This window comes from Bos taurus, chromosome 8 (genome assembly GCF_002263795.3).
Source record: "Bos taurus isolate L1 Dominette 01449 registration number 42190680 breed Hereford chromosome 8, ARS-UCD2.0, whole genome shotgun sequence".
Lineage (NCBI taxonomy): Eukaryota > Metazoa > Chordata > Mammalia > Artiodactyla > Bovidae > Bos > Bos taurus.
The window spans coordinates 10,140,423-10,590,058 of NC_037335.1; the positions used below are offsets into that span (position 1 = coordinate 10,140,423).

Sequence of the window (449,636 nt, forward strand, 5' to 3'; positions counted from 1 at the left end):
GGTATGCATGGGGATATAATAATGAATAGAGATAGGATAGCATTCAGAACGATGTATCTATATTCCAGAGATATGATACAGAATGATGTATCTATACTCCAGATTACTGTGGAGTCTATGCTATTGTGAATGAAAAAATTAGTAATTAGAAAAACATAAAGTATGAAACCTAATTTAAAAATAGCAGTATAGATGATGTAGAAAATTACACTCAATCAGGTACTGATGACAAAATAGAGAACAAATCATTTAATTTTTATTACAAATTTCCAATTTATAACCAAAATATACAACCACTACATTTAAAATCAGTTTGTACACTCACAGTTAAAGTGCTAAGTAAAAAACATTTACAAAAACTTGACATCAGTCTACTGTAAACAAAATAAATCTACAAGAGCAGAGTGCAAAGCACATCAGCTAATGTGAAAGTACAGTTCATGCTCTAATCAAGCACACTTGCCCTCTACATAGCTCAACAACAGTAAATTCTCCACTTGTTTGGAAATTAATGATCTATTTTAAATACATAAAAAAGAAACATGAAGAACCAATGCCACAAAATACAAATCTTCATCAGCACAGTTTCCAACCAGATGCTTATATGATAAAGCAAGATTAAAACTTTAGATCAATTTTAGGGTCACCTCCATCAACTTAATTCAGATTAGGGTCTGAAAACTAAACTGCCAAGTGCCAGCAGTCCAAAAACAATAGCTTTTAAAAATAATGGAAAAGGAATATCTCTTCTACCTTTATATTTCTTGAGAAAAGGAGAAGGTGGTGGTCATTTCTCATAACAGTAAAATGAGTAAAGACTTTAAAAAAAAACAAACTAAGAATGGAGAACGCTCACCTGTAAATTTAGTATGAGGGAACAGAGCTGGAAGACAGGCTCAGCTGAAGGTAGGGTAGACTGAGCCTGAAATACAGACAGCCTTTGAACACTGTGGGTGAAGGAGATCTAAGATGTTCTGGACACAGTTTTTGAACTGAAAAGCATGAGATCAGCAAGGCCCCTACTTCTTACAACCCTTAAGAAGAAATGACTGGCTCCCTTCCTCAAGGTCACTGAAAACACACAGCACTTTCAGTCATCACACAGGCTCTTCGAAAGAGGAACAGATTCCCAACTTAAGTTATCTAAATGAAATCTCTTGTCTCAAAATAGTTTCACCAACACTGATTGAACTATTTCCACTTTTGTTTAAAAGCTAAATATTTATTCTAATTGATAGTCATCTGTGCTAATAACAATGATTTGTTTTTTTAAAACAGGAGAAAGGGCTATAGTCACGAACACTTTATTCCAAACCAAGACCCCTAGGTTAATTTTGGAGAGCATTAGGTCACCTCTTTTTGGCTATCTGCTACCCTTATTATTTATAATATTATATACACGAGGAGATGTAGTCTGACTTTGGAACAACCCAATCCACAACCTTTCAAAACACAGTTCTATTTAAAATTGGGGATTTCCTAAGTAGGAGCTTATCATTTTTATATCCTTTTTTATACTCATACATTTTAATTCTTATAACTTGAAACACAGGTATAAAGAAAATCTTTAAAACGGCATGTTTAGGCAAATCTATTGGCTACATAACATAATATTATTATTTTAGAATGCATACTAAGAAGACAAAATTCTATAGCTGGCAAAATTGAGTCCATATTAGATATTGGCAGGGGGTAGTTATTTTGCCTTCAAATGATATTTACAGACTAATCCTTTGATAAATGACAATATCTCAGTGAATGAAAGCTGAAAAACTATACACAGATTTAATGAAAAAACTTACGTAACTTAAGCATTCCCCAAAGATATTTGCTTCAATTACTGAAGTCATTTTGCTTAAATACCTTTGAAAACTGGGCAATTTAACAGCAAAACAAAGCAGAATTTTCTTGATAGGCCTCTGGTTATCTGCAGTTTGAATCTTTATAAAGCCTCTGGTAGGTTGGTTAAAAGAGTTGAATTGGGAAGTTGAAATAGCTCTTCGAAAAGATCTTTTGTTTGGTTGTTTCTTGAATATGTATTATGAAACTGCTAACATTTGAGCAACAAAACCAGCAACTTCACATAGCTCAGAATAATATTACCCAGCTATGGCCACATAATATGAATCTCCTTGGGCTGATTCTCAAAAACAAAAAAACCATCTACTCAAGAGCTTTCTACTGAGATGACCATGATAACCTAACATATATAATAATGTACAACACTAAGAAAATAAAAAACAAAACAAAAAAAGGGGCTCAAAAAAAACCCAAAACCCACTCACATTAAATAAATGTGAGCTTCAGGTATCGTATATTACAGACAGTGAAGTAACTATTAACTATGATACTGTGGGATTCCCTGGTGGCTCAGACAGTAAAGCGTCTGCACGCAATTCAGGAGACCCGGGTTCGATCCCTGGGTTGGGAAGATCCCCTGGAGAAGGAAATGGCAACCCACTCCAGTACTCTTGCCTAGAAAATTCCATGGATGGAGGAGCCTGGTCGGCTACCATCCATGGGGTCGCAAAGAGTTGGACACGACTGAGCGACTTCACTTTTCACTTCACTATTATAAACTGTAGACATATATACTTATATAAATAATCCCAATTCACTATCAGATTAAAACACAGCAAAGTTGGCATTTTCTTAAAAAGTTTAAATGAGAAGAAACAGCTTCCATAGCTCTTTCAAATAAAAATAAGACAATTTAACAGCTTTTAAGTGTCAAATGAATTTTTCTTTCTGGTAATGGGAGAAAGCGATTATGGATGGCGTAGCTCTCTTTATCATGCCAAAGTAAATGTTTAAACTGCAGTCACTCCTTCACATATGTAATATGTTTAAACTTCAATGAAAAAATAAAACTTAAAAACAGAGTCTGGCATTTGAAAATAAAAACAGAGAAGTTGTTTGAAGTTGGTATTAAAGATTTGTGGAAAAAAAAGATTTGTGAAATGGGATCATTCGAGAGGCATTAACTTTTTTAAAAAGATGAATGATAAAGAATTCAGATTTATTATGATAATTCACAGCTAAGGTAGAAATAGCACCTGATAACAAGAGAACTTCCAAACTAATGTTTTCAAATCAGAGAGTCCTTTTCATGATTAAAAAAATTAATTTTAAGTTCACATGTAAAGAAACTGCAACAATTTCAAATACATGTTCACCTCAGCTCAATGTAAAGAACTACTGTGTTGATCTTGTCTCAGAAACACAGAATTATTCCATATTAAACCTTTCTGCCAACAAGAGTAGTTCAAAGAAAAATTATCTGAGGCAGGGCTAAAGGAGAGACGGAAGATATTTATAAACTTAATTTTCAAAACTGAGGAGGGGTCAGTTAGAAAAACAGAAAAATGGTGGATGGATAAATATAAATTAAACCACCCTAGGATTATCTGTTTTACCTTATAGAATATCCTATTATCAAAACCCAGAAAGTACTCAATGAAATGTTTAGACCTCAGACTCAAGGTTTAACAAACATAATAGCAAAACACACAGAGTCAGAGAACTGAAAAGAAAGTCGTGGTGGTAGTTCTTAACAGGTGGTTAATGTAACACTGTAATATAGCAATATGTGAGTGAGAGACGCTGGGCATCTAACTGAACTTTTGGATGTCAGGAGAGCTGCCTGAACCAGTGAACTGACCAAAGACAGGAATCAAGTACAGCCAAACAAATTACATCAGAAACCAGTGCACCTTCCTGTATCAATTTCCATTTTTCTTTTCTACCCACCAGACACCAAACCCAGTACCTAGATTGTAAATTTACAGACCAAGGATTCAAGAGATTGATAGGAGTTAAGGAAGACAATTAGAACAAAGACAATGATCTTTAAGTGTAACAGGAACCTCTATGGCCTGGTTCTCAGACAATGTAATTATCAATAAATCTACAAGAGAACTCTGTCGAGAGACGGAAGTAATAGAATCTCTACATTTTATTACAGAAGGAGGCTTTACAGAAACATCTTCTGCAGAGCTGAAAAAAATAAAACAAAGAAACCACATTTATCTCTAAGGATATTTTAAAGCAGGATATTCACTTGCTCGTGGCAATCTGGCAACTGTAGTTATGCAAAGAATCTAAGGTTTCAGCTTACGGGTAATTACTGAACAGACAAATTTCAATCCAATCCTCAATTATTTTTATATTTTATAAATATTTTCATGTCAGCAAACCTAATAGCTTTTTAATTAGTTATATGGGCCATATAACTGTTATATGCTTTGTTTACTAATTTTATCTTAATACATTTTGTTTAAAAGTTTAGCCTAAGTAGCTATGCTCATATTTAAGAGAACAAAGACCACAAAAATTTTAGATGTTATTTTTTTCTGTACATCAGTTTTAAGGTGCTTATATTGGTTCCTTAGGAGATATTTCCTTTGGGAGGAAAAAAGGTCATGTCGATTATTTGTAACCTTTTTTTTACTTTTACAATCTGTAATATAATTTTTTCCTCCTTTAAAATTACCTAAAATCAAGACTGAAAAACAAAATCAGCAACATAGCTGAATCCTATCAATTTAAGTGCAACTTGCATTAACATTGCAGGCTGATCTAGTATATAGCGTTCATGGGAGGAATAACGAGAATAAGATAATGATTATAAAATAGTCAAGGGATAACCAAACCAGAGACAGGTGGAATCTGAGACACGACCTGGTCTAATCCCCTTTTTCTTTCATTTACAGATGGTTAAACTGAGGTCCCAAGAGATAAAATTGCAAAGTTCCACAGCTCATTGAAAACAGATGCAACACTACAAATCAGACCTCTGACACAAAGTTCTGTCAGATTTAAAAACTAACATAATGTATTTTTACTAAGCATTCAAAAAATCTGCCAATTTAGAAAAAAAAAACTATTAAGCTCCAAAGTTCTTTCTTTTATGTCAATAGCATGTCAACACAATTAAAGTAATATTTGCAAGTCAGCAATACAAACAAGCTGACTTACGTAACAAAAATCCCAGGGCTATAATAAAAATATAGCTCACCGTACTGCAGGAAATATGATAAAAAGCTTGGAAAAAAATCACTCTAATAAAAATTAATGTTATTAATGAACAATAATTATGAAAATAACAAAACACTGAATTTTCAAGATCTGAATTACTCTAAGGTAAATACTTGCTTCTCTTGATCAGGAAAAACTGCTGACAGTGACCAATGAAATGATAAAAAAGAATTATAAACAATGCTATCACACCAGTGAAAATGTCCAAGAAAGGACATAACAGATTTCCTGAGAAAAGTGATTATTAAAAACAAAAAAAATTCCAAAGGAAACCATTCTTAATACATTTAAATAGACTGAACTACTCTCTTTTATAGGAGGTAATGTACTGGCATGGGATTTGACTAAAATGTAAGTGAAAATTTACTTTTTTTTAACTTTATGGCAACAAAAATGTTACTTTCTAATTAGAGATCACAGAATAAGAAATATGCTTATTAACTTACTGTATTAAATCTTTATAAATCAACCAAATAGGAATGTCTACAAAAATGGCTGGTTCTGGATAAACCTTAATATTCTCTTTCCCAGAAGACTTCAGATCTTGAGAGAAATTATTATAATCCTATCAATTTGGCTATTAAGGAAGTACAGAATTTAAATTAGGAAAAAATCCAGGAGAGTAATTACAATAAGATGGAGGTAAAGGTTGCTTAGTTTTCCCATTCCTTTCTCAAAAATCATATCATTGGAGCAAAACAGAATTGAAGTGAATTAAAATATGAAGAGATGTCAACATAATTTTTTCATAAAAAACATAAAAATGACACAAGAATAATGTATAAAATCATACAGCTACTAAGAAACATAGCTGAATTAAACACCTTTCTTTACTCAGTTGTAAAAAGGCATAAAAGTAGTTTAAAAGAATCGTGAGTTCCTTTGTACCTCTAGGTTCTATAAAAATGCCCTTTTGTGTGTTTATGTGTGGAAAAGAATGGAGAAACCCTTACTTTATGCAGGTTAAAAAATTACATATACAAATATAATAGTATCACTTAAAATTTAAAGTTTTGCCATGATGAAAACCAATAAGTTACAGTAATCACTAATAAAAAAGAAGTGTTCCTAATTGGAAGTAATTAGGCATATGAAAGGCCTCAAAGGAGAAAAAGTAACAGGGCCTACTTCTCTTTATATTTTTCTTGCAAAACTAATGTAGTTATATCATTCCATATCAAAGCAGACATATAATGGATATCCCCAAATTTCTGTTGAAAGTGACCTATAAATTCAACCATATAAATTTTCGGAGCATATTCTGGTATAACATTTAATAAAGGGCCAAATACAATCTAAGGGCACAGTCGTTCTCGAAAAAGAATCTCATTTTAAAGGGTCAATTGGATTGCTGATTTGAAGACTGTGTCAAATGAATACTGGCCTAACTGCCTGTTCTGTTTTTACTGCTCAATACCATTATGCTTGCTTTCTGTAACCCCCAAATTCTAACAAAAACAAATACTATCAGTGTTTTTTTGTTTTTTTTTTCTATCAGTGTTTTTTAAAGAGCACTATAATTCTTGTTAGCTCATTTGATCCTCACAATGTCCTGTAGAGCAGGTCTCAAAGCCCCAAATTACCTTATCCTCATTTTACATCAAAGAAATTGAGACAAAGAGAAATTAAACGACCTGTTCAGTTTACATCATTATTATGGGTCTTTTGAATTCCAAGCCCAGGGCAATTTTCATTACACTAGACTATGTTAGTCATCCAAGTATGATAATATATAAACATACCTTTGGCATGTCAAAAGGAATATAAATATCATCATAGTGAAAATTTGGTATGTTAACATTTTCTAAGCTCCAGCCAATGATCCACTATTTTATCAAAAATTTTTAAGTAGTTCCTTTTATTTCATGGGGATATAGTCCACACCAATAAAGTTACAACTTCAGTTATTTCCAGCTATTATCACAAAGAAACTAATGAGGTAGGTTAAAATGTAGTTAATTTTCCTCATTTGAAGAGATTCTTAGAATTTTCTTAAATCTGCTCCAAGAAACAGTTTTAGAAAAAGAAAATCATTATTAATAAAGGTTTACTTGAATATTCATTCACCCAACTAGTATACAAAGATCTAATTTCACATTAAACCAACAAGAACCTACTTACTTCTAAAAACTGCTGTTCATCTTCTAAAATTAATATAAAGTGTTAGCGTAAGTTTGTATATATATTTAATTAAAATAGTAATATGCACTGTTACTCTAGGAGAAATAAACTTTATTTGGTGCAATTCATTGATTATTATATAGCCATGTCGCTCAGTCGTGTCCGACTCTTTGCGACCCCATGGACTGTAGCCTACCAGGCTTCTCTGTCCATGGGATTTTCCAGGCAATAGTACTGGAGTGGATTGCCATTTCCTTCTCCAGGGATCTTCCCAACCCAGGGATCGAACCCGGGTCTCCTGCATTGTAGACAGACGCTTTACCATCTGAGCCACCAGGGAAATCCCTCATTGATTATTACTTGCCACATATTATTCCGGTAAAGCAGAGACTCATTTCACTTAGCTCAAATTTAGACTCTTCAAATTTCTTTGAACTGAGACTATCATGACTAAAGTGAGTTGCATAACATTCATTTATTTAAATATTTTAATTGAAAACCTACCATGCCCTCTTCTAGTTGCTGAGTTATTAACTGTTCTTTGAAACTAATTATTGTTTTGAGCTTAATATTGTTTTGAATTGTTTGCTTTAATCACTGAAAAAATTCAATACAATATTGCTGAAATCAGAGTACTTTTCAAAAACTTTTTGGTTATATGTTAACATTTTAGAGAGAACTATTATTTTATCAGTTGTCAACTGAAAAAATAAAATACTAAACATTATCATCTGCCAATCACAACACAAATTAAACATATGGTAAGAAAGCTGTCCGGACTTGTTCAAGTTGGTTTAAGCTAGTTGAGACTTGAAACTGTTATTTTGCTGTAGTTCTTCGATTGTCTCTTTAATGAAAAAAGTCTTAATTCAGAGCACTAGTTTGATAAATAACACAACCCAAACTAAATACTGTTATTTAAAATGACAGATTAACAATATTAAGTAAATTCTGTGAAGCAGTGAAAGTAACTGAAAGGCCAATAAAGCATTTACACATATATCAACAGTTTAATAGAGAAGATACAAATGAATATTTAAAAATCAGGAAGCACAGGGTTAAGCTTTTCATATTGATGTTCACTTAACTGTCTATACTTGGCCCACAAAGAAACCAATTAACATTTTGGCAATTGATGATATAATGCAGATGGCAATGAACGACAGCATCTTTGAGCTCAAACTGGTACCTTCTATGTTAACTTATTTTTGTGTCTGAATGTTTGTTTTGGTCTTTCATGCTGTTCTCAGGAGAAATTCTCAGACAAAAGCCTCATGAACTACTGATTTATTTATAAATGAGTTGTTACCAATTTGATCTTCAGAGTAAAGGTCTACTGTCAGATGTGAGGGAATTCAGATTCTACTTGTCCTGAGTATTAACTCCAGTTTCAAGGAAAAAGACAATGAGGATGGAGGAAAAAGTAAAGCATTTGAGCCAAATGTTCACATATCTCATGAAGAATTAGTAATAAATATTAAGAAATATGTACTTTGAAAGAAAAAAACATGACAGGCAAACAAATTATTATCAGAAAACTGACTTCTGTGCCTGATGAAAGCTTTTCCAACACCAAATTTCTTGGTACATTTTGTTTTAAAAAAGGAGAGGAAAAAGTCCACATGAATTCAAACACATATCAAAGACTGTACTATGGTAGCCCTCAGACAAATATCTTAAGTCCTCAGTAATCTTAATCCCTTCTAGTTCATAACACTAAAGTTTTCAGAGCTTTCAGCTTTCATATGATTTTTCATCTGATACCTATTGACAACTTTGTGAGGTAGGTATTTATTTTCTATCTTCATTCAAAAACAAGGGAACTGAGGCTCAGAGAAATTAACTTGTAAAAGGTCAAAAACTAGCACATGGCAAAGCCAGATCTCTCTGGAGTCTAGAATATTTTTAAAGTCTGATTCTTGGATATCTGTATAAGAATCACCTATGATATTAATATTTTTATGATGACAGATTTTTAAAGTCCTACCATCACCTTTGACTTACTGAGTACTAATTTTTAGGAGTGGGGTCCAGAATTCCAGTTGTAATCAATCAGGTAATAGATATAAAAGCCTAACATTGAGTGCAGCTAGGTTTTCACATGATATAATATGATGCCATCACATTATCAGCAGGAGCAAGTTAGTTTCAAACAGCCTGCAGTCAGGCCTGCGGCAGATTAGAATCACTGGGGAAGCTTTTTATAAAACTACCAGTCCTCATCTCAATGAGAAGAAGGTGTTGGGCATTGCCCGAGTGATTCTTATCTGTAGTCAGGGTTGAGGATGGCTTGTTTAAATATGCTTGTCTATATAACACATCCAGCACTTTCCAGAATTTTTCTTTCCCTTCCGATCATTATCATGCCTAATAAAGTTTAAAATTTTTACTATAAGTTATTTAAATATTACAAGACAAAATGTCAAAGATTTTTGAATTGATATTTTTAAAGTTAAAAGATAACTTCACAGCAGGACTAATCATGCTTCATTAAGCTACAATGAATTTCAAATATCCCAAATTAATCACCACTGTGGACTCGGGTTATACATATATTTCAGCTGTAAACAAGAATGACCCAGAACCTGAAGATAAAGGTGTGGGGCAAAAGCTGCGGCTTATTGGCTACTGGGCAATGCGAGGGGCCTGGATACCAACATCTGGCGGCTTTGGCAAGATTACATTTCACTGCAAAAAACACAATAACAGATACAGAGGAAACACTTTGCTGTTTTGTAACTATGGTTACTACAAAAAGGCTTACAGTATGTGATGCTTATCTTATTACATGCTCCCATAGAACATATCTGAACATGAAGTTCTCTACAAATCAATACTACTACATGGGAAAAAATGGCTAAAAGTAAAAATTTTCCGTCATGCATATGGATAAGTTACCAATATAAAAACACAGCCAGTAAAAGTAATATTTACAAAAGTAATAAAAACAGCACAATTACTGAGAAAAAAATGCCCATCTCCGCTTTTACTTTGTTGCTAATCCTACTCCTGTATTTCTCTGCATAAAGACTATTTTGACAGAATTTCAAAAGAGTCTTCAGTAGACTAATCAGATTCTTCAGTTGACTTTATATTCTATTAGCTAAAATTCCCTTGCTGATTTATCAAATTCTCCTATAGTTTAAAAACACAGTTCTTTTTCACTTAGTGGAAAGAAAACTACAAAGTCCTACTATTCATCTGAGAAATAAACCTTGCATAGAAAATTTCTTTAATTCTGAAATTTTGTTTTATTAATAGAACTACCAGAATGTTACCTCACAACCAGTTGATATTATATGAAAGTTCACTATAAAGCAGTCATCATACATTTTAGGATTTTTCCAAATATAAAACAAGTGGGTTTATAAAAATGCTTACCAGACAAATAATTATTTCTTCATAACCTAGAAATAAGAATTATTTATGTGATGATATCATTCTTAGCATTTTGGATGCCTTGAGGTTCCAAGTTTGATGCAATATAAAAAGCAAAAATTTACTTTTCAATGGACACCATCTGCACCTGACTGAAAGCATCATAACTGAGTTATAGCAATCAGTCATGCAAAGGCAAAGAATAAAATCTGCTTTTTAAACAGCACAAAATTTCCACCTTAGGACGATTTAAGCACTGGTTCCATCTTCTTCAATAACCCGATTCATGCTGGTACCATGTGTGATGTGAGTCATAGGATTATTACTGAGATCTCTGATGCTGCTATGTCGTGACTGTTCATTGAGCCGATGGGAACTACTGTGCCTGGAGTGATCTGTAAGTCGTGACATGCTGCCATGAGGTAGTCTCTCCTCCATTCCTCTGTAACTGCAGGGAGTGTACCTAATGTGGGAGGTAACAGAACACACTAGAAAATATCACTAAAGTTTTTCATGAAAATAACACTGATTTACAAAATAATTTCATGATTTACATTGTTGAATTATTTAAGTGGCCAAACAAAAGGGAGAAAAAATCTACTAATTAGGCTCAGAATTAAGAGCTGCCTTGCAAAAAGAGACAGAAGCTGAAGTTAAGCAGAGCCAACTGATCTAGAACTACGCTAAGTAAGGATACTTTTCTCATTCAAATAAGTTTTGGGTTGTGAGGTGGGTCCCAGGAGAGGAAGAACAAGAACAGAAGAAATATGGCGTTGTCCAAGGCAATCTAGAAGAATGGTGATAGTCATGGTACAGCAAACTCCAATTTCACTACAACCCTGGGAGTGGAAAAGGGAGCATATGAAACTAGAGGAAATTAGTGGAACCTTAAAAAAGTGAGGGAGTTGGCAAGCAATGATGATGCCAAGTGTGGACAGCTTCCTTCCAGAGAGCCCAGTTAATAGCTCAATTAAATGTAAATGGTCTTACTTTTCATTAGGGCTTGAGGCTGTCAGGACGCTAGTTCATAAAAGCTACATCGACTTAAACACAATAACCTCCTAACACTTTGTAACCCATGTTCCCTCAGAAGCAAATTCTCTCCTTTTCCCTTCCCCAAGATGCAGTTTTTGAGTGTGTCAACTGGGCTCCATTGCTCATCACAGGCTGTCCTCTCCATCATTCTATTTATCTTGAAAGGCAGCACGGGGACCTGTTAAAATTTTCTTTTGTTGCAATTCTGATTCACTGAGTCCCCATTAAAGCTAAGAAAACTCCCAGTCATACATACTATATGTGTGTGTGTGCTAAGTCGCTCAGTCATGTCCAGCTCTTTGTGTGACCCTATGGACTGTAGCCCTCCAGGCTGCTCTGTCCATGGGATTCTCTAAGCAAGAATACTGGAGTGTTGCCATGCCCTCCTCCAGTGGATCTTCTTGACCCAGGGACTGAACCTGTGTTTCCTGTGGCACCTGCATTGCAGGTGGATTATTAACCACTGAGCCACTGGGAAAGCCCCCGTATAACTATACACAGTTTTGTAAAAAGTATTTAATTTAGAATAACAACAATCAAAGAAAACAACCAAATATAATTAATATTAAATTTTAGTAGTATTTCTAAAAATAAAAAGGAGGTAGAAGGTTTTTCCTTTCTTAAAGTCATCAAAAGAACTAGTCATGAACAGGTGAAGACCTACTGGCTGTCAGAAAATACCAATTTATCATTCCCCTCAGTTAATGATTATAACAAATTTCATGACTCATTATGAATCATTTGTAAAATTTAAAGATTTTAAAGACTTATTCATATACTACTGAAGTGATCTAGTCTTATATAGCAGTGCTTATCAAACAATGTTTTCATTAGATCACAAAGTTTAAAAATTAAGTCCTTTTAAAATGAAAGCATGTCTTTCTTCTCCTGATTGAGTAAAGCAAAAAAGAAAATTTAAGAATGAAAAACTACCTTTAGAATATTTTTTAAATTCCTCAAGTTAATGGATAAAAGAGCATTTAATTTTTATTTATTAAAAGACTTCACATTCAGAACATAAAGGTTTTAAATTTGATTTTTAAGTTTTGATTAAATAATTACAATGTTGCAAATTAAAATAATGAAAATAGAATAAGCATGTTATTCTAGTTAATAATTATTTTACATAATAATTATTTCCCTAAACTGAAAATTGTTCTATGACTTGCTAGCTAATTTGGAGAACTTTCACCTCTCGATGACTTCATAAGTACCTAATTCATGTAAATATGGCAAATAAAAAAAGCAAAATATGATGATATCAAAGTAATTAAAAATATGAATTACATTTTCTAAAACTGAAACCTAAATCTTTAAGTTTAATTTAGTGAATAACACTCAAAGAATACCTTTTTCGTAGAAAAAATTCAGTTATGTCTATTTAAGTGAAATATATGGTTATTCACAAAATTCTAGTATATGAACCACCTGCCCATGGATAATCAAGACTCAACTACACAGTAAAATGTCACCCACTTACCAAACTAACCACTTATTCTCAAACTCCACCCAGCTACTCATCCATTTCCTTTTCTATATCCTCTCATCTAACTACCAATTATTCTTTGAAGTTGATATATATGTATGGTATATTTACCTAAGTCTATTTTATTTTACATAGCACTGAGATCAGTAATTATCCATCAAGGAATCTGGACTAGATTGAGTACTGAGAAGCAGATACGTGTGCATATGTGTAATCTCACAGCCAAGATAACATGAGATGATGAGAAAACCATGGCCAAAATATAGTGCTAACGTGTAAACTTAAAAACTGATGCAGAAAGAAATATCCATGAGACGGAATGCCCAAATTATTTCTAAAGTTGTTTGACAGATTTATTTGTTTCCTCCCTCATAGCTCAGTGATAAAAATCTGCCTGCCAATGCAGGAGACATGGGTTCGATCCCCGGGTTGGGAAGATTCTCTGGAGAAGGAAATGGCAACCCACTCCAGTATTCTTGCCTGGGAAATCCCATAGACAGAGGAGCCTCTCAGGCTACAGTCCATGGGGTCGCAAAGAGTTGGACATGACTTAGCAACTAAAGAACAACACAGGGCTAGATACTGTCAAGGGATATACATATATCTGTCAGCAAGTTCACATTCTCCAGAAACTGCAAACTTAGCTGAGGAAAAAAAAACTGTACTGAAAATAGGTCACACTCAAAGAATGTTTAAAAAGCAATTAATGAGCTGCCATGGTATGGGAATTAAGCAGAACTTAAAGGATGAGAGTGATTTTAATTAAGCAGAGAGATAAGAAAGGCCATCACAGGAGGGTATACGCTGTCCCCTAGTTTCCATGACACTAAACTTTCACAGAGACCTTCATGTGTTTAGAAGCGTTTTCTCTGAATCACATGCTAGGCTATTCTTTTTTTTTTTTTTTTACAACGAAGAGTATTTTAATTCTTGTCCTCTCTGAATCGCGTGCAGTTGCTTGGTCGAGTAGGTCAGGACCCTGTCATGAAATAGGCTATTCTTATTGTGTTGTTTTCATTACTGTGTCATGTTCTTCTCCTAGAAGGGGATGACAGAGGATGAGATGGTTGCATGGCATCACCTACTCAATGGACATGAGTTTGAGCAAGCTCTGGGAGTTGGTGATGGACAGGGAAGCCTGGCATGCTACAGTCCATGGGGTCGCAAAAAGTCAGACACGACTGAGACTAAAGTGACGATGACTGGTGATCTTGTTCTTGGTATGTCATTATTAAGCTTCAAGGAATTCCATCTCACAGCTTTTTAATTACCACTACCTTATATTAAAGATTATAAGCTTTCTTACCTAAACTTTAATTTCATTTAGATTACAGAAACTAAAAGTCTCCTATATTTAACTCCCTTCAGAAATTCTCTGCTCAATATGAACTCATTACTTGTATTACCATTTGCTCACCCTATTTATCTCCTCTGAGATACTTTCAGAGAGGCCAATCTGATCATTTGAAGTTCTATAACACTGACAGTAACACTCTAATACTCACTGTTTTAATTATATGCTAGCTTGAACTATTTTTAATTGGTTATTATGTATATGTCCTACCTTTCCTGTAAGGTTCTATTCTCCTGGAAAGCAGAAATTATACTTAAGCTTTCTTCTATATATCTCTTAATACACAGAATGCCACATGCATAAGAGCTGTAGTATAACTGTTCATTCCCTATTGAAAAGTATGAGGCTAATAATGTCCAATATCAAATACTGCTGAAAGTCAGTTCATGGAGCCATGCTATGCTATCACGTCAGTCATGTCCAACTCTCTGTGACCCCATGACAGGCTCCTCTGTCCATGGGATTCTCCAGGCAAGAATGCGTTGCCATTTCCTCTTCCAGGGAATCTTCTCAACCCAGGGATCAAACTCATGTCTCTTACCTCTCCTGCATTGGCAGGTGGGTTCTTTACCACTAGCGCCAACTGGAGCTAGCAGTTCATGGAGGCAGGTATTCTTAAAGATTCTCTGGTTTCCTCTCTTTCTATGAGTGTTTTAAGTTAAGAGCTCTAATTTTACTCTAGAAACTTTCCAACTGGGCTTACGTACAACCTCCTCTCCTATGCTGTTGTCAAAGTGATCTTCCTAAAACACAAATCTGATTTTATCACCCCAATGCTCAAAGTCTTTTAATAGTTTCTCACTGCTCTGGGGGAAAAACCCCCGAACTCCTCAGCATGTTTCATCTCCTACGGTGGCCCTGCTACCTAAATGCCTCTTCGTCCTCCTTGCCTCTGCACGTGCTGTTTCCTTGTCTGAGATTTCCCACTGCCTCCTCTGTACCCTAGTCAAACTACAGAACCACCTTGTTTGTGAACGAGACTTTCCACAGTGACTTAAAAGGCTTTCTTCTCTGGAATCCCAAAGCATGCTGTGTATGATTTTATCATACCTACTACTCCTTTGTCTTCCATCTCTGTGTTCCTAGCACCTAGAAGAATGCTTTCCACTTAGGAGTGCTGAATGAAAGGAAAAGGCAGGAAAGAGAAAGGATCTTAGATGGTGGTTTAAAAACAGGTCATTGGTTATGTTAGAAGTTGGGTAAGAAGGTGAAAAAGACCGGAAATACAAGGAATGAAGGATGGGATTGGTAGAAAGGAAATATTCAAAATATTTCAAAAATCTGGCAAGGAAAATAAAAAGAAGTGGATACAAGATAGAAAACATGTCAAAGTTAAAGAAAGGCTGCTCCTTTTCAAAACCCAAGTAGCTGACCAAGTTAGACGGCAAAAGAAAGCAAGTTGAGAAGACAAACAAGAAGGTCTAAAAAGAGAGTACGTCTAGCAATCACATCCTACGTGACAAGGACAGGGAAGACTGAAAGAAAGGCTTGAATGAGCCTGGAAGGATACAGGACAGCCACGGAGACACAGAACAGAGAATTTCAGGCATCATAATTTTCATTCTTTCAGTTTCCCAGGCTTAGAAATCTTAAAAAAAGTTTCTTTTGGCACATTCCTTCTCTCCAACTGCTTTCAAGCCATCACCAACTCCTATCATTTCTTCTTTTTAAATATCTTTCAGATCAGCTATTACTCTCTTGGCACTGTCACTGTTCTTTCATAAACCTCCATCATCTCTTAACTGAATTACTGCAGAGCTCCTAAGAGGTTTCTAATTCTAGTGTCTCTACCATCCAGTATAACAAGAAAGCACATCCTGCCCACTCTCAGACATTCTCTGTGAAGCTCTCTCCCACCTCCTCCCCACCAGATTTAGTCACCCCCTTGTCCATGCTACCAAACAGGGGCTGCCAACTGTGGCCTGCTGGTCAAATCAGGCCCCTTCCTATTTTTGTAAACAGTTTTTCTGGAACACAGCCACTCCTATTTTGACTGCATACTGTCTATGGCTGCTTTCATGGTATTAACAGCAGAAATGAATGGTGGCAACAAAGACCACGTGACCCACAAAGCCTAAAGTCATTTATATGTTATTTCATTTATAATACAATATTTATTATATTATTTTTCTCTTCATAGAAAAATTTGACAACCTCTGGACTATACCATTATATTTGCATTTTACTTTAATTATTACCTTATCATATTGATAATAAAAGTTGATAACAGGCACTTACTGAGATGGGCACTGTTCTGAGCAATTAGGTATATTACCTCATTTATTTTTTACAACATTGCTAAAGGGACAGATATTATTACTATTTCCATTTTACAGATGAGGAAACTGAGGCTTATTATTCTAGACCCCATGCTTTCAACTACAAGACAAATATTGACTACCCTATTTTTCTTGATCTTATTAAGAACAAAGATCATACCTAAATCAGTTTTGTATTCCCAGAGACTCACACAATGTCTGACATAGTAGGTATTCCATAATTGTTTGCTAAATTAATCTTACTAAAATAACCACTTTTACTCTGCCTTCTCTCTGATGAGCAATGACTCCACATTGCTCACTGCATCACGTCTAAACTCCTCTGGCATTAAGTCTGACCATAATCTGGGACAATTAAACCTAGCAAAGTTCAGAAGGTTAATCATGATCAACTTCTGTTTCAGAATTGGCTACTCTTCCTTCAGATGCCACGTGACTCTAACTCAGCACACGAAATAAACTAAGCTGCCGATAAAACTCACCTGCCGTCCCGGGACCTGTGGAGGCTGCCGTGGTAGCTGCTCACTTTGCTGTGGACACTACCTGCTTTGCTCCTCTGGTCATCCACCATGGCCAGCTGCGTTGAAGAAGCATGTGTGGATGTCCCTTGAGTGGAAGTTCCTCTTGATTTCCTTATTATAGGAGTATTTGGATCCCTCAGGAGGGACTGAGCAAAATCAGGTTCCTGGAGTACCTGTCGGCTCTCGTTCACTATCCTAGATAACAAAACACCAAGTGTAAGATAACCCTACAGACCAAAAACAATACTTTGACAGACTGATGTTATTCTTCAGAAAAAAAGCTCTCCAAACAATGTCTTTAGGACATATGTAAGGTAACACTGTCGAGAGAAGAGAGACTAAAACAAAAATCTGTGTCAATCTGTCTCCTAAACTGGTATGATGGAAAGAGGTTCGTCTTAGAATAACGAAATCAGGATTTTAGTTCCAACTCTATCAATAAATATGTGATCTTGGGCAAGTCACTATCCCCTTTTCTTAATTTTCCTCATTCATAAAATGAAGGCATACAATTTCATCATTTTTAAAAAGTCCCTTTCGGCTAAAGAAATTTATCATTCTCGAGGTCACTGAAACATTGCAAAGGTACTACTATAAAGTAAAAATATTATTTTCTTGCATGGTTTATAGAAGTAGTGGAGGCCCCATCATGGCATAGACTCATTTTTTTAATTTGTAAGAGCAGTTGTTTTTAGGTTACAAGTTGATTTTACGACAGAAGCTGTTGTCTAGTGCTTGAATAAACATGAATGACTGTAACTACAACAAAATGTATGAAAAATTAATTTAAACAAACATACCATGAAGTCCCAGACATACTAAAGGCTTAGGAAAAAAATAATTAAGGGGATGAATTATGTCCAGAGCTAAAGTTTTTAACTGCTATGAAAAGGCTAAAAGCAGATAGGTGTTTACGTTGATGAACAAAATGGTAATTAAAGAGCCAATTAAACAGGTGCAAAGGTCAGTGTATCAGTTTGGGTAAATAAGTGACTATAAGAATCATAAAGTTAAAATTAGACAATATTATTTTTAAAAAAGTTCCAACGTGAAGATTAGATCATAAATTGACAAAGTGCATATATTCTAAGTTTTCAAATTAGAAAAGAATCGCTGCTGTTATTGCCATTGTTATTTTTAGTGCTGGGGTAGAAGGACTCAAAGACGACTAGTATTTGTTGAATACCTGCATAGTGCCAGGCGTTTTACATATATTCTCTGCTAATCTTTTTTAATAATGTTTTTATTATGGAGATTAACTCCTAAACAGACACTTCTATGGGGGAGATATCCATCAAGAGTGAATATTGTGATCCCCATTTTATAGATGAAGAAACTGAGGTCACAAGGGATTAAAGAACTTTTCAAAAGTCGTACAGCAAAACAACAGTTGGGGATCAAACTTAAATGTTTCAAAGTGAATCATAAAGTAATGATAAAACATAATGTTTACATATATCCTGAGAGTTTCAAAAACTAGATAGAAGAAAGAACAACTCAAACATAGTTATTACAACATTTATTCTTCTGTCATCAATGGCCCTGTGCACATGTACATACATCCAAAGTTGCTCTGGACTGCTGAATTTATTTTCTAAACTTATTTTTAAAAATTGGTTCAAACTGACTTCTGGTCATTTCAAAAATTTAATCTACCTTCAAATGGTGAAGGTCTGTCTCCTCGTTTTACAAATAAGAAACCAGGGGTCCAGAAAAATTAAGTGATGTGACCCAGATAACTCCAAAACAAGATTTCTAAAAATATTTCAACCAGTGTCAGAATTATTAGCATAAGCAATCTTAAATGTGGCTTCACTGAGAGAAAGAACACTAATTTGACTGGCATAATTTTAGAAGCCAGTCTTTCGACAGCACAGTATAACAGAGGGGTTAACAGCAAAGACTAGAGGCTAGAATCAGACTGCTTGGGTTTGAATCTCAGTTCTGCCACTCACTAGCTATTGAACCTTGGTTCTGTGTTCTGATCTGTAAAACGACAATCTTCCTCACAAGGTTGTCTAGAGGATTAAATGATTTAATGCTTAGAACACTGCTTGGAGTATTTAAGTGGGCTCAACTGATTGGAAACCATTATTATGGTTACTCTCTAGTCATATCTCAAAGGCTCAACCAGACAAATGCTAGAAATGACTGTAGGCTGCTCACACTCTGGAGGAGTGACTCTAGCCTAGAGCACAGTCCCAGCTGGGAGGGTCACAGTGACTTAGCTGAGTCAGGGAAGTGGGTAGTCCATGGTTCCAGAAAACCAAATGGAAGGGTTTTGGGGAGGACTAACCAGTTTCAAAAGCATTCTGGCCCAGTCAGGATCCCCCAAATAACTGGGATGAGTCCCCAAAAGGGCAGCATTGGTTTAGTTTAGCCCCATCTGGAGTTTCTAACACAACAGAATTGCTATGTGACAGAATGGCTTGTGTGTGGCCCAGAGGTGACCAAGAATGCTAACCCTCTCCTTAGAATTATGTTTTACTGTGATTCAAATACATTTAAAAATTTCAAAGAATACACAGATAAATATCCCAAGTAAGGCTGTTCCACAGAAATCAAGGACTTGGTCTGTTTTGTTTGCTATTGAACCTGTGGCATCACCGAATAGTTCATGACACATAGTAACTACTCATTAACGTCTTTTTCAAAGGATGAATTCCCAGGAAATACATTTTTGTCATTGTTGAATTAACCTTTCCCCTTCTTTCCTTCTCTACCCAATGAAATTGCATTTAAAGGAGAAATGCATTGTTTGATATCACTAGCAGTAGTCTCAGATATGGTAATAAGGAATGTATATTTTAAAATTGTGATTTTTATAAATTTCAAGTCACTTCAGTCGTGTCAGACTCTGTGTGACCCCATAGATTGCAGCCCACTAGGCTCCTCTGTCCCTGGGATTCTCCAGGCAAGAATATTGGAGTGGGTTGCCATTTCCTTCTTCAATGCATGAAAGTGAAAAGTGAAAGTGAAGTTGCTCAGTCGCGCCGGACTCATAGCGACCCCATGGACTGCAGCCTACCAGGCTCCTCCATCCGTGGGATTTTCCAGGCAAGAGTACCGGAGTGGGGTGCCATTGCCTTCTCTGAATCTGTATAACAGAAGCTGCTAATTACTGGTAATTGAGAAAACACAAGATTCTGATAATGTGGTAATTTAAGATGTATTTTAAAAGTACATTAACCCATACAAAACACAATAACATTTTACATATAATCTTGAGACTTTTATAGAAATTCATTTTCCCAAAATTTATTTTCCATGTAACTTAGGTTAAATAAAATCATAAGAATATGGATTCCACTAACTTAGAGTTTGTGACAATCCAAATACAGTATAAATATTAACTTTATACTTAGTAAAAAGTTTGAAGTCATCTATTCCTTTGTGAATACTGCAGGGTCTTATTTTGTTCTATTAATTAAGGGGTCAAAAAATGAAAGAGTCCTCAAATATGCCCAAATCTTATATTTTACCATGACTCTCTAATATGCAATTTGGCCAACTATGAATTAAAATAACATATTTCATTTTATCTGCTAATATCATTTTATTATTTTGGCTTTAATATGTATGACTCAGAATAAAATAACATGCTATCCTTTTAAATAATTTATGGTGTAACCTGGAAGAACAATGGACAATTGGAAATAAAGTCTAATTCTGTGTGACTTTAGCCAAGGCACTGAGCCTCTCTGTGCATCAGTTTTCATATCTTTTACACAGAGATGATAACACTAGTCATCACAGAAATGTCAAAAAGATCAAATAAGAATATACATATATAAGCATTCATTTGTTTTTAATTTTAAGAAGATTATAATTTGGAGCTTTTTTAAAAAAAAGATTGGCTTTCCCTCAAATATTCCGAATTAGTAAGGAACAGGCCTTAAGCCTGGTTCTACTTGGCTATCTTTTCTAAGTTTTTAGGTTTAAGATTTAATCATACCTGGTGGCAGCTGAGGTTATCATCTTGTTGGAATATTTCCTCCAAATCCAAATTGTTTCAACACAGTAAACACACACACACAAAATTATGTAAATGTGAAGCCTGTGAACACCATGATAATTTACTTCAACTTACTCTTTTTTCCTATGACCGTGGAAAAAACTGGCCCATTCAAAGCAAGTCTTTTTACTTCCAACCCAAAAAATGGAAGGAATACCAACTATGAGAGCCATCAGGTATTTCATCAGAAAGAGAATCAGGTCTGGACGACTCATTTGAGTAACCTACAAGAAGGGAAAGAAGAATATCATAAATATATAAATAGAAATTTCTCTTAAAGACCACTGTAAAATCTTTTAAATAAATAGTAAAATTATACAAGTCTGATGTTTGCACTTACTCAGTCCTGTAATTTTCTCATTATATGGAAAAGATACACTGCTGAAAATTTGACAATGACTATATATTTTATAGCCTGAGTTCTATAATTTTCTTGCTAGCCCATATTAGTCTAAAGAAAAAGATTACTAATATAGAAAATAAACCATGAATAGGAATAGAGGCTCAAATAATACCTATATTCTTCTCAGCCAATTTTGCTCATCCTATCATTGGTTATCACAATATACAATTAGGGAAGTGTTAATCATTTTCCCCCATTTTATTAGTTTCTGTTCTTTTATTTAATATGCTCCTCCTTTCATGTCTGCTTTGTTGGCTGTTTTCAAGCTTCCTCTTTAACCTATGAGTTATTTATAAGTACATTTTTTAGTTTCTATTCAGGTGAGTTTTTTTTTTAAGATTTCTTTTTATTGTTGATTTCAAATGAATTTATTATAGTCACAGAATGTAGTCTATTTGATTCTGGTTACCTTATATTTTGGAAACTTCTTCTGTGATTTAGGACATAGTCCATTTTTTAAAGTACTCCTTGTGTGCTCAGAAATAACGCTTACTCTCTGTTAGGTACAAAATTTTCTTTATGTATTAGACCAACTTTATTAGTTGTGTTGTTCAAATCTTCTATATAGGAATTCTCAAAGATATTGTAAGTCTGGTTCCATACCACCACAATAAACAAGTACCACAATAATGTGAGTCATGGGGATTATTTTGTTTCCCAGTACATATAAAACTTATGCTTATATTATAATGTAGAATGTAGTATCTACTCATAAGAGTCTAAGTAACAATGCTCATATCTAAATTAAAAAACATTTTATTGCTAAAAAATGCTAACCATCATGTGAGCCTTCAAGTGAGTCATACTCTTTGTTGTGGAGGGTCTTGCCTCAATGTTGAAGGCTGCTGACTGACCGGGGTGGTTTCTGTAGGATAGGATGACTGTGGAAATTTCTTTAAATAAGATAATAATGAAGTTTGCCGCATCCATTGACTCTTCCTTTCATGAAAAATGTCTCTGTAGCATGAATTACTGTTTGGTAACACTTTACCCAAAGTAGAACGTCTTTCAAAACTGAAGTCAATCCTCTCAAACCCTGCTTCTGCTTTATCAACTAAGTTTATGTAATATTCTAAATCCTCTGTTGTCATTTCATCAATCCTCGCAGCATCTTCACCAGGAGTAGATTTCATGTCAAAAAATCATTTTCTTAATGCTCACCCATGAGAAGCAACTCCTCATCCATTAAAGTTCTATCATGGGATTGAAGCAATTTAGTCACATCTTCAGGCTCCACTTCTAACTCTAGTTCTCTTGCTATTTTTCTACCACACTGGGTGTTATTTCCTCCACCAAAGTCTTAAAGCCCCGCAAGGCACCATGAGGGTTGGAATTAACTTATTTCAAACTCCTGCTAATATTTATATTTTGACCTCTTCTTTTGAATCATGAATATTCTCAATGGTATCTAGAATGGTAAACCCTTTCCAGGTTTTCATTTAACCACCCAAATCCATCAGAGGAATCACTATGGTAGTTATAGCCTAAAAATTTATTTCTTATGGGACTGCTCTGGCAGTCCAGTGGACAGAATTTGGCACTTTCACTGTGGTGGCCTAGGTTCAATCCCTGATCAGGAAACTAAGATCCTGAAAGCTGTGAGGTATGCCACTCTCAAAATATATTTCTTAAATAATGAAGCCTTGAAAGTTGAAATTACTCCTTGATCTGTGGACTGCAGAATGGATGTTGAGAAGGCAGGCATTAAACAACATTAACCATGTACATCTCCATCAGAGCGCTTGGGTGACCAAACGCATTGTCAATGAGCAGTAATATTTTCAAAGGACTCTCTTTTTTCTTAGCAGTAGTGGGCTTCAAATATTTAGTAAACCATGTTGTAAGCAGATGTGCTGTCCCCCATGCTTTGCTGTTCCATTTACAGAGCACAGGAAGAGAAGATTTAGCATAATTCAGAATGGCAAATGAGCATTCATTTTGTTGCTGTTCAGTCGCCAAGTCGTATCCTACTCTTGAAACCCCATGGACTATAGCCCACCAGGCTCGTCTGTCCATGAAATTTCCCAGGCAAGAATACTGGAGTGGGTTGCCATTTCCTTCTCCAGGGGATTTTCCTGACTCAGGGATCAAACCCATATCTCCTGGATTGGCAGGTAGATTCTTTACCACTGAGCCACCAGACCAGCTGCATTAGCCCCTAACAAGAGAGTCATCCTGCCCTGTGAAGCTCTCAAGCCAGGCAGTGACCTCTCCTCTCTAGCTATGAAAGTCCTAATGACATCTTCTTCCAATAGAAGACTGTTCTGTCTCCAATGAAAATCTGTTGTTTAGAACAACCACCTTCACAAATGATCTTAGCTAGATCTTCTGGATAACGTGCTGCAGCTTCTACATCAGCATTTGCTGCTCTGCCATGAACTCTGATGCTACAGAGATGACTTCTTTCCTAAAACTTCACGAAATCGACCCCTGCTAGCTTCAAACCTTTCTTCTGCAGCTTCCTCATCTCTCTCAGCCCTCACAGAATTAGAGTTAGGGCCTTGTCTTAGATTAGGCTTGGACTTAAGGGAATGCCATGACTGGCTGATCTATGCAGACCCCAAAACCTTCTCCATATCAGTAATAAGGCTGTTTTGTTTTCTTATCATTCATGAATTCACTGGAGTATCATTTTCAATTTACTTTAAAAACCTTCCCTTTGGATTCGCAACTTGGCTGCTGGGCTCAAAAAGCCTAACTTTTGGCCTGTTTCAACTTTCAACATGCCTTTTTCACTAAGTTTAATCATTTCTAGCCTTTGATTTAAAGTGAGAGGTATGCAACTCCTTTCACTTGAACCCTTAGCAGCCACTGTGAGGTTAGTTGGCCTGATTTCAATACCGTTGTGTCTAAGTCAACAGGGAGGCCCATGGAGAGCCTTTTATATGTAAACCCACCCCCAAAAATTGTGTGACTTGCTTTATTGTGATGTTTGCTTTACTGTAGTGGTCTGGAACCAAACCTGCAATAACTCAGAGAAATGCCTGTTATCCAAGTGTTACCAAAATGTGACACAGGGATATGAAGTGAGCAAATGCTTTTGGAAAAAAAGGCACCAACAGATTTGCTCAACACAGTGTTGCCATGAACCTTCAATTTGTAAAAACTGTGGTGTCTGCAAAACAAGAGTCCGAAATGAAGTACTTGGATGCAATCTCAAAAATGACAGAATGATCTGTTTGTTTCCAAGGCAAACCATTCAATATCACATTAATCCAAGTCTATGCCCCAACCAGTAATGCTGAAGAAGCTGAACAGTTCTAGGAAGACCTACAAGACCTTCTAGAACTAACACCCATAAAAGATGTCCTTTTCATTATAGGGGACTGGAATGCAAAAGTAGGAAGTCAAGAAACACCTGGAATAACAGGCAAATTTGACCTTGGAGTACAGAATGAAGCAGGGCAAAAGCTAATAGAGTTTTGCAAGAGAATGCACTGGTCATAGCAAACACCCTCCTCCAACGACACAAGAGAAGACTCTACACATGGACATCACCATATGGTCCATACCGAAATCAGATTGATTATATTCCTTGCAGCCTAAGATGGAGAACCTCTATACAGTCAGCAAAAACAAGACTGGGAGCTGACTGTGGCTCAGATCATGAATTCCTTATTGCCAAATTCAGACTTAAATTGACGAAAGTAGGGAAAACCACTAGACCATTCAGGTATGACCTAAATCAAATCCCTTACGATTATACAGTGGAAGTGACAAATAGATTCAAGGGATTAGATCTCATAGAGTGCCTGATGCAATCAACTATCAATGGAGGTTCGTGACACTATACAGGAGACAGGGATCAAGACCATCCAAAAGAAAAAGAAATGCAAAAAAGCAAAATGGCTGTCTGAGGAGGCTTTACAAATAGCTGTGAAAAGAAGAGAAGCGAAAAGCAAAGGAGAAAAGGAAAGATATAAACATCTGAATGCAGAGTTCCAAAGAATAGCAAGGGGGAGATAAGAAAGCCTTCCTCAGTGATCAGTGCAAAGAAATACAGGAAAACAATAGGATAGAAAAGACTAGCGATCTCTTCAAGAAAATTAGAGATACCAAGGGAACATTTCATGCAAAGATGGGCTCAATAAAGGACAGAAATGGTATGGACCTAACAGAAGCAGAAGATATTAAGAAGAGGTGGCAAGAATACACAGAAGAACTGTACAAAAAAGATCTTCACGACCCAGATAATCATGATGGTGTGATCACTCACCTAGAGCCAGACATCCTGAAATCTGAAGACAAGTGGGCCTTAGGAAGCATCACTATGAACAAAGCTAGTGGAGGTGATGGAATTCCAGTGGAGCAATTTCAAATTCTAAAAGATGATATTGTCAAAGTGCTGCATTCAATATGCCAGCAAATTTGGAAAACTCAGCAGTGGCCCCAGGACTGGAAAAGTCAGTTTTCATTCCAATCCCAAAGAAAGGCAATGCCAAAGAATGCTCAAACTACTGCACAATTGCACTCATCTCACACACTAGTAAAGTAATGCTCAAAATTCTCCAAACCAGGCTTCAACAGTACTTGAACTGAGAACTCCCATATTCTCAAGCTGGATTTAGAAAAGGTAGAGGAACCAGAGATCAAATTGCCAACACCTGTTGGATCACTGAAAAAGCAAGAGAGTTCCAGAAAAACATCTATTCCTACTTTACTGATTATGCCAAAGCCTTTGTGTGCATCACCACAAACTGTGGAAAATTCTTAAAGAGATAGGAATACCAGACCATCTGACCTGCCTGTTGAGAAACCTGTATGCAGTCAGGAAGCAACCGTTAAAACTGGACATGGAACAACAGACTGGTTCCAAATAGGAAAAGGAGTTCATCAAGGCTGTATATTGTCACCCTGCTTACTTAACTTATATACATCATGAGAAACGCTGGGCTGGAAGAAACACAAGCTGGAATCAAGATTGCCGGGAGAAATATCAATAACTTCAGATATGCAGATCATACCAACTTTATGGCAGAAAGCAAAGAACTTAAAAGAGCCTCTTGATGAAAGTGAAACAGGAGAATGAAAAAGTTGGCTTAAAGTTCAACATTCAGAAAATTAAGATCACGGCATCTGGTCCCATCACTTCACTGCAAATATAGATGGGGAAACAGTGGAAACAGTGACAGACTTTATTTTTCGGGGCTCCAAAATCACTGCAGATGGTGACTGCAGCCATGAAATTAAAAATACTTACTCCTTGGAAGAAAAGTTATGACCAACCTAGACAGCATATTAAAAAGCAGAGACATTACTTTGCCAACAAAGGTCCGTTTAGACAAGGGTATGGTTTTTCCAGTGGTCGTGCGTGGATGTTAGAATTGTACTACAAAGAAAGCTAAGCATTGAAGAATTGATGCTTTTGAAGTGTGGTGTTGGAGAAGACTCTTGAGAGTCCCTTGGACTGCAAGGAGATCAAATCAATCCATCCTAAAGGAAATCAGTTCTGAATATTCATTGGAAGGACTGATGCTGAAGCTGAAACTCCAATACTTTGGCCACCTGATGCAAAGAACTGACTCATTGGAAAAGACCCTGATGCTGGGAAATATTGAAGGCGGGAGGAGAAGGGGACGACAAAGGATGAATTGGTTGGATGGCATCACCAAGTCAATGGACATGAGTTTGAGTAAACTCTGGGAGTTGGTGATGGACAGGGAGGCGTGGTATGCTGCAGTCCATGGGGTCACAGAGAGTCAGACACGACTGAGTGACTGAACTGTCGTGTCTGCAAAGCACAATAAAGGGAAGTGCAATAAAACCAGGTATATGTGTTTTCCTGACTACTTTTCTATTTGCCTATTTTTTTTTTTTTTAAGGATATGTATTTATTTGGCTCCATCAAGTCTTAGCTGTGGTGTGTGGACTTGGTTGCTCTGCGGCACATGGAATCTTAGTGCCCTGACCAAGGATCAAACTCATGTCCCCTGCACTGCAAGGGGATTCCTAACCACTGGACCGCCAGGTAAGTCCCTACCTATCTGTTTTAATAGAGATATGCTAAACTGTGGGCTCATCAGTTTTCCTTCTAATCCTGTCATCTTTCACTTTTAAGTCTATGTTAGGTGTTATATAAATGCTCTAGCTGCCCAACATACTTTAGTGCTCACTTTAAACAGTATTTTATCTGACTTTAATACTGCCACACCCGTTTTTTTTCTTCATCATACCATCACCTTTTTCAAGTGTATCTTTTCCTATTTACCAATGTATTTCTTTCAAGCCTGTTTGCGCTATACTACTGTTTTTAAACAATATATAGTTTCCTCCTACCAAAGTATAAACTCAATGAGGAGTTTTGTCCCCCAGTGGTCTTATTCCCAGAGCCTAGATCAGTGTCTGGCACGTAGCAGGTGCTCAAAAAATACATACATACATTTACAATATATACTTTTACGTGGCTTTATGAGAAAAAGTTATAGTTAAAAGTATTCAGCACTTCCATCTTCTTGAACAAGACTATGCTCCTAGCACACTTTAGCTACCTAATACTCCTTGTTATCATTTTCCAGAGACTCAGAATAACCTTTACAAAAGTAATTGGTCTTGTTATTATCATTGTTAAGTGACTTTGCCAAAAAGTACACCCTCATCCTATCTTGGGGTTCTCTTTTCTTTCTGCTAAAGGATGCTCTTTAGAAATTCTTATAGATAGGGTATGCTAAATTATTTTAGTCTGCCCCAAAATGTCTTTATCTTGTCCTCAATCTTCAGTGGTATTTTAGATGGATAAAGTTATCATTACTCAGCATTTTAAAGACATTAGTTCATTATCTTCTAACTGTCCCTGTTGCTGTTGAGAAGCCTGCACAGTTGATAATCTGTTGGAGATTTCTTCTCTATGGTAGCTTTTAAATGTCTCTAGCCTTCTGTCTTATAGTTGCAAAGAATGTTTCTCATTGTGATTGGTTTTTACTTGTCCCGCTTAGTATGCAGAGAGTAATTTTAATGTGCGGTTTCAAGTTTTCAGTTCTGAAAACTTCAGGATGTAGTTCTTTAGTTATCATTTCTTAGTCATTTTTACAGCCCCTTGTTCTAGAACTTCCATTAGATGTAAACTGAAGTTTTTCAACCTATTTTTAATATCTCTTAATGGCATAATTATATAATTTTGAGTATTTTAAGTCTCTATTATGCATTCTGGGTGATCTAAAGAGTTAGAACAATTTTCCACTTTGCTAGTTCTCTCTTTAATCATGTCTACTTTAGAATTCATTCCATCTATTGACTTAATTCCTATAACTACATTTCTAGGCAAATTGGCTTTTATGTTTGTCTATTCTTATTTCACATCTGCTAATTTATCATAAGTTCTTATTCTTTTAAAGTGCTTTTTATTATTTATCTATTGAAGAATCCTAAACATACATATTTTTAAAACAAGTCTTTAGAAAATTATTACTTTCTATTTATTGCTTTTATTACATTTGGGAGTGAATCGGTCTCCTGACTGTTGATTTTATTGAATGACTTTTTAGGTTTAGCTTTTTTCTTTAATTATGCTTTGGAATTTCTGTTTACAGATCTTGAGTAAGAGAGTTTTCTCTCTCTCTTGTTCTCTCTCCCTCACTCCCCCTATTTATCCACCATGTTTCATTCATTTTTGTCTTTACCAATACCCATGGGGCCCTGGACTTTCCTGGTGGCTCAGATGGTAAAGTGACTGCCTACAATGTGGGAGACCCGGGTTTGATCCCTGGGTCGGGAAGATCCTCTGGAGAAGGAAATGGCAATCCACTCCAGTACCTTTGCCTGGAAAATCCCATGAAGGGAGGATCCTGGTGGGCTACAGTCCATGGGGTCGCACAGTCAGACATGACTGAGCAAATTCACTTTACTTTATGGGGCCCTAGTTAAAAACCAGGTCTAATATTATGACTGCACACTCCAGCCATTATCAGCTACCATAGACTCAGCTACTGAGTCATTACAGTTTGGCCCTCTCACATCTTTAGACAAATATTTTTAAGTATTTTTAATGCTAAACGCAGCTTCAGGAAAGAGTTGGTTGCACATTTTATATAAACTTTCTTTTAGGAGCAGTAGAGTCCCATTTCCAACCCCTACTTTTAACTGGTAAGTCTAGTTCTAGTCCTCTGACTCCCATGCAACACTTTTACTTCTGTATACCCACAGAAACTGAATGCCCTAGCCACCCCAGCCACTTCAGACCTGGATTCTAGTAGCCCACGTTTTTATCTCCAATCATTTTGCATTTCTATTCTACAAATTCGCTTATTTTGTGTTTTAGGCTGACTCTGTTTAAAAATTCCCTTATTACACTTTACCTCTAACTGGCACATGATTATAGCTGTATTGGTCCATACAGTCAAAGATATGGTCTTTCTAGTACTCATGTACAGCTGTGAGAGTTGGACCATACAGAAGCCTGAGTGCTGAAGAAGTGATGCTTTAGTTCATTGTGGTGTTGAAGAAGACTCTTGAGAGTCCCTTGGACTACAAGGACATCAAACCAGTAAATCCTAAAGGAAATCAATCCTGAGTGAAGGACTAATGCTGAAGCTGAAGCTCCAATACTTTGGACACTTAATGTGAAGAACTGATTCACTGGAAAAGACCCTGATGCTGAAAAAGAGTAAAGAGAAAAGGAGAAGCGGGTGGCAGAGGATGAGATGGTTAGATAGCATCACTGACTTAATGGACATGAAGTTGAGCAAACTCTATGACACAGTGGAGGATGGAAAACCTGGTGAGCTGCAGTCCATAGGGTTGCAAAGGGCCAGACATGACTTAGCAAATGAACAACAACTACTCACAGATGACAATACCATTTACTGAATGGAAAGAATTGGGGATGGAAAGCAGGAACAGGTTTTAAGAAGAAAAATTAAGAATTGTATTTTAGACATGTTAAGTTGGAAATGTCATATAAACAGATACATGTCTGGAGTTCAGAAGAAAAGTTGACCTATATAATCCAAAATATGGGACTGGATAAGTTTACCCAGAAAAGGAGGAGAGGAGAAAAAGGGAACCTGGGAGAGAAACCGCATCTGATGACTCCTACAGTACTTTTAAACCGCATTGTATTATCTTTCATAAATTAGAAATACTGTCCATATATCACAAATGCTTGAATTAAAGAAGTGCTAAAAACAAAATCAGTAATAACAGCAACAACCAAAACCTTCAATTAGGCAAGACAATAAGAGGAGAATTGGAGGACAGAGGGTTGTAACATGGGACATTTTGTATTATAAGGTTCTGGTTAAAGACAAATCCCTAGGGAAGACAAGTCAGTACCTGCCATGATAACGATACAGTGAGAAAGCAACTCAAGCTAAACAGAAACAGACTCATAGACTTTGAAAACACAGTTACAAAAAGGGAAAGGTGGAAAGGAGGGATAAATTGGGTTTGGGATTAACATATACACATTACTATATATAAAACAGGTAATCAACAAGGACCTACTGTACAGGGAACTGTACTCAATATTCTGTAATAACCTATATGGGAAAAGAATATGAAAAAAATGGATATATGTATATGGATAACTGAATAGCCTTGCTATACACCTGAAACTAACACAATATTATAAATCAACATTACTCCAATAAAAAATAAAGTTAAATTAAAAAAACACCACCTTATCAGTTGAAAAGCCTCATCTGATATATTTCTTTGGTCTTTTTACTGGGAACTGAAGGAGAATGCCCAGCAGAAAAGGCAGACAATCAGCCTCCACTGCTATCCTTATATCTTGGTCATTGTCCTTTTTCTACAACTGCCTGCCTCGCTGTGAATAGCCTACTTTTACTATCTTTTCAACAACCAATCTCCATTAACACCACTCTAATTTCAATCAACAGAATTTTGCAATGTGACTTTATTTGATCAAAATATGGAAAATATTTTCCCAATTTAGATCCATCATCTACCAAAGACCCTGGAGCTTAAATTCTTTTTAATCAAATAGAAAAAATTATTCATGCTAAAGGGGGGAAAAAAGCCTCACAGAAGAAGAAAAACACCAAGGACATATGTATGGTTATTGTGGTGGCCTAAATTCGATTATTGTTTCTGAGACTTTGGCTTTGAATCAGGTAGGCAGAGTCTTTGGCGTCTTTCCCAATCAAGTGGAATCCATTCTGTACTAATGAGACCTACGCTGTATTAGATTTGCTATCATTAAAAAAAATTCATTACAAAATGTTGGTTTATGGTCATCGAAAGCCCACATAAAAATAAACTTCTGATCAGGCTCATCCATGTTGATAACTGACTACAGTTCTGGAATTAAGTCTTCTGATTTCAAATTTTGTGCCCTACTACACTGCATAGCTTTGTCTGCCTTGAAAACTCACTTACTCACCCTATCAGATATAAAGACCTATCAGAATTAGGACAATGGCAGAAGATCAAGACAAGGATAGAAAATGGACTGCAGAATAGAATAGCAAAATAAGTTGCACAAGTGAAAAGTAGATACTGTATGACACAGGTAGCATCACAAATCAGTGGAGAAAGGATGGACTAGTCATAAACAGTGCTAGCTAGACATCTACATAGTTTTAAAATGATATCACCTCCGCATTCCAGATATAAAAATAAACTGTAGATAAAAAAATCCAAATCTGAGAAGCAAAACTTTAAAACTGTCTAAAGAAAACAAAGGAGAATATTATTTGCAATCTTTGAGTAGAGATTTCTTAAACAACTTAAAAAAAAAGAAAAATAATAATACATATTAAAATTTTAACCAAAGTTAGACTTTATCTGTAATGCATAAAACTGATTAAGAAATTATACCAGAATATATTTACCAGAATATACTGTTATATACACAAGTACTTCACAGAAGAGGATATCTAAATAATAAGTTATTTAGCTATTATAAATTATATATGTAAGAAAAAGGAAGTTCAATTTCACTAGTAATCAGGGAAATACAAATTAAAATAGCAATGAGGATTGTCAATAAGATTGGGAAAATTTTAAATGTGATGGTGAGCATGTAGAACAATGAGAACTCTCTGCACTTCCATATGAGGTTCTAAATTGTACAGCAACTTTGGAAAACAATTTGGCAACATCTGGTAATGCTGAAGATTCACAAGATCTAACTGTTACATTTTCAGTTATATATTCTAGAGAAGCTCACATAGATGCACAATATTCATAGCAGCATTATTTATAACAGAGTAAAAACAATGTGTAACCTAAATATCCATTAACATAAACAAATTTGATATATTCATACAACAGAACGCTGAACAGCAAAGACAGCAAATAAACACACACTGTACATATTACCATAGATAAATATCATAAAAATGATGAATGACAAAAACAAGCTGCAAAAATACATGCAGTTTTGACACTGCAAAGTTTTAAAAGACTTCAACCAATACAATATATTGTTTAGGTAAAAACATATAAGTGTAAATACACAACACACCAAGTTCTGGATAATGATAGTTTACAAAGGAGATTCAATCAGGGAGGGGGATCTGGTGTTTTGTGTTTCATTTATTAAATGAGTGATAAATCTATTGCTATTCAATGTATTATTCTTTATAATATACATGTATATGTATATGACATATTGGGTTGGCCAAAAATTTGTTTAGATTTTTCAGTTCAGTTCAGTTGCTCAGTCGGGCCTGACTCTTTGTGACCTCATGGACTGCAGCACGCCAGGCCTCCTTGTCCATCACCAACTCCCAGAGTTTACTCAAACGCATGTCCATTGAGTTGGTGATGCCATCCAACCATCTTATCCTCTGTCATCCCCTTCTCCTGCCTTCAATCTTTCCCAGCATCAGGGTCTTTTCCAGTGAGTCAGTTCTTCGCATCAGGTAGCTGAAGTATTGGAGCTTCAGTTTCAGCATCAGTCCTTCCAATGAATATTCAGGACTGATTTCCTTTAGGATGGACTGGTTTGATCTCTTTGCTGTCCAAGGGACTCTCAAAGTGTTTTCTCCAACACCACAGTTCAAAAAAGCATCAATTCTTCAATGCTTAGCATTCTTTATAGTCCAACTCTCACATCCATACATGACTACTGGAAAAAATCATAGCTTTGACTAGATGGACCTTTGTTGGCAAAGTAGCCATCTAGGAAGGTCATAACTTCTCTTCCAAGGAGTAAGCGTCTTTTAATTTCATGGTTGCAGTCACCATCTGCAGTGATTCTGGAGCCCCCAAAAATAAAGTCTCCCACTGTTTTCATTGTTTCTCCATCTATTTGCCATGAAGTGATGGGGCCAGATGCCATGATCTTAGTTTTTTGAATGTTGAGCCTCAAGCCAACTTTTTCACTCTCCTGTTTCACTTTCATCAAGAGGCTCTTCAGTTTTTCGCTTTCTGCCATAAGGATGGTGTCATCTGCATATCTATCTGAGGTTATTGATATTTCTCCTGGCAATCTTGATTCCAGCTTGTGCTTCATCCAGCCCAGCGTTTCTCATGATGTACTCTGCATATAAGTTAAACAAGCAGGGTGACAATATACAGCCTTGATGTACTCCTTTCCTGATTTGGAACCAGTGTGTTGTTCCATGTCCAGTTCTAACTGTTGCTTCTTGACCTGCATACAGATTTCTCAAGAGGCAGGTCAGGTGATCTGGTATTCCCATCTCTTTCAGAATTTTCCAGTTTGTTGTGATCTACATAGTCAAAGGCTTTGGCATAGTTAATAAAGCAAAAATGGATGTTTCTCTAGAACTCTCTTGCTTTCTTGGTGATCCAGCTAATATTGTCAATTTGATCTATGGTTCCTCTACATTTTCTAAATTCAGCTTGAACATCTGGAAGTTCATGGTTCATGTACTGTTGAAGCCTGGCTTGGAGAATTTTGAGCATTACTTTACCAGTGTGTGAGATGAGTGCAGCTGTGTGGTAGTTTGAGCATTCTTTGGCATTGCCTTTCTTTGGGATTGGAATGAAAACTGATCTTTTCCAGTCCTGGGGCCACTGTTGAGTTTTCCAAATTTGCTGGCATACTGAGTGGAGCACTTTCACAGCATCATCTTTTAGGATTTGAAATAGTTCAAATGGAATTCCATCACCTCCACTAGCTTTGTTCATAGTGATGCTTCCTAAGGCCCACTTGACTTCGCATTCCAGGATGTCTGGCTCTAGGCTGGTGATCACACCATCGTGATTATCTGGGTCAGATTTTTCAGTAACTTTTCAGGGAAAATTCAAATGAACTTTATGATCAACCCAATATATACATGCATATAAATGTGTATGTGTGTGTGTGTGTTTGTATAAATACCTGTATGTCAGAAATAGTTATAATTAAAAAAAGAATATAGGACAAAAAGGCGGTCAAGGCTCCCATAATTTCAATATACCTTGCTACTTTCAGCAAGGCAGTAGTTTTGAAATTAAGCATCACTAGGTAAGGTAAATAGAGAACTAATTAGTAATTCACCTCTTTAACAAGATCTGTACCTATCAATCTATCTTCCTTTTATTCTAAGTTTACCTTCTCCCATTATTGGACCACCAATTTGTTTGTAACCCAGTGAAAAACAGTAAGCTGGGATTTCAACTTCCAAGCTTTCTTTCGATCAATAGGGGAAATGACAAAATATAAACTCCACACTACAGATATTTTGCAAATAATCTCATTTTCTTTTCCAAGCACTGAGACTACCTTAAAAGAATGTTGTCTTCTAAATTCAAGAATGGCTAATGGCAATGAGGAAAGTTAATTTAGATCCTAATTGACTTTACCAGTGACTGCTGTAAACTGTGGGTGATGTCAACTTTTAGATAAATAAAAGATAAAATTTAATGATTAAATAATAAATTTTTATTCCCATTATCTAAGGAATAGACAATTTTCCAAGTAAAAGACTAACCAGGGAAAAAGATGAGAAAATGGTTTCAGTAAACCGAGAGGAAATAAAGGAGAGCATGCCTGATTAGGAAGAAACTGACTGGTACACAGCATACATTCTCAGAGTCACCACAGAATAGTAACATTGCAAAGATTTATTATGACATCTGGATATACTGTGCCTATTATTTAATGAACCTCATGGAAAACTCATAAATTAGGTAAGAAAAGGCTTAAAGCCAAAATTCACTCAAGAAGTTAAAATGAAAAGAAAAGTAATAATTACCTCAATTCTATTCCCTTGCTTTGATGACATTATGAAATAGAAAATATTACTTCTTCAGAAGTTACATTTGATTAAGCAAAGGACAACATCTTGAACTTTCATCCTAATTATAGTGAGGAGATCACTCTTATGTCACTTTAATCTTATGAACTAGAAATAGCTAGAAAACAGAACAGTATTCTGTACATATATACTTTACAACAATGGATGCAATAACTGGGAAACAAATAATTAAAAACTGAAGAATTTACACTTAATCTTGATGTACATAAAGAACTATTAATCGGAATTCACAGTAAAATAATGCTCATTCATCAAGTGAAAAGCATAACCTTTCTTTTTCGGATTAAAGTAATAAACTGCTATTTTCTCAAAACAAATCAAAGTGAAGGTGAATAATTTTGAAAATTTCCATTCTCTAAATACGAACTGAAAATTAACCAGGAAAAAATTTAAATTAGCTTAATGAAACAGAAAACATAGCTTAGACTTTCCTAAACATTACAATAATAGATCAACTTCCTCAGCCCTGAAAAAACTATGGAAAGATTATGTTAGAGGGAAGACTATGTTCAGAAATGAGTTCTTTGAAACTCCACAAAACTGTCCTATAATCTCATGATTTACAATAAGAAAATAAGGCATTAGTGGAAAAAAACTGAAGACAAATAAATGGAAAGATTTCCATTCTTAAAGATGGAAAAAATCAATATTGTTAAAATATCTGTACTACCCAAACCAATCTACAAATTCTTTGCACTGCTATCAAAATTCCAACAGCATTTTTCACAGAAATAGGACAAATCCTAAAATTTATATGGAACAACAAAAGATCCAAACAGCCAAAGCAATCTTGAGAAAAAAGAACAAAGCTGGCAGTATCATTCATGCTCCTTGATTTCAAACTGTATTACAAAGCTATAGTAATCAAACAACATGAGAGTCCAAAAATAAACACATGCATATATGGTCAATTAATTTTTGATAGAAGAGCCAAGAAGACACAATAAGGAAAAAACAGTCTTTTCAATAAATGATGTTGGAAAAGTTGGACACCACATGTCAAAGAATGAAACTGGACTACCATACACAAAAATTAATTCAAAATGGATTAAAGACCTGAACACCCAGAAGAAAACAAATAGCAAGCTCCTTGACATCAGTCTTAGTAATGATTTAAAAAAAATTTTTTGGATACAAAAAGTAAAGGTGACAAAAGTAAAAATAAACAAGTGGGACTATATCAAACCAAAAAGCTTCTGCACAGTAAAGGAAATCATCAACCCAATGAAAAGGCAACTAACTGATTGGGAGAAAATATCTGCGAATCATATATATGTTAAGGAGTTATTTTCAAAAGATATAAAGAACTCATACAATTTCAATGTAAAAAACCCAAACAATCCAATTTAAAAATGGGCAAAAGTTCTGAATAGACATTTTTCCAAAGACAACACACAGATGGTCAACACATACCTGAAAAGGTGCTCAGGATCTCTAACCTTCAGGGAAACACAAATCAAAACCACAATATCACCTCACAACTGACAGAATGGCTATTACCAAAAAGATAAGCCATAACAAGCATTGATGAGGATGTGGAAAAAAGTGAACCACTGTACACTGCTGGTGGGAATGAAGAGTGGTATAGCCACTATGGAAAAAGAGAATGGCGATTCCTCAAATAATAAAAAATAGAACCACCATATGACCCAACAATTCCACTTTGGGGTATTCAAGAAAACAAAAACACAAACTTGAGAAGATATTCGCACCTCATGTTCACTGCAGCATTAGTCACAACAGCCAAGACATGGAATCAACCTAAGTGTCCACTGATGGCTGAACAGATAAAGAAAAGGTGGTATACATATACAATGGAATACTATTCAGCTGTAAAAGATGCCATTTTGCCATTTTGTGACAATATGGATTGACCCTGAAGGTGTGTGCTAAGGGAAATTAAGTCAGAGAAAAGCAAATACCTTATAATCTCATTTAGATAATCTTAAATCCCCCCCCACCTCAAAAAACCCACCAAACTTACAAAGAGAACAGACTGGTGGTTGCCAGAGGCAAAGGGTAGGCAATGGATGAAATGGGTGAAGGTGGTCAAAAGGTACATATTTCAAAAGCCATAAGAGAAATGAGGTATAAGAATTTAATGTACAGCTTGGTGTCTGTAGTTAATAATACTGTACTATAGTTTTGAAAGTTGCTAAGAGTAGATTTTAGAAGTTCTTATCACAAGAAAAAAAACGTTTTAACTATGTATGGTGATGGATGTTAAGATTTATTACAGTGATCACTTGCAATATATACAAATATCAAATCATTATGCTGCACACCTGAAACTAGTAATATGTAAATTACACCTCAATCAAAAAAACAAAACTAATCTCCAGAGAGTGGGGCATAGTTCTTGGGGGATTAGCCTACTGTGTTCTCTCTTTGCCTGGCAAAGTAATAAAGCCACTCTTGCCTTCTCCTCCATAAAAAGAAAAAAATCTAATCTCACATTTTATAATACTTGAAATAATAAACAATTTGCATCTTGGAAAAAATAGGCACAACTAAACTGTCTAGTTTTATGATATCATATTGTGAAACACCAGAATCACTTTCCAGAAAACATGCAAGGTTCTATTAATCATATTCACATCTTTAAAACATACTTTGCCTTTTCAATTAGTTCTAGGCCAAGGCTAGGAAAGCTCCATGAACTTTTTATTAAGAATATGACATGCATGAAACATGGTTTTATGGTTCCAACTTACGTTATAAAGCAAAAAATATGATATTCAGTAGCAAAATTATGGAAAATTATTCTTTCTGGGTCTTAAGGTCCTAAGAAGGTTATGGAGAGAAGGGAACTAAATTTAGTGACCTCTTAGTGTGTGACAGGCTCTTATAATTATGACTTACTTTTCAAAACCATGTGGAAAAAGAAACTCTGGAAATACATTCAAGAAATTATTGATATATTTGGTGGTTACTGGTAGAGATGGAGAGGGGGCAAAAATTGAGAACATGAGAAACAAGAGTAGGAACAATGCTTCTCAATATATGTTTACTATTTTTAACGTTATAAACATTACAAATCACCTATCCAAAAAAGTAAATTTAAAAAAAAACATCAGAAAATTTTAAAACCCTTAAGAACAAGAGGCCTATGAGAAGAGCAAAAAAAAAAAAACCAAAAGAGGATGGGGAGCAGGCATTTGTCAGGGGTCCCAGATCATCTGATACAGCTGATTACAGCATTAACCCAATTCTGGTCTATATATGTATTTTTTTTTGGTGTATTTTTTTTCTCTATAGGTCTTTAGATGTTTTTTAAAACCCCAAAGTACACACTGTTGTTGGTATTTTATAGAAACATTTATTTAGCTTTACATATATGTTTACAACTTTACTTCATTTCTTCTTGCATCTCCTACTATCTATGAGATTCTTTTCATTCTTCTTGAAATATAACCTTTAGTAGTTCGTACAAATCTTTTGGTGGTAAACTCAGAGTTTTTGTTTATATGTAAATGGCTTTATTTCATCTCTATTCTTGAGAACAAATCGGCGTTTTCCAGAACATGCAGAGATGAAGTTTGGGGTGTGAGATATTTATTCGGGAACAGTATCTACAATTGGACAGAAGAAAGTGACCTGCCATGCATTCTCAGAAAAGCCTCAGCCAAACTGGTAGGGAGTTCCAGAGCAAATAAGGACCATCAGAGGGTCCTATGCTGGGCCAACGGCCAAGCCTTCTTAGCCCACCTAAGAATTGCTGGTTGCAGGCCCACCTCAGATAAGGCAGCTTTCCACCTGAAGGATGTCTACCGACCCCACTCCCTGCAGCTGAGAGGCTTGTCCTTCTGTGAAGGCAATCTGGCCACGCATCCCCACAAGAGTTTTACATGGTACAAAATTCTGGTTGAAAAGTTTTTTTTCTCTCAACATTTAGAAGATACCGTTTCCTGGCTTTTGTTATTGTTAAGAACTCTGCTGTCATTCTAACTGTTGGTCTTCTTTAGAAGATCCCTTTTCTGAGACTGTTTTTTATGACTCCTCTCTTTGGAGTTCTGCAGTTTCACTGAAGTGTGGATTTCTTTTTACTTATCCTGCTAGTGGTATACAGTTCCTCCTTGGTCTGTGAATTCACGTGTTTAGCAGTTGTGGAAAATCTGTAGTCATTATCTCTTTAAATATTGTCTCTCCTAGACTCTCTCAATTCCCTCCCTCCTGGAAATCTAATTATTGGGTTGTCCAAAAAGTTCATTCACATACAGAAAGCCCATATCATCTTGTGGCCAACCTCATACACTCCTATTCGACCTTCTCATTCTGCCATTTCTCTTAACATTACTTTCACATTTTCCTTGTCTCTCTTATGGCATTCCGGATAGTTTTATTTTCACCTACTACCAGTTCATTACATTTCTCTTCAAACAGCAGCCTAAATTGCTGTTTCATATTAAATATTTCAGGAATTCTATCAAATGAGTTTCCATTTCAAAATTTATGTTTCTAGATTTTTTAAAAAAATCTATTATTTCAAGTAATTTTTGTAGATTGGTAACCTGTGACTGTATTTCCTATTTCTATAAACATTACATACTTACATATTCTATCATTCAGTAATTGACAATTTCAGTATCTGCAGTTCTATTGATTCTGTGACTCACAGTCATAGTGGCTTGTTTTCTCATGTGTTTGGTAGCTTTATATTTTGAGCTCTTTGGTGAATCAATCAGTAGGAATCCTGGAGAAAGTATTGTTCTAGCTGACTGATAGGAGGCACAACTAACCTGCCAACACTTCAGTCTATGGCCCTGGTGATTTAGGCTAGCAAGGGAGTTCTTGGCTCCCTTTCTCAACTTACCAACTGGCCCAAGGTTCACCTTTCACCAATAAATAGCAACCACACTTGTGTGACCTTTCCCATCTCATCCACCTAAGAGCCCCTGCTTGATGAGCCAGCCCTATAGCTCTTTATTGGGCTGGTCCCAATTCATAATCATTTTTGAAGTGGGGGACTCTTTGGAGATCTCTCCTCAATCAGGCTAGATCTATGATATCTCATTTAGTGAGTTCTTTCCAGATTTAACTAGTTCAGACTTTGCTGATGTTCCTACTCAGACATATTATCAGAAGTCATACTGAGGAAACCTGAGTATATTTAATTATTTTCCTAATGTTCTACTTTAAGACAAACTTCTTAGCTCTTTAACAAACAGTATTAATGAACTCAATGACCTTAACCAGTTACAGTGTGCATCGTCATGTCAAACTCCTTGCCACCCCACGGACTGTAGCCTGTCAGGCTTCTCTGTCCATGGAATTTTTCAGCAAAGAATACTGGAGTGAGTTGCCATTTCCTCCTCCAGGGAATCTTCCCGACCCAGGAAGATTAAACCCATATCTCTTGCATCCCCTGCACTGCAGGTGGATTCTTTACTACTAGTGCCACTTGGGAAGCCAAATTACCTTAACACATTTTATAAAATCACTGATAAAATATATATGATTCACTAGAGGGGTTACCCCGGTGGCTCAGCAGTAAAGAATCTGCCTGCAGTGAAGAAGATGCAGGAGACCCAGGTTCAATTCCTGGTTTGGGAAGATCCCCAACCCACTCCAGCTTTCTTGCCTGAAGACTCCCATGACAGAGGAGCCTGGCGGGCTACAGTCCATGGGGTTGCAAAGAGTCAGACATAACTGAAGCGACTGAGCAGGCAGGCAGGCAGAGGAAATAAAATAGAAGACTTCATATTCAACATGATCAGGTAGGTGGTTAGTAGTCTGTGGAATCAGAAATACAATTCACACCTTAGCTTTATCACTTACTTTAAGAATCTAGATAAGTTGTATTTAATTATAAGACTCAGTTCCTCATTTGTAAAGCAGAATACAATCTTAGTGTGCTACTGTGAGAATTAAAGGAGATGATGTGTATAAATTCACTGACTACAGAATCTGATGCACAGTACATACTTAGAAACTAGAAGCTTCTATGACCATTACATTATGTTGTTTCTATTTTACTATTCCCATAAACTACTCAAATTTTTCCTTGACTCAAATTTTTCTGGTGTGGTATGATTTCAAAGACAACTGGAAATAAGATTTATTGGCATATCTTTATTATAGTGATGTACTAGAATTTTATTGAGTATTTTTAATACCATTATGTAATAGAGTAAAATGATGATCCTCAAAAGCAGTAATGAGAATGAAACAGTGACAAATTCCATGGGACAGAAAAGTGCCATAGGTCACCAACCACTGTAATAAGAGAATTATCAAAGGTGACAGAGAATAATGCTTGCTGTAGTTCAGAAGCTGGCAAACTACAACCTACGGAGCAAATCTGCCCCAATTATGTCACTGTAAACAAAGTCTTACTGAAACACTTGCAGTTGTTCATGTATTGTCAGTGGCTGCTTTTCTGTGATTGCGGTTTCCATTATGTCCAGCCTCTGACAGATAAGGATAAGAAGCTTATGGAAGCTTCTCTTCCTCAGGAGAGACTGACTGTGGGGGAAACTGTGTCTTGTTCTTGATTGGTAGGGCCATACTCAGTTAATCTTGAATCCAATTTTCTGTCGATGGGTGGGGCTGTGTTCCTGCCCTGTTGTTTCACCTGAGACCAAACCATGGTGGAGGTAATGAAGATAATGGCGACCTCCTTCAAAAGGTCTCGTACATGCATTGGCACACTCAGTGCCCCCCCAATCCTGCAGCAGGCCACTGCCAACCCACACCTCCGCCAGAGACTCCTGGACAATCACAGGCAAGTCTGGGTCAACTCTCTTGTGGGGTCACTGCTCAAAGCTATGGTTTTCCCTGTAGTCATGTATGGGTGTGCAAGTTGGACTATAAAGAAAGCTGAGCGCCAAAGAATTGATGCTTTTGAACTGTGGTGTTGGAGAAGATTCTTGAGAGTCCCTTGGACTGCAAGGAGATCAAACCAGTCAATTCCTAAAGGAAATCAATTCTGAATATTCATTGGAAGGACTGATGCTGAAGCTCCAATACTTTGGGCACCTGATGAGAAGAACTGACTCATTGGGAAAGACCCTGATGCTGGGCAAGATTGAAGGCAGGAGGAGAAGGGGACGACAGAGGATGAGATGGCTGGATGGCACTACTGACGCGACAGACATAAGTTTGAGCAAGCTCTGGGGGTTGGTGATGGACAGGGAAGCCTGGTGTGCTGCAGTCCATGGGGTTGCAAAGAGTCGGACCCAACTGAGCGACTGAACTGACTGATAGCTGCCTTTGCACTACACCAGCAGAGCTGAGTTGTTGCAACAAAAAGCAAATGGCTGGCAAAGCCTAAAATATCTACTATATGACCTTACAGAGAAAGTTTGCTGTGCCCCTGCTGTAGACTATGGCAAGGACACTGAATTTTTCCTAAACACGTATAAATCATTTGTACACTAGATAGTATACATTGGAAGATAGTGAAGGACAGGGAAGCCTGGCATGCTGCAGTTTATTTGGGGTCACAAAGAGTTGGACACAACTTAACGAATGAACACCACCACCACCACCAGATATATCTGCAGTTAAGACTAAAACGGAACTCACGGCTTAGGCTATCTAGTCTGTTTAGCAGAGGCCAAAATAACTTGTATATTTTAAAGTGTTTATCCAAAACTGCCCCTTAATAGCATTTTACAGTCTGTACATAACAGTATGAATACTTTAAAAATAAATTTAATATTCTATACTTCTAAAATATAATATTTCAAAATATTTTCCTATAAGAAACTTAGAATATTTGTTCAGTAACTCTCCATCTTTCCCTCTATTACAGGCACTGAACAACTTTGAAGAAAAAGCAGTTTGGTGCTAGGAAGTCACAGGCAGTATACTTACCACTTTAAAGATGAGTAGCAGGAAAAAAGAAAAGATTAGTAGTACGTATTATATATTTATTGAGAATTATTTGCTGTCACTAACGTTGGAAGGGTGAAACATACCCATTTCCTTATGGTCCTTTCATAAACAATGTTGATTCTTTTTGGTATTGTCTGGTAAAGAGGAAACATTCTTATCAGAAAATGAAGCTAAAATCTTAAGTTAGATATCATGTTATCTTCTATTTTTGTATGTTTCTGAATCAAGATTAGATAAACAACAGACGGGCTGCCTTCTGTGGCTGAAAATAGAAATAATGGGTTTTTTGTTTGTTTTCTACACAAATAATTTTTTTTTTAATTCTACAAACGGCTCTAATGTGAACTTGACAGTTTAACTAAGCTGCTTCTATTACGGTAACACATTTCTATTATTGAAACACAGGTTCTAGTATCAAAATTCCTTGGGACTTACTTCATTGGATTAGATGGATGAAAGAGAAAAAAATGAAGGGAGAAACCTTAGGAAAGGAAACAGTTTCTTTTGAAAATCAATGTTTAAAAGACAAAATGATGATTCTAATACAGAATATAAGAACAATTCTTTTTTAAACCTCAGGAATTATGTACTTGCAACCACAGAATAATGAAATTTTTCTTTGTGCAAGGCATTCTAGTAAGAGGCTTAACTTCATTTTCTCATTTAATCTTCACAGCCACCTATGAGGTAGATATTACTATATTTAACATATTATTCCTTATATTTTACATGAGGAAACTGAGACTCAGTGTTACAGACAGGACTTTAAACCTCAAGTTTTTAATAAATATGTTACATGTGAATGGCTTTCTAGAAATATCAACAAACTTTGAAATGTGTAACTCTTTCATAAAATGCTTTGAGCCTCTTAGAAGCCCCTAAATAAACAGAAGGAAATACTTTAAAAGAAAAAAAAAACAAAACAAAACACTAAGTACCTGGAAAATTACTGTGCTGTTTAAATAATACATAAGATGAAACATATTCTAGGAATAAACTTTACTGATTTTAAACTGTAAAATATACATAATTCTGAAAACTCAAGCTATATTTCATGACCAACTCTTTTCAGGTATTACTTTTCCAAATTAGTTAATACACATTTTTTAAAAAGTGTTCTTGCAAAAAACAGTTGGTGTAAAGTATTTTAAAAGCCAAGCAGTGAATTCCTGTTTTCAGCAAGGACGTTCATTTTAAATATTTTAAAATACTTTACACAAGCCCACTTTTCTTCAAATCATGGACTTAAATACATGCAATTTAGTTTAAACCCAACTGGGTACTTTGAAACAATGTGATCAACTACCTCATATTCTGATTTTTCAAATGTTTGAGAGTTTCATTAATTTGAGAAATGACTACAAAGCAACCGCACTGATATTCATGTGAACATATATTCAAATATCACGTTCTCCAAGACAAGTGCAGAGGCTACCTCAAGGATAACATCATTGCTTAATACATTTAAAAAACCTCTCATGAGGAATTATCATCAAAACTTAACAAGCATTCTTTTAGGCATGCTCAGTAATAGTAAATCTTATTCAATTATGTATGGATATTACTTCAAATAGGAATTCAATAGCTCTGGTGCTCAATTTACAAGTCTGTATAAAATTCCTCTGAAGTAAAATCCTGAATGAAAACTAATATTAAAATTCTAGTGTTTGAGTTTCATTAATACGAGGTACCCAGAGCAGTCAAATTCATGGACAAATAAAGCAGAACAATGGTTGCCAAAGGCCAGGAGACAGGGAGAAATGGGGAATTGCAGAATTTCAGTTTGGAAAGATGAAATTTCTCTCTCTTTACTTCAAAGATACCATGACAGGATTTTACAGGATGATATACCGACTCTTCCAAAGAGCAGGCAGTCCCTATTCATTGTAAAAAACTGTTTCAAAGAACAGGAGGAAAAGACCTCACTTTATGAAGCTATTACATCCTTGACACCAAAAGGAAAAATACATGGCAAGAAAAGAAAAACTATTAATATCACAGTCTATATCTCTCATGAGTATAGACACAAAAATCTTAAATAAAACATAAGAAATGGAATGTGAGATATGAACTTGGCCTTACTTGCAGCAACAGGATTTCTACAAAGAATATATAAGAGAATTTATACACAATTAGAGCTAACAGAAGAGTTCAGCAGGGATGCTCAATATAAGGTCAATATATAAAAATCAGTGGCATTCTTGTAGACCAGCAATAACCAACTGAAAAATGTAACAGAGAAAAGATCTCATTCACAAATGAAACAAAAACTGTAGGGTACCTAGGAACAAATTAATGAATACATACATAAAGAAACAAAACGATACTAAAACTCAGTGTCACAAAGACAGCAATTTTCCCTGGATTCATCTAAAACCTGAAACAATTTCAACAAAATACAAACTGTTTCTCCTGAAGAAATTATTCTAAAATTCAAACAGAAGAGTGCCAGGAACAGTTAAAATAATTTTGAAGAAGCATAAGGTAGAGGAAATGTGGGATTGAAACAAGGTTATTCAAACAGAGCAGTAAATAAGAGAACCTAAAAACGGAACTTGTATATTACAGCAATGCATTACCATTCAGATGGGCTATCTGATAAATGGTGCAAGAAGCACCATTCATATGAAAAACTAAAATTGTTACTCATAACATAGATAAAAATGAATTTCAAAAGATTAGAGCTGTGAATTAAAAAATCAAATTTAAAAAATTGCTGGAAAAAAACAGCAGACCATTTTTATGATTTTTAGAGGTAGGGAGGGATTTCTTAAAACACAAGAGGCAAAGAAAACACAAAGGGAAAAGACCAGCTACAGAGCAGGATAAGGTATCTGCAATGCAAGTAACTGACAAAGAATTATAACAAGAATAACAACAAAGGGCAAATAACCTGACAGAGCGGTTGGACAGAGGCAACAAACAGGCAAATCACAGAAGAGAAACCCCAAACAGCCAATAAACATGAAAACACCGAGGCATAAGGGACATAAAAACAAAAATCAAGACAGGCTTGAGATATTGTTTCAAAGGTTGACAAAAACCTAAAAGCCTGAGAACACCAAGATGGTGCGAAATGGGGAATTCCAACTCCATACTGCTAGTGTAAATTAAAATAACCACTTGAAATGCCACGACTACACTTTTGGGTACACACCCCATGAACATTCTTGGTCACGTACAAGGAAGATAGGTATTACAATAGTAAAACGCTTGGGAACTCTATGTCCATCAGCAAAATAATGAGTAAATGAATTAAAGTATATTTGTCCATTCAATCTCTCTACTGCAGTTAAAATGAACAAGTTAGTGGTACACATACTGTCATGTATATTCTCAATAACTTAAACATGGCATTTGCTAAAGTTTGGTACTGAACGGTTTAAAAAAAAAGTTTATGTACGTATGTGTGTGTGTAAATAACAGTAACAGCACCAATAATAAATGAAAAAATGAATAACAGAACTAACATTCGAGCACTTATTATACAGAAGATACACTTCTAACTGCATGTAGATGCCTAAAGACAGTCCTAGGAGACAGATTCTACTGTTTCTATCTAACACGATTACTCTTCTATTTCTATGAGATTCCATTACTCATTCTACATATGAGGAATTGAAGTGGAAAGAGATGAAGTTGATCAAAAGCTATAAAACTAGTAAATAATAAGAGTTAGATATGAAGCCAGGATTCCTGACCCAGACTTTATAGCTTAATAACTATGTTAGTTATTATACCATTTTCTATTCTTTTTAGGATGTTGGAAATCCAACATTATTTCTGTAAGCTGGAAATAAAAAACACTTATAGAACCTATGACTGTAAAGAAATGAACACACACACACATTTTTGTATAGCTCAAACTGGTTCTAAAGATGCTAAAAGATTCTTAGGAATGTCTTGAAAATAGTGGCGTCCCAACTACTCTAATTTATTAATTTACATGTTTGAGGGCTGGTATTTTTCAGATCGCTATTCCAGAGCCAAACATTATTTCTTTTATAGTCCTAAGATAATATATATTTGGAATCCTAGAAACCTTACATAAAGAAGCATATGATGTAATTCAACCATCTCTTTCTCTCTCATTAGAGGCAAAATTTGATTACTTAGCTTCAGGCCTGAAAACTCATATTAAGAGTTTTTAATAAGCAATTCTATCAAGAAATGTAATAAAATTTCAATTATTCATTTTTTCTGGTCTCTCAATTATAGGTTGTTTTAAAAGCCAGTAGCTAATATTTATACAATAAGAACGTAATTTTGTGTAGAATTATTTATACTACAAAATAAAAAAGGAAATGGCATTTTCAGTCATCAAGTATTTACGAGAATTGACTATGTGCTAATCACACACTCCTTGTTTCCAGTAAAACTGGAACATTTCTTAAAAATGTCTTTTCTTCTCAATCTACACATTCCCATTCTCAATGCCATCATCTACTAACCTATAGAACGTGCTTTCAAAAAACATGAAAAAGATGTTCTTGCACTTAGAGTTCACTGTCTATGAGGGGAAAGAGACAAGTAAACGGAAGTAATCTATAATGCATAAGTACTTTAAAAAAGTGAGCAAGTCATTTAACATTTCTAAGCCTCAAATGAGATAGATGTTTAAGAACTCTAAATTATAGAGGGAACTTGAAAAAATCATCTCTAAGGTCCTTTCTAGATCTAAAATTCTATGATTATCCGATCTCTTTAAATTAAAAGGTAAATCACAAAATATTCAGTATGCAAAAAAGAAAAACTAGGACCAACTAAAAGAAACTGTTTGTACAAATGCATTCTAATTTTTTTTCAAAACTGTTAAACTCCCATTCTAAGTATCAGAAAAATTTCCACAGACACTTTTAATCAACATCTTCCCCTCAAACCTGCAGACTTCTAAACAATCAACAAGCAACTATTTTGTGATAACACAAGTAAAGTGCTTATAAGCCCATGGCCTGGACTCACGAAAGTGATCTTTTAAAAGGAAGATGTTAACAGAAATGTGTGTATGACATTCTTACTACAATAAATCTGTTCATTAACTTCACTTCAAAATTTTAATGTTCAGGTTTTTCATGAAGAGTTAAAAAAAAAAACAGCTAAGATTAGCTCTTTACACTGTTAAATATTCTGAAATTTAGAACAAGGTTTCCCTTACCTGATATGGACATGGAATGTGATATTCTCTGCAGCGTTCTTGTATCCACGTTGTTTCCCAGATGCTTCGGTAAGCTTGCTCATAAAAGTAGCATCCAATTACAACCAAGAGTGGTACGAGATACAGAATGCTGAAAACACCAATCCGGATCATAAACTTCACCAGTTTATCCTGGTTCTCCTTTTCTAATGGAATCTCAATTCGCACTCTGTTTAGGGATATAATGCCGGCTAAAAGTAGTGAAACCCCAACTACCACATACAGGCAGAGGGGTGCAAGAACAAAATACCTCAAGGCATCAACATCGTAGAGGCCAACAAAACACACGCCACTTATATTGTCACCTTCAATTTTATTCATCGCTAAAAGGATGATGGTCAGAGTTCCAGGGATGCCCCACGCACTGGCGTGGAACAGCAAGGCTTTCTTCTCAATAGCTTCACTACCCCACTTTGGCACAGCTGCCAAGAACCATGTGATGGTAAGAATCACCCACCAAACGCTGCCAGCCATAGTAAAAAAGTAGAGTACCATAAAAAGCATGGTACAGGCTTTGTTATGAGATCCTTGGGTCACTGTGGAAGCCTTATACTGTGCAGGGCTGGATGCGTTACAGGCAACTCGGTCCTCAAGCAAAAACCCAATAAAGAAAATTAATGACACCATCATGTAGCAGACGGCATAAAATATAATGGGTCTTTCAGGATAACGGAACCTTGTCACATCAATCAAAAAAGTTAAAAAAGTAAACAACGTGGCAGAGAGGCAAATGATTGAAATCAATCCTATGAAATACCGAGCAAATGAAAGCTCTTCTCTCCTAAAGTACATATTTGGGCAAGGAGGTGAACAATCACGCACGTGCAAAAAGGAATAGCCAAGATCAGGATCAATTTTCAACTCTCGGGGACACCAAAAGCCGTAGTCCCTCTGCACTGCCACTGAGGCTCCTTCAGTAGGATCGCCAGCTAAATTCAGGTCCACCAGCCGAGGATATGGCTCGTCACAATCTGGGAACCTAAAACACAAGACAAGAATCATTTACTTATTGGGAACCTAATGATTTGGATTTCCACATTTAGCAGTTGTGGCTTATTTATGCTTATGTCCTTGGAGAACATTACAATATGTCGAAGAAATAATGCAAATATCTTGCTTGTGGGTCACATACTGAGATATTCCACAGTTGGCAGAAAACCGAAAAATGTATACTTAATTTTGTTTTGGCTTCAAAAATATTACTCTTTATTAAAACAGGCATAGCCAATAATAAATAGTGTAATTAATACTATTTATTTAGGACACACAGTTTACAGTAAGATTTCAAACTATAAATAAGTATATATATAAAATAAACACACATAAATAAAAAGCACCAGAGGAATAGTAGCTAAGTTATTTTTTTTAATGTTTAATTACAAGATAGTCCTCAATTTACCCTAGACTCAAATAGAACTTTCTTAAAAATAAGAGGTAAAAATCTTCCCTAGGAGAACAAGATGGCGGAGGAGTCGGTGGACATGGAGCACATCTCTCTCCAAGGATACATCAGGAATATATCTTTAGACACAGAAGTTCATGCAGAACACCAGCTAACAGTGGGCAAGAGTACCTGACCAGTGGAAAAGAATATATAGAACCACGCAAAACTCGGTAGGATGAAGGAACTACAGGGAAAAACAGGAGTGTTAGTAGGACTGGACCTGCCCTCGGCTGGTGGGGGGACTTAAGCAGGGGTCTGATCCCCACATGGGGACAACTGTCTGAGTCAGAGGAGAAACATCTAAGGCCGAGAGTGAAACAGCTGATCTGTGGCAGCCTAAATGGAATGAGAATCAGACAGTCCTTGCAGCAGCCACACATACCCCGGACAGGAACACTGGTCCCCTGGAAGGTGCAGCAGCCGGGAGCTGGAGTTTAGGGACTGTGGAGCAACCCCAGGGCGAAAGCTGCTGTTGACTGAGGAGAGATGGATTGAGGGGATGTGAGGGAGAAGAGACAGACTGAGGGGATATGAGGGAGGAGATCGTGGTGGGAAATGCCTGTGGGGGAAAGGTAGGCAGCCATGGAAGCAAGGCGATACTGCCGAGTCACGGGGATGGAGCCATCACCATAGCCTCTCTCTCCCCACACGCCAGCATCAGCAGCTGAACAATAGAGAGGCTGGCCCATCAAACGCCTGACACACTGAACTACAGAGTAGGACCCCACCCCGGGTGCCACTTTAAGTGCCAGAGGCGCCAACCTACAGACTAGGATCCCAGCCAGGAGGGCCCCTCTGTGTGCCTGACACACCGAACAACAGAAGAAGGACCCCAGGCAAGGTAGCCCTCTAAGTGCCTGAACAGGCGGAGCTACAGAGAGAGAATGGCCAAAGAGGCCTTTTGATCGCCAGCTACAAGAGGCTCAAAAAAAAGACTCTGATAGGGACATAACTCCTGCAGCGGAGGCAGTCCATGTCCTTGCGCACTTGGCGCCATCAGGGTCCCTGCAAGCTAAGCAGCTGCGCCACCTTCACGCTCAACTCTCACTGGGGCAGAGCTGCCACAGGCAAAAAAAGTCTTGCGTCTATGCCCACAGGGTCACTTCAGTCATGTCCAACTCTTTGCTGCCCTGTAGACTGTGGCCTACCAGGCTTCTCTGTCAGGGAGTGGGGCTCCCCAGGCAAGAACACTGGAGCGTACTGGCCAATACTGGTTGCCATGCCCTTCTAGAGCACTGTATTTCCTGCTGCCCTAGCCACCAACTCCCCTGAGTACCTGGTGCTGCCAGAACCCCTGTGACCCAAGCAGCTGAACCACCTCCACACCTGGCCCTCACAGGGGCAAACTCAAGCCCTCCAGGGCAGCCACAGGAGCAAACCCCAGTGAAGGACCCACACATATAGGTGGACATAAAACCACAGTTGAAACCCAGGGGCAGTGTAGCTAAGGAAGAAGACCTAAAACCTTACCACCAGCTGTACAAGCTGCAGATTAAATCCACACGATCAACTAGGCAGACTCTGTGTCTATGGAATATATAAAAGGTCACTGAGAGCTCCCACAAAAGAACACTCACTAGTTCTGATAGCTGTGGACACTGGAAGCAAGAACACACAGGAGTAGGACCAGATTAGAATCTGAGCTGCCCCACAGCAGGTTCAGAGATCAGCACAGTGTTGGAGGGCATCCGAGGGAGGTAAAGTGGACTATGACTCCCAGCGAGGGAAAGGACGCGGACAGCAATGACTCCAGAAAAACATTTATTATTATTATTTTTTGACTTGTTCTGTACATTCTTTTGGATTTTTTTTTCCTTCCCCCACCCTTTTTTCCCCTCTGCTGTAGCTGTCGATTTTACTGGCACTATGAAATCCAAATAAGCTTCTGAGCTTTATTTTTTCCTTAGTTACATTTTTTATTGTTGTTATAAACCTCTGCCTCTGCATTGGGCTTTTGCAGTTCTATAGAGTTTTCCTCTTTTTTTAATTTTAATTTCTTAAACCTATTTTTATTTTGCTACATTTATTCCTTTGTTTGCTTTTCCTACGGTTCTTTTCCCCTTGCAGTTAATCTTTAACATATATAAATCTTCTTTACCTACCTTTATCTAACTTTGCATATCTATTCTTTCTTTTGTTTCTTTCTCTCCTTTCCTCTCAACATATTTGTTAGTTTTATTTTCAATGCTTTATTCCCAAGTTGGCACCTTGCTTTAGTTTTGTTTTCCAGTTTGTGCTTTGGCTAGTTTTGTTCTGGTAGATATAATTTTTGGTTTCTTTTGTTCACTGGATCAATCTATTGTACTTTATTTTTGTTGGACTTTTTTGATTTTGCCTATGGGTGTATATGTATATGTGTATACTCAGTCACACTTTTTAATGTTATAAACCTCTGCCTCTACATTGGGCTTTTGCAGTTCTGTGTAGTTTTCCTTTTTTCTTTCTTCTTCCATTTTTTTTTCTTTTTCTTTTCTCCTTTTTATAATTTTAATTTTTTTAAACCTACTGTATTTTTGTACATTTATCCCTTTCTTTGCCTTCCCTGTTTTTTTTCCCCTTGCAGTTAATCTTTAAAGTATATAAATCTTCATTTATCTCTATTTAAATTTGCATATTCATTATTTCCTTTCTTTCCTTCCTTTCCTCTCAACATATTTATTAGTTTTGTTTTCATTGCTTTATTCCCCACTTGGCACCTTGCTTTAGTTTTGTTTTCCAGTTTGTGCTTTAGTTAGTTTTCTTCTTAACTGGTAAATGTAATTTTTGATTTCCTTTGTTTGCCAGATCAATCTACTGTATTTTTGTTGGACTGTTTTGACTTTGCTCATGGGTATATATGTATATATGTATATTCCATTATTTTAATTATTATTTGCATGATTTTGTAACTGCCATTTGTCTGGGGTTCATTTTTTGTTTCTCATTTTTGGATATTTGTTTTAATCTCTCTTAATGCCATAACAAACCACTTGTGGAATCTTCGTTTCTGACCAGAGACCAAACCCTGAACCTCTGGAGTGGGAGCACTGACTCCAAGACCCTAGACTACCAGAGAACTAACCGTAGGGAGTATCAAATAGTGAGAACTCATACAAATGAAACCACTGGAACGCAAGACCCAGCGTCACCCAACCACCAGTAGCACCCTGTGCAGGACGCCTCATCTAAACAACAAACAAAACAAAAATAAAAACTCAATCATCAGCAGATAGGATTACCACCTCACTCAGCTTTATCCATCACAGGAGAAACAAACAAAAACTCAGCACAAATCACACTCTAAAGGAAGCTTACACAAACCACTGGACCAGCCTTCAGTTCAGTTCAGTCGCTCAGTAGTGTCCGACTCTGTGAGACCCCATGAATCGCAGCACGCCAAGCCTCCCTGTCCATCACCACCCCTCAGAGTTCACTCAAACTCAAGTCCATCAAGTCAGTGATGCCATCCAGTCATCTCATCCTCTGTCGTCCCCTTCTCCTCCTGCCCCCAATCCCTCCCAGTATCAGGGTCTTTTCCAATGAGTCAACTCTTCACATGAGGTGGCCAAAGTATTGGAGTTTCAGCTTTAGCATCAGTCCTTTGGAGGGCAGAAACCAAAAGAAACAATTCAACCTTCTTCAAGGAAAGAATTCCAACTTTGCTTGAAGCCTGGGAAGGAGATTTCAAACACAACAAGTTAAAAAAAATTATAAAAAAGCAGAGAAATACTACATAAATGAAGAAGCAAACCAGAAACACAGAATTCCAAATAAATGAAGAGGAAATAGACAAACTACCTGAAAAACAATTCAGAATAATGATAGTACAGATGATCAAAAACCTTGAAAACAAAATGGAGAAAATGCAAGAATCAATTAACAGAGATCTAGAAGAATTAAAAGAATGAAAAAAAACTGAGGATAGTCTCAGAGACCTCTGGGACAATAGCAAATGCACCAACATTCAAATTATAGGGGCCCCAAAAGAATAAGAGAAAAAGAAAGGGTATGAGAAAATTTTTGAAGAGATTATAGTTGAAAACTTCCCCAACATGGAAAAGGAAATAGTCAATCAAGTCCAAGAGGCTCAAAGAGTCCCATACAGGATAAACCCAAGGAAACATGCCAAGACACACACTAATCAAAGTAACAAAGACTAAACACAAAGAAAGAATATTAAAAGCAGCAAGGGAGAAGCAACGAGTAACACACAAGGGAAACCCCATACACTTAACAGCTGATCTTTCAGCAAAAACTCTGCAGGCCAGAAGGGAATGGCAGGATATATGTAAAGTACTGAAAGGGAAAAATCTACAACCAAGATTACTGTACCTGGCAAGGATCTCATTCAAAATTGATGGAGAAATAAAAAGCTTTTCAGACAAGCAAAAGTTAAGAGAATTCAGTACCACCAAACCAGCTTTACAACAAATGTTGAAGGGACTTATACAGTCAAGAAATACAACAGAAGAAAAAAGATCTAAAAAATCAACCCCAAACAATTAAGAAAATGGCAATAGAAAAATATATATCAATAATTACTTTAAATGTAAATGGATTAAATTCTCCAACCAAAAGACACAGACTAGCTGAATGGATACAAAAGCAAGACCCATATATATGCTGTCTACAAGACACCCACTTCAGACCTAAAGACACATATAGACTGAAAGTGAGAGGATGGAAAAATATATTGCATGAAAATGGGAAGCAAAAGAAAGCTGGAGTAGCAATCCTCATATCAAAGTAGATCTTAAAATAAAATTACAAGAAATAAGGAAGGACACTACATAATGATCAAGGGATCAGTCCAAGAGGAAGATATAACAATTATAAATATCTATGCACCCAAAATAGGAGCACCTCAATACATAAGACAAACACTAACAGACATAAAAGGAGAAACTGACAGTAACACAAGAATAGTAGGAGACTTTAACTCCGCACTCACACCAATGGACAGATCATCAAAGCAGAAAATTAATAAGGAAACACAAGTCTTAAATGAAACATTAGATGAGATGGACCTCATTGATATCTTCAGGACATTCCATCCAAATGCAGAAGAATACACCTTCTTCTCAAGTGCACATGGAACATTCTCCAGGCTAGACCACATCTTAGGTCACAAATCAAACCTCAGTAAATTTAAGAAAATTGAAATCGTATCAAGTATCTTCTCCGACCACAATGCTATGAGACTAGGTATCAATTACAAGAAAAAAACTGTAAGAAACACAAACACATGGAGATTAAACAACATGTTTCTATATAACCAACAGGTTACTGAAGAAGTTAAAAGGGAAATTAAAAAATTCCTAGAAACAAATGACAATGAAAACACAACAACTCAAAACCTATGGGATGCAGCAAAAGCAGCTCTAAGAGGGAAGTTTATGACAATACAACCTTACCTCAAGAAACAAGAAAAACATCGAATAGACAACCTAACTTTACACCTTAAACATAACTGAAGAAAAAAAGAACAAAAACCCCCAAAATTAGTAGAAGGAAAGAAATAATAAAGATCTGAGCAGAAATAAATGAAAAAGAAATGAAAGAAACAATAGTAAAGATTAATAAAACTAAAAGCTGGTTCTTTGAGAAGATAAAATTGACAAACCTTTAGCCAGTCATCAAGAAAGAAAGAGAGAAGAATCAAATCAACAAAATTAGAAATGAAAAGGAGACGTTAAAACAGACAATGCAGAAATACAAATAGTTATGAGACTATTATGAACAATTATATGGTAATAAAATGGATAACCTGGAAGAAATTGACAGATTCTTAGAAAAGTTCAATCTTCCAAGACTGAACCAGGAAGAAATAGAAGTTAAGAACAACCCAATTGCAAGCACTTAAATTGAAGTTGTGATCAAAAATCTCCCAAAAAACAAAAGCCCAGGACCATATGTTTTCAAAGGAGAATTCTATCAATCATTTCAGTTCAGTTCAGCTCAGTCACTCAGTCGTGTCCAACTCTTTGTGACCCCATGAATAGCAGCATGCCAGGTTTCCCTGTCCATCACCAACTCCTGGAGTTTACCCAAACTCATGTCCATCGAGTCAGTGATGCCATCCAGCCTCAGTCATCCCGTTCTCCTCCTGCCCCTAATCCCTCGCACCATCAGTGTCTCCAATGAGTCAACTCTTTGCATGAGGTGGCCAAAGTATTGGAGTTTCTCCTTCAGCATCAGTCCTTCCAATGAACACCCAGGACTGATCTCCTTTAGGATGGACTGGTTGGATCTCCTTGCAGTCCAAGGGACTCTCAAGAGTCTTCTCCAACACCACAGTTCAAAAGCATCAATTCTTCGGTGCTCAACTTTCTTCACAGGCCAACTCTCACATCCATACATGACCACTGGAAAAACCATAGCCTTGACTAGACAGACCTTTGTTGGCAAAGTAATGTCTCTGCTTTTCAATATGCTATCTAGGTTGGTTATAACTTTCCTTCCAAGGAGTGTCTTTTACTTTCCTGGCTGCAATCATCATCTGCAGTGATTCTGGAGCCCCAAAAAATAAAGTCTGTCACTGTTTCCCCATCTATTTTCCATGAAGTGATGGGACCAGATGCCATGATCTTAGTTTTCTGAATGTTGAGCTTTAAGCCAACTTTTTCACTCTCCTCTTTCACTTTCATCAAGAGGCTTTTTAGTTCCTCTTCACTTTCTGCCATAAGGGTGGTGTCATCTGCATATCTGAAGTTATTGATATTTCTCCCGGCAATCTTGATTCCAGCTTGTGCTTCTTCCAGCCCAGCATTTCTCATGATGAACATCTAATGCCTATGCTTCTAAAATTCTTTCAATAAATTGCAGAGGAAGGAACACTTCCAAACTCATTCTACAAGGCCACCATCAACCTGATACCAAAATCAGACAAAGACAACACAAAAAAAGAAAACTACAGTCCAATCTCACTGATGAACATAGATGCAAAAATCCTCAACAAAATTTTAACTAACAGAATTCAGCAACACATCAAAAAGCTCATACACTATGATCAAGCTAGGTTTATACCAGGAATGCAAGGATTCTTCAATATATGCAAATCAATCAATGTGATACACCATATTAACAAATTGAAAAAAAGATCATATCATCTCAATGGATGCAGAAAAAGCCTTTGACAAAATTTAGCACCCATTTATGATTAAAACTCTTCAAAAAATGGGCACAGAAGGAACCTTCCTCAACATAGCAAAGGGCATATATGATAAGCCTACAGCTAACATTATTCTCAATGGTGAAAATCTGAAAGCATTCCCCCTAAGATCAGGAACAAGATAAGGGTGTCCACTTTCACCACTATTATTCAACATAGTTCTAGAAGTCCTAGCTAGCTGCAGCAATCAGAGAAGAAAACGAAATAAAAGGAATTCAGATCAGAAAAGAAGAAGTAAAGCTCACACTGTTTGCCGATGACATGATACTGTACATAGAAAACCCTAAAGACAGTATCAGAAAATGACTAGAGCTAATCAGTGAATTTAGCAAAGTTGCAGGATATAAAATCAAAACACAGAAATCACTTGCATTTCTATATACTAACAATGAAAAATCATAAAGAGAAATTAAGGAATCAATCCCATTCACCAATGCAACAAAAAAATTAAATATCTAGGAATAAATTTACCTAAGGAGACAAAAGAACTGTACACAGAAAACTATAAGACACTGATGAAAAAAATCAAAGATGACACACAGAGAGAGATATTCCATGTTTCTGGGTAGGAAGAATCAAAATTGTGAAAATGACTGTACTACCAAATGCAATCTACAGATTCAACACAATCCCTATCAAATTACCAATGGCATTTTTCACAGAACTAGAACAAAAAATTTCACAATTCATATGAAAACACAAAAGATCCCCAATAGCCAAAGCAGTCTTGAGAAAGAATGGAGTTGGAGGAATCAACCTTCCTGACTTCAGATTATAATACAAAGCTACAGTCATCAAGATAGTATGGTACTGGCACAAAAACAGAAATATAGACCGATGGAACAAGATAGAAAGCCCAGAAATAAATCCATGCACCTATGGGTACCTTATTTTTGACAAAAGAGGCAAGAATTTACAGTGGGGAAAAGACAGGCTCTTCAATAAATGGTGCTGGGAAAACTGGATAGCTACATGTAAAAGAATGAAATTAGAACACTTTCTAACACCATACACACAGATAAACTCCAAAAGGATTAAAGACCTAAATGTAAGACCAGAAACTATAAAATTCTTAGAGGAAAACATAGGCAGAACACTCGATGACATAAATCAAAGCAAGATCCTCTATGACCCACCTCCTCGAGTAATGGAAATAAAAACAAAAGTAAACAAGTCGGACCTGATGAAACGTGAAAGCTTTTGCACAGCAAAGGAAACAATAAGCAAGGTGAAAAGACAGGCTTTAGAATGGCAGAAAATAATAGCAAATGAAACAGCTGACAAAGGATTCATTTCCAAAATATACAAGCAGGTCATACAACTCAATGCCAGAAAAACAAACAACCCAACCAAAAAGTGGGAAAAAGACCTAAACAGACATTTCTCCAAAGACATACAGATGGCAAACACCTGAAAAGATGCTCAACATTGCTCATTATTAGAGAAATGCAAATCCAAACTACAATGAGATATCACCTCACACCGGTAAGAATGGCCATCATCAAAAAATCTACAAACAACAAATGCTGGAGAGGGTGTGGAGGAAAGGGAACGCTCTTTCACTGTTAGTGGGAATGTAAATTGATACAGCCACTACAGAAGATGGTATGGAGATTCCTTAAAAAACTAGGAATAAAACCACCATATGACCCAGGAGTCCCACTCCTAGGCATATACCCTGAGGAAGCCAAAGTTGAAAAAGACCCATGTATCCCATTGTTCTTTGAGGCACTATTTACAATAGCTAGAACATGGAAGCAACCTAGATGTCCATCAACAGATGACTAGATAAAGAAGATGTGGTACGTATACACAATGGAATATTACTCAGCCATCAAAAGAAAGGCATCTGAGTCAGCTCTGATGAGGTGGATGAACCTTGAACCTATTATACAGAGTGAAGTGAGTCAGAAAGAGAAAGATAAATACTGTATTCTAATGCATATATGTGGAATCTAGAAAAATAGTACTGAAGAATTTATTTATAGGGCAACAATGGAGAAACAGATAAACTTATGGACATGGGGCAAGGGTAGGAGAGGATGAGACATTCTTCACCACCTCAAATTCTATTATGCCTGTGTTAGGGCCCAAGAAATCTGCATTTTGACAATTTTCCAGACTTGAGAAAGTATCACAGGCACAGTACAGAAAAAACAGGGATGTGCTGCAGACATTCTCACATGATCAGAAGTACTGTTCTTATGAACTTCCTGCATTTTCAGTTTTCTTGGCAGCATCAGTTTCTAAGTCTTCAGACTCCCATCAACGAAATATTCAGTAGTTACATAGATCAAATAGTTTCCAAGAAACTGTCACTGATACTAAGTTTGCCAAATACCTGTATAAGCTTATACTGAAGCTGATTAATCTCAATAAACTATCACTGATATTAAGTTTGCCAAATACATGTATAACCTTATATTGAAGCTGATTAATACAAACCATTTTCTTTACAAGGCTTGGATTATAAAACCAAATGACAGAAACTTATTGCACAGAGGCATTTATTAGAACTCTGCAGTAAGCCAGGGCTTTAAAAGAAAAACACCTAAAAAACACTCTATCCTTGAGTCCAAAAGAAGGCACAAACTTGTAAACACAATACAAGATACAGCAGCATGACTTTATGAACCAATCAAAATTATGAAAGACTTCATGTCAATCCCTCAACACAGGATTTTTGAATCAGTATTTGCCAGTACTGGCAGTATGGCAATCAGTATTCTAACAAAAAATGCAAGTAAAGGCACAGAGGTTTCGCACAGGGTGTGTTTAGTATTGCTGGGGCATGAGGAGTGCATGAACTGTAAGCACAAGAGGTAAGCATTTTCAGAAATATGTGTGTGCATAAACACTGATATAAACATATGAATGGATATATTTGTACATCCAACTTCCAATTCACCATATACATACTCCTTACTTTTTAATCCTTCCAAAACCAAACTCTTGATTTCCACTCCTTAGTTTCTCCATTTTCATAAATGGTAATCCCATTCTAGTTGCTCAGGACGAAACCCTTGGGGTCCTCCTTGAAACTGCTTCTGTCATATCCACTTCACAACCTACCAGCACTTCCTGTCATTCGACTTCACAACGTATCTAGAATCTGACAACTTTCCATGTCCTCCACAGCATCCACCCAGTTTGAGCTATTAGTACCTCATCCTTGGATTTCTGGAGTGGCTTCTAGTTCATCTCCATTTGTACATAAGAACCAGAGTAATCCTTTAAAGACATGCCACCCCTGTGCTCTTGATCATGTCTCTTCTGCTCAAAATTTTCTAACTCACTCAGAATCAAATCCAAATTCCATAAAGGAGCTCTAAAGACATCCCCCCAACCCCAGTGCTTTCTGATCGTATTTCCTTCCCTTCTCCCTTACTCACATGGCTGTGGTAAGGGTGGTGTCCCTGCTGTTCTGTGAATATAACCAGCACGCTTCCACTTCAGAGCCTCTGCACTTGTTGCTCTGCTTCTTCTGCCTGGACTGATCTTCCCTAGATATCTGTATCATTTGTTCTCTCATTTCATTCACATCCCTTTTCCACTGTCTCCTTATTAAAAAGGACTTCCCTAATGTCTCCATACTGTATCACTATCACCTAGCTCTATTCTTTCTTATTGGCATTCACTGCTATCTGACATTATCTATTTATTTATATCCTACCAGGAAAACCATCACTAGAACTGCAGCTCCATAAGAACAGACCACATTTTGTTCACTACTCATCTTTACTATCTGGAATAGTGTCTAGCACATGGAAGACATTCAATTAATATTTGGTGAATGGATGACTGTTCACTAAATTATTTGCTGAATTGATGACTGTTGACTAAATATATTCATATAGCCCTTACCCAAGTTAACAGCTTCCCTGGTGGCTCAACTGGTTAAGAACCTGCCTGCTAATGCAGGAGACGCAAGAGACGTGGGTTTGATCCTGGGGTCGGAAAGATCCACTGGAGAAGGAAATGGTAACCCACTCCAATATTCTTGCCTGGAAAATTCCATGGACAGAGGAGCCTGGTGGGCTATATATATAGTTCATGGGGTCTCAATGAGTTGTACATGACTAAGTGCTCACCACACATACAAGTTAATTAGAAGGATGACTAGAAGGAGTATGGAAGACATTTGAGCTGTACAATATTGAGAGCAGAGACAGCTGATGAACCATAACTAAAACCAGATAAGGCAGTGAGAATGAGACAGCTATGAAATTAGTTAAATAAAAGCAACAGAATCTACAACTGACTGCATGTGGGAGCTTAGGTCGATGAAGGAGGAATATGCCTTCCAGGAATTTAAAAAAAAATGAGCAAGGAGTAAAACCAATTTTAGATATGTTGAAGTTGAGGTACTTGAGACAAATTCAGGTTAGGATATCCAATGGCTGCTTGTTACGCAGATTTGGAACTTACCAGAAAGATGCCAAGGCTATAGATTTGGATTTAGGAGTCATCAGCATGTGAGGAACAGTTAAAATCAGTGAGATGAAACTATCCACGGGAAGCATGTAGAATCAAAAAGAACAGAAACAGATTGCTAAGAAGCACCATGAAGAGGAAGATACAAGAAAGGAAACTGAGAACAACTGGTCTGAGATGTAGCAGACCACAACAGTTTGCACAAAATGCCAAAGTGATTTTCAGGAAAGGAGGACAGACTGAGGTTGAGGGGAGTAAGGGTCAAATATGGAATAAAGGTGAAATGAAACATAGGTTTGAAGTGAGTGACATGGATTTGGCATAAGTGCTGAGGAGAATGAACAGAATCTTTCCTGTTGACCACACTGGAAATTGACTAAAGACAAAGAGCAAATAGAGCGGCTATGGTTTAAAATGTCTATCAATAGGAGAATGGATATGCAAAATATGGTAATCTATACAACAGAAGACAAGAAAAAGGAAAGAACTATTAATGAACACAAAAACATTGAGTCTTGAAAACAGAGCAAGAAACAGCAATCTTAACTCAAGCAAAATAAGAGTTATACAATGTATGACTTTATTTGTATGAAGTTCTAGAATATACAAAGTAATTATCTAGGAAAGATGCTAAACAGTAGTTGCTTCCAGAGGATGGTACAGACATGGACTGACTAGCAAGGAACATGAGAGCACGAGGTAATGGTAATGATCCTGTTCTATATCCTTCTAAGGATTTGGCTTTCTAAGCTGCAGGTTTTTGTTAAAACTCAGGTGCTATCTTTAGATATGTGCATTTCCTTGTAAAGTTTTAAATAGAAAAAACACACAAAACTGTAGACAAATGTTTGGTGAAGGACCTGATAAAATATTTGTGAGGACAATAACTGCTGTCTCTAATTTATTTTGAAATACACTCAAAGAATAATGTAGATTAGTGGATCAGCAGAGGGATGGACAGATATGATAAAGCAAATATAATAAAACAATGATAGAATCTGGACTGCAGTGAAAAAAAAAAGGAGTTGCTATGGTTTAAATAATTAAATATGCAGCATAATTAATTTGTAAGAAATCAGTTGAATTGCTCCAGCTAGAAATCTAAACAAGTACAGTAGAAGGAATAAGTTGAAATTGTTAGCAAAAGTACTATTTTATATAATGGACAACAAAGCTTAACCTAAGTAAGAAAAGAAATGAGATCCGGAAGGGACTTATTAGGAAAGGTGGGGGAAAACCCCAAAACTTTGGGGTATCCAAGAAACTGAAGAACAAATACAATATGAACAAGGAAGGATATGAGAGATGTAGAAGAATGAAAGGTTATAATGAAAGATCAGTTTGTCAGAATTTAAGTAAGAATTCAGAGTTAGGCAATTTCAAGCAAAATAGTAAGGACATAAAACAGATTTAATACTATCAAAACAGAGATCATAATGACATTTCTATAAATGTACATAATCTGTTAAAAAAAAAAGACCACTAAACAATAGGAGCTAGACACAAAACATAAAATAGGATTCCTACTGAGGTAATTCCTAACTGTTGTTATAAATACCAAGAAATTTAGATTTCTAAAAGAAGAACTATAAATATTGTAGGGTTTTGGGGAGACAGTGGATGAATGGTTTGATGGGGCTAGATAAGAGAGTGTATCAAATAGGTGGAAAACAGCGTGGACAAATAAGAGAAAGCAAATTGTCAGTGAACTGACTATAAGTAACTAATACATGTTTTAAGTTTTTCCATCTATCAAATGACAGTAACAACATGGGCTTTTTACCTATCTCCAAGGGGTATTGATAAATAAAATTAATTTTAAACATGAAGGAGAAAAAAAGGGTTCTGTGCAGCACTGCCCATAATAGCAAACCCTTGGAAATAAGTTAAATGACTATCAGTAGAAGATGGCTCGGAGAAGGTGATGGCACCCCACTCCAGTACTTTTGCCTGGAAAATCCCATGGATGGAGGAGCCTGGTGGGCTGCAGTCCGTGGGGTCGCAGAGAGTCAGACACAACTGAGCGACTTCACTTTCACTTTTCACTTTCCTGCACTGGAGAAGGAAATGGCAACCCACTCCAGTGTTCTTGCCTGGAGAATCCCAGGGACGGGGAGCCTGGTGGGCTGCCGTCTACAGGTTCGCACAGAGTCAGACATGACTGACGCGCCTTAGCAGAAGATGGCTAAATAACTATAGATCATATTAACACAATTGGCCATTACACAGCAATTAAGAGGAATGAACCAGACTAACAAAGATAAACACAGATACAAACAGAGATACATAAACAACATTATATATTTATATACATATATGAAATGTAAAAAAGTATATAATGTTGCTTATGGATGTAATGTATGGTATATGTAATGTAATATGTAATGTACAGTAAGAATATAAAAACAAACATAAGAAGAATTAACAACAAATTCAACATAATGATTATCTCATCTCTGGGGAGAAAAAAAGGAAATGAAATCAAGATGGATACTAACGAAGGAATTTTCAACTCTACCTGTACTGTTTTATTTCTTTAAAAAAGAAATCTGGGGCACTCCCTGGTGGTCCAACGGTTAGGACTCAGTATTTTCACTGTCAGGGCCCCAGGTTCCATCCTTAGTTGGGGGAACTAGGATCCTGCAAGCCATATGGAACTTGGGTGTGGCCAAGAAAAAAAACCTGAAGCAAACACTGCAAAATACTATTGGACAAAGCTAGATAGTAAAAGTTCTATAGGTATTCATCTATGCTTTATCCTTGAAATATGTAAGAACACAAAAAGATACAACATTATAGTATAAAAAGTTCAGTATTACTACCATACATGTTATCACTAACAATTACGTTCTCTTACACAAATATATAAGACTGTCAGGTAAATATCCTCAAACCTTTAGGAAATGCTTACAATCTATATATTGGAAGTGATTTGAAAAGTATCTGACATTTTCTGGGTCTGAGTATGTTAATACATGACAGTAAAACAGAACCGAGGGACTTTCCTGGCAGTCCAGTGGTTAGGACTCCGTGCTTCCAGTGCAGACGGCATGGGTTCTATCTCTGATCAGGGAACTAAGATCCCACATGTTGCATGGTCAAAACAACAAAATTGAAAAAAAAACAAAGAAAGAAAAACAGAAATGACAGAACTACTATAGTCATTAACACCGAAATTATAAAGATATTCAAGTCCCATTAAATCACATTAAAGATATTTAATAATGAGGCAACAAATGATTATGTTCTCTATATCTTCTAATCTTTTATAAATAGCATTACTTTTATAATCAGAAAAAAAAAAACTGTAAGGGAAAGATACCAACAATCTATATCTTGATTATGTTTTTCTTAATTATTTAAAAATTTTCTTCATAGAAATGTTTTTCTTTTTCCACCTTTTTCATTCCATTCCAAATTCCTAAGGAAATGAACAGCTCTGAGGCATGAAACTTCTGTTCAAAATTATAAGTAATATACACACTTCAAGAAGTTCTTAAAAACTGACGAACTAGAAAACAATTTTAAATATGATGCAAAAGAAGCAAAGGGCCATGAAAAATCTATGATTTTCGCACCTACTGCATTCCATATCTTCAGGCCAAGGAACACCAAACATCTCCATGAGCTTCGAACACTCACTGTAAGCCCGCTGACAGAGCCTACGGCAGGGAAGTGTGACACGTCCGTATTCCATACAGATAGGAGCATAGAGTGCACAGAGAAATGGCCGGAAGTCCCGAGAGCAATCCAAATTCACCATAGGGTGGAATGGCTAGGAAAAAGTTCAAATCAAATCATTAGATGAAGAGTTGTATACAAGTTAAAGTTTCCTTCATATATAATATGGCAATATTCTTGCTTTTTCTGTTTTAGAAGACTTCTGAAGGCAATTAAAATTTTCTGAAGGGAAGCTTTTCTTTTTTTCAACAAAACCCTCTTCACCCAGAATCACCTAGAGATTCTGATATGGTTAAGTATGAGATGTATTGCAGAATCCATATGGATATTTTAATTATTACAGGTGATATTAATGAAAAGGCCTGGCTAAGAACGATAAATAACAATACAGTCCATTTTACAAAGAAAAATCCACAAAAGATACGTGTCAAATGCTCAGAAACCTAATTACTGCTTGGTAATGGGATTACAAGAGATTTCAATTTTCTTTTTCTTATGTACTTCAATTTCTGTATTTTTGTCAACTAACATATATCAATAGGAGAGGAGGGACAAAAAATGAAAGGAAAGGGTAGGAGAGGAAGTTCAGTTCAGTTGCTCAGCCGTGTCCGATTCTTTGCGACCCCATGAACCACAGCACGCCAGGCCTTCCTGTCCATCACCAACTCCCACATTTTACCCAAACTCACGTCCATTGAGTCGGTGATGCCATCTAACCATCTGTCCCCTTCTCCTCCTGCCTTCAATCCTTTCCAAGAGGAGAGGAAGAGTAGTCGTTATTATACACAGTAGTACATGTTTTGAGGTGGGAGGTAAAGGAGGAGATATCACTTTGGTCTCATATTTTCCTGATCTTTTCACATTAAAAGAAAATTTTAAAAACATACACGAGTTCTTTGAACTCTGAAATCATACGATATAAACACAGCTAACACTGTAAGCTGGTATTAAAGAAACAAAAAGAAAAAATAGTGGCCCCAAACATAAAACCATACTAAAATTATCATCATAACCACAGGAATAGATCAATTATCCCAAGAAATGTACATCTGGACTTCTGACTACCAAATATTTTTTTCACATGTTTATATAACCAGTTTCAGAGTCATTGCTGATTTTTAACTAATAACATATTCTCACCACAAGGCCTTTCCACTAAGACTCAATCAATTTATTTCTACATTGATATAAAACATTATCCAGAAGCCTTCTATACACAACGCAGTCACAAAACCAAGAGTCACTTAGAGAAACTGGTGTTAAAAGAAGTTAACTGTATAAGAGATGTGATAACTGATACATAACTGTATGTGATGATCACTTTATCACTTAATATCACGATCACTATATATAATATATATTAATATATAAATATAACACTATATATAATATTATATATACTATATATAATAAATATAACACATTTATATATAATAACATAAAACAAACTATATGCAATTAGCATTTCCAAGCAAGAAGAAATAATTTTAAATTAATAACTTTAAATTAAATCAATATTTCCATCAAGAACAACTTCAAAATATAGGAAAAGCTTTAAAGTATCTATTGAAGGCTACTAGAGAACTATTCGGAGAAGGCAGTGGCAACCCACTCCAGTACTCTTGCCTGGAAAATCCCATGGACGGAGGAGCCTGGTAGGCTGCAGTCCATGGGGTCACTAAGAGTCGGACACGACTGAGTGACTTCACTTTCACTTTTCACTTTCATGCATTGGAGAAGGAAATGGCAACCCACTTCAGTGTTCTTGCCTGGAGAATCCCAGGGACGGAGAGCCTGGTGGGCTGCCGTCTATGGGGTCGCACAGAGTCAGATACGACTGAAGCGACTTAGCAGCAGCAGCAGCAGAGAACTACTAAAGGAAAAGAACTAGACAGACCAGGAATCTGAGAGCAGGGAAGCATACAGAGGTGGCTTGATAAGTGCAGCCACTTCTCCAAGGAGGTATCTGTTGAACCTGGGTGTAAGGCAAGAGACTGAGAAGCAAGTTTTGCCCAGGCTGATGCTAGAGAACCAAGAAACCAGCAGGGCTCTGGTAGTCGTGCAAGACCATAGACAGTACATGTATATATATAACTGAATCACCTTGCTGTACCCCCTAAAACTAATACAACACTGTTAATCGATGATGCTCCAATATAAAATAAAAATTAGAAAAAAAAAAAAAAGACTACAGACAAAATTCAAAACAAAAGTGACAGATGGGTGAACAGGGAAGTTTCTAGGTTTGGGCCTGACACAGAGCTAATTTTCCCTTCAAGATATTTGAAAATTCTGGAGATGCACAGGGCAGGAGGTTAAAAAGCTAAGCATGAAGCCTCTGAAAAGCAGAGTGGAGATTTTGGCAGTGTCATCAGTATGAGGAAACATAAATTAGAGGCTCAAGTCCAACTAGGGGACATGAGCATAACTCACTCACAGCTGGAAGCTCCTCCCCTGAGTGACCACACTTCAGCAGTGGGGGCAAACGACAGGGAGGCAGATACCGATCAAAACTGAAACCCAGCCTCAACTCAGCTCAGTCCCAAGACTGTACACGAGAAATATGTTTGAGAAAACAAAAGATCAAGGATTCCAGAAAATTGGAATCGATCATAAGAAGGACCAAATGGAAATTCTCTAAGTGAAATACATAAATGATCAAATTAAAAGCTCATTAGATATATCAGAAGAAAGAAATGGGAAAATGGAAAACAAGGCAATAGAAAATATCCAAACCAGAAGCACACAGACCAAAAACTACTGAAAAATACAGAAAAAAGCATATTAGATGTGTAAAACACATGAAAACGTTTAGGATATACATAACTGGAACCTCAAAAGAGGGAAGAAAGAATAAACAGGCAATATATAACAAGATGAGGGTCAAGAATTTGTCAAAACTGATTAAAGACAATCCATAGATTCAAAGGAGAAGGCAATGGCACCCCACTCCAATACTCTTGCCTGGAAAATCCCATGGATGGAGGAGCCTGGTGGGCTGCAGTCCATGGGGTCGCTAAGAGTTGGACACAACTGAGCGACTCCACTTTCACTTTTCACTTTCATGCACTGGAGAAGGAAATGGCAACCCACTCTGGTGTTCTTGCCTGGAGAATTCCGGGGACAGGGGAGCCGGGTGGGCTGCCCTCTATGGGGTCACACAGAGTTGGACACGACTGAAGTGACTTAGCAGTAGCATAGATTCAAAAAGTTATGCAAATCCCCAGAAGAATACATACAAAAAATACACCTAAGCATATAGCATTTAAACTGTGGAAAACCAAAGAAAAATATCATAAAAATAACCAATGGGGAAAAAAAGACACCTTACCTTCAACAGAACAACTACTGCTGGACTTTGGAATACTAGAAAACAACAGAATGATTTATTTAAAGAGCTAAGAGAAAACAACTGCTCACCATAATACTATGGTCAACAGAAATACCCTTTAATAAGTGAAAGCAAAGTAAAGACATTTTCAGATAGACAAAAACAGAAAAATGACTGGCCCAAACCTACACTACAAGATAAAAGTAATCTAAGATGAAAATTCAAAATGAATCAAAATCCACAAAAGAGGTGAATATGTGGGAAAATAGAAATGAATATTCTCTGTAAAAATAAAAAATAATGCCTTAAAAGACATATAAAATACAAAATAATTATGTGTAATAATAAAATGATAAAGATAGGAGTCAGAGGAACACTAATGGGAGAGTGATCCAAGTTATTATTTGTATTAGAATACTGTAAGTCAAGAGTATATATCATAATTTCTGGGGTAAGCAATAAAAGAATGCACAAACTAACTAGGTAATAGAGAGAGAAATCGAATAATACAAAAGAAACAAGATAGGAGAGAGAAAAAGGCAAACAGTTTGGAAAAATTGAAATCAAATAATAAGGTGGTAGATATTAAGCCAAGTACATCACCAATTGCATTATATATAAATGAACTACCAACTACATAAGAGAGTAAGATTGCTGGACTAGGTATAAAAAAAATTTGCTGATAGGAATGTAAAACAAGGCAACCACTATGGAAAACAGTTTGGCAACTACTCAAGCAGTTAAACATAAAACTGCCACGTGATCCAGAATTCCACTCCTAGGAATATACCCCAAATAATTTTAAATCATGTCTAAGCAAAAATAATCCTGCTTATTTAACTTCTATGCAGAGTACATCATGTGAAATGCCAGACTGGACAAAACACAAGCCGGAATCAAGATTGCTGGGAGAAATATCAATAACCTCAGATGTGCAGGTGACACGACCCTTACGGCAGAAAGCAAAGAAGGACCAAAGAGCCTCTGCATGAAAAGTGAAAGAGGAGAGTGAAAAAGTGGGCTTACAACTCAACATTCAGAAAACTAAGATCACAGCATCCAGTCCCATCACTTCATGGCAAATAGACAGGAAAACAATGGAAACAGTGACAGACTATTTTGGGGGCCTCCAAAATCACTGCAGATGCTGACTGCATCCATGATATTAAAAGACACTTGCTCCTTGGAAGAAAAGTTATGGTCATCTTAGACGGCATATTAAAAAGCAGAGACATTACTTACCAACAAAGGTCCGTCTCATCAAAGCTGTAGTTTTTCCAGTAGTCATGTATGGATGTGAGAATTGAACTATAAAGAAAGCTGAGTGCCAAAGAATTGAGGCTTTTGAACTGTGGTGTTGAAGAAGACTCTTGAGAGTCCCTTCGACGGCAAGGAGATCAAACCACTCTATCATAAAGGAAATCAGTCCTGAATATTCATTGGAAGGACTGATGCTGAAGCTGAAACTCCAATACTGTGGCCAACTGATGGGAAAAACTGATTCACTGGGAAAGACCTTGATGCTGGGAAAGATTGAAGACGGGACGAGAAGGGGATGACAGAGGATGAGATGGTTGGATGGCATCACCGACTAAATGGACAGAAGTTTGAGCAACCTCTGGCAGTTGGTGATGGACAGGGAGGCCTGGCATGCTACAGTCCATGGGGTCGTAGAGAGTTGGACACGGCTGAGCAACTGACCTGAACTGAAGCAAAAATGTGCATATGAATGTTCATAACAGAGCAGTGTTATTCATAATAACCATAAAGAGCAAAATAAAGCAAAAGCAAGCAAAGGAAAGGAAATAACAAAGAAGAGAAGTCAATGACACTGAAATCAGAAAACCAGTTTTTTTTAAAAAATCACACAACCCAAGAGCTGGTTCTTTGAAAACTTTAGTACAATTGATAAGGTTCTAGTACAAATGATTTAAGACAGAGAAACACAACTTTACCAATATCAAGAATGAAAAAGAGGGTATCACTAGAGACCGTACTGACATTAAAAATATAATAAGGAAGGACTTCCCTAGTGGCCCAGTGGTTAAGAATCTGTCTGCCAATGCAGGGGACATGGGTTCAATCCCTGGTCCAGGAAATTCCCTCATACTTCAGAGTGACATGCCCATGTGTCACAACTACTGAAGCCCACACACTCTGCAGCCCAGGCTCTGCAACAAGAGAAGCCACCACAATGAAAAGCCTAAAACAAAGAGTAGCCCCCACACTCTGCAACTAGGGAAAGACTGCACACAGCAATGAAAACCCAGCACAACCAAAACTAACTTTCACTTTCCAATAAAAATGTTAAAAATACCTAAGTAATATTACAAACAACTCTATGCATATAAACCAGACAATTTAGATGAAGTAGACCAATTCCTCAGACTGCCAAAACTCACCCAAGATGAAACTGATAATATGAACAGTCCTGTAACGATTCAACAAATTGAATTTGTAGTTTAAAATCTCCTGAACAAAGATGTTCAGGCCTGATGCTTTCATTGGTAAAATCTAACAATTTTAAAGGGATACCAATTCTACACAATCTCTTCCAGAAAACAGCAGAGAACTAATCCAAACAAATTCTATGAAGTCCGGATTACTTAATATTCAGTTCAGTTTAGTTGCTCAGTCGTGTCCAACTCTTTGAGACCCCGTGGATTGCAGCAAGCCAGGTATCCCTGTCCATCAGCAACTCCCAGAGTTTACTCAAACTCATGTCTATTGAGTTGCTGATGCCATCCAACTGTCTCATCCTCTGTGGTCCCCATCTCCTCCTGCCCTCAACTTTTCCCAGCATCAGCGTCTTTTCCAATGAGTCAGTTTGCATCAGGTGGCTGAAGTACTGGAGTTTCAGCTTCAACATCAGTCCTTCCAATGAATATTCAGGACTGATTTCCTTTAGGATGGACTGGTTGGATCTCCTTGCAGTCCAAGGGATTCTCAAGAGTCTCCTCCAACACCACAGTTCAAAAGCATCAATTCTTTGGCGCTCAGCTTTCTTCATAGTCCAACTCTCACATCTATACATGACTACTGTAAAAACCATAGCTTTGACTAGACGGACTTTTGTTGGCAAAGTAATGTCTCTGCTTTTTAATATGCTGTCTAGATTGGTCATACTTTTCTTCCAAGGAGTAAGAGTCTTTTAATTTCATGGCCACAGTCACCATCTGCAGTGATTTTGGAGCCCCCCAAAATAAAGTCTGTCACTGTTTCCCCATCTTTTTGCCATGAAGTGATCACAGAGAGCAACTGAGCGGCTAACACTTTCCCTTTTCAGGGGGACTCAAGTCAATCCATAACAACACTGTTTACGGATTGGAGATTCAACATCTGATCTCTAGATTTAATAACATTTCTGTCAAAATCCAGTAACAATTTTAGTAGTTAAAGATAAGCTTATTCTAGATTTTATATGAAAAAAAAAAAGAAGTAGAATAAATGAAATAATTTTGGGAAAAAAAAGGGGGAAAATCATACTATCCAATTTTAACATTTACTGTATAGCTAGCAAAAATCAAGACACTGTGGTATTGGTGGTGAAATAGACACAAAGATCAACAGGACAGAATAGAGAACCCAAATATAAATCTACACAAGGACAGATAACTGATTTTTGAGGAAGAAGCAAAAGCAGTTCAAATGGTGCAAGGATAGACAGCCTTTCCAACAAATGGTGCTGAAGCTAGTGGATATTCACAGGCAAAAAAATGAAACTTACTTTATACAAATTAGACATAAAGCTATAGAACTTCAGAGACTTTGCAGACCCAATGAAGAGTTCTTATAAATGACACCAAAAACACAGTCCCTAAAAGGAAGAAAACTTGGTAAACTGGATTTTGTTAAAATTTAAGACTGCTATTCTCCTAGACTTTAAAAGCAAGTCTATAGACTTGCTGAAAAAGTAAGCTATAGACTAAACTATTTACAAACTACATTTCAAACAAAAGATTTGTATCTGGACTATATAAAGAACTCTCAAAGCTCAAAAGTAAAAAACAATTCAATTGAAAATAAACAATAGACATGAACAGACATTTTATCAAAGAATATATATGAATGGCACATGAAAAGATGTTCAATATTATTAGCCATAAGGGAAAGGCAAATTAAAATCATGTAAGATATCACATCATATGAGAAAAGCTGAATGAAAAACAGTGAAAATACCAAATGGTGGTAAGAATGCTGAGAACATATGTCTCTCATACACTGCTGGTAGAATGTAAAATGATAGAACTTCTATGGAAAATAGTTGAGTAGTTTCTTAAAAATTCAAATACATGCTTATCCTGCAACCCAGCAATCACACTCCTGGGCATTTATTTACATGAAAGGAAAATTTACGTCTGCACAGAAACCTGTACATGAATGTTCAGAGCAGCTTTACTTGCAATAGCAAAAAGCTGGAAACAACTCAGTATCCTTCAGTGGACGATTAAACAAACTGCAGAACATCTCTGTAACGGAATACTTCTCAGCAATTAAAAACAGTCACTACTGGTACATGAAGCAACTTGGATGGGTCTCAAGGTATTATGCTAAACGAAAAAAGTCAATCTCAAAAGATTATACACTGTATGAATCTATTTATATAACATTCTTGACAAAATTATAGGGACAGAGAACAAATTAGTGGTTGCCTGGGAACAGGAAAGAGTGGTAGGGAGAAAGGAAGCACAAGAAAGATGTGGTGATAAAAACAGTTCTGTATCATTTTGGGGTTTTGTTTTCTTTTTGCCACGCTGGGGGTCTTGTGGGATCTCAGTTCCCCAACCAGGGATCTGAACTCGTGCCCCCTGCAGTGGAAGCACAGAATCCTAACCACTGGACTGCCAGGGAATTTCCACAGTATCTTAACCAAAGTGATGGCTCCATGAACTTATACATGTGATACAAATGCAAAGACAATAAAAATACATGGACATGTGCATATACAGACACAAAAATGAGTACATGTAAAAACGGGTGAAATATGATAACGGGCTAAAGAGTATACCTATGATAACTTTCCTTTTTTTTTTTTTAGATCACCTGTGCCTTTAAAACTTTTTATTTATTTATTTGGCTGTGCTGGGTCTTCACTGCTGAGTGCAGGCTTTCTCTAGCTGCAGTGAGTGGGGGCTACTCTCTAGTTGCAGTGTGCGGGCTTCTCATTGCAGCGGCTTCTCTTGTTGCAGAACACAGACTCTAGGGAATAGAGGCTTCAGTAGTTGTGGTACCTGGGCTCAGCTGTCCCGAAGCATGTGGGATCTTCCTGGATCAGGGATCAAACTGGTGTCCCCTGCACTGGCAGGAGGATTCTTAACCACTTGACCACTAGGGAAGTCCAATGTCCCAGTTTTGACACTAATAGCTACATAAGATAGCAAGACCCCAGGTAAAACTAGCTACAGTATACAGAATCTCTACACTACTTTAACTTCCTGTGAGTCTATAATTACTTTAAAGTTTAGGGCTTCCCTGGTGGTCCAGTGGTTAAGAATCCACCTTGCAATGCAAGGGACACCAGTGCAATCCCTGGTCTGGGAAGATCCCACATGCCACAGGGCAACAGAGCCAGTGGGCCACAACTAATGAGCCTGGGCTCTGGAGCCTGCAAGTTGCAACTATTAAGCCCACGTTCCATGACTACTGAAGCCCATGCACTTCAGAGCCTTTGCCCTGAAACAAGAGAAGCCACTGCAATGGAGAAGCTCTTAAACCGCAACTAGACAAAGCCTGTGCACCACAACGAAAACCCAGTGCAACCAAAAAAAAAAAAAAAACAAACTCAAAGCTTAAAAATGCATTATATTCACATGCCAATGTATGTATAGACATACATACAAGCATATGTATGCCTGAAGTTAAGTCTCACACTTGCTTAGTCCTCAACTATACAATATCAATCTGATACCATGCTAGTAAAACCTCCATTTGTGAGCCCCATCATGAATTATAAAATTGACCTGAGTCACTATTTTGTGCTATTGCACTGAGTATAAAGCTTTAAGTGTATGCTTCTGTCACTTACTAGCTATAAGTATCTTGTGCTGTGTCTCAGCTAGCATTGATGGACACTCACTACAGGCTGGGCAGTGCTGTAAGTGCTTCACACACCTAACTTAATCTTCTCAACAATCCCATAAGGTAGGTACTATAGTTGGTCACACCATTTTATAATAAATGTGAAGAAAATAAGACACAGAAAGTTAAGTAGCTCGCCAAAGATCACATAGCTACAAAGATAGTCCCAAGAGTTAAACCCTGGCATTTTTATCCAGAGTCCTTGAGCTTATTAACCAGTTTGTTCTCTGTAACCTCTCTAAATTTCAGTTTTTCCTCTATAAAATGGTGTTAATACATATAGGTGTATTAAGGAGATCAAAGCAGTCCAATCAATCCTAAAGGGAATCAACCCTGAATATTCACTGCAAATACTGATGCTGAAGCTGAAGCTCCAATACTCTGGCCACCTGATGTGAACAGCCGACTCACTGGAAAAGACCCTGATGCTGGGAAAGACTGAGGGTAGGAGGAGAAGGAGGTAACAGAGGATGAGATGGGTGGATGGCATCACAGACTCAATGGAGATGAGTCTGAGCAAATTCTGGGAGATGGTGAAGGACAGGGAAGCCTGGCGTGCTGCAGTACATGGGGTTGCAAAGAGTCGGACACAACTTACCAACCGAACAACAACAACATATACAAATAAGAATATATAAAATAGGATACAGCACCTAGTAAATGACAGCTTAAAAAGAGATTAGGATGGGCACGAGGAACCCTGCTCAATTCCCTGTGCTCAACTACCAAGTGAAAAAGTCAACTGTCAACTGGAATGGTGTTTTTAAAACACAAAATAAAACATGCATCAATCTCTTAATCATGATTCTGGGTAAAAGAAACCAGACATAAAAAAGTAGATACTATACGTACATTCATATAAAACTCTAGAAAATGAACACTAATCCACAGGGACAGAAAGCAGATCAATGGTTGCTTCAGCAGGGAGTCAACTCAGAGGGGTGGACTACAAAGGGCACAAGGAAGCTTTTGTAGTAGAGCAGTGTCAGTCACTCAGCCGTGTCGGACTCTTTGCGACCCACGGACTGTGGCCTGCCAGGCTCCTCTGTCCACGGGATTCTCTAGGCAAGAATACTGGTGGATTGCCATTCCCTTCTCCAGAGGATCTTCCCAATCCAGGGATCGAACCTGGTCTCCTGCATTGCAGGCAGATTCTTTACTGTCTGAGCCACAGGGAAGATCCCTAGGAAGCTTTTGAGGTGATGGAAATGTACGACATCTTGATAGTGATGATAGTTTCACAGGTATATACTTCTGTCAAAACTCAAGCTGAACACTGTTAAATGGGTACAGTTAACTGTATACAAATCACACCTCAATAGAGCTATGTAAAAACAAAAAACATTAATATTTTTCAAATAATCAAGCTGCCCTGATTATAACTCTAACAATTTTTAACTTCAGCAAAGTAAAAATTAAAATAGTTAGCCAGCATACTGCCAAGTTGAGAATATATATAAGGAACACAGACTATCAAAGCTCTATAAAAGGAGGAAAAAAGAATCTTCAGCTGATAAAGTTTTTAGAAGATTCTTACTGAGTACTCCCCTAAGCAGCAGCACTTTTATTCACTAAATTAAGACCAGGGTATATGAAGTTTACAAACTCAAAAATAACTTTCTAATATTAAATTTCTGGTTTCTTCAACAAAGGTGCAAGACAGGGAACCTTCTATTTTTGTTCAAATTCAAATCAACCAAGCCTTTGTGCTCCTATTCTCTTTCTTCTTTGAAATTTCCATTCCTGTTACCATAGGAACCTGCTAGCTGACAAGCCTTCAAGCATAGCAACAGCCCAAGCTTAGCAAGGAGTGTGAAAGGGGAACAGAGTCAAAGGCCAAAATTTGACTCGTGAGATTCAGAATTCCAATCTCTGTCACTCTACAAAGGGTCTGAGAACCACAGAAACTGTATCCTACTGGGTTTGGGAATATTATGACTAAATTTACTAAATGTGAAACCAAATGTGGAACGGCCTTGAAAATTCAAAAATGGTATTCATTCTATTTTAGATCCAAATTAGAGTAAGAAATTATTTTAAACAATTTTTTAGAATAATTTTAAGTGACGTAAAATAAGACCTTTGAAAACGTTTTTGTAAGAATAAAATTCTAAAGAGAAAAGGTCTAAAACTTTAAGAATTACTTTATATAGAATATATAAAAAATTCTATGTTTGTAAAATACCTTTAGTCCCATAGATTTGCTTTTCTTTTACAAATTTATTTTGTTAATGTCTTATGACAGCATATTAAATACTTTCCAATATTAGTTCAGTGAGCTAGTTTGCAGAAATATGACTTTATCACAGGAGTATATTTATCTTAAGTCAAAGGGGAGCTCCTGGAGCAGCCCATAAAATCTGACTTTTCTTCAGGAAGTACTTTTAACATTTCAAGTATCATGAATGGTTGTGAATTATAGTCTGACTCAAAAGATAAAACTTTACAAACCAAATTCATCACAATTAATACTTTACAATAAGCATTTTAAGGCATTCTTTTAAAGTGATCTAAAATGCAAGATAATCAATTAAAATTTTAAAAGCTTATTTTTTCTTCAAGTCAGAAATCACTAAATGCAATTAATTCTCCACTACTTGTGTATTTTCCACACTTTTCGATTCAGAAGTTTCCTAATTCCTGGCTGCTTTCCCTATCACACAATAGGCTCTTCAATCCACTTCACCAGGCTGTTGTTTGCTTAGGGAAAACCACCGTAATAATACTAACCCAAATAGAAGATAATAAGTCAGTCTGCTGGATAATGCACGTATCCTAAAAATATAAGCCATGAGTTTAAAGAATAAATACAATCAAAGAAATTTCATTTCCTCAAATGCCTATCCACAAAATGTTAATCACGGGTACAAAGAGGTATTAAATTATAGTATCCTCTTAAAAACAAAACAACAGAAAACTCTGTCTTTCAAGGTCAATTCAAACATCATCTGCAACTGATCCTTTCCACACATGATCCTTTTCTTTTTTGAATCCTCTCAGCACTATATGCCTATTTATGGCATTTACCAAGTTCTTCCTTAAGTTTCAATCATTCAAATAAAAACATATTTAATAAATACTAAGTCTTAGACACTGCAACTGGGAGCTAGACAAAAAAGGACAGCTGGGATTTTAAAAAATGAAGTTTCTGTACTAATTTTACTTTTTAAAAACACAATGTTTCTCACAGAAAAACCAGAAAACACAAACATTAAATGAAAAACATATAAAACACAAATAAATTGTGCAATCACTGTTGGTCTTGACAAAAATCCTTCCAGATCACTTACTCTACAGGAACATGAATACACTTCTTTTCTTCAACAAAAACAGGATGATACCACATATATTATTTTATTACCTATTCCTATTTTTGTCCTATTAATTAATGTATCAAGTTTGGCTTCCCTGGTGGCTCAGTAGTAAAGAATCTGCCTGCCAAGCAGGAGGCACTGATTCAATCCCTGGGTTAGGGAGGTTCCCTGGAGGAAGAAATGGCAAATCCACTCCAGAATTCTTGCCTGGGAAATCCCATGGACAGAGAAGCCTGGAGGGATACATCAAGTACAACCATTAGAATTTGACAGGCAAAGATGGAAATGAGATTATTTAGGCAGAAAGAGAATGAGAGGTCTAGAGACAAGAAAGCTGGTTTCTTTTATTCCTTTACTTTATTATACCACTTACAAGTGTAAACACATAATGCTGAAAGCTTCAAGTCACTTTGACCTTCCCCCCTCCCAAAAAAAAAGAGCAAAGTAAAACACTAGTGTTCAGGTATCTTTGGTACTCCTGTCAGGACTACCATTACTAACCCCAACAAACCCACAACTATTTATAATTCCAGGAGATCATGTGCTTAGGTACAGCTCTATAACTACAACCATGACGACTATCACCTCTTCTGGAATTCACAGTTTATAAAGTTCATTAACTCACTCAAACATTAGCCATGAAATTAAAAGACGCTTACTCCTTGGAAGGAAAGTTATGACCAACCTAGATAGCATATTCAAAAGCAGAGACATTACTTTGCCAACAAAGGTCCGTCTAGTCAAGGCTATGGTTTTTCCTGTGGTCATGTATGGATGTGAGAGTTGGGCTGTGAAGAAGGCTGAGCGCCGAAGAATTGATGCTTTTGAACTGTGGTGTTGGAGAAGACTCTTGAGAGTCCCTTGGACTGCAAGGAGATCCAACCAGTCCATCCTAAAGGAGATCAGCCCTGGGATTTCTTTGGAAGGAATGATGCTAAAGCTGAAACTCCAGTACTTTGGCCACCTCATGCAAAGAGCTGACTCATTGGAAAAGACTCTGATGCTGGGAGGGATTGGGGGCAAGAGGAGAAGGGGACGGCAGAGGATGAGATGGCTGGATGGCATCACTGACTCGATGGACATGAGTCTGAATGAACTCTGGGAGTTGGTGATGGACAGGGAGGCCTGGCGTGCTGCAATTCATGGGGTCACAAAGAGTCGGACACGACTGAGTGACTGATCTGATCTGATCTGATGTGTTAGGTACTATGTTAGCTGCTGGCCCTACAAAGATGAATAAGGACCTCAATAGCAAGTTCTGCTTTCGAAAGCAAATGTCCTTCAGTAGGACCTGAACTAAAAAATGAGGACAAGTTCGTACCCAATATAATGGCTATTATTCCAAAACAAAAACCCAGAAAATAACTAGTGTTGGTGAGGATACAGAGATACTGGAACCCTTGTGCATCGCTAGCAAAAATGTAAAATGGAGCAGCTGCTATACGAAACAGTTCGGCAGATCCTCAAAAAATTAAACAGAATTATCACATTATCCTAAAATTTCACTTCTGGGAATACCCCCAAAAAATTTAAAGCAAAGACTGGAACAAATATTTATACATCTGTATTCACAGCAGCTATATTCATAATAGCCAAAAAGTGGAAGGAACTCAAGTGTCTGATGAATGAATAATTAAACTAAATACTGGGCATAAACATACACTGAAATACTATTCAGTCTTAAAAAGGAAGGAAATTCTGACATTTGTTACAACATGGATGAATCTTGAAGACATTGTGCTAAGTGAAATAAGCCAATCACAAAAGGACAAATTTTTTTTTTTTTAAGGACAAATATTTTATGATTTCACTTAAAAGAGGTACTGGAGTAGTCAAATTCAGAGAGAAAGAAAAAAAGTAGAATGGTGGTTGCCAAAGGTTGAAGGGAGGGGAGAACAGGGAATTATTGTTTAATAGGTATAGTATTTCAGTTTCAGAAGCTGAAAAAGTAAAGGATAGTGGTAATGACATACCAAGGTGACTGTACTTAATGCCACTAAACTGCACACTTAAAAATGACTGGAATGGGGGAATTCCTTGGTGGGCTCGTGGTTAGGACTCCAAACTTTCACTGCCGGGGACTGGGTTCAATCCCAGGTTGAGGAACTAAGATCCCACAAGCTGCATGGTATGCAAAAAAAACAAACAAGAAAAGGTTCAAATGGTAAATTTTATGTTATATATATTTTGCATACATGCATGCTAAGTCACTTCAGTCATGTCCAACTCTTTGCAACACTATTGATTATAGCCTGTCACACTCCTCTGTCCATTGGATTCTTCAGGCAAGAATACTTGATTGGGAAGCCATGTGCTCCTCCAGGGGATCTCCCTGACCTAGGATCGAACCCACATCTCTTGCATTGGCAGGTGGTTTCTTTACCACTAGTGCAACATGTATGCTATGCTAAGTCACTTTAGTCGTGTCTGACTCTGTGCGACCCCATAGATGGAAGCCCACCAGGCTCCCCCGTCCCTGGGATTCTCCAGGCAAGAACACTGGAGTGGGTTGCCATTTCCTTCTCCAATGCATGAAAGTGAAAAGTGAAAGTGAAGTCGTGTATATTTTGCCACAATTAAAAAAAAATTCTGAGGAATATTTATCTATAAGTGATACTATGAAATAGCCAGGATATATTAAGTAAAAAGACAAGGTAGAGAAAACAAACAGTATGACACTATATCAAAAGAGCGTGAAAGAATATATAGCTATAGACAGATATTATATAGACAGTTTCTATAATTACTATAATTTTTAATGGAAAGATAAACAAAAAGCTTTAAAAGAACAACTACCCTAAAGGGAAGAAAAGAATAAGGTTAGGATGCAGCTGGTAAAGAATCCACCTGCAATGCAGAAGACTCCAGTTCAATTCCTGGGTCGGGACGATCCCCTGGAGAAGGGATAGGCTACCCACTCCAGTATTCATGGGCTTCCCTGGTGGCTCAGATGGTTAAATAATTTGCCTGAAATTCGGGAGATCTGAGTTCGATCCCTGGGTTGCAAAGATCCCCTGAAAGAGGGCATGACTACCCACTCCAGTACTCTTGCCTGGAGAATCCCTGTGGAAAGAGGAGTCTAACAGGCTACAGTCCACTGGGTCTCAAAGAGTCAGACATGAATGAGTGACTAAGCACAAATACAGTCCAGAAACTAGACTCCTCTGAATGTACCTTGTCATATATATATCAAGTTTCTAAACATGATTATTAAATAAATTTAAACAAAAAAAAAATTTAAGTCGGTCCTCAAAATCAAAATGAAAGACAAACCTAAACTGTGTATTGAGTTAAACCAAATAGAGGAGTACTTAACTCTAAAACACAGTAATCTGACTGGACATCCTTGGTGAAATACATCCTACTGCTAAGTCGCTTCAGTCGTGTACGACTCTGTGTGACCCCCTAGACGGAAGCCCACCAGGCTCCCCCGCCCCTGGGATTCTCCAGGCAAGAACACTGGAGTGGGTTGCCATTTCCTTCTCCAACGCATGAAAGTGAAAAGTGAAAGGGAAGTCGCTCAGTCATGCCTGACTCTTCGAGACCCCGTGGACTGCAGCCTACCAGGCTCCTCCGTCCATGGGATTTTCCAGGCAAGAGTACTGGAGTGGGGTGCCATTGCCTTCTCCGGAAATACATCCTAAGGACATAAGAAATACAAAGAAAAAAAAAAAAAGAAATACAAAAAAATCTTACAGTGCTTTCAGTAATGATACTGCTAGTAGTAATACTGATATTATTCAGGAATTATGTAATGTCTGTATATCATAAGGTTTCAGTATGAGAAGAAACAAAAATTTGAAAATATTAAATAAAAACTCTCTAATATTGTTTAACTACAAGTTATCAGTATAAACTCATGCTGAACTTTCTTTTTTTAAAAAAGTATTTCCTAGCTCCATCTTTGAAGAGACCTAAAACAGTCGGACACGATTGAGCGACTGATCTGATCTGATAAATTACTAACCTAGTATCTATAAGCATAGCACCCAGATAGCAGTCTGTGAAAACCAGTGAAAATTCTTTCCAACTAAAAGGAACCAGTGCTCCCTAAAGAAAGTGATAATTCAAGTTCTGAGGCAGAATTTTATGAAATGAGGTAGGATCATACTAGAAAGCAAGGAAGCTATCAGAAACCACTAGGGTAGTATCAAAAACACTTAGGAGCTATCTTGAAGAGGCACTCACTACCAAAGACAGAACAGACTGAGCCACAGCAAAATAGTAACTGCAATGGACTGGAACACATAAAGTATGGAAAAAATCCATGAGCTTATAATGATACTTGAAAGGAGAACAGTGATATTTAAAAGAAGAAAGATCTCATTAGTTACTTTTGAAGGATTCTTGTGAATCAATTTATTATCCTAAAAACTAACAAAGGAGAACAGCTGCATATTTACTGTCCTTTTTATATAAACTGAACATAAGATAACTCAACAGTCCAGTAATCAAAATGAGGAAGTTTCTGTTTATAAAGTATTCTAGCTGAGAAATGAAGAATGACAGAATATCACCATTTTACAAACCCCTCATAAAATTCTTGACCTAGGGAATGATCGATGGCTGCTAAAATTATACACAGTAACAATCAGATGTTACAGTGCCTTGGAAGTATTCTTTCAAAACAAAAACAGAGGACCATGGTCAGTAACACCACAGGGATGCAAACGGCAAAATAAAATTTGAGAAAATCTGTAGGGCAAGTATATTACAAGAAAAAAGGAAGAGGGGAAACAGAAGGAGAAACTATAAATTAAGAGACATATCAATTGAGTAATGCATGAACCCTGATTTGAAAAGCCAACTATTAAAAAACTGAAAGTCTAAGCATAATTTGGGCTTCCCTGGTGGCTCAGATGGTAAAGAATCTGCCTGCAATTTGGGAGACCTGGGTTCAATCCCTGGGTTGGGAAGATCCCCTGGAGGAGGGCATAGCAATCCACTCCAGTGTTCCTGCCTAGAGAATCCCATGGACAGAAGAGCCTGGTGGGCTACAGTCCATGGAGTCGCAAAGAGTTGGACATGACTGAGAGACTAAGAACAGCACAAGGGTAATTTGAACATTAATATGAAACATATATTTGAAAATATATTTGAACATATATTTGAAAATATATTCGAGCATATATTTGAAAATACTGAGCAAGTGATATGTTTACATATTTTGAAAGAGTCCTTACTTTATAGAGATATATATGGAAATATTTATGGATGAAATTATGGTGTGTGGCATTTGCTTCAAAGTAACCCAGCTGGGTGTGCAGTCATAAATGAAACAAGACTAGTATAAGCTGATAATTTTTGCAGCTGGATGATGGGTATATGGCGTTCCATGTATGTCCACATAATTGAAATCTTCCATAATAAAAAGTTGCAGGGAGAAAAGGCTAAAATTTGAGCTTGGATAACTGGGAAACTAGTTCAAACATGCTTTGTTCTTAATGAGCCATAAAGGATACCAAAAACGTTCAGGCTTTGAAGATCTCTGTTTCCACTAGGATCTATGCACCTGCCAGTTTCTCATGCTGTAAGAAAATCTTTAATGAGAATTACAAAAGAAAACAGGAAATGGAGGCAAGTAGAAACCTTTCCAGATGCTTTTTCCTCTGATTATCCTATACAGGTTTAGTTAAAAAAAAAAAAGCAATCAACCTCCCAAAGAAATTAAAGACTGCTTATTCCACAATCTAACTAAAATTAAACAGACTGACAGGCAGCAAAGAATGATGCTCTGTATTTGAAGAGCATTTTACCTTTTTAAAGTTCTTTAAAATACACATAAATTGTACCATTTGATCTTAACAAAAACTTTGTAAAAGGGACAGGGAAAATACTTTCTAGAAGAAACGGACACAAGGGAGTCACAAGACAAGGCAGTGACAGAATACAAGCCTTCTATTCCTGTTTTAGTGCTTCTTCCAATAAACTGTACCTGTCCTATTCAACGGGGCTTAATTATTCAATATAGAAAAAAAAAACTGCTCAGATCTCTTTCATTACCAATAAAGTCATAAATACCTGGTAACATGTAGGTTTCTAAAAATAGTTACTGACAATTTGTTGTCCATGTTGGACAGCTCCTAAAAATTTACTTGGCAATTTAGACAGTTCAAAATGGTGTGGGAAACTCAGGAATGAGCAATTTTTTTTCTATCAAAAACCACAATATTTGAGGAAAAGACAGACATCAAGTTAAGAACTTAAGAAAAATTTAATGTGTGTGTTTGTGTATAAACGCACCTTTTGTAAAGTAAGAGAAATAAACATACTAACGAGGATCTAATAAATGGACATTCACCCCATTTATTTGAACATGTTCCAATTTCAATGGAAGTATTGAGGAAGAATTCTCTATACACAATGAAAGAACACCCAACTTGTTGACTGTGAACAATAATAAGCAAATCAGAAATACCCCAAATTCTGCAATTTCTCTCCTGGCATCCTTAGCTCAATATCATATATTATTTCATTCAAAGCACTCATTTTGATTTCACCAAACATCAGTACAGGAATGAACCCGAGGCAGGCTTGAAGCCTGGGTATGCTGAAACATACTATACCTAGGAAATGTCTTACAACTCATCCAGTCCCACAAAGAACACTCAAGAATGTGCTAAAGTTCAGTTCAGTTCAGTTGCTCAGTCGTGTCCGACTCTTTGCGACCCCATGAACTGCAGCACGCCAGACCTCCCTGTCCATCACCAACTCCTGGGGTTCGCCCAAACTCATGTCCATCAGGTCGGTGATGCCATCCAGCCATCTCATCTTCTGTCGTCCCCTTCTCCTCCTGCCCCCAATCCCTCCCAGCATCAGGGTCTTTTCCAATGAGTCAACTCTTCGCATGAGGTGGCCAAAGTATTGGAGTTTCAGCCTCAGCATCAGTCCTTCCAATGAACACCCAGGACTGATCTCCTTTAGAATGGACTGGTTGGATCTCCTTGCAGTCCAAGGGACTCTCAAGAGTCTTCTCCAACACCACAGTTCAAAAGCATCAATTCTTCGGCGCTCAGCTTTCTTCACAGTCCAACTCTCACATCCATACATGACCACTGTAAAACCATAGCCTTGACTAGACGAACCTTTGTTGGCAAAGTAATGTCTCTGCTTTTGAATATGCTATCTAGGTTGGACATAACTTTCCTTCAAAGGAGTAAGTGTCTTTTAATTTCGTGGCTGCAGTCACCATCTGCAGTGATTTTGGACCCCAAAAAAATAAAGTCTGACACTGTTTCCACTGTTTCCCCATCTATTTCCCATGAAGTGACGGGACCGGATGCCATGATCTTCATGATCTTTGTTTTCTGAATGTTGAGCTTTAAGCCAACTCTCTCACTCTCCTCTTTCACTTTCATCAAGAGGGTCTTCAGTTCCTCTTCACTTTCTGCCAAAAGGGCGGTGTCATCTGCATATCTGAGGTTATTGATATTTCTCCTGGCAATCTTGATTCCAGCTTGTGCTTCTTCCAGCCCAGCGTTTCTCATCATGTATTCTGCATATAAGTTAAATAAGCAGGGTGACAATATACAGCCTTGACGTACTCCTTTTCCTATTTGGAACCAGTCTGTCGTTTCATGTCCAGTTCTAACTGTTGCTTCCTGATCTGCATATAGGTTTCTCAAGAGGCAGGTCAGGTGGTCTGGTATTTCCATCTCTTTCAGAATTTTCCACAGTTTATTGTGATCCACACAGTCAAAGGCTTTGGCATAGTCAATAAAGTAGAAATAGATGTTCTTCTGGAACTCTCTTGCTTTTTCCATGATCCAGCAGATGTTGGCAATTTGATCCCTGGTTCTTCTGCCTTTCCTAAAACCAGCTTGAACATCTGGAAGTTCATGGTTCATGTATTGCTGAAGCCTGGCTTGGAGAATTTTGAGCATTACTTTACTAGCATGTGAGATGAGTGCAATTGTGTGGTAGTTTGAGCATTCTTTGGCATTGTCTTTCTTTGGGATTGGAATGAAAACTGACCTTTTCCAGGCCTGTGGCCACTGCTGAGTTTTCCAAATTTGCTGGTATATTGAGTGCAGCACTTTCACAGCATCATCTTTCAGGATTTGAAATAGCTCCAATGGAATTCCATCACCTCCACTAGCTTTGTTCATAGTGATGCTTTCTAAGGCCCACTTGACTTCACATTCCAGGATGTCTGGCCCTAGGTGAGTGATCACACCATCGTGATTATCTGGGTCATGAAGATCTTTTTTGTACGGTTCTTCTGTGTATTCTTGCCATCAATATTTTCTGCTTCTGTTAGGTCCATACCATTTCTGTCCTTTATCGAGCCCATCTTTGGATGAAATGTGCTAGGGTTACCTGTTCCAATTATTTTCTCCTGCTAAAAGCTGGCAAGCTGATCCAAAGTTCCTGGATCAGAGACAGGAGGGTGTCATCAGCAGACAAGTCCTTGTAAGGATCTAAGAATCCTTACTTCTATTTGCAAGTGTGCAGTGTGTTGTGTTGATTGCTGAATTTCCATATCCTATACTATTACAGAAACTTTACACTCTCAGACTATCAGGAGACTTTGTCAGTGACATCACTGTCCTGATATAACAACCAAGCCAACTATCCCCAACATTACTTCATATCACTAGAGCTTTCTCTTACTCATCTAGGTGCTCTCCCTAGAATGAGTGAAATTCAGAAAGATGCAGTCTCACTGCCAACAAAATGTCTAGCCTATATGGGCATGTTTGAAGAGAGGACAGAGGCAGCTCACCATGCCACCATTATGAAAGCCCCAGGAGCCCACAATGAGAGATGCAAGTTCATGTGAAACAAATACATTGTCTTTCTAGTACTTTCTCTACGGTCACTTAGAAATGAAATCTGGAATAGCATTAACACTTGTGGATCATCTATTCTGCATCATGCATTGTACTAGCTATTTAAATCTCTCATTTAATCCTAATAGCCATTCAAAGTGTTTTTGTTATTAGTGCCATTTCATAAATGATTTTCACAGAGATGTTGAAGTGAAGTCACTCAGTCATGTCCGATTTTTTGCGACCCCATAGACTGTACCCTACCGGGCTCCTCCGTCCATGGGATTTTCCAGGCAAGAATACTGGAGTGGGTTGTCATTTCCTTCTCCAGATCACAGAGATGTTAGGTGACTTAATTTCAAAGTCTGAAAGCTGCTACATGAAAGAGGCAAAAGTTAAACCCAAATCAGTACATAAATCTTTATGACTTATTTCTTACAACTCTATTTGCTTTCCAAAGGAGTTATACTGACTTAAAATGACAGCAGAACCAAAGATAGTCCTACTTCTTCATTTTTTTGGTGAGAGAACTGGGTAGTTTTAATACCCAACAGGGACTACCATGCCTGGAACCAAATTCCTATATTAAACCAATACCCATTTTCATATACCCAATTTAACAGTCTATACCAAATCTCTCCTTACCAGTTAGACTTTGTATAGTCAGTGGAAGAGCAGAAATATTTTATTCAACCTCTACAATATTTCCAAATATTTGGACTATACAAGTTGCCCTCTACGTTTCAAAATCTATGAATAATAATCTTTCTACAAAATTTCCCAGATAGATTTATGTTAGTTTACTTGGAAGTACTAAACCTTTGAATTTTACTATAAAATGAAGATTCCAAAACACATAGTATTCAATTTGCTGAAAGCACTGTAACAAAGGATTAAAGACTAAAATTAAAAAAAAAAAAACAACTGTAAAGTCTATGTACTATGTAGCTACATTAATATTAGAATATGGGAAAATGGTAAAAACTATCACTTTAAGAGAACTAACTCCAAAAGTACTGTGCCAAGTACTTTATAAACGCTTCATTTTGTACCTTCCAACATGTTAACTCTATTTTACAAGCAAAGTGACAATGGTAAGAAAGTTCAAATAACTTGCCCAAAGTAATACAGATAGAAAGTGGTAGCTGCTGCTGCAGTTTATACAACTCCAAAGCTTTTACATCTTACTGTCAGTTTAGAAAGTAAAGTGAAGTCACTCAGTCGTGTCCGACTCTGCAACCCCGTGGACTGCAGCCCACCAGGCTCCTCCGTCCATGGGATTCTCCAGGCAAGAATACTGGAGTGCGTTGCCATTTCCTTCTCCAACTGCCTCCTAATTCCTATCTGGTAAACATATCTTTGTCCACAATTCTAAAACCATTATTAAAACACATACAAAATTATTTAAACCTATTACCAACTATATCCATTAATTTGTCATAGCTTCTAAAGTAAAATAATTAAAAAGTGCCTAAAGAATTATCATTAGAAAAATTCAAGTAAGGCAACAGATTTTCATGAAGTCCTAAAAGGTCAGGAACAGATAATGCACACAACAAAACCTTTATCACTGTTTGGGAGTTACTGTTCTTAAATTGATGTGAAGATAGTAAGACCAGGATACCATCTTAAGTATTTAAGACAATGTAAATACTGTAAACCCATCAGCCTAAAGGCTGAACCAAAGAACCCATTTTCAAAATCATGTTACCTTCAATATTTACTAATGAATTATGAATATTATTATTATAGTCTGCTCTTTAAAGTCTTATTTTCAATTAACAGAAAAAATGTAACCATAAGTTGAACAATTTAAACTTCTGAAAGGCTATTACTTCCCCAGTTTCAATGTTTCAAATTTCTTCATAAAAGAATAATATCTGAAAACTAAGATAAGTAACATTCCCCAAACATGAAATCTTTAATCTATCAGAGTCTGAACCTAAATACGTAACTTTTTAATGTACATGTTTTTCGTATTGTTTATCAGAGACATTCATTAGACTGATTAAAAGGGCAATACAAGAGTAATTTTCTATGACATGCCAAATAATAGATGAAGTCTTACCTCCATTGCTAAAGCTGCCGTCTGTTGGTCATAATGATTCAGAAGATTGGGCATGAAGGTAGTGTTATAAGGCAAATCTTGGCACATCCTCAAGGTAATAGGCTCACAAGAAAACAAACTGTGCCCACCTATATGGCCCACAAACATAGTCAAGGGCCACAGATAGAAGACGATCCTACTCATAGCCATGCTTTCTTGATTGAATGAGATTCAGATGATCAGGCCTACTCAATATGTATTTTAGATCTTTGTACACCTGCAGGTCTCAGCTTGAAAGTACTTCTTCTATCTTACTGTTAAGTTCTTCAAACAGAAATACTCTTTGCACCGTCAGAGGTTTGTTAGCTTGGTCTCACAAAAGGCATTTGTTTTTGGTTTCACAATATGGGAAAATGACATCATCTTGCCTCTTCTTTTCATTTTATTACATCGGGTACCATTTGGCCAACGTGTCAAGTTGATCAACCACATTCCCAAACAACAGATTCCATCTTAGGAGAAGAGCTATTTCTTCCTTTGATTGAAATATCTGAAAAATAATTTTTTTAAAAAATGGGAGAAATTAGCGATTTCCTCTTAAAATATTATAGGCTTGATATTAAAACTTTGATTAGCTCAGTAAAGCTGCAGGATACAAAATCAGTATACAAAAATCAGTTGCGTTTCTACACACTAACAATCAACTACTAGAAAGAGAAATTGTAAAACACTGCCTTTGGGACTTTCTGGTGGTCCAGTGATTAAAGCTGCACACATCCACTGCTGGGGCACAGGGGCACTCCCTGGTGGAGAACTAAAATTCCAAACGCCGGGCGTGTGGCTAACAACAACAATTACAAACTTTGATGAGAGATACAATACTGCCTTACAGATAAAATACATGGGTATTTCATAAAAAAATACTATAGCTTTTCTACCTTATCATTCTTGCTATAGATATACCAGAGAATCCATAAATAGCACTTAAAGGCACTATTTCCCCCCTCAGTTGTTTATATAACATATAGTTTAATTTCCCATCTATAATGGTAGTTTTTCATTTGTCATAGGACCTAATTAATTCACTTTGAAAAACTTGCAAGCTGTTGTCCTAAATTTTATTTAAATATCTGCCACACTTAATACCAAGTTATTTAAATTTTATTATGTTTTAATCATTACATGATTCAGCAGATGGTATCTGTGAAAGGTGTAAAATATAAAGAAATCAAAAGATATGGATTGAAGCCTCTTCCCAACTATGTGAATCACTTAACTTCTCTGACCTCAGAATTTTCCTTTCTAAAAATTGCACCTCCCTATCAAAAATGTATGAGTGAATTATAAAATAATGTACTCTATAAAAGGTAAAGCAACATCAAACTTTAGGTAGTATTATTACTGAATGACAGTGGATACAAAGACTTACTTCTATCAACCAATACTGAACTGGCCAACAGAAGATTCTAAAACTAGTATCAGGACATTTTCCCAACAATGCTTCATCCTTTTAGATAGTACAAAAATTTAGCACATAGATAGAGAAAACGTTTGACCAACAAATGCTTCATTACACACAGTCAGGCTGCAGAGAAAAGACAACCCTAGAAAGTTACAGCGTGGGATATGAATGATTTCCAGTTAAGAGTTTCTACAAAGTTTCAAAGTCTGATTTGACACTGCCTTTCCTGGGGGCTTCCCTGGTGTCTCAGACGGTAAAGAATCTGCCTGCAATGCTGGAAACATGGGTTCGATCCCTGGGTTGGGAAGATTCCCTGGAGGAGGAAATGGCAACCCACTCCAGTATTCTTTGCCTGGAGAATTCCAGGGACAGAGGAGCCTGGCAGGCTCCAGTCCATGAGGTTGCAGAGAGTTGGATGCACTTCCACTTTCACTTTTTTTCTAGGGACAAAACTATGCATCTCTTTTGGGGCTGGGAGAGTAGGTAGAGTGGAAGGCAGGTTTGGTAGGAAAAAGTATATTCTAAAACTATCATACTTCCATTTGGTTTTGTAATCAAGTTAAGTCTGCTTTTACTTTGTTTTCGTTTCACACATGTCAAATATTTCTGTTTGAAGTACACAACCTCAGCTGGGAAAACATGAGAAAGTCAGGTTCAGAAATTCTCAGAGACCCAGGTTAACAGGACAACTCAAATAGATATTAGAGCCCATGACAGCTTAGACCTTGAGAACTTGAACCGGCTTGGCTAAAGTAGAGAAAGAAACTGTCCTTTGTTCACTACCAATGACAGGGACCTCTGCATCCCAAGCTTTAATTACTGGGCAGAAAAAAACTATTTGGAGAAAGTAAAGCCATGGCTGAATCTTCCCAATTTCTTCCCCAATCATATGGTCTTGAGTAGGAGAAGGGAAAAGGAAAGTCTACAACCTTAGGAATTAGGAACACCAAAGTTACAAGCAATCTGTAACACTGAAATCTTTAAATCAGAAATATTTGTTAAAGCTTCTTGGCCTGCCATATTTTTTCCTCCTTCAAGCTGGGCCCAGAAATGTGATGTCTGGCTATGGAAAAGTGATATTAAACACAGTCAGCACGGTAACAATTATGCATATCATTAAATGTGTCAAATAAGCCCTGAAAGCTTTATTTGGCTACAGTATCAAAACATCCATATAAGTTCAATTTTTGTAGTTTGCTGCTTATGCAGCATGTTCATCTGCTTGCAACTTAAAAAAAAATTAAAGGGAACATTGCTCCCTACTGAATATGTATCTAACAATAAAAATTTCATTTAGACTATTTTTCAGGCAGTACGGGTTCCAAATTTATGGTTCAAAGAAGATTACCATACAAAACTTGAGGAAGAAACAAAGTAACATTGAGTTTTTTAAACCAGATGAGAAACCCCCTTATACTTTTGTCTACCCTATTTTACTTCTTTTTCTCTCAGTTATTCCTTTTGCCTCATTTACAAACAACGCTTCTCACAAACTTACAAAAGTGCTTTTCTTTATGTACTTTGACATTCAAATTTCCATATATCAAAACATTTTTGTAAAATTATTATATTAGGCTGAGGTAGGATAAAACCTTAATACAGTAAGACTGTAGTTTATGATTATTAAGATAAATAAGAAAAAACAGTAGAATGCCATGAGACAAGAAGAAAAATAGAAACAGTAAAAATATTAAGGAATTTATATTTCTTCCAAATCAGACGTTCTCTAATTTTAATATGCAGCACATTCATAGAATCTTAGAACCATAGGTCTAAGAAATCTGAACCTCTGGAAAATGAATGATATACATGTATTCTGATGATTACCTCAGTACTGTTACAAGTGATCTATAAGTCATATTTTGAGAAATGCTATCCTAAAATAGAATGATTTAAAACAGTATAGGATATTTGCACATAATTATGTGCTTAGCAAAAGTAATATATAAAATGAATTTTTTAAAAAGCAGATAAAGAATACTACTTTAATAGAAAAATGGTAAAAGGACATAAATTTACAAAAGAAATACAAATGGCCAACAAACATGAAAAGATATTCAACTTTACTAATAAAAACATACAAACATGATATATAACATTTTTGCCAATCAGATGAGCAAAGTTAACAATAACAGAACACAGTATAGGAGAGGGTGCAGAAAAAAGAATATATTCAACATTTCAACACTTGGAAATACTTTTTTTTTTTTGGCTGTTCCACACCACTTGCAGAATCTTAGTTCCCCAAACAAGAACTGAACCCGGGCCAGGGCAGTGAAGTGTCTAACCACTAGACTGCCAGGAAATTCTCTATTTTCAAATACTACTGGAGGAAAAGCAAACTAGTTGGTACCTCAAAAAAATAGCTATGGACATCAAAAGCCCTTAAAATGTATATAATTTGATTCAGCAAACCTATTCTACAATTAAGAAAGTAAACACAAGTACACATTATATATAACTGAAATGTTAGTACAATATTGTTTATAAAATAAAAACCCAGAGACAATCTGCAAGTCTACCGATAAGGAATTGGTTAAACTAGGGTACAACCAACACATAACACACTCACTAAAAATGATGAGCAGGATCTATATATACTGACTTGAAAAGACAGTAACAATACAATAAGTGAAAAATAAAATTTTAAATGGTTTACAAAACAGCATATAGTCTCCCACTTTTGTCAAAAATACACATACATGGAACAGAATAAAACTACCTGAATTGTTTAAAAATACAATAGGGACTTCCCTGGCAATCCAGTGACTAGGACTCCACTTCTACTTCAGGGAGCTAGAGTTTGATCCCTGGTCAAAGAATTAAGGTCCCACAAGCTGCACAGCGTCGTCAAAAAACAAAAACAAAAACAAAATAAAAATAGTAAAGTATTATAAATGCTGAAATGTTATTTTAAAATCTGTTGTATGTTATTTGTGTATGGGAAAATTAAGTCTGCTAAATCTATAAATGTGTGCTGACAATAATACTAGTTGAATGAATGATTTACCGGCTGTTGAAAGTAACAAGCCAAGGGACACAAAAATGCCCTACTACAGGTAGCAAGAAAAGCAAAAAAATGATGATAAACTTAGAATGGGTCAAAAATTGATTTTCAATAACTGAAAAAAAAATCAGATCACCTCTCAGCTGAATCAAATATTATGCACAGTTAAAAAAAAAACTTTTGGTATATATTCTAAATTGCTCTTCAATAACATGATGAAATAAATGCTTCTAATCAGGATCACATGAGTATGGATAGCAACAGTCCTTTCTCCCAAGAGAACCATCCTTGAAGAAGCTGTAAGTTTCAGACAACAGGACACAGAAGATTGAGGAAACCAGGAAATACTGAAAAAATACAGCAACTGACTACATAAAGGTTAAAAGATTTTTTTTGCATTCTTTTTGATATTACATATTTTACTATAGGAATCTGCAGAATCTCAGCTGAATAAAGGGAACTGCTGGATTAACTGGAGGCAACAGTCTTGGGCGCCAATGACAGTAAAAAATGAGGGGTCTGACAACAGTTTTTCATGCCCTAACCCTGAGAAAAGAGACATTCACTTCTTTACAGAGCAATATAAGATATGTGGGAAACTAATTTCAGATTAAGTGACCTGATGATTATTTCAGCAGAAAACAAAAAGGACTAGAGACATTTAACCCTATACTTTAATTTTTATCAATGTGTAACATCAGGAATCTAATATTCCCCAATTTACCAGTTCTCTTTTGATGATAAAAAGTAAAAGCCCCTAAAACAAGTTGAGTATTTGTCTTGAAGAACAGCAATAAAGGGGATGCAATCTTGGAAAGACTGTCTTCAGAGGCTGGCTACAAAGCCAGACCCAAAGAACTCAGGTGGGAAAAGCAGGAGATGGCAACTGTGAGGAGGAAAGAAAGCAGGCAGAATCCCAGAATAGACAATGACAAAAGTGGGTCCTGGGGGCTTGTCAGCAGGGCCCTGCAACAAAAGATGTTAGCAGTTCTATTCCAATTCACACCTTCTGTACAGAAAGCTTCCTTTCATCTTTCTCAGCTTAGATTTACTTATCTTGACACACTGTAAATGTACCTAACATTTTGCGTTTCCAATTCAGAAATTAAAGGTTGCCTCAAACACACTGGCTACGGTGGGAACAGGAGGATATTCTTTTGTCTTCTTTCAGAGTTTTCCAAGACTGTTTTCCAAGACTGCATTATAAGGATTAGCAATCACTACCTCTGAAGCTTCTCTCAAGGAAATTATTATCTTGTTAGAGAGCAAAGTACACACTGAAAGCATATCACTGCTCAAAGTGCTAGATTCCTTTTCCTAAAACTCATGTGGGTTTTGCCTTTTGTTTTCCATATCTTATTTAAAAAATAAATTCATTCTCAGGATACTGTTTTCTGGTTGCTAAAGTTTATATAGCTCCATATTTAATTCATAGGGCCTAGATTCTTACTACTCTCAAGGTATCACTTTGCTACTTTATCTAATTTTTAAAGTCCGTCTAGTCATCTACTGATTACAAAAGATAATCTAATCTTCCAGTGTGCTGAGTGAATGGGCTTAAAAAAAAATACAGGAAAAACAAATACATTAAAGTTCAAAATTAAAATGAATAGTAGGCATTAAAATCCAGTCCATCTTACAAATTATACATTACTTTTAAGACTAGAGAAAGCAGAAGCAGAAGATCTTTTAAAACTAAAAACAAAACTGGAAATTTAAAAGATGGCCAGAGTCTGGACTTTAAAAAAAAAAAAAAATCAGGTTGAAATTCCAGCCTGGTTTCCCTTTTCCATTAAAATGTGTTCAGAAAATGCTCTAATACCAAGCTCCTGATTTTATTTTCCCCCTTTAGGATGGCTGCATGTTTTGACTACAAAATTAGTTTAATGAGATAAACTTCGGGGACCAGGATTTTTTTTAGGCCTACCAGCCTAGTTGTTTTTTCTTAAATTTCATTCACAGCCATTCCTTGGATCCACCAACACTGTTGCTAGTTCTCAGCATAACAAATTGTAACTCAAAGATAGATTCACCATTTCTGATGCAACAGTCAGTTAAAATTGCTTTCTTGTCAAAGAGGAGTTGTTACTTTTCAAACATTCATTCCTAACCTTCTGGAAAAGCCACTATTAAAAACCTTCACTTCTTTCCTCAAGACTCTGTGACCCTTCTTCTCCCAAATCAATACTGAACAATTCCTCTCATGCATATTTCAAAGTCTTGCTTTTCATTTGCACTACTGCTCTTTTTGTGGGCAGCTGCAGCTTTAAATGTCTCTAACTCTAGAAATTTAGGGGTTAAAAAATACTTGAGGCCAACACTGCTCTTCCCTGTGAAAGAAGGTAAAGATGCAGTAAGAACTGTTTCCTATCACGTCTCCTAAGAAAATAAAGTCAACAGCAGTCTGACATCAACAAACTAACATTCTCTGAATAAGTTTTCAGTATGACATCTCATAGTTTTACTAACACATACGAAATTTAAGTTGGGGAGAGAGATTTTTTTCCTGTCAAGTGGGCAACATAGGACTTACCATGACTTTAAAACCCCCTCTCTTTGCCCAATGATGACACTCTCACAACACTGTGCTATACAAAGAAAGAATGTGCACTTTACTATTATCTTCACCTCAAGCCTCCCTATTTCAAATATCTCAATCATGGCTGGGGATCTCTCTAGAAAAATCCACCTAAATGTTCAAAGCACAAAATAATGCTCAGAGGAATACAGTACCTAAGATGAAAAAAGGGATGAAAGAACCTATAGTCCTTTCTTCTTCTATTAATAGGGCACTGGTAGATCTAGGAGAGATGTAGAGGCAGGTAATACTAGTGGATGAGGGGGGGGAAAAAAGGAGGAGGAGGAAAGAGAGGGTAGGACGGTAGGCTTTACTAATTACCTTATTTTCCTGACAGTTTCAGAGCACTTGGGGGGAGGAGGGTAGAGGAGGAACCTGTTATTTCACTAAATAAAAGGCAACACTGTAAGAAGAATTGCATCTCAATTATCTTTTATTTTCAGCTCTATCCTTGCAAGCCTGCCCACTTAAGCTTTTACATCACTTTCCTATCTTATTACCTCTATGTTGTGGTTTGGTACTTCAAACACTTTTTTTCTTCTTCTTCTTCTGGAGGAAAAAGAAGGTATTGATTTGCTTAAAAGTACGGATGGAAAGCATTATCTTGAGGAGAAAATGGTTCTTAATAACAGAACTACGGGTTTATCTAGCCCTTTGCCTGTCAGCACACCACTAAAGGCTAAAAGAAGGCTCAAGAGGGAGGGAGGTAGCATCCTCCTTGTCAAGTCTTTGTTTCCTTGCTCCTGCGGTTTTGGCTTTACCAAGTAACCCAATTGCCGTAAATAAACATTACAGGTCTCTCCAAACTACTTCCATAAAATAAGATTTTGTTTGACCAACCTAGAGCAGTCATTTATTTCTATAGCTGCTGGTCTGCTCTGCTGCTCTGTCTGCCTACATCCAGAAGGGAACCAAAATTCAAATTTTCATTTATTCTGGGCCAAAAACCAGACCTTTTTTCCTCCTTCCTAGATATTTTGCAACTTCAAGTTGACTTCTCTGCCTAAATTAGTGGCATATGCTTTTGTTCTTTTAAAAAAGAAAGAAAGAACATCCTTTTTTCTCTTATTGAGGAAGGCACCTAACTCTGAAAACGGCCTCTAGGAAGATGCTAAAATGTCTTGAAATGTTTAACAGCACCTAATTTCAGAGGCTATGGATGAACCTCTCCGCGGTACCCCAGGGCAAACACACGGAGCGTCCAAGAGGGCAGAGGGGGAAGCCTCGAGGAGGAATATGCAGACTTTGCAAAACTGACGGGAGGGAGGAGAGGGGACAACTTTCAGGAGTAGAAACAGGAGGCAGTCCAGATGCTGCGACGCCGCCCGGGACCCGGGAAGCCCCGAGGCGGGTCCCGGCGGCCCCCCGCGCCCCCGCGCCCAGCGCTCGGTGCATTGTCCTCCCAGCCAGCGGCCGCGTCCTCCACCCACAGCCCCCAGCGGCCCGGGAGCGCCACACGCCCCCGCGGCGCCGACCGAGCCCCAGCGCCGGGCCGGGGGCGGCGCGGAGGGAGCGCGGGCCACACTCGAACAGGTTGCTCGGCGCGGGCTCGGGACCGAGAGGGTTAATCCAGTCGGCGGGCATCGGTCCGCCTCAGCCCCCAGCCCGAAACTCGGGCTCCCCCGCGCCCCGCCGCCCACCCCGAGAAAGCCCCGAGACACCCCTCCACAGCGCGGCGCCCAAAGCTTTTGTTTTGGCGGCGACGAGAATAACGATCCCTGAGGAGGAGGTGCCGCGGCTGCTGGTGGCTCTTCGGCACAGGGTTAGACCGAGGAGCGGGCAGCCGCGGCGGCACCTCCTCAGTCCCCACTCCTGAGTCCTTTTCCCGCTGAGCCGGACGGGAAGGGGCCTGCACGACCCGCGCTCACCTCACACCTCGGGGACCGGCTCCCGGGGGGCTGCGGCGCCGGCCGGGGACGGCCGCGGGCCCCTCAGGTAAACGGAGCCAGCGAGGACCGCCGGCGCGCGCCTCGGAGCGACCGCGAGCTTTCGCGATCGCCGCGGCGCGCGGCCCGGCGGGGGCGGGAGGGGGGATGCGCGCGCACGTACGGCGCAGGCGCGCTGCGCACGCTCGGCCGAGCGCTCCCATTTTGAGCGCACCTTCTGGATACCCGTCCGCGGGTTTCGTTGTTCTTTACGTCGCGCCGAGGCTGATGCCTGGCCCTGTCCGGCCCCCGCGGAGCCGTTCCGCGCTCTGGAAGCTTTTCTTAAATGCCCTCAGTCCCCTTTGCAAAGCTCTCCTTCCCTTCCCTTCCCTGCTGAGACAGTGCTGCGACTCTCATCCCTCAAGCCTGGAACGCTATTATTGCGAGACCACCAAAACCTGTTTCGAGAACCAGCGTGCCCCCTGGGGACCCGGGGATTGGAGATGGTTAAGAGGCGGGTGCTGAGGGTGGTACTGGGTGCAGATGGAGGTAGTCAGCTTTCATACTGCAGAGCTCCAGGCTGAAGCAGCAGAGCAGATACCCTCTTTATCAACACCCACTTTAGTGAGCAGGTGGGGCTTGAGGTTATTGGTGGCATTCCCCATCTTCTGTTCTTTGGGAAATGTTTCTTCTTTTTCTTCATATGTGATTTTATTTTATTTTTTTCTACATAAGCTATTTCAGAACTTAAAGATTCATTAGAAGTCATCTAAACCTAACCTCTCATTATTCAGACGCGGAAAAGAGCGGCCCCGAAAGGTTAAAAAGACTTAGCCAAAGCCAGGCAGCGTTTTAAGGGCTGAATCTGGATTCATTCATTCCAAGCCAAAGCTGTTATCTTTGCCTCCATCATTTTATCTACCTTCCTCCTTTTCCTCCCTTTTCAACCTAGACTTCACAGGCATCATTTTGTTCTCTGGTAGCACAAGGACTTAAATACTTTGATCTTGTAGAATAGTATGACTGTACTTAACGTTATTCAACTATACACTTGGTTAAGATAGTATATTTGAATACAATTTTCTGTCTGCATCTTTGCCACCCCCATGTTAGGAGACTGACCAAAAACAGCTTTATAATCTGTGGTTTGTCCAAACCCTTGGGACACATCTCTGTGGCCTCTTTAATTATAGGCAACTATTTTATACAAAGAAAAGTGGAAGTGTTAGTTCCTCAGTCCTGTCTTTTTGCGATCGAATGGACTGTAGCCCACTAGGCTCCTCTGTCCATGGACTTCTCCAGGCAAGAATACTGGAGTGTATTGCCATTCCCTTCTCCAGAGGATCTTCCCGACCCAGGGATGGAACCCAGGTCTCCTGCATTGCAGGCAGATTCTTTACTGTTTGACCACCAGTGAAACAATCTTTTTTAAAGGTGCTCCCTCAGTTCAGTTCAGTTCAGTCGCTCAGTCCTGTCCGACTCTTTGCGACCCCGTGAACCGCAGCACTCCAGGCCTCCCTGTCCATCACCAACTCCCGGAGTTTACCCAAACCCATGTCCATCGAGTCTGTGATGCCATCCAACCATCTCATCCTCTGTCATCCCCTTCTCCTCTTGCCCTCAATCTTTCCCAGCATCAGGGTCTTTTCAAATGAGTCAGCTCTTCACATCAGGTGGCCAAAGTATTGGAGTTTCCGCTTCATCATCAGTCCTTCCAATGAACACCTAGGACTGATCTCCTTTAGGATGAACTGGTTGGATCTCCTTGCAGTCCAAGGGACTCTCAAGAGTCTTCTCTAACACCACAGTTCAAAAGCATCAATTCTTCGGTGCTCAGCTTTCTTTATAGTCCAACTCTCACGTTCATACATGACCACTGGAAAAATCATAGCCTTGACTAGATGAACCTTTGTTGGCAAAGTAATGTCTCTGATTTGTAATATGCTGTCTAGGTTGATCATAACTTTGCTTCCAAGGAGTAAGCGTCTTTTAATTTCATGGCTGCAATCACCATCTGCAGTGATTTTGGAGCCCAGAAAGTAAAGTAAGCCATTGTTTCCCCATCTATTTGCCATGGAGTCATGGGACCGGATGCCATGATCTTCATTTTCTGAATGTTGAGCTTTAAGCCAACTTTTTCACTCTCCTCTTTCACTTTCATCAAGAGGCTCTTTAGTTAAATGATAATAAATACTGAGCTTAGACAGTCATAAATATAGTTTAACATCAGAAGATGAGCTATGGGAAATGCATCGTAAAAGAGATATGAAATGATATTTTCAATTCATTAATAAATACTAATGAAGTAATACTTTTTTTAAAAAAAGTAATGTTGATCCTTAAGCTGATTCTTATCAAGTCATTGTGTCCTGTGGAGCCAACACTGACTCTACTAAGGGTGAGTGAAGCATCTAAGAGCATTTATGAAAATCATTGTGGACCTGCTTCAGGTACTTCTAGATCCCTTGTACCTTCAGATCCTCTAGAGATGTGCTGCTGTCACATTTTTATGCAATTTACACATGGTCTTGTGAAAACTGTCAGGCATAGAACATATCTTGGCTCCTAGTGGGAGGTGGGAATGATGTAGAAATTATCACTGAATGTATCAACATGATCACATCTCAGAAATAGACCACTGACTGAAAGAAGCAAACTACAAAGTACGTAAATTATGATAGCTCTTTAAAACAGTCACACTGTTTATGAGGCCAAACGTATATATAATAAGGATAAAAAGTGGACAAGTGGGCAGCACACTAATTTCATGACAGTGGATGCCTCTAGGCAGGCAGGGTGGAAAATGAGATCTGGGCAGCATGTAAAAGAGGCTTCAACTGTTAATCACACACAGGAAGCAAAATGTTAACATTTTTAAAAATCTCTGCAGGGAGAAAAGGGTGTTTCTTAGGCAAGTCTGTAAATGTTTCTTTATGGTTGAAATGTTTCCTTTAAAAATAATGTTGAGGGACTTCCCTGGTGGTCCAGTAACTAAGATTCCACCCTCCCAATGCAGAGGACCTAGGTTTAATCCCTGGTCTGGGAACTAGTGAAAGACAGGGAAGCCTGGCATGCTGCAGTTCATGGGGTTGCAGAGTCAAACACGACTTAGCAACTGAAGAATAACTGGGAATTAGATCCCATATACTACAACTAAAGATCAAAGATCCTCTGTGCTGCAACTAAGATCCAGTGCAGCCAAATAGGTAAATATTTTTTAAAGGAATTTTTTAAAATTTTAAATAAAAGCAATGTTAAATTTTCAAGTACACTGAGCCAATGTGCTCACTGTGAACACAATGTGAATGGTGTTGTTCAGATTTGGGGCATCAGCAGTCAGACTGATGAAGGGCTGAACAAGGAGAGGTCCAGAGGATGCAAGTTGAGAGGATCAATGAAAGGGACCTTATTTTCAGGGATAAAAATATTCAGATCTAACAGGGATAAAGTGTCAGGCTCTCTTTAACCCCATCTTTCTTTCATTCAATGTTATAACCACCAATAGAAAGTCTTTAATGAGCAGGAACTTCACTGAGACCCAACACTCTCCCACTGAGTTGTTAAAACTGGTCTCTTTCTGGATGAACCCGTTTTGAAACCATCAATGTTAACTGGTAATACATGGTAATTTAATATTACATCTACTTACCTCCCCCAGGCCTCCACCCCTGCAAAAGTCTTTGTTTATTCATCTTACATACAACCTGATCATAAAACATACAACCATACATAAAACCACTAGGCTGGAATTCAGACAACATTAGTTCTGATTTCAATTTGGCCACTTACTGATCCTTTGTCAACTCGAAAGAAAGCAGCGACCTCTGTGAGCTTTACTTTTCATTTTCTTTTTAAATGGGAGATATACGAATGCTGCCTATTTCAAAACAATGAAACAATTTAAACATGGGGTTTACATTTATTTACCTTGGAAGAGAGTACATTTTTATTTTAGGAAACATGAGATAATGAGAAATGTCTTCTTTTTTTATATTTGGTTAGCTGCTGCCCATAAGAACTGTTTTACACTTCGCAGAGGTCCCTTTCGAAATGTTGTTTTTCTCCAGCATTAGTTTATAGTTCTATCACAGTAGTTACTTCTACATTGCATTTTCAAATCCTCCTCATTAGATTTCTTTTTTTATTCTTGTATTCTCACTCTGCCTCTCATTACATGGTAGATGCTCCATAAATTTAATTAATTAAATTAAACCAGATCGTAAAATTTCCCAAATTTGGAGTTATCCTTATTCAGGCATGCCATCTGCTGGTTCCCTGGTGTATCTGTTGGTCGGCCTGAATTCCTTAATCCAATAAATTAAAATTCATCTTGAAGCATTGCTGAGTTTGTGTGTTGGGCAGTTTTCCCACGTTCTTCCACTTCCTGTGTGCAGGTGCTATTCTTTCATTGAACCTCTCCAGAATTGTTTTTCCTGCAACCTTCTTTTACCTGTTGGCCACTCTAAAAACCCGGAGAAATGGAGTTGACGTTTCAGAACCCTGGAGTGACCAGAACGATGTAACTGGGCATACTCAGTAGGTTGGCCTGATTTGGAACACACTTACGGCTTGAATGCGGGCATTTAATGCTGTTTGTTTCAGGACTGGCTGCATCTTCGTCCTAGCATTATATTGAGAGATGACAGCCTTTCCCACCCTCTCGGCGCTCACACTTTTCCATTTCGTCCGTGTGCCCAATTTTGGAACCAGCCCTCTAGGATCTCCCGGCCAATCAAGAGACCACACATTGTTGCCTAAGAGACCCCGGATGCCAGCGGAAAGGGAAGGGGGCGGTGCTAGACGGAGTCACAGAAACAGGAGCTATGGCAACACCAGCGCTAGAGGCTTGAGGAGAAAGACTTGAAGAGAAAGACTTAAAGAGGTGAGAGCAGTGATCACTGCATGAAAAAGATGGAGACTCTTTTGAGAGCTCTTCTCTCAGGTCCTCCTGGGCTTCTCACGAGCCTTGGCAGTGACCCCGGGAATTACATTTTGCTCTGTGTTGTCAGTTAAATTACCAGATGCATCATATATATGAAATTAACAACCAACAAATAATTATTTCTATGCCTATCAGAGCACTAGCTCTTTGCATTGTCTTATAGTTTCTCTTTGTTTCCACCTAGTTGAATATAAGATGAATTCATATTTAAATCTAACCGTACCCTATTTCCTGATCATTTCCTGGTAATCTCTTATTTCCTCCTCTGATAATACTGCAGTGTACAATGGGTGAGCTGTGTGTTAGTGGAGAAATTAAACCGTGTTCTGCTCTGTAAATGCCAAATAAAAACCCGATTATCCTGAGTCTAACCCCAATGCTCGGTTCCTAATGTTGAGTTGTACCTTCTTTGCCACTAGCTTTAATCCTTAAACCACCTCACCTCCACTATTGTGTTCATTCGTTCGGCTGATTTAGACAAGTATTTATTGAGCACCTACTGTGTACTACTGAGATTAGGATTCAGGTGAGCACATTCAGAAAACCACATTAGCAAAGACGCACCAATTTTTGTACCACATTCTCTGATCTGAAGTTCAGTGTGTCTGTACAGATAGAGCATGAAGGGAGAGAGAGGAAGATGAGCCGAAAAGGTAGGTGTGGGTAAATTCATGGTGTACCTAGATTAGCGTGCTAAGGATTCTGTAGCCATTATCGAGTCTCTGAAGGTTTTCGAGCTGAAAAATGACTAACAGACCTTTTAAAAAATACTTCCCTGAGTAGAGTAGTGGTTAGCCAAAGCTGGAGAGTAGGGAAATGTGGAGATATGGATCAAAGGGTACAAACCTTCAGTTATAAAATGAATAAGTTCTAGAGACCTTATGTACAGCAGAGTGACTATGTGGTGATGGTGGTGGTAGTTTAGTCGCTAAGTTGTGTCCCACTCTTGCAACCCCATGGACTATAGCCCACCAGGTTCCTCTGTCCATGGGATTCTCCAGGCAAGAATACTGGAATGGGTTGCCATTTCCTTCTCCAGGGGATCTTCCTGCCCAGGGATCATGGCGACTATAGTTAATAGTAATATATTAAATACTTGAAATTTTCTAGAAGAGTAGATCTCAAGGGTAATCACACACACAGAAGCACACACATGCACACACACGCACACGTGCACACACACCCATACATGCACACACACACACAGTAACTATGGGAGGTGATGGATATGTTACATAGTTTGATTGTGGTAAGCATTCCACAATGTGTACATATATTAAAACATCACCTTAAATATATACATTTTTATTTGTTAAAAAAACCCTCTTGTGGTAGACTGTAATCTCCATTATAGTCAAGACTTGTCTTTATAGCTCTAATACAGACCTAATAGATCTTTAGTGAAGTTGTGCAATGGTAACAGTGTGAAAAATGGCTTTGAAGATGGGATTGGAGGTGTGTAACCACTGGAACTTTACCAGAGGACCTATCCTTGCCTTTAAGCATGACACTAGAAGCACACACTGGGGGTAAGGGCCATAAGCCCTTTTTCTTCCCCTTTATCCAAAGAAAAATTAAAGGGGAACATATAAGGACAGCCATTAAGGGGGAAAGAGGTCATGAAAAAACAACAGCAAGGTTTGTATGTAGAAGGAGGGAAGGCAACTTGCTTTGTCTTGTTATTTTTTTGTATGTTGTATGAAAGCGTCTGAGTGGTCTATTCTGTGAACCAGTGTGGGCATGCAGATAGGCACACTGCCCGTCTTCTAGAAAGGACAGAGGAAAAAACTGTAAAAGGATAATGACCAAAACTAGGGCAGGATACCTCCATTTGCCTGCTTCAATAAGACTATTATCCGGAGGGCTCTTTTTCTCAGCCAGGCCCATCTCCTGAAAACCAAACTTTATTCAAGTTGATTTGAAAAAAACCTATTTCAAATAATTTCTAGCTCTGAAGAACCAGGAAGAAAAAAAAAAAAAAACAATGCAAAACCTCAGGGAGGCCCTGGAAAAGCTACTTTGTCCTAATCAGAAATCGTGCTTAGAATCAGATTGTTTTCTACTCAAACTGGGAAAAGAGAGTTTCTAAGCTTACAGCTGGAGAAGGCAATGGCAACCCACTCCAGTACTCTTGCCTGGAAACTCCCATGGATGTAGGAGCCTGATAGGCTGCAGTCCATGGGTTCTCAAAGAGTTACACACGACTGAGTGACTTCACTTTCACTTTTCATTTTCACACATTGGAGAAGGAAATGACAACCCACTCCAGCGTTCTTGCCTGGAGAATCCCAGGGATGCAGGAGCCTGGTGGGTTGCTGTCTATGCGGTTGCTCAGAGTCGGACATGACTGAAGCAACTTAGCAGCAGCAGCTTACAACAGAAGTTTTTAACCTGGTGTAAGCAAAATGTAATGTTAATATGCATTTTTTAAGGAGAAGACTCACAGTTTTCATCATATCCTGAAAGAGTTTTATGGCCCTGAAAAAAAAATAAAAGATTAAAAACAATTGGTTTAAGGAATTCCCTGGCCGTCCAGTGGTTAGGACTCTGTAGTTTCATTGCTGAAGGCCAGGGTCAATCCCTGGTTGGGGAACTAAGATTCTGCAAGCCGAGTGGCTCAGCCTAAACAAATAAATAAAATTAAAAAAAATAAAAACACAAAATTTCAATCCGTTTAATAGAAGAAAGATCAAACATGCATAAATAGCAATAAAAAAGGAAATATATGATTTTTAACTGTGCAGATCTAGACTCAGTGATCGTGCTTTATGTATTTGCCTGCTCATGTGTATTTTTATAGCAGCCAATTAATAATACTGTAATGAAATCATTTCTTACACCTTTGAAACTTAGCTGTTAGGAGCTAAGAATGTGAGGGCTCATCTGAACCTCCTTAATTCCCCCTTATTCCAGTGGAATGGTATCAGCAGGCAACTGCAGGAAGATATTATCTATGGTTTAAAACCCTGAGGTTTTAAAACATTGGCTTTATCTTCAGCTCTGATTTAAGCCTGAGAGGGAATATTACATGTTAAGTGAGAGTCACAAAATTTCAGATCTAGCATTTGGGGGAATTGTCTGTAAGTCAAAAACTAATGGTTTTTTTAATTTAAAAAATATTTATTTTTATTTATTTGTTTGGCTGTGCCAGGTTAGTTGTGGCATGTGGGATCAAAAAATTGTCCAAGTGAATTCTCTGGTGGTCCAGAGGTCCTGGGTTCTATCCCTGGTCAGGGAACTAGATCCCACATGCCCTAATGAAGACCTGGCTCAGCCAGATAAATAAATAAAAATAAATATTTTTTAAAAGTTGTCTTATATTTGCTGCTATAATTTTTGGAGCCCTGGGTCGGCAGACAAATCCTGTGCAGTCCCCAACTCAGCACCACTGCTTTGGATGTGAAACATACCTTCAGAGAGGAAGAAGGCACAAAAAACAGAAACACTGAAGATATATAGTGAAAATGCCATCCATCTGCTTTCAGTATTTTTCACCTTAAAATATTTTGTTGGGCCCCCTTCAAGGACAGGCTTTGAAGAACTCTGTAAATAACAAGAAGTTCTAAGAAAGTCTATGGTAATGGTATTTTTTTTTAACTTTTAATTTTGTATTGGAGTATAACCAATTAACAGTGTTGTGGTCGTTTCACATAAACAATGAAGGGTCTCACCCATACATATACATGTGTCCATTCTCCCCCAGACTCCCCTCCAGGCAGACTGCCATTGAGCACGGTTCCCTGTGCTGTATCGTGGGTTCCTGTAGGTTATCCACTTTAAATATAGCAGTGTGTGCCTGTCCAAGTCAATCCTAAAGGAAATCAGTCCTGAATATTCATTGGAGGGACTGATACTGAAGCTGAAGCTCCAATACTTTGGCCACTTGTAGGAAGCCCCTACAAGAGGAGTCTAAGAACAGCTTAACAGTCTACTACTCAGAGCATCTACGGTACTTTGAATGATCACCGTGGCTGTAAAGCAAGGCTAAGCCAGCATCAGTTACCTGGCCTAGCTTAGTCTCATGACTGGGCAAGGGGAGGCCACCTTGATTAACCAACCCAGCAGACCCTAAACACTGAGGGAAAAGTAATCCCTCATGGAAATTAGAGTGCTTTAATCTAATGAAGGCAGACATAGGGACTTCCCTGGCTGTCCAGTGGTTAGAATTGGATCATAAGGTTGAGCATTGAAAAATTGATGCTTTTTAATTGTGGTACTGGAGACCTTTGAGACTCCCTTGGACAGCATGGAGATCAAATGAGTCAATCCTAAAGGAAATCAACCCTGAATATTTATTGGAAGGACTGATGCTGCAGCTGAAGCTCCAATACTTTGGCCACCTGATGTGAAGAGCTGACTCCTTGGAAAAGACCTTGATGCTGGGAAAGACTGAGGGCGAGAGGAGAAGGGAGGCAAGAGAGGATGAGATGGTTGGATGGTATCACCAACTCAATGGACATGAGTTTGAGCAAACTCTGGGAGATAGTGAAAGACAGGGAAGCCTGGTGTACTTCAGTCCATGGAGTTGCAAAGAGCTGGACACAACTTAGTGACTGAACAGCAACAGTCATGGTTAAGACTCAATGTTTTCAATACAAGGGATGTGAGTTCCATCTCTGATTGAGGAACTAAGATCCCACATGCCGTGAGACCACAAAAATGAAGGCAGATATATACAATACTGGGCATTGAAAACCAGTGTATTTTCCCCAATAAACCCAAATCTGTCCATATGTAAATTCTTGGCCTTGTCCATTGTACCATTCTACTTCTTAAATATGGTAGCAAGCTAGAGCCCTTGTTAGCTAGATGTCAGAAAGGTAAGAGAGGAAGAAGGAGGTCACAAGGGACAAAGATGGAGTAGTTCAGATTGCACTGTGATTTTATTAATACTCCTCTCTGACCAATATGGTATGTTCTTAGCTAAGAGTGATTCTGATTTTTCCCCCTTGATCCAATGAAAATCAAACAGAGTTCAACAGACCTGGGTCTGATTCCCTGTTTCACCACCTACTGTCTGTATAACTCTGGGCAAAGCGTGTAACTTCAGTGAGCCTCATTTTCTTCATCTGTAAAATAATCTAAAACCCACCACTTTACCGTATTGTTATGGGTTTTAATTGAGCAAACCTGTTAAGTGCCTGACATAGAAAATGCTCCCAGTAAATGTTACTCTCCCCCTCGTCCCTGTCCCAGTGTACTAAAAAAGATTATATGGTATTAGTATTTTTAGTATTCTGAAGATCATATGATTCATTTCTTCTGCAGGTGTAGTTTTTCTTACAGAAGAATATCCAGTTGTTTCATGATGGCATTTGCACCTCCAAAAAACACAGATGGTCCCAAAATGCAGACAAAGATGAGTACCTGGACACCCCTAAACCATCAGCTTTTGAATGACCGGGTGAGTAATAAGAACTATTTTATTAGTTGAAATCATGCTTTAAAGGGAAAAAAAGCATTAAAAATTTGGTAGTCAAAACATGAACAGAAATTGCTTAGGATTGTGTAGTGGATTAAAAAAATGAAGGATTTCTTCAAAATTTTAATTGAAATAAATTTAGAACAAAAAGAAAACTTTAATTGAGCCCCAGTTACATGGCCAGAGTTGGCAAGAGATACAGAGTTCCTGCTTAGAAAGAAAAATCTTACGGACTTCCCTGGTTGTCTAGGGGCTAAGACTCTGCTCCCAGGCCTGGGGCCCAGGTTCAATCACTGGCCAGAGAATTCAGTCCCACATACTGCAACTACAGACCTTGTGTGCTGCAACTAAGACCCAGGGCAGCCAAATAAATAAATATTTTTTAAAAGAATTAGGAGATGAGAAGGCCAGGAAGGAGTGTCTACCAGCTCCCCTTCACCTCCATATCCATTGGTTTTCAGGTTCTGAGTCTTCCTCCTAGGTCTCTTCATCCAGACCCCTCTTCTCCTTTGACTTGTGCACATCCAGCTCCATGTTCTCAGTTCACACACTCACCCTCCTTCACCTGGCACATTGCAGTAACCCCTCAGCTGGTTTCACTGTCTCTAATTCATCCTCTATTCTGGTCCCAGAACGATCTTTCTAAAATACCAAACTAATCCTATGAAGCAAAACCGATAACAGACTGCTCCCAAGGATAAATTCCACCCTACCCCCCATGCACAGCACTGAGGACCCGTCATGTGTGTTAGTCACTGAGTCGTGTCCGACTCTTGGAGACCCCACGGACTATAGCCAGCCAGGCTCCTCTGTCTGTGGGATTCTCTGGGCAAGAATACTGGAGTAGGTTGCCATGACCTCCTCCAAGGGATCTTCATGAACCCACGGTTTGATCCTTGGGTTGATTTATATCGACCTTTATATGCAGGTCTTTATATCGCCTGCATTAGCAGGTGAGTTTTCTTTTTTAAATTTATTTGGCTGCAATTTTTGTTGAAGCATGTGAATCCTTAGTTGCAGCATGTAGGATCTAGTTCCCTGACCAGAAATCAAACCCAGGCCCCCTGCATTGGGAGCATGGAGTCTTAGCCCGTGGACCACCAGGAAGTCCCAGCAGGTGAGTTCCTTAACACTGGCGCCACCTGGGAAGCCTGAATAGCTTTTGTCAGATTTTATGAGAATTTCTAGGGAATTCCCTGGTGGCCCAGTGGCTCAGAGTCTGTGCTCCCAATGCAGGGGGCCTGGGTTCCATCTGTGTTCAGGAAACTAGATCCTACATGCTGCAAGAGTTTGCATGCTGCAGCTAAAGAACCCACATGGCACAACTAAGAAGACCCAGTGCAGTCAAATAAATAAAAATGTTTAAAAATTTCATGATAATTTCTAGATGAGCAATGATGAGAGAAATAACCATTTCTATTAGAAATGATATTTATTTTGTGGTTCAGAACTCACATTTTATTCCCTCCCTCATTTTTATTTTGGTTTAGTTAGGTTCTAGTTTGTAGTAAAAGTATTTTCAAAAATCTTAGCCTGCCATATATAAAATAGATAGGCAATGGGAATTTGCTGTAAGGCTCAGGAAACTCAAACAGGGGCTCTGTATCAACCTAGAGGGGTGGGATGGGGAGGGAAATGGGAGGGAGGTTCAAAAGGGAGGGAGGTTCAAAAGGGAGTGGGTATATGTATACCTGTGGCTGATTCATGTTGAGATTTGACAGAAAACAACAAAATTCTGAAAAGCAAAATCCTTCAATAAAAAAATAATTAAAATTTAAAAAACTGTCAGATTACTATGTTGTACACCTGAAACTACCATTATATTATATGTCAATTATAATTCAATAAAAATTAAATATAATATCCAAAAAAATCTTGGCCCATGTATATACCCATAAGTATGTGAATGAATGTATCAATACTTAGACACACACATGGAATTTGCATATATATACAGCAAACTGTTAATAGTGTGTGCACATGTGCTCAGTCTTGTCCGACTGTTTGCAACTCCATAGACTGTAGCCCTCCAGGCTCCTCTGTCCATGGAATTTTCCAGGCAAGAATATTTAGAGTAGGTTGCCATGCCCTCTTCCAGGGAATCTTCCCATCCCAGGGATTAAACCCATGTCTCTTTATGTCTCCTGAATTGGCAGGTGGGTTCTTTATCAGTTGAGCCACCAGAGAAGCCCAACTATCAATAGTGGTTTCCCCTAAAAACTTGGACAACATGGAAGAGTAGGAGGGAAGTCTGCTAGAAGAGAGACTGTTTGTTTTTTACTGTATACAGTGCAATGATATTTAACAATTAAAAATATATATATAAGTAAAAGCGAGCAAAGAACAATAATGCTGAGAATTGAAAAACACAGGTTCCAGATCAGCTGCACTAAATAATCTCCTGCTTGACTTCAGCAAGTCTCTTATGCCTCTGTCTCTACTACCTGCCTTTGGAAATTGAGTGGCTTGGATCAGTTCAGTTCAGTTCAGTCACTCAGTCGTGTCCGACTCTTTGTGACCCCATGAATCACAGCACGCCAGGCCTCCCTGTCCATCACCAACTCCCGGAGTTCACTCAAACTCATGTCCATCAAGTCGGTGATGCCATCCAGCCATCTTATCCTCTGTCGTCCCCTTCTCCTCCTGCCCCCAATCCCTCCCACCATCAGAGTCTTTTCCAATGAGTCAACTCTTCGCATGAGGTGGCCAAAGTACTGGAGTTTCAGCTTTAGCATCATTCCTTCCAAATACCCAGGACTGACCTCCTTTAGGATGGACTGGTTGGCTCTCCTTGCAGTCCAAGGGACTCTCAAGAGTCTTCTCCAACACCACAGTTCAAAAGCATCAATTCTTCGGTGCTCAGCTTTCTTCACAGTCCAACTCTCACATCCATACATGACCACTGGAAAAACCATAGCCTTGACTAGATGGACCTTTTTTAGCAAAGTAATGTCTCTGCTTTTGAATATGCTATCTAGGTTGGTCATAACTTTCCTTCCAAGGAGTAAGCGTCTTTTGATTTCATGGCTGCAATCACCATCTGCCGTGATTTTGGAGCCCCAAAAAATAAAGTCTGACACTGTTTCCACTGTTTCCCCATCTATTTCCCATGAAGTGATGGGACCAGATGCCATAATCTTCGTTTTCTGAATGTTGAGCTTCAAGCCAACTTCTTTCACTTTCATCAAGAGGCTTTTTTCCTCTTCAATTTCTGCCATAAGGGCGGTGTCATCTGCATATTTGGTTTGATATTTCTCCCGGCAATCTTGATTCCAGCTTGTGCTTCTTCTAGCCCAGTGTTTCTCATGATGTACTCTGCATATAAGTTAAATAAGCAGGGTGACAATATACAGCCTTGATGTACTCCTTTTCCTATTTGGAACCAGTCTGTTGTTCCATGTCCAGTTCTAACTGTTGCTTCCTGACCTGCATATAGGTTTCTCAAGAGGCAGGTCAGGTGGTCTGGTGTTCCCAGCTCTTTCAGAATTTTCCACAGTTTATTGTGATCCACACAGTCAAAGGCTTTGGCATAGTCAATAAAGTAGAAATAGATGTTTTTCTGGAGCTCTCTTGCTTTTTCCATGATCCAGCGGATGTTGGCAATTTGGTTCTTCTGCCTTTCCTAAAACCAGCTTGAACATCTGGAAGTTCATGGTTCACGTATTGCTGAAGCCTGGCTTGGAGAATTTTGAGCATTACTTTACTAGCGTGTGAGATGAGTGCAATTGTGCATTAGTTTGAGCATTCTTTGGCATTGCCTTTCTTTGGGATTGGAATGAAAACTGACCTTTTCCAGTCCTGTGGCCACTGCTGAGTTTTCCAAATTTGCTGGTATATTGAGTGTAGCACTTTCACAGCATCATCTTTCAGGATTTGAAATAGCTCCACTGGGATTCCATCACCTCCACTAGCTTTGTTCATAGTGATGCTTTCTAAGGCCCACTTGACTTCACATTCCAGGATGTCTGGCCCTAGGTGAGTGATCACACCATCGTGATTATCTGGGTCATGAAGATCTTTTTTGTACAGTTCTTCTGTGTATTCTTGCCACCTCTTCTTAATATCTTCTGCTTCTGTTAGGTCCATACCATTTCTGTCCTTTATTGAGCCCATCTTTGCATGAAATGTTCCCTTGGTATCTCTAATTTTCTTGAAGAGATCTCTAGTCTTTCCCATTCTGTTGTTTTCCACTATTTCTTTTCATTGATTGCTGAGGAAGGCTTTCTTATCTCTTCTTGCTATTCTTTGGAACTCTGCATTCAGATGCTTATATCTTTCCTTTTCTCCTTTGCTTTTCACTTCTCTTCTTTGCGCAGCTATTTGTAAGCCCTCCCCAGACAGCCATTTTGCTTTTTTGCATTTCTTTTCCATGGGAATGGTCTTGATCCCTGTCTCCTGTACAATGTCACGAACCTCTGTCCATAGTTCATCAGGCACTCTATCTATCAGATCTAGTCCCTTAAATCTATTTCTCACTTCCATTGTATAATCATAAGGGATTTGATTTAGGTCATACCTGAGATGACCTCAGAGGTCCCTTCCAGGTCTCACATTCTGACTGTGTGAAAGGGGTTAAAAATAGATGCCCAAGTTTACAGTTGAGCAGACCGTGCCCATACGATAACTTCAAGGGCTTTTCTACACTTCTGCAGCAGGGCATTGGCCAATGATCAGCGTAATTTTGAGGTCTTCTTTTTTTGTTTTGGCCACACTGCACGGCATATGGGATTTTAGTTTGCTGGCCAGGGATGGAACCCAGGCACCCTGCATTGCAAGCGCGGAGTCTTAAACACTGTACCACTAGGGAAGTCCCTGGTTTTTGTTTTAATTTTGCCTTTTTTCTATTCTGTAGTAAAATGAGAAATATGAAACTGTTTCAGTCTAAAATAAACCTCATAGGAGTTTAACTTCACAAGAGGCTTTAAGCAGAGAGATTGAATTCAAATGTAGATGCCAAAATTATAGCATCATCAGATTACAAGATAATTCAGGCCTTGTGAAAACGTTGAGAGGAGGAATGTTTTATAAGTATGTATTTCTTTGCTGTCTAGTGTAGGTTTTTTTTTCCATCTAGTGTTTTAATTGAAAGTGATCAACTTTTTTTTTTTTAATATGGTTCACACATGTAGTACAGTACACATGTAGTTAAAAGGGTGTTCTGAGAAAAAGCACCTAACCACCATCCATCAGTCATCATTTAGGAGCCCCAAAATGTCTTATGCCTCCATGGTAATGATGTCACATGGTGAAATATGCAACCACAGCGTCAACAGACTAAAATAACAACCATGGGATTTTGACTTAACAGCAGGCTCTGAGTAAACTGTGATGTAAACAAACTGCAGTATTCTGCAAGGAAAGACGATTCTCTCTAATGTTTTCCACTTGAAGTGATACTGTTTCCGGGCTCTTTTTTTAGTTTAATCGAAGTATGGCTGATTTACAATGTTGTGTTAGTTAGTGTATAGCAAAGTGATTCAGTTATACATATATATATCTATTCTTTTTCAGATTCTTTCCCTTAAGGGTGATTACACAATATTGAGTAGTGTATGTACTATAAGTAGGTCCTTGTTGGTTATTTATTTTATATATAGCAGTTTGAATATGTTAATCCCAAACTCCCAATTTATCCCTTCAACCCTCTTCCAGATTTTTAAGATCAAAAATCTGATTGCAAATCCTTGGAATGAAGGCTTGCTCCCAACCAGAGACTAAAATTCTGAGTCTGCCTAAGGACCTGACAGTTAAATAATTTGTTCCAAATTATACTTCTTGTCAAGGGTAGAGTCAGAACCAGATCTGAGTTTGTCTAGTGTTTGTCTTTCTGCCCCTCATGCCTATCAGTTCCTGCTGCTGCTGCTGCTGCTGCGTCGCTTCAGTCATGTCCGACTCTGTGCGACCCCATAGACGGCAGCCCACCAGGCTCCCCCGACCCTGGGATTCTCCAGGCAAGAACACTGGAGTGGATTGCCATTTCCTTCTCCAATGTATGAAAGTGAAAAGTGAAAGTGAAGTTGCCCAGTCCTGTCCGACTCTTAGCTACCCCATGGACTGCAGCCTACCAGGCTCCTCCATCCATGGGATTTTCCAGGCAAGAGTACTGGAGTCGGGTGCCATTGCCTTTTCCTACCTGACTCTAATTGCCTTTTGGTGAAGAACTGGATTTGCTTGGACTCTGCTTAGACTTGGTCATTGGCCCTCTAAAGACCCTACCTCCCACCCTCTTTATTTTATTTTATTATCAATGACTGACTTTATTTATTATTTATTTATTTAAATATTTATTTTATTTATTTGTTTGACTGCACTGGGTCTTCATTACGGCATGCAGGATCTCTAGATGCGGAATCTTTTTAGTTGCAGCATGTGGAATCTAGTTCCCTGACCAGAGATGGAACTCGGGCCCCCTACATAAGGAGTTTGGAGTCTTAGCCACTAGACCACCAGGGAAGTCCACCTGCCACATTCTTGCTCTCCCACCCCTTCAAGTCGGTGCCCCTTTCTTTCTGATGCCTTCTGTTGTCATTGGACACCACGATGGTCCTCCCATCCTCCTTTTGAAAGGGGGTTGTCATCCTGGGACCTAATTGTTTTTTTTTTTCCCACTCTCAGGTCAAACCACGGGCAGCAATTCATTGAGAATGTAGGGCTTGAGGTCAGAATAGGGAAGATCAAGGTTAGGGGTCAGAATAGAAAGACCATGGTTCTAGCAGGGTTTCCTAGGTGTTAGTGATAAAGAATCTGCCTGTCAGTGCAGGATGTGCAAGAGACGTGGGTTTGATCCCTGGGTCAGGGAGATTCCCCTAGAGTGGGAAATGGCAACCCAGTCCAGTATTCTTGCCTGGGAAATCCCATGGACAGAGGAGCCTGGCAGGCTACAGTCCATGGGGTCTCCAAGCGTCGGACATGACTAAGCACTCTTGCACCACATGGCTTTCTAGTGAGGAACCAAGTATACTATTCAGCTGAACATACAGTCTGGAACCAATGATTTTTTTTTTAATCTATAAAGGTAACCCTTTGGGCCTCTGCTTATCCTCTCTAAAACAGAAAAATTGAACAAAAAGATCTTAAGATTCCTTTTAGCCCTAAAATTCTATGACATCTGAATCTCTTGTTGTTCAGTCAGCAGGTGTTTCGTTGAGAGCCTCCCCTGGAACCTGTGGATCATATAAGGGAAAGTAGCTGTAATTTACCCGGGAAGCGAAAGTGAACAGAATCACCTGGTGGGCAATAGCAAATCCTAGAAAGGCCAGGTGGAGCATGGGCTACAAGTGGAGGAGGAGTTGAGAAGAGTGAGACCAGTGGGCACCAGAAAAATGCTGGTGCCCGAGACTTGGGAGGGGAATTAGATGCTTGATAGGATTTTGTTAGACACAAGAGAAGGGTTCAAGAAATGTGTGAATCCTGATTGTTCTCTTTTTTTGGTAATTTTTTATTTTTTCTTGGCTGCACTGAGTCTTCGTTGGTGCACGAGGGCTTTCTCTAGTTGCAGCGAGTGGGGGCTACTCTCTAGTTGCCGCACGTGGACTCCAGGCCATGCGGGATCAATAGTTGTGGATCACTGGCTTAGTTGTCCCAAGGCATGTGGAATCTTCCTGACCAGGAATGGAACCCGTATGTCCTGCACTTGCGGGCAGATTCTTAACCCCTGGACCGCCATGAAAGCCCTGAATCCTGATTTTTCAGTCTTCTGAAAATGTCTATAGGTTGTTTTTTTTTTAATTTTATAGGTTCTCTTCTATTTTCTTTTTCTTTGTTTGCTTGTTGTGACCACAACATTGGCCTGTGGAACCTTAATTGCCCAACCAGGGATCAAACCCTCACTTTCTGCAGTGGAAACACAGAGTCTTAACCACTGGACCACCAGGGAAATCCCCTCTTCTATTTTCATCTAGAAATTCTAAGATTATCTGTCACTGTTATTTGAGGGTCCTAGTAGCCCAGGGGGCAGTTAATTAGGAGGGAGGAGAAAATGGTATTCTTTTTCTTCTTCTATAAAGTATAAAAAGTGTCTACCTGTGATATATGATATTCCCTGGTTAGTAGCAAAGATGGCATTTTACAGGCCTTGAGGTTGTTGTTGAATCAATTATTTCAGTCTCCATTTTGCCTGCCCTTTGAAAGCAGAATTTGAGAGTCTAAAAAAAGGAAGGAAAACAGATCTGTTGGAAGCATGAAACCAGCTCCTCATCCTCCTCCACAAAAGGGAAGAAATAGGCCTGAGCTAGTTTCTAAATAGGAATGTTCTGACAGTGTGAGAGAATTTAGAAAGTGCCAAGAGGAAGGGAAAAACATGGAGCCCAACTTTGAAAGCCGACAGAGGGCAGGGTGGGCGTGAGAGAGACAGTCACACCTGTTCCTGCTGTGTCTTGCTTCCTGGCTCCAGATCGCCCTCCTCTGCCAAACCTTCTCACTCTAGTTGTCCCTTCCTCACCCATTCATACAGATACACAAATGACTGAAGCTCAGGAAAACGCCTCTCCACTAATATGTAAATACACTCACATGGTAGCGATACATCCAAAGGATATTCATTTGTCACAAGCATATTCATTCCTTCCAGCAAGCTTGAGCACCTGTAATATGCCATGTACAGCACTCTGCAGTGGAGAAGTCAAGGTGAATAAGACATAGTTTCTGTCCTCAATGGTATATAACAACAAACCTATACAGATAAACACTGAGCTATAAGCCCAGAGGCGCACATATGCAAACATATAAGTAATGTACACCCACTGATATGTGAACTCATGAAATAAAAAAACAGAGTTGCTCACTCATGAATTTCACAAGTTCTAATACTAGTAATGCTGAAATATTTGGAGGGAGGTTCTCCGTTTTCCTATTTTTTTCCTTTGTCAGTTTTGTCATCACCTTTCAAATTCCAAAAATGATTCCACTTTATAGTTCCATTCTTTTCTAATTTCTTGCCTTTATTTATTTATTTGTGTGTGTGTGTATAATCAAGTTTTATTAAAGTATAAAGGAGATAAAGAAAGATTCTGACATAGACATCAGAAGGGGGCAGAAAGAGTGCCTCCGCCACCCACTGCTAGTCTTTAGCAGGAAGTTATATACCGACTGTAGTGAATAGTGAAGTCGCTCAGTCGTGTCCAACTCTTTGTGACCCCGTGGACTATAGCCTACTAGGCTTCTCCGTCCATGGGATTCTCCAGGCAAGAATACTGGAGTGGGTTACCATTTCCTTCTCCATATTTCTTGCCTTTAAAAAATAATTTATTCTCTACGATGAATTGATTCACATGGAGAAACTGAGAAAAAAGAAAGTTTGCCCAAGTTGTAATTATAGTTACCCTTTCAGGTACAAAATCTATCTCTTTATACTCAGTTGATAAAATGGAAAAGACTGGCAATATTTAGTGATTGATCCTTTAATGATGTCTTTTTAAAATTTATTTATTTTATTTTTGACTGTGCTGGGTTTTCATTGCTGTGCACAGGCTTTCTTTAGTTTGGGCAAGCAGGGGCCACTCTCTGGCTGCAGTGAGCAGGCTTCTCATTATGGTGGCTTCTCTTGTTGGGGAGCAGGGGCTCTAGGGCATGCAGGCTTCAGTTCTTGTAGCATGTGTGCTCAGTTGCACCGAGGCATGTGGAATCTTTTGGAACCAGGGATTGAACCCGTGTCCCCTGCATAGGCAGACAGATTCTTAACCACTGGACCACCAGGGAAGTCCTAATGATGTCTTTTTAATGGGTATTTTGAACCGTGAAATATGAAATCATTCCATCTTTTTTTTTTTTTTAATTGTAGGTATTTGAAGAAAGAAGAGCTCTGCTTGGAAAATGGGTAACTATTTAAAGTATACTTGATTCTAAGTCAAAAAGAGAAAGACAAACACCATATGAATATCACTTATATGTGGAATCTAAACTGAACCTACCCTCAAAACAGAAACAGACTCACAGACGTAGAGATCAGACTTGTGGTTGCCAAGTGGGAGGAGAGGAGGGAGCAGGACGGACCGGGAGTTTGGCGTTGGTAGATGCAAGCTATTACATTTAGAATGGCTAAGCAACAAGATCCTCCCGTATAGCACAGGGAACTATATCTAGTATCTTGGAATAAGCCATAATGAAAAAGAACATTAACAAAGGAGTGTGTATAAATCTATATATCTATATATCCATATCTAAGTTACTTTCACACTTCCTCAAAGGAAACACAGTCTCAAGGACCATTGTCCATGATCAAAGTACAGTAAGTCCACTATGTATGAATGAGTTCTGTCCCAAAAGTGAATTCATAGGTCCAGTTTGATCATAAATCCAACAAAGTTAGCCTTGCTGCTACTGCTAAGTCGCTTCAGTCGTGTCCAACTCTGTGCAACCCCATAGATGGCAGCCCACCAGGCTCCCCCGTCCCTGGGGTTCTCCAGGCAAGAACACTGGAGTGGGTTGCCTTTTCCTTCTCCAATGCATGAAAGTGAAAAGTGAAAGTGAAGTTGCTCAGTCATGTCTGACTCTTCTCGACCCCATGGACTGCAGCCTACCAGGCTCCTCCATCCATGGGATTTTCCAGGCAAGACTACTGGAGTGGGGTGCCATCACCTTCTCTAATCAAAGTTAGCCTTGGTACCCAACTAACACAATTGACTACATCCCGCTGTTTGTAAGCTTGCTTCTAGACATCCTGGGCTTGAAATTAAAAAACTGCTCTACTGTACTCTACACAGTACTGTAAAGTACACAAAAGCACAGCCACCTGTAGAGGATGGACACACATGACCGAGAACACCAGACACATGAACTAATGTGATTGGACATGCGAACACACATTTGCATCTTTGAAAGTTCGAAACTCAAATGTTTGTATGAGGGGACTTACTCTATCCATCTCTAGCCAATGTGTATTACTCATCAAATTCCTCTACAGTCTCATTGAGAGTCTCTTCCACCCAAGAGAACTGGAAACATGGTCATACAAAAACATGTACACTAATGTTCACAGTGGCATTATTCATAATTGTCAAAAATGTAAACACCCAAACGTCCATTTGGTGAGAAATAGATAAACAAAACAGGGTCTAGCCAAACAATGGAATAGTATTCAGCCTTAAAATGAAAGGCAGTTCTGTTTCAAGCTACTCACAGGAATGAACTTTGAAGACACTGTGCTACGTGAAATAAACCAGATACAAAAGGACCAATATTGTTTGATTCCACTTTTATGAAGTTCTTAGAATAGGCAAATTCACAGAGAAAGAAAGTAAAATAAAGGTTACGAAGGAATCGGGACGTTATTTAATGGGTACAGAGTTTCCGCTTGAGTTTTAAAAACAGTTCTTCAGACGGATGGTGGGGATGTTGCACAACAGTGCGAGTGTGCTTCATGTCACTGAACTGTACACTTAAAAATGGTTAAGATGGTCAATTTTGTAATATATAAATTTTGCCATAAATTTTAAAAGGCAAGGGCAAGAAAAAAGAATGAAGTACTATGCTACAACATAGATAAACTTTGAACGTAGTGTGTGAGTGAAAGAAACCAGACACCGAAGCCACCTAATATATGATTTCATTTATATGAAATATTCAAAATAGACAAATCCATAGAGACAGAAAATAGATGAGTGGTTTCTAGGGGCCAGGGAGCAGGGGAGGAGTGACTGACTGTAATGGGTATGGAATTTATTTGGGGGGTAATGAAAATGTTCTGAAATTAGACAGTAGTGATGGCTTTACAGCCTTGTGAATATACTAAAATGCTGGGTGGTGTGGCGTATGAATTGTACCTTAATTAAAAAAAAACAAATCAGGATCCCTTTAAAAAAATTATACTTGGATTTCTTTAACTGTGCTGTTGCTGCTAACTTGAAATAGTCCATCTTTAAAGCATACAGCCAAAGCCTTCTTTCCTTTGAAGGGAGCATCTTTGCCCCAGAATATAGTAGTACACAGAATATCCTACCCTGTGAGTTACTGAGATTCATTTTCCCGTATGTCTTAGTCCATTCCGGGTGCTATAACAAAACACTGGTGGGGGTGGGGGCTTATAAACAGCAGAAAACGTATTTCTCATAGTTCTAGAGGCCGGAAAGTCCAAGATCAAGATGCTGGCAGACTCGGTGTCTGGTGGGAACCTACTTTCTGGCTGAGAGACTCTCCATGTGTCTTCACATGACAAAAGGTCTAAAGGTCACTCTGTAGTCTCTTTAATAAAGGACACTAAACCCATTCATGAGGGCTTCCCTGGTGGTTCAGTGGTAAAGAATCCGCCTGCCAATCAGGAAACTCTGGTTCGCTCTCTGGGTCAGGAAGAGCCCCTGGAGTAGGAAGTGGCAACCCACTCCAGTATTCTTGCCTGGGAAATCCCATCGACAGAGGAGCCTGGCGGGCTACAGTCCACAGGGTCGCAAAGAGCCGGACACAACTGAGCAACTGAGCATGCATGCTCCCAATCCCATATATGAATGTGCTCCCTCATGACCTAATCCTCTCAAAGGCCCCACCCACCTCCCTGGGTCATTACCATAGGGTTAGGGTTTCAATTTAGGAATTAGGGGTGACATAAACATTTAATCCATCCCACCAAGACGAAGATAAAAAGCATTGTATCTTTCTGTTCTTATTTGTCTGATTTAGTCACCACTTCTTCTCTGTGCTGGTCTACAAGCTCCAGTTTAAGGAGATTTACTAACCTAAAGAAAAAAAAAAGTCATGTACTCAGTGTTTCTGGAAGACTTTACATATCCCCTGGAGAAGGAAATGGTAACCCATTCCAGTATTCTTGCCTGGAAAACCCCATGGACAGAGGAGCCTGTCAGGTTACAGTCCGTGGGGTCAAAAAGAGTTGGACAAGACTGGTCGACTTCACTTTACTTTTACAAGAAAAGGGGCCATATTGATTTCCTCCAGACAGGAAAACTGTCTAAAGGGTGGAAGAGATTCTTACCTGGAGAGCCTTTTGTGTCTTTTGAATTTTTAATCTTGTGAAGGTAATACCTATTCAAAATAATAATAAAATTTTATAAAATAAATTCACTAAAAATGGCAAAATGAAAAATACCCCAAATTTAAAATCTAAGTTTTTCTCATATTGTGTTTGTGTTTTTAAACTAACTTTGTTACCAACAACTTAAAAAAAAGACTTATTAAAAAAAGCAAATAGATAAAATAAAAAGAGATATCTTTAAAATGACTATATTTGCATTTTCATTCTACTTACTTTGAGTGGAAATTCCTAAATTAATGTAACTAGGGCCAATGTTCAGGCAGAATTCATTGGTATGGCTGACCTGCCTCTGTCTATTTTGATTGGTTGGTAGCATTGCCTGGAGAAGGCAATGACACCCCACTCCAGTACTCTTGCCTGCAAAATCCCGTAGATGGAGGAGCCTGGTAGGCTGCAGTTCATGGGGTTGCGAAGAGTCAGACACGACTGAGCAACTTCACTTTCACTTTTCACTTTCATGCATTGGAGAAGGAAATGGCAACCCACTCCAGTGTTCTTGCCTGGAGAACCCCAGGGACGGGGGAGCCTGGTGGGCTGCCTGCCGTCTATGGGGTTGCACAGAGTCAGACACGACTGAAGCGACTTAGCAGCAGCAGCAGCAGCATTGCCAGTTGTTAAACATTTTTAATATCACCCTGGATAAAATTCAAGGTCTTCAAACTTTTTAAAAGATCTTGTTGAGTCTTTTCTTTTACCATAACTAATAGAAGCATATATTTGCAAAGGTCACTGATATTTGCAAAGATCATTAATTATCTCTCTACTCCAATCAGTCAAACTGCAGGGTCAGGCATGGTTTTACCGTGCTCCTTGTTGTATATTGCTTGATGCTATCAGGCATTTAATAAATACTTTCTAAATGAATAAATGATACTCACTGGTTTTTCTCTTTTGCCCAACAACAAACTTATTCCATAAATTCACTACATCGTATGGTAATCTTTATACCTCCATGAAAGCCACATGAATTAAGTTTGAAGGGGATATTTCCAGTTTATTTTTATTCAGTTTTCTCTCTCCATTTTAGGTTTTAGGCTTTTTTTGTCTGTGTGTTTTATGAACAACATAACAGATGGATAGCATAAGGAATGCATTTTCAATAAAGAAGAAAGGAGAGAAGTAAAGATTCAGGTTTTTAAATTTTTTCCTTTATTTATGGCTATGCTGGGTCTTCCTCGCTGCACAGACTTTTCTCTAGTTGTGGTGTGCAAGCTTCTCATTGCCATGGCTTCTCTTGTTGCAGAGCATGGGCTCTAGAGCCTTCTCGTTTAAGTTGTGGCGTGTGGGATCAACACAGGCTCAGTAGTTGTGGCATACGGGCTTAGTTGCTCCGCTGCATGTAGGATCTTCCCGGATCAGGGATCAAACCCATGTCACCTGCGTTGGCAGGCAGATTCTTTACCACTGAGCCACCAGGGAAGCCCGAGGATACTGATTTTTAAATTTAGCATTACTTGGGATTTTCACTGTAGGACTCAAGTATTGGCTTTAAAGCTCAATCTCATATTAGAAATAAAGTCACTTTTAAAAACAATCTGGATAGTAAGGGGCAAGATGTAATGTGAAACCTATTCAATGATAGACAGTCCAAAAAGTATTTTATTTTTAGCCATGTGTGCATCCTCAGTCGTGTCTGACTCTTTTGTGACTCCATGAACTGTAGCCCGCCAAGTTCTTCTGTCCATGGGATTTTCCAAGCAAGAATATTGGAGTGGGTTGCCATTTCCTTCTCCAGGGGATCTTCTCAACCCAGGGATCAAACCCAGGTCTCCCGCATTGCAGACAGATTCTTTACCAGCTGAGCCACCAGGGAAGCCCAAAATATTATAACCAAAAGGCAAAAAATAACAACCTCTTCCTTCATCTTGACCTCACTGCCTGAGAACTTTCCTTCCCTTGGTGTGAGATGAGTGGTACTAATGCCCTAGCAATGGTCCTCACATCTTGAAAGTGTAGCAAGAATCCTTGTAACAACTACTCTGAAAATGGGATTTTCACAATCCTATTGTCAAGAAATCCCTATACAACGGCATTAAAAGTAACTATAAAATATAATTATGATATGATATAAGATAGTATTGTTGCTGTCTAGTCACTAAGACCCTGTGGACTGTAAGGCCACCAGGCTCCTCTGTCCATGTCATTTCCCAGGCAAGGATACTGGAGCCCGTGCCATTTCCTTCTTCAAGGGATCTTCCTGACCCAGGGATTGACCCCCTTTCTCCTGCTTGGCAGGCGTATTCTTTTCCACTGAGTCACCAGTGATGGCCATATAAGATAGTATAGCATAAAATAATACAGCATAATGTCATATATTAATTATATATGATATTAATATTAAAAAGGAACTAACTATAAAATGAGGTATCATACATGGTACCAGGATAAGAAAATGGTCCTAGCTGCTCCCTTGTCTCACACGTTAGATCCCTGGCTATGATGTTTTGGCTCTTTTTTCTTGAAGAGCTGAAGCAAGAGATGTGGGATAGATATATATGCTATGCTAAGTCACTTTAGTCGTGTCCGACTCTGTGCAACCCCACAGACGGCAGCCTACCAGGCTCCCCCGTCCCTGGGATTCTCCAGGCAAGAACACTGGAGTGGGTTGCCATTTCCTTCTCCAATGCATGAAAGTGAAAAGTGAAAGTGAAGTTGCTCAGTCATGTCCGACTCTGAGTGAACCCGTGGACTGCAGCCTTCCAGGCCGCTCCGTCCATGGGATTTTCCAGGTAAGAGTCCTGGAGTGGGGTGCCATTGCCTTCTCCAACTCAGTACCTGCTGCTGCTGCTAAATCGATTCAGTCACGTCCGACTCTGTGCGACCCCTGAGACGGCAGCCCACCAGGCTCCCCCGTCCCTGGGATTCTCCAGGCAAGAATACTGGAGTGCATTGCCATTTCCTTCTCCAATGCATGAAAGTGAAAAGTGAAAGTGAAGTTGCTCAGTCGTGTCCGACTCTGAGCGACCCCATAGACTGCAGCTACCAGGCTCTTCCGTCCATGGGATTTTTTTTTAATCTATTTTATATATAATAGATATATATACTACTATAGATAAAACAGATTAAAAAAAAACAAAACCAGCAACCTACTGTATAGCACAAGGAACTATATCCAATATCTTATAATATCCTACAGTGGAAAAGAATCTAAAACAATATATGTGTGTGTGTGTGTGTGTGCATATATATATCTGAATCACTATGCTATATACCTGAAACATTGTAAATTAACAATGCTTCAATTTAGAAATTTTTTTAAAAAAGAGAAAGATACTGGGCGATTACCAAATTCATGTACAGTTAATTCTTCCATGGATTATCTACTTTTTGGATTATTCCCAGCACCTTTTAAATTCCAAGGGGATTTTCCCCAGCCATTAAGCATTCTTCTCAGTCATCTACCCACCTTCAACTGGTAGAAGTTCAAGGCATGCAAATTCATTTTCTATTAGCCTAAATAAACACAATTAGAAAGGAGAAACCCCCGAGGCAAAGAACACCTATCAAAGCCAAATATAAATTATCTTTGACTGTTATAATCAGGGAAATAAATGAGAAACCAATGTAATTATCTTTTTAATCTCTAGAGGGAAAGGTTTGAATGTTTTCTTTTATAGATTTCTTCAGCACTTTATAATCCTAATGTTCTTTTATATTCATTCTAAATCACTGTTCTTCAATCTGAGCCTGTTCTCTTCTTGTGGGCACCCATGAAAATAATTGAGCTGAACTCAGTCCTCCCAAATGTGCTTCCTGTCCTTGTTAATGTACAAACATGGTAACTTTATGCTTTGCAATTTAATTATTTGCATATTAATGATTTACCCCTCATGCTTAGTATTTTTAACAGCACTATGATATTTTATAACAGGGGTCCCCAACCTCTGGGCCACAGACCCGTTGGTACCTCCCATCAGATCAGCAGTGGCATTGCATTAGAAATAAAGTGCACAATAAATGTAATGCTATGGTTTTTCCAGTAGTCATGTATGGATGTGACAGTTGAACCATAAAGAAGGCTGAGTAATGAAGTATTGATGCTTTTGAACTGTGGTGTTGGAGAAGACTCTTGAGAGTCCCTTGGACTGCAAGGAAATCAAACCAGTCAATCCTAAAGGAAGTCAGTCCTGAATATTCATTGAAAGAACTGATGCTGAAGCTGAAACTCCAATATTTTGGCCACCTGATGCGAAGAACTGACTTAGTTGCTGGGAAAGATTGAAGGCAGGAGGAGAAGGGGACAACAGAGGACCAGATGATAGGAAAACATCACTGACTCAGGACATGAGTTTGAGCCAGCTCCAGGAGATGGCGAAGGACTGGGAAGTCTGGCATGCTGCAGCCCATGGAGTTGCAAAGAGTTGGACGTGACTGAGCGACTGAACTACAACAAAATGTAATGCTCTTGAATCACCCCGAAGCCATCCCTCTCTGCCTGTTCCCCCAGTCTGTGGAAAAATTCTCTTCTATGAAACTGGTCCCTGGTGCCAAAAAGGTTGGGTACCACTGTTTATAATATTAGGACTTTTATACATATTTTCATTTATTTAATCTTCCCAGTAACTCTAAATTTAGATATAATTTATTCTCAATGTATAAATGAAGAAATTAAGAGGTTCTTAGTGAGACTCTGAATGGCCTCATTCCCAAAGCCCCCATGCATGCTTAATGCCATATTTTCTCTTATCATGTTGCTGAGCTGATCCACTATTGTGAGGCATTTGGGGTTATTTCTGATTTACTGTAGTGCTAATTATATCCCATAAAATTTTTTTCGTAACCTTAATCATCCTAGGTCCCCATGTAGCTCAGTTTCTACAGAGTAGCACGTAGCACCGCCCAAAGTAATTTTAAAGATGAATACCAATTTTCATGTTGTCTCTCAAAGAAAAGTCACAGGGGATCCAATTCAGAGCTCATAACAATACTTACCAGATCCCCTTTCTTCATTCCCCAGTTCTCTCACGCTGTATAACTGCCGGAAAGGCAGTGACAGTCTAAACCACCACAAACTGCCTTCAAGCCAAAACCCTGCAGCCCTCCTGTCTCCATATGCCCCCACTGGCTCCTTGTTTTAGAGATCACCGCAGCATCGTGGGCTGGTCCTTCCCCTGACCTTTACCACTCTGGTCTGGCTTCTCTATCACTCTAATAACCCATCCCCAAAGGAAAGACGTCTCATTTTATGTTAGTTGGAAATATGTTAGTTGGACTGTGCAGAAACAGGCCGAGAGGAAATCTGGGAACATTCATACATGAGTACATTTTATTCATTTATTTGTTAAGTTAAGGTTTCTGATTTTTTTTTATTCATTTTAGAGTCCCCCCTCCCTCTTGAATGATAGTGTCCAAAGTGAGATTCATGAGCACTGAATAGATCTGGTAACAGTGAATAGTTTTTGTTTTATTTAAAAATCTTTGGTTTGGCTGCTCTGGGTCTTTGTTGCAGCACACAGGCTTTCTCTAGTTGTGGCATGTGGGCTCTTAGTTCCCTGAGCAGGTATCAACCCTAGTCCCTTGCGTTGGAAGGCAGGTTGTTTTTATGTATTTGTTTATGGCTGAGCTGGGTCTTCGTTGCTGTGTGCAGGCTTTGTCTAGTTGTTGTGAGCATGGGACCACTCCTCCCTACTTGCAGGATGCAGTCTTCCTACTGCAGTGGCTTCTCTTGTTGCAGAGCACAGGCTCTAGGGTGCTTGGGCTTCAGTCGCCGTGGCATGTAGGCTCAGCAGTTGTGACTCTCAGGCTTAGTTGCCCTGCAGCACATGGAATCATCCCAGACCAGGGATGGAACCCATGTCCCCTGCACTGGAGGATTCTTAACCACTGGACTACCAAGGAAGTCCCACAGTGAATGGTTTTAATCAAGAGGTACTCCAACTAATTAAAAAAAATAGATCCTATGATTATAAAGAAGCTGACTTGTCATAAGGTGTGTCAAAAATACATTTTTACTTTATATGCCTTTTTAGGTGGTCAATGTATTTTATGATTACAACTAAAGTATTATAAAATTCTGATTACTTTATAATAACTAGCAAATATCTATCAGTGAAATGCAACAACGTATAAAATACAAGTAGCCCCAAACTTCCATGTTTTCTCTTCTCTAGTGGACTAAAGAAGAAAAACAGAGATTTAGACTCTGATAACAGCTCCTTCAGCTGCTAGCTGTTCACATAAGAACCTTTCTTTTGATTTTGGCCAGCTCTCACGTTCTCATCTTTGATCAGTCACTGATCTTGGGACTGGCTTGGGGTCATCATTGGGGAAAATTGTGAAGTAACCCAAGCATTTGTTTGGGATGCCCCAGATTGCTTTGGCATGTACTTCCTGTCTCTGGCACTCTTTTTTTTCCAGGTCCTGCTATCGACTTTTCCTCTCCAATCATATCAATCATTTTCATATTAGTAGGACTTTAACTGGGGCTTCCCAGGTGGTGCTAGTGGTAAAGAGTCCGCCTGCAAATGCAGGAGACCCAGAAGACGCAGGTTCGATCCCTGGGTTGGGAAGATCCCTTGGAATAGGAAATGGCACCCCATCCCAGTATTCTTGCCTGGAAAATTCCATGGACAGAGGACCGTAGCGGGCTCAGCAAAGACTCAGACAAGAGTGAGTGACTGAGAACACACACACACACACACACACACACACACAGGACTTTAACCCTATATACTCCCCCTTCTCAGAGATATTTGCTCGTATTGCCTTATCTCTAATTGTGAACGCAAAGGTTTGTTTCTGGTCCTGGAGTTTTAATCACTAATGAGCTGATATAGAAACTGCAGGGGGAGACTGACTGCCCAGGTGTCTTCTCTTAAGGTTGTACTGGCTTAAGATGCTTTGGCTTAGCAACTTTTTGGCTTTACAGTGATGCAAAAGTGATAGACGTTCAGTAGACACCATATTTAAAATTTTGTATTTGGGTTTTTTTAGGAGGGGTGGCTAGCCATGTGCAGTAGGAAACTCATTTATGGTGCTGGGCAGCCAGTGAGCCACAGCTCCCAGTCAGCCACTCGGTCACAAGAGTACAGGCCAAATACACTTAAAACCATCAGTACCTAGACAGCCATTCTGGCTTCACATTCGGTGTGCTTGTGTACATGCTAAGTTGTGTCAGTCGTGTCCAACTCTGTGCAACCCCATGGACTGTAGCCCACCAGGCTCCTCTGTCCATGGAACTCTCCAGGCAAGAATACTGGAGTGGGTTGCCATTCCCTACTAAGTCAATAAATTACATGAACTAGTCAACACTTTATTATAAAATAGGCTTTGTCGTAGATGATTTTGCCCAACTGTAGGCTCATGTGAGGGCTTTCCTGGTGTCTCAGTGATAAAGAATACCCCTGTCAATGCAGGAGACTTAGGTTTGATCCCTGGGTCAGGAAGATCGCATGGAGGAGGGCATGGCAACCCACTCCAGTATTCTTGCCTCGAGAATCCCATGGACAGAGGAGCCTGGTGGTCAACAGTTCATAGGGTCGCAAAAGAATTGGACATGACTGGGTGACTAAACAACAGCAACAAGCATCAGGGTTCATGTAAGTGTTCTGAGCACATTAAGGTAGACTGGGCTAAGCTAGGATGTGTGGTAGATTAAGTGTATTACATGCGTTTTTAATTTATGATATATTCAATTTGTGATGGATTAATTGGGATATAGCCCCATCAGAAGTTAAAGAAGATCTATATTTTACAAGTCTATATATATTCTCAGTTTATGACTATGACCAGCTCCCAAATTTTTCTGTAACTCCAAGTTTTGAGGTCAGGTGCACATCTGTGTCCACACCGGCCTTGCTTGGGCTCACACACACAAATGTGAGAAAGAACAGGTAGGTGGCAAAACGTGGGGTGTACTCGTTGGGGAAAGAAATGCATGCAGTTCGTTAGGAATAAGTTACTAAACTTTCTATGCAGTTCTTTCTCTCTCTCTGGTGTCAGACTAAACCTGGAGCTTTTTTTTGTTGTTGTTCTGCTTTGCTTTTTTCTTTTTTCCAGTTTGACAAATGGACAGACACTCAGAGGAGAAGAATCCTGACAAGCCTGTTAGAACGCTGCTCCCTGTCACAGCAAAAGTTCTGCTGTCGAAAGCTTCAGGAGAAAATTCCAGCAGAAGCTCTGGATTTTACTACCAAGCTGCCAAGGGTGTTATCTTTACATATCTTTTCTTTCCTGGACCCTCGAAGCCTTTGTCGTTGTGCACAGGTACAGATGAAGAAGCAGTGTTGGGTGTTCTGTAAAGACAGCCTAGAAAACACTGAACCTTGAGGGAAAAAAAGAAAGCATGTGTACAAAACCGAGCACTGACAAGACGCTCACTACGTTTAGTTTGTGCAGTTTGAATTAGCCCCATCGCTTTGTGTCTGGTTGTGCATTTAGTGCTCAAAGGGGAGAAAAAGTAAGCCATCACTAAATGTCCATAAAATAGTATTAGCCAGTTGGGGAAGTGTATACACATGTATATAATGGTTCATCAGCAGAATAGTCTTATACTGCACAGCAGAGGACCATAGTGTAGAGTGCAGGCCATTCATAAATAGAAAAGCTCGAAATAAGATGCTAATGTGATAAATACACGGAGAAGGCAATGGCACCGCACTCCAGTATTCTTGCCTGGAAAATCCCATAGACGGAGGAGCCTGGTAGGTTGCAATTCATGGGGTCGTGAAGAGTTGGACACAACTGAGGGACTTCACTTTCACTTTTCACTTTCATGCATTGGAGAAGGAAATGGCAACCCACTCCAGTGTTCTTGCCTGGAGAATCCCAGGGACAGGGGAGCCTGGTGGGCTGCCGTCTATGGGGTCGCACAGAGTCGGACACGACTGAAGCAACTTAGCAGCAGCAGCAGCAGGGAAGGAAGGCTTTGTGAGTGATCTATAATATTCAGAGCCTCAAAAGAAAATGTATAACTTAAAATCTTGCTTTATTTATTGTATATATTTTGTATATATATTATATATGCTTTATAAATAAAGCAAGATTTTAAGTTGTGATTATAAAAATTAAAATTTTCCCCATAGAGAAGAAAACTGTCAATAAATAGAAACAGTAAACAGGAGGGAATTCCCTGGTAGTGGTTAGGACTCAGTGCTTTCACTGATGAGGGCTCAGGTTCAACCCCTGTTTGGGAAACTAAGAACCCACAAGCTGCTGCAGTGTGCCCCCCCTCCAAAAAAAATTAAGATAAACAGGGGAAAAAACATATTGCCAGCAAAGGGGTAATTTTCTTATTTTCTAAAGAACAACTATAAATCTACATTAAGAAGAAAAAGAAATCAAAGCCTGGCAGAAAAATGAGCAAAGGAAGTAAACAAATAGTTCACAGAGAGAGAAGCAGATCTTTCTAAAATCGGTAAAACGCTTAGCTTCGTTTTCATGCCATCTTTTGTGACTCAGATGGATTGAGTTTCTTTGTTTCTTCTTTTAGTTTCTTTTTTAATGATCATATTTTATATTGTTGGGGGTGTGGGGAAACAAGCACCTTCATATGTTGTTGGCAGATAAATTGATGCAAATACCAAGGAGAGCAATTTGGTAGTGTTCAATTTTTAAACAAAGATTCCTGGACATTCCCTGGCGACCCACTGGTTAGAACTCTGTGCTTTCACTACCAAGGATGTGAGTTTGATCCCTAGTCGGGGAACTGAGATCCTGCATGCCATGCTGCTGCTGCTAAGTCACTTCAGTCGTGTCCGACTCTGTGCGACCCCATAGACGGATTCTCTAAGCAAGAATACTGGAGTGGGTTGCCATTTCTTTCTCCAATGCATGAAAGTGAAAAGTGAAAGTGAAACTGAAGTCGTGTCCGACTCCCAGCGACCCCGTGGACTACAGCCTTCCAGGCTCCTCTGTCCATGGGATTTTCCAGGCAAGAGTACTGGAGTGGGGTGCCATTGCCTTCTCCAGCATGCCATGAGACATGGCTAAAAACTTTAAAAAAAATTTTAATTAAAAAAAATTAGATTACCTTTGGCCAGTAGTTCCACTTCTTGGAATTTGTCAGATGCCTATACTTCAACACATGCAAAATTTATGTCTGTATAAGAATACTGCATCATTGTTTGTAGTAGCAAAAGGTTGGAAACAATGGAAATGTCTGCTAATAGCAGACTGGTTGCAACCATCTCCGCAATCAATAAAAAAACAAAGGTGCAGAATTGTCCTACCATTTTGGAAAGAAGAAAAGAATGTACCCATATTTGTTAACCTTCTGGAATGGCACACAAGAAGCCAGTCACAATGGTTGCATTCAGGAGGGAAATGAGTGGCTAGATGACAAGGATGAGAGAGGTTTTTTTTTTTTTACTTTTTTTTTTTACCATGTGCCCCTTGGTATCTTTGTATTCAGTATTGATGTACACATATTACTTATTCTAAAAATGAAACAATTTGTTTAAAAAATAAAAGCATAGTGTTTTAAATGCCCAGTAATAGAGTATCATTCAGCCATATAATGAATTATTAGGCAGTCATTAGAAAACATGTTTTGGAAGAACAGAGATGCTTATTATGTGTAAAATGAAGAAAGCATGATTTTAAATTGCATGCAGTTTCCCAATTTTGCTTTCATATATACCTGAAAAACAGAAAGGAAAATAACTCTACCAGCTTGTTAATAATGTTTGGTCATCTCTGATTGACAGGGTTCTTGGTATTGTTTTTTCTTCCGGTTTCTCAGAATTTTCCATGTTTTTCACAATGAGAATGTTACCATTCCAGGGAAATGTGATACGAAATAGCTAATCTTATCATTTATGTGTACCATATGTCATTCTTGGTAGATTTCAGCGTCGTGTTTTATTCCCAGAACTGACTGTGAGGCAATTGGTCTTTAGCTAGATTCAAAGTAAACAATAAAGTCATTGCACCAAGATGAGCTTTGAGCTGTTTAAAAATGTGGTGGGGATTGTCTTACAATTTTGAAAGCTCTTACCTACCCTCAATTTTCCTCATTCCTGTTTAGTTTTAAACAAAAAAAAGCAGCAAAAATCAAAAACAAAGCAAAAATTTATCTACCTCCAGTGCAGAGGGGGAACCCCAACTTAACTACCCGGGTCTAAACCAGATCTAAGTCAAAAGAGAAAAAGGGTGAGAATTAAGAAAAACTTTCTCCCCATCCCCTCCCTCCCAAACTCCACATCTTGATTGAATTAACTACCCATATGAGGATTAAGGGCAGTGCAGTTTCATTCTGGGTTGCATAAAGTGGTTGTGATCTCCGTTTCTGCCTGCAGTGTTGTATCAGATCCTCTAAGCCTTTTCCTCCATCTAGATCCTGAACCTACTATTTCTCCTGATTGTGCCCACTTCTGCTTCCCTCTCCCCTACATGTCTTATCTTCAGCCCATAAAATAATCCTGGATGTAATCAGAACTCCATACACAATGGATGGAAGGAGGGAGGAAGAGAGACAGATAAACAGATGGATGGGTAGCAAGTTCCATTACAGAGTGTTCTTCTCCTTTTGGGGGCCCTGAAACATTATTTATTATTGAGTTAACCTTGAAAAAGAGGCCAATTTCCAAGGATGAAATGAATGTGAAGATTAGCTATCATCTCTGCAATTCCTGATAAGAGACATGGAATGCCTAGTCTCAACTTTATATATGGACTTGACTCTAGTTTCTACTAAGACTTATTTAAAACCTGGAATAAATTATTTTAAACACGACTACACATAATAGGGTCACCTCCACTGTTTGCTGGATGTATAGGATTGACCATAATGCTATGAAAATGGAATGTACTGAATACTTAAAAAAAAATTATTTATTTGGCTGCACCAGGTGTCAGTTGCAGCACGTGGGATCCAGTTCCCTAACCAGGGATCAAACCCTGGCCCCCTGCACTGAAAGCATAGAATCTTAGCCACTAGACCACCAGGGAAGTCCCCAGGATAAATACTTAATGCTCTATTGAATCTTAAAGGCTATTTAGGACACACCAATATAGTATTAGTCATTGTGTTCCCTTTATAAAATTTATATTTAGTTAAATCATAAGAATGGAGGGAAAACAGAAGAATATCATGAAAAAAATAAGCAATGTACCAACCGGAGTTTCTGTAGCCTTCATATAACTTTCATATGCAGACTTCCAGAGATCTTTAGAAAGTTCCAAAGTCTTATCTGAAGCTTAGTTTCCCCATTTGCAAGGGGACAATATTAATTATACTGCCCTTCAGGTTGTGACGAGGATGGTTAATAGGTGCTCGATAAATATTAGTTGACTTGGATTCTGTCTGAATTAACATTTAAAAAAAAGAAAAAGCGGTACAGTGCTCTGTGAGAAGCTGGAGGGATGGGATGGGGGGGAGGTGGAAGTGGTGTTCAGGTAGAGGGGACACATGTATACTATGCCACTGTATGGCAAAACCATCATAATGTTGCAAAGTAATTATCCTCCTATTAAAATAAATAAATAAAAATTAAAAAAAAAATCCTCCTGCCTGGTTAGGAAGCACTTCAGGTAGGAGGTAACTTAGCTGTGATTTGGAGGAAAAGGACCAAAAAGAAACTAGTTGTGAATTCCAGGCCTGGTTTATCTAGTTAAAATTATGTTTGCTCTGATTCATTCATGGGCTTCCCCAGTGGCTCAGCGGTAAAGAACCCGCCTGCAATGCAGGAAACACAGAGAAGTGGGTTCGATCCCTGGGTCAGGAAGATCGCCCTGGAGGAGGTCACGGCAACCCACTCCAGAAAAAAAAAAAAGAAGTTCTCTCAGTACCAGGGTGACAGCTCAAAACCTAGAGAAAGTGGACATATAAACTGAATAGTTTTTTCACATTGTTTTTCCAGGTGAGCTGGCATTGGAAGAACTTGACTGAACTGGATCAGCTCTGGATGCTAAAATGTTTACGGTTTAACTGGTACATCAATTTCTCCCCAACCCCCTATGAGCAGGGTGTATGGAAGAAGCATTATATTCAAATGGTCAAAGAACTCCATGTTACCAAGCCCAAGGTAAATTTGGGAAAAGAAGCAACAGAATTACTAACATCAGCTACTTAGGAATTCTGGAACTAAGTTGGGGAAGGCCTTTGGTTCAAAAGAAATATACCATGACTACAAAATTCCCTTGTTCTAAGAACTCAACAGCTCTTTTCAAGATATCCATGTTAGTTGAAAGTCATCTGACACAAACCACAGTTCCACCTAGGTTAGGACTTGGAGCTCCTCATTCTCTCTGGATTCCTGGATTTCTGTGTCTCTAATGCCTACAGAACACAATTCTGACACAATTCTGCACATTCTGTGGGTAATGTGCAGTATTTATTACCTATGGGTCATCAAATTTTACTTAACCAATTCAAGTTTTCTGTGATTCTACCAGGCAAACTGAAGTTTATGTTTCTATCACTTATAAAGAAAAGTTTTGCAATAAATTAGTAATTAGGAAAGGGCATAATGGGCATATTAAAATTCTTTTTACTTTAGAAACTAGCAATGTAAAGTCCTTACATAGAATCATAAACAGTAAATAATATGAGCATACATTTTTCTAATGGGTTTCTATGCATTATAACCAATGTTTATGTTCATTCTTATAGTCACAGTTAATTAGATAACTTATGGGAAATTTTTATGAGCTTTTTCTTTATGGCATGATCTATATACATGCAGAGTTGTGCATCGTTTTGTATAATAGAAGAGTTCCTGAAAATTATGTGTAAATTAAAATTTTTTAATTATTTTTAAAACCACAGGGATTTTTTTTTATAGAAAAGCTGCAGTGAGTCCTTTTTGAATTGAAGAATCCTTTTGAAATACGAATAGTTGGTTCTTAATATGCTCATTTACGTTTCCTGTTATTGTGTTTACTTGAAGTAGAAACCCTCTACATTTAATATAGTAATGAACTGCATAATTAATACTGTTATAATTACAATGATAAAAGCAGCCTTTCTGATTTCAATGATGGCTGTTCTTCATGAGAATTTCTTTTAAAAAGAAAAATTTTCAGTGCAGTGGTAGAGGAGTTATTTTAAAAATTATAATAGTTATGACTCCTTTTATCACAAGGCTTTCCTTAACTCTCATTCAAAGTCACTCATAGGCAGGGAAAGGCTTCATAGCTGAAGCTTGGGCTGTTCTGGGGCAGAGGAGAGAAAAGTGATTAACCAGGTTGTAGAATGAAAAAAGGTTTTGAATGGGGAGGGAGGAGGGAGGAGGGTTCAGGATGGGGAACACATGTATACCTGTGGTGGATTCATTTCGATATTTGGCAAAACCAGTACAATATTGTAAAGTTTAAAAATAAAATTTAAAAAAATAAAAATAAAAAAAGAAAGAAAAAAGGTTTTGAGTATTGTATGTAATACTGATTTTAATACTTGGTCTTCAACAATAACTCTTTTTCCAGAAACTATTTATGCACTTCCCTGGTGGCTCAGATAGTAAGGAATCCACCTGCAATGCAGGAGGTGCAGGTTTGAGCCCTGGGTCGGGAAGATCCCCTGGAGAAGAGAATGGCAACCCATTCCAGTATTCTTGCCTGGAGAATCTCCATGGTTGGAGGAGCCTGGTGGGCTACAGTCCATAGGATTATAAAGAGTCCGACATGACTGAGCAACTAACACACACATATTTTAAAATAATGAATAGTTCTGATATAAGAAAATTGACAAATTGTTGCTTAGTATTTAATTTCTTTAGGGAGTACTTTGTTATAGTAAATTTCAGTTTTTCTATCAAAGAAAAAATTGGCAAATTAAACCCAGTAATATATAAAAAAAAGAATAATGTATGATGACCAAGTGGAATGTATCCAAAGAGAGTAAGGTTGGCATAATATTCAAAAATCAGTCCATGTAATTCACAGAATAAAAGAGAAAAGATATATGGTCATTTCAATATATGCAAACAAAAGCATTTAAAATTTTTTCAACATTTGCGATTTTAAAAAGTCTCAAAAGGCTTTGAGTAAAGGGAACAAATTTTTTGTTTACTTAACAGAAAAGTCATCAGTGTTCATTATTATCTATTTTGTTAATTGGTCAATATATTGTACTTTTCAAAATTAATGATGTTTATTTATATATATAGTTACTAGCATTCATGCCTAAATTTTATCCCCTGAAACTGCTTTTTTATTATCATGTATTCTTTATTACCAGTGGTAATAAAAAAAATAAGATGGACATTCATTTCATTTTTCTGAGTTTATATTGAATGAAATCAATTTTTGCTGGAAGAGGTCTTGTTTAACACCTAGTCTATGGAGAAGGAAATGGCAGCGCACTCCAGTGTTCTTGCCTGGAGAATCCCAGGGACAGGGGAGCTGGTGGGCTGCCCTCTATGGGGCCGAACAGAGTCGGACACAACTGAAGCGACTTTGCAGCAGTCTATGGCCAAGGACACAGACTTGTTACCACATAGTTACCACATTGAATACGAAGTACTATTCTGTAATAGAAATATGTACAAAGAGCAGTTGAAACAAGGGTAAGAAACTAACTGATTCTGCTTGCAGGAACTTGGGGAATTTTTAAATTTTCACAAACAATTTAAGCAAACCAATTTACTGAGCAAAGCTTCCCTAATCTCTTAAAGAACAAAAATTAAGGCTTTAATGGCTTCTTAATATAGCAATACCTCTTCCCTTAGGCTGCAACTGCATAAAAACCCTTATGAATTTTATACACACAAAAAACAGACTTTCATTTTGGGCAATTAAAAAATAGACTTTCAAAAAAAAATAGACCTTCATTTCCCAATTCTTTGGAAATGGCTAAAGTTTTGATAATTGATAAAATCTATAGTTTACCCCTGCATAATGGAAATTGTCTCTGTGTTTTAGATAGGTAGGACAGGGTACTGTTTTTAAGAATGTATATGTTTATAAACAAATTAACTGCAGTTGTGGAATAACTGTATAATGATATGGTAGGAGAGGTGTCAATACAGGATAGAGAAGTTCATTGTGTGGGCTTGAAGCTGGAGAGTCCTGGATTCAAATTCTGAACCTGTATCTTACTACTTTTGTCTTAATAGTAGTAGTGGAAAAATTAATCAGTTTATCCTACCTTCAGTTTTCTCTTCTGTAAAATGAAAGTAGTTATGATTACCTTTTAAAGTTATTATGAAGGTTAAATAAAGTAATGTAGGAACAGGAATTTCCTGGTGGTCCAGTGGTTAAGACTCTGTGCTTCCAACGTAAGGGGTGCAGGTTCGATCCCTGGTAGTGGGAACTAAGCTCCCGCATGCCTCACTGTATAACCCGCCCCCCTCAAAAAATAATAATATGCAGGAATACTTCCTGAGACAGTGCCTGGCACATACAAGTACCTCTGGGTTGGTGCTTCTGTAATCATTGCTACCATTATCAATGCCATCATGGTGATTATGATAATGCTGATTTTCTTAAAGCATTTATTTATTTATTCATTTTTGGTTGCAAAGGGTCTTCATTACTGCCTTTGGGCATTCACTAGTTGCAGAGAGCAGGGGCTATTCTCTACCTTCCATGCTCAGGATTCTTATTGCGATGGCTTCTCTTGTTGCAGAGCACAGACTCTAGAGCTCTGGCTCAGTGGTTGTGGCACACGGGCAGGTGGAATCTTCTTGGACCAGGGATTGAACCAGTGTCCCCTGCGTTGGCAGGCAGATTCTTAATCACTAGACCTCCAGGGAAGTCCATGTTCTTTGTTTTATTTTTGTTTTTATTACAGTGTTTTGAGAACAGAAATTATTTTCTCCTTCTAGACACCTCCAAAAGATGGGTTTGTGATCGCGGATGTTCAACCCATTAGAAGCAGTTCTCCAGAGGGAAAGCTGTCTCCTTCATCCGCTTTCCGATCCTCTTCCTCTTTAAGAAAGAAGACCCACCCAGGGGAGAAAGAACTCCCACCTTGGAGGTCTTCTGACAAGCATCCAACTGATATCATTCGCTTCAATTACCTGGACAACTGTGACCCCATTGAACACAGCTGGCAAGGGTAAGAACTGTGCCCTTCTCCATCTCTTTCCTTTTAGAAACAATTTACTGGCTCTTTGGTCTATGAAAAGATGAAAACAGAAGCTACTGTGAAATACAAATACTTTTCACTGGTGGTGGTGGTTTAGTCACTGAGTCATGTCAGACTCTGTGCAACCCCATGGACTGTAGTCCACCAGGCTCCTCTGTCTATGGGGACTCTCCAGGCAAGAATACTGGAGTAGGTTGCCATTCTCTTCTCCAGGGGATCTTCCCAACCCAGGGATCAAAACTGCATCTGCTGCATTGCAGGTGAATTCTTTACTGCTGAGCCACCAGGGAAGCCCCAAGAAGCAAAAAGTGATTGAAAGTAAATGAACCTTTATTGGTAAATTTGACCTTTTCTTTAGGATTTGTTTGCATTTTGTAGCTGTAATGCTTTCGTTACAGCTTCTTTTAATATTTTAATACCTCAAATTCCAATCCAGCACCATAGGGTTCATTATAGTCTTTTCCTTTTCTGTATTTGCGCCTCCCTTCTGTGACATTGATATACATACATATATTTGATTATATATATTATATGATTATATATGATATATATGATTATATTATGTATATTATATATGATTATATTATATATATGGTTATGATTATATATGTACATACATAATTTTGTATGGGCTTCCCTGGTGGCTCAGAACCCACCTACAGTGTGGGAGACCTGAGTTCCATCCCTGGGTTGAGAAGATTCCCTGGAGGAGGGCATGATAACCCACTCCAGTATTCTTGCCTGGAGAATCCCCATGGACAGAGGAGCCTGGCGGGCTACAGTGCATGGAGTCACAAAGAGTTGGATACAACTGAGCGACTAATCACAGTACAGCATAATTTTGTATAAAAAATATATTATATGAAGTATACACATAGAGAATATATTTACTTAACAAATTCTGGAAGTAATTTCTGAATTGCTAACTCATATCATTGTCAAAACAAATTTGCTAACTAGAATTCAATGTTTGTTTCTGGTTCATTTTGCCTTTAGCCTGAGGGTATATACTCATAATAATAATAATGTGGATCTATACTTTATCCTATTATATGCAAGCATTTTAAAAAACAAATATTAATGTTAATACAAACAATAAGATTACTGAAAACAGTTTAAGATGTCTTTGCCTGTGTTTTTGTCCTTAGGATATGTTCTACTAAGGCTATTCAGACAAATGACTGTGTTTAAAGTCCCATGAAGTTATTCCTTTGTGTGGGGTAACACCATCAGCTGTTTTTAGATTTTTGGAATTTTTTTCTTTTATTTCATAATTTTGAGATGGTTCCAAAGTCAAATATACAAAACAAAGTGTATCTGGAGAAGTCTCCAATACTGTTTCGTGTTCCTAATTGGATCACAGGGGAATCCTACGGATAGGTAACTATTTTTTAAAATGTCCTTACATTTAAAAAATCATAAAGGAGGGGAGTGGGGCGGATGAAAAAAAGATAAACAAATACAGACACATGCTCCCCTTTCTGAAAGAAATGGTGTCACACAATACATACCACTTTATCCCACTTCTTTCTTCCTGTAACAATATATCCAGGAGCTCACTCCACAGGTAAATAAAGAAATACTCTGGCCTCCTTTTTACAGCCCACAGTCCTCCATTGTGTGGATGTGTCAGAGTTTATTCAACCCCTTCTCTATTGATAGACACTTGGCTTGTTTCCAGCTGAGTGAAGATAATCTTTTAAACCACAGGAACAACAAAATCAAATAGACAAACAGCTGTGCCAACCACCAAAGCTTTAAAATGGTATTTATAATTTTCCCAATGCTCTCCAATTAACAGAAGAAGGAAAAGACATGAAATGACCCCAGCTTTCAACCGACAGTCACGTGATAAGAAAAATAAATCACAGGACAGATCTAAACTAAGAAAAGCACAGTCGCTGGTAAGTATTGCTTACAAAACATCCCCACCCCCGCAATGTTAATGAAAAACGCTGAATCTCTATAGTCCTATTCTTGAGATTGATTTCTTTTTTTAATGGGAATCATCAAGTAATGGTTTAAATTCTGGTCTCTGACACTGACTGGCTAGCTGTGTGACCTTGAAGATGCCCTTTATTTAATCTCTCTGAGCCTCGGTTTTTTTAAAAGCTTGGATGGATTGATGTGTGTGAATCTGCTTTGAAAACTATACAATTTAAAGGAAGTATTATTATCATTGTTTCTTTTTCTGTGAGTCCTTTGGGGTCAGAGAGGGGAGCCTATAGAAATTTCTCTGTAGAAATTACTTATCTGTAGAATGTAAGTTCCACTGACCTAAGAAAAAGGTATTGTGCTGTGCTCAGTCGCTCAGTTGTGTCCACCTCTCTGCGGTCCCATGGACTGTAGCCCACCAGGCTCCTCTGTCCACAGAATTTTCCAGGCTAGAATACTGGAAGGGATTGCCTTTTTCTATTCCAGGGGATCTTCCTGACCCAGGGATCAAGCCCACCTTCTCTTGCATCTCCTGCATTGGCAGGAGAATTCTTTACCACTCGCACCACCTGGCAAGCCCAAGAAAAAGATATTGAGTTGGCCAAAAACTTCATTCTGGTTTTTCCCTAACATCTTATGGAGAAACCCAAATGTTTTGGCCAGCCCGATACGTGTTCCGCAGCTGTTCTGTCAGCAGTGGAACATGATGAGAAAAGTGCATTCTAAATAGCTTCAGGGAAAAAAATGAATTAAGAACCTTTCTTCCCCTAATTAAAAAATAGCTAATTGACAACCTAATAAAAGTCAGTGGTTGTGACTAGGGAGCATTATTATTTCAGAGCAGAATTTCCCAAATTGTGGTTCTGTACCCCCAGTGGATCCCTTTCAGCACATATGAGAGTCTTTGGAGCCAAGTAGAAGGGAATAAGGGTGGAATAAAAAGTTTCCATTAGTAGTACAGATTTAGAAAAAGGCTGCAGATACACACTAAAGGAAAATTAATATCAAATGGGTGTCAGTTGGGAGAAGGATAAGTGTGTACTCATGAATAAATCACTTTTATAGCTCTCCTTTAAAGCTTAATTACTTTCTGTTTCAATGCATTTTCAAGTGTTATGTTCCAAAAAGAGAGAGAGAGAGATGAGCTTTTTGGAATAGGTTAGTCTATATTCTGAGGAGACAATCTGGTTGGACGGGATGAGACTTATCACAGACATATGTACGGAGGCCCAAGGGAATGAGGAAGCTTAAAATAGAGCAGTAAAATTGTCAGTGAAAACCATTAATTGGGAAAAATAACTATGAAGTTTATCACCCGAGCCACTCAGGCATGCGGCCGCCTAGTTGCCGGCCCCTCCTCAGCCAGAAGTGAAGAGAAATCTGGAGGAGAACAGGGAATTTGCAGGAAGATAAAAGTTGGTGACGTATGCTTACAAACTATGAGCACAGTCGGACGTTTCTCTGGCTTAAAAAAACAAAACAAAAATCAAAGGCTAAACAGAAACCCTCCCTCTGGGTTTTTGACATGGTGACATCTGTCACCCTCTAGCACGGCTTGCTTAAGTTAAAATAGTCATAAATTAAAGACTTCAAAAGTTGTGCTCATTCAAGCTGAAAGAGAAACCAGGGCAAAGTAAACAAGGATGGAACACCATTAAGCTATGAGTAGGTGAAGTGTGCGATTATATGGACCTACTTGTGTGTGTTATTTTCTCAGTCATGTCTGACTCTTTGCGACCCCATGGACTGTAGCCTGCCAGGCTTCTCTGTCCATGGAATTCTCCAGGCAAGAATACTGGAGTGGGTTGCCATTTCCTCCTCCAGGGGATCTTCCCCATCCAGGGATCGAACCTGGGTCTCCTGCATTGCAGGTGCGTTCTTTAAAATCTGAGCCACCAGGGAAGCATACTTGTGTGGTTTTTGTAAATGTGCTAATTAAAATCACTATTTCTGCTTAATTATGATAGGGAACATTACGACATAATTAAACCCTCTAAAAGTGTTTGACTCCACATTGGTGTCTGTGATGTGCATGCATGCTCAGTCTTGTCTGACTCTTTGCGACCCCATGAACTGTAACCTGCCAGGCTCCTCATTTCCATAGAATTTTCCAGACAAGAATACTGCAGTGGGTTGCCATTTCCTACTCCAGGAGATCTTTCAGACCCAGGGATCCAACCTGAGTCTGCTGCATCTCCTGCCTTGGCAGGCAGAGTCTGTACCACTCTGCCACTGGGGGAGCCTTGTGGCTGTTCAGGCCACAGACTGTGGGTAGCTAAGGCCCCCTCCCTCCACTGCGCCAGTTTCCACCACCGCCCACCACATCCCTCCCTCGGAGGAAAGGGGCAACCTCCTACATGAGGCAAGGTGATTGTGAAAATGAAATACTAGCTATGGGGCCTGAGACAAGAGGAACTGGGTTTTGAGGAAATTCATTTAGGGGACATAAAGAAAGTAAGGAGTAAATAAAATCTGACAATAAAATGGATAATGAAGGACCTACTGTACAGCACAGGGAACTCTGCTTAATGTTATGTGGCAGCCTGGATGGGAGAGGGGTTTGGGGGAGAATGGACACATGAATACGTATGTCTGAGTCCCTTTGCTGTCCACCTGAAGCCATCACAACATTGTGAATCGGCTGTACTCTAGTGTAAAATAGAAAGCTGAAAACGAAACAGAAACGACAAGTGCAGCTGTGGAGAGAGTGTGGTAGACACAGCCCAGGTGTGATTAAAGTGGAGAAAATCACAGATTCATTAGATAGAAAGTTCTTGCATCATTTAGACAGGTTTATCTAGGAAGATTCAGGAGGAACTAGAGAAACAGGGGAGCTGGAAAAACTTAGGGGAAAGCCTTACAAAGCCAGGATGAGGAGGACAGATCACCAGCGCCCAGGGAGGACCTGAGGCCTGAGCACTGGCGTGCACCCTGCCCCTCAAAGTGGGAAGAGGCATGTGACTCTAGGAGAGGTTAAAGCTTTGTGAGATGGGGCGGTTAGAAGACAAACAGCGCGGGTGTGAAGGACAAAGAACATTCCTTTGAATATCCCCAAACTTTTTGGCACCAGGGACCATGTTTCATGAAAGAGAATTTTTCCCATGAATTGGGGAAGGGGGCATGGTTTCAGGATGATTCAAGTGCATTACATTTATTGTTCACTTTATTTTTATTATTATTACATCAGCTGCACCTCAGATCATCAGGTATTAGATCCCGGAGGTTGGGGACCCCTCTCTCGGCTCTCTCTCCAGGGCACGGCTATCAGGTCACTGAGGCATCGTCACTGTTTGCCTGTCATTACTTAGAATGAGTTATTAGAGTCCTCCCTCTAAACAGAAACATTCTCAAGGAAACAGTTTCAAATCTGTGTGTATTGCTGTGAGTTGGTGATGTTTTCTACTATTATTAGGTTTGAGTTTCAAGGGTACCTGATTCCCCTTTTAATTCTAGCACTGCCTCATCATAGCTGCTTCACTGAACCACCTTTTGGTGTGAATCCTTGATAGAAGCTAGGCTTCCCATGTGGCTCAGTGGTAAAGAATCCGCCTGCCAATACTGGAGACATGGGTTTGATCCCTGGGTTGGGAAGATTCCCCTGGGAGACGAAATGACAACCCACTCCAATGTTCTTGCCTGGGAAAATCCTATGGACAGAGGAGCCTGGCGGGCTACAGTCCGTGGGGTCCCAAAGAGTTGGACACGACTGAGCGACTCTCTGTCTATTCGATCACTGATGCTTTATCATTTTGAAGGTGATTTATTAAAATTATATAAACATCAAGGTATGTTCATTACCATTAGTTTTTTGTTGTGGTGGTTGTTTGTTTGTTTTGCTTTTTGGCCACACCATGTGGCACATGGGATCTTAATTCCCTGACCAGGGATTGAACCTCTGACCCCTTGTATTGGACGCCCAGAATCTTAACCATTGGACCATTAAGAAAGTCCCATCATTAGTTATAATAAAATTCCAGACAGAACAAAGCCATGAAAAAATATAAGCACCACGGGACAGCCAGGTGCCACCTTAAACTTCAGAGATTTTCCCATCTTGAGTAAACACATGAAAAAAATACTTTAAAAAAATCTTAACAGCTGGCCCCATGATTCCTTTTTGGGAAGAACAAGGAGGGAGCTGTCTCCTTAGGGGAAAGCCACTAAGGAGCAAATGCTACAAGCACCTGGACTCCAGGAGAGGGAAAACCTGCCAGGCTGGAGATTAGAGGGGAGTGGGGGCAGAGGGCGGAGAGGAAAGAAATAAGACCAGGAAAGAAAAGCCAGCCGGATGGAGGGAAGCTAAGCCCGGGCAGGGGAAAATGAAAGTGTTAGATGGTAACCCAGCCATTCCCAATCAAATTTGTTCCCTATTACTGGGATGTAAAAAGCCTGCTTTCCATCTCTTTAGAAAATTATACTCAATTTACACATGGAAGCAAGATCTCAGTAGACTAGAAACCAAGAAAGCCCTTCAGGACTATTTACAAAAACCAAGGTGGGGAGGGCGGGACTTCCCTGGCAGTCCAGTGGTTAAGACTTCACGCTTCCAAGGGGTGAAGGTTTAATCCTTGGTAAGGGAACTAAGATCCCACACACTGAGCTTGGCCAAGGAGGGGGGAAAAATGCTATCCTTAAAAATAAAACCAAGAGGGGTGGGCTTTGGGCTTCCCAGGGCTGGAATTGGGACCCAGCTGAGCTGACATCTTGTTTTTTGTCTGTTTTTTGTTTTTCTTTTTTTCCTACCAAGTTAAGTATAAAAACAAATACCTTTTTGTCTCATGCTCAACTTTTTTTCTTGAAGGTTAGAAGTCCTCACTTTCCAGGTTTTGATTTAGCCAAGGATTTCAAAAAGCTTTCTGTTCACAGTGTTCAGCTAAATACAAGTAACAAAAGCTTCTAATTGCCTGCTTACTCTAATTGCTTTAGATAAGACCTTATCTTGCCTGGTGCTCCTCCCCTTAACTCCAGCCTCTGTGGTTACCATCTTGACCTCCTTCCAGGATAACTTGATTCTTAATGTCCTGATTGTTTTTTAATAGTCTTTAAGCTTTCTCACTTTTTTTCCCCTATCTGGATTAACAGAGGAGGAGAAAGGAGTATTCTCTAAAGCAATTCATGGTTCACATCTAAGAAAGAACAATGGTTTAAGCATTGGGAAACCCCAGGTTCTGGCCTTAGCTCTGCTGTTGACTGGCAGACACTCAAGCTATTTCTAAAATAAGTTAAAATTGCATCTTTTTTTTAATAACAGGTTTATTTTAAATATTTATCTTATTTATTAAGTATTTATTTCACTGCACCGGGTCTTAGTTGCAGCACATAGGATCTTCAATCTTCCTTGTGGCGTGTGGGATCTAGTTCCCTGACCAGGGATTGAACCCACACCCACTGCATTGGGGCACAGAGTCTTAGCCACTGGACCACCAGGGAAGTCCCTAAAATACCTCTTTAATGTCTCTTCCAGGCTAAAGTCTGAATCTCTGGACCCTCATAGTTTCCCACCACATTTACTCTCTGCTTTCCCCTAATACCAAAAAAGAATCCAGTGTATTCATGAAATCTTAATTCTTAATCATTAAAAACTGGTCTCTGTCTCCTTTTTTTTTTTCCTTCAAACTTTAGAAAACCTGATTAATTAAAACAGAAGAATTTATAAAACATAGTTTATACAGTGGTTTTCTTGCAAGCAGTCTTCAATAGACTTCTTTCAAATTCTGACATATCTGTCAGATAGGTGTTTGGTTTGGATGTGCAGAGCTAAAAATATCTAAAGGAGAGATTTTTAATTACGTAGTTCAATCCGTGAAATTCCTGAGAATTCCATTTGGAAGAAAGAATAAGAAAGAATATGGGGGACTTCCCTGGTGGTCCGGTGGCTAAGACACTAGTCCCGATGTAGGGGGCCTGGGTTTGATCCCTGGTCAGGGAACTAGATTCCACATGCCACAGTGAAGACGTGAAGCAGCCAAATAAATAAATAAAATTTAGGAGCAAAACAACAATGTATTTTTTTTTAAATGGAATATGGGCTTTGCAGTCTGAGAGACCTGGCTTTTTTTTTTATTTTTTATGGTAGCAAGCAAACAGGATTTATTTCAGAGAGAAAGTACAAAACTCTCAGCATAGACACTGAGAAGGGGTGACATGCCCCAGACCGGGGCTTTTTTACTAAGCACTGCAACTTTAGATAAGTTACTTAACCTCTCTGAGCCACAATTTTTAAAAAATTTTCCCTGTTTTATTCATACTTTTTAAACTTTATTTTTTAATTGGAGGAAAATCGCCCTACAGTGTTGTGATGGTTTCTGCCGTAAAAACATGAAATGCTCCACCAGTTTGCATGTCATCCTTGAGCAGGGGCCATGCTAATCTTCTTTGTATTATTCCAGTTGAGGTATATGTGCTGCTGAAGTGAGCACTGAGCCTCAATTTCTTCATCTATAAAATAGGAATAATGATACCTCCCTTGCAGGACTGTTGTGAGGATCACACGCCAGGTATATATTAAGTACTCAATACATGTTCACGTTCTCCTCCATTAAACACCTTCTTATTTTTCACTTTGCTGACCAAGAGCACACGCTTTGGCCTGAAACAGACTAGGTTCAATGCCTGATACCATAGTTTCAGCAACTCAGTGATTTGGGACAAGTTGTTGACAATCTCGGAAGCACTGTTTTCTCATCTGGAAAATGGAGTTAGCAACAACAAGGCCCAGCTCCAGGAAGCGTTCATGAACTAGTCACATCCATCAGAATCACATCAGATCACCATGGAGACAGCAGGGATGCTGAGAGAGTGCTGATGCTGAGTGGCTGCTGAGTTGCTGACAAGGGGTCAGCCAGGTGGCCAGGATGAGGCTCCAACCTTCTCTTTCTCAATTTTACCTTTACTTTCCCCCACTTTTCTTTTTGTAAATATTTTTAATTGATTATTTTTGGCTGTGGTGGGTCTTAATTGCAGCATGTGGGATCTTTCATTGTGGGGCACGGGCTTCTCTAGATGTGACTCCTGGGCTCAGTAGTTGTGACTTGCAAACTTAATTGCCCTGTGGCTTGTGGGCTCTTAGTGCCCCCACCAGGGATCAAACCCTCGTCCCCTGCATTGGAAGGCAGATTCTTAACCACTGGACTACGAGGGACAGGCCCTCCCCACTTTTCTTTGTCTTTCTCCTTTGTCTTCTCTCTCACAGTTTCTGCTGTGTGAAAAATGGTTGCATCCAGAGCAGATATATTTTCTTTCCCTGCACGGCCTCCATAAATCTTGTGTCTGTGCATGACTCCTTCTCAGTGCTGGGTTTTTGATTCCACGCCCCCAGGTAGAATACTGTGTGTTGAACTCTGTGCCATGGATTTGGTGCTGTGCGCCCTCCTCTGCCTCTGATACCTCCAAGATGAAAAGACCTAATTGCTAAGAATCCTGGGGGCAAAATTAATTCTCAGGGAGGACCACGACTTAGCATCTTTGCATTTCTCCTTTGCCTCTGAAAGAGCATAGTCTGCTTGTTCTGTCTTGTGGCCTCTTGTTTGATCATGCTATGCATAATAAATTAACGTGGCATTTCCAACAGGAGTAATTCTCCTTGCTTCTCTTTCCCTGAATATTTAGAGTGGGGCCAAATGGCTTCTTGTTTTTACTTAAGAGTTAAACAAAAGGGACTTCCCTGGTGGTGCCGTGGTTAAGACTGTGCCTTCCAATGCAGGGGCTGCAGGCTCAATCCCTGATGGGGGTACCAAGATCCCACATGCCTCACTGCTCAAAAACAAAAACAAAAAACAGAAGCGATATTGTTACAAATTCAATAAACAACTTTAAAAATGGTCCACATCAAAAAAATCTTTGATATATATGTGTGCGTATGTAGTCTGTATGTATGTGCATGTGTATAACCCTTTGTGCTAAATAGTTTGGCTTTTTACAGCAAACTACATTAGAAGCCAATTTTCTCAGACATGGATGCTTTGAAATGTAAATTCATAGTCTCTACTAACAAACAACCATAGGAATTCTATGTCCTGTGCACATTTGGCGGTACATCCCGACTTTATGTCACCTACTTGGGAGGCTGAATGGTGCCATCACATAATCTTGGACTTAAATTTCAAAACCCTGGCTAGAATCTTCTGCTTAGCCTTTCCCCGACAACTGATGGTTTCACCCCAGAGCTAAAGACAAATGAAGAACAAAAACAGGCCTGTTGCTGTGTTAATTATTTCTTGCTCACCTCTATTTCTCTATTTAAAAAAAATTTTAAGGTATATATTTTTAAATGTGGACCAATCTTTTTTAATGGCCACATCATACAGCATGCAGGATCTTTAGTTGGAGCGTGCAAACTCTTAGTTGTGGCATGCGGGATCTAGTTCCCTGACCAGGGATGGAACCCCGGCCCCTTTGCATTGGGAGCTCGGAGTCTTAGCCACTGGACCACCAGGGGAGTCCTAGACCCATTGTTTCTTGACTGCTTTCCTTTCGTTCCTGCAGTCCTTTCCTCCCTTAAGATCATTAATTACTGAGACCTGTTTAAGGGCAAGCACTGTGGCCAGGCTTAGATCACAAAATGTCTGGGACCAAAATGGGACGAATGTCTTGGACCAAATGTCTTGGACAAAGACATCATGCCTGGTTCTCTTTCTTCAGGGACCCCCTCCCCTATCTGCTTACAACACCCAACGTTGACATAAAAGAAATTTGCAGTTATTTCAACCAGATCATCAGATGCTCTGGACCAAACTCAAGATTGTCAGATTTATACCCTTTGTATATTTCCTCAGGCTTCCCAGGTGGCTCAAGTGGCAAAGAATCCACCTACCAATGCAGGAGTTGCAGGCAGGAGATACAGATTTGATCCCTGGGTCGGGAAGATCCCCTGGAGGAGGAAATGACAGCCCACTCCAGTATTCTTGTCTGGAAAATTCCGTGGACAGAGGAGCCTGGCGGGCTACAATCCATGAGGTTGCAGAGAGTCAGACACAACTTAGCCACTGGACACACACACACACACGCATAGAATTCCCCACATTTTGTCTTTCCTCCTTAGATTTTGTCTTTCCTCTTGTCATGATGGGCATTAAAGTCTTAAAATGAAGAGGGTCTATAAGCTTGTTTTCAGGGACAACCAGGAAGAGTGGTGGCTGACCAGCCCACTCAAGATGGCCGTTCCCTTGCTCTCTGTCCGTCCCCTGCCTGACCAGTGCCTGCTTCACTTACACTGACTCTGGCCTTCCTACATACTTGTCTTGGGCGCTAGCTAGTGATCGTTCTTATCAAAGGGGCGGTGAGGGGTGTGCCCTTCTGTTGTTTTCCCTGGTAATTGATGAGCCCATCTGACATCAACTCCCCTGTAACTGGCAATCTCTCCCTCCACCAGGAGCAAAGACTGCTGCCACGTCCTGAAGGTGTATGCTGCACAGGGTGGGAGGTCGCTCCAGGACTTTGCTTCAGACACAGAAGCTCCCCATCTGTCAAACCACTGAAGTCTCTGTTGCCTGATCCATGTGTGCATGCTAAGGCACTTCAGTCAGGCCTGACTCTTTGCAACTTTATGGGCTGTAGCCCGGCAGGCTCCTCTGTTCATGGGATTCTCTGGTCAAGAACACTGGAGTGGGTTTGCCATTCCCTTCTCCAGGGGATCTTCCTGGTGCAGGGATCGAACCCCCATCTCCTGTGTCTCCTGCATTGCTAGTGGATTCTTCACCGCTGAGCCACCGGGGAAGCCCTCTGTTGCTCAATCCAGGCTTTCGTCAGTCTTGAAGCTGGGCAAATGCAGGCTTTGTAGGCCTGTGAGGTGCAGTCCAACAGGTGGGCATAAAGAGACCAGTTTCCAGAGCCCCTCAGGAAGGGGTGAGAAACTTGATAGCTTGGGGTGGTGGTGACAATTACCAAGAGGAGAGGTGGTGGGGTGGGGGAGTCCCTGGGACCTGCCAGGGTGGAATAGGAGAGTTTGAGAGGAGCCTGCCTGAGCCTGTGGATCTCCCCCTGGGGGGACTTAGAAGAAAGGGTTCCTCAAATACACTGATAAATATCCTCTACACTGTAATAGGATTCCATTTGAAACAGTTACAGCCGAGGTGTTATGAGCCCATTCTTGTGTCACAGAAAGCTAGGCTGTTCCTCCATTTGGAAGGTATTATTTTATTTTCCTTGTTCCTAAAATAGCACAAAGGAAGGCTTCTGTTTGTTCTTGTACCTTGTGCTAATCCTAGAGCAACATGAATATGCTACTGTACACGGATCTTGAAACAACAGTGAAAACTTCCAACACGGGAAGACAATTAATTCCCACTCCTTCCCCCTTTCCTCTTGGATTCCAATGACTGGCTGTGTTTAACCCTAGTTTTGCCTACTCTTTCCCAGAAAAGTCACAGCTAGCATGCATGGATCTACTAGCAGGAGCATAGATTCAGTAGGATGTGGGATTCCAGCTTGATTCTCCAGGGGCTGACATCTCATCAGAGAACTAGTCCTGAAGAGCATATGTTCAGTGCTGAGTTTGGGGGTCTGTATGATAATGGCTTCAGGAATGCAGCTGAGACAAAAATCCCTGAGGGTTGAAACACTCAAGCTTCTTGGAGAAGGTGGGCCTCCAAGGATAGATGTAGAGAAGGAGTAAAGAGAGCAGGTGAGAAAGTCAGAAAGAGCAAAACAAATATTGTATATTAATGCATGTATGATATGCATTATGGCAGGCTACAGTCTATGGGGTCTATATGACCAAAGTCACAACCAAAGTGACTCAGCATGCATGCACCACACATATATACAGAATCTAGGAAAACAGTACTGATGAACCTATTTACAGAGAAGAAATGGAGATGCAGATGTAGGGAATGGACTTGTGGACACGGCGGGGGAAGGAGAGGCTAGGACAAATTGAGGAAGTAGCATTGATATATATACACTCACTCACTCTCAAAGTCACTCAGTCGTGTCTGACTCTTTGAGACCCCATGGACTGCAGCCTGCCAGGCTCCTCTGTCCATGGGATTTCCCAGGCAAAAATACTGGAGTGGGTTGCCATTCCCATCTCCAGGAGATCTTCCTAATCCAGGGATCAAACCTGAGTCTCCTTCATTGCAGGCAGATTCTTTACCATTTGAACCACCAAGGAAGCCCCATGTATGCTCATAACTTGTGGGAGGCTGTTATATAGCACAGGGAGCCCAACCTGGAGCTCTGTGATGACCTAGAAGGGTGGGATGAGGGGGGAGGGAGGCTCCAGAGGGTAGGGATATATATATATATAATTATGACTGATTAACATGGATGTATGGCAGAGAGCACCACACCATTGTAAGGCAATTATCCTCCAATTTAAAGATATATAAGAGAGAGAGGCAGGTGGAGGGTGCAGGTGAGAGCAGCCTGTGTGGGGCATCTCTGTGGAAGGAGAGGGACCCAGTTCACTGGAGACAGCAGTCATGGCTGAAGCAATTTCAGATTCAGTGAAAGCCTAAAGTAGGACTTTCCCTAGATTAATGGAAACCCTGTGTGTTGCAAACATATCCATCAGAGCATTAGAGGGAGGTAACGGATGACCTGACTCCTGGGGCCTGCCAGCTGAATATGGAGTCGGGAGGGGGACAGTGTTTGGAGAGGCTCAGCCTCTGTACATCTGCTTGCTCTCCTGTGTTGCTCTGCCCAGTCGGGGCTGAGATAAGAGTGCATGTGCCCCTTCCTGCTCCCTGTAAACTCAGCTCGTATTAGGTCTTTCTCTCACTCTCTCCCTTCCTCTGCCTTTTCTGCTCACGGCCAGATGTTGAGAAGTCCTTCCTCGCTGTGAGTTTTGGATGGAATGTCCACGTGTGACATCAGTCTTTAGTGCGCATGCCCAGATTAGCAGGGAGGGTAAACGATGGGAACTCTATCAATACCCACCTGGTCTGAGGATCACGAGTCTCCAGGCCCAGCTCTAACACCTTTTAGCTCCTTGAACGCTGGCATTTCAACTACCTGCTCTTCGATTTCATTTATTTGTAAAATGGAGACGTTAATACCTCCCTATCTACCTCACACAATTTCCTTGAGGCTCAAATGAAATGTGGTTGTGAAAGTGCTTTGGATACAAAGAAATGTATTTATTAGGAGTAACTCAATGCTTGAGGGGTTGCATGAGGGGGAAGGTGGTGAGACTGGGACGTCTCAATAAATCCCATCCCGTCCTACGATTTTATAAAATTGTTTTATACGACTTGGTCATTGGTTAAGTAACTAGGTGTGTCCGACTCTTGCAACCCTGTGGACTGTAGCCCACCAGGCTCTTCTGTCCGTGGAATTCTCCGGGCAAGAACACTGGAGTGGGTTGCCATTCCTTTCTCCTGGGGATCTTCCCGACCCAGGAATTAAACCCACATCTCCTGCTTGGCAGGTGGATGCTTTACCACTGAGCCTCTAGGGAAGCCCTTTATATTCCTTAAATAAGTTGAATTAGATAGCTTTTTCTGCTGTTCTAACAACTCTCACTCCAGCGGTATCTTTTTTCTCCCTAGAGCTCCTTAAATGCAGAACCCAGGGCCTCCCTACACGTCCCAGCTCACCTTGCTTGGCTTCCTCACCAGCCACTGGGCCTCCCAGCCACTGAAGCAGCAACAAAAACACTCACACGGCATCTCCAGAGGCTCTCTGGACTTCAGTCATCACCCCAGGCCTTCCCGCAGCAGCTGATGTGAAAAAATGTGAAAAGATTTTTCCAAAAACGACAAGATGCTCTACACAGAGACTTGGATGTCACGTGGATCCTTGCTTAGAAACGGCTTAGGAACCTTATTGTGAAAGTGAGTCCTGCAGTATTTCAGGAACAGGTATTCACCGCACAGACATTGACATATTTATAAACTTAGGAATGTGATGATAGATACTGTGGAGTGGATAAAGGGACATGTGACAGGATCCTTGGTGAGGTTGGCTGTGTGAGACCAGGTCCGAGAAGGATATAACCAGCACATCCCCAGGGCTCCACAAGTGGTTTAGTGATGGGACGATTGACCATGGTGTCATAGTTTGCTGGGGCTGCTGTAGCAAAACCTTAGTCCGTTTAGGCTGCTGTAACAAAAGTACCATTGATAAGTGGGCTTCCCTGATGTCTCAGAGGTAAAGAAACAGCATGCAATGCAGGAGACTTGGGTTTGATCCCTGGGTTAGGAAGATGCCCTGGAGAAGGAAATGGAAACCCACTCCAGTATTCTTGCCTGGGAAATCCCATGGACAGAGGAGCCTGGTGGGCTACAGCCCACAGGTTCACAAAGAGTTGGACACGACTGAGTGACTAAGCTACCACCACAATTGATGAGTGGCTTAAAAACAACAGACATTTATTTTCTGGAGGCTGGGAAGTCCAAGATTAAGATGTGGGCAGGGTTGGTTTCTTTTGAGGCCTCTCTCTCTGGCTTGCAGACGGCTGCCTCGCCCACAGACTGTCTTCCTTCTCTGCTTGTCGATGTCCTAATCTTCTCTTACTGTGTATATGCTAAGTTGCTCAGTCATGTCCGACTCTTTGGCACCCCATGGACTGTAGCCCGCCAGGCTCCTCTGTCCATGGGATTCTCCAGGCAAGAATACTTGAGTGGGTTGCCATGCCCTCCTCCAAGGTGATCTTCCAGACCCAGGGATCGAACCCACATCTCTTATGTCTCCTGCATTGGCAAGCGGGTTCTTTACCACTAGTGCCACCTGGGCCTCTTTATATGGACACAAGTCAGATTGGATTAGGGTCCACCTGTATGACTTTGTTTAACTTTAATTACCTTTTTGAAGACACTCTCCTAAGACAGTCACATTCTGAGGTCTTGGGGGTTAGAACTTCAACATAGGAATTGGGGGCAGGGGTTACAACTCAACCCTTAACTCACACTGTGGGCAAGGTAAAGAGAATCAAGACGAATGGAGAAGCCACTGGGAACTATTAACAGCAGAAGCTTCCATCATCCTTGGGCCTGGAGAAACAAAAGAGAAAGGGTGTGCTATTCCTAGAACCCATCCAGAGCTGTGGTCATAGGAGAGGGGCCACCCGGCATGGGTGCTATATGACAGAGGAAGGCACCCATGGTGGAGACCAGGCTCTGGCAGGGAGGGAGGGAGGGAGAAGACCCACCCCTCTCTCTCCCCGCCCTTCACACTCCTCTCTTCACACTCTAATAGTGCTTCCCTTTGGTCAAGAGCCTAGAAAGAGGCACTGAGAACAGCGAGGCCTGGGGGCTGCAGCTTGTAGATGTCAGGCTTTGAGGCAGGGAACAGGATGACAAGTGTGGCCAGGGGTGGGAGGGGAGTGGTAGGATTTGAGTGGGACGATGAAGAATCACCAGCTCAGTGGAGAAAACAAAGACATTTCCAAAGGAGGAATTAATTATGCATACTCAGTAACATAAATGGGCTTTAAAGTATCATTGGAAAACAGAAAATGCTACTTAGCTGCAAAAAATATTAGTCATACATTTGAAACTGAACCACGTATTCATGTAACCATTTCCAGTCCCAGAAGTTACTATTCTAAGATACTTGTTTGCAGAAGTAAAGCAGAATGATAGAAAAATAGGTTTGTCAATCTTGTCATGTTGAACACTTATGTTCTTAAAATGGGATGGGAAGTATTATTGGAAGGGTTTTGGAATAGAAAGCAGCTCTCTGACTCAGGAGGGTGCCTGTGTGACCACACCCATCAATCGTCACAGCATGGTTATATGAACTGGGTACGACCCTGTGTTATCGCGCTGGGTGTGCCATAACAAAATACCATAGGCTGGTGGCTTTGACTACAGAAATTTGTTTTCTCACCACTCTGGAGGCTGGAAGCCTGAGACCCAATGTTGACAGGGTGGATGTCTGCTGAGAGCTCCCTTTGGGAGCTCCTTTTCAGTGTGTGCTCACACGGTCTTTCCTAGGTGACTCTGCAGGGGGAAAAAGCGAGGGGGATGGAGGGAGGGGGAGAAAGAGCGATCTCTTGGTGTCTCTTCTTTTTTTACCTAAGTTCAAATCATCCTGACTTTATGATCACAGAAATACTATAAATATCCACAGTTGGTGAACACTGTTATAACAAATACAGATAGAAGGATGGATAGAGAGCTACATAGATAGAGTGACTGTAACAGGAATAGGCTCAATCTGCACATGCTGTTTTTAAAGTATAGTGTTGAATTTAGGGTTACTTGAATTTTTAAAAAAATTTATTTAATCACACCAGGGCTTAGTTGTGGGATGTGGGATCTTTAGTTGCAGCATATAGGATCTAGTTTGCTGACCAGGGATCAAACCCAGGCCCCCTGCATTGGGACACAGGCTTGATCCCTGAGTCAGGAAGATCCCCTGGAGGAGGAAATGGCAACCCACTCCAGTATCCTTGTCTGGAAAATCCCATGGACAGAGGAGCCTGGCAGGCTACAGTCCATGTGGTCGCAGAGAGTTGGAGACGACTGAGCGACTTAGCACACACTCATGCATTTCCCTAAAGGCTCCACGTCCAAATACAGCCGCTCTGGGGGTTAAGACTTCAACATATGAGTTTTGGAGGGGACCCAAACATTCAGTCCATAACATCCCACGTAGTGATATGAAATAGATGACACTTGATATGTTGATACTGATAGTCATTAAATCAATAAAACTTCATTGCACACCTACTGTGCACCAGAATCTCTGCTAGGCTCTGAGATTATAGGTAGAAGGGAAAAAAAAAAAAAAGCCTCAGTCTTTAATGAGTTTATAACTTGAAGAGAGACAGAGAAGCTGTTAGAACACAGTGGTCACTGCCAGGAGAGCCTGAGCATTTGTGCTAAGTCACTTGGTCATGTTCGGCTCTTTGAGACCCCTTGGACTGTAGCCCGCCAGGCTCCTCTATCAATGGGATTCTCCAGGCAAGAATACTGGAGTGGGTTGCCATTTCCTTCTCCAGACCCAGGGATCGAACCCATGTCTCTTGGGTCTCCTGAACTGGCAGCGGGTTCTTTTCCACTAGCACCCCTGGTGACTCAGATGGTAAAGATTTCACCTGCAATGCGGGAGACCTGGGTTCTATCCCCAGGTCAGGAACATCTCCTGGAGGAGGGCATAGGTACCAGTATTCTCGCCTGGGATTTCCATGGACAGAGGAGCCTGGCGGGCTGCAGTCCATGGGGTTGCAAAAGAGTCAGGACATGACTGAGCGACTAACACTTTCACTTTCTGTTCAGTGCCTCCTGGGAAGCCCCAGAGCGCCTAGATAGGATGAATAAACCACTCCCTGGGGGCAGCAGAAGTGATGTGCAAGCAGAAACGGAGGATGAGGAGTATTGGATAGTAAACACGGGGTGGGACAGACAAGGGGGAGCATTCAGGATTGAGGAAGATGATACACAGAACTAGGGTGACCAGGATCCTGGTTTGCCCGGGGCTGTCCTGGTTTTAGCACTAAAAATCCCACATCTGGGAAAGCTCGGGGTCGCTGAGCCTTATATGTAGAGGTGTCAATAGTACAGTAGAGCTGGTGCATGGAGGAGGAGGGTTGCAGCAGGGCTGATGGGAAAAAAGCTGGAAAAAAGGCAGGAGCCCAAACAGGAACCGAGCCATGCTCAGGAGGTAAGGCTTTCTTTTGGAGCTAGCTGAGTACTCAGTGCTGCTGTGCTGTGCTTCCTTGATCAGTCGTGTCTGACTCTTTGGACCCCGTGGACTACACAGTCCATGGGGATTCTCCAGGCAAGAATACTTGAGTGGGTTGCCATGCCCTCCTCCAGGGGAATCTTCCCAACCCAGGGACTGAACCCAGATCTCCTGCGTTGCAGACAGATTCTTTACCACCTGAGCCACCAGGAAAGCCCAAGAATACTGGAGTGGGTAGCCTATCCCTTCCCCAGGGGATCTTCCCCACCCAGGAATCCAACCAGCATCTCCTGCATTGCAGGCGGATTCGTTACCAACTGAGCTGCCAGGAAAGCAAGTGATCAGTAAGTGATCTTAAGTAGGGGAGCAATTTGCTGAGACCAGATTTTTTTTTTCCTATAGCAAATTATTGTAATATTTATTTATTTATTTTCTGTAATCTGCAGTGTGACTTTATTTTTAAATTTTTATCAGAGTGTAGCTGCTTTACAATGTTGTGTAAGTTTCTGCTATATACTTTGCTGTACATATTATTGTTCAGCCATGTCTGACTCTTTGCGACCCCATGGACTGAAGCACACCAGGCTTCCTAGTCTTTCATCATCTCCTGGAGTTTGCTGAAACTCATGTCCATTGAGTCAGTGATGCCATCCAACCATCTCATCCTCTGTCGTCCCCTTCTCCTTCTGCCTTCAGTCTTTCCCAGCATCAGGGTCTTTTCCAGTGAGTTTGGCTTTTCAGGTAGCCAAAGTATTGGAGCTTCAGCATCAGTCCTTCCAATGAATATTCAGGGTTGATGTCCTTTAGGATTAACTGGTTTGGATCTCCTTGCTGTCATTTTTTGGATGTCCTTCCCATCTAGGTCACCACGGGGCACTGAGTAGAGTCCCCTGTGCTCTATAGAAGATTCTCATTAGTTATCTATTTTATATATAGTATCATAGTGTGGGGCTTCCCAGGTGGTGCTGGTGGTAAAGAACCTGCCTGCCAATGCAGGAGACTAAGAGACACAGGTTCAATCACTGATTCAGGAAGATCCCCTGAAGGAGGGCATGACAATCCACTCTCGTATTCTTGCCTGGAGAATCCCACGGACGGACGAGCCTGGTGGGCTACAGTTCACGGGGTCGCAAAGAGTCGGACACGACTGAAGGGGCTTAGCAGGTGTGCGTGCAAATCAGTAGTTTATAAGTGTCAGTCCCAATGTCCCACCTTCTCCCATCATCCCCAGAGACTTGCATTTAGAAAGAGCTCTATCTGCTGGGTGATGAGGAAGAGGGACGATATTGAGGGCCATTCAGGAAGCTGTGGTGGTTTTTCAGGGAACAGTGATGGAGAGCGAAAGTAAAACGATGTGGGGAGATGGAGAGACCTGGAGGATTTGCAATGTCTTAAGGAGGAGTAACAGGCCTTAGAAATACATGTTTGGGAGGTGAGAGAGAAGGAGCAGTCAAGGATGACTCCCAGGTTGCTGGCTTGGGCAACTGGAAAAAGTCTTGGGAAGTAATTTAGACGGTTTGGAAATACCTTCCCCACTGCACCCTGCGTGAGAATACAAAACAAAGCAGCCTTTCTTCTGCTTCCCAGACAGCTCTTGGTGACCTAAAATCTCAGTTATTGTGCAGCTGCCCCAGAGGTCTCCGGCCCATGCAGCCAGGAGACTTTCGGCATGCTCAGGTTGGAGAGGAGGTTTGTGGGAGAGGGGGAAGCAGAGGGACATTTATGACGCTAGATATTTCCTCAAGGTCTGTGTACTCTGTCTTGTTTAAGCTTCACGAAAATCTTACCAGAGAGGAAGGTGGGGACTGTTATTCCCATCTCAGAGTTGCTGAACGGGGATAAACTAACATGCCCTGGGGGCCACAGACACAGAGCAGCAGAGCTGAGCTTTAAACCCAGCTGTGGGGACTTCCCTGGTGGTCCAGTGGTTAAGAGTCCATCTGCCAATGCAGGGGACACGGGTTCGATCCTTGGTCGGCAAAGATTCCACAAGCCGCAGAACACAACTACCGAAGCCTGTGCGTCCTAGAGCCTACGCTTCCCAACTGGAAAACCCACCGCAGTAAGAAGCATGTGCGCCGCAACTAGCGAGTAGCCCCCACTCACCACAACTAGAGAAAAGCCTATGCAGTAGTGAAAACCCAGTGCAGCCAAAATAAATACATAAAAAAGACTCCACCTCCCAGTGCAGGAGGTGTGGGCTCGATCCCTGGTCAGGAAACTAAGATCACACATGCTACAGGGTATGGCCCAAAATTATTAAATAAGTAAATTTTTTAAAAATATATATTAAAAAAAAATTAAAACCCACCTGTGTCTGACTCTGAAGAACAGCTCTTTCCACCAGTGAGTTCCCTAGTTTCTACCCAGTTGGATATGTGTTCCATGTACTGCCATGCCTTGATTCTGTCTTTATTTAGCAGTCCAGCAGGATGCAGACAAGGTAAGGACTGTCTCCTTCAGGGCCCTAAGAGGCCAGTTGAAGGCTGCTTGCCTGATGGAGCAAGGTTTGCAAGAGAGCATCTTCATCCTCTGTAACTGGTCCCCACAGTGATGAAACCTGCAAAACTCTGAAAGCCGTACTTTCTGTATAATTATCTTTGTGAGCATCAAGGCTATGGAGACAGTGTGCCCATCGACAGCCTGTTTAGGGAGGTTGGGATTGTGTGTTAGTTGCTAAGTCGTGTCTGACTCTTTGCAAGCCCACCAGGCTCCTCTGTCCATGGAATTCTCCAGGCAAGAATACTGGAGTGGGTTGCCATTTCCTTCTCCAGAGGATCTTCCCCACCCAGGGATCGAACCTGGGTCTCTTTCATTGCAGGCAGATTCTTTACCATCTGAGCCACCAGGGAAGCCCAGAGGGTTGGGGGAAGGAGATGAAACTCAAGAGACAGGTAGGCATGAGCAGGATACTACACGAAAGAAAGGACCACAGAAGGAGTCTCCAGGGCCTCCCTCCCAAAGATGGGAGTGTACAGCGAGCTTGTCTAAACCTCCGAAGCGACTCTGGAAAACTGACAGCCATGAAAGGGGTCCCGACAGGGAGGCTGCCCTCCTAGGTCAGGGACCTTCTAGAATTGGAGCCTTAAAAGAAACCCGAGAGCCAACCCGAGCTCCTGTGTAACCAGCCACACTTGTATTTTGATGTGACTCTTGACCGAATTCCTGCAGAGTCTTAATAGATAATCCATCCATTTTGCATAGCCTTCTATTGTTATTTCTGCATGTATTTTGTTCCTCTACCCCTTCTAGATTGGGATTTCTTTAAAAGACCCTAGTTTCACTCTGTCCGTGTTTTCACAAGTTCTTTTACCCAGTAGACACGTGACTGGCGTTTGTTGGCCTTGGAGTAAAACGGTCCTTTCTCCACTACCTTCTTTAGTCACTGACACTGGCAGAGAAAGGACACAAGAGGGCGCTCCTTCCCCACTGATCTGAGTTCAGGTCTTGGAGCCTGAGACAGGACAGACATTGATAGAAACGTTTTTAAACTAATTTGGGGGAGTTTTGAATATTTACACCGCCACACTTAGGAAAATCTTCTTTCAGCTCAAGCCTTCGATTCCATTTGAATCAAACTAATATTCACATAATTTTTGAAGAATTTATAATCTAAGGAAGAAGCATTTATTTAAAAAAACCAACCAACCACTTTATATCCATTAGTATGGTTCTTATTAAAAACACAAAATAGCGAGTGTTGGCAAGGATGTGGAGAAATTGGAAGTTTCCTGTGTTGCTGGGGGGGAGGTAAAACGACCACTGCTATGGAAAACAGTATGGTGGTTCCTCAAAAAAATCAAACATAGAATTACCATACGATCCAAGCAATTTCGCTTCTGGGTATATTCCCAAAAGAATGGAAAGCGGCCACTCAGAGAGCTGTTTGTACACCCATGTTAATAGCAGTGTTATTTGCAATAACCAAAGGGCGGAAGCAACCCAAGTATCCACTGACAGATGAATGGGTAAACAAAATGCAGTGCAACATGTGCGCAGCCATGTCCAACTCTGCGACCCCATGGACTGTAGCCCGCCAGGCTCTTCTGTCCATGGGATTCTCCAGGCAAGAATACTGGAGTGGGTTGCCATTGCCTTCCCTGGGGGATCTTCCCGACCCAGCAATTGAACCTGGGTCTCCTGCATTGGCAAGCAGATTCTTGAGCCACCAGGGAAGCCCGTAACATACGAGGGAACAGTATCAAGCCTTAAAAAGGAAAGCACTTCTAACACATGCTGTAATGTGGATGGCAAAAGACAGCATGTGGTTCCACTTATTGGAGGTCCCTAGAGTGGTCAGATTCATAGAGACAGAAAGTAGAATGGGGGTTACCAGGGGTACCAAGCATTTATTTTTATTTTTAAAACCAAGACTGTATCGTTTAAGTTATTTGTTTATTTGGCTGTGTGGGGTCTTAGTTGCGACATGTGCGATCTGCATGGTGCCACGCAGGATCTTTCGATTTGGTGCACAGACTCTAATTGCGGTGCATGGGCTTAGTTGATCCGCAGCATGTGGGACCTTAGTTTCCCAACCAGGGATTGAACCTGCGTCCCTTGCATTGCAAGGCAGATTCTTTATGGCTTGGCCACCAGGGAAGTCCCACCAAGTACTTAATAGATACTGAATTTCGCTTTGGGAAGATGAAAAAGTTCTGGAGATGGATGATGTTGGAGGTTGCACAACAATACGAATCTACTTAATTCTACTAAAACATAACATTTAAAAATGGAAGAATTAATTTTAAAAAGGGACAGAGAGAGATGTGTCTTTAAGCCCAGTTTCATGTACAGCCTTATCTCTTGCCAAGGTGCCTTGGAGAAGTGAAGACCCTTGTGACCGTGTATCATGCATGTTGGTGAGGGAGAGAGCCACAGTTTCTGAGCATGGCCCCTGCTATGACCAGTGTCCCACCCATCTGGGCTCCTGGTTCCGTCCCACTTTGGTGCTGGGACCACACTATCTCAGTTTAGCGTCTTTCGGGTGCCTTACATGCTTCACCCCACACGTAACCACTCGTCTTTACACCGTTATCACTGGACTCAGCCCTATTCCTCTCCTTCATTTCACTAAACACTTTCTTGCAAGTTCCATGTGTATCTCTCTTTTGTTCTTTAATACCTCCCTCCTCTCCTTAAACCAGGAAACCCGGTCTCAGCCCTCACCTCGTGGCAATTTTACTCTCATGGTGTCTCAGTCCAGTCTGGGCTGCCGAAGCAAAATACTGTGGATCAAGGGGCTTAAAAACCACAGACATTTATTCCTCCCAGTTCTGGTGGCTGGAGTTCGAGATCAAGGTGCCGCAGATTCCGTGTCTGGTCAGACCCCATAGCTCCTTCCTGAGTCCTCACCTCTGGGGTCTCCTTTATAAGGGTGCTCATTCCACTCATGGGACTTCCTGGGTGGCTCAGCGGTAAAGTATTCACCTGCCAGTGCAGGAGAAGCAGGAGGCTCAGGTTTGATCCCTGAGTTGGGAAGATCCCTTGTAGGAGGGCATGGCAACCCAGGAGTATTTTTGCCTGGAAAATCCCATGGACAGAGGAGCCTGGCAGGCTATAGTCCATGGGGTCCGTGCCTTAATCGTGGTCTGTTCCTTGAATCTGCAGTGACCTTCTGTTGACTCCGTGGACATTCTTGAGGTCTTGCCTGAGAGGTGCTCAGCTCTGTCAGCTTCACCCAATTATGATGACGACTCCCAAATCTCTCCTAGAGGACAGCCACCGTCCCTCACGTCATCCTCTTTTTCCCCGGATTTATAGGGTGTTTGTGTTTTGGATGTTCTGCCAGCACCTCACACTCAGCCGATGAGGCTGTCTCGTTTATTTCCTAAACACGAGATGGGGCGGGAGGGGTCTTAGGCACTTCTGATAGGGTTGCTCCACTCGGCTTCATGGTTGTGGGCAGGTGGGGGGATCATTTAATTTCTCAGTTTCCTTACAGAGGAAGAGATTTACTTCCCCAAAAATCCTACCTGTGAGAAATAAGAAAAAAATAATCTGGGGCCTGCCCTGGGAGCCCATGGTTAAGACTCTGCGCTTCTCATGAAGGGGGCATGGGTTCAGTGATCAGGGAACTAGGATCCTGAGTGCTGTAACTGAGACTCAGTGCAGCCAAATAAATGAATAAATAAAATCCCACATGCTGAGCGGTATGGCCAAAAAAAAAAAAAACAGTGTGTGTACTGTAAGGAAAAACACACAGGTGCCATTGAGTGGCAGAAGCTGGGAATGAGAGGCTCTGCCTTCTCCTGAGTGCACCATCGCACATAAGTGGAAGCTCAGGTGGTCTAGAAATGCTTGTGCAAGAGCGGGTGAGCTGTCGGGGTGGTCTGCCCTGCCTGCTGACGTGGAGACGCAGGTTAACTCCTAGACCCGGCATATTCTACCCCACTTTGTCTAGCAGACTCCCTTACTCATCAGTTGTCAAAGAACTAAAAAGTTATATACTCTCAGAAAGGCGAAGTTCTAACCCAGTGGGACTGAAATAACCTTATCTTAACAAATACCACCAACTCCTTCAATTCCTGTTATGATGGTTCTCAACCCCAATAGGGGGATATGACACTCCTATGACTCTGTGCTGATGATTCTGGGAGAGTGCATAAAAATCGGGGTGCGTAAGGTGATCTAGAATTTTGGGAGGAAAATGCACCCCGAGTTGAGAATGATGACTCTATTACAAGATTGTCTTGTGGAAAAGCCCAACTTATTTATTTATTTACTCCCTTGATAAATCATTGAAACACTAATAACTGAGTTTTTCATGAGCCCCCATCCACTTGTCATCAGTGTATTTAACAAAGATACCATCCTTTTGTACTTAGAAAAGTTGTTTCTCTTTGAGACTCCATAAAGGATTCTAAAGGTGAACAGGATCCTTGCAATTAAGGGAACTATAATGTAACAGGAAGGTTTCTTACAGAAAAGAAACAATTGGAGGGACTTCCCTGGTGGTCCAGTGGCTAAGACTCCCTGCTACCAATGCCGGGGGCCCGAGTTAGATCCCTGGTCAGGGAAGTAGATCTCACATGCCACAACTATAGATCCCTTTTTACGGGGATCCCTTTTTAAGATGCTGCATCTTAAAAAAAAAAAAAAAATCCCACATGTGGCAACTAAGACTCAGTGTAGCCAAATAAATAATTTTAATTAAAAAGATTCCCGGATATTTCTTATGTTCTTTTATGTTTGAAGAACACTGTTGTATACCATTCTGGTTTTTTCCCATGCACTTTTCATAGCAACATACAATTGTGAGTTAGAACAAGAGATTATTATGATTTTAGAGGTTTTCACCAAGTAGAGAGTTGATTTGTTCCTTTAAGGCTGGATGGGATTTATATGCAAGGCGTGGGCCAGGACAGAGTTCCAGGGAGATAAAATTGTTTATGCAAAGAAGGAAAGAAAAAAGCAAATGTGAACAGAGATTAGAAAACTTTTTCTGAAGTCAAGGATTCATGAAGGGGAGTAGCAGTGATAAGGTTGAATAAACTCTGAAGAAGAGGCCAAAGTATTTACTTGGGAGGGCGGTGTTTTCTCTAATGTGCTATGATGAAATTTTGATATATTTCATTCCATCATCCCAAAGAGAAACAATTTTTAAGAAAGAAAAAGACCATATCTTTAACATTGTAATGATCGCAACTACCAGCCTGAGTGCCTGGGAGAAAACCAAGCTGTTAAAATAAATATGACCTGCAATTGCCAAATCTTTTATTATTTACTTGCTGTTTGTCATCAGTTAATGCGAGCAGATGGGCTTCCCTGGTGGCTCAGACAGTAAAGAATCTGCCTGCCAATGCAGGAGACACCAGTTCGATCCCTGGGTCTTCTTCAGGGGTTAGACCCCCCTGGAGAAGGGAATGGCTACTCACTCCAGTACTCTTGCCTGGAGAATTGCAGAGGAGCCTAGCGGGCTACAGTCCATGGGGCCGCAAAGAGTCAGACATGACTGAGCGACTAACACTTCAATGCTAGCAGATAAGAGTTTGGATCCTTACTATAGAAAAACAAATGGGGCGGGGGGGACTTACAAGTTGAGGAAATTCTACCCATTAAGTGTTCTTTTCTCTATGAACTGGGGAAGGGTCACAAGGGCAGACCACCTTGGTTCAGCTCATGGCACATCAGACTTCCCAGAGAAAATGGATTAAGCCCCACTGTCAGCTGTGGGAAGTAAGGCCCGGCAAGGATAAAGGTGTGCTTTTAGGCAGATTACTTTGGTAACCATATACACACTGGGTTGTTGAAGGGAGCAACCAAAGACAAGAAGACCAGTTAGGAGATTACAGCAGTAAACAGCAGTAATCCAGACTGGAGATGAAGTAATAGGACCTTCTATCTAATCTATCCTGCTTTACATTATACACATTCTTTTCACAGGCACTCCCTAAAACAATTATGTGAGGAAAGAAATGTCATTCAAACAAACAAACAAAAATGGAAGTTTAATTTAAAAGGTGGCTATGTGAGCAATATTTTTTTGTTTTCATTTTTATTTATTTATTTGCTGCACCAAATCGTAGTTGCAGCACTCAGGATTTTCAGTCTTTTAGTTGCTACAAACGGGTTTGTTTTTTTTTTAAGTTGTGTCATGGGAACTCTTAGTTGCAACATGTGGGATCCAGTTCCCTGACCAAGGATGGAACCCTGGCACCCTACATTGGGAGCACGGAGTATTAGCCACTGGACCACCAGGGAAGTCCTTGTGAACAATATTTTTTTAAAAAATTAACAGCACTTAGTGCCTGGAAAATCCCATGGACGGAGGAGCCTGGTAGGCTGCAGTCCATGGGGTCGCTGAGAGTCGGACACAACTGAGCGACTTCACTTTCACTTTTCACTTTCATGCATTGGAGAAGGAAATGGCAACCCACTCCAGTATTCTTGCCTGGAGAATCCCAGGGACGGGGGAGCCTAGTGGGCTGCCGTCTACGGGGTCACACAGAGTCGGACACGACTGAAGTGACTTAGTAGCAGCAGTGAGTGGTTGGTTGGTGGGGTAAAGAGCAGCAGGGGAGAGGAATCCACGGTGATCTCAAAATTTTTGAACTCGGGCACTTGGGAGACGGTTGCTGCTATTAACAGATGCCTAGAGGAGAAGCTAATCTGGAGGTGGGTGTGTAATGGCAAGTTTTTTTTTATCTTTTGCAATAATTTCAAAGTTAGAGAAAAGTTATACCAAAAGAGGGACTTCTCTGCTGGTCCAGTAGCTAAGAATCTACCTTCCCATGCAGGGGACACAGGTTCGATCCTGACCCCTGGTCTGGGAATTAAGATCCCATGTGCTGCAGAGCAACTAAGCCCGTGCACTGCAGCTACTGAGTGTGAGCACTGCAACTAGACAAGCCAAATCACAGCAATGAAGATCCAGTGCAGCCCTCCCCCGCCAAAAAAGAAAAAAAGTTTATACGGAAAGAATAGTACAAGATATTCGAGATAAGACTTTCACCCTTGTCTCAATATAATGCCCTTCTTAAGCAAAGGGCACAGTATAGGGCCACGCAGTGCACTCAGCTATTACATCTCTCAAATCTCCTTCCATCTAGAAAAGCTCTGTGATTTTCCTTTACTTTCACAGCTGTGACATTTTTTAATATTACAGGCCATTCTGTAGGCTTGTCCTCCCGTTTGGGTTTGTGCACGGTTTCCTCCGTATTAGACCCCGGCGATACGTCTCTGATCGGACTGTTACAGAAGTGACTGTGTTCTCACTGCATCAACAAAGTGATGTATGTCATTGCTTGTCATGTTGACTTCATGGTTTGATCTTAATCTGTATCTGCCAGTTTCCTATCTAATGACTAAAATACATTGTGAAGAGATTCTTTGAAAGGGCGCTGCTTTTGTGGCAGTGCCGCTGTGTAATTGTATCGGGCCCTGCACTTAGACGGGTCCCAGGTTTGGCTTATTTTTGTTCATTTCTTACAAAGAAAGAAAGAGGGAGAGAAAGAAGGGGCAAAGAAGAATATATTCAACTTAAAAAATTTTTTTAATTATTATTTTAAAAAATACGTATGTATTTGGCTGCACTGGGTCTTAATTGAGGTATGTATGAGCTTCAGTCTTCACTTGCACCACTAGAACTCTTAGCTGTGGCATGTGGGATCTAGTTCCCTGACCAGGCGACCCAGGACCCCTGCATGGGGAGCATGGCATCTTAGCCACTGGACCACTAGGGAAATCCCTCCCAATTTTTTATTGTTTATTTATTGATCCTGCTGCGCTGCTTGGAGATCTTATTTCTCCAACCAGAAATTAAACCCACTGCCCTTGGCAGTGAGAGCTCAGAGTCCTAACCACTGGTTGCAGGCATGCGTGCATGCTAAGTCCCTTCAGTCCTGTCCAGCTCTTTTTGAGCCTATGGACTGAGCCTGCCAGGCTCCTCTGTCCATGAAACTCTCCAGGCAAGAATACTGAAGTGGGTTGCCATGCCTTTCTCCAGGGAATCTTCTCGACCCAGGGATTGAACCCGAATCTCTTAGATCTCCTATACTGGCAGGCAGATTCTTTACCACTAGTGACACCGGGGAAGCCCTCTAACCACCTGACAGATAGGGAATTCCCAACATTCAAGTTTTGACTTGTGACATTTGAGTTGCCAGGATACCTAAGAGTTAGAAGAGCAAGACTAGGGCTTGGGAGGGAAATCTGGGCTGGAGATTAAGGCTGGGGAGTTACATGCACAAAGGTGATGATTGAAATGGTAAGTTCTCCAAGGGAATCAGAAAAGAGGAACTGGGGAACTAACCTTTAGGAACGTGCACAGATGCAGTAGGGAAGGAGAAGGGGAGCCTGCAAAGCACCTAAAGGAATGCATTAGAGAGGGAGGGGAACCCAATGATGCGGCATCACAGAAACCAAAGGAAAGGGGGTTTCATAAGGAAAAGAGACATCAGCCACATGAGTACTGCAAAGAAGTTAAAGGAGATGGCTGACCAAGGAAAGGAACCCTAGTTCTGACAACTAGCCACAATGAACACATTCTCTGTTCTTTCTTGTATGCATTGGACAAACATGGTGGGGAGGGGTAGTTAGGATGGTGAGGATGGGGGCGGGGAGTGGTTAGGGCATAGTCTTGAGGATGTAAAGGGTACTGCCAAGGCCAACATCCTGGGTATATAACCTGTGTGCATGTTGTGCGTGCATGTTGTCATGCCCGACTGTTTGTGACCCCATGGACTGTAGCAGACAGGCTCCTCTGTCCATGGGATTTCCCAGGCAAGAATTCTGGAGTGGGGTGCCATTTCCTACTCCAGGGGATCTTCCCGACCCAAGGATCAAACCCACATTTTCTGCATCTCCTGTATTAAAAGGCAGATTCTTTACCACTGAGCCACCTGGGAAGCCCTTTAGAAGAGTCAAAGGCTTGGTTTAATGCTGTTGAAATTCTTTTTTTTTTTTTAATTTCATTTATTTTTAATTGAAGGATAATTGCTTTACCGTATTGGTTTGGTTTCTGCCAAACCTGGAGGAGGGCATGGCAACCCCCTCCAGTATTCTTGCCTGGAAAATCCAATGGACAGAGGGGCCTGGTGGGCTACAGTTCATGGGGTCGAAAGGGGTTGGACACGAGTGAGCAACTAAGGCTGCCAAACATCAACATGAATCAGCCATAGGTTTACCTATGTCTTCTCCCTCGTGAACTTCCCTCCCATCTGAAATTCTTTCTAAGCATGAGGTCCCTCATAAATGAAAGTGAAAGTGAAAATGAAGTCGCTTAGTCTTGTCCGACTCTTTGCGACCCCATGGACACCAGGCTCCTCTGTCCCTGGGATTTTCCAGGCAAGAGTACTGGAGTGGGTTGCCATTTCCTTCTCCAGGGAACTTCCCAACCCAGGGATGGAACCCGGGTTTCCCACGTTGTAGACAGATGCTTTACCGTCTGAGCCACCAGGAACCCTGCAAATTTATGTAGCTGCTTCTGAGTGACCTCCAAGTGCAAACTGTTCTTTCCTTTGGGAATATTTGTAAGTAGCAGGCATAGTGAACTGTGGTGTTGGAGAAGACTCTTGAGAGTCCCTTGGACTGCAAGGAGATCCAGCCAGTCCATTCTGAAGGAGATCAGCCCTGGGATTTCTTTGGAAGGAATGATGCTAAAGCTGAAACTCCAGTACTTTGGCCACCTCATGCGAAGAGTTGACTCATTGGAAAAGACTCTGATGCTGGGAGGGATTGGGGGCAGGAGGAGAAGGGGACGACAGAGGATGAGATGGCGGGATGGCATCACTGACTCCATGGACGTGAGTCTGGGTGAACTCCGGGAGTTGGTGATGGACAGGGAGGCCTGGCGTGCTGTGATTCATGGGGTCGCAAAGAGTCGGACACGACTGAGCGACTGATCTGATCTAATCTGATCTGAGCAGGCATAAAGCGGTACCTTGTCCCAGGAGCAAGGCACAGGTGAAATTTCACTTAGCCTTGGACACCTGTGTTGTCAGAGGGTAGTGTATGGTGGAAGGAGATTACCGAAGCTGGGGAGGGAGGATGGATTTACAGACCGGGCCAAAGTGAATTCAAGGCCCTTGGGGAGGTAGAATTAGCCTTGGACAGACAGCGGGACAGGAGCAAAGTCGATGAAAAGACAGCTAAGGCCGCGAAGGTGAGGGGACTGGCTGAGGACAAGCCAAGTGCCCACTGAAATTCTTGTCTGGAGTCTAGGACTTAGTGGACCTTAACGATCGATCTGGTTGGTAGAGTCCGCAGGACTAGACCCGAGTCCCATCCGCCGGCCGAGCACGACTCGGGAACCAAGAGGCCTCGCAGGCCGCGGGGAAGGCAGCGCGTCCGGGCTGCGGGGCTGCCTGGCCTCGCGTTCCCTCCCCGCGTCTCCTCTGCTCTCCCCGCCCGCGGGCCGCGCGCCTGGGGCGGCGCAGGGAGGCCTCCGTGGGGCCGGGCACGTCCGCGCCGCCGCCCCCGCCGCCCCGCGCGCCTGGAGGCTGAGCTGGCGGGGAGGGGCCTCGCGCTGCCTCTGGGCCCGGGCGCTTCCGCCGGCCGTGGCCGGGGCTTGGGCGCCGGGCCTGGGGCGAGGCGGAGCGGGAACGTCGGGCCGCCCAGGGTCTTGGCAGCTGTGGCCCCGCGCGGTCTGGGGGCGTCCTGGGTGCAAACGAGTCGGGACGCGCCGGGCAGGACCGCCGGGCGGCGCTGATGGCGGGGCAGGAACGCGCGGAAGCCCGCCTTCCTCGCTGCGCCTCACCCTTTCGAATCTTCTTTCCAGCCTCCCTGAGCTCCTCTGAAGGGCCCTGCGGAGGCTTCCACACTTTTAAAAGGGGGAAATTAACCAGGAGGAAATTAACCTGATTCAAAGAATTGGGAAGGAACCCAAGGTGATTTGAGGTCGGCTTCAACCTCCGCCTGCCACCACATAATCAAAGTAAAATGTACTTACTGTATAAACTGGGCCCAGTACAGAAGTGTAACTAATCAGACCAAAAAGAAAGAGGGAAAAAGAAAAAGTACCCATCATTCCACTAACCGCAAGCAAACAGTTGACATTTGGGGATATTTCTTCACATGAGATTATGTATTTTTTTCTTTTTACATAATAGATAATTCTCTGTAAATTATTTGGGGTATCTTGATTTTTGTGTTTAATAGCTTGAAAATATTTCCCATATCCATGAACACGTCGTTTCTATGGTTCTGTGCTAACATTGTCCAGCTGTAGCAAAATGTAACCGTATTTTTTAAAGATTCAAAGCATAAAAATATTTTTAAAGTTCCTGATTCTTAATATTAAATTGTTCTCCACAAGGACTGTGCTAATTTATATTTCCAGTCGCACTGAATGAATGGCCAGATTTACTACACCCATGCATACTGATCAGAGAAAGACTGCGAGGTCTTGAATAGGTAACCCGGTCTCTCCTAGGCACCAAACCTCTGCTCCACGTGCCTCCTTTCATTAAAAACGTGAAGAAAATTTCAGAGCCTTTTGGACTCAGACATTCAGACTACTTGGGGACTTTGGCCAGTTCTTGATTCTCAGTTTCCCGACCATTTTCTGTTCCCCTGAAGTTTTGAAAGGATACCACCCAATGGGTTATCTTAAAGATGAAAGAGGAATCAGCCGGAATTCTCTCTTTCAGACCACTGCTCATCTCCTCCCTCCAGGTAAGCTTCCTTCACAGTATATCAAAATACTCAGGATGCAGCCTGCTAATAGATGCAGAGGCTCTCCTGGGATCAGGCCTCAAAATACAGGTGTTAAGTAATTATTCCTATTAAGAATTCGGGGTGGTGGGTGGGAGGGGGGAATTCCCTGGCCATCCAGTGGTTAGGACTTGGAACTTTCACTGCCAAGGGCCTGGGTTCCAGCCAGACTACTGGGGACTTTGTTCATTTCCTGGTGGGGGAACTAAGATCTCACAAGCCCTGTGGCAAAGGTAGGGAGGTGGGGGGAAGAAAAGAAATCTCTGCTTCCTAAGTACAGGTAGAAGGATGAATGGCTAAAGAAGATACCAGATATACATAATTCAGTCTTTAGGGCATTATGCTAGGTGGGATAAACCAGACAGAGAAAGACAAATACCGTAAGATATCGTGGAATCTAAAAAAACTGGTAAAAATGGAATGGTGTTTACCAGGGTCTGGGGGGTGGCAGATTAGGGGAGGTATTGTTTAAGGGTGTGTGTGTGTGTGTGTGTGTGTGTGTGTGTGTGTGTGCACTCAGTCATGTCTTGATTCTTTGGAACCTCACAGACTGTAGCCCACCAGGCTCGTCTGTCCATGGGATCTCCCAGGAAAGAATACTGGAGCGTGGTGCCATTTTCTACTCCAGGGGATCTTCCCCACCCAGGGATTGAACCCACATCTCTTGAGTCTCTTGCATCTCCTGCATTGTGAGGCGGATTCTTTACCATTGGGCCACCGTAATGATACATACATGCTTGCAACTATAGATGAATAAGTCCTGGAGATCTAGGGCTCAGTACAGGGATTATGGACAACTATATTGTTTTATAAACAAACTTGTCAAGAAACTAGATCTTAATTCTTCCCATCACAAAAATTCAGTAGTTTATGATGTGATCAAAGTGCTAGCTAATGCTCCAATGGTAATCACATTGTAAATGTATCAGTTCAACTTACACAATGTTATATGTCAAATACATTTCAGTTTTTTTAAAAGTCCCATATAGGGACTTCCTTGGTGGTTGAGTGGTTAAGAGTCTGCCTTCCAATGTGGGAGATGTAGGTTCAATCCCTGGTCTGGGAACTAAGATCCCACATGCCCCGGGGTGACTAAGCCTGTGCACAGTGACAGCTCCAGCGCCCCACGGAAGAGACTGCATCGTGCCACAAGGAAAGATCCCGCATGCCACAACTAGGACCAGACATAGCCAAAAATAAAATAAATACATACATAATTTTTTAATAAGTCCCATATTGCTGGAACCTTAGAGAATAAACCTTATAGAATAAAATAGAAAACAAACAACATTGTGCATACAAGTGATTTCACTCTAACCTCATCCCACAAATATTAACATTTAAATGGATAAGAGCTATAATAAAGGTGAATTCAAAATGCCAAGAGGAAAAAAAAAAAATCCCTTCTTCTCCAAAACTGGAGTGCCTCTCCATGCAGGACTTGCTTGGCAAGTCACAATACTAGATTCCCCAAATCTGAGTGGCTGAAGGGACTCTGAGTGACTTTCTGGAGCTTCATAATACGGCTCAGTGGTAAAGAATCTGCCTGCCAATGCAAGAGATGAGGGTTTGATCCCTGGGTTGGGAAGATCCCCTGGAGAAGGAAATGGCAACCCACTCCAGTATTCTTGCCTGGGAAATCCTACGGACAGAGTAACCTGGTCGGCTGCAGTCCTTGAGGGTCACAAAGAGTCAACAGGACTTAAGGATTTAGCAACAATGAATAATAGAATAAGTAATACTAGTCACTCTATTGAGCAGGAGCTTGCATGCTCTGAGAGGTAGATCATAATCACCTTTTGAGGAAGTTTTATTATGCATGGCCCTCATTTTACAGTTGAGAACACTGAAGTCAGAGTGGTTTGTCTGATTCCTTGACACTCTGTAACAGATAGAATCTGTCGCTCTCTCCTTTACCCCTTTGCACCACCAGAGAGTGTGAGTATGAACAAGATCTGCACTTTCCCTGAAATTCTAAACCCTTGTGTAAAAGGTCTTCCCAATCATAGCACAGCGCTGATGGAATCGAAAAGCAGCAGCAACCCACTTTGCATGTTTACTTCTATCTGGGTGCGCATGTGTCATCGTGTGTTTTTCCCGTGTCCTATTCATTAAGCTGGCCTGTATTTCCAGCCCCATAATTTCAGCTCACTCCTGCTGCTGCTGGTGGAGCCTCCTGTTCTGGCCTTATCTCTGATGTTCAGTTCAATTCAGTCGCTCAGTGGTGTCTGATTCTTTGCAACCCCATGGACTGCTGCATGCCAGGCTTCCCTGTCCATCACCAACTCCCAGAGCCTGCTCAAACTAACATCTTTGACGTTAGTTATATACATATATTTGCCTTGCATCGCCCATCTGGGCCCCTGGCCTTGTGATGTTTTTAAAAACTGCTTTCACTATTCTTTCTGGAGTGATGTGTTGTTTACTTCTTTGCAGTTTCGTTAAGACAACGAACGCTTCTCTTAGCATCACTAAATCACAAAATGACTGAATTATCAAGCCAGAAGAGACCTTTGCCAATGTCTGCTGCTGCTACTGCTAAGTCGCTTCAGTCATGTCCGACTCTGTGTGACCCCAGAGATGACAGCCCACCAGGCTCCCCCGTCCCTGGGATTCTCCAGGCAAGGACACTGGAGTGGGTTGCCATTTCCTTCTCCAATGCATGAAAGTGAAAAGTGAAAGTGAAGTCGTTCAGTCATGTCCGACTCTCAGTGACCCCATGGACTGCAGCCTACCAGGCTCCTCCATCCATGGGATTTTCCAGGCAAGAGTACAGGAGTGGGATGCCATTGCCTTCTCCTTGCCAGTGTCTACTCATCATTTTTTAAAATCATTTATTTTTTTATGGTTGTGCTGGCTCTTGTTGCTTCTCAAGCTTTTCTCTAGTTGTGAGGCACAGGCAGTGGCTTCTCTTGTTGCAGAGCATGGGCTCTGCTCTACGGTGGGTGGGCTTCAGTAATTGCGGCTCCCAGGCCCTAGAGCGCAGGCTCAACAGTTGTGGCTCATTGGTTTAGTTGCTGTGCGATACATGTGGGATCTTCCCTGATCAGGAATTGAACCCGTGCCTCCTGCATTGGCAGGCAGATTCTTTACCACTGAGCCACCAGGGAAGCCCCTCTACTCATCATTTTAAAGAAGCGGTGTTCTGGTCACTCTGCTACTTGAGTCACTGAGGCTAGGCAAAGGCCAGGACACGGGTGGCCAGTGCTCTTTCCTGCAGCCTCTGGAGACTGGTTGCTTCCTTGACTCCAAGCTCTGGAGATGAGCACGGGTAATCCACCAGTGCCCTGAGATGAGCAGAAACTTCTGTCTCCTGGCTTTTCAGGATGATTGCATAGCTAATCCTGAATTCTTGAGCAATGTGAATTTTGCTTGTACTAATTCTGCAGAATATCCTAATAAACTGTCTCTCTCTCTCTTTTTTTTTTTGGCCAGGCTGCCCAGCTTATAGGATCTTAGTTCCCCAGCCAGGAATTGAAACCCAGGCCTTCAGCAGTGAAAGCACAGAGTCCTAACCAGTGGACTGCCAGGGAGTTCCCATAAAGGGCCTGCACTGGCTCAGCATCTGACCCTCAGTAGTATGACAGGGAGAAGAGCAGGGACAAAGGAGGACCTTTCAAAAATTCTACTATTTCATGCAGAAGGAACAGAGCCTCCCTCTTCCTGGCCCAAGTCTTAAAGCTTCCTGAGAGCTGGCAAGAGGTTTATTTTATTTCTTCTTTCAAATGATTTAAAATTTATTTTACAACCTTATCACAGGACTTCCCTAGTGATCCAGTGGTAAAGAATCTGCCTGCCAATGCAGGGGACATGGGTTTGATCCCTGGCCCAGGAAGATTGCACATGCTGCAGAGCAGCTAAGCCTGTGCACCACAGCGACTGTGTCCGTGTGCCACAGCTGCTGAAGCCCGTGCTCCCAACAGGAGAGTAGCCCTTGCTCACCGCAGCTAGATAGAGACCGCTCAAAGCAATGAAAACCCAGTGTAGCCCAAAAAATTAAATAAAAACAGAACAAAACAAAAACTATTTTGCATTTGTACTATATGGAATACTATGTACCGGAGAAGGCAATGGCACCCCACTCCAGTACTCTTGCCTGGAGAATCCCATGGACAGAGGAGCCTGGTAGGCTGCAGTCCATGGTGTGTCTAGGAGTCAGACACGACTGAGTGACTTCACTTTCACCTTTCACTTTCATGCATTGGAGAAGGAAATGGCAACCCACTCCAGTGTCCTTGCCTGGAGAATCCCAGGGACGGGGGAGCCTGGTGGGCTGCTGTCTATGGGGTGGCACAGAGTTGGACACGACTGAAGGGACTTAGCAGCAGCAGCATACTATGTACCATTAAGAAAAAAACCGAACAAACCCTATCACAAACAACACAGGAACATCTTTACAGTTTATTGTCAGGATTTTTTTGGTTTTTATTTTTAATTTTAAAAACACTGTGTTATATTTTTATGTAACATATATTGCTTCAGTTCTGCAATTTGCTTTCCTCCCTTTTTGTAAAGTGTTACACACACACACACACACACACACACAGATGCAAATACCAAAAGTGTACAGTGTAATGAATTTTCCTGAACTGAACACACCCAGTTACTTGTTTGCAGATCAAGAAACAACATTTCCATCACCCCAAAAGCCCCCCTGCATAGACTTTTTGTTATTTTTTTCTTCCCTCTTTTCATAAATTTGCCTGATGTAAAATGGGATTTTTTTTAACTGTTTATTTTTAATTGGAGGATAACTGCTTTACAATATTGTGTTGGTTTCTGCCATACATCAACATGAATCAGCCATAGGTACGTATATGTCTCCTTCTTCTTGAACCTCCCTGCCCCCCCGCCCTGCCGCCCAGTCCCACCCATCCCACCCTTCTTGGCTGTCACAGAGCACTGGGTTGGAGCTCCTGGCATCATACAGAAGATTCCCACTGGGTATCTATTTTACACATGGTAATGCATAGGTTTCAGTGCTACTGTCTCAATTTGTCTCACCCTCTCCTTCCCTCAAAATGGGATTTTTATTTGACTTGAAGATGGCACACTCTGCAGCTTCCTAGCATCCAACATATGTACAACAGAAGAAATATTTCCCTTTTCATCGGAAAAAACCCTGATGCTGGGAAAGACTGAGGGCAGGAGGAGAAGGGGACGACTGAGGACGAGATGGTTGGATGGTATCAACGACTCAGCAGACATGAGTTTGAGCAAGCTCTGGGAGATGGTGAAGGACAGGTGAGCCTGGTATGCTGCAGTTCATGGGGTCACAAAGAGTTGGACACAACTAAGCAACTGAACAACAGCAGTCTTCTAAGGCCAACTGAAAGTCAAGTTCATTAAAAAACTCTGGTTGCTCAGGAGAAAGATTGAGTGTAGATCCGTACATATTTAAAGCTAGAAGGAATTTTGGAAAGAGAAACTTATGGTCAAGGCATTGGAGCTCTCAGACAGATCTAGAACTGGAGCCCTGGCCTTCCAACAAACCACCATTATTCCTCGTATTGTTAATGTCATGTAAATAGCCATGACCTAGGGAGAGACAGCAGGAAGGGCAACTTCAGGAAGATTTCCTGTAAATGGTTGAGTGACAAGGGCTTCCCAGATGGCACAGTGGTAAAGAATCTGCATGCCAGTGCAGGAGATGCAAGAGATGTTGGTTCAATCCTTGGGTTGGGAAAATCCCCTGGAGAAGGAAATGTCAACCCACTCTAGTATTCTTGCCTTGGACATCCCATGGACAGAGGAGCCTGGTGAGCTACAGTCCATGGGGTTGCAAAGAGTTGCACACAACTGAGGGACTGAGCACAGGCACATAGCTGAATAATAATGCTGTGGCAAACCTTGAACAAGGATTTAGGTGGGGACTTCTTTGGTGGTCCAGTGGTTAAGGATTCATTTGCCAATGCAGGGAACACAGATTCAATCCCTGGTCCAGGAGGATCCCACATGCCATGGAGCAACCAAGCTGGTATGCCACAACTGCTGAGTCTGCATGCCCTAGAGTCTGTGCTTCAAAGCAAGAGAAGCCATCACAATGAAAAGCCTCGACACCCCAACTAGAGGGTAGCCCACACTAGAGAAAGCCACCCCCCGCGACCCTGCAGCAACACAGACCCGGTATGGCTAAAATTTAAAAAAAAAATTGTTTGAACCTAACTGCTTGATAAATAGATCCATTAGGTTTTTTTGTTTTTATAATTGCTTTACATAATTTTGTTGTTTTCTGTCAAACCTCAACATGAATCAGCCATAGATATACATATATCTCCTCCCTTTTGAACTCCCCTCCTGTCTCCTTCCTCATCCCACCCCTCTTGGTTGATACAGAGCCCCTGTTTGAGTTTCCCAAGCCATACAGCAAATTCCCGTTGGCTATCTATTTTACATATGGTAATGTAAGTTTCCATGTTACTCTTTCCATACATCTCACCCTCTCCTCCCCCTCCCCATGTCCATAAGTCTATTTGCTATGTCTGTTTTTTAATTGCTGCCCTGTAAATAAATTCTTCAGAATTCCATATATGTGCATTGGAATACGATATTTATCGTTCTCTTTCTGACTCACTTCAGTCTGTATAATAGGTTCTAGGTTCATCCACTCATTAGAACTAACTCAAATGCATTCCTTTATATGGCTGGGTAATATCCCATTGTGTATATGTACCACAACTTCTTTATCCATTCATCTGTCGATGGGCATCTAGGTTGCTTCCATGTTCTAGCTATTGTAAATACTGCTGCAATGAACAATGGGATACATGTGTCTTTTGGGATCCACTAGGGTTTTGTTTTTTTTTTTTTTAATGCCTAAGGTGAGGAAAGATCGGGCTCTTTAAGTTACTTCAGTATCTTTAGTCCTATGTGTCAACAGATGTTCAGCTGGTACACCAGAGTCTAGGATGTTTTCTACACAGACAAGGAAATTAAGTCTCAGACAGTAACTTGAGTTACTTTAAATAACCGAGTTAAGTCATCCAGATGAGGCTGACCCAGGTTTTATCTGGCCTGAAGCTTATATGACTGTTGGAGCCCTCTGTACATACAATAATGCACAATTAGGTCAAGGGCTAAATTGGGTGGAAGGCTTGCCAAGCCTATTCAAAGAGGAGTTCTGATCTTAAAAATAAGACTAGAAAAGGTAAGAATAGATAAGCATTTTGTTGTTGCTTAGTCACTCAGTCATGTCTGACTCTTTTGCAACCCCATGGACTGTAGCCTGCCAGGCTCCTCTGTGCTTGGGATTCTCCAGGCAAGAATCCTGGAGTGGGTAGCATTCCTTGCTCCAGGGGATCTTCCTGAACCAGGGACTGAATCCGAGTCTCCTGCACTGCAGGCGGATTCTTTACCTCTGAACCACTGGGGAAGCCTGGAAAGATAAAAATAGAAAACGGGATGAGAAAGCACTCCTAGAAATGTGAGTCTAGCTGGGTCATCTGCACACTTGACCTCTCTAAGCAGGAAACTGAGAGTGGGAACACAGCTCCTGCGCCTTCTCAGGGGACTGGAAAGGGCTTCGGCATCAAAGTTGAGTTTGACTTCTAGCTCCACCACTTCCTAGTTCTGTGATCTGGGTAACTCACTTACCACTCACCATCTCTGGTGTTACGGCAGCAGTAAAACTCACAGCCCACAAGACTGTGAGGGTTACACACAGGGATGTCTTAGATATCAACAGATCAAAGTGTCTGCTCGACAGCAGGCATGCAACTCTCTGAATCTCCCTCTCTTTCCTCTGTTCCCACACAGATATCATGTACATTTGGAGACGAAACAAATATAGACGAACTGGTGAGTGGAGTTTCCTTCTTGTGTGGGTATAAATAAATGTGCATATATGGCAAGCAACTGTCTACGAAAGATGCAAATCAGACCAAGTTGGCAGATATCTGGTTGGTGTCTCGTCTTGGTGCAGCACCTAGCTCGGTGTCTATTTTCAGGGGTTCCCAATTATCCGCAGACCAAGGTCGAAACTCCTTATCCTTGTATTTGAAATTTCCTGAAATCTCAGCTTATCCTTTTGGGACTTCCCTGCAGGTCCAGTGGTTGCTGCTACTGCTAAGTCACTTCAGTCGTGTCCGACTCTGTGCGACCCCATAGATGGCAGCCCACTAGGCTCCCCCGTCCCTGGGATTCTCCAGGCAAGAACACTGGAGCGGGTTGCCATTTCCTTCTCCAATGCATGAAAGTGAAAAGTGAAAGTGAAGTCGCTCAGTGGTATCCGACCCTCAGCGACCCCGTGGACTGCAGCCTTCCAGGCTCCTCCGTCCATGGGATTTTCCAGGCAAGAGTACTGGAGTGGGGTGCCATTGCCTTCTCCGGGTCCAGTGGTTAGAACTCTGCTTTCACTGCTGAGGGCCGATGTTCAATACCTGGTTGGGAAACTAAGATCCTGCAAGCAGTGTGTCCAAAAGAAAAAAAAAAGATTCAACTTAACCTTCTGACACCCCCCTTGCTCCCCGGGACCCAACCCAAACCAGTCTTCTAACCAGACTGGTTTCTTCACTGTCTTTAAATACCACCAGGGCCTCAGGGAAAGCCAGGAATTGTCTCTTTTCTTCACAGTCCTGGATCCTATCCATCTTTTAAGACTGGTGCCCTCTCCTGCAGGGAGCATTTTCCGACTGATCCCAGGCCCTGGGAATTGCAGCCCTCCCATTTGAACCATGCAGTCAGGAATTAACCATGCACTACCTTATTTTGTTTTATAGCTTTTAGGGAGTTTGTTTTTCCTTCCAATTGCGTTGTAAGTTCAGTGCAGTGTCATGGAAATAACATCAGACTGAAAGCAGAGACTTGGCTTCTGTTTCTAACTTTCTGTGTAATCCCAGGGCAAATTAACTCAGAAGTCAGGGTACTGGATAGGGACACTCTTAACCCCTTTTCTTAAAAATTAGGACCCTCTCCTCAAGCCCCCAACTCAGTGATACGCAAGTTATAATTTCATTAAAAAAAAAAAAATCCAAGCATTTGTTGATGACTTGGGATGAGAAAATGAGACCAAAACACAGAGCTTGCTCTCAAGAAATTTGCAAGGGAGGATTAGATGCACATACTCACTTGTGGAATTAACTGAATGAAGGGTCAGGAGCTAAAAGGTCAGAAACTAGTGGAATATTTGACATTCTATCTAGCAGTGGCCTTTGTCTCCCCACTGCACTGAATCCCAGCTTTCCCCCTACTCAAGGACCCCACCTTGGGCACTCCTCCAAAGCTGAGCCTGGCCCAATAAATTAATCCGGCTGCAATACCCAGAGGGGAAGCACCAGGAGAGGATAAGGCATTAAGAAACCCGGCACAATGACTAGCCCAGAGTAATTTCTTTGATGGCTTTATTATATGCAAAGCGCCAGTTCTACCTCTTTCTATATTAACTTGGCTCATCCTCACTTTATCTTCCATCTACAGATGAGGGGCTAGAGGCAGACAGAAGTCACATGGCTTGCCCAAGACACCTAGAAGAAGGAAGGGCTCGGCCTGGAATTGAGGCTGTCTGCCTCCAAGTCTTCTCTTCGAACCTCTGGCCCAAACTGTCTCTCGATAAAGGTTTTCTATTCTGCCAGCTCTGATCTATTTCCTCAGCTACCCTGAGACAGACAGGAGGTAGAGGACAGATACATTTTCCCCGGGGAGAGGAAGATCTAAAGGGTATTAACTGATAACCGAGGCTGGAACTACCAGTTCAGGGTAGTCAATCTGACCCTGAATAGCAGGCAAGGATCAGGGCAGACAGAAAGGCCCTGGCCACCCGGAGGTCTGGTCTTGGCTCCGGCTCTAGGAAATCTTTTCACCTTTTGAACCTCAGGTTTTCCCCCACCTTCAGAGTAAGAGAAAGGGAAAGGAGGTGGGCTGGGTGAGCTAGCTAGCGGATCCCTCTCATGTTCGGGTTACGGAGCGGTGATGAATGGAGAAGTGTGCGAAGACTGTACAATCAGGTCTGTGTGTGCAGGAGGGCGTCTCCGCTGGTGGAGGCAGGAAGGCGGTGTGTCGGTGCAGGCTTGTGAGTACGCAGGGCTGCAGACGGGGCAGGAAACTTGAGAGGCTCTGCCGAGTGGGGACTTGGGGGCGAGGAGTCGGGGGCGAGCCCAGCGGCCGGGCTGCGCCGGGAGGCTGAGCGAGGAGGAGCAGCCACAGTGGCAAAGTCACTGGGAGGCCTAGCGCAGCGATCTCCGGGCTCGGGGCCAAAGCGGGGCCCCAGCCGGGCCCGAGGAGGCGCGGGCGCGGGCCGCGGCCCAGGCGGGTTGGAGGGAGTGAGAGAGGCGAGGCCGGGTCCGCCCTCCCCCCCGCCCCCGCCCTCGGCGCCCAGGCCCGCGCAGGCTCCGCCCACAACACTAGTCACGTGTGCGCCACGCACCCTCCCTTAGCCTGGGCTGGGGGCGCGCGGGCGGGCTGGCAGGCCGCGGGGTCCCCAGGGAGGAGGCTCCGGGGGCGGACTGGGGACTGGGCCCGCCGCCCGGGCCCGGCTAGGGCCGGCGGACGCCTCGAGGGGAAGGGCCGATGGCCTGGGGCGGGGCCTGTCGCTAAGGGCGGGGCCTGTTGCTGAGGCTGGCGCAGGAAACGGGGCGAGGGGGCCGGTCCTACCGGCTGCCAGTCGGAGACTTGTTTACTCCTGGCGGGGGAGCTTTAACCCGAAGGGCGGGAGGGCAGCCGGGAAAACGCGGAGCTGGATCTACGAGCCGCCGGAGCGGGCGTGGGGCGGAGGAGGGGCGGACGGCGGGATTGTCTGCGGCGAAGGTGCCAAGGCTGCAGCGTTCCTGGAAGGGTCTAGCCAAAGATGCCCAGCACAGCTTTGTTTTTGTTGTTGGTTTGGGGAGGGTGTGTTTTTCTAATTTCCTAACCTATACAGTTCTCCTCCTCTCCCCACCGCCCCCTCTACACACACACACACACACACACACACACACACACTCACATACACACTCACTCACTCGCCGGCAGTCCTTTCGGCCCTGAAATTCCTTAAACCTAGACTGGGCTCCCCTCCCCGGAGGAGAGGCTGTGCGGACGTGCTCCTAGGGATCGCTGCCTTAAGAGGTGGATGCCTGCGTGCGTTTTGTCCCGGAGCGGGTCTCTTGCCACTTCTCAGTCCAGGAAATGATTCAGTTGCAGGATCGTCATGTATTTTGTGGGTCTGCTTGGGGCCTCAGTTACACAAATAAGTTAATTTCGGCTTATAGTCCAGGCATTGCAGCCTCTTGAACTTCATTTTTGCAATTTGTACGGTAGGTGAAAAAAGCCTTTGGTAAAATGTGCTCTATAAATGTATCCATATAAAATTAAGAGGACCGAGGACACCGTTTCAATGCCTTCCTCAACTAAGTCAGTTTTCCATTATCTGAAAGATCACCTGGTACCATACAGAGACACTGTAACATATCATTTAATATTGTAACTAGTAACTACCATGTAACCATTTTATACTTGAGGAACTGAGGCTCAGAAAGAAGTGGCAAGTCAAAAATCACCCAACTGATAAACGGGCAGAGGAACATGAGTCCTTTGACTCCCAAATGCTATCTTCCCCTCCCTCCCTCCCTCCCTCCCGTTTCTGTAGTGGAGACGTGTAACGTCTCTCTCCAGCATTTATTCCTCTGGGGACGTCAGTCCTCTATTGCTTGTGGTTTGATTTAGCCTCGAAAGCCTAGTAAACCATCCCTCTGGCAGCAGTAGTCCAAAGTGGGGCATTTTAACTAAGCAGAATCAATTAGAAGCTCTCCCTGGAACGAATATGTGAATACTGAGTTTTGTTTTCTGCTGGTGTTGCTGAATGGGGATGTCATAGTTGGTAGCTGCCAGCAACAGGATTCCCAAGTGTATGAAGGAAGCTGTTTTTATTGGGGGTGGGGGGCTATTTTGAGATAGGAAAGAAGGGGACTCCTAAGAAGAGGCAAGCAGAAAGGAGAGACTTAGAGTACACACCCTGACAATTTTGTTTAAACTTAAGGTCTGGCTGTGCCTGTGGCCAGTCCAAACTCCTGGATTTCCCAGTTCAGTGAGCCAACAAATTCTCTCTCTCTCTTTTTTTCTTTTTTTGCTTAAGTTAGCATGAATTGAGTTCCTGTCACTTGCCTCCAAAGAGAAGCTTGACTAATAAGTTTGGCACATTATTATTTCTTTATCCTTCAGAAAATAATGGAAGTTGGGTGCTGGCCACAACTATCACTTCTTCAGCGTTCTAGTTCCCATGAGTCATACCAAATGTGAGTCCCATGGATATGGGTAAACAAAAGAAAATAGAATTCTTCCTCAATATTATTGTATGGTGAACAGGACACCAGCCAACAAACCTGAATTCAGAGTTGGGTAGATAACATTTAACCCTGGGCTAGTGTGACAGTCTGACAGTCTGAATCATGGAGAGGATAAGATTGAGGGTTTTTTTTTTTTTTTTAAATATCTATATATTTATTTGGCTGCACCAGGCCTTAGTTGTGGCACTTGGGGTCATCAGTCTTCCTTGCAGCATGCCATTCTTTTTTCAATCGTGGGTTCCATGTGGGGTATCTTTTAGTTGTGGCATTCGAACTCTTAGCTGCGACATGTGGGATCTAGTTCCTTGATCAGGTATCAAACCTGGGCTCCCTGCATTGGGAGCACATAGTCTTAGCCACTGGACCACCAGGGAAGTCCCAAGATTGAGATTTTTGAGATGAGATTATTAGAAGGATTTTAGTGAAATGGTAAAGAAAATTAGTGGGTCCAATAACAAGTACTGTATTAGTGGGTTCAAGCTGAAGTGTTGGAAGGGTAGTGGTCAGTTTTTGAGGAGCAACATAAAAGCTGGTCAGTGGTCCAAGGACAGCAGGGAAGAATCCTCCTTCCCATCCTTTGTCAGCTGCTCTAAGGATCTGGGGATAAAACTGTGGAGGCCCTAGAGAGCCTGGAACTGATCTGATACTAATACTGCTGTCATGAGCTGAAGAAAAGAGAAACATTAAAATTTAAATGTATACAGTACCAATCCCTTGCCACTCCCTAATTTCAAGGGAGAGGATTCTTGGCTGGCTCAGTCAGCTGCCAGATCTCTGACCAAGTTAAGAGACCAAACTCAGGAAGCCTCTTTCTTCACTTGAGGAAGGAGAAGAAAGAGGAGAAGGGGGTAATAAGGAGACAAGAGAACAAGGGGAGGACAGTGGAAGACAGAAGGAGGAGAAATTGGAGGACAGAAGCTTGAAAAGAGGATTTTGGAAAGTTTCATTGTGTATGATGAGATGAAATTCCTCCTTGGCTTCCTCCTAAAGAAAATATCAGCAAAGACTTGCATTATTTTTAAGGCTTTTTTGAACTGAATTGGTTTTTCTCCTGGCTGTGTCACCCAGGTTTCATAAGACTGTCCTCTGCATTTCATCACCTCTCTGGCTCACTGAGAGTAATATCACATCTCACCTCCTGCACCTTTCCCAGTAGCAAATCAGAGTGACAGTGAGAACTATTATTTATCAAGTGGTGGGTTAGCATGTTGGCCATGAGGTCAGCAGATGCTAAAGTACATTATAGTAATGATTTCCCAGTCATTTTTGGCTCTTAGTACTCATGTCAAAGAAGCTTAGCAGATTATCAGCTAGTGAATTTCCAAACTTCTTTTTGGGTGATTGGTTTGGATCAGGAGATCAGCCATGAAGGAAGAAGAGAAATATCAGAGGGATGGACTAGCTGGTTCAGAATCCAGTGGTTAAGAATCCAGGGGACATCGTTTCGATCCCTGCTCTGGAAAGGTTCCACGTGTGGTGAAGCAACTAAGCTCGAGCATCACAACTGTTGAGCCTGTGCTCTAGGGCCCATGCACCACGATTACTGAGACCGCATGCTACAGCTACTGAAACCTGCGCATCCCGGAGTCCGTGCTGCACAAGAGAGGCTACTGCAATGAGAAGTCAGCACAGCACGACTAGAGAGTAGCCCCAGTTCGCCACAGCTACAGAAAAGTCCACACACAGCAACAAAGACCCAGGGCAGCCCAAAATTTAATTAATTAATTAGTTAAAAAAATAAAACAAAAACCCTAGGATGGTCTGGGAGTGGATAGAAGTCTGGTTCCTATATATGGCAGATCTTCACTCCCACATTTGGATGCTAAATGGCTGAAAACCTAGGTACTAGCCATTTCTCTTGTATTCGGGAATAATTTCAGGCTTGTCAGGGGTGATCTGAGAGGCAATCAATTACACTGTCAGATGGAGAAGGTTGAGATTTGGTGGTTCAACAATTCATAAATGAGAAGATTGTGAATGGCCATGTTGAAAACAAGTATTGGCAAACTGGAGTGCTCCCAGGTGGATAATGCAAAAGGGTAATTGAACAGGATTTTGTTAACTCACAGGATTTCTACTCTAATATATTAGGATTATTAAGGCAGGATGTGGCCTAAACCTAGATGAATTGTAGGTTAAGAGAATCCCTATGGTGATTATATGCATATATTATCAAGGTAAGATTATGGGTTTCACAGGCAAGTATTGGCTTGACTTCAGAAAACCAAAGATCGGGAAGGTTCACTCCTTTCATCTAAATTAGTTTAGGCAGGTCTATGGAAAGAGGTCTATGATGAGAATTGGACCATAAAGAAGGCTGATGCTTTCAATTTATGGTGTTGGAGAAGACTCTTGAGAGGCCCTTGGACAGCAAGGAGCTCAAACCAGTCAATCCTAAAGGAAATCAATCCTGAAAGGACTGATGCTGAAGCTGAAGGTCCAATACTTGGGCCACCCGATGCAAACAACTGACTCATTGGAAGAGCCCTTGATGCTGGGAAAGATTGATGGCAGGAGGAGAAAGAGACCTCAGAAGATGAGATGGTTGGATGGCATCACCAACTCAATGGACATGAATTTGAGCAAACTCCTGGAGATAGTAGAGGACAGGGGAGCCTGGCATGCTGCAGTCCAGGGGGTTGGAAAGAGTCAGACACAACTGAGTGACGACAACAACAACATGGAAAGAGTAGAAACTTTCTGTCCATAAATGATTTCAACTTGAAAAAATTAAATTTGGAGGAGAATCTAAGTTTCAGATCTTGCAATCTATGCTGAAAACAAGCGGGAATTCAATAGTGTCTGTCAATCTCCTTTAGCCTCTAAAGATTTAGAAATTGGTCTTATGAAGTTGAACATCCCATCAGGTCATGATAGAGGCCAACCTGTGAAGGATGTACAAAACTGTGCTGACTGCAAATACAGTAAGATGTTTGGTACAAATAGGGAACAGGGTCTGCTGTTTAATTCGGAAGAGCCAGAAATTGCCATCCAATGACTGGGAGCCTTTAAATTGCTTTTTAAAACTGGCTTTTATAGTTGGGGTTTTTGTCTAACTGGTATACGGATATATGGACTAAAACAAACAAAAATCTTCTTTTTTTCATTTTTGTTTGTTAAGAAGTCATTCAGTTCATCACCCCCAGTCCTGGGCAATGGTTAGTTAGCACATCAGTGGTGTGACCTTGTGCAGGTTGTTAGCCTGACCCACTGCTCTGTGGTGCTGGCATCCCACGGCATGTATGTTGGGTTCAGATCTTCCTGTGCCCTTTGCGTGTCACTTGTCCAAAACTGTGGTATTCCCAGATGATCATTCCGCTTTGGAGGAGGTAGCCAGGCTCTGAGTCATTCTCTCTCTCTCTCTTTTTTTAATATTTATTTTAATTAATTTATTTAGCTGAGCTCAGTCTTAGTGGCAGCATTCAAACTCTCAGTCTCGGCATGTGGGATCTGGGTTCCTGACCGGGGATCAAACCTGGGTCCATTGGGAGTTCAGATTTCCCTGAACCACCAGGGAAATCCCTGAGCCATTCTTAACCATCTGGGTAATCTGGGTTGCGGCAGACACACCTGTCTTGGGCAGGAGTTTGGTCTCACAGAAGAATAAGGAAGAGGGGCAGAATACTTATGTGGGGCTAGTGAAGAGAATGGTTGGTATTTGAGGAGATGAAAGTTAACAGCTTAACAAAATGAAACTCTGGTGAACTCTCCAGAGAAAAGGCCACTAACCCCTTCTCTGGAGAAGGCAATGGCACCCCACTCCAGTACTCTTGCTTGGAAAATCCCATGGACGGAGGAGCCTGGTAGGCTGCAGTCCATGGGGTCACGAAGAGTCGGACACGACTGAATGACTTCACTTTCACTTTTCACTTTCATGCTTTGGAGAAGGAAATGGCAACCCACTCCAATGTTCCTGCCTGGAGAATCCCAGGGACGGGGGAGCCTGGTGGGCTGCCGTCTATGGGATCGCACAGAGTTGGACACGACTGAAGTGACTTAGCAGCAGCAGCAGCAGCAACCCCTTCTCTGGGAGGCTGGGGAGGGGATGGAGTACTACTGCCATGGGAAGGAAAATAAAAGTAGAAGGCTTGGGACTTCCCTGGTGGTCCAGTGGTTAAGACTCCAGGCATCCGCTGCAGGGGACACAGGTTGGGTCTCTGGTCAGGGACCTTGCCGCCTGGCACAGAAAAAACTAACAAACAAAAGGCTTCAGAGCAACATGGGGCAAAAAAGTAACAACTGTTTTTTTTTGTTTGTTTTTTGTTTTAATTTTAACCGCATCTGGCAGCTTGTGGACTCTTAGTTCTGCAACCAGGGATCGAACCCATGCCCCCTGCTGTGGAAGCTCAGAGTCCTGGACTGGGGAATTTCCGAAAAGTAATTATCATTGATTGGAACCTAAGAAACTAAAATAAGGAGTGGCCTGGGTGTGCATTCACAGTACACAATTTTTTGGCACTTCTTGGCTTCTTACTGCTTGTTGGGCCTTTGCTTGATCTCTCTTTTCTCCCAATCTGTTTTTCTAGTCATGTTTGTTATCAAGGGCGTGAGATAACTTCACCCCTAACCCCCACTGGGGTGGGACCCAGTCCTCTTTCTCCCTTTCAGAGTCTAAGTTTTCCTGTCCTTTCCCACTTGATTTAATGTTGCTCCTCTCTTAAACAGCTCTGTGTTGTCTCATGGAGTGAGAAAGCTGGCTGCTTCTGCCCACTTTAAGGACTTTTATGAGAAGACTCTCTTTTTTTTACAAAGGTTACACTGTGAAAGCCAAATGGAGAAGGGCTCCCAGTGAGACTGAGAGTAGTTCCAACAGTATTAATGTTGGTTGAGTTGACTGAACTGCTTTTTTCACCACGTGGTATTTTCCTGTACTTGGTCTGTTTCAGAGTGAGAGCCATGCCTAGATAATCTTAAGCCTATGCAGAATTTTTTTGCTTGGCCTCTCATTCCTCTGGTCTCAGTTACTTAGCATCTCCCCTGGGGCACAGTGGAGAATGAAGCCAGACTTGGTCCACCCCCAAATCGGTACTGTTCTGGATTTTATCTTCCTGCCCTCAACAGTGAGATAAACAGACTTTTAATCCTCATTTTTTATGTACTCACTAGAAAGCAGACAGGGTTGTTCCAGAGTGGATTTCCTGTGTCATAGAAATCACAGAAGCATAAAAGGGAAAACCAGATGTGCACAGAGAGCCTGCCTGGGCTTACACATTCTTTCATACCCAGAGTCACAGGGCTTTCTGGTCTGTGTTCCCAAAGCCAGCTCATTTCTTCCCTGCTTTGAATATGTACTCCTGCTCATATTCTTAGTTTCAGAGCTGGGAAGAGATAAGCAGGGATCTGGGTGTTTATGGACTGGGGTGTGTCTGTGGGTAGCTTCACACATGCGGGGGCTTGTTTGCTCAAAAATATGGCTGTGCAGGGGTTTCCCAGGTGGCTCAGTGGTAAAGAACACATCTGTCAATGTGGGAGACGCAAGAGACATGATTTGATCCCTGGGTTGGGAAGACCCCTGGAGAAGGAAATGACAACCCACTCCAGTATTCTGGTCTGGAGAATCCCATGGACAGAGGAGCCTGGTGGGCTACAGTCCATGGGGTCACAAAGAGTTGGACACGGCTCAGCTACTTAACAACAACGTGGCTATGTAGCTCTAAGCAACTACTCAGGTGTATCCTTAAACTTTGAACAGCCTACTTGCAACCTATCAATCCTTTCTGTTCAATGAAATACAAAGCCCAGCTTCTCCAGGAAAGTCTTACAAATTGGGTAGATTAGAAAGAAGATGTCAATTGCCACAGGCCTCCCTACAAGTGACTTTCTCTTTAGAGTTCCTAAGTCTTATACATTTTAACCTTAAAAGCTTAAAATAGGAGTTTTTGTCACTAGGAAACATTGTGACATTTTCTCAACCAAAAGAAAAGGATCAAGTCTGCTACAGTCACAAAATCGGCAGTATTACTCTTTTCATTTGAAACTCATAGCTAGTTTGAGGTTGAGGTATGGAAGCCCAGTTTCAAACTGTGTAGCATAGAGGTAACAGAGGTCCCTGGTCTAAGTGGGTGAGAAGCAGGGTGGCAGAGCAGTTGAGCAGCTGGTATCCTGATGGTATATAGCTGGTATTCCCAAGAGACTCAGTTCAGGTCAGTCACTCAGTCGTGTCCGACTCTTTGCAACCCCATGGACTGCAGCACACCAGGCCTCCCTGTCCATCACCAACTCCTGGAGTTGACTCAAACTTAAGTCCATTGAGTCAGTGATGCCATCCAGCCATCTCATCTCTGTTGTCCCCTTCTCCTCTTGTCCTCAATCTTTCCCAGCATCAGGGTCTTTTCAAATGAGTCAGATTAAAGTAGTGAATACCTGTCCTTGATTCATGATTCTTTGTTTCTTTTTTTAAACAAATCATTTATTTATTTGTCTTATTTTTGGTTGTGCTGGCTCTTCGTTGCTGCACTTGGACTTTCTCTAGTTGTGGTGAGCAGGGGCTACTCTCTAGTTGCTGAGCATGGGCTTCTCATTGTGGTGAGTGCTCTTGTTGCAAAGCACAGGCTCTAGGGTGCACAGCTTCAGTAGTTCTGGCACAGGGTCTCATTAGCTGTGGCTCTCAGGCCCTGGAGCATGCAGACTTCAGTGATTGCAGCATGCAGGCTCAGCAGCTGCAGCTTGAGAGCTTTAGAGCACAGGCTCAGTAGTTGTGACTCATGGGCTTAACTGCTCCTCAGTATGTGGAATCTTCTCGGATGTGGCTTAACTGCTCCTCAGTATGTGGAATCTTCTCGGATGTGGATTAACTGCTCCTCAGTATGTGGAATCTGCTCGGATCACGGATCAAACCTATGTCCCCTGCACTGGCAGACGGATTCTTTACCACTGTGCCACCAGGGAGGTCCTGTGATTATCTCCTGAATGCCTACAATATGATGGACACTGTTCTAGAAGCTGGGGACACATAAACAAAACGACAGTCTCTACTATCCTTGAACTTACAGTCGATGAATGGAGACAGCCTGTCAGGTGGTGATAAGTGCTAAGGAGGAAAATAAAGCTAGGCCAAGGGATGGTTGGGTGGTGCTACTTTAGATAGGTGAGGGAGGGAATGTCTTTCCCATTAGAATGCTTTTGAGTAGGGACCTGAGTCAAGTGACAGAGCTGCTCATGTGGATACCTGGAGGAAGATCTGTCCAGCCCAAAGGAATAGCTTTGAAAAGGCTGATTTGGAAGTGGGTCTCATGAAGGGCAAGGGGGCTAGTGTGGCTGGCATTGGGAGAGCCAGGGAAGAGTGGTAGGTTTTGGGGCCAAAGTGTTGACTGGAGACCTTGTAGTGAGGGAAGTGGGAAGCAGTTGAAGGTTCTGAGCAGAATAGTAATATGATTGGACTTAGGTTTTCAAAGGATCACTTTGGCTGCTGTGGTGTTGAGTAGAGTGTAGAGAGGCAACCAAAAAAGCAAGGAGAGGACTTCCCTGGTGGTCCAGTGGTTGGGGATCTGCCTGCCAGTGTGGATAGGAGTCTATTTTGGAAATCCAACTCAGGGAGATGGTGGTCCAGCTAGGGAAAGAGGGCTGGAAATGGGGAAATGTAATTGATTCTGGATATATTTCAGCGATTTTCTGGTGCGTTTGATGTGGAGTATAAGAAAATAAAAGGAGTTAAGGATTAAAGAAAGGACTCCAAGGTTTTGCTTTTCTCTTTGTTTCCTGAGCAACTACAAGGATGGAATTGCCACTTACTGGAATGAGGAGAAGCCAATTGGGAGGGAAATTAGAAGTCTGACTTTGGACATGGACCTTTGAGATACTATTTGACATCCAAGTGGAGGTGTCAAGTAGATCACTGGTGTTCACGAAGCCAGGTTAAGTATCAAATGGGCTCTGGTGGAACCCCAAAACTGAGTTCATTCTATAGGCTGCATCCTGTTCCAAATATTAATAAATGGTTAGAAAGTCTTCACCAGTCCTGACATCTTCTGGGCATCTGAGGCATGCTTCCAACTAGGAATTGCCTGGACTATGGATGGAAAAGCTCTAGTCACTCCCCAAAGTTCAACAAGCAACTCATTATTCACCAGTGTTTATCAGGTGCCCACCTCATGCCAGGTACTCTGCCAAATGCTGGGTGTTGCATGGAGACAAGACACACTCCTTGTCTGCATAGAATGTTCGGTACTTTAAAAAAATATATTTTAATTTATTTGGCTGTGCTGGGTCTTAGTTACGGTACATGGAACCTTCAATCTTTGTTGCAGCATGCGAACCCTTAGTCATGGCATGTGGGATCTAGTTCCCTGACCAGGGATCAACCTTAGGCTCCCTGCATTGGGAACATGGAGTCTTAGCCACTGCCAGAGAAGTCCCTAGAATGTTCAGACTTATGGGAGATTAGGACAAGGGAATGGAGATTTCGGAATGATGCAGTGTTGAGGGTAAGGTGGGGTGAGTAGAGGTGCCACTGAACTTAAAGGAAAGGCAGGTAATCCAGCCTTGGGGAGGCCAGAGAAAGTGCTATCTAAGCTGACTCCTGAAGAATGGGCAGGAATAGTAAGATAAAGAGATGAGAGAGATGGACGGAGAGTATTCGAGGTGGAGAAAACAGCTTGGGTCAAGCAAGGAGAAAGTCTCTTCTGGCAAAGGACAGAAGTTCAGTTTAGTGTGTATAGAGTGCAGAGTGAAGGGGGTGGAGGCAGAGAGAGGCAAGTAGTGGCTGGAGAACTAATTAAGAGCCCTACCAGGAAGGATCTTAATGAGCAACGCTGGGACTTTATTATAAAAGCTACAGGAAGCCTTTGAGGAGTCTGGAGCAGAGGAAAGAGGCTGGTGTAAAAGCATGGACTGGAGGGAGGCAAGCCTGGAAACAGTCATCAGGTGATGGGAGACAGTGGCAATTTCAGATTCACCCTGAAAATCTCCTATGAATGTGTACATATAATATGAGAAATAAGAGACAAGTCCTAAGTCTGCTTTGCTGAACCTCAGTTTAATGAGTGGTAAAGAATCCATTTGTCAATGCAGGAGACTTGGGTTTGATCCCTGGGTCAGAAAGATCCCCTGGAGGAGGAAATGGCAACCCACTCCAGTATTCTTGACTGGGAAATCCCATGGACAGAGGAGCCTGGTGGGCTTACAGTTCATGGGGTCACAAAGAGTAGGACATGATTGAGCACAAGCACAGCTCTAACAGCTCTGAGAAGCTAATGACTTTGAAGGGGAGGAGGTACCAGATGACTACTTTTTTTTTTTTTTTAATGTTTGCTTGTTGTATTTGTTTAGTTTTGACTGCACTGGGTCTTTGTTGCTGTGAGTGGCTTTTCTCTAGTTGTGGTGAGTGAGACTACTCTCCAGTTGCGGTGCTTGGGCTTCTCATTGTGGTGGCTTCTGATGTAGAGTACAGGCCGTAGACCAGAGTTCAGTAGTTGTGGTGCTTGGGCTTAGTTGCCCCAAGGCATGTGGAAATGTCCCAGACCAGGTTCAAGGAATTAAACCATGTCCCCTGTATTGGCAGGTGGGTTCTGAACCACTGGAGCAGCAGGGAAGTCCCCAGGTGCCTACATTTTCATAGCGGGCCAAGCTGTGGGAGAAAGCAGGGTGAAGGGCAGTTCTCGGATGGGACAGCCTCCAGGGAGGGTAAGCTCTACTTTGGGGGTACTGCTGGTGGTTGGGGTTAGGGGAGGAAGCCAAGATTGGAAACCAACCAGTATAATCTTTCTGAGCACATCCTGCTTTGTGTCTGGTGTGCTATGGGGTGTGTTCAGGACAGGGCCAGGAGACCGAGTGCTGGCTATGTGTTTGGGAACGGATGTTTGTGAGGGAAAGTTCAGAGTCTGTATTAATGTGCAAAACTCTGGAATGCATACTGACAAGTACATACCTGCAGTCAAAGGGGATATTCATTCAATATATGCAGTAAGAGAGCGCATGCCTTTGGACGGCCTGTCTCAAACAGAACAAGCTCTGGGTTCGGTGCAAATTTAGAGACCGGTGGCTCACACTGCACACAGCAGGCACTGACATAGCTGTCAAATGAATGATTGTTTCCGTTTTATTAAAATTCAATCATTTTCAGAAATATATAGGTTGGGTTACAAGTTTGAACTGGATGTTTTAAGAAAAATAAACTCATAGCCAGGCACCGAAATCCCTTTACAAAGGGTAGCAGTTTAAAAAGACTGGAATAGAATTTACCTGGAGTGCTATCTGGTGTCAAAAGTGTTTACTATTTTCATTTCATTCAACAAACATTGGCAGAACACCTCAGCCAGGGAGCACCTGGTGTTGCTGGACTCAGTTTCCTCACTACCTTGGTCTGGGTGCTGCAATTAAAGCTTAATTATATGCTATCTTGTATTGTTCCTTAATTATTGCCAGTGCATTCATTTACTTCCAACTAGGCTGGCTGTCCCTTGGGGGCAGGGACTATTTTATAAATGTCAGGATCGGTGAGGGACTTGGCAGAGAGGTGAATCTGCAAAAGTCAGTAAGCACCTATGGTTTGAAGAGGAATGGAAACAGAACCGAAAGCTATTCATGAACTGTGTGTGTGTGCTAAGTTGCTTCATGTCCAACTCTGTGTGACCCTATGAACTGTAGCCCGCCAGGCTCCTCTATCCAAGGGATTCTCCAGGCAAGAATACTGGAGTGGGTTGCCCTGCCCTCCTTTAGGGGATCTTCCTGACCCAGGAATCGAACCTGAGTCTCCTACATTAGTAGGCGGGTTCTTTACCACAGGGCCACCTGGGAAGTGCATTCGTGAACTGTAGTAATACATAATACATCATAAGATACCTTACTAATAAGGGTGCACACATTGGTTGTTCATGAAGTAGACTATTCCTTTAATAATAAAAAGTAAAATTCAAATCTGCATTTTCCCATTAAGGGGACGTTTTGCATACTCATATCATTGCTTCGATCCCCCAAATGCTTTGCTTTCTGTTCCTCTTTTGAACGCAAAAGAAGAATGTTTCCTTGAGGATAAGAAGGAAAAGGGGGAACCAGTCTTTGGTGAATTGTTTGATGGCCGAATTAGCCTATAGCAGGATTTTTCAACAGTGTCACTATTGACAATTCAGACCAGGTAATTTGTGGTGTGGGGCCATCCTGTGCCTTCCAGGACGTTTAGCAGTAGCATTGCCCTATACCTGTTTAGATGCTGGGAGCACCACTACCCCCAGTTGTGACGATCAAAAATACTTCCAGACAGTGCCAAAATGTCTCTTGGGGGCAAAAGTCACCCCTAGTTGAGCACTGATATCCTTTAGGGACTTTGGAGTTTTTTAAAGGAGATTTTTCTTATGTTAACAAATGGTGGACCATGAGGGAAGGGAAAGAATATTTAAATGTGTTTCTTTGGTGTGACCTAGGCACTGTACCCATGTTTTTTATTTCATCTTACAGATAAAGAAACTGAGGTTCAGATAGAGAAAAGACCCTGCTGAAAAGCATAAAACTAGTTCGACAGTAAAATCAGGATTGCAAACCAGGCTTGTCTGACTGCAAAGCCTGCAGTCCTTTCCTGCACACTCCCCACCGTCTCACTGCAAGAAAAACAGTACACTTCAAATTGAAGGTGAACTGACTGCAAACTCAACAAGTCAGTCCAAAAATATTTAAAAACTTTTGGGGGGAGGGGATTGGTTTCTTCTATCCTTTAAATTTATTTGAATATGAATCTATATGCCCACGCATACAGGCACTAGGGCCCTTCACTACCGTTGTGGCTCTTGGTCTTATCTCTGAAAAACACAGAGCAACACAATGGAACAGCTTCAATTCTCCTCGTTACAAATTACACAAAAGCCAGAGCCTAACGGTGCCAAAAGCAACTGGTATTGTTTACATAAGGGCTGAAAGCTAATAGTTAACTTTCTCTCCTGCTAATTCCAGAAACAGTAAATAACGCCTCACTTTACAACTACAAACGAGTGAGCTCGAGTAAAATGTCATAAAATGGAGAAGAAAACATTAAAGCAAAGGAAGATGGAAAGGTTGGTTGCAACCCTCACTCCCTCCGGCCTTTCGTTCTCGCTCGGCGGGCCGGGGCTTCGCGGCCTGGGTCTCCATTGCCCCCGCCCAGCGTCCGTCGGCGGCGCTCGGAGGCTGCTGGCGGCCTTTCCCGCCTTGGGGCGAGTTCGGCCTGTCTCGGTGAAGCCGGTCCCAGAGCTCGGCTTGGAAAAACAACAGCGAGAAACTTTGGCTCGGTTGGCGGTTCAAGTGAAAACAGGCAAACGCTCAAGTTTGGTTCGGAGCTGCAGCCGCCGGGTCGGATTTGGGGGTGGTGGTGGGGGGAAGCGGGGGCGTCACCACTCGGTCAGGTTCAAGTGCGCATGTGCGCGAGGAGTCGCTCGGGCACTTATTGAGCGCCCACTGTCTACTGGCGGCCGGGGTGTGCACGCCGGGCGCGCGGCGGGAGTGTGGGGGCGGGGGCGGCGCGGGCGCGTGTGGCCGCCGAGAGGCGCGCGGGCGGCGGGCGCGCGCGGCGCCGGGGGACGGGGGGCGCGCGCGGGGAGGGCGGCTAGGGGGTGTGTCTCCAGCCTGGCCCGGCGCTCGCTGGCTGGTGCGCGCCTCCGCTCCCTTCCCGGGCTGGGAATCCGGGCCGGGTTGTGGCCGCGGCCGCGTACGTGAGCGCAGTGTCCCGGAGAGGGAGGGCAGGCCGGCCAGGTGGGCGCGAACGGAGCCTCGGCGGGCGGGCGGCCGCAGCGGAGCGGAGCGGGGCGGTGGGCCTCGCCGGGCGGGCGGGGGCCGCGGCAGCCGCAGCCCCGAACCGAGCTGAGCTGTCCGAGGGGGAGCTGCCCGGCCCGTGCCGCCACTCGTGGCGGGGCGAGGTGAGCTGCGCGAGGACCTCGCGGCGTTGCAGCCTGGGGACGGGGGGCGGCCCGGGAACTTCCCACGCTCTGCACGCCCGCGGGGGCCGGGCCGGAGGGCAGGGAGGCGGGCGCCGCTGGTCGGGGCGCGGGGGCGCTGCGGCAGTGCCGCGCCGGCCGGGAGGGGGGTGGCTGCGCGCCCTCCCTCCCTCGCGTGCGCCGCCTTGTTTATCACGCTCGCCGAGGAATCCCCTCCCCAACTTTGAGCGCCGGTCCGGAGTCGCCTCTCCGCCGGAGGGTGACCTGCCCCCTCCCTGACCCTTTCCGGCTGGGCGGCCGGCCCAGTCGTTCCGGCGCCCCGCGCGTTCCTGCCCGCTCCACAGAGCGGCCGGGCGGGCGAGTGCCGGGCTCTGGGACGCGCGGCGCGACACACCCTCCACCTCGGGGGCTGGCCCCCACCCTTCTGTCCACCCCCCTGCTTCCTTTTGCGCGCCTTCACCCTGCCTGTCCTCGCCGGCAGCCCCGGGCGCAGGCACTGTGGACTTGTGGGGTGCCCGGGTGGGGGCCTGGACGGGGAGTTTGTCATGTGCAAACAATTTCCAAGGCAGCGTTTTCTTCCCTGCCTGGGAGTTCGGAGCTCAGCGCCTTCACTTTAGGACGGACTCAGAAATCTAAAGACGCCCACCTGCCAGGGGACGAGGGGGTTCCGTTGCCTCTTGGTTTCAGACGGCCTTGGCCAATGCCCGGTGACTTTGGAGAGCTTCCCGCAGGCGAGTGTTCTCCATATGTCAGGCAGCCAGGTGCAGGGGTTACCTGCAGGCCACCGATCCGTTCTTTACACCCCATATGGTGCACTTTGCCTGCAAGTGAGTGATCAACAGGTATCCAAGGCCTTTTTGACATCCTCCTAAGGTTTTGTGTAAACAGAGATTCCGGGTCTCAGGACACTGGAAACACCAGAAAACAGCAATTAAGTTCAATTCCACAGGTACCTTTGGGGGACTGCAGGCCTTCTCAGCACCATGCCAGGCTGTCTGGCAGACAGCACCCAAGGAAAGGTGGAAGTGATTTGAGAGCTCAAGTTCAAATTAATGTACTCTGACTGCCTGAGTGACTAAATGCTGGGGGACAGGGGGACTGTCAAAGGCAAGGTCAGAGCTGGGACTAGACTTAGAGTCCTAAGTTATGAAATCCGTTATGCACATGGAAAATAACTCTGGCAAAGGCCAGAGGTAAGGGAGGAAGACGTAACAGGTGTGAGAGGTCAGAAAGGGATTGCATATGGGAGGAGAAGAGATTCAGACAGCTATTCAGTAAGGAGGATGTAAAAGATACAGGAGATGATTTCCTCCAGGGTTTATCATTCGGGGTGGAGACAGAAAGACTTAAGCATGGGAAGTAAGGCATCCAGATAGGGCACGATTACCTGTCAAGCTGCAAAGTGTAGAATAGGTGCTGTTGGAGTTCAGAGAAGGAATAGGGTAGGAATCACAGAACTGTTTTCCCAGAGACCCTTGAGGTGGGCCACAAGGTGCAAACGGACATGACTTTCCTGAGAGACAGGAGATGTCCTTGGTCAGACCAGGGGATGTTTCTTGAGCAATAGGAGTAAAGATGGGGAAGGACGATGATTGAGGTTGTGAACATCCTAGAAGGCCAGGTTGAGGGATTGCACTTTACTCTGTGTGTACTGGGGAGACAGTCAAGGTTTCGGAGCCAGAGAGTGATGTCACGAGAGGGTCTTTGGAAAGATTTTGAAAAATAATGTTGTTTAGCCTGACTCTTTGGGATCCTGTGGACTGTAGCCCTCCAGGCTCCTCAGTCTAGGAGATTTTCCAGGCTGGGATACTGGAGTAGGTTGCCGTTTCCTCCTCCAGGGGACCTTCCTGACCCAGGGATCAAACCCGTGTTAACCCGAGTCTCCAGCATTGGCAGGCGGATTCTCTGCTGCTGAGCCACCAGGGAAGCCCTTTGAAAAGTTATGTTAGGAGACAAATCAGTAGGATGTTACAGTTGTGGAATGCCCAGGATTTGGACTGGGATAACTGGAAATGCAAAAGTGGATGAGTTTTAGAAGCATTATGGTTTAAATAATCTGTTGACAGGGGCAGGGTGAAGGAGGAGATGAATGCAAATTAATTCTTTGTGGAAATTGATTACACGCCAGGGCCTTGGAACTGCTGTGCTTGGTAACTGGAGAAATCGGAAATGTATGTTTTGGAGAGAAGTAATTGATACTCAGGCTGCGGAGAAGTTTCTTTTGTTTGCTAAGAAGTTGAAACATAGGTGTCCTGCTAGCAACTGCAGCCCTGAGATTGGTGGGAAACCAGGGTGTATAGGGTGGGAAGGGCTGCTGGAGCTGGGGGACGGAAGGCACTCTGATGAGTGTCTTCGTGGTCATGGGGGGTGCAGTAGAGGATGTTGGTGAGGGGATCTAGGGTCTGAGTTGGAAGGCTTTGTTCTGTCTTGCTATTCAGATGACATCACCTGGTCCTGAACCTGAAGTTAGCAAAGCAGTTGAGGCTCCAAGGAATATGGGACACCTTTTCTTCTAACTGGGAGAGAGGGAGTGGAGAATGGCGGGAACTAGAATGGAATTCACTAAGCACATAAATTGCTGGACTTTGAAACATGTTGAGTTTTGCTCTCCACAGAGACCTTCAGTCTAGTCCTGGTGTCCCACTGCAGGTGTGCATGGGGGGAGCAACAAGACGAGGGGACAGCCAGATGATCTAAAAGAGGAAGGAGGAAATTTTGGACCCTAATTTCGGATAGTGCCTTTTCCAGGGACAGGTTCCTCCTGCTAACCGGAGCCCTAGCCAGGTCCCAGGAAGCCAGCCACCCGCCTGTCTGTCTGCAGAGGGTGCTTCTCCTGAGCTCTGAACTCTGCTTTCCTGTTGCAAGGCTGAGCAAGGGTGATTTACTGAACAAATTCCCCAAGCTTCAACTTGCAACATCCCAGGGCTGGTGAATTTGAAGGATATGATTGCACAGAGTTGCAGAATGAGTGACAATGTAATTGCAGCTACTTAGTCTCCCTCTTCTTCTGAGATGCAGGATCAATGAATTAGCAGGGCAAACTGGCTCATATGGGGAGAGGTGGCCATCGGATATTTTTTTTCTTTTTAGGGAATATATGACTATCAAAAAAAAAAAGGTTGCATGGAGCACTGGTGGAACTAATCTACTGATTACAGAACAGTGTTTTCTACACTGTTTCAACCATGACCTACATTAAGAAAAAAGATTTACATCATGAACCAGTACACCCAATCATGTATGTAAAAACCTAATTTAAGTTCATGAGTACTACCTCTCTTGCTTGGTGCAGTCACCTCTGATATTTTTATTTAATGAATTTTTATTGGAATATAGTTGATTTACAATGTTGTATTAGTTTCAGGTGTACAGCAGAGTGAATCAGATATTCATATACATACATCCACTCTTTTTTAGATCCTTTTCCCATATAGATCATTACAGTGTTGCATAGAGGTCCCTGTGCTATATGGTAGCTCCTTGTTAGTTCCTAATGGCTCAGTGGCTAAAGAATATGCATGCAACGTAGGAGACACAGGAAACACGAGTTTGATCCCTGGCTTGGGAAGATTCCCTGGAGGAGGAAATGGCAACCCACTCCAGTATTCTTGCCTGGGAAATCCCATGGACAGTGGAGCCTGGTGGGCTACAGTCCACGGGGTCGCAGAGAGTTGGACACGACTCAGCACAGCACAGCACAGTGTGTACATGTCAATCTCAATCCTGATATTTTTATTTTCTTTTCTATTGTTTTTCATTTACAAATGTTTATTGTCTTCCACCAAGTCAACTTAACGAGTCTGTAATGGATCATAACCCATAGTTAGGAAAACAGTTAAAGAGCATTTTCACATCGAAGAAGTATTGAGTAAACTGCTTCTGTGCAGAGCACCCCTGATTAGTGCTGAAGGTGGAAGGAAGCATGAGGAAGGGACTGAACGTTTACAAGCTCCATGAGAGATAAGGTCCGCCTGTGATTAAGGAGCAAGGCAAGGTGATGAAATGCCAAGATGAAAAATAAGTAGCCACAGGGTACAAGGGAAGGAGCTATGCTTGTGTGACTTGGAAAAAACTTCTGAAATAGGGAAGGAAGTCTGGGGTGATTCCTTTGTGGTGTCTCATGGTGCCTCACAGGTGGGGGGTTTATCACTATGATGCTGCGCAGGTGGGGGCCCATGGCCAGGGGTTAGGGGTGTATACAGTGTGCAGAAGAGGTCCTTGTGAGAGAGGAGGGAGCAGTCAGACTGGAAAGGTTGGTTAGGATCAAAGGGTAGTGGAGGGGTTGTAAACAGGAGGCCTGAAGAATGTGTTCAGTTTGCAGACTGGGATTGTCCCTGGGAGGTTTTCTGCCACACAAAGGTTTTCAAAAATCAGGAGCAGTCCAGAAAAACCTCTGAAGTTGGAACTCTCGTAAAAAGTCAGATCAGGCCAGCCTGTGCAACTGAGTGGTGGCTGGCCCCTGGAGATGGGAGACAGCACCACCCTGGCGGGGTGGGCCGACAGACATTTGGGTTTCCCTGCTCTCCGCTGCTTTAATCCAGTTGATGTCAGTTCCCTGCTCAGCTCTGCAGGCCTTTGGGTTTGTGATCTGAGTTTCCAAGAGACGCAGAGGCCAAGGAGGGAATTTAGGATCGCTGTCGGAGGGTTCAGGTAGGAGTGTGACACTGAATTTGAGAGCTTTGTGTGCAGATGACTTGTTTGAGGCTTGTCAGTAGTCTTTTCTGAGTTGCTGCCGGCTGGCACTTTGAAATATTTTCCTGATGATTGGAATGGTACTAATCAGAGATGGCCTTGGACTATATTCTCTGGTGAGGCCGGTTTCTAGTGACCCCCAGGATCTCTCAGTCCTCCGCCTTTCCACTTCTGGCTGGCCTGGTTAGATGGTGACTCCTGGCACGTCCTTTCTGGGAACCATGTTGAGGTAATAATTTGGTGAGATGTGAGTCACAATTGCCAAGTGCCATTTGACATTAGGTTCTCAGGAGCTTTGGTTCTGTGAGTGAATAATAAAGGAGTGGTGAGGAGACGGTGTCATTTCTTCTCTTAAATCCTTCCTAGGATGGTCTCGGAGGTGGGCTTCCGGGATCCAGAGACTGATAACCCAGGATGCATAATGACCCTGTAATAATTGGTTCAAGACCAGGTATGAATGCAAATGATTCCTAGAAAACTAGTGGGTCCATAACCACCCGTGATTGATAGTCCTTCCCTGGGGGAAGCTGCAGGTGACAGGGACTGAACAAGAACCACTCTGCTTTTTACAGATGTGCGGCTTGACTATTTTAAAATACAGTTTTTTTTTTAAAATTTATTTATTTATTGAGGACTGCATTGAGTCTTTGTTGCTGTGTGGGCTTTTCTCTAGTTTCAGTGAGCGGGGGCCATCTCTAGTTGTGGTGCTCAGGCTTCTCACTGTGGTGGCTTCTCTTGTTGGGGAGCGAGAGCTGTAGGAAGAGTGGGCTTCGGTAGTTGCCGCGTGTGGTCTCAGCAGTCGAGGCTCCCAGGCTCTAGAGCACAGGTTCAGTAGCTGTGGTGCATGGGCTTAGCTGCTCCGCCCCATGTGGGATCTTCCAGACCCAGGGATTGAACCCGTGTCTCCTGCATTAGCAGGTGGATTCTTTACCACTGAGCCACCAGGGAAGCCCCTAAAATGCAGTCTTTGTTAAAAAAAAAAAGTCAAAACTGACATACTTTTTACCAAATTGCTTAAAAATATGTCACCATAGGATGCAAGGATAACCAGAAGTCAGCCGAACCATATCAAATTAAAACCCATTTCCTGCTTTTTTAAAAATAAGTGTCCAGTGCCCCTCTTTCACTTTATATCTTCATTTTATTTATTTACTGGCCACGTTAGATCTCAGTTGCAACACGGAGTCTTTTATTGCATTGTGTGGGCTCCAGAATGGCCGTGGGCTCAGCAGTTGCAGTGCGAGGGCTTCTGTAGTTACGGCACGTGGGATCTTAGCTCCCCGAGCAAGGTTGGAACCCAAATTCCCTGCGTCGGAAGGTGGATTCTTAACCACTGGGCCACCAGGGAAGTCCCCCATTTCCTGTTTTATATAACGGTTTGGTTACTACATCAGAGAAGCCATGCAAGTATTTATCAGTTTCTTTAGGTAGGATGGTCCATATTAAATAAGTGGTGGAATGTGGGCTGGGTGGTGGTATTAATTTAATTTGACAGTTGTATGCAAAAACTGTTAATTAGTGGCTCTGAGTCAGCCTGGAAAGGGGTCCAGAAATGAGTGCCATAGGGTTCTATTCTTGGCGTTGAGCTGTTCAACATTTTTTTTCCATCCTTGTGGGTGAAGATACAGAAGGTGTGTTTGTCAACATTGTTGACAGTGTAGAGGTGGGAGGAATTGCTTATTTAGTAGATAGACCAAGATTCAGAGATATACAGAATGAGGGCTCAAATTTAGAAAAGAAATTCCGTGAGGGATAAATGTAAAGCCTGATTTAGTTTTTAAAATTTGAATTGTAATACTTATACATTCTGGTAAGATAATCCCCCTCCTGGAGACCACATTGCAGGTGTACAGGATGCTTTGTACACAGAGATTATTTAGAGTTGTTTTTTTTTTTCTTAAACTGTAATGAAAAATTGGAAACAACGTAAATGTCCAGTAGTGTAACTGGGCAGGAAGTAATCCATAAGTGATTCTGATGGGTGTGTCTTCATAGTGGAATATTATGCCATTGATATCATGGTTAGGAATATTTTAAAATAACATGGGCAGAGGTTTCTGCGAAAAGTTAAGGAGCATCTACAGTATGATTTCAAATCTTTTTAAGTTTTTGAAAATAGTTGTATTTATTCTGGGTGTGCTGGGTCTTTGTTGCTGCCTGTGGGCTTTTCTCTCATTGCGACGAGCGGGGGCTCCTCTCGCTGTGGCGTGCGGGCTTCTCATTGTGGTGGCTTCTTGTGTAGCATGGGCTCTAGGGCACGCAGGCTTCAGCAGGTGCAGCACGTGGGCTTAATAGTTGTGGCACACGGGTTTAGTTGCTGCAAGGCATGTGGGATCCTCCCGGATCAGGGATCGAACCTGTGTTTCCTGCATTGGCAGGTGGATTCTTTGCCACTGAGCCACCCAGGAAGCCCCTATGATTTCAAATCTTAAAATTAAAAAAGTGCGTAGAAAATGACTGGAAGGAAATATTCCAATAATTCTAATATCAAAATACTAATATTGGTTACTTCTAGATAGACAAGTTGAGTGACTTTTTTTTAACGTTTTAAGTTTGCTATTTATATTTTTTATAGTATGTATGTATGTCACAGTGGGAAAAACACTACCATATATTTTTTAAAAATATACTTCATTTTCTTGAGCAGTTTTATATTCACAGCGAAATGGAGAGGAAGATACAGAAATTTCCCACATTCTCCCTGCCCCTCGCATGCACAGCCTCTCCAGCCATCGGCATCCCCTATCAGATGGTACACTTGTTGTAACTGATGAACCTATGCTGACAATTACTAATCACCCAAAATCCATAGTTTATATTAGGATATTCCGATTTCGGACAAATGTATCCACTGTTACAGTATCACATAGAGTATTTTCACTGCCCTAAAATCCTCTGTGCTCTGCCTATTCATCCATCCCTCTCCCTAACTCCAGGTAGCCCCTTTTATTTTTACTGGCTCCACAGTTTTGCTTTTTCTAGAATGTTATATGATCGGAATTGTACAGCGTGCTGTCTTTTCAGATTGGCTTATGTCACTCGATAATATGCATCTAATCTTCCTCCATGTCCTTTCCTGGCTTGGTAGTATAATTCTTTTCAGCATTTCTTTGTAGCACTGAATGCTACTGCTAAATCGCTTCAGTCGTGTCCGACTCTGTGCGACCCCATAGACGGCAGCCCACCAGGCTTCCCCGTCCCTGGGATTCTCCAGGCAAGAACACTGGAGTGGGTTGCCATTTCCTTCTCCAATGCATAAATAGCACTGAATAGGATCCCATTATCTGGATGTAGCACAGTGTATTTATCCGTTCACCTTGGTTGCTTCCAAGTATGGGCAGTCATTATGAATGAAGCCGCTGTAAACATCTGTGTGCAGGTTTTTATGTGGATGTAATTTTTCAGCTCCTTTGGATAAATACCAAGGAATGCAACTGCTGTATCGTATGGTAAGAGAGTGTTCAGTTTTGGAAGAAACCACCAAAATGTTTTCCAAAGTGGCTGCACCACTTTGCATTCCCACCAGCAATAAATGAGAGTTCCTGTTGCTCTGTATCCTCACCAGCATTTGGCGTGGTCAGTTATTGGATTTTGGCCATTCTCATCGGTGGGTAGTGGTATCATTTTAATTTGCATTTCCCTAATGACTTGTGATCACATCTTTTCATGTGCTTTTTTGGTTATCTGTATGTCTTCTTTGGTGAGGTATCTGTTAAAGTTTTTGGCTCACTTTTTAAAATGTTTACTTTCTTACTGTTGAGTTTTAAGAGTTCTTTGTATGCTATGGATAATAGTCCTTTATCAGTGTGTCTTTTGCAAATATTTTCTCCCAGCCTGTGGTTTGTCTCTTCACTCTCCTGAACACTATTTTTAAAAAACATTTTATCATTCAGGGACAGGATGGGGTAAAGGTAGATGATTCATTCAGTGACTAATCTTGAGTTATTTACCTGCTATGTGTCAAGCACTGACTGGAGACACAAAAGAAGACTCAGTCTCTGACCTGAATTTGATGATCTGATTGAAAGCGGGAGACCAGTAGTCAAACAGACAAGCACAGTGTAGCCCCAGTGGTCCTCCAGGTGCCAAGGAGGGGACAGATCATGTGGGAAAAAGTTTGAGATTGTTCTGTTGTTCACAAGTTGAATGGGAGCCCTGAGTGACATGAGGTTTTTTTAGAAGTTAATGTTAATTGCTCAGTCACATCTGACTCTTTGAGACCCCATGGACTGTAGCCTGCAAGGCTCCTCTATCCATGGAATTCTCCAGGCAAGAATACTGGAGTGGGTAGCCATTCCCTTCTCCAGGGGATCTTCCCAACCCAGGAATCGAACCCTGGTCTGCTGCCTTGGCAGGCAAGATTCTTTACCATCTGAGCCACTGGGCAAGCCCTATTTTAGAATTCAAATCCCATTAATAACTAGATCAGAAATTTATCAGTCCAATCCCAGGATCTGGTGTTGATGGCCTCTGCTGGTCTTGTGCCATTTGGACCACTGTGGGGCTATGATTTAAAAAAAACATGAACAGAGAAGACGTCACCCACAGGAAGGGGCCTGGGATGCTGTGGGATTAGGAATGACAGGAGTATGCTCAGGGGCGTGGGCACCCAGTAGTGCTTTCAGATGTTTTCACAGTTATTGACTTTTTCATCTCTGCTCCTGGTGTTAGAATATGACCAGTGGATGGAACAATTACTTTATCCTCTCTAGCTTCAGATTCTTCCTCTGTAGAATGATTGCTTAACATGATTCCTTACCTGTTGAATGATTACATGGAAGAGGATGAGCTTTAAGGTTCCTTTAAACCATAAAGACTAGGAGACCAGATTTCAGTTCTGTCAGAAAAGGAATTTTTTTTAATTTTGATTTTTTTATTTAGCTGTGCCAGATCTCAGTTGTGGCACACAGAATCTTTGATCTTTGTTGCCATGAGGGGTCTTTAGTTCCGACATTTGAACTCTTAGGTGCAGCATGTGGGATCTAGTTCCCTGACCAGGGGATGAAACCCTTGCACTGGGAGTGTGGAGTCTTAGCCACTGGACCACCAGAGGAATCCTGGAAAAGGAATTTTCTAGCTGGCAGGTCTGACCAACAGTGGAAATGTCTTCCCATGGAATAGTGAGCTCCCCATCATTGAAGGTATTCAGCGTGGGCTGAATGCTGTGGATTAAGGGTGCCGTCGAAGAGAACAAGAATTAGGCTGGCTTCCAAAGTCCTTTCCAATTCTTGGGTTATTGTGCGACCTGTCACAGCTGAAAGATAATGTGAAATATGGGATATACCTCTAATTGTACAGTACTAGGGTCAACATCATCATTGTAAGCTTTTTAGAAAATGTTAATAAGTGGGTTCCAACATTTTCAAGAAATCTGCTGGGGTCATTTTAGAAAGGAGGAAGAGAACTATTCAGTGGTGGCTCAGGAGTCAGTTTGTGGCCAGGACTGCCGAAAATTGAATTTTGTCTTTAGGAAAAGCAAGAAGTCAGAGGTGGAGTGGAGATGGCAAATAACGATAAACAAAGCAGGCTGACATTTGGAAGACTATCGTGTTTATTGGGCATTTGTATTCAGTATAATGAATGAATCAAGCTGGGGACCTTTAATTGACTCCTGGGGTCCTCTGCTTGGCTGTGGAGGACCTGAAAGTGTCCTTGACTACCTCCTTCCTCATGTTTTCCAGGCAGGTTTCTATTACCAGGTTATTGTTGTTACTGAGCTCAGTCACTCAGTCGTATCCGACTCTTTGTGACCCCGTGGACTATAGTCTGCCAGGCTCTTCTGTCCATGGGAATTCTCCAAGGAAGAATACTGGAGTGGGTTGCCATTTCCTTCTCCTGGGGATCTTCTGGACCCAGAGGTCAAACCTCGAACCCAGGTCACCTGCATTGCAGGCTGATTCTTTACCATCTGGGTCACCTGGGAGACCCTCAGCACATTAAATGCCATCCTGACACCAGGGAGGAATCTAAACTGTGGCTGCTCTGTGGATCTAGTGACAGTGACGACAAGGAACAGATAAAGACACTTTTGGGTGGGATTTTCCAGAAATGCATATGTTAATGTTATTTTATGTTAGTAAATGTGTGATTTGAATAAAAATGTTTTTGTTTTCACATTTTTATTATTTGTTGCTTCCGTGTGGAAGTTTGATTTTGCCTAAATTTTACTCAAATATGTGGTTTATTTAGAATCCACTCTGGTTCAACATTTTAGATTTTCTTGCTGATATTTTTGGATTCCTTCTTTTGTTGGGAGCACTGTCAGGGCTAACTCACATAGCAAATGTTTCTCAGAAATTCCGCAAGGAGAATAGAGGTTTATCTCATCTTTTGGAGAAGAATGCAAGATTTATGTCACCAGGCCATTCATGCCGGCCTTTTGGCATTTGAAAGAATCAGTATTAGGCAAGAAAGTGTTTTTTTTTTTTTTTTTTTTTAATTTTTTGGCTGGACTGGGTCCTTGTGGCTGTGCAGGCTTTTCCCTTGTTGAGACGAGAAGGGGTGCTCTCCAGTCGAGGTCCACGGGCTTCTCATCGCAGCGGCTTCTTTTGTTGCAGAGCATGGGCTCTGTGGTTCAGGGGCTTCAGCAGTTGCGGCTCCCAGGCCCTAGAGCACAGGCTCTGTAGTTGTGGTGCATGGGCTTAGTTGCTCCCAGGCATGTGGAATCCTCCGGGACCGGGGATTGAACCTGTGTCTCCTGCATTGGCAGGCAAATGCTTTACCTTTGAGCTGCCAGGGAAGCCCGAAAGTGCTTTCTTCATGTGGAGCAATTTCGGGGTGCTTACCTAGGGGGCGTCAGTTTTAGGTGTATGTAAAAAGTACAGACAGAACTCTGTAATTGAGAACTAAAGTGGGAAATCTTTGTGCCTTTGATGATGAAGGGCTCAGGCCGCCTTTATCTCAGCATCATTTGGATCTCACACAGTATATGGCACATCGACTGTGCTTGTTGAGTTGCTCGGAATCAGTTCCCTGGGCCACATAACAGTGAGTATGGGAAAAACTTAGGCTATCAGATTTTTTTTTTTTTTTTTTAAGGCAAAAACACGATAAGAAAAAACAGCTCTCAGCCGTTTTTGTCCTTTGAGTATTAGGAAGCCATAAAACTCTCTTAGTAAAAACAACCACACGGGGTGGCTGTTTTTCAAAGTGCAAGGGGGCGGGGGACTTGGTGGTGGTGGGGGAGGAATGAAAACCTCCCTGTCCTCTTTCTATTTTTCTTCTTCAGCCGAACACGAATTGCTCCTGGTGTGCCGCTCTTAAATTCCTGTGTCCTCTATCCATTTTAATCTTGTTCTCTATTTTTATGGCGACTGTCACCATGGCACTTGTGCACTTTACATAGCACAACAGAGATTTCAGATATCTCATAGGACAGCTCGAAGTACTGCTGCAGCCAGGGAGAACCGGTGCTGGGGTAGTTTTCTTTTTAAATTGAGGTGTAATTTGCATACAGTGGAATGCTCAGATCTGAACGGTGCCGTTTGATCAGTTTTGACAAATGCATCCCGAGACAGAACCTTTCTGTCACCTCCGAAGTGTTCCTGTGACCTTTTTGAGTGAATCCTCACCGCAACCAGAAGGACCACAACTCTGATTTCTAAGAGCCTAGGCTAGTTTTGGTGACCCTGGGTCCTTAATAATAGACTTTTGTGTTTCTATGGGCTTTTCACACGGCGTTTTGAAGAGGTGGAGAGTGTGTGTGTGTGTTTAAAAGATCGGTGTTTTGTGTGATTAGGTGGCCCCCAGGAGTAAATGAGATTTTGGAACTTGTCTGATGTGGTGGTCAGCTTCTTCCTTCTCATGAACCCATGGGATCGGAATTGATGTTAAAAATCCTGATTCCCAGATGGAAGGGTCTGAAGCACAGCTGGTTGGCTAGGGGCCCTGGTGTGGATTACGTGTGGTTGGGTGAGAGCTGCCATTATGGGCGAGTCTGTGTGTGTGTGTGTGAGTGTGTGTGATGTTGAACAGCTGGAATGCTCAACTCGAACAACTGAAATCTTTCCTAGGACATCCCTTTATATTACCCAGAAGCCCTCTGACATGCCTTTCTCGTTTTTTTCTTGTCTCTTCCCTGAACTGGCGTATAAATTGAACCATCCACAGAGTCACAGAGCTGGGATCCTAATACTTAAAGATCTGTGTTGCAAAGCCCACTGCTTTGCACCACTCTGCTTTCAGCCTCCTAGGGAGTTGTATGGCAGATTCAGTTAGAAATTGCCCCCAAACATAGGACTGAGATGTACGGAACAAGGTCGGTTTCTTTTTAAAAAATCACATGGTGAAATGCAATTTTCATTACACAAGTAGTACATGAACACATTCTCTGTAGGAAAAAAAAAATGCAAACCTTCCAGAGCAAAACCAAATCTTCCTTAACAACCACTTGTAATCCCAGTCCTTCCCTAGAGGTTAACCACTGTTACGAGTTTGTTGGTGTTCTCAGATGCTTAACATACTTGCAATTATACCTGTAGAACTAAAAAAAAAGTGCGCTGCAAGTAGTATTGTGCTCCCCCCACCCCCCTTACATCTTGGTGATAACTCTCTGTCACTGTGGATAGGTCTTACTGATTTTACCTCCTGCATAACCTTCCTTAGAAGGCTAAACCGTTGTTTGTGGGTTTCCCAGGTGGCGCTAGTGGTAAAGAACCTCCCTGCCAATGGGGAAGACATAAGAGATGTGGGTTTGATCCCTGGGTGGAGAAGATCCTCTGGAGAAGGGAATGGCAACCCACTCCAGTATTCTTGCCTGGAGAATCCCATGGACAGAGGAGCCTGGTGGGCTACAGTCTATGGGGTTGCAAAGAGTTGGACATGACTGAAGAGACTTAGCACACACACAAACAGTTGTTTAATTTAGCCTAATTGATGGCCATTGAAGTTATTTCCAAATCCCCTACTGATACAAATGCTGTCACAGTAGACATGGCCAGACATGCCTGCTTGTCACGCATGTGACCAAGGATAGATACTGAGAAAGGGGATTGCTGGGTAACAGGGTACTTTAATTTTTGTTGTTGTTGTTGTATTTATTTATTTGGCTGCACTGGGTCTCAGTTGTGGCATGTGGAATCTTTAGTTGAGGCATGGGATCTAGGTCCCTGACCAGTGATGGAACCAGGCCCCCTGCATTGGGGAATGCGGAGTCTCAGCCACTGGACCACCAGGGAAGTCCTGATACTTTAATTAAAAAAAAAAAATAAAGACCCATTACAGGGTCAGTTCTGAGCTTGGGCTTGATGTAGGCCAGAAGTTCTTCAGGTGGGCTCAGACACAAAGCAGTTGTTTTCTGAGAATGGGGCAGGCCCCAGGGTGTGCGAGTATGCAGTTTGGCTGGGAGGCTGGGTGTTGGGGAGAGTCCGTTGAACCCCATAGTCAGTTGGGTCTAGTTCCCCGAGGACTTTGACCTGTGTGTTGGAGAAGAATCACTGGATGGATGAGCAGCCGTGGTGGCCCCTAGATGCTGAATTCTAAATCTAGTTCACTCCCTAGCTGGAGACCTTCAACCCATCTGTGATGGTTCTCTGTCCATCTTTAGAATACAAAGTGTGGCTTCAACACGCAAGCCAAGGGTCAGGCCTCTGGAAGCATTTTTGTGTTCTTTAAAAAAAAAAACAAAAACAAAAAACCTAGAACACCGTCTGTGTTACTCCTGTTGGCAGTTCCATTGTGCTTGGAGAAGGACGGAAGGACGGAGTGTATCTCTCTGTGTTTACCCTTCTTCCCATCATCTCTAGATCTCTGAGAACTCCTGGAAGACAGGAAAAGTCATCGTCAGGCCAAACCCATGCCTTTAGGAGGGTGTGTGGCAAGGAAGGGCTTGGCTCTGTCCTTTTTGAACGGAGCATGCTGATGCTACTGGTCACCCAGCTGGTGAGGGCAAGGTCCCGTTGCAACCTTAATCATCCTACGTGCGTTCGCCCTCAGATTTCTTACGCAGAGGTTAGAAAACAGTTCTGGTTCTGAATCCAGGGCCCCCCCACTGATTGCACTCACACAGTTATCCAAACCCAGTAAGGCAATTTATATTGCCTTCTTTGGGGGTGTTGACCCGCTTCGGTCAAGGTTGGCACCCTATTTTATCTCTCTCACTTGCTAGACTCTCCCAGGGCTCACTGGCCTTAATCTTTCTGGTCCTTTGAGTGTGCCGTCCCCGTGACAGCCCATTGAGCTGACTGTCCTGGGGTTTCACAAGTTCTTTCTCCATGGGCATCCACCTGTGTCCCCAGTGTGTGGATGATTCTCTTAAGTTTATAGGTGGCGGTGGGTATCGTGTTTCCTTTTGGTTTAGTACTTTTGCATCGATGCTGGACAAAATGATTTGTTTGTTTGTTTGTTTGTTTTGCTTTGTGATAACGGTAGGATGACAATCCAGTCTACACAGACAGAGGTCCCTATGTCAGAGCTCTTCCATGATTTCTGTTTCCCCTCCCCACTTAAATGTATTACACTGCCCTTGTCAGTGTTCAGCCTTACTGTCAGCTTTTCCCTCCTTGAGTGAAGTTTTCCCTGTAGTCTTGTCTCATCACCACCCAGAGCTTGATGCCTTTTTTAAGGCTAACGTTTATTGAACTTAGCCCTGGAGGTTTCTTTTCCCATTCCTTCCTGGGCTTTTCTCTCAGACCTGGGTGATCAGAATCTCTAGGAAGGGGATCTTGGTGACTCTCTCTCTTTTTTAAAAAATTTATTTGGTTGTCCTGGGTCTTAATTGTGTCATGTGGGATCTTTGTTCCCTGACCAGGGATCAAACCTGCCCCCCTGCATTGGCAGGTGGATTCTTATCCACTGTGCCACCAGGGAACACTTTCTTTTTAAAAAAGTTGTATTGGAGTATAGTTAATTTCCAGCGTTATATCTGTTGTCCAGCAGAGTGACTCAGTTATACACGGTTCTGTCACTTCCTAGCTCTGTGGCCTTGGGAATGTTGCTCAACCTTCCCACGTCTCAGTTTCCTCATCTGTCAAGTGGAGGAGGTGATACTGCTTCTCTCGTGGGGCTATTGTGAGGGATGAAGTGAGACACAGTCTGTGAAATACATAGCCAGTGGCCAGCCCTTCTGTCTTTGAGTAATGATAGCTCTCGGAACATTCCTGAACAACTATAGTCTTCGAAAGGCTGCAGGATGGACAGAATGCTGGGTTTCTCTTGCCCTTGACTCTGACAGTTCTAATGAAGCAGATAGATGCGATCTGGGGGCTTGTGAACACCCAGGGGCCTTTCCTCTCAAAAGAGACTAGCTGTCTGCGTGGCCCAAGTTCAGCCTCCCTGCCTGACCAGGGGTGGGATTCCATGTGGTCCCAGGGGCCAGTAGTGGCTTACTAGTGCTGGGCAGCCACTGTGGTGACCCACCGCATGCCAGGGTCGTTCTTCTCTTTTCTCAGAGTGCATGTGTGTGGGCCCGTTGGTCCTTCCGTTTGGTCCACATTAACTTTGTTACTTTGGCTCAGTCACTAGCGAATGTGCTTTCATCCTCTGTCCATTTCAGGAAAAACATCCAAGAGTGGATGCCTGGATATCCTGAGCTCAGACAGGCATGCCCGCTCATTTAGCCTGTTTCTCCATCTCTCTGCAGCCTTTGAACTCATCCTCAGGCCCACAGTTATTGGGACATGTGTGTGCGTGTGCTCAGTCATGTCCGACTCTTTGTGGCCCCATGGACGGTAGCCCAACAGACAGGCGGCTCTGTCCATGTGATTTCCCAGGCAAGAATACTGGAATGGGTTACCATTTCCTTCTCTAGGGTATCTTCCCGACCCTGGGATCAAATTGGCGGGTGGATTCTTTACCACTGAGCATCTCCCACATTGGCGGGTGGATTCATTACCACTGAGCTACCTGGGAAGCTGAGAATTCCATAAATGGCCACCCCAGAGAAAGCCACTTCCTTGGTGGGTTGGGCCTGGGGCAAGCCCCCTCCCTCACTGTGCCCGTTTTCACAATGTATTTATTTAAACCATCTTCTATACTGTATTCACTTAGGTTGACTTTCTGTTTTGTGGAGGAAACGTGTTTGTCTCCCTCACCCTCCAGTCACTCAGCAGATTTTTTTTTTGTTCGACCCATAACATTTTATTTCGACTTAACTGTGTCAAGCACTGAAAATATTAACATGCATAGTCATCTATGTTTATGAGCTTCATCCTAAAAACCATCTTTTTTAAAACTGGGCTTTGGTTTCAGATTGCTGAATTTTTTTTTTTTTTTTGCCTTTTCCTGAAAGAAGCAGATTCTGATCCATTCATCTAATTGCACAGATCGCTGACTGTCACTCATGAGCATATGAAGTGCTTTAATAAACAAGAGCTGGGTGTGAGATGCAAGTGGAGCTCAGTGAGGCCTAAAGTTCTCTGAAAGAAGAGTCTGAAGCTGAGGCTCCTTTGTTATTCCGTTGAGTTTATGGGCAGGAACCTGGCACATATGTTTAGCACCAGCAGATTATTTTAGCTCGCAGGTGCTGGGGTCCTGTGGTGCCCCTTTCCCTGGGTTTCCGGTGAGCTGGCGCTGCCCTGTGTGCTGGGTGGGTCTGCATGGGTGAACGCATGTCCAGATCCAGGCAGCTGGGATCTGGGACCAAGGTGTCGGATTTGGGAGGGTTGCTCACAGAGGCTGGTCACGCTGGTCACGCTCCGCCTCGGGGAGGCTTGGCAGTGGGCCTTGAACCACCCCGGGCAGGCCACCAAGATGGAGATTTTGGCCAGGGGCGGGGGAGGAGAGCAGACTTGGAACTGTGTGCTGAGAGCCAGGAGAGGGGCCAGTCACATGGGCCTTGCCTTGGGCTCAGGGCAGAGCCGGCCAGCTGGGTGTTGAGCTCAAAGCTGGGAGCCCTGGCGTTGGTTCCCCATGGCCAGCTGGCCTCTAGGTGGAATATGTTGAATTTCTCAGTTCCCCTGCTTGCCGAAATCAGTTCCGTTGTGATTTCAGTTAATTAGTAACTCACTCATGGTCAACTTTTTTTTTTAAGTATTTTATTATTTAAGTGTTTTATTATTTTATAAGAAATAATATTATATAATATTATAATATATAATTATATATTATATGTTATTTATAAATAATGTATATAATACAAATATATAAAATATATAATATTATTATATATTAATATTGGCTGTGTCTTGCAGCATGTGAGATCTTAGTTCCGTGACCAGGGATTGAACCCATGCCCTCTGCTGTGGAAGCGAGGAGTCTTAACCACTGGACCACAAGGGAAGTCCCCATGGCCAGCTTCTTGATTCCCTTTAGAGTTAGTAGCTGCATCACTGATTCTGGTTGAACACCCTTTCACAACCTCAGTTCCCAGGTGCCGGCTGGACTGTGGCTACTAAGCTGTCCGAGTGGCGGCCATGTCTGTTAGCTGCCCAGTGCCAGTCTGGGATCAGGCAGCAGAGGAGGGGACACATCTGTGGAGACCCTTCCGGATACTGGGAAGTGGCCTCAGTTTTCACGGTGAGGCAGGAAACTGAGGCTCTGAGGTGGTGGCTTGTTGCCAGACGTCACACCGGCCGGGGTCACGGGCATGCCTGGAGCGCTTTTCCTGAAGCGGTGCCCTTGGCAGTGTGCCCAGACTCAGCTTCTCTGGTTCCATTTTGAGCAGCCGGTTTCAGTTACTCAGGTGTATCCAGCCTTTTTTTTTCCCTCGGCCACAGAGCTCCTGGGGGATGGGAAGCATTCATGCGGCTCTTGGGGAAAATGCTCCAGTCCCAGGAGCAAAGGGTTGTCTCCCAGGAGAAGGTGCCAGAGTGACAGTGTGGGGGAACTGCCCCCATCCTGAAACAGGAAACTTGTACTGGGAAGCGGGGAGTCAGAGTGGAGGCAAAATTTAGATGAAAAATTGATCCGTGGAAGGACCTCCTTGATGATCCAGTGGTTAAGACTCCGAGCTCCCGATACAGGGGGCCAGGGTGCGATCCCTCCCCCCAAAAACAGTTGATCCGTGGAAGCGGGATATGGTCCTTCTGACCAGACACGTCTGTTCCCTTGGCCAGTCAGCCATTCTGGTCTTAAAACTAGTTCTGTTCGTTATCCAGCTCTTATTGCAAGCTCCTAAGTGTCATCGGCCACTAGAATGTTCTGTCATTCCAACAGCGCGTGTTCCTTGTCTCATTACCTGTAATTTCCAAGACTGCACTTTAGTTTGTCCTGGCTTACGTTTGGCTCTGGTGGCTGCCGGGTGGGACTTGGATTCCGGAGGGGTATTGGGGCCCTTCCCTTCCCTGTTGCTCTTTTCTGCTTGCTGCTGCTAAGTCACTTCAGTCGTGTCCGACTCTGTGCGACCCCATAGACGGCAGGCCACCAGGCTCCCCCGTCCCTGGGATTCTCCAGGCAAGAACACGGGAGTGGGTTGCCATTTCCTCCAATGCATGAAAGTGAAAAGTGAAAGTGAAGTCGCTCAGTCATGTCTGACCCTCATCGATCCCATGGACCACAGCCTTCCAGGCTCCTCCGTCCATGGGATTTTCCAGGCAAGAGTACTGGAGTGGGGTGCTATTTCTGCTTGGCTCATTCTTATTTGCGTGTGGTGCTTTCTCATCCATAAATTTGGCTCCCCTCTCCTGGCCCGGCCCCCAGACCAGGTGGCTCCTTTCTTGGGTACCTGCAACCCTGTGTGCTCTGATTGTCCACCCTGGGAGAGGGCTCCTGCCTTCTTATTACCTATTGATTTTGGCCAGGAAAGTCACTAGATGACTCTCACCTTCCCTACAACCCCCCTAGCACCACCTCCCCGCCCACCCCCAGTCTGTTTATTTAGGATTGCCAGGGTAGGTGATTATTCATTCAAATGACTGCTGAGTTCCACATGGTTTTTCTGCTTTAACCACTTCAGAGAAGAAATAGAGCCTGCACATCTCTGCCTTCAGAGAGGCAGGAACACAAGGGGCCCCTGTGTCTCGGGATCGGCATTTCAGGCATCACAGTCACATAGCTTCCCTTTCTGGGGTGTGCACCACTCAGGAACTTACCTAAGGGGCCCCATGTTGTTAGGCATTTTGTTTTTGAATTGTTATTTATTTAAAAAAAATATTTATTTATTCGGCCGTGCTGGGTCTTAGTTGCGGCAGGTGGGATCTAGTTCTCTGATGACCAGTGATCCAACCAGGGCCCCTTGCATTTGGGAGCTTGGAGTCTGAGCCGCTGGACCACCAGGAAAGTCCCTGTGAGGCATTTTAAATTCTTTCCTCTGTGCTTTAGATTTGGGAAGGTGGTTCTTATGTTGCCAGTTTTCCCTTTTCATAACTGTAAGTGCCTCTGATAGACTTCCCTGGTGACTCAGGGTAAAGAACTTGCCTACCAGTGCAGGAAATGCAGGAGACACTGGTTCAACCCCTGGGTCAGGAAGATCCCCTGGAGAAGGGTATGGCAACCCACTCCAGTATTCTTGCCTAGAGAAGCCCATGGACAGAGGAGCCTGGCGGGCTACGGTCCATGGCGTCACAAAGACTCATACACAGCTGAGCGACTGAGCATGCATACGCACAAGCACCTCTGATAGATCCCTTCTTCCCGGTGAAGCTCACACTTCCTTCCTCACAGCACTGTGAGGATCAGACGAGGCAACACGAAGGCCCCAGGGAACTCCAAAGCCCTTCCATCTGAGCCCCTGTCCTGCTGCAGGGTCTCCACTTGCAGGGAAGAGAGAACGAGTCCAGGGATGAGAGAACGAGTCCAGGGATGAACTAGGAAAAGCTGCAGACAGCCCAGCTGACTAGGCCAGCAAAGCAGTGGCCTTCTGAAGGAGCCTCAGTTTTCTCAGCTATAAAATTGGGATTAAATTGTCCCTCCGTGTTTCCTTGAGTTGCTGGGAGGTCCGGGAAAACAGGAAGCCCCCAGATGTGTGTATCAAAGTACATGGAATCCCGAGTGCTATTCAGGCATTCATGGGTGGTTTGGGTTAATGTGCAGGAGGGAAGCTTTCTCTGCAAACTGCTGGAGGGAACTGTCAGTGCTCTGAGGCCGGTTCTCCCCGCCTCCTGCGTGCTGGCTCTGGGTAGAATGCCGAGTCAGCAGTCAGGCATCTCCCTGCCTCCTGCGGGAACTCTCACATAGTTTTGGTACGGCCGAATCAGGTTTAACCGCAGTACAGGCACCCACATGTACACACGTGCATGCGTGCCCCGTGCAGGTAGGAAAACAGCGCTGGCCCAGCCCTCCACCTCGCCTGGCATGTTTGTAGGTGTGCTTTTACTTATCCCTGCTTCCTTAAACAGCATGCTCTACCTGTTTTCAAGAACACCCTGCCTAAGTCCCCTACACACGAGCCTTCGAGATGCGAACTTTCAAAGATGCAAGTGTGTATTCTCATGTTTCGCCTCATAAATCGGTTCACGTGTCTGGCATGCCCTGTCACGTGCATGTGTCCTCTACAAGTGGTGGTAGTTTTGTGTACTTTACAGAGTGCAGTGTCTTTATTTGAACCCCAGGATGTCCAAAAGCAGGGCTTCGCAGGCGATGCTACTGGTAAAGAACCAGCCTGCCAATGCAAGAGACGTTAAGAGACTTGGGTTTGATCCCTGGGTCAGGAAGATGCCCTGGAGGAGGGCATGGCAGCCCACTGCAGTATTCTTGCCTGGAGAGTCCCGTGGACAGAGGAGCCTAGCAGGCTACAGTCTATGGGGTTGCACAGAGTCTGACACGACTGCAGCGGTTTAGCACGCACACATCCGAAAGCAGGTGCAAGAGCAGCAGTGATGTACCTGGTACTGTTAAGTGCCAGCCGTTGTACTATACTAGTGACTTTTCGAGGTACTGTCAGATTACAAACAATTTTCTTTTTTTATGTGTGTTTGTTTTTTATGTACTATTTGTGTGAAAAATATCATAAACCTATCACAGTACAGTACTATATAACTGATTGTGTTAGCTGGATACCTAGGCTAACTTTGTTAGACTTATGAACATGTTGGACTTACTAACACTCTTTCAGAACTTGTTTGTATATAGGGGACTTACTGTACTTTCTTAGAACCAAGTCTAAACGCTAAAATGCTACCCTTACTTTTGACATCTGCCTATCATTTTAGGGTGAGTAGTAGGTCTTATTTCTTACATTATTTTTTTTAACTGTATTTTATTTTGAAAATGTTTATTTATTTTTGGCTGCACTGTGTCTTTGTTGCTACATAAGGGCTTCTCATTGAGGTGGCTTCTCATCGTGGCGCACAGGCTGTCGACCACGTGGGCTTTAGCAGTTGTGACTCATGGGCTTAGTTGCTCCATGGTGTGTGGAATCTTCCCAGACCAGGGATCGAACCCACATCTCCTGCATTGGCAGGTGGATTCTTAACCCCTGGAGCACCAGGGAAGTGCACAACATACTATTTTTTAATCTGGGGCTTTCCTTACCTATGGGAATAGCAACATCTGTTCAAAATCATGCATTTAATGGGATAAGCAGGGGCTTGCTGTCTTGGGGAGATGGAGTCCCTTGGAGCTTCAGGTCCCTGAGCCCTGTGTTTCATACAGAGTAGTGCATGCATGACAGCCGTGAATAAAGGACACTGCTGGTTTTGTAAGCAGATGAGGAGGTAGGTGTGAAGGAAGAGGAAGTACAGTTGTTCCTGGGCTGAACTGTGAAAACCCTTTCCTTCCCTGTGGGCAGCGCAAACAGAATGGTCTCTTTTACTTGACTAGAATGGCTCTTTTGCATTCACACCAACAAAAGTATTTGTGGATCGGAGTCATTTATTGTTTGCTGGAGAAAATTCAGTGTAACCAGATAAGGTGACCTGTTTCTGCAGCCTGTATGCTGGGATATGAAAATAGCACCGCTATTTGGGGCCCTAATTTTCCCCTTCCATTTTGCTGTTACTTCTATTACTCAATGATGGGAAGGCTGGGCCCTCAGTTACAGGAGATCCTGTGGAGAAGATCCAGCCCTGAAGGGGAGATGGGCAGCCTTTAAGATCTCTGCCAGTCCTGATCACCTAATTTTAATTTTACTAGCAGTCTAAACTGTTATACATTGAGACAGTATAATCCGGTTTTTAAAAACCTTCAGATGAAGACACGACTAAGATGACTTGAGAATCCAAATGGTCATCCTCTGAACAGCTGATTTAGAAATCTTGGCATTGAATCAATTACTAATATGCTCAATGCTATGATCTTAAGCTCATACCATGAAAAAACTAAAATGCACACTACACATTTAAAAAATGGTGTCATAGGGCCTGATGTGTAACTTGAGAGACCTAGATGTTTTAGCACAGGCCCTTGGCTACTCTTGGAGATTTTTCTGTCCAAAACCAGGCTGAGAAAAAGGTCCTCTGGGAAGAAATAATCAATATATGCTCAATGAAGTGAGGTGTTTTTGTTGTTGTTGTTGTTGTTGTTTTTTACTTTTCCTGGAGAAGGCACCCAGAAGAAAATAAAGCTTGAGAACCAGGTAGGATTTGGGCAGTGAGGACAAAGTATGACAACTTGCTTCTTTCTGCCAAGCAAGGTTCAGATGGTGAGGACCACAGACATATTTGCATATAATCATCAGTATGCTGTGGACGCATGCGGCATCTCTCAACAGAGATCATCCCTGGTCAAGGATTGCTGAAAAATGAATTGTTTGGGACCAATGAATTGTCCTATTCTCCACTGAATTCCATTAGGCAATAAAAGATGTGGTGTGCTGCAGCATTTTTGACCTTTACGTGAGCTTAGAATGTCACGTGGAAGGAAGACATTAAGTGAAAATGTTACAGATTTAAAAGAACATAATAGCAACACTGATAAAAGATTAAGAACAATATGCAAAATATTAGCCAAAGATCTAAAAACTCAAATCGTTGCTCTGTGCAGTGGTTACTCAGGGGAGATCATAAAACAGAAAGCTGAGGTTTAGTGGGGAATCTCAGCAGAGGAGTGATGCCCCTCACCTTGGTCCCCAAATTATTCATTAGAGAAGCAGCAGTCTTCCACGCTTTGGCATGTGAAAGTCTTACTCCAAGCCTCACCCTCTTTAATGACAAAAACAAACAGGAAAACAAAACAACCCCTCCCCCCGCCAAAAAAAAAACCCCTTTGGTTGTGTAATGAATCAGTTTGACTCTATGACCTGTGTCCTGCAAGTGCTACTCAGTGATGTCATAGCTTGTTGCCATGGGAGGCTAAAGAGAGCAATCATTGTGCATGAGGGCATGCACACACACACGTGGATGTGCTGAGACGAGGGGTTGTCTGGCAACAGTCACATGTCAAATGGCAATTTGCAGCTTAGAACCACAGAGAGGGTTTGTTTTCTTCTTCTGTCTGTTCCAGTTATTAAACTGATGGCAGACGTCCTCATTAAGAGCTGTTAGCACGTCAGAAGATGTTTGCTGAGCTTGGAAAAGGGCTCACCGCTTTGGACATGGACCAAAATACATCTCCGGTAGCCAACCGCACCCTGGGGGCGGGGGACAGCAGAGGGCATGAGAAGCAAAGACAAGCAGGTTCTCTTAAAACTCTACATCAGCCAGGAAGTCTTTTTTAGCATGAGTTTATGTTTTAGTCAAGGACTTCCCTAACTCGAGAATGTAGCATTGTAAAGTTGGATTTGCCTACTTGTTGAAACACTGTCATTGTTACCCTGAAATAGATGTTTCTTGATTTCTCTTGATGGTACCAGAACTCTGTGGCAAGTTAGGGACTGACTGGCTTATATGGAACATCTGTAGCTCTGAAGAAAGAAACTAATAGGGAAGTGAATAGAAAGTAGAGATCAGGGAAGGAAGATTTGAAGGGGGCAGTGGTTATACTGATAGAAACATACTGGGAGAGAGTTGGGACCCTCGATCTAAGGTATAAAGTGACAAGCAGTCCTGGAAAGCCCCTGGCAAATTCCATATTAACCTGGCACCTCTGCCTGTCTGCATGGCAGACCTTTGTACGTGTGTGCATGCTAAGTCAGTTCAGCCATATCTGACCCTTGGACTGTAGCCCGCCAGGCTCCTCTGTCCATGGGATTCTGCAGGCAATATTTCTCCGGAATGGGTTGCCACGCCCTCCTTCAGGGGATCTTCCCGACCTTAGGGATCAGACATGCTTCTCTTACTCTCCTGTATTGGCAGACGGATTCTTTACCACTAGTGCCTCCTGGGAAGCCTGGCACACCTCTGTAGGTGCTTGAGTTCATTTCTGAATTCCTGAAGGAATTCAGGAATTGAGGGATGGTGTTATCTCCCAAGCCGTGTTCCTGATTCAGTGCTGGTCAACACACTTGGCCATCCCACCCAGCCTACATTTAATCTAGAGTCATATTTTTTCACTTCCATGCTGTCAGTCCCCAGTGTAAATTTGGCTAAAATTTTCCTTAACTTTTGGGATTGATTCCGTATCTCTCTGCACCCTCACGAGGGCAATATGTGTATAAAGTTCTTCCCAAACCACTAAATGATTAACAATGACCTGGACTGTTAAACAAGATCAGAGGAAAGCATTGACCTTTATTTTGTAGGTAGGAAGCTAAGGTGCAAGTGGAAAAGGGATTTTCAAGGAAAGAAAAAAGCACAGGAGATGGATGCAGAAACTTGCAGGATTGGGAGCTGGGTTTTATTTGGTTTTGCTTTATTTTTTTCCTATCGAGGTTCACTGACTTAGGGGAAAAAATACCATGTAGGTCAGAAGCAACTTGAGTGTTTTCTTTTGAGACATCTCATACCTACTGGACTGATGGCAGTATCATGCCCTTTGACACCAACGAGGCAAGAGTTCAGTCCCTTGGGACTGCCTTTCATGGTTGTGTTGCCTTGGCAACCTAAGCTGGCAGTGGCTCAGTTTCCTCATCAGAAATAAAAGACCATATGTTTGTCTTAAGTTCTGAGGATTAAATTAGATACAGTTTGTGAAAGCTCGTGCTATTGGGCATTTAATAAAGGCAGTTTCCCTTCCTTCTTTCTCTTCTGCTTTTAAAAATTAAGATTTGAGTGCACTATAAATAAAGCAAATCATAAAATGTATTTCAGGGTGGAATTCAGGCCAGTCAAAGGAGAAAGGCCAAAGAATGCATGTGGAAAGAAGCCGGAAGTGGGCATGTTCACCAGCTGTGCAAATCCAGCAGGCTTTGGAAGGTGCAGCTTCACAAACCAAATAAAAAGTGTTCTTTATGTTAAAAAAAAATAAAGACTTAGGAAAAAAAAAAAACATCATCAGAGACTGTGAGCCAAATATTTCAGGCTCCTTCTGAAGACTGGAAGCCCAGGAATTTTGGAAATACTACCCTTTCTTCATGTTCAGTGGTAGAAACCTCACATTTCCTGCTGTGGAAAGTGGGGGCGGCCACTGTGTTTTGTGTGTGTGGTTTTTTTTTTTTTGGTCAAGAGCAGGGTTATTTCTTTCTCTGGATGGTTGCTGCCATCTGACGTCTCTAAGTGGCACTCTGGCTTTGCTTATAGCTCAGCGACATTAAACAGCGGGTTATGGGTATCCCTGGTGGCTCAGTGACAAAAAACCTGCCTACCAATGCAGGAGACTTGGGTTCCATCCCTGGGCCAGGAAGATCCCCTGGAAAAGGGAATGCAGTATTCTTGCCTAGGAAATCCCATGGACAGAGGAGCCTGATAGACTATTGTCCGTGGGATTACACAGATTTGGATGCAAGTGAGTGACTAACTCTGTGTGTGTGTGTGTGTGTGTGTGTGTGCGTCTGTGTGTCTGTGTGTGGGCGCGTGCACGCGTGCGTGCACATGTGCGCCTGTGCACACGTGTGTGTGTGTGTGCATGCGTGCACATGTGTGCTCAGTCACTCCGTCATGTCTGACTCTGCAACCTATGGACTGTAACCTGCTAGGCTCCTTTGTCCATAGGATTCTTCAGGCGAGTATACTGGAGTGGGTTGCCATTCGCTTCTCCAGGGGATCTTCCCAATCCAGGGATCCAACCTGTGACTCTTGCATTGGTACCACTAGTGCCACCTGGCAGTGCTTAAAGTGAGAGTTAGAGGTTCTTGTTTCTGGCTTGATGCATGAAGATGACTGAGTGGACGCTTTTTTTTGATAGTGGTGAAGAATTTACTCCTTATGTTTTTCTTCCTTTTGATGACATGCATAGTAAAGCTTTCCAATAGAGTGTTACTAAATATAAAGTCACTAGATACCTAGAGAGGAATTCTGGTAGGGTGGTCTGATTTTGACCTTTTTCTTACCTCTTCTTTGCTTTCTAGGGAATTCATGATAGAGATACCATACTCCCTGATTCTAGCCTGTGAAGCTCTGAGTAAAACATTTATAAAAATGTGCCAAACCCTTCTCCTCCATATTTGCAACTGTATTATTAGCAGACAGGCTGTGGAGCATGGGTGGGATTTCCCAAGAGCAACTGTGTTGACTGTTTTGATTCTCGGAGGCCCTAGAAGATTGACTTCCTCTTTTCTGGAATGGTATGGGCTCCTGAAGGTCAAGGGCTTCCCCCTCAACCACCCCTGTCCTGGGGCTTATATACTGCCAGGTGGTTAGAACCCACCTCTCAGGCAGTAGGATTTTGACCAAAGGAGCATCAGCAAGCATCTCGTCTCGTCACCTTTCTAGCCCTTCCGCCATAAAATGCAGAGGACAGGGCTCTGGTTTCTGGAGTATGATCCGTGGAGGGTGCGCTGACACCTCTGAGCAGGCAGAAATAATATATCGGTTTTTGGAGCAGCTCCTGCCCATCATGGGGTGACTGCAGAGGCCTGGAGTGGTCTTCCGAGGGTCCATGCAGGCCTATTGTCCTGCATTTCTATCAGCCCTGAACTCACAAGGGGGCAGTGTACAGGCAATTGGGAGGCAGTGAGAAAATCTGGGTTTGGAGTCAGGACACCAGGTCCCATTTATCTGACACCAACAAGCTTTATCGCCACGAATAAGTCTCTTAAGCTCCCAGGGTTAGTTTCCTTAAGTGTAAAACAAGGAAAGTTACCATGGCTCATTTCTGTGGCTGTCTGCAGCTTTGAAGCCAGCTCAGTGTGGGATTCTGTGAGTATCTCACAGACACCCTCTTGTTCTAACTTAGTTGTTGTTCAGTTGCTAAGTCATGTCTGACTCTGTGACTCATGGGCTGTAGCCTGCCAGGCTCCTCTGTCCATGGGGATTCTCCAGGCAAGAATACTGGAGTGGGTTGCCATTTCCTTCTCCAGGAAATCTTTCCAGATCAGGGATCAAACCCGTGTCTCCTGCATTGGCAGATGGATTTTTTTACCACTAGCCACCTGGGGAGACCCCTGCTCTGACTTCACACTATCTTAATAGGATCCTGACCTGGAAAGTGACCCTTGATGTGTATGCTGAGGTGCTGCTAAGATGCTCACTGTGGGCAGAGAAGTTTCGGTAACACAACCCAAGGGTACAGCCATTAGGCATAATGGCTTTGTTAAAGGGATTTGTTAAATTAGCAGTGATGCAGCAGCCTAAGAAAACATAGCTGTGTCTCCCAAAAGAGTTTTTGTAGAATAACATTTAATGATACAGTAAAGCCGACACAGGATAAGTGAAAATTCCCTGTTTACCAAGCCATGATCCTGTTTTTTGTAGAAATACAAGTATGTAAATGCTTGTGTAGAAGAAAGCCTGAAACTCTGTCCAGGAAACATGGGCGTTTCTCTGGGAAGTCTCTTCTTGAGTGATTTGTTTTTCTGCTTATCAGGATGTTCTCAATGTCCTACTCGAAACAGGTGTTCAGCTTTTGTAGAAAGAAAACCATTGTAAAAATTACTTTAAAATGTCTCATCTTTTTTCATGGACACTCATGGGCTCCAGCTGTGTGGGGGGCATCTTCCTGCTTCCCCAGATACCGGATAAAGGACCTGTGTCTCCGTTGTCTCCCCAGGAAAGGCAACAGCATGGCCAGCGTCCTGTCCCGGCGCCTCGGCAAGCGGTCCCTTCTGGGAGCCCGGGTGTTGGGACCACCTGGGGCTGCCCCACCCTCGGAGCCTCAGGCAGAGCTGCTGGAGGGGGCAGCTCCCCAGCCTTTTGTTGCCTCCAAGGATGCGTCCTGCCAGGAGCAGCCTAAGGAAGTCCTCAAGGCTCCGGGCACCTCAGGCCTCCAGCTGGTGGCCTTTCACCCCGGGCAGAAGGTAGGTTGATCCCCAAATAGACAAGTGTCCGCTGTCCCCATGCTGGGGTTCAGCAGTCCAGTGGTGTCCCAAATGACAGGCCAGAAACTCTCTGGGCACTGACTTGAGTGCAGACCTTTTCCCTGCAGCCGTATGAGCCCCTTGGACAGCAGGCTTCCCAAGAGAATGAGCCATTGTTAGCAGATCTAGGGCTCCTTCATGACAGTTCTGGGCTCAAGCCTGCTCAGAACCTCAGTGCAGAGCATAGCCAGAGCTCAGTTTCTCTTAATCTGCCCCAGTTTACAACTTTACAAAAACAAGGGAAAGGAGCTCAGATTTATGAGAGAGAGAAAATTGCATCCCTCAGTCATGTATGGATTTGCAAGTTGGACCATAAAGAAGGCTGAGCGCCGAAGAATTGATGCCTTTGAATTGTGGTGCTGGAGAAGACTCTTGAGAGTCCCTTGGACAGTAAGGAGATTGAACCAGTCAATTCTAAAGGAATTCAACCCTTCATACTCATTGGAAGGACTGATGCTGAAGCTGAATTTCTAATACTTTGGCCATCTGATGTGAAGAGCCAACTCACTGGAAAAGACCCTGATGCTGGGAAAGACTGAGGGCAGGAGGAGAAGGGGACAACACAGGATAAGATGGCTGGATGGCATCACCGACTCAATGGACATGAGTTTGAGCAAACTCCAGGAGATGGTGAAAGACAGGGAAGTCCATGGGGTTGCGAAGAGTTGGACACAACTTAGCGACTGAACAACAACAACGAAGATTGCACCACTGAATTACCTTGAGACGTTTCAAGACGAAGGTGTCTGTTTCGTTGGAATGCCATTTGGATTCTCTTTTCCAGTCTGCTCCTCTGTGTTATCACCAGACCCCTTTGGCCTCGTGTTATCACTAGATCCAGATGAGTGGGCTTCTCTTTCATTGCCTTCCCAAGAGCTAAATAATAATAGAGGCTCTGCCTTCTGCCTCTCTTTCAAGACCTGTGTGGTCCAGACCTCTTTTCTCACAAGGTGGGGAACCTGCCAACTGCTAGGCACCTCTGAAAGCAGTAAGTCTGCATTTTCATCACTACCATCTTGCTCCCAGGTAGACTCAGGATTTTCTGAAGGGAAAAATGCAGGGTGTGAGCAATTCAAGGCAATAGTTGGGAACCAGCAGATATGTAGAACTTTAGAGGCAAGTTAGGTTAAGAACTCAAGAGGATGGATACAGATTCCAAATTCATTTGATTTGAAAATTTAATCCATTTACATTTATTTTTTTAATTTTTTTAATGATTATTAATACTTCATTTTATTAATTTTTTATTTTTTGGAGTTTTTATTCTTTCTATTCTTTTTTTTTTAACCTTACAATGTTATATTGGTTTTGCCATATATCAACATGAATCCGCCAAATCCATTTACATTTAAAGTAATTAGTGATAGGTAAGGACTTGGTGTTGCTATCTTGTTAATTTTTTCCTGTTTTATAATTCCTTTTTTCCTTTCTTCTTCTCTTGTTGTCTTCCTTTGTGAGTTTTTTTTTTTTTTTTTTCTGGTAGTCCTGTGCTTTGATTTCTTTATCTTTTGTGTGTCTACTAATTTCTTTGTGGTTACCATGAAGCTTACAGAAAACGTAAGTCTGTTTTAAGATGATAGCAACTTTAGTTGTATATAGACTCCAAGTTTAAAAAAAGAAGTCTCAGAAATTGATACTTTTGCTGTCTCCATCTAAAGAATTTATAAAGATTTGTTTCAGTGAGAACTGATCCACTTTGGCCGATCTGGATGTTCAGGTTGGAAGCAGGTACCCGGGAGCATCTGCATGAACTAATGATGAGTCAGAGAATGCAGTTTGTGGCAGATAGCTCCTGGGTCCCAGAACCTAGAGCACACGGAGTGAGAACTCCCAAGCGCTGACCACTGGTTGCTGTCTTTCTCTCTCCAGGTTTGTGTGTGGTACGGGGGTCAAGAGTCCACAGGACTGGTGGAGCAGCATAGTTGGGCAGAGGATAAGGTGACTGTCTGGCTGTTGGACCAGAAGTCACAGATCTGCTGCAAAGCGGAGGAGGTGTGGCTGGCCGAGCCACCGGGCCGCATCCCCCAGGTGCCACCTCCAGAGCAGGGAACCCAGGCGCCAGCCTACAGGCCTGTGTCCAGGAACATTGATGTCCCAAAGAGGTTTGTGTGGGAGAACCTTGGCTCTGAAAGATATGTGGGTGTTGACGGAGGGGCTTTGGGATGCCTTGGGTTGGGGAAGGAATGTAGAACTCCAGATGTTTGTCTACTGGTGAAGATACCAGTCGGATGAGATACAGTGAGAGGGTATCCTCTTGAAAAAAAACCTAGATGGGCATCTTTTCTTCCCCATAACTCTGTTATTGTTGTTTTAGTCGCACAGTCCTTGTCTGACTATTTTGTGATTCCATGGACTGTAGCCCACCAGGCTCCTCTGTCTGTGGGATTCTCTGGGCAAGAATACTGGAGTGGGTTGCCATTTCCCTTCAGATCTTCCCAACCCAGGGACTGAACCTGAGTCTCCTGCATTAGCAGGTAGATTCTTTACCGCTGAGCCACCAGAGAAGCCCTGGTAACTCTGTTAAGAGTGATATATATAACTTCATCTGGCTGAGGGCTATTTTTTTCCCTTTCCTGCTTAAACTAAAATTAGTTCTTAGTTTTTCATGATGAGAGAGGAAAAAAGTGGCTCAGATCAGGAGGCAGCAAACATGTCCAGAATGGGCCAGATAGTAAACATTATGTAGGCTTTGTGGGACACAAGGTCTGTGTCACAGCTACTCTGCTTGGCTGTGATCTTGAGAAATCAGCTGCAGACAGAACTTAAACAGGCAGGCATGTTGGGCTCCAATTAAAACTTAACTTATGGACACTCAAATTTCAATTTCGTGTAATATCCATGTGTCATATGTCAAGAAATAATATCCTTCTTTTGATTTGTAAAACCACTTAAAAACTGTTGAGCCAGGGACTTCCCTGGTGGTTCAGAATCCACCTGACAATGCAAGGGATACAGGTTCGATGCCTGGTCTGGGAGGATGCCACCGCTAAGCCTGGGAGCTACAGCTACTGAGCCCGAGTGCCCTGGAGCCCTCGCTCTGTAACCAGAGAAGTCACCACAGTGAGAAGCCTGCACCCGACAAACAAGAGAGTAGCCCCTAGCTTGCTGTAACTAGAGAAAGCCCACACTCAGCGAGGAAGATCCAGCAAGGCCAAAAACAAACAAATAAGTAAACTTTTAAAAAGTTATGCCATTCTTAACTTTCAAACCAGGCAAAAACAGACAGTAGACTCAGTCAGGAGATTACAGAGCCCCAGCTAGATATTTAAAACCATTGATTTTGAATGAAAAATGTATACTCTGCTTTAGAAGTTTTAAAAAATTATTATTATTTTTTTTTTTGGTCCCACTGCACAGTATGTGGGATCTTAGTTCCCCAGTCAGGGATTGAACCTCTGCCCCCTGCCCTGGAAGCGTGGAGTCTTAACCACTGGACTATTAGGAAAGTCCCTGTTTTAGAACTTTATGACATGAATTTTTCCTCTGAGAATACAAACTGTTCTGTGTTAGTTGCTGTCATGTCCGACTCTGTGACCCCTTGGACTGTAGCCCACCAGGCTCCTCTGTCCATGGGGATTCTCCAGGCCAGAACACTGGAGTGGGTAGCCATTCCCTTCTCCAGCAAATCTTTCCAATCCAGGGATTGAACCTGGGTCTCCTACACTGCAGACAGATTCTTTACCGTCTGAGCCACCAGGGAAGCTCTATGTTATATACTCTGTGCACATTGATCTTTTCAGATTAAAAAAGAAAATCTGCTAGTGAGATTCTTCTATGCTGTGCTATGCTTAGTCACTCAGTTGTGTCTGACTCTGCAACTCCGTGGACTGTAGCCCACCAAGCTCCTCTGTCCATGGGATTCTCCAGGCAGGATGACTGGAGTGGGTTGCCATGCCCTCCTCCAGGGGATCTTCCCGACCCAGGGATCGAACCCAGGTCTCCTGTATTACAGGTGGGTTCTTTACCATCTGAGCCGCCAGGGAAGCCCTTGAGTTCTGAAGTGGGTAGAGAATCCCTTCTCCAGGGGATCTTCCTGACCCAGGAATCAGACTGGGGTTTCCTGCATTGCAGGCGGATTCTTTACCAGCTGAGCTACTAGGGAAGCCCCGAGATTCTTCTGTACAGGATGTGTGAGCAGCTGAACCCCCCACCTCGCAATCTGTGTGTGTCTGTACATGTTACTATTATTGACGGTACGTTCTGTGTCTTGAGACCAGACCAGAGCAATAAATAACATTTGTGATTGTGAATTCAGTGGAACCCTGGCAAAGAATTTGTCTATAGAATAGATCTATAGAAATAAAAATACAGATAATTATTCAAAAAGGGGGCTGCTGACGTGTCTAATACATTACTAGTCTCGGTTTAGCTGCTTCATGTTGTATAATTTGGTGGATCTGAATTGTAACGAATAAATTGTATAATACAGTCCTTTGAAATAGAGGTGCCATCTGGAAATTTATTTCATACTGACTTTTCATACTTTAACATTACCTTGTTGATGGCTTTCATTTTATTTTCAAATAGTGTAACTTTATATGGATTAAGAAAATTATGTGTAAAATTTCATAGATCTCTGCTGGATAAAGCATTGAGGTTTGTGGGGAGATTTATTTTAGTATTTCTGAAGTTTTTTTGCTCATTGGCTTATGTGCCAGATTCTGTTGACATTCAGAAGCTATCATATTATCTCATCACTAATATTGAGGGGAGGGAGAGGGGGTTGGTGAGTGGAATTGTTCTCCCTTAAATGTAAATATAGAGATTTCCTGGTGGTCCAGTGGCTAAGACTTTGTTCCTAACTCAGGGGGCCTGAGTTTGATCCCTGGTCAGGGAACTAGATCCCAAATGCTACAGCTAAGATTGAAGATACTGTGTGCTGCCACTAAGACCCAGCACAGTCAAATACATTAAATAAGCAAATAAATATTAAAAAATTTAAATATAAAGCCAGAAAAGGAAGGTAATTATAGTGCTTTCAGATTCTAGCCAGGTGTCTTTTATACCCTTGCTTTATTTCATTGCTTGGGCATGTCTTCCTTTCCCTCAAATAAAATTCCTAGTTTTAAGCTGCAGAATGAGAGTTAGGAAATGAATTCCATGGAGAATGGAGCTGCCTCTGGGTGTCAGCAGTGGGATGGGGCCCAGCCTGCTTTCCCTGGGGTTGACTGGTATTATCAGTGGCACTCAGAACTGAGGACTTTTCATGAGGAATGAGGAGAAGTCCGAATGCTTTATTTAACTCTATTACTTGATCACACACGGACTGATCGGAGTAGGGGGCTAGAAGGGACATTCCAGGAACGTAAGATGCTCACATGACCTGCTGTGTCAGGAAGTAACCTCTGACTCTCACCTGTCTGAACCCAGGAAGTCGGATGCAGTGGAAATGGACGAGATGATGGCGGCCATGGTGCTCACGTCCCTGTCCTGCAGCCCCGTCGTGCAGAGTCCTCCCGGGGCCGAGGCCAACTTTTCTGGTGAGGAGCAGGGCCGAATGGGTTCTGGGTGCGGCTGAGGCTTCCATTCTTTCGGAGTTCGATGCTTCCATTCTTTCTCCTCAGTTTCCTCCTCTGGGGAAAAGTTTCCTGGTGTGTTGTGAAGATGGTTGAGCGCGAGACTGAACCTCATGGCCACCCGAGTAAGTTCTTCCATGAGAGTAAGCGAGCAGGGCACTCAGGCGGCACGAGGCCAGTAGAGGAACGTTTAGTGGTAAAGGTAGGAACGTACTAAATGATCCCCTTGTGGCCTCAGCTGATTCACGGCCCCCTTCCAGGTGCCTCATTCAGCCTCGTAAATTAGTGTGGAATAAACGATCTGAAGTCTGAAATAAATCTAATTGCTTAATGCAAACCAATAGAAAGACTTCGTAACAAATTTATAAATTAAAAGAGAATGCTAGCACAACCCCCCAAATACATTATGAGTAATATGGGAGAAAGGTGGGTTGCTGAATATTAGTAGTTTGGCAAGATTTGTGGTTAATCTGAACCTTTTTTTTTTTTTTTTTTAATTTGTTATCTGGCTGGCCTAACTTACTCCCAGGGAACAACTTTTTCGTTGGTGAGATCTAACTGAATCGTGAGCTTCTTAAAAGCTTATAGGAAAATAATGGAGTCAGTTTTGAACATATCAGGTGGAAAGTGGCCTTTACAAAGCATCCCTCATAAGTAATCTCCCTACTTAGAAAATAAATTTAAGGAAGCGATAAAATTTACTTATTTCACCCAAGGCCTGTCATCAATGGCTAGACTGCTAGAAGAAGCTATTGCAGTCTGACAGCACCATTTGAGGGGCAGAGCATCACACACCCGTTCTGTGAACACCTGGGGCCCACACCAGCAACACAGGAGGAGAGGAGTCAGTTAAAAATTATTCATTTATTTGGTCATGCTGAATTTTAGCTGTGGCATGGGAATTCTTAGTTCTGGCTTGAGGAATCTAGTTCCCTGACCAGAAATTGAACCTCGGCCCCTTGCATTGGGAGCTCAGAGTCTTAGCCACTAGACCTCCAGGGAAGTCCCATAGAGTCAGTTTTAAGTTCTCAGGAAACTCCACGAGTTTAGGAGATTGAGGAGGTTGGTCAACAGGAAGAAGATCCAGGAAAACACCATAAAGGGAAAGAAAATCATTGACTGAAATTCCCCTCAGCTTGTGTGTGTGTGTGTGTGTGTGTGTGTGTGTGTGTGTGTATAATCCATTCATATATGTTCACACACACTGTGTGTGTGTGTATAATCCATTCATATATGTTCACACACACACCCCAGTGCTAGCATATACTCATCTAACTGATAATATGCTGTGATATCTTAAGTTCCCTTTGATAAACATTTTTTTATTGTCTGTTAAAGGTGTTTTCCCATAACAACATATTTCTGGTCTTCTGTTGAAGTAAGTGGAAAGATAAGGCCCCCTTGGCAGCTAATTATGTTGACGTAGTCTGGAAGGTGAGGTCTCTACAACAACCAAACCTTGCTCGCACCACCCGTTCCTCCTGGTGTCTGTGTTGTTAGGATGGCTCTGCTTGGGCCTGTGGAGAGCAGAAGGTGTGAACAAGGATTTCTTAGACGTTCAGGGTACAGTGGCCAGGGAATGCTTTGTTTTCCTGGTACAGAATCTCTTTGGACCCTGTCCTAGAAAATTGTATGATCTAAGGTGGAGTGATTTATGTTCCTCTTATAAGGTACATGGGGCTTCAATAGTGGCTCAGATGGTAAAGAATCTGCCTGCAGTGCAGGAGACCCGAGTTCGATCCCTGGGTCAAGAAATGGCAACCCACTCCAGTATTCTTGCCTGGAGAATCGCATGGACAGAGGAGCCTGGTGGGCTACAGTCCATGGGGTTGCAAAGAGTCAGATATGACTGAACGACTAAAACTTTGTTTTCACTTATAAGATACAGGTTAATTCATGAGTTTCACTTTTTAGCTTTGTTTTGTATTTTTCCTTAGGTGCCAATTTGCCAGGGTTGGCACAGAGCCACTTGAGTGGTTCCTCCGTGGAAGACTGCTGTGTTGTGGGGCAGGCCTGTTCTTTCTCCTGTTCTGATGCTAGATGTAGCATTCTTCCCCTTTGCCCAGCTCTCCCTGATGGGTTTCCTTTGTGGACCTATGAGAATCATTGGTGGCCCCTGATTTCTTTCCTGAAGGGCTACGCTATTTTTAGCCTCATGTGTAGATGTCATAAACTCTCAATTTCCAGGAAGTCATACCTTTGAGACTTGACAGTGATGCTTAGGGACGGCAGAGTTCATTTGGCCCACACTGTTTGGGCAGGCTTCTCCTAACATCTGAGACTTCAATAAGGAGAGCCTGCATTGGAAACATGGAATGCTGGGTGTCTAGGTTAGCCTGAAAGTGGTTTGGAATATGGAGTAGGAGGAGAGGAAAGCAGTGGGATGCTTATCCTGGCCTCAGGGGATGTGGTAGATGGTCTCAGAATCCAGGGTAAGGAGGCCTTGTGGACCACTGCCCATGTGGAAGTTGGGGCTTGGGGACAAGGCCACCATACCTGAATGTGTCACAGGTTTTTCCCCTTTTCTTGCTATTTCTGTGTATCAAAATTTCAGGTTGTCCTCTAGTATAAATTGGGCTTCTCTAGTGGCTCATTGATAAAGAATTCACCTGCCAGTGCCCGCTAGCCAATGCAGGGGATGCAGGTTCAATACCTGGGTCAGGAAGATCTCCTAGAGTAGGAAATGGCAACACTCCAGTATTCGTGCCTGGAAAATCCCACAGACATAGAAGCCTGGTGGGCTGTAGTCCATGGGATCGAAAAAAGTCAGAAACAACTTAGAGACTGAACAACAACAACAAAATGGTGTAAATTAGCACATTATTGACCCAAGAATTTTTGCAGAACCTAATGCCAGTGACCACCGATTTGTTACGTCAGTGAATACTGAAACATCTCTGATCAATAATGTTTGGGTAACAAAAGACGTATTAATGGGTCTCTGGTCAATAAGCTGTCAGTACAGGTTTATGGCCTAGGCACGGAAGAGTCTGGGTTGGGCTTAAAGCACCCCAAAGGGAGGCAGTTTAAAAACTGAAAATTTCACAGGTCTGACTGTGGTCTTCCTGTTCAGACGCGTTGCTGGGAGCAGGGCAGCGAGTTCAGGCCCTGTCGGGCAAGCAGGCCTCCTGTCATCTCGTGATGAGTCTGAACTGTTCTCGGAGCTTGTCTTTCCTGCTCTAAACGTGTTCCCTGTGGATAAAAACAGGAGCCAGCTCTGGTAAAGTCTTCACCTCCCGACAGCTATGAGAGCTGGCTGAATGGTTTCTTTTCTCACGCAGGTTTTGATGTACTTACCTGGGTTTAAATTATCAAAAGGCATCTTTTAAGAAAGCCTGGTTAACAAGCCCTTCTCCTGGCCTCTGCATCCTACTCAACTCCCGGGTAAACTTCCCAAGTGGTACCCAGCCAGTTTGTCTGTGTGCAGGGGCGGGGTGGGGGCAGGAGAGGCTTTTCCTCTCCCCTCTCCCTGTTCTCCCCCTGCCTTTAAAGTGAGAGGTACATTTTGATTAGGTTATCTTTCCATTAATACAGGTGTCCCCTGCTATCTGAAAGTAGGGCATTTCTGTGAAAACTTTCGAAAACTGAAATGGTATAAGGCAAAGAAACCATTACCTTAGGACGCCTCTTGCTAATGGATGCACAAAGTACATTGTGATAAAGCACAGATACTCGCAGGTTCAGTTCAAAGCTCTGGGGGCTGGTGCTGAGATGCTGAGTGGTGTTCCTAGGAAGGGGCTTGGTGGGGCCACTCTCACTGTTTGGGGCACCCTGCCTCTTTAACAGCTCGCTGCAGAACCAGCATTGAAAACTATTGTCACCTTTTTTCATAAAGTGAAAGTCCTCCTTAGATTTCTTTCAGTGAAAACAGGTCCTGATGTCAGGTTGTCACTCTGTATTCATGGGGGATTGGTTCTAGGACCTGTGCAGATACCCAGATCCATGGATACTCAAGTCCCTTGTGTAAAACAGCATTGTACTGGCATCTAAGCTATGCACATTCTCCTGCATATTGTCAATCATCTCTAGGTTACTTATAATACCTAACACAAGGCAGATGCTGTGTACAACGTTGTAAGTAGTTGGAAAGACAATGTAAATGCCTTTTAAATGTTGCTGTTTAAATGTTTCATTGCTGTGTGGCAAATTCAAGTGTTGCTGTGGGGATCTTTCTGGAATTCTTTTTCCTAAATATTTTCAGTGTGGAAACTGGGGATTTGGAGGGCAGACCGCAGGTCTTGCATATGAAGGAAAAGGTATAAATTGAACTTTTGAAAACTGGGGGACACCTGCACACAAAATACAGCTACAGAGTGTGTCTGGCGGTCAGTGATGATCAGCACAGCTGTGGCAGGAAGGGTCCCTGATAACAGAGCAGTCTGCCACCCACAGACAGTGCTGCAATGAAGGGACCCATTCCTCATTTTTACTGAAGCCCAGAAAGGGGAGGGGTTTGTTAGGGAAGGGGTACTTGGTCAGTTTTTTATTTTCCCCCTTGGAATACAGAGCCAGGCAAGCAGAACCCAGCATTAGATTCAGAAACCCAGCTTTTTTAAGAAAATAATTTTTATTTATGTACCTATTTTTGGCCATGCTGGGTCTTTGTTGCTGCTCAGGCTTTTCTCTAGTTGTGGCAGCTGGGGGCTACGCTCTAGCTGCAGTGAGCCAGCTTCTCCTGTTGCAGAGCCCAGGCTCCAGGGTGCTCGGGCTTCAGTCATTACAGCTCCTAGGCTCTAGAGCACAGGCTCAGCAGTTGAGGCACACAGGCTTAGTTCTTCCTTGGCCTGTGGGATCTGCCCAGACCAGGCATCAAATCTGTGTCTCCTGCATTGGCAGGTGGATTCTTTACCACTGTGCCACCAGGGAAGCCCAGGAACCCAGAGTCTAAACTAGAGTGTCCTGCCCCCGACCTGGGCTGTCTGTGCAGAATCTGGCATGAGCAAAGGGACAGGCACCAAGCATCCTCTGTCTTCTCCCCTCCAGCCTCCCGCACGGCCTGCGATCCGTGGAAGGAGAGCGGCGACGTGTCGGACAGCGGCAGCAGCACCACCAGCGGGCACTGGAGTGGGAGCAGCGGCGTCTCCACCCCCTCGCCCCCCCACCCCCAGGCCAGCCCCAAGTACCTGGGGGATGCCTTCGGCTCTCCCCAGACTGATAATGGATTTGAGACCGACCCAGACGCTTTCCTGTTGGATGAACCAGCTCCCCGAAAAAGAAAGGTGAGTAGCTTGAGCTTTCAAGCTCAGCCACAGAGGGGCCAGGCCTGGTTTCCCGGGCCTTCTCGGGCCCCATCCTGTTTCAGTGATCCATTTTTTTAAAAATTAATTAATTAATTAGGCTGCACCAGATCGTGGTTGTGGCATGTGGGATCTAGTTCCCCCCAACCAGGGATCGAACCCTGGCCCCCCTGCATTGGGAGCCGAGTCCCAGGCCCTGGACCATCATTTCAGCTCTCTTTTGCTGCTTCTCTTTCCTCTTGATATTCCCAGAAGCCTGCCCCTCCTCTCCAATGCCGCATCGTTGGCCTCTGCACCTCTGCCCAACCCAGCTCCCCTGCAGAGACCTCCGTCAGGTCTTCCCCTGTCCCCTAGCCTATCTCCCCTCCCCCAGCCCATCTCCTCTCCTCCATCCCCCTCCCGCCAGCCCACCCCCATCTCTGCTGCAGACCGATGCCGGCCCCCAGGACCAGCTCTCTGCCCCTGTTTGTCAGTCTTTCTGGTCTCTGGGAACCCGTTTAGCCTTCTCGAAGTCTCGATTGAGCCTTCTGCTGGGTCCTGTTGGATGTGACTGGAGCCCCACTGGGTGAGGCTGAGCGGGGGGACATGACCTCCTCATCCCTGTTCCTTTCCCTCCAGAACTCGGTGAAGGTGATGTACAAGTGCCTGTGGCCCAGCTGTGGCAAAGTCCTGCGCTCTATCGTGGGCATCAAACGACACGTGAAAGCCCTCCACCTGGGGTGGGTATGCACGCAGAGCTCCTCTGTCTAGGGCGTTCTTCAGCCCTCCTCCACCCGCTGATTCCCCGAGACCCACGCCCCCAAATGCTTCTGAGAAACTGGCTGGCTGAGGACCCCACCCATCCCTGATCCTGGGCCCCGTGGAACAGCCCCTTTGCTGGGATCTTTGCTGGGAAGGAGGCCCTCCTCCGGTGGTGGGTGATGCTGTTGATGGGTATGTCTTCTCACCCCGGAAGGAAGATGGTTCAGTTCTGGGCACATAGAGGGTGGTTAGTTACTTAGAGCCTGTTGCTTCCCCTTGGGGAGCTGGGGCTCCCCTCGCACTGACAGCCGGAGCCGGGGCTGCAGAAGGCCAAGGGGACCGACTCATAGTCCTTCCCCTGCTGGAGAGAGTGACCGCGAGTGAGTGGGGTCCAGAGAGGACCCAGGGCAAAGTGTGAAGCAGATCTGGCCAGAGAAGCCTTCGGTGCTAGGAAAAATAATTCCCCTTGACGTGCCAGGGTGCAACAATCCCTGGGAGCCCATGTCGGGACCTGGGCTCCCACCTGTCCTCTGGGCTTCTCCTGTGACCTGCTGGTGGCCCTGAGCAGGCGCTCCCCCTCGTGCCTCGCTGTCCCCTGTGTTTGGACCAGGGCAGCTTGTCGCTGGTTGTCACCGCATCTCCCTCCCCTGCAGGGACACCGTGGACTCCGACCAGTTCAAGCGGGAGGAGGATTTCTACTACACAGAGGTGCAGATGAAGGGGGAAGCTGCTGCGGCTGGCGTCCCCACCGCCGACTCGGCTCCGACCCCCAGCATGACCAGCCCGCCCCTCACCATCCTGCCCCCACCGCCTCCTCCCAAAGCCCAGTCCTCAGGCCCGGATCACCCTGGCCTGGAGTCTTACCTGCCCTCTGGTGCTCTCAGCAAGTCAGCTCCTGGCTCCTTCTGGCACATTCAGGCCGACCATGCATACCAGGTATGGGGACCCCCTGGGACCTCAGCCTAGGGGCCATGAGGGATTCCGTGCCTGTCACTGGTCAGCCTGATCACAGGCCACTGACCACACTGATTGGAGGCTGAGTCCTCAGCTGAATTACCTATCTCTTGCTTCTATAAGGAAAATGACTTCACACTCAATAAACACAGGAATTCCAGAGTTGTACCTTGATGACTGTAATGAGTGGTTACTGAATCTGGCTGAATCCAGTGGTTAAGAAATCTGGCTGAATCCCTAAGTAACCAGGTTGATAGATTTGGATAGGGGAATTGGTCCATTGTTGGTTATAAGAGGGGATAGACTAGTGTAGTAGGGTTTCCGAGAGCAAATCCCCAATTCTCAGAACTGTACTACATTAAATAATCTGGCCCTCAGTTTTTTGAATACATACTGTGTGTCAAGCTGCAGGATAAGCTTTGCAGATAGAACAAGATATATAATTCTTGAGCTTGTGAAGTGTACAGTTTAGCTGGAGAGAGAAATGAATATGTAACTACGATTAATTATAATAAGTAGTTAAAATATCTTACTGGAGGCACAAGCAATTGTTGTGGGTACAGGAAGGACCAGGCTTCCCTGGTGGCTCAGTGGTAAAGAATCCACCTGCCAATGCAGGCGATTCGGGTTCGATCCCTGGGTTGGGAAGATCCTCTGGAGAAGGAGGTGGCAACTGGCTCCAGTATTCTTACCTGGGAAATCCCATGGACAGAGGAGGCAGGGTACAGTTCACAAGTCGGACATAAGTTAGTGACTAAGCAACAATAGCTGTAAAGACCAAGGTATTATGCCCGTTGGGTTGGGAAAGCAGTCATGGAGCGGGTGGCATTTAGGGTGGTTTTTACTGCATGTAGTAGGTGCCGAAGACTCTGTTTGCCATGTGCAAGTTTTTCTTAAAATCCTTTGATGCCTACTGCTTGTTTTTTTCCGACTGTAGGCTTATTTGCAAGTTAGTAATTAAGAAGCAGTGCTTTCCGTTGGAAAGCCTTTAGAGAGCAAGCCAGCTCTCCTTCTCATTAGAATGAGTGGTCATGAGTGGTCACTCAGCTATTTCAACTCAGGTGGCCCTTCAGGCCGCCAGCTGTCCCTGTGACATGAGACCTGGAAAGGGCGGTTGGTGATTTTAGAAACAAACCTTGACCTGGAGGGTCGCTGCTTCCATGCGGTTGCCCCAGGGGTGGCAGGCACTTAGCACAGTGCCTGTGCCCCAACTCACAAGGCTGAATTTCTGGGGGAGCTGCCCCGAGCATGTTCTTCGTAGGTGATGCCGCCAAGAAGTTAATCTGTGGAGATGATTAAGTCATGAGGCTGGCACGTTAAACCAGCTCCAAGAGGGGAGCTCCAAAAAAAGCCTGGAGCCCGAGACAAAGACGACTCCAGAGAGCCAGTGCTCTGCTATTTCTCTCAGGAGGAGCATTTTGGGGTGTCCCAGGACTTTTTAGCGTGAGGTTGCTGTTGCTGCAGACCATGAGGTCACTGGAGTGGGAAGAGGGCCCTGAGGCTTCCTGAGCTGGGCCCTGGCCAACGCACTCTGTCTCCACAGGCTCTGCCGCCTTTCCAGATCCCGGTCTCCCCGCACATCTACACCAGCATCAGCTGGGCTGCTGCCCCCTCCAGCACCTCCTCCCTGTCCCCGGTGAGTGCGCCAGCGCTCCAGGCCCCTCAGCCCTTCCAGGGGCCCTGGAACCAGCTGAGGGCTCAGCCACACACACCCCGTGCTGGAGGCCTTTCCCCCGAGCTCAGTGCCTCCTGCACCCCAGCTTCTTGAAGGTCTTCATACCCTTGCCCACCGCCCCCCTCCCCCCCCGCCCCGCCACCACCGAGAGTCATAGGTGCCAATAGAATGTGGGAGGGGCGTGCTGGCGAGGAGCACCAAGATGAAGTTTATTGCCAAGATCGTGAGGCCAGGTGGGATCAGCGCTCTGTTTAGTTCTGAGCCCCTGGGGGTGCTTGGTAAGGTTTTGATGCCAAGAGGAGGAGGGAGAGGACATGGGGAAGCTGGAGGGGCAGAGGGAGGGTGAGAAAGGAGAGAGGGGCGCGTGGGGGGCTGTGCAGGTGGATCAGAGCTCCCCGGGCCACCGCAGACCAGCGCCTTAGGTTGCTTGCCCCCAAACTGAAATAAATTGTAAGTTATTTTGAATCCCCGTGGACAGAAGAGCCTGGCGGGCTACAGTCCATGGTGTTGCGAAGAGTTGGATACGACTGAGAGACCCTTAGGGTGTTGCAGTCTGAAACGCCTCCTGCAGGAAGGCATCACCGCACACTGTAAAACCCACGTACCCAAAGGTGCCGCTGAGGCTGTGCTGTCCCTCTTTCTGCCCCAGTATGGTAGCATCTTCTAAATCTGCAGGTGGCAGCCCACGATGGGGCCAGGCCAAGTGGCTCTCCTGCTTGGAGCCCCTTCCCCTAGCTGCAGTGTGCCTTTCAAGGCTGGCTCCTGCCTCTCCACCTCCACTCCCTCCTTGATCCCTGCTCACCTCTCCCTGAAATCTCCTTCTAGAGAAGGCCTCCTGGCACAAGGTGGGGTGGGGGTAGCTGGCTGTCCCCCGGGATGGTCCTTTTGCCTTGCACTTCTGCCCTCGTGCTCACAGCCCCTCTCCTTGTGCCCAGGTCCGGAGCCGGTCGCTAAGCTTCAGCGAGCCCCAGCAGCCGCCCCCTGCCATGAAGTCTCACCTGATCGTCACGTCTCCACCTCGGGCCCAGAGCACCACCAGGTGAGCCTGTCCTCTCCTGAGATCTCCTTGGGGGCTCCTGTCCCCACCCACCCCTCGTCCCTAGGATTGGTCCCAGGGAGCCAGTGGGGGACGTCTCAGATGCGAGGGAGGCAGTCGGTCTTCCGGCCCTGGTGGTCCGCTTGCTGGCTGGCCAGCGGGTGACCATCCCCTCATTGACCCTTCTTGTAGGAAAGCCCGCGGGGAAGCTAAGAAGTGCCGCAAGGTGTACGGCATTGAGCACCGGGACCAGTGGTGCACCGCCTGCCGCTGGAAGAAGGCCTGCCAGCGCTTCCTGGACTGAACCATGGCCCCTCCCGGTGGCCTGGGGACACAGGCAGATGGGTCCCAAGCCCACAGCAGAAGCCTAAAAGCTACAGAGTGGACACGGGGAGTTTGGGCTCTATTGGCTAAGGTTGAATACTCAAAACAAATGTTTTAGTTTTTTTTTTTTAAATAGAAACAAAAAAATTATTTTTTTTTCCCCTAAAATGAGAGAGAGCCAAAACTGACCAAGGGTATTCTGCAGCAAACCAGAGACCAAAGAAATGACTCCCCCTCCTCTCCTCCCCACAGCCTATCTCCCTAGGGGATTAATGTGTACCGTATGGAAGGAAGGGACAGCTCATTGTGTTTCCTGCTGAGCTGGTGGATTCTTTGCTTTCTCCACTCTTTCAGAAGGGACTTTGAGCAACATGGATTTACTTTTTTTTTTTTTTTTTTTTAGAAAAAAGATTTCTGGCTGATGACCCAGAGAACAGGACCTGCTGAGGCTGGGGTGGGAAGACGGGGCTGATGTGTGAGCTTTTTGAGGTGCAGCCGGCCCCCTTTCTCCACCCAGATCTAGGAGAAGGGAGAGATTGTCCTCCCCCAGCAGCTTCCATCAGAATGCAAGGAAAGCTCTTTTTCTGGTGCCAGCTGCTCCGATGTGGGGTCCCTCAGGTCAGGTTGCAGCCCAACAGATACGGTGTGGCCTCTTCTCCAAGCCCAGATGCGTAGGTTTGTAAAAAGACTGTCCCCAGGAAGCTGAGCCAAAAGGCTAAAAAGAATTCACGTCGTACAGTGTGGCAGATCAAGACTCCCTTGCCCACTCTTTCCATGAGAAGAGACCAGACGGTATAAAACTCGGCAAGAGTTCTTCGCTGTTCCCTGAGTGAACCCACACCCACCCCTCCCCACCAGCTCTGGAAGACACCCCCTCAGAAACACTTTGTTTTCACTTACGGTGTATTCAGGAGCCTCTTTCTGATTAAAGATTCCCCCTTTGGCCGAGAGATCCTGCCCTGAGGTAGATCCCTCTTCGTCTCATGGGAACCAGGGATTTTCCCGTGTTCCTCCAAGGCCATAGGGCCGGGCTGGTGAAGAGAACAGAGAGAAAGGTAGGTGGCAGCTCCTGCCACGGTGAGAGGGCACAGAGCTGTCCCGTGGCTCCACAGGCTCACCTGGCCCTTTGGGGACCGTCTGGTTTTCTTCCTAAGGTGACAGGCAGGACAGGACTCTTCAGGGGGCTTCTGCAGGGTCCAATCAGTGTGATGGGGAGGGTCAGTTGGATGTGGTGTCGTGGTTCCAGACACCTGTTGGGCGTCTTTTCTGGGGAGGTTAGGGGGCCTGAGGAGGTCATGTGACGGGAACTGGGGTTGATTTAGCATCCACTGGAGACCTCAGGAATGGAGGGGACCCCGAACTGCGTGACCTGAGAGCTGAATACGTAAATCCATTTTTGTTGAGGAGGGATGAGTAGAGGCAGGGGGTTCTGTCCCTGGGCGAGCAGGGCTGGGGGAGGGTATGTTTTTGGCTCAAAGCCTCACCTTTCTGCCAAGCGGGACTGGTCTGGGGGACTCCTCAGGGCCCACGTCCCAAATGTCAGGGGCTCAGGGAACTCTACCATGAGGCCAACTCTCTGGGGCTTGCACAGCGGCATCCAGCCTTTGGCTGTGAGCAAGGCTGTCCTTCCCGTCCAGGCAGGCTCACCTGGCTGCAGGAACCCGATAGATGCCTTTCCATCTGTGACACGCATGTTGGAAACTGGCAGACGGGAATAGGGGGTATGATGGTGTGAAGGGTGATGGTGACCTGGGTTTGGTGACAGAAGGGAAAGGCACTCTTACACATGAGTGTCTTTGGTGGTGATGGGGTATATTTTTATAACTTAGTAAAAAAAAAAAAATGTATGTGGAATTCTGTCCCTCGGTAAAGCTGGAAATCAAGCCAGCAAGAGGTGCTGGGTTCTTCCTCCCGCTCCTTCAAGCTCCCAGCTTGCCAAAGCTGACTCCCGGCTTCGCGCCCTGTGCACCTGTAGGTCCTACCCGTGTGAGGAGGGGGCCTTTGAGACGGGGGTGGGGGGAGCTCTGCCCAGCAGCGTCTCCCCTTTCCTCCTTACTCAAAGCCTTTGCTGGGTCTCCCCTTTGGAGACACTATTTTCATTTCCTCCTCAGTTTGGACCATGTAGGTACAACTGGATATCAAGATTTTCTCTAAGTAAGGCAGGCTTGTCGCCTCACTGCTGCACAGGGCAGAAAAGGAAGAGAGAAGAAATTGATGCAACAATTTCAAAACTGAGGTTCTTGTTTTTTTTTAACATTCTGATGCAGCTTTCCCTGTCGGCCTTTGCTCCGGCCTCCTTCCTGGTGGTGGTGGCCTCCTCCAGCCTCTCTCCTCCCACTGCTCCGTCTGTGGCTGTCGTGCGGGTTCTTGACGTGTGGTCTGTCCTGGGGTTGTCCCATTCGTCTCTTCTCAGAGGGCAGGGGGTGGTTTGTAAACTGACCCCACCATCACGCCTGTTTTCTTCATCTCTGTATTTCTCCCTACTTCCTGGCCCATCCTGGGAGGCAGAACCTGATGGAAGGTAAGAGGCGACAGGTGCGCTTTGGAAACTAACAGGACGGATTGGCAAAGCAAGTGTCTTGGGAAACTCTTTACTCTGGGGATGTTATGCTTATTCCCAATATTTTGGAAGTACCTTTGGAGTCTGTGGTGCCTGCTTTGAGCAGCCTTAATGATACTGAATCTGCACCCATGCTTGCGCTTCAGTGCGAAGAGAGTCCAGTGAATAGTGGTGGTGTAGTGGTGGAGTCACTGAGTCCTGTCTGACTCTTTGCAACCTCATGGTAGCCCTACAGGCTCTTCTTGTTCGTGGGATTTCCCGGGCAAGAAGACTGGAGTGACTTGCCATTTCCTGGTGGTCAAGTGAGGTCACAGGTGCAGAACACAAGGACCAACGGGTGAGTAAAATGGCTTAGATTTAATAATCTGACTTCGAAGCTGGCTGTGAAAGCAATCCTGTAATTTCAGAACACATTCTGAGCAACATCCACAAGGTTGCAGTTGGCCCGAGGCTAGATTCTTTGAAGGACATAATGGATTTGGATGTGGAAACTCTGACTTTTCGGAAGAAATCTGTCCTGTTACTTTCTGGTCCTCACAGGTTCTGACTTTACCAGGGGCAAAAAGAAAAAAAGGAGAGGGAGATAAATCCCATCTGTGAACTTGTCTTTATTGGCGCCTTTTCCCCCAGCTGTCTTCCAAGTATTATTTTTACTGTTAAAAATTTTTTTAAAAATGTGAAATATAATGTTTTTACAGCAATATGAAATATATTTTATAAGGAATAAAATGGTACATTGTCTGATTTGATGTGTGCCTGTCCCTCCGCCCTCTCACCCTGCAAAGGATAAGATTATCTTTGTCCTTGGTGTTAAGCAAGCAGTAGCCCCGGGGGAGAAGTGTGCACACTCCTTTGCTTATAGTAACAGCAGGCAACATTATCAGGGACCTGGCCAAGCGCTTACATGGATAAACCCACAAAGGAATTACTGTTGTCAGTCCCATTTTTATTTTATTTTTAAAATAAAATATTTTTAAAATTTATTAATTTATTTTCATTTCATCACTCCCATTTTACAGGTGAGGAAAGTGAGGCCCAGAGGTTAGAAAACTTGCCCAAAGTCATCATCTGGAAAATAATAGCATTAGGATTGTAATCTAGGAGATAACCAGTTTCTTTTTTTTTTTTCTTCCTAATCTCTAATTTTAATTTTTACAGTTTAATGGTTTATTACAGTGCAAACACCTAAGTATCCACCATTCCTTCAAAAAACAGATCGTGGCCAGCATTCCAGAAACTGCCATTGTACCTCTGTGTTGTGCTTAGTCGTGTCTGACTGTTTGACCCTATGGACTGTTGCCCGCCAGGCTCCTCTGTCCATGGGGATTCCCTAGGCAAGAATACTAGAGTGAGTTCCGATGCCCTCCTTCAGGGGATCTTCCCAACCCAGGAATCAAACCCAGGTCTCCCGCATTGCAGGCAGATTCTTTACCATCTGAGCCACCGGGGAAGCCCTCTAGCTAGGTGCTATTCCTCCTTTCCTCATAAAAGCAACCACTGTTTTTTTACTTTTTACATCAGTGACTTCCTTGATTTAGGAAAATAACCATTTTCTCTCTTGCTTGCATTGTTGACGATGGGGAGAAGGTCCCGGCTGTGGACCTAAATTTGCTGGGGAGCCGGCAAGTGCCTACGGAGAGAAGGAGCCACCTTCTGCTTGTGCAACGCGTGCTAACCCTGCTCCCCACCCCCATCAACCCGTGGGTTTTGTGTCCTCTGATGGCCCACGATGCTGGTTCAGAGCTGGCCTGGGTGGAAGGGGAGCTGGCACAGAAAGCTCTGTCTTGCCCTGGGAGGGGGTTCTAGGACACACACCACCCAGCAGGGAGGTATGAAGCTGCTCAGAGAAGAAGACCTAAGAACTAGATTTCTGCCAAAGTCAGTCTAGATCAGCAGCCTGGGGGAGAGGTTGTCCTTAGCCTTTCCCTCCCCTTGGTGTAGATTAGAGGGCCCCTTTCTCCCCCTTCCCCTGTCCTTGCCCCACTTGGTCTAAGACAGACTAAGAATTGCTGCGATTTCCCGCCGGTGCCCGCCACCCCCACCCTGCCTTCCTGCACCCCTCCTTTAAAGGGGTTTACTGCCTTTGGGCTGGACATTGTCCATTTGCAGCTCTGGACCCTCCCAGGTCCACCTTTGTGACTGCATCCAAAAGTTAGGCTGCACCCCTAACTTTCTGGCTCCCAGTTGGGTCTGACCAACAGGAGACGCCAGGCTAGAGTTGGAAAGGAGAGAGTTCAATCTCGCCGATGGTACCAGCCTGCACAGTGAGTGGCTGTTTCCCTCCTGACCACTAGAGGGAGCTACAGTCCTCACTGGGTTCCAGTAACCCCTCACCTCACCAGGCGCCCCCGCCCCGCCCTGAGTTCCCCAACAGAGCACCTTACCCTCCCTATTGATTTCCCACGGCCCCCTATATATCTGTATAGAAGTTTGACCCACCTCAGTCACTCCATTTGGGTGGACCAGCCAATTTTGGCTGAATTGATATTACCCATCTTAACATGTTTTGAGTTAGTTTCGACCCCATCCAGAGGGTCCCAAACCATCAAATGCTACATCACCTGGAAATTGTTAAAGATGCAACTTTCTAGTGAGTCAGAAACTGAGGGTGGGGTACAGTAGCCTGGCCCCTCCACCATCCCGCCTGCTGGGTCCAATCACACAGCAGCGGGCTTTGGACCTGGGGACCCAGCACGGTCGGGGTGTTCCTGCTCGACACACTTGACATAAAACAGAGTCACCTGCGTTTGGCCTCTGGCTCTCAGGAGAGGCAGCTCTGACTGTATATCTGGAGTCTGTGCTCTCAGTTAAAGAAGCAGCCAACCCATTTACTAACCATTTGCTCAGTAGAAGTTTAATGGAGAAATATCTGTTTAAAACAACCGGTCAAAAAGAACAGCTCTTTTACAAACAAGTTACGGCAGTGACGAGTCAAAACCCCAGGCTTGATTTCCTGTTCCTTGAACCCACCACCTCAAAGGGGGAAGAGGTGAGTGAGAAGGAGAGATGGGGCCGTTTAAATGTTAGCTGGAGGAATTACAAAAATACACTCTGATGTAGCAACAGGGCTGTCATGAAACATGCCATGAATGGGGAGGGGCCAGGAGGAGTCAGGGAGGGAAAGACAACCAGATGGGGCAGGACCCTGGGGTGGCAGCCTGGAGGCAAAGCTCGCCTCAGTGCCTTGGGGAGGGAGGCGTCCTGATGCCCAGCCGGCAGGTTTGGGGCTGGAGACATGCTGCTTTGGGGATCGCCCGGACACCTGGAGAGACATAAATTAAAATGACAAATTAATGGCAGATTAAAACGGCAAATCTGACAGTTTTTCTGTCCCTTCAATTCGATTTTCCCTAGTGCCTGAGAAATAGAAAGGAGGCAAAGAAAAACTATCATCTGGGACTTCCCTGGTGTTCCAGAGGTTATGATTTCGTGCTCTAAATGCAGGGCTGCTGTGCTGTGCTTGGTTGCTGTCGTGTCCAACTCTTTGCAACCCCACGCACTGTAGCCCACCAGGCACCTCTGTCCTTGGGGATTCTCCAGGCAAGTAAGAATACTGGAGTGGGTTGCCATGCGATTCTCCAGGGGATCTTCCCAGCTCAGGAATCGAACCCGGGTCTCCTGCATTGCAGGTGGATTCTTTACCGTCTGAGCCACCAGGGAAGCCCAAGAATACTGGAGTGGGTAGTTTATCCCATCTCCAGTGGATCTTCCTAACCCAGGAATCGAACGGGGGTCTCTTGCCTTGCAGGTGAATTCTTTACCAGCTGAGCTACCAGGGAAGCCCTAAATGTAGAGGGCCTGGTCAGGAAACTAGGATCCCACATGTTGTACAGTGCGGCCAAGTAAATTATGTTTTTTTAAAAAAGCTTTATAATCCACATAATTATCCCCAAAAGCAGCAAGAAGGGGTCCCTGACTCCCTCTACACACCTGTTTCCCTGGCCCTAATCTAGCGTCAGAACCAAGAGAACAGAGGGGAAGCCTCCTGCCCAGAAACAGTTCTCTTATCCCTGGTATCAGTATTTGGAATCTCTGTATAGTAATTCATTTCTTCAGGCTAAAAAGAGCCCTCATTTGTGGCTCTATTACAAGTGCTAACTTCACTGATTCCTCACCAGGAATGAATCTGCTCACTCTCCACCATCTAGAAAGTCAAAGTCTGGGGCAGCGGAAGACAGGAGGGGAGCATAGGGCCAGGAAAACGGACGGCAGGTATCGGGATCAGTCGCGTACTCTTCACAGGTCTCTCTAGGACTGGTCCTGCACCCCAGTGTCCCTTTTTTTGTTCCATTTGTTATTTTTTTATTGGAGTGTCATTGCTTTATTATGTTGTTAGTGTTTGCCGTAGAACAAAGTGAGTCAGCTATAAGCATACAGATATCTGCTCCCTCCTGAACCTCTCTCCTTCCCATCTCGCCCCATCCCGCCCTTCTCGGTCGTCACAGAGCGCTGAGCTGAGCTCCCTGTGCCATACAGCAGCTTCCCACTGGCTGTTTTACATGGCAGTGGGTATAGTCAATGCTGCTGTCTCAATCCATGCCACCTCTCGCCTCTCCCTGCTGTGTCCACAAGTCCATTCCCTACAGTCTGTGTCTATTCCCACCCTGCAAATAGGTTCCTCTGTACCATTTTTCTCGATTCCATATATACCAGTGTCCCTCCCTTCTAGGACATCATTACACTTTCTGAATAAGGGTTCTTTATCCCAAGTGTTTGCTTCCCCAGTGGCTCAGTGGTAAGGAACCTGCCTGCCAATACAGGAGACATGGGTCCTATCCCCTGGAGGAGGAAGTGGCAACCCACTCCAGTATTCTTCCCTGGGGAATCCCATGGATAGAGGAGCCTGGGGGGCTGCAGTCCATGAGGTCACAGAGTGGGACATGATTGAGCATGCACACACACGTTGCATGTGTTGGGTGGCGCCGTTCTGCCCAGCATTCTAAATATAGGCTGGTGTTGGGTGTCTCAGGTGTCCAGAACAGCTCTGGCAATAGGAGTCCCCGAGCCATGGAGAAATCTCAAGCATGTGTGGGGCTGGCTGGGGTGTGTACAGGCAAATAAAGACAGGCTTAAGGGACTCATAAATACACATCCACACGGGAACTCAGCAGCCATGAATGTGTAGAAAAAAGAATCAGCAAGATGGTCGCAGGAGGAGAGCGATCGATAATACCCAGATGAGCTGCTTAATATCACCAGCGTTTCCATCAAGAACTTGATATCTTGAGCAAAGCCACAGGCAGAAGCTGGTTACCTGTTATGTTCCAGTACCTCTCAGTTGGAGACTTAATAGAAAACTAGAAAAACCAATTGCCTGAATAGGGGCTCAAATAGTTTTTCTAAAAACTAAATTGATTCCTGCTAACGTGACTGATTTGAAACTCTTTATAAGGTAAACGGTCATAGATCAGACTTAGATGTGTCTTCAGGGTACCTTGATGGTCCCTTTAAAGAAGAATGTCTCTAAAGTTTAGGGGGAAGGTTTGGTGGGGGAGGGAGTAAGGGGGAAACATATGTATACCTATGGCTGACTCATGTTGATATGTGGCAGAAACCAACACAATATTGTAAAGCAATTATCCTCCAATTAAAAATTTAAAAAGAAGAAGAATTTCTTTAAGATTTGGAAGAATTCAGCCCATGCCATTTCTGAAAGATTTTTTATTACGTCCTGTGTAGATATGGCTTTGGAGAAATGAATGCTTATTAGGGATCCAAGAATATGACTTCAAAACCAGTGCAGGTTAATTCAGGGCCTTCAGAGATTAGTCATTCTGCTAAAATAAACACGGCAGCCTTTGGCTCGCCACTGAATACATATATCCGTATTTGGCAATGGGCGTTTTGCAAACAAGCTAGCCTACCTGCAAAGTGTTGTGTGGGCTGCCTTCCTGCTGCAGTGTGGGTGCTCAAGATTCACATGTGGATTAATAAACATTGAAGGAGGATTATTAACATCTGGCTACCTTTGACATATAGGAAGCAAAGTAAAAGAGCCCATGCACAAACTTTTTGCTTTTATGCCTCTGTGTCAGGCAAAAGCCCCCACTTGGGTGATAATGTTTGTGCAAAGTTTCTGACCAACTGAATAGTTCATTCTGTTAGGGGAAGCTTCTCTGTTTAAGGAGAGATATGAGATACCGCATGCGCGCCTGAGCCTGTCTGACTCTTTTCGACCTCATGAACTGCATGCAACCTGCCAGGCTCCTCTGTCCATGGGATTCTCCGGGCAAGAATACTGGAGTGGGTTGCCATTTCCTCCTCCTGGGGATCTTCCCAACACAGGGATTGAACCCATGTCTCCTGCGTTGCCAGGCAGATTCTTTACCACTGAGCCACCAGGGAAGCTCAGATGAAATCCTGCAGATAATCATATTCCTACATATGAATTAAGGCACATATGCTTAATGCTTGGAATTCTCTTAGATTTTCAGAAAAGTTCATTGTGCTAGTTCCCTCTGCCACTCAAAGTTATGTGTAGGTTAATGGGCTGAGGAAAGCCGAGTTTGTAATGACTGGGAAGTAAGTTAGGATCTCTGATATTTATGATCTGATCTGCATTGTAGGTACATGTATAAACAAGTGCCCGGGGGAGTAAGAACAGACAGGCAGGGAGGTAGGAGGAAGGGCAAGCAAGCAAACACAAGACAGAAATGGCACCTGGACACTTTCCTGGTGGTCCAGTGGTTAAGAATCTGCCTGCCAAGGAAGGGCACGTGGGTTAATCCCTAGTACAGGAAGAGCCCACATGCTGTGTGGCGACTAAGCCTGTACTCCACAACTACTGAAGCTCTCACACCCTAGAACCCGTGCTCTGCAACAAAAGACGCCGCCACAGTGAGAAGCCTGTGCACCGCAACTAGAGAGTAGCCCTCATCGCCACAACCAGAGAAAACCCATAGGCAGCAACAAAGACCCTGCGCAGCCAAAAATAATAAGTAAAAATTAAAACCAACCAACCAACAAACAAAAAACCAGAAATGGCACCCGGAAAGAGGCAAAAAGTGAGGAAAAATTATGATCCTTTTAGTCCCTCTCCTAAAAGTGACTGAGGTCATTAGGGCCAGATTCTCAAAACCTTGCTCAGGTGCCATCAGCTGCAAAGCACCAGCCCACCAGCCCAAAGTGATCAGGTGAACAAGTGACGTGTGGCAGAAAGAAACACAGAAAGTGTCCTAACAAGAACTGGTCCTAACCAGAGCTCCTTGACTTGGGGAGAGCGGGAAAGTTGAAAGGTTGCCATGGAAGCCAGTTACCTTGAGATAGAGGGAGGAGGGGAGGGGACAGCTAAGCCATCTTTGAAGGTGAAACAGCAACATCACAGACATAGATCAGACTCTGCAAATGGCTAAGTGCAGGTCCTCTGGGTCCTTAAAGTCTCCGGGGAAAGGTGAGTGAATGGTTTCTATGGCAACCTGATAGGAGGCTTGGTCCACTTCATTGTCCCCATAGTAACTAAGCTCCTGAAGAGCCATAGAGGAATTCGTTATCTTAACACACTACTATTATCCCCATGGTAACCAGTCTCTTCACCACAGTGGTGAGCTGTTCGGAGAAATCCCAGGAAAATTTTTGCTCCCAGAAAGAAAAAAAAAAGGTGGGCTGGAGCAGTCCTAGGAGCTGAACCCCTGAAGGAAGTGGTGTGGAGCATGTATCTGTGTTTGGGTGCCAACATGTTTGCCCCCGCCGGGGAGGAAGGTTAAGACAGGGTAGAGGACATTTCTTCTTGCCCCCAGCTCATTGGGGCCCCACTCACTCATGGGTTGAAGTGGACGGTGCAGCCGGGAGGGGCTCCCCTTCCAGCTACGCATTACCATTCTGGTGCAGGGTGCGCCGACGCTGGCTGGACTGCATGCTCAGGACCAGGTACTGCCGCATAAACTCACTGAACCGCTTCTGGTTGGCCAACTTCCGGGCCGACTTCCGGGCCCCGGTGAAGCCCCCGAACCGCTTCTGCAGCTGTTTCTGCTCAATCTCCCCCACCTCCTCCAGGCCGGGCTCTGTCCTCTTCTGCCTTTGAAAGAGGCTCCTGACCCGGGGCATTCGCTTCAGATGCTGCATCTCAGAGGCTCTGGGCTGGTCCAGAGCAGCTGCCACGTGGTCTGGGTCAGCAGGGCTGAGCTGCCAGGAGCCCCTGGCCATGACCTTGGTGCATGGAGTCCAGAGAGGGCTGGTGAAGGCCTTCTCTTCACACTCAAGGATGCACATCTGCCAAGAAAGAGGTTGGAGGAAAGAGAAAGACCAGGGACATCTGTTAGTCCAAGGCAATGAGGAGATCAAGTACTTTTGCTGTCTATTTTAGGGCTTCCCAGATTGCTCAGTGGTGAAGAATCCGCCTGACAGTACAGGAGAAGCAGGAGGTGCAGGTTGGATCCCTGGATCGGGAAGATTCCCTGGAGGAGGAAATGGCAACAGCTGAAGTATTCTTGCTGGGATAATCCCATGGACAGAGGAGCCTGGCAGGCTACAATCCATGGGGTCAGAAAGAGTCAAGACATGACTGAGCATGCATGCATGATCTATTTTGGTACCAATCGATGCAAGAGCTTCTGAAGCACCTCTTCAGTACCATGGAGCAGTTTTACATATAGTTACTTAAGTTCATAGAATTTCAGAGTTGGAAAGAAATAGAAAACAAACTGGCCCATCTCTGTCATTTCACAAAGAAATTTGGGGCTCAGAGAGGTGAGGTTAAGTTACCCAGGTAACCCAGCAAGTTAACAAAATGCACAAACAGAGTTATAGTCTTTGTTGGGTTTTTGGAGCCAAATATAGCTCATCGTAGCTCATCCATAAAGAAGCATTTTATTCTGTTCTCTTATCAGGCCTGGGAGAGGTCAGAGTGATTTAAGAAACTGGGGATGTTAAAGCATGTAGTCACGCAGTTAAATCTGCATGGTTATTCTAAGGTCACCTGGTAAAGATCAACCTTGGTGTGATTCGTTTTTCACCTTGCATACATTCATCATCACTATCAGTGCATGAGTTATAGAAAATAGGGATCAAATAGAGAACAGACTTATGGTTGCCAAGGGTTAGGAGGGGGTGGAGGAAGGATGGACTGGGAGTTTAGGGTGAGTAGATGCAAGCTATTACATACAGAATGAATGGACAATATGGTCCTACTGTATAGCATAGGGATCTAAATTCAATGTCCTAGGATAAACCATAATGGGAAAGAATATTTAAAAATTTGTATATATAATAACTGAGTCACCTTGCTGTAGAGCAGAAATTAATACAACATTGTAAATCAACTATACACCAATAAAAAAGTAGAAAGGGGGGGTTAAGACCCTTTGGGATATAGACAGGTTGGATAATCTGGGACTGTCCAACACAATTCAGTGGACCTGCCAGCTCTCTAGGAACCCCGGCAGCTTCTGTCTCTCCTGGCATCTCCCACCTCTCGTCCAGACCACCAGCCTCACCATGATGTTCCTGTACCTTCCTGACTGGCCCTGGCCTTAACCCTTCCCTCCCACATTCCTATCTCTGATTGGAATCTCCTGGAAGCCTCTGCCTCCACGTTTTTTTTTTTTCCTATTGTTTTGGCTTCAGGCTTCCCGGATGCTCAAGTGGTAAAGAATCCACCTGTAAAGCAGGAACCACAGGAGACACAGCTTCAATCCCTGGTTCAGGAAGATTCCCTGGAGAAGGAAATGGGAACCTGCTCCAGTATTCTTGCCTGGAAAATCCCATGGACAGAGGAGTCTGGCGGGCTACAGCCTGTGGGGCCGCAAAGAGTCGGAAACAACTGAGCACCCAAGCACACTTCACCCGAACACTCCTCTCTGTGTTTTTGGGGTCAGATGAAAACCCCACTTCAGCCTGACTTTGACATCATGGTGAGCAGGAAGCTGCAGAGCCCTTCATCAAACCTTGGAGTCTTTTTTAAAATTTTTACTTTTTTTGGCTGTACCATGCATCATGTGGGATCTTAGTTCCTGGACCAGGGATCAAACCTGCACCCACTGCATTGGAAGCTTGGAGTCTTAACACTGGACTATCAAGACAGCCCCAAACCAAGGAGCCCGTGCCTGGCTTACAGAGCATCAGGAGTTACTGCTCTGGTTGGACAGGTGCAGGATGTGAGAAGATGCGTGTGTGCCCCATTGGGGCTCTCTGGGGAGCAAACACTTCCACCTGGGTGTTCAGAGTGGTACACGTGCCTCTATGAGCAAGGTTTCCAACTTGATCTCTAACCGAGTAGTGAGATACGCATGCAGCTTAAATCACAGGCTTCAACATCTGTTCCACCAAATCCTCAAAACGTGTCCTTCAGTCTGACTTCTCCTGATTGCCTTTACCACTCTGGCCCTGCCCTCCTTTTGTTGCTGCCAAGCTTCTCCAAGATGTGGTCATGCTCATACCTCCACTTGAGCATCTCCCACTTTCTCCTCCTGACTTCTGTGTGAGGAATCAAATCTCCATCTTTTGGTGGGCGGGGGACACACAGCGCAGCTTGTGGGATCTCAGTTCCCCAACCAGGGACTGAACCCATGTCACAGCAGTGAAAGCCCGAATCCTACCGGTGGACTACCAGGTACTGTTGTTTAGTTGCTAAGTTTCGTCCAACTCTTTTGCGACCCCACAGACTGTAGCCCAGCAGGCTCCTCTCTGTCCGCGGGATTTCCCAGGCAAGAACACAGCAGTGAGTTGCCTTTTCCTCCTCCAGGGGATCTTCCCGACTCAGGGATAGGACCCGAGTCTCCTACATTGGCAGGTGGATTCTTTACCACTGAGCCACCTGAGAACTCCTAAATCTCCATCTTATTAAAGGTGTCACTTCAGGTGTTTATTACTAGCAGGTGACTTTAATTCTTTTCTGATATACTTTTTCAGTATGTGTGGAACAGGTTTGAATGAAATACTGATTGTAGCATATATATCAGTACTTCACTCCTACTTTTTTCCACCCCAAGTCTATCTTTTTGCTCTGTCTCTCTCTCTGAACGTCACCTTCCTCCCCAGCTGGTTCAGGTGTAGAGCCCTGGGCACCTCTCCAGGATCCCCCTTCTCAGGACCCCGTTTCTCCATCCGGTCAGCATGTGAGTCTGCCGTCTGCTTTCCACCCTCTCTGCCTGATTTACTCTTGGGGTGCTGTGAAGCAAGGCGAATAGGTGACTCCTATTCAAAAGCCCGGAACTCCCTGATAGATTTCGGGGAGAAGTTTTTATAGGCAAGATTTGGGGTGGAGGCTGCAGGGTGTGTGACTTTGTTCTGAATGGCTGGTGGTAACAGATGTTCCAGGAATCTTGTGCTCAGCTTGAAGACATCATCCACCTGGGTGGGGGCCGTAGGTCCCACAGAGGAATTCAAAGGTCGTTGTCGTCATTCAGTCGCTAAGTCGTGTCTGACTCTGCAACCCACAGACCGCAGCACGCCAGGCTTCCCTGTCCTTCACCACCTCCCGGAGTTTTCTCAAATTCATGTCCATTGAGTTGGTGCTGCCACACAATCATCTCATTCTCCATCATCCCCTACTTTTCTTGCCTCCAACTTTTCCAGCATCCGGGTCTTTTCTAATGAGTCAGCTCTTTGAACTCAAAGGTATTGTTATGTATGTTCCTTGAGGGGAACCAAGAATGGCTGCACTATTGTTTGACTGCTCCTCCCTGCTCCTGGCATCCCCTACCTTCCCTGATTAGCAACTTCCCTTTGGAACTCAGGGCAGGTTCAGGAGACTGAAGGAGACCTATTTCCTATAAACAAGAATTGGGGGACACAGAAAGGACTTGTACCCAGGAGGACCCCCAGGGTCCTGCTCCATTTCACAAGAACACTGGCAAACAACCTGTAATGTAAAGGACAGCCCACCCCGCACCCCAACAAATAATTATCCAGCTTAATACATCCACAGAGTCTGAGAAACCCTACTCTACAGAGTCAAGGAGGAAGCAGAAAGCATGGGTAACACCGGGAAAGCCAGAAGAAGTGAAATAGGAGGGAAGCGGGAAGGATAAAACCTCTAATCAAATGACATAGCCCTAGAGGATATGACATAAACTGGTGGTTAGTTTTTATGGGCTGGGTGATTTCATGGGCTAACGAGTAGATAAAAGATGGCAGAAGATTCGACTTCCAGTGAACCTTGAGCCTCTTCATATGCTCGCTGTGATATTAGCACTGTGATAAATGACACACCTACAGGCGCCATGAAAGTTCAGAGGCTGATCATAAAAGGTCAAAAAGTGGGCGGCGGCCCAATTCCAGAAAATCTCTACCCCTTTTCCAAAATAACTGGAATAATTCTCCTACTCATTAGCCCATGAAATCATCCAGCCCATAAAAACTAACCACCCCATGTTCTGGGGCCTCTTGCCTTCTGAGATGGCCCACACTCTGTCTGTGAAATGTATTTCTTCTAGGGCCATTCTCTCCTTTTGAGACAGATTGCATTCTGTCTATGGAATGTGTATCTCTAAATAAATCCACTTACTACCTATCACTTTGTCTCTTACGGAATTCTTTGTGCAAGGAGACATAAAGAATCTAAGCTTCATTAAGTCCTGAGACCAGGTGTGCAATTTCAATTAAAAGACAGTGGCTTTCCTGGTCATTCAGTGGTTAAGACTCTGCACTCCCAATATAGGACACTTGGGTTCCATCCCTGGTCAGGAAATTAGATCCCTCATCCTGCTACTAAGGGCTTCCCAGGTGGCTCCTTGGTAAAGAATCTGCCTGCCAATGAGGGAGGCACAGGAAACGTGGCTATTGATCCCTCTGTCAGGAAGATCCCTTGGAAGAGGAAATGGCAACCCACTCCAGTATTCTTGCCTAGAGAATCCCATGACTGAAGAGCCTAGAGGGCTACAGTCCATGGGGCCAAAAAGAGTCAGACTCGATTGAGTGACTGAGCACACACTCACTCCCACATGCCACAGTGAAAATCTAGCATGTGAGAATGAAAACTCCAGTGTGCTGCAACTAAGACCTGGAGCAGTCACATTAAAAAAAAAAAAAAAAGGAGTGGGTTCAAGTTCCATCCTGGGGTTTTGCTGGGTTCAAGTCCCAGCGTGACTTGTGCGGTCATAAGCGTAGACTTGTTGGACTCAAAAGGACTTTTGAACACACTTGGTTCAGTCCTCACATGGATAGGATCCTCAAAGTGCTCGTTGCCTTGTTCTGCTCTGTCCATTTACAGGAACAAGTGGAAACTGTTAAGCCTAGAGTCTCTAAGATCTTCTGCAAGCCCCTGGGTTTCTAAGCCCAGATGGTAATTATATTGCATGTCAATCAGAGGAAATGAAATTCTATGATCAAACCAGATGTATAGCTGTTACCGAGACTCAACATACTGTTAGATGATTAGGTACTAAAAAACGGATCTTAATTCCTGATTTAGGAGAAGGTTTTGGGGCAAAAAAAAATGAGGAATCCAAATTGACGGCAACATTTGTAGCACCAGATGGGCATATGAGCTTACTGACTACACTCTCTGGTCTGAGGGACTCACCAGCCTGTTTGCAGAGATGGGTTAATGGCCCATTAAGTGAGCTGGACACGTTTTCACAGCCCACTCTGATGACATTGCTATATTCAGACACAGCATGGAGGAGCATCTGGAAAGTCCCAGATTGATGCCAAATTGATCTGTAAAGCTGGGCTTTGCATGGGGGAGGGAAGTCAATGAGCAAAGGGTCATCTGAATGTCTAGGATCAAAGATTAGTGAGCCCTACAGAAGGAAAATAAACAATTCATTCAGATTGTCATGTTTCTGCCTCTAAGGAATCCAGCCACTTCTGACCAAGAGACACTTGGGACCTATTTGCTTTGGGAGGTTCTGCCAGTATATCAGAGAGCCAATGCTAGTGGGCCAGCAGATGCGCAGCACAAAAGAAAAATGTGTTAGGAACTCCTAGGGCAAGTCAGGGGAGAAGGCGATGGCACCCACTCCAGTACTCTTGCCTGGAAAATCCCATGGACGGAGGAGCCTGGAAGGCTGCAGTCCATGGGGTCGCTAAGAGTCAGACACGACTGAGCGACTTCATTTTCACTTTTCACTTTCATGCATTGGAGAAGAAAATGGCAACCCACTCCAGTGTTCTTGCCTGGAGAATTCCAGGGACGGGGGAGCCTGGTGGGCTGCCGTCTATGGTGTCACACAGAGTCAGACACGACTGAAGCAACTTAGCAGCAGCAGCAGCAGCAGCAGCAGGGCAAGTCAACTACTAAGATTTTCTGTGTAATGAAGACAGAAACTACCAGAAGTAGTAACTCTTCTGCTGTTAATAGAGTTTTAGGGAATTTAAATAAGTTTCCCTAGATCTTTCTTGGCTTCCCTGGTGGCTCAGGGGTAAAGAATCTGCCTGCCAATGCAGGAGATACGGGTTTGATCCCTGGGTCTGGAAGATTGCCTGGAGAAGGAAATGGCAACCCCCTCCAGTTTTCTTGCCTGGGAAATCCCATGGACAGAGGAGCCTGTTGGGCTACAGTCTGTGAGGTCGCAAAGAGTTGGACATGACTGAGTAACTAAACTACTACAACAACAAAGCAGAACTTTCTTGGGAGTTACCTTCTTCTTGGTCACTAAAATGACTCGGTGAATCTAGCTTTTTTCTTCGTAAGCTGGTAGGGTAAGTATCATTCTCAATTAGCTGAAAGCCCAGGACTTTCCAATCATTTGGCTTGTGTGCTAGTCATTTACTTACCAAAATGATAGTCTAACAAAAAGGCAGGCATGCTTGGACCATTGCCCTGGAGGGAGAACAAATGAAATTCCTGATGAAGCCAAGGGTCCGGAAGGTCCTGGGAATATATTGGGATCCCATCATTTGGTGGAAGGATTGGGGTGGGGGCGGACAGTGACCCTTGCCTAAATATCTGAGTCCTCCCATCTTTCACAGAGAGGACATAGTCAAGGGTTGCAAGATTTGGAAGTGAGATGTGGTTGTCTCGATTCTAGGCATTTCATAAAACTTTAAAAAAAAAAATAGGTTAAAAGTGAATATAAGCTAGAAACACCCAGGCAACCAGGTCCTCTGGGGGTCAACAGGCACTTGCAAGAGGTCATCCATCACTCTGAAGCGGGAACTGGCCATTTTCTTAGTGTTTTCCAGATCCCAGAGATTTAAGATGCTACGGAGAAATAGAAACTAGCTCCAAATTCCTTCCTGGCTTTGAAAGACACCTGTGCAAAACCTCTAAAGCATCTGCACCCGTTAGGAGACTAAAAGGCCTTGGAATGTTACAGTTTCCCTGTGCTTGCATGCGAAGTCATTTCCATCGTGTCCAACTCTTTGTGACTCCACGGACTGTAGCCCATCAGGCTCCTCTGTCCATGGGATTCTCTCGGCAAGAATATTGGAGGGGGTTGCCATTTCCTCCTCCAGGGAATATTCCAGACCCAGGGTTCGAACCTGTATCTCTTTCATCTCCTGCATTGGCAGGCGGGTTCCCACTAGCACCATCTGGGAAGCCCTCCGGTTTCCACGGGACCTGTTTATTGAGTACTGCCCTGTGCCACACTGTACTGTGTGCTGGAGAAGCCCAGATTAATTGGCAAAGAAGCACCTAAGAGATAGCCCAGCAGATGCAAGTAATTGTCAGAGAACAAAGGTGCTAGGGGCTGGCTCAATTGGGGGCTGGTGGGGAATCAGCAAGGCATCCTCTCCTGAGTAGCAGTGAAGGGCTTATTGGCTGGGGGAGGAGTCGGAGGCATGAGCAAGATGGCAGGACAGGTTCTTGGAGCTGTGGGGAGGGAAGGGAAGCATGGATTTCCCAGGAACTATGGAAAGTGATGGGATCCCAGCAGAGAGGAGGCAAAAAGTGTACCTGCTGCCTGGGGAAAGCAGACGCTGGGAAGAAGAAAGGACATGGAGGTAAGAACAGGGAATCTTGGTTACCACTTGTGTTTGGAGGGGGCAGGAAGAGAAATGGGGCTCTAACAGGAGGCAGAAAAGGAAGAGTCAGAGTGGAGAAGAGAGCGGGGTTCACCAGAGAGGACGAGGAGGGGAAGCCTGCACATTGGCGAAGGTTTCTGTGGTTAGAAACTGCTGGTGACCTTGGAGATTGGCTAAGGAGTTAAGGCGGGCTTCCCAGGGGGGGCAGCGTTAAAGAATCTGCCTGCAGTGCAGGAGACACGGGTTCGAGTCACGGGGTAGGGGAGGTCCCCTGGAGAAGGAAATGGCAACCCACACCAGTATTCTTGCCTGGAGAATCCCATGGACAGAGGAGCCTGGCGGGCTACAGCCCATGCGGGCAGATACCACTGAGCAACTGAGCTCGAGCACAGCAAAGGGGCGAGGCAACTGTGAGGGGGTCCAAGTTGCAAATGGGGATACTCTTCCAAAACAGGACAACAAAGGGAAAGAAAGAGCAAGTGGGAGATGGGAAAAAAGAATTTCCAGCAGGAAAATCAGTGGTACACAGGAAGGGGGAAGAAGAAGGAGCAGAAGCACAGATCCTGAGGTGACAATAAGGAGGCTGGAGGGAACCTGCCCTGGTGGCCTCTGTCATCTTACAATTGGCACCCAAGGTCAAGGTGTCCCGGGAGCCGGAACATCACAGTGCTTCACAGTCAGGCATGATGTTTGCTCTCAACAAGTTACCTAAATTTGTGGAAAAAAAGAAAAAACAAACTAGTGCAGACTCAGTGTTATCCTTACAGTTGAGCTCCAAATACTTTTTTTTCTATTGTAAAATCCAATTACCATCAAATTTACACTGGAACAATTTTAAGAGTACATCTCAGTGGCATTAAGTACATTCACTTTGTTGGGTTACCATCAACCCTTGCTCCCATCTCTAGAAATTTTTCGTTCTCCCAAACTGAAACTTGGTATTTATTAAACACTAACTCCCCTCTCCCTGTTTCCCCAGCTCTTGGCAGCCCCATTCTACTTTCTGTCTCTGAGTCTTGACTGGTCTTGAACTGCAGGTAAGTGCAATCCTACAGTATTTGTCGTTTTGTGACAGCATACATCTTCAGGGCTCATCCATGATGTAGCCTGTATCACAATTCCCTTCCTTTTTAAAAGCTGCATAATATTCCATTGTCCGCATTGACCATGTTTTGTTTATCCATCCGTCTCTCGTCGGTCATTTGAGTCTTTTCTACCTTTTGACTATCGTGAGTAATGCTGCCATAAACATGGGTGTACACATATCTTCATGCTTCTTGGAGTGGGAGATATAGGGTTGCAGTTAAAACTTGTGATTTAGGAATTGTGTACAACTTTCAGTCTTTGTCAAGAGTGTGACAATGATGAGATTATTCCTTTATCAGCTCCTTCACTGGTTTACCTGTGAACTACCGGTCTGCTCTGTTGACTGAGACCACGGGAAAGTGTTTTGTTTTGGGTCAAATTTTAAGCCTCTCTGGCCTGCACAGAAAAGGCATGTGGGTCTTCTGTGTTCTAGCCAAATCCAGCTTGCCTCAATTCTTTACATGCCACTCCCCTCCCCCCAAAAGGCATTTGCGCATGTGCGCTCCTCCCCCACTCTGTGCCTCCCTCATTACCTGGGCACCTGGGCTCACTCCCTGCCTCTTTGACCATCTTGAGGTCTCCTTAGAGGCTTCAGTTCCTCCCAAAGCCCCCTCCACCCCTCTAGACTAGGTTGGGGTCCACTGCTCTTGCTTCCCCATTGCTCAGTAATTACTCTCAGGAAAGGATTGTGGGTTCTTCTCTCCCACTATCTGTCTGCTCGCCTTGGGGCCCTTGGTCTAGCCCAGTGCTTGGCGCATAGTAGGTGCTTCGTGCATAGCAGGTGCTCAGAAAACCCACAATGACTGGAGGAGGAGAATGGATGAATTTGAATGGGTTCTCGGGATGCTTCTTCATGATTTCATGGTTATTACTGTTCAGAAAACAGGCTCGAAAGCCACTGAGGTGGCATGGGAGGAGCGTGGTGTTTTGGTGGGTCAGGGGGCTGTGTCTGTTCATGTCTGTGTGTCAGCCCAATGTGAGTACTTGGTTTCTATATTTGTACACTTGCCTCAAGGGACAGGAGGGAAAAGGTGACTCTTAAGATTGAGGAGTTCCAAACATGACATCTTTTGAAAGGAGTTCTCTTGACTACAAAGAAAAAGTAATCGAGTTATATTGGATTTAGTAGGAAAGGAATAACTATTTAAACAGTAATAAAAGCAGTGGAGAAAGCAGCTGACTTAGTGAAATTTAGTGCTCAAATAAATACAAGACAGCACGTAGGTGTTCACTGTAGAATTGTCTATAACATCAAAACTGGAGGACAACTTACATGCTCAGCAGGAGGGATTGGTTAAGTCAAGTATACTTAAAATAATGCTAATAATGGGAAACTTATCTTGGTATAAAACAGCAAGTGAAAAAACTAAGATTTTTTTCTCTGACTGGTGAGATTAAAGGTGACTTTAATTTTTTCTTTTCATAGTTCTTGGAATTTGCCAAATTCTCTAGAATGAGTGTGAATGCTTTTAATAATAGGAACAAAACAGCGGCCTGGGTGGGTCTTTACTCAAATGTGGAAACGTGGGACAATGACAGGGTTTGATTTCAGAAGCTGCTCAAGTCCACGTGTGTTTCTTAGGGACCATCCCACACTGGGAGAGTCATGTGACCTGGGCGGGGAGGGGAAGACAGGGTCCAAACTCCTGGACCTACCTCGAGGCTGAAGCTGTCAAGAGTGGGGCGGAGCTTCTCTCTGCAGACCAGACAGTCCTTCTGACAGCTGCTGGACACGCTGGAGAAGAGGCTGAGCAGCAGGAGGTCACAAAACAGGATTTTCATGGTGCAGGAGCTGGAAGCCAGACGCTAAAACACAAGTGAGGGTGGGCACCGTTAGCACAGCCCTTCTCTGGGGGCCGGTAGGAGCTGGAGACCCTCATCCAGGGCACAGTGCCCTGGATTCCACTTCCCAATAGGGGTTGGATGGTCAAGGGCACAGGTGGCCCAGCCTGTTTGCCAGGGGTGATGTTCACGCACAGGCACATCTGGGTTCTAGGATGGGGATGGGGAAGCAGGCACACCTGTTACTCCTGCTATCCAACTGGCCTCCACGTGCATGAGAGCTTCCAGGGAGCTGCAGGCCCCACTTGCAAGGCCCACTTGTGGCCTTGAGACAGCCCCTCCCAGTCTCACTTTTCACAGCTCTTAATGGGAAACACTGGTACCTGCCTTGGCCCGGGGCTGTTGCAAAAATGAGATCCATAAGAAATGTTTTGCAGAGTATGAGATGTGTAACATAGGAGATTTATGAATGACTCATCCTCCCCTGCCTTGGCCAGGAATGCCCTGCAGCCCCAAATTCACTCTTCTGGGAAGCATCTGCTAGGTTTCTTGTCTGTTTCTCCTCCTTGATGGGAGCCAGCTCTCTGCACACAGAGCTGATATGTTCAGCTTGTTATTCTGTGCAAAGCACAGGGCCAGGCAGATGGAGTCATTTATTGAAAAACGACCAAAGAGACTATTCTAAGGTAATAGCACCAATGATTATGAGTTAGATCAGTCATTTATATTCTTTATGTAGGATTGCCTCAAAGAAATGCAGTTCTTCCTGTTTCCCTTTAGACTTATCCTGTGATCGAGTCTCCTGCATCGGAAAGCTATTTTCTTGGACTGCATCACTTTGGGTCCCTGTAGAATCAACTTTATTTGGAGGGTTAAATGGAAAGGGGAATGAGGGGACTTTCTGGAAATGTGAAATGTTCTTGATTGAGGTGTAGGTCACAGGGGTGTATACGTTTGCTAGAAATTCACTGAATTGTACATTTAGATTCTGTGTGTTTCCTTGTATGTAAATTTTACCTTGAGTATTCAGCATAGAAAAACAAATAATGGCCTTTATTACTTTTTAATTAGACTACACTGAGACAATGTATAAGCCTTACTATTCAAATGCAGTCTGCAGACCAGCAGCATCTCCTGGGATCTTGTAAGCAAAACAGAATTTCGGTCCCTACCCCAGATCTACTGAATCTGGATCTGTCTTTTTAGTAAGATTCTCAGGTGATTTGTATACATGCTTAGAGTTTGAGAAGCAGAGGTAGAAAATAGGTGTGCGATGGCGCTAGTCAGTGGGAGGAGGAGGGGGGTTGATCCGTGGCCACTGGCCATGCACGGAAACCATGCCAGCTCTTCCTGGGCATCATCCAAGCTTTTCATACCAAGAGTATGGCGACTGAATCAATGGTCAATGCTTGTTAAGTTATTGAGGTGACATCTGAGATGGGTTTTGAATAATGAGTGAGGTTGCCACTAGCTGTCTATTTTTCACGTGGCAGTGTATATATTCAATCCTAGTCTCCCAATTCATCCCTCTTTCCCCTTCTCCCCTGTGTCTGCCTGTCCACTCTCTACATCCACATCTCTGTTTCTGCCCTGCAGACAGGTTCATCTGTACCATTTTTTTAGATTCCACATATATGCGTTAATATAGGATATTTGTTTTTCTCTTTCTGACTTACTTCACTCTGTATGACAGACTCAAGGTCCATCCACATCTCCACAAATGACCCAATTTTTGTAATGGCTGAGTAATCTTCCATCATATACATGTACCACATCTCCTTTATCCATTCATCTGTTGATGGACATTCAGGTTGCTTCCATGTCCTGGCTATTTGAAACAGTGCTGCAATGAACATTGGGGTACATGTGTCTTTTCTCAGGGCATATGCCCAGTACTGGGATTGCTAGATAATGTGGTACCTGTGTATCGCACAGGGAGCTCAGGTCAGCGCTCTGAAGACCTAGAGGGGTGGGATGGGGGTGGGGTGGGAGGGAAGTTCAAGAGGGATGGAATATATGTATACCTATAGCTGATTCACTTCATTGTACAGCAGTGACTGACACAACATTGTAGAGCAATTGTACTCCAGTTATCACAAAAAGAGTCTGCCAAGAGGACAGAGAAGACGCAGGGAATGACTTTCCAAAGGCATAGGGACTTCCACGGTGGTCCAGTGGTTAAGAGTCCACGCTGCCAATGGAGGGGGTACGGATTTGATACCTGGTCAGGGAACTAAGATCCCACCTGCCACACGGCACAGCTGAAAGATAAACAAACAAAAAGCAAAGACATAGAGGAAGGGAGAACACAGCATGGGTGGGAGGGGACGGTGAGCAGGCAGCCTTGCTGGGGCTGTCTTCCTAAGGGAAGCCCCTTCTGAAAGAGAGGCCCATTCCAGGTGAACCAGGGTCATGTTTGCCATCTACAGGGTTCACCCTCTACCCTACCGGTTGGGAGGTCTGTGCTAATGAACTTGAACATGTATTCAAATGTTGTTGTTGCTTAGTTGCTAAGTTGTGTAACAGACTGTCTTTTCAAATGAATATGCCTCATATGCATCTTTCTCCTATATCTCAGGGGATAGTACCTTAGTTGAGATTTATTACTTTGGTTATTGTGATCACCCTCTAATTAGTCTACCCAATGATCCAGCCTCCCACCAAGCCATCTCCACGTCTGATGATTCCCTCATTCTTTAATTCTCTGATCCCCCATGGGACTCAGCCCAACTCCCACCCAGCTCTCTGGCTTCAGCTCCTGTCATTCAACCTTGAATCTCCTCTAGTCCTCGTGAGTCACACATAATTTCCAAATCTATCAGGTCCCTTCATGCCTCTGTGTCTTGGTCCCTGCTCTTCCTTCTGCCCAGAATACCCGTCTCTAGCTCACACTTCACACGGAGTTGTCCCCTGGGGGAAGCCCTCTCTGGTCTGAGTTAGGTGAGTCTCCTCTGTCTGTGTGGCATTGTGAGGTACATCAAGGAGAGAAGAAGTGAGCCCTGGAGACCTGTCCGTCAAACAGGCACAACAGACCTATGAGATGGGGTTGCTAGGATTCCCGTTTTCTTTTAAAAAAAACTTTACTTTTATAATTGATCAACAATGTTGTGATAGTTTCAGGTGTACAGCACAGTGATTCACTTATATGTATTTTGGATTCTTTTCCCCATGTAGGTTATTACAGAATATTGAGTAGAGTCCCTTGTGCTATATAGTATGGTGTGTATATGTTAATCCCAGCCCCCTGATTTATCCTCCCGCCCCCACCACAGCCTTTCCCCTTTGGTAACCATAAGTTTGTTTTCTGTGTCTGTGAGTCTGTTTTGTAAATAAATTCATTTTGTATCCTTTTTTATTAGATTCCACATATTAGTGATATCATATAATTTGTCTTTCTCACTTAGTATGATAATCTATGTTGCTGCAAATGGCACTATTTCATTCTTTATGATTGAGTAATATTCCATTATATATATATGTATCGCTGCTTGTTTATCCATTCATTTTTCCGCGGACATTCAGGTTGCTTCCATGTCTTGGTCATTGTAAATAGTGCTGTATGAACATTGGGGTGCATGTATATTTTTGAATTATGCTTTTTTTCTGGATACAAGCCCAGGAGTGGGATTGCAGGAGCATATGGTAGCTCTACTTTGTTTGGGTTTTTTTTAAATGGAGGGATTTGTCTTTTCTCATCTTCTCATCACTGCAGACTGCCTGGGTCTGCAAAATCCCACATCTGCAACTCAGCCCCTCAGGTTCTCATCTGTAAAACCGGGATAGTAAGAGTAACCATCTTATAGGATGATTAATGGGTTGATATCTTTAAATATCAACCTGGCACAGTTAAAACAGCACCCAGCACAGAACAAGTATAATAAAAGTTTGTCAAAGAAGGAGCCCAGGACATAGCCTTCACTCTGTAATACTATTATTGTCTGCCGTTTGGCACTTAGCACTCTACACTGTAAGCTTGGACTTACGTGTCTATTTCTCCCACTGGGCTGTGACTTCCTGAAGGGCAGAAATCATGTTCTATGGTTATCTGAATTTCAAGCACCCAGCACAGGGCCAGGTGCTTAGGAGGTGCTCAAGAAAGTCTGATAGATGACAGTGGAGTGTCTCAGGAGTGCCTATTCTTCACAAATAAGAGTTGGGGAGTGTTTAGGAGGCTCCCCCACTTCCCTGGGAGCCTGGGATGCTCAGGCATAGAAGCCACTTCAGGACCTGCCTGACAAATCACTGTGCTGAGTCACTCAGTCATGTCCTACTCTTTGCGACCCCATGGACTATAGCCTGCCAGGCTCCTCTGTCCATGGGGATTCTCCAGGCAAGAATACTGGAGTGGGTTGCCATGCCTTCCTCCAGGGAATCTTCCCAACCCAGGGATCAAACCCAGGTCTCCTGCAGTGCAGGAGGATTCTTTACCGTCTGAGCCACCAGGGAAGCCCATGGCCTGACAAGTTTCTGGTAGTTAATTGTTCCACTCCAGGTGGGAGGGCTAGGAACAAGTTTTGCTCCAGAGCAAAGCCAGATGCCATCCAAAGCTGGAACCCCATGCATGTTCTGGAAAAAGACTAGTTGCCAGTGTCTGGGAGGCATGGTTGGGATGGTGCTATGTGCTAAGTCTGCAGTGGTGCAACCTGTTGGTAGACAAGCAATGAAGACTCATCACCACTTATAGGCTCTTTTGAAGAGAATATATCTTTTGAGTTCCAAACAGTCACCATATCAGCAAAGGTCTCAAACTGCTTGGTTACATCCTTTGTTTAATTTGGTAGTTGCCTTTAAGCTTCTCATTCTACTCAGTTTCATTCTGGGCGGAGAGACAGTTGAGTCTACTTTGTTCAGCATGCTATGTTCTCTATGGCCACATGGTGGCAGTGTCCGTACATCACAGAAGGAAGGGAAAAGCCGGAAGAAAAAGGACCTTTGCCTTTCCTTCCTAATACAAAATTGCAATCCGTAATGTTTGCATAGGCTGAGCTGATAAGTTGTGACAGATGTTAATGAAATGCTCTCCTGCTGAGGTTTTTCATGAACTTCATTAAATGTGGCAACTTGCGCATTCAGCAAATGTCTGGCGGATTGACTGTTACTCCTTATCTCAAATTCTGGGTAAATGGGTTTTTAGGATGAGGTAAGGAAAGATGAGCCCCTGGGACATTGAGCATGTGTTCCATTCCATACCTTTCTTGCATGGGAAACTGTTTGGCCCTTGGGGAAACTTTATCAAATCTACTTGTGGTTAGCCCAGTCCTCACTCTGATCCTTGGTACACCAACCTTTCATGTGTCATCTCTGAGCTCCCTACTCAACCCTCCAAGTCCTATCCCTTGCTATTATTTATTTTAAATTTTAATTTATTTTTCAGAAATAAGAAAATCGTTTTTAAAAATTCAGCCAGTTCTCTTATTCTACTCCCCCAGGCTAATTAAGGTATGTGATTAATAATATTATCTTAAAATTGCATCCTGGGTGTTTCACTTAAGTGTTTCACTTAAGTTTAATGAAAAACACTTGGTAGCAATTGAGTGCTGGGGAGGCGTGATTGGTTATTATCTTTGTTTATGAGTTAGCATTAGTTTAAAGAGTAGCTGATGCTGGAGGCTAAAGTTTTTATTTCTTTTTTGTAACAATGTTCCATCCAGGACTTCCCTGGTGGGCCAGTGGTTAAAGGCTCCATGCTCCCAAGGCAGGGGATGTAGGTTTGAGCCCTGGTCAGGGAAGTAAGGTCCCATAGGCTGTATGGTGTGGCAAAACAAAGTTCCATCCATACTGAAACAGAAAGATTGATGAATGTCAGTGGGCATTTAGCAGTAAAAGAAGCCGAAAGCCAGAGATTGCTACCCATTACTTTTAACAAGTGACGCCACTGTTTAATGAAAAATCTTTACTCAGTGCTATTCATTCTGCTCTGCAATTCAAAGAATCCTAAAAATTGGAGTTACCACACAGTCCAAACTTACACGTGGTTTCTGGTATTTAAATGAGATTAAAATAAATAAAAGCTCAAAATATATGTAATTATTCTCATAAAGGGTCTTGTTTCCCTGGTGGCTCAGATGGTAAAAAATCTGCCTGCAATGCGGGAGACCCAGGTTTGAGCCTTGGGTTGATCCCCTTGGGAAGATGCCCTGGAGAAGAGAATGGCTACCCACTCCAGTATCCTTGCCTGGAGAATTCTATGAACAGAGGAGCCTGGTGGGCTACAGCCCATGGAATTGCAAAAAGTCAGACACAACTGAGCGACTAGTATATATTCTCATAAAGGGGACAGCACTTTGTTGCTTTGGGTAATCCTCACAACCCTTGTACAACTGTGTTCTAGGTTAACACTTTTTTGAGAAATTGTAACAACATCTGTGTGCTTTCTTTGTAGCTGTGTGTCAGTTAATGCCAAGAGCAATGTAGACGAGTAATTGATTAATTTCTGAGTTACGTTTATATTTGATCTTTGCATTTTGTAATTGTGTGACTTTGGGCATGTTTCACCTTTGAGAGCCTCAGTCTTCTCACCTGCCAAATGGGGGGAACAACCGATTTGTTGTGATTGTTGTTTTTAATTGTGCAATAGAGACTGTCAGTAAATAAGATTTCCCTGAATGTGTCTAAATTTTACATGGTTTGTCTTCACTTTGTGAACCAAACTCAGCTAACACTTCCTTATGGGGATGGTATGCATCTGAACATCTTGTATTGAGTAAAGAAATGTTTAATTACCTTTTATTTCAGCCACAGCACTCTTTATAAAGATAAAATACCACTGTGTTTAGCTTTAATCTATTTAATCTATTTGTTTGTAATCATGCTTCCAAGGGCAATATAATTAGTTGCTTATCTGTTTGGAGGATTACGTATGAAGCTTTAGCGGAAGCTAAAAGCTAATTGAGTTTTGTCTTATGACCTATGAGAAAGCCTGTAATTTTAGTGCTTTTAGTGGAGAAGGCAAGAGGGACTAGGTTTTCTGCTAGAGGCATATCTCCCCCCATCCTTCTCATCAGCCACATGTATGAATGTTCTTGCTGGTAACAAAAGTTTTATATTCTTACACAGTCCTGTAAAGCATTAGTTGCTCAGTCGTGTCTGTCTCTTTGCCACCCTGTGGACTTTATAGCCCACCAGGCTTCTCTGTCCATGGGATTTCCCAGGCAAGAATACTGGAGTGGGTTGCCATTCCCTTTTCCAGGGGATCTTCCTGACCTAGGGATGACCTAGGGATCAAACCTGGGTCTCCTGCATTGCAGGCATATTCTTTACCATCTGAGCCACCAGGGAAGCCCAATACAATCCTATAATCTAGGGTTAATATTATCCCCTCTTTGAGAGGAACATATGTTTATAGAGGTTAACAACTTACTTAAGATAATCCAGCTTATAAAAAAGCCAGGACTTAAACTCAGGTATTTTGACTCTACAACATGTTCTGGGAAACCATAAACTCCACATGCTGGTCCTGCTTTGGGAAGGTTGACAAATTCTGGTGGCATTTATTGGGATGGTCTCCATTTGTATTTAACAGTAATCATATTATTATTATTATATTTAGCACGCTCCTCTGTGCCAGGCACTGTCTTGATGGCTTTGTAAGCATCCATCCTATGGGGTAAATGTTATTGCCCCCATTTTACAATTGAGAAGACTGAGGCTTGAAGAGGCGAAATAACTTGAAGTGGCAGAACTGAGACCCCAACACATCTGATTTCCAAGCTCATCCTCTCATCAGACGTTTCACTGATCTTGGCAAGGGGGCTTCCCTGGTGGTCCAGTGGTTAGGACACTGATTCCATTACAAGGGCATGGCTTTGATCTCTGGTTGGGCGATTAAGATCTCACATGCTACACAAGTTGCGTGACCAAAATAAGAAAAGAAACAGGATTTTGGTGGTTTTCTGTCTTTTCCTGCAGGTAAATTTGTTGCAAGGAGCTCCATTTGTCCTGAACTCTGGGTGTCCCTCTCTCATGATACACCTTTTTTTGTTTTTGTTTTTCTAACTGGAGGATAATTGCTTTAAATGTTACATTGGTTTCTGCGGCACACTCTAATCAGTCGTAATTATTTATATCTCCTCTCTCTCTTGAGTGTGTCTTCTGTTCTCCCCCACCCCATCCCACCCCTCTATGTCGTCACCGAGCACCAGGCTGGGCTCCCTGTGCTATTCAGCAGCTTCCTACTAATTATCTATTTTACACATGGTAGTGTAAATATGTCATTGCCACTGACACCCTCTTTATTGCTGCCTGTCCCCAGTTCCTGAAGGGGTTTTTCATTGCCCACCAGCACGAGGGTTTGTCGTCTCATTTCTTTAACCCATAGCAACCCCGACTCCTACATTGAGCTTTTGCTTATTCACCAGTTATGACTGAATCCCTTTTATTTCTTTTCTTCCTCTAATAGACTTACATCCAAAAAGGTTCCTCCTCTGCTTCTAAATTCCCACCTGGAAAGAGAGTGGGAGGTGGGTGTAGAGAAGGTGGAGGGCTAAGCATGTCCCCACCCCACACAGACCGGGTGTGCTGGAGCTCGTGGGCAATGAATGAACAAGAGCCCTGTGCCTTGGGAGGAAGAGGCCTGGGTTCCAGCTCCAGCTCTGCACTCACCTTTGGGATCTTGAGCTTTGAGTGCTTAGTCATGTCTGACTCTTTGTGACCCCGTGGACTGTAGCCCACCAAACTCCTCTTATGGGATCTTGAGCAAGGCCCTTTCTTTCTCTGGGGCTCTGTTTACCCTTCTCCAAAAAGAGGCAGTTGGATTAGATGGTCAATATTAATATTTTTGATTTTATAAGTGGCCAGATATTTGTTACAACAGCCCACCTGGGGCTCAGAGCAGAGATGGACCCATTTTCTTTTTTCTTTTTAAATGTTGCTTGTTTATTTTTGGCTGTGCTGGGTCTTCATTGCTTTGAGGGCTTTTTTCTAGTTGCGGCCAGCAGGGGCCACCGCCTAGTTGCGATTGCGAGTTTCATGTTGCAGTGGCTTCTGTTGAGAAGCTCGGGCTCTAGGGCTTGCAGGCTTCAGTAGCTGCGGCTCCCAGGCTCCAGAGCACAGGCTCAGCAGTTGTGGCACACTGGCTTAGCTGCTCTTCAACATGTGGGAACTTCCCTGATAAGGGATCAAACCTGTGTCTCCTGCATTGGCAAGTAGATTTGTTACCACTGAGCCACCAGGGAAGCCCCTCTTTTCTTTTTTTAAAGTTTTTTATTTTTTAAATTTAATTTTATTTATATTATTTTAAAATATTTTGGCTGCCCCCTGACCAGGGATTGAACCCAGGTCCCAGAAGTGAAAATGCCGAGTCCTAATCACTGGACCACCAGGGAATTCCTAAGAGGCGCATTTACTGTCAGTGGTGTCGCAAAGGTGGAAAGGTGTCATCACTCTTGTCTTGGATCTTCCTGATTCTGGCCTGTGGTTCCCTATATAAAAAATAAATGTTTTTTTCCCCCATCGCTTTTACAATAAAATCACTTAATCTTCCTTTCAAAAACATTAGAAAATACAGATCAGCAAAAAAACAATGGATACAGATCAGTGTGCATGTGTGCCCACTTGTGTCTCTTTGCGACCCCATGGTCTGCAGCCCACCAGGCTCCTCTGTCTATGGGATTTTCCAGGCAAGAATACTGGAGTGGGTTGCCATTTCCTCCTCCAAGTTTTCTTCCCCACCCAGGAATCTAACCCCTGTCTCCTGCATCTCCTGAATTGCAGGTAGAGGTGGACTCTTTACCACTGAGCTACAGGGGAAGCCTAGTACCCTTTTTTTCCTCCCAGTATTTATTTGGCTGTACCAGGTCTTATTTGCAGCATGCAGACTTTTAGTTGTGGCATACATTCAGGATATATTTCCCTGACCAGGGGTGGAACCCAGGCCCCCTGCATTGGGAGGGGGAGCCTGGAGTCTCAGCTACTACACCACCAGGGAAGTCCCAAGACCAATAATCTTCAAATGTCTTTAACTTTATACCTCAAGCAATCAAACCGTTTTGAGCAAATCTTCCCAATTTATTTGTTACCTACATTATAATACCCACTAAAGTGCAAATTAAGAAAGATAAGATAGCCACATAAAAAAATTCAATGTGTTTTCCAAAGCCCGCTGGACTGTTGGGCACACACACCCCTTTCAGAGACCACCAGCCTGGACCCATTAATAGTGAGTGACATTGGCCAGGAGCTGAGGACAAGCCGCCTGGTCTGTTTTCCCAGGCACTCAGCACTGCGGGCTTGCATCAGGAATCCAGGCACGTTTCTCGGCTGAATGAATGAAACGATGAATGGGGACTGGGTGGAGGGGTGGAGAGTGAGCTACGGGGAGGCTGGCTCCAAGCCTGGGTGGCTAGGCAGAGCCCTGGGTGTGTGCGGGTGATCCGCTGACATTTTCACCAAGACCCAGACTCCTTGGGGGCCAGCTCCACACATCACTCACCCAGTCAGTCCCATCAGAGCTGGTGATGCTGTGTATCTGCAACACTGAGGCATCATCCAGTATTTGAAAAATCTCGGGATCATAGAAAATCAACACCGAACGTGATCATAGACTATCTAGGAAGATGTCCAGAAAACCGGCTTGCCCCCCGAATAGGCATGCCATAAATCTCACAGCTAGTTTGTGTTTAGAAGGAAAGTGGCATGTTGGTGACTAGGAGGACCTAAAGGCATTCAAATAGAAGTGTGATGAGCTCCCAGCCATTCAAGCCATGAAAGCTGTTGTTACTCCTGTTCTCTAGCCAGATTCTTATCAGGTAGATTTCCTTCATGGGAGCTGGAGCTTGTGGGGTGTGTGTGGGTCTCGCTGAGTATGGATAAAAGTATAGAAAACTCATCCCAGATCTCCCATCCCTACTGTGTGTGTGTGTGCACATTAGCATGAAATAGACATATAGATAAGTTTAGCTCACTGTCTGGCATACAGTAGGTTTCAATACATGTATATTCCTTTGCCCTCTTTTTGTGCCTTTGTCCTGGCGGCCACCTCCACATCCCTCTCCCCTTGGGTCATCCAGATTCTATCTCCTTCCCTGACCGGCTTGAAATCCTGGACTCTGAGAAAGCGCTCCTTCCTCCAAATTCCTACAGCGCTTGCTGTCTGGACTACGAAATTTAGGACTTAATTACACCCAGCCTTGCATCGTCCTCAAATTCTTTCACTGTGTGTTGCTTCATCCCCACCCCCTTAGTTTGTGAGCACCCCAGGTTCGTAGAGAGCCGTGCACTGGAGCCAGCAAGGCTGGCTCGGTCCTCTCTCGGCCACATCCTGAAACAGATTATTTAACCTCTCAGCTTCAGTTTCTTCGTCTGAGCCATGGAGATAATGACACCATCTCTCATTGCTGTTGCCGAGGATAATGGGTGTGAAAGCGTTAAGATGTAAATCGCTGTGTGAATGTAAAGGCTGTTATTATCACCTCTGATGGATCGACCCCTGCTTGGTGGAGCATAATAAATACTTGATTGATTGAATACAGAATAGCTTCACAACAGCTCCTGTCTTGGGCTCCAGAAACACTGCTTTGCACCTGATCCTGCAATTACTCCCTTTTTTTGATAATGCTAAATCTGCATCCTCTAAATCCCCTGTACCCTCAGCCTTCAGCTGATAAAGCCAGGGAGGACGGAACTGCACCCAAGGACCCTTCAGCTGCATCAGAGCGCCCTCAACAGGCAGCACATGGAACCGTGGAAGCTGTTCCTTCTACCAAGGTGATGGCTGGGGGGACAGTCTTTCCAGGGACCCTCCCCCACAGAAGACTCAGCTAGTCCAAAGGAACGCGAATGCTTTTTGTGAAAGGTATTGCAGCATCATCGGTGGAAGGGTGCAGACCTTTTTCCCTGCCACACTTGAGAAAGAGGAGCGTGCCTGCAGCAGCCACCCACAGGCAGGCAGAGAGCAGCAATTTCCTTGGGAGGTTTTGAGGAGAAGCCAGGCAGTCACCCGTTTCCCACCCCCCGCCCCCCAGCCCCAAACCTTCTATGTTGAAAACTCCAGTTTCGGCTTGCTGGCAAATGCCATGCAAAGCTCATCTTTTGTTAGTCTGCCGAACAATGTTATTGGTTATAATTGGGGCAATTATGGGCTGCTCGAGGAAGCGAAACACAGATGTTGAAACCCAGGATCAGGGTATTCAAGTCCAAAGCTGCTTGCTTTAAATAGTCCATTTCCCGAATCATCCTGACTTACTTGAAATTCCCCCAGAACTTGGCCATGTTCAGAATGAGATGTGGGAGGATAAAGATGGGTAGCGGTGGGAGGGGAAAGCCAGACCCACAGGGAGAGAGACGCACAAAGACAGAGGAAAAGGAGGCTGAGCGAGAGCCAGAGTTTGGATGAGTTCTGAACGTCATTTTCGCAGGACCCCAGCAGAAACCTTTAGGTGGCAGAGATGGGCAGGAGGAGGAAAGATGCAAAAAAGAGAACAGACTTCCGAAAGAATGAGGGACTGGAGACCAAGGTCAACCCTTCGGAAATACACAGCGGAATTCACACACAGCGACCGTGATCGGCTGGGTACCGGTCAAGCCCAGGGCAGGCTCCAACTCTTCCCCACATCACCACTAGCGATTTGTATTCGGTGCCGAGGGGAGCAGGGTTCCCTCGGGATGAAAAAGCCAAATCGCAATCGAGTTCAGTGATATGTTGAAAAGCAGCCTGCACTCACTGTGAAAGGAAGTCATCACAGAGAGAAACCCCTCCTAAAGTGTGCCTGGAGGGGTAGGTCGGGAGTGGGGGGCGCTTTCGAAGGGTTGCCTTGCAAGGCAAGCCCCCGCCCCACCCCGCCAGTGCCTGCCGCTCCCCTAACCTCACTTCTACAACCACCTCTTCGCCGCAGACAAGTGACAAAGTGAGGACCACACCTGGAGAATGGAAACTTTTCCAATCCTTTCCAAGTTCAGCTCTTCTTCTGCATCTCTCTTCAGAATAAAAGCCTTAGCCCTCCCCTCCACCTCTACCCTCCGCCCTCACCCCCATGAGAGAACGGAAAAGATGAATGAATAATCTAAAGGGAGGCCAGCAGCATCTACACTGGACAAAGGAGAGGGGCTGGGGAGACAGCCTTGCCGCCCGCCCGCCAGTCCGCCACTTCCCCAGGCTCCCAGCAGCGTGTCTTGGGGCGGAGGGCTTCGCGCGCAGTCGCCTACCTGCGAGCTGTCAGTAACCGGGCTCCTCCGGGTGTGAGGCTCCGCTGTGTCAGCCACACCGGCATATATATCCTCCCCCAACACGCACAGCCCTCCCCTTCCCTGCCCACCTCGATGACACATACACACGGCTGACCCCCTTAATCAAGCGAGCAGCAGAACCTACAGTCCCTCCTGGCTGTTCCCCGCCCGCCTTGGCTCTGTGCTCAGACCTGTGACATCTCAGGCTCCCCATCAGGCCACCCCCCAACTGCTTTACCTGGACGCTGCTCAGCCAGGATCCCACAGCTGCTTCTGCTCTGCTTCCAGAGGCGCTGGGAGGACTGACGGGGAGCTCTGGCAAGTCAGGAAGAAAAAAAAAAAAAAGCCTCCTGGTGACAGTGACGAGGCAGACCCCAGTCCTGGAGTCTCCTTGAGCAACCTTTTCTCCTGAAGAATGAAGAAGCTGGAGTGGGCAGAAGTCGGGGGAGCTCCCACTGACAAAGACAAGCCCAGAGCTGAGTTCAGATGAGTCCCCTCCTGCTGTCACTGCCCCGCAGGCAGCCACAACTAGGCCGCTGGAGGGAATGGCCACACCTGCTTTGAGGGGGGGCCCAGGGGTGCCTTCCAGGTGCTCACAGTGGAAGGTGCTGAGATACAAGACTCAGCACTTCATGCCTGAGATTCTGATTAGAGCGAGTTCTCTCTGTGAACCTCAGGTTTCCTCCTATGAAGGGGGAAAGTCAAATACCTCCCAGGATGGCTGTGCGGGTAGAAAAACACGATTCTCTTTGTATTCGGAATCTAAGACACCTTTAATAAAGGCGAGTTCTGCATACTCTTCATCTCTTCCCATGGAATCAGACCAACTGAATCTGAAACTCCCTCTGCCAACAGCTTACTCTCACAACAGAGTGCTTTTAAACCTGCTGCTACACATAAGGGTGTTGCCACCCGAGCACCTGCCCTGCAGCATGCAGCTTCTTTCCCTTCTCTGTGTGAAAAGAGCTCATGGTCAGCCCATGAGGGCTCCTCGGGCAAGAAGGAGGTCATGGTGTAATTCACCTGCTGCCAGGAAAGAAGATTGTGAAGGACAGGGGAGCCTGGTCTGCTGTAGTCCATGGGGTTGCAAGGAATTACAGACTGAATGACAATAGCAGCCTAGGCAGGGAATGTTTCAATTCTGCAGGCCGGTGTGCAGCCCTCCTTTCCCAGCTGCAGGTGAATTACACCATGACTTCCTCCTCGGCTGTCCCAAGAAGATCCACAAATAATCCAGAATCCCAGGGTTCGAGCCTAGTACTGCAAGGATCTTCAGCACTCTCTCATGTAGTGAGTCTGGGTCTTGCATCGACCTGAGACTGGATGCAGAAGCATTAAAGAAAGCATCTGCTCTGACTGCTAATGGGTACAGGGTTTCTTCTGGGGGCGATGGAACCGTTCTGGAATTAGATAGGGCTGATGTTGCACAACCTGGTGTATATACTAAAACCTCCACTGAATTGTGTGCCTTAAAACAGTGAACTTTATGTTATATGAATCATATTTCAATTTTTTTAAAAAACAGCCAGTAAGAGAGCAAGCAAGCAACATCTGCCCCAGGTTACGAGCAACAAGTTCTAAGAATAAAGCATCCATTCATCTGTATAGAAAGGCCCAGGAGACTGGCATATGCAGTTTTCCACTCAGGTTTCTATTGCCCAAATCTTACACTTTGTTATGATAGGGCAAAGCCACCACTATGAGCTCTGAGAGATCAGCATGGTATGTGATCAGTTTTGCATCCTGATGTATGTTGGGGCCTGGAGCTTGATTTTACACACGCTGTGGCAGATGTTGCTGGTGGCCTACCCAATACCCATTTCCCTGTTCTTCCTTACTACACAGTACCCCTGGTTTTATTCTAGGTCCAAAGTGCTCAGCTAAAAGCCTAGCTTTCCCAGCCTTCCTTGTGGCCAAGGGTAGCCAATGAGAATCAATCTGCCAGTCATTGGGTGGAGCTTCCAGGGAAAACTCTTTTAAGGGGAACAATTCACCTAGAAGAGGCCCCTTCTTTACCCTACTGCCTGCCTTCCTGAAACACAAATGTGATGAGTGGAGCTTCAGCAGGTATCTTGGATCATGAGATGGCTTTGAGGATGAAAGCCATGAACTAAAGATGCTGCTGCTGCTGCTAAGTCGCTTCAGTCGTGTCTGACTCTGTGCGACCCCATGGACGGCAGCCCACCAGGCTCCGCTGTCCCCGGGATTCTCCAGGCAAGAACACTGGAGTGGGTTGCCATTTCCTTCTCCAGTGCATGAAAATGAAAAGTGAAAGTGAAGTCGCTCAGTTGTGTCAGACTCTTAGCGACCCCATGGACTGCAGCCTACCAGGCTCCTCCATCCATGGGATTTGCCAGGCAAGAGTACTGGAGTGGGGTGCCATTGCCTTCTCTGGAACTAAAGATGATGGAGCATCAAAATGGAAGGATTCTGGGTCAGATATGACTCTGGGCTGCCATACCAATCTTGGATTTCCAATTTCTAACTTTTTCTAAGGGAAAAAACTCAAGATATTTTCTTCAAATGTTAGGATTCGGTTTGCTCTTTGTTCCTAACAAGCCGCACCAAAGTCAGAGAATTTGTTAAACAACAAATCACTTATTTGGTTCTTGATCCTGCAGAATGGTTACTTAGGCTGGGAGGAGCAGGGCAGTCTTGGTCTCAGGCGCCCTCATGACTGCAGTTGGCTATAGAATGGCTGGTTGCTGGCTAGGGGCACCTTTGTTCTCTACCAAGTGTCTTATCCTTCCTGTGTCTCTCTCATCCCCTGAGCAGGCTGGTCTGGCATGGTCTGGGGTGCAAGTTCAAGTAAGTATATCCCAGCCAGGCAAGCACCAAGCAGAAGCATGTAGAATTCCTGGGGGATTACCTAAGCCTGATGCTGGCACTCCATTTGCTTTGGCTGCATTTATTGGCTGTGTGTGCGTGCTCAGTCACATCTAACTCTTTGTGACCCCATGGACAGTAGCCTGCCAGGCTCTTCTGTCCATGAACTTTTGCAGAATACTAGAGTGGGTTGCCATCTCCTCCTACAGGGAATCTTCTCGACCCGGGGATTGAATTCGTGTCTCTTTTGTCTCCTGCATTAGCAGATGGATTCTTTACTGCTGGGCCACCTAGGACTGCCATAAGGCCAGTCCAGAGCCAGGTTGGGTGGAGACCCCCAAGGTCAGAGGACAAAGGGGTGGCTATACAGAGGCCGTTCACTGGAACCATTGCTAATGGTTTCAGCCACTTTCTTGGGTTTTCTGTTACCTGAAGTTGAAAAACATCTTCCATGGTCCATCTTACTTTTGAGCATCTTCCTATTCCCTGGGTGTTGGGTGGCCAAACACTCTTCTTCCCTTGAAGTGGAGAGAAAGAAAAAGCAAGAGTGAAAAGTCACTTAACTTTTCTGCATTTTTCTTTGCTTCTTTACCAAATGGAAGAATTAAACTGAATGAACTGGAAGTTCCCCTTGGGTTGAATGAAGCTGTGTTTTGTGGGGGGCTGTTTCCTGTACCACCTGGAGGGGAGGGCAGGAATGAGCCCAGAGGAATTTGTGGTCACAGTTGTGTCTGTGGATGTGAGGGGAGTGTGGGAGTGTGTGTGTGTGTGTGAACCTTGCCTCTGGGAAGAGCAGGAGCCAAGTAGCAGGGATGCAAACTTTGTGGGTGCAACTTGGGTGCTCAGGGTCACTTACAGGGTTTCTCCTCTGTACTTGGTGGCTGAATCATGCGACCTTGAGGCCCATGGGCTTCCCTTGGAGGTGGGACTTGGTCTTGGAGCATCAAGCTGCCCTCTGCTCTTCTGAATGACAGCACCCACTTACTCAAATCATTGGAGCAGAAAGGTCATCTCTGCCTGTACCAGCTCCCCATCCTCTTGCAATCAAGGGGCCCAAGCCAGGTGGCTACAAGCTTTAGAGCCATTCAGTTCATTTTTTTTTTTTAATTTTAATTTCATATTGGAGTATGTGCTAAATTGCTTCAGTTGTGTTCAACTCTTCATGACCCCATGGACTGTAGCCCACCAGGCTCCTCTGTCTATAGGAATTTTTTTCCAGGCAAGAATACTGCAATCGGTTGCCATTTCCTCCTCCAGGGGATCTTCCTGCCCGGGGGATTGAACCCTACTCTCCTGCCTTGGCGGGTGGATCCTTTACTACAGCACCCCCTGGGAAGCCCACGTTGGAGTATAGTTGATTAAGAATGTTGTGTTAGTTTCTGGTGTACAGCAGTGATTCACGTATGCTGCTGCTGCTAAGTCGCTTCAGTTGTGTCCGACTCTGTGCAACCCCATAGACGGCAGCCCACCAGGCTCCTCTGTCCATGGAATTCTCCAGGCAAGAATACTGAAGTGGGTTGCCGTTTCCTTCTCCATACATATACATATATCTAATCTTTTTTTCTTTTTGATGGTTGAGTATGGTTTATTAAGTTGTGTGTTAGTACAGACACTGGGGCTTGCCCATGGTGCTTTTAATGTACAAGGCCCTGACGTTCTGCCAATTTTTCTTGAGCAATGACACGAGGGAGTTGACAGCTAAGTGGATGTTGTACACAAACTCATCATCTGTTATCTTCATGTGGCCAACAGCCCACTGCCAGACATAGCACCTTCTTCATCTGGAACTTGATCGTGGACTTCATCAACTTTGGCCACCAAGTTCTCATTGTGGGTCAGCAAGGAAGGGAACCTGCCGGCCTTGTTCAGGCCTGGGCCCAGGATTCGTCAGACCTGCTTGATCAGAGACTCTGAAGCTAAAAAGGCATCATATTTCTTGGCCAGCTTCTTGATCAGCTTCTTCTTGTTGAGTTTCTTCAGCACCTCGATGTCCATGTGGGGGATATCCACAGCCTTGGCCTCATCACGATGCTGCTGGTTCCCCCAGACACACACAGAGAACTTGGGGCAGGGAGTGGACTTAAGCCTGACGGGGCCCAGGAAGTGTTTGTCCTTTGAGGGTCTGAGTTCTTCAGGCTGGTCTGAAGCTCCACTGTCTCCAAGAACTTCCAGCGCTTGTGCTGGTTCCCGTGCAGGACTTCCTGCACCACCTCGTAGAGGGTGTCGGGGGAGACTTTGCTGCTCATGGTTCCCCACGCCGCAATAACTGGAAAAGAGCTCTATTCTTCATTCGGTTCTAACAGATAAGCCTGGAGGCAGATTTAGAAGCTCTTAAAACAATCACTGGCAAATCTCAGTCGTGGGAGCTGCAGGAGGAAGCAGGCAGGCAGGACTGGGCTCCCACCATGACCTCCTCGACCTTCCACCCACCCAGGACTTGTCTCTCTCAAAGGAAAAAGCCTCTCATCTCCAGGGATTTGGCTGCTGGAAATTTAGTGATTAATTACGGCACCTACTGCCGATTGGTCTCCTTAGTAACCACGCTAGCAGGGTCCCAGACGGAGAAGCTGTTTCCTATTTTCAAAGAGGGAAAACCCTCTCCACACTGTCAAACACCTTCAATCAAAACACAAATGGATTTTGAAAATCAAGAGACTCTCCTGTCTCTCTCCAGACTCTTTTCCCCAGCAGTGGGATTTGAGGGTTTTCCAGGGAAGGCTGAGTGGTAGTGACTGTTTTAAATGAAGAGTTAGGGGACTTCCCTGGTGGTTCAGTGGCTATGGGGCTATGCTTCCAAAATGCAGGGGAGCCAGGGTTCCATCCCTGGTTGGGGAACTAGATCCCACCTGCCATAAAGAAGATCAGAGATCCTGCAACTAAGACCTGGCACAATAAATAAAAATAAGAGTTAGGCAAATCCAGTTTCAAGGCAAAGTAGCCTGTTGTGGTGGTCTTACAATCCAGAACATCTGGCCAAGTGCTGGGACTGGAGAGCCAAAAGGAGGTGAACTCAGGTGTCCCGCCCTCGAGAAGCTAGCCTTGGGGACAGGACACACTCTGGTGGCTTAGAAATGAGAGAATGAAGAAGTACATAATCTGGTGCTAACTGCAGATCTGCCCGGAAGTGAGAGAGCCGTTCGGGTGAGCAGGGAGAGATGGGATATATTTTCTTACTTTTTGAACGAAATGTTAAGATACTGAAGGTCAATAGCAGGTTCTGAATGGGTAGAAAGGAGCAGCTGGCCTTCATTCTGGGCCGGTGTCAGGATTATGGGATATATAGGTCGACCTGAGCAGCTAAGACAAAGCACCACAGCCCGAGAGGCTGAACAACAGACATTCGTTTTCTTACTGCTCCGGAGGCTGGCTGGCTGGGCTTTAGGGGATCCTCCAGAGGCCTCTCTCCTTCTGTCTTCTCCTCCCTGTGTCTTCATGTGGTCTGGTCTCTCTGTGTTCTGTATCTTCATCCCTTCTTAGAAGGACACCTGTCATACGGGATCGCGACCCACCCTGATCGTTTTATTTAACCTTAGTCACCTCCTCCTGTAGACTCCATCTTCAGTCACATTCTGAGGTCCTGCGGATGAGCACTTCAACAGACAAATTTGGTGTGTGGGGGAGGGCATGTGTATTAATAACGAGGGGAAGTGATACTGTGCCCATCAGATAAGGGGGATGAAACCCCAGAAAGGGAACTAAGGGTCACTGTGGGCCACTGGGTGACTGCTGTGCACAGTGGGTTCCATCCTCCCCTGGGGTTACCCAGGCCCTGGTGAGCCCAGACACCAAGCTGCCAGCGCATCGGACAGTCTGCTCTGCTGTATCTTGATGTGCCTGGTGCCTGCGCAGTTCTCAGGGCCATGTCTTAGAGTCCCATCCCCACGAGGAGGTGTATCCTGGAACTTGGGATGTGGCGATCTTGCCATGCTCAGGAGGAAGAAGGCCTCCAGGCACTTCACAGGCTCCAGATCATGGGTTAGCATATGAATACTGGGGGCGGGGGGCTCTCATATGCTTATGTTCCATCACTTTCTATAAATAAATGCTACAAACCCCCTCTGGAGCTGCTGCTCAGACTCAGTCTCATCCGACTCTCTGCAACCTCATGGACTGTAGCCCATCAGGCTCCTCTGCCTGTAGGATTTCCCAGGCAAGAGTACTGGAGTGGGTTGCCATTTCCTTCTCCAGGTCTGGAGCTGGTCCCTCTGTTAAATTCGGCACAAGTTGTTTACTTATTTATTAATAAATAATAAAGATGGATTTATTATAATTTAATATAATAATGTATTATTTATTATAATAATAAGAAGATGGCTGTGCTGCATTTTGTTGCAGGCATGTGAACTCTTAGTTGTGACATGTGGGATCTAATTTCCCAGCCAGGGTTTGAACCCTGGCCCCCTGCTTTGGGAGTTCAGAGTCTCAGCCACTGGACTACCAAGGAAGTCCCAAACTAGGCACAAGGTGCGAAGGTGGGGAGGCCCTTAGGCCTCAGCCCGCCTGCCACGTTTTCACTGCCTTCAGGAATTCTCACTCATGTCACCTCGATACCCACAGGGACATTAACGCACCCCGCCCACACTGCCAGCGTCACAACCTCATCATCACAGCTGCTCAGCTCTATAACTGAGTGTTTCCCTCCTCTCTCTCTCCCTATCCTCTGTATTCGGAGAGTTATCAAGTGTCATCATTTCATCTTTATTGCCATTTGTCAGGGCTCCCAGCACCCCCACCCCTTCAATCTATCCTGTATGCAGCCCCTTGCCCAATATTTTAAATTAATTTTAAAAATTAATTTCTTTAATTGAAGTGCAGTTGATTTACCATGTTGTGTTAATTTCTGCTGTACAGCAACATGATTCAGTTATACATATTTATACGTATACATTATTTTTTTAACCATTCTTTTCCATTATGATTTATCACAGGATATCAAATATAGTTCCCTAGGCTATACACTAGGACCTTGTCTGTTATCCATTCGACGTATAAAAGCTTATGTCTGCTCACTTCAACCCCCAACTCCATCCCTCCCCGAGCTCCCTCCTCCGTGGCAACCACCAGTCTGTCCGTGATTCTGGTTCTGTGCCCAACGTTTCATTCACTGTTATACAGTAGGTCCTTAATTATCCATTTAAAATAACAAGTGTGTTACTTAGTGTGTGCATGTCCATCCCAAACTCCCTAATTATCCCTTTACCCCGTCCTACCCCCTACCCCGGTGTGCCCAATAATGCCATTTTCATTTTGCTTCATTATCTTACTCCCAAATCCTTTAAATCCAAAATTTAAAGGCAGTGGATAACGGTTGGAAGCAGTGGGGGCCCTGCAAGGCCCATTGAATTTGAACTCCAAAGATCGGAGTTTGAGTCCCAGCTTTGCCCCTACCCTGCCATGTGACTCTGGCTGAATCTCTCCTGTTTCCAGGACCTTGTCCTCTTATTCTTTAAAATAGGTCTAGTAATACCTAACATGGTATAACATTTATTCAGTCAATGTAATGGAAGGGGCTTTGAAAATGCTAAGGTATCACACAAATACTTGTTGTTTTAGTCGTGTCCAACTCTTTTGCAACCCTATGGACTGTAGCCCACCAGGCTCCTCTCTCCATGGATTTCCCAGGCAAGAGTACTGGAATGGGTTGCCATTACCTGCTCCAGGGGATCTTCCTGACCCTGGGATCGAACCTGTGTCTCCTGCATTGTCAGGCAGATTCTTAACCACTGAGCCACAAGTGAAAGTGAAAGAGGCTCAGTCGTGTCTGACTCTTTGCGACCCCATGGACTATAACCTGCCAGGCTGTTCTGTCCATGGAATCCTCCAGACCAGAAAACTGGAGTGGGTAACCTTTCCCTTCTCCACGGGATCTTCCTGACTGAGGGATTGAACCCAGGTCTCCCACATTACAGGCAGGTTCTTTACTGTCTGAGTTACCTGGGGAGCCACCACATAAATACTATGACATATAATTGCTTCTCAAGCTCATCTTAAGTACAACCACGTCTTACAACTAATTAAAGTGTTAGTCACTCAGTCATGTCCGACTCTTTGCAACGCCATTGACTGTAGCCTGCCAGGCTCCTCCATCCATGGGATTTTCCAGGCAGGAATACTGGAGTGCGTTGCCAGTTCCTTCTCTAGGGGATCTTCCAGACCCAGGGATCGAACCCAGGTCTCCTGCATTGCAGGCAGATGCTTTACCATTTGAACTACCAGGGAAGCCTTACAACTAATTAAAAGTTGCCCTTTTCCTTTCCTGAGCTTCCAGAACCTTTGCCAGGACAATTGCTTGTATTCAGATTTGCAGTTTGCGTTGCCTGGTGCGCCCCCTGCTGTTCCCTGCCAGTTTCACATCTTGCCTGTCTAGGAGGATTGCAAACCACTTGCCTGCTCAGCTGCTGAATATCAGACTCTCTTTGGCCCCATAGACTGTAGTCCACCAGGTTCCTCTATCCATGGGATTTTCTAGACAAAAATATTGGCTCAGGTTGTGATTTCCTGTTCCAGGGGATCTTCCCCTGGCCCAGGGATTGAACCCGAGTCTCTTGCATCTCTTGCATTGTCAGGCATTCTTTACCTCTAGCACCATCTGGGAGGGCTTCCCAGATAGCTCAGTTGGTAAAGAATCAGCCCGCAATGCAGGAGACCCTGGTTTGATTCCTGGTATAGTCCATGGGGTTGCAAAGAGTCAGACACGACTGAGCGACTTTCACTCACTTCACCACCTGGGAAGCACATAAACCACCTGAGGGATGCATTTATACTCTCTCCTGTTCCTCTTCAACTGAGCACAGTGCCAAGCATCCTGAAGTCAACGAATCTCATGTATATTGATTGAACATCAGATATTTCATCACACAAGGCACATATTAATAGGCAAGAGATTCAATGAGCTATAATAAAAATCCCTGCACTCAAAGAGCTCACAGTCTGGCTTGGAAGACGAGTTGTAAGAGTGGAAAAGGGTGTGTAAAACTGTTCCAGAAGATACGTTGCTGTGTGAGGGTGATGAATCCCCTCCCACTTGGGTGGTGGGAAAGGCTTGGCTGAAAGGGAAGCTTTTGATCTGAGTCTTGGAGGATGGGTGAGATCCAGATAGATGTATATGCCAAAAGGTGGATTGTAGTGCACAGGCCAGGTGACCTGGAGTGGAGGAGGCTTGGCAGAAGAGGGCGATCGGACGGAAAGCTGGACCAGCCAGCTGGGTGAGACAGTGGAAGGCCTGGAATGGTAGCCTCGATGATTTGTGCTCTGTCTTGGTGATTGAAAGACTTGGAGACTTTTTGCTCAGGAGTGATAGACTCAGGGCAGTCTTTGGAGTGTTAAGGGAGGGTTAACACTAATTACTTACTTTTTAAATAACTTTGTTTATGCTTGGTTGTGCTGAGTCTTCATCACCGCATGGGATTTTCTCTAGATTCCAAATGGGGGCTACTGTGGTTGTGGTGTGTGGGCTTCTCATTGCAGTGGCTTCTCTCGTTGTGGAGTCTGGGCTCTAGGGTGTGCGGGCTCAGCGGCCCTGTGGCATGTCGGATATTCCTGGATCAGGGATTGAATCTCTGTCTCCTGCATTGGCAGGTGGATTCTTTACCACTGAGCCACCAGGAAAGCCCCTAAATACTTACTGATCAGAGAGAGCAGGAGAGTGTGTGGGTTCTCCTCTTGAGGCTCTTCCTCCAAGGATGACTCCAACCTCAAAATCCTGTCAGAAATAGCCATACAAACAGTCAAGCAACTGCACGGAAAGTTTACTGTTTTTTCAGCAAATCGTGTCGCATGAAAATCTCCTAATCTCATGACACCTCCTGTTTCTAGATTAACTCACATCTCTCTTTCACCAGTGCAGTCAGGGGCCTGAAACAGCCACAGCCAGTCTGAGCCTGCCCCTCCGCATGGGAGGAGGGCCCATTCATCCTCCCTCTCCCCAAACAAAGTTCACAGAATGCCATTTCACGAAATGATGCTGTTTGTCACACAAGATGACTATCTTCCCAAAGCTATTTCATGGTTTTGGGAGAGGAGAATACAAAACAGATTTTATATGTGTGTGTGTATATATACACACACATATAAATATGTGTGTGTATATATATATGTGTGTGTGTGTGTGTATATATATATAAAATGTGTATATATATGTGTGTGTGTGTATATATATATGGCTTCCCAGGTGGAGCAGTGGTAAAGAATATAAAATATTTTTCTATTATGAATGAAAACAATTTTCTTTCTCAAAAAAATATATATATTTGTATATGTGTATGGTGCATGCTCAGTCGCTCAGTTATGTCTGACTTTTTTGTGATCCCATGGACAGAGGAGCCTGGTGGACTACAGTCCAGTGGGGTCACAAAAAAAGTCAGACACGACTGAGCAAATGAGCTCTCACCATGAACATACATAAGTACATATATTTTTTTTAAAAAAGAAACTCATTTTCATTCTTTGCAAAAATGAAATAATGGATCTCTGAGTCCATGTTTTCACCATCAATTAAAAGACATTACCTAAGAACTTTGTCCTGCTGGTCTCCCTCCCTCCTATGGATCTCCCCACCCTGGGGTCTGTGGACCACACTCGTCATGCACACAGCTGGTACCTCCAGCTCTGTCTGCCATCATTACAATCAAAGAGCTTTCCCCAAGCAACAGGAGCTGGTGCCGTCAGAATCACTTGCAAAATGTATCTTGTTGAATAACAGGAGCACAGCGCCTAAAAAAAAAAAAACCAAAGTCGCATCATCGGTTGAAGATAATGGCATTGTTCCTCCGAGGGAAAGGTAGGCGATGAGCCTCTTGTGTCATATATTACAAAACCGAGTGCAGACCTCCAGGAGGGGAAATTTCCAGACACTGAGCTGGCTTGCCAAAACTTGGTTCTGCCGCTTTGCCTTCCGATGGGGAAAGAGTTCCCCAGGCCTGGCCCGGGGGGGCCCCGGCTTTGGTCCTAATGACAGATAAGACTAAATGAGTTTGGGGCTTCCTCCTGAGCTGGCACATGTGTATTACGGGCTGCCACTCGGCCTCCATGGGGCTGCATCCAGGACCTGAATGTTTTATTGAACCATTAATAGTGAATTTTCTGCTTGGATTCCCTGCTGCTTGGAGACAAAAGGCACCAGAGGGCTCTGAGTCAGGGTTCAGGATTGGGGAGGGGAAGATGTTCTCATTTTCACTGTCTAGCTTTGCACGTGTGCTTCGTCTAAACACAGACCATCCCCTCCCCGCCAACACAGCTATCCATACTCTGGTTCATTCATTCAATAAGCACGGGGGCTACCGACCTCCTCTGTGCCCATCACCATGCTCAGAGCTGGGTACCATGCAAGAATGAGACAAGATCCTGTCTGTCGCACAGGGTAACCGTTGAAGCTTGAAAAACGCGTTTAGAATTAGCACAAAGCAGAAAATGCTCCAAATATGAAAGATTCCAGAGGGTTTTAAGTGAACAAGTTAGTAGATGGTGAAGAGAGAAGTCAAAGGAAGGCCAGATGATTAAGTATGACTGGATGAAATGGCATGAATACAGGCACTTCCTTGGGTGTCCAGGGGTAAGACTTCACCTCCCAATGCAGGGGGTGCAGGTTCCATCTGTGATTGTGGAGCTGAGATCCCACGTGCCTCCAGGCCAAAAAACCATAGCATCAAACAGAAACAATATTGTAACAAGTCTTTCTTTTGAAAAAATTATCTGGACACAGGTTAGGGGGAAACAAGAAAGATATCGACATGAAGATTTTCCGCCCTGCTTTCAGAAGTTTATTTCATGTTGTTACAGTAATATTTATAGAATAAAATAGGGAGAAAAAGCTTAAATTTGGATGAGAAAAACCTTCAAGATATAGCCAGTCTTTGCAGGCAATACAGAATTTTCTCATACTGAAATGTTTGCTAAATGAATGAATGTTTTACCACACAGTTATTCCAATAATTTCCAGGGGTGGAAAGACCACTTATGAAACAGAAAACAGTGTCTTCCCCCCCAAAATGAAAAGAGTTTTTTTCTTCTTACTATGTAAGCAATATGTGTTCATTGTAGCAAATAATTTTTAAACTATACAAAAAAAAGCATAAAAATAAAAATGTATCTGGAGACCCATGTAGAAATAGTCAACTTCTCTTTAACAAAGGAGCAAAGACAATCTTTCTTTTTTTAATTTATTTTTTATAAAGTATTTTGCTCCCATTAAACAGGTTTTTTTTTTTTTTTTTTGTAAAGTATGAATATTTATTTCAGGCTTTAGATTCCAATCAATTTCAAAAAACAAAATCTGATTCCTCTCTTCCGTATGAGGATGATTTCCCGGAGGCTGAACGGTTCTGTGCCCTTAGGAACATGTCTCATCAGGTTCAGAACAAAGTCCCTGACGCCCACTGTACCCCAGCCTTAAGAAACGAATGCACCACCGTGGGGCTGAACAAATGCGCACACGCGTAAGTGAGCTTGCCATGCCGGGGGTTTGTTGCTGCGCGGGCTTCTTCTAGTTCTGTGCACAAGCTGCTTGCTGTGGGGGCTTCCCTTGTCGTGAGCACAGCACTAGACCTCATGGGCTCCTGGCTGCAGAGCCCAGGTTCAATAGTTGTGGCACATGGGCTTAGATGCCCCATGGCATGTGGGATCTTCCCAGATCAGGGATTGAACTCGTGTCTCCTGCATTGGCAGGTGGATTCTTTGCCACTGAGCCACCAGCGAAGCCCCAGTTTTTTCAACAAGTGGTGCTGAGACAACTTGACATCCAATGAAAAAAAGGAAAACAGAATCTAGTCACAGATGTTATACTCTTCTCAAAAATTAACTCAAAATCCATCATAGACCTAAATGTAAAGCACAAAACTGTAAAACTCCAAGAAGATTACAGGGGAGAGAACTTCGATGACCTTGAGTATGAAGGTGACACTTTAGATAAGACACCTGAGGAATGATCCATAAAAGGGAGCACTGATACTCTGGACTTCATTCAAACTAAAAACGTTTTTGCAAAAGACAATGCCAAGAGAATGAGAAGACAAGACACAGACTGAAAGAAAATATTTACAAAAGACACATCTGTTAAAAGAGTGTTATCCATAATATACAAAAACTCTTAAAATTCAACAATAAGGAAACAATTGGAATAAAAAATGAGTTGAAAACTTTAACAGACACTCCACCAAAGAAGGTGAAAGTGACGTCATTGAGTCGTGTCCAATTCTTTGCGACCCCATGAACTGTAGCCTACCAGGCTCCTCAGTCCATGGAATTTTCCAGGCAAGAGTACTGGAGTGGGTTGCCATTTCCTTCTCCAGGGGATCTTCCCAACCCAGGGATCAAACCTGGGTCTCCCACATTGCAGGCAGATGCTTTGCAGTCTGAGCCATCAGGCAAGCAGGTATAAGATGGCAAAAAAGCACATGAAAAGATGCTCTGCATCATATGTCATGATGAGACACCACTACACACCTATATGTGCTTAGTCGCTCAGTCTTGTCCGACTATTTTGACCCCATGGACTGCAGCACTCCAGGCTTCTCTGTCCTTCACTATCTCCTGGAGTTTGCTGAAACTCACGCCCATTGAGTCGGTGATGCCATCCAACTATATAACACTCTGGAAAAAGCAAAACTGTGTAGGCAGTAAAAAGTGGTTACCAAGGGCTAGAGGGTAAGGGGAATGAACAGGTGGAGCACAGACGATTTTAGGGCAGTGAAAATATAAGACACTAGAACAGTGCATGCATTTATCCACAATCAGAGTATACAACACCAAGAGTGAACCCTAATGTCAACTATGGACTTTGGGTAATTAGTAATTGTCAGCATAGGTTCATCAGTTACAACAAATGTGCCATCTGATGGGGGGATGTTGATGGCTGGGGAGGCTGTGCATGTGAGGGGGAGGGGGTATGTGGGAAATTTCTGTATCTTCCTCTCAGTTTTGCTGTGAATATAAAACGTTTCTAAAAAAATCTTTTAAAAAATTGTCCTTAATTCTTTCAGAGATAACTTCTATTAGTATTTGACTGCCTAGAACTAAACTTTTTTTATGTGCATATCTTTAAAACTCTGTGTGCTTGTGCTTAGTCGCTCAGTCATGTCTGACTCTTTGCAACCCCCTGGACTGCAGCCCACGAGGCTCCTCTGTCCATGGGGATTCTCCCTGCAAGAATACTGGAATGGGTTGCCATGCTCTCCTCCAGGGGATTTTCCCAACCCAGGGACTGAACCCAGGTCTCCTGCATTGCAGGTGAAAGCTTTACTGTCTGAACTACCAGGGAAGCCCACACAGCATATCTTTAAAACTCTAACACCACATTCATAGCAGCCTTATTCATAGTAGCCAAAAGGTAGATATAACCCTAGTTGTAACCCATCAACAATGAATGGATGAACAGAATGTGTATGTACATACAAAGGAACATTATTTAGCCATGAAGGAAGGAAATGCTGGCAGAGACTATCACATAAATGAATCTTGAAGACAGGATGCTGAATGAAATGAAATAAATCAGTCACAAGAGAACAAATATTGTAGGATTCCACTTACAGGAGATGACTAGAGGGTTCAAAGTCATAGCAATGTAAAGCACAATGGTGGTTGCCTACGAGCTGTAGGAAGGGCTTCCCAGGTAGCACTAGTGGTAAAGAACCTGCCTGCCAATGCAGGAGACATAAGAGATGCAGGTTTGATCCCTGGGTCGGGAAGGTCCCCTGGAGGAGGAAAAGGCAACCCACTCCAGAGTTGCCTGGAGAATCCCATGGACAGAGAAGCCTGGTGGGCAACAGTCCATAGGGTCACACAGAGTCGGACACAACTGAAGCAACATTTAACAACAGGGGCTGCAGGAGGGGAGATTGAGGAGTTGTTGTTTAATGGGTACAGAGTTTCAGTTGGGAAAGGTGGAAAGTTCTGGAGATAGGTAGGGGTGAAGGTTGCATGGGGAGGTGAATGTATGTAATCCCACTGATAGTGTATGTGTGCCTTCGTGCTCAGTCGTGTCTGATCCTTTGTGACCCATGGACTGCAGCCCACCAGGATCCTCTGTCTGTGGGATTTCCCAGGTAAGAATACTGGAGTGGGTTGCCATTTCTTTCTCCAGGGGATCTTCCCCACTCAGGAATCAAACTCGCGTCTCTTGTGTCTCCTGCACTGGCAAGCCAATTCTTTACCTCTAAGCCACCCGGGAATGCCACTGAACTGTACACTTAAAAATGGTAGAAATAGTCAAATTTATGCTATGGATTTATATATGTATTTTTAAAAATTGAAGTATAGTTGATTTATAATGTTGTGTTTCAAGTGTGCAGCAAAGTGATTTGGTGTATATATATATATTTCCAGATTCTTCTCCATTTTAAGTTATTCCAAGATATTGAATGCAGTTCCCTGTGATACACAGTAGGACCTTGTTGCTCATCTATTTTGGTACTCTGTACCTGTTAATCCCATGGGCTATGTATATTTTACTACAATGTGCAATGTTAGATTAAAACTCTACCACTATACAGACACATAATATACATACACTTTGATTGAAGTAACTGAAAATCTCACTCAAATTAGTTTCAGCAAAAGGAGGACTTTGGTTTTCGAAACTGTAAAACAGATTTTTGGCTGCATTGGGTCTTCATTGCTATGTGCCAGCTTTCTCTAGTTGCGGCCTTTGGCATTAGGGATCTTAGTTCCCTGACCAGGGATGGAAACTCTGTCCTCAGCATTGGAAGGCAGACTCTTAAATTCTTAACCCACTTCACCACAGGGAAGTCCCCAGAGGAGGACTTTAGATATAGCAATGTCACCTAAAACCCATTGGCAGGCATGCGGCTGCCTTTTTAGGGGCCTGAGACCAAGAAACAAAGATCCAGAAACAAGGAGATGCTGTCTGTCTGTCTGTCTGTCTTTGGGGTTTGCCTGCTTTCTCTGTTCTGCAAAATTCTGGACATCTGATTCTTCTGTTTCTTCATCTGGGTTGTTTTTCCAAGCCTGTGGTAGAAGGTGGCTGCCCTTAGCTTCTGGATTTACTTGTTAAGATAAACAACCCAAACTCAATTTCTAGGCTTGAGTGATCAACCTAGAATGACATTTCTAAATCCTAATTGCAAATTCCAGGAAAAGAGATTATTTGCTCCCAAGGGTATCTTGAAAAATTTCAAGCCCATAGAAAAGTTGAATGAATAGAAGAATAAACCTTACTGTTTATTAATGCTCATCAATTAGCATTTTGCCATGTTTGTGTGCTTTCTCTTTCTCTGCCTACACACACACACACCACACACACACCAGACACACACACACACACACACCACACATACACACACACACACACCACACACACACACAAAGCTGATTTTTGACTGAACTATTTGAAAGTAAGTAGTAGATATGAGGTTAACCCCTAAAGTTCTTCAGCATTGCCTCCTAAGGTAAAGACTCTTCTTCTGAACCACCCTTATCACACCCAAGAAAATTAGCCACAATTTAACAGTATCAGGTAATATCCAATATATATTCAAAGTTTCTCAAGCGTCCCAAATTCCCCTTTATGATTTTTAAAATTGAGGATCCAATCAAGGTTTTAAAATTTTTTTAAATTTTATATTAGAGTATAGTTAATTAACAATGTTGTGTTCATTTCAGGTGTACAGCAAAGTGATTCAGTTATAAGTGTATCTATTCTTTTTCAAATTCTTTTCCCACTTAGGTTATTATAGAATATTGAGCAGAGTTCCCTGTGCTACACAGAAGACCCTTGTTGGTCATTCATTTTAAATATAGCAGTGTGTACATGTCCATCCCCAACTCCCAATCCATCCTCCCTGGCGCCCCGCCCTGCCCACCGACCAACCATAGGTTCATTTGCATCATTTTTCTTAGATTCTACATAAAGGGATATCATATAATATGTATCTTTGTCTGTCTGCCTTACTTCACTTAGTATGATAATCTTCAGTCAAGGTTTTTATGCTGCATATTTCTGGTCATTTAAAAATCTAGAACAATCGCCCTGCCTTCTTTTGTGTTTCTTGACACTGACCATTTTGAAGTTTTCTGGCCAGTTGTCTTATAGAATGTCCTTCATTCTGAATTTGTCTGGTGTTTCTTCATGGTTAGATTCAGGTTAAACATTTTTTGGTAAAACAATTACCTTGGTGATATTGTATACTTACTTCATCACATCAGGAGGCAATTTCTGGTGAGATTAATCTTGATTATTTAGTTAATATAGAAATCACCAAGTCTTTCCATTGTAACTATATGTTTGACTTTTCTAATTCATAAGAAATCTGTGGGGTGATAGCCTGGAGACGGCGTGAATATTCTGTTGCCCTGCAACTTTCATTCAATATTCTTTGATGAGCTTTGCCTAAATTACTTCTATGTTAGAGGTTGAAAAGTGATGATTTTCTATCAGTCTTTCTTCATTTTTAAATGGGATTCTTACACAGAAAAGTTTTCGCTATTTTCCTTCTCTCCCCCTCCCCCCAACTTCTTTAGGAGCAGTATAGAATTTATAATCTTAAAAAAAACCCCTCAATGTATTGCAAACACTTACTGTAATTACTCTACTTTGACACTCAAACTGCCCCACATTTGGCCCATGGGAGTTCTTCAAATTGGCTCGTGTCCTAAACTGATCACACGAATACTTTGTGTTTTCTGGCACAATATGTTCCAGAATTATCCTGTACTGCCTCACCCTAGATCTGGGACCACCAAAAGAGAGCATCTGAATGGCTTAACACAAACCTGTTACCCCTCATTCTCAACCCCAGTGGCTGTGGAGGGGTCTGGGGTGTGGGGTGAGGACCTTCCTGGTTGGTGTGCAAATGAAGACACGCTTCCCATTGTTTGAGGCTTTATACTCAGACTCGGGAGTGACAGAAGACACCTAGAAAGACCCACATCTCAAAGCAATAGGAAGTATGTGAAAAAGGTGTCATATAATATCTAACGTTATAGATACTGTAACAACTGTGAGACATCATTTCAACTTGTTTGAAGTACTTGGTGCAAAAAGTGCTGACCTAGGAGCCAGAAAGACTTGAATGATAATTAATATTTTTACATGGAGCATCTGTTGTGTGCCAGGTATGCTGTAGACGGTATATGCTTTAATCCTTATAACACTTTGTTGCAGACTGTGTCCTCCCTAAATTTATATGTTGAAACCCTCATCCCTAATGTGACTATATTTAGAGATACGTTTTTTTTTTAATTCACGTGTTTTTTAAAATTAATTTATTTTTGGTTTTATTTTTTTTGTTGGTTTCTGCCATACATCACCATGAATCAGCCACAGGCATACATATATCCCCTCCCTCACGAACCTTCCTCCCTCCTCCCACCCCGCTAGGTTGTCACAGAGCAGCAGTCTGAGCTCCCTGCGTTACACAGCAAGTTCCCTGTTTTACACATGGTTGTATATATGTTTCAGTGCTACTCTCTCATGTCCCACCACCTCCTTCCCCTACTGTGTCCATAGGAGAGACGGCTTTTAAGGACATAATTAAGGTTAATTGAGGTCATAAGGGTGGAGCCCTAGTCCAACATGGCTGGTGTCCGCATAAGAAGACCAGGCGACCCCAGGGGTGTGTGCGCAGTGGACAGGCGGTGTGAGCACACTGTGAGAAGGTGGCCGTCTTCAGGGCAAAGAGCAAGGCTGCAGGAGAAACCTTGCCCCGACTTTGATTTGGATTTCCACCTCCAGAACTGTGGAAAAATGAATTTCTATTTTTTTTAAAGCCCCTCCTCAGTCTATGTGGTATTTTATTATGGAAGCTCTAGTAAACTAATAAACACTTATTCAAGGAAAGAACTGGAACCGCCACTGCTCAGATGAAGAGAACAAGGTTCAGACAGGCAAAGACACTTTCCCAAGTTCCTGCAGGTAGGAAGTAGTCATGCATGCATGGGTGCGTGCTCAGTTCTGACTCTTTTTTTTAAAAATTTCTTTATTTTTGGCTGCCCTGGGTCCTCACTGTTGCATGAGAGCTTTCTGTAGTTGTGGTGAGTGGGGGCTACTCTTCATTGCAGTGCACAAGCTTAGTTACTCTAAAGTATTTGGGATCTTCCTGGCCCAGGGATTGAACCCATGTCCCCTGCACTGGCAGGCAGATTTTTAACTATTGGACCACCAGGGAAGTTTCAGCATGTCTGACTCTTTTGCGATTCCATGGACTGTAGTCCGCCAGGCTCCTCTGATCATGGGATCTCTCGGGTAAGAATACTAGAGTGAGTTGCCATTTCCTCCTCCAGAGGAGCTTCTCGACCCAGGAATTGAACCCATGTCTCCTATGTTGGCAGGTGGATTCTTTACCACTGAGCTACCTGGGCAGCCCAGGAAATGGTAATACCAAAATTCAAATCCAGGTCTGTCTCACACTGAAGCTACGACATTTTTCACTGCTCTCCCCCTTGATTAAGTTCTGGTGTTGCCACAGCTGAAGTAAATGCCACCCTAAAGTCAGGGATGATGTCTAATGTGCTTACTGACGTGTCCCTGTGGCTCCCACAGCGCTCGTCACAGCTCTCACATGTCTGTTGGCTGAATAACTGTGTATTCATAAGAGCACTATGATTCGTTCTAGGTAAGAAACCAAATGTAAAAACAACATGAAGCTATTGTTATGGTGGAGATTTAGGGGACAATAATTCTGGGAAGGGAAAGTCAGGGTGGGTTAGAACACATGGAAGGTTCCAGAAGGCAGAGGGAAAAATGGTCAGCATTGGGGGCCAGTGGTTTATTTGTCTTTTCTATTTTGAGTCACTCTATGAATACTTTCCAGGCTTCCCTTGGGGCTCAGCTGGTAAAGAATCTGCCTGCAATGTGGGATACCTGGGTTTGATCCCTGGGTTGGGAAGACCCCCTGGAGAAGGGAAAGGCTTCCTACTTCAGTATTCTGGCCTGGAGAATCCCATGGATGTCCATTGGGTTGCAAAGAGTCAGACATGACTGAGCGACTTTCACTCATTTTTATGAATACTTTATAGAAGTGAACATAAAGGAGTAGTGGAAAACAACCTCATTAGAAATTTTGGTAAAAATTCAAATAGTAAACCCCTTTGAATCAAGCAAATTTTGTGGCACAAATATAATAAAAAAATAAGACAATGCTGTTAATATTGCATGTCCTTTTAGCAAAATGGGATAGGCCAGGTGCTTGTAACAATTATCCATCCTTTGACTAATGATTAGAAAATACTGCATTCCCTTTTCAACCTTAAATATACATCGTTCACACCTTGGTTCTTAAAATTTGGGAAGAATCATCAGGATACCATCATCTGAGGACTCGCAGTCTGAGGTTTCACTTACAGGTTTCATTTTCCCATCATGATTCAAGTCTAGAGTGCTGCTCTCTGTCGCTTTTCATTTTCTGGTTTATCAAATAATTTGAAATGTCTTTCTCTGTTCGTCTTCTTTTCTTTGCCTTTAAAGGTAGGAAATTAAAAATTCCTGAGTTGTCATTTGAGTTTAATGAAGGCTGAGAGCAGACTACAAAGATAGGGCCCACTGGCTTCTTTTATACCTTCTTGAAAAGATGACGTATTCCTTTTGGCAACAAGAAAACCAAAGAATGATAATTTCTTCATTTTGCTTCATCTTCCTAGGCAGTGCCATCATCCTTCCATTTAAAAATTATTTTCATCTTCTTTTAGCAAAGTTGGGAACAGTTGATGAGTAATGATGAGGAAAGATGAGCAACAATACCTTCCAGGTAATGGAAAAGTAGCATGCTTTAAGAGACAGGAAAAATAAGACCATTAAGATCCCACATCGTGTCTTAGGCACATTGCCCTTTGATAAAAGGGTTTACATAGTTTAGAAGTTTTATTTAATTAAAAAGATAGAGCTTTTATTTAATTAAAAATATGCAAATTCTCTTTTTGTTTCTTTGGAAGATTTATAAGAAAGAATCATAAAATACCAGTCCTCAAAGTTGGAAATTAAGAAAGAAATGCAAAAGGAGATCTGGAAAAGTGGGTGAAGATGGACAGGCACTCCAGTTGTGGGGGTAAGAGTTGGCAAGCAGATGCAACAGGGAGAGGCAACGGAGCCCTGTGTGTATGGGAATCAGAATAGATCTGATTTATCACAGCTGACTTTTTGTTGAGTAGAGTACACTCGGTTGGGGATCCAACTGTGGCCACCATTAATTTGAGCAATATAGCCTGGATTCTGCAAGGCAAGGCATGGTTACTCTGAAACCACCTGAGACCTGATGCAGGCACACTTTTTCTGGCAGTTTTGTACTATGATTGTGATGCTTTCTTCCCAAGGAAAAGTTGTAGTTTTTAACATGTAATAAAAATCACCCATAAGAATCTTAATATTCAGTTCAGACCATTATGCATTTATTTTCAAGTACTTCAGTATGGATTACATTCTTTCATACAAATTAAAAACCCACATGCTGTTCTTCAAACTCAATTAAAACCATACACAAATTAATAAATAACCTACTTAGTTAAATTTCATTTCACTGGGGATTTGTACTGCCTCCACAGCCTTTGACTATTTTAGGTACCACACTGGTTTGCCAGTAGGGGATATGGTAAAAAAAAAAAAAACAAAAAAAAAACCACCAGACTTCTCAGTCTGGGAAGGTTAAGTTTGAGAGTGAATAGGATTGTGTTCTGAAATGGTTAAGTGTGGTAGAGAAATGGAGCACATGTTTGCTTTTCAAATTCTGGAAGTGTTTCATATGCAAGAAGCTTATGGACCCATTATCCCAAGAGATGGTAGTGCCTGAAAATGTAATTTCAAAGATTACGATAAATGTGAAGATGACAGTCATAATTGGTTATTAAAGAAAACTAAATGTTTTGAGTCACCCTTCTCTAAGGCTATTGTCAGGGCCATGGATTTCTAGCTGCTTAGACAGAGTCACATTTGTTTATTTTTGGCTGTGCTGGGTCTTCACTGCTGCAGGCAGCCTTTTTCTAGTCGTGGCTGGTGGTGATACGCTCTAGCTGAGGTGCACAGGCATCTCACTGCGGTGGCTTCTTGTGTTGAGGAGCATGGGTTCAGGTGTGTGGGCTTCAGTAGTTGCGGAGCACAGGCTTAGTTGCCCCAAGGCATGTGGGATCTTGCTGGACCAGGAATTGAACCCGAGTCCCCTACATTGGCAGGCAGATTCCTAACCACTGGCCCGCCAGGGAAGTCCCAGAGTCACATTTAATGCACTCTTTCTTACATCCTTTAGAGGCAGTGTGTACTAAGAGGAGCATCTTGCTTTCAGAGCACATGCTCATTGATTTATTTTTCTTCTTTTTTTAAAACAAAATGATCATTTATTGTTGACTGGGCTTAGGAGGTGGTTCTCACTTGGAGTCTCTCCTGAGGTTGTAATCAGGTAGTGGCTGGAGCTGGAGTCGTCTCAAAGGCTGTCTGTTTGTTAGCCTCAAAGGCTGAACCTCAACTGGGGTGAGGGTTGAAACCCTACTCTTGGGCTCTCCATTGTTACTTGGGCTTCCTTACATCATGGTAGCTGAGATGGAAAAGCAGTCATGTCAAGAGAGGAAGAGCCAGGCTAAAGTACCTTGGAAGTCACACAAAGTCACCTCTGCAGCATTTCTTCATTAGAAGTGAGTCTCTAAGTCCAACTCAACTCAAACGTAGGGGAATTAGACTCTGCCTCTCAATGGGAGGCCTACTGACTTTTAGGAAAATATGCTAGTTTCTTTCCCACATCTTGATGATAATTACACCTAACATCTCTCCCGTGCTATTCAATCAATCAATTATTCATTCATTCAGTTTGTCCATATTTGATGTCTGAATAGGGCTTTATAGTTTCAAAGCAACTTTATATCCATTATTCTACGTGATATTCTCAACAACCCAGGTATAAAAGATTGAGTGTACTTTATTACTTCCATTTTTTTCAGATAAAGCAAGAAGAGACTAAGGAATTCATCCAAGTCTCTGGGCTGGTGCCTGGTCCATAATCACTCATTCCTACGTCAGTCCTGTTCTTTCCACTCATCACCCAGAGTGCCACCATCTCTTTTTCTCAGCATGGCCAACATTGGGGAGGGGTATAGACAGAGACTTGCTCTGAAGTCAGATGGCCTGTACACTGGGTGACCTCATTATCACCAAACCAGGACACTCAAGAGTGAAAAGTAACACTATTTGCCAACTGTACTGTGATGGCAGGCTTAAATCAAAACCATTTCGGGAAAACTAGACATGGGCACTCTTCCCACAATAGTCAAATTTCACTGCAACCCAAGCGCCCTGTGTTTTTTTTTTTCCCAAAATCCTACCTTAATTTTAAAATGTCTCTTTAAAAAAGGTGTAAATTTTATTTAAGTATAGTTCATTTACAATGTCGTGTTAGTTTCTAACGTATAGCACAGTGTTTCAGTTTTATATATGCACAGAGACATGTAAATTCAGATTCTTTTCCCTTGTAGGTTATTATAAAATAATGAACATAGTTTCCTGTGCTATACAGTATGTCCTTGCTGTTTACCTATTTAATATATAATAGTGTGTATATGTTTGGAGAAGGCGATGGCACCCCACTCCAGTACTTTTGCCTGGAAAATCCCATGGATGGAGGAGCCTGGTAGGCTGCAGTCCATGGGGTCGCTAAGAGTTGGACACAACTGAGCGACTTCACTTTCACTTTTCACTTTCATGCATTGGAGAAGGCAATGGCAACCCACTCCAGTGTTCTTGCCTGGAGAATCCCAGGGACGGGGGAGCCTGGTGGGCTGCCGTCTATGGGGTCGCACAGAGTCGGACAGGGCTGAAGCAACTTTGCAACTGCAGCAGCAGCAGCGGTGTGTATATGTTAAACCAAACGCCCTAATTTATCCCTTCCCCAGGCTCCTTTCTCCTTTGGTAACCGTAAGTTTGTTTTCTATGTCTGTAGGTCTATTTCTGTTTTGTAAATAAGTTCATTTGTGTCTTATTCTTTTTAGATTCCGCATATAAGTGATATCATATGATATTTATCTTTCTCTGTCTGACTTACTTCACTTAGTATGATCATCTCTAGGTCTATCCATGTTGCTGCAAATGACATTGTTTCATTCTTTTTATGACTCAGTAATTTTCCATTATATATATTGCAGATAATCTTTATCTGTTCATTTGTTGATGGACATTTCAATTCTTCCATGTCCTGGCTATTGTAAATAGTGCTACTATGAACATGAGGGTGCAAGTCTCCTTTTGAATGATAGTTTTCTCCTGATATATGCTCAGGAGTAAGATTGCAAGATCATATGGTAACTCTGTTTTTAAAAAACTTCAATTCTCTTAAAGCAAAACAAGAGAGCCAAGACAGCCATCAGTACATGAGCGATCCGCATTTCCCAAGATAAGGCATGAGGGCCTCTTCTTACATACTTCACGTGACAGCTCCACCAGCTTTGGGAACCTGGCTTATCCCACGTCAGCCAAAGCCCCTGTATGGGTCTGGGTTGATGGACAGAGGCCTGTGGGGAGACTGTCCAGCTCTTCGGAGCTTCTATTCTGCTGCATCATTGGTTGGGGAGGCAGAAAGACCATGCTCGAGAGAGTTGAAGTTCAGGATAAAGGGGAAGACCGGGGTACAGGGTGAGGAGAGAAAGTCTGTCTCAATTGGTGGCCGAGTTCAAGCCTGGAATTAGGATGGGTAAGTCAGGGATGACCAAACTGAGGACAGTGGAGAGTGGTGTGGCATGGCCTGCGGTGGGCTGTGGGGCAGGTCAGGGTCTCTAGGAGCTGGCAGTGAGGAGGAGTCTGGGGTGTGAGATGTGTGTCGGGAATCAGCATCTGTAAAAGAAGCCAGAGGAAAATGAGATCAGGCAGAGGAAGAAGTCAGTGTCATGCGGGTCTGATAAAATCCTCGTTATTAGCTCAGCTGAGAGCTTGGGAGTAAAAATTGCCCGTTTGCATTACCCGTATTGGGCAGAAATGCCTGGGTCTTTACCCCCTGCCTAAGTCAGTGGGTGAAGGCTACCCAGGAAGCGTGTGACCCTGGGTGACACAGGCGTGTACAGGGAGGCAGATCCCGAAGGAGCTGAGAGTTGATGGCCATGTGCTGACCATGCATCCCACAACTGGGCCACAGATCTTCCTGAAAGGGAGTTGGGGGGTGCATATCCCATGTCCATCCCAGGCTGTTATAGTAGGGACAGACAAATAGGAAGGAAATTTCTATTTTACTTCTTTATTTTTTAATGTTGGTTGTGCTGGGTCTTTGCTGTGGCTCGCAGGCTTCTCTAGTTGCAGTGAGCAGGCTTAGTTGCCCTGTGGCATGTGGGATCTTATTTCCCCAACCAGGGATCGAACCCATGTCCCCTGCACTGGAAGGCAGGGTCTTAACCACTGGACCACCAGGGAAGTCCTGAAGTTTTCTATTTTAAATTAAGTGTGGTCTCAGATTTAGAGGACCCAGACCTGGAGCAGATTCTGCCACTAATGTTTGGGTGACGACAGGCATGTCTTTTTCCCTTTCCTGGACGGACCTTTCTTGTGTGTAACAGTGAGTTTCCTGAAATAGAGTTGGAACCAGCTGCCATTCTGGCTCACAAAGTTACCTGGGCTGGGCAGGCTTTTCTGCCTCTTAGAGTGGGTTGAATTTTAAGCTTTTTTGCTGTTGGGTTGGGATATATGCCACAGGCTCTTCAAGGTAAACTAGAATACCCCCTGGAGAATAATGTTTTAAATGGCTCTACAGGAAAATTTATTGTGAGTGTTAAGTGGCTAAAGAACAGAGAATCCCTAGGGAGTGATCCGATGCCACTTGTCAGCGCTGGAAAAACTTTAGCCTTTTGGTTAATGGGAAAGAGCATGCAGAGTTTGGGGTAATAACTATGGTGTGCCTAGCATTTGTGGAGAACGTTTTTGTGTCTTTCCTGTTTTTTTGGATTTTACTTCCTTCCCGAAAACACTTCCCTGGCCTCTTCTGTGTCTTGTAAGCTTCAACTTAAATTGCACATTTGATGTGGAAGGCTTTTTGCAACTAATGGATTATCTGTAGATTTCCATTATTCTTATCTCCTCTTCCCAAGGTAATTAAAAGATGGCTGGGCCATTGAGTGATTACAAGTGCTTTATCCAGTTATCTACAGTATTTATCTTTCTCCGCGTGGCTGAATAGCTTCCTTTCTCTAGTTGACGAAATCTTGGCAGATTGCTGGCAGGAAGGATGGCAGGTCACCCCACGACCTGAGTCTTCCTGGTGGTCAAAATTCCAGGAGACTGAGGTGTCTGTGTCTTAAAAATATTCTGCCCCCCCGACTCCCCTGAGAAGAGATGGAAGGTAAAGGGGAAGCTGGGGACTTTGGAAGGGGAATCTCTCTGCACAAGCGCAGTTCTGTCAGGAAGCAATTCAAGGAACCGCGTTTCCCACCAAGTTTGGGAGAATAGGTGGCATCCCTCTGGGTCCCTTTAGGGGTGCCAGTCTTCAGCAGAGAAGCGGGGGCAGGGAGCCCAAACAGGCAGGTATGTCCAGTTGATAGTGGTCATCCGTGTGCTACTTACGGGTTTCCTAGAGGTGAGCTCCAGGCTGGATTTTGAAGAAGGCAAGGGGTATAGAGAAGTGGGGAGGGGGGGTGGGAGCCTGGCAAATGACATAAGGAAACACCAGCGACAATACCGAGTCAGTCACTTACACACAACAGGCCTTGGCTGGCACCAGGGCCCGAGTTGGGGGCGTAAATGTGAATGAAATAGATTGACTGTTAGTAATCCAAAGTCCTTCCTCTCCATTTTCTGCCAGGAATCCGGGGGCGGGGAAGTGGGGCTGGGCATGGGTCGAACTGGGAACCACTTCTGGTTCTGGAGCCAGTGGGAAAATGCATTTGGAATGTGATTCTAAGAGCCTGTTGGAAATGGACCCCAGTGTAGGAAAGACTGGATAGTAGCGGAGTGACACCCTGAGCAAGATATGTGTGGCCCAGGGGTGGAAGGAAGAGGAAGTGATGTGGAAACTCTGAAGTGCCAACCAAATGTGGTTGGCTCTTCAGTTCAGATCAGTCGCTCAGTTGTGTCCAACTCTTTGCAACCCCATGAATCCGCAGCACGTCAGGCCTCCCTGTCCATCACCATCTCCCGGAGTTCACTCAAACTCATGTCTATCGAGTCGGTGATGCAATCCAGCCATCTCATCCTCTGTCGTCCCCTTTTCCTCCTACCCCCAATCCCTCACAGCATCAAACTCTTTTCCAATGAGTCAACTCTTTGCATGAGGTGGCCAAAGTACTGGAGTTTCAGCTTTAGCATCATTCCTTCCAAAGAACACCCAGGGCTGATCTTCTTTAGAATGGACTGGTTGGATCTCCTTGCAGTCCAAGGGACTCTCAAGAGTCTTCTTCAACACCACAGTTCAAAAGCATCAATTCTTCAGCACTCAGCTTTCTTCACAGTCCAACTCTCACATCCATACATGACCACTGGAAAAACCATAGCCTTGACTAGATGGACACCAATAATACCTTCCAGAAACCTGGACCTCCAACCCTGGGAATATCCTGCAGAGCTCCATGACATGCAATTTCCACTTCACTGTTGTGCCCCTAACTGAGCCCTTTAATAGTGTGAATTTGGACCATTGTAAGAGTTTCCTTCCTGAGCTTCCTGCCTCAGTCTCTGCTTCAGATCACAACCTCTTCGGTGCCTCTGGAGCAGTCTTACTAAAACACAATTATTAATGCAATCCTCTCCTCTGGCTGAGAAACTCAAATCCCCCCACCCCCTCTGAAGGCAGCTGACTTCCTTAGCAAGCATTAGACCTTCACTTCGTTTTTGTTTTTAATTTTTATTTTCTTTGGCAGCGTGAGAAATATATGGGATCTTAGTTCCCCTACCAGGGCTTGAACCCATGTCTCCTCTATTGGGAGCTAGGAATCTTAACCACTGAAGTCTCTCAGCTTGCTCTTTTATTTTTATGTCCTGTATCCCCTCTCTTCCTCATTTTATAGAAATTCACAGTTTTATTTTATTTTTTAAAGCTTTTTAAAATGTAGACCATTTTTTAAAATATTGAATTTATTTCAATATTGCTTTTGTCTTTTTTTTTTTTTTGCACTGAGGCATGTGGGACCTGAACTCCCACCAGGAATTGAACCTGTACTCCCTGTGTTGGAAAGTGAAGTCTTAACCACTGGACCACAAGGGAAATCCCCCAGAAAGTCATAATTTTAATTTGGCTGCTTCTGTGAATTTATGTATAACCTGCCCTCCTGGTCAGAACCTTCTTCTTTTTCCTCCCTCCTCCTTTAACCTCATCTATAGGATTCTTAACCAACCCTAAGACCAAGTTCTGAGGCCACCTTGTTCAGAATGCTTATCAAGACTGCTCTGAATCCATCATTTCCTCTTCTGTGCTGGCACAGTACTATCATTGCATGTGACCCAGTTTGCTTCGTTTATTGCTTCTCGTTCTGCCTTTCCTGTGAGCTGCTGGTAATTGAGGGCAGGGAAGGTGTCTGATTGATCTGTATATGCCACATGGCATCTGGACACTCAGTGACAAATTTTTATAACTGTTACAAACTGTTATAACGTTACCTTATTAACAAGGTTCTGTCTCCTTTGAACCTTGGGCAACATTGATTCTCTTCCTACAAGCTATTCCTCTTGGGGAACAAGACCCCTATCACAAACTCCTGTTTTTTATTCTCTATAAGGCCAATGCTATTCTGCTTCCAAATGTTCCTCTGGATGGCTTAATAACAGTTAATATCATTAGCTCCTTCCTGTGGCAGAAGCTGCGATTTCAAAAGAGTACCATTTTCGTTGTCCTGGAGCCCAGCATGATAATCCACCACAGTCTGGAGGGTTGAGTCATTGGGCTTATGTCCCCATTTTGCAGATGTTAAAAATGGAGCTCAATAGTTACTTCCCAAGAGGTACTGAGGCTAAAAATAAAATCACTGGCAAATGAGTACTTTATGAAAAAGTTTAAACCACAAGATGAAGAACTGAGATGGCCCTTCATTCATTACTTGATTTTTGGATGTTGTTTAAAATACCGGTTATCTGTAGTGTTAGCAAAGTGCATTCTAAGCCACTTCAGTAGTGTCTGACTCTTTGTGACCCCATGAACTGTAGCCCACCAGGCTCCTCTGTCCTTGGGATTCTCCAGGCAAAAATACTGGAGTGGGTTGACATGCCCTCCTCTAGGGGATATTCCCGACCCATGGATCCAACCCACGTCTCCTGCACTAACAGGCAGGTTCTTACCACTAAATGTTAGCAATAAGTGTTCTCAGAAGCATTTGCCTGACCCACTAGAGTGAGTGAGAGGTGGACAGAAGTTAAGTGACTGGCCCAAGGTCACACACCTAGTAGGTACCATATTATACATATGACACAGCATTCATTTAAGGACATTCTACTTGAAGCTAGGGGTGCTGAGGAAAAGGAGATTTTCTTCCTGAACAGATAGACTTGCCATATTCTCAATACATTATTGGGGCTTCCCAGGTGGCACTAATGGTAAAGAAGCCGCCTGCCAATGCAGGAGACATAAAGAGATGTGGGTTTGATCCCTGGGTTGGGAATATTCCCTGGAAGAGGGCATGGCATTCTTGCCTGGAGAATCCACTGGACAGAGCAGCCTGGTGGGCTACAGTCCATAGGGTCACAAAGAACTGGACATGACTGAAGAGACTTGAAAGTGAAAGTTGCTCAGTCATATCTGACTCTTTGCGACCCCATGAACTCTACAGTCCATGGAATTCTCTAGGCCAGAATACTGGAGTGGGTAGCCTTTCCCTTCTCCAGGGGATCTTCCCCAACCCAGGGATTGAACCCAGGTCTCCTGCATTCCAGGCAGATTCTTTACCAGTTGAACTACCAGGGAAGCCCAAGAATATTGGAGTAGGTAGCCTATCCCTTCTCCAGCAGATCTTCCCTACCCAGGAATCAAACTAGGGTCTTCTGCATTGCAGGTGGATTCTTTACCAACTGAGCTATCAGGGAAGCCCTGAAGTGACTTAGCACAATACATTATTAAGTTGATTGTCAAGGCCATAGCTGTTGACTAAATGGGTCCCCTGACTCAGTCACCCATACCTCTTGCTAAAAAGACACAAGTAGCTCTCCTAGACTCTGCCTTTGGGGTGTCACATTGCAGCCAGCTCACCAACACTGCCACTGGGAACAAGAGCAGTGTGAAAAGCAGTGTCACTGCGGGGAGCATAAACTCCTGATGGGTCAGCTGGGAGAGTTGCTGGAAGATTCCAAGAGATGATGGCTTTGAAGTGCACCCCACAGCTCCCAAAGCAGAGTAAGCATTTAATGAATATCACACACTGCTGTTATGTTTATTCATTCCACATCCAGAACTGTAGTATGAACTACACAGAATATGCAGCTGAAAGAAATGTTCAGATCTCCTAGCTGAACCTCTTCAATGATGGAATCCCTGACAGATGCTCTAGACTAGAGTCTTGCTACCCGTTGAATCAGTCTTACTGCATTTAAAAAAAAATCCATTTTATTCATTTATTTTTAACTTTTTATTTTGTATTGGGGTATAGCTGATTAGGGTTTCCCTGGCAGCTCAGCTGGTAAAGAATCTGCCTGCAATGCAAGAGACCCCAGTTCGATTCCTGGGTTTGGAAGATCCCCTGGAGAAGGGACAGGCTACCCACTCCAGTATTCTTGGGCTTCCCTGGTGGCTCATATGGTAAAGAATCCACCTGTAATGCAGGAGGCCTGGGTTCAATCCCTGGGTTGGGAAGATCCCCTGGAGGAGAGCATGGCTAACCCATTCCAATATTCTTGCCTGGAGAATCCCTATGGACAGAGGAGTCTGGTGGGCAATAGTCCATGTGGTTGCAAAGAATCAGACATGACTGCATGAGTAAGCACAGCACATAGCCAATTAACAGACAATGTTGTGATAGTTTCAGGGGAATAGCAAGTGGACTCAGCCATACATGTGCATGTATCTATTCAGACTTATTGCATTTTCATAGCATTTGAGTTTTTAATTTAAGTGAATTATTTATTTGGCTCACTGGGTCTTAGTTGTGGCATGCAGAATATTTAGTTGTGGCATATAGGACCTAGTTCCCTGACCAGGAATGGAGCTCAGGCCCCCTGCATTGGGAGCATGGAGTCTTAGGTCGGTAGGCCACCAGGGAAGTCCCTTAATAGCATTTTTAAAAGAGAGGATTGTGTTGAAATAATCTAGCTATGCCTTAAGTGTCTCTAAGTTGGGAGAACTAATTGCTCCCTCATTGGTCAGCTTTGTTAGTTCTTCCTGACTTTGAATTGAGGGTCTGCCTCTAGTGATGAGCTACCCTTGGTTGGGGTTTGGCCTTTTGGTGTGACACAGAGGAAAGTCTCTCCTGCTTTCTCAAGGGCAATCTATCAGTTATTTGAAGACAATCATTGTTTCTCCCCTGAGTCATCTTTCTGCCTAAAGGAGCCCTTCACCATAACCCCTGACTTTCTGAGCCGTGACTATCTTGCTTCTGTCCTTTTGGACAATTTTCACATATATAATTAATACGGAACCTCCTTCCTGAAAGGATTAGACAATAATAGGAGAAATGCAGCAAGGTTAGGCTCTGTTTCTACCTGCAATGGGAAATTAGGATCAGGAAAAATGAGGAAACACAGATGAGAACTCCAAGGGTTAAAGAAGCTGATGTGATCCAGCGTTGAATTTGGATCTGAGCTTCTGAACAGCAAGCATAAAAATAAGGACAGTAAGTTAAGGGAACTTATTGTTAAAAAAAAAAAAAAGAGGAATGCGTGGAAGACTCTCTTAGGAGTTGTATTTTTTCTTGATTCTAAGCTTCTCAGGCATGCTTTTGTTCACCTAAATAAATTTTTTATTTTGGAATAACTTTAGATTTACAGGAAAGTTTCAACAACAGTACAATATTCCTACAGACTCTCCTCTTAATTTCCTCTACTACATTTGCCAAAACTGAATTAACATTGGTTCTTAAGTATCCATTAGACTCCAGCTTTATGCACATTTCACCAGTTTTCCTATTATCCTTTTTCTCATCCAAGAATCAGTATTGGTACCCAGGTATTGATATAACCAGGACTGAATCCTGAATTTAGTCTTCTGGTCTCCCTAGTTTCTTCTGGATTGTGTTTCTCAGGCTTTCTTTCACCAAGGTTTTTTGTTTTGTTTTGTTTTGTTTTTAATTGCTGTTGTCCTTATTATCAGGAAGGTTGAATCATTTACTTAATAATGAGATTAAAAAAAAAAAAAAACAGGATCACATTTCATATACTGTTCCTATGCTGTGCTTAGTCGCTCAGTCTTGTGCAACTCTTTGTCACCCCATGGACTGTAGCCCCCCAGGCTCCTCTGTCCATGGGGATTTTCCATGCAAGAGTGGATTGCCCTTCCCTTCTCTGGGAGATCTTCTCAACCCAGGGATCCAATCCAGATCTCTCACATTGCAGGCAGATTCTTTATTGCCTGAGATACCAGGGAAGCCCAAGAATACTGGAGTGGGTAACCTATCCTTGTCCAGGGCATCTTCCCAACCCAGGAATCAAACCAGGGTCTCCTGCATTGCAGGCAGATTCTTTACCAGTTGAGTTACTAGGGAAGCCCCTGTTTCTGAAGTGATATTCAATGAAAATTGATGTTAAAACATTTAAAAGGATCTTCAGTGAAGATGATTCTGTACCTCAGACTATTGGGGGCCAAGTAGGAAGACTTTTGGTGGTTTTACCTGAACAATAGGGAGGATTGGGGTTGGAAGTGGGTGGCTCTAAGCCCTCCTTGAATGTCACGTCTCTTAGCAAGGCTTTCTAAAAAAGCAGAGTGGTTGGTTCAAGCTTGTGTTCCCAGACAGTGGCCTGCACTGCTGGCCTCTCTGCATCCCTGTTGCGAATTCTGGGCAAATTCTTCTTTCAGGAAACTAGGTGATCATGTGGTGGCTTGTTGTCATGTGGGTGCAAAAATCCACCCTCTTAAGTTTTTTTTTAAGATTTATTTATTTATCTCTGACTGTACTGGGTCTTTGCTGCGATGCACGTGCTTTCTCTAGCTGCAGCCAGCGGGGGCTACTCTTTGTTATGGAGCACAGGCTCTGGGTGTGCAGGCCTCAGTAGTTGCTGCTTATGGGCTCAGGAGCTTAGCCACTCTGTGGCATGCGGGATCTTCTTGGACTAAGAATAGAACCAGTGTCCCTTGCATTGCAAGGTGGGTTTCTAACCACTGGACCATCAGGGAAGCCCTTTGTTAAGTTTTAAAAGGTAGTCCATGCTGCTTTTCTCTATCATTTCTTTCCTCCTTCACTCCCTCTCTTGTTCCCTTCCTCTTTTCCTTCCTCCCTCCTTCCTCTGTCTCTCCTCCCCTCTCTCCCTTTTACTTTCTCTCCTTTCCTTCAAACTTAAGAATGAGTGTTGGTTTTCAAAAGTTTTTCCCCCAAGTTATTTTCACCTGAGCGTGACTAAACAATCTGATTTGGTGCCGAGTCTAATACCCTATAGAAAGTGGGTCATGGGAATCATGTGGTGGTGATGTGTCAGTTGGTAATCAGGCTGGATAAAAAGGGTTTGCAGAAAGAATAAATCACAGTGCACTGGAAATATGGGTGATTCAGGGGGAAACTGACACTGTGGTCTGGTTGAAGGAGTCCTTCCAGCAAAGCAGTCAGGTCCTCTGCCAGGGTAAGAATCTCTCAGTGCTGACCACACGTGTTGGCTGCTTCACACGGTTTGTTGTAGAATCCTGTGACCTTGGCAATGTGAATGAGTTCTTCTGATCTAGGTGAGCAGGAGTTTCAAGTATCAGAGAAACAGCATGGTGTTGTTTCGACAGAGATGTTCATCTGCAGAAACCTGGTTAATAGTCTAATCTTAGATGGCTCTTGAAATCCAATGTTGCATGTTAAAAAAAAAAAAGGAAAATTCTTTATCATCATGTGAATTGCACATTACTGTGATTTAATTGGTTGTCTTAGTCCTTTGGGGTTGCTGTAACAGAAGACCATAGGTTGAGTGGCTTATCCACAATAGAAATTTATTTCTCTCAGTTTTGGAGGTTGGAAGTCCAAGATCAAGATCAAGGTGCCAGCAGATTTCGTGTCTGGTGAGAGGTGGTTTATGAGTTCATCAGAAACCATTTTTTCTTGTGTCCTCACATGGCAGAAGAGTGAGGGAGCTCTCTGGGGTCTTTTTGTAAGGGCACTAACCCTATTTATGGAGGCTCCACCCTCATGACCTAAGCACCTATCAGAGACCATCCTGAACCTAAGACCATCACACTGAGGGTTAGGGTTTGTTGGTTTTTTGGGGTTTTTTTTACATTTTATTTATTTATTTAAAATTTTTTATCCATTTATTTTTTATAAATTTGTTTATTGAGGGTTAGGTTTTGAATATACACTTTTGGGGGGCATGCAGACAATCAATCCATAGCAGTAATCATGGAACATTTGTGGGTGGATTGAAAAACACACATTTCAGTCTAGCTGGACACTGTGATATATGTTCAATATAAATCAACAAATAATATTTTGTGGATGTACCATGTGGCCAACACTATGCTAGACATCAATGATACACAAATGAATAAGACAAAGTCCTCTAACTTGAGGGGCTAACAGCTCAGAAGGAGCCAACACAACAGAAGTTCAACATAATGTGTGATAAACATTAAGAGTGAGGCAGTTATAAAGTATTGTGGGAGTGTGGATTTCAACCCAACCTGAGCGTTTAGCTTCTTGAAGGGGTGACACCTAAGCTAATCTTGATGTAGAAGAAACTTGAGGATTTCCCTGGTGGTCCATTGGCTAAGACTTTGTGCTCCCAATGCAGGGACCTGGGTTCGATCCCAGGTCAGGGACCTAGATCCCACGTGTTACAACTAAGACCCAGCATAGCCAAATAAATACAAAAATATTGGGGGGAAAAAGAAAGCTTGGAAGAGGAATGTAGCAGCCCCAGCAGGAGCACACAGGAAGGCAGTGTACAGTGATGTAGGAACTACAAGCAGTTCCATCCTCTTCAGGTGTGGAATGTCCTTCTGTCAGTGGTAGAATAAAACTGGAGACACCACCACTTCACACTTCGGCTGGTGAAGAATCATGAAATGTTCTAATAGATATGATTTGTGTGTGTGTGTAAGGATGGAATGCATGCTGAGGATTCTGATAAGATGTTGGCTGGAGCCCACTTTAATGATGCCTTCTCCCCTTCTTTCTGCTGGGATCATCAGCTCATAAGAAAAGCATAGTTCACTGCTGGAGCCTAGGAAGAGACTCTCAAACACTCTGGAATTTGAGTGGGTGTTGGTTGGTTGAGGGTTGAATTTGGGTACCATTATTGGAATTACGAAGGAAAGTCAAAGGACCTAAGAGGAAGCCAGTCTGTCTGGCAAAGGCTAAGCCAGCGCCCACTGATCAGAAGGACTGTTGGTTTCAAGGACCCTGGTCTCCCTCAAGGAGAATGTCCCTGCTGGGTTTAACTGCTCTCTGTCTGTGATCTTGGGACAGGACTGTTCATCTTGTAGTTCCTGAGAGTTTGGGTGCCTCTTTAGGTGCTTCAGTTGAGAAGTCCCAGGTTACCAGGCCATGTGGCTCTGACCTACAGAGGAAGCAGTTCCTTCTGAAGCAGCCAGCTCCCCACTGCCTGCAGAAGCCCTGTGTTATGACGTGCATTAAGTGATGCAAGTAGGTGGAACTGAGAGTTAGTTGCTCAGTCGTGTCCAGCTCTTTGTGACCCCATAGACTGTAGCCCACCATGGGATTCTCCAGGCAAGAATACTGGAGTGTGTAGCCATTCCCTTCTCCAGGCGAATCCTCCTGACCCAGGGATCAAACCCGAGTCTCCTGCACTGCAGGTGAATTCCTTACTGTCTGAGCTACCAGGAAAGCCCTAAGTAGGTGAAGAAAGCCTCTAAATCATATAATGGGCTCAGTAGCTGCAAGGCAAATCTAACCAAAGTCAGAATAAATTCTGATACAGACTTAGGAAGAAAAAGAGATTAAAAAGATTATATAGACCTTAAGATATTGCAAAGTAATGGGTGAATAGGAAAAAAGGTTTCTGGGAATGCAAAATTATTTCTAAGTTTAAAAAGTGAGAATATATGAAAAAAATGGAACGAACATGATTGATTTAACAATCTTGACGATCTAAAGGGGAACCAAGCCTGCTGTGATTATTGTAGTCCCTGCCCATCTTTCGAGTGATTCACAAGGATTTTCAGTTTTTTACTTTTCAATTTTGGCCATGCCACTTGGCATGTGGGATCCTTGTTCCTGGACTAGGGGTTGAACTGCTTTGGAAGCATGGCATCTTAACTACTGGACCGCTGGAAAAAACAATAAGACCATATTATTCATATCAGTTTTACAAATTTATAATCTCAGTTTTTATTTTAACTGAAATCTCGCTACATTATGTTTCATATTCTCAAAGGTCTTGTATATATTACAAGAAAGTTTGTGTATATACTCCAGTTTTGCTCTATCATCTCATGTAATGTTTTAGTGAGTAGAATTCAGTTCGTCTAGCTCATTGTACTTCTATGTCAGTTGTGGATTATTGTATGGGTGTGTGTGCGCTTAGTCTCCAAGTTGTATCTGACTCTTTGTGACCCCAAGAACTGTAGCCTGCCAGGCTCCTCTCCATGGGATTTCCAAGGCAGAAGCACTAGGGTGGGTTGCCATTTCCTTCTCCAGGGGACCTTCCTAACTCAGAGATTGAAACTGCATCTCCTGCATTGGCAGGCAGATTTTTTACCACTGAACCACCTGGAAAGCCCTTGGATTATTGTATGCATTTATTGGATTTTGCATTCATCATAGTTAATTTTTATATTGTAATGTCAAGAAAACTAGTGAAATGGAGAACAGAATATTTTATATCAAAGCTGGTTGGAAACAGTGAAAGCAATATTTAAGGGAGTATTTCTAGCTTAAAATGTGTCATAGTATTTCTCTAGTTTACAAAGAAAGATCGATGGCTTTGGAGTGGTTCATTGAAGCATAAAAATAGAGGTGAAAACAGTATAAACCCTGAAGTCCAATGTAGTATGTGACTCTATGTGCTAGAAAAAGCAAAACCATGCTGTTTGTCAAAAGAGGAGTGCAAAGAAGCAGTGTGATGATAAATTAGAAATTGGATTGTGTTCAATTGATCACCTATTTCCCCCTAATATGTTGTCTGAAACTTTGTCGAGTAGTGATACAGAGCCATCAAAGTTCCTGCAAATGAAGCATAGAAACCTCTTTAGTAAACCTCCACCTGATTAATTTTATTGTTAAAGGTAGAAGGGAGACCAAAACTAGAGGCATCATATAGAATTGCAATCCTCAGAGCAAAATGAGGTGTTATTTATGCTATTGAAGGGAAGCGTATAAAACTAGCCAAATGTGATGACAAATGTGCTTGGAGAGAAAGCATAACGAGTTATTGAAAAATTCATTTAAAAAATGATGCGGTTAAAAAATGATGCTGTTGGATATCACAGGCAGTATGAAAGCACAATTACCATCGCGTGTAGTTGGACAGGACTACTGATGTAGAGCGAGTGAAATAGCTCTTGGAATACGTGTGTCACATACATGAGAGAGAAGTACTTGGAGACTTACTGTCTTGTTCCTCACTTAAAAAAGCACGTGTTGCAGAAGAGATTTTTTCACATAGCTGCTGATTAGTTAGTTCATGAGTGATGGTGTAGACTAGAAAATTAGTGTTGGTACCTCCTCTAAATATATGTAGCTATTTGTAAAGCAAGAAGGGGCATTCCAGATGTAGAAAACAAACTTATGGTTACCTGGGGATGAAGGTTCAGTTCAGTTCAGTCGCTCAGTCGTGTCCGACTCTTTGCGACTCCCTGAATCGCAGCACGCCAGGCCTCCCTGTCGATCACCAACTCCCGGAGTTCACTCAAACTCACATCCATCGAGTCAGTGATGCCATCCAACCATCTCATCCCCTGTCATCCCCTTCTTCTCCTGCCCTCAATCTTTCCCAGCATCAGGGTTTTTGCAAATGAGTCACCTCTTTGCATCAGGTGACCAAAGTATTGGAGTTTCAGCTTCAACATCAGTCCTACCAATGGGGATGAAGCGGGGGGAAATAAACTGGGAAACTGGGATTGACATATGCACACAACTATATATAAAATAGATAACTAATAAGGTCCTTCTGTATAGCACAGGGACTCTGCTCAGTGCTCTGTGGCAGCCTGAATGGGAGAGGCATTTGGGAGAGAATGGATACATGTATATATATATATGGCTGAGTCTCTTTGCTGTTCACCTGAAACTATCATAACATTGCTAATCAACTATAGCCCAGTATAAAATAAAAATGTTTAAAAGTTAAATAAATAACTCATGAGGACCTACTGTATAGTACAGGAAACCCTATTCAATGCTCTGTAATGACCTATGTGGGAAAAGAATCTTAAAAAGAAAAGATGCATGTATGCATATTACCGATGCACTTTGCCGTGCCGCACAAATTAACGCAACGTTGTAGATCAACTGTACACCAAGAAGAAAAATTTTTAAAAAGAAAAGGAAAGCATAGAGAGTATATCTGGAATAAAAAAAAGAAAAGTCCTCTGTAATGTCATGCACATGTTCACACTGCTCTACTTACCGAGAACAGTTGTTGGTCAACAGTATATAACAGTCCCTACACCTTCAGCATGTCTTTTATTGTCTGTGTGCTGACACTTCGACATCTGGGGCCTTGCTGACACTGGAGGGACTGCTCCTCCCAGAATAGCTAATTCCTAGAGAAAGTAAGTGAAAATCACCAGAATTGCCTCTCATATGCACACCAACCAATTCAGAGCCCTTGGTAGCTCAGACAGCAAAGAATCCGCCTGTAATGCAGGAGACCCAGGTTCGATCTCTGGGTCAGGAAAATCCCCTGGAGAAGAGAATGGCAACCCACTCCAGTGTTCTTGCCTGGAGAATCCCATGGACAGAGGAGCCTGGTGGGCTACAGTCCATGGGGTCACAAAGAGTCGGACACGACTGAGTGACTAACACACCCCCAAACACCTTCTTTATCAGGCTCTCACACTCCAGGCCACCATCCATCGGCACCAAAACCTCCAACACAACATAGCAGAAAGTAGGGACCTATGCTCTGCCCCAGGGCCTGCTGAAATATTTATTTAGCCACTCCTAAACCTTGTTAGATAGCATCACTGACACAATGGACGTGAATCTGAGCAAACTCTGAGAGATAGTGAAGGACAGGGGAGCCTGGCGTGCTGCAGTCCATGAGATTGCCAAGAGTCAGACAGGACGTAACAACTGAACAACAGCCAAAAGACCTGGTTGCTTTGCCCTGCCTTACCTATTCCTTTCCAAGGGAGCCACAATAAAGGCTCTTGCTCAGAGCCTCCTCCCTCTGCCTTGTAACCAACCCTGGGGCTTCCTCACGTGCTGCCCGCCCCCCGCCCCCCCATTGGTGTAGTGTGCCCTTACTTCTTGGGATCTGTATAAAAAATCTTGGGATCTGCATAAAAAATCTTCTGTATAAAAATACTTCTTGGGATCTGTATAAAAAAATCTATTTTTTATTTTTTAAAAACATTATTTTACAGTGAGTCCTTGCTGGTTGTCTGTTTTTTAACATTTATTTGGCTGCATTGAGTCTTCGCTGTGGCATACAGGCTTCTTTCTAGTTGGCGCTTGGACTCCAGAGTGCTTGGGCTTCAGTAGTCGCTGCATGCAAGCTAGCTGCACCTCAGCATCTCAGTTCCCTGACCAGGGCTCGAACCCATATCCCCTGCCCTTGAAGATGGGTTCTTATCTGCTGGGCCACCAGGGAAGTCCCTGGTTATCTATTTTAAATATAGCAGTGTGTACTGGTTGATCCCAAATTCCCAATCTATCCCTCCCCCTCCAGCCTTTCCCCTCTGGTAACCATAAATTTGTTCTCTAAGTCTGTTTCTGTTTAACAAATCTATTTTTTTCAATGGCAATCTTCTCCTGATCTGTTGGCCTCATCATACCTAAATAATAATAAAGCCTACATTTTCAAACACATCTTGATCTTGATTTAAGGTTAATAGAAATTGTGAAAATTGTGAATCCATCCAAATTGTACCCAGTGGCAGAGTATTTTTTTTTAATGCAGGATGTCAAGAAATGGGCACCAAGTACCAGACTTCTTCCACCCTGAAGTACCCTAGCTGTCACAGAGAACACAGCTCTCAAGTTTTGAAGTTAGGAAGGAAATAAAAACATTTCTCTATGACACTGATAAATGTCATAAACCCCATTTCTAGGACTTCAAGTGTTTTTGCTCAAGAGTGTATTTCAGCATTGTGTTTATTGTCTTGAGAGCCTGAGCCTACTGCCTCAGGGCTGAACAATCATGAATTTTAATACAGAAAATAAAATACCATAACTTCTCCGTGATGCAAATAGCTCAGTTGCAGAAAGTCTGTCTTTTTCTCCAGCACTTGCTGATTTTTTTTTCTCAGGGAGAAAGAAATCAATGATTATTGGCCATATTTTAAAATTACCTCCAAGGGCTGCAATGGAGCATGACAAGCTACTTTCTAAAGGGTAGATTAGGAATCCATTCAGCACCAATTCCTGAGTGAGAGTCATTTCTGCAGCTTTGAATGTGATATGCGTATTGACAGAGCATCTGATGCAAAGCTGAAAGAAGTCTTCAGTGAGTCATCTCTTCATGATTTCCGTGTCCCTGTTCAACCCAAATACCTAGCATTATCTCACAGAGCCAAACTCTTCCTGCCATTCTCAATAACTTATAATTGGTACTTAGAGTTTTATAATTAGGTAGAAAAAAGTGGAGAGGAGAAACCAAGTCAGTGTGGAATCTGGTGACACAAACTTTGTCATCAAGTCAAAGAATTAAATATTTCAAACTCTCCACTCTTCCAATTGATATGAAATAAGCAGTATGGATTTTAAAGATCTAGTTCTTATTATTAAAATTATGATGGCTGTCTTTAGAAATGACCTAAAATTTGGCTCATTAAGTGATCTGTAGTTGTCTAAAGTCAAGGAGATCCTGGTTAAGTGTAACAACTCTTCTTAAAGAACTGTCCTTCTGGGACTTCCCTGGTGGTCCAGTGGCTAAGACTCTGTGCTTCCAATGCAGGGGACCTGGGTTTGATCCTTGGTCAGGGAAATATATCCCACAGGCCACAGCTAAGACCCAGCACAGCCAGATAAATAAATAAATGTTAAGTTAAAAAAAAGAATTGCCCTTCCTTTCCTTACTAGATCAAATACATTTCCTTATTCACCTAGGATCATTTCTCTCTCAAGAGGGTCTGTAATTGTCAAGGTTCTCCAGGGAAGCAGAACAAACAGAACATTCATTCATTCATTATTGAGAAACTGGCTCACATGATTATGGGGGCTGAGAAGCCCCAAGAGATGTAGTCTGAAGGCCTAAAAACCAGGAGAATCAGTGGTGTAAGTTCCATCTGAGTCCAAAGGCAGAAGACAGTGTTTACCATCAGAGAGAGAACAAATTCTATCTTGCTGAGCCTTTTGTTCTTTTCAGGCCCCCAGTGAATTGGGTGTGGTCTACCCACACTGGGGTGTGCCATCTGCTATATTCAGTCTCCTGATAATGGTAATCATATCTCCAACGACCCTCATAGACACACTCAGAATACAACTTAACCAAATGTCTGGGTGCCTAGTGGCCCAGTCAGGTTGGCACATAAAATGAACCATCACAGGGTCCTTAGCCCTCCTGAACAGAGGTTTACACGTGGCCATTCCATCAGTCTGTTACACAAGATGCAGATGAAGGCCAGCAGAGAACAGAGCTTAAGTTCTCTTTCCAAGAGGCACCACAACCCACATGAGTCCTGTACTGAGAGGCTTCTGTCATGACTGTGCCATCAGCTTCCCAGGTGTGACTAGAGCCTAGATGTTTCTGGGTCTCTTATCCTCAGGAAAGGACTCACATATCAATGTCCTTAATGGCCAGCAACAAGAATTGATTCTGCTTGATATTAGTAGCAAAGTCATTTCTTATACGCTTACTGGGAAAGAAACCCTTGTGCGCCATTGGTGGGAATGCAAATTGGTGCCACCACAATGGAAAGCAGTATGGAGGTTCCTCAACAAATTAAAAATGGAGCCACCATATCATCCAACAATTCTGCTTCTAGGTATTTATCTGAAGGAAACAAAGTTACTATCTTGAAAAGATATCTGAACTCCTTTGTTCACTGTAGCATTATTTACAATGACCAGGACATGGAAACAAGCTAAGTGTCCATTGATGGAAGAATGGATGAAGAAGATGTGGTCCATGTACACAATAAACTATTAATCAGCCGTTAAAAAAAAAAAAAGAAAATCTTGCCATTTGTGACAAGATGGATGTTCGAAGGCACTGTGCTAAGTGGAGTCAGTCAGGCTGAGCAAGGTGAATACTGTATGATCTACTTTGCATGTATTGAGTTGGCCAAAAAGTTTTTCGAGTTTTTCTGTAACACCTTATGGAAAAACTTAGATGAAGTTTTCGGCCAACTCATTAGAACCTGAAAGAAAAGAAACTCAGAACAGATTGGTGGTTGCCAGAGGTGAGTGGTAGAGAGTAAGGGAAATGGGTGTAGGTAAGGGACAGACTTCCAGATGTAAGATAAATAAGTCCTGGGGTTGTAATGTACTGCGTGGTGACTGCAGTTAATATTGCAGTATTATATGTTTAAGAGTTGCTGAGACAGTAGACCTTAAAAGTTCTCATCTCAAAAAAAAACCAATTAGGACTGTGAGGTGACGGATGTTAACTAGATTTACTGTGGTGATCATTTTGCAGTATATACATATATAAATCTTTATTTTGTACACCTGAGATGCATTCAATGTCAATTGTAGCTCAATTTAAAAAGGAAAAACATAAACCCAGTAATAAGATAATAATCATTTTTTATTGGAGTATAATTGCGTCACAAGGTTGTGTTAGCTTCTACTGCACGATGAAGTGAGTCAGCCATTTGTGTACAGATATCCCATCCCTCTGGGACCTCCCTCCTACCCCCGTCTCCAGCCCCTCTCTGGGTCGTCACAGAGCACCAAGCTGAGCTCCCTGGGTGTAGAGCGGCTTCCCACTAGCTGTCGGTCTCACACGTGGTTGTGTATGTATGTCAGTCAGACTCTCCCAATTCGTCCCACCCTCACTTTCCCCTCAAGTGTCCACATGCCTGTTTTCTAAGTCAGAAAGAGAAAAACAAATATCGTAGATGAATGAATTTATGCAGAATCTAATCATTCTTAAAAAAAGGATATTGGGTAGCTCAGAGAAGCACATGGAGGAAGTTGCTCGGGAAACTAGTCTTGGAGGCTGTATAACCAGAAATCAGGATCAAAATTACCGCTGTAGACTCGTTCTGTCTCTCTGACCAGATGACTCCACCACCAAATACTGCATGTGTGGGCAGCACATAGACGCTGGACAGGGTGATAGTTTTGTTGCCATGTGGCTCGGGAGTTCTGTCTTGGTACAATGCCATTGCCTCCAGAAAACATTCTCTGTGATTTTTATTTCTTTACAAAATGCCCACTGGCTTAGAGTCCGGGGGGCAGTGACCTCAGATGATGGAGTCTAGAGTCTATGCTCATGATTGGCCTGCAAGGGGACCAGGGGAAGTGAATTTCTTGAATTTTTGGTTATATGGTTCTAAAAATAAAATGGTTCTAAGATGGTGGTTGGGTTCTAACTTCTACCAGAACCACAAGATAGGAAATTTTCTGCATATAGTCAGTACAGTGAGGACAATATTTAGCAGTAGTTAAAAGTGTGGACTCTGGGGGTCAAATTAGGTACAAATTCAAGGTCTACCACTCACTAACTGTATGACTTTTATTAAATTATGTAACATCCCTGTGACTCAGTTTCCTCATCTGTAAAAGGAGGAGACTAATAGTACCTATCTTGTAGGGTTGCTGTAAAGATTTTATTACTTTTTAAAATTTTTAATTGGAGGATAATTGCTTTACAAGTTCGTGTTGGTTTCTGCCATACAACAATGCAAATCAGTCATAACTATATATGTGTGTGTGTGTATATAGCTTGTAAAGCAATATATATCTTGCTTTTGGATATATATATATATATCCCCTCCCTCTTGAGGCTCCCTCCCACCACCTCCAATCCCACCCTTCAGGTGATCACAGAGGGCTAGGCTGGGCTCCTTCTGTTATATAGCAGCTTCTCACTAGCTAGCTATTTTACACATGGTAGTGTATATAGGTCAGTCATCCCACCTTCTCCTTACCCCGCTGTGTCCACTAGTCTGCGGATTTCATTAGGTAATATAGATAAGCATTTGACACAGTGTCTGATGCATGATGGTGGTGGTTGTTTAGTTGCCAAGTCATGTCTGACTCTGCGACTCCATGGACTATAGTCTACCAGGCTCCTCTGTCCATGGGATTTCTCAGGCAAGAACACTGGAATGGGTTGCCATTTCCTTCTCCAGGGGATCTACCCAACCAGGGATCAAACCTGTGTCTCCTGCATTGGCAGGTGTATTCTTTCCCACTGAGCCATCAAGGAAGCCCTTGCCTTTCCATCAGCCTCAGTTCAGTTGCTCAGTCATGTCTGACTCTTTGCGACCCCATGGACTGTGGCACACCAGGCTTCCCTGTCCATCACCAACTCCTGGAGCTTGCTCAAACTCACATCCATTGAGTCAGTGATGCCATCTAACCATTTCATCCTCTGTCATGTCCCCTTCTCCTGCCTTCAATCTTTTCCTGCATCAGGGTCTTTTCTAATGAGTCAGTTCTTCACATCAGGTGGCCAAAGTATTGGAGCTTCAGCCATCAGTCCTTCCAATGAATATTCAAGACTGATTTCCTTTAGGATTGACTGGTTTGATCTCCTTACAGTCCAAGGGACTCTCAAGAGTCTTTTCCAACACCACAGTTCAAAAGCATCAATTATTTGATGTTCAGCATTCTTTATGGTCCAGCTTTCACATCCATAAATGGCTATTGGAAAAACCATAGCTTTGACTAGACGGACCTTCGTCGGTCAAGTGATGTATTTCCATAGGGTGACCCAAATCATCATTCTTGAGAATCTGAAGTCATGGTGACCCTGCCTGTGTCAGGTGGCTCTGGCTCTCCATTGACTTAAAACACTGTTTATGCATATTATTTAGAATGCTTTTGTCTGCATGTCATAGAAAACCCAATTAAATAGCTTAAAAGAAGGTTCATTCAATCATTCACTCATCCAAAAAATGTTTATTGAGTGCTAACTGTATATTAGGTACTCATTCAGGTGCTTAGGATTCAGCAGTGAACAAAATTTCCTGCCCTCGTGAAAAGTTCTGGTTGGAGGAGGTGGGAAGGAAGAAAATAAACCAATAAACTGCATGTAGAGTCTTAGGTGGTGATAAGTGCCAGGGAGAAAAAGCAGGTTAGAGTAACCAGGTAGGGTTACCCTACCCTAGAGGTAGGGTTTGCTATTTTTAATAGAGTGGCCAAAGAAAGATTCCTTGATAAGGTGGTGTTTGGGCCGAGATCTGAAAGACATACTTATGGGAATACCTGGGAGAAGGAGTTCCCTTGGCAGATTTAGGTGAGTCAGGTTGTTTTGACAAACTGTTTCCGAAATTAACTAACAATGTTGGATGAACAGAAACACCACCAGGCTGGTACAGAGAGTGCTGGTTGCCCCCTCACTCCATTTCCTTTATTGTTAACATCTTTGTATCAGTGGCACATTTGTCAAATGTACAAAAGCAGCATTGCCACATTAATTATTAATAAACTGGTAATTAGTTTATTTATACTAGACATTATTCAGATCTCATTAGTTTTTAAACTAATGCACCTTTTCTCTTCCAGGATCCAATCCTGGCTACCGCCTTGCATTTATTTGTTACGTCTCCATGGTTTCTTTCGATCTTAACTTCTGATCAGGCTGCTGTAACAAAACACCATAGACTGGACAGCTTGTAAACACAGAATTTTTTTCTCGTAGTCTGGAGGTTGGGTAGTCCAAGAATCAAGGCATTAGTGGATTTGGTGTGTTTCCTGGTCATAGATGGCTATGTTTTTGCTGTGTCCTCAGGTGGCGGAAGGGGCAGAGGAGCCCTGTGGAATCTCTTTTATGAAGGACTAATCTTATTCATGGGCTTCCCTTGTGGTTCAGAGGTTAAAGCGTCTGCCTCTAATGCGGGAGACCCAGGTTCGATCCCTGGGTCGGGAAGATCCCCTGGAGAAGGAAATGGTAACCCACTCCAGTATTCTTGCCTGGAGAATCCCACGGACAGAGAAGTCTGGTAGGCTACAGCCCACGGGGTCACAAAGAGTCGGACACGACTGAGCGACTTCACTCACTCACTCACTCAATCTCATTCATGGGGGGCTCCGCCTTCATGACCTAATCTCCACCCAAAGGCCCTACTTTATAGTATTATCACCTTGGTATTAGGATTTCAGCATGGGAATTTTAGGAGGAGGCATAAACATTTATTCTATAGCAGGTATCTAACAGTCTCTTTTCCCCCATCATTTTGACAGTTCTGAGTATTGATCAGGTAGTTTGCAGAATGCTTCTTAATTAGGTTTTTGTCTGATGTTTTTCTTATGGTTAGGCTGGGTTAGAGAAGAGTACCTAAGAGGAGAAGCATGCTTCCTGTCACATCATATAACAGGATACATGATATCAACATGACCTATCACTGGTGGTTAACCTTGATCAAGGTCGAGCTTGCTGGGTTTCTTCAGTCTCAAGTTACTTTTCCTTCTTTCAACATGGTGATGTTTGGAAACAGTTATAAATCTGGTCCACACTTGGGGTGGAGGATATGGGGGTGAACGCTGAGAGTCGTGGATTCAGCTCCATCTCCTGCAGGGGTCATCATCTGCATAAATTATTTGTAATGCTTTTGTAAGGACAATTTGCTTCTTCTTCTTCCCCACTTATTTATTTATGAAATGATTCACTTTGGATTATAATCCAGTGCTATATTTATCTCAATACCCAAATTCTTCCAGTTTTGACCACTGACGTGACTTCTCATTTCTTTTTTAAAACAATTTCTTACTTTCTGGCATGACAAGACACTCCAGACTCATCTTATGTTTTCCACTCCTCAGCCCTAGGCAGGGAAGTGGTATTCATTCATTCATTTATATATTTTTTGGCCACATGTAGGATCTTAGTTCCCCAACCAGGGATTAAACCCACGGCCCCTGCATTTGAAGCATGGAGTATTAACCACTGGACTGCCAGGGAAGTCCTGGGAAATGGTATTTAGATAACAAGATCTGGGGGCTAGGAGTTCTTGGTGCTGCTTGGGTGTCGACTTTTTTGTGAACAGAGCTAGGGAATACATGTGTATATATTAATATTAATCCATGTGAGTACACATATCTACAATTGTTCCATATCTTCCCAACTATTCTATATATCTGAATCTATTAATAATAAGGCTAACATGAGTTCATACTGATGTCTTCAACTCTTATCCAGTATCACGTGGCTCATCCCAGTCTTCCTTTCTTACCTGTAATTTCCCTCTTAGACATCAAGAACCCTAGCTCCCAGTTGCTCAGTTCAGTCCTGCATATACTATGCAGGACTTTCTTTTGTTGGTTCTGGGTTCTCTGGACACGATGGCTGCTCAGTGGTCAGAGAATCTAGTTCATAAATACTTCATTGACATGGCCTTCTGGGGCCCACCATTAGGTCTTCTCTTCCTCAAAAGGAAAATGGTTATGTGCTAAAGAGGGGATATGGCTTTGCTCCACAACTTTGGGGCTTCTGCTCAGATTCTCTGTCTTGGCTTGCCATGGCCCCCATAGAGCATCCCAACCTGGCCCAGGCGCTTGAAACAACATGGGACACACAGGGTCATGAGGCAGGCCAGGTGGTACTGCTGCTTCCGTGAAGTGTGGGTGGCTCCTTCTCTGAGACCTGGGGCTCTAGGACTGGGGCAAATAGCAGGGGAAATTCAGGATACTATATATATATATATATATATATATATATATATATATATATATATATATAAATTTTTATTTATTTATTTTTGGATGTGCTGAGTCTTTGTTGCTGCATGTGGGTTTTCTCTAGTGGCAGTGAGTGAGGGCTGCTCTCTAGCTGCAGTGCACAGGCTTTTTGTTCCAGTGGCTTCTCTTGTTGCAGAGCATGGGCCGTAGGCACGTGGGCTTCAGTAGTTGTGGTACATGGGCTTAGTTCAGCTCAGTCACTCAGTCATGTCTGACTCTTTACAACCCCATGGACTGCAGCACACCAGGCTTCCCTGTCCATCATCAACTCCTGGAGCTTGCTCAAACTCACTGAGTCAGTGATGCCCTCCAGCCATCTCATCCTCTGTCATCCCCTTCTCCTCCTGCCATCAATCTTTCCCAGCATCAGGGGCTTTTCCAATGAGTCAGTTCTTCACATCAGGTGGCCAAAGTATTGGAGTTTCAGCATCAGTCCTTCCAATGAATATTCAGGACTGATTTCCTTTAGGATGGACTAGTTGGATCTCCTTACCGTCCAAGGGACTCTCAAAAGTCTTCTCCAACACCACAGTTCAAAAACATCAATCCTTTGATGCTCAGTCTTCTTTATAGTCCAACTCTCACATCCATACATGACTACTGGAAAAACCATAGCTTTGACTAGATGGACCTTTGTTGGCAAAGTAATGTCTCTGCTTTTTAATATGCTATCTAGGTTGGTCATAGCTTTTTTTTCCAAGGAGCAAGCGTCTTTTAATTTCATGTCTGCAGTCACCATCTGCAGTGATTTTGGAGCCCCCAAAATACAGTCTGTCACTGTTTCCATTGTTTCTCCATCTATTTGCCATAAAGTGATGGGACCAGATGCCATGATCTTCATTTTTTGAATGTTGAGTTTTAAGCCAGCTTTTTCACTCTCCTCTTTCACTTTCATCAAGAGGCTCTTTAGTTCTTCACTTTCTGCCATAAGAGTAGTGTTATCTGTGTATCTGAGGTTATTGATATTTCTCCTGGCAATCTTGATTCCAGCTTGTGCTTCATCCAGCCTGGCATTTCACATGATGTACTCTGCATATAGGTTAAACAATCAGGGTGACAATATACAGCCTTGATGTACTCCTTTCCAGAATTGGAACCAGTCTGTTGTTCCATGTCCAGTTCTAATTGTTGCTTCTTTTCCTGCATACAGATTTCTCAAGAGACAGGTAAGCTGGTCAGGTATTTCCATCTCTTTAAGAATTTTTCACAGTCTGTTGTGATCCACACAGTCAAAGGCTTTGACGTAGTCAATAAAGCAGAAGTAGATGTTTTTCTGGAACTCTCTTGCTTTTTCAGTGATCCAATGGATGTTGGCAATTTGATCTCTGGTTCCTCTGCCTTTTCTAAATCCAGCTTGAACATCTGGAAGTTCTCAGTTCACGTACTGTTGAAGCCTGGCTTGCAGAATTTGAGCATTACTTGAGTCGCCCTGAGGCATATGGAATCTCGGTTTCCCCGGTGGGTTAGCTGGTAACAAATCTGCCTACAATGTGGGAGACCTGGGTTTGATTCCTGGGTTGGGAAGATCCCCTGGAGAAGGGAAAAGCTACCCACTCCAGTATTCTGGCCTGGAGAATTCCATGGACTATATAGTCCATGGGGTTGCAAAGAGTTGGATATGACTGAGCGACTTTCACTGTTCATGTGGAACCTTCCCAGACCAGGGATCGAACCTGTGTCCCCTGTATTGGCAAGCAGATTCCCAAGCACTGGACCACCAGGGAAGTCCATGGATAATATATTGTGTTATTCATCTGCATCTAGATTTCAGCATAGTCCTACAAAAGAAGGAATAATTCAGAGGAGAGATAGAGAAAAGAAAATAGAACTTTTTAAAGAGAGATTTTCTTTTCCTGTGGCCTGATGCCTACATTAACCGAAATTTCTATGATTTGGAGTCTGGAGGAGTTGGGAAAGCCAATTGGTAGGCTAAGCAGAAGCCAGTGTCAGCAGCAGCCTTACCCACTATTGGTGAGATTAAAGGTTATTTATCCCTAAATCCTTTTTACCTTCCTCCTTAGTATCACATTGCAGAGTACAATGCTTTCTAGAACAGAGGACTACATTTCTCAGCCCCTTTGGTAGCTACGAACCTGGGATTTTGGTTTTGTCAGTGAGACATGAGAATTTCTGGAGAGGCTATTTTATTTATTTATTTTTTAAAATTAATTTATTTTAATTGGATGCTAATTACTTTACAATAGTGTAGTGGTTTTTGCCATACATTGACATGAGTCAGCGATGGGTGTACATATGTTCCCCATCCTGAACCCCTCTCTCATCCCTCAGGATCATCCCAGTGCACCAGCCCTGAGCACCCTGTCTCATGTATTGAACCTGGACTGGTGATCGGTTTCACATATGATAATATACATGTTTCAATGCTATTCTCACAAATCATCCCACCCTCGCCTTCTCCCACAGAGTCCAAAAGACTGTTCTTTACATCTGTGTCTCTTGCTGTCTCGCATATAGGGTCATCATTACCATCTTTATAAATTCCATATATATGCGTTAGTATACTGTATTGGTGTTTTTCCTTCTGACTTACTTCACTCTGTATAATAGGCTCCAGTTTCATTCACCTCATTAGAACTGATTCAAATGCATTCTTTTTAATGGCTGAGTAATATTGCATTGTGTATATGTACCACCGCTTTCTTATCCATTTGTCTGCTGATGGACATCTAGGTTGCTTCCATGTCCTGGCTATTGGAAACAGTGCTTCAATGAACATTGGGGTACACGTGTCTCTTTCAATTCTGGTTTCCTCAGTGTGTATGCCCAGCAGTGGGATTTCTGGGTCGTATGGCAGTTCTGAATGTTGAGCTTTAAGCCAACTTTTTCACTCTCCTCTTTCACTTTCATCAAGAGGCTTTTTAGTTCCTCTTCACTTTCTGCCATAAGGGTGGTGTCATCTGCGTATCTGAGGTTATTGATATTTCTCCTGGCAATCTTGATTCCAGCTTGTGCTTCTTCTATCCCAGCGTTTCTCATGATGTACTCTGCATATAAGTTAAATAAGCAGAGTGACAATATACAGCCTTGATGTACTCCTTTTCCTACTTAGAACCAGTCTGTTGTTCCATGTCCAGTTCTAACTGTTGCTTCCTGACCTGCATATAGGTTTCTCAAGAGGCAGGTCAGGTGGTCTGGTATTCCCATCTCTTTCAGAATTTTCCACAGAAAACTAACATCCATTCAGGAAACGAAGATCATGGCATCTGGTCCCATCACTTCATGGGAAATAGATGGGGAAACAGTGGAAACAGTGTCAGACTATTTTTGGGGGCTCCAAAATCACTGCAGATGGTGATTGCAGCCATGAAATTAAAAGATGTTTGCTCTTTGGAAGCGTCTTTAAGTAGCACAGAGAACATAGCCAATATTTTATTACTATAAAAGGAGTATAACCTTTAAAAATTGTGAATTGCTATGTTGTTCACCTGTAAATTACAGTGTACATCAATATATCTCAATTAAAAAATAGAAAAATAAAAGCCAAGTGTGTTATAGCAGAATGGCAGGGCTCAGATCTCCAGTGAGCACAGCAGAACCACCACACCACACCTCTGAACTTGTCTTAACCTGTTGCTGTTGTTTAGTGGCTAAGTCGAATCTGACTCTGCAACCCTATGGACTGCAGCACGCCAGGCTTCCCTGTCCTTCACTGTCTCCCAGAGTCTGCTCAAACTCATGTCCATGGAGTCGGTGATGCCCTCCAGCCATCTCATCCTCTGTCGCCCCCTTCTCCTCCTGCCCTCAGTCTTTCTCAGCATCAGGGTTTTTTCCAGTGAGTGGGCTGTTTGCATTAGGTGGCCAAAGTATCGGACCTTTAGCTTCAGTCCTTTCAGTGAATAGTCAGGGTTGATTTCCTTTAGGATTGAATGGTTTGATCTCCTTGCTGTCTTATGTGGGAGAGATATAAACTATCTGCTTAAGCCCTTGTTAGTTCTTGGCTTCAATTAAGAGCAGTCCAGTGCATGTCTTCATCAATACAAGGCTCTGTATCCCAGGCATCGTCAGTCATAGGTCATGCTAGGGACATGCTTCTCAAGCGTCAGCATCACCTGCAGGGTTGGTTAAAACCTAAACTGCTGGGCCCTGCACCCAGAGTTTTAGATTCGGTTGGTCTGGAGTGGGGCCTGATAATGGACGTTTCTAACAAGTTCCCAGTTGCTGCTGCTGCTGGTGGACCAGGGACCACAGTTTGAGAAGCCCTGGATCAGGGCGATGGGAAGAACATAGGAGGCTTTATGTAAAAGGTATGATTTTTCAGGCTGTAGTTTCTATTTAAGCAAGATCTTTGATTGTGAACTTACACTTACATAATCAGAAGCAAAGAAATTGGAAGCCTCCAGGCTTTAAACACATTTTTTTATTGAGATATAATTTATCCTTTTAAAGTATATAATTCTTCAATGGCTTTTCATATGGGCTACCAAGTTTAAAGATTTTTTGTTATGGTAAAATATTTATAACATAAATACAGCTACTTTGACCTTTTAGAAATTTATTTATTTTAAAACATTTTATTGGATTATAGTTGATTTACAATACTATTTAAGTTTCAGGTGTAAAGAAAAGTGATTCAGTTATATATGTGGTTTCAACTATTTTAAAGTGTGCCATTCAATGGTATTAAGTGCATTCGCACTGTTGTGTAACCATCACCACCATCCATCTCTGGAAATGTTCATCTTCCCCAGCTGAAATTATGTGCTTGTAAAAACAACCCCTTTTTCCCCTTCCTTCCAGTCTCTGGTAACCCCAACTCTACTTTCTGCCTATGAATATGACTACTCTAGGTCCCTCATGTAAGTGGAATCATGCAGGACTTATCCTTTTCTGACCAGCTTATTATACTCATCATAATGTCTCAAGGTTCATCCATGTTGTAGCATGTGGAGAATTTCTTTCCTTTTTAAGGCTATATAATACCCCATTGTGTGGACAGACCACATTTTGTTAGATCATTCATTCAGACATTTGGGTAATTTCCATCTTTTAGCAGTTGTAAATAATGCTGCTATAAACTTTGGCCTATCAAATTTTTAATTTAAGATTTTCAATATTAGCTTTTTCAATTTTATCTTTGACTGTGTGGATCACAACAAACTGTGGAAAGTTCTTCAAGAGATGGGAATACCAGACCACCTTACCTGCCTCCTGAGAAATCTGCATTCAGGTCAAGAAGCAACAGTTAGAACCAGACATGGAACAACAGATTGGTTCCAAATTGGGAAAGGAGCATGTCAAGGCTGTATGTTGTCACCCGGCTCCAACATACTCTGATGTATATATGCAGGTTACATCATGTGAAATGCTGGGCTGGATGAAGCACAAGCTGGAATCAAGATTGCCAGGTGAAATATCAATAACCTCAGATATGCAGATGACACCACCCTTATGGCAGAAAGTGAAGAGAAACTGAAGAGCCTCTTGATGAAAGTAAAAGAGGAGAGTGAAAAAGCTGGCTTAAAACTCAACATTCAAAAAATGAAGATCATGGCATCTGGTCCCATCACTTCATGGCAAATAGATGCGGAAACAATGGAAACAGTGACAGACTTTATTTGGGGGACTCCAGAATCACTGCAGATGGTGACTGCAGCCTTGAAATTAAAAGACGCTTGCTCCTTGGAAGAAAAGCTATGACCAACTTAGATAGCATATTAAAAAGCAGAGACATTACTTTGCCAACAAAGGTCCATCTAGTCAAAGCTATGGTTTTTCCAGTAGTCATGTATGGATGTGAGAGTTGGACTATAAAGAAGACTGAGCACCAAATAATTGATGTTTTTGAACTGTGGTGTTGGAGAAGACTCTTGAGAGTCCCTTGGACGGTAAGGAGATCCAACTAGTCCATCCTAAAGGAAATCAGTCCTGAATATTCATTGGAAGGATTGATGCTGAAGCTGAAACTCCAATACTTTGGCCACCTGATATGAGGAACTGACTCATTGGAAAAGACCCCCATACTGGGAAAGATTGATGGCAGGAAGAGAAGGGGACGACAGAGGATGAAATGGTTGGATGGCATCACCGACTCGATGGACGTGAGTTTGAGCAAGCTCCAGGAGTTGATCATGGACAAGGAAGTCTGGTGTACTGCAGTCCATGAGGTTGCAAAGAGTCAGACATGACTGAGTAACTGAATTGAACTGAAGTTTTACTCCTGGGTTTATATCCAGAAAAGACAAAAACTCTAGTTGGAAAACATGCATGCAGCCCAACGTTTGTAACACCACTATTTACAATAGCCAAGACATGGAAACAACCTAACTGTCTATCAACAGATGAATGGATAAAGATGTGGAATATACAATGGAATATTAACATAAAAATGAAATAATGCCATCAGCAGCAACATGGATGTACCTAGAGATTATCATACTAAGTGAAGTAAGTCGGAGAAAGACAAGTATCATATGATATCAATTATATGTGGAATCTTAAAAAATTATACAAATGGATTATTTACAGAATGGAAATAGACTCGCATACACAGAAAACAAATTTATGTTTACCAAAGGGGGATAGCAGAGAGAGAGAGATTAGGGGTTTGGGATTAACAGATACAATCTATTATATAGAAAATAAACTACTAAGATTTACTATATTGCTGTTTAGTCACTAGCTGTGTCTGACTGTTTTGTGACCCCATGGACTATAGCCCTCCAGGCTCCTCTGTCCATGGGATTTCCTAGGCAAGAATACCAGAGTGGGTTGCCATTTCCTTCTCCCGGGGATTTATTGTATATTCAGTTTCTTGTAATAACCTATATGGGAAAAGAATCTGAAACATAATATACAAATATTCTTTTGAATCACTTTGCTGTATACCTGAAGCTAACACCACCTTGTAAATCAGCTAGACTTCAATCTAAAAAATTTAAATAGCTATCACGTTCATATAGCCCAAATACAAAAGAATGGAAACACAGTAAAAAATCTTACTCCCACCCGTGCTCAGAACCACCCAAACCCTGGAGGGAACTTTTGTTATCTGTTTCTTATGTGTCCTCCCGGAGATCTGTCACTTTCCTTTCATTCTGACACAGAAGAAATTTAGTGTCCTGTACACACTGTTCTGCACCTGTTTTTAAAATTCAACCTTGTTTCTAAGAGACCTAAAGTAAGAGCTTTTTCATTCTTTCCTTCTTTTTTTAACAGTTGTATAGGATGTCGTCATATGGGTGTACCATGCTTTCTTTAACTGTCGTTTATTGATTGTCATTGAGGTGGTTTTTAATCCTGTGCTTTAGAAACACAGCTGCAGTGAATAATCTTGGAGAAATATAATTTTATTTATGTGAATTCATTGGTATGATCAATTCCTAGAAGTGAAATTAGTCAAAAGATATTGCGTGAGTAATGTGTATGTATATAGCCAAATGTATATAGATAGCTAGCTATATATATCACACAATTACTCATATGTACATATGAGTAATATATTTAGTCAAATTGCCCTCCATGGAAGGAGCTGCAGTTTATGCTCCTGTCAGCATATATATGAAAGTGCCTGCCTGTGCTGGCTTGCCAATGCAGCCTTTTATCAAAGTTTTTGATCTTTTCCAGTCTCTCAAGTGAAAAATGGTCTCTGATATCCATAGAAAGACTTGCACAGAATGTACACAGTACTCTTACTCATAGTAAAAACTACTTGCGTCAATTTTAAAAAGACTGTGAAAGCCATGTACCGCCCCCCGCCCCAGAAGGCTATCTTCTGCAAGGCCCCCCTTAGAGGAGGCTGTGAAGACAGCAGGCCTGGAAGTTTCTCTCAGACACCAGGAGAAGGGATCACAGAGGCCAGCGGACAAAGAGGAGCATTCCAAAAGCAGAGCCTGGGGCCTCTGGATTAACCCACCAAGGAGCTCACTCTTTGGCCAACCCGAGTATCGACCCCATTCAGTGGAAAACGGCAGCTGTTAGGACTGGTGCCTGCTTTGTGTCCCGTTCTCCTCTTTTCTGGATGATGCTGATTCACTTATTCTCTGCCTTCCTGGTCACTGTTTACTGGGCGAATTCTACTGAGTGAATTAAACAGTGTGGTTGCAAAGCTTCCAGGTCACCAGACCTTGAGAAGTCACGTTTGGGTCTGAGATCCTGGACTTTGAACTCAACTGTGACTGGTCAGATATGGAGACATTGGCTGGACTCATGGAGTGACTCTGGCACACACAGCTGGATCCTTGATAAACGTTCAACCCACTTTCCTTTGGCCTTTTCTTTCTAGCTAAAGGAACTCGAGTTTTGTTGGAGGGGTGGGAGTGGGAGGGATTGTCCAACTGCAAGTAATGAGTCACGATGGATTCATTGCTTGAGGGTGAGTCTTGCTTTATCAGAGCAATGTTTTGCTTTTATAATAAAAAGAATGAATGATGGATACTATCTCTTCCCTCTCCTTACCTTAATGCAGACAAGATGCTTAGCAATAGCTACCTTATAACAATGAGGTGATGAATAAGGATGCTGGGAAGAACATGAAGAAGGGGCCTGGGCTTTCAAGCCTCATTGGACTTCTATACCAACCCTGAAATTCTGATTTCCGGACTTCTTTTTTTAATGTTGTTGTTCAGTAGCTCAGATGTGTCATAGTCTTTGTGAACCCATGGACTGCAGCACGCCAGGCTTCCCTGTCCTTCACTATCTCCTGGAGTTTGCTCAAACTCATGTCCATTGAGTCCATGATGCCATCCAACCATCTCGTCCTCTGTGGCCCCCTTCCCCTCCTGCCTTCAGTCTTCCCCAGCATCAGGGGCTTTTCCAATGAGTTGGCTCTTCACGTCAAGTGGCCAAAGTATTAGAGTTTTAGCTTCAGCATCAGTCCTTCCAATGAATATTCAGTGTTGATTTCCTTTGGGATTGACTGGTTTGATCTCCTTGTTGTCCAAGAGTCTCTCAGGACTCCAGGACTTCCCTGGTGGTCTAGTGGTTAAGAATCCACCTGCCAACGTAGGGGACCTGGGCTTGATTCCTGGTCTGGGAAGATTCCACATGTGAGGGGCAACTAAGCCTGAGTGCCACAGCTACTGAAAGTGGCACACACTGGACCCTGTGCTCCACAAGAGAAGCCACCAGAATGAGAAGCCCATGCACCACAATTAGAGAGTAGCCCCTGCTCGTCGCAACTAGAGAAAGCCCACACACAGCGACAAAGACCCAGCACAACTAAAAAAAAAAAGTCTCCTCCAGCACCACAGTTTGAAAGCATCAGTTCTTTGGTGCTCTGTCTTCTTCATGGTAAAACTCTCACATCTGTACATGACTACTGGAAAAACCATAGCTTTGACTATACAGAGCTTTGTCAGCAAAGTGATGTCTCTGCTTTTTAATACTGTCTAGCTTTGTCATAACTTTTCTTCCAAGGAGCAAGCGTCTTTTAATTTCATGGCTGCATTCACTGTCAACAGTGATTTTGGAGCTCCCCCCTCCAAATAAAGTCTGTCACTGTTTCCATTTCCCCATCTATTTGCCATGAAATGATGGGACTGGATCCCATGATTTTTTTTTTTAATATGCTACAATTAAAGCCTTTATTGTTTAAGCTACTATTGGTGCTTAAAACTTGGCCTCTGTGCACTGGTGCTGAATTGAATCTCAGAGAGTGAGTTTCCAGTGAAGTAGAAACTTCAGGCAAAGGGGGACACAGCAGGAGTTGTATGGCAATGGTTCAATTGTGGGGTGCTGATAGGATTAGACTGTGTGCGGGGCCTGCATCCTTTAACCTGGTCTCAGTTCATCTCATGATGAGCTTCTCTTGTTCCTTTAATCTGGTCTCAGGTGGGCTTCTCTGTTATGAAGAATGTTAGCATCTTCCATTTGTTGGGGGTTTTGGTAGGCAGGTAGAACCAGGACCCTGCCCAAGGCTGTACTATTGTTTCTTGGCAGCTTCTCCCTTGTCTCTGCGTTCCTTCTCTTCCATGATTAGTAGCTGCTGGAATCTGCCCTTTGGAACTCAGGGAAGGTCATGGAGGCTGGGGTCTGTTCCCTAAAAATAAGAAATGGGGGACACAGAAAGGCTTCCATGCCCAGAAGCCTCACAGAGTTCTGCTCAGTTTCACCCTAGTGCCTCAATCCTATTAAACTTCCAGACAGAATGATCTGTGACCCTTGCTTCTTTGCTCCCGTGCTTGTCTTTCCAAGTCTTGGGTGATTGTGCCGATTGGCAGAGCTTGGGCTGTGTTCTAGCTGCAAGCGAGGCAGAAGGTGCGCAGCTGACATTCTTGGCCTCTGTAGTGGGAGGTGGGCTCTGCCTCTCACTAAAATCAATCAGGTTGGGAATTCCCCAAATGTTGGACAGGGTTTCAGATTCTGGGTGCTCCAAAAGTGAGCCTGTCCATGACAAACCTTCAAGCCACGTGGTCAAGTGTGGTTAGTAAAGAAGGTATCCTAGGCAGAGGAAACAGAAGAAATGAGAACATTGACATTGTGTTTTTCTAGAAGATATGGAAAAAATAGTCGGAGGCAAAATGTAATAGGCTAACATTAACTGATTGTATTACTATAACTGAATGTAAGGAATGCTGAAATCTCAATCTCTGTGTTTATTTTCTAATTAGTCTTTTGTTTTTAAGCCAAAATAATCTCCCTTATTGGAGCATAAGATCCTCAGAGTCAGGAACCATTCCTCGCCTTGGGGAGATGCCATGTTTCTAAGGAAAGTCCATTGGCTTTCAGATGAGATGAAAATAAGCTTGCATCCTGGGTTTGCTACCTTTTTATTTCCAGTTTGGATGCACTGGGTCTTCCTTGCAGCACATAGGCTCAGTTGCCCTGTGGCATGTGGAATCTTAGTCCCCAACCAGGGATTGAGCCTGTGTCCCCTGCACTGGAAAGCATATTCTTAACCAGCAGGACCACCAGGTAAGTCACCTGGGTTTACTACTGATGAGCTAAATGGTACTGGTTATGTAAGGCAGCCTCTCTGAGCCTTTGTATCTTTGTAAGTAGATAGAGATGGTACTTGCTTTTCTGTGCAATCAATATTGTATCTAACAAATAAGCTTAGAAAGTCAATGTTCAGTAACTATTTCCTTCCTTCCCTTTAGACCATTTCTGTTCTCCTCAGGCCCTGCACTCGGCTGGTGTTTGCTGAGTGAGTGAACTTGGCTTCATCACTCCATGGATGCGCTTCTGCCCCTTCCTCTTGTAGCTGCAATATTTGAGCTCGCTCTGTAGCCATTTTGGTGGCTTGGTGTGATTCTTTTCCCCATGGACATCCTCTAGGAGATTTTTATATGCCAATAGGACTTCACTGGTGCTACTTTTCTGTGTTTACGAACCAATTCATTTGACAACTGGAACTCCAGATGCCAGGCTCCGGGGAGCAATGGGTCCCACCATCATGAAATTTGCAATGGCGGGATGGGCTTGTAAATAGCTATCAGTAATGCTGACTGCAGCAGTAAAGGGAAGCACGGACCATGAGCATCTATTTCAAGAAAAGAGCCATTTTATTCCATTGCTATGCCATAGAAGTTCTAGGGTTTTCCCCCCAAATGAGTGTTCAGATAATGACTGTTTGGTTTAATTATTTCATCAGAACATTTTTTAGAAAATGGAATCTCTACATACACATGCTTTCCCAACATTCCCAAACCACAACTTTTACTTTAGTTTTATTTACTAGTTTCAGTGGTCTTCTCAACTAGGAATGAGTCAGGTTCCATTTCAAATTTCCTGCTTCACGTAGTTTTGAAAAGCTCTATTCCCAGAATTTGGTCTTGACTTCTTCCTACTGAGAAGGATCATGACTATAACAATTTCCACTGAGAACTAATTACGAAGATGGCAGTGAAATGATGATATCAACAGTCTCATTAATCCAATCACTTGGGATAAGCCCCAGTGGAAATTAGTAAAGGCTGTAACATAGCAGGGGATGAGCCCACTGGAAGCCCAGGAGAAGTCACTGAGCCCATCTGGCTCCATATTCTGATGCCCAGTTCTAAGGGTGGAAAGAAGGGAAACATTGGACTTTCAGCATGGCTTTTGGCTGTTGAAAAGGGATGAGTTTTGGGATAATAATAGCAGCTTAAATGAATGAAGTAGGGCTCATATATGGACAAAGCTAAAAAATGATTATGGAATGAAAAAAGCAAGGTGTGGATTTCAATACCTTTAGACCATGAGGTTTCTGCAGCTGATCTTATGTTTCTGGATATGTCCCAGTGTCTCCCAGTTTATAGTCTATGGGAACTTGAGTAGAATTTGTATCCTACTGTTGTGTGCTGCTGCTGCTACTAAGTCACTTCAGTCGTGTCCAACTCTGTTCGACCCCAGAGATGGCAGCCCACCAGGCTCCCCTGTCCCTGGGATTCTCCAGGCAAGAACATTGGAGTGGGTTGCCATTTCCTTCTCCAATGCATGAAAGGGAAAGTGAAATTGCTCAGTCGTGTCTGACTCATTCACGTCCGACTCAAGTTGTGTAAATCTTAATTATATCGAATTGGTTCATAATGCTTTTCAGTTCTACTATATTCTTCCTCTTCTTTCTACATTCATTCTATTAATTTCTGAGAGTTTGATCTTGAAACTCCAACTAAAAATCTTTTATCTACTTAAAACAAACAATTTTAATATATAGTGGAAATATATGTAATTTTGTTCTGTATTTTCCAAGTCTCCTATAAATGTGCTATCATATTTTTATAATTAAAATTTTTTAAATAAAAATTAAAATATAAAAAAGTGAGTTGTGGAATAATAGAAATGAGTTTGAAATCTACAGAACAGGATGTATTAGTTGCTCTTCATGTCCAACTCTTTGTGAACCTATGGACTGTAGCCCGCCAGGCTCCTCTGTCCAGGCAAGAATACTGGAGTGGATTTGCCATTCCTTTATCCAAAGGATCTTCCCAACCTAGGGATTGAACCCAGGTCTTCTGCATTGCAGGTAGATTCTCTACCATCTAAACCACTAAGGAATTTATTTGTGTGTGTATATAGTCTAGAAATTCTAGTAATGGAAACTATCAAATATTTGTGGAAATGACAAATTCTGAGTTAAGGAGAGTGGTTATCTCTGGAGAGGGAGAAAGGATGATGGGATGTAGGTAGGGATTCGAGTATTGTTAATATTTTAATTAAAAACAACAAAGATTGTGTACAGCAATTATATTTCAATAAAAATACATTAACAACAACAATAACAAAGATCTAAAGCAAAAGGGGGGGAAATGTGTGAGAACAAAAGCTCTGCCACTCCAAGGATGCAGCCAAGGAGATACAGGGGGAAGAGACGGGTACTGGGTGGGGGACCTAAATTCGTGTCTTGTCTCTGCCTTGGCTGGGTTCTGAGACCTTGAACAAGTCTCCTCCATGAGTTTCTTCTGGGCTTCCTTTCACAAAATAGAGAAAATCACATTTGACCCTATCTTCCTCAAAATGTTTCTGTGAGCATCCTTTACCCAATGTATATGAATACATTCTGATGACTGGTGTGTGTGCATGCTCAGTTGTGTCTGACTTTTTGCAACCCCATGGACTATAGCCCGCCAGGCTCCTCTGTCCATGGGATTTCGCAGGCAAGAATACTGGAATGGGTTGACATTTCCTTCTCCAGGGGATCTTCCCGACCCAGAGATAGAACCTGACTCTCCTGTACTGGCAGGTGGATTCTTTACCATTGAGCCACCAGGGAAGCCCCCACCCCTCACCATGACTGTTGAGTATTTTCCAGAGCATGGGTATAATTATCAAGCTGAACAAAAAGTTTCTTCAGATTTTCCATATGATCTTATCTCTTTGATATCAGGGCTTCCCTGGTAGCTCAGTTGGTAAAGAATCCACCTGCAATGCAGGAGACCCCAGTTCGATTCCTGGGGCAGGAAGATCTGCTGGAGAAGGGATAGACTACCCACTTCAGTATTCTTCATCCTCCCTTACGGCTCAGCTGGTAAAGAATCTGCCTGGAATGCTAGGAGATCTGGGTTCGATCCTTAGGTTGGGAAGATCCCCTGGAGAAGGGAAAGGCTGCCCACTCCAGTATTCTAGTCTAGAGAATTCCATAGACTGTATAGTTTATGGGGTCACAAAGAGTCGGACACAACTGAGCGACTTTCACTTCACTTTACCTGAGTGAACTTCTTGGCCAACCCAATATTAATAGAAACCAGTCACAGCTTTAGGTATGGTGAAGCCAGGAAAAAAACTGAGGTTAGTAACCAGGTAATAGGGCTTCCCGGGTGGCACTAGTGGTAAAGAACCTGTCTGCCAAAACAGGAGACAGAAGAGACAGGGGTTCTATCCCTGAGTTGTGAAGATCCCCTGGAGGAAGAAATGGCAGCCCACTGCAGTATTCTGGCCTGGAGAATCCTGTAGACAGAGGAGCCTGGTGGGCTACAGTCCATGGTGTTGCAAAGAGTTGGATACAACTGAAACCGCCTTAGCACACATGAACCAGGTTACAGTAAGAGCCTTCTGTATTTATCAGCAGTATAGAGCTTAGATGCAGAAAATAAAATGTTCCAAAAGACATGAGGAAAAAACCCTGATAATCATTGAGGGAAAATACCCGTCAAGCCTTGCCTGTGTTCCACATTCCCACCCAGATCTCTACCCTGGCTGGTGCTCATTGGAACATTCTAGAGGAAGCTGTGTACATGCTCACTGGATACTAAGGGAAGAGGGTGGGTGGGAAAAAACGTACGATGTTACCTTGAAGCAGAATGGTCCGCTGTTAACTGTGGCTGATCACCAGTTCTTCCTCAAGGGCGGAAATACTTGTGCAAGATTCTGTTGGCTGTGTGAGCCCCAGGGCTCTCTGTTCAGGCTTTTCCACTGGGAACGGCTTCCTTACACAAGCAGGATGAAATTATACTGTGAATCTGTGGATTTTCATCTGCTGTCTTCCTTAAAAGATGTTCGTCTCAATGATATACTTGCCAGCAAGGGTTTTGACGGATTGTTTTGGGTTATTTTAAGACAAAGGACCTCTGCCAGTGGTTGTTTAAACTCTAGTGTGTGTGTGTGTGTGGTTTTTGCATTTACCTCTGTGTGTCTATTTCTGGCTGACTCTTACTACGTCTGTTTCTTTCTTTCCAGGCCTTACCTGCATTTTTCTTCTCCCCTTATTTCTTTTCTTTTTTTCAGTGGAAAGAACATGTGTGCTTAGTCAGTCACGTCCGACTTGTTGCGACCCCATGGACTGCAGTCTGCATGGATCCCTCTGTCCATGGGGATTCTCCAAGCAAGAATATTAGAGGGGGTTGCTATGCCCTCCTCCAGGGGATCTTCCCAACCCAGGGACTGAGCCCAGGTCTCCTGCATTCCAGGCAGATTCTCTATCTACTGAGCCACCAGAGAAGCCCAAGAATACTGGAGTGGGCAGCCTATCCCTTCTCCAGGTGATCTTCCCGACCCAGGGATTGAACCAGGGTTTCCTGCATTGCAGACGGATTCTTTACCAGCTGAGCTGCCGGGAAAGAACATATACATTTTTAAAATTTACTTTTAAAAATTAATTAACTGCTTTGAGGGGGGTGCTGCCCTGGGTCTTTGTTGCTGCATGTGAGCTTTCTCTAATTGAAGTAAGCAAAGGCTACTTCACGCAGTTTCTGCGATGCAAGGACTTCTCGTTTGGGTGCCTTCTCTTGTGGGGCACAGGCTCTAGGTGTGTGCTCAGGCCTCAGGAGGGTGGCACACAGGCTTAGTTGCCTCACAGCATGTGGATAGTGTACACCAGACATGTGAACTAACTTACATGATCAGACATGTGAATGTGCATTCGCATCTTTGAAAGTCCTCAACTCGAAGGTTCATAGGTTAGGGACCTATTGTATTTCTTTATGTGGATTCATGTAAATGTCTGTCTTCTCCCCTTACTTCTCCTCCGAGCCTTTTGCTTTTGCTGGCCACACTATGTCTTACTTTCTTGGGTGTTTTCTCCTTTTCGTCCTTTTTATCATATGTGTAGCTCTTTCTCTTGCTATTTTGTCTTTCTCCGAATGTTACCTGATGCCTCCTGGTTGGGGACCGCAGGCTACTCTTTAGATTCAATGGCTTGGAAATCTCTCTGTTGAAATGGTTGCTCACATTCAAGCTGATGAATACTTCATCCCTGTTGCTCTGCGGGAACAAATTTGGTCTTGAGTCGAGTGTGCCAGGAGAAAGCCAGAGTGAGTCACCGTTTCATTTTCTTCCGTAAGCAGCATGGTTCCTCTCACTTCTACAAGACACCCAGAGTGAGAGACGGCTGTTGCTGTGCTGAGTGACTTAGCTCTTGAGATGTTGCTGGGCCTTGGTTGAGTGACTTTCAGGGAAGCAGCTCCAAGAAAGAGTTTCAGGGAGAGCTTTGCTTTGCTGTTCAGCAAACAAGACTTTGCTGTTCAGATATGATCGTATCTTGGGAATTCAGAGAGCAGTTCAGTAGAGGGGAGAATTCTCATTTCAGGCAGTGGTAACCTTTCACTGTGGCATGTCCCTGAAGATGATATCAGAAAGAGAAAGAAGCAACAGAAAAAAAAAATGATTTAATTTTTCCTGTGGCTTCCCAGGTGGCTCAGTGGTAAAAGAATCTGCCTGCCCATGCAGGAAAGACAAAAGATGCAGGTTTAATCCCTGAGTTGGGAAGATCTCCTGGAGGTAGAGATGGCAACCCACTCCAGTATTCTTGCCTGGAAAATCCTATGGACAGAGGAGCCTGGTGGGCTACAGTCCATGGGGTTGCAAAGATTCAGATATGACTGAACATGCATGCACGCATGCCACACACACACACACACACACACACACACACACACACTTCCCTCTACTGAACTGCTCTCTGAATTCCCAAGATACGATCATATCTGAACAGCAAAGTCTTGTTTGCTGAACAGCAAAGCAAAGCTCTCCCTGAAACCTTTCTTGGAGCTGCTTCCCTGAAAGTCACTCAACCAAGGCCCAGCAACATCTCAAGAGCTAAGTCACTCAGCACAGCAACAGCCGTCTCTCACTCTGGGTGTCTTGTAGAAGTGAGAGGAACCATGCTGCTTACGGAAGAAAATGAAACGGTGACTCACTCTGGCTTTCTCCTGGCACACTCGACTCAAGACCAAATTTGTTCCCGCAGAGCAACAGGGATGAAGTATAGGTCTGTGTGGTCACTTGTCCGGCCCATGCTCACTACTTTGGAACTGTGAATTGAGAGTTAAATTTACTTGGGCTTCTAAAACTCATTGGTTCCCCAAACTGACAAAGACCTGGGCCAAGGAATTGAAGAATGAAATAGTTGTGTCTTAAGGCAGCTTCAGTGAGCAGACTGTGGGGTTCAGGGTAACAAGGGAAGAGCTCCTGCCTCTCACCTGGGTCTCCAGTGTTTGTTGTCAGTGGTGACAGAGACTGTTGGCTCAAGGTACAGAAACTTTAGCTGCCAATTCACAAGTCAATGTTTCTCTAATTAGGTTTTATCATTTGAGTTGTGTCTAAAGCAGCTCTAACCTTTACTCCAGGCGTCTCAGGTGGCTCAGTGGTAAAGAATCTGCCTGCCAATTTAAAAGATGCAGGTTCGATCCCCAAGTCAGGGAGATCCCCTGGAGAAGGAAATGGCAACCTACTCTAGTATTCTTGTCTGGGAAATCCTATGGACAGAGGAGCCTGGTGGGCTATAGTCCACAGAGTTGCAAAGAGTTGGACAACAAACATTTATTTCGATCTCACACACACACACACACACTATGCCTCACATAGCCATAGCACAGATGCAGTCTTACACACTGTTCAGAGTGTAGACAGAGTTCTTCTCATTTTGGAAGTGGCCTTGGCCTCATGCCAGGGCCCAGGTGCTGTGACTTGGTGTTTGCTGCTTTCTGCAAACAAGCCTGGCTCTGCCAAGTGTCTAGTGTCCCTGACTTGGATTCCTTGTCCTGCCACTCTCTGGCAGTCAGGTAGAGTCCTGGTGTCCCTCATTCCAGCGTTGGGCTGCCATGCAGGCTGTGTGTTAGGTGTTCTGTGCCCGAGTGTGCAAAGGGGTTCAGCGCACAGGCTCTGAGGCTAGAGCCTCAAATTCTGGCTCTACAGCCTTGGCCAAATCCTGTAACCTGTCTCTCTGTGTCTTCTCATCCCTTCTGAAAAGATAATCGACCTACCTCATAGGTAGGATTTGGAGAAGGAAATGGCACCCCACTCCAGTATTCTTGCCTGGGAAATCCTCTGGACAGAGCAGCCTGGCGGGCTTCAGTCCATGGAGTCACAAGAGTTGGACCCGACCCAGCAACTAAAACCACCACCACCACGTAAGTAGGATTACCCCATAGTGAGGATTAAATAGAAGCACCTAGAACAGAACCTGGAAACTCAAGGAATGGTAATCATCAGAGAACCAGGTTAGCGCAATCCTACTCAGTTCCTCGTTTATTTGTCATCGCTCCTTTAGCCTCAGGAATCTGCAGCTTTGGTAGGGAGTAGAAAGCTAAGTCAAGGTGGAGGGACTGTCTCTTGGGAGTTTCTCAGCTGTCTGGGTGAAAGGCCCCATCCCTGTCTCCTCTAGATGTGTGCTTGCATCCCCGGGTCCAGGCTCCTCATTCTTAGCCCTGTAGTCCTTGACTGTCCTCAATGTGTGGCACAGGGACTTACATGATGGACCAAGTTCCATTTGGGACCATAATGAAGACTCTGAGGAAGGTTATCTTTCATTTAGGGCCCCAAGGAGTAGAAACTGGAGTTAGGTTGCCAGATTTTACAATAACAAAAAAAATTGCAACAAAACTATCCAAAGATAAGATGACTTCACCTGAGACAGGTTGATATCCTCAGTGATTGGAAGTTGATCAGGGATAGCGTTAGAAGGATTCTGGCATTAGGTGAACATTAGAACAAGATGTCTTTAAGGTCACACCTATAAGGTCATCAGTGATGTTGAACGCAGAAACTAGATGGAATGAATTAAGTCAGAGGAGTGAAGATGAGAGAGCAAAGACTCCGCTAGAGGGCGCTGTTTCAAGGGCGAGCTGGAAGGGGTGAGCAAAGGGTTCTTCAGGATGGGGAAATCTGAGGTTATTGAAGGCTGAGGAAGAGAAGCAAATAGATGGGAGATGGTTTCTATTATGGCTGTAATGTGTCTGGCCACATTTACATAATCAAAGGGATAAAGAAAAAGCAAAGAGAAGGGATTCTCTCCAGGCCAAACTGTATTAGCGACATATCTGATAATAGTAGATTCGAGCAATCGAAACCATTTAATTCCTATGTAACTTGCTCTGTATCTGGAATGCTTGGAAATCCAGAGACCACGGACGTGTTTCCTCGACCTCATTCCTTTCTCATACTGTCATAACTAGATCTCTTTACAAGAGAAAGCTAAAAACTTAATGGTCTTCCCAGCAGGAACAAAAATTGAATAAATGTATTTTCTGTGTCAAGCTGTGATAATAAAAAGTAAATAAGGTTAAAAGTAAAAGAAAAAGATTATACCTATAATAAGGCTCTGTGGTTCTGTGAAAAGTTACGTGACCCGCTGGGCCATCAGTTTTTATTTTGTTTTGTCTTACATCTTTCAACGCATCACAGTTCTCTTTCCCATCGTAGAGCATGTTTGAGTCCCAGTGCAGCAAAGCCTAGTGAGGATACCGGTTCTTGGTCCCTGTCTTCCGCCTGATGTCACCTTCTTCCTCACAACCTCAGCTTTTCCTTTGAAGAGCCATTCATTCTGCAAATTCCAATTGTCCTCTGTGAGCTAGGGCAGGACTTCCTCAGAGAGGGAAGTAACCGGCATGAGATGTGATGGCTGTCTTCAAAGAGGTTTCATTCTGGGTTAGTCAGATAGACACAGAAGTGATATTAATATTATATAATAGGAATGAATCTGAGTCAGTTCTAGTGAACCCTGTTATACAGAGTGAAGTAAGGAAGAGAAAAACAAATATTGTGTATTAACACACACACACACACATATATATATATATATATTTTTTTTTAGAAAAATGGTACAGATGAACCTGTCTGCAGGTCAGGAATAGAGACTCAGATATAGAGAAGAGACTTAGGGACACAGTGGGGGAGGGAGCGGGTGGGACGGACTGAGAGGAGCACTGACATATATACGCTGCTGCTGCTAAGTCGCTTCAGTCGTGTCCGACTCTGTGCGACCCCATAGACGGCAGCCCACCAGGCGCCCCTGTCCCTGGGATTCTCCAGGCAAGAACACTGGAGTGGGTTGCCATTTCCTTCTCCAATATATATACACTACCATCTGTGAAATAGCTAGCTAGTGGGAAGCTGCTGTATAGTTCAGGGGGCTTAGCCTGGTGCTCTGTGATGACCTAGAGGGGTGGGGTGGGGAGGGAGATTCAAGACGGAAGCTCATATGTCTATCTACAGCTCATTCATATGGATGTATCGCAGAAACCAACACAAAGTTGTAAAGCAATTATCCTCCAGTTGAAAATGAATACATTTTTAGAAAGTATATAATAGGGACTTCCCTGGTGGACCAGGGGTTAAGAATCCGCCTTCAACACAGGGGACAAGGGTTCAGTCCCTGGTCAGGGAACTAAAATCCTACATGCCATGGGGTAACTAACCCCGTGTTCTACAACCACTCAGTCTGTGTGCCTCAGCTACAAAGAAGCCTGTGCACTGCATCTAAGACCTGATGCAGCCAAATACATAAGTATTTACCAAAGTATATAGTAATGTAGAAATCACCTGATCCTATCCACTCTGAGACAACCGTCTTTATGTATCAGCTGGATCTATAATCTATATATCTCTCTACATAAATATCTGAAAAATATGTATTACAAATATAAAATAATGGGATGATGTTAGGAATACTGATAACAGACCATTTCCTTGGACTATGCTAAATGTAATGATAGGTGAATATGCAGGGCATTATAGGAGCCCAGAACTGGAAGTGGGATCATGGGTGTGTGCATGCTCAGTTGTGTCCGACTCTTTGTGACCTGGTGGACTGTAGTCTACCAGGCTCCTCTGTTCTTGGGATTCTCCAGGCAAGAATACTGGAGTGGGTTGCCATCTCCTTCTCCAGGGGATCTTCCTGATCCAGGGATTGAACCCAGGTCTCTTTCATCTCCTCCATTGGCAGGTGGATTCTTTACCTGGGAAGCAGGAAAAGCTTTCTTGGAGGAGGTCCTGAAAAGATTTTGCATCCATTTCTTTTTTTTTTTTAAGTCAACAACTTTACTAGAAATGTCTCATAGAAAAGGGTAATGTAGCAGCAGGTCAGATTGTATGAAAAAATAATATATATAAATTTGTCATGGTTGCTCTATTGACAACTAGGGCAGGTTCTCCCCGACATCAGGCGCAGCAGCTACACTTGTCTGAGGCCCCTTTGCAGACACAGCCCTGGGCACATGTGGCAGAGCCCACAGGGCAGCAGGAGCAGCAGCTCTTCTTGCAGGAGGGACATCTGCAGGTCTTGCGGGTGCCGGAGCCAGCACAGCTGCAGGAGCCACCAGTGGGGCAGGAGCAGTTCAGGTCCATTTGGAGGAAAAGCGAGGTCCTAGGTCCAGAATAAGTGGCAAAGCGGATCCACTGGTCCGGTGGGAGGCGTCTCTGTATCCATTTCTGTCCCTCTTCCCTACAGGCCTAGTTCTTCCAACCTAGATTTCCTGATTTCCTCACTGCTCTATCTTACTGTCTCCACTTGGAAAAATAAACTTGCCTCTTCCCACTCAAATCAAAGAGCAACTGTATTGTTTCAAACAATGAATAAAGAGGAATATAATGAAAACCCACAAGCCTATTATCCACTTGATCAAATCTTAATATTAAGCTATCTTTGCTGAAGAATTCTCTAAAAGAAAGTACATATCACAGATGAAACGGAAGCCTGCTGTCTATCCTTCTTGGATCTTTTCCTTTCCCTCCCTCTCTCCCCAGAGGGGATCATACTCATGAATTTAGCCTTTATCATTTTCATTCATGTTTTTATGTATTTTCCACATATGCTATGTATTCATAAAAATTATAAAGTGTTGTTTTGGCCATTTGAAAAGTTTATATAAATGGTATCTTGTTGTAAATGTCCCACTGCTTCTTGGTTCTCTTGCTCAAAACTGTTTCTGGGATTTATTCAAGGTTGATAGATGTAGCTCTGGTGCTTCCATTTTTAAGTGCCATATGGTGTCACATTGTCTGAGTATCACACAATTTATTCATTCTACAGATGGGCATTGGCTTTTTTTTCATTTGGGGGGACTTTTCCTTCTATTCCATACAATCAACTTTCTTATGCGTGTCCTTTTAGGCAAATATATATGGATTCATTTATAGATTTCCTTAAGTGGCTCAGCAGTAAATAATCTGCCTGCAATGCTGGAAATGCTTGGGAGATGCGGGTTCAATCCCTCGGTCTGGAAGATGCCCTGGAGAAGGAAACGTCAACCCACTCCAGTATTCTTGCCAGGAAAATCCCATAGACAGAGGAGCCTGGTGGGCTACAGTCCATGGGGTTGCAAAGAGTTTGACACAACTCAGTGACTAAACAGCAAGTGCAGCATACGCAGCTTCTAGTTTCTCATCATCTTTTTTAAAAAATAGATACTTATTTCTTACTAGTGTAAAGTCCAATCATTGGGAAGGGGGTGTGAGTTCTTTTTCCAGGGATGTGGGCTAAAAAGCAGCTCTTTTAAAAAAAATTTATTTTTCATTGAAGGATAATTTCTTTACAATGTTGGTTTGATTTTTGTCATACATCAGGATGAATCAGCCATAGGTATACATATGTCCCTTCCTTCTTGAACCTCCATCCCACCTCCCACCCTTTCACACCCCTCTAGGTTGTTGAGTTTGAGCTCCAGTTTGAGTTCCCTGAGTCATTTCCATTGCAAATGGACAAATTTCCATTGGCTGTCTATATACGTATGGTAGTGTATATGCTTGGAGAAGGCACTGGCACCCCACTCCAGTACTCTTGCCTGGAAATTCCCATGGGTGGAGGACCCTGGTAGGCTGTAGTCCATGGGGTCACAAAGAGTCAGACATGACTGAGCGACTTCACTTTCACTTTTCACTTTCATACATTGGAGAAGGAAACGGCAACCCACTCCAGTGTTCTTGCCTGGAGAATCCCAGGGATGGGGGAGCCTGGTGGGCTGCTGTCTGTGGGGTCACACAGAGTCGGACTCGACTGAAGCGACTTAGCAGCAGCAGCAGTGTATATGCTTCCATGCTACTCTCTCCATTCATCTCACCCTGTCCTTCCTCCCCACCCTCTTTATCCATAAGTCTGTTCTCTCTGTATTTGCTGCCCTGCACGTAGGTTCATCAGCACCATCTTTCTAGATTCCATATGTATGCATTAATATATGATGTTTATTTTTCTCTTTCTGACTTACTTTATATAATAGGCTCTAGGTTCATCTACCTCATTAGAACTGACTCAAATGCATTTCTTCTTATGGCTGAGTAATATTCCATTGTGTATATGCACCACAGCTTCTTTATCCCTTCATCTGTCAGTGGACATCCAGGTTGCTTCCATGTCCTAGGTATTGTAAATAGCATAAGAACAGCTCTTCTTTCATTACCCTAAGCTCTGGCATCCACCTGATGGGCAAAGAGAATGGAAGACAGACCAGAAGTGGTGCTCATTATTTGCACTCATTCCTTTGACCCCAAATCAGTTACACTTACACTGGACTGCAAAGGAGACTGGGATAGATAATCTGGCTGTGAGCTCAGACGTAAGAGGGAATAGCTTTTTACTTTTTTTTTTTTTTTTAATTTGCTTTACGCAGCATGCTGAGATCTCAGTTCCCAAACCAGGGATTGAATCTGTGCCCTCTTCAGTGGAAGTGCAGAATCTTAACCACTGGACTGCCAGGGAAATCCCTCTCTCTCTCCACCTTTGCCAAACTTTTCATCATCAGATTTTATGTATTTTGCCAATCTGATGGGTGTGAGTGCATCTCAACATTGTTTTGCTTAGTACTTTCCTCATTGATAGAGATATTGTGTGTCTTTTCACGTGTCTGTTGGCTACCTGGGTTTTGCTCTGTTGAGAACTGCCCTTAATGTCCCTTCCCATTTTTCCTGTTGGATGCTATCAGCACCTTCCCTTTGAGAAAGAGAGGAGTAGCCCCTTACAGCCAGGAGCTTGCCTGGTACCATCAGCAAGACCTGGTGTTCCCCAGTGGAACATACACATTTCATACAATATCAAGCTTCACACAGGGCACAGTCTGGGACCGAGCTGGACTGAGATGAAAACAACAGCACTCCATCGTCATGTGTGATCACAGGGCATACATGAGCACTGTTTGAACCATAAACATCAAGCACCCTTGTGGCCAGTAGAATTCTAAGCTGCCTTAGCCCCCAAGATTCCTGGCCCCTGGTATATATACACCGTCCCCCCAGTTATTCAAAAAACATGGATCTAGGTACTATTGTAAAGGGATTTTGCAAATGTGCTTACAGGGACTTCCCTGGCAGTCCAGTGGTTAAACTCAGTGCTTCCACTGCAGGGGGCAGAGGTTCAATTCCTCGTTGGGGAACTAAGATACCACATGCTGTGCAGCATGGTCTAAAAAAAAAAAAAACAAAAAGACTACAAATGTGATTACAGTCCCTAATCAGTTGATCTTAAGACAGATTACTTGTTGTTCAGTCACCCAGTTGTGTCTGACTCTTTGTAACCCCATGGACTGCAGGACACCAGACTTCCCTGTCCCTCAGTAGCCCTGATCTAATCTCAGGACTTTTAAAGCAGAGAGTTTTCTCTGACTGATTGTAGAAGAGGAAGTCAAGGCCTCTTCCCTTGCTGGCCTGGAGGAGAGCAAACAGGCATGTGGGGGACTGCCTCCGAGGACTTCATGTAGCAAGAAACACAGGGAGCCTTGGGGAGCAGAGAATCACCCCTGACCAGCAGCAGAAGGACATGGGGACTCAGTCCTACAGCTGCAAGGGAGTGAATCCTACCAACACTCAGAGGTCGTGGAGGAGCACTCTGTGCCCAAGCATAGCCCCACAGCCCTCCTCCAGGGAGCTCCGGAGCTGTCTTGTTTCTGACCTACAGAAACTGTGAGATAGTGGATTGGGATTGCTCATCACCACTAAGTCTGTGGTAATTTGTTACAAAGCAAAAGATGACTAATGCCCCATCTCCCAGCTCTATGACTGCCTGCTGCTTCATTGCCACTTACAGCTTAGACTCAGTCCAGTCTTCCTTCCTCCTGCATAAGATTTCTTAAGACGGCCAGTCATAGAACTGCCTCTGCTTCCCGACAGGGGAAGCCTTGCTTATACCTTATACCAAATCACCTGACACAAACCCAAATCCTACCATGAGCCCTTTCTCATCACCCTCCTACTGGGACACCCCATGGTTTTCCATGGTTATGGTCCCCCTCCCTGCAAGGTGTGAGAAACCCAATGTGTTCAACTACCATCCTTTGTTTCTGGTATCTTTTTTTTTTTTTTTGGCTGTGCTGCTGCATGGAGTTTTATCCAGTTGCGATGAGCAGGGGCTACTAGTTGCGGTGTGCAGGCTTCTCATTGTGGTGGCTGCTCTTGTTGCTCTAGAATATGCAGGCTCAGTAGTTGTGGCATATGGGTTTAGTTGCTTCATGGCATCTGGAATCTTCCCGGATCAGGGATTGAAGCCATGTCCCCTGCACTGGATGGAGGATTCTTATCCACTGTGCCACCAGGGAAGTCCTGTTCCTGGTATTTTTGGTGGGAGGACACTGACACTCTGAACAAGATGGGCACCTGTGCATTAGAACTAGCTTGGGCATCACTGGCCATGTTCTCTGACTGAGTCACCTATTTAGGGGAATCTTAATTTTTTCAGTATTCTTGCCTTGAGAACCCCATGAACAGTATGAAAAGGCAAAAAGATAGGACACTGAAAGGTGAACTCCCCAGGTCGGTAGGTGCCCAATATGCTACTGGAGATCAGTGGAGAAATAACTCCAGAAAGAATGAAGGGATGGAGCCAAAGCAAAAACAACACCCAGCTGTGGTTGTGACTGGTGATAGAAGCAAGGTCCGATGCTGTAAAGAGCAATATTGCATAGGAACCTGGAATGTAAGGTCCATAACTCAGGGCAAATTGGAAGTGGTCAAGCAGGAGATGGTAAAAGTGAATTGTTGACATTTTAGGAATCAGCGAACTAAAATGGACTGGAATAGGTGAATTTAACTCAGATGACCATTATATCTACTACTGCAGGCAAGAATCCCTTATAAGAAATGGAGTAGCCATCATGGTCAACAAAAGGATCCGAAATGCAGTACTTGGATGCAATCTCAAAAATGACAGAATGATCTCGGTTCATTTCCAAGGCAAACCATTCAATATCACAGTAATCCAAGTCTATGCTCTGACCAGTAATGCTGAAGAAGCTGAAGTTGAACAGTTCTATGAAGACCTACAAGACCTTCTAGAACTAACACCCAAAAAAGATGTCCTTTTTATTATAGGGGACTGGAATGCAAAAGTAGGAAGTCAAGAAACACCTGGAGTAACAGGCAAATTTGGCCTTGGAGTACAGAATGAAGCAGGGCAAAGGCTAATAGAATTTTGCCAAGAGAACACACTGGTCATAGCAACACCCTCTTCCAACAACAAAGAGAAGACTTTACACATGGACATCACCAGATGGTCAACACCGAAATCAGATTGATTATATTCTTTGCAGCCAAAGATGCAGAAGCTCTATACAGTTAGCAAAAACAAGACTAGGAGCTGACTGTGGCTCAGATCATGAACTCCTTATTGCCAAATTCAGACTTAAATTGAAGAAAGTAGGGAAAACCACTAGACCATTCAGATATGACCTAAATCAATTCCCTAATAATTATACAGTGGAAGTAAGAAATAGATTCAAGGGATTAGATCTGATAGACAGCATGTCTGATGAACTATGGATGGAGGTTCATGACATTGTACAGGAGACAGGGATCAAGACCATCCCCATGGAAAAGAAATGCAAAAAAGCAAAATGGCTGTCTGAGGAGGCCTTACAAATAGCTATGAAAAGAAGAGAAGCGAAAAGCAAAGGAGATAAGGAAAGATATAAGCATCTGAATACAGAGTTCCAAAGAGTAGCAAGGAGAGATAAGAAAGCCTTCCTCAGTGATCAGTGCAAAGAAATAAAGGAAAAACAATAGAATGGGAAAGACTAGAGATCTCTTCAAGAAAATTAGAGATACCAAGGGAACATTTCATGCAAAGATGGACTCAATAAAGGACAGAAATGGTATGGACCTAACAGAAGCAGAAGATATTAAGAAGAGGTGACAAGAATACACAGAAGAACTGTACAAAAACGATCTTCACAACCCAGATAATCATTATGGTGTGATCACTCACCTGGAACCAGACGTCCTGGAATGCAAAGTCAAGTGGGCCTTAGGAAGCATCACTAGTAGAGGTGATGGAATTCCAGTTGAGCTATTTCAAATCCTAAAAGATGATGCTGTGAAAGTGCTGCACTTAATATGTCAACAAATTTGCAAAACTCAGCAGTGGCCACAGGACTGGAAAAGGTCAGTTTTCATTCCAATCCCAAAGAAAGGCGATACCAAAGAATGCTCAAACTACTGCACAATTGCACTCATCTCACACGCTAGTAAAGTAATGCTCAAAATTCTCCAAGCCAGGCTTCAGCATTACATGAACCGTGAACTTCCAGATGTTCAAGCTGGTTTTAGAAAAGGCAGAGGAACCAGAGATCAAATTACCAACATCCGCTGGATCATGGAAAAAGCAAGAGAGTTCCAGAAAAACATCTATTTCTGCTTTCTTGACTATGTCAAAGCCTTTGTGTGGATCATCACAAACTGGAAAATTCTGAAAGAGATGGGAATACCAGACCACCTGATCTGCCTCTTGAGAAATTTGTATGCAGGTCAGAAAGCAACAGTTAGAACTGGACATGGAACAACAGACTGGTTCCAAATAGGAAAAGGAGTACATCAAGGCTGTATATTGTCACTCTGCTTATTTAACTTATATGCAGAGTACATCATGAGAAACACTGGGATGGATGAAGCATAAGCTGGAAGCAAGATTGCCGGGAGAAATATCAATAACGTCAGATATGCAGATGACACCACCCTTATGGCAGAAAGTGAAGAACTAAAAAGCCTCTTGATGAAAGTGAAAGAGGAGAGTGAAAAAGCTAGCGTAAGGCTCAACATTCAGAAAACTAAGATCATGGCATCTGGTCCCATAACTTCATGGCAAATAGATGGGAAAACAGTGTCAGACTTTATTTTTTTGGGCTCCAAAATTACTGCAGATGGTGACTGCAGACATGAAATTAAAAGACGCTTGCTCCTTGGAAGAAAGGTTATGACCAACCCAGATAGCATATTAAAAAGCAGAGACATTACTTTACCAACAAAGGTCCGTCTAGTCAAGGCTATGGTTTTTCCAGTAGTCATGTATAGATGTGAGAGTCGGACTATAAAGAAAGCTGAGCGCCGAAGAATTGATGCTTTTGAACTGTGGTGTTGGAGAAGACTCTTGAGAGTCCCTTGGACTGCAAGAGATCCAACCAGTCCATCCTACAGGAAATCAGTCCTGAGTGTTCATTGGAAGGACTGGTGTTGAAGCTGAAACTCCAATATTTTGGCCACCTGATGCGAAGAACTGACTCACTGGAAAAGACCCTGATTCTGGGAAAGATTGAGGTCAGGAGGAGAAGGGGCCAACAGAGGATGAAATGGTTGAATGGCATCACCGACTCAACGGACATGAGTTTGAGTAAACTCTGGGAGTTGGTGATGGGCAGGGAGGACTGCGAGGCCTGGTGTGCTGCAGTCCATGGGTTCACAAAGAGTTGGACGTGACTGAGTGACTGAACTGAATTTTTTCATCTGTAGAATGAGAAGGTGGGGCTAGATGATCTGGAGAGGAAAGTTGTATGAGTAGAAAACCTCTTGGAGTTTGACTGTCCTAGGCTTAATCTTCATTCTGCTCTAGTTATGTAGCTTGGCCTACACATTCATCTTCCTGAAACGCAGTTGTTTCATCTCTAAATTGGGAGCAACAAACACACAGGTTTTGTGTGAGGACTGAATTAAATGTAAATAGCTTAGATTACACAAATGGAGCCAATGATATCTATATACAATTTTCAGTGTGCACAAAGTTTATAACATCAAAAAGTATTTTGACAACTGAGTATCATATTAATTAAAGCTTGCCTTGAATACCTTAAGGTCCCAACTGTTCAAAATGTCTGTCACCAGCATGGTGTTAACAAGGCTGTGTACAAGGAGTTGACGTATGTGTTTATTACCACCTCAAAGATGAGTACATATTTTCCCATCAGGATACTGTAGAATGTTTCCAATGAAGGCCTCTTCTCCCCTTCTTTCTTCCAAAAGATTGCCATTCTTATATTTTATGATTATATGCTGTGACCTTTGCTGGGATGTATTAAAATGACTGGGATTTTGTATCAGAAGCATCACTCACAGAATCTCACCAGCATTTGATTCTCCAGGACTCTCATCAGCATTAATCCCCAGTTGCCCAGTGATCTTTCAGGAATCCCCTTCCCTTTGCGGCTTCCTGGGAATCCCCAAAGAGCGCCTTGGGGTGGGGGGCAGGTCTCACGTGTACAGAGACACTTCGCATTCATTTTAAATTTTATTTATTTACTAATTCATTTTTGGCTGTGCTGAGTCTCTGTTGCTGTGTGTTGGCTTTCTCTAGGTGCAGTGTGTGGGCTTCTCATTGCAGTGGCTTCTCTTGTTCCGGAGCACAGGCTCTAGGGCTCAGAAGTTGAGGCTTGTGGGCTCTAGAACACAGGCTCAGTAGTCGTGCATGGGCTTAGTTGCCCCCAAGACACGTGGAATCTTCCTGGACCAGGGCTTGAACCTGGGTGCCCTGCAGCGGCAGGCCATTCTCAACCACTGGACCACCAGAGAAGTCCCCCATACATTTTAGACTGTGACTCACGGTACTGCTGCGCAGAGCTCTGCCTGAGTTGTCTGTTCCCAACCACCAATCTCAGTCAATGCCACGCTCCTCCCAGGTCTTTGTTTTGCGAGTGCCTTGCATTGTCTGTCGGATAAGACTAGTAGATGGGTGTCACAGCAATGGTGCTGGGACCCTAAGACCCCTCAGTGGAGAGGGGTGTTGGGGTGCAGGGGAGGGAGGGAAGGAGAGGGCGGGGGAGATAGCTAGAGAGGGAGAGAGTAATTTATTTTAAAAAGTGGCTCATGTGATTATGGAAACTGAGAAGTCCCTTGATGTACAGTCAGAAGCTGGAGACCAGGGAGCTAAGTGGGCTAGTTCCAGTCTAAGCATGAAAGCCTGAGAACCAGGAAGGTTGATGGTATAAGTCTCAGTCTGACGACAGGAGGAGATGCTACTGCTAAGTCACTTCAGTCGTGTCTGACTCTGTGTGACCCCATAGACAGTAGCCCACCAGGCTCCCCGGTCCCTGGGATTCTCCAGGCAAGAATAGTGGAGTGGGTTGCCATTTCCTTCTCCAATGCATGCATGCTTGCTAAGTCACTTCAGTCGTGTCTGACTCTGTGCAACCCCAGGGACAGCAGCCCACCAGGTTCCTCTGTCCACAGGATTCTCCAGGCAAGAATACTGGAGTGGGTTGCCATTTCCTTCTCCCCAGGAGAAGATGGGGATCTGGCTTAAGCAGTCAGGCAGAGATTGTGAATTCTTCCTTCCTCTGCCTTTTATTTTTTTATTCTTTTATTCAGGCCTCCAATAGATTGAATGGGTCCTACCTATTTCAGGGGACAGCCATCTGCTTTACTCAGTGTATTGGTTCAAATGTTAATCTCAGCCAGAAACACTCTCACAGACATACCTAGAAATAATATTAAAAATTAACTGTTACAAACCTCTTTTTTGGGGATGACATCTGTGTCTGGTCCTGCAGTCTCTACTTTTATGAACATTGTTGAGTCATCCTAGCTCTATGGGCCTGTTTGTTTATATCCCTATCTCTCTCTCTCTGTATTTAAATAATCAATAATTCATTATGTATTGTTGTTGTTCAGTCACCAAGTCATGTCCAACTCTTTTTGACCCCACGTAGCAGGCTCTTCTGTCCTCCACTATCTTCCAGAGTCTGCTCAAATTCATGTCCATTTAGACACACTTTTATGGATGTGTGTCAAGCATTGCTCCATGTGAGTGGGTACAGCGGGGGCGAGGGAGGTAACGTTGCTGCTGTCAGGGGGCCTACATGGTGACAGAGCCAATGGTGGAGTAGAAGAACACATCAACAAGAAAATTACAGAGCGTGAACAATGCTGAGAAGGAAATCAGTAGAGCTGGTAGAGAGGTAGAGGTTGAGACACTGACTTTAGAGCTGTCGTCTGGGCGTCTTAGTCTGCCTGGGCTGCTGTAACAAAAACCATAGATTGGATGACTTAAACAACAGAGATTATTTCTCATTGTTCTGGAGGCTATGGTTGGGTTCTGATGAGGACACTTTTCCTGGCTTGCAGAAAGCTGCCTTGGTAGAAAGTGTACTCTGATCTCTTCATCCACTTATCATTTTTTTTTAAAGCTCTTTTAAAAATAGTTTTTTAAAATTTTTGCACTGGGTCTTCACTGCTGCATGTGGGCTTCCTCTAGTGTCAGTGAGCCAGGGTTACTCTCTAGTTGAGGTGTGCAGGCTTCTCACTGTAGCGGCCGCACTTGCTGTGGAGCACAGGCTCAGTAGTCACGGACACAGGCTTAGTTGCCCTGCAGCATGTGGAACCTTTCCAGACCAGAGATCTATCCCCAGCATTGGCAGGGAGAGTCTCAACCACTGAGCCACCAGGGAAGTGCTCTTCATCCACTTATAAGGGTACCAGTTCCATCCTGGGCTCCAGTCTCATGACCTCATCCAAACCCAGCTACTTCCCAAAGGACCCACCACCAACCACAGCCACACTGGGGATTAGAGCCCCAACATATACATCTGGAAAGGACACAAACATTCAGCCCATAGCAGCAAGTGAGACTGACTGAAGAGGAGTTGGAAAGGAGGCAGAAGCAGAAAAAGCAGGGGCATCACATTTGTGGAGGCAGGGGGAGCTCTTGGACTATGCAAGGACCTGTAGGCTTTGATCAAGACATTTGGATTTCACTCCTGTAACTGATGTGAGGAAAACGAGTTACATAGACTAATTTTGTCACAGTTGGAATACACGTGGGCTTCCCTGGTGGCTCAGATGGTAAAGAATCCACCTGCAATGCAGGAGACCCAGATTCGATCCCTAGGTTGGAAAGATCCTCTAGAGAAGATAATGGCAACCCACTCCAGTATTCTTGCCTGGAGAATTCCATGGACAGAGGAGCCTGGAGGGCTACAGTCCATGGGGTCAGAAAGAGTTGGACACGGCTCATCTTACATTTTCGCTAGAGTAAACATGAGACTGATGAAACAAAGCAACTCAAGAACATTTAATGACTTCAAGAACACAGCAGTTTATTCCGCTCTCTAGAGTTGGTCCAGGGCAGGTGGGCAGCTTCTGCATCATGACCTCATCCAGGATCCCAGAGTAGCAGGTGCCATTCTCAACAAGTCCATGAAATTCACACATGACACTTTCACCTACAGCCCAGGGCCTGGACCAAGTCTGTGGACACACTGGATTATAAGGGAAACTGGGAGAGTCTGTCTCAAGCTGTGCAGCCACATGTCCAGCAAAGAGGGGAGAAATGACTAGAGGACAGCTGGCTGGTGGAGTCTGTCTCGCATTGTGTTTTAAGTGGCGAGAGAGAAAAATACACCTGTTTTAAGTTTCACATGATTTCTCTGCAAATTTATTATATTTTTTGTTTGTTGCAATAGTCACATATGAAAGGAAGATGCATTCCACTGTTCACATAAAGCCTGGGGTTGAGATCTGGGGCTGTTGCTGTGGGGAGGGGATTGTCAGGAGATGGGAGCTCAAAACCTGGGTACTGCTCCCTAGGGCTGGAAGTTAATTGAGCAGAAACAATGAGTTAGTCAATTGTCATTCGAGTCAGGCCATATGTCTGACACTGTGTCATCAAAGCCAAGGCATTCTGGGAGAGGATGATTATCCCCATTCATTATGTGCTGAGACTTCAGACACTTCAAAAACCACTAGATTACAAAGTTGCTGGGGCAGAACCTGCAAAAGATGAAGTTATAATTGAAAGCCACTAACGTGACACATTTTAAATGAGCTCAACTTTCTACTTCTGTTAAGAAATCTCAAATAATTGTTTTTGGCCAGAGCTAAATTTAGAATCTCTAAGATGGATGGTTCTGCCATCCTCTTGCTCAAGTAATGTTCATGGTGTCCTGTTGTTTAATAAGTACCACCTCAGAGCACCTGCTGTATGTGCGCCACTGACAGCCCCTTGTAATCATTTTCTTTAATCTTTATAATACCGCTGGAGAGGTTCCCAGATTTAGTAAAAAAAAAAAAGGATTTCTTGTTGTTCAGTTGCTAAGTCATGTCCTACTGTTTGCGATCCCGTGGACTGCAGCTGACGAGGCTCCTCTGTCCTCCACTGTCTCCCAGAGTTTCCTCGGATTCGTGTCCATTGAGTTGGTGATGCGATCTAACCATCTCATCCTCTGCCGCCCCCTTTTCCTTTTGCTCTCAGTCTTTCCTAGTATCAGGATCTGTCCCAATGAGTCAACTCTTCATGTCAGTTAAATTTCAGAGAAATATATATCTTTTCAAATTTTTATTGGAGTATAGTTGATTTACTCTGTGGTTTTAGTTTCAAGTGTGCACTGAAAAGTGAATCAATATAGATATATATAATCTATGTATCTATATATCTCCACTCTTTTTAAGATTCTTTACTCATATGGGTCATTACAGAGGAAAAAAAATATTATTTTTACAGTAAAAGTATGCCCCAAACATTACATAGAATATGCTTGTAGTAAAAACTGTTATTTATCTGAAATTCCAATTGAGCTGGACACCCTGCATTTTATCTGGCACCTCACTTGGGAAGCAGCATCTTCATTTTTCAGATGAGGAAGTAGAGATTCAGGGAGACTTGAGTGAGTTCCTTGAGTCATAGAGCAAGTAAGGACAAATGCAGGATTGAAACACAGTCGTTTGGGCTTTGAAAGTTCAAGTCTTGCCAGTCTGCATTGTGTTTAGACTGTCCTCGATACCCTCGTGGCCTGGCCCTAACTTACCTCCAGCCTCCCCTCCCCTCCACTGCACTCAGCTCTGAGGTGGCCCTGTGCTGGGTGACGAGGGTGTCTCTGTCCTCACAAAGCCCCTGTCCAGCAGAGGCCACACAAGCGTCCAGTGAATGATAGTACAGTGAAAAGTGTGGGGGACCAGTCGAGGAGATGATTTATTCTGTTCAACAATGTACTACAGATCACACAGCTTAAACAACAGAAATTTCTTTTCTCTGAGTTAGGAAGGTTGAGAAGTTCAAGTTCAAGGTACAGGCAAGGTATATTTCATTCTGAGGCCCCTTCTCTTGGCTTGGAGGCAGCAACAATCTCACTGTGTGCTCACATGACCAGCTCTTTGTGTGTGTGAGCGGAGAGAAAAAGGGAGTGAGCTCTCTGGCGTCTCTTCCTGTAAGGACACCAATCCTATCAGACTAGGAACTAATTTTATGACCTCTTGTAACCTTAATTACAGCCACAAGGGAGTTGGGACTTGAACAGATGAACTGTGGAGGGACACAAGTATTTTATCCATATTCAGAGGGCTAGTGAAGGCTTCAGGGCTTCCCAAGTGGCTCAGTGGTAAAGAATCTGCCTGCTAATACAGGAGACACAGGAGACTTGGGTTTGATCTCTGGGTTGGGAAGATCCCCTGAAGGAGGAAATGGCAACCCACTCCAGTATTCTTGCCTGGGAAACCCCACGGACAGAGGAGCCTGGTCGGCTACAGTCCACGGGGTTGCAAAGAGTTGGACATAACTTAGTGACTGAACAACCACAGTGAAGGCTTCCCAGGGCAAGTGACATTTAAGTGAGATCTCAAAAATCAGCAGGCATCAGCAAAAGAGGAAGAGAGGGTGTTCCAGGTAGAGGGTACAAAGCTACACACTACATATGCTGGAAGAATGGTGAGCGGCCTTTTGGCTCTGCGGTAGTAAATCTCAAGATTTGCTGCACCAGAACATCACCTAGGGAACCTGTTTTCAATTATGCTTCAGTGGATGTGCTCAGGAGTCTGCATTTTAACCAGATCTAGGTGATTCTGAAACAGATGGATGCTCTACCAGTTACACTGAGAAACAGGGTTCCAGGGAGAACCTAGAGATGAGACCGAAAGGGCAGACTGGACCAGGTGGTGAAGGGTTTTTATGGAAGATCAAGGAGTGAAGATTTTACTTTAATTTATTAATAAGACAACTTCCCTGGTAGCTCAGCTGGTAAAGAATCTGCCTTCAATGCAGTAGACCCTAGTTTGATTCCTGGGTCTGAAAGATCCCCTGGAGAAGGGATAGGCTACCAACTCCAGATTCTTGGGCTTCCCTGGTGGCTCAGACAGTAAAAGAATCCACTTGTAATGCAGGAGACCTGGGTTTGATCCCTGGATTGGGAAGATCCCCTGGAAAAGGGAATGGCTACCCACTCCAGTATTCTGGCCTGGAGAATTCCATGGACTGTATGGGGTAGCAAAGAGTCATACATGACTGAGCAACTTTCACTTTCAAGGAAAGATATCAAGATGAACACTTTCAAAATAAGAACAGAGGTGCTTCTTGAAGTTTAACTTTGGAAAGATTTCAAATAATGAAACTAGAGCCATTTTGGTCATTCATATGGATTGGGAGTGACATGTGATGGGAGAATTCCACCGATAAACCTGGGATTGAGATGAATTCCAAGAATCAGCTGAAAACAGAGAAGCTGGCCAGCTGGATGAGTGGGTTGACTGGCTTTTAGGTGCTTTACTCGTGTCTGTCAGAGAGTCGGACCACATGTCATTTTCTCTCTTCAGTAGAATATTTAGCTGACAGTCAGGAAACTGGGGAATGATTCAGGCTGAAGAAACAATACATCTGCCTTAATACCCTTTTGAAAAAATGCATCCAATGGGCGAAACATAGTGACGCTATAATTTTTGTTTCCTGATCTGCTCATTTAAAAGTTAATTTTATTATGAAGAAGCACATATTTATTAAGAAAATCAGGAAAACACTGAAAAGTAGAAGGAAAAAAATCACTCCTATTATCACTTACTAAACAAAATCCATTACTTTTTTGTAGAAACTATAAAATAATTTTTATATTTTAAATAATTTAGTATTTGATGTTGCTTCCAATTTGGACAGGCTCAGTATGCAAATATCCCTGGTTTAGCTCAAATGTTAATTTTTTTTTGGAATTGACCTGATTGATTAGTTCAAATTACATTTGATTTGCTTAATATCTGTTGAATGCCTGACATGTGCCTGATATTGAGCTAGATCCTGTAGTGGTTACAAAGATTAATAAGACACTCTGAGAGAGTAGCATGGAAACATATATACTACCATATGTAAAATGGATAGGCAGTGGGAATTTGCTGTGATACTTAGGGAACTCAAACCAGGGCTCTGTGACAACCTAGAGGGATGGGATGAGGTGGGACGTGGGAAGGAGGTTTAAGAGGGAAGGGGGCATATGTATACCTATGGCTGATTCATGTTGATGTGTGGCAGAAACCAACACAATATTGTAAAGCAACTATCCTTCAATTGAAAATAAAAAAAGATTAATAAGACCCAGCATTTGTCTTAAGCAGGTAATAAACTCATGAGGTAGCCAGACCTATGTAGAACAAGATAGAAGAACAAGATAGGGTCAACAAAGAAAGATGCAAATTCCAGTGACTGCGTTATGTTGGGGGGTGGAGTGAAGTGCATGGAAAGAGGTTTTGGAGAAGTGGCATTTGAGCTGGAATTAAAAGGATTCCTTGGCATTCAACTGTAGAATCTGAAGAAAAGAATGCTACATGGTACTGGTGTTGGGAATGGTGGCCATCACAGCTTAGTACACAGTGAAGTGAAGAATGGACGGGTCCTTCCGAATTCCAGGTGGCTGCTTCCCCGCAGAAGAGGAATCAGAGAAGGAGATAAGGGTATGCTTCCTAGGAGGCTTTGGGAGGCAGTGAGGGTCCCTGGCCACAGAGGTGACAGCCAAGGATGGAGGATGAAGTGCAGAGAGTGATGTGGCAGGGAGGTAGGGAGTTGTGTGTGTGTGTGCACGCACGTATATATGTATGTCATGAGAGAGGGAGAAAGAGTGATTTTTGGCAACTGCACTTCACAATGCAAAAGCATTTCATAAAGAGAGATTCTAAAGAGGATACTAGGAAGCTTTCTGTATGCTATACCTTGCCCCTTAAAAATCTAGTATCAGATACACAGTCCTGTATATAAAACCTATAAACAACAAGGTCGTACTGTATAGCACAGGGAACTATATTCAATATCTTGTGATAACCTATAATGGAAAAGAATCTGAAAAAGAATATATATATTCTGAGTCACGGAATATATATATATAAACCAAATCACTTTGCTGAAACTAACACAATATAAATACATTCTACTTCAACTGAAAAAGTTTGGTGTCAGATTTGACTTTTTTGGACTGAGTTGACGTGCAGAGTCAGATGGCCCAGTTAGAGTCCGACTTCCTGTTTACTTTCTAAGATGGGGCCCTGAAAACTCAGTTAAGTGAGTGGTATTTTATCTCCTTGTTCTGTCACCCTGGATCAGTTATCTACTGCCATGTAGCAAAGCACCTCAGAACTCTGGGCAAAACACAACTCTCTTGTCACTTAGGACCCTGTGGGTCAGGGATGTGGGCGGTGCTCAGTGGCTCCAGCTTGTCTCTGCTCCCTGCGGTGTTGGCAGGGATCCAACCTGAGCTCCTTGTGGATGGAGCTGCGTGGGACGGTCGGCTGGGGAGTCTTGGGTCTCTTTCCTGTGACTGCTCTCTGCCCACGGCCTCTCATCCTTCAGGGTCTCGCCCTCCACATGGCCTCTCTCCTGCAGGAGAACGTGGACTTCTCTACGTAGTAGTTGTGAAAAAAGAGAAAGAGGGAGCTGCAGGCCTCTTCAGTTCTAGAACTCACTCAAGGCCACTTCTACACATTCCACTGCCCAAAGCAAGAGTCAAGGCCAGCCTGGATTCAGGCGGAGGGAAGCAGACACCTCCTCTGGGTGGGAGAGGCTGAGAATGATGTGGTCAAGATTTCTAATCCACCGTTAGAATAGAAATGGGAGACTAGAAATGCATTCTCAGGGACTTTTTTTTTTTTTTTTAAAGAACTTTTATTTTGTATTGGGCTTCCCGGTGGTGCCAGTGGTAAAGAACCTGCCTGAAGATGCAGGAGACAAAAGAGACGGAGGTTTGATCCCTGGGTCTGGAAGATCCCCTGGAGAATGGAATGGCAACCCACCCCAGGATTCTTGCCTGGAGAATACCACGGACAGAGGAGCCTGGCAGGCTACAGTCCATGGGGTCGCAAAGAGTTGGACAGGATTGAGTGACTTAGCACACACAGACACACATAGCCAATTAACATGTTGTGATAGTTTCAGGTGGACAGCAAAGGGACCCAGCCAACCATATACAGGTGTCCATTCTTCCCCAAACTCGCCTCCATCCAGGCTGCCACATGACATTGAGCAGAGCTCCCTGTGCTAGACAGTAGGTCCCTGTTTATTGTCCATTTTAATTATAGCAGGGTGTACATGTCCATCCCAAACTCTCAGGACTTTTTGACCATTCCCAACCCTGCCGTCCCTGCAGAGTCCCCAGGCTGTAAACTAGCTTCGGTCTTGATGGCCACACTTGGTCCTCAGCCAAACTGAGGCCCCATGGACAGGATGGGGCGCAGAGCAGAGACACTGTTTGTCACATCTTCCTGGATCCCCTTCCTCCTTCTAGCGAGGAATTTGATTTCTCAGAGAATGAAGACATCCAGGGCATGTGGTTAATGAAACACCAGCTTCTGGGGGTTCAGAAAGGAGTTTCTTAGGCTTCTTCCCGGAGAAGGCAATGGCACCCCACTCCAGTACTCTTGCCTGGAAAATCCCATGGATGGAGGAGCCTGGTGGGCTGCAGTCCATGGGGTTGCTAAGAGTCGGACACGACTGAGCGACTTCACTTTCTTTCTTTTCTTTTTTTTTTTATATATAGCTTTTATTATGTTGAGGTATGTTCCTTCTATTCCTGCTTTCTGGAGAGTTTTTTATCATAAATGGGTGTTGAATTTTGTCAAAGGCTTTCTCTGCATCTATTGAGATAATCATATGGTTTTTGTTTTTCAATTTGTTAATGTGGTGTATTACATTGATTGATTTGCGGATATTGAAGAATCCTTGCATCCCTGGGATAAAGCCCACTTGGTCATGGTGTATGATCTTTTTAATGTGTTGTTGGATTCTGATTGCTAGAATTTTGTTTAGGATTTTTGCATCAATGTTCATCAGTAATATTGGCCTGTAGTTTTCTTTTTTTGTGGCATCTTTGTCAGGTTTTGGTATTAGGGTGATGGTGGCCTCATAGAATGAGTTTGGAAGTTTACCTTCCTCTGCAATTTTCTGGAAGAGTTTGAGCAGGATAGGTGTTAGCTCTTCTCTAAATTTTTGGTAGAATTCAGCTGTGAAGCCATCTGGACCTGGGCTTTTGTTTGCTGGAAGATTTTTGATTACAGTTTCAATTTCCGTGCTTGTGATGGGTCTGTTAAGGTTTTCTATTTCTTCCTGGTCGAGTTTTGGAAAGTTGTATTTTTCTAAGAATTTGTCCATTTCTTCCACGTTGTCCATTTTATTGGCATATAATTGTTGATAATAGTCTCTTATGATCCTTTGTATTTCTGTGTTGTCTGTTGTGATCTCTCCATTTTCGTTTCTAATTCTGTTGATTTGATTTTTCTCCCTTTGTTTCTTGATGAGTCTGGCTAATGGTTTGTCAATTTTATTTATCCTTTCAAAGAACTAGCTTTTGGCTTTGTTGATTTTTGCTATGGTCTCTTTTGTTTCTTTTGCATTTATTTCTGCTCTAATTTTTAAGATTTCTTTCCTTGTACTAACCCTGGGGTTCTTCATTTCTTCCTTTTCTAGTTGCTTTAGGTGTAGAGTTAGGTTATTTATTTGACTTTTTTCTTGTTTCTTGAGGTGTGCCTGTATTGCTATGAACTTTCCCCTTAGGACTGCTTTTACTGTGTCCCACAGGTTTTGGGTTGTTGTGTTTTCATTTTCATTCGTTTCTGTGCAAATTTTGATTTCTTTTTTGATTTCTTCTGTGATTTGTTGGTTATTCAGCAGCGTGTTGTTCAGCCTCCATATGTTGGAATTTTTAATAGTTTTTCTCCTGTAATTGAGATCTAATCTTACTGCATTGTGGTCAGAAAAGATGCTTGGAATGATTTCTATTTTTTTGAATTTACCAAGGCTAGCTTTATGGCCCAGGATGTGATCTATCCTGGAAAAGGTTCCATGTGCGCTTGAGAAAAAGGTGAAATTCATTGTTTTGGGATGAAATGTCCTATAGATATTAATTAGGTCTAACTGGTCTATTGTATCGTTTAAAGTTTGTGTTTCCTTGTTAATTTTCTGTTTAGTTGATCTATCCATAGGTGTGAGTGGGGTATTAAAGTCTCCCACTATTATAGTGTTATTGTTAATTTCTCCTTTCATACTTGTTAGCATTTGTCTTACATACTGTGGTGCTCCCGTGTTGGGTGCATATATATTTATAATTGTTATATCTTCTTCTTGGATTGATCCTTTGATCATTATATAGTGACCTTCTTTGTCTCTTTTCACAGCCTTTGTTTTAAAGTCTATTTTATCTGATATGAGTATTGCTACTCCTGCTTTCTTTTGGTCCCTATTTGCATGGAAAATCTTTTTCCAGCCCTTCACTTTCAGTCTGTATGTGTCCCCTGTTTTGAGGTGGGTCTCCTGTAGACAACATATGTAGGGGTCTTGTTTTTGTATCCATTCAGCCAGTCTTTGTCTTTTGGTTGGGGCATTCAACCCATTTACGTTTAAGGTAATTACTGATAAGTATGATCCCGTTGCCATTTACTTTATTGTTTGGGGTTCGAATTTATACACCATTTTTGTGTTTCCTGTCTAGAGAATATCCTTTAGTATTTGTTGGAGAGCTGGTTTGGTGGTGCAGAATTCTCTCAGCTTTTGCTTGTCTGAGAAGCTTTTGATTTCTCCTTCATACTTGAATGAAATCCTTGCTGGGTACAATAATCTGGGCTGTAGGTTATTTTCTTTCATCATTTTAAGTATGTCTTGCCATTCCCTCCTGGCTTGAAGAGTTTCTATTGAAAGATCAGCTGTTATCCTTATGGGAATTCCCTTGTGTTATTTGTTGTTTTTCCCTTGCTGCTTTTAATATTTGTTCTTGGTGTTTGATCTTTGTTAATTTGATTAATATGTGTCTTGGGGTGTTTCGCCTTGGGTTTATCCTGTTTGGGATTCTCTGGGTTTCTTGGACTTGGGTGATTATTTCCTTCCCCAGTTTAGGGAAGTTTTCAACTATTATCTCCTCAAGTATTTTCTCATGGTCTTTCTTTTTGTCTTCTTCTTCTGGAACCCCTATGATTCGAATGTTGTAGCGTTTAATATTGTCCTGGAGGTCTCTGAGATTGTCCTCATTTCTTTTAATTCGTTTTTCTTTTATCCTCTCTGATTCATTTATTTCTACCATTCTATCTTCTAATTCACTAATCCTATCTTCTGCCTCTGTTATTCTACTATTTGTTGCCTCCAGAGTGTTTTTAATTTCATTTATTGCATTATTCATTATATATTGACTCTTTTTTATTTCTTCTAGGTCCTTCTTAAACCTTTCTTGCATCTTCTCAATCCTTGTCTCCAAGCTATTTATCTGTGATTCCATTTTAATTTCAAGATTTTGGATCAATTTCACTATCATTATTCGGAATTCTTTATCAGGTAGATTCCCTATCTCTTCCTCTTTTGTTTGGTTTGGTGGGCATTTATCCTGTTCCTTTATCTGCTGGCTATTCCTCTGTCTCTTCATCTTGTTTAAATTGCTGAGTTTGGGGTGTCCTTTCTGTATTCTGGCAGTTTGTGGAGTTCTCTTTATTGTGGCTTTTCCTCGCTGTGTGTGGGTTTGTACAGGTGGCTTGTCAAGGTTTCCTGGTTAGGGAAGCTTGTGTCGGTGTTCTGATGGGTGGAGCTGTATTTCTTCTCTTTGTTCAGTCGCGCTGTGGGGAGGGAGGGAGGGATGCTGCAAACAAATAACACTGGCGTGCGCTCGCAGTGCCTCAGCCACACTGGGTCTGCCCCCGCTCACGGCGCGTGTAGCCTCCCTGCCCACACTGCTCGGGCTCTAGGTTGTTCCGCCGGGAACAATCCAAGGCTGGCCCTGGGTTGCATGTACCTCCCAGGTCCAAGCCGCTCAGGTTCAGGCACTCGGGTAGTCCTCAGAGGCGCAGACTCAGTTGGGCCTGAGTTTTGTGCTCTTCCCAGGTCCGAGCAGCTCAAGTGATGAGGTGTTTGGCGAGCGCCAATGCTGCGACTTACCGCCTCCCCGCCACTCGGTTATCTGGGTGTAAAACCGGCGCACCTTCTCAGGCAGATGTTAACCGTCCAGACCCCCAAGAAGTTTTAGTTAGCAAAGAAGCCTGCTTACAGTTTTATAGATAATGTCTCTCTGGGGCTGCAATTGCCCCCTTCCGGCTCTGGCTGCCTGTCACCGGAGGGGGAAGGTCTGCAGCCGGCTATCTCTGTTCAATTCTTTGTTCCGTGCGCGGGCCTGGCGGTGTCTTAGGTTGGGGCTGGCTTTTCGCGTGGTAGATATCCCACAGTCTGGTTTGCTAGCCCAAATTATTTCGCTCAGATAGTGCTCAGGGTATTCAGGCCAGATTCTTACTCTAAGCAATGCAGCCCGCGCTGCGCCTCCCTGCCCAGCCCCGGCTTGCTAATGGCGGATGCAGGCGTCTGTGCTGTTTCTCCGCTGGGGGAGTTAGAGTAGGACTCGCAATCTGCGAGTTTTAATTGTTTATTTATTTTTTCTTCCTGTTATGTTGCCCTCTGTGCTTCCAAAGCTCGGCACAGATTCGGCAGTGAGAAGGTTTCCTGGTGTTTGGAAACTTCTCTCTTTTTAAGACTCCCTTCCCGGGATGGAACTCTGTCCCTCCCTCTTTTGTCTCTTTTTTTGTCTTTTATATTTTTTCCTACCTCCTTTCGAAGAGTTGGATTGCTTTTCTGGGTGCCTGATGTCCTCTGCCGGCATTCAGAAGTTGTTTTGTGGAATTTACTCGATGTTTAAATGCTCTTTTGATGAATTTGTGGGGGAGAAAGTGTTCTCCCCATCCTACTCCTCCGCCATCTTGGCTCCTCCCCCCACTTTCACTTTTCACTTTCATGCACTGGAGAAGGAAATGGCAACCCACTCCAGTGTTCTTGCCTGGAGAATCCCAGGGACGGGGGAGCCTAGTGGGTTGCGGTCTATGGGGTCACGAACAGTCGGACATGACTGAAGCGACTTAGCAGCAGCAGCAGCAGGCTTCTTCCCCTCTGCTGAGTTTCCACAATGCTGCTTCTGCCTGCCTGTTTGGCCTAAACCTCTCATCATGTGCAGGGCATTTCCTGTCTGTCACATTGACCTCAGACCTGTTCCTCCAGCTTCTCCCTTGAGACCCGCCCCCCGTCCCCCCAACCCCAGGCTCCTGCCAGGAGGGTCTCTGCCATGTTGGACCTGGGCTGAGGGACATTCCAGGCTTGGTTCTAGAATCAATATTTAATTCACCCCATGGCTGAGCCCCGCAGACACACTTTGAAATCCTGAACTCATTGAAACTGGATTAGCTCTTTGTTGCTTTTCCTAAATCAACTCTAATTTCACAGAACATTAGCAAATAATGTAAACTTTACCCAAATTGCCTGGAGAGATAGAATAGAGGGCTATAACAGTTGCTACATGCTGAAATTTAATTTAAAAAATCTCATTTAGGGAACTTCTCTGGTGGTCCACTGGCTAATACTTCAAGCTCCCAATGCAGGGGGCTCAGGTTCGATCCCTGCTCAGGGAACTAGATCCCATATGCCATAACTGAGTTTGCATGCCACAACTAAAGATCCTGCATGCCACACGGAAGATTAAAGCTGTGACTAGGACCCAGTGCAGCCGAATGAATGAATGAACATTTTTTAAAAATCCCATTTAGTCACTTCATGGCCTCTCCCTCACCTCAGATGTTGAGTCTTCTTAAATCATGCAGCTCATCACCTCCATTTCCTCCCCTTCCCACCCAAGCTCCTTCCTGCCAGCTCCTTCTGAGCCAGGGGCTCCCCTGGGGCTTTCTCTCTCTGGTTTGTCTTTTCTTAAGCAAAACACTTCTGTTTCTCCAGGCCTGCATCCTGCTCAAGCTGGTGAGGGAACTGTATATGAAAATTTTTTTCCTGTCTGAAATAAGGATTCCCACCAAACCCGGTCCCACCCTACCCCCCACCCCCCGCCATGAGACGTGGGTTCAATCCTCGGGTTGGGAAGATCCTGGGGAAGGGAAAGGGTACCCACTCCAGTATTCTGGCCTGGAGAATTCCATGGACTGTATAGTCCATGGGTTCACAAAGAGCCAGATACCACTGAGCAACTTTCACTTTCGCTCCTGCCCCCACCATGTCATTCTCACATACATTGTATTAGCTTTCTATTGCTTCTGGGCATCCCTGGTGGCTCAGTGTGAAGAATCTGCCTGCCAGTGCAGGAGACACGGGTTCAATCCCTGGGTCGGGAAGATCCCCTGGAGAAGGGAATGGCTACCCACTCCAGTATTCTTGCTGGGAAATACTCTGGACAGAGGAGCCTGGAGGGAGTTCACTGGGTCACAAAAGAGTTGGCCATGACTTAGCAACTAAACACAACAACAGCAGTGCTGTGGTAACATACTGCCACAGACTTAAAGGCTTAAAAGAACATAAATTCATTCTGTAGTTCTGGAAGTCAGAAGTCCAAAATGGATTAAACCCTCTCTGGGTTAAACCCCAGAAGGGCTGCATTCTTTCTGCTCTAGGAGGAGACCGTTTTCTTGTCTGCATCCCTTCATTCCTTGGCTCCTCTAGCTGTTTTTGGGGTGGGAGCAGAGAGCCTCAACTAGGGATTGAACCCACGCCCTCCTGCAGTGGAAGTGTGGAGTCTTAACAGTTGGACCACCAGGGAAGTCGCAGCTCCTCTGTTTTTCAGTGTACCATCTTCAAGTCTCCTAGACCCTGACCCTCCTGCTCGCCTATAAGGAATCCTGTGATCCCCTTGAGCCCATTTGAATAGTCCAAGACAGACTTCCCATCTCAAGATCCTTAATTTAATCACATCTGCAAAGTCCCTCTTACCATGTATGGCCCAGTGTTCTGAAGATTAGGACATGGGCATCTCTCGGGGGCTAACCCTAGGGTTAGAGTTATCCTGCTTACCACATGTATAATACACATATGGATATATGCATAAAACCTTTTTGAAAATATATGAGAAGGGTACTATTAACAGCAGTTACTTCTGGGGCTGGGGACTGAGAAGGAAGTGTAGAAGTTTACTTTTCATTTTATACATTTCTGTCATGTTTGAACTTTTCCCAAGTGTTTCTATTATATATATAATATATATACAATGACTATATATGTGTGTGTGTTTATATATTTAATAGTCTATGTGTACATATGATATATGTATATACCATACATATATATCATATATGTATGATATATATCAGAGAAGGCAATGGCACCCCACTCCATTACTGTTGCCGGGAAAATCCCATGGATGGAGGAGCCTGGTAGGCTGCAGTCCATGGGGTCGCAAAGAGTCAGACACGACTGAGCAACTTCACTTTCACTTTCCACTTTCATACATTGGAAAAGGAAATGGCAACCCACTCCAGTGTTCTTGCCTGGAGAATCCCGGGGACGGGGGAGCCTGGTGGGCTGCCGTCTATGGGGTCGCACAGAGTCGGACATATATACCATACATATATACATTACATTATATATGTATATTACATATATTGTGTAAAAGTGTTAGTTGCCCAGTCATGTACAACTCTTTGTAACCCCATGGAACCTGCCAGGTTCCTCTGTCCATGGGATTCTGTAGGCAAGAATACTGGAGTGGGTTGCCATTCCATTCTCCAGGGGATCTTCCCAACTCAGGGACTGAACTCAGGTCTCCCACATTACAGGCAGATTTTTAACTGTGTGAGCCACCAGAAAAGCCCAAACCAAAGCCATTAGTTTCGTAGGGCTGCCTCCAAAGTACTATAAATGGAGTGACTTGAAAGAGCACAAATTTATTTCCCCACAATTCTGGAGGCTAGCAGTCCAAAACCAAGGTGTCAGCAAAGCCATGCTCCTTCTGAGACTTTCAGGAGAAGATCTTGCTTCTTCTAGCTTCTCGTGCTTACTGGCGATCCTTGGCTTACAGATACATCATCCAGTCTCTGTGACACTCATCACATGGCGTCCTTCTGTCCGTGCGTCCCTCTGTTAGGGTCTGTGTTCAGATTTCCTCGACTACAGGAGGACGTACATCTAATGGCATTGGATTAGAGATCCAGCCTGCTCCAGTATCCAGTAAGTGCTTCATCTTAACTAACATCTGCGGTGACTTCCTGTAGGGAAAGCCTATCCGTGAGTCCTCAGCTTCTGTGTGTCTTGTGAGGGAGGGCCAGGTGGCTCCAGCATCAGTCCTTCCAGTGAATATTCAGGGTTGATTTCCTTTAGGATTGACTGGTTTGATCTCCTTGCAGTCCAAGGGACTCTCAAGAGTCTTCTCTAGCCCCACAGTTTGAAAGCATCAATTCTTTGGCTCTCAGCCTTCTTTATGGTCCAACTCTCACATCCACACATGACTACTGGAAAAACCATAGCTTTGACTGTACAGTCCTTTCTTGGTAATGTGGTGTCTCTGCTTTTTGACATGCTGTTTATGTTTGTCATAACTTTTCTTCCAAGGAGCAAGCATCTTTTAATTTCGTGGCTGCAGTCATAGGTAGTAAGCTCTTTTTAAAAAAAAAAAAAAAAAAAAGCCAGATTATAACAAACACAAAATTCATAACAACTGCCTCTTTCCTGCGAGGAGAGGAGACAAGACAGGCAAAGACCTCTGTGCCTAGTGAGCTGACATTTTAGTGGGGGGTGACATTTTAGTCACAAGGAAACAGGTGAAAAATTGTTGCCAGTGCTTTGAAGGTAATTCATGGTGTGGGGATGGGGACTAACAGCTGGGGATGCTGCCTAGATGGGATGCTTAGGTGGGGCCTGTCTCAGGAGGATGCACCTAGGCTGAGAGGGAGGGATGCTAGGTGGGGAAGCATGTTGCAGGTAGAGGAACAGACTACACAGGTGCTCAGAGGCGGAAGGAGCTGTTGTGATATAAGAGCTGAGAAATTGGTGTGCTAGGGATGGTGAGCTGGGGAAAAAGAAGCATCAGGCCTTGAAGATATGGTTCTATTGTACATGTAAGGGTTTCAGCAGAGGAGTTCATGGATCTTATCTGCATTTTTACCTGGCTCACTGGGCTCCTGTCACGAAAGGGATGGGAGGTGCTTCTTCTATCATTATCAAGTCCCTACTCTTCTGATTGAATTTTTAAGCTAGTGGCTCCATCTGATATTGAATGGGCTTTGATGTTCATATTCTCAGAATTGAAACTGACTTGTAAGTTTAATCACTGATGGTTTCCGCCGCTTCCAATATAAGCACACCACTTTTACTGATTGCTCTTCTTTTCGTCCAGCAAGGCTCAAGAATCCCAGTGTGGGCTGTAGATTCCTTTAGGCAGGAAGGAAAAGAAGGAACCTGTCAGACTGAGCAATTCAGACTTCCCATGATATGCAGGCCTTTGACCCCAAGGAGTTCTGACAGCTGTATCTGCAGGTACCCATGGGGGAAATGGCCAATAATTTAGTTCCTTGAAATCAAGCATTTTGAAGTCAATATGTTGAACCATATATATTTGCTGTGAGGGCTTGGCTTGAGTTAGTTTCGTAGGATGTGTGTCTCCAGTGGTGGGGCTGAGGGTAAACAGGGAGTCATAGGGGCCAGTTCCAAGCTGGGGACTCTCCCAAGGCTCATGCTGATTTCAAAATATGTACAGATTTTCACACTCTGTGCATGTCAAGGGCATGTCCTTGTTTTCTTTTCTTTTTTTAAATATAAATTTTTTAAATCATTTATTTGGTTGCACCAGGTCTTCACTGTGGCGTGTGGTATCTAGTTCCCTGACCAGGGATCGAACCAGGGCCCCTGCATTGGCAGTGTGGAGTCTTAGCCACTGGACCACCAGGGAAGTCCCTCCTTGTTTTCTTTTAACATAACTTGCTTCAAGCTGGGGCTCTAGAGTGAGACTGGCCCTGACAGCCTTTGTCCTTGTGCGTCTGGCTGGCCGCATGGAAGCTCTGAGTTGTTCATGTCTCAGTCTGGAGGTGTCAGCCCCTTTCTTACCTCAGGACAGCCTCTGTGTCCCTCCTTGAGTCTGGAGTCTGAACCTGCTCTTTGCCCACCCTAACCTTGTCTACACATCCCTATTCCTCTCCCAGTTCTCAGCTTCACCTCGCTCCTTCCCAGAAGCCCTTGCTTCATCCCAACCCCCTCCTGTCTATTCCACGTTCCCAAGCATCCTGCCTTTCTCCTTTGTAAGACTTCACACCTTTGTGCTTGTTTCCCGATTAGGTGAAAGGTCCCTGGAGGTGGGCTGTTTGGTTCACTTTTTTAAAAAATATATGCGAAACTGAAAGTGTTTCACATATATGGGAAACTAAAAGTTGCTCAGTTGTGTCCGACTCTATGCAACCCCATGGACTGTAGCCCACCAGGCTCCTCTGTCCATGGAATTCTCTAGGCAAGAATACTGGAGTGGGTTGCCATTCCCTTATACAGGGTATCTCCCTGAGCTAGGGATTGAACCTGGGTCTCCCGCATTGCAGGCAGATTCTTTACCTTCTAAGCCGCCAGGGAAACGCTTTTAATATTAGTTTTGCGTTTATTTCTTTATCTGGCTGTGTCAGGTTGCGACACATGGGAGCATCGTTGTGTTATGGGGGATATTTTGTTGTGGCGCACAGACCCTCTAGTTTCGGTGCCTGGACCTTAGATGCTGTGGCACGTGGGCTTTAGTTGTGGCTCATGGGCTTAGTTGCACCAAGGCATGTGGGAGCTTAGTTCCACAGGCAGGGATTGAACCTGCGTTCCCTGCATTGTGGATTTTTAACCCCTAGGACCACCAGGAAAGTCCCTGCTGTATTTTTTGTTATATCCTATTTTTATTTTATTTTGGCTGCACCCCTGCAGCATGCAGAACTTCCCTGACTAGGGATTAAACCTGTGCCCCCTACCGTAGGAGTGTGGAGTCTTAATGACTGGATCAGCAGGGAAGCAAGCCTGTTTTGTTCACTTCTGATCATTCTCTGCAACAATCCTTTTATAAAAAGAATAAATGTCCCTGTGTCTTGTCTTTGTGAGTCTTAGGGCCTGTCTCATTTATCATTGTATCCCAGCACTTACTACTGTCCCAGCAGAGAGCAGGCCCTTCATGATGCTGGGGAGGTGGACAGAGGTTGAGGGAAGAGGACAGGTGTAGAGTGACACATGCCTGTGTGTGGGCCCAGCTCCTCTCTTACAGTCTCAGCTTGGCCAAGTCTCAGTGTCTTGGAGCCTTAGCTTCTTTATCTGTAAAAGAAAAAAATAGAGTCTAATTATGCTGAAAGGGATCACCAATAATCAGACCTGTTAACGATTGTGGAGTGGCTTGTTGTCATTATCATCTTGGAGCCTTACAAATTCCCCACTCTCCCCTACTAAGGATTGCAGGTTTCCTAGTTTGGAGGGTCCATTGTCAATATTCCTGTCCCAGCCCTGCTGAGATGCTTCTCCTGCCAGAACCCAATTTGCTCTTCCTCGGGGAATTCACTGTTAGTCACTGTGTTTTGGCCAATTGTTTCCCTAAGGGCTGTACCCTCAGGGATGTAAAAATTGGCTTCTCCTTGTGACTCTGGGGACCCCTACATTAGGCCCTGAGTAGTCACAACCTCTCTGAGTGAGGTGTCTTAGGAGTTGTCTTGCAAACAGCACTGAATTGGAGTGAGCAGCTGGTCTTTATTTCTACTCATATTGTGCTTCAGTCATCCTGTGAGCCTGGTAATTATCTGCATTTTACAAATGAGAACACAGGTTTTGCCTTGTCCCTTCCCAAGGCCAGAAAGAGGTGGAATCAGGTTCTCTGGCTTGACCTCCTGCTCTTGCCTTAAACCTATGGTTGACAGTGAGGTATTTACCTGATGATTCCTGGGACTTGATCCCAGGAGAGAATAAGGACATCTCTCTGAGAGGGCCTTGTAGGGACAAGACAGCAAGGAGAGCTGGCCTCATTTCTGAGTCATCTGACTGATTCATATAAAATGTCCATGGTATCATTCTACCATGGGATTTTTGATGCCCTGCATGATTTGCTGATAGTCTTCTGGGGCAATGATTCTGAGTGATGGCTCTTGTTTCTAAAAAGTGTGGCGTCCAAGGCTGTCCAATAACCTCAGAAGATTCTTCTTGTCTTTGGAAGAGGGAGCTATTGATGGAATGTATTAGAGTCCATGGCCATGGTTTTCCTCATTTTTTGGAGCTTCTCTGCTATACAGGCCCCTCTTTGTATAAGTTGCTCATTTTGGGCCCACTGGTGCTAGAAAAGTGTATTAGTCATAGTTCTCCAGGGAAGCAGAAATGGCAGGATAGTTCTTTCTTTCTTTGTCTCTCTCTCTTTCTATGTACCTACCCACCTATTTATCCATCTGTCTATCTAGATTTATTGTAAGGAATTGGCTCATGTGATTGTGGGCACTGGCAAGTCTGAAATCTGTCGGACAGGCCACTGTGCTGGAGATTCAGGGCCTGTCTCATTTATCATTGTACCCCAGCACTTAATACTGTCCCAGCAGAGGGCAGTCCCTTCATGGTGCTGGGGAGGAGGGCCCTCTTGAATCTGGATTCCACAGGGTGATAGACTGGAACCTGAGGTAGGGTTTCTATCCTGCACTCTAGAGGAGAATTCTTTTTCCTCTGGGAAACTGGTCTTTGCTTTTAAGGTCTTCAACTGATTGGATGAGGCCCACCACATCCTGGAGGGTAATCTGCTTTACTCACAGCCTACTGTTTTAAATGTAATCATATCTTAGAAATCACTTCACAGAAACATTTAGAGTAGTGTATGACCAAATAACCAGGCACCAGAGTCCAATCAAATAGATACATAAAGTCCACCACCTCTCAAAGAGAACGTGGACCGCTGTCACCCCAATACCCACATTGGTTCTGCTCTCCTTCTCCTACCACCAACATTTTACTGAAGTTTGGATAACTATTTGCTTTCTTTTCTCCTTCCAAAATAATTCAGGGCACTCTCTTTGGCTTTCACATTTTTCCTGCCACCCCTACATGCTCTGCTTACCACCTACAAACTCTGAGATCAACCAGATCATTTCAATATTTCTATTTGCTGTTGTTGTTCAGTTGCTAAGTCATGTCTGACTCTTTGCAATCCCATGGACTGCAGCATGCAAGGCTCCTCTGTCGTCCACTATCTCCCAGAGTTTGCTCAAATTCATGTCCACTGAGTCAATGATGCTATCTAACCATCTCATCCTCTACAGCTGTCTTTTCCTTTTGCCTTTGCTCTTTCCCAGCATCAGGGTCTTTTCTAATGAGTTGGCTCTTTGCATCAGGTGGCCAAAGTACTGGGGCTTCAGCTTTAGCAGAAGTCTTTCCAATAATACCCAGGGTTAATTTTCTCTAGGATTGACTGGTATGATCTCCTTACAGTCCAAGGGACTCTCAAGAGTCTTCTCCAGCCCCACAGTTTGAAAGCATCAATTCTTCCATTTGCTACATCTTTTCGAACTTTCCCCATGAACTCTTTATGATACCTGGACCATAAACCATTCTCTCAAAACTTGTCCAAATACCAAGAAAGAAAGTTATTATTCATTCAGTGTTTATAGTTACTATGACAATTATGTTAGTTGTAGATAAAAATTTGTGATACAAATAGAATTGTCCATCTATGTGTTTTGAACCCCTCTTTTCATCAGCATATACCATAATTATATATGATACACTTATGCCAATTCTTGCATAAATATTTCTTGTAAATAGAGAAATATTTTAAATCTTTGTTTTCATGGTACATTCAGTTAGGGTCAGTTCAGTCGCTCAGTTGTGTCCGACTCTTTGCGACCTCATGAATTGCGGCACCTCAGGCCTCCCTGTCCATCACCAACTCCTGGAGTTCACTCAGACTCATGTGCATCGAGTCAGTGATGCCATCCAACCATCTCATCCTCTGTCATCCCCTTCTTCTCCTGCCCCCAATCCCTCCCAGAATCAGGGTCTTTTCCAATGAGTCAACTCTTCACATGAAGTGGCTAAAGTATTGGAGTTTCAGCCTTAGCATCAGTCCTTCCAATGAACACCCAGGACTGGTCTCCTTTGGGATGGACTACTTGGATCTCCTTGCAGTCCAAGGGACTTGAAAGAGTCTTCTCCAATACCACAGTTCAAAAGCATCAATTCTTCGGCACTCAGCTTTCTTCACAGTCCAACTCTCACATCCATATACGGTATATTAATGGTGCTCAATTAACTTCCAGTTATGATGTTGTTTCCATGAAGCATATAATCTGCTCTGTGATGATTTTTTTTTTTTGGTCCTGCCATGTGGCGTGTGGGATCCTAGTCCCCTCACCAGGGATCGAACTCATGCCCTCTTCACTGGAAGTGCAGAGTCTTAACCACTGGACCACCAGGGAAGTCCTCTATGATGATCTTCACAAAGTTGTTTTCCAGGACTCATTTTAGTCAGTGTGTGAGTGTCTAGTCCTCCTCCCCTTTGACCTCCTTTCCTCACTCCTCTTGAAGCTTAAACACACTCCAGTGTGATCTCCGCTGTTATCTTAACCAGTTATCTCTGGTGTTAACCTAAGAGAAAATACTACAAATATCTTTTACTAAGTATCTACCCTGAGGACCAGATTTAATCCATAAAAATGGAATGTTTGCTTTTTAAAAAGAAATTGTATTTTTCTTGCTTTCAGAGTAAGCCCCAAGCTAAAATTCCTGTACGTTTTAAAATGAAAAAGAATCTTCAAACAAATCCTTTAATTCTCCTTTCAGGGAAAAAACCCTTGGGTCCTTGTTTACTAATTTATTTTGAAAGAAGCTTTTCTCACCAGCAGAAGATGTGTTGTGAACCTTCTGAGGCCTGGGGGTGGTGAGGCAGTGAAGTCTGATCTCTGAGCCAAGGGAATCATCATTCAATGAAATGGGAGTCCTGGGGGGCGTTGAGGTGTACAAATCTGGGAAAGAAGGGGGATTGCAGTGGTCTGGGAAGCCTTCAGAGGAGAATAAAGTTGGCGTTGAATAGGCATGTGGGTTTTGCATGGAAAGAAGGAGAAGTGAAGAAAAGTAAGAGCCGAGGCTTGAGGTGGAAGTGAGTATGGCCAGAGGGAGACGACTGAGAAATGGGCCCCACGGAACACAGGGAGTAAAGGACAAGGCTGGACACGGAGGGTGAGGCCAGTCATGGTGGCTTGTGAAGCTCAAGGGGAAGAGCTGGGCAGGATTTCTTTTAGAAATCAGAGGAGAAGAGTTGGAGAAGGTTCTGAGGAGAAGCAGAATAGAGAGTATATTTATTTGGAGGAATGAGTCTGGATGAATCTGGGGGGAAGGGGCTACCCCTTAGGCGGTTTGGATTGTGAAGGCTCAGCCTCACTGGCAATCAACCCAGAGGCTCCACCCACACCAGGACCGGAAGTGGAACTCAAGTGCCTGGATGTCCACCTGGTCCATTCACTCCACGGGAGGTGGTTGGTAGAGAAACCAGTCACCTTGTTCTTGGTGGGCACCCAACTCTGGGCAAGGCCTGTGTGAGAGGAAAAGTGTGCTCATTTATTTTCTTTTTCTGGAGAAAACTCATTTGTTCCTTGTTGGAGGGTATAGTTTCCTTCATGTGAGGCTTTTATAGAATGAGAGACATTTCTGGGAGATGCATTCTCATGGCCATACTTCCCTCAGTGAAAATATCTATTGAGAGAAGCACAGCTGAGGAGCTGAGTACTGAAAACTGGACTAGGAGCTGTGGATATGACAAGAGGAAAGGGTAAGGTGGGGCGGGATGGAGTGATTTTCTTTTTGGTATCAGGTCATACCACCCCAGGAGTTTGATGGTGGGATTCTCATTTTGCAGGGGAAGAAACTGAGGATTAAATAACTTGGTCCAGAGCCAGCTTGAAAATCTTAGCCTTGGGCCAAGCCAGGTCAAAATTCAGACTCAGAATTCAGTTTCTCAAGGTCTCCTTGCCTCCATGCAAGGAAAAAAAAAAAAAAAAAATTGAGAAAACTCCTACACTTACAGTGAGGCATCGTCTTCCAATTTCTTTTTCTCAGATGTGTTTTGCGAGGAGGAGGAGTCTTTGTGGAAGAGAAATAAGGGGGAGACTCAGTCACAGAATTCTGGGCTTTGGAGGACCAGGCTGTGTTTGCTCAGGGCTCCTTGGACACTCCTTAAAGGAGCTTTTAGATGTACATCTACTGCTTGCTCTGCTTATTTGATAATTGGTAAATTTACTACTAGAGGAACTTGTGGGGTTTTTTTTTTTTTGGTGCACTTATTTTTTGGCTCCAAGGCACATGGGATCTTAGTTCCCCAGCCAAGGCTAGAACCCCCGACTCCTGCATTGAAAGTGTGGTCTTAACTACTGGACCACCAGGGAAGTCCTTAGATGGACTTTTTACATGCCTCCACCTGGCAGAGAGTAGTTAAAATAGTGACTGTCCCCCTGTGTTTGTTGGAAGAACTCCTTTGGCATTACATTTTAAAATTTTAAGTGACTTTATAGATTAAAGAACCTGATGAATGAAACATATTCTTTCTACTACGTCAGTTTCACTGTGAATCTGTCAGTGCTGGTGATTAATGTTTGCACAGATGCAACTTCTGCTGGTACAATCATATGTAGGGCTTTTATCACTTGTTAATTTTTTAAACACATTTCTATGTGTTAAAATCATTTATCTATTTGACATTGTTTATAGCTTCAGTATGGTCCAGCATATTGATTTATAATTTCCTTTACCATTTCCCTAATTTTGGTGGGGAGTGGTGGGACTTGCCAAGGTAGGGGGTACAGTGGGGCTGGTGGGGGGAGGTGAGCGGCATTAGAGGAATGGCCAAACTTTCTTTTCTCTCTGTGAAACCATTGTGAACCTCTTTATATAAATTCGTGTTTTTCCTTTGGGTTTTCTTGGAGGCTGTTTCCCAAAGTGGAATTACTGGGTCAAATGTTTTTGTTAGTTTGGCAGTATTTTACAAACACAGTCACCACCCCCTTTCCCCATTCCTCTAAAGATAGATATTCTTACCCTATGTGGAATATAGGATAGGAACTTTGGAACTTTCCACACTTGGAACTTGCATCCTTCTATAGTGACAGAAAAGCAGGAAGTTTGGATTCTAGTCTCTTTTATATAGCTTTGTATTTTGTCCAAATCATGTCATTTTTCCTCTCTATAAAATAGGGTTATGTTTACCCTTTCTATTGTAATTGAAAATCAAGTAAAATTTAGATGAAAAGGTGAAGCTATGTGAAAATACCAAGCACTCTCCAAGTGAAAGTGCATATCTACCTGGGAATATGCAATCTTTAAGACAAACCTTGGAGAAGGCAGTGGCACCCCACTCCAGTACTCTTGCCTGGAAAATCTCATGGGCAGAGGAGCCTGGTGGGCTGCAGTCCATGGGGTCGCGAAGAGTCGGACATGACTGCGCAACTTCACTTTCACTTTTCACTTTCATGCATTGGAGAAGGAAATGCCAACCCACTCCAGTGTTCTTGCCTGGAGAATCCCAGGGACGGCGGGGCCTGGTGGGCTGCCGTCTATGGGGTCGCACAGAGTCGGACACGACTGAAGTGACTTAGCAGCAGCAGCGGCAAGACAAACCTATGACAAAACTAGACAGCGTATTAAAAAGCAGAGACTTCACTTTGCCAATAAAGGTCCATATAGTCAAAGCTATGGTTTTTCCAGTAGTCATGTATGGATGTGAGAATTGGACTATAAAGAAGGTTGATCACCAAATAATTGATGCTTTCAAACTGTGGGGCTGGTAAAGACTTGAGAGTCCCTTGGGCAGCAAGGAGATCCAACCAGTCAATTCTAAAGGAATCAACCCTGAATATTTATTGGAAGGACTGATGCTGAAGCTGAAGCTCCAGTATTTTGGCCACCTAATGCGAAAAGCCAACTCATTGGAAAAGACCCTGATCCTGGGAAAGATTGATGGCAAAAGGAGAAGAAGCCAGCAGAGGATGAGATGGTTAGATAGTGTCACTGACTCAGTGGACATGAATTTGAGCAAACTTCTCCAGGAGATAGTGAAGGACAGGGAATCCTGGCATTGCTACAGTCCATGGAGTCACAAAAAGTCAGACAGGACTTAGCAACTGAACAATAACAGCAAATCTTTGAGATAAGAACGCATGTGCATGCTCAGTCATTCAGTCATGTCTGACTCTTTGCGACCCCACAGACTGTAGTCTGCCAAGCTCTGTCCATGGGATTTCCCAGGCAAGCATACTGGAGTGGGTTGCCATTTCCTACTTCAGGGGATCATCCCGACCTGGGATCAAACCTAAGTCTCCCGAATTGCAGGCGGATTCTTTACCACTGAGCCACCTGGGAAGCCCAAGATTAGGGCAGGGAAACAAATACGTACTATCAGGTACTTCTTAAACTTGACTTCATGTCATTCAGTCTCATTGGATCCTTATTTAACCCTGTGAGGTAAAAACCCACTTTTCATATATGAAAAAACTAAGGTCAGAGACAGTGTTTCCCCCAGTCACACAGCTAGGAATTGGCAGCCATGAAACTGAGCCAGGTTGACTGGGTTCAAGTTCAGGCTGCATCCTGGGTTAGGATCCACTGGGACCTTTCATTGTAAAGCACTAGTTAACAGGCAGACCTAAAATGGTAGATGTATTAATTTGCTAGGGCTGCCATAACAAACTCCATAGATGGTGTGGCTTAAACAATGGAAATGTATTGGCTCATTGCTCTTAGAGGTTGGAAGTTCAAGATCAAGACAGTGGCAAGGTTGATTCCTCCTGAGGCCTCTCTCCTTGGTGTGTAGATGGCTGTCTTTTCCCTGTGTCTTCACACAGTCCACCTCTGTGTGTCTGTGTCTTAATCTCCTCTTTTTATGAAGACACTAGTCAAATTGAATTAGGGCCCACCTCAATGACCTCATTTTTAAAAAATTTATTAATTTGGCTGCGCTGGGTCTTAGTTGGGGCTTCTTTGGTGGCTCAGATGGTGAAGAGTCTGCCTGCAGTGTGGGAGACCTGGGTTCCATCCCTGGGTTGGGAAGATCCCTTGGAGAAAGGCATGGCTACCCACTCCAGTATTCTTGCCTGGAGAATTCCATGGACAGAGGAGCCTGGTGGGCTACAGTCCATTGTGTCCTGAAGAGTCTGACCTGACTGGGTCTCTGTTGTGGCAAAGAGGTATTTGATCTTAGCTGTGGTGCGTGGGAATCTAGTTCCCTGACCAGGGATCGAACTCAGACCCCCTGCATTGGGAGTGAGGAGTCTAAGCCACTGGAATACCAGGGAAGTCCCCAGTGACCTAATTTTTACTGAATTACCCCTTTAAAGTCATTATCTCCAAATAGAGTCACATCCTGAGGTACTGCAGGAGAAGGGGGTGACAGAGAAGGAATAGCATCATTGACTCAATGGACATGAGTTTGAGGAAACTCCAGGAGATGGTGAAGGACAGCCGTGCCTCCAGGAAGGAAGCCTGGCATGCTACAGTCCATGGGGTCGCAGAGTTGGACGTGACTGAGTGACTGAACAACAGCAGGAGTTGTGACTGCACCATGTGAATTTTGAAGGGATACAATTCAGCCCATAATTATGTAAATAGACTTAACTCCTAGCTTCAGTCAACTCTAGTCAATGAAGTTATGTACATTAGATTTATCTAAAGTGGGGACTACCTTATAAACTGTATGCTACATCAGCTTTACAGCGGATTTACAGATTGAAAATGCTTTACCCATTGGAGCCGCATTTATTGATTCTGTGAGGCATCTAGGAGAGATGTTATTAATATTTCAAGGAAAATGAGACTTAGGGGACTTCCCTGGTGGTCCAATGGTTAGGAATCCACCTTGCAGTGCAGGGGAGGCAGGTTCAGTTCCTGGTCCGGGAACTAAGATTCCCCATGCTGTGGAATAGCTAAGGCTGCACGCCAGAACTGAAAGTGCATGTGTCACAGTGAAAGATCCCCACGTGACACAATGAAAGTCCCACGTGCTGCAACTGAGACCCCACACAGCCAGATAAATAAATATTTTAAAATAAAAAGTTATTTTGTAGAAGGCCTTAAAATATTAAAGTAACCCTTAAAAAAAGAAACTGGAGACTTAGAGATTTTATAGGACTCATTCATGTACAGATTAAGTTGGGGGCAATTTTATTTTACTCCTGCAATAAAAAGTGAAACCTGATATTTGCAATACTGAACCAGTCACCAAAATGCCTCCAAGATATGTTAGACAAAAATTTAATGACACAGTGGAATAATAACAGTTTTAAATTTTTAGAGAAAAAGTCACTATGTCAAATATAGCTATTTTCAATTTTGGCTATTCTTTCCAGTCTTTGGCTGTTTTAATACAATTGCAATTATTGTGAGCATCATCACACTGGTTTCCACTGAATTTTTTGTTTTAGTTCTCATTTTGAGATAATTGATTCACCTGCAGTTGTATTAAATACTAGAGAGACCCAGTGTTCCTTTCATTCACTTCCCCGCAATGGTCATATCTTAAAAATCCTACTACAACATAGCAACCAGGATATTGACGCTGATCCTGTCAAGGTGCAGAACATTTTCATTTCATCACCACACAGGTCCCTCATGTTGCCCTTTTATAACTCCCTCCCTCCCCCAATTCTATCATTTTCTCATTTCAAGAATGCCATGTAAAAGGAATCTTCCAGAATGTGACCTCTGTTGGCATAGGTGTGTGTGGGTGGGACCACAAGTTTTTCCCCATAATATTTGTTTGGAGTAGAGCAGCTGTTATCTAAAGTGTTTCCCATTTTGCCAGGTTGACCTTTTTCTGGTCCTTTGGCTAGAAGGAGCAAGCTTTCTGGGGCGGGAGCGGAGTGGGACTCTCTTTATCTGCACCCATTTGTGCTTCTGAGTTGGCAGCTTCTTAGCTCCAAGTCTGTCGTACGTGAGGCAGAGAGAAAACCCAGGGGGCTCACTACCAGGGCCCTTGGGAACCAAAGTCCCTGCATAGCTGGGCATCTTCTCTCCACCTTTCAGCGTCTTCCTGTGGCTGTTTTACATGGAGTATCCAGAGTTTTAGTTGCACTTAGCAGAAGGGATAAGGAAAAGTATGTCTGCTCCATCTTCCTACAATCAGAAGTGCCCACTGCATATTATATCTCACAATAGTTTATGTTTTGACATAGTCTTCATAACCCAAATTTTTCTGTACTATAATTTTTAGTTTATTATTATGCTTATTTTCCTGTAATTGTTTTGATAGATGTATCAAACCAATATATTATATAAAATATTGATTAAAAATTAATTACAGTATAGTTCCACAGGGTTTCACAGAGTCGGCCACAACTGAAGCAACTTTGTATGCACGCATTGTATACTTGGGGTCCTAAAGAACCTGTTTTAACTTCAGATCCATAATGGTCTGGTGAGCTGAGGCCAAGTAATTCTCTCCTGTATATGAGGTCTGTCCCTGAATGTAACAACAGCTGGAATCTGTCCAATATATATTTTCACATGGGCTTTTCTCCAGATAATTCTTTGCATTTTATACAGTCTCAAAGCCTTTTCATATCTCATCTTGCTGTGCTGTGTGTGTACTTTCTTTGGCATGAAATTTCCTTTCCTCACATGACCGAATTCCTCCCCTTTGGTATAAAAATGCCACCTTCCATCTAAATGCAGCCTCTTCCTCCTGAGCTTCTGTGATGGACTTCTCCCTGAGTTCACTTGCTCAGACCATCCTCACTTTATTATTTCTGTGTTTCAAATTCCCTCTTCTAAACTACACATTTCTTAAAGGCAGAGACATCTCTGCCTTTTTCATCTTTATTTTTCCCCCCAGTTTATTTATTTATTTAGGCCTCTTGCACAGCTTGCAGGAATCTTAGTTCCCTAACCAGGGTTTAAACCTGGGTCATGGCAGTGAAAGTGCCAAGTGCTAACCACTGACCACCAGGGACCTCCCTTTTAAAAATTTTTTTGAAGTATAGTTGATGTATAGTTGGTTTACAATGTTGTATTAATTTCTGCTGTACAGCAAAGTAACTTAGTTATACATATATACATTATTTTTCATATTTTCATAATAGGCCCTTGTGGCTCATGGTAAAGAATCCACCTGCAGTGCAGGAGACCTGGGTTTGATCCTTGGGTCAGAAAGATCCCCTGGAGAAGAGAATGGCTACCCACCCCAGTATTCTTACCTGGAGAATTCCATGGACAGAGGAGCCTGGTGGGCTACAGTACGTGGGGTCACAAAGCGGTGGACTCGACTGAGCGACTTTCAGTTCACTTATCACAAGATATTGAATATAGCTCCCTGTGCTATTCAGTAGGACTTTGTTGTTAATCCCTTTTTCCATATCTGATGTTCTTACTGATATAACTCAGTATGTGAAGGTGAATATACTAATATATGAATAAATCATCTGATCTGATCCCATACCTCATGTGTTGTGAGGCAGACATATATTACTGTTTTCTCTCCCGAGGGGGTCCTCATACCCACTTTCTATTGTGTGTTTACATCTGACCTTAGGGAATTAGGGTAGAGTTCAAGGAGCTGAGCTTTTCGAGTCAGACAGGTTTGAGTTGTAATCCTGGCTTCATCTCTTGCTGTGACCTCAAGTCTCTTAACTTCTTGAACCTCCATTTTCTCCTCTGTAGTGTGGGGAGAAGAACATTTGCCTTTCAGAATTGTGCAGAGTTAAGTAAAATACTTACTCCTTTTCTGCCTGTTCACTCTTAAGCCTTTGCAGTGAAGAATTGGCCATCACTTGGGAATTCTCTCTAAAGCCTTTAGAAACTCATTCTTTATTCATTAATTTGCTCCTACCTCCATCTGCCCCCACCGTCCCCAGAGAAAAGGTGCAGAGCTTTGAGGCTCCTGAGTCCCTCCTGAGAGGTTTCTGAACCTCCACAGATAGCGTGGATCCTTCTGTACGCTCCCTGGGGAGGAAGAACAATAGCTTTCCAGACAATGTGACCGTTGGATGGTACATCGTGAAATGAATCTCTTACGATGCTAAAGGAGAGGACCATATCTCTGCTTGACTTTGTTTAAAAGTGTCCTCTTGCTTCTTCAGATATCCTCACCAGTTTATCAGCACTCTTTCTAAGGTGGGAAAAGGACAAGGTCTAACTCCCCGCTTGGCCTTAATTATTTACACGTCACGGAATAATCAATGGTTTACTTTTTATTTTGTTATCAGAATGCCAGCAAGATCAATTCTTTGGATCCAAGACTGACTATTTATGGGTTTTTAGACTGTTTGACCTTCAGCATGGATGTGACTGAAATAAACTCAGGATGTAAAAAAATCTATGCACCCCCGCCCCACTGTGCACTCTCTCAGGAAAGGGGCTGTAATTCATCTTCACGGGTAGATCAATGCTGCTGTGTTCTCAGGGGTGGGCAATTTTTACACAGCGATTGTACGCATAACGCTTACACCTGGGGGATGCTGAGCTATTTCAACTATTTCTTTGGCAATTTGAGGAACATAAATCTGTATATTTCACCAACAGTCAAGGATGCATTCAGATACAGAAGGCAGGAGGATGTGTGGGTGTCTCATGGCTACTGTAACAAACCACTGCAAGCCTTGTGGCTTAAAACAACAGAAATGTTTTCTCTCACAGTTCTGGAGGCCAGAGGTCTGAAAGCTACCAGCTTCCGGTGGCAGCCCCCACTATCCTGAGCTGGGAGGGCATCACTCTAGTCTCTGCCACCTTCACATCGTCTTCTCTTCTTTGTGTCTCCTCCCCCTCTTTGGTCTGTCTCAGTTCTCCCCCTGCCTTTCTCATAAATCCATTTGTCATTGAATTAAGGATTTACCTGGATAATCCGCATCTCCAGATCCTTAACTTAATGACATCTGCAAAAATCATTTTTCCAAATAAGTTCATATTCACAAGTTCCAGATCTGACATGCGTATCATTTTGGGATCCTTGTTTTAGTCTACCACAGAGGACTAAGAATGACTTCAAACTGGATGACTTAGAGATATTTTCTCTTTAGCTTCACGCATTGATGTTTCAGGCACAGTTACGTTTCTGCGGGCTGACGTACTTGACAGTTCCTGGGAAAATACAGAAATGGTTATGTTACTATATAAGCACTGTAATTCTGATTATTGCTCTAATTTCAATAGTGAAAGCTCACTGATGCTAAATCTTTTGCAATGCGTATGACTTCTAAGACTCAGATATGCAAAGAACCCTTAATTGTTTCTCTATAATTTCTATCTCAAGCTTCATTTACCTGATCAAAATTTAGTCAAGCCACTTCTAAAAAACTCAAACCCCTTCAATGACTTTTCAGTCCTTTCAGATTTAAAGTTAGCTAAGGATTTCGCCTACTCCCTTTCTTCTCCATAGGATTAATTCTGAGGTTCAGGCTTAGGCCAGCTATAGACTGTAGTCATTATGAGTAAGCCTATGAACCCACACTGAAAGTAAAGTGGAAGTGTTAGTCACTCAGTTGTGTGCAACTCTTTGTGACCCCGTGGACTGTAGCCTGCCAGGCTCCTCTGTCCGTGGAATTTTCCAGGCAAGAATACTGGAGTGGATTGCCATTCCCTTTTCCAGGGTATCTTCGTGACCCAGGGATCAAACCCGTCTCCTGCATTGCAGGCAGATTCTTCACTGTCTGAGCCACCAGGGAAGTTCCACACTACCTGCATTGAAAGCCAGCATCTCTGCTTACAATCTTGCACAGTCTTGGTGCTGTAGATTGGGTTCCTGGGGAGCAAACTATGAGATGCAGGAAGTTGGTTAAGGAGTGCCCTTGGGATCAATACTTTTGACTGGGAGTGGACAGAAGAAGATATCCAATTGTGATGCGGGCCCAAAGACAGCTATGGCCAACCCCATATGCTGCTCTGAAGCTAGGATAAGCCTTCTGAGCTGTCCCAAGTTGGGCTGAAATGGCCAGGTCTTTATATTCCCTCACTGATCAGTCACTGGTTGTGGGCTGCTCTGGGAAGTGATATAATCTCAGTCAAGGCAGCTCTTTGCAGCTGAGACAACTTCTTCAGGGACTGATAGGTGAATGCTATCTGCCAGTAGGTACCCCTTCCATCCCCACCCTGTAGCTGCGGATCTGGTAACGCACTATAGTATCCACTGCAGTCTGTCACACTGCTTGGATCTACTTCTCTATCTGTGTTCCAGGAAGAGCTATGTCAGGGTGCCAGCACAGTTTTTCTCCTGGGGGAAATTTATAAGCAGAAGGTTTATGGGATGAACTACAGCATCCTGGACCATGCTGACAGTCATTATCCCCTTCCTCTACTCAGGGAGATGGTGAAGGACAGGGAAGCCTGGCATGCTGCAGTCCACAGGGTCACAGAGAGTCAGACATGACTGAGTGACTGAACAACAGCTACCACTCACTATATTCAACCTTGGCTGGCACTTTTGCTGTATTATGCTGGCATAATACAGACTCTCCCTCTGAGGGGCTCTGGGCCCTGGTCACTAAGCCCGTCATAGGCTGGAATTCCTGCCTTGGTTCACATTGTGTCTAAACTGGACAAGGGAGTGCCGAGAGGTGTTCAAGTGGATCCTCCCCACCTGCATTGCACTAGTCTGTGTCAATCATCCCTGCAGAATGGTGCCTCCCTTCTTTCCAGGTGGTGCCTGGGTACCAGGAGCAGAAGTATTCAGGTAGCAGTCACCGCCTCAACTTCAGCAGAGTCCTGCTCTGTCCACTAGAAGAGGTGTCCTCCTTTTGGGAGCCATGAGTTGCAGAGTCCAGAGCTGGAGGGACAGAAGCACAAATTCCCCATGTGGGTCACTGAGTGTGATGGTAAATGATGCCGCCGCTTGGTTCCTGGGCCCTGTATTCTTCCTTTGGGGGAACAGCTCTGAACAAAATTTTGATTAAAAATGACTGCTTTTCAAATGTACAGGGGATATTCAACTAGATAGACTATTTTGTATAGACTATTTTGTATAGACTATATGCAGGAGAATTAAAATATACAGATATGTTCTCTGATATAAAATAATTAGCATGCAATAACAAAAATATATGCAGCATATCACTGAATAGCTAGAAATAAAACCTAAATAATCCATGGGAAAAAAGAGAAGTCAGTAGAATATATTTTGAACTGAATGAGAATGTAAACAGAGCCCGTTAAAATTTGAGGGATGGCACTAAAGAGCTATATAAAACTCAAGTGTTAAGGGCTTTTATTATTAGACACAAAAAGGGCCTTAAAATCAGTGACCTAAACTTCCACCTTAAGAAGCTAGAAAAAGAAAACTAAAGTCAAAGGTATATGGATGAAAAAATTGAACAAACATATGCTTATTAATGAGAAAGGAAATAAACACACAAAATGCAAACTATTAGTGAAACTGAATACTGTTTATTGGAAAAGATTGAGAAAGAAGGGTGCTGTACGGGGGGCATCCTATTATCTGAAATTATTGCTATCAAGCTTTTTTTTTTTAAATTATTTATTTGGCTGCATCAGATCTTAGTTGCAGCACATGGGTTTAGTTGCCCTGCGGCATGTGCAGTCTTCCTGGACCAAGATGGAAGCCATGTCCCCTGCATTGCAAGGCTGATTCTTAGCCCACTGGACCACCAAGGAAATCCGTGCTCTCAAGCCTTGATATCTAACTTGCCACGAATCCTGGGCCCCATTCCTGGCCCAGAGTGATCACAGGGCATTCTTCCCTCTAATCCTTTCACATGGGTCTCTCCCAATCATGGAGTGTCCTCACATGAGAGCCCTCTCAATGCTCTGCTGAATACTTGAGGGCGACCCCCTGCAGGTCTCCGGCTTCTCTCCGTGGGCAGCAGTGTGTTCTGCAAACTCTAGCCTCCTTGGGCTCTCTAGATTTTCAGACCTGCCTTTCCAACCTAGAGAGTTTGCCGGTTACCCCTTGGTCCCCCTCCCTGTACGGTGTCTTGGAAACTCTCAAGGCTTCATCTGGGGCCACCGTAGGGCTTGCTTTGTCTATTTCCTGTCTCAGGAATCACAGTCCTTCTCTGTCTGATGTCCACTGTCTCGAAAACCATTTTTCATGTATTTTGTCTAGGTTTTGGTTGTTTCATTGGGGAAGAAAATTGAGGTAGAAGCAGAATTTGAGGTTTCCTAAACCTAAAGGCAAACTTTTTTAAAATCTTTGTTTACAAAGGTATATATTATCAACTTGTTGTAGGTCTCAGCATAAGAGAAAAGCGTTTACTGGAAAGCAGGTTCAAGCTAGTATATTTCAAAAGTCAAATTTATAAATCATATTTTATCAGTTCATGCAGACCCATGTAATTCAGAAAGAATTTTCCCTATTGTTTCTTCATGGTTCTTTTCCTTTTGGGGCAGCCTCAGTCAAGAATTTTTCTGGCCTGCAGAGCAAAGGCTCACAGGTTAAAGTAATGGCAGGAAAATAACAAACAAAAGCAAAGAAATTATTTCTTAACAATATCACCTCTGATTCTGCCAAAATGGTGACTCATGCAATTTCTTTCACCATAATCAGGTTTTATTGTCCTAATCAAGGAAGAAATACAGAAAGATTCTCTTGGGGTCTAAACCCTATTTATTCTTGGCTTTATTTTGTAAGAGAAATTGCTTAACTAGACACAGGAGTCCTCTGGGAAACAAAATTGCCCAATTTCAGGAGCTTTCAGAGCAGCCTAAGGGGAGTTCAGAGTACCCCTGGCAGCTCCCTCCCCTCGGTGTGTGAAATTTGTTTCTCCTTGCTTTAATGCGGAGAGAGTTTAGTTTGTGTTTACATGTCTGAGTCTCTGACAGGCTTCCCAGGTGGCTCAGTGGTAAAGAATCTGCCTGCAATGCAGGAGACACAGGTTTGATCCCTCGGTGGGGAAGATCCCCTGGAGAAGGGCATGGCAAACCACTCCAGTATTCTTGTCTGGGAAATCCCATGCAAAGAGCCTGGCGGGCTACAGTCCATGGCGTCACAAAGAGTTGGACACGACTGAACAACAATAACTGAGTCTCTGAAGCCCAGACTCAGTCTCTGTAGCACGGCAGGCACTTTGAGCCACAGTGAGGCACAATGCCCTCCCTCACTGAGGGGAGAGAAAAAACCCATTCCCCTCAATCTCACTCTCTGGGCACCACGGGGGAAGCAGAGCTAGAACTCTGAGCATGTGAGCCCTTTCAGCATCTCAGTGGTATTGAGCTGACTTAGAAATAAAAGTCCCAGCTTCTTTAACATTGTAGGAGAATGGGGCTTGGAAAAAGTGGATTTCATTGTGATATGCAGCATATTCATTTTGGTTGACCTCCAAATGGCTAAGGACAAGAATTTGGTATTCAGCTGAAACGGAGGCAGAAGCCAGTTATCACTATCATAGAAAAAATGTCATGAGATACAAGAAGGAATCTGACATTTTATTTAAAAAAATTGTTCTACTGTTTCTTAAAGAAGAAAAAAATGCATTTGTTGTACATAACTTAAAACACAGCTGCATAGAAATTCTTGGCATTTGGTGAAATATGCATATGTGTCCTGCAGAGTTACAATTGCTCATGACATGATTTAGCTTTTGATACGATATTGTTTGGGCTTCCCTGTGGCTTAGATGTTAAAGAATCTATCAGCAGGAGACCTGGGTTCAACCCCTGGAGAAGGGAATGGCTACCCACTCCGGTATTCTTGCCTGGAGGATTCCATGAACAGAGGAGCCTGGCGGGCTACAGTCCAGGGGGTCGCAAAGAGTCAGACATGATTGAGCGACTAAGCACACACACTATTGTTTGGGTACATCATACATCACAAGTTCTGTTAAACATAAGCACTCCTTTTCAATTCCGATACTCTAGGTACAGAGTTTGCCTGTACACAGTTGAGCTGATGGTCCTAAGATGAGCTCATCTTTGTATCAACAGAGCAGTTGCTGAACCTCTGGATCTCCAGGTGGTATTTCTTTCTCTTGATGCACTCAGTCGTGGCCTACTCTTTGTGACCCCATAGACTATAGACCGCCAGACTGCTCTGTCAATGAAATTCTCCAGGCAAGAATGCTGAGGTGGGTTGCCATTTCCTTCTCTAGGGGACACCTACAAAACCCTAAGGATACTGAAGTTTAGGAGGTAAAAGTCAGGGTATTCATTCAGCTGTGGAATCAAATTTATACATAAGACAATAGTACTGGAAAATCTTTAAATTACCACTCTTTCAAAATCTGTCCCAACACAGCATGTTCTGGCTTTGGGAACAGAAAGGAGAAAGACAGCTGTTGAGTATATGCTTCTCTTTGTGATGGAGGCTGTGATGGTTGTGGGGGATGAGGACATAAGGGAAGTTTCTCTACCTTTCACTTGGGTTTCTTCCCGCTGCACTGTATCTTCACTGCTGCACAAAGGCTTTCTCCAGAGGCTGCAAGTGGGGCTGCTTTCTGGTTGTGGTGTGGGGGCTCAGTGGATGTGGCACACGGGCTTAGGTGCCCCACAGCACGTGGCATCTTCCTAGACCAGGCATCTAACCTGTGTACCCTGCATTGGAAGGCAGGTTCTTAAACATTGGACCACCAGGGAAGTTTACCTACTCAGGTTTATTATGAAACTAAGATCAGATCAGTCGCTCAGTCGTGTCCGACTCTTTGCAACCCCATGAATCGCAGCACGCCAGGCCTCCCTGTCCATCACCAACTCCCGGAGTTCACTGAGACTCACGTCCATCAAGTCAGTGATGCCATCCAGCCATCTCATCCTCTGTCGTCCCCATCTCCTCTTGCCCCCAATCCCTCCCACCATCACCTCGCATGAGGTGGCCAAAGTACTGGAGTTTCAGCTTTAGCATCATTCCTTCCAAAGAAATCCCAGGGCTGATCTCCTTCAGAATGGACTGGTTGGATCTCCTTGCAGTCCAAGGGACTCTCAAGAGTCTTCTCCAACACCACAGTTCAAAAACATCAATTTTTGGTGCTCAGCTTTCTTCACAGTCCAACTCTCACATCCATACATGACCACAGGAAAAACCATAGCCTTGACTAGACGAACCTTTGTTGGCAAAGTAATGTCTCTGCTTTTGAATATGCTATCTAGGTTGGTCATAACTTTCCTTCCAAGGAGTAAGCGTCTTTTAATTTCATGGCTGCAGTCACCATCTGCAGTGATTTTGGAGCCCAGAAAAATAAAGTCTGACACTGTTTCCACTGTTTCCCCATCTATTTCCCATGAAGTGATCGGACTGGATGCCATGATCTTCGTTTTCTGAATGTTGAGCTTTAAGCCAACTTTTTCACTCTCCACTTTTACTTTCATCAAGAGGCTTTTGAGTTCCTCTTCACTTTCTGCCATAAGGGTGGTGTCATCTGCATATCTGAGGTTACTGATATTTCTCCCGGCAATCTTGATTCCAGCTTGTGTTTCTTCCAGTCTAGCATTTCTCGTGATGTACTCTGCATAGAAGTTAAATAAACAGGGTGACAATATACAGCCTTGACGTACTCCTTTTCCTATTTGGAACCAGTCTGTCGTTCCATGTCCAATTCTAACTGTTGCTTCCTGACCTGCATACAAATTTCTCAAGAGGCAGATCAGGTGGTCTGGTATTCCCATCTCTTGAAGAATTTTCCACAGTTTATTGTGATCCACACAGTCAAAGGCTTTGGCATAGTCAATAAAGCAGAAATAGATGCTTTTCTGGAACTCTCTTGCTTTTTCCATGATCCAGCGGATGTTGGCAATTTGATCTCTGGTTCCTCTGCCTTTTCTAAAATCAGCTTGAACATCTGGAAGTTCACGGTTCACATATTGCTGAAGCCTGGCTTGGAGAATTTTGAGCATTACTTTACTAGAGTGTGAGATGAGTGCAATTGTGCAGTAGTTTGAGCATTCTTTGGCATTGCCTTTCTTTGGGATTGGAATGAAAACTGACCTTTTCCAGCCCTGTGGCCACTGCTGAGTTTTCCAAATTTGCTGGCATATTGAGTGCAGCACTTTGACAGCATCATCTTTTAGGATTTGAAATAGCTCAACTGGAATTCCATCACCTCCACTAGCTTTGTTCGTAGTGATGCTTTCTAAGGCCCACTTGACTTCACATTCCAGGATGTCTGGCTCTAGGTCAGTGATCACACCATCGTGATTATCTGGGTCGTGAAGATCGTTTTTGTACAGTTCTTCTGTGTATTCTTGCCATCTCTTCTTAATATCTTCTGCTTCTGTTAGGTCCATACCATTTCTGTCCTTTATCGAGCCCATCTTTGCATGAAATGTTCCTTTGGTATCTGATTTTCTTGAAGAGATCCCTAGTCTTTCCCATTCTGTTGTTTTCCTCTATTTCTTTGCATTGATCACTGAAACTACTCTAAAAACAATTCTACTTGAAAAAATTACATTTAATATTAACTACTGAAACGAAGGTCAGTCCTACACCTGATCAAAACCCTTCTTTCAATAATCTGATTATAGAATGCTGATATAAGTTATTTTACAGGATACTTGAAGGAGGAATAAATCAAGTGGCATTCCTAAATGGGCATTTTGAAAGGAAATAAGTTGATCAGCCTCTGAAGGTCAAACAGCACTTGCTACCCTGTCATCCTGTCCCCTATCCGGCTACGGCTGGACCATGACCCTGTGTTGACATCACTTTGTGTCAGGACTTTTGGACTTCTGCATATTGTTTTCCTTGAAGCCTGAGGATTCTGTTGTGTTCTGATAAGAGTAGGATTTCCACGGAGCCCCAGATGACTAGTGTATTCATTTGCTAGGCTGCCATAACAAAGTGCGACACACCAGGGACTTCAACAGCAGACCTTTATTGTCTCCAAGTTCTGGAGGCTGGAGTCCAAAATCATGATGTCGAGAGGATTGGAAGTCTCTCTCCACAACTTGTTGGGTGGCTCTCCTCTCCCCGTGTCTTCACCTGATCTACCCTCTATGTGTCTGGTCCCTAATCTCTTTTTATGAAGGCACCAGTCATTGGATTACCTACCCTCTCTGTGTCTGTGTCCTAATCTCTTTTTAGGAAGGCACCAGTCATTGCATTAGAGCCCACCCCAGTGGTTTAGACAGTACAGAATCTGCCTGCAGTGCAGGAGAACTGGTTCAGTCCCAGGGTCTGGAAGATCCCCTGGAGAAGGGAACGGCTACCCACTCCAGTATTCTGGCCTAGAGAATTCCATGGACAGAGGAGCCCAGCGGAAGTCCATGGGATCATAGAATCAGATATGACTCAGCGACTAATACTTTGACTTTCCAGTGACCTCGATTTTTTTTTTAATGTTTTACTATATTTTGTTTATTTGGCCATGTGGCATAGGGATCATAATTCCCCAACCAGGGATAGAACCCACACCCCCTGCATTGGAAGTGCAAAGTGTTAACCACCAGACCGCCAGGAAATTTCCACCAGTGACCTCATTTTACCTTCATTACCTCTTTAAAAGCTCTGTCTCCAAATACCATCACATTCTGACGTAAGGGAGTTAGAGCTTCAATATATGGATTTTGAGAGGACGCGATTCACAACAATTTGGTTCTGCCCAAGCTAAAGGTCTATGGGCTGTGCTAGGAAACTTCATGAACACTGTGTCAGAGTCTGACTTTTTCTGAGGTGGAATGCTCTTTTTTGTTTACAGATGGGACAGGTAGTTTGGAGATATGTTTAATCAAGAGTCTGCAAGTACATGTTTGCAGTGGTAAATGAGGAAACTGGAAAGGATGCTGAGTTGGTCCCATCTTCACATTCATCCAAGCAGCTGGCACATGCATCGTACCCCTTTCCTTTCTGAAATTTACATAGACAAAGTCTCCTAGGGTGATCTTGATAAAAAATTTATTCTACTTGGATGTCTGTCCTGGAAAAATTATGTGAATTTGAAAATGAGTACTAAGACGAGATGAATGCCCAATAGGATAAAGAAGGTACAGAATTCCAGAGATCAGCTGAATTCTGGGGCTCAACAGTGCAGCCTCTTCTCTCATATGTGAGCTCATCTTTCAGAGGATTATCTCATACTTTCCAATAAAGGCAAAAGAAACATTAAAAAGAAAAGCAAAAACCCTTTATTATATGGATCCTATGCTGATTATTGAGCTTCCCTTGTGGGTCAGTGACAAAGAATTCTCCTGCCAATGCAGGAGACACAGGTCCGATCCCCTGGAGAAGGGAATGGCTACCCACTCCAGTATTCTTGCTTGGAAAACCCCAGGGACAGAGGAGCCTGGCAGGCTACAGTCCATGGATTGCAGAATCGGACATGACTGAGTGACTAAGCAACAACGCAGCGCTGATTACTAATTAGCATCTATATTGTGAACTCTGGCTGCTTTGTATTCTGCTCTCTGTGCATTTAAAGAATTTAATATCAAAATGACCACCAGTAGAACTGGGTAGAGAGATACAAAATGTGCTTGGAACACCTTGAAACAAGGATGTAAGGAGGTTCTCATAAATAAATAAAGAAGAAAAGGAGAACTAAGAAGGGAGGGAGGGAGGAGAGGAGAGATGTGTGGGGAGAAAAGGGAAAAAGAAAGAAGGAAGGAAGGAAAAGGAAGGGAGAGAGGAAGCAAGTTATAGTCACAGACTTTAGACTGAAAGTTCAAAGGGTTTTCTGATGCACTCAGAACCAGAGCTTGCCTGCCCTTCCTCCATCTTGCCCAGCCCCATGGACCCTCCAAAGGGCCCACACCTGGGCCTTGGAACAGAGAGAGCATCTGAATGCCAGCCTGCTGGAGGCTGGGAAAACAAAGCAACCCACCAAACAAATTTATTTAATGGAAACTTCCAAAAGGCACGGTAGCTTTTTCCATTCAGTATATTTTGCTACAATTCCTTGTGCCTTTTTTTTTTTTCCTTAAAAAAAGGGAACTTGGGCTCTTTATTTTTTAGTTTTTATTTTTGCAGTTTTATTTATTTTTATTTTTTAAATTTTATTTTATTTTTAAACTTTACATAATTGTATTAGTTTTGCCAAATATCAAAATGAATCCGCCACAGGTATACATGTGTTCCCCATCCTGAACCCTCCTCCCTCCTCCCTCCCCATACCATCCCTCTGGGTCGTCCCAGTGCACTAGCCCCAAGCATCCAGTATCGTGTATCGAACCTGGACTGGCAACTCGTTTCTTACATGATATTTTACATGTTTCAATGTCATTCTCCCAAATATTCCCACCCTCTCCCTTTCCCACAGAGTCCATAAGACTGTTCTATACATCAGTGTCTCTTTTGCTGTCTCGTACACCGGGTTATTGTTACCATCTTCCTAAATTCCATATATATGCGTTAGTATACTGTATTTATGTTTTTCCTTCTGGCTTACTTCACTCTGTATAATAGGCTCCAGTTTCATCCACCTCATTAGAACTGATTCAAATGTATTCTTTTTAATGGCTGAGTAATACTCCATTGTGTATATGTACCACTGCTTTCTTATCCATTCATCTGCTGATGGACATCTAGGTTGCCTCCATGTCCTGGCTATTATAAACAGTGCTGCGATGAACATTGGGGTACACGTGTCTCTTTCCCTTCTGGTTTCCTCAGTGTGTATGCCCAGCAGTGGGATTGCTGGATCATAAGGCAGTTCTATTTCCAGTTTTTTAAGGAATCTCCACACTGTTCTCCATAGTGGCTGTACTAGTTTGCATTCCCACCAACAGTGTAAGAGGGTTCCCTTTTCTCCACACCCTCTCCAGCATTTATTATTTGTAGACTTTTGGATCGCAGCCATTCTGACTGGCGTGAAATGGTACCTCAAAGTGGTTTTGATTTGCATTTCTCTGATAATGAGTGATGTTGAGCATCTTTTCATGTGTTTGTTAGCCATCTGTATGTCTTCTTTGGAGAAATGTCTATTTAGTTCTTTGGCCCATTTTTTGATTGGGTCGTTTTTTTTTCTGGAGTTGAGCTGTAGGAGTTGCTTGTATATTTTTGAGATTAGTTGTTTGTCAGTTGCTTCATTTGCTATTATTTTCTCCCATTCTGAAGGCTGTCTTTTCACCTTGCTAATAGTTTCCTTTGATGTGCAGAAGCTTTTAAGGTTAATTAGGTCCCATTTGTTTATTTTTGCTTTTATTTCCAATATTCTGGGAGGTGGGTCATAGAGGATCCTGCTGTGATGTATGTCAGAGAGTGTTTTGCCTATGTTCTCCTCTAGGAGTTTTATAGTTTCTGGTCTTATGTTTAGATCTTTAATCCACTTTGAGTTTATTTTTGTGTATGGTGTTAGAAAGTGGTCTAATTTCATTCTTTTACAAGTGGTTGACCAGATTTCCCAGCACCACTTGTTAAAGAGATTGTCTTTAATCCATTGTATATTCTTGCCTCCCTTGTCAAAGATAAGGTGTCCATATGTGCGTGGATTTATCTCTGGGCTTTCTATTTTGTTCCATTGATCTATATTTCTGTCTTTGTGCCAGTACCATACTGTCTTGATAACTGTGGCTTTGTAGTAGAGCCTGAAGTCAGGTAGGTTGATTCCTCCAGTTCCATTCTTCTTTCTCAAGATCGCTTTGGCTATTCGAGGTTTTTTGTTTTTCCATACAAATTGTGAAATTATTTGTTCTAGCTCTGTGAAGAATACTGTTGGTAGCTTGATAGGGATTGCGTTGAATCTATAAATTGCTTTGGGTAGTATACTCATTTTCACTATATTGATTCTTCCAACCCATGAACATGGTATATTTCTCCATCTATTAGTGTCCTCTTTGATTTCTTTCACCAGTGTTTTATAGTTTTCTATATATAGGTCTTTAGTTTCTTTAGGTAGATATATTCCTAAGTATTTTATTCTTTCCGTTGCAATGGTGAATGGAATTGTTTCCTTAATTTCTCTCTCTGTTTTCTCATTATTAGTGTATAGGAATGCAAGGGATTTCTGTGTGTTGATTTTATATCCTGCAACTTTACTATAGTCATTGATTATTTCTAGTAATTTTCTGGTGGAATCTTTAGGGTTTTCTATGTAGAGGATCATGTCATCTGCAAATAGTGAGAGTTTTACTTCTTCTTTTCCAATTTGGATTCCTTTTATTTCTTTTTCTGCTCTGATTGCTGTGGCCAAAACTTCCAAAACTATGTTGAATAGTAATGGTGAAAGTGGGCACCCTTGTCTTGTTCCTGACTTTAGAGGAAATGCTTTCAATTTTTCACCATTGAGGATAATGTTTGCTGTGGGTTTGTCATATATAGCTTTTATTATGTTGAGGTATGTTCCTTCTATTCCTGCTTTCTGGAGAGTTTTTTATCATAAATGGATGTTGAATTTTGTCAAAGGCTTTCTCTGCATCTATTGAGATAACCATATGGTTTTTATTTTTCAATTTGTTAATGTGGTGTATTACATTGATTGATTTGCGGATATTGAAGAATCCTTGCATCCCTGGGATAAAGCCCACTTGATCATGGTGTATGATCTTTTTAATGTGTTGTTGGATTCTGATTGCTAGAATTTTGTTAAGGATTTTTGCATCTATGTTCATCAGTGATATTGGCCTGTAGTTTTCTTTTTTTGTGGCATCTTTGTCAGGTTTTGGTATTAGGGTGATGGTGGCCTCATAGAATGAGTTTGGAAGTTTACCTTCCTCTGAAATTTTTTGGAAGAGTTTGAGCAGGATAGATGTCAGCTCTTCTCTAAATTTTTGGTAGAATTCAGCTGTGAAGCCGTCTGGACCGGGGCTTTTGTTTGCTGGAAGATTTTTGATTACAGTTTCAATTTCCATGCTTGTGATGGGTCTGTTAAGATTTTCTATTTCTTCCTGGTCGAGTTTTGGAAAGTTGTACTTTTCTAAGAATTTGTCCATTTCTTCCACGTTGTCCATTTTATTGGCATATAATTGTTGATAGTAGTCTCTTATGATCCTTTGTATTTCTGTGTTGTCTGTTGTGATCTCTCCATTTTCGTTTCTAATTTTGTTGATTTGATTTTTCTCCCTTTGTTTATTGATGAGTCTGGCTAATGGTTTGTCAATTTTATTTATCCTTTCAAAGAACCAGGTTTTGGTTTTGTTGATTTTTGCTATGGTCTCTTTTGTTTCTTTTGCATTTATTTCTGCTCTAATTTTTAAGATTTCTTTCCTTGTACTAACCCTGGGGTTCTTCATTTCTTCCTTTTCTAGTTGCTTTAGGTGTAGAGTTAGGTTATTTATTTGACTTTTTTCTTGTTTCTTGAGGTGTGCCTGTATTGCTATGAACTTTCCCCTTAGGACTGCTTTTACCGTGTCCCACAGGTTTTGGGTTGTTGTGTTTTCATTTTCATTCGTTTCTATGCAAATTTTGATTTCTTTTTTGATTTCTTCTGTGATTTGTTGGTTATTCAGCAGCGTGTTGCTCAGCCTCCATATGTTGGAATTTTTAATCGTTTTTCTCCTGTAATTGAGATCTAATCTTATTGCATTGTGGTCAGAAAAAATGCTTGGGATGACTTCTATTTTTTTGAATTTACCAAGGCTAGCTTTATGGCCCAGGATGTGATCTATCCTGGAGAAGGTTCCATGTGCGCTTGAGAAAAAGGTGAAATTCACTGTTTTGGGATGAAATGTCCTATAGATATCAACTAGGTCTAACTGGTCTATTGTATTGTTTAAAGTTTGTGTTTCCTTGTTAATTTTCTGTTTAGTTGATCTATCCATAGGTGTAAGTGGGGTATTAAAGTCTCCCACTATTATTGTGTTATTGTTAATTTCTCCTTTCATACTTGTTAGCATTTGTCTTACGTACTGTGGTGCTCCCGTGTTGGGTGCATATATATTTATAATTGTTATATCTTCTTCTTGGATTGATCCTTTGATCATTATGTTGTGACCTTCTTTGTCTCTTTTCACAGCCTTTGTTTTAAAGTCTATTTTATCTGATATGAGTATTGCTACTCCTGCTTTCTTTTGGTCCCTATTTGCATGGAAAATCTTTTTCCAGCCCTTCACTTTCAGTCTGTATGTGTCCCCTGTTTTGAGGTGGGTCTCTTGTAGACAACATATGTAGGGGTCTTGTTTTTGTATCCATTCAGCCAGTCTTTGTCTTTTGGTTGGGGCATTCAACCCATTTACGTTTAAGGTAATTACTGATAAGTATGATCCCGTTGCCATTTACTTTATTGTTTTGGGTTCGAGTTTATACACTGTTTTTGTGTTTGCTGTCTAGAGAATATCCTTTAGTATTTGTTGGAGAGCTGGTTTGGTGGTGCAGAATTCTCTCAGCTTTTGCTTGTCTGAAAAGCTTTTAATTTCTCCTTCATACTTGAATGAGATCCTTGCTGGGTACAATAATCTGGGCTGTAGGTTATTTTCTTTCATCATTTTAAGTATGTCTTGCCATTCCCTCCTGGCTTGAAGAGTTTCTATTGAAAGATCAGCTGTTATCCTTATGGGAATTCCCTTGTGTGTTATTTGTTGTTTTTCCCTTGCTGCTTTTAATATTTGTTCTTGGTGTTTGATCTTTGTTAATTTGATTAATATGTGTCTTGGGGTGTTTCGCCTTGGGTTTATCCTGTTTGGGACTCTCTGGGTTTCTTGGACTTGGGTGATTATTTCCTTCCCCATTTTAGGGAAGTTTTCCACTATTATCTCCTCAAGTATTTTCTCATGGTCTTTCTTTTTGTCTTCTTCTTCTGGAACCCCTATTATTTGAATGTTGTAGCGTTTAATATTGTCCTGGAGGTCTCTGAGATTGTCCTCATTTCTTTTAATTCGTTTTTCTTTTATCCTCTCTGATTCATTTATTTCTACCATTCTATCTTCTAATTCATAATCCTATCTTCTGCCTCTGTTATTCTACTATTTGTTGCCTCCAGAGTGTTTTTAATTTCATTTATTGCATTATTCATTATATATTGACTCTTTTTTATTTCTTCTAGGTCCTTGTTAAACCTTTCTTGCATCTTCTCAATCCTTGTCTCCAGGCTATTTATCTGTGATTCTGTTTTAGTTTCAAGATTTTGGATCAATTTCACTATCATTATTCGGAATTCTTTATCAGGTAGATTCCCTATCTCTTCCTCTTTTGTTTGGTTTGGTGGGCATTTATCCTGTTCCTTTATCTGTTGAGTATTCCTCTGTCTCTTCATCTTGTTTAAATTGCTGAGTTTGGGGTGTCCTTTCTGTATTCTGGCAGTTTGTGGAGTTCTCTTTATTGTGGCGTTTCCTCACTGTGTGTGGGTTTGTACAGGTGGCTTGTCAAGGTTTCCTGGTTAGGGAAGCTTGTGTCGGTGTTCTGGTGGGTGGAGCTGTATTTCTTCTCTCTGGAGTGCAATGAAACGTCCAGTAATGAGTTATGAGATGTCTATAGTTTTGGGGTGACTTTGGGCAGCCTGTATCTTGAAGCTCAGGGCTGTGTTCCTTTGTTGCTGGAGAATTTGCTTGGTATGTCTTGCCCTGGAACTTATTGGCCCTTGTGTGGTGCTTGGTTTCAGTGTCGGTATGGAGGCATTTGATGAGCTCCTGTCAATTAATGTTCCTTGGAGTCAGGAGTTCCCTGGAGTCAGGGTTTGGACTTGTCTCCTGCTTCCGGTTATCAGCCTTATTTTTACAGTAGTTTCAAAACTTCTCCTTCTATACAGCACCATTGATAAAACATCTACATTAAAGATGAAAAGTTTTTCTACGGTGAGGGTCACTCAGAGAGGTTCACAGGGTTACATGGAGAAGAGAAGAGGGAAGAGGGAGTTAGAGGTGACCCAAATGAGATGAGGTGAATCAATAATGGAGAGAGTGGGCTAGCCAGTAGTCACTTCCTCATGTGCACTCCACAACTGGACCACTCAGAGATGTTCACGGAGTTATACAGAGAAGAGAAGAAGGAGGAAGGTGACAGAGGTGACCAGAAGGATAAAAGGGAGGAATGAAAAGGAGGGAGACAGATCCAGCCAGTAATCAGTTCCCTAAGTGTTCTCCACCGTCTGGAACACACAGAAATTCACAGAGTTGGGTAGAGTAGAGAGGGGTTAGGGAGGAGACACAGGCGACCTGGTGGAGAAAAAGGAGAGTCCAAAGGGAGAGAGAGCTGTCAAGCCAGTAATCTCACTCCCTAGTGAAAAATGGGTCCTGAAGATTGGGTTCTTAAAGGTACAAAATTGGTAACAAATACATAAAAGCAAAAATTAAAAATCTAGAGTAGAGTTTGGAATTTCAAAAATACGATGTTAAAGAAAAGAAGAAGGAAAAGAAAGAGAGAAAAAATGAACAAACAAAAAAACAAGGTCGCGAAAATTGTAAAGAAAGTATAGGTACAAAATTGATAACTAATACCAAAAAGCAAAAATTAAAAATCTAGAGTAGAGTTTGGAATTTCAAAAATACAATGTTAAAAAAAGAAGAAGAAGAAAAATAAAGAGAGAAAACAAACAAACAAAAACAATGTCACAAAAATTATAAAGAAAATACAGGTACAAAATTGATATCATTCAGATATACAATGTTATATAAAAGAAGAGAAAGAAACAGAGAAGAAGAAAAAAAGAAGTCACAGAAATTATATATAAAAAAACTATAGGTACAAAATTGATAACAAATACCAAAAAGCGAAAATTAAAAATCTAGAGAAGAGTTTGGAATTTCAAAAATACAATGTTAAAGAAAAGAAGAAAAAAAAAAAAAAAAACAAGGTCAAAAAATTATAAAATATATATATATATGAAGTTTGCTGAAGAAGAAAAAAAAGGGTCTTTTTTTTTTTTTTGCAAAGTAATAGGTTATAAAAGTGAAAATTAAAGGAACAATAGAGGACTTAAATTTTTTTTTTTAATTAAAAAAAAAAAGGAAAGAATGATCGTAAAAATAATAAAAATATATCTAGGACTTTCTTGGTGGTGTTGTGGGTGTTGTGTGTTCAGTTCATTTTTGGCTAGTTCCTTGGTCAGACTTATATTTCTCAAGATCTATAGGCCCCTTCCTATGTAGTCCGTAGTAACCACAGGGTTTTGGTCTATTGCCTGTAGCTTCCAAGGCATTTCCCTCTGTTATATCTTCTTCTGTTTGCTAGTCTCTTCAGTATCTGGTTTCCGCCCTGACACAAAGGGGATGGTGGAGGACACTTTTTTTTTTTTTTTCCTAGGCTTTCTTGTTCAGTTGCGCTGTGGGGAGGGAGGGAGGAATGCTGCAAACAAATAACACTGGCGTGGGCTCGCAGTGCCTCAGCCACCCTGGGTCTGCCCCCGCTCACGGCGCATGTAGCCACCCTGCCCACACTGCTCCGGCTCTAGGTTGTTCCGCCGGGAACAATCCGAGGCCGGCCCTGGGTTGCATGCACCTCCCAGGTCCAAGCCGCTCAGGTTCAGGCACTCGGGTAGTCCTCAGAGGTGCAGACTCAGTTGGGCCTGCGTTTTGTGCTCTTCCCAGGTCCAAGCAGCTCAGGTGATGAGGTGTTTGGCGAGCGCCAATGCTGTGACTTATTGCCTCCCCGACACTCGGTTATCTGGGTGTAAAACCGGCGCGCCTTCTCAGGCAGATGTTGACCGTCCCGACCCCCAAGAAGTTTTAGTTAGCAAAGAAGCCTGCTTACAGTTTTATAGATAATGTCTCTCTGGGGCTGCGATTGCCCCCTTCCGGCTCTGGCTGCCTGTCACCGGAGGGGGAAGGTCTGCAGCCGGCTATCTCTATTCAGTCCTTTGTTCTGTGCGCGGGCCTGGCGGTCTTAGGTTAGGGCTGGCTTTTCGCGTGGTAGATATCCCACAGTCTGGTTTGCTAGCCCAAATTATTTCGCTCATATAGCGCTCAGGGTATTCAGGCCAGATTCTTACTCTCAGCGATGCAGCCTGCGCCGCGACCCCCTGCCCAGCCCCCGCTTGCTAATGGTGGATGCAGGCGTCTGCGCTGCTTCTCCGCTGGGGGAGTTACCGTAGGGCTCTCAATCTGCGAGTTTTAATTGTTTATTTATTTTTTCTCCCTGTTATGTTGCCCTCTGTGCTTCCAAAGCTCGGCACAGATTCAGCAGTGAGAAGGTTTCCTGGTGTTTGGAAACTTCTCTCTTTTTAAGATTCCCTTCCCGGGACGGAACTCCGTCCCTCCCTCTTTTGTCTCTTTTTTTGTCTTTAATATTTTTTCCTACCTCCTTTCGAAGAGTTGGGTTGCTTTTCTGGGTGCCTGATGTCCTCTGCCGGCATTCAGAAGTTGTTTTGTGGAATTTACTCGATGTTTAAATGCTCTTTTGATGAATTTGTGGGGGAGAAAGTGTTCTCCCCGTCCTACTCCTCCGCCATCTTGGCTCCTCCCCCAAACTTGGGTTCTTTAAAACCAGGAATCCCAGGCCTTCTTTGTGAAGCTCTTCAGTCTTTCAGCAGGAGCCTGGATGAGAGCCCACTGTGATGGTTTCTGATGTCTGGGCCACGGCAGGCCCTCCATCCTGCACAGGGCCACGTGCTGACTGCCTGCCTGTTGAAATGTTGCTTCCTCCGGTCCTGATCCACATAACTGTCCGAGGAGGGCTCTCAGGAAGCTCTGCTCCAGAACCAAGTTATTTCTTAAAGAAAATGAGATATGAGTTCTCATAACTGGCTGTACCACCAGCTGAGAGGCTGGTGCATAGCAACAAATAGTTTAATATTTTCACTAGCATGTTTTCTAGAGGTAACTGGGTACCAAGGGGTCAGAGCTTGTGCGAATCTGAAAGGCCTTCATCTTTACCTGCTGGGGTCCAGCAAGCATATTTACAGAGCTTTTATTTTAAAACTCTTAGTGTCTCTAAGTCTCAAACTATAAGAAATTGTCTTAACGTATTCTTATTGTCTATTGTTTTGAATTTGATTAGTAAAAGCAGAATGTGTTCCGGGTAGCCCACTTTTCTCTATCGTGTTCTTAATTCCTTCAGGTGTTTAATATTCTCTAAGTTTGAATCAAAGGGATTCATCACAGATATTGTAGTATATCATTTGGGGATTTTACCTAAAAGTTCTGAGAGCCCAGAAACAGAAACATGCGTGGGAGGAAATGTCTGACTAATGCAGGTTTAAAGGTCTGAAGTCTTACAGTTGCAGCCTCTTAAGCTTAGGCCTGAAGTTTTTTTGGGCCTGAAGTTTGTTGGGTTTTTTGGTGATAGGACAATTCTAAAATATTAATTTGATGTGTCACCCCTGTGAAAAAATTGCAAATGAGATATTTTACCTTTAAAAAAAAAAATCAAGTCTTTAAAATCTGCTCTCTCACACTGACAGTACATCTAAACTCTGACTAGCCACATTCCTGGTGCTCATAACTTGTATTGGACAGCATAGTTCTCAACACGGTTCTCAAGCCTGCCTTATTTGCTTCCTCACCCTCCAGCCTCTCTCTGCTTCAAATTACTGAAAGCTACCTAGAGGCTGACTGAGTCAGCAACTGTGTTGAGTGGATGGAGGTTCTCCTAAGGTGATTTTTGCTTAGGACTGAGTCATTAAGAAGCCTGGATATACCAGCAAACTTCTAGGGTTTAGGTTCCTGGTTTAGCGTTTTCAGTGACACAGTATTGTAAATCAACTATATTTCAATTTTCAAAGATATAGAGAATATATTCAAATTTATTAAATTTGAATAATTAGTTGAAATGGATCCATTCCTTTAAAAAGTAGAGTCTATTAAAATTGATAAGAAAATTGAAAACCAAATCATCCTATGACCAGTTAAAAGCTGAATAGCTAGTTACAAAGAAGCATAATCAGGTTTTCTTTTTTTTTCTGGCTATAGCACATGAGCTGTTTATATATTTCAGAAATTAAGCCTTTGTTGGTTGCATTGTTTGCAAATATTTTCTCTCATAGCACAGATTTGTCTTTTCATTTCATTTATGATCCACATCTTTTATTTCTGCAGCACTGGGAGTTGTGTTCTTTCTTTCATTTCTAGTATTATTTATCTACCTTTCTTAGGAAATTACTTGAGAGTGTTCTCCAGAAAAACAAGGATATGAAACCAGGAAGGGGGAAAACATGAAATTAATGTTCTGGGAGGTTAAGAAGAAAAGTCCTGGGAGATGGCTACGCTGTGGGCTTCGAAGTTCCAGCCCATAAGGGAGGAAAGGGCCAGGGCCAGGGGCACAGAAGCAGAGCTGCTTCAGTTCAGTTCAGTTGCTCAGTTGTGTCTGACTCTTTGAGACCCCATGGAATGGGGTCAGGCTTCCCTGTCCATCACCAGCTCCCGGAGCTCACGCAAACTCATGTCCATCGAGTCAGTGATGCCATCCAACCATCTCATCCTCTGTCGTCCCCTTCTCTTCCTGCCTTCAATCTTGCCTAGCGTCAGGTTCTTTCCCAGTGAGTCAGTTCTTTGCATCAGGTGGTCAAAGTATTGGAGTTTCAGCTTCAGCATCAGTCCTTCCAATGAATATTCAAGACTGATTTCCTTTAGGATTGACTGGTTTGTTCTCCTTGCAGTCCAACGGATTCTGAAGAGTCTTCTCCGATACCACAGTTCAAAAGTATCAGTTTTCCAGTGCTCAGCTTTCTTTTTAGTCCAACTCTCACATCCATACATGACTACTGGAAAAACCATAGCTTTGACTAGACAGACCTTTGTTGGGAAAGTAATGTCTCTGCTTTTTAATATGTTGTCTAGGTTACCTAACCTAGAGCATGCCTAACAGGTTGAAAAAATATTGAGAATATAGCCACAAATAATTAAAGAAAGGAAAAAAAGTTAAAAGGGATAAAACTGTACAAGAAATATATAAGGCAACATAAAATGTGACATAATTATAAGGAGTTAATGGGATGTGGAAATAGAGTATGTTACTTTTCCTTGATGTTAGAAATACTCTCTTTCAAGTGGCCTGGTGATGTAAAATTAAATCCATAGAGAAATTAATGTAATTCCAACACACTATGCAGCCCAGCATGGGAAAATATTTGCATAATAATGGTAATGAAATACTTTCTTTTATTGGTTTCCACTTCTAGAGTGAATGTATGAATGGGGAATGCTTTGAAAGACAGAAATTAAGTTTAATAAGCCTTGAAGACCTATATATATAAAAGTGAAACTACAGCTATCATCATAACACACATCTTTGTACATCTGTCCCATTATTTCTTTAGGATGAATTCTCAGGGGCTGGGTGGCTGCAAATATGATGTGTACATTTATAATTAATATACTGCTAAATCACCCTCCAGAAAAGGGCACTGGTTTATTCTTTCCCAATATGTCTCCCTCCTCCCACCTACTTCAGCGTTTCTAGAAAGTTCTCAAAATTCTGTTAATGCAAGGTAGTGTGCCCAACACACAGTGAGGCCAAACTGAAATGGAGTTTGGAGCAGAGAAAGAGTTGTTGCAGGGCCATGCAAGGAGATGGGTGGCTTATGCCCTAAAATCCCCAGCTCCCCAGAATTTCTGCCAAGCATTAAAAAAAATACTTTATTTAGAATAAAATGATTTATTTATTTTTGGCTGTGCTGGGTTTTCATTGCTGCATGGGGGCTTTCTCTATTCGCAGTGAGTGGGAGCTGTTCTCCAGTTGCAGTGAGTGGGGTCTGTTCTCTAGCGGCAGCGCTAGGGATTTTCATTGCAGTGGCTTCTTTGTTGTGGCACATGGGCTCTAGGGCATGGGGGCTTCAGTAGTTGTAGCCACAGACTTAGTTGGGCCCCCCTCCCCTGCATGTGGGATCTTCCCAGACCAGGGGTTGTACCTGTGTGTCCTGCATTGGCAGCCGAATTTCCAACCACTAGAGCACCAGGGAAATTCTCTCCCAAATACTTTGAAAAGCCAGGTGAGGCAGGGCATGTTGCAGGATACTTTTGTGCATAACTTTGTGATAGGCTGATGATGAGGAAACAGGATGATGTCACAGGGGTTAATTTAATCAGTCATTAGGCTCCATGAGGCCTGGGCCTTAGGTGCTTATAGTCATCAAGTAGTTGACATCTTCCATTTGCTGGGGGATTTCACATCTGAGAAACAACTCAGGAAATAGCATCAAACACTATGATCTAGGTACTTCAGAGAGGAGCTAAAGCAGAGAATATGGGGAAAGGCCCATCCTGGGAAAGTCCTATAGGGTCCCGCTGGCTACAGTTCTGGTCCATTGATGGTTGCGACCCCATGGTCTATAGCACGCCAGGCTTCCCTGTCCTTCACTATCTCCCGGAGTTTGCTCAACCTCATGTCCATTCAGTCAGTGATGCTATCCAACCATTTCATCCCCCTCTCCTCCTGCCCTCTATTGTTCTCAGCATCAGGATCTTTTCCAATGAGTTGACTCTTCGGATTAGGTGGCCAAAGTATTGGAGCTTCAGGGATGATTTCCTTTAAGATTGACTGGTTTGATCTTGCAGTTCAAGGGACTCTCAAGATTCTTCTTCAGCACCACAGTTTGAAAGTATCAGTTCTTTGGTGCTCTGTCTTCTTTATGGTAAAACTCACATCTGTACATGACTACTGGAAAAATCATAGCTTTGACTATACAGACCTTGGACAGCAAAGTGATGTCTCTGCTTTTTAATATGCTGTCTCAGATTGTCATAGCTTTCCTTGCAAGGAGTAAGTGTCTTTTAATTTCACAGCTGCAATCACTGTCTGCAGTGATTTTGGAGCTCAGAAAAATAAAATCTGTCATTGTTTCCATTTTGTCCCCCCTTTTGTTTGCCATGAAGTGATGGGACTGGATGCCATGATCTTAGTTTTTTGAATGTTGAGTTTTAAGCCAGCTTTTTCACTCTCCTCTTTCACCCTCATTAAGGGGTTTTTAAGTTCCTCTTCACTTTCTGCCATTAGAGTGGTCTATTTTCCAGCCCTGCTATACATATTTCCCCCATATTCCTATTTATTGGATCATTTCAAGGGATTTGTACATTAGTGGGGAGGTGAAGTGTGTGTCCTCAAATTACCATATTGAAAGCAGGAGTCCCCTGCCAGATTTTTTAAATGTAAATTGTTTTTTCCTTCCCGATTACCAAGTACTGCATGCTCATTGGAGAAACAGTGTGAAGTGAAGAGGAAACACTCAGTACCTCTGAGAGTTTGCAAAGGCGCAGAGATGCAAGAAAATTGGCCAGGGCTGTCTGTTCCATGAATGGAGATTTCTCATCTGCCAGGACCAAGAAATGGGAAAGAAACCATCTCTTTTTCCCTCCTACTTGCCAAAATTATTGAGAGACAAAAAGATTGTTCAGTTTTGCCTTGTAATTTTCCCAAATGAAGCAGCAAGGTTTTATTTGGTATTTTTGAGTCATCACAGGTGCTCCTATAATTGCACTTTGCCTAACATCTCTCTTTGGCCTCTTTTGTGCTGCTGAAACGTCAGTCAATACCCTAGACCCCCACTGATCCTCCTGTTCCTTCCCTCAGCAAGATTATTCAACTGGTTAATTTAGAACTGCTAATGACTGAAAAATCTATATAGAACGTAGCTTATGTCAGCCTGTGCCATTTGTGTCGTGGTCCGTGCGCGGGTTGGAAAAGAATTTCCAGACAGGAGACAGAATGGGAGGGAAATAAAGTTTATTAGAGTGGGAGACGCTGATAGAAGAGTGGGCCAGCTCAAGGGAGAACTGACATTGAACAAGGGTCCTTAGTCCACTTTTATACCCAGGGTGCAAGAGTGGGAAAGGGGTCTTGAAGGTCATTTGCTGATTGGATGAGGCATGTATACTGAGTGGAGGAAGAGTAAAGCAAATACCTTCTCCCAGTGGGGTAGGAGGGGAGACAGATTATACTGCTCAGGAGGACCTGAACACCGTTAATAGTTACAACATGTGGGAGGGAAGGACAGTAAGGTTTTTCCATTCCTACACTGCAAGACTCTCCATGGTTTTATCTGCTCTTTCATCTTTAGGTCACCACAACTTGGTTGCCACCAACATGGGGGAAGAAAAGGAACTTTGCAAGGCCAACTGATCTGGGTTTGATTTGTAAAAATTGATAACATTGGTTTCTCCTGCACCCCTGTGGGAATTTGTCCCTGTTGACTAAAAAAGATGCACAGCGTGAGAGTGTGAGTTAAATTTTATTTGGGGCAAAATGAGGACTGCAGCCCAGGAGAGAGCACCTCAGACAGTTCTGAGAAACTACTCCAAAGTAGTAGTGGGGGGAGGTCAATATATAAGATTTCAGGAAAGGGAGAGTTCAGTGCAACCAAGTGCTTACTTTCAGGATTTTCTGCTAGTGTGAGGAACTGATGTCATCAGGAAGGGATTTAGTGCTTTTCTAGATATAAGGAGATGCAAGGATTGGGATCATGAAGTCAGTTCCTGAAAATATCTAACTATCTAAAGACCAGTTTCCCTGGAGCACAAAGTGCCTCATTCTCCACCCTGAGTTCCCTTCAGGGTGTCTTGAAGGTCAACATCTGCAGCAGCACAGGGTTCAGTCTCTGCAGGGGCAGATGGCAAATGCCCTTGGCAAGCACCGATTTGTAGCTGACAGCCAGAACTCCTTCCCACAGCCTGGGGCATTAAGCTTCCTTCCACTCTCTGTCCTCTTGGGTTTTTTTGGTGGTGGTTGTTATTGCTTTCTCCTGCCATCCTCTTTCCACATGGGCAGCTCTGGTTTGTTACCAAGTCCAAGCTCACTCTGCTTGCCTCATGACAGACCAGTGAATAGGAGATAATTTGGAAAGCTGGCAGACTGAGAAGAAGGCAGACTAATGTCTCAAAATAATCATCTTAAGAGGGCTGGAAGCCAGAGTCTTATAGAACAGAGAAGGGGAAAAGGTAAGGAAGTAAAAAGGTCCTTAATCTTGCAAATATCTCCTGGAAAGGCCAGTTTCAGGGAGAGGATGTGTTAATTTTCTTCCTGTAGGCATCCACAGGGGCCAGTTCCCTGGTGGCTAAGTTGGTAAAGAATCCACCTGCAATACAGGAAATTGCTTACACCACAGGAGACCTGGGTTCAGTCCCTGGGTCTGGAAGTTCCCCTGGAGAAGGAAATGGCAATCCCCTCTAGTACCTGGAAAATCCCATGGACAAAGGAGCCAGGTGGGCTACAGTCCATGGGGTCACAAAGAGTCCGACATGACTTAGCTACTAAACTACCACCAGGCATCCACAGGTAGTCAGGGTCCTGAAAAAAGGCACTTTGATTTAACATTCAGGTGGAGGGGCAGGGTTCCCTGAGACAGGCCATTATGTATAGACAGTATCCTTATAGTGAACAAAAGCAATGGGAAGCAAAGGTTAAAGTAAAAGAAACAGACTCAACATGGAGTCAAAATTGACTTTTCCTTGTAACAGGCTCACAGATATCTCACAACCATGGTAACTGAGAATTCTCAGGGAGGGATCATTTCCATACACCTTCTGCGGGATCTCCCGTCTCCTCCTACCTGAGGCCTCTCCCTCCTCCCACACTTGCCCAGCCAGATCTTGGAAAGAGCCACCCCTGCAGGCTCTCTTCAGAGGAACAGCCCCTCATCACACCAGACTGCAGAGTCTGGGCCCTCTGGGATCCCATTGAACTAAAATGTCTCCATCTTCTTGTTTTACTTCATCACTTGAAAAGAATTATGCTACGTAATGCTTGGGCTTCCCTGGTAGTTCAGATGGTAAAGAATCTGCCTGCAATGCAGGACACCTGGCTTCAGTCTCTGGGTCGGAAAGATCTCCTGGAGAACTACCCACTCAGTATTCTTGCCTGTGAAACCATTTACCACAGACTGGGACTCAAACCCATGTGCTGGGACTTGAACCCAGCCAAAACCTTGCTTGGGACTTGAAGTCATGTGGCTGGTACTCAAACCCAACCAAAACCCATAGTACCTGGTTTCAGGACCTAATGAAGCTCAGGTTTTTGATGTCTCATCACAAAAAGAATTCAGTGAGAAACAAAGTGATAGGTAAGAAGTGGATTTATTTAGATACAGAAAGCAGCACACTCCACAGACAGAGTGTGGGCCATCGCAGAGGGCGAATGTGGCCGCCAAATGTGTTGTGGTTAGTTTTTATAAACTGGGTAATTTCATATGTTAATGAGTAGGAGGATTATTCCAACTATTTTGGGGAAGGGGTGGGGATTTCCAGGATTTGGGCCACCGCCCACTCCTTGGTCTTTTAACAGTGCCTTGGAACTGTCATGGCACCTCTGGGTGTGTCATTTCACTTGCTGGTTGAGGATCAAGGTCTAGTCTTATCTGCCATCTTGGTCCCATTTGATTCTAATTGGTTTATGTTGTGTCTCTGGGCTATGTCATTCTTTCAAAAGTTGTGACCTGCCCCTTTCCCTCCTGGAAAATTACACCTGTTACACCTGGAGAATTCCATGGATAGAAGAGCCTGGTGGTCTACAGTGTATGGGGTCGCAAAGAGTTGGACACAGTGGAGCAACTTTTTTTTTTTTTTTTAACGTGATGGTAGTTTTGTGTGTTAGCTTAGCTGGGCAGCCTCACTCAGTTATTTCATCAAGCATGAATCTAGGTGCTGCTGTGAAGACATTTTGTGGATATGGTTAACATCTATCATCAGTTGACATAAAGAGATGACCTTCAATGTGGGTGGGTCTCATCCAACTGGTTAGAGGCCTTCAGAGCAAAACCTAAGATTTTCCAAAGAAGTTTTGCCTCAAAACTGCAACATTTACTCCTGCCCAATATCCAGCCTGCCAGCCTTCCCTATTTTGGACTTGCCAGCCCCTACAATCACATGAGTCAATCCCTTAAAATATATTTCATGATACATATATAAACATCTATATCCTGTGAATATGTATTTCTGTCTTATTGGTTCTCTCTGTGTGTATATTTTTGTATATTTCTCTGCCTGTATCTCTTTGTTTTGTCTGTGTCTATGCATGTCTCTCTCTCTAGAGACAAAGAGAGCTATCTGGTCTCCTATTAGTTCTGCTACTCTGAAGAACCCAGACTGGTCTACCCTGTGTATTTGAATTACACATGTAAGGCATGGATGGAGGAGCTGGGAAGGCTGCAGTCCATGGGGTCGCTGAGGGTCAGACACGACTGAGCGACTTCCCTTGCACTTTTCACTTTCATGCATTGGAGAAGGAAATGGCAACCCACTCCAGTGTTCTTGCCTGGAGAATCCCAGGGACGGGGGAGCCTGGTGGGCTGCCATCTATGGGGTCGCACAGAGTCGGATGCAACTGAAGTGACTTAGCAGCAGCAGCAAGGCATGTTTAGTGTAGAAAATTAGAAATTACAGATAAACCAAAAGAAAAATCTTATCAGCAGTTTCACTACCACCACAAAATAATCACTATTCACTTTTCAAGAGCTGTGTCGATCTATATATTCCCAGAAGGTATATTTTATACATTTTTATAAGTAGCTTTTCCATTTAATATGTAATGAATAGTTTTCTCTGTCAGTAGGTAGAGATCTACACAATTCTAAATGACTACCAAACATTACACTTTTGGTTATACCATAATTTATTCAATTCTTCCTGTACTGCTGGAAAATTACATTGTTTTCAGTGCTGAAACAACACTTAAGGAACATCACTGCTCATATACCTTTGTGCTCTTTGTCTATAATTTTTTGAGGATGAGTCCTTCTGGCTTCCCTCTTATGCTCCCCTATACACCCATACACTTAAGAGGTATTTTTTACAAAACAGAGATCTCCTTGAACTGTTGACCTCTGTAAGTGGGATTTGCAGACTATTAAACCTGGAGAGACCTTATAGATCTAGTCGTACTGATGCCGAAGCTTGGCCTCCATGCACTGGTGCTGAATCTAATCTCAGAGTCTGGGTTGAAATAGGAAAGAATAGCTTTATTGCTTTGCCAGACAAAGGGGGACACAGTGAGCTTGTGCCTTGAAAAACTGTGTCCTCATCCAGGTGGATTTGCTGAGGAGTTTTATAACAGTAGTTCAAGGGTGGGGTGCTGATAAGGATCAAGTTGGGTGCTGGGTCTTCATTCTTTTAATTTGATCTCAGGTGGCCCCCTGATGAGCTTCTGTGGTTCTCAAGGTTATCAAACTGTGACTTTCTCTCTGGAGTGAAGAGTGCTTCCTCAATTAGTGAACATCTTCCATTCAGTTCAGTTCAGTCACTCAGTTGTGTCCGACTCCTTGTGACCCCGTGGACTGCAGCACGCCAGGCTTCCCTGTCTATCACCAACTCCCAGAGCCTACTCAAATTCATGTCCATGGAGTCGGTGATGGCATCCAACTATCTCATCCTCTGTCATCCCTTTCTCCTTTCAATCTTTCCCAGCATCAGGGTCTTTTCCAATGAGTCAGTTCTTCACATTAGGTGGCAAAAGTATTGGAGTTTCAGCTTCAGCGTCAGTCCTTTCAATGAATATTCAAGGCTGATTTCCTTTAGGATTGACTAGTTTGATCTCCTTGCAATCCAAGGGACTCTCAAGAGTCTTCTCCAACACCACAGTTCAAAAGCATCAGTTCTTTGGCGCTCAGCTTTCTTTATAGTCCAACTCTCACATCCATACATAACTATTGGAAAAACCATAGCTTTGACTAGACAGACCTTTGTTGGCTAAGTAATGTCTCTACTTTTTATGCTATCTAGGTTGGTCATACCTTTTCTTTCAAGGAGCAAGCATCTTTTAATTTCATGGCTGCAGTCACCATCTGCAGTGATATTGGAGCCTAGAAAAATAGTCTCTCAGTGTTTCCACTGTTTCCCCATCTATTTGCCATGAAGTGATGGGACCAGATGCCATGATCCTAGTTTTCTGAATGTTGAGTTTTAAGCCAGCTTTTTCATTCTCCTCTTTCACTTTCATCAAGAGGCTTTTTAGTTCCTCTTCACTTTCTGCCATGAGGGTGGTGTTATCTGCATATCTTAGGTTATTGATATTTCTTCTGGCAATCTTGATTCCAGCTTGTGCTTCATCCAGCCCGGCATTTCACATGATGTACTCTTCATATAATTTAAATAAGCAGAGCGACAATAAATAATCCTGATGTACTCTTTTCCTGATTTGGAACCAGTCTGTTGTTCCATGTCGTTTTAACTGTTGCTTCCTGACCTGCATACAGATTTCCTGGGAGGCAGGTCAGGTGGTCTGGTATTTCCATCTCTTTGAGAATTTTCCACAGTTTGTCATGATCCACACTGTCAGACATCTTCCGTTAGTTGGGAGTTTTAGTTCTGCAAAAAAGTTCAAATATATTGTTATTGCTCCTCCTTTCTCTTTGCATCTCCTCTCTTCCCTGATTAGCAACTGTTTAAAGCTGCCCTTTGGAACTCAGGGAAGGTCCTGGAGGCTGGAGGCTAATCCCTATGATCAAGAAATGGGGGGAGGAGAGCATAGTAAGGTTCCCATGACCAGAAGTCCCACAGGATCCTGTTTGGTTTCAAAACCTTTTCATTTTCAAATAAACGGAGGGCAGGGGAGCAGGAGTAATTTTCCTAACATCAGCCAGGCAGCTGAGAGCAGAGCGGAGCTCAGAACTCAAGTTTCACAGCTGTGCTTTCTAATGAATTGATTCCACCCTGTTCAATTGTTGAATTTTATCTCAGGAAGCAGTACACCCTGTCAAGATGATATCCTTCAGTTTGGCGAAAGTCCTTGGCATTTTGCCCCAGGGAAGCCAGCCTCGTGGAGACTGAAACAGAAAATCTCAAGTACTAAATTTCTGGAGGACTTGACTTCCTTGCATTTCTGATTAGATGAACTGTGCTGCAGGCAAGATGGTGTGCCACTGGCCAAAATCTTGGCCTTGTCTTCACTGAAGCAAATACAAAAAAATACGGAGACAGAGTTTGGAGGAAATAGAAAGGTGGCTTTAACTCTCAGCCGGCAGAGGGGAACACAGTAGACTCATGCCTCAAGAACTGTGCCCCGGCCCCATGAGGAGTCTAGGAGCGTATATAACATGAGGGCTCCCAGTCAGGTGTCGGTGATGAGGACCAGAGGTGATAGGATCTTGATTTTCCCTCTTGCATTGTTTCAGAGACAGTCATAAACTGGCATCTCGTAACCCAGTCATTGAGTCTGGCAGTTCCGTGGCTCTGCGGCCTTCTTTCTGATATGTAACTACAAGGGGAAGGGTGTTGTTATGGTAAACACCAGATACAGGATGTATTTAGCATAGAGTCAAAGGAAAATAGGTTCCAAGTGTAGCTTCTGCCCTTAGGAGGTTCAGAAAGGCAACTTAGTTACAGACATGCAGAGTTAGGAGCAGTTACAGTGAAAAAAATCTAGGAATGTTCAGGCCTGCTCACTGTTCTCTTTATCTTCTTTGTTCTCAGGGAAGGGAAAGAAAAAAACATATTCTTAGTTTTTTTCCTTTGCACTGAAACAAAATTGAACTGAGTAGCGATAACTATTCATGGCAATAAAATGCCTCCTTTATTTAAAAAAAGTTTTTGCATTTTAAAAAGAAGATATGATCTTTAAAGCTGGACAGTTTGAACAGTAGGAAGAAAACAAACTAGTTATAGTCAACACTTAGACAGTGCCAGTATTGGCACTTTGGAAACTTACTTTTTTGGAAAGTAAGTTTTGGAAACTTACTTTTTTGGAAGTAAACATTTTTGGAAACTTACTTCTGACTTTTTGTATCTGTATTTTCTATAATACAGAATTATAATCATCAGAGTCTATGTAGGTTGTTTTTTCTCAACATCACATTGTAAGTCATCGTCATAAATATAGTTTTAATAAATGCATATATTCCATTGTTTTAGTGGGCCAGCTTGGCATCCCCTTGTTATTGAACATGTGTTTATTTCTACTCTTTTCATTGCATGAGAGAGAGACAGGAAGAGAAAAATGTCCTCTAAAGTAGGTATATGCTGGAAATACTGGAAATGGTATTGATGCCAGAAGCTTGACCTCTGGCACCAGTGCTGAGTTAGCTCTTATAGACAGAGTTTTGGGTGAAGTAGAAAAGAATAGCTTTGTTGCTTCACCAGGCAAAAAGGGGACACTGGGCTCATGCCCTGAAAAGCTGTATGTCCCCATCCAGGAGGATTTGGTGAGAAGTTTTATAGCAACAGTTCAAGGGCTGGAGTTGATAAAGATCAAAACGTGTGCAAGGGCTGCACTTCTCTAACCTGGCTTCAGGTGATTCCCTGATGAATGTTGAGATTATCAAGTTGTGGTCTTCTCTCTGGAACATCTTCCATTTAGTGGGAGTTTTAGTTCTGCAGAAGAGCTCAAAGATACTGTCATGTGTATCCTTTGAGGTGGAACCAGGACTCCGTCCTAAGGCTGCACTATTGTTTCTTGATTTGTTGTTCAGTCGCTAAGTCATGTTTGACTCTTTTCAGCCCCATGGACTGCAGCACGCTGGGCCACCCTGTCCTTTACCATCTCCCAGAGTTTGCTCAAACTCATGTCCATTGAATCAGCTATCCAGCTGTCTCATCCTTTGTCGTCCCCTTTTCCTCTTGCCCTCAGTCTTTCCTAGCATCAGGGTCTTTTCCAATGAGTCTGCTCTTCGAATCAGGTGGCCAAAGTATTGGAGCTTCAGCATCAGCATCAGTCCTTCCAATGAATATTCAGGACTGATTTCCTTTAGGATTGGCTGTATCCCCTTGCGTTCCAAGGGACTCTCAAGAGTCTTCTCTAGCACCACAGTTCAAAAGTATCAATTTGGCTCATCAATAAGCAAGCACTATTTGGCTCTCAGCCTTCTTTTTGGTCCAACTCTCACATTCATACATAATTATTGGAAAAAGTATAGCTTTGACTACACGGACCTATGTTGGCAAGTGATGCCTCTGCTAAATATGTTGTCTAGGTTTGTCATAGCTTTTCTTCCAAGGAGTAAGTATCTTTTAATTTCATGACTGCAATCACTGTCCACAGTAATTTTGGAGCCCAAGAAAATGAAGATTGCCACTGTTTCCATTTTTTCCCCCATCTATTTGCCATGAAGTGATGGGACCAGATGCCATGATCTTAGTTTTTTTAATGTTGAGTTTTAAGCCGGCTTTTTCACTCTTCTCTTTCACCTTCAACAAGAGGCTCTTTAATTCCTTTTTGCTTTTTGCCGTTAGGGTGGTGTCATCTGCATATCTGAAGTTATTGATATTTCTGCCAGCAATCTTGATTCCAATTTGAGCTTCATCCAGCCTGGCATTTCTCTGCATATAAGTTAAATAAGTTTCTTGGTTGCTCCTCCGTAGTCTCTGCATCCCCTCCCTCCCTTACTCAGCAGCTGTTTGAAAGACTTTCTTGCCTTGGAACCCCACAGGGTCCTGTTTGGTTTCAGTTGTTGGAAGTATTTAAGTCAAATATCTGGTTTCAGTATTTCAAGGTTAAGGCATATTGGTGTAGCCCTTCGCTGCTCTTTAGTTCAGTAGGTCTCACTAGTGGTAAAGAACCTGCCTACCTGTGCAGGAAACATTAGAGATGTGGGTTTGATCAGGAAAATCCCCTGGAGGAGGGTATGGCAACCCATTCCAGTATTCTTACCTGGATAATCCCATGGACAGAGGAGCCTGGCAGGCTATAGTCCATGCTGCTGCTGCTGCTGCTAAGTCGCTTCAGTCGTGTCCGACTGTGCAACCCCATAGACGGCAGCCCACCAGGCTCCCCCATCCCTGGGATTCTCCAGGCAAGAATACTGGAGTGGGTTGCCATTTCCTTCTCTAATGCATGAAGTGAAAAGTGAAAGTGAAGTCGCTCAGTCGTGTCCGACTCTTAGCGACCCCAGGGACTGCAGCCTACCAGGCCCCTCCGTCCATGGGATTTTCCAGGCAAGAGTACTGGAGTGGGGTGCCAGTGCCTTCTCCAGCTATAGTCCATAGGGTCGTGCAAAGTCGGACATGACTGAAGTGACTTGGCACACACGCACACACAACTAGAAAGAAGATCATCAGTATAGTTCTAACCTGACAACATTTTAAAAAATCTTGAGAATCTGTTTGAAGGAGAAATTCTTAACATAGCTATTTATACTTAATCTAAAGAATTTTAAAGTTGTTATTCTTTCTGCACATTCAGTTTGCCAGTTCCCTTAGAAGCTGATAAAAGCTTTCCGGCTCCATTTTGTTATACTGAGCTATGTAGAGGAGCTGCCTAGGAAACATGTTACAATTCAGATTCCTGGGCCCACCTGCAGAAAGTATGTTTCCAGGCTGGAGCAGGACCTGGGAATATGCATTCTTACCCAACATTCCCAGTGCTTCTGATGCAGGTCGCACATCAACCTGCTCTAAAAAACACTGTGATCCCTGTTAACGGAGTAGCTTCCATCAGGTGGGTGGGGGTGGGCCCCATAGTTCAATGCCATTCGTCACGGAATGTTTCTCTAACATCTCAGCAATTAGCAATGAATCAATCAGATTTTTTCCTCATAATCACAGTTAAGTTGCAAATAAGGCAAAAATTACTGACTACTTCCTCTGGGGCAGGTATGAATTTAAAATTCTTTTATTTAATTGTAGTTTATTAATAGGGGAGGATTAGATGCTTTATTTCATGAAATTAACCATAATCCTCCTTCCATCAAACTCTCTTTAAGCAGTGATCATGCTTTGACTAGATTTCTCTTACAGTGGTGCATAAAGTGAATGTCAGGTCACTCAGAGTCCCCAGATGATGTAACAATGACAGAATTGTAGTTGAGGGCAGCAGAGCAGAGCAGAGCAGGGCAGCAGCATAGTTCAGAATAAATTTGTCCATCTTACTGGAGTCTTGGCAGTGAGGGATGTGAAATTTAACCTCTCAGCCTTTCTTACTAACATACATGACAAGTTGAGCTGAAAACAAGGATCAGTCAGAAAAATGGACTCACAATAAAGAGACAATCTCATTTAATAATAGGAAGAGGACTTGAGTAAATATTTTTCAAAAAAGATATGCAAATTGCCAGTAAGAACATGGAAAGATGCTCACCATCATTAGTCATCAGGGTAAAGGAGATCAAAGCCGCAGGGTAATACTATTTTATACTCACTTAAAAGGCTTCCATGGTCATCACCATCATCACCATCATCACCATCACCAAGGAAATTGACAGGTACCGGTGAGAAGCTGGAGAAATTGGAACCCGTTGCTGGTGGGGATTTTAGCTGGTATAACCACTATGAAAAATTGTTTGGCAGATCCTCAAAAGACTCAATATAGAATTTCCACATAATCCAGTAATTCTAATGTAAGTATATACCTCCAAAGAATTGAAAACAGAAACTCAAGCAGGTATTTGTTCATCAGTGTTCACAGCAGCTTTACAATAGTCAAAAGAAGGAATAATCCAAGTGTCCACAAACAGATGAACGGGTAAACAAAACATGATCTATACATCTAAATTAATATTTTTTAGTCATCAAAAGGACCAAAGTACTGAGACATGCTACAATGTTGATACACCTCCAAAATATAATGCTAAGTGAAGGAAGCCAGTAATGAAAGGCCGCATGTTATACTATTTCACTTATATGAAATATCCAGAATAATCAGATATATAGAGACAGAAAGCAGGTTAGTGATTGCTTAGGACTGATGGGTTTGTGGGCCTAGGAGGGTGAGAGTTAAGGGTATAAGGTTTCTGTTTGTGGAGATGAAACATTCCAGAATCGACTGTGGTGATGTTTGCACAATTCTGTGAATCTACTAGAAACCATTGACTTGACCGCTTGAAATGGATGAATTGTATGGTGTGTGAATTGTATCTGAACGCAGCTGTTCAGCTTATATTCCAGATTCAAAAGGACAAAAAAAATTTCACAATAATTATTGATGTGGAACTCTGTTTATAATTTTAGAAGAAGTAACAACAGAATACTTTAAGAAAACATAAAAAGCTATGTGTTAGTGCACAACTTGTTATCTGAGAAACATACCAGCTGGCGTTACATTGTAATTTGCTTGTTAATATGATGACAATGACAAAAATTGAAAATATTTTCTTTTGCATTTTGGTTAAAGATACATACTCAGGAGAAGTTTTTCTGATCTTTTCAATATCCCTATGTGCCCGTGAGTGCATACTTTCTTGTGTGTATAATTTATGTATAACCCAACATGCACACACATACGTGCAAATTAGTTTCACTTGTATGTTTCAGTTCTCTGAAGCCATACATCTGTACAGATTGCTGGTCAGATCCTTTTTATTCCTTAATGACTGCACTTGTTCTCTTCACTTGCATTGCATAAATAACGCCCTTGGCTATGTGAATTATCCGTCTCTGACCAAGTCGAATGCTCTGACCACTGGTCCCCACGGACCACAGGGGTCCGTGAAGACATGATTAATCAATGGGCCTTGCACGGAGTCTTCTAATACATAGCATCTAATTCCCCCTGGTTCCAGCTTCTGTTCCCCTAATGTCTTTCACAATCTAGCCAATCCCCTTGTTATTTCAACCAAGGAAATGGTGATAAAAATTTACATCCTGAAACTAAGAATGGAGGCTATTAGAATGGGGAAGAAAGAGCAAGGGGAAAATATGAGAAGGAAATCAATTTAAAAAAGACATCACTGCACCACACCATGATGGCTTGGTTTAAAAAGTCTGAACAGTTTGTTAATATGTTGTTGTTATTGCTTAGTCACTAAGTCGTATCTGACACTTTTGCTACCTCATGGACTGTAGCCTGCCAGGCTCCTCTGTCCTTGGGATTTTCCAGGCAAGAATACTGGAGTGGGTTGCCATTTCCTTCTCCAGGGGATCTTCCCAACCCAGGGATCAAACCTGTGTCTCCTGTTTGGCAGGCAGATTCTTTACCACTGGGAAGTCCATTTGTTAAAATAGTGTATCACATTGACTGACTTGCAAATATTGAAGAATCCTTACATCCCTCGGATGAATTCCACTTGATCATGCTGTCTGATCCTTTTAAAGTGCTATTGGATTCTGTTTGCTAGTATTCTGTTGAGAATTTTTGTGTTCGTGTTCATCAGTGATATTGGCCTGTGATTTTCTTTTTTGTGATATCTTTGTCTGGTTTTGGCATTTGGGTGACGGTGGCCTCAAGGAATAAACTTGGGAGTATTCCTTCCTCTGAAATTTTTTGGGAGAGTTTGAGAAGATGTTAGTTCTTCTCTAGATATTGGATAGGATTTGCCTGTGAAGCCATCTGGTCCTGGACTTTTGTTTGTTGGGTGATTTTTAATTACAGTTTGAAATATCATATATTGATGCAAATATATGGAATCTAGAAAAATGGTACAAATGCACCTATTTGCAAGGCAGGAATGGAGACACAGATGTAGAGAATGGACATTTGGACGGGGGGTGGGGGGCGAAGGGGATAAATCGGGAGGTCGGCACTGACACATGTACACTACTGTGTGTGAAATAGATGGCTAGTGGGAAGCTACTGTATAGTGCAGGGAGCTCAGCTTGGTACTCTGTGATGACCTAGAGGCGTCGGGTGGGAGGTCCAAGAAGGAGGGGATATATGTGTACATATAGCTGATTCACTTTGTTGTACAGCAGAAACCAGCATAACTTTGTAAAGCAACTATAACCCAAATTAAAAAAAGTCAGAGCACAATGCCCACATCCCAACAGATCCAAGAGAGAACATGTACTGAGATTGAGACTCTGTGTTGAGAACCTGTGCCTCCTGGCCTGAGGGGCTTGTGTGGTCATTCATGGGGTTGTTTATAGTAAGGATAAATAGTAAGGATATTTATTGTTTTTAATATATGACCTTGAGTATTAACTTATTCTTAAAATCTTTCCTCTTACAATTTGTAAATTTTATTAATTTTCTGTCTGTGCTGGGTCTTCGTTGCCGCGCACGGGCTTTCTCCAGTCGTGGTGTGCGGGCTTCTCATCACAGGGGCTTCTGATGCGGGGCACAGGCTCTAGGGCGTGTGAACTTCAGTAGTTGTGGCGCAGGGGCGTAGTCGCTCTGCAGCATATGGAATTCTTCTGGACCAGGGATCAGACCTATGTTCCCTGCATTGGCAAGTGGACTCTCATCTACTATATCACCAGGGAAGTCCTCCTCTTATGATTTTTAAATAGACTTAAGATTTTAGAGCGGTTTTAGATTCATAACAAAATTGAGCAGAAAGGACAGAGAGTCCCCATATGCCCTCTATCCCACATACAGCCTCCCCCACTACCAACATCCCTTCCCACAGTGCTCCATTTGTTACATCGATGCATCTTATGGTGAACATCATCTTCCCCCAAGTCTGTAGTTTACATTAATGTTCATTCTTTTTTTTGTCCATTCTAAGAGTTTGGACAAATGTATAAGGACATGTATCCACCATTACAGTATTATACAGAACGGTTTCACTGCCCTAAAAATCCCCTGTGCTCCACCTGTTCATCCATCTTCCCTCCTGATTCCTCACCAACAGTGATCGTTTTATTGTCTATGACTCCCCCACCCCCGACCCCTGCCAGCTCCAGAATGTCCTGTATTTGGAATCCTTCAGTATGCCTTCTTTCCCTTAGGAATATACATTTAAGTTTCCTCCACATCTTTTCATTGCTTTGCAGTGCTGAATAATATTCTGTTTTCTGAATAAGCCAGAGTTTATCTATTCAGCAATTGTAGGGCATCTTGATTTGCTTCCAAGTCTTGGCAATTACGATTAAAACTGCTGTAAACATTCATGTCTAGGTTTTTGGGTAGACATAAGTTTTCAGCTTCTTTGGGTAGATACCAAAGGAGCATGATTACTGGGTTGTATGTTAAGAGAACGCTTAGTTTTGTAAGCTTTGTAACTGTCTTCTCAAGTGGCTGTTCCAGTTTGCATTCCCGCCAGCAGTGAATGGGGCTTCCTGCTGCTCTACACCCTCACCAGCATTTGGTGTTGTCAGCGTTCCAGGTCTTGGCCATTCTAGTAGGTGTATAGCGGCATCTCATTGTTATTTTAATTTCAGTTGTGATATTGAGTGTCTTCTCATGTCCTTATTTGCCATTTGTATATCTTATTTGAAGTGTCTGTTATTTCTTTTGTACTATTCCAAAAAAATTTTTTTATTGTTGTTTAGTGTTAGGAGTTCTTGGTATATTTTGGAAAACAGACCTTCATCAGATGTGTCTGTTGCAAATATTTTCTCCCAGTATGTGGCTCATTTTCTCATTCTTCTGTTAGAGTCTTTCCCAGAGCAGAAGTTTTTAATTTTAATGAATTCTAGCTTATCACTTCTTTCCCGTACACATCATGCCTTTGATGTCATATCTAAAAAGTCAGTACCTATGCAAAGTCTTTAGGATTTCTTCTGTGTTATCTTCTGCTGCTGCTGCTAAGTCGCTTCGGTCGTGTTCGACTCTGCGACCCCAGAGACGGCAGCCCACCAGGCTCCCCTGTCCCTGGGATTCTCCAGGCAAGAACACTGGAGCGGGTTGCCATTTCCTTCTCTGTGTTATCTTCTAGGAGTTGGTAATTCTGTATTTCACATTTAGGTCTCTGATCCATTTTAAGATAATTTTGGGGGAAAGGTGTAAGGCCTGTGTCTATATTTCTTGCACGTGAATTACTGGGCATTTATAAAAATTCACATCTTTTAAAGGAGTATTTCATTTCCCTTCCATGCGGGCCTTTTCAAAGTTACATCATTTAAAATCTTTCTTAAACAGTTTTTAAATACAGAGAAATCATTTTCAGTCTCAGTCAGGGGCATGAATGCCTTGCTTATCATTTAGAAGCAGCGTGGGCCTCAGCCAAGTACAGATCTGTTCTCTCGTTGATCTGATTTGCTTTCCTTTTTCAACTTGGTTAGTAGCCAGGCCGGGCAGGGCATTTATCAGTGACAGCCAGTTTCGGGTAAACAATGAGTTAGCGAGAGGGTTACTGCTGATTTCAATTCAGTCAGCGGCAGTGGCAGCCATTGTTCAGGGCTAAGAGCATAGAAACAGATCCTAAATTGTCTCTGGAAGGGAAAACATGAAGCAGAAGCTACGGAGCAGGGCAGGAGGGGGCAGTGGTGATTCAGGGCTTTATGGCTCCTTCTGAGTCATCCCAGAAGCAATTTCTCAAAGGGATGGTGATTGTTTGGGGGCATGGCACTGGGAAAGCTCAGCAGAGCCAAGTTCTCCAAAATGAACAAACCAAATGAGGGTGGACCGAGCTGGGACCCATTATCTGAGGAAGTCAGGCTGGGGTGAGTGAGACCCCAACAGAAAGGAACACGGGGCCTCTACCTTGGCACGGATGGATGCCTAGCACCGGATGGATGAGGTGGTGAGCACAGGAAGCAATACAGTTTAATCTTGCACTTTTCTCCATGTCTGGGTTTCTCTCCTGGTTTATCTCTCTGTCTTGCCCCTCTCTTTAACCCCTCCTCCCACTCCATCTCTCACTCGGAGCCCTTCCTTGCTCTGGACTGTGCTTTTCACTGGTACCTCCACCCTCCACCAAACAAGATTATTGAGTGTCTGCTCTGAGCCTGGTCCCTGGGCCAGCACTGGGCCTTGGGGAAGACGGGAGCGGAGATCCAGAACAAGACAGTAAATGACAGTTGCTTTACAGAGTTGGGAAGGGAAGTGCATGGTTGTGTCAGTGCTGCCATCTTGACATCAGGATCATTTCTATGGTAAAAAGCACATAACATTTGATTTACCGTCTTCATCAAGTTTAATTACAGTTCAGTGTGTTAAGTATATTCGCATTTTGTGCAACAGACCTCTAAAACTTGCAACACGGCAGTACTATACTGATTAGATGCTAATTGCCCCAACTGAATGTTTTTTTTATTTTTTACTAATTTTTATTGGAGCATAGTTGATTCATGACGTTGTATTACTTTCTGCTGTACAGCAAAGTGAATCACTTACACATATACATACATTCATTCTTTGTTTAGATTTCTTTTTCCCATATAAGTCATTATGGAATATTGAGTAGAGTTCCCTGTGCTCTACAGCAGGTCCCTGTTGGTCATCTATTTTATATATAGTAGTGTGTTTTTGTTGTTTTAGCCCCTCAGTTATGTCTGACTCTTTGCGATCCCACGGACTGTAGCCCGCCAGGCTCCTCTGTCCATGGGATTTCCCAGGCAAGAGTGGGTTGCCATTTTCTTCTCCAGGGTATCTTCCCAACTCAGGGATTGAACCTACTTCTCCTGCTTAGCAGGTGGATTCTTTACCACTAAGCAATCTAGAAATCCCAGTAGTCTATATAGAATTTGCTTAATATCTATGTCAGTGTCAGAAAACAAATTATTAAACTTTAATCTTTAAAAACATGAAGCACATATATTTTTATGTTTGAGCATGTCCTGAATATCTCTGAAAAGCTGAGTAGTTGCCTTTGGGAAAACATGGGGTGACTGGGGACAGGTAGTAAGGGAGACTTATTTTTCATGATATATCCTTTATACCTTGGAATTTTGTGCTGTGTGTGTATATCCTAGTAGAAAAAGTAGCTAAGAAAGCAAAAAAAAAAAAAAAAAGTCATGTCATGTGTACCACAGACCCCCCACTCCATCCCTGAGCAAAAGCCAGGATCCAGGAGGGATGGAGAGACAGGGAAAGGGGGAGGGTTAAGGATGTCTATTAATATCTCTTGGTTATTAAAAATGAAATTGTTGTTTTAGTCTCTAAGTTGTATCCAACTCTTTTGTGACCCCATGTAATATAGCCCATCAGGCTCCTCTGCCCATGGGATTCTCCAGGCAAGAATACTGGCGTGGGTTGCCATTCGCTTCTCCAGGGGATCTTCCTGACCCAAGGATTGAACCTACGTCTCTTGCGTCTCCTGAATTGACAGGTGGATTCTTTTACTGCTTAGTCACCAGGGAAGGCCCCCAAAATGAAATATAAGAAGGTTAAAAAAAAAAGTGAAAACACCAGTGTATTTATATTGGGTTGACCAAAGAGATCGTTCAGGTTTTCTGTAAGATGGTATGAAAACCTGAATGAACTTTATGGCCAACCCAGTACTGCGTATGACTGTTTGGATCCTGCCACCTCAAAACGTCTTCTGAGCCAGAATGGGCTCATCACACAGGAGGCCAGAGCATTGTACTTGGCACATACACTCCAAATGCAGTGGCATCGATGAGAGCAGCAGAGCCGAGACAGCTACCATGCCTCTCAGCTATGATGGCCTCAAAGATAGGATGGAAGGAGGGCTCAGGCCACTGTGCCTGGAAGGACGGGTCAGGAGTGCAGAGAGGGTGGAGGTGGATCTAGGAGGACAGGAGAGGAAAAGTGCCAGAGGCATCTGGCCAAGGGAAAGGCAGGGGCCTCACTGACATGAGTATGGCAGAGAGTGACCTGGGAGCCACTCTGGGCGGGGGGTATTTTTCGGTCAACACTCTGTAGACAGTGTGGTGGGACAGGCCCATATGTCATCCTAATGCTCCACACACCTACCTGTGTGTTCCTGGGCCAACTGCTTAACCTCCCTGTGCCTCAAGTTTTCTCATCTGTAAAGTTAGAGTAACAGAATGATTGCTGTGAGTATTAAAGGAACAGATAGATGCCAAGAGATCTTAGAATCTGCCACATAGTAAGTGCTTAGTATGTGTTGGCTCTTGTTATTTTTAGGGCTATTACAGGAAGATTAATCTGATCAGTCAGACTAAAGGAGAGAGAAAGTGAGGGCAAGTAGATAGGTTAGCAGCAGAGGTAGTGTGAACCTAAAAAATGATCAAGGTGGTGACAGTTCAGATGCATGCTAGAGCAAAGTGGAGGAAAGAACTTAGCAGTCGGCTCCATCTGCTGTGGGGGGTGGGCCAGAGTCCAAAATGACCATGAACTTAGAATTTGGAGTTGGGAGGCTGTTGGAACCATTAGCAGAAGTAGAAGTCAGGCAGGGCAGCTGTCTTGTGGGAATGGAGGGACTTGGGCTTAATTTTCGATGACTTAAGGGGACAGCAGGCCATTACAGTGGAAATGTCAAGTATGCAATTGGAAAAGGGTGACTGGCGCCCACAAAGAGGGGACTTGATGGTCACTAATGGATTCACAACATGCCTTAGCTCAGAGCAGAGGCTGTTGTTCTTCTAGAGAGGTGACAGGAGGGTGGTGGGGATGCTCACTTGTCTAACATAAAACATTGTCTGAGTCCAAGGAAGGCAGGAAGAATCATCGTGATCCTGGAGAGAGAGAAAAAATACTGGAGAAAAGTTCCCCAGAATTTATTAAGTAGGGGATTCTGTGTTGACATTTTATAGCACAGGAAACTTTTTTGTTAAAACATTTAAAGTAAAAGCTCCCTGACTTACAATATTAAATAGGACTCCCCCGGTGCCTCAGATGGTAAAGAATATGCCTGCAATGCAGGAGACCTGGGTTCGATCCCTGGGTTGGGAAGATCCCCTGGAGAAGGGAACGGCTACCCACTCAAGTGTTCTGGCCTGGAGAATCCCCATGGACAAGAGGAGCCTGGTGGGCTACAGTCCATGCGTAAATACAAACTATAAAATAGAAAATAGCTTCGGTTATTTTTGTGTCTGGCAAGACAGAGGCAGAAAGATTAAGAGAGAAACAACACATTGATGACAACACCCTGAGCTGAGACGGCTTAGTTTCTCTCTAATAATATCAGACAACTCCACAGCAGGAGAGTGACTGCCTATCTGGCCTTTTCTCCAGCAAACATTTCCTGAGGCTACCCACATGCAGGGCTCTGGGGACACGGAGGTGAAGGGGCTGTGCTGGGACTGGAGCCACTTACAGCCTGGAGGGGCAAGGGTGAGCCCCCAGGTTCTGCTCACTTGCCTTCTGTACTCAAATGCAGTTGTAAAGAACTCACGTCATTGCATCTGAGTAGATGGGGGAGTCAAGGACTTGTCACTGCATTTGCAGCTCTGTGGACCAGCCTCCCCCTCCTTTGTCCATTTGCTGCTGCTTTCGGAGTTCTCAGATGTCTTCTTTCACCTTGTTCAACCCACTTGTAACTCTGGTGTTTTCACTGTGGAGGAAGATTGCCACCTGCCTCATCAGTCCACAAAGGATGCTGCGGCCACAAGCTGGCACTCTGAGGGGATTCAGGGTGGAGAAGACAGGATACTCGCTCTGGATAGGTGTGTATCATAGGAATGATTGCAGTGAGCCCAGACTCACGCATCTTCCTATACAAAGAAAAGTGTTAAATCCATTAACTTGAGATGTCTGCCTTTTCTTTAGTTAGCAGTAGTCTTTTGATGTTCAACAACATGTTTTGTTGTTGTTGTTTGTTGTGCAAAAGCTCCTTTTATCCTGGCTCTTCTCCTACCTCTTCAGAACAGCCCCCTCTTTCATTTCCCTGGTGGTCCAGTGGTTCAGACTGCTCTTGCAATGCACAGCACGTGGGCTTGATCCCTGGCAGGGGAACTAAGATCCCACATGTATGTGGCATGGCCAAATTTAAAAAAAAAAAAAAGTACAAATAAAAAAGAAAAAAGTAAGCCAAATAAAAAAGGAAATCATAAGCCAAATAAAAAAGAAAAAAAAAAAAAAAGGACAGAACAGTCCCTCTGAGCTATCTGAGAGGGTATTTCCCTGGCTTAAGTCCTCAGCAAGTCTGCTGAATAAAGCGAAGTTCTCAATTTTTAGGTTGTGTTTTTTTTTTCAGTCGACACCATGTAGTGATAAAACATCCCGGGCTGCACCCACCCCCCACCACCTCGTCCAGCCTCTAGGGTGCACTCTGCCCTATGACCTCTCTGCAGGTTCTTGAGCTTCCCTTGGCCTAGAGTTCTCTCTGTGTTCCTGCGCCCTGGCCGCTTTTGCTCATCCTCATGGCCCTCTTTGCAGAAGGTTTTCCTTTCATTGCATGCCTTCTCCTAGGCTTCTGTAGGTTTTCTTAAGTATTTGTCAACTGAAAAAGAGATGTCCCACCTAAAAATTGAGAATCATGCATTACTGAGGGCTTCCCAGGTGGCGCTAGTGGTAAAGACTCTGCCTGTCAATGCAGTAGCTGCAGGAGGCATGGGTTCGATCCTTGGGTTGAGAAGATCCCCTGGAGGAGGAAATGGCAACCCACTACAGTATTCTTTGCGACCCCATCAACTGTAGCCCAGCAGGCTTCTCTGTCCATGCGATTCTCCAGGCAAGAATACTGGAGTGGTTGCCATTCCCTTCTCCGGGGGATCTTCCTGACCCAAGGGTTGAACGTGAGTCTCCTACCATTGCAGATGGTCTCCTGCATTGCAAGGAGATTCTTTACCATCTGAGCTACCAGGGAAGCTCCAATACTTTGGCCACCTGGTGTGAAGAGCCAACTCACTGGAAAAGACCCTGCTGCTGGGAAAGACTGAGGGCAGGAGGAGAAGGGGGCAACAGAGGATGAGATGGTTGTATGGCATCATCAACTCAATAGACATGAGTTTGAGCAAACTCTAGGAGATAGTGAAGGACAGGGAAGCCTGGCATGCTGCAGTCCGTGGAGTCACAATATCCTTGCCTGGGAAATCCCATGGACAGAAAAGCCTGGCAGGCTATAGTCCACGGAGTCACAAAGAGTCAGACATGACTGAGCAACTGAGCATGCATGAATTACTGAGGACCATAGTCCAGAAAGGCATTCTCTCACATAGCTCTGAGGGACTGCTTTGAAGAGATAAGGGAGGAGTCAGGATATAGAGGAATTTTGATTAAAAAAAAAAAATGGAGTGGGACATCAAACGATTACTGCTAATCACAAAAAACAGGTGTCTCAAGTTAATGATTTTAGTGCTTTTTTTATATTTGGGAAGATGCAAGAGTCTGGGCTGGTTGAAATCATTTCTTTGATATGCACTTTAACTATCTTGGGCTCCCCTGGTGGCTCAGACAGTAAAGAATCTGCCTGCAATGCAGGGGACCCAGGTTCAATCCCTGGATTCTTATCTGGAGAATTCTATGGACAGAGGAACCTGGCTGGCTACCGTTCATGGGGTTACAAAGAGTCAGACACGACTGAGTGACTAATGCTTTCACTTTCATACTTCAGCTCTCTAGGGCCAGTATCCTGTTTTTCTCCATTCTTAATTCCCCTCAGGGCATTACGAGGTGGCTGCAATGGCTGCTGGCTGGATGGCTGGCATAATTTATTGTTTACCAGCAAGGCAGGCAACATTTTTTTTGCTCACAGATTGAAGCCTGGCATTCTCCAGTTACAGAGCAGTGTCAAATTCCACACTTGGTGCTGAAATCTTGGTACTGAAAAAAAAAAATGTTTCTTTTCTAAGGGGGCAAACAACAAATAATTAAAACAAAAATGGTAGTTAAATATTCATTACTCAGTTTTTCAATTTTCAATTTAAAATAGAAGTTGAGTGTTGCTCATGCTAATTGAATGCCCTGAGGGATGGAGCAGGATAAGAAGAATGTTATTGCTATATATCCATATCTATAATATGTATTTTTATTATGAATTCTTTAAACAATTCTTTTGGTTGGAATACAGTTGATTTTCCATGTGTCAGTTTCTGCTGTATAGCAAAGTGAATCAGTTATATATATATATACACACACACTCTTTTTTAGATTCTTTTCCCATATAGGTCATTACAGGGTATTGAATAGAGTTCCTGTGATACAGTAGGTCCTTGTTAGTTATCTATTTTATATACAGTAGTATATGTATATCGGAGAAGGCAATGGCAACCCACTCCAGTACTCTTGCCTGGAAAATCCCATGGATGGAGGAGCCTGGTGGGCTGCAGTCCATGGGGTCGCTAAGAGTCCGGCACGACTGAGCGACTTCCCTTTCACTTTTCACTTTCATGCATTGGAGAAGGAAATGGCAACCCACTCCAGTGTTCTTGCCTGGAGAATCCCAGGGACGGGGCAGCCTGGCGGGCTGTGGTCTATGGGGTCGCACAGAGTCGGACACGCCTGAAGCGACTTAGCAGCAGCAGCAGCAGCATATGTATATACACTACTATATGTATATACATATACAGTAGTGTATATGTCAATTCCAGTTTTCCAATTTATCTGTCCTCCACTTATCCCCTGGTAACCATAAGTTTCTTTTCTACATCTGACTCTATTCCTGTTTTGTAAATAAGTTCATTTGTACCATTATTTTTAGATTTTACATGATATCACAAATACCACATGATATTTGTCTTTCTCTGTCTGACTTCACTTGTAACAGTCTGTAGATTCTCACTGCTATCTTGAAGGAGCCCAGTTGATGGGAGGTTCTTAGGGACTTTTATGACCTCTCTCAGGTTATGAGATGCCCTTCCTTTTCTTTGAGTCCTGAACACAGTCTCATTTCAACCATGAGAATGTCCTGTCCTGTATAAAAGCCTCACTTCAAGGGTGTGAGCTCTGCTCTCTCCCCGGTGTGGGAGGAAGCCGTGCCGCTACAGTGGGGTGTTGGGCCCCCTCCCTACCCTGTGCAGGATGAAGGGCTGGGACTGGAGACAAGTCCAGGTGGGGAGGCCTGTCCTAACTGGGCTTGTGCTCTCTGTGCCGCTACAGTGGGGTGTTGGGCCCCCTCCCTACCCTGTGCAGGATGAAGGGCTGGGACTGGAGACAAGTCCAGGTGGGGAGGCCTGTCCTAACTGGGCTTTGTGCTCTCTGGGCCGGCAGAGAGCATGTCTTTTCCAGTGGGCCTCTTGCTCCTTCTGCAGCCCTAGGGAGATGGGGGTGCTTGCAGCTTCTCCCGGCAGAGACCTAGTTGCCCCTCTAGGAAGCCCTTCTGGACCACAGCCATGGAACCTCATGCTGGCTTCCTCTCCACGAGGCTCACCTCTGGCCCCTGGGAACACTTGTGCGTCTGCGTACAGGCAAATCCTGGGAGCATGTCCCTCCTCCCTCCCCCTGGTCCTCTCACTTTCCCTAGAGGGACTGCCAGAAGCTTCTAGATTTCCCTGGAGGGCCAAACTGTGCACATGCAGGCAGAGCAAGCTCACGGAGAGGACTGCTGAAATCAAATTCAGAGGCCTCCCTCTTTGAGGAAAGAGGAGAGGGGTGGGGGTGGGAGTGTCTCTCTACACACTCCTTTTCCAGAATCTCCTCCTCATCTCCCATCTGTGTCCCACTCCTGATCTGGGGAAGCGATTTCAGATCTGTGTCTAGCACTCTGAGTTCTGGTGCTCACTTGGATCACTGCCTTCTCGGGAACCCTGCTGGGGCTTCCATTTTTGCCTTTCATCATAGGGACCAGCTCAGCGGGCACTGTCAAGGAGCAGTTTCATTATTATTGTTTTTGCCACCAGCACCTTCATATGATACCATCAGTCTCCCTCTCAGCCCCCGACGCCCCATGACATCTCAGACAGACCCGTGGTATTTCTGTTTTATCTGTAAGAACACTCTCCTTTGCAGACATTTAAAAGTTAGGCTAGAACTTCCTTGGTGGCCAAGTAGTTAAGAATCTGCCTTGCAAAGCAGGAGATGCTGGTTCCATCCCTGGCTGGGGAACTAAGATCCCTCATGCTGTGAAGAAACTAAGCCCGTGCGCTGCAAAAAAAAAAAAAAGTTAGACTAAGTCAGGCTGTGATATGATGCTGAGTTCCCGATGGGTCCCTCCCCAGGCGTGAGGAAGGGCATGGTGTCCGGCATGGCTCCATTTTGCTTTGTCACACTGTCTTTGTCCTGCTCTGGGCTCCTCAAAGGAGGGCGAAGGGCACAGAGGAAAAGGGTAAAAGCCTTATGCGGCAGTGGGTGCTGTATGAGGGCCCTGGGCGCCTCTTGACTCTAAATGCATGAAGTGTGTTTCTGGGCTCTGGAAAGATCTTTGCAAGCACCTCTGTGCCTACCCTGACTCCGTCTGTCAAGATGGTCCCAGTGAGTCCCTACAGCTGGAGGGAGACCTCAGGGGCCCCTTTCCGAAGCGTCGCCATCCTGCTCATCACTTTTCCTGGAGACTTCTCAGCTGGGTCATGGGAGGCCCCTGCCTCCCTCCTCTCAACCTGCGAATTCCCTGCCAGTAGTTCTCCTTTCCCCTTTCAGTCTTCTCTTTCTAGGCTGGGGGTGTCCAGCTAGACTGGTTCTGCTCTAATTTCCTGGGTTATTTGTTCACTGGCTATAGTTCACTGGTTCTTGCACATTAAAGCCTTACAGTCTGTTAAATCCCAGCTGTCTGTACAAATAGTGGTCTTTGCCATTAACATCCTCAGGACTTCAGCTCAAACTCTGCAGGCAGGAAGAATATCATCACGTTCTGTGTGAAGGATGTACTTACACATAAGTTACTATACTTTTGTTTCTTGGTCCTTTTTTTTTTTTTTTTTAATTTTTTTAAAATTTTTGTTGTGGTGCACAGGCTTCTCTAGTTGCGGCACATGGGCCTAATAGTCATGCAGCGCGTGGGATCTTAGTTCCCTGGTCAGGGATCGAACCCACGTCCCCTACATTGGAAGGTGGACTCTTAATTACTGGACCACCAGGGAAGTCCCTGTTGATCTTTTTCTTAAAGCTACTTCATTCATTTATATTAATCCCCTGTAAACTTTCAGATTAAAACCCCAGCTTTTTTTTAAACTTGTTTTTTCAAAGGTTGATCTTGGGACTTCCATGGTGGTCCAGTGGTTAAAGAATCCACCTTGCGATGCAGGGGATGTGGGTTCAGTCCCTGGTCAGGGAGCTAACATCCCACATGCCGAGGGGTAACTAAGCCTGCATGGTCAGGAAAGACCCCACGTGGTACAACTAAGACCCAACACAGCAAATAAATAAATTGTAATGTTTTAATTGGAATATAGTTGCTGTACAATATTATGTAAGTTACAGGTGTACAATATAGTGATTCACAATTTTAAAGATTATATTCCATTTATGGCTACCATAAAAGAGAAAAAAGACTGTTCTTACTCTGAGATAAGTGAGTTAGTCTCCTATTGCTTTGTGTTTTGTCAATTTTACTGCATGTTTGGTGTTTTGCAGGAAAAGTTGGAGAATAGGAAGAAGAAACTTGGAGATAGGAAGAAGAGATTATGAGGTATTGTTTGGGCATGCCAGGGGGCACAAGTGGTAAAGAAACCCCTAACAATGAAGGAGATGTAAGAAATGTTTGATCCCTGGGTCAGGTCAGGAAAATCCCCTGGAGGAGGGCATGGCATCAAGGGATGCTTAGGCCTGATTCTGTTGACTAGATATTTTACAAGCCCTTAGGGCAGAGGTTAAGCTAATTTGCAGATGGCTGTCAGGTAGAGATGGAAATCATTTCTGTCCAGAAGACTAAATAACCTGAAAAGTTAATGGCTCTGTTGAATATTTACCAGTTTTGTATTTAACCCATAATTAAATTAACTATATGTACATTTCTGGCTTCTCAGTTGGTCTCTGATAGGTTTTCACATCTTCCTGTTTACCTCATTAATTAGTTAAAATCTTTGGCATGTGTTCTTTTTTTAACATTATATTCCATTTAGAATTATTATAAAATCTTGGCTGTATTCCCTGTGTCGTGCATCTTTTCAGCTTACTTATTTTATAAATGGTAAAATAGTTTGTACTTCTCAATCCCCTGCCCATATTTTGCCTCTCCCCAATGGTAACCACTGGCTTGTTCTCTATATCTGTTAGTCTGTTTCTCTTTTGCTATGTTCGCTGCTGCTGCTGCTGCTAAGGCGCTTCAGTCGTGTCTGACTCTATGCAACCCCACAGACAGCAGCCTACCAGGCTCCTCTGTCCATGGGATTTTCCAGGCAAGAGTACTGGAGTGGGGTGCCATCGCCTTCTCCGCTATCGTCACTAGTTCCCTTTATTTTTTCATTCCATATATAAGCGATACCATACAGTCTTTGTCTTTGACTTACTTCACTTAACGTAATGCCCTCCAAATCCATTCATATTTCTGTTGTTGTTCAGCCGCTCAGTTGTGTCTGACTCTTTGCGACACCATGGACCGCAGCCCGCCAGGCTTCCCTGTCCTTCACTATCTCCCGAAGTTTGCTCAAACTCATGTCCATTGAGTTGATGATGCCATGCAACCATCTCATCCTCTGTTGCCCCCTTCTCCTCCTGCCTTCAATCTTTCCCAGTATCAGGGTCTTTTCCAATGAATTGGCTCTTTGCATCAGGTGACCAAAGTATTGGAGCTCCAGCATCAGTCCTTCCAGTGAATATTCAGGACTGATTTCCTTTAGGATTGACTGGCTTGATCTCCTTGCTATCCAAGGGACTCTCAAGAGTCCTCTTCAGCACCATAGTTCAAAAGCATCAATTCTTTGGGACTCAGCCTCCTTTATGGTCCAACACTCACATCCATACATGCCTACTGGGAAAGCGCAGCTTTGACTAGACAGACCTTTGTCAGCAGGTAACGTCTCTGCTTTTTAGTATGCTGTCTAGGTTTGTCATAGCTTTTCTTCCAAGGAGCAAGTGCCTTTTATTTCCATGGCTGCAGTCACTGTCTGCAGTGATTCTGGAGCCCAAGAAAATAAAGTCTTTCACTGTTTCCATTGTTACCCATCTATTTGCCATGAAGTGATGGGACCCGATGCCATGATCTTAGTTTTTTGAATGTTGAGTTTTAAGCCAGCTTTTTCACTCTCCTCTTCCACCTTCATCAAGAGGCTCTTTAGTTCTTCTTGTTTCTGCCATTAGGGTGATGTCATCTGCATGTCTGTGGTTATTGATATTTCTCCCCGAAATCTTGATTCCAGATTGAGTTTAATCCATCCTGGCATTTCTTATGATGTACTCTGCATATAAGTTAAATAGCAGGGTGATAATATACAGCCTTGATGTACTCCTTTCCAGTTTTGAACCAGTCCATTGTTCCATGTCTGGTTCTAACTGTTGCTTCTTGACCTGCACACAGGTTTCTCAGGAGGCAGATAATGTGGTCCAATATTCCCATCTCTTTCAGAATTTTCCACAGTTTGTTTTGATCCACACAGTCAAAGGCTTTAGCATACTTAATGAAGCAGAAGTAGATGGTTTTCTGAAATTCCCTTGCTTTTTCTATGACCCTATGGATATTGGCCATTTAATCCCTGGCTCCTCTGCTGTTTCTAAATCCAGCTTGTACATCTGGAAGTTCTTGGTTTATATACTGTTGAAAGCTAGCTTGAAGGATTTTGAGCATTCCTTTGCTAGTGTGTGAAATGAGTTCAACTGTGCGGTAGTTTGAAACATTTTTGGCATTGCCTTTCTTTGAAATTGGAACTCTTCTAGTCCTGTGGCCACTGCTGAGTTTTCTAAAGTTGCTGGCATATTGAGTGCAGCACTTTAACAGCATCATATTTTAGGATTTGAAATAGCTCAGCTGGAATTCCATTACCTCTCCTATCTTTGTTCAAAGTGATGCTTCCCAAGGCCTACTTGACTTCACACTCCAGGATGTCTGGCTCTAGGTGAGTTATCTGGGTCATTAAGATCTTTTTTTGTATAGTTCTTTTGTGTATTCTTGACAACACTTCTTAATATCTTCTGCTTCTGTTAGGTCCATACCATTTCTGTCCTTTATTGTGCCCATCTTTGCACAAAATGTTCCCTTGGTATCTCTAATTTTCTTGAAGAGATCTCTGTGTACCAAGTTACTTCAGTCATGTCCAACTCCTCGTGACCCCATGGACTGTAGCCCACCAGGCTCCTCTGTCCATGGGACTCTCTAGGCAAGAATACTGGAGTGGGTTGCCATTTCCTTTTCCAGGGGATCTTCCCCACCCAGGGATGGGACTGTGTCTCTTACGGTTTCCTGCACTGGCAGGCAGGTTCTTTAACCACTAGCGCCACCTGGTTCCCACTCTATTGTTTTAGATAGATATTCTATCCCGTATCTATTCTTTGCGTTATTCACTTAAGAAGGCTTTCTTCTCTCTCCTTGTTATTCTTTGGAACTCTGAGTTCAGATGGGTATATCTTATCTTTTCTCCTTTGCCTTTAGCATCTCTTCTTTTCTCAGCTATTTGTAAGACCTCCTCAGACAAACATTTTGCCTTTTTGCATTTCTTGGGGATGGTTTTGATTACTGCCTCCTATACAGTGTCATGAACCTCTGTCCATAGTTCTTCAGGCACTCTGTCTATCAGATCTAATCCCTTGAATCTATTTGTCATTTCCACTGTATAATCATAAGGGATTTTATTTAGGTCATACTTGAATGGCCTAGTGGTTTTCCCTACTTTCTTCAATTCAAGTCTGAATTTTGCAACAAGGAGTTCATGATTTGAGCCACAGTCAGTTTCCAGTCTTGTTTTTGGTAACTGTATAGAGCTTCTTCATCTTCGGCTGCAAAGAATGTAATCAGTCTGATTTCAGTTTTGACCATCTGGAGACATCCACATCTCTTGTTGGAAGAGAGTGTTTGCTATGACCAGTGCATTCTCTTGGCAAAACTCTGTTAGCCTTTGCCCTGCTTCATTTTTACTCCAAGGCCAAACTTGCCTGTTACTTCAGATATCTCTTGACTTCCTACTTTTGCATTCCAGTCCACACATATTGTAAGTGGCAGAATTTCATTCTTGTCTATGACTGCGCAGTATTCCGTTGTATATATGTATCACATCTTCTTTATCCATTCATCTGCTGATGGACACTTAAGTTGTTTCCATATCTTAGTTTTGTAAATAGTTCTGCTATGAACATTGAGGTGCATGTATCTTTTCAAATCAGTGTTTTCCAATATTTCTCAATATATACCCAGAAGTGGAATTGCCGGATCATATGGTAGAGTTTAGCTTTTTGAGGCAACTCCATACTGTTCTCCACAGTGGCTGCACCAACTTAGAGTCCCACCAACAGCGCACGAGGCTTCCCTTTTCTCCATACCAGCCTTTGTTCTCTCGTCTTTCTGATGATTGCTGTTATAACAGATGTGAGGTGATATATCATTGTTTTTTTGTTCTTGAGTATGTTTTCATGTACATATTAGCCATTTATGTTCTTTAGAAAAGTGTCTAGGTCCTTTACCTATTTTCCAATTGGATTATTTGGTTTTTTGTTTGTTTTTGAGTTGTATGAATTCTTTATATATTTTAGATATTACATCTTATCAGACACATTGTTTGCAAAGACTTTTCCCTTTCTATACATTGTCTTTTCACTTTGATAACCACTTCTTTTGTTGTGCAGAGGCTTTTGTTTTGAATGGTCTCACTTGTTCATTTTTATTTTGATGCTGGTTCTTTAGGTGTGATTTCCAGAAAATTTACCAGGACCCCTGTCAAAGAGATTTTTCCTATATTTTCTTTTAGGTGTTTTATGGTTTCTGGTCTTCATTTAAGGCATTCATCTGGCTCAAGTTAATTTGGTGAGGTGTAAGTTTAGGCTCTAGCTTCATTCTTACATTGTTGTTCAGTCACCCAGTCATGTCCGACTCCTTGCGACCCCATGGACTGCAGCACACCAGGATACTCTTGTGTGAGTGCCCAATTTTCCTAACACCATTTATTGAAAAGACTGTCTTTTCTCCATTAAGTATTCTTGCTGCCCTTGCCAAATATTAGATGATTGAATGAGTATGAGTGTATTTCTGGATTCTTGATTCTGTTCCATTTGTCTATGTGTCTGTTTTTTGTTTTCAGTCTGTTTTTGTTTTGATTATTGTAGCTTTACAATATAGCCTGAAATCAGGAAATGTGATATCATCTACTTTGTTCTTTCTCAGGATTACTTTGGTTATTCAAGTTTGTGTGTATGTTTCACATAAATTTTGGGATTTTTTTCTACTTGTGTAAAAACTGCCATTGGAAAATTCATAAGAGTTGCATTGACTCTATAGATGGTTTTGGGTAGTATGGATATTTTAGCAATAATTCTTCTGATCCATGAACACTGGATATCTTTCCATTTATTTATATCTGATTTCCTTAATCAATGGCTCATAGTTTTCATTACAGAGATCTATCACTTCCTTGGTTAAATTTATTCCTCTTTTATTGTTTTTGATGCTATTATAAATGAGATGGGTATGTCTTTTTCAGATAATTCACTGTTAATGTATAGAAATTTTACTGATTTTTATATATGAATTTTGTATCCTGCAACTTTACTGAATTCATTGCTTAGATCTAACTTTTTTTGAAATCTTAAGGATTTTCTATATATGTAATGATGTCTTCTGAAAATAGAGACAATTTTACTTCTTTCCTTCAAATTCCAATACTTTTTCTTTTTCTTGACTAATTGCTCTGGTGGGGACTTCCAGTGTTATGTTGAATAGAAGTGGTAAGAGTGGGCATCCTTTTCTTGTGCCTGATCTCAGATAGAAAGCTTTCAACCTTTCACCACTGAAAATGATGTTAGCTGTGGGCTTGTTATATATGACCTTTATTATGTTATGTTCCTTCTGTACCTAATTTATTAAGAATTTTTTTTATCATGAATGTATGATGGCTTTTGTCAGATGTGTTTCCTACACTTATAGAGATGATCATACGATTTTGTTTCCTTCATTCTCTTAATGTGATTATCACATTGACTGATTTACATGTGTTGAACCATTCTTGAATCCCAGGGATAAATGCTACTTGATCGTGGTGAATGTTCCTTTTAATGTGAGTTCAGTTTGCTAGTATCTTATTGAGATTTTAACGTCTATTCATCAGGGATATTGATCTGTAGTTTTCTGATAGTGTCCTTTTCTGGCTTTGGTATCAGGGTAATGCTGGGCTTGTAAAATGAGTTTGAGAATGTCTTCTCCTCTATGATTTTTGGAAGACTTTGAGAAAGACTGGAATTAATTTTTTAACGTTTGGTAAAATTTAGCAGTGAGGCTATTTGGTCTCAGGCTTTTCATCTTTGAGTGGTTTTTGGTTACTGACTTAATCTCTTTACTAGCAATTGGTCTGTTCAAATTTTTAGTTTTATCCTGATTCAGTCTTGGAAGTTTGTTTGCAAGATTTTTTTTCAGGTTGTCCAGCTTGTTGACATGTAGTTGTTCATAGTTGCATCTTATGATCTTTCATAAGATATCAACTGTAATGTCTCCTTTTTCAGGTTTGTTAATTTTATCTTTTCAAAAACCAAGTCTTAGTTTTTTAATCTTTTCTTTTGTTTTCCTGCTGTCTATTTTATTTCTGTTTTGATTTTTATTTTCCTTCCTTCTGCTGACTCTGGGTTTTGGTTATTCTTTTTTTTCCTCTAGGTCTTTGAGACATAGAGTTAGGTTGCTAATTTGAGATCTTGCTTATTTCTTAATGTAGGTGTTTATTGCTATGGCCCTCTTAGAACTGCTTTTGCTGCATCCTATAAGTTTTGGTATGTCATGTCTCACTTTTGCTTGTGTCAAGACACTTTAATTTCCACTCTAATTTCTTCTTTGATTCATAGGTTTGGAAGAGTGTTTAAGTTCCAGTATTCCTGAAATATTTTCCAATTTTCCTCCTGTTATTAGTGTCTGGTTTCATACCATTGTTGTCAGAGAAGCCACCTGGGTATGACTTCAGTCTTCTTGAACTTGCTAGACTTATTTTGTGAACTAACATTTGGTCTATTTTAAAAAATGTTCCATGTGCACTGGGTATGAACGTATATTCTGCTGTTGTCAGATAAAGTGTTCTGTATATGTTATGTCCATTGGGTATGTCTACACTGTTAGCAGCTTTTGCTGGATTCCCTGGTGGCTCAGATGGTAAAGAATCTACCTGCAAATGTGGGAGATCCGGGTTCTATCCCTGGGTTAGGAAGATCCCCTGTAGAGGGCATGGCAATCCACTCCAGTATTCTTGCCTGGAGAACCCCAAGGACAGAGGAGCCTGGTGGGCTCAGACACAACTGAAGTGATTTACTTATTGGGTCTATCAGATCAGTTCAGTTGTTTAGTCATGTCCGACTCTTCACGACCCCATGGATCACAGTACACCAGGCCTCCCTGTCCATCACCAACTCCTGGAGCCTACTCAAACTCATCTCCATTGAGTCGGTGATTTCATCCTCTGTCGTCTCCTTCTCCTGCCTTCAATCTTTCCCAGCATCAGGGTCTTTTCAAATGAGTCAGCTCTTTGCATCAGGTGGCCAAAGTATTGGAATTTCAGCTTCAACATCAGTCCTTCCAATGAACACTCAGGACTGATTTCCTTTAGGATGGACTGGTTGGATCTCCTTGCAGTCCAAGGGACTCTCAGGAGTCTTCTCCAACACCACAGTTCAAAAGCATCAATTCTTCTGTGCTCAGCTTTCTTTTTAGTCCAACTCTCACATCCATACATGACCACTGGAAGAACCATGGCCTTGACTAGATGGACCTTTGTTGGCAAAGTAATGTCTCTGCTTTTGAATATGCTATCTAGGTTGGTCATAACTTTCCTTCCAAGGAGTAAGCGTCTTTTAATTTCATGGCTGCAGTCACCATCTGCAGTGATTTTGAAGCCCAATAAAATAAAGTCAGACACTGTTTCCCCTGTTTCCCCATCTATTTGTCATGAAGTGATGGGACCAGATACCATGATCTTAGTTTTCTGAATGTTGAGCTTTAAGCCAACTTTTTCACTCTCCTCTTTCCCCCTCTCAAGAGGCTCTTTAGTTCTTCACTTTCTGCCATAAGCATTGTGTCATCTGCATGTCTGAGGTTATTGATATTTTTCTGGGCAATCTTGATTCCAGCTTGTGCTTCTTCCAGCCCAGCATTTCTCATGATGTACTCTGCATATAAGTTAAATAAGCAGGGTGACAATATACAGCCTTCGTGTACTCCTTTTCCTATTTGGAACCAGTCTCTTATTCCATGTCCAGTTCTAACTGTTGCTTCCTGACCTGCATACAGATTTCTCAAGAGGCAGGTCAGGTGGTCTGGTATTCCCATCTCTTTAAGAATTTTCCACAGTTTGTGGTGATCCACACGTCAAAGGCTTTGGCATAGTCAATAAAGCAGAAGTAGATGTTTTTTTGGAACTCTCTTGGCTTTTTCAATGATCCAGCAGATGTTGGCAATTTGTCTCTGGTTCCTCTGCCTTTTCTAAAACCAGCTTGAACATCTGGAAGTTCATGGTTCATGTATTACCAAGGCCTGGCTTGGAGAATTTTGAGCACTACTTTACTAGCATGTGAGATGAGTGGAATTATGTGGTAGTTCTTGCCTGGAGAATCCCATGGACGGAGGAGCCTGGTATGCTACACTTGATGGGGTCGCAAAGAATCAGACATGACTGAGCGACTTCACTTCACTTGAGCATTCTTTGACATTGCCTTTCTTTGGGATTGGAATGAAAACTGACTTTTTCCAGTCCTGTGGCCACTGCTGAGTTTTCCAAATTTGCTGGCATATTGAGTGCAGCACTTTCACAGCATCATCTTTTAGGATTTGGAATAGTTCAACTGGAATTCCATCACCTCCACTAGCTTAGTTCATAGTGATGCTTCCTAAGGCCCACTTGACTTCACATTCTAGGACGTTTGGCCCTAGGTGAGTGATCACACCACTGTGGTTATCTGGGTCAAGAAGATTTTTTTTTTGCTCAGTTTTCTGTGTATTCTTGTCACCTCTTCTTAGTATCTTCTGCTTCTGTTAGGTCCATACCATTTCTGTCCTTTGTTGTGCCCATCTTTGCATGAAATGTCCCCTTGGTATCTCTAATTTTCTTGAAGAGAGCTCTAGTCTATCCCATTCTGTTGTTTTCCTCTATTTTTTTGCACTGATCACTGAGCAACGCTTTCTTATCTTTCCTTGCTATTCTTTGGAACTCTGCATTCAAATGGGTATATCTTTCCTTTTCTCCTTTGCTTTTGCTTCTCTTCTTTTCTCAGCTATTTGTAAGGCCTCCTCAGACAGCCATTTTATTTTTTTGCATTTCTTTTTCTTAAGGATGGTCTTGATCCCTGTCTCCTGTACAATGTCATGAACCTCCATTCATAGTTCATCAGGCACTCTGTCTATCAGATCTAGTCCCTTAAATTTATTTCTCACCTCCACTGTATAATTGTAAGGGATTTGATTTAGGTCATACCTGAATGGTCTAGTGGTTTTCCCTACTTTCTTCAATTTAAGCCTGAATTTGGCACAAAGGAGTTCATGATCTGAGCCACAGTCAGCTCCCAGTCTTGTTTTTGCTGACTGTATAGAGCTTCTCCATCTTTGGATGCAAAGAATATAATCTAGTCTGATTTCAGTATTGACCATGTAGTGATGTCCATGTGTAGAGTCTTCTCTTGTGTTGTTGGAAGAGGGTGTTTGCTATGACCAGTGCGTTCTCTTGGCAAAGCTCTATTAGCCTTTGCCCTGCTTCATTGTGTACTCCAAGGCCAAATTTTCCTGTTACTCCAGGTGTTTCTTGACTTCCTACTTTTGCATTCCAGTCCCCTATAATGACAAGGACATCTTTTTTGGGTATTAGTTCCAAAAGGTCTTGTAGGTCTTCATAGAACTGTTCAACTTCAGCTTCTTCAGCATTACTGGTTGGGGCATAGACTTGGTGATATTGAATGGTTTGCCTTGGAAACGAACAGAGATCATTCTGTCGTTTTTGAGATTGCATCCAAGTACTGCATTTCGGATCCTTTTGTTGACTGTGATGGCTATTCCGTTTGTTCTAAGGGATTCTTGCCCACAGTAGTAGATATAATGGTCATCTAAGTTAAATTCACCCATTCTAACCCACTTTAGTTCTATTGGGTCCATTTTAATGCTATTGGGTCTATAGCATTATTCAAATCTGCTGTTTCCTTATTGACTCTGGATGAACTATCCAGTGTTGAGAGTGGGGTATTAAGTTCCGCAATTATTATTATATTGCTGTTTATTTCTCCTTTTTACCTCTGTTAGGTTTTGCTTTATATGTTTAGGTACTCCCATGTTGGTTACATAAATTTTTACAATTATTATCTTTGTCTCTTTTTACCACTTTAGTTTAAAGTCTATCTTGTCTGATATATCTACCTCTGTGTTTTTTGGTTAGCGTTTGCTTGAAATATCTCTTACATAGACTCTCAGTTTTTAAGGCTAAAGTGAACCTCTTGCAGGTAGAATATTGTTGGATTTTTTTAAAAATTCCATTCAATCATTCTGTCTTTTGATTGGAGAATTTAATTCCTTTATGTTTAAAATAATTATTAATAGTAAGGACTTACTATTTCCATTTTGTTAACTGTTTTCTGGCTGTTTGTAGATCTGTTGTTCCTTGCTTCTTATCCTTTTGTCTTTTTGTTTTGAGACCTTTTGGTATCAGTATGTTTTGACTTCTTTATCATGTTCTTTTGTCTGATTATGACAGGTTTTTCCCTTGTGATTACCATAGTGCTTTCATAAAATTTCTTAAAATTATAACACTGCATTTTAAGCTGATAAAAACTTCTGTAGCATTCCTAATGTTACACTTTCACTTCTCTTCCCTCTCACAATTTAGATTATTGATGTTACAGTTTATATATTTTTAAATATTGTGTAAACAATAACAGATTATTGTAGTTATTTTTTTTAAACTATATTTGTTTCATTAACTTTTAAACAAGACTTGAATTATGGACCACCACTATCATATTACAAAATCTAACTTTGTGTATTTATCATTACTAGCAAGTTTTATTGTATCTTCTAGTGTTTTTAGTCTGTTAAATAGCATTCTTTTACTTTTATTCAGAGAACCCCTGTTAACATTTCTTGTCAGGTAGTTGATGAACTCCCTCAGTTTTTGTTAGGAAAGACTTTATATCTCCTCCTTTTCTGAAGGCCAGCTTTGCCAGGCATAGAATACTTTGTTGACAGTTGTTTTTTTTTTTTAATCCCCCCTTTCAATAATTTGAATATGTCATCCCGTTCTCTCCTGGCCTGAAAAACCTTATGGAGTTTTCCTTATATAAAACTTCTTTGTTTTCTCCTCCTCCTTTCAAAGTTTTTGTCTTTGACTATTGACAATTAAATTACAGCTTGGCGTTGCATTATTCATGTTCAATGCATATGGGTCTTCTGGGCATCATGCATTTGGATGTCCTCTTCTCTCCCCAGGTTAGGGAAGTTTTTAGTCATTATTGTTTTAAATATACTTTTTGTCCCTTTCTCTCTTTCTTTTTCCTCTGGAGTTCTCATAATGCACAGGGTTTCTTCACCATTTTTCATACTTTTTTTTCTTTTAGTCTTCTAACTGGATAAATTAAAACATCTTGTCTTCTAGGTTATAGATTCTTCTACACAGTGAAGTCTTCTTTTGAAGTTCTCCATTGAGCTTTTCAATCCTGTTTTCTTCAGTCATTGTATATTTCAGTTCTAGGGTTTCTGTTTGTTTTCTTTTGATGGTTTCTAGTTCTCTGTTGAACTTGCCATTTTGTTCATGCATTGTTCTCCTAATTTCAGTTATCAGTGGGATCTGATCGTTCACTAAACTTTGAGGATTATTCTGAATTCTTTGTCTGACAGTTCATAGATCTCCGTTTCTCTAGGGTCAGTTATGATACCTGTATTGGTTTCCTTTGGTGGTGTCATGCTTGCTTGATTTTTTCATGATCCTTGATTCCTTATTTGTCCATCTGAGTAAGTGGGCTCCTCTTCCAGACTTTACAAGTTCCCTTTGGCAGAGACAGTTCTTCACCAGTCATCTCAGTTTGGGTTTCTGGATATGTGTGCTGGAAATGTCCTTGGGTGGGTGAGACCTGCTGACAGGGTCTGTTTTTGGCTGAGACCACTGCCTGAGCTCTGAGATGGCAGAATTCTCAGGTGCCATTGCCTGAGAATTGGATGGGATTGCTGGCTTGGTTCCTTGCCCAAGCAAGTTTGATTTTCTGCCTAAGCAAGGTTGCAGGATGAGCTCTGTGATTGCTTCAGTTCTCTGGTCAGGTTTACTAGATGGTCAGGATTGGGTATACTACTCTACTCAGCAGCAGATGGGGCTATGAATTAGCATCCCTGCTCTGGTGGGGCAGCAGGATGGGCCCTGAGACCTGAATGGCTTACTCTTTGGGAGACTTGAATCAGGTAAGACTGCTCTGAATTCCCTGGCCAGATGGGGCCTGGTTTGCTCTGTAGACAGGGAGAACTGCTGGTGTGTTTTCTGCTCAGGTGCCTCTAGAGGTCAGGTTGTTGGGTGAGCTATGCAGCTTCCCATGTGCTCTGGTTGGGTTCCCTGGTAGGGTGGGCTGAGGGCTTCCCAGGTGGTGCTAGTGGTAAAGAACCCAACTGCCATTGCAGGCGATGTAAGAGATGTGGGTTTGAACCCTTGGTCAGGAAGATCCCCTGGAGGAGGTCATGGAAACCCACTCGAGTATTCTTGCCTGGAGAACCCATGAACAGAGGAGCCGGGCAGTCTACAGTCCATAGGGTCACAAAGAGTCAGACATGATTGAAGCAACTTAGCATGCACGCACACATGGTGGGCTGAGGACTGTATCTAACCATGGGTGGGGCTACAAATTAGCTTACTTTCCCAGGTAGAGTGGGAGACCCAGTTCTAAGGCCAACAAGGCTCTATGCAGATCATCTGCTCTGCCAGCCTAGTGTATTTTCTGCTTGAGGGTTGCTGGATTACACAGCTTCTGGGTGTTAACCTTCAGGCTTTCTGGTCAGAAGGGGCCAGGAACTACACTCAGCATTGAGTAGGGCTATGGATTAGCTCTCCTGCTTGGGAGAAGAGGGGAATCCTCTAAGCCCAGCAAGCCATTCTGGTCATGGTCTTGCCTCAAGCTGACCCACTCCCGGAGTTCCCTGGTCACTTGGTGCCACTGGCTTTGCTCTGCAGGTGATCAGCTCTGCCAGCCATACCCTCTGCTCTGCTTAAGTGTTGCTGAATTCTGGCTGCCTAGGTGTCTCTGATCAGGCTTTCTGAGGGGCTGGGAGCTCCACTCAGCAGTAGGCTGGGCCATGATTCAGCTACCCTGCCTGGGCCAGAGCACACCAGCCTCCAGGGCTGGCCAAGCTCTTTGTTTGAGAACTCAAATCAGTCAAGCCTGTGTCCTGCTGAGTTCCCTGATCAGACTGTGCCCACCTAGGCTCTGCAGATGAACAAAGCAGCTGCAGTGGTTGGGACTACTCCTTGGACACTGCTGGGAGGACTCACTCTGCTGGTTTTTGCCGGCCCCTCTCCACTTCTCATCACAATCAGATGCCCAGGGCTCAAGTCCTGCCGGTTCCGCTGCAGTCCCTGTGGTGCACAACCAGAGTGGGGGCTCCTAAGAAGGGACCCACAGTGGGAGCTGGGTATGCACCCTAGGCTCTATTTTCTGCTGGGGAGCTATAGGCCCAGGGGCAATCTCTCCGCCTGATGCTGTACCAGCCTGGGGAGGGGGTGGTGTCATCAGCATGCAGCAGCTCCTCTTAGCACTTCTGGTGTGGCCTGTCTTGGTGTCTGGTACAGGGATTTTTTCGGTGTCACTCCTGTGTTCCAGGGTTTTCTCAGTGGTGACCAGCACACGAATACTTGTTAGATGTTCTTGAGGGAGAGCGAAGGCCTATAGGAATGGCCTATGTCACCAGCTTGGTGATGCCACTGTCCTCTGTTGTCTCTTCTTATAAGAACACACACACAGATATATGGACTTCCCTGGTGGCTCAGATGGTAAAGAACCCACTTGCAATGCAGGGTAACTGAGTTCAATCCTTTGGTTAGGAAGACCCCTGGAGAAGGGAATGGCAACCCACTCCAGTATTCTTGCCTGGAGAATCTCCATGGACAGAGGAGCCTGGCAGGCTATGGGCCATGGGGTCACAAAGAGTCAGACACGACTGAGCAATACTTTCACTTTCTTCACTTTTGCATATATATAATATTTTAAAATAGTAATTATATTATGTATTAAACATATCTATCTAAATGTACATTTTTTGGTTCTGAGGATTTTTAAAAATTTATTTAATTCTTAAATGTTTTGGCCATGTGGCACAGCATGTGGGATCTTAGTTCTCTGACCAGGAATCGAACCTGTGCCCTATGCATTGGAAGCGTGTAGTCTTAACCACTGGACCATCGAGTAAGTCCCTAAGGACATTAATATTGTTGAATCAAGGTTCCACCTTATGACCACACTCATCTTTAATTACCCACCCCCCCAAAGGCCTGATCTCCAAATTCAGCCACATTGGAGGTTGGGACTTTAATATATAAATTTGGGGGGAACACAAACATTTAGCCCACTGGAACAGGGCTTACTGACTTCGTGTGGAGTGGCCATCTGGGTTGCTTCTTGAGGAACTCTCTATGATTATATTTTTAAGTCCTTCCTCTCAGGCCGGTTATTCTCTAGAAGGGCCTTTCTTTTCTTTTATAAAAAATATTTTATTTGTCTGCGCTGGGTCTCAGTTAAAGATCCTGGCACACAGGATCTTTAGTTGCAGCATGCAAACCCTTAGTTGCAACATATGATATCCAGTTTCCTGATCAGGGATGGAGCCTGGACTCCCTGCATTGGGAGGATGGGGTCTTAGCCACTGTGACCACCAGTGAAGTCCCTGAAATTGCCTTTCAACATCTGGCCTGTGGGGGGGAAAATCTTGCCAGCAGTCTGAAACCGAGCTGGGGAAGATGAGGGCAGTCTCAGTGCTATTTAGCATGCACGGGGTTCCTTTCATCAGTCAGTCAGGTCAGTCACTCAGTCATGTCCGACTCTGCGACCCCAGGGACTGCAGCACGCCAGGCTTCCCTGTCCATCACCAACTCCCGGAGCCTACTCAAACTCATGTCCATTGCATTGGTGATGCCATCCAACCATCTCATCCTCTGTTGTCCCCTTCTCCTCCCGCCTTCAATCTTTCCTAGCATCAGGGTGTTTTCCAATGGGTTGGTTCTTTGCATCAGGTGGCCAAAGTATTGGAGTTGCAGCTTCAGCATCAGTCCTTCCAATAACATTCAGGACTGATTTAGTTTAGGATTGACTGTTTGGCTCTCCTTGCAGTCCAAGGGACTCTCAAGAGTCTTTTCCAACACCGCAGTTCAAAAGCATCAATTCTTTGGTGCTCAGCTTTCTTTATAGTCCAACTCTCACATCCATACATGACTACTGGAAAAACCATAGCTTTGACTAGGCGGACTTTTGTTGGCAAAATAATGTCTCTGCTTTTCTTTTTCTAGCCATCAGGTAGATGTAAACAATCCTGGCTGCTGTCCCAGCACCCCAAGCATGCAGTGGTCTAAGACCCTAGATTCTTTACCACTGCACCAAGCTTGGCATTCTTAAGATGGGACTTGTTCCCAACCACGTGTGCTGCCCCTGCTGGAGCAAGGCCAGGCCCCAGACAGGTTGCTCCTTCCCTGATTCCTGGAAGTTGGGCTACAGATGAAGGATGGAAAGGCTTGGGGGTGACAGACCATAGGGAGGGACCCAGAAGCCTGCAGTGGATGACCAATGCTTATAAAAAAGAAAACAAAGCAAGCATATCTTAGTACTGAGTCAAGGTATGTGTGCAGCCCCTACTCTTCATCGATGATTCTAGCTATTGTGACAGTGAGAATAGAAAAGAACATGAAAGACCCAATGAAATAAAGTGTGGTGTCTGCAGACAATGGGAATTTAGGTAGTCATTAAAAAGAATGAGATGGGGA

The 449,636-nt window shown here is 42.9% G+C and overlaps 5 protein-coding genes, 1 non-coding gene and 1 pseudogene across 18 annotated transcripts; 2 read left to right on the forward strand and 5 right to left on the reverse strand.

The window, feature by feature from the left end:
* Positions 1-234: 234 nt before the first annotated feature.
* FZD3 (frizzled class receptor 3) lies at positions 235-98,118 on the reverse strand. Of its 3 annotated transcripts, XM_024995500.2 has the most exons (8): positions 97,996-98,118; positions 89,102-89,630; positions 65,437-65,633; positions 48,792-49,809; positions 43,720-43,770; positions 21,302-21,450; positions 17,173-17,406; positions 235-10,999 (listed from the first exon to the last, which is right to left on the reverse strand). In XM_024995500.2, the coding sequence occupies exons 2-8, from the start codon at positions 89,288-89,290 to the stop codon at positions 10,786-10,788; spliced, it is 2,052 nt and encodes a 683-aa protein (XP_024851268.1). In that variant the 5' UTR covers positions 89,291-89,630; positions 97,996-98,118; the 3' UTR covers positions 235-10,785. The 3 variants fall into 3 exon arrangements, with proteins under 3 accessions (XP_024851268.1, NP_001179893.2, XP_059744954.1); NM_001192964.3 differs by lacking the exon at positions 43,720-43,770 and having other exon boundaries at positions 10,395-10,999; positions 97,996-98,108; XM_059888971.1 differs by lacking the exons at positions 235-10,999; positions 17,173-17,406; positions 21,302-21,450; positions 43,720-43,770 and adding an exon at positions 43,801-43,898.
* Positions 98,119-101,386: 3,268 nt separating this feature from the next.
* On the forward strand, positions 101,387-175,764 carry FBXO16 (F-box protein 16). Of its 5 annotated transcripts, XM_005209865.5 has the most exons (9): positions 101,387-102,874; positions 108,203-108,338; positions 118,135-118,170; positions 129,334-129,540; positions 134,136-134,300; positions 138,042-138,274; positions 140,106-140,208; positions 151,995-152,017; positions 152,728-164,517. In XM_005209865.5, the coding sequence occupies exons 2-9, from the start codon at positions 108,240-108,242 to the stop codon at positions 152,735-152,737; spliced, it is 876 nt and encodes a 291-aa protein (XP_005209922.1). In that variant the 5' UTR covers positions 101,387-102,874; positions 108,203-108,239; the 3' UTR covers positions 152,738-164,517. The 5 variants fall into 5 exon arrangements, 4 of the variants coding, with proteins under 4 accessions (XP_005209922.1, XP_059745262.1, XP_010806026.1 ...); XR_808131.4 differs by lacking the exons at positions 151,995-152,017; positions 152,728-164,517 and adding an exon at positions 139,453-139,684 and having other exon boundaries at positions 140,106-140,192; XM_059889279.1 differs by lacking the exons at positions 151,995-152,017; positions 152,728-164,517 and adding an exon at positions 170,679-175,764.
* Positions 146,552-146,658, reverse strand: LOC112447957 (U6 spliceosomal RNA). Its single transcript, XR_003036210.1, has one exon. It is a non-coding gene; the product is annotated as a U6 spliceosomal RNA (small nuclear RNA).
* A 1,280-nt stretch (positions 175,765-177,044) lies between the features above and the next one.
* On the forward strand, positions 177,045-243,613 carry ZNF395 (zinc finger protein 395). 5 transcript variants are annotated; one of them, XM_059889012.1, is made up of 11 exons: positions 177,045-177,085; positions 178,715-178,756; positions 224,520-224,766; positions 226,696-226,928; positions 230,197-230,306; positions 235,326-235,561; positions 236,198-236,298; positions 236,974-237,256; positions 238,818-238,910; positions 239,885-239,988; positions 240,178-243,613. In XM_059889012.1, exons 3-11 carry the CDS (start codon positions 224,533-224,535, stop codon positions 240,287-240,289), a joined length of 1,506 nt encoding a protein of 501 aa, XP_059744995.1. In that variant the 5' UTR covers positions 177,045-177,085; positions 178,715-178,756; positions 224,520-224,532; the 3' UTR covers positions 240,290-243,613. The 5 variants fall into 5 exon arrangements, with proteins under 5 accessions (XP_059744995.1, NP_001179140.1, XP_024851340.1 ...); NM_001192211.1 differs by lacking the exons at positions 177,045-177,085; positions 178,715-178,756 and adding an exon at positions 195,153-195,197 and having other exon boundaries at positions 240,178-240,652; XM_024995572.2 differs by lacking the exons at positions 177,045-177,085; positions 178,715-178,756 and adding an exon at positions 195,795-195,870.
* A 2,089-nt stretch (positions 243,614-245,702) lies between these two features.
* Positions 245,703-275,058, reverse strand: PNOC (prepronociceptin). 3 transcript variants are annotated; one of them, XM_015472398.3, is made up of 4 exons: positions 274,983-275,058; positions 261,458-261,607; positions 250,684-251,077; positions 245,703-246,131 (listed from the first exon to the last, which is right to left on the reverse strand). In XM_015472398.3, the coding sequence occupies exons 2-4, from the start codon at positions 261,581-261,583 to the stop codon at positions 246,046-246,048; spliced, it is 606 nt and encodes a 201-aa protein (XP_015327884.3). In that variant the 5' UTR covers positions 261,584-261,607; positions 274,983-275,058; the 3' UTR covers positions 245,703-246,045.
* Positions 275,059-279,170: 4,112 nt separating this feature from the next.
* Positions 279,171-279,988, reverse strand: LOC782824 (large ribosomal subunit protein uL1-like; annotated as a pseudogene).
* Positions 279,989-344,613: 64,625 nt separating this feature from the next.
* Positions 344,614-345,005, reverse strand: LOC101907769 (metallothionein-1A-like). Its single transcript, XM_059889572.1, has one exon. The coding sequence runs from the start codon at positions 344,924-344,926 to the stop codon at positions 344,741-344,743; it is 186 nt and encodes a 61-aa protein (XP_059745555.1). The 5' UTR covers positions 344,927-345,005; the 3' UTR covers positions 344,614-344,740.
* Positions 345,006-449,636: the final 104,631 nt, after the last annotated feature.

Excerpts from the sequence above, each read along its gene's own strand:
- FZD3 (XM_024995500.2), bottom strand. The coding sequence starts at position 89,290 with ATGGCTATGAGTAGGATCGTCTTCTATCTGTGGCCCTTGACTATGTTT. Across the intron at positions 49,810-65,436 it reads GAAGATATGGAATGCAGTAG|GTTCCCAGATTGTGACGAGC; the intron begins GTGCGAAAATCA and ends CTTGTGTTTTAG. Across the intron at positions 17,407-21,301 it reads CACGGTCATAGGAAAAAAGA|GATAGTGAACGAGAGCCGAC; the intron begins GTAAGTTGAAGT and ends TTTGTTATCTAG.
- FBXO16 (XM_010807724.4), top strand. The coding sequence starts at position 108,240 with ATGATGGCATTTGCACCTCCAAAAAACACAGATGGTCCCAAAATGCAG. Across the intron at positions 118,171-129,333 it reads GAGCTCTGCTTGGAAAATGG|TTTGACAAATGGACAGACAC; the intron begins GTAACTATTTAA and ends TCTTTTTTCCAG. Across the intron at positions 140,209-152,727 it reads TAAGAAAAGCACAGTCGCTG|AGCTCCTTAAATGCAGAACC; the intron begins GTAAGTATTGCT and ends TTTTCTCCCTAG.
- ZNF395 (NM_001192211.1), top strand. The coding sequence starts at position 195,160 with ATGGAGAAGAAAACATTAAAGCAAAGGAAGATGGAAAG. Across the intron at positions 238,911-239,884 it reads GCACCTCCTCCCTGTCCCCG|GTCCGGAGCCGGTCGCTAAG; the intron begins GTGAGTGCGCCA and ends CCTTGTGCCCAG. Across the intron at positions 239,989-240,177 it reads CGGGCCCAGAGCACCACCAG|GAAAGCCCGCGGGGAAGCTA; the intron begins GTGAGCCTGTCC and ends CCCTTCTTGTAG.
- PNOC (XM_005209842.5), bottom strand. The coding sequence starts at position 274,846 with ATGTGTCATCGAGGTGGGCAGGGAAGGGGAGGGCTGTGCGTGTTGGGG. Across the intron at positions 251,078-261,457 it reads TTGACAGCTTCAGCCTCGAG|ATGTGCATCCTTGAGTGTGA; the intron begins GTAGGTCCAGGA and ends CTTTCTTGGCAG. Across the intron at positions 246,132-250,683 it reads GCGCACCCTGCACCAGAATG|GTGTCCGGGCGATCCCCAAA; the intron begins GTAATGCGTAGC and ends ATGTCTCTCCAG.
- LOC101907769 (XM_059889572.1), bottom strand. The coding sequence starts at position 344,926 with ATGGACCTGAACTGCTCCTGCCCCACTGGTGGCTCCTGCAGCTGTGCT.